The sequence below is a fragment of the Mustela erminea genome, chromosome 21, assembly GCF_009829155.1.
Source record: "Mustela erminea isolate mMusErm1 chromosome 21, mMusErm1.Pri, whole genome shotgun sequence".
NCBI lineage: Eukaryota > Metazoa > Chordata > Mammalia > Carnivora > Mustelidae > Mustela > Mustela erminea.
Genome location: NC_045634.1, coordinates 33098514 through 33675229, shown reverse-complemented (window position 1 = coordinate 33675229; position 576716 = coordinate 33098514). Strand labels below are relative to the sequence as shown.

Below are 576716 nucleotides of genomic sequence, written 5' to 3'. Positions count from 1 at the left end.
TACTTGACAGACAGAGACCACAAGTAGGCAGAGAGGCAGGCAGAGAGAGAGGAAGGGAAGCAGGATCCCCGCCGAGCAGAGAGCCCGACGCGGGGCTCGATCCCAGGACCCCGAGACCACGACCCGAGCCGAAGGCAGCAGCTCAACCCACTGAGCCACCCAGGCGCCCCTCAGTGCCCCATTCTTAACTCTCTTCTAATCCTTGGGAAATGAATAGCTTTAAACTTCATGTGAACCAGGGACTTCTTTTTCATTTTTAATATTTTTTTTATTAAGACAGAGAGAGAGAGAAAGCTCCAGGTAGGGTAAGGGCAGAAGGACAAGCAGACTACCTGCTGAGCAGGAAGCCAAATGCGGGGCTCCATTATAGGACCCTGGAATCATGACCTGAGACAAAGTCAGACAACCAACTCAGCCAGCCAGGTGCCCTGAACCTGTGACTTCTTTAGGCTCCCAGTCCCACAGAGAAATGGACCAAGATTCTGTCACAACACCTCCATGAGCCCACTCCAATCAGACTATTGGGGTCAGTTCCTTTGGAAGTGGAACCTCAGGGAGTCAAGAGCATTAGCAGTCATGCCTTTGATCAGTCTCTCTTCTCAGAATATGGTTTCATATTCTGAATATTCCAGAATATGGAACCAGTCTTTAGCGCATTGAGAAAAGGCACATCACCCCATAATTTCCTCACTGTCCTATTTCTCTAGCTGCTCAGATAAGGATGCAGCTGTCCAAAAACCCACCAGAAATGCAATGGTGCTCCTCCTGTCTCTCATTAGAGGCTCAGGAAGGTACTGGACAGACTCCACTGGAGGAGACTGCGTGTCTAACATGCCAAAGGAATGGTCAGAAAGGGCCACTTCCTTCCCTCCCTGGCTTTCCTATAGCCCCGAGGTCATCTTTCTTGTTAATAGGGCAGACCCAATCAACAATGCCTTCTTGTGGAGCATTTTCAGGCATGGTAATATCATGTCATACACATATCACCTTTTCAGAATACTTCTTTTCTCTAAGAAAATTACACACTGGAGGCTACGACTGCTTCATTTTGTTTTGTTTTGTTTTGAATGAGAGAAAGAGAGAGAGAGAGAGAGGAGGGAGAGGGAGAGAGAGAATCTCTGAGCCTGAGCCTGGAGCCCAGTGTGGGGCCAGATCCCAGAACCCTGAGATCAAGAAGTGATCTGAAATGAAGTGTCAGCCACTTAAGAAAATGAGCCACGTAGGTGCCCCTGTTCTAGGGATTCTTTAAAGAGAATGGAGGATAGAAGGCTGGATTCCTATCACCTGGGCCTTCCTGACTGGAATGCAAGAGAGCATCTTTCTTCCAAAACAGTCCAACAAGTACCACCACCACTAGCCCAAGGGGAGGGCCTCCATTTCCAATCATTTTGGCCCTCTGGGCAGTTTCCCATTCTAAGTATTGGGGCCCGCTTGGCCAAAGAGACTCCATATTGGTTGAGCGGCCATTTTGTTGTTTACCAAAAAAAAAATTAATGACTCAGAGTTCCCGGAACATCAATAAGGGGCACTCAACTGAAGCTCAACCTCCCTAACTACCAAAGAATGTAAACCCTTCCCTTTGGTCACCAAACTTGAGCGCCAGTTCTGACCAGAATGCTAGACCAGTTCAAAGAGCTGCTATAGGGTAAATTGTAATTCAATTGGCCACCTGTGTGTGGCCTAACACGACTACGCAACTTTCTGTGTGTGTTACGATCTCCTTGGCCACCTGTGCTCTATAAAAGTTAGTCTGTGAAGCTGGGAAGAGGTCGCTGTCTCCATAAGAGACGGCCCTGACCGGTTGGTTTAATTCTCGATACTTGGTGCAAAATAAAACTCTGCCTAACCTTCATTTTCTATCAGTCTTGCTCCTTTGATCATGGATCCCATCTCTAAGATTGGTGTGTCTTGCACAGAGAATGGATTTTGAATGGACCTTTCTAAGGCCATGGTCCAGTCCCAGCCTGGCAACTTTCAGTCTTAACCAGAGCTTCCTCCAGCCTCCTCCTGGCCACACCCGGTCTCATGGGACCCCTGCCACTGCCCCACCTGTATGCTCTTCTTCATCCTTACCCTGCCCCACCCAGACTCCCATGCCTTCCATTTCCTCTCATGCTCCAACTGGCCTCAACTCATATCCAGTGGCACCAGCCACTGCCCCAATGAACACACAAGAATCCATGCTATGGCAATACAACATGGGGTACACAGAGTTGAAAATGGAAAAGAACCTATGCTTTCCTCTCAAAATCTGTATTTCGCATTTGACGCACCAGGAAGCCATTTTCAACTACAAAGTCATTTTACAAAGCCTACTTTCTCCTCTACTAGATTGGAAGCTGCCCATCTGGGTTTCTGTAATCTCTTCTTGAGAGACACAGTGAGAGAGGGAACACAAGCAGAGAGAGAGGGAGAAGAAGACAGCCTGATGCAAGGCTCGATCCCAGAGCCCTGGGATCATGACCTGAGCCGAGGGCAGAAACTTAACAACTGAGTCCCCAGGGACCCCTGTAATCTCTTTTTTAATATTCTCTTCTCAGAGTCCCTTTATTAACTAACTTCTAAGCCATTGGAAATGAGGATCTTTCCACATCTTGGGAACAAGTTCCTTCTTTAGGCTTTCAGTGCCCACAGCCAAATGGAACAGGATTTTGTCACAGCACTTCCACGATCCCACACCCATCAGACTGTGGGGCAAATTTCCCTTAGAATTACAACCTCAGGGAGTCACGAGGACTGCTTTTGACCAGTCTCTCCTCTCAGAAAATGCTTTGCAATGAAAGTGTGCTTAACCCAATGAAGTAAGCTACATCCCTCCATAATTTCCTCCCTGTCTCATTTCTCTGACAGCTGAACTGAGGACCCAGTTGTCCCAAAACCCACCTGAAATGCAGCTGTGCTCCTCCTGTCTCTCAGTAGAGGCTTAAAAGGTTGCAGAGGGACTCTGCTGGAGGAGCCTCTGTGTCGAGCGTGCCCGAGGAATGGTCAGAAATGGCCACTTCCCTCCCTCCCTGACTTTTCTACTGGCCCAACGTCACGTGACCTTTCAGGCACTTGACACCCACCAATCCAATCCTCTTTCCTGTCAGTAGGCGGGACCCAGTGAAGTATCCCTTCTTGTCCAGCATTTTCATGCATTATATTCCATATGTATGTGTGGATATGCTTTTCAGAATACATACATTTTGTACAAATAACAAAGCTTTGAATGTATGCCTGTTTCTTTTTTTCTCTCTTAGGGCCGATTTAATATTACAACCTGTTTAACTATTAGGGCCTGCTTAGCCAGAGCGACTCCATATTGCCTAGGTAGCCGTATTGTTGTTTACATCCAAGGACTTCATTCCGGGAATAAACAGCCCAGCAGTTCCTGGTATGGGTTCCGTATTGATTCTGGGAATCGATTCTGGGAATAAACCCCTAACAATAGAAGCCACATACCTTGAGGTCTGCAGTTATGCCCTCTAAAACTAGCTTGTAAGATCAGGGCGGGGTCGTTCTCTTCCGAGGCAGCCCTGACCAGTCAATCTGATTTCTGATGCCAGGTGTAAAAATAATGCTTTGCTTAACCTTCGCTTTGTATCAGTCTCGTTCCTTTGATCAGGGACCCCATCTTTTTCTATTCTTTTCTTTTTTTTTTTTTTAGAGCCAGAGAGAGAGAGAGAAAAAGAGAGAGAGAGAAAGAATGAAAGCACGGGTTGGGGGAGGAGGGACAGAGGCAGAGAGAAAATCTTAGATAGGCTCCAGGTCCAGTGCAGCTCCAGATCAGGGCCTGATCATGTACTGAGCTGAAATCAAGAGTCCAGTACCCCTGGATGCCTATTCCTCTCCTCAACTAGAATTTCCTGTTTGGAGCCTATGAGGCATCTTTTCTCCTGGCATCAAGTACATTAACGCTGTTGTGGACCCATCAGTGTCCTCCATGTCCAAGCGTCTCACTTTCCCAACTGAATCTCTGGATCCAGGACATATTTCCAGGGTCCCTTCACTGTACCTGTTGCCCTCCCAGTTCTCCTTTCTGTCCTTGGGATTTTGCCTGTGCTTGGATATTCAGAGCAATGCCATCCTTTGCTCCATGTCTTTTTGGAACTGGCTTCTTTGGCCTTTTGTGTTGGGAACCAAATCGTGGGTGCTGGCCAGTCCCCATGTGGACCCGTGTAGCTCTAAGTCTTTTTATCTCCTCCTTTTTGATTCTTTTTTTAATTTTTTAAATTTTTTAATAAATATATAATGTATTATTAGCCCCAGGGGTACAGGTCTGTGAATCGCCAGGTTTACACACTTCACAGCACTCACCATAGCACATACCCTCCCCAATGTCCATAACCCCACCACCCTCTCCCGACCCCCCTCCCCCCAGGAACCCTCAGTTTGTTTTGTGAGATTAAAAGTCTCTCATGGTTTGCTTCCCTCCCAATCCCATCTCGTTTCATTTATTCTTTTCCTACCCTCCAAACCCCCCACATAGCATCTCCACTTCCTCATATCAGGGAGATCATATGATAGTTGTCTTTCTCCGATTGACTTATTTCGCTAAGCACAATACCCTCTAGTTCCAACCACATCGTCGCAAATGGCAAGATTTTATTTCTATTGATGACTGCATAGTATTCCATTGTATAAATATACCACCTCTTCTTTATCCATTCATCTGTTGATGGACATCTAGGTTCTTTCCATAGTTTGGCTATTGTGGACATTGCTGCTATAAACGTTTGGGTGCACGTGCCCCTTCGGATCACTGTGTTTGTATCTTTAGGGTAAATACCCAGTAGTGCAATTGCTGGGTCATAGGGTAGCTCTATTTTCAACTTTTTGAGGAATCTCCATGCTGTTTTCCAGAGTGGTTGCACCAGCATCTGTCATTTCCTGACTGGTTAAAATTAGCCATTCTGAGGGGTGTGATTTGGTATCTCATTGTGGTTTCAAGTTGTACTTCCCTGATGCTGAGTGATGTGGAGCACTTTTTCATGTGTCTGTTGGCCACCTGGATGTCTTCTTTGCAGAAATGTCTGTTCATGTCCTCCCCATTTCTTTTTTTTTTTTTTTTAGATTTTATTTACTTATTTGACAGACAAGTAGGCAGAGAGGCAGGCAGAGACAGAGAGAGGAGAAAGCAGGCTCCCCTCTGAGCAGAGATCCCGATGCAGGGCTCGATCCCAGGACCCTGGGATCATGACCTGAGCTGAAGGCAGAGGCTTTAACTCACTGAGCCACCCAGGTGCCCCCTCTGCCCATTTCTTGATTGGATTATTTGTTCTTTGGGTGTTGAGTTTGCTAAGTTCTTTATAGATTTTGGACACTAGTCCTTTATCTGATATGTCGTTTGCAAATATCTTCTCCCATTCTGTCAGTTGTCTTTTGATTTTGTTAACTGTTTCCTTTGCTGTGCAAAAGCTTTTGATCTTGATGAAATCCCAATAGTTCATTTTTGCCCTTGCTTCCCTTGCCTTTGGCGATGTTCCTAGGAAGATGGTGCTGGTGAATAATCCTTTTAATGGACTGTTGGATCCTATTGGCTAGTATTTTGGTGAGAATTTCACATCTGTGTTCATCAAGGATATTGGTCTGTAATTCTCTTTTTTGATGGGATCCTTGTCTTGTTTTGGGATCAAAGTGATGCTGGCCTCATAAAATGAGTTTGGAAGTCTTCCTTCCATTTCTATTTTTTGGAACAGTTTCAGGAGAATAGGAATTAATTCTTCTTTAAATGTTTGGTAGAATTTCCTTGGGAAGCCATTTGGCCCTGGGCTTTTGTTTGTTTGGAGATTACTGAGGAGAGTATTTTAATCTCCTTACTGGTCATGGGCCTGTTCAGATTTTGTATTTCTTCCTGGTTCATGTGTGGTAGTTTCTATGTCTCTAGGAATGCATCCATTTCTTCCAGATTGTCAAATTTGTTGGCGTAGAGTTGTTCATAATATGTTCTTAGAATTGTTTGTATTCCTTTGGTGTTGGTTGTGATCTCTCCCCTTTCATTCATGATTTTATTTATTTGGGTTTTTTTCTCTTTTCTTTTTGATTAGTCTCCTTCAAACCTCCACCTGGCCTCACCCATTCTCATGGGGGCCTTGCCATAGCCCCAGCCCATGACCATCAGCATGATCCCAGCCCCACCCATATTCCCATCCTATCCCAATTCTCTTATTCCCTACCTGGCCTCAAACAACACCTTGGCCCTTTGTTCTATTTGGCCACAGTGGCACCAGTGCCTCAGGGCCACACTCCAATTATAATAAACTATATACCGGCATGGGGCTTGGCAGAGGATAACATACTTTTCACTCTCTTTATAATTAAAATTTGCATATACTAATTTTGCACCTTTTAAAATTATTAATATTTCCATTGTTTTTTCATCTTTTAAGGTATAATTTGTGAAGATTTCTCAGTGCATGTGCGGGCACACAGACACAGAGGTGCGTTAGGCGATGTAAGGTGATGGATGTGTTCATGCATTTGAGTGTGGTGATCACTTCCCAAATTATCACAGTGGATACATTTGATTTATCAGTTATAATCTCAGCAAAGCTGGAAGCTTATTTCCTTTAATTTCGCAAAAATGTTAAATAAAGGTATAAGGGGGAAACGCATTCTTGCATTACAGATACACGATGTTCGTGATGTAGTCTTAAATCCACTGCTGTTTTATTTTAATTGAATATTTAATGACTTGGCCCATGAGTACCTAAGGATGGTTGGGCTGTACCTTGTTCTTCCCCCACGCCTTCAAGTGCATTGCAGACTCTCCTCCCTCTTTTCTCAAAAGGGTCTTCCTGTGAGTCAAGTGTTCTCACTGGGTCCTGTTTCACAGTTCTGGGAATATTATCATCTATACTGATGTTGAAAAGTCGGGTGTACTGTGTGCTGGCTAACTGAACATAATTAAAAAAAAAAAAAAAGAAAACATCCCTCAGCAAGAGAATAGCCCACAATTCATAACTGTCCATATAGTCAGATGTATGTTTTGTATAAAGACTATTTTCTAACTTTTATTTTGTAGTCGTTTTGGATTTAACCCACTGAGCCACCCAGGCGCCCCGTATAGTCGTTTTGGATTTAGAGTTGCAAACCTGTCACTCAGTTTACTCCAGTGTTAACATCTTACGTAACTAGATTATACTTATCAAAACTCTGAAATTAACATGCATATAATAAAATTAACCTTAAATAGAAGAAAGAAAAAAAGAAAGGAGAGAAAAGGAAAGAAAAGAAAGGAAAATAAAAGAAAAATAAAGAAAAGAGAAATGAAAAGAAAAGAAGGATTTCCAGACACCTGAGTGGCTCAGTGGCTTAAACATCTGCCTTAGGCTCAGGTCCTGATCCACATTAGGCTCCCTGCTCAGAGGGACGCCTTCTTTTCCCTCCACCCCTACTGCTTTTCATGCTCTTTCGCTCTCAAAAATAAATAAATAATCTTAAAAAAAAAAAAGGAAAACTCAGATTTCCTTGTGACACATTTAATGACATCTTCTCCCACCCCATCCCCCATCACCCACCCCGGACATCAAATTTTAATAAGTTACAGAACGAAGTACTTAAAACTTATTGTGCACTTTCTGGAATTACATAGAAAAAGAATCATTCAGAATATGCTTGTAAATTTTGTATGACTCTTCTAGTGCATCGAACTGTATAATTTATTTAAAAATATTTTTAGGAGTTCAACCTTTTTAATTTTATTTAATGTATTTTATTTTATAAGTTCTATTAGTCAACATATAGTACATTAGTTTTTGATGTAGTGCTCAAAGATTCATTAGTTGAGTATAACACCCAGTGCACTTCACATTACGTGCCCTCCTTAATGTCCACCCCCTGGTTACCCGACCCCTCCACCCCCTTCCCTTCTGCAAGCCTCACTTTGTTTCTCAGAGTCCAGAGCCTCTCATGGTTTGTCTTCCTCTCTGGTTTCTTCCCATTCGGTTTTCCGTCCCTTCCCCTATGGTCCTCTGCATTAGGCTTTATAATCCACATATGAGTGAAATCGTATGATAATTTTCTTGCTCTGCTCAACTTATTTCACTTTTCCTCAGCTTCATTTCTTTCCATCAGCATGTCCTCTAAATTACTTATTCTCTCTTCCGCTTCCTATACCCTAGCTGTGAGAGCATCCAACATGGATTGCATCTCATTCATGGCATTCTTAAGTTTGGCCTGGTTAGATCTCATTTCTGCCCTTAGAGATGCTGTATTGTCAGGTATGCTTTTCTCAAGCCTTGCTATTAACTTTCTAATTGCTATCCTTAATTCCGTCTCTGACATCCTGCTTATATCCATATCAATTAACTCTGTGGCAGAGAACATTGCCGCTGGTTCTTTCCTATGCTGGGAGCTCCTCTTTCTAGTCATTCTGCCCAGGAAAGGATGGGTGAGCAAATGAAGAGAGTCCAAAATGTCAACCACGACCCAAGAAAAATGCACCCTAGAAAAAGCCCAAAGTGGTCAGAAGCCAGAAAAGTGAAACAAAGAAAAGTGAACAAAAATAGAAGTAAACACATCACAGAAAAGTGAACAAAGCCAAAATGAACAAAGCAATAAAAAAGACGGAGTGAAGAGAGATGATACTCTCACAGGGTGGACAAAGTGGGGCGATCTCCTTGTTCCTGACTGAATTTTGGTCTGTGTTTGAAAACACTGCATCTCAAAATTGCAAAGAATACAGAGTGTGTGTGTGTGTGTGTGTGTGTGTGTGTGTGTGTGTATGAATCCATTGAAAAAAGGAGTAGGCATAAAACTGGCACAAATCTATAAAATGTAGATGTGAGAGAAAAAGTTTAAAAAGTGACTTAAAAACATAATTTCAGGGTGTCTGGGTGGCTCAGTGGGTTAAAGCCTCTGCCTTCAGCTCAGGTCATGATCCCAGGGTCCTGGGATCGAGCCCCGCATCGGGCTCTCTGCTCAGCAGGGAGCCTGCTTCCTCCTCTCTCTCTGCCTGCCTCTCTGCCTACTTGTGATCTCTGTCAAATGAATAAATAAAATCTTTTAAAAAAACATAATTTGATCAAATAATAGTCTACTTAAAATAGGAAAAAGGTTAAAAAAAAAGTGTAAAATTTTAGACTGAAGGGTAAAGGAGTTGAGAAGAAACACCTGGAGCTCAATCTACTGTCTCCCCTGAGGCTGGAGTTTTAGTCTCCGGGATTCATAAGCTTGTCCTTCACCTGTTCTTCCAGTCTGTCTTCTGCGGGCGTGCCTGTTGTGCTTCTTCTCAGGTTTCTTTGCCTGAGCAGAGTGTTTCCACCTCTTATCCATGGGATGGGCTCAAGGTGAGCTGATCCTTTGTGTGGCTTTTGTTCCCTGGTGGCTTTCTGCACCTCTTCAAAGGGTCAGAGCAAAAATGGCCCTAACTGGATCTCTAGGCCAGAGCCACAAGATCATCATCCCCCCTCTTCAATAAACTCTCCCGGTCAAACCTTCTCCACTTCTCTGTGCATGAAGCACTACAGAAGTCCACGGATTGTGTCCACTGCAATCCTCCTTGGGGAACTCCCAAGGACCCCTGAGCATCTCTGTGTTGTGTGTCTTGGGGACTGCAAGCATTTGTGGACCATGCCTGCACCCAGCTCAGCTTCTCCCAGGTCGTGGCTGGGTGCTGCCCTCCTGTCCTTGTTGGGGCACTTCCACCCTGAGAGCTGTTGCCTGGTCATGAGTGCCACTGTTTCAACCCTCCCAGGTGCTGGTAACCAGCCAGCACATTCCAGTCTTTTTCCAGGTGCTCAGGCACAGAGCAGTGTCCCTACCAGCCCGGCTCCCAGTTTATGGCAACCTGAGCTGAGAGTCCCTCCTAAGCTTGCTGACTGTAACCAGTTTCCCTGCTCCACACCTTGGGAACTCCTCCTCAGGCACCCAGTTTTTTCTGTGTCTCCTAGGATCCTGAGACCATAGTGACTCCCCTAGAATTCTGCCATTTCTATCCTCTGAGCCCCTTCCAAGAAGGAATGTCTCTCACAGGAGCAGATATAAAGAGTCCTATTTTGCACTCCAGTGTTAATCACTCTTCAGTAGCCAGTTTCTAGAGGCTCCCTCCCCCTTCCATTTATCTTCTGATATTTCCCCACAGATTCACAACTCTGCACCTCCTACCTTGCAATATGCAGTTGTTTTTCTACTTGTAGATTTCCATATATATTTTCCTACACCTCAGGCTAAATTCATGGTTGTTCAGAATGGTTTGATAGCTATCACTTAAATTCGAGGCACCAGATGAAACAAGGTCCCCTCTTTTCCACCATTTTGCCTCAACCTCAATGACGACATCTTCTTTTTTTTTTTTTTAAAGATGTCATTTTTATTTGCATTTTCATTGTCAGATTAAACTTTTTCCCAGCTATTTATTAACCATTTGGAATTCTCTCTTTTTTTTGTTTATTATTAGAGAGAGAGAGAGATGGGAGGGGCGACGGGCAGTAGGAGAGAGAAAATCTTTTTTTTATTTTTTTAATTTTATTTATTTTATTATTTGACAGAGAGAGAGATCACAAGTAGGCAGAGAGGCAGGCAGAGACAGAGGGGGAAGCAGGCTCCCTGCTGAGCAGAGAGCCCGATGCGGGGCTCGATCCCAGGACCCTGAGATCATGACCTGAGCCGAAGGCAGCAGCTTAATCCACTGGGCCACCCAGGCGCCCCGATGACGACATCTTCTAAAGGAAGTTTTCCCGACATGTGTTGATACGTTTCAGCTGGCTTGGCCTCTCTGATGCTCTTTCTGGAGCCCTTGGGGAGTTCTCCCTTTCGGGTTCTGGTGGAGGAACAGGCAGGAAGCTGGACAGGGGACCCAGTCCCACTGGTCAGGGGTGGCTTTTGGCAGGGCTGGCTCGGGAGAGGTCATATGCAAATCACAGTTTAGATGTCAGTTTGGAAGATTTTCCACTTTTTCCACCCCATATTGGGTTCGAAGTAAATTTTTATGTTGTAAAAAGCATATGGTGAACCAGAGGAAATGAGTTTAGAAAGCCCTACAAACCTGGCTCCCTCCAGGTCATGGACTAGGGTAGGACCACAGCAGTTCCCAGACCCGTGCTGTCAGAAAATTTTCTGGATCTGCTAAGATGTGGGTATGACCATGGGCTAGTTTCCCATCGGGTTCTTGGGTTCCCAGTAAGTGATGGGACATATCTCCAAATCCTAAGCAAATTCCACAGAAATACATGAACAAGTATGTTCATAGCATTTTTATTCATAACCACCCCAAACTGAAAACAACCCAGCTTTCTATCAATAGAATGTTTATAGTCTCAGTGGTGATTAGTCAACTGAATACTACCGCTTAGTAATGAATTGAATGAACTGAGTACATAAAACATCTCATACTGATTGAAAGAAACCATAGCCAACAGAGTACATACTATATAATTTAATCAATATGAAGTTCAAGGATAGGCAAAATTTTTCCATGGGGGAAAAATCAGAACAGTGGTAGTGCTTATCAATGGGTTTATCAGTGGGTTGACTTGGGAAGGGCATAATGGAACGTTGTAAAGGTTAATATTTTACAACTTGACAGGCCTTTGGGTTACATAAACACAAATATTGGTTAAAACTCATCACTTTATATATAAAATTTATATGAAATTAAAATTTTAAGTAAAATGAATTAGTTGTGATAATACTGAACTCCAATAATAAACTGAATTATTTGAGAAAAATTTACTGTTGGCTATAACTTTTTTGAAATGGATAAAAATACTAGATGAATTAGTGGAGAGGTCATGGAGAGATGAACTGATACATACAAGGTAAGTACACCCAAATGTTAGCAGCAGAATATGAGAGTTAAATATAAAATTCATTGCTATTTTCATTGGTTTTGAACATTTTCCTAATTAAATACGGGATGAATAATCTTTATAAGAATCCTTATAAGCCTTCCCACTTTGATGTTTTTGTGGTCCCCATTCAAAGGGAAGTACATGTTCAGGGTAGCTGGAATGTTCAGAAGAGAAGGCTGTTGACAAAATGAACCAAACAATGAGGAATCATGCTTCAGTGTTCCAGACACCTTTAGGGAATACCAGAAAACCTCCTGTCCTTAGTGTCCCTGCCCTATCAGCTTCCTGGACCAGGGAAGGTACTCCTTACACAGATCAGAGGGCAGCTGCTAAGAACAGGAACATACATAGGATACTGTGAAGGACACAGTGAACCGTTGTCCACAGCTTCCACAATTGTTCACCCAGCCTCTGCCCAATGCACCTTGTTCCCATTTAGGATTGCAAAAATTCTGCATCTTTTTCGACACTGTAAAATTTTTGAGAAATGGTTTTTCAAGGTTTTGTCTTTGAATTCTGCTGCTCTGGGGCACGTCGCTTTCACACTGCACTCTAGTCCCTTGGTCAGCCAGAGATCCCAAGGCTCTCTGGGATTCCCCATAATATGTTTTATTGTCACTGGCCTCATGATACTGCTCCTGATGCGTTCCTATTCTCACTTCCTCCTGAGCACCTGTTTTGGGGCATCCCCTTCCCAAACCCAGAAGGTTCAGTTAGTGTTTCACTCCTTTGCCTGCCTTAGCGTGGAGAAGGAAGATGCGATTGGAAGGTCAGGACATGAGCCTGTGCCTGAGACCTAGAAGAGGAGGAGCCCAGGTTGGGGCGGTCTCATCAGAAGGGTTGACACAAGGGCATCTGGAAGGAAGGCAGCAGAAGAGCCAGAGCGTGGGAACCGGGGAGGCTCAGTCCAGCCTCATGCCCTGGAACGGGTGTTCATGCCTGCCCCACCAGCCAGTCTTAGGCCAAGGCTCTACTATGTCACAATGGAGTGATCGTGTTGCACAACACTCACTCATGTGACTTCACTGAGCATTCTTTCTCCTTTGGCCCTGGCCTTCAGGCGGCTGAGAGCCAGCCCATGCAGAGCCTTCCCTCCTCCAGCCCATTGTCCCATCTGCAGATGTCCGCAATTGGCTGGTGAATTTATTTAGGCTCCAATGACTGTTCCAACATACCCATGCCAGCTGGAAGAGATGTCCTAAATCCTTGTTGGAGCCCAGGGTTTGGAGGGCATCAGGAGTGGCAGAAGCCTGGCAGGGGGCTGATGAACCTGATGGTGATCATGCCTGTCTCCAAGGTGTGCCTCAGACCCGCCCCTCTGACACCCAGCCCAAAACACCATGACTTTCCAAAAGGAAGGTAAATAAACCATTTATTTTCCTATTCTCTTTAATTTCCATAAGTGTAGCAAATATTTCTCATGGTTTATCCTTTGTCAGTCCCCATTATGAGTGAGGTTTTTATTTGATACTTTTCTATTTTGTAGCCTTTATTTTAGCAGCAGATAATTATATTTTATTTGGTCAAATTTAGGCTGATGTTCATTAATAAAAATGCAGTTCATGATCCTATTACATATTATTTCATTTCCCACAGAATTTTCAGCTGAGTCTTGTATCAAAAAGAAAAAGAAAAAGATTATTGAGGCCCAACGCTTCCTTAAATAGTCCCCTTTAATGCCTATGGCCAATCATTTTGGAGATGAATTGACCTGACACTGTATATCAGTGTTCTCCTTTTATGTCCTTTACAACTGAACATTGTCTCTAGGGATTGAACTGTTTACTTGATTTATGTTTCTAGTTGTTTATTCTTTTTGTATAGAAATGCTACTGGTTTTCAGGTGTCAATATTGTATCTTGCAATTTGAAAGTATTTGTTAGCTCTAGCAGTGCCTGTGTATCCTTTAGAGTTTTCTATATATATGGTTAAGTAATTTGTGCAGAAAGATAACTTTATTTATTCTTTTTCGATTTGGATGCCTTTTCTTGATTAATTGCTCAGGCTAAATGTTCCACTACTATGTGAAACATTAATACCTTTGCTTTCAGTCTCTCAAGATTGAGTCTGAAGTTAGTTGCAGATTTCCCCATATGGTTATTATGCTGATGAAGTTTCCTTTCATTAGTGATTTTTTGAAGGGCTTTGTTAAGAAAGGTATTGAATCTTATAGATGCTTTTTCTGCATTAGTTGAGGTCTTCGTTCATTTCTTTTAAAGATTTTATTTGTTTATTTGACAGAGAGAGATCACAAGTAGGCAGAGAGGCAGGCAGAGAGAGGGAGAGGGAAGCAGGCTCCCCGCTGAGCAGAGAGCCAGATGTGGGGCTCGATCCCAGGACCCTGAGATCATGACCTGACCCAAAAGCAGAGGCCCAACCCACTGAGCCACCCAGGCGCCACCTTCATTTATTTATATTTTATTAATGTTCTATATTACATTAATTGTTTTGTCTACATTGAACAACGCTTACATTCCAGTAATAGAATCCTGCTTGGTCAATAATGCTGTTGAATAATTGTGCTAGTACTTTGTTGAAGATTTTTCTTTCAATATTTATGAAGCATATTGGTGTACACCTTCTTTTATTTTCTTGTAGAATCTTTGTTAGGCTTTGGTATCAGGGTACTGCTGGCCTCATACAATGGGTTAGGAATATGACAGACAGTGTTCTCATGCCAGCAAGACTGATTGTTTTCAAAGAATTGTGGTTGTGTGTTCTAACCTCTTTGGGGACTCCAAGAGGGACAGGCTCAGGGACTTTCCTTTGTTTCAACTGCCTCAGAACTTTTTAGGAGCTCAGAACTTTTTAGGCACTCTCAAGAGCATTTCAATGAAATATACTAGCAGCACCTGTCTGGGCAAAGATCAACCTCAAGCAGGCAGACTGAAAAACCTAGGAGGGAAGATGCTGGGACACACCTGAGGGACGAAGGGCACTGAAAATCTGCTGCGCGCTGGGCAGCATCAAGGCCAGACGGATGCCCACAGCTGGACGGGTGCTTAGAAAACACCTGAGAGCATCATGTGAGTTCACCTTCAGCACTGGCGCGACTGCAAGTGAAGGGAAGGTGGGAGTTAATTTCCTGGTAAGCCTCGGAGCAGAGTGCCAGCAGGGGCCAGTCTGCAGTGAAGGGCAGAGCCCCTCCTGGTCCAGGTCCAGGCATTGCAGCAGCTCTCTCTCAAATCACAAGGGGACCACTGGGCTAAAAGAAGTGAGACTTGGGCGCCTGGGTGGCTCAGTGGGTTAAGCCGCTGCATTCAGCTCAGGTCATGATCTCAGGGTCCTGGGATCGAGTCCCACATCGGGCTCTCTGCTCAGCAGGGAGCCTGCTTCCTCCTCTCTCTCTGCCTGCCTCTCTGCCTATTTGTGATCTCTGTCAAATAAATAAATAAAATCTTTTAAAAAAAATAAAAAATAAAAGAAGTGAGACTTTAGGGGCACTCATGACAAAGGCCCTTAACAAAAACTTGAGAAAATCACTAAACAAACAACACAATCCATACAAGCTGTAAACAAGCAAACAAAACCCTGGAAAGGCAGAAGACTGTTGTTTGCAAAATTAACACATTGTGATGCTCAAAATATCTAGTATTCAACAACAAAAACATGTATTATGCAAAGAAATAAAATACCGTTCATTCAGTGGGGTGGGGGTGGGTAAGAAACTGAAGACACTGTCCTAAGGAAGTGGCTTTAAAAGAACTCTTTCAATGATGCTTGAAAGTTGAAACTAGGAGGGGAGGCTGGATGACTCGGTTAGGTGTTCGACTCTTGATTTCAGCTCACGTCATGATCTCAGGGTTGTGAGATTGAGCCCCACATCAGGCTGCGTGCTGGACATGGAGCCTGCTTAAGATTCTCTCCCTCTCACTCTGCCCCTCCCCCTCTTAGAAAAAAATGAAAGCAGGAAGGATGCACTTTTACCAATTAAGTTTCTAAGGTGACTGAAGGATACCTAAGTCAGGAATTGCCTTAATAAAATAAAGATTGTGATCACAGAATTAAATCTTGCTCCTATTTAGCTCAATTCAGGTGTTTGGGGACAAAAGCGAAGGACCTTTCTGGGGGCCGGGAGGGTAGAGCTGCCTCCCTCTCTAGCACCACATTGCTTCCAGTAGCAGAGACATAAGCTCAAGGGAGACCGAAAATTTTAGAATAGATATTTGTGATAGTGCCTCTGTGACCTTGCCTCACAGGGTCATGACCTCTGAGAAACCTGCAAAATGGGGCTGAAGATCACAGTTGTGTCACCACCACGGGATGAAGGGAGACAGACGGTGTTGGTGGAAGGTTGGAATGAGTGGAGCTGAGCTGTGTGGAAGGGACTTGGAGAAAGGGGGACTCACAGAGTCTTGCTGAGTTTCTAACCCACTGAGTAGTACAGAGCTGAGTAGAACAGTAGTACAAGGCTGAGTAGTACAGAATTGAATCTACATAGAGAAAACTAGAACACCAACATTTAGCTTCTTTAGCAACAGGTTTTATTGTTCAAATATTTGCAAGTGTTGAAATATTGTAAGTTTAACTTCTTAAAAAATGTATATTTAATATTGCCAAATCATTTCATACTCCTATATTTTATGCCACATTTTTCATAAAGAACAGAGTTATCCTCTGCACAAGTGCTATAGTGTCTTTAAGTTGATAGCTGCTGCTGAAAACATCTATATTATTATATTTTTTATATGAGTTCTGCCACATCATCTGAGATTAGACCATGACCGAAAGCTTTGCCAAATAGACGACATACATTGGATTCACTTCCATATGTAAATGAATATCTTGCCTGAGGAGTATGAGGACAGAAGTGTCTCCCATGCTGATTACTGGCTGTTTCTTCAACATGTGCATCCTTTGGTGACTTTGAATGTTAAAGCTCTTACTGCTATTTCTTCCACATTCATTGCATCTGTAATACCGTGTCATCTCAGGTCAGAATACTTATGAAGGCACTCTTGATTTCCTTTCCAATGTTGGGTTCCCTCATATCATCTAAGGGAAGAATATTGACTGAAGAATTTCCCACATAGTCAACATTCACATGGTTGCTCTCTGGCATGTGTTCTCTCATATCATCTAAGATAGAAATATTGACTGAAGACTTTCCCACACTGGTGACATACATGTGGTTTCTCTCCTGTATGTTTTTGTTATGTCATCTAAGTTCAACACATCAACTAACAGCTTTCTCACATAAGAGGCATACATGTGGTTTCTCTCTAGTGTGGGTTAACTTATGTTGGCTAAGGTCAGAGCTCTGACTAAAAGTTTTCTTACATTGATGACATCCATAGCATTTCTCTCCAGAATGAATTCTCTCATGTTTTCTAAGGTAGGAACTGTGAATGAAAGTCTTCTTATATAGATGGCATTCATATAGTTTCTTTCTTATATGACTTTTCTCATATTGTCTAAGGTAAGAATTCTGACTGAAGACTTTCCCACACAGATGGCATTTATATGGTTTCTCTCCATTGTGTGCTTGATTGTGGTTTCTAAGGGCAGAGCTATGCAGAAAGCCATTCCCACACAGATGACATTCAAATGTCTTCTTTCCAATGTGAGTCATCTTATGTCATCCAAGTCTAAAGGAATTACTAAAGCCTTTTCCACATAGATGACATTTATGTAATTTACCCCTATTGTGAATTTTGTTATGCTGAATAAGGGATGATTGTTCACTAGTTGTTTTTCTACACTGTTTGCTGAAATAACGTTTCTTCCTGAGAAGGAATGTTGAGTCCATGCAGATCTATGAGTAAACTCATCACCTAAGTCAGTGCTTTCAATAGGATCTTCTGGAACGTGAGATTTATGCTTTGGGGAAGAAGATGAAAGGTTGCTAATTGTTTGCCCACATATATCCATACATTTACTTCTGTATATATAAATTCTAAAGTAGAAGTTAGTAATATTCTATAGTTGCATATACATGTTGTTAATCCTACAGGCATCAATATTTTCTCTTTTGTAGTATTCCAACCTCAGAGTTATCAGATTAATTTTGAAAACTTTAGTATGTTTCAAAGACTAGGTGATAAGCCATGTTTATGCAACTGATTCTCCCCCACTCCCTGCTCTCTCTCTCTCTCTCTCTTTTTTAGATCTCAGGTTATTGATTTGAGCTCATGTTAATTTCTTCACTGATTTAAAACTAACCAAAAATTTTTGCCTACAAAGAACTTAATCCTAATTTAATTACATTCAGGCAATTATACTCAACTATCAGCATATCTCATTGCATTTAGATCATTAGTTTGGATGACTAGGGTTGATACCATGAAACTTACCACTGACACAGTTAGGGCTATACCCTTCTTCTGATATGTGTGTTAATGTTATTTCTTAATTTTATGGGGACTTTCCATGGCTAAAATAATTGAAAAAATATAAATTGTTAGAATGGCATTAGGGAAGGAAAAACCATGAGAGACTCTTAACTATAGGAAACAAATTGGGGGATACTGGAGGAGAGTGGGTGGGGTTTGGGTTAGGATTATGGGTGATGGGAATTAAAGAGAACATGTGATGTGCTGAACATTGGGTGTTACATGCAACTGATGAATTATTGAACACTACATCTAAAACTAATGATGTATATATGTTGGCTAATTGAATTTAAATTAAAAAAAAAAAGAGTGAACCCCAGGAGTAGACTAGGTATAATTACACAGCCAACAAGGCATCATCTGAGTGAGATCTGTTGATTTTTAGAATATTCACATCAAGATGCTAGCTTTTTCCTTTTTGCAAAAGATGATATATACTTTACGGATGGAACTGGAATGGATTATACTGAGTGAAATAAGTCAAGCAGAGAGGAACGATTGTCATATGGTTTCACTCAGATGTGGAAAATAAAGAACAGTGTGGAGGACTGCAGGGGAAGGGAAGGAATACTGAGCAGGAAGAAATCAGAGGGGGAGACAAACCATGAGAGACTCTGCACTCCGGGGAACACAGTGAAGGTTACAGAAGGGAGGGGGATGGGGGGATGAAGTAACTGGAGGATGGGTATTAAGGAAGACCCATGTGATAATAAGTACTGGGTGTTATGCACAACTAATGAATCATTGAACACTACATCAAAAACTAATGATGGTGCTATATGCTTCTAACTGGACATTAAAAATATTATATATATATATATATATATATATATACACACTTGATTTGTCGAAATCAATACATATATTTTTGTTTAATTTCTAATTACTAATTCAATATGATGCATAACAAACATAGCTATTTAGATTTTAGCTGCCAGAAGAGAAGGTGAAAAACATTTTAATATGTAATGGCTCAGGCATTATAATGATTTACATTCATTATCTTATCTGATTCTTTCAAAAAACCTTGCAAGATAAATTTCATCCTCACTTTACAGTGAAAAACTGAGATTTAGAAAATTCAGGTTACTTATTCAACAAGAGAGATATATATGTGGAAGCACTAAGATTGTTTCCTAGCCAGCATGGTTTGGAACTAAATGTGATATCATTCAGCCTTCTTAAGACATATTTTTAAAATTATCATTTGTGTCACCTAAAGTCATATTCCAAAGTATGATTTTAGTAGTCAGTTAAAATTCAAAGGGCATTAAGACAGCCAATAAAATATTTATGCAAATGCATTGTTTTAAATCATAATTATGGGTAACTTATGATGCTACCCACGCCTCCATGAAAAGGCAAGATAATCTGTTCCATTTCTTTTGGTACAAAAATAATTTTTTTAAATGGTGCCTTTTATTTTAAAGTATCATCTTTTCTTGTATGTAAAATGGAAAGTCCTACTTCTCAAGCTCAAGAAGATTGAGGTGAGGTTAAGTGAGCAAGGCCAGCAGCAGAGGGAAAGAGCCTTATTATATTTTCCAGAGCCTCTATAAGAATTGTTAAATATGCCCAAGGTAACTAAAGCATTCAAAATAAAAATAAAATTGGTGAGGGTTAGTAAATCTTCAAAACATAACTGCTAACTGCTCATTTTCAACTAATAATTCAAGCTAACTGAAAACTGAATTTCAAAATCAGCTTACAAGCTGAATTAGGATATAATGTATATTACATTATAACATTTATTAGAAGTAAATAAAATTTGGAAAACTTAAAAAAAATTATGGCACTAGGGGAATGAAAGCATAGAAGAGGACTTAGGTCCATGTGAGTATGTCTCAGAAACTGGTGCTTAGCTGGGAAAGTGTGTCAAATGAGCAAATACTCCAGATAGTAGAAACAGTTTAAAATTCTTTGTCAATTAGAAAAAAACTCAGGGTTGAAATATGAAAGATGCAAAATGGTGGAAAGATATTGGGTCAGAAAATAGTTGGAAAATCTTTAAATAGGAGGATCAGGATAAGAATCACTATATCAACATTTAACTGTGGTAAGTACACAAATCCCCTTTTTCCTAAAGGGAGAGAAAGTAGCAGGAGGACCCATGAGTTGTGATTGATTTACGCAAGGTATGATAACAATACGAGGAATTTTGCCCCAATGTCCTCACTTACATTTTAGAAAATATCACTAACCTGACAAAATCTTCAGTTGCTATTTCTAAGGACATACTCACTCAGCCTAGGCACCTCCTTGTACTACTCGGCTGCTCACCTGAACCTGGCCTTGGAGAAATCCAGTTCCTTCTCTCCACAGCTCTTTTCCTTGCTCCAACTGGAAGGATCTTTTGCAAATTTTATTACCTGTTTGTGGAGGAAAAAGAGTGTACAGACTTAGAGTTCTCTGCAAATTAACCTTTGCTATCACCAAGTCCAGGGTGGGCTTTGCCAAGGATGAATAAAGAGATGATCTGAAGGTCAGCCCATGTAAGAGCACCATCAACAGAGAACACATTGATGGTCCTTCAGCAGACCAGGAGGAAATGCAGCCGGGAGGCCAAAACAGAGAAGACTGCTAGATGCTGATGCCTTTTCACAAGTTCAGAGAAAGAATGCAGAATCCTCAGTCTTTTCAAAATAGGAAAGACTAAATGTCCTGAAACATCATGGATATCCTGGTTTAGACAGAGCATCCAGAGGAAGGAGCATCGAGATGACAGCACTGAGGACGGGGGCAGAGGAGAGATGGGTTGTAGAAAGATCAATATGTGTTTGGAGATTCCGGTCAGTACATTGTCAGTGCTGAATGGGTATCTGCCTTTGGATACATCTACAGAGATCTACACACTCTGACTTCATAATACGTTATTATAAAGCAGTTATAATACGTTATTATAAAGTTATTATAAAGCATTACTTCACATGAAGTATGGCATAAAACAACCTAGATGTGTTTCAGTAACCTGGTGATTAGAACTTTCCAGACAAGTGATTATAAAATATTTGTTTGAAAATTCATAACTAAAACTCTCTTCCCCATTAGTTTCAAGAAATTCTACAGATTCGTCATGAGACAAATAATAACCATGGTGTAGTGCTTTTAAATCATAATCATTGGTTTAAATTATTCCTTAGATGAACTTCTGGTTCCTCATCTATGAACTAGTTTAATAATGTGTTGTGAAGGTCAAAAGATCCAAGGCCTTGATGTAGGGAGTGTTTCCTGTCTAGCAAAGACATTTTAAATATAAGACATTATCATTAAAATGTCAGAGAACCTTGAATTGCCAGCATTGCTCAGAACTGAACAAGATTCATAGACATCTCTCTTAATGCTATAGGACTCAGGTGCTCATAACAAACTATAAGGTCAGATGGCTCAGCAGCACAAGCCAGGGACCTCTGAGATGGCTGTACTAAAGGACAGTCCTAGCCTGACCATCCCTGTGTTGTGAGGACTCCTATTCAATATTCTCCAGGACCTCGGACACCAGTTATCATTTTCTCTTGTATCTTTGTCTCCATGTGAAAGGATAAAGGCGATCTCAAGACTGGTTTGAATCTGTCTAGTTTTCCTAAAAATTTACATGGGAACCTACTTATATCCTTTCTGCCATACTCTTTTTCCTTTATGTATAGTGCAATTAAGCAAATACTACTCCCTATGCATTACTTCCAGTTATTGAGTATGAACTAAAGGTTTATTACTAAGAGGTAATATATGTGATTAGAGACAAGCATAGAGACAAGCATAGAGACAAGTGATAATTTCAGTTATATTTTTTAGAAATTTTCAGAAGTGAAAATTCTAATAACTGTATGTGGTTTAAAATTGAGAAAAACATAAAATGATTCTTCTTTCCTTCTAAACCTTTCTCCTGTTCCTCTCAACACTGAGCAATGCTCACACAAGGTCTTGTAAATTATACTCACGTGCTGAAACATCTACCCTACTGGACTATAATATTCCCCTCACTTACCTCTAGCACTTGCAGTCACCACCATCCTAAACCCATTGCATCCAAAGAGTTGGTTAATGAGTACATTTTTTTTTAGAAGGCCATGCACTGGATGAGGGAAAGAAAACTTCTCTTATGTCTTCTGTAAATACACAAGGGTGTAAAGAGGCTGAAGAGAGAGGAAGGGAGGTTTGGGATGCCAGATCTAGGACTTTGGTTTGGGTTTCTTTGGGAGAGGGGATCCCATGCGGTTCATAGTCCTCAGGGAGTATGACAAAGTTGACAGCGATCCCCTGGAATCAGATTCCTGCTCCTGTTGACCCCCAGTGCTGGTTGAACAGCCTAGGTTGAGAGAAAAGGTCAGGGATGGAGAGGGTGTTGTGTGTGTCTAGGGGGAACACGGTTTCTTTTTTATTGATGAACATGACAAAACACCCCCCTAGATGTGCATGTACTCACTGCTGCAGGGGAGGCTTGTTTCTTGACCTTTCTGCTAACAGCATGAAGAAATCTATGTGTATCCTAACCTGTGTACATACACGTGCATAGTGTCTACCCATCTGCTCATCAATACACACAGACAGAGATGCATTTTGGGAAGGATGGTCCTCATATTAAGGGAAACATAGCCTAACAGTTCATACCAGTACTGCCACCTGTAACCCATCACACGTGGGCACTCTAGCCATCTCCTCACTTGGCTCTTGCCTCCCACTCCACCTGTGAGGGCACATGTCAGGGTCCTGCGAGGCACCCTAGCCGCCGGCAGGGGGCGCGCCGACCCGTCTTTTCTGACGCCGCGCCTTAGGCCCGCGTGGAACGCATGCGCATCTCGCCCCTTGCCCTTGACGCCGCGTGTGCACGAGCCGGAGCGACGTTCCCTCGTGACAGACGGCGGCGGCGACGGTGCGGACGACGAGGGCCCGCGTCTTCGGTGAGTGACAGCCCCGCGCGGCCCGGACTGCTGGGAGGGGGCTTCCCCCGGCCGCTGCGGGATGGTTTTTCACGAACGGTGAGGAAGGAGCTCGTTGTCCGCCCTGCCCCGAGCGCCTGACCCTTTCCCGTGTGGTGTTTTAGCGGGACGTGTTTTACCCGCGCGCCCGCGCCCGGAGGGGCTTCGGGGCGACGGTGCGGCCTGCGGTGGTCCTGGTCACGGGTTGGGGAGTGTTTTTTGTTGGGGGGTGGGGATCCATTGCAGCCTCGGTGTGAGAGAACCGCGTGGGCGGGGAGGCAGGGATGGACTGAAATGTCGGGGTGCTGAGGCGAAGCCGGGGCGCGGGAAGGGCCCGGGAGGACACATCCGGCCCCGGGCGGAAGGAGCCGTGCGCGCCCCGCTGCGGCGCCCGCTGGTCTTCGTGGCGGTGGGTGGTTTGTCCCTGAAAGGGAAAGCGGCCCGGGACGCGCCGAGGAGTAGGAAGGTGGGTGCATTACAGCTCACGGCCCGGTTTCGTCTACATCCAAATCGGAATGTCTTAAAGTTCACTTCCCGGGCTTTTAAGGCAGTGGTCGTGTCTCTATCTGTTAAAATGATGCCCCTCAGCGCGTCTGCTCTTCAGACCAAAGTATTCGCAGGACGAACGTTCGTCTCGTGACGCGGTGACAGCCGTGGGTGATTGTAAAGGTCAGGTCCCTGAGAGGAGGACTTGTGTAGGACCGCCCGGTGACAGGGGTTCTCCAATCTAGAACAGTTCCGAATTTCTAGAATGTTCGTGAAAAGACCGGGAAGGAGAGTGCAGATTGCAGAAGGAATGATTGTGCTCAAAAAGAAAACCCATTTCTTCAGAATCATTTATTCTACTTTACTGCAGAAATACCTGAGACGTCTAAATTTTAAATTTTACTTTTTAAAAAATCAGTTAAAACATATTCTTATGCTCAAATCACTTCTTAATTGTGCCTAAATTATCTTGAGAAGTCCTAATTTTTTAAGTAATTTTTTGAAAAGATTTATTATTTTTAAGATTTTTATTGGGGGGGGAGCGGAAGGAGAGGGACAAGCAGACCCCATGCTGAGCGCAGAGCCGGATCTCACGACCCCAACATTACCAGCTGGGCGGAAACCAAGGGTCCTACACTTAACCAACTGAGCCACCAGGAGCCCAAGAGGTCCTAATATTTTTAAATTGATTTATGGGTGCCTGGGTGGCTCAGTGGGTTAAGCCGCTGCCTTCGGCTCAGGTCATGATCTCAGCGTCCTGGGATCGAGCCCGCATCGGCCTGTCTGCTCAGCAGGGAGCCTGCTTCCCCCTCTCTCTCTGCCTGCCTACTTGTGATCTCTCTCTGTCAAATAAATAAATAAAATCTTTAAAAAAAATTTCTTGATTTATAGCCCTTAGGACATACCTGAATGTCCTTGGAAAGACGCAATATGATTTGGCTTTCTCTTCTTTTGTATTAAAACATACACATCACGGAACCCTCAGTGTGTTCTGCTTCTTGACGTGGGCCCCACTTTTCAGTTGAGAAACTGGGGCTTCATGACCTGGGGGAGTCACCTGGTGGGTAGCAGAGGTGGGCTCTGAGCTGGCCAGGTGAGAGCAAACCTGGGAGAGCATGGTGGGGAGGGGGGTCTCTCCTGCCATTTGGACACTGAGAGTGTCTCAGAGGGCAGCCAGGGAGGATGTGGGCAGAGAGGATCAGTCCTAGAAGTTGGAGGGGTGCAGTCAGAACCCCACCCCAGCCATGGGGATCCTTGTCACACCCTCCGCCCCTTGGGCCAGGCAGCTTCCATGTAAACCCTTAGCCTCCAGCTCCTCCACACCTTGCTCCCACGCGGACCTGTGATATACATAGGTATGAAAAGAAACGTTTCTTCTTTCATACCCAGCCCCATTTTAATTTCGGACATGTCACCAGTGTATTTCTATCTCAGTTTTTCTTTTTTTAAATAACTTCAAATCAGGCAACAAGAGACCAGCTAAAAGCTCAAAGGTGTTCTATAAAGACAGAAATTTTTGCTTTCCTTTCAAAAGTGTATCTTACCTTGTTTCACCTCATGTGGGTTGGCGCTCCTAGGAAGGTATTAGTCAAAAGCAGCTTCCTGAATTAGTGAATGATAGGCTTCTCACAACAGTGAATGGATAGGCTGAGCCCAGAAAATGAGGAAGAACTGTCCCCCAGGTGCCAGTGACAGCCAAGAAAGGTCTGCAGAATAGCTTTTGAGATGAAAAGGGGACTTCTCAGGCTTGCAAAAATAGCCTGTTCTGACTAGTAAGCGGAAAATAAGGATTCACTCTGAGTTTAAGAGCTTAACCAAAGACAAAGAAGTAGTTTGAGTTGAGCCAAAACCAGAGCTCATTTTTTGCCTTCCTCTCAGACATTTTTTATTTAGTAGAGTAACAATATATTAATTCCAGGTATACAACATAATTTAATATTTGTCTGTATTGCAAAATGATTACATAGTTACAAATTTTTTCTATAATGAGAACTTTTTAGTGGAGAGGGACAGAGGGAGCGAGAATATCTTAACAGGCTCCACCTTCCCAGTGCAGAGGACAATGCTGGGCTCAATCTCACAACCTGAGATCATGACCTGAGCCAAAATTAAGAGTTGGGCACTCAACCAAGCTACCCAGGCACTATTAAGAACTTCTAAGATGTACTCTTAGTAACTTCCAAGTATATGATACAATATTGTTAACTATAGCCACCATGCTGTATATTTCATCCCCCTGATTTATTTTATAAATGGAAGTTTGTGCCTTTGGTAACCTTCACCCATTTGCTCTCCCCTACCCCTCCCTAGCAACCACCAGTCTGTTCTCTGTATGTATGGGTATGTGTTTTGTTTTGTTTCTAGCTTCTATGTAAAAGTGAAGTCATAGAGTATTTTTGTCTGACTACCTTCCCTTAGTATAACGTCCATAAGGTTCATCTGCATCATCACAGAAGACAAGATTTCCTTATTTTTATAGCTGACTAGTATTCCATTGTGTGCATACATACCACATTTTCTTTATCCATGCAACCGTCAATGGACATTAAGTTTGCCTGTATGGTTTGGCTCGTGTAAATAATGCCATAGGGGTGCCTGGGGTGGCTCAGATGGTTAAGCATCTACCTTTGGCTCAGGTCATAATCTCCAGATCCTGGGATTGAGCCCCATTTTGGGCTCCCAGCTCAGCGGGGTTCTTCTTCTCCCTCTCCCTCTGCCTCTCCCCCTGTTTGTGCTCTCTTTGTGTCTCTCAAATGAATAAATAAAATCTTTAAAAAAAAAAAACACTGTAGTGAACATGAGTGTGCATATATCTTCTTGAGTTAGTGTTTCTGTTTTCTTTGCATACGTTATTCAGAAGTAGAATTGCCACATTGAAAAACTGCAGCCTTATAGGCTAAACCCACTTGAATTTACTTGCTGTAAATTCCCTGCAGTGCTTTCCAGAACAGGCCCAAACCCACAAAGTATTGAAGCCTTTGAATGCTTTTAGAACACCCAACAGGATTTGGGAATTACTCTTGTTTTTCATAGTTGTTTCTAAATTATTTAATTAATTAAAGGGGAAAATTTTTTTGTTTAGTTAAATAAAAAAATTAGTATATGTTTATCTTGACTGAATCCAATGTAAATAGGGTCTGTCTATTGCATTGTAAATCTGATGAAGTTATTAACTGTGTTAAAGTGAGTCCAAAATCAAATATATGTCTATTCTTAAAATAAATGAACCTCTGATCTCAGAACTGTGGTGATGGCACACTCAATAACCACAAAATTTCACAGGTTTTCCATCTACTTAGGTTCCAGGGAGTGCTGAAAACAAATTTCCCCAGTCAGATCCAACCTCCTTTATTTTGCCAGTGAACTTTAACTATTAAAATGACTGTTTAATATGATGGGGGCCATTTGTAATACCACATCTAAGGGTAGATTAGGTGATGGGGATGTGGAATTTCTGTTAATCCGTAATTCATAAATCAGAGAGAGAACCTTGCCTTAAGATCCTGCAGGTGGTCTTTCTCCACTAGTCTTGTCAGTAAAGAAAGGAGCAAAGATATAAATGCTTAGTGAAATTAGAAGAGTAATCTCAAGAAAAAAGTAAGGTTCTACTCAAGATAGTGAGATGAGAAGAAAAAACTTAGTAGTTCAGAGGAGGGATCTCTAAAAAATGGCATTTAATCTCAGACTGACACCTAATGAGTATGAAGTGCCATATATATGTAGACACCAAGGTGGAAGTGAAAGATAATAGTGCTCAGTGGAGAGATAACAGCAGTGCTTATTTGTGTGGTTGTGAAAAGTAGTGTCCATGATTAATCCTTGGATATCTGGTGGAACCATTATCTGACTTCAAAGACTAGAAGAGAAGAACTTTTTATTGTGGAAGAGTTAATGACTTGGTTTTGAAATCTATTTCCTTTTATGTGCCTATAATATACAAAGGTGGAGATTACAACATAGAAATGTAATCCAGGTGTATTTTTATGATTTAGAGATACCAGTGGAAGAAATGGAAGCAAGGGAGTGTACTGAGATTTCCAGGGTAGTTTATTATAAGAGGAGAGAAAGGGGGTACAATTGAACCTTGAGACACTGTTTAGTTGAGGAGGACCTTGCAGAGGACTCAGGAGTGCCTAGAGAGTTTGAAAGGCCGTTAGGAACCTGAACTGTCAGAAAAGCCTAGAAGAAAGAGAGTTCCCAAATGGAGATGATGTGCCAGTACTGCTTTGGTTCCAAGTAAAAGGCTGAGAAACTCTCAGTGGATTTAATTATGGGGGAATAACTGATCTTAACAAGATTTATTAACGTGGAAATCATAAGTGATTTTTCTAAGTCAAAGTGAGGGAATGTGAAGAAACTAGGTATGTACTGTTTTTCAGGTTCATTTTGAAGGGAAAAGGTCATATGTCAACAGCTAGATATAAATTGGCTTAGAGGAGGTTTTTCTTAGAGGAATGGAGAGACTAAATGAGTTTAAGGAGGTGAAGGGGGAAATGATGAAGGAGTTACTAGTAAAAAGCAGTTTGGTTTATAATCAGTAACAAACATTTGAGGGAGGAGGAAAGAAACAGACACAATTGGAGAAGTTGGATTTAATTAAGAATAGGGATTACTTTTCAGTGTTTACAAGAGCAAATTTAATTTAGGATTTAATTAGGAATAGAGATTACTTTTGAGTATTTACAAGAGCAGATACTCTGATGGACTGGAAATCGGGAGTAATTGTAGTTTTCTTGCTAGTGACCTGAAATATTTCTTTAAATCATCAGGTCCATCTCTGCAGTAAAAAGTGAAACTATTTTTGAAAACTAAGGGAAAAAATAAATAAAATCTTTTTAAAAAAACTAAGGGAAAAGGTGAGAATCTGTGAGATTAGAAAATTAGGCACAGGGAATATTAACATATTAATTAAGCATAGCAGAGTGATTGTTAAGTCATAGTGAGATGCCAGATATTTAGCAAAAGCTTTTGGGAGATTTGTGGTGCTGTAATTAGACCAGCTCAATACTTCATTCTGAACTGTGACAGATGCAGCCAATGGGAAAATGAGATATTGGCATCGTCTAGTTTTGGAGTTTTGATTAGCAGATGATAGGACTAAGGGACATCAGAATTGTTGGTCTTGGTGTGTATGTTTTGGAATGAGTTAAGTGTATGTTATACTGATCAATAGAAATTAGATGCGGGGGCTGAATTGGGAAATTGAGGTCACTGAACTATAGGTTCCTATGTAGCTGGAGATCCTGAACATGGGGAGAAATTGTGTGAACAGTCTGAAAGGAGGAGGTTTTGAGGGAGGAGTCTCTGGTCATGGATCTGACTGGAGATATGCAGGTAAAAGTGGTTCTGGTGTCTAATGTCCTTCAAGATGAAATTCATTAGTTATTTGACACTTAGAGACAGGCAGAGCTAATTTCAAATTCTAGCTGTCAATTTTTAGCCGTGTAATTTTTTCCTATAGTTTTCTGAACCTAGTTAACATCACTCAAATGTGTAAGTAATCCACAAAGGCAGGATTATTGTTCAGTATAAAGTACAGTGTGTGTGTCCACATGTATGTAAATCCACTCACAGAGTCTCAGTTAATACTAGTAGTTTTTTTCCTCTTTCCAGGTCCTCAAAATTAGTGGGTTTTAATCATATCTTGTTCTGGACACATTATCAGTGTATGTTACAGTATATTTATTTGTAAACACTGTTTGAGATAGTGCTATTGAGATAACAAATTCTTTTATATGCTTAAAATATGAAATGCAGATATAATTTTGTTGTTTAAAATAACTAGAACTCCATACTCCAAGAAATCAATAAATTACCTTAAAAACTGAACCTCTTTGCTCTATATTTCATGAGCCTGACCACTCTGTGGGGGTTATTTAGCAATCCTTAATGTATAGCATTATAACATATGTACTGTGCAAGGGATTGTATGTACTAGACTTACATGATGAAAGCCACTGAACATTTGAGCAAGGGTTGGGTCTTCAAAATGTTCAATCTAACTTTAAAGAGATTCCATAGTTGCTTGGCCATGAGGTATACAGTTGGGTTGAGGCAGTAACACTGCCTGAATGCCACATGTGGAGGAGCCAGTGTGACTGAGGGCAGGTGTTGCTTGAGGGAGAGCATGGGGCATTCATGAACTGAGATGGGTGTTGGGAAACAATGCTAGCAGACTTCACCCAAGAGTGATAAAATATGAAATTCCAAAATGGTGTCCTGAGTTATTGTTAGAAGAATATCCATGTGGGGGCACCTGGGTGGCTCATGGGTTAAAGCCTCTGCTTTTGGCTCGGGTCATGGTCCCAGGGTCCTGGGATCGAGCCCCGCGTCGGGCTCCCTGCTCAGCAGGGAGCCTGCTTCCCTTCCTCTCTCTGCCTGCCTCTCTGCCTACTTGTGATCTGTCAAATAAATTAAAAAAAACTTTAAAAAAAAAAAAAAGAATATCCACGTGATAGGAGTCAGGTTCTCCTAAGATTTTGGTGCCAGGGATGTAAATAAGTAGGAACTCTGAATACCAGGTCTAATTAAATGACACCTCTGTGCTTTTGCTATCTCTTTAATAGGGACATTAGTATCTTCTTTATGAGCATAATAGCCAAAGACTTCTTATTGTTGATCCTGGGAGAGGGGAGCCCCCCTACCCGTTTGTCCTTGTTTACTCTGCCAGTACATGTGAGTTGGACTACGGCAGGGAGTCACTACCATATAAAGATTTGCAGATTCAAGATAGGCGTATCTAGGAATATTGGAAAAGATGCGTCTCAATGGGTTCTTTCTCTTTCCTCAGCCTTGTCTGCTTAGTTATTGGACTGTCCCTTGGTGAGAATACACAGGAAGAAAGGGGCAGCTGAGATCTGGACAATGCAAGCACAGGTGAGTAGGACTTGTTCTTTCTCATGGATACCGTTTTTCTAGAGCAGGAGCAGATTTATCTTCATGGCCTGGATCTTCTTTGTGTCCCCATGAAATATGAGTGTCAGTCACACTTCACCAATACTCAGGGAGGCTTGTGGGAGTTCAGGGTTTGATCGAGAAATAATCTGATATCCAGTATTACTCTGTTCCATTCCCCCATCCCCTTAAGGGTATCCTTGCAGAATAGTTATTTCTTCTAATCCATTCCATGGCCCCAACTAAGTGACTCACTCATTAACCAGGTTAGTGTCTGCAGTGGGCTTAGGCCTGTGGTGAGCACAGGTAATAGAAATGGGAACAAGCAGAAGCTTACAGTCCTGTAGTGAGGTAGAGTTTCCTTCAAGTGAGTTCAGTCCATCCAGTGTTTTCAGATGCTGCAGAGCAGCATTGAGACTGGAGGTAGGGAGCAAGAGACCAGTAAGGAAGAATTTCTTTATTTTTCCCAGTTTTAAACTTACTGAAATTTTTATACAATATGCTTGAGCATTTTAATTTTAACTTAAAGAAAAATTCTCCTTACCACTCCTATTCCCAACAACGCAATTTACCTCTTTATAATTAAACTTTGTTCAAATTTGGAAACTAAGAAATGTCTGGTAAGTATTATTTTCCTAACATGAGCTGTGCATTGAGAGGATTATAATGGAATAAAACCTAGGGTTCTGTAGCATATTTTGTAGGACTGAAAAGATCAGGTTCATTTGAGAGGCTGATGTTATAGGAGGGATAGTGATAAGCAATGCTCGGAGGTGCCCAAGAAAATTGAAATGGAGGGGCAGGCTAAGACATTCCTTATGTACTTAGGGCCCCTGGGGTTTTGCTTCTGGACTATATGTCTTAATTCTTATCATGAACGTGTGTGTTGTGTAGAGATGGGCAAAGCCACACTTGCTTATCCAAGCTGCGTAGGAGCCCCATTCAGTCCTGCAGGAAGTTGGGCAGTGCTGTGTCTTTGGTATTTCTATCACAGCTCAAAAAATAATCATTTATAATGAAGTTACATTTACAAAGTGTGTTTATTTCTGTGAGTCTGTGTGAAAGACACATGGCAAGGCAGCATAGAGAAACATTTGACTGGGACCCCAGACAGGATCTAAGCTTTCTGTGTATATAGCAACCCATCCTCAGCACCATCATATCCAGTATACTCCCATGACTCTTGGTAGGGAGGAGCCTGGCTACATCAAAATGTCTGTGATGTTTTAGGAATTAGTGACCTTCAAGGATATAGCTATAGATTTCACCCAAGAAGAGTGGGCCTTGCTGGACACATCCCAGAGAAAGCTGTACAGAGATGTGATGCTGGAGAACATCAGTCATCTGGTCTCTGTTGGTGAGTCTGTCAAAATTAATTTATTTATTCAGCAAGTATCCAGCTTTCACGTATTCCCCCTCTCCTCCCATCCCTCATTCAAGTTCTTTCAAGGTTCTTAAAACTACTTGAATTCAATTTATGTATTTAATTACTTACTTACACATATTTTGTCACCCCAAAAGAATATATAGTTTTCCTGACCCCTCTCTCATGTCTTTCTTGCTTCTGTACCTCCCGTGCCCAGGACTGTGCTGGGAATTCAATGAATATTTTATATGAATGAAAGCACTAAATATTACTAAATAACTACTCTGCTATCTATACTCAACCAGTAATTAAATATCCATTTGTGCAAATTTTACCTATTATGTATTTCCAAAGAGAAATTAAGTGTTCTGGTGCAGTTTCTGTGTACTTAATATTTTAAAAAATTAATATCACCCTGCTGTAGGAACATATAACTTCTCTCTGTTGAAAACATTAAAGATTGTTCACTCTATCTTTGACCTTGGTCCTGTACATCAACAATAAGAAAATCTACCTGTGTTGGCATAGTGTCAGGATGTTCTTTCTGCTCTGGGGAAGGACTTTGGTATTTTCAGTGTCCAAGGTACTCTTCCCTGGGCTCTCCTCCACTATTCACCTTGTTCTTTCTTGGTATTATGTCTTAGAATTAAAGATTATTCATGTTTCTCTGCACAGAATCCAAAATAGATATAACTTTTACTCCCGCAAACAGGATATCATCTCTGCAAATCAGATGTGATTTCCCAGTTGGAACAAGGAGTGGAGCTGTGGAGGGAGGGCAGAGGATTTCTCCAGGGCCTGAATCCAGGTGAGCTCCAGGTTCTGTGTGCACAGCACCAGGAAGATCCTGTTATGGGGAGAGAAGGACCAGGGGAATGTCCACAGCAGACATCTTATTTCAATCCTGAAAACACTTCATAATTTTCACTTTCCTGAAATACACTTCAACTCACTTATATATTCTTTCTTCTCACATTTTCTCCTCTGTAAAGATCAGTATTTGAATGTACACAGGCTTTGTATGTTTTCAACAATTTTCTTCCTCTCATGCACACTAGCAGTTCATTTTGTTTACATTATTTTAGACAGGAAAAGTGGCCTTAAGAGACAAGAAGACATCTGCAAAAAGGACCTGTCTAACTGCATGTCAACGGTAAGTTTCAGGGGGGTGAACCCTTCCTCAACAGTAAAAACATGTGAGCCAACAAATTTTAGAACACAGCACAGGACTGTGATTTCACTTGGGCATAAATGCTGTCTCAGCAGAAAGCTTTGGGTGGTTTGAATTTAGGGAGAAAATCAAGATGTTGCTCAAAACCATCATCTGCTTTCTTATAAAAGGACAGCCACATAAACTCGGCTCATGCATCTAATCTTTGAAACTATTGAAATCTTTCAAGTAAATCAGGTAGTTCTGCAGTTGAGATGATATGAAAAAGGAAATCTCTTTGTGTTGTAGAAAATCACATGCACGGCATATGTAAATAACAGGGAAGATGTTAACAGGAGATGTCCACTGCATTATCAAAGTCTGAGTCGTGTAGAGAAATGAATTAATGTATATGTGAAATTATTTAACAGCCTCTTCATCTCCTTCAAACAGCTGAGATCTCACATGGGAAAAGATGCCTGTGAATATAATGAATATGGGGAGGTTTTCACTTACAGATCCACAGTGATTCAACATGTGCTAACTCACATGGGGCAAACCCTGTAAAAGTAAGGAAGGTGGGAAGGAGTTCTGCCAGAGCACTAAGCTTTCTATACACAAAAGGACACACACTGGAGAAAAACCCTACAAATGTGAATGTGGGAAATGCTTCATCCAGAGGGATATTTTTTACTCACACCAAAGATTGCACACAGGAGAGAAACCTTATAAATATAAGGACTGTGGGAAAGGATTCCTTTAGAGCACTCAGCTTTATATACACCAGAGAACTCACACTGGAGAGAAACCTTATACATGTAATGAATGTGGGAAACACTTCAGACAAAGCACTAGCTTAAATTCACACCAAAGAACTTTGGTGTGCAAAGTTGGTTTCACAGCAGAGAAACACTATAAATGTAATGAATGTGGGGAGGGATTCCCTCAGAGCACTCAGCTTGTATATGCACCAAAGAACACGCACCAGAGAGAAGCCCTGTAAGTGCAATGAATGTGGGAAATACTTCAGCCAAAATGTTAGCTGCCATTCACACAAAAGAAGTCACAAGGCAGAGAAATCCTACATCTGTGATAAACATGGAAAAGGTTTCTATCATCCTGTAGTCAGTGTAAAAGAAGTGACACTGAAGAAAAACCATAGGAATTTTCTAGTCAAAACTCCAGCTTTAAAAATTGTGAGAAATTTTACACCAGAGAGGAGCCCTGTATATGAAATGAATGGGTCCAGAATGCTAGGTAAATATCCTACCCTTTTTAAAATAATCACATAGAATGGAAAAGCCTTCATCAGTCTCTAACCTTAGTTCGCATGAAAGAACTTGTATTATAAATGTAAGGAAGAAAGGGACCAAAGGGACCCCTGTGGTCTTCATGATCTGCTCTAATAGACACCGAAGGGCTCACATGGGAAGAAATTGTATATGTACAGTCCCATGCTTTCATAGAGTGCCATCATTTATAATTAGCCCTTTAAGGACCATGAGCAGACTCTACAGCAAAGATTACAAACTCTGTTGAGACTCCCGAAATTCACACTTCAGAGTCTTCAGGACTTTGCCAAATGATCTATTATAAATAATGTAAGATGAAAATAAAGATTTGTAGATTTGTGCTGTGATCCAAGAATATTTAGTGAAGAATTTGTGACAATTGATAAAACATTAAATTATTTCAATAGATCAGTACTTGAAATCAGTACAGGTTGTTCCTCAAAAGTCTAATAATGTTGTTCAGTTTATATTTTTATGCACCTTTAACCATAATTGCAGAGACTTGAATCAGTCACAGAATAACCTAAATAAAGTGGAAGGCCATAATTTAAAATAATGTGATTTAAATATTATATCAGTATTAAAACATATAAATCTGTTCTATAAATTAATACAAACATGGAAGAATAAACATTTGGTTTGTAAATAAAGTCCAATGTTAAAATAATACTCCTCTTTTTAAGATGTCCAGCCTGTCCACATTTTCTTATTTGCATAGCCACAGTCATTCCTGTCTAAACAGGTGAGAGGAAAAGAGGGGGGATGGAAAGCCAGGAGACCAGGGCCCCATTGGAGTATGAAAAAAATGGGGCAGAGGGTGAAGTGAGTGCAAGTGGGGGAGGAGGCAAGTACATGGCTCATCTGAGGCACCAGGTAGTTGGAGCAGGGATAGACTGAAGGGAGCATTTGGTGACCTTAGGGACTGACAAAAGCAGAAAGGAGGGAAAGGAATAGGAAACAAGTTACTTAATGAGGATGTAGAAGGAGGTATGTGGAGGTGGACTCAAGATCATAGAGAGGCCACACTACTGGAAGCAACTTGAGCAGAGGAAGAACAGGGCTTTGGGACAGGTACTGATGATCCAGGATGTGCACAGGCCTCAAGAAGAGGGTCCAGGTAGGGAGGTTTAATGTAAGTTAAAGGACAGCATAGGGGAATATGGGGTACACTGAGGGGACATAAGAGTCCAGATTGCGGCAAGGGGTTGGGACAATGGTAGAGGGTGTAGGTAGAATAAGTCTTTTTCTTCTTTCCAGTACTTTTTTAACTTCCTCCAAGAAGTTATTCCATATAAATTGGAACCTCAGACTGGGTAATTTCGCTAGGCAATATTCTATGTTTGCCCCCACGATTATGTCCCTTGGGGTTACACCTGTATAATTTCCTCTCTTTGCTTCTATTTTGGACCTTTGGATGTGATGGAATATCATTCTCTTCATTATATGTCAATAGGGAATGGGGTTTGCAGATGTCATTAAGGTCTCTATGGTTAATTATAAGATAATCACAGGGGAGTTTTTCCAGAATAAGCAGAACCTAATCAGGTGAGGCATTTTGAAGAGGATCTGCAGGTCAGAAACAGAGAATGTGAGAGATAAGTGAAGCCAGAGTCCGTCTGCTGCCGGCCTTGAAAAAGCAAAGGGAGGATAAGCAATAAATGTAATCTCCAGAGGGTGGAGCACAGTATTGAGGATGTGAGGATGTGATAGGAGGAGGACGCTTTCTGAGACTACCCTTTGTATGGTTTTGGTTTGGAAACACTTGGTGCACTCCACAATAAAATTAAAGCCAACAAGTGTGAGTGAGAAAAAATTGAAAAACAAATGAGCCTAACTTTATATCAAATAACTACCATAACCGTAAAATAAATTCTAGTAATTCTCAACACTGTTTTTACTATATACACTTAAGTGAAATATAAAAATACTTGCAAATTATCCTTATGCCTACTTGATTTTTTTTTTTTTTGCGTTGGTGTGAATGTAGCAGTTTTTTAAGTTTTTTTGTGTATTGTTTGAGTATGTGATTAAATATATTTAGGTTGTTCAGCAAAAATTTTACCTGGTAGTGGAAAATGGAGACACAAATACTGGAAGAAGGAGAAGATAAGTCTTGTTGAATTAGAAATAGACTTAATTAATATGAATCAATGATGTCTGTTCTTGTGCTTCCTGATCCTGACCTCTGAAAGGGCCTAGAAGCAAGGACACCTCACTGCAATGACAAATATCACTCAAATGGATTCTAAATTTCATTCTTAATGATAGGAACTAGGCTTCTTTGGAGGAAAGGTTGATTGAGGCAGGAAAATACAAGATTGGTATTAGCTATGGTAAGTATCTAAGGTATCTTTTGCTAGAAAGTAAGGAAGTATTCACAAAAGGAGAAGTTGACAGGTGAAAAGAAAATGGGGCAGGGCACCTGGGTGGCTCAGTGGGTTAAAGCCTCTGCCTTCAGCTCAGGTCATGATCCCAGGGTCCTGGGATAGAGGCCCGTGTCGGGTTCTCTGCTCAGCGGGGAGCCTGCTTCCCTTCCTCTGTCTCTGCCTGCCTCTCTGCCTACTTGTGACCTATGTCTGTCAAATAAATAAATAAATAAATCTTAAAAAAGAAAAAAAAATGGGGCAGATCAAAATGGACCCTTATGGCCCATTTGGGACAACCATATTATCAAAATAAAGAATAAAAATAATGGCAGGGCCACTCTGAACACCCACGAAATCAGCCTATGATATAAGAAGATATATCCAGATCTATACCAACAGAATATCTCTGGCAGTTGATTTCAAGGTATGAAACAGGGAGCCATGATTCTGCAGACAGATATTGGAAGATAAACAGAAGGGGGGGGGGTTAGTTTCCAAGATCCTGAAACACCAGAGTGCAAAAACCTCCATCGCTGAGACTGGGCACAGACTTGCAGACTGGTAGTGGCAGGAAAAGGACTTCAGGGCAGCCCACAAGACTGAAACCTGGAGCTGCGGGGGCACCTGTACAAAATGGGGGCAGATGGAGGTTTTAGTAGCACAGAGGGCAAAGAAATGCCTGCACCTGGAAGTGAGGCTGGGAGTGCTGCTGTGAGTCACATAGCTAAGGACACAGGTTTTTAACAGCACAGACAAACACAGGCAGTGTGTCCTGGAGAACAGACTGCGATCTCTGTTCTGAGACAAAAGTTTGGTTTATGTCAGTTCTGCTCTGACTCTTGGAAGACACGCAGAAAGCCACCAAAGAAAGACCCCAGAGAACAAAAGCCCCTCAAAACTGGTTTTCACTAAGCCCAACCCCCCACAGGGGGCAGAGCAACCCACACAGGGTTGCCTGAGTAACAGGATGACAGACCCCTCCCCCAGAAGACAGGCAGAAAGATCAAGAGGTCAGCAACCCTTAGGTCCCTATAAAATAGGTGCATCTTGCTTTGGCTGTGGTCAACAGTCTGGGCTCTGTACATTCCCTCAACCACCCCTCAACAGAATGAGTAAGAGGAGGAACACCCAACACAGGAAAAATTTAGACACTGTGACCTCTGCCACAGAACTAATGGGTATGGATATAAGCAAAAGGTTGGAAATGGACTTCAGGGTAACAGTTATGAAGACAATAGCTAGGTTGGAGAAAACCATTAATGGCAACATAGATTTTCTAAGGGCAGGGGTGAGAGCTAATCTGGCAGAATTTAAAAATGCTATCAATGAGATTAATCTAATCGAGACACTCTTAACAGCTAGGGTAAATAAGGCACAAGAATGATTAGTGATCTAGAAGACAGACTGATAGAAAAGAAGGAAAAAGCAGGACCTGGAACAAACAACTTAGAATCCGTGAAATAAATGATGCCATGAAACTTTCCAATGTCAGAATTATTGGGATCCCTGAGAGGGTGGAGAGAGAGAGAGAGAAGACTAGAAGATATATTTGAGCAAATTCTAGCTGACAACTTCCTTAATGTGGGGGATGAAACAAGCATTCATGTCCTAGAGGCAGAACGCCTCCCAAGATCAAGGAGAATAAACCAATCCCCAGGCATGTAATAATAGTAAAACTTGCAAATCCTAAAGCCAAGGAAAACATCTTAAGGACAGTTAGGGGAAGCGAGGTCTTACCTACAGAGGAAGGAACATCAGAGTAAGGGCAGACCTGTTCACAGAGACGTGGCAAGCCAGTGAGTGCTAGCAAGACATAATCAGAGTACTAAATGAGAAGAACATGCAGCAAAGAATACTTTTTCTGGCAAGGCTGTCATTTAGAATGGATGGAGAGATAAAGAGCTTCCAAGACCAGCAAAAAATGAAAGAATATGTGATCACTAAGCCGGCCCTGCAGGAAATATTAAGGGAGGGACGTTTATAAAAGGAGAAATGCCCCAAGAATTATTTAGAACAGAAATTTAGAGATAATCTATGGACACAAGGACACAAGGACCTCACAGACAACATGATGACAATAAAATCATATCTTTAATCACTGTCAACATGAACAGCCTAAAAGCTTCCATAAAATGGCACAGGGTTGCAGATTGGATAAAAAGGACTGATTCATATGCTGTCTTCAAGAGACTCATTTTGAACCTAAAGATACATACAGACTGAAAGTGAAGAGATAGAGAACCATGTTTCATGCCAACAGACTGCAAAAGAAAACTGGGTTATCAACTTTCATATCAGAAATTAGATTTTAAGCTAAAGATTGAAGAGTCTATCCAACAAGAAGATCTAAGAATTGTAAATATCTATGATCCCAACATGGGAATAGCCAACTACATAAGCCAACTGTTAACCAAAATAAAGAGACATATTGATAATAACATATTATTTGTAGGAAACTTTTAACACTCCACTCTCAGCAGTAGACAGATATCTAAGCAGAAAATCAACAAAGAAATAAGAGCTTTGAATGACACACTGGACCAGGTGGACCTCATAGATATATGCAGAACATTCCACTCTAAAACAACAGAATACTCATTCTTCTCAAGCACACATGAAACTTTCTCCAGAATAGACCACATACTGGGTCACAAGTCAAATCTCAACTGATATCAAAAGATTGAAATTATTCCCTGCATATTCTTAGATCACAGTGCTTTGAAACTGGAACTCAATCACAAGAAAAGATTTGGAAGAAACTCTACCATTTGGAAGCTAAAGATTATCCTGCTCAAGAATGTTTGGGTCAGGGACACCTGGGTGGCTCAGTTGGTTAAGCAGCTGCCTTCGGCTCAGGTCATGATCCCAGTGTCCTGGGATCGAGTCCCACATCGGGCTCCTTGCTCAGCAGGGAGCCTGCTTCTCCCTCTGCCTCTGCCTGCCATTCTGTCTGCCTGTGCTCGCTCTCCCCCCCCCCCCAATAAATAAATAAAAAATCTTTAAAAAAAAAAAAATGTTTGGGTCAGCCAGGAAGTCAGAGAACTTAAACAATTCATGAAAACCAGTGATAATGAAAAAACATTGGCCCAAAACTTATGGGACATGGCAAAGGCTGTCCTGAGGGGGAAATACATAGCCATCCAAGCGTCACTAAAAAAAAAAAAAAAAATAGAAAAATCATGAATACACAAACTGTCTTTACACCTTAAAGAACTGGAGGATCAACAACAAATAAAGCCTAACCCATGCACAAGAAGGGAAGTGATTACGATTAGAGCAGAGATCAATGAATTAGAAACCAGAAATACAGTAGAACACAGCTGGTTCTTTGAAAGAATTAATAAGATCAATAAACCACTGGCCAGACTTATCCAAAAGAAAAGAGAAAGGACCCAAATTAATAAAATTATGAACGAAAAAGGAGAGATCATGACTAACACCAAGGAAATAGAAACAATAATCGGAAATTACTATTAGCAGCTATATGCCAATAAGTTGAGTAAACCTGGAAGAAACGGATGCATTCCTGGAAACCTATAAACTTCCAAAACTGAAATAGGATGAAATTGACAACCTGAATAGACCAATAACCAGTAACGAGATTGAAGCAATGATCAAAACCTTCCAAAAAACAGAAGACCGGGACCTGGTGGATTCCCTGGAGGATTCTACCAAACATTCAAAGAAGAAATAATACCTATTCTGCTGAAGCAGTTTCAAAAAATAGAAGCAGAAGGAAAGGTTCCAGACTCTTTCTATGAAACGAGTATTACCTTGATCCCTGAGCCATGCAAAGACCCCGACAAAAAGGAGAATATGAAACCAATATCCCAGAGGAATATGGATGCCAAAATTCTCAACAAGATCTTAGCCAATAGGATCCAATAGTACATTAAAAAGATTATCCACCATGACCAGGTGGGATTCATCTGGGGATGCAAGGGTGATTCAGCACTTACAAGTCAATCAATGTGGTAAAACACATTAAGAAGGGAGAAGAACCTCAATTGATGGAGAAAAAGCATTTGACACAATACAGCATCCTTCCCTGATTAAAACTCTTTAGAGTATAAGGATAGAGGGAACATTCCTCAATTTCATAAAATCCATCTCTGAAAAACTAACAGCCATATCATTCTCAGTTGGGAAAATCTGAGAGCCTTTCCTTTAAGATCAGGAACACAAGGATGCCACTCTTGCCACTATTGCCACTATTGCCACTATTATTCAACATAGTACAAGAAGTCATAGCCTTAGCAATCAGACAACAAAAAGAAAAGGTATTCAAACTGGCAAAGAGGTCACAAACACTTTCTCTTCTCAAGTTGACATGACATTTGATGTGGAAAACCCAAAAGATGCCACCCCCCAAATTACTAGAACTCATACAGCAATTTAATAATGTGGCAGGATACAAAATCAATGCACAGAAATCAGTTGCCTTCTTAAACGCTAAAAATGAAACTGTAGAAAGAGAAATTAAAGAATTGATTTCATTTACAATAGCACCAAAAGCCATAAGATACCTTGGAATAAACCTAACCAAAGAGATAAAGGATCTATACTCTAGGAACTACAGAACACTCATGAAAGAAATTGAAGAAGACACAAAATGATGGAAAAACATTCCATGCTCATGGATTGAAAGAATAAACATTGTTAAAATGTCTGTATTGCCCAGAGCAATCTATACTTTCAGTGTCATCCTGATCAAAATACCAATGACATTTTTCAAAATTGGGAGCAAACAATCCTAAAATTTGTGTGGAACCAGAAAAGACCCCGAATCGCCAAGGAAATGTTGAAAAAAACAAAGCTGGGGACATAACGTTGCCTCATGTCAAGCTATCTCACAAAGCTGTGATCGACAAGTCAGAATAGTACTGACACAAAAACAGACACATGGACCAGAACAGACTAGAGAGCCTAGATATGGACCCTCAACTCTATGGTCAAATAATCTTCAACAAAGCAGGGAAAAAATATCCAGTGTAAAAAAGACAGTCTCTTCAATATATTGTGTTGGGAAAATTGGACAACTATGTATAGAAGAATGAAGCTTGACCATTCTATTACATCACACACAAAGATAAACTCAAAATGGATGAAAGACTTCAATGTGGACAAGAATCCCATCAAAATCCTAGAGGAGAATGTAGGCAGTAGCCTCTTCAACATTGGCCACAGCAACTTCTTTCAAGACATGTCTCCAAAAGCAAGGGAAACAAAAGCGAAAATGAACTTTTGGGACATCATCAAAATAAAAAGCTTCTGCACAGCAAAGGAAACAGTCAACAAAATTAAGTGGCAACCCACGGAATGGAAGAAGATATTTGCAAATGACACTACAGACAAAGGGCTGATATCCAAGATCTATAAAGGACTTCTCAAACTCAACACCTAAAAACAAGTCAAAAAATGGGCGGAAGACATGAACAGACACTTCTCCAAAGATGATATATAAATGGCTAGCAAACACATGAAAAAATGTCCATCATCATTAGCCATCAGGGAAATTCAAATCAGAACCACATGGAGAATGTGCTATGGTGAGTGCTGTGAAGTGTGTAAACCTGGCGATTGACAGACCTATAACCCTGGGGCTAATAATACATTATATGTTTATTAAAAATTAGGAAACAAACAAAAAAACACATTGAGATACCACCCTACAGCAGTTAGAATGGCCAAAATTGACAACACAAGAAACAACAAATGTTAGGCTGTGGAGAAAGGGGAACCAACCCTCTTACACTGTTGGTGAGAGCTCAAGTTGGTACAGTCACTTTGGAAAACATACGATGTAGTAAAAAGAAGGGCCACATGCACCCCAGTGTTCATTGCAGCAGTGTCCTCACAACAGCCAAACTATGGAAAGAGCTGAAATGCCCTTCAGCAGACAACTGGATAAAGAAGAGGTGGTCCATAAATACAATAGAATATCACTCAGTTATCAGAAAGGATGAATACCCAGCTTCTGCATCAACATGGATGGGACTGGAGGAGATTATGCTAAGTGAAGTAAGTCAAGCAGAGAGAGTCAATTATCATATGGTTTCACTTATTTGTGGAACATAAGGAATAGCATGGAGGACATTAGGAGAAGGAAGTGAAAAATGAAGGGAGGGAAACTGGAGGGGGAGATGAACCATGAAATACTGTGGACTCTGAGAAACAAACTGAGGATCTTTCAGGGGTGTGGGGGGATGTGTTAGCCTGATGATGGGTATTAAGGAGGACACCTATTGCATGGAACATTGGATGTTATACCCAAAAAATAAATCATGGAATGCTACATCAAAAACTGATGATGTGGGGCACGTGGGTGGCTCAGTGGGTTAAAGCCTCTGCCTTCAGCTCAGGTCATGATCCCAGGGTCCTGGGAAGGAGCCCTGAGACAGGCTTTCTGCTCAGCGGGGAACCTGCTTCCCCCTCTCTCTCTCTGCCTGCCTCTCTGCCTACTTGTGATCTGTGTCTGTCAAATAAATAAATAAAATCTTTAAAAAACCAAAAACTGATGATGTACTGTATGGTAACTAACATAATAAAAAATAAAGGATAAAAAGATTAGCATATTCATAAACATACATGCCTCTTTATGTGAAGAGAAATGAAACACTCTTTATAGTAGAAATCAACTAAAAGCAGAGGGAATGGTAGGATAAACATCACCACTTGAAACCACCATAGTGAAAGGTTTATGTTAGGTAAATGCTTTAAGCATTTAATTGAAGTTTTTACCCTCCATGAAGAAATTAACATCATAAAGAAAAAATATTGACATCCTGCAGCTCCTGGTGTAAATTACTGAGAAAGACCAAACATCACTATGTAGTGTTCCTAAAAAATGGAAGTGGAGGAAAAAAAAAAAAAAAGAATGATGTTAATACATGAACTGAATCTCACAATAAGAACACAGAAGGAAATACCATTTTGGGGAATTGTGGTAAACAACTGACTCAAACTCTACAAAAACGGCAATTTCATGGAAGACAAAACTGAAACATGTTCTAGAACCCAAAAAAGTATCAAAATAAGAAAGCTAAAAGCAATGTATGATCCAGAATAGGATCCTAGAGAGTGAAAAATTAATAGCATCAAAAAGAATAAAATACAGAAAATACATTTAAACATAGGTAGATCTGTACTCTGAAAACGACAAAATATTTTGAAAGAAATATACCATAAAAAAGTACTTGTGCAATGAAAGTGATTATGGATTTGAAAACTTAATATTAGATGGCAGTAATCCCAGTGTGACCTGCAGATTCGGTGTAATCTGTATCACAAATCCAGCTGACCATAAAATGTATGTGGAAGTGCAAGGACCCAGAATAAACATTAACAACCTTGAAAGGAAAAATTAAATTGAGTACTCACATGTCTCACTTTCAGATCTTACCATAAAGTACATCAATCATGACTGAGGTACTGGAATAAGAATAGATTTCTGGGTAAGTGAACTAGAATTGAGAGTTCATAAATAAATCCTCATAGTCAATTTAATTTTGACAAGGGTGCCAAGAATGTTCAGTAGGAGATATAGTAGTTATTTTAACAAATGGTCCTGGAGCAACTGGGCATCCACATACGAAGAAAAGAAATTGTACCCCTATGTAACATATTTTTAAAACCCTCAAATGGGTAAAATAGCTAAATATAAAAGCTAACATCACAAAACTCTTAGAAGAAGACAAAGACACAAATATTTGTATGCTTGAGGGTGCCTGGCTGGCTCTGTCAGAATGGTGTGTGACTTGATCTTGGTGTCATGAGTTCAAGTTTCATGTTGGGTGTAGAGATTGATTTAAAGATAGATAGATAGATAGATATAGATATTTGTTTGTTCTTGGATTTGGCAATGCCATAAGCACATGCAACCAAAGAAAAAAATTAATAAATTGGGTTCATTACAGTGAAATGTTTGTGCTTCAAAGGACACTAACAAGGTTGAAAGACTTCCTACATAATGGAAGAAAATAATTGCAAATCAAAGATCTGAAGAGAGCATAGTATCTGGAATGCATAAAGAATTCTTACAACTCAAAAATTGTTGAAATAATCCAAAATTAAAAACAGGCAAAAAACTTGTATGGATCATTTTCCAATGTAAAAGTGACCAGTAAGAATACAAAAAAGATGCTCAGAATTGATATTCACTAGGGAAATGCAGATCAGAACTACAGTGAGATACCTTCACGCTGCCACTGGGATGGCTGATACAAGACAGATGGTAGGCGAATGAGAGGACGTGGAAAAACTGGAGCTCTCATACACTCCAGGTAGGAATGTAAAATGGTGCTGCTGATTTGGAAAGCAGCCTGGCAGTCCCTCAAAAAGATAAAAGTTACCATATACTCAGCAATTCATTTTCTACTGACATATCCATAATTGAGAATACATTCACACAAAAATATATATGTAAGTGTTCTTAGTAGGTTAATAGAGCCAAAAAGTGGAAACAACCTAAATGTCCATAAATGGATGAATGAATAAGCAAAATGTGCCATATTCGTACAACAGAATGTTACTCAGTCATTAAAACAAGAATGAAATGTTATGGGGCACCTGGGTGGCACAGTTGGTTAAGCGTCTGCCTTTAGCTCAGGTCATGATCTCAGGGTCCTGGGATCAAGCCCTGGGTCAGGGTCCCTGCTCTGTGGGAGCCTGCTTCGCTCTCTCCCTCTGCCTACTGCACCCCTGCTTGTGCTCTCTCACTCCCAAGTAATATTTTAAAAAATATGAAATGCTGAGTATGTGTTCCTATACTGATAAAGATTGAAAGCATTGTATTAAGTGAAAGAGGCTAGACACAGAACATACATATCATGTAGTTCAGTTCATATGAAATGTCTACATAGGTCCATAGAGACGGAGTGGCTGCCAGGGCCTGGGAGGAGGGGGCGAGTAGTGAATGACTGTGAATGTGCACAGGGTTTCTTGGCAGATGATAAAAATGTTCTGTAATTAGTGATGGTGCTAACAGAGCCTTGTGAATATACTAAAAAAAAAAAAAAAGTCACAGTTTAAAGGGTGAATTTTATGGAATGTGAATTGTATCTCAATTGAAAAAGATGACACCAGCTAAAAAACCAGACTCCTGGTGTGACGTGTGCCCTGTGATCAAAGGAGAAATGAACTCGGAGCTGGGAGAGCTCCACATGATACAGAATGTTCCCGTGGCTGCAGAAAAAAGCAGTGGAGCCCTCAGCTTGCCCATGGATTTGGGGCCCAGGAACATCAAGGCAGCAATGTTGGCCCCTCTGCATCCATCCTGGCCCTCCTAATTTTAGGAGTTTGTTTCAGGGGTTCCCTGAAGAGTTACTTCTCTCATTCTTGAAATCTTCATTTCTGACTTTCCTCTAGATGCTCCTCTTCACAAATGAGAGAAATGAGTAAAATAGGTGGCAATCCCGAACAACTCTCCTTGTCCTGTTTCCTTTAATTGTTGGCCAGAAGGGGAACAGAGCACCAGACAGGAAGGTTGTAATACCATGATGTGTGGAATTTGGGTGGAAATGCTTAAAACAGTGGTATCTTTTATGTGATTTCCTACAAAATATAGAAGCAGTCATGACAGACACACCTTTTGGCTGCTTTCTTTTGGAAGGTGCACATCAAATTCTGCAGAAATACAATATGGATGCAAGCAGAGTCTAACAGTGCAACAGAAACGTGACTCACTGGTCCATCTGTCACCTCCACCATGGGCAGCTGCTTCGAGGTTCCTTTGTTTGGCTCTCTGAGAACCCCATCCCAGACTCCATGAGTGCATTTGGAATTGCCCCTGACTTGAGATTAGGCAGGAAATGTAACAGAGGACTGAGGATGGGGAGTGAAGACCCATGAGAGGAGCCACAGCCCCAGAAGAGCCCAGTTTCCTCTCTGCCAACACTGGTGCCCTTGCATGCCTCAGTGGATGGGGATCTGAGGGCCAGACACAACCACAAATGCCTTTTCTTTGCTCCTGGCACTCCAGGGCTCCAACTAGTCATGGCAGATTCTCTTCCTTGTTCCTTGTGTTTGCGCTGCTACTCACACACACGTCCACAGCCAGCAGTGTAGCTTGACTCCACAGCAGCTGGCAGCCGATGTGCCAGTCCTCACTCGGACTTCCGGCTCAGCCCATTGATCTTGTGCTGTGAAATTGCATTTCAACTTAACTGAGAAAAAATAATAATAAAAAAAAAGAGAGAGAGGGAAAAAAAAAGAAGAAGAAGTAGTTACTGATTTAACGGCCTACAGAGAGATGCCCAAAGAGGGGTGGGTGTTTCCACAGGGTACAAGTTTGTTTAGGAAGATGCTGCCTTCCAAAGTGGTAGTAAGTTTGCAAAACTCTGAAATAAACCTATGACTAGATGAAAAAAAAAAAAAAAAAACCTTAGGTTCAGGTTTGTAAAAATATCCATGCCTCTATATACATGTGTATGTTCATACTATGAGTGATCTCCCACTAAAGACTATCGGGAACATGCCTGCAATTGAATAGAAATTGGATTCATTATTCCTTTCATCTAGAGACAAGTTTCAAAATGGAACTTTGGAATATTTTGTTAAAGGACCTTATTTTCACTTGTGTTAGTTGATTTGGGGAGCCAGTTAAAAGAAGCAGTGATTTGATCTAGATTACTTGCTGTCAGAAATCAGAGATAATTGGGGGTGCCTGGGTGGCTCAGTGGGTTAAAACCTCTGCCTTCGGCTCAGGTCATGGTCCCAGGGTCCTGGGATCGAGCCCCGCATTGGGCTCTCTGCTCCGTGGTGAGCCTGCTTTCCCCTGCCCCCGCCTGCCTCTCTGCCTACTTGTGATCTCTGTCAAATAAATAAGTAAAATCTTTGAAAAAAAAAATGTGGCCTTAAAAAACAAATTCTGATATGTTGACTTAAAAAAAAAAAGAAAGAAAGCAGAGATAATTGTTTAATTGGTATCTAATGAAATCTCTTTGTGGAGGAATGAATAGAATAAGACCACAGCTGTAATTGGTGAAGAAACAGTCTTACATAGGCTGGGAGAGGGATGTGGTTGGTATTTTGAGGCTTGGGTGATGTTCATATTTTGTCTGTGTCCAGACATCATAACTGGGTAGATTTGTGTTTCTCCTGATGGTCCTGTAACAGCCTTAAATAATGTCAATGTTCTTTGCAATTGCTTATGTTCACCAGGAGCACACCAAGACCTAGCAGACGATACCAGGCCAGATTTTTATGGATGACATGGTTTGCTTTTTTCTTCCTCATAGAAGGAAGAGATATAGGGGCAGAGGTGAGCTGGAGCATTCAGCGTACTTGTTCTGGACTCCAGGTCTATAAAAACAGAAGTGGAAGAAAACCTGACAGAAAATAATGGAGCCGTCTGCGCCTGATTGTAGGAGGAAGGGAGCTAGGCTTGGGGCTGCAGCACCTTACGCAGAGGGACAAGCTGGTGTCCAGGCAGCCAGTGGATGACCCTTCCCCAGTGTCTCCTAAAGTTGGTCCCTCACCTTCTCTTGCATCAAGAACAGGTGTCAGCTTGTTCCCTAACCTCTAGCTCTACTCTACCTACTCTCTTTGCACACAGCTCCGTCCCAGAAACTGCTTAAATTGCCAGCCCTGTAGGATTTAAGCTGGGAAGTGTTGAGACTCCTCACTGCCAGATGCCAACTTGGAGGGGGTGAGAAGTCCAAAGACTGAGCAGTGATCCACACTTAAGTGTCACAGTGGCTCCTCTATGTCACATTTGAGAATATGCCAGATAAGTGAATTGATAAAAAATAAAGATTTCTTTCATGAAAATAATTTTGTATGGAACATTCATGACAGTGAAAAGTAGTTGAAATAAAAACTAAAAACCTTGGCTTTGATTCTGAAAGTCAATGTGTAAACTATACAATGTGGCATAATTAAATGACACTGCACCTTGGCCCCAGCTGGGGAGGGCCCATGAGCAAGTGTGTTTGGGAGCACATTCATGAAACATACTTGGTGTGCTAAGCTGACTCAGGGGTCGCTCTTCTGAGCTAAGTGGGCTGAGTCTCCTAGAGAAAAGTTGTCTCGAGGGTCTACATTTGTCTTCATGAAGCTACTTTTTCTCCTGCTCGGAGGGGTGTCAATGGTAATCATCTTCTTTAAGACAAATCTTCTTTGTGTTTCCTAAACTTCTCTAGCTTTTTGATTCAGAAGAATAACAAGAAAGATACAAATAATTATTAAATTCTATTGAATGATTCTTATAGCATAATACAGGAACATGATGGTATTTTGTTATTGTCACTATTAAGTAGGAATTATTGTATTTTTAGATATATGTTTAAGGTTGATTTTAGAAATCTGTTAAATCTTGTTTTTTAGAGAACTAGGGTAGTGGAAAAATATAAATCTCTCCCAATTTATGTGTGTTGTTTATTGTTGATTCATGTGATAAGATGTGGACTCTTATGTTTCAAACGTAAAGAATAATATCTATTTTAAACACTATCTTAGGGTCTGTTACTGGCTGCATTTCACTACAGAACTGTGAATGTTTAGGGAAACTTTTCCAAAACAATTAAAGTTGAATAATTGCAATTATTTTGAAACTTGAAATCAGTAGTATAAACACATACATATTTTTACAGCATAGGCCAGATGTTGATTAAAATAGTCTAGTGGATAGTAACTTGAATATTCAAATAAAGTACTCTTTACCAGAAAATGATATACTTACAGTATGCCATAATGTGGACCACTTAACATTTCAAATGAGAACATTAACCAGTATTAGGAATTCTTCATAAATATAAAGTGAATAATAATGATCTTATTATGTGGAAAATGAAAGGACATTATAACTTCCAGATAATTCCATTTTTTTTTAAATACAGAGTTTTTTAAAAAGTTAATCAGCACAGAGGATTTTTAGGGCACTTAAAATATCTGAATGATGTGTTGTAATGATGGATTTATGTCATTAAATATTTGTCCAGACCCACAGAACGTACAACAGCAAGAGTGAACCTTGAGGTAAGCTGTGGGCTGTGGGAGGTAATGACATTTCAGTGCAGGTGCACCTGCTCCTCTGGCGAGAGATGCTAATAGTGGGGGAGGGTGCGCATGTGCACAGGCAGGCAGGAGATGGGAGATCTCTCTTTCCCAGCAATTTTGTTGTAAACCTGAAACTGCTCTAAACAAATACTTAAAAAAAAGGGAACCAGAAAATGCCAACACTTTAAAAAACATGACTTTCTTTGTTGGTCAAACAATACCTCATGTAACTTCTATATAAATATTTCTGAGAAACTTAGAAAACATTCTGTTAAAGTTTTATTGGCATTGTGTGTTTTATTACACTAACATAAATTAGTAATGTAGAATATATTAATAGTACTTAATAATTTTACATTAATGGAGTACAATTATTTTTAGTAATTGCTGAATAATTCAGTAGAAATTGTATAAGCACAGATTATATAGTGTTACTGAAATAGATATGTTTACCATTAGAAATTTCATTATAATATTTTTAGTAATTGCTAGATCATTAATATTGCTGTGATTATATTTATTATTGCAATTCACCCTTCCATTTTAATATTAAATGTTGTTATAGTTTAATTCTATTGGAATCTTCTCATTGGTCTTTCTTTTGAATTTCAGACATGATAGTGGTCAGCCTGTCATTGAATCCTTCTGTTCTGAAATCTGAGGTTTCCCACTGCCTGGCTGCTGCAGGAAGAAATGTAACTTTGTTTTACCTCAGTCATATTTGATTTCTAATATTTTAATTAAAAGTTTTTTAAATGTGAAAATCCCTAAGAATATTCTTGTCCTAAATGCAGTGCAAATTGCTATGGATTGACTACAGGTCTTGTTTAATCCAGAGATGATTTTCAGAACTCTCCCATACACATGTAGTCACAAACAACCAAATGGTGGCCTTTCTCTGGGCTGTCATTTTCCCAAAGGAACAACTGTGCAAATGATCTTCAGGAACTAACAGACTGAGTAAGGGATACGTTTGCATTTTAAATGTAGTGCTGATACAGATCACCCAGAGATTGCTTTCCTCCATGGAAAAGACTAGAAACTAGGTGATTTTGCTCCTTGCTGTAGTTCAAGCTGAAATACTAAACTAGGACTGGGCTGAGTACAGTGATGAGAAGGGCCACTGAGCGGTGGGTGAGGGAAACTCATGTACTCGAATGGCTTTTTCTGAGTCAGTAACAGCAGAACCAGTTTTGGAGACAGCCCTGCATGTCAGTCAGCCTCTTACACATTTAAATTTTAAAAATCTCCAGGTCTTACACATGTCTTGCAGAGGAGATCCTCAAAGGATCTGAGGACCTGTATTCTTACTGTGGAGGTTTTGTCTGTGCAACTATATAGTGTGAGGTAATGGGATAGTAAAAAAAAGTTGGTTCTTGTGTGTCATCATCACAGAGCTAGTGACAGAGATGTCACAGATGCACACTAATGAAATTACAATAAGAATACAGACAGTCTGTGAGGTAAGTATTCTTAACCCATCATTGCTGAGTTCCCAGACCAGTTAGTGCCTTCGAGGGAGCCTCCCTGCCTGTCCTCCCACAGCCTTAGCAGAGAGGCTAAGGGAAGATTGGCCGGGCTGCTGGGAAGAGGGGACGAGCACCTCTCAGTAGGGTTCCACAGGTGGCCACAACCCTGAAACTAGTCAATCTGCTTGGACCTTTTTTTAGTAAACTTACCACATTTTACAGAGATGTTTAAAGCAGCAACAACTCTTAAGGGTGGTTTCCATTTCATGTGGACAGCTCCCCAGTAACAAGCAGAAACCTAGAAACCAGGCGCCTCATACAAGTTCATTGTGTGATAGTCTCTGGGAAGAGAGAGACTGTTTTATTGCTGTTACATAAGCAACTGCCTCTAAAACTTTTAATATGGTATATGGCAAATTGGGAAAATGTTTTCCTTTGAAATTCTTTTATTTTTTTTTTTTCTGGAGGTGAAATGACTAGATTTAACTTTTTGTGTGACCGTGCCCTTCTCTGAATGTGACAAAAAATAACTCTAGAAAGAAAACCCCTGAGTGGTGACATCTACAAGATGGAAGGCTAGGAGGTCCCAGTGCCCATTTCTCCCACAAAAACAACAAATAGACAACTACAAACTGGCAAAAGTAGCTCTGAGAAAGCTGTGGCCTATGACAAAGAAGCAGCAAAAACCTTGCAGAGCTCAAAACCCAAGGATGAAAAGTTCAGGAAGCATTCTAGCAGTGTAGCCCTTTTCCCCAGCCCAGAGCAGCTCTGGCAGCAAGAGGAGGTCCGCCAGAGGAGATCCACCCCACGTGGAAAAGGGAAGGAGAACAAGCCTTACCCCCGGGTAGTGGGGCTACCACTTGCAGCCTTGGCTACTGACCTCTCCCACGGTCTCCTTCACAGCTGACTCCAGGGCCTTGAGACCTGCCCATGGGAGCCCCGGTTGTTCCCCCAGAACCGGGATGTGACTCACCGTGCTCAGTAGCGGAGCTGCCACTGTTCTGAGCCCCACCAACAGCGAAGCATCCTTCTCTGCTCCGTTCCCCACCTGAATTCCCAAGGACTATCGCTGCCCTTTACCCTGCTACCTCTGCCCTCACACCTGCCCCCAGGCCTGGCCACAAATACTGTCATTGCCAGCGCAGTCGAGGGCACACTGAAGCAGGTACTGCCATGCATTACGGATAGACAAAATAGAAAGCCTTTCTGTTAGCAGTTCCTGTAAATCAAGAGTTCGGTTCTGTTAGGCAAACACTGAGCTTCTCTGTGCGAGGTTCTGCTGTACGCAGGTGACAGAGGCCCGTGCTTACAGTGAGTGAGCACGCCCTGCGTGGGAGACAGACACCGGTAACGAGCATCAGGAGGCAGGTGGCAGAGACCCCCGCCACATGTGGTAAAGGCAGGAGTGTGACCAGAGCTCGGCTTGAAGGGTTTGGAAGGATGACTTGAGAAAATGGTCCTGAGCGGAATCTCTAAGCATGATTAGAATTTAGTCGAAGGTGAGCAGTGAGAAGGAAGGGAAGAGGGGAAGGAGATCTCTGCGAAAGTTGGAGTTGGACACAGGCGCGGCGTCTGTGAGGAGGGGCTGTGGTATCAAGTGTGAGGCAGGTGGCCAGGTAGGAGGCTGCAGAGGGCCCCTGCCACCCCTGCTGAGCCCCTGCTTGGGTAGCGTGGACTTTACCCCAGAGGCAGTGTGAGGTACAGACACAGAGAAAAAACACCATTAGAGATGTATTTTTTTAAATTCTGTGTGAAAGTCACTGTGGTGTATTTCTCAGATATTAAAAAGTAACTGATGGAAACAAATGACCCAGTTAAAAATTGGACAAAGGACTTGAACAGACATTTCTCCAAAGAAGATCTACAAACAGCCAATAACATGAAAAAAGTGTAGAAAGTCACTTCATGAGGGACATGCAAATTAAAACGACCATGAGATACACTTGAGCACTCGACACCTGTTAGGATGGCTTTTTTTTTTTAATTTTTTTTAATTTATTTTTTATTTTCAGCATAACAGTATTCATTATTTTTGCACCACACCCAGTGCTCCATGCAATCCGTGCCCTCTATAATCCCCATCACCTGGTACTATTTAAAAAATAATAAATGTTGGTGAGGATATGGGGAAAACAGAATCCTTGTGTATTGGCCATAAGGATGTGAATGGTATAAAATTTCTCCAGTGGAAAACCGTTTGGCAGGTCCTTGAAAAGTTAAATGTAGAATTGTCATATAAGCCAACAATTCCACTTCTAGGTAATATGCCCCAAATAATTGAAAGCAGGGAGTCAGATACTTACCCAGCAACATTCATAGCAACATTATTTGCCGTCAAAAAGTAGCAACCATCCAAATGTCCATCAACAACACATGAATGGAGAAACAAAACGTGGCGTATACATGCAGTGGAATAGTATGCAGCCCTAAAAAGAAATGGAATTCTAACATATGTTACAACATGCGTAAACCTTGAAAATATTTTACTAAGTAAAATCAACCAACCACAGGACAAATACCGTATGATTGCATGAGGGACCTGTAGTAGTCAAATTCATAGACACAAAGAACAGAGGTTACCAGGGGCTGGGGAAAGGGAGCCGTGGGGGGTCTTGGGTGAAGAAAAAGATCTGGAATTGCACAGTGGTGATGGTTGCCCAACAGTGTGAATGTACTTAATGCCACTGAATTAGACAATTAAAAATGATTAAAATGGTAAGTTCTGTTATACATATTTTACCACAGTTATTTTAAAAAAGAAAAGACTGATCTACAAACTGAAGGATAAATGGTTGGAGGATGCCTATTATTTGTGAAGGACAAAGGGGTGGGGCCCCCTGAGAAAGTGTGAGATGTGCTTCCCAGGGTAAATGTCAGAGACTCCACTACTGCAGCCCTGACTCACAGCCCAGCAAAGAAGTCATGGGTTATGTCCGTCTCCACACAACTGGGAGATGTTGTGTCTCCTGTTAACTCCAGTAACATAGTTAAATTAACATAGTTAAATTCGGTAACACAGTGTTTGGCATAAGTGTTGAAACTCTCATCAGAGACCATGTGCCATGGGACAGTGTGGGCAAGTGTGGGCAAGTGGTGTGGAAGTTTAAAGATACAAGTAAGTGTGTTCTGTGAACACACACTGAACTATGTGTTCAGTTCCTGAACCTAATTCAGTTCAGTTCTGGTTCAGTTCCAACAAAAATTCTCCCATATAGTCTCCAAAAGACATGCCCAAGAATGCTCGCTACAATACTCACATCGTGCCCACCAACAAAATGTGGGTATGCAAGTGTTGAATAGTCACCAAAGGGAGAATTAAACAACAGTATGAATTCATTATCCTCAAATCAACCAATCAGAACAAACTTAACAGACAAAATGTGAAGCCAGACGCAAAAGGGCACGTGATCTGTAAATTCCAAATTTAAAGGACGAGGTGAATCCATGCTGTCAGAAGTAGTGGGAAGGGGCTACCTTTGGGGTGACAGAGACCGACAGGGTGCACAGGGGTTGAGTGGCAGGTGTTGGTCCTGGTTGCCAGTTGCAAGGGATTCAGGTTGTGAAAATACATCAAGTGTTTCAATTTCAGTAAAAATTTTTGAAAAAGTGGAAACAAGTTTTCAGAATGCTCTACAGAATTCAGTTGTGGCACGTGGTGGAGACAGGGCTGTAGAGTCTCTGGGCATAAACCAGATCTAACCAGATGATCATTGTGGTGACTAACGAGTGTCAGAGCAGCAGGAAGACCCGCAGATCAGGCTGCAGTGGCTCCAGATTCATACCTGTTTGAACAAATAGGCAAGCACTGAAGCAGACTCACCCATGGCTTTTCTCCCCTACACGGGCCTCCAGAGGTGAGCCAAGCTCCTTTCCCTGACTGCCTCCTCTTCTACTCGGGAGCTGTGGAATAGTTCTCGTTGAATAAAAGTCCACCCTGGTACAAGGCAGTTTTAAGTGATTTGAAAATATTATCAAATTATTTTAGCAATTTCTAAAGGTTTTGATGCTTAAAAGGTTAATATTTTCTGTTTTGTTGGTTTTATTTAGGTTTCCTGAAGTAAGGATCTTGTCTGAATTTTTTCAGTAATTTCTCAGTGAAACTGTAGTCTCTCGGTAACTGGAGAGCCTGCCACACTGCTGGGAGAGAGATCCGGGGTCTCCCTGTTCTGCTTCTAGTTTCCACACTTGACTTATGTCTCTGCTCTCCCTTTTCTCTCACCGCCATCATCATGTCTTCAGCCAAGAAATCCTTTCCCTGTGTCAGGTCTGTGCAGTGCTCCACAAGAAAATGCATTTCTTGACTCACGCATTCGTCATAATGTCCATATTACTAGCAAGGGGACTTTGAGACCAAATGATTGTGTGCATTGATTAAACAGGTGGTAATTGGTGGAGCCAATTAAGTTTATAAGTTTATAAGATAATTATAAACTATTATAAACTAACTTTTACAACCAGTGCATACTCCTGGGTTTTAAGTGATAATCCAAGATCCCTATGAATAGCCAAATACTTTTATTTATATTCATAGTATATTTTTAAAAATTGTATGGGAAGAAATTATTGAGAATGGAAAAATTCATAATCCAACTTACCTGTTCTTAGAATTTTTAATTTCTTTATAGGTTTATTCTTCTGTTCTCCTCCAAGTTATGTAAATCTTCAAGACCTTCTGTTAGTATTCAAATAAAATAGAATTTGTTTAAAACATAGTTTAGAATGGATTTTTTAATGGCAAATAACCTAGTGAGGTGTGACATTTAGAGGTACCACATGTCACTCCACACCTTGAAAATGTTACCTATTATTTCATTATCACAAAAGCAAGAACTATTTCAGTTCAGCATGAAGGTATCTCAGTTATTTAAACACTTACTCATGGCAAACCAGAATCAGGAACAGCAACTAGGAAAAAAATAAGTATATATAGAATTTAAAAAAAAAAAAAAAAGCATTGACGATTTTTGTTAACTTCACCAAGCAGTCTTCTTACCATATTTGATCAATTTAGGATGGTTTAGATTATGGAAACACATCTGTGACCCACTTTTTGTGTCATCACTGGGTGCACAGTAAGATGCAGTTTAGGGGCACCTGGGTGGTGCAGTCGGTTCAGTGCTCGACTCTTGGTTTCAGTTCCGGCCGTGAGATCAAGCTTCGCATCTGCCTCTGCATTCAGCAGGGAGTCCGCTCCAGACTTTCTCTCCCTCTCCCCCTCCCCGCTAAAATAATCTTTTTAAAAATATTTTTTGAAAAGATACAGCTTTAAAAGTGACAAAACTCACAAAACAAACTGAGGGTTGCTGGGGGGAGGGGTTTGGGAGAAGGGGGGTGGGGTTATGGACATTGTGGAGGGTATGTGCTTTGGTGAGTGCTGTGAAGTGTGTAAACCTGGCTATTCACAGCCCTGTACCCCTGGGGATAAAAATATATGTTTATAAAAAATATAAATAAATAAAATTTTTTAAAAAAGTGACAAAACGTGGCTGCAGAAAGAACATCTTCCAGTAGGTGGCCAACACACAGGTAGGTAGATGTGGTGGCTGAGGCTCAGGGCACAGGCTCACCTCCAAACCCAGAGCCTTGTGAATTTCACATATTGGTATTATTTCTTTAAAGAGAACCGTCTCTTTAAAATAAGTTTTAAGACCAGTGATCTCACCATTTTCCTCCCTTTTTAGTTGAAGAAGCAAAAGCATAGAGAGGACCAGTTTGTATTCCCAGATCCAAGCACGAAATACAGTGCAAACAGAGCCTAGAGCTGAGTCTTCCTCTACTGATAACAGATACTAACATGATGGAAACCAGTCTTCTGGGAGAAAATTGGTACCAGAAAAAAAGTACCACTAAATGATGCTGAAGGAGAACTTAATGCAACCAAATAAAACAAGCTTCCTTGATTTCCAAAGGTGTTAGGAAATAGGGTCCTTTAGGCCAGTGAAATCACATACACTGATAGCTTTGTGTTATTGTTTCTAGTCTCTGCACATTGGAATTTCGTAGTAAGAATAAATGAAGTTCCCCATAACATCTTGATTCTACAGAACTAGGTGTGTTGCATTTACTCAGATTCTAGAACACCACCACTATTATAACTACTGAACACGATACATTGTCTATAAGCAAGAAACCTCAGTAAATTTGCCACAATTCAATATCCCAAATATAAAAGACTGCCACATCCATCAATGTCACTGACTTATCAAACATACTTTTTGGCAATTGCAAATGAATTTTAAGTCAATTTATAATCAGATGCTTTTTTTGTTTCAAGTTTTTATTTAAATTCTAGTTTGGCCAATTAAACTTTTCTAGTCAAAGTTTAGTTGATCAGTTTCATTTTATTTCATGGATCCATTAAATAGATTATAATTTGCTGACTACTGCAGTGGGGATGGGAAATCCTTGAGATTATACAGTTCTGCTAGTACTTTAAAGAAAAATGACAGTAACTGTCACATCTCTAACACAGAAACCCTCAGTAATTGCTCATAGGAGGAGACAAGGCAAAGAGGAAGCTGGGGGGCAGCAGAAATGGGAGTTCGGTCAGATTAGGGCCACGTATCTTTGTGGAGTTGAGTCTGCATGTCCATGAGTGGCCATGGAGGCTCAGATTTCTGGCTGTTAAGCTATAATCAGAAACATAAGAGGTGAGGGTACCAGTCCTGAGGTTTTATCACAATGTAGGAAATATTGGTGCAAGTTGTGCCTTATGTCATGTATTTAGTCCCTTGGTTAATGTGAGATAGTCCTGTCAAGTCGGGAAGGGGTCAGGGGTTTTGGGGTCTTCCTTCATGCAAGGGCCCTTGGTGGTCATCTGATTCTCTGATAGAGCATGGTCAGCAGTCCGGGAACCACCTTCCTGGGGAAGATGTACCTGCAGGGGCCTCATTTCCTCTCTGGATCTTCCCTAATTCCTGCTCCGGGAGGTGAGTAGAACAAAGATGCTCTCTTTTCAGAAACATACAGTGAAACGATTGTAATGCCAAAATTAAAATCCTCATGCCACTTGACCTGTCATTCCAACTGCTAAGATACGATCATTGACAATTCTCCTGACAATTTATGGAAATGTCCTAACTAGATTATCTATACAGACACACATACACACGTCTGCCTACGTGAATATAAATTTCGCTTGGAGCTTGGTATTAGGTCATCTTCCATATCTTTTAATGTGATTTATATTTAATGCTAAAGTGTCAGTGGAGCAAATGCTTGACACAAATTATCTGATGTAATTTTCACACCTGTCTCTCTGTTGTATTTTATGAACATTGGCCATGTTCAGTAGGGCATCTTACCAAGAATACTTCTAAGAACAGAAAGGTTCTGGTTGACTGTGCTCTGTGTGGTCTGAACTGGGGAGAGTCGGGTGGTGCCCTGGTGACACCTGGGCTGCTTTCAGGAGTCCTGGATGTCATCACTCATTTGTCCTTGGTGCTTGGGAGGGATGACTGAGAGACTAGACTTCAGTGACCTGCCACTCTCCCGACTCCTGCACACAGTTTCTCCCTGGTGCTAGTCTCAGAGTGCTCAGACTTCTTATAGGTGGCCCAGGGATCCCAAAAAGAATGTTCCAAGAGAAGGAAGTGGAAGACACCAGTGTCTTAAGTACTGGGATGGAAACAAACATTTGAGTCTGTCTTCCTCTTCTCAGCAGTTCCGGTCCCCACCCAGCTTCAAATTTGGGGACATGACCCCCCTGTCTCCAGGAGGACTGAACACTGAGACAAGTCCTCAGTTGATCCTGAGGTAGACAAGGCTCCTCTCTGCTCAGCCGGGGAACCATCTGCCTTCAGCTGTGCCTCTACTGAGTTGAGCCTGATGGTCTTTTCACGAATCGGTGCAGTTAATCATGTCCTCAGACGCTTGAGTGGGGCAGTTTCCCAAATGCCTCGTGTCCCAGCAGCAACTCCCTGTGCTAGTACCTGTGGTTGTTGCTCTCACCCCCAACCTACAGGTCCACTTCTGGGCAGGGAGGAAATGTTGAATAGGAACCTCACGGCCCCTTCTTCATCCAAGCCAAGGCAACTTTCACAAACCCGAGGTAGGGACTGTGGGCGGGAGTGGGTGGGAGTGCCCAGGGGACCATGGAGGCCCAGAGATGGGACTCGAGGGATTGCCCTACAATCCTCAGTGATCAGATCTTGATTTTCTTCCCCTGGGTGGCTGGGACAGGGCTTCCTAATGACCAGATGCCATTCCCCATCAGGAGACTTCAGCACTGTGAACATTTAAAGAAGTTCCTCATCTCTTCCTCCTCCAGACTGATCACCCCCTTCCACAGAAACCCTCCAAATAAAACTTCTGCTGAGGTGTATGCCAAGCTCATAGTATGATCAGACACTAATAATGAAATACTCAGCTGTCATGGGTGAGGAAAAAAATGACATGAAAACTATCGTAATCAACTGAAGACTTCATGGAAAGTGTTCTTAGTTTTATTCTACTTCCCTTCTGTGACCAAACTAGGAATCACGAGAATTTTTTAAAATTTTAATTTTTTATTATTAAATAAAAATATGACGAGGGGTTATTAAAATAAAATTTCAGGGGCACCTGGGTGGCTCAGTTTGTTAAGCATCTGCCCTCGGCTCGGGTCATGACCCAGGGTCCTGGGATGGAGTCCCATGTTGGCTCCACGTTCAGCAGGGAATCTGCTTCTTCCTCTCCTCTGCCCTTCCCCTGCTCCTCCTGCTTTCTGCTCTCTCCCTCTTTCTCTCTCAAATAAAAATCTTAAAAAAAAAAAAAGAACAGTCTATAACTATGCTTCTTAGGTGAAAAACCATAGAAGATAAGAAAAAGCCATTTTTAGGTACCTTAAATAAAATACTTTTAAAATATTACTGTATCAGACCTTAGCAAGAAGGGAAGGAAAAGGAAAGTAAATGGATCAGCGAAGTAGTAATCCAAAAAAGTTCATTCTACACACACCAAAAAGACACTGCGACCGAGGAGCTCAGAAACCAGATAGGGATTGAAGCTTGGGAGTATACTATTGTAAACCAGGTTAGATAGTGAGAGGGCAGTGACTGCTTATTCTTCGCGGTGATTAGTTATGCTATGCGAGTTTTCTTACGTGGTAGGGAATTTCTTACTGGTCATCTCACATCAACTTTGGGAAACAGTAGTAGTTTGTTCTTGATTTTCAGGAGCACAAAAAAGAAATGACTGAGTTCAAATTGTCTTACAAACTAAACTAAATGATGTTTTGCTTATTCAACTGAACTGTATCTTCTCAGGGAAATTTTAAGGCTGGTCTCCACTTGTTCTGACTTTAACAGGCTTTAGTACTACCATAATTATTATAATAAAAGAAGGAACAAATGGACAAGTGGGCAAGGAAGCATTCCCAGCCGATGCGCCCCTGCGGCCAGCAGGTGGCGCTATAGCCTCGTGGTTTGGGCTCCGAGGAGCCGAGCGATCAGAGCAGGGGTCAGACACGGGTACCCCAAGGTCTGGAAGGAACTGGACCCCACAATATAACAGGGGCTGCTGACCCCTCACAAGGACTTAGCGAAGGAGTCAGCACATTCTGAGGAGGGGAGAATGAGTGAGGAAAAGCACAGAAGGAGCATGATTCTTTGGAGTGGAATAGCATTTTCACAGGTTTATGGGCTAGTAGGGAAATAAAAATCAGGACGGGGTGGGGGGGAGGGCCTATCATAAATTGCAAAGGTTCTATAAAATGTATAAAATGAATCATAGCAAGTGACAAATGAGAGAAAGTTACTTTTAAAAATCATGTTATGTACCTTTAATAGAATATAAAATAATATGTAAAGACGGCAAAAAAATTCAGCAATAACAGAAGTAAAGCCGATGCAAAACCGAATAGTACCCAGCAAAGCTTTATTGTGCACCCCCTAAGAACACAGAGCATGACCCAGGAAGACTCAAATCAAATCCGGGATGAGATTCAGGACTGTATTGTTATAAAGCAGCTTATATATTGGGAAAGCAATGAGAGTTTATCCTTCACAGTGATTGGTAATAATATCAGAAGTCTCTGATGACAAAAGATCGGTTCTGTGTTGCCTGTGTCAACCTTGGGAAACAGCTCAAGGTTTGCTTACGACTTACCGAGGCATACACAAAATATGACACAGGACCAGTAAGTCTCGAAAATAACCAAAATTAAGATTTGATTCTTTCATGAAATTGGTTTTTCCTGCTCAGAGAAGTTTCAAAGCTGGCTTGCAATTCTTTTGGATTTTAACAGACTTTAATATTGCTGTCATTATGATCAACTGAAGAAAAACGCAAATGCTTTCCCACCTGATGTACCGCCCGTGGCCACCAGGCGGCGATAACAATCCTTGATTTTGGCTCCAGGTTGCTGATCAGAGTAAGGATCTTGAGGGTCTGGGAGGAACCAGGACTCTACAGAGGACAGGGAGTTGCTGGCCCTTCCCACGGACTCCCTGAGTCGCATTCTGGGAGTGGGGGAAGAGTATGAATACAAACGGCGCACAAGAAGCCTGATTTTCTGGAATCGAATAGCATTTCCATGTGCTCATGGACTAGTCATGAAGGACTACAAGTCCGGACAAGGAGAATGTGGGAAAAGATTGATCATCAACTACAAAGACTGTAAAAATAATGCCATATACCAATGCAGCTGAGCAAGTAACAAAGGAGTAAGTAAAAAAAGAATCCATGTTATGTAGCTTTAATAGAGTACACAGTAAAAATAATATATGTGAAAATTAAGCTATAACAGAAGGACAGCCAATGAATCACTAAGAAATAATAAAAATTTACTTTGCCCATGGGATGAGTTCAGGGATGTATTGTTATAAACCAGCTTGTGCACTGGGAGAATGACGGTTTATTCTTCACTGTGACCGGTTATAGGAACTTTCTTCAGTGATATGGAGTTGGTGACTGGTTCCTTCATATGAACCTTGAAAAACACTTAAAGTTTTCCTTACAATTTTCAGAACCGGAAAAAGATCAGTTGGCATTAGAAAACGTGGTAAATAAGCTTTGCTTATTTAACTAAACTGGTGCTGTTGCTCAGGAATTTTCAACACCGGTCTCTGATTTTGTCTTGAACAGACTACTCCTACCATGATTATTCTTATTAGGAGACACAGAAGCATTCACACCTGTTGAACACCCGATGGCCAGCAGGTGGCAGGAAGACCCCTCGGTTCTGGCTCCAGGGAGCTGATCAGAGTCAGGATCCTGAGGGTCTAGGAGGAACCAGGACTCTCCAGGGCACAGGGGACATGCTGGCCTCTCCCAGAGACTTACTGAAGGAGTCATCACATTGGGGGGTAGGGAGGCTGAAGTTGAGGGAAGTAAGTGACAAAATTACCATGCTTTGGAGTAAAATAGCATCACATGAGCTCATGGGCTAAAGGTTAGAGGAATAAATATAAACACAGAGGAGATTAAAATAGATTAAAATACAGAGACTCTGTAAAAATAATTGCTAATATAAATGCATCTTAGCAGGAGACGGGAGAGTAATAAAAATGTTTTACGTTATATGCTTTTAATATAACAATGTATACAATAAAATATAGCTGTGTGAACAATAAAGGAATAATAGAACTAAACCCAGTGAATCACTGAGAGTAATGAGTAAGAGTTTATTGTGCACAAACTTAAAATTTACCCTAGAGCTCTCCATCAAAGCATGAGGCACAGGCGTTTATTGTTTTAAAGCATATTGTATAGTGGGAAGACATTGGCTGTTTCTTATTCCTCGTGATAGAGTATAATACTATATTTTTATAAATATCAGGAGCTAGTTACTCATTGCCACATGTCAACTTGGAGAAAAGTTTGTTTTCCTTATGAATTTCATAGGGAGAAACAAGACATAACAATGTCACAATCACGTTAACCATTAGCTACATTCAGTATTCATTCTCGACTACGTGGATTTGGCTGCTCCTGGTTTTCAACACTGTTCTCCATTTGCTGTGCCTTTTAACAGGCTTTACTAATACCACCTTCATTATTATCATTATGAGGAACTCCCAAGCCTTCCCGCCGGTTGCGTACCCCGTGGCCAGCAGGCGGCGCCAAAACCCTTTGTTTTCCACCCCGGGGCGCTGAGCGCTGGTTTGTCAGAGCCTAGAACCTGGTGTCCTGGGAGGAACTAGGACCCCGCAGAGCCCAAGAGAACCGCTGGCCCCTCCCCGGGACTCCGTGAAGGAGGCACCACATTTCTCTCGGTGATTGTTTATAATACCTGCTTATTTATAAATGACAAGGAATTGGCCTCTGGCTTCCTCACGTCAACCTGGGGGGAAAGTGCATGTTTGGCTCATGATTTTTTGAGCCACAAGAATGAATGTACCGGGTCACCTGCACCGTCCCTATTAGCTGAAGTCTTGGCGAGTTTTTACTCTGGTCTCTCTCTCTTTTTCCTTTAAGGAAGTTGACCCCCGCCATGACCATGCGAGGACACTGAAGCATTCGCACCTGGTTCATCCCCATGGACAGAAGGTAGGGCTTGGGGTCTGCGCTGTGTGTCTTTTTTTTTTTTTTAATATTTTTTATTTTATTTATTTGACAGAGATCACAAGCAGGCAGAGAGGCAGGCAGAGAGAGGAGAAAGCAGGCTCCCCGCTGAGCAGAGAGCCGGATGTGGGGCTGGATCCCAGGACTCTGGGATCATGACCTGAGCCGAAGGCAAAGGCTTTAACCCACTGAGCCACCCAGGTGCCCCTGCGCTCTGTGTCTTGACAGCTCCTCTGATCTGCTCCTTGACATGGCACCTGTGTCTGGGATGAATGAGGACCCCACAGAGGACAGGGGTGGTGCTGGTCCCTTTCAGGGACCCAGTGATCTGGGCTTCTCACTCCGGTGAGGTGACGTTGAGTGAGGAAAGGCAGAGAAGGGCCGTGAATCTTTCCAGTGGAATGGCCTGTCCGTGCTGTCTTGGGCTGGGGGAACAGGAATATTCACCAAGAGGAGTAGGAGTGGGGAAAGGATTTGTAATAAATTATACAGACTCAATTAAAGTCTACACCATTGCATTGTCAGTGATAAAGCAGAGAGACTGAAAAAGAATGTGTCATGTACTTATATAGTGTGTATGTTAAAGTAATACATAAACAGATATAATATCAACATATGAAGTCAAGAGATATTTGGTCTTTACTGGCAGGACTCTTTAAGTTGGTGTGTATATTCCAGATTCAGTTGCCTCTCAGTGTGTCCTGCGTCTTCCTCGGTTCTGTGAGGAGGTACACGGGTGGAGAGAGACAGTGTCATGCGAGATAAACGCTGGTCTTTTCTCTGAAGGAAGACATTATGCAAGTTTAGAAGACCTAACCATGGGGTTTTTTTTGTTTGTTTGTTTGTGTTTGTTTGTTTGTTTGTTTCCAATTAGGTGCTTTTTGGTTAAAAGAAAAATATCTTTGTAAAACAAACACCTAGTGAGCAATAAAAGGGCTGTCAGGGGGTTGTGTTTAATTCTAATGACTGTCTGGTCCTCCTTGTGCGGACGCATGTGGCTGAGACCTTTGGAGGAGTCTTCCAATGGCAAAGATTCCCTCATACTCTAGAAGTTCTCCTTGGAAAATGAAGACCAGGGGCCAATGCATTCGGGGGGGATTTGGCTTTGCTATTGTTGTTACTATTTATGAACCAATTCAGAGATAATAGCAAGAAAACTCTCAATGCTATCCTTTTCACAAAATATCTTGCAAGAGAATAGTATGACAAATGAAATAATTTTGAGGTTTTTAGGTGTTAATGTTATAATAATTAAATTCATGGCTGTGAGTTTACGTGTTGATTTAAATATTCATCATTGAATGACTTAAAAATTGATTATGCCTTACACCTGGGTGGCTCCCTCCTTAAGCATCTGCCTTCTGCTCAGGTCATGATCCCAGCGTCCTGGGGTCCCCCCCCACCCCGTTCCCTGTCCAGCGGGGAGTGGGCTTCAACCTCTCCCTTCGCCCCTCCTCTTGCTTGTGCTCTCTCTCCATCAAATAAAATCTTAAGAAAAAACAAAACTACACATGAAACTAAATGCCTGCCAAGAGTTGACTTTGGATGTGATGAGGTACGTCATCCTTGTTGGAAACTAGGATTAACTGTCATTAAACAGGGTCCACCAGTTGTTTGTTCCTGGGCATGCCTGGGCTCCCAGCGAGGTGGAGCCGGGCAGGGCTGCGGAGGTGCCCCCTGCAGGCTCAGGTGCCTTCCAGGTAGAGGCGCGGGCAGCGGCGCCCTGTGCACCCTGTCTGGAGTCCCTGTCCCCTCCGCGGGCACGCTGCCCGCCCCCACCCCCGGCGTCTGCGCCCACCGTCTTCAAACCCCATCTCCATTCGGCAGAGGCACTCCGAGGGGGTGAGGAGCTCCTCGGGGAGGACGTTAGAAGCCACAGACCCCATCCCCACCCCGTCTTCACCCCCCCCACCCCGCCATGCAGAGCCCCTGGTGTCCGGGCTGCCACCGGCCGCCCAACCTGAGCACTCAAATGTGGCTTCCAGGTCCCAGCCAGGATTTCCAGGGGTCCCGCCTGCTGGCGCCCACTCACCCAGAGCTGTCCCTGCAGAGAAGGGGGCTCCTGGGGACCCCTCAGCAGGCCCCGCGGGGGCCGGAGCCAAAGCAGCAGCCCCGGCTCTGAAAGGCCATGGCTGTGTGCCCCTTCGGGCCAGGAGGTGGGCAGCCCCACACTCCCTCCCCATCTCCGAAGCGGAATTTAATTAATTAATTTCTCGATGGTGGATAGTCTAACGCAAAATTACTCTTAGACTTTGGAAAATGTATTTACTCTTATGCTCATAGGTATTTATTCTTTTTGTCTATTTGTTTTACATGCGCATAGTATGTAAATTAAATGGATATGTATTTTGTTAATATTCGTTGCTGCCTTAAAATATGATTATGATTTCCGTAGCTCTTTCCATATGTCATTACTACAACAATAATGAGGTATTTCAACCATGTCTCTGTGTAAACACATATTACCTCTTTAGAGATGGAAGGACACGTGGCTGGGGCAGGTGGCTGGGGTCCTAAGCACACTGGGATTATTTTTCCAGTGAAAATTGGGATGCAGAACATGATTCGACCAATGTTTCTAAAACAAGTTGAGGTTTTCTTGCAACATAGAGGTTCAATCAAAACACAAGACCTGTCCTTTTCAGTAGACACAAGATTCGCAAAACAATGTTTTATTTCATGTTATGCACAGAAAATAGAATAAAACATGTTTGTCTTCAGGGGCATCTAGTAGATCTAAGTTCTACCCGGATGCAATTTCTCAGATCCGTTTTCCGGGCACCTGGCCCTGAGGTGAGCTCCTTTCAGCTCATGGAACACAAGCCCTCTGCATGTCTGTAACGTTACCCGCAGGGAACTCCCAGGGCAGGGACTCCCTCTGCGAGTTATCAGCCCCTACCTCTCCTCATAGTCGATGCCCAGTTTAATCTAAAGTCTTTTCTTTTTTTTTTTTTTAAATACTTTATTTATTTGAGAGAGAGAGAGAGAGAACACGAGCAGGGAGGAGGGGCAGAGGGAAAGGAAGAAGAAGACTCCCTGCCCAGCAGGGAGCCCAACTTGGGGCTCGATCCCAGGACCTGAGCTGAAGGCAGATGCTCATCCGACTGAGCCCCTCGGGTGCCCCACAGTTGCTCATTTGACCTATATTACCGAGACCAGTGTGATCGCTCGCCTCTGACCTTTCCCTGCGTCTCCTGATCGATTCCCACATCCCTGTGCCTCTAATGCTGCGGACCCCATGGCTCTGTCTGACACAGTCCAGGACTATGATCTCAGTTCTGGCCTCATTATAGAGACACAAATCTCTAATTCACTTTAAAATATATCTGGCATGCCAAATATATCAACAAGAAAAATCGTTTTGCTATGCTCCATGAATATTTTGAACTTCTAGGCATTTTGAATATCATAGTTCTCAGGGTCCCCTTATGTTTTGTCACACAGATGAAATGGGTAATTTGAAAAAATATATTTGCTCACTGCCATAAAATCTACAAACATGCCTCCATTCAATCTTATGGTTTATGCCTTTCACTTAAACGGAATGGTCATATTTACCATAGCTACGTCTGATTTTTTACAATGTGTTTCTTTTTCTCTTTAACTTTCTCAGACTTCATGTTACGATAATAAATTAAATCTCCATTATTAATTTCCCCGCCACTGCTCCATCTGTCTTCTCATTTAAACGCAAGTATCTTTCATCTTGAAAGGCAATCGCTTCTGCCCATCTTTTCTTCTGTTCAGCCTCATCTCCTTTGCCTTCACAACAAAACTGAAAGGAATAGTTTCCTGACATCACCCTTATCCTAATAATTAAGATCACCAGTGGTTTCCTCCTTAATAAGAGAGCTCTCCATATTAATGATGGTTTCCTTATTAATAAACCTTAATAAGATCATGGTTACCTATAATTAAACCTATCATTTCTAGGTCTCATCTTACATGGCATCAAAGAAAATTAGACTATGACCTCTTTAGGGATTATTCATTTTCCTAGGCTTCTCTGACCCTTCGGGCTCCTGACTGTCCTCATACTACCATGGTCACTCCTTCCCAGTGTCTCTCACAAGGCCCTCCTCTAATCATCAAGGAGGTGCATCTCAAAACTAGGCTTTGTTCTCCCTTTTCACTATATACTGTTTTAGCAATCTCATGGATTTCTTTGATTTCTTCTATTGTTACATCTGCAATGTCCAAAAGCTCCTGTGTAGATTTCCTTTGTGAGGTGTAATTTCTACTTGCATGTGGTATGGGCACCTGAAATGAAATATATCCCACACGGAAGCCATTGACTTCTCCCTCAAATAAAATTTCCTTTTCCTCCAGTCTCCAATCTTAGATAATATCTCCACCAAATACCCAGGGACTAGAACCACACAAACCCAAGCAACCAATGTTTTTACCTCTACATTGAACATGAGTTTCATCGCTCATTTCCACCCCAACATCCAACAACATATCAATATTAATGATATTGAATTTGCCTGTTATGAACCTGGACTGTCTCTACATTTATTAAGATTCTGTTTGAGATCTTTCCAGGGTTTCATATTTTTCTGCATGCATATTTCTACATGTTTTGTTATTTTGAATATTTAAGGATTTCACTTCTTTGGTGCTACTGTAAATGACATTTTTAGTACTTTAAATTCCAATCATTCACTGCTTTTATATATGTAAGCAGTTGATTTTGTATAGTTACATTATATTTTGCTTCATTTATAATCTCCATGCTTTTGCATCAATATATGGGAGAGTCGGCTCTATTTCAGTTAGAATTTCCAGATTTAAGTAAGTCCTACCCTTAGAATTTCTAAAATTGTGGCACTGATTAATCTGGATACTGAATTTCTTTTTTTTTTAATGTTTTCTTTAAGCATATTTTATTTCTTTTAATTTAAAATACATTTTATTTAACCCAAATATATAAAATAAAATATATGCCAACATGTGATTAAAGTAAAAATTATTGGGCGCCTGGGTGGCTGTGAGTTAAGCCTATGCCTTCGGCTCTGCCCACCCCTCTGCCTGCTTGTGATCTCTCTCTGTCAAATAAATAAATAAAATCTTTTTTAAAAAAGTAAAAATTATTAATGAAATATTTTACATTCTCTCTCTCTTTTTGGTACTCGGGCTTTAAGTTCCTTTTTTTATTGTAGCCACTGTATAGTACATTATTAGTTGTTTTTTTTTTTAAGACTTTATTTATTTATTTGACAGACAGAGATCACAAGCAGACAGAGAGGACGAGAGAGAGAGAGAGAGAGAGAGAGGGAGAGAGAGAGAGAGGAAGAAGCCGGCTCTCTGTTGAGCAAAGATCCCGATGCGGGGCTCGATTCCAGGACCCTAAGATCATGACCTGAGCCGAAGGCAGAGGCTTTAACCCACTGATCCACCCAGGTGCCCCTACATCATTAGTTTCTGATGTAGTGTTCCATGATTCATTCGTTACGTATAACACCCAGTGCTCATTACAACACGTGCGGTCATTAATACCCTTCACCCTGGATACTGAATTTCTGTGATTTAGGAGAATCTACCACAGGGGTTTCCTGGTCCCTTAAATGAGCACAAAGGTTCCTGCGCTGCGCTGTGCCCTAGCGGCCGGCAGGGGGGGCGCCAACCCGTCTTTTCTTATGCTGCGCCTTAGACCGCCGTGGAACGCATGCGCGTCGCGTCCGTTTGCCCCAGACGCCGCGTGTGCACGAGAGCCGGAGCGACGTTCCCTCGTGACAGACGGCGGCGGCGACGGTGCGGACGACGAGGGCCCGCGTCTTCGGTGAGTGACAGCCCCGCGCGGCCCGGACTGCTGGGAGGGGGCTTCCCCCGGCCGCTGCGGGATGGTTTTTCACGAACGGTGAGGAAGGAGCTCGTTGTCCGCCCTGCCCCGAGCGCCTGACCCTTTCCCGTGTGGTGTTTTAGCGGGACGTGTTTTACCCGCGCGCCCGCGCCCGGAGGGGCTTCGGGGCCACGGTGCGGCCTGTGGTGGTCCTGGTCCCGGGCTGGGGAGTGTTTCCGGGGGAGCCCTGAGGCAGGCAGCGGGAGGGACACCGGCGGGGCGGGGCGGGGGGGGGGGGACGGGGCGGGCTGCCGGGTGCGCGCGTGGTTCTTCGCGTTCTGGCCGCCCGCGTGCCCTCGCGCGCCCCCGCAGGGGGGAAACCTGCCGCGAAGCCGCCGGGTCGGTGCGTTACCTGAAGTGTTAGGGCTGTGAGCGCGTCGGTCGCCGAGACCCCCTGGAGTGGAGGCTGTGACTGGCGTAGCCCGAGGGCCGCCTTGCCGAGGTCCGTCTTGATCCGCGCCCACGCCAAGCCGGGTCTGCCTGCGCGTGCTGCACTCCGGGCGCCGGTGAGCTTCGTAGAAGGCGCCAGTCAGCGGGCCGCTGGCGTTTGGAGGGGCGGCGTGACGCCCCGAGGTCCTGGGAGTGGTGGCGGCGCACTCGGTAGTGACGACGTCCCACGCGGGGTTCGCCGGCTCGCTGGGTTCTTGCGAGGAGGGCAGGAAACTGTCTTCGGCGCGTGCTGCTTTCGTTTCGCCGAGGAAAGAGTCTGTTACACTGTCGTTAAGATGCCGCGTCTCCCCTACTCACCGGTAGACTCAGCGCCGTCGGAAGCAACAGCCCCAGCGAGCTATGTTGTCGACTTTTTAAACTGTTGCTAAAGTTAGAATAGCCTACAGTTAGGAAGAACCAGTCGAAGGTCCTCCAACCTTTTCCTAATTCCAGAAATTAACCTAAAGTCTGTCATGATTAGAGCATGACCTTGGCGACAGATTAGACAGAGGTAAATGGGGCAGAATTAAGGGTCTGAAAAATAGACCCACTCAAATAGCTGAATTTTGCCGTTGGAGCAGAGGCAGTGCAGCGGCGCGCAACGACTGTTTGACCGTGTGGAAAATAACAGAATTCACCGCACACCAAAACTTATTTTCATAAACTCAAAAGTAAAATGCAAAATTAAAAAAAAAATTTTTTGTAGAGATCTGGATATATCTTCTTACATCTCGGGCTAATTTTGTGGGTGTTGGAGTGGTCTGGTAGATAGGCAGCTCATCTCAGGGGACCGGTTTAAATAGGGTCCCCTACTCCTCCGCTATCTTGCCCCCATCAAAACTTCAAAAATTGTAGAAAAAAAAGTAAAGTATCTTCTTGAATTTGGGTGTAGAGATAAGTTTTGTATATATGACCAAGAGCAAGATTTATGAAAGAGAAAAATTAATTTGATGAATTCCATCGCAGTTAAAATGTGACTCTGCAGAAAATACTGCTAAGAGAATAAAAAGACTCCTGCAGATGGGCATCTTTGCAGAAGATATATCAGAGAAAAGATCTGTGTGGAAAATATGGTAAAGGGGCGCCTGGGGGCTCAGTGGGTTACAGCCTCTGCCTTCAGCTTGGGTCATGATCCCAGGGTCCTGGGATTGAGCTCAGCAGGGAGCCTGCTTCCTCCTCTCTCTCTGCCTGCTTCTCTGCCTACTTGGGATCTATGTCTGTCAAATGAATAAATAAAACTTTTTTTTTTTTAAGAAAATATGGTAAGGACTTCTAAAACCTAACAAAGTTTTAAAAAAATGTAAAAATGGGTAACGATCTGAAGAGAGACACAAAAGATAGCAGATTAACATACAAAAAGATCCTCAGCATCACTTGCTATTAGGGAAAAGCAAATTACAAGAGACACCACTTAATACTACCCATTAGGATGGGGCTAAAATTTAGAAAAATTGGCAAAACATTTTGCTAATTAGCATGGAGAACCACAAGGACCTCTAATAGGGATGAATATGGCACAGACACTCTAGAAGGCAGTCTGGCAGTTTCTTACAATGCAAACATAGTCTCATTGTACCCATAATAATCGTACTTCTGGATATTACCCATCTGGACCAAAAACTTATGCCCACACCAAAAGCAGCACACAAATATTTATAGCAACTTTATCATGATGGCCCCAAACTGGAAGGAACCAAGATGTTCTTCAGTAGGTGAATATATAACCAAAACCAAAGTTTATAACCATGAAATGGAATTTGGTCCAGCAGTGAAAAACTGAACTATTTAGACATGGATGAATATTACACACACATTTCTGAGAAGAAGCCAGTCTGAAAATGATACATAATATTTGATTTCTTTATGTGTGATCTAGGAGAAAATACAAAATTATAGAAATGTTTAATAGATCAATAGTTACCAGGGGTCTGTGAAAGGAGGATATCGAATAAGTGAAACATTCTGTGTGATACTTTAATGGTGGATACATGCCACAATACATTTTCAAATGCCATACAGGTTTTTTTATTGTGTTATGTTAGTCACCATAAAATACATCATTTTGATGTAGTGTTCCAAGATTCGTTGTTTATGTAGAATTCCCAGTGGTCCATGCAATACATAACCTCCTTAATACCCACCACCAGGCTTACCCATCCTCCCAAACCCATCCCCTCTAAAATCCTCAGTTTGTTTCTGAGTCCACAGTCTCATGGTTTGTTTTCCCCTCCAATTTCCCCCAATTCACTTTTCCTTTCCTTCTCCTAATGTCATCCATGTTATTCCTTATGCTCCACAAGTAAGTGAAACTATATGATAATTGACTTTCTCTGCTTGACTTATTTCACTCAGCATAATCTCCTCCAGTCCCATCCAGGTTAATGCAGAAGCTGGGTATTCATCCTTTCTAGTGGCTGAGTAATATTCCATCGTATATATGGACCACATCTTCTTTATCCAGTTGCCTGCTGGATAAAGAGTGGCTCTTTCCACAGTTTGGAAAATGTTGTGGGGACATTGCCGCTATGAACACTGGGGTGCATGTGGCCCTTTCTTTTCACTACATCTGTATCTGTTTTCCAAAGTGACTGTACCAACGTTGAGTTCCCACCAACAGTGTGAGAGGGTTCCCCTTTCTCCACAATCTCTCCAACATTTGTCCTTTCTTGCCTTGTCAATTTTGACGATTCTAACTGCTATAAGGTGGTATCTCAGTGTGGTTTTGATCTGAATTTCCCTGATGGCTAATGATGCTGAACATTTTTTTCATGTGTCTGTTAGCTATATGTATGTCTTCTTTGGAGAAGTGTCTGTTCGTGTTTTCTACCCATTTTTTGACTTGATTATTTGTTTTTTGGGTGTTGAGTTTGAGAAGTCCTTTATAGATCTTGGATACCAGCCCTTTATCTGTTATGTCATGTGCAAATATCTTCTCACATTCCGTGGGTTGCCTCTTTGTTTTGTTGACTGTTTTCTTTGCTGTATAGAAGATTTTGATCTTGATGAAGTCCCAAAAGTTCATTTTCACTTTTATTTGCCATGCCTTTGGAGCCTTGTCTTGAAAGATGTTGCTGTGGCCAAAGTCAAAGACATTACTGCTTATGTTCTCCTCCAGGATTTTGATGGATTCCTGTCTCACATTGAGGTCTTTCATCTATTTTGAGTTTATTTTTGTGTATGGTGTAAGAGAATGGCGAGTTTCATTCTTCCATACATAGCTGTCTAATTCTCCCAGCACCATTTATTGAAGAGACTTTTTTCCACTGGATATTTTATCCTGCTTTGTTGAAGTTTTTTTTTTTTTTTTTTAAGATTTATTTATTGATTTGACAGAGAGAGATCACAAGTAGGCAGAGAGGCAGGCAGAGAGAGAGGGAGAAGCAGGCTCCCCACTGAGCAGAGACCCTGATGCGGGGCTCGGTCCCAGAACCCTGAGACCATGACCTGAGCCAAAGGCAGAGGCTTAACCCACTGAGCCACCCAGGCGCCCCTGTCGAAGATTTTTGACCATAGAGTTGAGGGTCCATATCTGGGCTCTCTACTCTGTTCTATTGGTCTATGTGTCTGTTTTTGTGCCAGTACCACACTGTCTTGGTGATCACAGCTTTATAATAAAGTTTGAAATCAAGCAACATAATGCCCCCAGTTTTGTTTTTCTTTTTCAGCATTTCCTTGGTGATTCAGGATCTTTTCTGGTTCCATACAAATTTAAGGATTCTTTGTTCCAACACTTTGAAATACGCCACTGATATTTTGATCAGGATGACATTGAAAGTATAGATTGTTCTGGGCAGCATAGACATTTTAACAATGTTTATTCTTCCAGTCCATGAGTATGAATATTTTTCCATCATTTTGTGTCTTCTTCAGTTTCTTTCATGTGTGTTCTGTAGTTTATCTCTTCGGTTAGGTTTATTTCAAGTTATCCTATGGGTTTTGGTGCTATTATAAATGGAATCGATTCTCTAATTGTTCTTTCTACAGTTTCATTATTAGAGTACAAGAAAGCAAGAGATTTCTGTGCATTGATTTTTATCCTGCCACATTTCTGAATTGCTGTATGAGTTCTAGTAATTTGGGGGTGGAGTCTTTTGGGTTTTGCACATAAAGTGTCATGTCATCTGTGGAGAGAATGAGTTTGACTTCTTATTTGTCAATTTGAATACCTCTTTTGTTGTTCTTGTTGTTGTCTGATTGCTGTTGCTAAGACTTCTAGTACTATGTTGAACAACAGTGGCAAGAGTGGGCATCCTTGTTGTGTTCCTTATCTCAGTGGGAAGGCTCTCAACTTTTCTTCATTGAGAATGATATGCACTGTGGGTTTTTCATAGATGAATTTTATGAAGTTGAAGAATGTTCCCTCTCTTCATATACTTTGAAGAGCTTTAATCAGGAAAGGATGCCATATTTTGTCAAATGCTTTTTCTCCATCAATTGAGAGGACCATATGATTCTTCTCTCTTCTCTTACCAATTTGTTCTATAACATTGATTGATTTGTGAATGTTAAACCACCCTTGCATAATGAGGATAAATCCCACCTGGTCATGGTAGATCATCTTTTTAGTGTACTGTTGGATCCTGTTGGCTAGGATCCTATTGAGAATCGTGGCATCAATATTCATCAGGGATATTGGTCTGAAATTCTCCTTTTTGATGGGGTCTTTGCCTGGTTTGGGGATCAAAGTAATGTTTGCTTCATAGAAAGAGTCTGGAACCTTTCTTCTCTCTCTATTTTTTGAAACTGCTTCAGGAGAATAAGTATTATTTCTTCTTTGAATGTTTGGTAGAATTCCCCCAGGGAATCCATTAGGTCTTGGACTCCTGTTTTTTGGGATGCTTTTGATCACTGCTTTAATCTCATTACTGGTTATTGGTCTGTTCAGTTTGTCAATTTCTTCTTGTTTCAGTCTTGGAAGTTTATGGGTTTCCAGGAATGCATCCATTTCTTCTAGGGTGCTTAACTTATTGGCATATAACTGTTGATAATAATTTCTGATGATTGTTTCTATTTCATTGGTGTTAGTTTTGATCTGTCCCTGTCATTCATAATGTTATTGATTTGGGTCCTTTCTCATTTCTTTTGGATAAGTCTGGTCAGTGGTTTATCGATCTTAATTCTTTTTTTTTTTTTTTTTTAAGGAATTTATTTTTTTTAAGATTTCTTTTTTTTTTAGATTCTATTTATTTATTTGACAGACAGAGATCACAGGTAGGCAGAGAGGCAGGCAGAGAGAGAGGAAGGGAAGCAGGCTCCCCGCTGAGCAGAGAGCCCAATGCAGGATTCCATTCCAGGACCCTGGGATCATGACCTGAGCTGAAGGCAGAGGCTTTAACCCACTGAGCCATCCTTATTAATTCTTGCAAAGAACCATCTTCTAGTTTTGTTGGTATTGTTCTACTGTATCTCTGGTTTCTAACTCATTGATCTCTGCTCTAATCTTTTTTTTTTTTTTAAGATTTTTAAAAAAAAAATTATTTGACAGAGAGCACCAGTAGGCAGAGAGGCAGGCAGAGGTGGGGGGGGGGAGGGGAAGCAGGCTCCCTGCCAAAACAGAGAGCCTGATGTGGGACTCAATCCCAGGTCCCCGGGATCACGACCTGAGCCAAAGGCAGCGGCTCAACCCACTGAGCCACCCAGGCGTCCTCTCTGCTCTAATCTTAATTATTTCCCTTCTTGTGCATGGGGTTGGCTTAATTTGTTGTTGATTCTCCTGTTCTTTAAAGTGTAAAGAAAGTTTGTGTATTTGGGATTTTTCTTTTTTTCTTTTTTTCTTTTTTTTTTTTTTTTTGAGTGAGGCTTGGATGGCTATGTATTTCCCCCTTAGGACTGCCTTTGCCATATCCTATAGGTTTTAGACTGATGTTTTTTTATTCTCATTGTTTTCCATGAATTGTTTAAGTTCTTCTTTGATTTCCTGGTTGATCCAAACATTCTTGAGCAGGATGGTCTTTAGCTTCCAAGTGTTTGAATTCCTTCCAAACTCTTTCTTGTGATTGAGTTCTAGTTTCAAAGCATTGTGGTGTGAGAATATGCAGGGAATAATCTTAATCTTTTGGTATTGGTTGAGCCCTGATTTGTGGCCCAATATGTGGTCTGTTCTGGAGAAAGTTCCATGTGCATTCAAGAAGAATGAGTATTCTGCTGTTTTAGGGTGGAATGTTCTGTATATATCTATGAGGTCCAGCTGGTCCAGTGTGTCATTCAAAGCTCTTTGTTTCTTTGTTGATTTTCTGTTTAGATGATCTGTCTGTTGCTGAGAGTGGCATGTTAAGATCCCCTACAGTTAACATATTCTTATCATTATGACTCTATTTCAATTAACAGTTGGCTTATGTAGTTGGTGCTCCCATGTTGGGGGCATAAATATTTACAATTGTTAGATCTTCTTGTTGGATAGACCTTTTAAGAATGATGTGGTGTCCATCTGTATCTTTGACTACAGTCTTTAGCTTAAAATATAATTTATCTGATGTGAGAATCACTATCCCAGCTTTCTTTTGAGGCCTTTTGGCATGAAAGATGGTTCTCCATCTCTTCACTTTCAGTCTAGATGTATCATTAGGTTCAAAATTCATCTCTTGTAGCATATGGATGGGTCCTGTCTTTTTATCCAGTCTGCAACCTTGTACTGTTTTATAGTGACATTTAGGCTGTTAACATTGAAAGGGATTATTAAAATATAAGTTTTTATTGTCATCATGTTCCCTGTGAAGTCCTGTTTGTATAGATTGTCTCTGTGCGAGTGGGCACTAGCTGTGACTATCCTGGGACCATGGGCTTAGGTCCGTGGCCACTCCCAGCGAGTGTCCCTTAAATCCCTTTGTTCTTTTTTAGTGCTGTTAATCAATCTCCAAACCAATGTTGGTCCCCAAGCACAAGGCACTTTCACATTGGGATATTACTTTCCAGTGGGTCACTTCTGGTGGCTCCTTCCTCCTTCTGTTTATCCTCCAGTATCAATCTGCACACTCCCATCTCCTCTGTACCTCTCCACTGATGATCCTCTGCCCCTGAAGAGATCCAGAATGTATAATTATACATCTCAGGCTGATTTCATGGTTGTTCAGAGTACCCTGGTAGATATTTAGCTCAGTTCGGGGGACTGATTGAAATAGGGTCTCCTACCTCTGCCACCTTGCTTCTCCTCCACTGTACAGTTTTTACAGCAAAAATAGTAAATATTAATGAATTAAATTTGAAAATAATAACTTGGGAGGTAGATGAATCCCAAGATGAAATAATGTTATAGAATAGTATTTAAAAGTATGAAACACAGAAAAACTATAGGTGGAGGAAAAAAAGGGGTGACCTAAGTATCTTGGAATAACTGGGATTATAAGACCAAAACCAAAAGGAACTGTTAGATAAACAGTGTATTCTATTTGATAAGGTTCTTCTCTAGGGAGGTACTAGTTAGCAATTCTGAAACCATTATACATGTGAACTGGAATTTAACAATTAATAATAAAAAAAAAAAGGATGGCCGATAGCAGGAGCCAGGTATCTTGCTGTTAGAGTGGGAAATTAGAGATAAGCAAGGAAAGAAAGTTAAAATAATCCATGTTGGATACATTACTATGAACTAGTGTTTAGCTTAGTATAGATACTGTTTTCATAAGCAGTATCTATAGTTACGTGTATATACAAAGATTGGAATAAGCACACACACTTATACTTCCTTACAGTGTCAGCATGGTCAAGAAGCAAACCCCAGTAGCAGTGAGCACATTTAGCTCTAGAACTTGGGTTTTTAATCCTGTTCTCCAATAAGATGAACCAGGGCTCCTTGCAGAAATGGCTGATACTAGGACTGGGCAGGAATTATTTGACAACCATGGAGAATGTTGAGTTTCCAAAAAGGAAGTTACAAAATAAAACAAAACATAAAATATGGATGGGATTATGTCAAAGTAAAGCACAAGCCAAATAAAAGATCTCCTCATGCCACAGTTGGAAAACAACAAAATAAAGTAGAGTTGAATTCTAATTCAAGGTATAAAATAAACATATACGGATTGATATTGATGTGAATGCATGAATGGGAAAGAATAGATATTACACCCCAGATAATTGATTTAGATACTCATCATCTTAAGGTGGAACATAATTTTGCACTTCTTAAATGTGGGCTGTGATGTTCTTTCAAAGAGAATGAGCAGTACAGAGAGTGGTACACAAATAAAGTCAGCGGAGAAATGTGACAAACACTACTAAGTCATCTTGAGAGCATGTAGCCTTTCTATAAAGTCATGAAAATGGCAATTTATATCTATTATCTTCCTCTCAAAACCAAAAGACCACAGTCATTTTAATCATGGGGGAAAATATCAAATATACCTTTATGGTAATTCTAAAGAATCATAATCATCAAAATCATCAAAACAAGAAAATCTGAGTAAATGTCATAGCCAAAGAGGAGCCTAAGGAGACATGAATAAATGTGGTATACTGGATGGGAATCTGAACAGTGACAGTAAAATCACAGAAATCTGACCAAAGTATGGAATTAGTTAATGACATATTAATTTATAAATAACATCAAATATGGCAAGATGAAATAAGAGGGGATACTGGGCCTCAGGTATATGGCAAATATCTGTGTATTTTCCCAAATTTTCTTTAAATTTAGTCTGAATAAAATCTGTTCCAAATTAAAAGTTTATTAAAAACACCATTATAATTGTGTAGCACATACATGTTTGATTACTTCTATTAACTACTCATAATTGACAGTGTGTACTAGTCATATTCTTTTTTATTTAGAAGCATTTTGACACAGATGAGTAATACAGACTGATATATAATTGTGTATTACATATGATATATATATTTGGTTCTTGTATGGTCGAGTTTATATGTCTGCCCTCTAAAAATAGCTTTTCTGGGGTGCCTCAGTGGCTCAGTGGGTTAAGCCTCTGCCTTCAGCTCAGATCTCAAGTGTCCTGGGATCAAGCCCCGCATCGGGCTTTCTGTTCTGTGGGGAACCTACTTCCCCCTCCTGCTCTCCTGGCCTTTCTACCTATTTGTGATCTCTCTCTCTGTCAAATTAAAAAAAAAAAAATTAGTGGGCTCCTGGATGGCTCAGCGGATTAAAGCCTCTATTAAAGATTTTATTTATTTATTTGACGGAGAGAAATCACAAGTAGATGGAGAGGCAGGCAGAGAGAGAGAGAGGGAAGCAGGCTCTCTGCTGAGCAGAGAGCCCGATGCGGGACTCGATCCCAGGACTCTGAGATCATGACCTGAGCCGAAGGCAGTGGCTTAACCCACTGAGCCACCTAGGCGCCCTTTGGAGTGTTTTTATTTGTATTTGTTTCCATACAGTTTTAGCACAAATACATTGAACTAAGAGAAAATTGCCAGAGTTTGTAAGAATGTAAACAGAGCTTAGCACCGTGAAGATTTGATGCCTTGTCATAAAGCCATGAAAATCCCAGACTGTTTTGTAAGAGCTATCAGATGTTGCTATTTTCTGGGAAAAAAAAGTATACCTCACAGCATTATTGGAGGCCCAACTCTAGGAATACTTATGAATATAGTTGGCCTTATAAGTCATAATATCGATATAGCTAATAGAGTTAGTGATCACAAAAGATTTGCATGTTATGTGTAGCAAAATTTAAATGAGATTTCTGATTAGGAAATTATATTAGACCTAAATACTATTAAGAATATATGAATGCATGCTTTTTCCATTGTACAGTAGAAGTCACTGCTTATGAACAAATGTTAGATGATAAGTTATGTTCGTATAAACAATCATAAAATATAAACGATCATAAAATAGAAGAATTATTTATTGACTTATATGGAAGATGAAACTGGATATGATCTAGCTTAAGATACTGTTAATAAATTGTTGAAAGATGATTTTGATATAAAAGTGTATCTGGCCGAGCCATGACCATGGAATAATTCTGTCAGATATATAAAAGGGTAGAAGCTATTATCTATCCTGTCTACCTCCTGCCCCCATGATTATGGAAGATCTGTGCTTTGCTCAAGTCATAATTTGTGTGCAAAATTTTTCTATGTGTTTAAGTTGGATAGTCATCTTAAATATTGCAGAGGTGACAGGTATACATTTTTTGTGTGTCAAATCAGTGAGCAGATGCATATTCTTATGTCTTTTCTAAAGACTTATAAACATATGAGAATACCCATTGGGCATCAATTCTAAAGCAGTCACAGCACTTCCCACGTGAGTTAATGATATCAGTCAAATGGCATTTATCAAATGCATGTTTTAATACATATATAAGAATGTATCATAAGTTACATAGGTAATAAAGCAACACATGATGGTACTATAAATTTCTTTGCAACTAATGACTGTAGTATGGTATTTTGAGCACTGTGGAAATATTTAATAAAACTTTCCAAGGAAATATCTTGATTTTTTTTAAATATCAAATATTGAGTTCTTATATACCAGCCTTGTTTGTAAATGCAGTACATGATTTAATTCATTCTCACAAAAAAACCTATGAAATATTACCCACAATTAACAAATGGTAAAAGTGAGTTGCTCAAAGTCACACATTTCCTCAGTGGTAGAGGGATAGTCTTAAGACAGTGCAGTCTAGTTCCAGAGTGTGCTCCTATAACTACTGCTTCATACAACTACTACTGCTGCTCAAGATAAGATCTAGATACAGCACCCACCAGACTCTGCGGTCAAGGGCAATTCTGTTGTTTATCACTGCATCCTGAGCTCTGAGACCAATGCCTGGTACATTTCATGTACAGAGGAGGGTTTTTGTTGTTTTTTTTGTTTTTTTTTTTAAGATTTTATTTATTTATTTGACAGAGATCACAAGTAGGCAGAGAGGCAGGCAGAGAGAGAGGAGGAAGCAGGCTCCCTGCTGAGCAGAGAGCCCAATGTGGGGCTCGATTCCAGAACCTGGGATCATGACCTGAGCTGAAAGGCAGAGGCTTTAACCCACTGAGCCACCCAGGTGCCCCTCATGTACAGAGTCTTAATTGAAAAAATGAAAACTCAACCAGAATTCTCTAGAGAAGTGATGTGGTGAAATTAAACCTGTAACAGAGATATGAAAAACAAGTATTGTAAAAGGTCTTAGGACAGGACCTTGGGCTGAAAGAATTAAGACAGGTTTTATGAAGGAGTGACATGTGAACAGTGTTTGAAACCTATTAACCACAAGAATATTTGTGGTGTGGAAAACAGCTTTGCCAAAGCTCCAAGTCTCGAATTGAGTTCTGTTGCTGGGTGTGAGTGAAATACGACAGAGAGGAGAAAACTGGAAAGTCCCTCTGGGAGTTTGTATTCTAGTTCTGGAAATGAAGGTAACTAAAATATAGACTAGGTTTAGGGTCATACTAAATTTTTGTCCTGGTAAAGCAAAAACAAATCAAAAACCAAAACCCCAGCAGCAGAGTATTTCTCATTCTTACAGACCATAGATTAAAGTTTATCCCAGAGAAATGCTTGCTAATTCTTTCTACATTGTAGTTTGTCTAGAACATAAAGGTAGGGGCATTTAAATATGCTATACATGATAATGGGCATTGTTTCAAAAAACAAAACAGTTGGGTGCTTCAGGTAGTAATAAAATGAAAATGAATGTTTCAGGTAAAATTGTCCGGAATTTGTTTGGATGCAACAACATATTTACCTATTTTTAGTAAGATCTTTTAGAGAGCATAAGTAAGTCAAAATCTTGAAATGACAGGAGAAACCACTGAACTAGGAAAACTAAAATTGCAAAAGTAAGTTGGAGAATGAGCTATTGATAGTTTAGATAATTGGGGGAATACTTAATGAAGAAAAAAAGTTTTACTTAATTTCAGTAAACAGCATTATGGTGTTTTAGCTTACCCACCTACCATGCCACACTGCCCAGCTCTGTGGGCCCACATTCCTGGTGCAGAGTAACACAAAGGTTCTCAGAGAATCGTGGTTGTGTGTTCTGACCTCTTTGGGGACTCTAAGACAGACAGATGGGAGTTTTCCTTTGTTTCAACTTTCTCGGAAATTTCTAGGGGCTGAAGGGCCCCCTGGGTAGCACTGTCAAGAGCATTTCAGTGAAATAAACTAGTAGCTTCTGTCTGGAGAAGGGATCAACCAGAGGGGCCAGAGTCAGGCAGGCAGGCCACAAAGCCTGAGAAGGAAGATGCTGAGACATAACTGAGGGACGAAGGGCACTGAAAATCTGCTGTGCGCTGGGCAGCCAGAAGGCCATGCTGATGCCCACAGCTGGACACGAAAACACTGGAGAGCACCATGTGAGTTCGCCTTCAGCACTAGAGCAACAGCCAGTGAAGGGAAGACGGAGCTAACTCCCTGCCTAAGCCTTGGAGCAGAGTGCCAGCAGGGGCCAGTCTGCAGTGACTCACAGGGGATTGCTCTGGCTCCAGGCACTGCAGGAGCTCTCTCTCAAATCACAAGGGGATCACTAAGCTAAAAGAACAGACTTCAGGGCCACATGCAACAAAGAGTTGTTAAAAAAAGTTGAGAAAAGTCATTAAACAAGTATAACCCTCATAACATAGCAGCATAGATGTGGGGAAGGCAGGAATCTGATTTCCAGAGATACATTCTAATATTTAAGATCTCCAGTACTCAACAACAAAAAAAAAAATAAAAAGAAAGAAAAAAGAAACACTTCTTCACACCCCACTCACGGGGAAAGAAAATTGAACAGTCATGGTCTCTGAGAAGCACTGACCTTGGACTTCCTACTTAGACAAAGGCTTTAAACTTAGCAGTTCAGTGATGCTCAAAGAACTGAAGAAAACAATGTTTCACTAAATGGATTGCTTTAGTAAAGAGATAGAAATTATAAAATGGAATCAAATAGAAATTCTGGAGCTGAAAAGTACAACCAAAATAAAAAAAATAAAAGGTTGCAACATTGGATTTGAGCAGGCAAAAGAAATAACTGGTGAGTAGGAAGAAAAATCTATTGAAATTATCAAGTACTTTATAAATGATCCAAAGATTTTACATCTTCACAGCAGACCAGGCCCATGAGTCCACCAGTGCCAAACTCACATTTTTACACTGAATTGTTTTAAACAGCTGAAATTAGCAGATTTTTAACCATACAGAGCTTACATTTTGTGCATACTGTGGCATCGTACCCATGATCTGCTAGCCATAAAGGTCAACTGTGGACTGTGCAAGTCTCTAAGCTGCTGCTAGCCACCACAGACTCCCCATCTGTGACTAACGCTTCCATCTGGACGGTGAAGACCCCTTTCCCCCAGGAACTCCCTTTCCATTCTCCCCTTCTGGATGGGGGCCCCACACTGTTGCCTCTGGAAGGAGTGAACTTGTGTGGGACTTCCTTTTACAGCAAGCTGTCAGTGTCACTCAAACAAAGCTAGTTGTGTGGGTCTGTCACCTCATAGTCCTCTAAATTTTCTTTTATCTGCCATGAAGTCCCTTGATCTTAGTACAACTGCTCAATGCACTTACAGCCCTAGGTCAGGGAAGATAAAACCCGCTACGACATGGCCTCGTCTGAGAAGGGTGTGTGTGCATCGATCTTAGGGGTCCCAACACTAGCACAGGCCCCACCCCCAGCAGGCCCCAGGTCAGTTCCTCCCTTGTTGGAGACACACTGGGGCAAAGGATGTGTGAGTCCTGGCTGAGCCACCAGATGGTTCTCAAAATTTAGTTGAGCCCCAGGATTCCACTTAAAAACAACTATAGCATAGAGATAAGTTACATATTGTTGTAAGCAGATCAGATATAATAATGCAGAGTGGCATATTCACATTTCAAGTTAATTTGTAAAATATTTGCAAAAACAAAGTACCTGTTATGTGTAATAACAACTTGGTGTATGCAGTACCAACTCATTAGTTTTCACAACACTTTTTTTTTTTTTAAGTTTTCACAGCAACTCTTAAGATGTAGGAACTAAGCGTATTTACGTTTTAGAATTGAGGAAATGAGTTAGAAAGTTTCAGTAACGAGATCTAATTGGCTGAAATGGTGGGAATTACAACCCATGTTTGTCTCCAGCGTCTGAATTTATTTTTTTTTTAAGATTTTATTTATTTATTTGACTGAGAGAGAGAGAGATCACAAGTAGGCAGAGCAGCAGGTAGAGAGGTGGGGGAAGCAGGCTCCCCGCTGAGCAGAGAGCCTGATGCGGGGCTCAATCCCAGGACCCTGAGATCATGACCTAAACCGAAGGCAGAGGCTTAACCCACTGAGCCACCCAGGCACCACCCCCCACCCCTGAGTCTGAACTTCTGATCCCTCTATTGTTCCCTTCAACCCTTGCTCACACCTCCGTTTTCCCACCTGATCATGGACCCTGCCTCTCCAGCGAAGGTGCCAAGATGCTGGATATTGACTGCTCGTTGTCTTCACCTATGACTTGACTCACCCTGGCTACACAGCAGAATCACTTGTGGATATATTTTTTTTAATGATGTATCAGTTCTATCCAGAGATGTGCTCATTTAATTGGTCTCAGACTAAGATTATGGACTGTGTCAGCTTGGGAAGAGAACAGATCAGCTGGGTTGTCGCTAAAGAACAACTCCCTCTGTGATTTAGGTCCAGTATTGGGGTTTGTTGAAGGGCAATCCATTTCCAAGCCCTGGGACCAAAGCCAGGGAGACTGCCTTTGTGAGAATTTTTATTGTGTTTGGAGAAGAATAGATTAAGTTAATTATAAGGGCTTAATGTGATGTCTGATAGGGGGTTTTATCATTCTGGAGTTTTCTTTGCAGGACTGTTGTGAGGGTACATAGCAGTGGCTCTGTTCGGGGAACAGGAAGGCACATAATTCAGGACTCACTTGAGTAAGATCTAAGATGTGGTCATTGGATGAACTCCTGCCCTCAAAGAAGCTTCATGCAAAAACTCTAAGGAATGTTCTTGGTCTGGAAAGACTGAGTTTCCCCGGGGCATAGGAGAGCTGGAGCAGCCTCATGGTTTACACTAATATCTGGGATACTGTGCTTGTGGTTCTACTAGAAGGTGTGTTTCTACCTCCAGGCTCATAGCACAATGAGTGAGCTGTCAGTTGGGGTGATGCTAGCTGATGGTGGGAAGTTGGAACAGTGGAGCTGATCTCTGTTAGAGGAAAAGGACACTGTCTTGTTGAGTCTCTAATCTACATACCAAGGAGTGTAGGCTCAAACCCATGTGTTTACAGCTGCATAGAGAAAACCAGAACCTCAACAACCCATTTTTCAGCAACAGAGTTTATTAATTAAATATTTACAGGAAATAATATATTGAAAAAGTTTTACCTTTTAGAAAATTCTGTATTTGATATGCTTAGATCAACTTTACCTTTTTGTATTTATATGCCACATTTTCCCCATGAATAGTTATTTTTCTCAAAATCCTGAATTACTGGTTGCATTGTATGTTAAAGGCTCTAATTTTAGAGGTTTTTCCCTAGACTTAGTTTCCTGCTACGAAATCTGCCTGAAGTTCCCGCCACTGTGGTTTCCTGACTGCCATCTCCTCAGGTAAGAAGCTTAATGTTGGCTGAGAAATAACTGATCACTGACACTGAGTGCTGTATACAGTCCGAATCTTCACACGTGCCCCAAATGCCTTTCTATGAACAAAGGGTCTCTCCTTTCTCACTGCAGTATGAGTGATTTGTTATTTCTCAAGAGCATTCATCCTCTTACATCTTGTGTTAGTGTTTATTCAGACTTCACTGAGTTTTCTTGTGGGCGCCACACCTGGTACCTGGCTGCGCGCTGTCCCCAGTGCTCAGAGCGAGAGGTGCTCCCTGTGCAGGCCCATAGTGTGTTTCAGGTTGAGACAGAGTGAGTCCTCTTCCATCCTTCATGGTTTTGCTGCACAGTTGTCACACCCGGGGATTTCTTCCATTTAAGCTGGTGTATGTCACATGAGGAAGCATGACTGAGAGATCTTCCACATTGATTACAGTTTCTTCAATGGGCAAGTCCCCTAGAGGTGTGTTTAAATGTTAACACTATGGTTGAAGTCTCACTCACGTTCACTACATTTATAATACGATGTTATCTAAGGTCAGAATATTTACTGAAGGCATTCATAATTTTCTCTCCATTGTGGGTTCCCTCGTGTCGTCTAAGAGCAGAACACTGACTGAAGGATTTCCCACAAAGATGACATTCATACGGTTTTTCTCCAGTGTGAGTTCTTTCATGTCGTCTGAGGGCAGAACATTTACTGAAGGCTTTCCCACACAGGTGACACTCATATGGCTGCTCTCCAGTGTGTGTTCTCTCATGCTGTCTGAGGTTGGAGGACTGACTGAAGGCTTTCCCACATAAATGACATTCATACGGTTTCTCTCCAGTGTGAGTTAGATTGTGTTTTCTAAGGTCTGAGCTTTGAATAAAGGCATTCCCACAGATATGGCATTCATATGGTTTCTCTCCTGTGTGAGTCATCTCATGCCTCCTAAGGCTTGAGCAATTACTGAAGGCTTTTCCACACAGATGGCACTCGCATGATTTACCTCTGGTGTGAATTTGCTTATGTTGATTAAGGTATGACTGGTCACTAAGGGATTTTGGACACTGTTTACTGATACAAGGTGTCTTTTCTGTGTGAGTTAACAAATGTTGACTCAACATGAAGCCATGAGTGAAATCTTCTTCCAAATCTTTATATTCAAAGGGATCCTCTGGAGTAAGAGATTCCTGCTTTTGGGAAAGAGATGAAAGGTTGTTAAAGTTAGCCTACATATCCATACATTCACTTTTCTACACAGAAATCCTAAATTAACCACTTAGTGATAGTCTCCAGTTAAAATCTTGCCAGTGTTACTTGCATACACACAATGTGTTTGTTATTCCCCTGTCTACGTAAAGATTTTTTCTTTTGTAGCATCCCAACTACAGAGCTTATAGATTATGTTTCAAAGACTGGGTATATCATCAGTGTTTATGCAGTTGTCTTTTTTTTACGATCTTGGGTTATGGTTTGGGGGCTCAGATTAATTTCTTCACTAAATTCAAACTAGCCAAAACTTTTTGCTCAAAAAAAAGAGTTTAATCCCAACTTAGGTTATTGTGCTCAATTATTAACATCCTATTTCTAGGTCTTTCATTTGGATGACCAGGGTTACTACTCAGGAAACTTACCACTGGCATGATTGCAGATGTGTCCTTCCTGTTGATACGTTGTGTGGCTATCATTTCTTGTTCTTTAAAGGTATTTCCCCTGCCTGAAATAATTGAAAACAAAACAAAACAAATAGAATGGCAGTAGGGTAATGAAAATGTTGAAAAGCACCAAGACCCATGTGAGTATGTTTCAAAAACTGGCACTTTGATGGGGCAAATATGTCAAATGAAGGAATACTCTAGGAATACTAATTCACAAAGATTTTCAGGATTGAATTATGAAAAAATTCTAATGACGGCAGATTGGGTAGGGAAAGAGAAGAGAAACCTTCAAAGGGGAATATTAGGGTAGGAGTTACTGTGTGAAAGTTTAACTTCATTTAAGTATATGAATATGCTTTCCCCAAAGCCAAAAAAAACACTGGCAAGAGGAAACATGAATTGTGATCGACAAATGCAAGGAATAAGGACAACATTGGAAAAATTTTGCCCCAGTGTTGTTCTCCACATTTTAGAAAATCACTCACTTGACAAAATCTTCAGTTGGTATTTCCAATAACATACAGTGAGTGGGCACCTCCTCATACTGGGCACAGGTCCCTGCAGCTCACCTGGGCTCTGGCCTTGGAGAAATCCGGTTCCTTCACTCTGCAGCTCTTGTCCTTGCTCCAACTGGAAAATCAAATCTGATCTGCAATGCTGATATCCTGTTCATTGAAAAAAAGGTACGTGGATTTTTTATTCTGTACTACTAAAAGTCCTCTCCTTCCCCAAGGCTAATCATCATTGAGTCCAGGACAGGCAACTGAGGAAGAATAAGGAGAACACAACAAGAACTTGGATGGAAAAAAACACAAATCCAAATATGTGTCGAAAATGGTGAAGACCTTCTGGATGGCGGTGTCCATGCCCAAATTTAAAGACAGAATGCAGAATCCTCAGTCTTTTCAGAAATGGAGAAATTACATCTCTCCACAGTGGGTTCAATATTACTTTCAGACAGACACCAAATAAGCTCAACAAGAGAAATCAAAGTTCTATTTTTGTCATTGGTCTAGTTTCAACCCTTGAAATAATGACTATGGGAGAATATTTAGAAAATGTTTAAATTGTTTATGCATTCAGAAATATTGAATTCCCAGTTCTGCTCTGGTTGTTAGAGACTGAGTAGTAACAAAGACATTAAACTGTGGTCAAAAGTATATTCTAGTGGTGTGACACACTAACTGTAGTAAAATATAAAGAACTTTCTTTCAAGTAAGGTCTATGAAAGATTCAGGGTAGACAGTGGAGTGGGTATGCAGATATGCAGAAGCTGTTCCAGTTCTTGCTGACTGACCAACTACCTTCCCACCCACCCATCTATCTAAGTGTATGCGTTGGCAGACTCACCTAGGGAGACGAGATGACGTATATTTTCCAGCATGACATCCCTGAACAGCTTTCGCTGGGATATGTCCAGCAGGGCCCACTCTTCCTTGGTGAAGTCTATAGCTACATCTTCAAATGTCACTGATTCCTAAAACATCACGGATATTCTGTTTTAGACAGAGCATTCCCTACCGGCGTCCAGAGCAGGAGGGTTGCGCTGACAGCACTGAGGAAGAGGGTGGAGGAGCGGGCTGTGCAGAGAGCTCAAACTAAGTCTAGGGCTCCTGTCGTTCGTTCTCGGTGCAGAACTGGCATCTGCCTTTCAGATACATTACAGAGATATAGTCTGAACTAATAAAACTTAACTGTAAAGGAGTATCACATGAAGTGTGATATTACATAGCCTGGATTTTCTTTTTTTTTTTTTTTAAGCAACTGGTAATTATGGGGGCACCTGGCTGGATCATTCAGTAGAGCCCGCAACTCTTGATCTCTGGGTCATGAGCTCAGGTCCCAGGTTGGGTGTAGAGCCTACTTATTAAAATAAAGACATGAAGTCTAAAACAAACAAAAACTGGTAATTATATCAGACATGATTACAAAATTGGCACCTGAAAATTCATAACTAAAACTCACTTTCTGCTTAACTTCAAGTAACTTTACAGACTCAGTGTAAGGCAAACAATAACAATGACTTGCCACTTTTAAATCATGACCTTATTCCCACAGATGAACCTTTAATGTCCTGTTAGGAGTATTGAAAGACCCAATGAACTAATGTATGAAGTTCTTCCTAAGTAAACAGGTATTAAATACAAGCCATTAGTCTTAAATATCCGAGAACCTTGAAATAACCTTGTTATTTCTCTAGCATTCTTCAGAAATGAACACGTTTCATGGAGAACTTGGTATACACAGTGTAGTCTTGCTCAACTCTGCAGGCTCAGGTGTTCATAATAAGGTGTAAGGTCACCACAGAACGTTCAGCAGCACAAGCCAGGAACCTCTGAGACAGCTGTACTGAAGGGCAGTGCTGGCCTGACCGTTCCTGTGTTATGAGGACTCCTAATTTTCTCTGGACCTTCAACACCAGTCTCCTCTGTCTTGTCCCTCTGCTAAAGGAGAACAGAAGCGTCTTGAATGGTTTTGCTTTATGTGGTTTTTAAAAAGTTTCTGCAAGATCTTAAATTTTACTCTACTACATGCCCTTCTCCTGAATATATAGCCACAATTGGAGTTAATACTCCCTATACACTAAGTACAGTTATCAAATATGAAAAAGGTTAACTACAAAAAGGTAAAATATATGAACAGGGGCAAGAATGATAGTGAAAATTTAGTTATCTTTTTAAGAAGTTTCCAAAAGTGCAATATATTCTCTTTAAACTTTAAAATTTAAACTCTTTAAACTTTAAAATTGGAAAAATAGGAATGATTCCTCATGCCCTTTGTGGCCTCAATTTCTCTTGTGCTCCCTTCAGCAGTCCACAGGCCTCACCCAGCACCTGAAACACTGGACTCGTGGGAAGCACCTCCCGATCGGACCACGGTGTCTCCCCCTTGCTCATCTCTTCAACCCCAACCCTTTAGGAAAGGATCTTTAGAGCCAACACTATGATCAGTGAGTGGATTATTTCCCAATAAGGATATGGACTGGGTTAGAGAAAACAAACTTCTTTCTTCTTTTCCGTAAATGCACAAGCTTAATGGAGGCTGGGATAAACTAGCGTGATACTATGTTACTAGTTATTGAGTTTCTGAATCATTATAACCATCCTAGAGTCCTAGGGAAATTTCAATGGAGCTCAGATCCCTGAGGATTTCCCAACTGCAAGTGAACGTTTAAGCCAATAAAATTCGCCCATCTGATGGCCGTAGGGTGTTATTTCAGCAGAAAGAGGCTTCCCTACTCACCAGTGGCTGCATTGTCAGTAACTCAGTTGCCAGGTGTCTTTCTCTAGGTTTTCACTCTCAGACAGTCCAAGCACTAAGCAGGCAAAGCTGAGGATGGAGAAAGAAGCCATGAGATCCCAGTCCTATGCCCAATTTCCAGTCTCACCTGTCATGAAGCCCCAAACCTTACCTGGGTGTGACCCCCAGCTTAACCAACAAACATGCAGTGCAGCCTACCAGAAATGAAGAGGACTCGCTTCCTCTCCCATGTTCAAAAGTAAGACAAAAAAAAAAAAAAGACTAGGACTACAGGTGCTAATAAAAAACATACAAGTAATACAATTACAGAGATTTTATGAGTAAGAACATCAAAAAGTATTGAGTTATACATGTTAATGAGCCCACAGCATCCACAGTTATTTAACTCCTCCCTGATTGCAAAGCTTAGAGATCCTAGACTCATGCCACATACTGATTTTTATCTCCATCTGTAGGTAAACATGGAATTTCTCAGATTTCATTATTCTCATATCCAAGCAGTGGTTCCCCAGCATCCCCAGGAGCCTTCTGGAGCCATCCTCCCTTCCTGCTGTCCCTCAACTCTTAACTTTTAGATCTGCTGCCCATGGACTTGGATGCCAAAAAACCTATAAAGTCTATTTTATGATAGGGTTCATCAATTCAAGGACTTATTCCATTTGGAGGGATCAGTGGCACTCATTCTGCAAGTCTAGTCCTTAAAAATGTCCTGCACCAGAACGGAGGAATAGATGAGTCATGATGTTCCTGTCACTTACTATCCAAATCCTTTATTTCAAGGTCATCCAGATAATACCGAAAGCCTATGGTTCAGGAGAAAATCTAGTTGCTCTGATTATTTTAATAAAGTGGTAACTGAAGTCCTTGAAATCCTGTTCTGTGTTAATCTTCAGTAGCTGTACTATGCCCGCATTTCATTATTACACACACACGTATGTATATGTACACACATTTACATATATACACACACAAATGTGTGAGACACACAGTGAGAAAGCATGTATAAACTGTCAACTCTCCCCTAAGACACCAATAATTAGATGTACTTCATGGGAAAGTTATGATAATGTGTCATAAACAAAGTAGGATTAACTCACCCATTTGTACCTGAGGTCCAGAAAAAGAAAAAAAAAGAAATTTGTATCAAATGTGACCCCACTTCGATATTTATATGTATTCATTTATTTAATCCTCACAATAAACCTGATTCTATTTACCAGTTTAACAAATGACATGAACAGAAGAGGTTCAAAAAACTTCAAAAATGTAACAAAGTTATATAGCTAGGAAATGACCTACTCATATTTTAATTTTGCTGTCTCCTATGAAAAATTCCTTAAGAATTACACACCACACCTAGGTTTTACCTGGAATATGGCATCACTTCTGACCTAAATCAGTAGCCCGACCATCATTACAATTTTTTCTCCTTACTTTTTCACAGAAATTACACCCCACACTCGGTTCTCTGTACATGGGAACCTCTGTGGACTGGCCACTTCTCAAACATCAGGCTTTCCCCCTCTTCATTTTTCCTGCCCACTTTAATCCACACCGACTCCTTTCAACAGGAACCTACCAGAACCAGCACTTTCTATGTTCCCTGCACTATTAACCACTATTAACCACATTTCCCCTTCAAGATCTCAACAGCAGGGGATTCCACGTACTTGCCTTTCCTGTGACTGTATCTGACACACATGGCTAAGAAGTTGATCCCTGTCTAAAAACAGAACTGCTTCTCCTAGGGGTTTTCAAATGTGTCTGCCAACTCTAAGTCATTCTTCCATGCTCCCATAAATATTTCACATCTTCCCCATGCCTACTGATGCCACACATTCTCACCTTTCAAAAGGCGAGATTATTCCCTACTACGCATACTGTGCTCGCTTGCCAAAGTTGCTGTAACAGAGTAGCACTCACTGAAGGGCTTAAACAATAGAAAATTATTTTCTCACAATTCTGGTGTCACCAGGATTGGTTTCTTCTAACCCCCGCACCCCCAGCCAACTTCGCTCACAGCCAGCCATCTTCTGTCTCCACGTGGCCATCCCTCCACACACGTCTGTGACATAATTCCCTCTTCTTGCAAAGACACTAGTCAAACCAGATTAGGGCCGACCCTAATGCCCTCATTGTACCTTAACTGACAGTTTTAAGGCCCAATCTCCAAAAACACACTGAGGGTCAGGACTTCAACATTTGACTTTTGGGAACACAAAATTCAGTCTATAAGAGAGATGAATTATCTACGGTGACATACTCAGTTTTTCATCATAATATCTACAAATATTGCTACATTCATATCCACTGCTGACTCTTCTCTCCCATTAAATAGAAGTCGTGCTAACTCTTAGGTCCAATGTCTCCAAATGAATTCCTTTTTCTCCTGTTTTGTTGAGAACTGTATTCCTGTTTATAAATTTCCTTTCCCAAAACCCTGTCCATCTCTCCACAATCAATCCCATCATTGAAGTTCATTATCTCTCATAACTTAAAGCAAAAATTTCCTCTGAACCTGTTCTCTCTCCAGTTGCTGCGCTTCTGTCCTCCCTTCAGAATCAAACTGGAAGTATGTCCTTTGCTCACATCCTCCTCTCCCTTTAACTTAAAAGGCCACCCCTGGTTATTTTATAAATACATATTAACATCACTGATTGTCTCTGTCTCTCCAATAAATCCTTACCTGGAAACAGCGAGGAGTTAAACCTTGACCTCACTTTCAGAACTTCTTCCCCTCTATAATCAGTCCTCCCGCGTCCTCTGTGAAGAATTCCTCAGCCCTACTGGACCGTCTCAAGACTTAACGTGAGTGCCTGTTCTTTTATACCATGTCCTGGCAGGCTCACACATTGCTTCAGTTGTTCCTGTTTTTTCTACTGTTGTCTCTAAACAGAAAGTGACCAATTTCTTATCTGGATTCCCATTTCTTAGAGACCATCTCTGTAAGGACCTATTTAGCAAAAGGCTTTCATTAAAGTTGAAACTGTCCCTGCTCCCCTTCCCCCAGGGGATTTACTTAAAAACAAGTCCCGGAAACCAGCTCCAGGTAATGAAGCCCAGATATAAGGGTGGGTCAGGCCAGGTGGAGACATGACATTGGATCAGTGGGAGGTTGCATACTGTCTCCCTAGCTACCAAGGGGTATGGGCCCCTGCCCTCTGGGAGCCTTTTTGGCGCCAATCCCAACCAAGGTGTGATAGGCTAGTTCAAATGTCTACTAGGGTAAATTACAATTCAGTTGGTTGCCTGGCATCACTGTGGAGTTTCCTGTGTGTGTTACAATCTCACCGGCCACCTGTGCGTGTGGCCAGGCCCAACCCCATGGCCTTTGCCCTTAAAAACTAGTCTGTGAAACAGAAGTGTTGCCCTCTCTTTAAGAGGTGCGTCCCTGAACGTTCGGTCTGATTCTTGATGCTTGGCATGAAATAAAGCTTTGCTTGACCTTCGCTTTATATCAGTCTCACTCCTTTAATCACGGACCCATTATTGGGGCATAACAATCTCTGCTTGCATAGTTACGCCTAAAATGAAGTACTTCTCAGGACAATAATTCTATCCCAGGAATTATTCCTTTGTCTGAATCTTAGTGGCTGGCTGCATCTGAGTACGGACATTTTAAATGCCTTTACCAAACCAACAAACACACCAGTTCTCTTTCTAGCCTAGGCACTACTATCATTGTTTCCATTCCCATCCAAACTTCCTACCCCATACTCTTTCCACTCCAATTTCAGTTTAAATCTCCATTACACAGATATTTTCATTAAATTCCAACCAAAGTAAGTGTTTCCCTTGTCCTCTGCCTTGACTTAAATAGAACTACTATTTTTCCAGGTCACGCATGGAATTTGTTATAGATTTATTTTTATTTATGCTGTCCTCTAGGACCTAAATGCAGAAAAATCTACCTATGAATGGTAGAACTAGGCAAGTTTCCCTGTGACCACTACATCTGAATGATAAAAGAGAGAAATTCCATGCCAGGATAAGAAACCTGCCCCCAAGTGCCTACAGTCAGATAAACCATCACTTCCTGATTATAAATTCCTCCCTGAAATACAGGAGTCTGTCTTTCCTCATAAAAATTCTATCCAGTACTTACCCAAATCCAAACAGATGAAAAAGCGAATGAAGCTAACTCTTTGATGTGTGGCTACCACACAAAGGACCTCAGAGTTTCTTTCTCTACATAAATCACCCCTTTGATGATGATCTATGTTTATAAGCAGTTGATAACCTCATCAGTGACATAAATCAAAGGATACACCCTGGTCAGTCTGGATGCCAGTCAATATAAACCTAATCAAGCCAAGCCTTTCTAACAAAATCTTTTCTAATTAGGTAAATCCTATAGATGCAATTAAGGAAAACAGATGATACCCTTTCTGTCTAATGATATTTTTTTAGAGTTGTTTTAGGTTCATCACAAACTGAGCAGAAAATACAGGCAGTTCCTATACACGTCCTATCCCCCCAAAAGAACAGCCTCCCCCACTACCCATATCCCACTCCGGACTGGAACATTTGTTAGAACTGATGAACCTACCCAGATACATCATTATCACCCCAAGTCCTTGTTTACAGTACCGTTCGCCCTTGGTGCTCTATCTTCTGGTGGTTTGAAATGTATAATGACATATATGCACCTTTACAATATCATCAGAGTATTCTCACTGCTCTAAAAATCCTGTGCTCTGCCTATTCATCCCTGCCCACCCCCTCAACCCCTGGCCACCAGTGAATGTTTTATCGTCTTCTAGTTTCACTTTTCTAGAATGTCATAGTTGGGATCACTCAGTATGTACTTTTCAGACTGGCTTCTTTTACTTAGTAACAGGCATTTAAGGCTCCTCCATGTGTTTTCACTAGCTTGATAACTCATATTCTTTTTTACCACTGAATAATATTCTAGCATTTATATATACCATGTTTATTTATTCATCACCCACTGAAGGACATTTGGGTTGCTTCCACGTTTTGGTGATTATGAATAAAGCTGCATTCATGTGGAAGTTTTTGTGTGGACATATGTATTCCAACACATTTAGATAAACAGTGAGAAAGAATCATGACTGCTGGATCATGTGGTAATAAATTTAATTTTATAAAAAGCTTCCCAACTATCTTCCAAAGTGGCTACACCAGTTTGCATTCCTACCAGTAATGAATTAGAGCTCCTGGTGCTCTGCATCTATACCAGCATTTGGTGGTCTCAGTATTTTTGATTTTCCCCATTCTAATGGCACATAGTGGTGTTTTTTGTTTTGTTTTGTGCATTTCATTGACGACATATGACGTTGAGCATATTTCAAGGGCTTGTTTTCTATCTATAATCTTCTTTGGTAAGGTTCAGATCTTTTGCCCATTTTTTAATGGAGTTGATAATTTTCTTGTTGATTTTTTAAATATTTTATATATTATGAGTAAGTCCTTTATCAGTTGTGTGTTTTGCAAATATTTTCTCTCAGCTTGTGGCTTGTCTTCTCACTTTTTTGACATCATTTTTTCAGAAAGCAGAAGTCTTTGATTTTAATCCAGTTCACTTATCAGTTACTTCTTCCATGGATCTTGCCTTTGATGTTATAGTTAAAAAGTCATTGCCAAACTTAAGGTCACCTTGATTTTTTCCTGTGTTTTCTTCAAGGAGTTTGATAATTTAGATCTGTTATGTGTTTTGAGTTAAATTTTTAAGAGTATTAAGGTCTGTGTGTAGATTCAGTTTTGTTTTGTGTATTGATTTCCAGTTGTTACCTGCTCCCTCATTGTTGAAAATACTTCCATTGTATTATTTTTGCCCCTTTATCAAGTATCAGTTTACGGTATTTGTGTGGGTATACTTATTGGCTCCCTATTGTGTTTCATTGATCTAGCTGTCTGTTTCATCAATAGATTATATCCTTTAATTCTTCATTCTTCTAAAGATCTCAAAAGCAACCTTCATCTCTTTTCCCAGAGGCCTCACCATCTGGTGAGCTTTGGTAGTTCTGGGAAACAATGGAACAAAGCTAAAGCCAAGAGCTCTATCCTGCTCTTTATTTATTTATTTAGATTTTATTTATTTTCGAGACAGAGCATGCATGAGCAAGGGGCAGGGGCAAAGGGAGAGAGTCCCAAGGGGATCCCATGCTATGCACAGAGCTAAAGGCGTGGCTTGATCTCATAACCTGAGCTGAAACCAAGAGTCAGTTGCTTAACTGAGTGAGCCATCCAGGTACCCCTCCTGCTCTCTGGCTGTCTGTCTATTTATCTGCTTATTTATTTAAGAGAGAGAGGAGGAAGCAGGGTCCTCGCTGAGCAGAGAGCCTGATGCGGGGCTCGATCCCAGGATCTCGATACCTGAGATCATGACCTGAGCCCAAGGCAGAGGCTTAAACCCACTGAGCCACCCAGGCACCCCTCCTGCTCTTTATTTATTTTTTTTTTTTTTTAAAGATTTTATTTATTTATTTGACAGAGAGTAATCACAAGTAGTCGGAGAGGCAGGCAGAGAGAGAGAGAGGGAAGCAGGCTCCCCGCTGAGCAGAGAGCCCGATGCGGGACTCGATCCCAGGACCCTGAGATCATGACCTGAGCCGAAGGCAGCGGCTTAACCCACTGAGCCACCCAGGCGACAACTTGCAGACTGTGAGCACTATGGTGACTCCAAATAACAGAAATACTTACACTTAAAATACATGCAGGTATCCAGAGTGTGACATTTTACTACCAAGAAATAGAAAAAGAATTCAGCATAGGTCTCCATCAGATTTCTCTGACTCATGCCTAAGAATTGTAATACCCTAAGCTTCAAAATATTAGGGCTTCCTAGAATAAATTATATAGCTTCATTACTGTTTTTTCTATAAATGGGATGTCCTTTGTTTTTGAAAAGAAAAGTTTCAAAGAATTAGGATGTATCTTAACATATACTGAGATCTAGAGATACAAAAGAACAAGTTGTTTTTGAAATCATCCAGTAAACATTTTAAATATAAGCATTTGACTTAGAAAAAGTTGTCCCTGGCATCCTTGTCATTATTATCACTGCCACCATCATCAAATGCTGATGCAGTGAGGCCAAAAGAATGTCGAACCAGGTTCTCCTGAGGCCATATGCTCCAGAGGGCCAAGGCTCTAGTCTCAGCCTGCGAGAGCCCCAGCCAGGCTCCCCTATGTACTGGGTGATGTACAGATTGAGAGATGGCCCTGACTCCTTCATAGGATGCTGAGAGGCGAAAATGGGTTAATGAGTATAGTTTGCACACGAGTCACTGCTGTAATTATGTTTGAGACAATACAGGCAAACTGCAGCTAAGTCCAAGGGCTCAGAGAGTTTAGGCAACATCCGTGAACCGCTCTGCACAGCTCATGGTTTTACATCTGTTGTCTTACATGTATGTTTGTCTTTCATCGTCTTTTGGATATTGGATAGATGGATCTTCTGTAGAAATATAAGCCATGGGGCGCCTGGGTGGCTCAGTGGGTTGGGCCGCTGCTTTTGGCTCAGGTCATGATCCCAGGGTTCTGGGATCAAGCCCCGCGTTGGGCTTGATCCCAGGGTTCTGGGATCAAGCCCCGCGTTGGGCTCTCCCGATGAGAGCCTGCTTCCTCCTCTCTCTCTGCCTGCCTCTCTGCCTACTTGTGACCTCTCTGTCAAATAAAAAAATAAAATCTTTAAAAAAAAAAAAGAAATAAAAGCCAGTAAGTAACAGTAAACTGTTTACACACAGGAAACAGTATAAAAACAAAACAAAAATTACCTTACATTCTATACTAAAAGTGCTGACAATTCCATGGTACAATCTTTTGGGCACAATTAAACAAAGTAGCCAGCGTGCAACAGTAGGATGACAACAGCCTAACATGGACTTATGGGGCCCCTGACTCACACCAATCACAGTCCTCACAGGGGGAGAATCGCCTGGAGAATGTGGCCATGCGGAAGAGGGCTTGGCAGTCCCTCCTTTCAATCCAGCAGGATGGACATGAGGAGTCCGCATTTTGGCAAGTACACCAGGGATGGTGCTGTGGAGTGTGCAGTGGAACCTTGAAAAGTGTGAGGAAGCGGCTAATCAGCCAGAGAAATTCTTAATATGGGCTCAGGTCCCTAATCTGACATGGCCAGATTCACCTCCTCAGAGTCACTCACTCATCCTTGTTGCACGGAAATCCTCTCTGCCTTATGGGCTTGCTCATTCATGGGCCGCGTGCCCCTCACCACGTGCAGCTCACCGTCTCACCCGCGAACAGCCCTTTACTAGAGCGGCTCGCCCACCAATGTGGCAATCTTAACTTCCTTACTCTGTAAGAAGCTGCTTACATATCATACCTCCTTTGAAGGCTATGATCCTCTTCCCTGAATATTTAGTCTAATGTTGGTGCCAAACCTCCCTGTTTTCCTAGCAGGGCACGTAGGACACTCCAACAGCTAGCTTGACTGTCTCCTCCTCTGGGCTGTGTGAGCTGAGGGGGCAGGGATAACATCTGTCTCAGGCTCAGCACTGTACCAGAGTCTCTTTAAACTGTGTGGGACACAGAGATTCGATGAATGTAAAAAAGCAGTGTAAGATAATTTACCATCGAAACAAAGCCGTCTCTGTTTTAGATCCATGAAATCTAGGGCCAGACCTTAGTGCTCTGGTGGCACTATTCTTGCTCAGCCTTCTACCAGAAGCGAATTTTAATCTTCTAACTGAAACACAAAGTGATGCAACTACTTTCTATACTACAACTTTCTGTTCAACAACAGTTTAACAATGAAGGCCAACAGAGTGCAGGCTCAGGATCCAGGGTCTTGCCGTCTAGTAGACTAGCCTGCTTCTGAGCTAGTGACAAGTCCTCTTTTGAGAATTTGTGAGGGTTTTTTTGTTTTGTTTTTTTCCCTCCTCCAATTCAATGGAATTGGGTTTGGTTTGTAAACTGACTTAAGTACAGGAAATACCTGAATGGACTTAAGGTCAGAGGTCTTCCTAGGATCTACAGAGCAGTCTTAGAGCTGCTGTCAATCAAGTGATCCTCAGAAAGTGGTGGGGAGACTGGTGGAGGCATCTCGCGACCGCACAGGCGGATGAATTCTCTGCGGCCCACGTGCGCAGACGGTCCCCTTCACGCTACAGTGTAACTGGAGAATCTATCCCCATATTCTGTGGAGCTGCCTTGTACGTATGATGACGCAGTGCCACCTGGGAGGGAATGCTGGATAAACATGAGCAAATTCTCCTGAATGTTTTACCATGGAAATTCTTGGGCTTTGTTTTTTTTAGATTCAGAAATATTTAAGTAAGGATTTACTATCACACAGTGACAACTTATCATCCAGAAAGCATTCTCTACAGACAAATAAATATAAATGCTGGAACATTCTCTAGAGAGCTCAACACAAGTATAACTTTTAAATCTGGTTTTAGTAAAACTTTTTAAAAACACAAATTAGGGGCGCCTGGGTGGCTCAGTGGGTTAAGCCTCTGCCTTCGGCTCAGGTCATGATCTCAGAGTTCTGGGATCGAGTCCCGCATCGGGCTCTCTGCTCGGCAGGGAGCCTGCTTCCTCCTCTCTCTCTCTCTCTCTCTGTGCCTACTTGTCATCTCTCTCTGTTAAATAAATAAAATCTTTAAAAAAAAAAAAAAACACAAATTAGGGGGTGCCTGGGTGCCTCAGTCAAGCCCCATACCGGGCTCCCTGCTTGGCGGGAAGCCTGCTTCTCCCTCTCGCACTCCCCCTGCTTGTGTTCCCTCTCTTGCTGTGTCTCTGTCAAATAATAAATAAAATCTTTTAAAAAAAGCAACAACACACAAATTAGTATGTTATACGTTCTTTTGTGGCTTTTTTTTTTTTTTTAAGATTTTATTTGACAGAGCACAAGCAGGGGGAGTGGCAGCAGCAGAGGGAGAAACAGACCCCCCACTGAGCAGGAAACCCATGCAGAACTCAATCCCAGGACCCTGGGATCATGACCTGAGCTGAAAGCAGATGCTTAACTGACTGAGCCACCCAGGCACCCCACGGCTGTTATTTCTATGAAAAGCAAATTTCCTTGGTCAAATTAGGTAGATGCAAATTCTGTTTTTGCTGTTATCTTAAATTCAATAAATAAATGTTACTGTGCCAGTATTACTGCTACAGTAATGCCTTCACAGTTCCAAAAGATCTATTAAGAAGATCGAGAGCAACTGCCCATATTCCAGGTAATTCAAGTCACTTGGATCTGTTGGATTGCTAGATCAATTATTGTATTTCTCATCAATCTATATATACTAAATAAAATTCTAGCAACTGACCTTTATTCGATGCCTCGGGAAACTTATCAATAAATCTTAACTGGAGGTTTAATGGATACCAGGTAAAATGCTGTGAACTCTAAATGTGCCCCGTCAGCCTCACAAAACAGTAACGTGTTATGACTTCCGTTATTATGAAGAACTGTGGCACACGTTCCGTAAAGCACATGTCCTGCACGTCACAGTAAAAAGGGGTGGTGAATGTCTTCCTGGGGGAGTCCCACAGAATCAGCAGCTTTAGACTGAAATGAGTGAGGGCTTCATTTATTCTTACTTCCTAGATGCAGTAAAAGGAGGCAGAGAGAAGCCAACTATCCAAGAAATGTCAACTGTCCATTCAGTTCCCCACTTCCAGGCCACTGCTTCTAAGCCGGCACTGGAAAAGGCTGTGAGGTGCTCAAGTGTCCAAGTAAGCTCTTTTCGTATTTGGGACTTGTATTACATTTCCCTCTGACAGTTCCTCCTTTTCACAGTCCTGGAGTCTGGAATGTATACTGGCATGGGACTAGAGTCCACCTTTTCTTTGTTTGAGCTAGGTGATGGCACTGTCCGGGTTTAGGATATTTTCTTCCTATTGTTCAGACAAGTAACTTGTAGTTAAGAAAAGAAATAGCTGCATCATTCCTCCTCAGATCAGCCATCCAGTAACTTCTCCTTTGCTGAATTTAAACTGACCATAGTGTTCACTTTTACTTAAAGTCTGATTTGGACTATCGTCCACCCGTTCTCAAGCACCTTCATTATGCATCAGGGAAATTTCCAGTCATTAAGCTGTGGAACATAGAATACGTCCAAAGAAGCCTACATGAGCCATACATAGTGACCGAGGGGGAAAATAACTTAGAGAAACGTGTAAGGGTTGAAGAGGCTGGGCCACTTCAACTGTGGAGATCTGCCGTGGCAGCATCCCAGAATTCCATCAAGAATGAATCAATGCTAGACCCACCTAACTAAAGAGGCATGATGCTAATACTGCAGCAAGAAAGTCATCCACAACCAGGATTTTCCCCCAGGTCCTGATTGTGCAGAATCCTGGAACTTCATTCACCATCACAGAGATCTACTTTGGGCAGCAAAGAAGACCCTTATAGTTCATCCCTTCTCAAGCAAATGGAACAGCTGTGACAGCTGGTTTCAGAAGGCAGTAGGCTCCTGTTTCTGGACTCTGTTCCTCCCAACTATAAGAAGTGGGGTCCACTCAAGAAGTCACTGAGGCAGAGGCAGGAGGAGTTACCCTAATTGGCTTCCTTAAAAGGTAAGACAGAACATCCCAGTTCTTTCTCAGTTCTACCATTACACTCCAATCCTGGAACAACAAAGGAGAGTTACTAATTTTTTAACTAATTTTTTGACTTGGCAAGCACTGGTTCCCAAGAGTTGCTTATAAAATATTCAGGGGTTTTGTAAACTGGATCGTACATCCTTGTTGAGTTTTGTCAGTATACAAGGAAATCAGCAAATGATATAAATCAAGACTTTGTCTGTTTCAGAGTCCATTCACTACTGCAGACTGCCAGAAGCCACTGACCTGTGTGTTTCCCTTTCCAACAGGACCACAGAATGTGGACTCTTGCCTCCATTAGCATTATCTAGAGAGAACACTAATTTCCTCCATCATACGGAATCTTGTATATCTGACTTAAAATTGAGAACATTACTTTAAAAATAACGTGCTTTATGATTTCTAAAACAAACACATTTGTCTAAAAAGTATTTCACATTTCTGCAAAAGTTAGCACTGTGGTCCCTAGCCCAGAACTCCCATTCCAGCAGAGTGTCCATTCCCAGACTGTAAGCCTAAAGGTTCTCTTAAACTCGCTCACATCTTCCAGCCCTGCTCTGTATGAAGTCTGTGGATGACTCACAGGCGAAGCAGCCATCTGCCCCGATACACCATGACATGGACCACCTACTAGGTGACAGGTATTCACTTGTGGTCTCGCCATTTACTCAGAAGACCCTTTACCATCTTCACCTTTCCTCTCAGGAAACCAGTCTGGATAGGATTCACGTGACCTGACAAAACCCAGAGAGCTTATCATTAACTGGCTCATATTTATCTGGTTCAAAAAGCTGTTCCCTGGCCACAGGTTATGAGTTATGTCTTCTCATGTTTTCAAATGCCTCTGAAAAATAGCAACTCCAGAGGATAAACGATTTGGCAGGAAGGGAAAGGATACAGAAGGATGCAGGGTGTGTAAGTAAGGGTGGTGAGAAGTGGGACTGAGTCATTTCGTGGCTTCACGCCCACCCTTCAGTAGATGAGTTTGGGCTGGATTAAAGGGGACCAGAGAGTGGAGCAGAACTTCCTACAGAAGAGCCTTGGCATCCTCTCTCCTGACATGGGGTATGGACTTCCAGGAACTTGAGGGTTTGGGGTCTGGGCATCTTAGGCAAACAGAGAAGATGTGAGGGGTAGAGGGGAAATCTTCAGCATTGGAGTACTTGGCTCAAATGGCTGCAGTGAATCCATCCTTTCTAGCTGAGACGATACTTGGGTTGTGAGACCATTCACTCTCATACTGAGTTTCCAAAGCTTCTGAAGATACTGGACTACTGCCTGTAGGAATTCATCTGCTGAGAAGGAGTTCACCAGTTTTAGGTTCTGGAATCGATAATCAACTTCACATCATAGGTCCATCATAAGCCCCTTATCTGACACTTAAGGAAATGTCCACCACTTCAGGAAATACAGAGCCTTCAGCCTGGACAAGGTCACCACCTACCTGTCACTGAAGGCAGGAACAGCTTCCAAGCCACAGTTGTATTGGAAGAGGAGTGAAGAGTGGTCATTTTCCTTGAAGATCCATGACTTTGAAGTTTTAGAGTTGTGCAGCTCCAGATTTGTCAGGAATTGGGGGAGTTTTGGTGACTGGGAGTTTCCTCAAAGTGTACAACATGCAACTATAGTTTAGTCAGGTGGGGGCACCTCTTCCCAACTTCCTTTAATCAAAGCTGGAATGATTTCAGATTTATGCCTCAGCTCCCACACTGGGAGTAGCATCCCACACTCAGTGATAAGAACAATGATCCCATGTATCACCAGGAGAGAAGCCTTACCTGCAATAACTAAACATTATCAAGCTCAAAGGACTAAAATCTACTGACTTCAACTTGAATCAGACAGCGGAATGATTAATGTTCAGGGCTCTTGAACAGTATCAAAGCTCAAACGAGCCACACTATATATACCCTCTGAGAAGGCCAGCATGGGTTCTGTGTAAGAACTGCCATCCCTATAAAGCAGATACCCTCAAGCATTTTCCCAAATACAAGTCCATACATACATACCCTGTAAGGTGTCAGGTACATGTCTCCATAGTGCGGAATGCTCAACTAGCATCTTCCAAAGCTTACAAACTCTGCAGAGAAAGAAAACCGACATTCATCTCCAAAGCTGATGAGAGCACCCACAGTCTCACACCCAGCCCCTTGCTGTCCTCCTCCACGGCTACAAGGCCAGAAGATGGGTGGATACCCTGTTCCAACTGTGCCCTCAGCTCCTGTACCAGTATTTTCCCTTTTAGGGCACTTGGACTGGGCCCTATGGCTCCATACCCCTCCGACACCCACCTTTTCCCTGAGCTTTGAGGTACTTGCCCTTTGGAGCAGTGAGAACATCCCTCCCCTGGACACTGGTCCATACCTGGAAATCTGAATCTCTTCTGTAATGCACAGAAATGAGAATGTCTTCAGCATCACAGAGCTAAGCAGTGCCAAAGTGATAAGCAAACTTTGCTCTCTGCCCGCTGTATGCATGTACTGTGATGAGGAAATTGAATCTTTTGACTTCTTGGGTGAGCTGAAGGGCCTGAGGAACTGGAGAATGGTTTAAATGTCTGGAGACGTGAAAGCAGGATTCTGGGCACCGGATCCTCTAATTTTCCTTTGAGTCACCCAGTGGAGAAGACAGCTTTGATTCAGATCTGAAAGAGAATCCATATATTAATGCGAGGATCTGGTAACTGGGGAAAGGTACCAACATCCAGGACACTCAACAATGCCTAAAATATACTCTCTAAAATATGGTTTACCAACTGAGTTATCCAGAACATATAGGAGAATCCAAGGGGACAGAGGGAAAATCTAGGGAAGCTAATATCACATTGGTTAGGGGATTATGTTAGGTTTTGCCTTCAAGGCAAATTTAGATTGAAATGTAAAATTATGTTTTACATTTAGAATTTTTCTTCAAAGAAAATACAGGGATATGTAGGGAATCCCTATACACATGAAACAGGAAAGTCCTATGAGTGGGAAGGAAAGCTTTACCTAGGTATCACTGTGTTTTGTCCATGTTTCCAAGTGGTACACATCAAAGGTCATGAGTGGATGAAAACCGTAAATAAAAAAGCAGCTTCTCGGTAGCTGATATTTCTTAGATTATCAAAAATGCCAGCTAGATCTCACAAACTTTTGAAATGTTCTGTGTTAAACAGTCATCATTTTGAGCCAGGAAGAGGTCCTGACACGTATTTCTCTGCAAACTACAATCATGAATTCATAGGGTTTAAGGAGAGTCCAACTCAATGAAAATGGCATGAAAAAAATAACACAGTTAACTATTAAAAAGGAAGAGGAATGGGCACCTGGGTGGTTCGGTGGGTTAAAGCCTCTGCCTTTGGCTCAGGTCATGATCCCAGGGTCCTGGGATCGAGCCCCGCATCAGGCTCTCTGCTCGGTGGGGAGCCTGTTTCCCCCCACCTCTCTCTGTCTCTCTGCCTACTGTGTCTTTCTCTCTGTGTCAAGTAAATAAATAAAATCTTTTAAAAAAAAAAAAGGGAAGAGGAAGGAGTGAGAAAATAAATGAATATTAATACTCAAAGAATCCTTTGCCTTGGCGCAAACACTTAAGAATTATCCAATAATTTTAGTAATGGATAAACAACAAATTATTAAAAACCTTAAAAATAGGAGAGCCTGGGTGGCTCAGTCCATTAAACATCTGCCTTCAACTAGGTCATGATCCCAGAATCCTGGAATCAAGCCCCGAGTCAGGCTCCCTACTCAGTAGGGAGCCTCCTTTTCCTTCGTCCTCTGCCTGCTGCACATGCATGCGCGCTCTCTCTCTCTCTCCGTGTCAAATAAATAAATAAAGATAGGACTTCAAAGCAGAATTATAAGGATGAAAGAGATTACAAGGAAGAAGGAAAAATGACTTGGCAAAGCTCCCAAACTTCTAAAAATAAAACAAAAACCATTTAAAAGAGACCACACTGAGAGGTACAAAAAAGAGAAAGAGACACTGCTGCAAAACCACTCATTAATATTGCATTAAAATGAGCAAGAGAAAAGGATTAAGTAAAAATCATTCAACGCTGTGAAAGACAAGCCCACCCACAACCTATGAAATCTATGTTACTGGTAAAGACTACAAAGGAAATGATATGACAAAAAATAACCATAAATTCAACAAAAAGTATTAAAGCATACAAAAGAGAATTCGTGAGTTTGTGGAAATGCAGTTTGGAAAATCACATATAAAGCAATAAAAAATAAAAGTGCCCCAAAGAGTCTATAATTCAAACATGAATCATTTGAGGATCATTGTAAAAACTCAAGTGAGATATGAGATGATATTCAGTGAACAAAATGTGATCATGAAGAAGGCCTACAAAATCTTTAGGGAAACCAACTGTGACCCTTAATCTTATAACCAAGTGAACTCTTCCTCAACTCTCACGAGATGGACTTAGAGAAGATGTGTAAACATAATACACAGATGAATCAGCAATAATTTAACTAGTGGCACGGAGACTGTGCCAAAGAGAAAAAAAGGGACACACACTACTTAATATTTTTAGAGCATTGCTAAACATTAAGATTTCCCAACCCTTTCCGCATTACTTGGACATAGCTGCTTAGTTCTGAATACAACATTTATTTTCTCCATACCAAAACCACGTTCTCCAACAAATCCGCCAATGAAATGACTGATATCTATACCCATTCACCAGAGCGGCAATCTGGAAAAATGATGTTATTAAGTGAGCTCCCTAGAATCCCAACACCAGTGATGGGCCAGACTATTCTAGGTGCTAGGGAGATAAAAGTTTACAAGTTAAATAACCAAAAGAGTCCTCCTTTCTTGCCTCTTATCTTCTGGTAATACACAAATTGGAAAGCAAAGGAACAAAGTACAAGCTTTAAATATGAAGGAAGTACAAAACCAAAACAAATGTATCCTTCAGATTAATACTATAATAGAAAAACCTTTCAAATCCAACCTTTCATAATTTTTACATCTCCCCTCAAACCCAACCTGCCCAGGAACAGCACAGGTCCACAGCACAGGAGTCCCTAAAATTTGGATTTTTTTTTTTTTTAAATTCAGACTTTTGAAACTCAGTCTCATGCCAAAGATAAAAAGGCTTGAACATGGGCAGGGTGAGTGCGGGGTTCAGATGGAAACCAGGGTCATGAATAGGTCAATTGATTCCTCTTCTGTAAAAGTTCACTGAAGAGCATGAAGTTTTAGCTCCCAGGCTAGACAGCAGGGTGCAGCCATCTTCATCTGGCCTATCAGTGCCAAAAGCCTTCAGGGAGCAAAACAGGACACACAGTGGAGGCTGGAGCCTGGTACACCTAGCCCTGCCCACCCAGCATCCTGGAGAGGCATTTCCACTGAAACAAGATGGCCTGAGTATCAGCGCAGCAGGTCCCTCCCCCAGAGGACTAGAACAAACAGCCAGGTCTCACCAAGTTTATTGATCAGAGAGTGCTGCAAAGCTTCAGCTCTAACAGAAATAGAATCGAGCTTCCTTTTTACTTCTGTTCTTTATTTTTTCCTATTTTCCAAGTCCTTTTATTATTATTATTTGTATACTCCATATGGGTGTGTGTGCATTTGTGTGTGTATATATTTGCACACTTTGATTTCATTTTATTTTTTTCTTCTGGATTCTAGATTCTTTTAACAAGCAAAACAAAACAGACTGAGGATCTAGTTATTTTCTTTTGCTTTTTTTTTGTTTTTTTCTTTTTTTTCTTTTTTTTGTTTGTTTGTTTTGTTTTTGGTTTTTTTGCTTTGTGTTTTTCTTCTTTTTCTCTTTCTTCATTTTTTTCCTGGAATAAATGACAATAACCCCAAAAGGAAGAACACGAGGTAGAACTCACAGCCAGGGATTTAATCAACATAAATATAAGTAAGATGTCTGAACCAGAATTTAAAACAATGATTATAAGGATACAAGCTGTGGAAGTCCAGAAAGGAGTGGAAGGATATATTCAACATGCTGAACAGGACAAATATGCAGCCAAGAACTCTTTACCCAGCAAGGCTGTCATTCAGAATAGGAAGAGAGAGAGATTTCCAGACAGCCAAAAACTAAAGAAGTCTGTGACCACTAACCCAGCCCTGCAAAAAATTTTAAGGGGGACTCTCTGAATGGAAAAAAAAATAAAAGCAACAAAGACTAGAAAGGACACAGACCATTAACAGAAACACCAACTCTACAGGTTACAGGTCACACAATGGCTCTAAATTCCTATCTCTCAATAACCACTCTGAGTGTAAATGGACTAAATCAATCAAAAGACACAGAGTATCAGAATGAATTAATAAATAAAAAGACTCATCTATATGCTGCCTACAAGAAACTGATTTTAGACCCAATGACACCTGCAGAATGAAAGTAAGGCAGTGGAGAACCATTTATCATGCTAAGGGTATCAAAAGAAAGCTGGTGTAGCAGTCCTTTTATCAAAACAAATTAGATTTTAAGCCAAAGACTGTAGTAAGGGATGAAGAGGGACACTATATTATACTTAAAGGGTCTACCCAACAAGGAGATCTAACAATTAGAAATATCTATGATCCTAACTTGAGAGCAGCCAATTATATAAACCAATTAATAATAAAATTAAATAAACACATTGATAATAATACGATAATCATAGGGGACTTTAACACCCCATTTACTGCAACGGACAGATCATCTAAGCAGAAGATCAACAAGGAAACAAGGGTTTTGACACAATGGACCAGATGGACTTCTCAGATATACAGAGCATTCCACTCTAAAGCAACAAAATACACATTCTTCTCAAGTGCACGTGGAACATTCTCCAGAATAGATCACATACTGGGTCACAAATCAGGTTTCAACCAGTACCAAAGATGGGATTATTCCCTGCATATTTTCAGACTACAATACTTTGAAAGTTGAACTCACTCACAAGAGGAAATTTGGAAGGAAGTCAAACACTTGGGAGGTTAACATCCTGCTACAGAATGAATGGGTCAACCAGGATATTAAAGAATTTTAAAAATTCATGGAAATGATGAAAACACAACTGTTCAAAACCTTTGGGATGCAGAAAATGCAGTCCTAAGAGGAAAGGAATAGCAATACAAACCTTTCACAAGAAAGAAAAGTCTCAATACACAAGCTAACCTTACACTTAAAGGAGCTGGAGAAAGAACAGCAAATAAAGCCTAAACCAAACTGGAGATCAGAATTAATAAAGATTAGATCAGAATTCAATGAAATAGAGACCAAAAGAACAGCAGAACATATCAACAAAACTAGGAGCTGGTTCTCTGAAAGAATTAATAAGATCAACAAACCCATAGCAGAATCAAAAAGAGAAGAGAAAGGGCCCAAATTAATAAAATCAGGAATGAAAGAGGAGAAATCACAACGGACACCAAAGAAATACAAACAATTATAAGAATATATTATGAGCAACTATATGCTAACATTAAGCAATCTGGAAGAAATGGATACACTCCTAGAAACATGTAAACTACCAAGAACTGAAATAGAAACAGAAAAACTGAACATAACTGTAACAAGCAAGGAAATTGAGCAGTAATCAAAAATCTTCCCAAGAGTCCAGGCCACCTGTCTTCCCACAGGAATTCTACCAAACATTTAAAGAACTAATACCTATTCTTCTGAAGCTATTTCAAAAAACAGAAATGGAAGGAAAACTTCCAAACTTATTCTATAAGGCCAGCAGTACCTTGATCCCCAAACCAGAAAAGACCCTATTAAAAAGAAGACTTACAGACCAATATCCCTGATGAACATGGATGTCAAAAATCATTCAAGACATTAACCAGTAGGATCCAACAAGTACATTAAAAGAATTCTTCACCACAACCAAAGTGGGATTTACTCCTGGGCTGCAAGGGGGTTCAACATTCACAAATCAATGTGAAATAATACATTAATATAAGAAAGGACAAGAACCACATGATCCTCTCAATAGACACAGAAAAGGCATCTGACAGAGTGCAGCATCCTTTCTTGATCAGAACTGTCCACAGTTAAGTTAGTTCTAATAGAACTGTGAGGGAACATACCTCAATATCATAAAACCCATATATAAGAAGCCCACCATGAATATCATTGAATGTGAATATCATTCTCAATGGGGAAAAGCTGAGAGCTTTTCCCCCAAGGTCAAGAACATCACTCTCCCCACTGTTGTTTAACATAGCATCAGAAGTTCTAGCTTCAGCAATCAGAAAACAAAAAGGAATAAAAGGCATTCAGATTGCCAAAGAAGTCAAACTCTGTCTTCGCAGATGAAATGATACTATTTGTGGAAAACCCAAAAGACTCTACCCCCAAAATGCTAGAACTCATACAGCAATTCAGCACCATGGCAGGCTATAAAATCAATGCACAGAAATCAGTTGGATTTCTATACACTAACAATGAGACAAAAGAAAGAGAAATTAAGGAATCAATACCATTTACAATAGCACTAAAAACCATAATGTAACTAGGAATAGACCTAACCAAAACTACAGAAAACTTATGAAAGAAATTGAGGAAGACACAAAGAAATGGAAGAACATTCCAGGCTTATGGATTGGAAGAACAAATACTTGTTAAAATGCCTATGCTACACACTCAATGCAATCCCTATCAAAATACCATCGGGGCGGTGTGGGGGGTGGCGCCTGGGTGGCTCAGTGGGTTAATCCTTGTCCTTTGGCTCAGGTCCTGATCCCAGGGACCTGAAATCGAGCCCCACATCGGGCTCTCTGCTCAGCAGGGAGCCTGCTTCCCCCTCTCTCTCTGCCTGCCTCTCTGCCTACTTGTGATCTCTGTCAAATAAATAAATAAAATCTTTAAAAAAAAAATACCATCGACATTTCTCAGAGCTGGAACAAATAATCCTAAAACTTGTATGGAAACCAAAAAGGCCCTGAACAGCAAGATGAATGTTGAAAAAGAAAAACAAGGCTGGTGGCATCACAATGCCTGACTTCAAGCTTTATTACAAAGCTGTCATCACCAAGACAGTATAGTACTGGCACAGAAACAGGCACATAGATCAGTGGAACAGAATAGAAAACCCAGAGATGGACCCTCAACCTTCAGGTCAATTAAATGTAGAAGAATGAAACTGGACCATTTTCTTACACCACACACAAAGATAAACTCAAAATGGATGAAAGACCTAATGGTGAGATAGGGATCCATCAAAATCCTAGAGAAGAACTCAAGCAGAAACCTCCTTGATCTTGGCCACCACAACTTCTTGCTAGACACGTCTCCAAAGGCAAGAGAAACAAAGGCAAAAATGAACTATTGGGACTTCATCGGGATAAAAAACTTCTCCAGAGTGAAGGAAACAATCAACAAAACTAAAACGGAGCCTATGAATAGGAGAAGATATTTGCAAAGAACATACAGGATAAAGGGGTAGTATCCAAAATCTACAAAGACTGTATCAAACACCCAAAAAACAAATAACCAAGTTAAGAAATGGGAAGAAAACATGAATAGACACTTTTCAAAAGAAGATATCCAAAATGGCTAACAGACACATGAAAAGATGCTCAACATCACTCACCATCAGGGAAATACAAATCAAAACCACAATGAGATACCACCCCATTCCTGTTCAGAAGAGCTAAAATTAAGACAAGAAACAACAGGTGTTGGCAGTGATGTGGCAAAAGGGGAGCCCTCTTGCTCTGCTGGCAGGAATGCCAACTGGTACAGCCAGCCACTCTGGAGATCAGCATGGAGTTTCCTCAGAGAGTTAAAAATAGAACCACCTCACCATCCAGCAATTGCAGTACTAGGTATTTACCCAAAGGATACAAAAACACAGATTCAAAGGGGGACATGTACCCCAATGTTTTATAGCAGCATTATCAACAATAGACAAACTATGGAGAGAGCCCAAATGTCCATCACCTGGTGAGTGGATAAAGATGTAGTGTGTATAAATACGCAGTGGATGTAGTGTGTATAAATACTAAGCCATCAAAAAAATGAACTCTTGCCACTTGCAACAAGGTGGGTGGAACTAGAGTGTATTAAGCTAAGTGAAATAAGTCAGCCAGAGAAAGAAAAATCTCACTCCTATATGGAAGTTAAGAAGGTAAAGAGATGAAAATATGGGAAGGGAGAAAGGAAAAATAGGACAGAGGGAAACAAGCTGTGAGACTCAACAACAGAGAACAGGGCTGATGGAGGCAGGTGGGTGGGTGATGGGCTAAGTGGGTAATGGGTATTAAGGAGGGCACTGGTTATTATGAGCACTGGATATTCTATTTAAGTGATGAATCACTGAATTCTACTCCAGAAACCAATATAGCACAGTAGGTTAAATACCTAAAATTTAAGTTTAAAAAATTTATTAGCTCATTTACTAAAATGGGAAACCCTCCTTATACTTTATTTTTTGGCTAATGGGAAGTGAAATGTTAACACACAACACAGTGTTAATAGTTTATTCAGTATCCCATTCACAACTGAATTATACATTTAACTGGCATTTCTACTGCTACAGAGATAAAATCTTCTGGCTTAAAAAAAAAAAATCTACAAAAAAATAATTCCAGTAAGGAGCACAATAAATACCCACTGTATCTCAGGTTATTTTGGTCATTTCTCAAAAATATCTGGCAATCCTATTAGGTCTTGCATGTTAATTCCAACTCTCATATAAAATAAATGTTATTTCAAACTTTTGCTATGACAGATGAGTTTCCATAGATTTGTCTTTCTTCTTTCATTCACCAGATGATTGGTAACTTACTTCACAAATGACGTAGATAATATTAGAGGCAGGTGCGTTCAACCATTAAAAGAATTACTTTTAATCTCAGTTAGGACTTTTATCTCTAACTTTATGTTTGGGTCCTGTTATTTCCTGCCATATCAGAATTTTATGTTATTGCTTATAAACTAATAACTTTACTCCCTCCTTGATAGATCCTCTTAGCACTTAAATGTTAGGTATCTTCCAATCTGAAATTTGAATTAAAAAGTTTCTGGTCTGCTGCTGTGTCCAGCTGTTGCCCTCTTGTGTCCTTGAATCCACCAGGAAATGGGGCCCATTCATCAAGCATTTCTCCTCATCCCACACTATCTCATCCCACTCCAGGTTTTGTTTTTATTTGGGTCCTCATTAGTTCATGGACATCATTCTTACTGACATTAATTCATAGATGAGCCTCCTGAATGTTAAAAGTCCTGTGCTGACAGGTCTGTGCTGATAGGGGAGACTCAGTGAGGATGTCCTAAGACCGTCTGAGTCTCCAGAAAAACATCAAACCATGAGATAAGGCCACAGTTATTATCTTGAAAACATGTATAAACTTTAGGGGCACCTGCCAGGGTGGCTCAGTTAAGCATCTGACTCTTCGTTTCAGCTCAGGTCATAATTTCAGGGTCATGAGATTGAGCCCGACATCAGGCTCTGCACTCAGAGTGCAGTCTGCTTGAGAGTTTCTCTCCCTCTGCCCTGCCCGCCACCCCCAACCCTGGCAACCGGAGTGGGTGCATGCCCTCTTAAATAAATCTTTTTTTTTTTTCTACAAGAAGAAAACATGTATAAATTTTAAGTATACTTACTAGAGAGGACTTGAAAATGAATAAACCAATTGTTCAAGTTTACAAACTAAGAGAAAATAAAAGAGTAAACTGACATTTCAAATTTTACAAAGCAAGAAGATAATAAGTTAAAAGAAAGATTAAAAGATTAAATGAAACAAGGAAAAATTGATAAATCAATTAAACAGTTTTTAAAGTCAAATCAAGAAATTAAAAGGACACAAGAAAAGTTTCTTTCTCAGGCAAGATGAGTCTTAAGAAGTCACTCCTGAGTATGGAGACGACTCTTAGGGCTTCCAGTCAACGTAACACTTGGCTGTACCGCCGCCACACACAAGGAGGAATTCGCTCTGTGGCAAAGACAGCCTTCTGCTGTTCACTCAAACACTGGAGATTCAGGAGCATGAAGCTCCTATAGGAAGATCAACAGATGGATTTTTCCACCTATTTCTTCAGAACACTCTCCTGTCCGAGTGAGCCCACACATTCTGTGGCAGCAGTACATGCACTGGGCTGACTTTCCCTTGAAGACACAGACCCTGGGCCTGCTAGTACCTGCAGAGCTCAAGGTCAGAGCAGATGCTTCCCTTTCTCCTGCTCCTGAGCTTCTCATCTCTCTCCCATTCCTGGATCCCTAAGCCCAAAACACCACCCTTATTCCCCCTCCAGGCTCCCTTCACACAGTCAGCGCACTTCCGCCTCCCTCCTCCGTGGAGAGAGATTTTTGTTCTATGCTTGGTTTAAAAAGTCTGGACCCTTTCCTGTCAACCTATCTTGTGACTCCCTGCATGTGTACTGAGGCAGGTGAAGAGATCAGTAAGAGAAGCCAGTGGAGAGGAACAGCACTGTACTCACGGGAATAGCATGGCCTGGATGGGATAGTGTGGCAGGGTTCGCCTTTCACACCCCTACCCCCAAAACTTCAGATCATGTATCTCATACTCCCCAGCAAGAGCCGCTTCTCTGTCATGGTTTTACTCACAATCTCAAATATTTAATTCCTCTTTTCCAAAACATCCTACTAAACTATTAAAATATATGAAATTAAGGAGACCTAATTAGTAGCACTGGAAAACATGAAAGGGGGTCAGCAATGGAAACAGCTGAGAAATTACTCAATTACGAACAGATGGGCGCTCTTTCAACAAAGTTCCACAACAATTCAGCTCAGCCTTGATCATTTCCAGAAACAGGGCAAAGGGAACAAACATACTTAACTAGTAACTAGTTCACAGCCCACTACAGTAAAAGATTACCTAAGGGGAGAAAGAAGATGTGGAATATTAGACTAACTGCTTAAACTCAAGTTTGTTAACATAAAAAAATTACCAACATTTTTACCAAGACCACACTGAAATAGTGTACAATCACTTACTAAGCACCAAAGAATATTTTCAGTATAACAGACTGTAAAACCACTGAGATCTCGCCATAGGAATCTGACATAGTACATTTAGAAGAACACAGAAGTTAAAAATTAAAAACAAAGCTCTACCGAATTTGGGATCTACCCTTCTTTTGCCTCCATTGCTACTGTAGCTCGAGGCCCCGCCCCCTTCCTGTACTCTCTCACCTCTCCGCTCATCCTTTTTCACTATCTTCTTTTACTCCACCGCTTCTAGCCCTGGTCACGCTCTCTCACTCTTATTTGGTCTAAGCCCAACCCACCCACTTCTCTATCCTCAATTTTACCCCCGCTTTTTCTCGTCTCTCTCCTTGGCTCTGTTTCCCCCTTATCCCCCTGCCCCACCTCCACATTCGCAGGAACAGAACGAACATGCCCCTGCCCAGGGAGAGCACACTTTCTGGTGGCACAGCCAGTGGGAGCGGATGGGAGAGAGAGAACAAGGGGTGTCAGAGGACGGGCGGGTGAGCGCCCCAGCACGGGGTCGGCCGGAGGTGGTGACTGTGGTGGGGCCGCTCAGGACCGGGTCCATAGGATTCGGCCGCAGGAGGGCGAAGCGCCCTGGTGCCGCGAAGGACGAGAACCCACGTCGCGAGTGGGGACCCGACACGCGCGGGGTGCGGAGGGGAGACAGTGAAAAGAACAGAGGTAGAAAAGTTGCGGCGCGGACGGCCTGCGAGCCAGCCTACCCGGAGGAAAAGGCGCGGATCCAGACCAGCAGCACGCGTCCCGCGACCGGGCGGGGCTCCCAGCGGGCGAGACGGGCGGAGGCGGGGGCTGTAAGGTTCGGGAGGCCCAGGGCTCCGGGTGAGAAGGACGCAACGCCGGGGGGCATCAACGTGCGAGCTGCCACCAGCAATGCTGAACCTCACTCCAGCCAAGACGCCCTGCCATCCGGGAAATCTGCTTCCGGGTGGGCCGGAAACGGCGGGTGGTGCGGGGCGTGCGCGTGCCTCGCCCCGCCCCTAAGGTGTTTCCGGTCCGCGCGTACTTCCGCCGGCGGGGCGCGCTTATGCTCCGCGCTGAGGGTGCAGGGTATACTGAGGGGCCGGTGCCCTACTCTGCTCCAGGTGATCGAGTCAGGCTCTCTCAGGGGAAGCCTGGCGCCGGCGTGGAGTGCGGCGCTAGTTCCTTCTCAGCAGGTTGAGACCGGCGTGAGTAAACCGTGCGTGCCCGCGGCTGCCGCGGGCTCGGAGGGCGGCCCGGGCGCGGGGGCCTCTGTGCTCGGAGACGCAGGCGGTGTGCGGGGCAGGGACGGCCGCAGCTCCACCTGGTAAATGTCGGTTTCTTTTCGGTGGGACGGGTGTGAACGCCGAGCTCGCCCGTGCGGAACGTGACCCGCCACCGTGACAGCCGCGGGAGGAGGCTTCCACGTGTCCTCCCGGCTCGCGGCGCGGCAGGAGGACTTCGCGAGCCCAGGACGGAGAGTGAGCAGGGCCGGCCGAGGCTCTGGTGTGACTGCCCACGTCTGGGGAAGGCGTCAAGTTCCCTTACCTTTGACAAATGTGCGTGACATCCAGCAAGTTGTCCGAGTTACTACATTTCACATTTTTATCTTTATTCCGGAGTTACTCAAAAGAGCATTTTTAATTTTGAAAAAGCAGATGTTTTGATCTATGCTTTTTTCTATTTCTAAATGTTTTGTGTCAAGTGTGGACAAGTATTCGTTTTTCATTATTTTCTTTTTTTTTAAGATTTTATTTATTTGACAGAGAGACACACCGAGAGGGGGAACACAAGCGGGGGGGAGTGGAAGGAGAAGCAGGCTTCCCGCTGAGCGGGGAGCCCTATGCGGGCTCCATCCCAGGACCCCGGGGCCATGACCCGAGCTAAAGGCAAACGCTTAAGGACTGAGCCACCCAGGCGCCCCTCTTTTCATATACATCTTATTGAAATGTCTGTTCTCTGACATTAAAAAAGCACGATAAAACTGGATTTTCAGATTTCAGTTGCCTCATTTATACTCTTAATAAATATTAATTGTGAAATACGTGAGTGGAAAGTCTCCTTTTCTATTACTGTAAATTCTGAGGTTCATGCCAGAGGGAATGTGGCAAAACAATCCGAGCTATTCTTGCTGCAGAAATTTCTCAAAAGATGCTTCCCAAAGAAAAACTCTGGTTTTTCTGTTTTTCCCAAAACCTAACACAAATTTCTCCAACTTTTACATTTTTAAAAAAATATTAAATACCCGGACTCAATGGATTTAAGTTCTGGAAGGATAATATTCTCTTAGTGGAACAGTAAACACGGGGGGTTCATGGAGGGAGTCCGGGGAGCTCTGCCCATGGTGCCTCCAGGCCACCAGGGCAGAGATCACTTACCTGAGCTCACTCACTGGTCTCAGATCAGCGGGACTGGACCCAGATTAAGGAGGGCTGTGTATGACTTGGGGTCAGGGAATCCAACTACCTGATCCTCTCCCCCATGCAGTCCTCCTCCATCCCCCGCTCTCTACAAAGAAGTCAAGTGATGCAGTTCTGCCGATGTGAACTATCCCGCCTCCAAGACACCTTCTCCATCAAATCTGTGCTCTGGTTTACACATAGAATGCTGCGGGAGGCTGGAGGTTGACCGAAGTGACGGCGTGGGTACACACAAGATGTGCCTTGTTTGGAAGTTCCCTATGAAAAGCCAAGCCCATAAGAGGGTGTCTTAGTAGACTACGGTCTGCCCACATCTCTGAATCTCTCTGCCTGGCTGAGAATTAGGTCCCATGAAAGCTGAGGAGTGAAAACGAGTGCATTGAAGTATAATTACTTCTATCTATATTTTCATTATATTATTATTATAATGAAAAAATATTTTCCAGGCATTCCTTATAAAAATGCCTTCACTAAAGAATGAGTCCCATTTTGAGGAGCTGACACAGCCCTACATAATCATAATGCACTTTGAAGATGGTCACTTGATGGCCTGATGACAGCACGAGCGCCGACTGGGATGCTGGCTGTGTATGTCAGAGGGGAACCCTCAGTAATCATCTCTGCTATTTAGTGAAAGGCGGCAGGTAACTTTTTTGTTAGTGGCAATTAAGAAAACTTTATAAGATCTCAATACTATGTAGCTCAGAACACAGGAAAAAATTATTCCTGACTCATTTACATATCCATAAAAACCATTATTAAATCATTATTATTAAAGGGTCTCTTGCTCCTATTTTTTGAATACACCATTTACCTACACTCTTTCTAACCACAAAAATCTATGGATTTAAATACCGTCTCCGTATAGAACACAATGACATTCTCCCTCATTTCTGAATGCATATTAAATAAACTTGTCTCCAAATACAAAATCCCAAATCTGACCAAGGCCAGGCAATGTGCACACATGCCTGCAGTCCCAGCTGCACACACTTACCCTGCACACACAAACCCCCCTGCGGTGAGCCACAAAGTGTATAATAAATGCACCAAAAGCTATGGAGATGGCCCAGCAAACTGCCCCTTAAAAACACACCACTGAACTTGCTTTGACGACCTGCCAAAGACTGAACTTACACTGACAGCACTTAATACCAGCACAGGAAATGAGAAAACAAGCCCCCGTACCCCCCCCCCCTTATCATGCAAACACTTCCACACTCAGTTCTTCCCATATTGCTCCCATATTGCAAAAACGGAAACACCCCATGCCCAGCATCAGCTGACTTTCCACACAGCACAAGTGGCAAGTCCTCAGACCTTGCAACAGACCCAAACCTCTCCAGAAATCTTGCAGTAGAAACCTACACCCCAAAGCCCAGTGTACACAGAAGCACACATGCAGAAAGACAGTCTCCCCACATGCCTAGACCCCGCCATGTCACAAAATACTTCCTACATATGAATTCAGTCTGGAACGTTGTCTCCACTACCTAGTGGCTCCAGTGTGCACAAACTTTCTGCCCTCGTTTCTTTATCCGCGAGTGACTGCGTGTGCACGCGTGCTCGTGTGTCAACACTTGTTGACTGGGATACACCAAAAGACCCTTCTTGTTCTTCCTCGTTACCCCTGACACTCTCCCAGGCAGGGGGTTTGCCAATGTGCATGGCCGCCCGAGCGGGAACGACCCTGCCTGAATGGTTCTACAGGCACATTCTGTATATTGACTAGTGAATCACGACAGCACTGAAAGGCAGGGGGAATTCTGTTTTCCCTGGCTGGATTCAAGCTTCAGCCAGTATTGGTCTGGAGGAGTTTCCACTGGTCTGAGGCATATTTGTTTGGTTTCCATTTTATCCACGTGCTCCTCCAACACAAGAACTTTATGCAGGACTGTCTATCGGGCAGTGGAACTGCTCCTTTCTCTCAGATTGGTAGCAGAATTCTTCACCCTCTTTCAGAGACTCCACACGTTTTCCAAGTTCATTTTTGAGCTCTAGGAACCACAACTATATGCATTTATGTTGTAGGACTGCATAAACCTCTGAAAATTTCCTAGGTACCTCAGGTGTGCAAGGCCGGAGCTCGACTACAAGTCCCGGAGAGGGCTCTCTGCCAGTCCAAGAAAACTCTGAGTCTTCTAAGTCCTCTCTAGAAGCCCTGGAACCCCAGGTGCCAGCCGGTTTTGCCCCCCTGCTAGTAGGGAAGTACCGAGGACAATGCCCTCCAGCAGGCTTTGGTGAAATCATGGTATGGAGACACGGCGAACATAACGGAGCTCGGGAAAACTGGATGGCAGAAGGGAAGACAGGACGTGAGACCTGATGTAGAGCTGCAGCTCGGTCTGAAACCTGGAGGGAGTGGTGTGGGTCTGGTCACTCCTTTCTGTTTGGGAGCCCCAGCTAGAATGCTAAGTACAGGAATTAATGATGAATAACCAGCAGAACTATCCTGCTAATGAACAAAATAACAAATACTCATGATCCTTGTAATTACAGTAACACTCAACTAAGGGGGAGGAGCTTAGTGCACACACTGCTCTGAGGAAAGGTCAAGGCACTGATGTAGCACGCTGCATTGCGGTCGGAGACCGCACTGTGTCCTGCAGGCTGTGATTGCGAACGCGAGCCACAGAGGACAAGGGTGGGGGTCCTGGGGGCGTGGGGAACACAGAGACCTGTGCAAGGGCGTCCAAAGGAGGAGAATATGGAGAAGAGGTTGAAGCACTCTGGTCCTGGCCACCACAGGGCACTCACTGCTGCTTTCCCTGACTGGGCCAGTGGCTGGTTGGGCAGGACCTCCTCCGGCAAGAAGGCAGGGCTCCGGGCCACGGCTGTCCACCACTGCCTGCAGAAGACTGTCCCCATGGAACTTTCAGAACCAGCACTACCTCAGCCCTTTCTGCCTTCTTGCCCTTCTGCCGGCTGCTCTTTCCAGGCCCCTCGTGGTCAGGACATACAGGGCCTGGGTCTGTCTGTCCAAGCAGTGATCTTCTTGTTTCCTCGCCAGCAGGGGTGTGGAGTGACATGGGCAGCCGTGTTTCCTCCAGGACCTTGGAAATTTTTTTTTAAGTTTAAATTTCAGCTTTTTAAAATTATTGTTACGTTATGTTAGTCACCAAACAGTACATCGTTAGTTTTGATGTTGTTTCTCATAGTACTCTTGTCCCTACTGTTGGATATAGTATAGAAGTCTGAGCATCAGCAAACAGACAATAAAAGAATTATTGGCAAAGAAGAAGTCAAACTTTCTCTCGGCAGATGGCATGATCCAAAAGACTCCACCAAACTACTAGAACTCACATAGCAATTCAGTAATGTGGCAGGATACAAAATCAATGTACAGAAATTAGTTCCTTTCTTATACACTAACACTGAGACAGAAGAAAGAGAAATTAGGGAATTGATTCCATTTACAATAGCACCAAAAACCATAAGATACCTTGGAATAACCTAACCAAAGAGGTAAAGGATCTAGAAACCACAGAACACTTATGAAAGAAATGAAGAAGACACAAAAAGATGGAAGAAACATCCCACATTCATGGATCGGAAGAATAAACATTTTTAAAATGTCTGTACTACCCAGAGCAACCTATGCTTTCAACACCATCCCGATCAAAATACCACTGGAATTTTTCAAAGAGCTGAAACAAACAATCTTAAAACTTGTATGGCACCAGAAAAGACGCAGAGTTGCTAAGGAAATGTTGAAAAAGAAAAACAAAACTGGGGGTGTCACATTGCCGGACTTCAAGCTTTACTACAAAGCTGTGACCACCAAGACAGCATGGTACTAGCACAAAAACAGACACATAGACCAGTAGAATAGAGCAGAGAGCCCAGATATGGACCCTCAATTCTATGGTCAAATAATCTTTGAAAAAGCAGGAAAAAATATCCAGTGGAAAAAAGACATTCTCTTCAATAGATGGTGCTGGGAAAATTGGACAGCTTTGTATAGAAGAATGGTCCTTGGAAAATTCAGAAAATTCAGTCATTGCTCTGGTGGCCTGTCCTCCCCACCCCAGTACCTTTCAGAACAGCTAAAGCCTTTGTTGTACATTTATGGAAACACAGACCATTCCCAGAAACTCCGGCATCACAGGACGCCCTCCATGTGCTTCTTTCGTCAGGAATGGCAGCTTCCAGAATGCAAACTGGCCTAGAACATTTTGAGGAAGCTCTGGTGGGCTCAGAACACCCTCCTCCCCATTCCAACCAGGGACCAGTGGTTCTGGCCTCCCTCCGGTAATTTAGAAAAGTCCCCCAAGGGCGCCTGGGTGGTTCAGTGGGTTAAGCCTCTGCCTTCAGCTCAGGTCATGATCTCAGCGTCCTGGGATTGAGTCCCACATTGGGCTCTCTGCTTGGCAGGGTGTCTGCTTCCTCCTCTCTCTCTCTGCCTGCCTCTCTGCTACTTGTGATCTCTGTCAAATAAATGAATAGAATGTTTAAAAAGAAAAGAAAAGAAAAGTCCCTCAAGTCTCAGGAGGGTCCCAGATGCTGCTTACACCGTCCGTGCAATCAGGATGGTTCCTCGGCCCCCGAACTGTACTGGCTCTGAAAGGGCGAGATGACCTGCTTTCACCTGTAGACCAGCATGTGATTCTGGGCCCTCAGAGGTTCTTATAGACGTTCCCAGAGGTGGAGGGTGGACAGGGAGGCTTTCTCTAAGGTCCCGGTCTACAGAGAAACTTAAACCTTTCAGGAAACTTAACCAGTTTCAGGAGTTTTGGTGGAGAGAGTATGTTCCAGGTCAACCTGGGGGCCGAGGAAGGGCTCCTGACCAGAAGCCTGGACAGAGTTTCCCACTCATCTGAGCCCTCCCAGAATTTTCCGTCAGGACCCCAGGACCCGTATCTCCGAACGACATGCACAGGGCTGGCTTACAAAGCGGCCGGAGCCTCTGGAAGTGTCCTGGGCTTCCGGGCCCGTCGCAGAGACGCCGGCGCTGCCCAGGAAAGCCAGGCGCCTGGGACGTGCGCCGGGCCTACCGCGCGGGCAGGACCTGCTCTCCCGACGGCTCCCTCACCCGCGGCCTCCCTCCCTCACCATGCACGCGCCTCCGCTGACGCCAGTGTCTTTGGCGAACTAAGCTCGTTCCACCCACGGTGAGGGTCCCTGTCCCTCCGGCCCGCAGCTCTGACCCCTCTCACGACCCCTGAGAACTCGGGCCCCGCGGTCCGGGCAGCCCCCGCTGCTGGCGCGCACCGGCGCCCCCGGTCCGGAGGGAGGCCGGACAGGGCGCGGAGGCTGGCGGGGAGCTCGGGAAGAGCCCGGCGGGCGGCTGGCCTCCAGCCCACTCGCTATTCCAGAGCTCTGCCCGGCGTCGCCCGTCGCGCGGGCACTCGGGGGGAAACGCCGGCGCCTCCTGCACGCGTCTCTCCACACACGTCACCGTGGGGGCCGAAGTTCGCGCACTGCTCGCCCTCCCCGCTGTCCCCTCAGGCTGTCCCGGTCCGGAGCCCCGTCTGGCCCCGGCCCCTGCGGCCGCCTTCCTCCAAACCGCCGCCCTGCCAATCCAGCAGCCCCCAGGCCGGCTTCTGCGTGTTGTTATAAACCGGCATTTCGTTTTGCGCGGACTGAGATCGTGCTTCGCCCCGCCGCACCGCACACACGCGGGCGCACGCACGTCGCGGTCAGTCACGCGCCGAAGCGAGACGCGCACTGAGACGAGAGAACGGCGGCTTCTCTGCCATTCGAACTAGCAAGAACCTGAGGGACGATCTGCGCGGATCCTGCCGGTGAGAATTCCAGAAGACGTTTCAGAATAATCACTGGGGCAACTGGTTAAAGCCGACCTTTGCCACCAGACGGAAAACGCTGGGAGTGGGTCTGAGCGGCGGCACGAGCAAGCCCCCCCCCACGTTGGCTTCACGCGCGACGGTGACTAAGAGCCCCCGGTCTGGCTTCCACAGAGCGCATCGCTGTAGGCGCCGGTGACATCCAAGGACGACCGTCCTCCTGCCGGGGTCCCCGCCTCGAGTCCAGCGCTGATCCGGAGACGCGGCGCCTAAACCCAGACCTCGTGCCCCCGCGGTCCGTGGCATTTCACGGCTCTGCCTGTTCGCCCGCTCGGGGACGGCTGGACAGGAAGTGCCCGCGCGGCGCCGGCTGGAGCAGCGAGGCGCGGTCCCGGCGGAGGACGAGCGCACCCGCGCGGGGCCGGTAGGGGGCGCTCTGGGCAGGGCGCTCGCGGGCGGACAGCGGCGGCGGAGCGCAGCCCTGAGGGCGCTCGGACCGGGAGCGAGTTCACCCCCGCGGAGCCGGGCTCTCCGGTTGCAGTCGGTCACGGGCCCGGCGGACCGGCTCCTCACGGTGACTGACCCCGGACGGGCTGCTCGGGTCTTTGATCTGCGGCCAGCGCGACTGCAGCTCCCGTTCCCACGCGACCAGCTCTCCCGGGCAGAACGCGGCCGCCGCCTCCTCAGGAACGGAGCGTCCGACAAGACAAGGATGCCCGGTTTCCCACGACGGCCCCCGCGCGTGCACCGCGCCCCTCCGCCCACCAGTGTGGCTAATGAGGTGCGGAAGGGCGCTTCTCGCCCAGACAGACAGACACACGCCGCCGCCCCAGACAGCCGCGGACGGAAGCGCTCGCGGCCTCTCGGAAATGCGGCCGAGCCTCCTCCCGCCGGCCGGGCGGCTCGCGGCCCTCCTCGTCGCCGCGCTCTTCCTCGTGAGCCGAGTGCTGCCAGGTAAAGGGACTTCGCGGAAGCCTTGCTGCCAGCCCAGTGCCTGAGCCTTAGGGGGCCGCCAGTCGTAGGAGCAAAATCGCCGCCACCTGCCCCCGAGCGGGGGTCTCCGAGGAAATCCGGGGCCCGGCGGCCGGGACCTGCGGCCCGCTGCCTCCTGGCGCCCCCAGCAGCTCTCAGTCAGCTGACGTGAAGTCAGGGGTGTCTCAAGTCCTCGAAGCCCTCTTTGCTCCAGCACTGAAGTGGATCTGAATTAGGCAGGTTCAGCTGCAGCTTCTAGATCTGGAGGACCCCCCAATGGGGCGTTCTTCTAGGAAACCTTGGTTTCCAAAGCCCTCCGCTTACTTGCAGCCAAAGTCAGGAACCATAAAAGCCACAAAGCCGGGGCCGGCAGAGGGATGGGCAAGGGGGTCTCCTTGAACGGCCTTCTCCAGGCTAAGAGGCGTCCAACCCTTTGCTCCTCTGTACCGCTGGTCTCCCGCGCTTGACTCTGGCCCTCCAGGCTCCACCCCAACCCCTGGTTTTTCTTCTCCTTTTTAACGTTCAGTCTTCGGCCGCAGAACTTAGCCACAGGCATCAGAAATGACACAGCAGGGGAGTGTGTCCCCCTTCACTCAGCCTGCAGGCATGGGTCGCACAGGTGTCAGGGGGCCTGCACAGACATGTAATGGGGGGCCCTCCTCACTTTCGCCCGAGGAAAGCACTGGACACCCCAAATGTGTCATTCCATTTCCTAGAACTCGGGCATTAGATTCAGGGAGTAAGAAGCAACTTCCTGCTCTACATCGAATGGAATGTCTTCCTCTCCCAGTTCCTGAGAATTCCGGGCCTCAGGGAAGAGGAAGGGACAGGAAGACGGGCATAGGTGTGTGGAGGTGGACTGTCCTGTTACAGCTGAAGGGACTGCTGACGGTTATGCTTTACGTCATTCACCAAAAGATGCTCCCCAAAATTTCCGCCAGAAAACATAATGGGAGGAATGCCTATTCCTGGTGAGCCCCCACTTTTCTAGCTAGCTCTGCGTCTTAAAGGATCGCCTACTGCTAACGGGCTGGGACCCTCCAGGCTTGAGGGGAAGGCGCAACTTATAAGGCAAATGCAACTTGGCTTCAGGAGAGCTAGTCTGGAGGAAGGAGGGGGAGAGTTTCCAATGTGGAAACCAGTGGGAAACCAGTATCAGGTGATCAGATACCTGTTAGGGCCAGAGTCAAGCCCCTTCTAAGAAGCAGATATATAAGGAAGCTAAGATGGCGCCTGACTCCTGAGAAGTTTGGTGGCTTAATGCCCAGGGGAGGGCCACCAAGCCCGGAAAAAGTGCCCTGGCACGGAAGTAGGAGAAATTTCCCAAGTGAGGACTAGACATGACGAAAAGAAAGACAAAAACCCAAAGCAACATAGGTTTGGTGCTGCAGGCTGTGAGCCTAGGAATGTCTGACTGGAGGCCGGCTGCAGAAGGCAAGTCATGGAAGCATTCAGTACTGAGAGGGCCGGAGGCTGTCTGTCCTCATCTGGATCTTTCCTCTGGGAATATTCTGTGTGTGTGCGCATGTGGGTAGTCTACCCACTGACCCACCCTCATGAGAGTTCTGGGTGAACAACAGTCAGGAACTATACCCCTGGGGCTGGGAAGAGCTAATACCTAAGAGCCTCGTGGACCACATGATGAATTAACTGAAAAATGCTTTCTCTTGCTTAAAGGGAAGCCTAAGTATTTTTTAAACAGATGCAGAAGTGTTTTTTTTTTTTAAACAAAGCAAAAGAACATTTATCCATGTCACAATGAGCACCGAAGCTGTGACTGGTACAGACACTATAGAATCGTTCACGGTCATTGATAAGATTCAAAAAGGTCTTGATGATCTAGTCTAGTTCTCGTGCTTTGGAGAGGAAAAATCCAGGCCCTGAAAAGCGAGTGTCTCCCCCTCACTGGAGGAATGAGCCCTCTGTCCCTTAGGGCGCAACCCTCACCTCCCCGCTTGGGGTCCGTCGTGCTGCTTCCCTTCTCTGACTCTAGAAGGCAAAAGTGATGCCAAATCCCTTGACATGAACTCAGGAGCACACGAAGCTGGTGATGTCAACTCTCAGGTAAGTGTCCATGTGGCTTTGCTGGAGGCGTCTGATGGGTGCATACCAAGCGGTCATCCTCCCCAACCACGCAGCCGGATGGAAGAAAGTCCCTGCTCCAGAGATGAATCCCGTTCACCCAGTCTCACAGCTTTCACCCGAGTCCTTCGAACTTTGAAAACGAATTCATTCTGGGTTGCTGCTGTTTTCACTGTCACTGAACCAAAAGAAAGGCGAGTAGTGTGATGGTGAGAAAAGTGGAGGCAAAGACATTTCTGCCACCCGTGCTGGGAGGCAGGAGCTACGGGACAGGTCTGCGCGGAGGGGGGGGGGGGGTCTCCCCTGCTGCCCTCAGGTGTCATTTGCCCGGGAGTGAAGCTTTTCTTTTGGAAGCGGGAGAGGAGAGGGGGATTCAGAGTGGGAGCAAGAGGGGGAGTACGATGGGGCTGAGGCCACAGAAGTTTTACGTCTGGCCAGCCACCCCCCCACCAGCATTAGGTGAGCTTGGACAAGTTGCTCCCTTTCCCTGGGCGTCATTTCCTCATCTGTGAGAAAACTCGTGAGACCAGATCCTCTCTTGTGTTCTCTGTGACTCTAGCTTCTGTCTCTGAAGCAAAGAGCTTGATACCACATTGTGCGATACACGATTCACTAGCAAAGAGTAAAACAAGTAAGAAAAATGCCCTTAATGGGACGTGGATCCTTACACGAGTGACAGCACATCATCTTTTACAAAGCTCCTTGCGACTGAGAAATGTAATGCTCAGGGGTCAACCTCCACATGATCACACATGTAGCGCCAAGACATGGGAACAACCAGCTTCCACGCCAGTGTGTTCCAGGAGGGGCAGCGGCTCTGACCCGTGACCCCCTCACTGATACCCACGGGACGCCAAGCCTTCGGCCGGGTTCCGGTGAGGACAGGTGGGGACAGGCTGTGATTCCTGTGCCCAAAGGACTCCTCCTCAGGGGACACCACCCATCAGGGAATGGAAGAAGTCCAGGAATGACGGATTCATCTCACGAGATAGCTCCTGTCACCGCTTCGCCTGCTGCAATATCCTCCTCCCCTCCCGGATCCCAGTGGCAAGGGGCCGGTTTCAGCCCACGGGAAATGGGGCCTGTCTACGGACAGCAGCCGAGTTATAGGTAAAAGGGAGAGAGGCACAGTCTAGGGAATGAAAAGCTCAGACTGCAGCTCGTTTCTACATAGTGCTCAGCACTTAGTATGATGACGGATTTAAAACAGAAAACTGGGCGCCTGGATGGCTGAGTCAGTTGAGCGTCTGACTCTTGATTTCAGCTCAGGTCATGATCTCAGGGTCGTGGGCTCAAGCCCCACACTGGGCTCTGCACTCAGTACAGAGTCTGCTAGAGATTTCCTCTCTCCCTCTGCCCCTGCCCCGCCCGCCACTCACGCGCACACTCACCACACTCACACGTGATCTCTAAGTAAATAAATAATATAAAATCTTTTTTAAAAACCCCAAATTAAAAAAAAAAAAACATACTCTTACAATTATTTCCCAGTTCACATTTTCAGTAAAAACCCAATGTTGATCTTCCCATCCATTAATTAGCTCACTGCCTTGTGAACACTCAGGAGTTAAACTCAACCGAATACATTTGAATTTCAGCTCAATTCCTTCCACAGGGATTTACTGAGTGTATATAAATGCCCTTTACTGATCTGAGCTCTTCAAAGACTCCTTTGTGTTTCACGGGACAGACACCTACAAGTGGCCTGTGTGGGCGCCTCTCTTAACATCAGCCAAGAGCTTAAGAAGTTGTCCTGGAAAAGGCGCCCTTTGTTATGGAGACGACTAGAGGGCTCAGAGGGGCCCCCTTCTGAGCCCAAGCACCTCACTGTGTGGCTCAGCCCCACAACAGTAAGAGAACACAAGTCCAATACTATTCGATGTTTTTAACAAGTGTATTTGTGACCCCACAGGGACACACTCTACCACTAGGGATGTGGGCATGCTGTCCCCCCGCCCCGGGAAAACACCCTCACTGACATTTCCCTGCAGTATCTGCTCCTTCCAGATCCATGTTCTAGGTCCTACTTTTGAAAGATGCGCGTGCACAGATCCTCCTCTAACAAGATCAGCGGCACAAGACTGCTGCTCTGCTGATGGTCTCGGAGCAGTGACGGGACATGGGGAGGAGGAAAGACTGGCATCCGCGCACGCCCCACAGACCTTCTGAGGAGACGGGGTGGCCCAGGGCTAGGTTCTCATTCCTCAGATGCAGCCAATAGCGCCTGCTTTTCAAGAATGCCCCAAATCCAAACTTTGAGTGAAAGCAGATTTTTTAAGCCCTGGTTTAAGAAATAACAACAACAATCCACCCAAGATTGTTTCCAGACACTCCTCATAGCAGGTAATTCCATAAAATATCAGGGAGACTTAAATAGCTACAATAACCCTCTCTCCTGTGCAGCCGGGGGCAGATTCAAGGAGGTCTGTGAGCGTCCAAATGGCTCCTGCCAGGAATTTTGCATTGAATCCGAACACCAGGCGGGGAGATGTTTAAACGGCCAGTCGTGCTGCCTGCCCATGGGGAACGAGCCCGTCATCGAGCCGACCACACCCAAGGAATGATGAACTCTTTTTGAAGCTCTGAGTTTCTACAGATGTTTTATTCTCTATTTTGTGCACTCTCTCTAGGTCTCTTATTTCTTTTTTCTCCCAGGGATTATTTTGAGTCCAAAATAAATAATAAAGCAAAACTAGCAAACATAAGACCTATTTTAAAAATTCATATTGGAGGTGCCCGGGTGGCTCAGTCATTAAGCGTCTGCCTTCAGCTCAGAGCATCATCCCAGGGTCCTGGGATCGAGTCCCGCATTAGGCTCCCTGCCCATTGGGGAGCCTGCTTCTCCCTCTGCCTGCCACTCCCTAGTCATGCTCTCTCTCTCTTTCTATCAAACAAATAAATAACCCCCCCTTCTTAAAAAAAGATTCTGTTGATTTATCTGACAGCGAGAGGTAACGAGAGCCGGAACACAGCAGGGAGAGTGGGAGAGGGAGAAGCAGGTGTCCCGCTGAGCAGGGAGCCCAGTGCAGGACTGGATCCCAGGACCCTGGGATCATGACCTGAGCCGAAGGCAGAGGCTTAACTGACTGAGCCACCCAGGCACCCCTAAATAAAACCTTTAAAAAATATAAAAATATAGAAATTCATATTGTTCATTTTCAGCCCATTACTGTTTGGTTCCCATCTTTCTATCAGGTGTGGACGAGCTCCCCCAACACTTCATCTGAGGACACTGTTCCCCCTTCCACTGGGAAAACGTGCTACCTCATACTATGCAGCCTAGTGGGTCTCCCTCCCTGACAAAGGGGCAACATACAGGAAACTTGTACAGTAAGATTCCCCCACATCAGTCAGCCCTCAATGAAATCTGAATCACGGGCAGAGCAATACCCAGCAGATCCAAGACAATCCTTCTACATGCTTTCCCAAGGCAGGGCTCTGGCCTGTCCTTGTCTTCCTGGCTAAGGTCCATGGAATTTCTCATTTGGCCACCTTTCACTGGGCACGACCACTTGGCTCTTCCTTCCATCCTGTAAAACACAGCATTGCCTCCTAGGCCTGCCCTAACGAACTGCTGCAGACTTAGTGGGCTACAACTCATTATCTGACAGCTCTGTAGGTCTGAAGTTAACCAAAGACCCAATGATGTGGATCTCAACGGGTCAAAATGAAGGTGTCTGCAGGGCTGAACTCCCTTCTGGAAGCTCTATGGCTCCCTCTCCCCGTGGCTGGGACAGCAGCGGTAGGCGACCCCATACGACATGGGCAACCAGGCTTCTTTGCCCACCTCTAAAGCCAGCAACAGGCTTGGTCCTTCTCACATCCTAACCCTCAAAACTTACTTTCCGCCTCCGCCCTCTTCCATTCTTGTCGGAGCTTTGTCATTACATTGGGCCCCGCTGGTTAAGTCAAGATCCCCTCCTATTTTCAGATCAGTGGATTAGCCTCCTCATTTCCACCTTCCACCCCAATGTCCTTTGCCATGTGAGGTGAGATGGAAACAGGTTCCAGGGATGGATGGATGAAGAAAATGTGATATATGCGCGCGCACACACACACACACACACACACATGCACGCGCATGAATATTATTCAGTCACAAAACTAAGGGAATCCTGCCATTTACGACACTATGGATGGATGTTGATGATGTTATACTAAGTGAAATAAGAAAAAAAAACAAACCCTGAACTCATTGATACAGAGAAAGATGACTGGAAGTTGCCGGAGGCAGGGGTGGTGGGTGGGTGGGGGTGAAACGGGTGAAGGGGGTCAAAAGGTACAAACTACCAGTTATGAAATAAATAAGCCCTTCGGATAATGTATGGCACCATGTCTTCAGTTAATAACACTGTATAATTACACAATATTTTACATTGTATATGTGTGTATATATCACATATGTAATAATTATGTAATAATTACACTGTAATAATAATACTCAGTACATTTGAGTAAATCTTAAAAGTTCTTATCACGAGGAAACAAAATTTGTAACTCCGTGTGGTGACGGAAGTTCCTGAGACTTGGTGCCGGCCATCACGTCACAACACACATACAGTGAATCATCGTGCTGTACACCTGAAACTAGTACGATGTTATGTGTCCATTATATCTCAATAAAAAATGTCTTTTTCAGTTATCAGTAACACAAGAGGACACTCAGTAAGCATATAAAAGATCTGAATAATACTACAACTAACAATCTAATTGATATTATTTAAAAACGTCATAGGACTACAGCAGAAAAAAACATTCTTTTTAAGTGTGCATTTACCCATATAAACCACAAAACAAGGCTTGATAGACAAAAGTATCCAAATCATACAAGGTGTGTCCTGTGACCCTAACAGAAGTAAAGTAGAAACTAATATTTGGTATTTGGAAAATTCTCATATATTTGGATATTAAACAATACATTGAATAAAAGTGAGTGAGCAGAGGTGCCTGAGTGGCCCAGTGGGTTAAGCCTCTGCCTTCGGCTCAGGTCATGATCTCAGGGTCCTGGAATCGAGCCCCGCGTCAGGCCCTCTGCTCGGCGGGGAGCCTGCTTCCCCTCCTCTCTCTGCCTGCCTCTCTGCCTGCTTGGGATCTCTGTCAAATAAATAAATAAAAATCTTAAAAAAAAAAAAGTGAGTGAGCATTTGGAATCGAATAAAAAAGAGAAAACATCGTATCAGAATGTGTGGAATAAAGCCAAATTAGCATTCTGAAATAAATTTATAGTCTCTATATGCTAATATTGTCAAAGAAGAGCAAATTAAATCTAAAACAAGAGAGTCAGGAGATTGGGGCGCCTGGGTGGCTCAGTTGGTTAAGCGTCTGCCTTCGTCTCAGGTCGTGATCCCAGGGTCTGGGGATCGAGCCCCACATCAGGGTCCCTGCTCAACAGGGAGCCTGCTTCTTCCTCTCTCTCTGACCCTCACCTGTGCTCTCTATGCTTTCTCTATCTCAAATAAATAAAATCTTTTAAAAAAGAAAAGCAGGAGATTAATAAAGATAATAAGAGAAATTAATTAAACAGAAGATTAATAGGGAGGAAAGATGAGACCAAAAGTTGGTTCTTTGGAAAGAGGAGTGAAATGTACAACCCCTTACAGGCTGGTATGAGAGACAGAGTCAGTGGAGGAATCGAACACGAACGACCAGTATCAGTAATGAAAGAAAGGAACCAGATCCTGCAGATCTCAGGTCAATTAGCAGGTCTTCTAAGGCACAGCTTTATGTCATTATATTCAACAACTCTGATGAAAAAGGGTAAATTCCTTCAAAGAAAACTATCAAAATTCACCTAAGAAATTAAAAAAGGCAAAACTAAATGGCCAAGGGGCTGTCAGTGGCTGGGTGCCGGAGCACAAGGACGTGATGAAACTTCTGGAGGTAAGGGGGCTGTTCTGTGCATGTCTGTGATGTTGGCTACCCAAACACATGCATTTTTCAAAACTCACAGAAATGTACACTAAATTCTCTCTCCCTCTGGAGAGAGGGAGGAAGGAAGGAAGAAAGGAATTATACACTAAATTTTAATGAATAAAATTTCACTGCGTATAAGATACATCTCAATAATTCCAACATAAAACAAAACAAATATCTCTGTTCCTGTCTTAGGGTTTTGGTGCTCCCTTTATGTACCTTCTAATAACTGTGCCTTTGTTTCATTAAATAAGCATGACATGCTGGAATTCATTTATTAAGAATCTGCTGTATTTCTCCACCAGAACATGGCCTTCCCGACTGACCGCAGCTTCCACCCCCATAACTTCCCTGTACCTTGGAGGCCCAGCACAACGGCAGGGGCAGATGAAAACCTGGAGGAAGGCCAGTCACGCAGAAAACCTACCTCTTCCTCTCTCACAGCCCAACGTTAAAAGCCCTGAGCGCTGATACTGGGCGGCAGAGACAGAATCCCATCTGGCCCTGCTCCGATACAGTCACAGAACCTTCATTTCTTCCTGGGTTCATTCAAAGTCAGCTGCAGCCTCGTAATCCTAGAGTCAAACCTCAGTCCTAAGAACTGGTCCAAAAAGCCAGAGGAAAGCAGACCGTGCGTCAGGATTTAGATGCCATTAACCAGAGGTTTTTTTGTTTTTTGTTATTTTTTAAGATTTTATTTATTTGAGAGAGAGAGGGAGTGTGAGAGAGCACAAGAGCAGGGGGAGGAACAGAGGGTGAAGCAGGCTCCCTGCTGAGCAGGGAGCCCAATGCGGGACTCGATACCAGGACCCTGGGACCATGACCTGAGTGGAAAGCAGACACTTAACCAACTGAGCCACCCAGGTGAACCCAGAACCTGGAGTTCTCAACGGGAGGAGGTTTTGCCCCTCACACATAACTGGCAATGTCTGGAGACGCTTTAGTTCCGGCCTCTAGAATGTGCCTCCGCTGTCTAATGTCTGGGGGCCGGGGATGGTAGCAGCACCCTGCAGTGGACGGGAACGACAGTGAAAACAGAACTGTCTGCTGCCAATGTCGGCAGCGCTGGTTCAAAGACTGCTCTAGGCTTTGACACGGAGCTAGGAACCAGAAGAACAGAAGTGGGTAAATGTTCTGCCTCAAGAACATGCTGCAGCCTCCCGAGGGGAGCCCAGAGCACCTGTAAATAGGCATGAGCCCCCTCCCCCCAACTGCCACCCCCGCTCTCCTTGACGCGGTGGCTTTAATCCATGGACACGTAGCACATGGAAGTAACTTTTGGACCCTCAGCATAATTACTGATATTCTTTATTCCTTCAGACTCTTTCTCTCTTGTTTTTGCTTCTCCATCTTTTCCTACGCCTGACCAATTCCTGGCCCGATTAGAACCAGGTCTGATTTTTCGAAACAAATCTGATGAATTCATTCCCAGTTCCATATGGAGTCTTTGTATACTGCCATGGTTTCCCTAAATGACTTAAAATCTGTCAAAGAAATTATAAACAGATTTATAACAATCACATAAAGCATTTGCACGTCCAAGAAAATTCTGACTGTTCCAAATGTAGACCATTGTGGCCACTTTGTTCCTATGTCCCTTTCCTCAGGGCGACACTGGGTGGGACAGGGACTGAGCAAACTACACTTCCCAGACTCCTTTGCTGACCTGCTTCCAATTAGGTCACCACAAACCTTAGGCTGGAATTTGGAGTTCAGAGAAGAGCAGAAGAGGCTTCCTTCCTCACTTTTGCTCCCCTCACCATTGCCACCACAGCAGCAGCCAGCCGCAGCGTCCCCTTTCCTAGGGTTCTACTAGACCAATGTCATCACGGCCTCACAGAGACATCGGTGACTAGTTCCTGCCCCTTCTGCATAGGTCTGAGGGTTGACGCTGAAAAGTCTCTCCTGGGCACTCCAGGCGTACCCACACCGGCTGGGCAGCGTGCCCCTCCTCAGAGGCCTGACAACCAGGGGACCCCTCTGCAGGCTTCTGGTCTCTTCCACTTCATTGCCTCCTGAGATGTGGCACCTGCTGCCGGCAATTATCTCTGGGTAACCCAACACTCCCTTGAGCCCTTCATTACCCGTGTATCAAATCCGGTTTTAAATTTGTTCAAAGCACTAGTACATCCTAGTCTACTGAGTCCCGACTGACATGATTCTACCTTCGTGGCTTTGGCTACCGCGCTGTCATCCTATAAACCTGCAGGACAGACAGGCCCCGTTACCTAATGGATGCAGTGACAAGACGTAATGAAGACCACACTTCGTCACTCACAACTGACAGAGCAAGTGGGTGAAAAACACATTCAGACTCTAGAGGATCTAAAACAACAATTTGTAGAGTAAAATCTGGAAGACCTGTGTCCCATTTGAAGAATTATAAAGGGAGATACAATGCAATTTCTCTTTTCTGTGGGACACAAAGAAGAACTGATCCAAGATCCTCAATCATCCGAAGTGCAAACAACAGAGACAAGTACATTTGCTGATAGCGCAATGTAACTGGAATTCAGTAACAAAATGAAAACGAAGGTAAGAAAGCAAAAAATAATTCAAAAGTGTCCTTAATAACCAGAAAGGAACTAATAATGAAGGTCCTCCTTATACTGGTTTACCTAGCAGTGAAACTAACATTCCCACATAGTATATAGGATTATTATGAAAAATAATGTAAAATGTACAATTCTATTAAACTAAATGGAAGGATAAATCTGGCAATGACTACGTTCCCTAGTGTACCCACAGAAACATAATTTTCATGTTTCACACTACTCCACTAACAAAAGACCATCCCTAAAAAACTCTTCGATATCTATTTAAATATCCACCAAGTATTTTAGTATAAAAAAAGCACTTAAAATGTCAGTTTCATTATTTAACATGTAACACACTAGTAGGTCCAAATACATAACAGTACACAACAAAATCTTACAGGAATTATGTTTCCTTCTACACAGCAATCAGCAGTGTTGGGGTATAAATAAAGAATAAAGTGATATAGTAAAGGTACAGAATGAGTGAAACTAACATTTAGCAAAATAACAAAAAACAAGCAGACGATATTTTTAAATAGGCCATGGTACGGCTGATTGAGTGAGGTTTGGTGGGGGAGGAGGGAGATGAGATAGTGATCATCAATGGGTTGGGGAAGGGGGAATTGAGCAAAAGAGAAACGGCCACACTGGGAGTAATCAGAAAATGCGAGAGATTCCCCCGGGCTTAAATCCACAGACGTGGTGGATAGCCTTTTCTTTCTGGCACTCAGAGCTCGGAATCAGATGGCCATGAACTGTGATCCGTCTGAAGCTCAGAGTGAAGCAAAGAGAGGAAACAAAGCAAAGCTCTAGGTAGACCCTTGTTTGTGTCTTTCACCGTCATCTGATAACTCCTGATGACTGGGGATGGAATTTGTAACGGAGCATTGTAACGGTTTGTGCTCACTTCCTCATCATGGTTACTGCCAAGAGAACTGATTATTTTCCCCCAGAATCTACAGTGTCTCTTACAGCTTTATCAGCAAGTATTCATTGATCTTCCTTCTTTCAACAATGAGCATAACGTTGAAAAAAGAAACATCAAGTGTTTGTTTATAACTAGGAATAATGCTGAACCAATGATTTTTTTCATGATATTTCTTTATTCTCTCTCTCCCCCCATCCCATCTCTCTCTCATACACACATGTGCACATACTAACTCAGATGTGTAAGTGTGTGCAAGGGGTACAGGATCATTTGTTCGGTGATTTTACATACGTGTATACCTTCACCCCTTTAGCCCGTGGCCGGAAGAGCCCCGAAACGCAGCTCTGCCACCGCGGGTGTCCTCACACCTGAACTCGTGCCCCACGGAAGCAGTTTTGCTAGAGGACAGATGTGTACTGTTTTACTGGCTAGTTACTGTTGCAGGACATATTACTCCAAACTTACCAACCTAAAATGATGAGCATTTACTATCTAAACAATTTGTATGGTGAGGCGCAGGTCAGTGCCTCGGGCTTGGGGGCTCTGAGGTGGTCGCTGTGCAGCTTTTGGTCTGGATTAGAGGTTCCTCTGAAGGTTGGGCTGTGGGTGGAGAGGGGAATGCACACCTGAGCTCACCCATGTCACTGCTGACAGGCCTCAGGTCTTCATGAGCTAACAGCTAGTCAGGGGCCCCTTTCCATAAGGCAGCTCAGAACAAGGCAGCTGGCTTTACTCAGAGTAACTGAATAAGCCAGTGAAAGGGCTTGGAAGGTGCCCAAGATGGGAAAAAATGGTCTTTTTATAACCCAATCTAGGAAGTCACATCTCCCCCACCTGCTGTCGCCTGTTCACAGGTCCTGTCTCTTCTAAGGAAAGGAGTTGCACAAAGGCATGAACACAAAAGGACTCAGGGATCAACTGGGACCATCACAGAAGCTGATGATCACACCCAACAGAGGAGACTTTCAGCCAGAGAGTGCAATTTTGGTTAAAACAAAGTACAATTATCATAACGCTTATTCTGCCGAGATGGCAAAGGACATCTATCCTGGGAAAAGTTTCCCCAAGTCTTTCGCTATGATTAAATTTCAGTCGCAGGATTCCAAGCAATTTAATTTTTTCATACTTTTCAGTGTTTTCTACATGCTAGGTTTTAATGACAACATAAACATTTAAAGAAATAATAAAAATCTATTAAAAAGACCACAAAATCTAAAAAAAAAAAAAAAAGAGAGAGAGAGAGAGAAAAAGGTGCTGTCCCCGGAACAGTGTTGCTGTAGAGAAAGCACCACACTCTTGCGCAGCGCGCTCGGCACCATCCTTGCAGTGAAGCCTCCCCGGACACCCTCGCGACCCTTCCCACGCCCACGCCTCGCAGAAACAACCCGGAAAATAACGACTGCGTCTTCGGGCTGTGTCCGTTACACGCCTGCAGCCCACACTCAAGTCTCCATCCCCGCTCCCTGACCGCCGGGTCCGGCGCCGCCGGGTCCGCTGCGCCCCCGCCGCGCCGCCGATCCCCAGCCCCGAGCCCGGTCCCCGCGCACCGGGAAGAGGCGGCGGGCAGCGAGGACGGCCTGGGACAGGCAGCGGTACTCCTGCCTCCTCATCCGTGAGTGACCACCGCCTCCGAGTACTTTGGCCCCGGACATTTCCTGTGGGAGACCGGCTTATGCCCTCCTCGCTAGGCTCGACTAACCAAGAGCAAACCACAGGCCCGGGAGCGTCATAAATAGGCCGGGGGCTGCCGCGCTCGGGAACCCCAGGCTCCACACAGCCGATGCCCCTCGTCTTCGCGGGCCGTTCGGCCATGAGACTCCGCGGACTTCTCTTCCTGCTCCTCTGCCTGCCCCTCTTCTCACCAGGTAAGGTGCTGGCTGGCTGCCAGCGTCTGCCATCGGAAGCCCACCCGGCAGGTCAGACAAGAGCCTGGATTCCTCACCCTGAAATCAGCAGCTTCACGGGGGTCACAAAGGGGTAAAATAGGGAAGAGGTCATGCCTTTGCCATTATACCCTCTGCCTGATGCGATCTCTTCTGCTTCATCCTTACCTTGTGCCTTGGGGTGCACTGGTAAAGCATGACCATGGGCTTGCAGACAGGCTGGTCTTAAAGGACTGGGTCACAGTGGCATCCACCATGGTACCTATTCACCAGGTCAGAGGACGAGACGGATGGAATCCCACCAACAGGAGCCAGCACGAAGAGCATGTCTTAGGGAAGCTGCCATAGAAGTATTCGGCTCCCAGAGGAATTTAGAGAGCAGTACCGTGTAACCTGACACAGCTCTCATTCCGGGACAGGGATGTCCATAGTTGTAAAAGTAGGATGAACATATGGCTTTTTTTGTTTTTTTCTTCCCAAATAGAGGCTTCAGGAAAGTAGGTAAATGGAGCACTGTTGTAACCACCGCAACAGCAGGCATAAGTCAGAACTGCCCCAGCCAAACTGGCCACAAGGTCACCCCATATAAATGGCACAGACTCAGAACGGGGTTTCAGAAAGAGCATTACAGTCCCCAGGGAAGGATTACTGAGAAGACCACGGGCTACTCCATATTCTAGGAAGGGATTCTCTTTTTTTTTTTTTTTTTTAAGATTTTATTTATTTATTTGACAGACAGAGATCACAGCAGGCAGAGAGGCAGGCAGAGAGAGAGGAGGAAGCAGGCTCCCCATGGAGCAGAGAGCCCGATGCGGGGCTCGATCCCAGGACCATGGGATCCTGACCTGAGCCGAAGGCAGAGGCTTTAACCCACTGAACCACCCATGCGCCCCTAGGAAGGGATTCTTATGACAAATGACAATCACACAGAGTAGGTACCAAAGCATAAATAGTCTTGAATAATGAAACAAGTAGGAGGCACACACACTTTGGAATACTCGTGTGTGAGCCACATAGGAAGAAAGCAGTTGAGCAGGGAAACCAGGACAGTAGCACAAAGAAGACGCTCTGCGATCACAAATCCTCACAGCTAAGACGGTGATTCAGAGTTACCAGGTTTGGGCACCTCAGTGGCTCAGTCAGTTAAGCATCTCTCAGTTTAACTGGGCTCAGGGTTATAAGATCAAGCACTGTGACAGGCTTTGCACAGGGCAAGGGGCCTGCTTGAGTATTTGGTAATCAACTATGGAGAAGGAGTTTAAATAGTCTGTGGTCACACAAGAAGCGCTGGGGTCATCTGGACCACATATGTTACGAAAACACTTACTAGATGAAATAATCTTTATATTTGTACTTGGAAATACTTTCTTTCGTCACAAAAGAGGATTTGTTTAGAACATACTAACTGCCGGGCACTGTCCTAAACTTCATATTGGGTAGTAATGTCAACTAAGACTATCTCATGCCCTGACTATGGCTTTGGTCATGACTAAAATAGAGAAGGATTTCCTGTTTTAATGGAGCTTCCAACGTTAACCTTCCATGTGGTTCACATGCTGTCATATTATATTCAACATATATTATCTTCCAGGCACTTTTCTGAGCTTTAGACCTAAAAGACAAGTAAGCCATATTACTACGGGTAAGGATTTGAAAGTTTTATGGGAGGAGACAGAGAACTGAACGATTATATCAAAATAAGTGGAGTTAAAGCATGGATGCTTGGGGGCTTGGGGTTATAGACGAAGAGATCAAATTCTTTCTGCGAGATTACTCAAGGTACAAAAAAGCCCACGTAAGACTGATTTTATAAAAGAAATCATGACTGTATCGCTTGTAAATGAAGGATGATTTGCTAAGTGAATCTGAGAATTGGAAGGGGCTTTAGACACGTGAATGGACATGAGTAAAGACACCAAGCTGTGACAGTCATAGGGAATGAAAGGCTCAGCATGCAGCACATTGAGGTGGGGGGCTCGTGCCTGGGGCTGGCAGAGAGACTCAGAGGAAGCCCACAGAGGGTCCTGAGGGCACACGCTGAGGGAGGGGGAGCTCGCCATGTACTGGCTGGCTCTGAAAATGGAATGGACAAACTCATCTGCATTTAGAAACATCTCTTGAAGCAACGAAGAAGACGGGGAACCCTGAAAGGGAATGATCACGGGACTTTGCCTACAAGAGAGTGCGACTAAGCAGTAACTCAGTGAAGAGAGGGACACCTGAAAGGCACGTGGAAGAGCTGTAACTGACTACAGTCAATGCACAAATGAATGCACTGGGATGGCAATGCTTGGGTTCCTGAACAAAGTCAAAGGGCATTAACCCAGAAAGAAAATGTAGTAAGGAGAATATTTGTTCTTATTTTTATGTCTTTTATTTTTTTATTTTTGAGATTTCAGACAAGGACAAAATCAGGGCCAGTTTCAAGATCTTGAATTTTAGGGACCTGTGCATCTGTCAGGTGCAAGTGTGTAGCACTGTAGCACTGAAAATATGGGCCCGATATTCAGATAAGAAATCAGTGCAGGAGTCATATCATTGTTCAGTAGTAAGTGTCTAAAGCTTCAGGAGTTCCAGGGGATGCTTACAGGAAGCCAGTAGCATGAAAAGAGAAAGCAAAATAGAGAAAATGAGAAAATGGAAGTGAGGCGGTGAGAGGCTAAGAGGGAACTGGAGAAGAAAAAGGAAGAAAATACCATCGACAGAACCAGGAAAAAAATACCACACATACTGAGCAAATGCAGAAAAGTTGCTAGGAGTCTCAGTGATTTAAGAAAAACATTGAGTTGAAAGCATCAAACCAAGTCAACTAACAGTAGTAAGACTTTCAAGAAATCACACGCCACCCAAAGATTCGATAAAGTTGGAACTAAAATAAGGTCATCGTTTATTTTCAGAAGTTTTCCCCAGCTTTACTGGGTATGACTGACAAATCAAAATTGGGTATATTTAAGGTATATAACATGAGATTTGACTTACGTACATATTTGTAACAACATGGAAGAACCTGAGGACAAAATGACGTAAGTCCAACACAGAAAGGGAAATGCCGCATGAGCTCACTTACATGTGACTCAGTAAGCACTGAGGTAAACAGCGGTCACCAAGAGCTGGAGATGAAGGAGATGCGGAGGTCGTAAGTTTTCACTGAAATAAACCGATGTGGAAGCTGGACAGCCTCACTGCCCGCAGCCATCAGTCCCCTACCTGTGACAGTGAATCAGTCTCCCGCCTTCCCTTTGCCAACAGCTCTTGAGTCCTTATGGGCAACCCAAAGACCATGATTTGGGGTTGTTTTGTTTTGTTTTGTTTTTTAAAGATTTCATTTATTTCTTTGTCAGAGAAAGAGCGAGAGCGCGAGCACAGGCAGGCAGAGGCAGAGGGGGAAACAGGCTCCCTGCTGAGCAAGGAGCCTAAAATGGGACTCGATCCCAGGACGCTGGGATCATGACTTGAGACATGAGGCAGCCACTTAACCAACGGAGCCACCCAGGCGTCCCAAGACCATGATTTTGAATGCCAAGTTTATCAGTGAGAAAACGAAATCTTATTTGGAAGAAACTGGTTCATGCTAGCAGTTCAATCAGGAATGAAATATGTAGTGTCTGGTCAAACATACAAGCTCAATAAATAATGTGTAGCTAGAAAGAGAGTGTGGATAGTTTTTGTTTTGTGTTGTGTGTGTTATTCCGTGTGAGGCTAACAACAGTTGTGACCCATCTTGTCATTTCCCGGTCCTTTAAAGAGAGTATCTATAAAACGAAAGAAGAAACTGAAGATAGCCTGGAAACAATGGTTTCATATTCTAAGAATAAATACAGGACCTTTTGGTGGTACCTGAGAGGCTGTAAGACGAACATTCTAATGAAAGGAGCCTATAAGACGACTTTCAGCATTTCTACCATTTTCGTTTAGAAATCATCCAAAAGCAACATGAGTGAGAAAAAGAACTGAAAATCGCATCTTCAAGTAAACTAGCGTATCATGGAATGTGAAAACCAGAGGCAGCTGACGTCACAGTTCAGGAGTTTCCAGCAGAGAATACTTCTGGAAGATAAGGGGCACACCCTGAAAACAAACTCAAAAACATTCCTTTGCAAAACAAGAACAGAGTTCATGGGTGATTCAGGGGCACATCCCAGGGGTCCGCAGTGGACTCGACAGATAATTCAGACCAAACCAAGAATGGCGTAAACAAGTTATAGATACAGCACATAATCTACTGGTGAATCTGGAAGCGGAACCGAGACATTATCTTGCGAATAGCCATGTGTCTGGCTTATCTCCACTGGTCTGAATAAAAGTAAGAGTTAACATGATTAATTTAAGATATTGGTTATTAAAAGTAACTCCTGGCTCATACCCTACACAAGGCTTTTGGTCCAGGAAAAAATCATCTCATTTAAAAAGAGGAGTAATAGGGGCGCCTGGGTGGCTCAGTGGTTTAAGCCTCTGCCTTCGGCTCAGGTCCTGATATCAAGCCCCACATCAGGCTCTCTGCTCAGCGGGGAGCCTGCTTCCTCCTCTCTCTCTGCCTGCCTCTCTGCCTGCTTGTGATCTCTGTCTGTCAAATACATAAATAAAATCTTAAAAAAAAGAAAGAGGAGTAATAAAAAGTTAACAGCACTAGAATCTAAACAAACATTTTTTTAATATCATGAAAGATGAACAGGCAACAAAAAAATTTTTTAATTCCTAGACCCACCAGTTCATTCCCATGGGAATGTATCTTATAGAACTTCTCCATCCGTCATGCTCAGTAGCATGTGTATAATGTTAATCATCACTGGAGTATATGTAAAGATAAAAGAATGGAGATTACCGGGGCGCCTGGGTGGCTCAGTTGGTTGGACGACTGCCTTCGGCTCAGGTCGTGATCCTGGAGTCCCGGGATCGAGTCCCGCATCGGGCTCCCAGCTCCATGGGGAGTCTGCTTCTCCCTCTGACCTTCTCCTCGCTCATGCTCTCTCTCCCTGTCTCTCTCTCAAGTAAATAAATAAAATCTTTAAAAAAAAAAAAAAAAAGACTGGAGATTACCTAACTGATTTCCATCAATGAAAGCACAGTTAAATAAATAATGGCCTGTTTATATATAAAAATGTTCTGAATTATTATAAAGTAGAATGGCAAGTCAATAAGACAAGAAAATGAATGATGTAGAAGAACTGGAAATGAAAAGTATTTGACTACTCCTATTTGCAGTTGATACAACAGGAATGACACATTTAACTATTGTAATGATGGTGGAAGTTTCATGTTTTTCTGGTTGCTGGCTATTATAAATAATCTTACTATAAAACTCCTCTCACATATGTCTGGGTTTCCCTGGAGCGCCATCTTAGGGATAGAATGGAGTCTTACAATATGAATCTTCAGCTTTGCTAGGTAAAAATACACTCTTCTCAGACTTGGATAAACCAATTTAGAAACCCATCAAGCGTCTGAAAGTGGCAAGGATTAAAAATAGATGTAGAATTAAAATACTTGACGAAAAAAGCAAATAACTGAGAGGTGTTAAATGATGATGACAAAGATGTAAAGTCATTGTATTATATAAGGATAAATATTTTGATTAATTTTAGACTTTGCTACATTAATACATTAAGAACATGTGTTTTAATTCTATGAGAACTACTACAAGAATGGGAACAAAGGGGGCACCTGGGTGGCTCAGCTGGTTTAGTGTCTGCCTTCGGCTCAGGTCATGATCCTGGGGTCCTGGGACTGAGCCCCACATTGGGCTCTGCTCATTGGGAAGCCTGCTTCTGCCATTCCCACTCCCCCTGCTTGTGTTCCCTCTCTCAACACTGTCAAATAAATAAATTTTTAAAAAGAATGGGAACAAAGCTTTAATTTCCCAACTAGTAGGGAAAAAATGAGATGATTAAAAATAATCCAGTAGAAATGAGAAACTGAGAGAGAGAAAAGAAGCAGAGACTTGGCAAACAGAAAGCGAAGTAAGATGGTAGAATTAAACCCAACTACATTAGTGACAACATTAAAATGCAAGTAGGTTAATTTTCTACTTCAAATCAAGAATAATTAGCACTGGGGCGCCTGGGTGGCTCAGTGGGTTAAGCCGCTGCCTTTGGCTCAGGTCATGATCTCAGAGTCCTGGGATCGAGCCCTGCATCAGGCTCTCTGCTCAGCGGCGAGCCTGCTTCCTCCTCTCTCTCTGCCTGCCTCTCTGCCTGCTTGTGATCTCTCTCTGTCAAATAAATAAATAAAATCTTTAAAAAAAAAAGAATAATTAGCACTTAAGAAAATGAAACAACTAAACTCAACTGTACGGTATTAAAAAAAACAAACAAACCCAAAATCAAAACCAAACCAAACCTAAACAACAACAACAACAAACCAAAATCCACCTAAAATGAAAGCATTCAGAAAGGTTAGAAGGAAAGGAGGGTGTTATGGGCTAAATTGTGTTGTTCCAAAAATGCATATATCAAATCCCAAGATTCAGTACGTCAGAAGTGACCATATTTGTACACTGGGGTTTGACACTGGTGACTACGTTAAAATGGAGTCATCAGGGTGGGACCTAACCTAATAGGACTGGTGTCTTTCTAAGAGGAGGAGATTTGGACACAGGCATATAAGGAGGGAACACAGTGTGGAGGCATGCGAAGACGGCCATCTACAAACCAAGGAGATGGAACTGATCTTTCTCTCGGATCTCTCGGAAAGAAACTTAATGAACTACATCCAACTACGGAATGCAAATTTCTAAGTACAGCCAAAGCATTTATAAAAATGGCCACACACAATCATAAAGCAGCTACCAAAATTTCAGAAAATCAAAATTATTAGTGTATTAAGTCAACACATTGCATGCTTCAAACTTAATGTTCCATGACAATTCTATCTCAATAAAGCCAGAAAAAAAAATTTTTGCAAAATTGGAGAAAAAAGTCTTTGAACCTAATTCATTTAAGTCAGAAATTATTAACAAAATTATAAATTTTTGGAAATGCAGAAATATACTTCTGCAGTAGGCATACATCAAAGGAAACATCAAAATGAAAATTAGCAAATGAATCATACTAAAATAAGCTGCATGTCAAAACTGGGAGATGGAGGTAGGTTAGAATTTAGAGAAACAAATGAAAGAGACACAAATATATAAAAGACAAGAGAAAAAGTTGGTATTTTAAATAGTAATTAATACATTTTATAATAATCCAGGGACAACAATCAAGAAAAAATGAGACACACTTAAAATAACCATCTCAGGAAAGAACAGGTTTGAAATCACAACAGATGCTGCAGAGACTCAGAGAAAATAGAGGGTGTTATAAATTTTCACGCCGCATCTAGGAATTTCTTAGCAACAATTCTTCCGTCTTCCTCCTATCATCCATGTTCTTTCCACTGGAGTATTACACTGGCTTACAGACATGCTGCTGTTTCTTTGATTTTAAGGAAAACCTTTTTTTCCCGCTCTTCTTCCAGCGCTACCCACTTCCTTTGCAGCATCTGGCAGCGAAACTCCTCAAAATCATCACCCGTATTTTTCACTCTGGTTCTTCTCTCGGAACCCTTGACAGTGTCCTGAGCAGGCACCCTCCCGACTCCTCTGCCAGCTACCAAAGCTGTGGTTTCAGTCGCCCAGGATCTGCACGTGGCCGCATCCAAGTGTCGCCAACCACTGCGACCTTGGCCGCTCAGCACCAGACCCAGCGCAGCTGGTCGCCCTCCTCCTCCGCTTCCAGCGCAGCGCGCTCACTGGACCCTCTCCCCGCCTTCCCCTAATGTTCTCCTTACTGGGGAGCCCCGGGGCTCGTTGCCTCGACTTCTCTTTCTTCTCTCCACCTGCTCCTTGGGGCCAGCCGCGCCCTTTTAAACACCCCCCGGACCTCTGCTCAGCTCCGGACTTGAAATGAGCATCCAGTGACAATTGAGGTCTCAGTTTGGGTGTTTAAGTTCAAGGTAAAATATCCAAATCCGAACTCCTGATTTCCGCCCACACAGCTGCCCCCTTCACAGCGCGCCGCGCCCGCACCCTGGGGAGCCGCTCTGGGCTCTCGTGACCTTCGGAAGTATTGCTCCGGCCCGCCCGTGTGGCCTCAGATGGCAGCGGCTCCCCTCAGGGAAAGGCCAGAGTAGCTACAGAGTCTCCCCCGGCTCCCCTGCCCCGGCCTGCGTCCGCCTTCATGGGGCCTCTGGCCGGTGCATGTGCGGCTGGAGGACCGTGGACTTTCCCAGCTCGCCCGCCCCCACGCACCTCCGCTGCTGCCTGGGATAGGGCGAGACAGCAAGTCCCCCGCTCAGGCTCAGACTTCAGGAGCCCCTTCCTGCCTGTCCCCAAACAGGTGACAGGTGATTCTTCTTGCTCTTTACCCAATCTCTCTTGAAAACCTTCAGTGGAAGGGCAGGAAAAAAAAGTGAGTCCAGCATGTCTGGGACCCAGTAATACTAGGATTTGTGCTACCAAAGCCCACACTCAGATCTTAAAAATTTGTCTGAGGTCGGCTTTTTCCCTCTTGGCTCCAGCAGCAGCTGATTCCTCCTGCTGTCCACACAGACAGGCCCCTGTGGGTCTCCTGCCCTTTATTGTTTTTATTTTCCACATTTATTGAGATGCCACTGACATAGAGCATTGTGTGGGTTTAAGAAGAACAAGGTGATGATTGATACACGTATATATTAGGAAACACAAGATAGGTTAATACGTCCTTTACCCCACATGATTACCATTTTGTTGTTGTTACGGTGAGAACACTGCATCTCTACTCTCCTAACCATGTCCAAGGACACAATACAGAATCGTCACCTGGAGTCATTGTGCTGTACACCACCTCCGCAGAACTTACTCATCTCGTAATTTGGTTTGTACACTTGGGCCAACATTTCCCCGTTTCCCCACCTCTAAGCCCCTCGCAGCACCATTCCATTTTCTGTTTCTACGAGTTCAGTATTAGTGGACTCTACATATAAGTGAAATCCTACAGTGTTTGTCCTTCTCTCATTTCACACAGCACAAGGCCACCGCAGTCCACCCATGTGGTCGCGCACGGCGGGATTTCTTTTCTGCATGGCTGAGTTATGGTCCGTTGTTACAAACGTCACAGCTTCCTCATCTGTCCTCTGTTGATGGACTCTTGGATGGTTCCATTTCCTGGCTATCCTGACTCAGGCTGCAGTGACAGGAGAATGCAGGTGTCTCTTCGAGATAGTGACTTCAGCTCCTTCAGATATGCACTCAAAAGCAGGACTGCTGGGTCACACAGCAGTTCTATTTTTAATTATAGCTTTGATTTTTAATTATTTGAGGACTTTCCATATTTACTCTCCAGTTTACATTCCCACCAACAGCCCATCAGAGCTCCCCTTTCTCCACAATCCTGTAGGACTTCTTCTCTGTCTTGGTGGTGGCAGCTGTTCTGACGGGTGTGAGGTGGTGTCTCACTGTGGTTTTGATTTGCTTGTCCCTGATGCTGAGTCATGTTGGGCACATTTTCTCGTACTTGTCGGCTATTGGGCAGTCTACTCTGAGAAGAATCTAGTCAAGCCCATATTTTAATGGGCTTGTTAGAGGTTTTTTTCTGTTTTGTTTTACTTTTGAGTTGTGAGGGTTCCTTGTATATTCTGGACATCAACCACTTAACAAATATATGGTCTGTAAATATTTTCTCACATTCTGTAGACTCCCTCTTCATCTTGCTGATCACTCCTTCAGCTGTGCAGGAGCTTTTCAGTTTGCTAAAGTCCCACTCACCTATTTTTGCTTTTGTGGCCTGTGCTTTTGGTGTCTTTCAAATAATCATTGCCAAGACCAATGTCAAGGCAATTTTTTCCTATTCTAGGACTCTCATAGCTCTGGGTCTTACACTGAAGTCTTTAATCCATTTTGAGTTAATCATGTCATCTGCAAACAGAGGCAATTTTACTTCTTCATTTCCAACTAGACACCTTTTTTTTTTTTCCTTGCCTGACTGCTCTCGCTAGGACTTCCGGTCCTATGTTGAACAGGAGCACTGACAGTGGAAAACACGTGCTTTTTTTCTGACCTAGAGGGAAAGCCTTCAAACTCCACCACTGAGAACAACATTAGCTGCGTGTCTGTCATGTTTGGTCTGTTCTTCTTCAAACCTCATCCGTTGGAGAGCATTATTATTGCTATCATCAACTTACTGGTATTTACTAGAATTCCACTTTGATTCTCAGGCCACCTTTCTGTGTTACATTCTTTCCTCACGCTGTACGTCCTTTAGGATTTCCTTTGCTGTAGAAATCTTGGTGGTAAATCATTTCAGTCATTTGTAAATGTTATCCTTCTTCTGGAAAGAAAGCATTACGGAGTTCCCAATTCTACACCAGCAGTAATTTCCTCTCACAAGCCATTCTTTTTGGCTTTCACTCTTCTGCCATAGCTTAATTATTAAATTTTTAGATTTATTATTTATTATTTATTTTTATTTATTATTACTTTTAAATTAGTATTTCAAATTATTGTCCTTTGTTAATGTTTTTATGATTTAGCATTTGTATTGTTTTATCACAATGTGAATTTCTTTTATATTATCTGTAAGGAATGCTTTTTTATCTTGACTCTGTGGATCTGTATTTTTTCCATCATTTCTGGAGAATCTCTTTAAGCACTGCCTCCTCTCATTCCTCTCTTGTCCTGGAATAAATGTGAAACTTGTGTCTTCGTGCTAAGTTCTGGGTAAATAATTCAGATGTATCTCTTTGTTCACAATTTTCTTGTCTAATAATTGGTCTTTAATACCTTATATTAAAATTTTTCAAAACTTTTTTTCATGTCTAAACCTGCCCACTAATTCTATTATCGATATTGTTTCCTTGTTTGTGCAGCTTTGTGATAATAGGTTTTATTTCTTTAAATAATTTGATACACAGATGTTTAATTGTTTGTCACATTGGCAATGCCAATAACTTTAGTCCTTGAGGCTACCAATACGTTGTTTATTTCATTAACTTTAGCTCATAGTGCCTTATCTTCCTGATGATTTGTCACAGTGAAGTCATGGCTTATCCTTAGTTTGCCAGTCTCCTACATGTCTAAACTGAGACGGTGTCAGTTACCATCCAAAGCTTCCATTGTGGAACCTCCTCGGGGTTTATGTCCACATCCTAGCCCAGCCAGCCAACCAATCTAGAGGGCTCGCTGCGTAAGCTTCAGTTCCCAGACTTGTCCTCTAGGGAGTGAGTAGTCTCGGAAACTACCCCACCACTTTCAAGAAGAGCACTATTTCAGAGATATTCTCTATGACCCATTCATTCTATAATGGCAGGCCCTTGAGAGTATCTGACTTGCAATGGTAGCCAAAAGCCTAAATCTTTCAATCTGATCGTATTTGTTTTGTATCTTCCAGGAATTTCTGTTTTTGATGTACTGATGGTACCTTGTGCTTGGGGCACTCCCACAGACTCTTTCAAAATGCAACAGACCTAATTCGAAAGGCATTTGAGAAGGAACAGAAGAAGAGGAAAAGCAGTAGGCTCAAGTCATCCCTGACTTTTCTTCTTATGACTCCTAGTGTTGTCCAGAAATTTCAGAACTATATTAATATGTATCAACAGTGGACATTCTTCTTTCCCTTCTCATTTTAAGGGGACTAAGGCTAGTATTTCATTATGAAATGCTATATGGATTTTTGTGTTCAGATGAGTTTTAATTTGGTTAAGGTAATACTCTTCTCTTCCTATTTTTAAAATAGCATTTATCAGAAATCATTGATCATACTGATTTCCTCTTTAATTCTCCCTTTCCAAATATATATTCAAATTACTTGACCATCTGGGTATATTGCAGATGTCATTCTGCTATGGCAAAGAGGAACATCATCACCAAATGTTAATCTAAAAATATTGTCTCCGACTCTTAGCCAGGAATGGCCTCACAGGTGAATATAAACAAAAGTAATGTGATGACTGAAAAATCCTCATTTGTTAGGACCCATCCATTACTGAGTGGACCTTCAGTGACCTCACGGGTGGGAAATTCTCGACACTATGCAAACTCTCAATACAGAGGTGAGACGGACTGACGCTTAACTGTCTTCCTTCTACCTCTTTCTTAGGTGGCTTTTCCCCTGGGCAGTCACTTGATTTGAGGATTGTAGTGCCAGGTCATCAGCTCTGCCATTAGAGAGTTTCCTACTAAATTAACATGGCTAAACGGTGAGTCATCCGGAGAAAATAAGGGTCTGGATATGATGACAAATTTTCAGCTTTTTAGATACAACTGGGAAAGGACTGTCCAGAATGTCTACAAATTTACTATTTTTTCTGATACACTCAGTGACTAAGGTACATTGAGTTAAGTAGATCATACCTAGATACAGAGAGAAAAAAATAACTTCTGCTTGTTTCTGAGCTGCCTGAAACGTGACAAAAGGGACTTATGTGTCTATAGAACAGACCAGCACCACAACTAGTACCACATGATCTGATTTCCTGAAACTTCATCTGACCCTTCAGGCACACAGACAGGAGGGAAACGGGAGACAGGAAAGGTAAAAAACCTGAACATTTTAATTTATTTAATTTATTTATTTGTAAGCGAGAGCATGCAGGGGGAAGGCAGAGGGAGAGGGAGAAGCAGACCCCCTGCTGAGCAAGGAGCCAGATGAGGGGCTCGATCCCTGAACTCCAGGATCACACCCTGAGCGGGAGGCAGACGCTTAACCGACTGAGCCACCCAGGGGCTGCGAAACTGAACGCTGTAGCGGAAGAAGGAGCGTGTCAGTTGTCAAGGGAGCTGGAGCAAGAGGACTGCAGCATCAGGTCCAGGGCCCTGAAAACTCACCATGGCCTGCGAGGAACACGGGATCCTCCTGTCTTACCTCCTCTCGTGTCTTACCAAACTGACTTTTCTCCGTGACGCTCAACCTATACAGATCTTTCTGTTCTTCCAATAAACTACGCAAGGGACCTTGCTCTTGCTGTTCCGTGTGCCTAGAGTACCCTCAAAGGGGTATCTGCTCCTCTCTTTCATGCCCATCGTTCAGGCCTCCGTTCAAACGCTACAGCCTCAGGAAGCCTTTCTCTGTCCCTTCCGTCAGCCGCATCCTGCAGACTCTATCTGGTCGATGACTGTATTATTTTGTTCCCAACACCACTTTCTGAGATAATCCTAGCCACCTGTTTTTGTATGGTCAGATTTATTCCCTGAAGATGCGTCCTGTGAGAATAAAGAACATTTCCCCCATTTTCACGGTTCTATTATTAGTGCAAAGGAAAATGCCTGCTGAGTAGAAGATGCTCTGCAAATACTTGTTGCAGATCCACATAAAGGAGTAAAACAATTAAGAAACTGGTATATTTAGAACACAGATGTGAAAGGAAAATGAAATGGGGTCAATTATGTCAAGGGGGGGGGCGCCTGGGTGGCTCAGTGGGTTGGGCCACTGCCTTCGGCTCAGGTCGTGATCTCAGGGTCCTGGGATTGAGCCCTGCATCAGGCTCTCTGCTCAGCAGGGAGCCTGCTTCCCCCTCTCTCTCTGCCTGCCTCTCGGCCTACTTGTGATCTCTCTCTGTCAAATAAATAAATAAAATCTTTTTTAAAAAAATTATGTCAAGGGGTTTTACAACGGAGCTGGGAGGCCGTTTAAGAGGTGGGCCTTATGCACATCTTCACTCCTGGAGCCATGAACTTTTGACCTGGGCCAAACGGCAAGTATTCCAAGGACTCTGCCCAAACACCTGCAACCTGCTACAGTGAGAGATTTTTGCTTAGTGAGATCATTAGTGAACAATCAGATTCAGCCAGAAGTAGCTTTCTGCTGCCAGCACCACTCAAAAATTCTTTGTGAACAACGTATACAATGCATTCCCTTTTTGCTTTAAAATCCTCTGACTTGTGCTCCCTACCAGGACACTACCCGGGCTGCTACCCAATCTCTGTCCCCAGATCACAATTCTTTGATCCCACCCAGCACTCTTGCTGAATGGTGCCCTCCCACAATTTTATGTGGACACGTATTTGTTCATTGAGCCACTGCGACATTTACCAAAGTTCTCTTTGAAGCATCGGTTAGCAATGCCAGGAACCTGTAGAAAAGGAGGGAGGAGTCTGTTCACACTTGGGCTGTTGGGTAAAGAAGGACAGTGCAGGTGACGGAACAACTGAACAGATCTTTCGTCCAGCTTCTTCTCTCCACACGGCAGTGCTCATACAGGAACCCCCTGGCCTCACACTTAAGAGTGTCTCATGTCTCACATTCCACTCATGAGCTAATCATTTCACTACCTCTTTTCTTCTACAGTAAGAAGTGGTCTGCCTTCGGCCGAAAGCCATTGTTTAAATCTGGCTGGCATTTGCAGAAGAGACATCTGCAAGTTGACAGAGGACCAGATTGGAACCTGCAAGAGACGGTGGAGATGCTGCAGAGCGTGGTGGATCCTTATACCAATCCCCACCCCCCTCATCTACTCAGATTATCAGGCACCCCCTAAGCACAGGTTGAAATGAATCTAGGGAGAGCATCAAAAGGAAAGTTCTTTGCATCTAAAGTCACTGGAATGTATATGGCAAACACTGCCAGTTCCCCTTACCCCTTGTCAATAAAAATAAATAAATATGGATTTCAAATATCCGGATACCACTTCTTTGTGACTCATCTCCAGATTCAAACAATCTCTTTAAAAATGAGAAAGCACATTTATGGAACTACAATGGTTTTTTAATTTGTCATAAAAAGACCAAAAGATTAGCCAAAAAAAATTGCAAATGAAGACAAAACTATGTTTTGTATAACATACACACATGGTACAAAGGAAATGCAAAAGAGAGGGGAAGTGGGAAGAGCTGTAGGCTGGGGAAAGGAAGAAAGCTGGGATAGGGCAGGAGGAAATCATTTGGGATGATACATAATGGTTTTCACTGTATGGCAGAGAACTGGAAGGAGATGAAAACAAGAAAGGACAGAGAATGAGAGTTTAAAGGGCAACAGAAATGTATATTACATAATCTAAAAGGTAAAACCTCAACCAACAAAGAGATTTTCATATTTCCCTCCGATGAAGGAACATTGTGATCAGCTAGAGATTCTCAATCTTTTACTCCTTGAGACAAATAATTCCCTTTCATAGCACCTAAACATTTTACTGTAAAAATACAGTCCCGCCTTTCAAGAGCACGCCATCAATATCCCTCTCTAAAGAGACTTCCTACTCCTACAGAACTCCTGACTGCAAGTTCCTCTTCTCTCTAGCATCATGAGGTCTCATTTTCCTGTCCCGAGTGTTGGGAGACATCAACTCAACAACATACCTCAAAGAAGACTGTCAGAAGTTTTAGATTTCACTCAGGCGGAGAATTTTGATGATTAAAATGATGTGGTTTGGTAGTGAGCACTCCTCTTCTTTCTTTTATAATGCAGAATTTATGAGTTCTTTTTTATTTCATTTTAAATTCTCAGAGCATGGACGTTTTTCACAATAATTTGGTAGAGTGTTTTGTTTGTTTGTTTTTAAAGATTCATTTATTTGAGAGCAAGAGAAAGAGAGAGATAGAGAGCTCACAAGCAGGTGCAGAGGCAGAGAGAGAAGCAGACTCCCCACTGAGCTGGCAGCCCAATGTGGAAGTTGATCCCAGGACCCCAGGGTCATGACCTGAGCCAAAGGCAGATGCTTAACCAAGGGAGTCATCCAGGCGTCCCTAAACTGGTAGAGCCTTAACTTACTTTAGGGCAAAACTGACCTTAAAACATGGGAGATGTACCGCAGGTCGTGAACTCGGTGTGTTACCAATGAAAGATCATGCCGGTCTGCTTGCCAACGGTCTGCTTGCCATTTCTTCTTCCTTTCCTCCTCTGTCCACTACCCCGGGATAAACTGGACAAGCACCATACCTGAGTTGCATTTATTTCACAAAGATTGTGCCTCTTTTGGTTGATAGGATAAACTGAGCCTCTCTGCCAAGTCAATACAACCCTGTAGTACTCATCCGTACCTGGACTTCATAAACCTGACTGCCCAATATTTGTTCCTCAACTACACTAACTTCCTGGGAGTGTTCCTGAGCCTAAGAGTTCAGAAGAGACCTTTAATCTGGCTCAGTTCACTTAAAATAGCATGGCATCCATTCTCTATAATTTGGAACTGCCACACGAGAGATGACCCAAACAGCTTGTATTCTTAATTTATCCTAAAATCATCATGTCTCATATAACTCAGGAAAAAACCCAAGATGGAATGAGATGGAATCATAATTTGGGGGGGGAGGAGGATTAAAAGAGAAAGACAAAACCTTTGCAGACACGCGGGAAAGATTACACAACCTTGAAAGAAAAAAAAGGCTTTGGCTGCATCCCAACTGCCATCAGAGATGGGCAGACTCTCTGTGGTTCCCTGAGGGGAAGGAGCCAGTGGCAGGTTCCAGAAAGCTGCTCTGCTCACTTTTTATCGTGTTCTCTCTTGCTGACTGTAATAGAACAGTCTCCTTACTCATGAGGATCTCCCTACAAATATCTTTCAATTAGTCCTGTACAGTAATAACATCTTCTGTCTCTTGGCATGTTTTAAGCCATTTTAATCAAAACACTCTTCTAATATCTAATGACACCAGAACTTAACATGCTGTCTAAATCTTTCTGATTGTTGGACATGCCACACTTCCTTTAGTGAGCCAGTATGGTGACTAAGTTCCATGAGACTGTGTGTGTGTGTGTTGTAAGTTTCCACTGATGTTCAGACTCTAAGTACTAGACTAGGGACATCTAAACTACAGGGGTCATTTAAGTGACAGAATGGGAGGTCCCAGATCTTGTCTTTCCACAGAAACACTGATTGAACCCCCAGCCTCAGATGAAAAGATCTTTCCAAGAGCTCTGGCGTCGCTTTGAGAGATGACAGCATGCCACTCTTGAACAAAATCTGACAACAGCCATATGGAAAAGGGTAAGAAGACCTCCACTTTACCTGTCACCTGTCACCCCCTGCCTCATGGTGGCAGAACTCAGCACAGAGGGAGATGACCTCAACGTACGATTTCTTGAGAGTGCGGTAAGTGACTGCTTCCTCTTGCTTTGGGGCACTGCCCAAGAGGCCCATTTCTGTCTCAACCCACCCCACATGCTAAGGGGATCTGCACACTGGCTGGGGGCAGATGAGAATTAAGAGAAGTTGCAGGACTCACAGCCACCAACACAGGATCTCAACAACAGTGTGCAACCCCCAGCCCCCCATTCCCAACTTCCAGACCCACGAGGGCAGGGTTTGGGCTTCCAAGGCTTCAAGCATCCCTGCCCCAACTTCTTGGGATGTCCCTATCATTACGTCTCTGGGGGGCACGGCCCATGCCAAGGTTCCCATGCATTGGTGTCACAGGCCTAGGGCCCCCCTAAGCTATAATGCACACTATTTCTTGTACTGGTTTGGAGTCGTAGGGGCCACTGTGCCCCCACGGCTCCGCTAGGCATTGCTCTCATAGGGGCTCTCTGGGTCGGTTCCAGAGCGGCAATATCTCTCTGCCTGGGGCCCACAGCTCTCCGGGGCATCTCTGAATCTAGACGGAGGCAGCCATGCCCCCAAGCTTTGCTAGGCAGAGCACACAGCACTCAGACACCTGCTCGAGCTGGGGCTGTGGCGGCACGAGGGCAGGGACAGGGCCTGCAGGGCAAGGCCGCCCCAGCAGCAGATGGCGCCTCCTTTGAAATCACTCCACTCTGGGCTGGTGATGGGAGGCACAGCTGCTGTGATCTCTGAAATGCCTTCAGAAGACATTTTTCCACAGGACAGCGCGTCCCGCCCTCCATGGGGATGTTGACTCATCACCCACTGTCCTGAGAAACAGCTCCCAGCTTTGCCGAGGTGCCCGGTCCTCACTCACCTCCTTTCTGACTTGGCCACAAGCTTTGTGTTCTCTCCCCAACAGGCTTTCTCCTTCCGTTCAACAGGGTAGGCTGAGAGTTTCTAAATTTTCACGTTGTGCTTCCTCTCTGGTTAACAATTCTGTCTTTAAGACATTTCTCCCTTTTTGCATTTCACAGAAGCAGTGGAGAGAAACCAGGCCACCCCCACAACACTTGGCCAAGGCAGTTCCTCAGCCAGATGGCCAAATCCGCAGCCCGGCCCACGGCCCACCGCAGAGTGCTGGGACGCAGACACGACCCTGCCCCTTCTGTGCCACCTTTTGTAACAAGGACGGCCTTTCCTTCTTTCTCCAGCACATTTCTCATTTCCGGCCGAGACCTCAAAGAACGACCTCTGCTGTCTGTTTCTAGTAGCATCTATTCAGGGTTACTCGTGTTCTCTAGGAAGACTGAGGCTTTCCCTGCACTTTTGTCCCTGAGTTTCCATCTGCCTCACCTTTAAAGGTCCTGTTCAGGCAGTGTGGGCTTTCTCAAAACTCCTCCAGCCTGGGACCAGTTCCAAAGCCAGTTGCTTATTTCCAGGTGTTTGTCACAGTAGCATTTCCTTGTCTTGGTACCCATTTTCTGTCCTAGTCAGCTTGGGTTGCCGTGACAAAATACCACTGGCTGGATGCCCTATAAATAACAGAAATTTATTTTTCACAGTTCAGGAGACAAAAATCCAAGATGGATTTGCCAGCATGCCCGAGCTCTGGTGTGATCCACTCTCTGGAGTGCAGACTGTCTGTATCTCGCTGGATCCTCACATGATGGAAGGCACAAGCATGCTCTCTGGGATGGCACGAGTCCTGTAACTGCTCCTGCCTCGTGACCTGATCACCCCCCAAAGGTCCTATGTCCTAATACCATCACTTGCAGGGTGGGGGAGTGGGGGGGTAGGATTTCAACATAAGAATTGGGGGTGGGAGGGACGCCTGGGTGGCTCAGTTGGTTGAGCAGCTGCCTTCGGCTCAGGTCATGATCCCAGAGTCTTGGGATCGAGTCCCACATTGGGCTCCTTGCTCGGCAGGGAGCCTGCTTCTCCCTCTGCCTCTGCCTGCCTCTCTGTCTGCCTGTGCTCGCTCACTCTCTCTCCGTCTCTGACAAATAAATAAAAATCTTTAAAAAAAAAAAAAAGAATTGGGGGTGGGAACACAAACATTCAGACAATCACAGTCTGTCACACTTCTGTAGGTCTATTTCTTTACTCTGTTCTATCCCATTAATCTACATGTTTATCCTTACATCAAAAGTATAGTCTTGATACTACGCATTTATAGTAAGCTTTAAAAATAGATACTGTAGGGGCACCTGGGTGGCTCAGCAGGTTAAAAGCCTCTGCCTTCGGCTCAGGTCACAATCTCAGGGTCCTGGGATCGAGCCCCGCATCAGGAATCTCTGCTCAGCAGGGAGCCTGCTTCTCCCTCTCTCTCTGCCTGCCTCTCTGCCTACTTGTGATCTCGGTCTGTCGAATAAATAAATAAAATCTTAAAAAAAAAAAGATACTGTAAGTCTTCCAATATTCTTTTTCTTTTTCCAAGTTTTGGCTATTGTATACCTTTGCATTTCAGTAAAAATTTTTACAATCAGGTTATCAACTTAAAAAAAAATAAAATTGTGCTGGGACTTTGGTTGGCATTATATTGGATATATAGATCAATCTGGGGAGAACTGAGATCTGGGCAATAACCAGTCTTCTATTCTGTGAATACTTTATGTCCCACCATTCATTTAGGTCTTCCACAATTCCTTGCTTTAGTGTTTTATATTTTCCAGGAAGCTAATATATTGTTAGATTTATCCCTAATTATTTCATGTTTTTTGAAACTATTGTAAATTACAAAGGTTTTGTTTTCTTTCTTTAAGTTTTCAGTTGTCCATTGCTTGCATAGGTAAATACTTATACACTGTTTTCTGCAAACTTACTAAACCCACTCATTATTCTAGTAGTTCTTTGGTGCGCTTTGAGATTCTACATAGAAAATGACACCATCATCTGTGAATAAAGACAGTTTATTTCTTTGCTTCTGCTCTGTATAAATGTTTTTTTTATTTTGCCAGATTTACTACACTGCATAAAACCTCCAGACATAGATTGTTGCTTAAAATTTTTTCTAAAGATTTTATTTATTTATTTGAGAGATACACAGCGAGAGCAGGAACATAGCAGGGGGGTTGGGAAAGGAAGTACCAGACTTCCACTGAGCAGGGAGCCTGCCTGATGCGGGCTCAATCCCAGTACCCTGGGATCATGACCTAGTCGAAAGCAGATGCTTGATGACCAAGTTACCCAGGAATCCCTAAAATTTTTGACAGATATTATGAGCAGGTTAGTAAATCCTTTTTTATTAACTAGTTTGCTGAGGTTTTTAATCATAAATGGGCCCTGATGTTGTCATTTGTTAGTGTTGTATGCGTGGGAGATGATCAAATGTTTTCTCTTTTCTCAGTCTGTTGATAGGCTGAAATATATTAACTTTTGAATGTTTCAACAATCTTGTATTCCTAGAAAATACTCCATTTGATTATAATATATTATCCTCTGGATACAATGATGGGTTAAATTTGCTAAAATTTTATAAATGACACTTGCATTTATGAGACATAGTATTCTATTTTAAATTTTATTTTCTTGGAAAGACTTTGCCCAGTTTTGGATTAATATACAATTGGCCTCAAAAGACAAAACAAAACAAAAACTAAAATTAGTTGGGAAGTCTTCTCTCATATTCTAGTTTATGAAAGATTTTTGCAAAATTGGTATTATTTGTTCTTTAAAAGCTTGAAAGAATACATTTAACAATGATGCTATCTGGTATTGAATTTTCTTTGCTGAAATGCTTTAAATTGCACATTTGATTTCTTTAATAAATACAGGATTGCTCATGTTACCTATAACTTCTTTTTTTTTTTATATTTTATTTATTTATTTGACAGAGAGAGATCACAAGCAGGCAGAGAGGCAGGCAGAGGGAGAGGAGGAAGCAGGCTCCCCGCTGAGCAGAGAGCCCGATGCGGGACTTGATCCCAGGACTCTGAGATCATGACCTGAGCCGAAGGCAGCGGCTTAACCCACTGAGCCACCCAGGCGCCCCTACCTATAACTTCTTAAGTAAGCTTTGGTACTTTGGGTTTTTCAAGAAATTTGTCTATTTTAAATAAGTTACAGGTTTCCCCCACTCTCTAAAAATAGAATATTCCTATGAAAACTTTCATAAGCTAAAATGGCATAACATAATGAGCAACCCCTTCTTTTTGAAGGGTCACATTACACTACTTTCTTTTTAGGAAAGACCTATAGTAGTACAGGAATGGCCTTTTTTGCAAAAGTGAAAATCCTCTTCACTTTTTTTTTTGTTAGTATAACAGGTACTAATGTATAATAGTCTCTAAACTAAAAATGGTTTAAAGAGACAAAGTCACTATATAATGATAAATAGGTCAGTCCATCAAAAAGATATAAATATTTAAGCACTCATTATCAGAATACCAAAATATATATAGCAAGAATTAACAGGACTAAAAGGAGAAATAAACAGTAAGACAGTAAGTTTGGGGCTTTAATACCCCACTCTTAACAACAGATTATCCACACAGAGAATCAACATGGAAATACTGGATTTGAACAATGCCTCAGACCACATGGATCTCACAGACATACACAGTACATTTTATCTGACAACAGCAGGATACACACTCTCTTAGGTGCACATGGAACATTTACTGACATACCATATGTTAGCCCATAAAAAAGTAAGTATGAGTAATTTCAAGAAGTCTGAAAATGTGCCAAGAATCTTCTCTGACCACAATGGTATACAACTCAAAATGAGTAGCAGGAGGAAAACTGATGAATACAGAAAAACTAAACAACACTTTCCTGAATAGTCTCATTGAGGAAGAAATTAAAGAGGAGATTAGAAATTATTTTGAGAGAAAGAAAATGAAGACACAACAAAAGACAACTTCTGGAATGTGGCAAAAGCAGTTCTAAGAAGGAAGTTCGTAGCAATAAACATCTATATTAAGACACAAGGAAGAACTGAAATAAACAATCTAACTTCATACCTCAAAGAATTAAAAAAAGAAGAACAAACTGAACCCAAAGTTAGCAGAAGGAAGGACATAATAAAGATTAGGGCATAAATAAATAAACAGAGAATAGGAAAATAATAGAAAAGATAACCCAAACTGAGAGCTGCTTCTTTGAAAAGATAAAATTGACAAAGCTTTAACTAGACTAAACAAGGGGAAAAGAGAGAGAACCTTTCAGCAAAATTATAAATGAGAGGAGACATTGCAATTGGAAACACAGAAATAAAGAGGATCATAAGAGTCTACTATGACAACTCTAAAAACTGGACAACTTAGAAGAAATGGATAAATTCTTAGAAACATGCAACCTGCCAAGACTAACTTAGGAAGAAATAGAAAATCTCAACAAACCAATTACTTGTAAGGACACTGAATCAGTAAACAAATGAAGAAAACCCATAACCAGATGGTTTCAACGGTGGACTTTTACAAATATTTAAAGAAAAATTAATGACAACCCTCCTGAATTCTTCCAAAAAATCAAAGAGGAAGGAACTGTCCCGAACTCATCTGATAAGGTCAGCATTACCCTGATACCAAAGCCAGAAAATAACCTTACAATAAAAGAAGTCAAAAGGCCAATATCCTGATGAAGATAGCTACAAAAATTTTCAATAAAATACTAGCAAGTTGAATTCAGCAATACATTAAAAAGATCATTCACCATGGTCACATGGAAATTTTCTCTGGGATGCAAGCATGATTCATGACATGCAAATTAACAATATGACATATCAAATTAGTAGAATGAAAGATAAAAATCATATTCTCATCTCAACAGTCGCAGAAAGAGCATTTGTCAAAATTTTATATCTGTTCATGAAAAAAAAAATCCCTTAACAAATTAGGTATAGACAGAAAGTACCTCAACATAATAAAGGCTATATGTGACAAAACCACAGACAACATCATCCTGATGAAAGGCTGCAAGCTTTCCCCCTAAGATCAGGAACAAGACAAGGATGCCCACTTTCTCCATTCATATTCAACACACACTAGAAGCCCTAGCCAGAGCAATCAGTTAAGAAAAAACAAAAGGCAGTCAGAATTGGAAAGGAACAAGTAAAATTATTTCTATTTGCAGATAACATAATTTTATATACAGAAAATCCTGAGGACTCCACCAAAAACCGTCAGATCTAGTTAGCAAATTCAGTAAAATTGTACAAAATCATTTAAAAAATCAGTAGCATTTCCACGCACCACCAACAAAAATCTGAAAAATAAAATTTAAAACATAAACAAAAACATAATAAAGTACTTTTAGCAGAAAAACAGACACATAGACCAATGGAAAAGAATAGAGAGCTCAGAAATAAACTCCTGGAAATACAGTCAACCAGTACATGAGAAGGAAGCCAAGAATATTCAACTGGGAAATGACAGTCTCTTCAACAAAATTTGGTATTGGGAAAATTGGACAGCCGCATGGAGAACAATGAAATTGAACTCCTATCCTACAGCACTCAAAAATTAACTTAGGATGGACTGGACTTAAAAAAAATAAGATCAGTTACTGTAAAATTTCTAAAAGAAAACACAACGGAAAATCTCCTTGACATTTGCCTTGGCAGTGACTTTTTTGGATATGACACCAAAAACACAAGCAGCAAAAGCAAAAATCAACAAGCAGGACCACATTAAACTACAGAGCTCTGCATAGCAAAAGAAATAATCAAGAAAATGAAAAGGCAACTTATGGAATGGGAGAAAATATTTGCAAACCATATATCAGATAAGGGATTAATATGCATATGCATATAAATATATAAAGAACTCCCTCAACTCAAAAAAAAAATAAGCAATCAAATTGAAATGAAAAAATGAGCAGAGAAAGTGAACAGACATTTTTCCGAAGAAGACATATAAATGGCCAGCAACTACCTGAAAAGTTCCCAGCATCGCTAATCATCAGGAAATGCAAATCAAAACCACAATGAGAGATTATTTGTGACACCTGAGACACCTGTGACAATGTCTGTCATCAAGAAGACAAGAGATAACTAGTGTTGGGAAGATATGGGGGAAAGGGAACCCCTGTGCACTGCTGGCAGGATGCAAAATTGTTTAGCCACTATGGAGAGAGAGTGGAGTTGCTCAGAAGATTAAGAACAGAAAGACCATATGATCCAGCAGTCCCACTTCTGGGAATCTATCCAAAGGAAATTAAAAACAGGAATTTGAAGAGATATATGCACTCCCATGTTTATGGCAGTATTATTCACAATCACCAAGATAACAGAAGCAACCTAAGTATCCATCAATGGTAAACAGATAAAGAAAATGTGGTATATAAATATACAATGAACTGGGACGCCTGGGTGGCTCAGTTGGTTAAGCAGCTGCCTTCGGCTCAGGTCATGATCCCAGGGTCCTGGGATCGAGTCCCACATCGGGCTCCTTGCTCGGCAGGGAGCCTGCTTCTCCCTCTGCCTCTGCCTGCCTCTCTGTCTGCCTGTGCTCGCTCGCGCTCTCTCCCTCTGTCTCTGAAAAATAAATAAAATCTTTAAAAATAAATATACAATGAACTATTATTCAGTCATGAGAAAAAATTAAATCCTACCATTTTCAATAACATGGATAGACTTTGAAGGCATTGTGCCAAGTGAGCTAAGTCAGAGAAAGGCAAATATTATATGATATCACTTACATGTGCAATCTAAAATAGTTGAACCAAAACAAAACACCCAACAACAGACTAAATGGTGGATACCAGGGGCTGGAAGCTGGGGAAATTAGGGAGATGTTATTTAAGGGTACAAACTCACATCTAGCAAGTATGTTCTGGAGATCTAATGCGGAGCATAGTGGTTACAGTCAGTAACAATGTATTTTGAACTTCAAAGTTATAAAGAGACACGATCTTAACTGTTTTCACCACAATCATAACTGTGTGACCTGTGAAATAATAACTGTGTGACCTGACAGGCATGTTAACTAACACTACAGTGGTAATCACACTGCCACACATAACAGCATCAAATCACTCACTGTACATCTTCAACCTCGGCATGTTATAGGTCAGTTATTAAAAAGAAATTAAATAATTACATATTAACAACAAACATGAAAATGATCAAAAGTAGCCAAAATAGAAGACATAAAAGTATATAAAATATCCCCCCAAAAGCTGGTATCACATATGAAAGTTTATAAATGAAAAAATAATTTAGACAAATGTATCATTAAGCCATTGATCAGTAGGTAAATTAGCTTTAGAAGATCTGGTGATTCACAGACCTGTACCCCTGGGGATAGAGTATTATGCCTCCATCAGAAAGGATGAATACCCAACTTTTGTAGCAACATGGACGGGACTGGAAGAGATTATGCTGAGTGAAATAAGTCAAGCAGAGAGAGTCAATTATCATATGGTTTCACTTATTTGTGGAGCATAACAAATAGCATGGAGGACATGGGGACTTAGAGTGGAGAAGGGAGTTGGGGGAAATTGGAAGCGGAGGTGAACCATGAGAGACTATGGACTCTGAAAAACAATCTGAGGGTTTTGAAGGGACGGGGGGGTGGGAGGTTGGGGTACCAGGTGGTGGGTATTATAGAGGGCACGGATTGCATGGAGCACGGGGTGTGGTGCAAAAATAATGAATACTGTTATGCTGGAAAAAAAAAAAAAAAAAAAAAAAAGATCTGGTTTTAGGTGAACTGATTCTTGGCCAAAGGCATGTTCTTAACTTTTCAATACACTGATTCTACATGGAGGGGCAAGGTGAGAGGTTGGGAAGTGTCCTGAGGCTGTGTGCATACGATCTTTGGACAATAAAGTACTGAAGAAACAGTGTGCTCTTGATCTTTGATCTTTTAACTCTCCTGATCTCACCATCCTTGTCATGTGGGACAGTTAAAGAAAGGATTAGTAATAGATGAGAAAATGCTACTTTTCAATGTGACCTAAGCCTATTTACCTTCCAGGTACTATTAAGAACATCATACCTGTGGGTCATCTGGGTGGCTCAGTGGGTTAAGCCTCTGCCTTCGGCTCCGGTCATGATCTCAAGGTCCTGGGATCGAGCCCCGTATTGGGCTCTCTGCTCAGCAGGAAGCCTTCTCTCTCTGCCTGCCTCTCTGCCTACATGTGATCTCTCTGTCAAATAAGTACATAAAGTCTTAAAAAAAATGAAAAAAAAATGTCATATGTCGTACACATATGACACTAGTCTCTTTTTTCAGAAATAACTTGAAAATGCAACTTCTTCTTCTATTTTTAAAATAATCCTTAGGCAATTGTCTTAACCTTATTGTGGAAAAGAGTATATTATGGAAGAGTTCCCTTGCAAGCGAGAGTACGTTGGGTAATAAAGACTTTACCTCACCTGACCGTACTTCTTGGCCTCCTTCAAAAGATGACTGGCCAAGGGCACTGGCTTCTGGGGAATTTGAGATCCCATAGGAAAAGTAAAGGATTAACCATCTAGTTTCCTGTAATTAGGTTAATTTGTCACCAAATTTAGAGACTCCAGGGTTTGGAAAATTCCAATGAAGGTTGTTTTATTTTCTTACTTGTTAAGCTTCACTGACCAAAAGGAACCTCAGTTCCCCAGAAGTAAACAAAAGGGCCTGTGTTCCACTATCCCCAATCACTCGCCTTTGTACTGGGCATTCCACCCTGGGACTCCATTCCCTTCTTTCTGTGCTCTTCCTCTTTATGACTATAATCCCGAAAGGTAAGATGGTGGATAACTGTAGGTTTCTTAGGAGAGAGTGAACAACTGTGGGTTTCTTAGGAGGTCTACTGGGATGCTCAATGATACTGTGCCCATTTTAACTCAGACCCTAATGCTCAGCCTTAGGGAATCAGAAGTCCATCGTGATCCTCTCCCTTAGAACTGATGAGGCCAAAACTGCAAAACCAAAGATTTCCATCAACAGAAAATGAGATCCAAGAGCTCAATGCTTAGAAAGTGAGGCTCAAATAAAGTGAGGTAGAGAAGCTGTGACATATGACTTAAGGCTTAGCAAACAAATCAAGTAGCCTTTACCAGATCCCAATCTCCAAAAAGGAACATGCAAATGGCAGCTCTTGGTTCAAGCTTGGCTAGTGAACAGAAGTGATGTAGACTCTGTTGGTGAGGAGTATTTGTGAAGGGCAGAAGTTAGGTCCTTAAGACAGAGCTCCACAAGAAAGGACTGCATTAAGTCCACAAGAGAGGACTGCTCCCTTAAGCAACAGGGAGCAGGGGAATTTGGAAAAAGCATAAACAGTGGGATAAAGCATCAGTGGCAAAAGTTTAAGCATAGGAAAAAATATGAAGAAAGCATTGTAAGAATATGAATTATATATATTTTTAGGACCCATGATTCAGAACTTTGAATATGACAATGTAGACTCAAAGGAAAAGGGGAATGTGGTCATCTTCAGGCTGCTTCAACCAGATCCTCATGAGAACTGATAATTCCTCTCCCCACTGTTAATGACGGGATGTTCACATCTCTCGAAATAATGTCTGTGGTCACTGAACACAGATGAGGTCTGGATAACTCTCTTGCTTTGTTGGTTCATCTCAAAGATTCTTTTAAATATAATCAATGATACTCACTTGTTTGATCTTTGCCAAATCTGTGGATATCTTGGGATCTACCTGACATATAGTTGTCTCCAACTGAAGGAGTTTACATAATTCTCATTTGATTCTCAGTTCTGTCACAAGAAGACACAGTTGCAGGGAGACACACTTGTAGTGACATCTAATGTAAAATCATACAATCATCATGCCTTAAAACTGGAAGGTGATTTAACGGCTAAATCTTTAATTTTACAGATAAGAGAATCCAGGTCTACATAAAGAATATGATTTTGCTGAGGTCACACAGGTGTGGCAACAAGGCAGCTAGAACCATCTTTAATCTGGGTCAGTTTTGGTTCCATCAATGTACGGGTGTAGATATGCCCATAAAATGGTAATCCTGATTTCTCTCAGAGTTTTTAACCTCAAAATCTCCTAACTAAATACTGAGGAATCTAAGCAGATTCCTATGTTTCCTCTTTTGGAAGATACAATGTCTATGAAACATCTTATTTCACTAACCTTCAAATTCTTTCCTTCACTGTTTGAGGCAACCATATCAAATGGGCTAAATGTTCTGCCATTATTTTTGGACTATTAATCCAATCTTTAGATTCTTCTGATCTGTGTTCCTTAAAATCAGATAAACTGCTATCCATTCTGAAAGCATTTGCCACAAGAGAATTATGGCTGCAGAGTTGATGAGAGAATAGGTTTTGCTCATGCTAGCCCTCCACCGTCTGAGCTAAAGTCAGCCCGACATAAATCACTGTCTGCTCCCCCAAGTCACAGCCCATGTTACCAGCTGGGTCTTTTTTTTTAAAAGTTAACAAGGAATAGATCTCCTTGAAGTAGATTTTAGCCAAACCCACTGATCTAGTGGGAAAATGGACACAGCAATGGTTGTCGTAGTAAGAGAAGAACATTGAGAAAAAGGCTGTCCTAAAGCAAAGGCCAGAAACGATTTCCGGTAAAAATAGGAAACCTAGGAACCTAGGAAACCTGGGCCTGACATTTAGAGAAGTTAATACAATAATGACAAGACTTGATACTAACAAATATAATAGTGCATCCAAAGTAATATAGTGGGGGATACTAGACAGTCTAAAACAGACTGAAGCCAAGAGGTTTCCGAAGAGACAGGAGAGAGAATGTGTGTGGGGTCAGAGTACCTTACTGCGTTCAATGGCAACAAAGACTGACTGAGCTCTCCTGTTGTTCTCACACTGGGTCTTTCACAAACACCTGGAATACGGTGGGAAACAAAGGAAAGACAGACACTGGTCAAATGATTACGCAAATTAGTATATAATTATAAAGTTTAATAAACACAATGGACAGGAACAGAGTACTATGAGTGCCCCTAACATGTAGTCATTGCCTTGTTGGCAATGTCAGAGACTTTCTTGAGGCATGCCTTTTGAGACCCAAACAGAAAGATAAGCGTTAGTTGATGGATCCCTTTCGAGAAGCAGTCAACACTGCTGGCAAAGGAAGATGCCGGTCCAGTGTTGCTGTTGGAGAAGAGAGCACAGGAACCGCAAGAAGGCCGCCATGCTAGCTGGGCACAAACTAGCACTAGTTCGTACTAGAAAATGTGCCAGGGACTTCATGGAATTATGCGAAGGTAGAAGCTGTAACCAAAGCTAAGTCTGTGGGGGCGGGGCGGGGTGGGCATTTTAAGAACAAGGGGGGCAAGACATTCAGACTTTATATATGACTATGTAAAGTCTATATATAAATTTCTAGTAATAGAAATTACTAGTACCTAAATCACACAGGGGCTCTTGATTTATGCACACAAACTAGGCTTATCTATGGATTCCTGACAGGCTGCAAACTTGACACGTCCCTTAACACATCTGGCTTCTGTTTCATCATTTCAACTGTCCTGTCCTCAGAGTCTCTCTTCCTGGTTCCACTGCAGAAGGGGTTTGAAATTTACAGAAGCTTCCTTCTTTTCTAACCTTGGGAGAATCATCTTTTGAGGTAAACACATGGAATTAAGCCTGAGAAACCACTAGTAACTGTGTGAAAATAGAGAAAATGCATAAAGAACAAATGTTAAGAATTAGGAATTAAAAATTCCCAACTTTTCCATCTTATAATTCTGGTGATCTAATATACCCAATAAATAAATAAATAAATAAATAAAATGTTCAGAGGCACAAAGGGGGTCAAACAAGGAGTTAAGACATACAAGTCAGGCAGCAAAGGAGCCAGGCCTGGTATGTTACGGGAAGCAAAACACCAGGAGACGCAGGAGGGCTAACAGGACGGTTAGGGGACTAACCTCTATTAACGGACGTAAAGAGAGCGTGTCTCTTATGTGACATCTGCCGGGATCCACAGGGGAAAGGAGGAAGCCTTGTTATGCCTGAAACGTAGTGGCAGGACCCCAAGACTAAAGGGAGCTACCCCCTCGGGGCGCACTCAGTTCCATGCTTCTCAGTGGCCAAATCAATTAGGAAAACAGCTACATTTAAGGAAAAATGTTTTTCAGCTTTTGAGAGAAATTCTTTCCTGTATCGACAGGTAAGTGGCATTGGACAACACAGAAAGTGTGTTGTTTGCCTGGTCCTGTGATGGAGACTTAGCTAAGGCGGACGCTATAGGATCGGGAAAGTCTCTGTAAGAGGTGCCAGACACGTTCCCTGGGACAGAGATGCCGTCAGCAAGGATGGGCGATCAGCACAGACAAGGCTATGGAAGTACGGATCCTTCCTTCCAAATAGTGCCTCTCAGTGAAGGTATCGGCATTTGGGGCAGGACAGGTCACGAAGTAGGAAATCCAGGAACCTCGCGCTTTACCCCCTAAATACCAAGGATGCCTCCCCAGTTCTGGTGGCCACAAGAAATCGAACGAACATTTCACAAAATGCAAATGCCCCGGATGAGGACAACTCTCTCCAAGCTTCTCCAAATCAGCCTGCCCCCTCCAAGATGTCCTGCACTCTTAGCCCTCCTCCCCACAAAAGGCGCCCCTTTTGCTGAAACGCCTGATCTTTTCATATAGGAAACACCATCCCTTCTATCCCAAGGCCATCCTTCCATACATTTACTGCTCTGGGTGCATGACTGATAATCTGACGGTCACTTAAACTGCTGGTGATTTAATGATGTCAACTCTCTTTCTGTGCAGCAAGGCCTGGTGTTATTTCGGGGCAGAAACAGTGTGTCCTTTTGAAAGGGGTGTCCAAGGACGGAGGCTGCGCCACCACAGACAGTACCACTGCTGAATGCAATGATGAGAAAAAGTGTTGTACGAAGTGGTGGGTGCTCCTTCCCTACCCAACCACGGCTCCCAGAGCAAAATATCCTTAGTGGGAACAAGCTGGAAGCCCTCTGAACTCCAGAACACCTGGATACAGTTTGCAGAGCCCTTTTTAACCCGCCTTGAGTGTCTCCCTTGCGAAATAAATGTCCCAAATCCCCACGTACTTGTCCCCAGGGAGTTTCTTCTTGATGCACAAACAAGCATCGTAAGAGCTACAAGACACAACTACACGACAGAGGAATCTCGGACCGTCAGGGTACTTAGAGAACATTTCTGGAAAATGATAAAGACAGAAACTTTAAATGGGTAAAAACTGAAGGATGTGGACCAGCAGTAAGTTGTGTCTGACCACCTCAAGTGGATCATCAACCTCCCACACCACCGGACTCTGGACAAACACGAGAGACGTCCCGCAGCGACCGGGTTGAAGGTCTCCCAGCCACGCGGTCTTGCAGGCCCCGTCCCCGGGGACAAGGCATACTACACCAGTCTCAGCCACGCAGGCCCGAGGCTGGCCACCCCTCCTCGGCAGGCAGCCCCGCGGGAGGGGGATGGGAGAGCCGTGCCCGGCAAGGAGGCTGTCTGCGCAGGGGAGCTGCATGGCTGAGGAGCCGAGAACCCAGCATGCCCAGTAAGTCCTTTCCGGATTCACCATCAGATAATCCACCTGCTGGCTGGAACAATTCCCACCGTCATCACTACAATTCTGGATTCATTTCTACTTTATGGCTAAGCAAATTCAAGGGCAAGAGGCCGGGAATGTTACACAACATGAGTTCCACAAAGATGGAAACAATGATCCCACAAACAAAATTCAAGGCTTTTGTTTTTTTTTCTTTTCTTTTCTTTGTGAAGATTTTATCCGTTTTGTTTATTTGAAGAGAGAGCGGGAGGGAGAGGGAGAGAGACTCTGAGGCTGACCCGTGCTGAGCCCAATCCATCCCACCGTGAGAGCACGACCTGAGCTCAAACCGAGACGGGAAGCTTAACTGACTGAGCCACCCGGGCAACCCAAGGCTGTTCATTTCTTGACCAGATAAATGTCTTGCACACAAAAGCTGCCCTCCTGCCCATCTGCATGGCCCAGAACCACACCACAGTCTTCTGATGCCCTGTGTTGATGAGGACAGGGTCTGGAATCAGTCATATTTAAGTTAAGACTGTAGTTCCCTTGCTTACCAGTCACTTGACTCTGAACCCTTTAACCTTCCTTTGCCTTAAAATTCTTCTTCAATAAATGAGTGAAATAAACAATTTAACCTCTGGGCTTGTTGTAAGGATTAAATGAGATCAAGTACACAAAGCACTTGGAGCGGGCAAGGTGAGACTGGGGGAAGTCAGCTGACGGCCGTGTCCCTTTTCTCTTGTCACTGAAACCCTAGAGCGGAAAGAAATCATTGTACTTCACAGTCGTGTTATTTTATTATCAGATGAAGCATAGATTACCAGTTTAAAACAATGCCCCAAAGTATATTTAAGGTTGAAAGACTATATGGGAAACAACTATTTCTTTGATATTTCAGAAGAAACCACTGTGAAAAGTTGTAACTGTGAAAAGCTATAGTTTGTATTATAATTACCATTACCTTCTGATATCCAAAACTGTATCTGTTTAATAAATACATCCAATTACTCCTATGAAAACCAATGTTAAATAAGCAAGTTAGAAAAGAAACTAAAAGAAAGTTTTTATTGATAATAAAGTTGATATTTCAGTAGCATTAGATAATCCTTTCTCATGACATAATAGATTAATCCTAGCCACTAGACCACCAGGGAGCTTCTCATGACATAATAGATTAAAATAAGTAACAGTATCAAGGGGAGGGAGTGACATGACAAAGGAAGCTAGAATTTTATTTTAGTAATGGTGTGGTGGACGGTTAGCATCTCTGAGAAATCATTTCTCCCAGAGCCTTGGCTCTTCTCTGTTCTTCCTGACCTTGAGATCCCATAAAGACATCAAAGCCTCCCTTTGAACTTTGTATCATTACTTAGAATACTGCTAGGCACATACTCAATGATGCAAGGGGTTTCAAATCTTGGTTTAAAATAGGAAACACACAGAGAATGCAACTGGAAGTCTCAGCTGTAGAAAAATGCAATAAGCCACAATCGAAGCCAGTGTGTGTTGTCAACAATGCATTGACTGGAACATTAATGATACTTCCGAGTGTCTCCTCTCTTTCAGTTCAGAAGGACTGACATGAATAGCCTATGCCCTTTGTCAAGGTTACACCTAGCTGGGGCATCAGTTGCAATGTCCGATTGCCCGAGTGAGCAGGCCTGTAACATCGCAGCTGGGTCCCACTTACAGGCCTACACAGGCAGAGTAGGCTGCAACCTCCACTAGTTATTTCAGAGGTGAGATAGTAAACATCTCATTATAATTCAAATGCGTTTTCTGGGAGTGGGTGATAATAATGAAGTCATCCTTCACTAACATGCTCACATAGTTTAAGCTAGCGGTTAGCTACTGCACTATTTCAGAAGTGCTGGAAACAGTATTGAAGACCCATCAGTAAAATATTCAAGAATATCAGTGAATTGGAATCAGGAGGCCTTCTAGACCTTAGGGCAACAATGTCTGTTTGACAATGATGGGAACTCTCTGTTTCTGCCTTGTCCACTGGCCACATGTAGTTACAGAGCACTTGAAATGTGGCCAGTGACTGAGAGAATGACTTATTATTTTATTCTGTTTTATTTTATTTTAATTAATATTAATGTAAATAGCCACACTTGGCTAGTGACTCGTGTCACACAGCAGAGCTTTCGAGACCTGAGCCGGTGCGGTGACCCAGTGATGAAGGACCCGGGCTCTAGAGCAGGAGGAAGTCTGCCGGCCCTTAAATCCCAACTCCAGCCCCACCAATTGTGTGACCTGGTGTAGGTGACCCTTTTGTTCCTCAGTATCCAATTCTGGAAACATGAGGACAGCCATAGCTTTTTCTTCATTAACTGTCATGAGGAACACATGCATCTGCATATTAAAATCCCTGAGACAAGTTTTTGCATTTTTCCTGAGGGCAATGCTCTCTCATCCAGGGTTCTCTGGGGGTGGTGAGCTAAGAGAAGGGAAAGGCCATTTGAGACCCTGGGCAAGCAGTTCTAGTTCCTTCCTAGTTTCATCCTAGAAGTCACCTTCCTGTCCCTGAAACCATTACATTAGTTTTCTTATGAGTTCAAAGAGCTCTACTGGAAGGTACTGGGACTCACAACTTGGGACCTGGTTTTCTGCAACTAACGTTACACTGGATACATCTGTTCCCATACACTGAGGAAACATTTTAGAATTAAAAGAATCACAAGCCAAATTTGTCAGCTCCCTGGTGAATCATCTGGAGACATGTATCCCTAAGCTGCCTGTGTGACTCATACCTGTTGGGACTTCCAGGAGCTTCCTTGAATCAAGAAGGGAATGGACCAAAGAAAGGATCCTGTGTTGGCCGAAAGGACACAATCGCAAAGGCAGACTCCATCCCATGTGGTAGCAAACTAGAAAATCTCGGCTGAAATGAGCCCTTCTTCTCAGCCTGGCATTCTCCACAGAGAATGAAATGCTATAGTTGAGCTGACCAGATTCCTGTTCTAAAATCTGAGCAGTCTTGGGGAAGACAAGGGCCTTTAAATCTTCCTTCTTTCACCATGAATCAGTTTTAGGATACTGTTTTTGTCCCAGCTTACCTGTGACTGAGCCCCTCAGAAGATAGGGATTTGGGGGGGACCAAAAAAAAGACTCAGAAATACTTCAGATGAGGGGTGTCTTTTAGGGGAGTGAAGGCTCCTGTGTATCTCGGTGCTGGTGCTTGGGCATCTGAGATAGAGGGAGAAAGGTGAGTCCGGGAAGGCTTAGTCACTTGCAATCAATGAGGAAAGGATGCTCAAGGCTGAGAGTGAAGTATGACTTTGGGGAAATACTAGAATAACTGGCAATAACAATGCAATGCATTGCCTTTTCTTGCCAGTCCTTATTTTTCACCTGATAAATCCCACACATCCCTTCAGGGATAGTTCAGCTGGCAGCCTATGGCTTAGCCTTCCCCGGGCGTACTTCAATACTTCCTGAAAGCCCGGTCACTCTCTCTTCTTATGCTTCTAAACACACTGCACAGCTCCACTGAGGTATTCACCAACTTCAATTTGGTTCAGAAGTTTCTCAACTTTCAGAGTCGTTAATGTCTCATTATTTCCACAGCACCCTGGACCGAAGGAAATACCTAGCATTCTGCTATTAAGAAATTAGCCCCTGGGGCAACTGGGTGGCTCAGTGGGTTAAAGCCTCTGCCTTCAGCTCAGGTCATGATCTCAGGGTCCTGGGATGGAGCCCCGCATCGGGCTCTCTGCTCAGCAGGGAGCCTGCTTCCCTCTCTCTCTCTCTGCCTGCCTCTCTGCCTACTTGTGATCTCTGTCAAATAAATACATAAAATCTTTAAAAAAAAAAAAAAAAGAAAAGAAACTAGCCCCAAGTTACTTAATAAACATCTGTGTTCTGACAACATAGTAATCATCTGAAAAAACAATGCACACAAACTGGAAGAAAAAGTAATATTCAAATGTAACTTTTAACTGGGGCACTTGGGTGGCTCAGTCTGTCAAGTGACCTACTCGTGGTTTCAGCTCAGGTCCTGGTCCCAGGGTCTTGAGGTCAAGCCTGTCAGGCTGTGCACTCTGCGCTCAGTCTGCTTGGAGTTTCTTTCTCTCCCTCCGCCACCACCTGCCGCATGCCTGTGCACACTCGTTCTCTCTTACAAATAAAAACATAAATCTTAAAAAAAAAAAAAAAGCAACCTACTGACTAAATGTACGTGTGTGCCCATGGGGCACTGGGCAGCTCCTCAAGTCTTGGACACAGAGGAGACTCTGTCCTCACTTCCTGCTCCCCATCGGTTTCCTGTGTGGCTCTTACTTTTTCACCACGGCACACAGCACAAACCTACTTGGACAAAGTCTCGCATCACTGACACGACTGTCGGAGGGTCTGATGCTCACACTGCGAAGTGCTTCTTGCAGGGTCTAACGAATACTCAGCTTCTGCCTTTCCCTTGAATATTTATAATATTTTCATGATAACCTTGGAACTGGCTGGGGAATGCAGGGACACCTCGTCCCAGGGTCTGTGAACTACTACTTCAGGTGTTTTTTTTTAAACATCTACCCTTTGTTCCAGATGATGAGCAGCTTGAGGACAGGGACTGTGTCTTATCCACAGCCTGGACATGCAACTTGCCACACGGTGAGTTAATAAGTATTACTGAAACCATGGCTGATATGAGATGAGCGGACACTGGCCGTAATTTTCAGGTTTTACTGCTACAGCAGATGACTCGTGAGAACTTACCTCTTGCATCTCACGAGTGACCCAGAGCAGGCTGTCACTGACTGGGTGCGGAACAAGAAGCCTGAAAACTGACATGTAAGGTCAGTGGTTCAAGCCAGCGGAGGGAGGTTCTCAGTGCCAGTTCTCTGGCCAGAGAGGTGACAACAAGCTCTGGAGACAGGACCTTACAGTTACTTCCTGCCGGGTTTGGCCAGGATGACAAGAGTACTTTCATCAACCCTGTAAGTACTGTGCACTCAGGGGCAGAAAAGATTTCACCAGCAACACCAATGTTCTGTCCAGAGTGGCCCTCTCCTCTGAGCGCTGAGTGGGACATGGCTGGGGTCCCCACCAACTCGTTTCTTGCTAGATGCTGGGAGAGTTCTGGAGAACTATCTTCATGGCTTATCACTTTTAGTCTACTGCTCAACACTAGTTAATGTTTTATTATTTTTTAAAGATTCATTTATTATTATTTATTTTAGAGGAAGAGAGTTTGCGTGGGGGAAGGGGCAGAGGGAGGAGAGAATCTCCACTGACTCCCGACTGAGTGTAGAACCCAACAAGGGGCTTGATCCTGGGACCCCGAAATCCCAGTCTGAGCCAAAACCAAAAGTCTTATGCTCAACCAACTGAGCCACTCTGGTGCCCCAACACTAATGTTTTAAACACCATTTCCTAAGGTGTTTTCTGAGAAACATTACTGTTGTAGGAGATGTTAATAAACATGCCATGATACACAGCTTATGGTTCTACACATCTGAGAGCCGCATGACACCAAAATGCTGCCCTTGGGAGAGTCACAGTAAAAATCAGCCTATTACAAAGAAAAGGTCAAACTCTCACTCTTCACAAATGACATGATACTTTATGTGGAAAACCCAAAAGACTCCACCTCCAAAATGCTAGAACTCATACAGGGATTCAGCCCTCTGGCAGGCTGTAATGCACAGGAATCAGTTGCATTTCTGTACACTAACAATGAGAAGAAAGAGAAATTAAGGGATCGATCCCATTTACAATGGGATCCAAAAACCATAAGACACCTTGGAGTAAACCTAACTGAAGAGGTAAAGGATCTGTACTCTAAAAATTACAGAAAACTTACAAAAGAAATTGAAGAAGACACAAAGAAATGGAAAAACATTACATGCTCATGGATGAGAAGAAGAAATATTGTCTATGTTACCCAAAGCAATCTACACTTTAGACATAATCCCTATCAAAACACCATTGACATTTCTCACAGAGCTGGAACAAATAATTCTAAAGTTTACATGGAACCAGAAAAGACCCCAAATAGCCAAAAGAATGTTGAAAAAGAAAACCAAAGCTGGTGGCATCACAATGCCTGACTTCAAGCTATATTTCAAAGCCGCAATCATCAAGACAGCATGGTACTGGCACAAAAACAGACACATAGACCAATGAAACAGAATAGAGAGCCCAGATATGGACCCTCAACAATATGGTCAACTAATCGTCTACAAAGCAGGAAAGAATGTCCAATGGAACAAAGACAGTTTCTTCAACAAATGGTGCTGGGAAATTGGACAGCCACATGCAGAAGAATGAAACTGGACCATTTCCTTACACCACACATGAAAACAGACTCCAAATGGATGAAAGACCTACTGGTGAGATAGGAATCCATCAAAATCCTAAAGGAGAACATAGGCAGCAACCTCTTAGAGCACAGCCCCAGCAACTTCTTCCAAGACTGTCTCTAAAGGTAAGGTAACGAAAGCAAAAATAAACTACTGGGACTTCATCAAGATAAAAACCTTCTGCAACACAAAGGAAATAGTCAGCAAAACTAAAGGGCAACCTCCCATTCCTAAAAGGCATGGGAGAAGATAGCTGTAAATGACATCAGATAAAGGGCTAGTATCCAGGATCTATAAAGAACTTCTAAAACCAACGACCAAAAAAAAAAAAAAAAAAAAAAAAACCACCAAAGAATCCAGTCAAGAAATGGGCAGAAGACAGGAACAGACATTTCTCCAAAGAAGACATCCAGATGGCCAACAGACACATGAAGAAGAGCTCCACATCACTTGGCATCAAGGAAATACAAATTAAAACCACAGTGAGATACCAACTCACACCAGTCAGAATGGCTAAAATTAACAAGTCAGGAAACAACAAATGTTGGTGAGGGTGCAGAGAAAGGGGAACCCCTCTTACATTGTTGGTGGGAATGCAAGCTGGTGCAGCCATATATATATATATATATATATATACATATATATTACATATTTGTATGTAAGTATATGTATATGCGTATATATATATATATATATATATATATACAAACACACACACACACATAACGGAATATTACTCAGTCATCAGAAAGGATGGAATCTTACCATTTACATTTATGTGGACGGAACTGGAGGGTACTATGCTGAGTGAAATAAAGCAATCAGAGAATGACAATTATCATATGGTTTCACTCATATGTACGATATAAGAAACAGCCCAGGGGGGACGCCTGGGTGGCTCAGTTGGTTAAGCAGCTGCCTTTGGCTCAGGTCATGATCCCAGTGTCCTGGGATCGAGTCCCACATCGGGCTTCTTGCTCAGCAGGGAGCCTGCTTCTCCCTCTGCCTGCCATTCTGTCTGCCTGTGCTCGCTCTCTCCCCCTCTCTCTCTCTGATAAATAAATAAAATCTTTAAAAAAAAAAAAAGAAGAAGAAGAGACAGCCCAGGGATCATGGAGGAAGGGAGGGGAAACTGAATGGGAAGTAATCAGTGAGGGAGAAAACCATGAGAGACTTTTAACTCTAGGAAACAAACTAAGGGTTACTGGAGGGGAGGTAGGTGAGGGGATGTGGTAACCGGTTGATGGGCATTAAAGGGCACGTGATGTGATACTGGGTGCTGAAATGCAACTGATGAATTACTGAACTCAACATCTGAAACTAATTATATGCTGGCTAACTGAATTTAAGTTTTAAAAAATCAGGCTATTAAAAGATTCAAAGTGAATTAAGTTCAGGATTTCTCAAAGTTGTCGATATATTTTTGTATTTATAATACAGTTGTATGTATAATACAGTCGTATTTATAATACAGTTATTATTATAATAATTATTATTGAATGCTTAATAGGTGCCACATTTGGAATATTGTCTCTGTTAAAGATCAAACAGTAAATATTTTAGGATTTGCCAGCCACATACAGTCTTTGTATAGCTTTGGTTTTTGTTTGCTCATTTGTTTGACTTATAGCCACCTGAAAATGTAAAAAAAAAAATTCTTAAAGCTCCCAGGTTTAAAATAGATTTTTTTTAAGATTTTATTTATTTATTTGACAGAGAGATCACAAGTAGGCAGAGAGAGAGAGAGAGAGAGAGAGAGAGAGAAGCAGGTTCTCTGCTGAGCAGAGAGCCCGACGCGGGGCTCGATCCCAAGACCCTGAGATCATGTCCTGGGCTGAAGGCAGAGGCTTAACCCACTGAGCCACCCAGGGGCCCCTAAAATAGATTTTTTCTTCCTGAGAAAATCTAGCAGCAAAAAATAACAATTTTCTACTTACATGGGACTTTCTTACATTCTTGTGGGAGAGAAAGATGATTAATGACCAACTTAGCTTTTAAGATAAATATAACTACTACTTTATGCATGTGTACAAATGTTTACATATTTGTATGTAAGTATACGTATATGTGTATATATGTGTGTGTATATACACACATACACATGTACATACCGGTGTGACTTCACAGAACCCGCAGGGAAGGGGTTCTAAGAAGGGGGCCACGAGGGAGAACGTACTCCTAGAATTTGCTAGCATCTCTGGTGTTCTTGTTTGTGGCAGCATTAGCCCATCTCTGCCTTCCTGTTACAGGGGTGGGCGTGTGTGTGTGTGTGTGTGTGTGTGTGTGTCCAAACGTCCTCTCTCTATCCAGTCACACTGGAGGAGGGTACCACCCTACCCCAGTGTGACTGCTTGTTAGCTAAGTCCAGCAGCAGAGACCCTATTTCTAAATCAAATCACGTTCCGAAGTACTGGGGGTAAGCACCCGCACATATGGATTTCGGAAAGATACTATTCAACCGGTTACACCGCTTCTGCATGTAATATGCTTTGGGAACAGCTGGTTTGTATATATTTAATAAAGCCAACGCATGGCAAATGTAGGATTAAAAATGTCCGCCATGGTATTATAATTTATATATAACCATAAAATATATCTAGATATTGATGTCCTATTTTCTTTGTTAATCGAGGATATTGATAAGTTGAGTTTTGGCATTTTGACTGAATGCTCAATCTTTTTTCGTTTAAGTCAAGTTTGATTGAATTCAGTTACACTGACATTTTCTGACATAACAAACTATCAGATACTAACATTTCAATAATAAATGATCTAGAACATTCTGGGATTGTTTTTCTCATGAGTGTAAATGCTTTGTCAAAACCGTGACCATGCATAATTGTGAAGATACTCCTGATACCTGAGGAACTTCACATCTATCATGCTGAGTACTAGTTCTGTGCTGGGGTGACTAGAGATACATGTCAAAGGTTGAAAAGACAAGTTGGCTCTTAGACCCATCTCTAGAAATGGCATTTTGAAATGAATACTTCAGTTCTACCCAGTTTTTATCATCCCTTTCTTTCCCTTCAAATCAAATGCACTCAAAACAAAATAAGGATTCAATAAAGAACAAATCTGGCTAATGTAGGCCCTCTTCGATTTGAATAATTCAAATCAATCTGTTCTTTTGAATTTAATTAAAACCCTGTCATTTTACTAACTTTTCAAGAAAAATCTAAAATTTTAAAAAACCTTGTAAATATGACACCATTGCCACAGAAGATAGTGTATTTGCTAAAATTCTTATGCTTATGACACTCAGAGTTGACACACAGTCTGAGAAATTGTATCAGAGGCAGAACAGGGGAGATCAGACTGTGGGATTGAAGCAGCCCGATTGCGCAGCTGAGCTCAGCAAAGCGGACCGCTTCTTATTCCTGCAGGCTCCGTGGAACTCAAGATGGTCACAGCACCTGCACTCGAGAAGGAAAAAAGACATTGTGTGGCTATGACACTTTTCCCACTCTCAACAATTTTGAGTTTCCAAGACAGCTAAAAGTTGTGGCTGCTTTCAGAGGAGGCACAGCATTACAGAAAAGAATCAGAAATCTATCATAATATTGAAAATACAGGAGCCGGCAGCATGCGAATGCAACTGGGAAAGTGAAGCAGAAGACTGGTGAAGACAGTTCCAGTTTCCTTTTCCCAGAAAACTAACATTTAAGGTGATTCCAAACTGACCATCCAAAGTAAAATAATGAAAATAGATTAGGAATGGGTATTTTAAATTCCAATCATGTATATCATTTAACATCAATAAACACGGTAACTGACATCCCCAGTACTTCCTATAGCCTCAAGATTCTGTTACTGGAAGCCACGTGCACAATGTCCCTATATGCGAAGCAGCCCAAAGAATCATCTTTAAGTCATAGTTCTTTGGTCCAGATTCAAAAACAAGGGGGCACCTGGGTATCTCAGTGTGGTTAAGCATCTGCCTTTGGCTCAGGTCGTGATCCCAGGTCCTAGGACAAGCCCTGCATGCGGCTTTTGCTCAGGGGGGAGCCTGCTTCTCCCTCTCTGTCGGTCCCTCCCCCTGCTTGTGCACATGCTTGCTCGCTCTCTCTCAAATAAATAAAATCTCTAAAAAAAAAAAAAAAAAGATTTCTCCCACGACCTCATGAGCTTCTCATGAAGCCTGGATGAAAGTAATTTTACCTCACAACACATTATTTAGAGCCTATTCAAGGCCATCATTTTCCCACAACAAATACTGAAAGAAATAGGAAGTTTCAAAAATACTTATTGTATTTTGGAGACAGATGGATTTGAGGGGTCGAAGAGAATCTTGCTGCTCTTCCCATGCTTACAGGATCCAGGTTCATTCTCCTGAGAATGCTTCTAGTTAAAATCACATGAGCTCTTCCCAGGCCCCAACTGGAAAAAACCCCTCACCCCATTTCTACCTAAATTGTCTCTCAGCCCATCACATCTGTGATTTTACTGAAAATCACCTATAGTCATTGGTGGAGTAAACAGATTAGGGAGAAAAAAAAATAATAAACAAAGGATGAGATGACTAATTCTAGCTAACCATGATAGAAAACCCACTGAGTGGAAGGCAGTGTTCAAAGGGCTTCCTTTGACATACAGCAATTCAGTAATGTGGAAGGATACAAAATCAATGCACAGAAATCAGTTGCTTTCCTATACACTAACATTGAGACAGAAGAAAGAGAAATTAGGGAATTGATTCCATTTACAATAGCACCAAAACCATAAGATACCTTGGAATAAACCTAACCAAAGAGGTAAAGGATCTATAACTAGAAACTACAGAACACTTATGAAAGAAATGGAAGAAGACACAAAAAGATGGAGAAGTATCCCATGCTCATGGATCGGAAGAATAAACATTGTCTGTAGACAATGTTTGTCTGTACAGAATAAAAATGTCTGTACTGCCCAGAGTAACCTATGCTTTCAACACCATCCCAATCAAAATACCATTGGCATTTTTCAGAGTGCTGGATCAAACAATCCTAAAATTTGTATGGAACCAGAAAAGACCCTGGATTTCTAAGGAAATGTTGAAAAAGAAAAACAAAACTAGGGGCATCTCATTGCCTGATTTCAAGCTATATCACAAAGCTGTGATCACCAAGACAGCATGGTACTGGCACAAAAACAGACACATAGACCAGTAGAACAGAGTAGAGAGCCTAGATGTGGACCCTCAACTCTCTGGTCAAATAATCTTCGGCAAATCTGGGAAAGATATCCAATGGAAAAAAGAGTCTCTTCAATAAATGATACTAGGAAAATTGGACAGCAATATACAGAAGAATGAAACTTGACCATTCTTTTACACCATACACAAAGATAAACTCAAAGTAGATGAAAGACCTCAATGTGAGACAGGAATTCATCAAAATCCTGGAGGAGAACATAGACAATAACCTCTTTAACATCGGCCACAGCAACTTCTTTCAAGACATGTCTCCAAAGGCAAGGTGAATAAAAGCGAAAATGAAATTTTGGGACTTCATAAAGATCAAACAAAATCTTCTGCACAGCAAAAGAAACAGTCAACAAAACAAAGAGGCAACCCACAGAATGGGAGAAGATATTCGCAAATGACACTACATACAAAGGGTTGATATCTAAGATCTATAAAGGACTTCTCAAACTCAACACCCAAAAAACAGATTTCAGGTTAAAAAATGGGTAGAAGACATGAACAGACACTTCTCCAATGAAGACATATGCATGGTTAACAGACACATGAAAAAATGTTCATCATCATTAGCCATCGGGGAAATTCAGATCAAAACCACATTGAGATACCACCTCACACCAGCTAGAATAGCAAAAATTGACAAGGCAAGAAACAACAAATGTTGGAAAGATTGTGGAGAAAGGGGAACCTTCTTACACTGTTGGTGGGAATGCAAATTGGTACAGTCACTTTGGAGAACAGTCTGGAGTTTCCTCAAAAATTAAAAATATAGCTGCCCACGGCCCAGAAATTGCACTCCTGTGTATTTACCCCAAAGATTCAGATGTAGTGAAAAGAAGGGCCATCTGTGCCCCAATGTCCATAGCAGCCATGTCCACAGTCACCAAACTGTGGAAAGAGCTGAGAAGCCCTTCAATGGATGAATGGATAAAGAATATGTGGTCCATACATACAGTGGAGAATTATGCCTCCATCAGAAAGTACGAATACCCAACTTTTCCATCAACATGGCTGGAACTGGAGGGAATTATGCTAAGTGATATAAGTTAAGCAGAGAAAGTCAATTATCATATGGTTTCACTTATTTGTGGAGCATAAGGAATAGCATGATGTGGGGGGGTGGGAATCAAAGGGGGAGATGAACCATGAGAGACTATGGACTCTGGGAAACAATCTGAGGTTTTCAGAGGGGAGGCGGTGGGGGGATGGGTTGGCCCAGTGATGGGTATTAAGGAGGACACGGACTGCATGGAGCACTGGGTGTTATACACAAACAATGAATCACGGAACATGACATCAAAAACTAATGATATACTGTATGGTGACTAACATAATAAAAACTAACAAACTAAAAACCGAAGTGCTTCTATGATTTGACTTTTTCTTTTTTCCTTCTGAAGATTATATGTGGTGTAGACTACACTCATTTCACAGACGAGAAAACTGAGGTGCAGAGTAAGTATCCTCACCTAGGCTGCAGAGGGAAGGAGCAATGCGGGCCTTCCAGTCCAATTCCCTGAAGACCGCACCCCCCCCTCCCCAACTCAGGAGCAGAGGAAAATGCCATTGGCTTTCCAGGCCGGGAAAGGTCAGGGAAGGCAGCCACCGCTCACAAAGGAAAACCCAGACGTGACCCTTGGCTTCCCGATCTCCACAGGCTTCTGAGCACACAGCAGTGTGTATCTGAAGTTTTCTAGGCACCCAATGAGCTCTTTCTCTCACAGCTTGTGCCAGAAGACCTTTGCCCGAACGTCAAGAGAATGGGGAGACGAGGTAGAACTGAATCGCACTGGCCCCAACATTTCACTTACGTTCACTTAGTTCACTTGGAACCGTAAACTCTGGGGGGACAGTCACGTTTGGGCTGTTTGGTTTCCCCAGACGCCTCATTCCCTTAACAAATAAACCACCACCTCTGAGAAAGATCAAACAGAGAACCACATCTCAGGGTTTTGTGTGTGTGTGTTTTTAAAGTATATCAGGATTTCTTTTCTTGTTCCAAGGTATGTCCCTGAATGCCCCAAATGTAGAAACTTCCCTTGAAATTGCTTGATTTTTAAAACGAAATATAATCCATCCAAACCATGAAGGAGCCGCAGATCCCACAGCCACGGCGCCCGAGGAATTCAGGGTTAACTGAGCCATCTGCATTGTCGGGTGGGGGACTACGGGCAGGCGGGGAGAGCATTAAACTGAAAATAAAAAGGTTTAACATGCTTTCCAAAGTCGCTGAGTGTAAGGATCTAGGACTCAGTGATCTCGTGAATGGGATCAGAGTGGTCTGGAGGGCAGCGTGGAAACAGGTGAGCTGGAAATCTCCGCAGAGGCGCAGACACTTCTGATCCCAGTTTAGAAAGGCTGGAAAGCGACACGACTCATCTCTATGTCCAGGGCACTGACACCAAGCGGGGCTTGTTTAGAGCAATTAATATAAAGAGCAACAGTCCTGAAAGACGGAGCCAGGCCCAGCTGCGGTGAAAACTAACCAGTGCTAACCGGGGAACTGGCTTCCATCCTGTTCCAGTGGGAACGGGGCCTAGGAGGGACCGACGCACGATGTCACATGGCCAAGGGCTGACACGGGGTTATCCTCTGAAGGGGGTCAAGTCTGCAGCTTCCGCTCAGTGACCTTCCCCGCGCCCCTCACCGTCCCACCCCCGACCCGAGTCCTGGCTCTTCCTCCCCAGAGTCGCTGAGGTACTCTGGGAAGAGCCGAAAGCTGGGGTCACGGTCCCCGCAGGCGACAGCATCCGTCAGCCCGTCCTTACTAGTCCAGGGCCTGTTCTGAGCGAACCGACCAGGTTTCCAGGGACGCCCCTGGCGTGCCCCGCGCCCGAGCCGAGCGCCCCGCGGGGCACCTCCGGGCGGCGGCTGGGCCGGGCGGGCGACAGATGGGAGCCCACGGGGAAGCGCAGGTGCCCCGCGGCAGAGGGCGGCAGATGAGCAGTAAGAATCCGGAGCATGAAAATGATACTCTACATGTGCCAGGCCACCTGTGTCGCAGACAGTGTTTAGGACACAGTTAGGCTACACAGTTATTCACTGTCTACCCGAAATTCAAACTTAGCTGTGTGTTTGGTCTGGCAAAGAGGCGTGTCCCGCAGGGCTTCTCAGCTCCCCCCACACACACGACAAGCCACTCGGCCGCTGGGTCTGCGGGGCTGCGAGTCAGAGTCCGCGGCCGGCTCAGCTGCGAACGCGCACGCGCAGGACTCAGGCCGCGCCTTCCTCCTCCACACATGCGCATGCGCTCGGCTCGCTCGCCTCCCGCGCGCGCCGCCGGGCTGTGGTCCCTGGACCAGCCCCGCCCGCATCCCTGGGGTGCTCCTTAGAAACATGAGGCTTTCAGGGCTCCACACAAATTTTAAGGTTGTCTTTTCTGTTTCTGCGAGAAATCCCACTGACATCTGGATCCAGACTGCACTGATCCACAGCTGTCCTCGGTGGCGCGAACACATCAACAGTCCGGGACCGCGGAGTATCTCCCCATTAACTTGTGTCTTTAGTTTCTTTCACTGATGTCTCCTAGTTCTCAGCACATGGTTTTTCACCTTCTTGGTTAAATTTATGACTAGGTATCTCGTTCTTTTCCATGCTACCGTAAATGGGATTGTTTTCTCAATTTCCCTTTCAGTTCACTGTTAGTGTGCAGAAATGCAAATGATGTTTGTATTTTGATGTATCTTTTCTTTATATTTTGATTTTGTATCTTTACTTTGCAACTTTACTGTTGATCTGCTGATTACTACTTGCTTCACTCAAACTGAATTGAGTAAAACTGTACCATTTAACAACGAATTTGATATATTTTAAAACCAAAATAATTAGAATGCATGGAATTTGTGTTAGAACATAAAGAGATAACAAAGTAATAGAATTTTAAAAATTCAAAAATGGTCAAAATAATAGGTAAATTGTATACTAAGTTAAAGGTGTATTTTGAAATCAGTTAAGAAATTATTCAATGGGTGATACTGAAACAACTAGCTAACCACCTACAACATATCAAAACAAAGTCCAATAAATTACACTTAAAGGGAAAGTTAAACCACAAAATTAAAACTCGGAAATTACGTGAAGGAAATGAAGACAATTAATCACATAATCAATAAAAAAGGATTCTAAGGGTTTCAGAAGAAGGTTTTTCAGACTATTCAGTACACAATATTGATCAAAATAGAAACAGATGTCCTCTAATTTTTTCAAAGCCTATAATTTTCAGTTGTATTAACCGTATTTGGTTCTGTTTTTCAAACAAGGCTTAAAAAAAAAAAAAAGATGTAACAACATCCTCATCAGCAAAAAAGGGGCCCACTTGAAATTATGTATCTAGTATTATAGTAAGTTTGTGCTTCTTCAAGTACACAGTCTCCCTGAACTCCATTCAGAATGTATGGTGAGCACGTATGGCTCTGTGACCAGATTCTGAAGGCAAAGAACGTAATCATGGTTAGAATTCAAGGTTATGATTTACAAGCTATATTCATTTCATCATGGTGCTATACTACATTACCATGAACACGGTTTAAACCTTAGATTTCTATAGGTTAGTAGTCTACCATGGGTCTCACTGGGCTAAAATCAAGGGCTATGTTGCTTCGGGAGGGTCAAAGGGACAATCTGTGTCCTTGCCATCTCCAGCTTCAAACACCGCCAGCATCACTGGTCTGTGGCTCCCTTCTTACAGCTCTGTAGCCAGCAATGGAAGATAGAGTCCTTCTTACATTGCGACTTTCTGATTTTCCTCCATAGTCACATCTCCCTGACTCCTCCGCTTCCATTCCATTTCCCACTTAAAAGAACCGTTGTCATTACATCGCCCCCATATGGATAACCTAGGATAATCTCCCTACTTTAAGGTCATCTAATTAGCAACCGTAAACCCATCTGAAACTACTTCTTCTTTCCTTTTAACCTAATGTGTTTGCAACTCCCAGAGAGTAGGGCATGGAGGGATAGCTTTGGGGTCCACTATTCTGCCTGTCACCAGAGCTCTGACTTACACCCTCACTTTATAAAAGACGTGGTGGTCCAGGGTGATTGGGTGCACTAATGACACGTGTAGTTAACAAGAAGGCCTTTGATCTCTAACTCATTAATTAATATATCTTCATTAGCATTCCATTAATCTCCTATTGTGGTGGGTGTTGTCAGACTATAAAATAGGAGGACTTACCAGCTGTGCATTCATGAAGCATGGAGCAGGTATAAAAAGGCAGGGGTTCTATGCCAAAGAACATTTCTCAAATCTTCACCTGGCAACCAAGTGGTAAAGAATAAAATGCAACCATTAGTATCATCATTAACAGTATAACAGCAAACTAGCAAATTATAACTACATAAATAAAGCATAGTAATACATTTTGGAGGCATATTTTATGTCATTATTAAGAGCAATGCATTCAGGCCTTAGGGCTCCTTTCAAATTTCGACTAAGGCTTTTAAATCAAGTGGTTGTGAAATCATGCAGTTACATAAAAGACTGTTTACTCTTCAATAAAATATGAACAATACCTATTTCAATAGGTTTTGCATGATGAGTACTTATAAAGCTTAGAACATAATGTGGCTCCTAGTAAGTGTCTAATAATTGCAATAATTATTATCATTAAAAGTTGTAATTTAAGGGAGATTATATGCCAAGGAAACTTATCACCAAACTTACATCATAAAAAAAAAGTATAATAGGGGAGTGAATAAGTTTTAAAGTGACCTCTAGAAAGTAGAAAAGGTGAGGAAGTGGTTATTCCCCAGAGCCTCCTGAAGAAACACAGCCATGTTAATGACTCGGTTGGAGCCAGTAGGACTTAAGTTGGACTTCTAACATGTAGAACTCTTAGATAATAAATTCATGTTGCTGTAAGCCACTACATTTGTGGCAAACTGTTGTGGGAGCAATAGAAAACCAACACAAATATTAACTGAGAAGCTCGGATACACTGAGGTGACAACCCAGCTTGTCCGAGCCCTTCAGTGAATATCCATTTCTGATTAGGGTTAGCAGATGAAATATAGGATGTCTAGTTAAATATAAATTTCAGATACACAATGAACAAGTTTTAGTATAAGAATGTGCAATATTGGAGCACCTCGGTGCGTCAGTTGGTTAAGCATCTGCCTTCAGCTCACGTCATGATCTCGGGGTCCTGGGATTGAGCCCCGCATCAGGCTCCCTGCTGAGCAGGGAACCTGCTTCTCACTCTCCCTCTGCCCCTCCCCCTGTTTGTAATCCATCTCTCTTTCTGTGTCAAATAAATAAAATCTTTAAAAAAAAAGAATGTGCAGTATTTGGCATACACTTTAATGAAAAATTATTCATCATATCTGAAATTCAAATTTAACTGAGTGTCCTTCTTATTTGCCAAATCTGGCAACCTATCTCTAATCCACATCCAGGGATATTCCAGGAAATACCTCTGCTCAACAGAACGGCTCCCTGCCAACCCTGCTGAAACCCACTTCCGAAGCATTCTCCCCCTAGATCTGGGGTCTCATTTATCATGCACTGCCTGTCTTTCTCTATGATAATAGGGTTGCCTGGCGTCCATCTCTAGACATGGTAGTAATGTCATGAATTGCAAATAAAGGTCAGGGCATTTTTGCTAAATGTGACCATCCTCTAATCACCTGGCACTTCCTCCTTGGATTTCACCCAACTGTCATTTCTCCTCTGCCAAAATGCCGTGGTGACTCTCCAAGCTCTCCTTAGGGAGCGATCTTCAGGCTCTGACCCTGGGCATACGTGTATTCCCTCTGCTTGCTTTAAATAACCTCATTTCCACAGCAGATGTCCCGTGGACTGTGTAGTTATGCCATTAAATGTGAGCAAATCAGTGGGCTGTTAGCTCACATTTGTGAAAATCAGGACTCAGGCATAAATGGACACTTACTAGTTTAATATTTTCCAAAAGAATTACATGGTTCCTTTCCATGGGTTCTTGCATTGCCAGTGAACGGGCAAGAAAAGAGCATCTGACTCTGTAAGTCAGAAAGGATCTCATGGAGCATGCCCAGCTACTACGAGTGGGTGAGCTTCTGTTTTCCTAGTACCGTCCTTATGGGATGCAATAATTTGTTGCTCATTCAGCAGAGTAAAGTGAGGAAGGTAGAATGTCAATTCTAGATAAGATTTAGGGGTATAATTGTAAATTTATGTGAAAGTTGTATCTTCCCATTAATGTACTTGGGGTTCATTCCAAGAACTGTATTTTTTTCATGATAAAAGATTTTTAATACAGATTCTTCAGGTAGCCTTGTCATTTGTAATGAAACTATTTTTTAAAAACTCATGTTCCCAATCATGAATAATGCCCATTTATGTTCAGTGAAGTCTTGACTGATAACCAGTTTTGTTGCCTTGTTAGAGATTTGGGAAAGAATACATACAAATCTAGACAGAACTTCCATTCAACACAACGCAAGTATAATGTTTCACAATATCATCCATGTAGAAAGTACCATTACACAGTATAATTAGAATCCTTACTATCGATTCCTTTTGAGCAAGTGAATGGTGGCAGTTCAGGTGTTATCATTTAAAATAAATCTCTTGAAGACATGATGCTTCTCAATGTTACTTTATAGTAAAGAAACCAAGACCCTAAGATGATAAAGATCCTGCCTAAGGACGAAGGCCGGTGAAGAAATACAATACTAGAAACGATGCAGATTGTACAGCAAGAGAATCCTAAGGAATGGGGGGTAAATGGGGGTCCAAACTGTGACAGCATGAAGACAATACTGTTGGTAACAGTCACGGATTCTTGCCTGGGTTCGTCATAACGAGACACCACATAACACACAGCCAGAACATTGCACAAACTCCAGATAAGAACCCGATCCAACATCCAGATCTACTAACTTTCCATCTTCCTGTGTGGAGATGTTGGGTTCTCAGTCCTCCCTGCACGAGGAGTCTGGGGAGTCCCCGTGACGCCTTCGTTTTCTTCCGCCCTTCCGTGGGGTGGATTATAAATCAAGGTAACTTTATTACCTGTTTTCTAAAAATATTTGAATATTTAATGTAATATAAGAACCCACCAAAAGGAGCCATGTCATTCTTTTGGAAAATATTAATATTAAATATTATAAATATTTATCTAAACTGCGAGCTTTGGAGGAAAGAATTGCAAGTATATAATATAATTAGAGGTTAATTGTTTTTGATAAATGAAATCAAAGAATACCTTTCTGAGACAGAAAGATCTGTGCTGACATGCCAGTCTCAATTTTGTGCATAGATACCTATGAAAAGCCATTGCAATGTGGCAAACATACTCATTAGGTTCTAGCAAGCAGGTCGTTTTTAGGGAAAAGCAAGGCTGGGCTGGTAGCAGCACGTAAAGGTTTGTGAAGCCTCTTTCTCTGGCTTCCTCAAAGCTGCTCAGGTGTCCTGTAGGGGCGCGTCGGGTGGCTCAGTCCTTAAGTGTCTGCCTTCTGCTCCAGTCATGATCCCAGAGTCCTGGGACCAAGCTCTGCATGGGGCTCCCTGCTCTGCGGGAAGTCTGCTTCTCCCTTTCCCACTCCCCCTGCTCGTGTGCCCTCTCTTGCTGTCTCTTTCTCTGTCAAATAAATAAATATTTTAAATAAAATATTTTAAAAAAAGAAAGAAAGAAAGAAAGAAATGGTGTCCTGCAACGCCACACCCACAGCCTGAACATCTGTATACCGTAGATCCTGGCTGGAGCAGAATCCAGTGGGAAGTCACTGCATTACAAAATGTAAATAAAGTGTTTATTATTTTTTTCTTATGTAAACAATTTTAAGTGCAAAAGTTAAATACTTAGACAGGGTTTCTCCCCAGGGTCAATTCACTAGGTGAAATTTAAAAAATCAGCGTGTCTCGCATAAGGTACGGTTTTCCTTTGCTGTTTTGTGTAGTTTTTCTGGCTCTGCTCCGTACCAAGGAGAACTCTGTTGATTTGCATTCTGTAAACACAGAATAAAAAGGAGCCGTGTTCATGGTCATGGTGATGTATGAAGTTTCTGAACAGTCAAAAATAGATTATAAACTTTACATCCTTAAGAACACCCCTTTCATTCATCCTACCAGAAGGTAGGCGATTTATTTTAATACCTACAGTCTTTTATCACCTTTTTTCATTTTGAAAAGCTTCCAATAGCTACAGAGGCAGAGGGAACAGGACCTTGAAGTCCCACGTATCCATCCCCGAGTGAAGCCTGTCCAGTGAGCCACCGTGGGCCGCGCTGGCCTCTGCAACGATTCTACCTACGACCTGTCCCCATCGTAATCACTGCGAAGCCGATCCTGGAGATGATATTACGGATAAAAATTTCAGTATATATTTCTAAAAGCCAAGAACTCTTTGATGAAACACCACTGCAATTCTGCTATCATACTGAAACACTTGATGGTCATTCCTTAGTACCATAAGTCTCTTTCCACCAGACGGTCTTGTAAACAATTTCCACCAGTGCTTGGTTCTGGGGCTTTGAACAAATGCTTCCTATAAGCCACTTTGGTTCTAGGTGATATGTGGCACATCGGCCCCTATTTTGTTAATTCATTCATGGTAATTATTTATTCAGTGTCCGATATGTGTCAGAGAGGGTGGACAGTCCTTGGGACACATAAGTTAGTAAAACAGACTAATTCCCTGCCTTCGTGAAGCTCATAATGTAGGAGGATGAGATTGGAAATGATAAGAATAATGGAAGTAAATGTGCCCCTTGGATACAAGGTGATGCATGTTTTTGGGAAAAAGAAAATACCATAGTTGGGTAAAAGTTATTTGGAAATCATGGGCAGGGCTGCAGGTTTGTTTGTTTGTTTGTTTGTTTTTAAGATTTTATTTCTTTATTTTGAGAGAGAGAAAAAAGGGACAGAGGGAGAGGGGAGAGAAAATCTCAAGCAGACTCCACCCTGAGCGAGGAGCCCGAAGCTGGGCTCCATCTCACAACCCTGAGATGGCAACCTGGGCCAAAATCAAGGGGTGGACACCGAACCAACTGGGCCATGCAGGCACAACAGGGTTGCAGTTTTAAAAGGTAATCAGGAGGGGCGCCTGGGTGGCTCAGTGGGTTAAAGCCTTTGCCTTCAGCTCAGGTCATGATCCCGGGGTCCTGGGATCAAGTACTGCATCAGGCTCTCTGCTCAGCAGGGAGCCTGCTTCCCCCCTCTCTCTCTGCCTGCCTCTCTGCCTACTTGTGATCTCTCTCTCTCTGTAAAAAAAAATAAAAATAAAAAAGTAATCAGGAGAGGGCCTGATTGGGCAAGGACTTGAAGGCGAGAAGAGAATTAACCATGCAAATATCCAGAGGACGAGTGTCTAAATCAGAGGCGGGTTTGAAATCTCTAAGACTGGATAAGGCTGGCATGTTCTGGAAACAACAAGAAGGCTCCAAAGTATGTTATTATTTAGTTAAAACGAATGAAAACTTGAGTGAAAGAAAGTAGTTGCAGAAAAGGAGATGAAATAGGACACTCCCTGCTCCAAGACCATGACCAGCGCCATGCAGGAAAACAGAATGACAGAAAGAGTAAAACCTAGTGTTTTATAGAAAGGTAGAATTACGAACATTTTGGGATGGATACACAATTTTTAACCGACTTACTCTATCAAATCTCTAAAGATGTTTGGACTTCTTAAAAAAAAAAAAAGTTCTCCATTTTATCTGTATTGCCACAATTTATATCATCATATTAACTCCTTCCCTGGCAACGCTTTACTAAACTTGCACTTGGTGCTCTCGGCTACTTTCTGCACCCAGTGCCTATCGAACATCCAACTTCCAAAGCTCAGATGTCCCTCTGAGCCATTGGCTTTTGTGGACAGTCTCGTCCTGCATATAGCTGTCCCCTTCCCCATCCGGACTCAGGTACCGGGGGGCCTGTGGTCTGGTCTGGAAGCAGTTGATCCTCCTCTGACACAACGTCAGGAGCCACCGCAACCCCAAGTCTGCATCACGACACGCATGTCCCCCTCTCACGCAGCTCACCAGGCAGGCGTTGAATCCTCTCGCCCCAGCACAGGAGGAAGGCGGGGTGGGGGGCAGTAAGATGCCGTGACGGAGGGAGACATATCCGTGTGGCTTTATTACAGGGCACTGTTAGAACTGTCCTGTTTTATTACTAGTGGTTGTTCATCTCTCGCTGCGCCTAACTCACGCGCTAACACTTCCCAGGGGCGGGCGCGCAGAGGACGAAACAATGTATCTACACACGGTTCTGTTCCATCCACGGTTCCAGGCACACACGGGGGGTCTTGAGAAGTATCCTCAAGGATCAGGGTGACTGTCCTATCTGGACGTCCAAGAGACCATTCAGGTCTTATATGGCCCAAATGAAGCTAGTCCCCTTCTCCCCAAAAGGTTTCCCCTTCATACCACGGCACACCACCATGATCATCGCACGCATCGAGCCGGAAGTCCGGCCTCGGCTTTTCCTTCCCTTGCGGCCCATCCCGAGTGTGAGCTCCACGCTCACGTGCTCTTGGGATTCTTCACTTACTACTTCTGCTGGCACTACCTCATTTTCTTTCTCCTCTGGACCCCCAAAACAATTGCAAAACAGCCCTCCTGGCTTATAAATTCAGCCACTGCAGCGCCCACCCCCAACCACTTCCCAGGCAATTGTGTGTCCCCCCACACAGACATCCCAGAACGTAGACCTCATCTGCACAAGAAGAGACAGACAAGAGGGACTCCAATAGATTATCACAATGGCCCCATTCCCTGTCCCACGGGTTTAGGCGTGGAATGTCACCAATGAGTGTGGCCAATGAGACATTCACGGAAGCATGGTGAGGACGTCCCTTAATGGTTTTCTTCAATGACAAAGGACACATGTAATATAAAGCACTCTGATTAGGTCCCTTCCAATGGAAATAGCAAAAACAAACAAACAAACAAACAGCAACAAAAAAACCCACCACTGCTAGAAGTATAAATTGCTTCCATTTTGCCAAAAGAGCACTCATAATTGACATCACACATACTCTACTACAAAGAGCTAAATATTCTCTCTTCCTATACATCAGGCACTATGCAATGTGTCTTACATTGTCTCCTTTAATCCTTGAAACAACCCTATGAATTAAACATTACTCTCTTGAGAAAGGAGGAGACTATGTCTTAAGGTACTTAAATGCTTTTCTCAATTTCACCTAGACAGTACACTAGAAGAGGTTTTGAAATTCATAATAAAGTTATTATTCCAAGGTAAATATAAAAATAGACATAAAGGTACACGCACAAAGACATGTACCAATTGTTTGGTGTAATGTGAAGACTTGAGAGAGAGCATAAAAAACGCAACAGCGCCGAGGAAGCGTTTCACTAAATCAGGCTACATCTGACTAGAGGGCTGTAAGGCTGGGAAGGAAGTTATCAGAGCAAACTTCGGTTCAGGGAAAAGATTCCGTAGTCTTCCCCCTTCCTGCCTCCTTTCCTTCCAGCAGCCCTCTCGGACTGGGCGGCCACCACCCAGGCGGAGGCTATGGTAAGAAGGGACCGCAGGGGAGCCAGAGCTGGAGCCGGATCGGCAGCCCCATTCTTGGGGGAACAGTTCCAACACCGTGCCTGCCTGCCCCCTCCTGCCACCGTCCTCACATGCAGTCTGCACTCTGTCCTGTGGTTTCTTCTGGGGGATGACAGGCCCCACAAATCTCCCCCACTACTGTGGGCAGCACGGAACCGCCTGCTGGAAACCCATCAGAGGGCACCATCCTCTCTCATCACGGGTTGGCACTGGTCCGTTATGGCTGACCATGCGCAAGTAAGTTGGCCAAAGACCGCAGGAGTACGGAGGGAGAATCCGGGGAGAGCAGCTAGGAGGAGGAGCTCGGCCCGAAGCCCTCCCCACATGGTGGGTCACATGAGCACCCAGGCTGTGGGCTCAGGCCAACACAGCTTTCCTGGTGGGCCTTTCCACGCCAGCCTAAAAGGAGCCTGAAGGCACGGTCTCTTGGGGCCCCTTCCAAAAGATGAACCCCCTGACAGTATGCCTACATCATCCGCAGAAGGTCAGCTGAGAGGGACAGAGGGAAGCAGAGAGGAAGGGAGTGTGTCAAGTATCAGAGAAGCTTCAGGAAGCACAGAGCCTTAATCACATCCTTAATTAAATTTTGGTGCCTGAAAATTTTCCTTTGAGATTTGACCAGCCCAGTTACCCTCTCCTCCTGGCAAGCTGCTTGCCCTTCCTGGAGCTCCTTCTCCGCAGCCGTCTGAAAGCTCCAGCTTTCTCCGAAGTTAGAGCCCCTGGAGGCACCTGCTGAAGTTAAAGGAAAACTGGGCATCTTGATCTGAACCCTTGCGAGACTCGGCGCGCGCCCTGAGCGCATGAACATGAACGCACTCGGACCCTCGATCGCCCCCCGCTGTCGGCGCTTCCTCCCCGGAGATCAGGAGCCGCGAGTACGACTGCACGAAGCGCGGCCACCCCGGGGACAGCCGCGGGAGTAGACGCTGTGAGCCCCGATGTCATCGCCCAGCTTCCCCAGGAGGTGGAGCCTTTGCCAAAATGCACCGGCTCTCGGCTAGTGTTACTTGTGGGAAGAACCAGCTCTTGGATCATTTTACAGAAGAGTTAAATCTGGCCTTCGAACACAGGACAGACCCAAACTCTCTTAAAAAAGTGCCATGCTTGCTCGGGCAGCTTGCGGCTTATATGGTTAACCGTGTTTGACTTCAGCCGCATCCTGCGTTTCCTCACAGAGCAGCAACTGGATGGAGGCAGAGCACGGAGGAGCAGCCCCGGCAATGGCTGTCCCATGCCCGGCAGTGAACACCCACCTAGCGGACTCAGGAGGGGACCCCATTAAGAGCAAGTAAAATGCCACAAGCGAGGAAAGATAATCTTATTTTACGAGACAAGTCTATAGGCGGCCTTCACTTTCTGACCGAGCCCCAGACAAAGCCCGTGGGGATGGACACACGGTAAGGTCTGCGGACTGACAGAATGTTGGGGGTGTTTCACCTGGTTCTGGGCCCAGGATCCTGCAGTTTCTTGAGCCGTCACTGCTTTCAAGAGACGAGGGGGCAGAATCCACAATCCCAGGTGCTGGGAGCAAGGAAGGCCCAAGCTGCTGGGCTGCCCGTGTGGACTTGCTTTGAAAGGGCACAGCAGGGATGTCTTACCGATAGGCTGCCCCGACCCAGGTCCTTCCCACTATGCCCCACGGTTTCCAGTGGGAAGAAGGTGAGCAGAAACCCCATGAGATCCCCAGTCTTAATCAGAGACCTGCTGGACAACGGTGGTCCATCTTCCTGCTTTAAACCTCATGGGTTACTTCTCTGAAACACCTTCACAAAATTGTAAGTCATACATGAAGAATATGTCTAATGATGTATGTGTAATGTATAATAACATTCAAATGAATAAATAATATGTATAAAATGACGTTACAATCATTATAAAACATTTATAAATAATATAAAATATTTATAGTTATATGCAATTTATTTAATAAAATTTGGTAGAAATATATCAAATTTATATTTTAATATATTTGTATAAAATAATATATTCAGTAAAATTATAAAATTTTATAAAAAATTGTAAATGTACGTTGTACACATACAATTTACAGGTACAAAGTATATATGCACATAAATATGTGATAACATATAGACAGCATATATAAATATATCCATGTGTATGGTGATGGATGTTAATTAGATTGATACTAAATATAAAATACACTAATGTACATATAATACAGTACGCACATTATACACTGTAATGTATATATTATACACTAATTTTATAAGTTATAAATTTATATATGACTTAATGATAGTTCTGTATTGTGTTTATACACATTTATATATTATATAATTTTATATGGGTGTACATTACCTAGTTACGTCGTAATACATCACTATGTTTTGGACATGTATGTACTGATAAATACAATGTTTGTATGAGGTGTGTATATATTACAAGGGTGTGTGCGCATATATGTAACACTGCACATAATGCGCCCAAGTATGCTGGACACCAGGATACCGCACACGTGCCTCCCGCGGACACCCACCCTGTATCCTGGACTCCCCGCCAGGAAGGCGCCCCAGGTGCTCCTGGCAGCTGCACAGGGTCCCCGCGGATGGGGCCTTTCCCGAGAGCGGCCCCCGCCAGGCCAGGGCGCCCCCCGCCCCCCGGCACACGCAGGCCCCACTGCGCACCCGCACCCCTGGGACACACAGGGCACCCGTCTACCTGACGCGACGCCCTGCCCCCCGCCCCGCGGCACCCACAGCGCCGACAGCACCTACCCGGGTCCCCGAGGTGAGACTCCGCCGCAGAGAGGGCGCCGGGTCCTCGAGAGCCGCGGGGCTGACGGGCGCGCGGGCAGGTCGCAGGGCGCGAGCTGTGGCCCAGGGCAGGGGCGCCGGGATCTCCCCAGCGGCCCAGCGCCCCCACCTCGGAGCAGCTTCGCGGCAGCGCCACCTCGCGGCGGCTCCCGGGGCTGCGCCGACCGCTCCTGGCGTCTGGGACCCTCCAGCTGGAACCGCGTTCATGCGGCCCAACTGAGCAGGAACAGTAGCTGCTAAACCCACAGCACCTGTTCAAAAAAGAAAGAAAAGAAAGAAGGAAAGAAAGGAAAGGAAGGAAGAGAGAAAGAGGTGAGAGAGAGAAAGAGGAAAGGGGAGAAAGAGGAGGGAAGGAAGACAGACAGACAGACAGACAGACTGGGTGTCTTAAACCACAACAACGTACTCAATTCTGGATTCCGGCGGTCGGTGAGAGCCGCGCTCCGGGCTCGTGGGCATCTCCGGGCGGGGTCTTCCCGCGGTGGAGAGGAGCGAGCTCTCCCGCCTCTCAGAAGGGCCCCGACTCTTCCTGCGGGCTCCACCCTCACGGTCTAATCACCGGCCGAAGCCCCCACCTCCCAAGACCATGGCATCAGGGATTCTACTTCAATACAGTAATGGGGGGGGGTCCCAAACCATGGGTGTGTAACAGGAGGAAGAATCCTGTGGACGTCTGTGCTCGGGCATCGCGAGGGGGAAGGACGAGGTCAGAGGGCGCCGCGTACCGGGTGATCCGGGGTTTCACCGCGGGCGGAGCGGGGAGGGGTGCAGAGTCCGACGGAGCCCCCCGGGCTAGGGTCCGGGAGGGTGGGCTGGCCACTGCATTTGCGGAGGACATTATCGATGACCTATACGAGTAAAGAAGGCCCTTGGCATCTGAAGGCAGATTTCAAGATGTAATAAAAAGCTTAAACTGGCATTTCAAGACATTTTGTGATAACAAAATGCAAGCACGGAAGTGATGCATTTGCCCCGTGACTCCAAGAGCAGCCACAGAGATGTCTTTAAGGCACTGTTGTGTCGCCCAGACAAAAATTGAACGAAGCCTGCTTTCCCCCGGCTGCCTCTATGTATCTTCCCCTCCCTTGAAATCTGGCATTTGCTTTCACTACACTAACGAAGATCTGGAAAAGATGTTTCTTTTTGTTTCTGTGCCTGAGCTCTATGAATTTATGTGAGCTATCTTCGTACCCCAGATATAAGAGTACAGACTGTAGGTATCAAAAATGATAAGCATAGCTAAGAAGTAACACCGTGTTCGTGTGTTGTTGTTGTTGTTGTTGTTTCTAAGTAGAAATATGCATTATCTGGCTGACGAATCCAACAGAAGAAGCCGAACTTTATTTTACACAAATGGTTACTTAGTGATGAGCCATGTGGTCTTGCGAATTCCTTAGGAGAACTGTAACTTTCATACCGGACAGGTTTTTCACAGGGAAGTATACTATTTGCCAAAGAATACATTTGCTTATCGGACATGTTTGAGGAACATGCTTTTTATTACATAAGCATTTGGTTGTTTCTTTATTTTTTAAGTAGGCTCTATGCCCAACATGGGGCTTGAACTCACAACCCTGAGATCAAGACCTGAGATCAAGAGTTGCACCCTCCACTCACTGACCTACCCAGAAGCCCCCTCTTTTTTAAGTACCTAAGATATTTATATCTTAACACCAATTATGACTTACTAGATCTGATAGAAATTACACATCTACATAGGAAATACTATCACTCTTAGAAATATGACCCAGAGAGGACAGTAGCTCTGAGCTCTAGCTAACTTGGCCATGAATTTAAAAGAATGAAATAAGTAAGACCGAATAACCCTCTCAACGCTATGGACTGAAGTTGGGCACATTTTCCAAGCAGTATTTACTGGCATCTCATTTAACTAGCCAAATCTATCATTGACAGCAGAGAAACTATTTTCAGGATTTTTTAAAAAGTTTTTATTTTGTTTATTTGAGAGAGAGAGAGAGAGAGAGAGTAGTGGGGAGGGGCAGAGTTTATTTGAGAGAGAGAGAGAGAGAAGTAGACTCCCTGCTATGCAGGGAGCCTGACGTGGGGCTTGATCCCAGGACCCAGAGATCATGACCTGAGCTGAAGGCAGACGCTGAAGCAACTGAGCCACCCAGGTGCACCTGATTTTAGGAATTTTTATCTTGCTTTTGAACACTGGCTAAAGCCAGAGACGGTCTGATAATAATAAAGCAGTTGATATTTTGTAAGGATATAGCCTACGTTTTATCAGTTGAGAGGTAACCTGATTACTTTCTGGTGTAAAACCTACCATTTTAAGTGGTATAGAAGATATAGAAGAGTATAGCAGGTTTTCTGGCTTCATTTTGAAGAAAAATGAAGAAAAAAAATACAATTTCTATACTTCAGTAGTTCTTTTTTTTTTTAAACCAGGCTTGTCAAAATTTATCAAAGTTGCATTTTATGATGATCAATATATTGTATTGTGTGAGTTATTTTTAGTCCAAGGGTGGTGATGACCACCCGAGCATGAGCAGTATTGTGGGGGCGCTCCAAAATGCTCCAAAGTGCCCACGTGCATACGAGGGTAGTTGGGCTGAGCTGTAACTTGCAGTGATCACTGTGCGGTTTGAATCAAACCATTTAGTACATCCGGTGAAGGTGACACTTAGTTTCTCTGTAAGTAATCTACCTTGAAACTCTGCCTGGTGACCAAGCATCTTCCCGGCCACAAGGTAACTGGTAAATTAATGGTAGTTTAATTAGCTCAGTAGCTATATTCAATAAAGCCCCCGCAGAATGCTGCCTTTTTGAGTTTGTGCCCTAGCGTGAGACCCAGCCCTCCCTTCAGGGTTGTGCTCTGCTTTCCTGGTGGCTCTGGCTGGTGCCTCGTTTTACCCATCCACCACTAAGAACTCTGTCTCCTGCTTCCTTTTACCTGAATCATTCTCATTCCCAGCTTTCCTAAAACATAAAGACTCCCTGTCAATCTCTACCTGTATATGAGTGTAATTAATTATTAGCAACGTCCATAAAACTGTATCCTGTTTCTTGCATAACTGAGCTGTAAAATTCCCCCCGTTGTTGTCACCCTGCCCTACTCTCCTCCTAGAACACGGGCACTCACAAAGCATCCTGCAACACCGTTTGAAACACCAGCTGTGTGTAAAACTATAAAAGCATGGCTAACTGAGCGAACGCCCCTCCTCTCCATATGTGAATGTAGAAATAATGGGAAAAAAACAGACCTAAGCTTAATATGTGTTCTAGGTAAAAGAAAAGGGAATTTTCTGAGTGTCAGAAGTAGAGAGTTTTAAGTCTGAGAACAGAAGCTGTGTTATTAAGTATGTTTAAGATTGATGGGCCTTGCTGTTGAATTCATTTTTTACTATTATAAAATGTCCTTGTTTCTCCGTCGTAAAACTATTTGCCTAAAACTGACTCTGATGGGGGCACTTGGGTGGCTCAGTGGGTTAAAGCCTCTGCCTTCAGCTCAGGTTGTGATCTCAGGGTCCTGGGACCAAGCCCCGCATCAAGCCCCGCACTGCATCAGGCTCTCTGCTCCGCAGGGAGCCTGCTTCCCCCTTTCTCTGCCTGCCTCTCTGCCTACTTGTGATCTCTGTCTGTCAAATAAATAAAATTAAAAAAAAAAAAGACTCTGGTGTTTAAATGGTCACAGTGGTTTCTTTTGTTTAGGTTTCTGTGCTATATCATGCTTGATTATTTTACTTTCAGTTTATCTGTGTCCTTATAGTTGAAGTGTGTCTTTAAAAAAGATATATAATTGGGTCTTGCTACTCTTTTTTAAAAAAAAATCCAGCCTGAAAACCTTTTATTTAGTATATACTCTGTGTGTGTTCAGTTTAATTTCTGATATAATTGGATTTAATTCTACCATCTTCTTTGTTCTCTATTTGTCTCATCTTTGGACTTTTATCCTCCTTTCTTACCTCCTTTTACATGATTCAAGTATTTTCTTTGTTGTTCCATTGAATATGCTCCATTAGCTCGTTATTATAATATATATGTTCTTACTGTAGTGATTATGCACCATGACTTACTTATTTGAATCTACTTGAAGTTAGAATTTTATCGCCTTCCACAGAACATAAAATCTTACCACATTTAACTTTGTTTATTCTCCTGCCCTTTTCTTTGTTATTGTTGAATATTTAACTCTACATCTTGCAAAACCTGAAGCAGAGTTTTTAAGCCCAGTGAAGACTGTTTTTTTTTTTTAAGTGGTCACTTTTTTCATATTTTCTCCCTCATTTTCCCTTTCCAGCGTCCTCGCCCGTGCCTGCAATTTGCACTTTGTCTGTTTAGAATCATTTCACTTCTACCTAAATAGTTTATGTTAGTATTTCACACACTGGGGTTCTAATAGAAACAAAGTCTCCGCTTCTGTTCATCTGGAGAGATAATCTTCATTTCACTCTTATTTTTGAAAGATATCCTGCGGAGTAAAGAATTCCAGGTTGAGCAATTGTCCCAGGCCAGTAAACTCCCGTTCCCCAGGTCCCACCGCTTTGTGCAAACGCAGCTGAGGGTCTCGGTGTTGCTCCCCTGACTTCACTACGTCCCCACACCCCAGCGCCTCTTGGCTTTAAGGTTTCGTCCTCTTGGGTTTTCCGCAGTTTGACTGTCATATGCCTGGATGTCTTGTCTTTGTTTTTATCCTACCAAGAGTGTGCTGAAGTCCTTCGACCTGTGTGCTTTGGGAATTTGGGGGAAATCTTGGGAAACTCTCATAACTGGGGCAATAATTTTGTGAAAATTCATGCTGCCTTCTTTGCATTCTCTCTGTCCCATCTCGGTCTCTCCCGTTGCCGCTCGGGTCACAGCTGCGTGGGGTGACAGCGCTGTGTGTCTTCTTCACTCCGCAGTACTCTAGAAGAAAACAAATCACCACCACTAGTCTTGAATTATCTAAAAGAAGTGATCCCTCTGTCCTAGTATAGTATCTTATGACATAGGATAGATTAGAAGACATGTCTGTGAATGAATAAATATTTAAAAGGAGCAAGAACCCATTTCCAAAATGCCCATCCGAGGCTTCTTCAGGACGTCGGCATGAACAGGGCAGCAGAGCGCTGCGTTTAGAGATAGTCTTGCTGTACGATTCCTTCAGGGGCAGATGTAAAACGGAAGTCTTCTTTGTCTCGTTTTGTCATACCTACTAGAACACACACAGGAGCGGTCCCGCAGGTCATGGTTGTGGGCATTGCGGTAGACCGTCACTGAGAAATCGCTAGTTTTCTGGTGTGTTTTCCCCTTGGCCTCACAAGCCCAACCTCATATGAGTAACAACATTTTTCGCGTCCCATTTGGAACTCATGAAATGAGGCAGCTCCAGACAGAAGTCAGGACCTACTGCTCCAGATGGTTCCTCCGCGCAACCCCCGCCTTCCCAGGCCTGTAACGTCAGTGACAGCGTCCTGGCTTAATAGAAGAGAGCAGGTTTCAGGTCTGCTTCTCTATTCGGGTCTCCGGTGAACTTCCGTGTGGTGTTACCTCCGAAAGTTCGTGGAAGCAGAATCCCAAAGGGCCCGTAAGCACAAGAAAACTGTCTCACCTCCAGAGTCACCAGCGAAATACCTTATCTTATCTCTGTCTGATCTCTTATCTCTGTCTACGCAAATGTTAAAAATTCTGAAAACCCAAGAATATGGAGAAACGATAATTCTTCTCTTCTGCTGTTGGGACTTTTAATAATAAAATAGCTAGTAAATTGGGATAGTCTCACCACCTAATCATAGGAGTTTTAGCTCTTGGTTCTGCTCAAGGACAAATGTACACTAGCTTTCACTGTAACATTGTTCATAGGAGAAAAAATTGGAAACCTAAACCTTTATTAACAAGAGAATGGAAACATATAATATACTTATATAGATCTTATGTTATAAATGTTAGAATAATATTATATGTAGTATTCTAACTATGATACATTATGTACCAATTAATAGGATGAACCAAAGCGGATACAGTAACCTGATTAATAACATTTATGGTAAATTGCTTAAAGCTAGGTGTTAACATGGCTATAACTTTAAAACTATGTTGAAAGAAAAAAGCAACCTATACAAATTTATGTTCTGTGTTAAAAATACACATATTGTATTAAATAGCTGTTAGATATTTAATTAATAATTAATAATAAAATGTATTGCATTAAATATCTATTAGAAGATTAATTATATAGGAATGATGCCATTCTATTTATGGTAGCAGTTAATTCTGAGGAGAGAAAGGGGGGGAGGGGTTCATTCTGATTAAGAAAAACAAAGAGATTGCCTCAACTGGTGTGTTAATTTATTTTTTAAATGATAAATATGACATACTATGCTTTCCCAAATCTGGATGATGAGGCCCTGTGTGTGTGGGTCTAAAGTAAGCTCTAGGGGGCACCTGGGCTTCTCTGCCTTGGGCTCAAGTCCTGTTCCCAGTGTCCTAGGATCAAGGCCTGCATTGGGCCACCTGCTCAGTGGGGAGTCTGCTTCTCCTTCCCCCTCTGCCACTCTCCCTGCTCACTCCCTCCCTCTCTCTCAAATAAATAAAATCTTTTTTTTAAAAGATTTTATTTATTTATTTGACAGACAGAGATCACAAGTAGGCAGAGAGGCAGGCAGAGAGAGAGGAGGAAGCAGGCTCCCTGCTGAGCAGAGAGCCCAATGCGGGGCTCCATCCCATGGTCCTGGGATCATGACCTGAGCCGAAGGCAGAGGCTTTACCCCACTGAGCCACCCAGGCGCCCCTCGAATAAATAAAATCTTAAAAAAAAAATAAGTAAGCTCTAGGCCCAACGTGCAGCTTGAACTCGTGATCCCGAGATCGAGCGCCCCATGCTGTATGGACTGAGCTGCCAGCGCCCCTGAGGGCATGTGTGTTTCATATAGTTCCTTATATTTCTCTCTATATTTTAATGTACATAAAAATAAACACAATATACAGAATCAAAATATTAACTCTGAAAATGGAAAGTAATGTCACTCCCAGGAAAGACCCAATTTGAGTTGTCATCCAAATTAAACTGAGGAATGTGTGGGAATGATGGTGGCACACCGTTTTCCGAGCACCCTTCTGGTAGAGTCAGAAGAGCACTCATGGGGGCCCTTAAGAGGAGCCCCAGGAGCCTGGGCTCCGGTGGCACCAGATCCCCAGGCTCTAAGAGGAGAGGGAGCGGTAGAGGAGGACAAAGCAAGAGACCAGGCGGCCACGCCGACTGGCATGACACACCTGTCCCGTACATTATGACAGGCCATGGGTGGCCCTGGGGAAGCCACAGTGTGCGAGACACCCCAAAGTGAAATCCTCTGCTGAGGAAGAGAGAGAAACGTGGCTGACAGGGATGATACTTGACTTTTTGGTTTCCAGGAAGTCACTGTATCAGTTGTTGAGAGAGGACAATGGCCTCGTCCCCAGCAAAGCTAGGTTCCCAGCTTTGGGGTAGAACTCTGCCTAACCAGCATTCAGAGAAGACGTTCTCTTGATTTCTCCTGGATTCCACATTCTGTAAAAGCCAAGAGTTTTACCGACAACACAGAAACATAATAGAAGCAACTTTCTTTGAAAAATAGTTTAAATATAGTAAAGGTATTTGGGAAAAGACACAAAGGTGCTCCGCCTGTGGGCTCTCGAGGCACAACGGAGTTGAAACAGTCCCCTAGAAGGCTTGGATAAATTTCAGGAAAATTCTGTCTTGAGAGGATTCTAGCAAACAGAATCCTAGTTGACTCGAGCTACCGAGTTGTCTGACCTGTGAGCGTCAGTTCAGGAATCCGAATGCACTTCTCTTTGGGCCGCATCCCCAGATCAGCCTCCAGGGTGTGCCCCGCTGCGGTGGGCGGTGGGTGGAGGGCGGAGCGGGTCTGGAGGCGGCAGCGGGGCAGGCCGGGGCAGCGGCCGCAGGGGAACCCCGCACCTGGCGCGGCTCTAGGCGTCTCTTGCCTCATGGGATCTGTGCCGCACCTGTGAGCGCATTTCAGCCGACCAGGTGCGCCTCTGCGCCCATCCTTGCAGATCCGCACAGGCTGAGCTAGGAGGCAGGCTCCTCACTCTCCACGGGAAGGGCAATCTAAATCTTCGTACTTTTTCCCTCCCCCCGCACCCCCCCCCGCCCCTCCATCTCTGGGTTTCTGACAGCTTGACTCGGCAGAACTCATGAATATAAGAACAGCAAGCTGATTACTTTGCATTTTCTTGTCACCCAACTGTTGTCTGTGCAGTCTCTTGGAAAAAAATGAATAATTCCACAAAGGAGGGGGTTCATGCTTAGGGAGCTTTTTGCAAACTCATTAAATTGATGGCTTTTGGAGAGGGATCAAGGAGAGAAGCCAAGATTGGGGGTGGGGGGGGTGGCAGAGAAAGCCTTCACTGTAATCTGCTTTCTAGAATACGGTTTTTACTATGTATGTTAATCAATGGAAAACAAATTAGATAAGCCTTAGTGAAATGTACTGGCAGTAAGTCCTGAACTAGAAGTATCAGGTGCAGAGGACAGAAGGGAGGGAGGGAGAAAGGAAAGGAAAAAAATCAAGTTAATTGCAGACAGAATAGCTCTACACGTAACACATACCCTTAAAAATACAAACTCTAGAACGCATAGAAAATGCCGAGTACACCAAGCAAAAAGGTAATGCCAGCTAGGACAGAGCCTGACCTTTGCACATGCAACACCAACTCCCGTGGTAAAGCCAGGCAGAAATGGGAAATGTAGGGATGCGTTAAAAAAATGTCAGAAGAATTTTATCCGCGAGAGGCTTATTTCGGATTACAAAAGGCCCAACCCAGGAAGTGGCAGAGCTATTTATAAAGACATTCTCCTACACAATAAATGACATAATCAAGAAAAATGGGGGGGGAGGCTCTATCCTGATTTATGCAAGACGGGGGTGGGGTGGGTAAAACTGCTCCCAAAATGTCCATTGCTCATCAGTTCGTCATTCTGTCTAGATATCAGCAGCAGCTTAACATAGAAAGCACATGGTAGGCACCTAACCATCTCCTCGGAGCCTCCCTGTGCTTTTATCCTGGGGACATAGGACGTGCACTTGCACTTGGGAAGTGTGCAGTGTCGTTAAAAGTGCTCCAGGGCGATGGGCCCCGAGAGCCACTAGATGTCAGCATCTGATAATCCTCTCAAAAAGACTCAGTCTGCCTTGTATTCTCTCTGCGACAGACTTTCTGTTCAGCCATTTTCTCTGTCCCCAAAAAGAGGGAATGGGAAACTGTACACCATTGTAAACAATCACGTCACATTCGAGAAAAGCTCAGCAATTCATTCGATGTAACTATTTTTCTTCCAAACACAGGTTTTATGATCTGTTAAGCGGAGATACTAATACAAATATCTTTATGTGTATATATACATATGTGTGTATAAATATATTGATCACTATAGGCAGATAACACACATTGCCATGATTTGAGAAGACATTGATTAAAGTATATTCTTACCTCCTTAAGCTCTCCACAAATGTCCCCTCTCTTTTCAGTGGTATTTCATGGGCTGTGTCATGGGAAAAATGAAAACAGCTGATCATTTCTTTCCTGTTTTTACCCTGTTGTAGATTTAGCCCTTTCTGTATTTTGTGTTGCTATGTTTGGCTTTCTTAACACTTTTGCAGATCTACCATTTGTTTGAGGGCTAGGAGAGTCTCTTGCCCATCCTAGGTGCAGGATAAAATCAGCAAACATGTATGAATGAATTAATGCATGGATTAATTAATTCATCGTGAGGAAATAATTTTGAAGGCAAGTCATCATGTCTCTTAAGCTAGGCCGTGTACTTTGGAGAAGGCGCGTGGAGAGTATCTGTCATTACATTTCCTTGGACGGCAGATATTAGACATCTTCAAATAAGAACTAAGCAATTACAGTTGCCCAAGAGTATTACTTTGTCTTCACACCTCACTTTGTAGAGAGGAGTGCCAGGGAGAGAGGGCGTTTCTGTCTCCATCCCAACTACAAAGGATACAACTCAAGTGGCACCTTCCAGAGCCCTCCGCCTACAGCTGACAATGGAGTGTCACACAGAATCCTTGTGTGGGTACGTGTCCGCTTCAGGGAGAAGGGCACAGGTGGAACTGGGGAATTGGGGCACTCGCAAGGGTCCTGAGGATTACTTAGCAATGGTTTCCTGTTGTGGTTACGGTTTGGGTGGGATTTCCTTCAGTCCACTGGGTGACGTCATTGGTTCAATCCCAATTTTGAAACAAGGTCCCTCCTTTCCTCTGAGAAACTGTAGCTACAGACTGAGAACGTAAACCTACTCATTCATATCGATTCAGCTGAACTCTGGGAGGTACTGTGCTAAGTTCTGGGGTGGGTGTGCGTGGGGTACAAAGATAGAGTCAAAAGAGTCCCTGTTCCAAAGAGTTTAAAACAAAACAGCTGACTAAATGACAACCTATTAAAAGTCTTAATGTCCCATAATTTATGAATACTTGAAACTCACATAGAACAACTAGGCAAAAAATTCTCATTAGTGCATTTAACACATAGATCAGATCTTACCAGCTGACTTTTTCACTAAAGTAATTGAAACTTTTAGATAGGATGGCTTGCTGCAGGCTCTGGAGTGGGGTGAGATGACATAGTCACCCTCACTGGCAAGCTAGTAATCTGTCCTGTAACTCCTGTAGACTCATACTGAAAACAATTTGTTGAAGAAGAGATGCAACAGAAAAGGCGAATTCTGGAGTTGGTCTACGTTCGGCATCACTCTAAATGCGATAACGCTGTAGGATGGCTCCTGGGCACCAAATACTGGGTGGGGGGTGGGGCAGAATTTATTTCAGCTTATCCCAGAGGAGTACGTAGGATTTGCCTTTCCTTTTCCTTCATCTCTATTTACCTCAAATCTCCCCACCATTAGCTATTTCCTCTGAATCTATTCACTTCTTAGTAACCGTATCAAGGGCTGGGGGAGAAGGAGATGCGGTGTGTGCGCGTGCGCGTGCGCCTGGCGCTGCTCTTGCCCCCTTGCTGGTGCGCCCAGCGCGGGCGCACGGACTGTCACGGAGCCAGGAGCAGATGGAGTGAGAAAAAGCCCCGCACGCAGACAGCCCAGAGGAGCTGGGCAGGGAACATATTCAGCAGTCATTTAGTTCTCAATCTGCCTTCACGTCGTATTTGTGATTTTGTGAAAAATGTCTGGTTTCTTTAGCCGAATGCTGAACTGAATTACTTCACCAGCTTCCATCCCAATCAGAGAATGCTCTTCGGGCGCCATAAGAAAAACAGTTCAGACTCCCTGGGCTTGGATGCAAAAGCCCAAAAAATGGACTCTTGCCCATGCATTTTATTCTTTATTTGTACGTATTTTTGAACATAATAGCGACAGGATGTTGCCTAGTCTCATTAGTGCTAATGTAATGATGTGTGTGTGTGGGGGGGGGGTTGTCTGCTGGTTAATAGAGATGAAAGACTGGTAAGAATAAGCAAAAGAGAATATTTGGGAAGATAACCAGCTATTGGTCTGAAGACAACTAACCAGTTAGTTACGGAGCAGGGATAACCAGCCATCTTGAGCAGGGCTTCATTTGAAGGTGGTAGGGCCCGTTCTGCTGTTCATTTTATCTCTGCTTCAAATACTCTCAGACAATTGGAAGAAAAGATATTTATAGCAAGAACTGATAGCCTGCATTGTAGGAAAAAAAATGCTTTGAGATGTACAGCTATGAAGTCTTAAAATTGCTTTTCTGCTCAAAGTAAAAACATGTCCTATACCAGTTTAACTCACAGATGTCCGGTTTGATGGTGCCAGGAGGGCCCCACAGAACCAGGGCGTGACACTTCAAAGGAGTAAGCCAACCCTCCTACCACGGGTAACGAACGATTACTGTAAGGTTGTATCACAGATGGGCTTTTCCAGAGTATAAAGCAAATAGGCAAACCCCACCCCAAAGTTTCCAAAACCACTGTATTTCATCTTCATAATTTGCACCCAGTGATCAGCGTGTTACGTCTCAAGGAAATTGTAGGGTTGACACATAGTGGGGAAGTGGGGGAATCATGTCCATGTCGTCGATGCCTGCAGGGGACTGTCCCGGCTGCCTCAGTCAGCACAGGAGGAAGGAAGGAACAGTTCTGTGCCAGGCTGAACAGTGGCTCCTTGCTATGGGATTAAATTGAATCCCTCTCCACATTCATATTTTAGCCCTAAGGCCCCATACAACTGTATTGGCAATGAGGCTTTTAAGGAAATAATTAAGGCTAAGTGAGGTCAAAAGAGTATAGCTCTGGTCCAACAGGATTGGTATGTTTATAAGAGGAGGCACCAGAGCATTGTGTCACATGAAGACACGAGGATCTAGGGCCATTTGCAGGAAGAGCCCACACCAGAATCTGACCCTGCTGGTACACTGATCAAGAACGTCCAGCCTCCAGAACTGCAAGAGAACTAATTCCTGTTAAGCCCTCTAGTCTGTGGTACTTGGTCATGGCAAGCTCAGCTAATACAGCACCCAAAATAGGTTTACCCAATCTATGGCCATACTACCAAAATAGGTTTACCCAGACTCTGTGAATGTGATCTTCTTTGGAAAAAGGGCCTTGACAGATGTAATTCAGGATCACAAAAGGAGATTACTCTGAATTAGGATGGGTCCCAAATCCAATGGAGAGTGTCCTTAAAAGAAAAAAGAAGGGTGCAAGACACAGAACAGGAGCTGATGTGAAGGGGACACAGAGATCAGAGCGACATAGCCAAAGGCCGGTGAACACAAGAATGGTGGCAGCCACCGGAAGCTAGGAGAGGACATGGAATGGCTTCTTCAGACTTAAGGCATCCAGAAGTATGAGAAAATAAACTTCTATTGTTTTAAGGCACCGAAGTAGTGACAATGTGTTAAAACAGCTTCAAGAAATGAATTCAAGTGCTAGTTCTTCAATCAACCCATCAACCAGGCACTACGACACATGTCCCCTTATGAAAATTTGTGAATAGTGACCAAAGGAATGAAGAAAGGCAGAAAAGCTCCAAGTACTCTTTACAGGTAATGCTCCTATCCCTGGCCCTGGCAAGCGCCAAGCTTCACGGCTCATCTCATCTCGGTGCTGAGTCATAAATATCCCATTGTCTGGATGGGCCACAGTCTGTTCATTCACTCACCTACTCAAAGACATCTCGCTCCCACATTTACCTTGGTTGCTTCCAAGTTTTGGCCTTATGAGTAAAACTTAAATATAAGATTAACTTTGTCTTTTTTCTTTTTCTTTCAAACACTTCTCATATTTTGAAGAAATCTTCCTGGCTCTACCTTAGCAGTATTTCCCAAATCTGGCCACTTCACATTACTTCTACTGCTATTGCAATGATCAGAAGTATCATCATTCCTTGCCTAAATTAACCCAAGAATCTGTATCCACTGCTAGAATAAAATCCACAAAGAGGCTAGAATCTCAGTGTCTTTTCAACAATGATATATACAAGCCTGAAAACAGTGTTTGGTACATAGAAAGTATTCAATAAATATTTTGTGAATGATGAATGATAGCCAATACATAATTTCATAGCTAAAATACATTTTGCCTACATTAAGCCAAGTTCTAATAGATGCACCATTTGATGGTGGATCAATGGACTGATGGATTGCTCGAGGCATGTGTGTGTTTGTGTGTGTATACATATATGCACAATTTGTTACTCCCTAAAATTTTATAAGGTTGGTATTGTTATCTCTCCTGTCTTACAGATAAAGCAACATGGACAAGGATTTGAGTTTCTTTTCCCTTGTTCACCCCAACTCATATGGTCAAACAAGACTGGTGAGCTGACCTTTGACATTCAGTCATCTCTTACCTATTCAGTACAAAACCTAACATGACTGGTGGCCCATCCTGAACCTCTCAGAGACACTCACAGTGTAAGAGGCTAGATTAACTGCATCCAAAGACAGCTGTGTCCGTTTTCCTCATCACAACTGAGAATAAACTCAACTGTTGGGAGAAAATTGACAGAATTTTTACAGTATCATTTTACAAAGCTAGATAGGCAATGGAAAGCCATAGATATATCTTTACTACATATATAACATTGTATTATATATATATATGTATATATACATATATATTGACATCTGGGGACCCTCTGGTATCTGGGGACCCTCTCCTCTTCATAGAGATTTTCTTTAATATAATTGAAGGTGAAATCTGTCATAGAATTCTTCAAATAGAGAGGCTTCTCTAAAGCTATAAAACAAAAATCAAGATGTACACAAACTGAACAGTTTTGATGGGCCACACTCCTCATTAAATAAGTAAACATATTTAAAAGCCAAATAGGCAAGTCAACATACTTTCAGAAAGCTTGTAGACAAATATTCCTTCATGACCTATTGTCCTTGGCCAAGGTAAAGTTCTACCAAATAAGACATATGTCCAAATAGCTCTGGTGTTATGAACCGTAGACCTAATCCCTTCCCTAGGTAATTTATTTACTGTTACTAAGGGAAAATATTTTATGTCAAATGGTGAGCTTACCCCAAAAGCACACCATTCAGGTTGGTTTTCCATTCTCCAAGTAGCTGCTATAAAGTACATCAAAGAAACTTCACCAGCCACAGTAAACTTTCTTTCAAGCAAAATTTGAATTGAAAATAATGAGGTACACATAGAAATACAATAAAAGAGTGTATTAACCTGCTGCCTAAGGTTTGCATTCTCAAATCAGTTACAAAGTTACTCTAAGACAGGTCATTGAAAGACACTAGTGTCAGTTTCCTAGGATATAAATTCTAGAAGATAATTACAAAAAAGGTGATAAAAATGTCTCAGGACCTTTGAAAGGGTTATTAAAGCTGTAGATATTATGACAGTATGGAAATACATATACCTATGTGTAACTGATCATATAGGTTGAACTACTGTACTAAAATGACCAGGAGAGAGCATGAGCCTACCTCAACAAAAAGGATAGTTACATGCCCACTGTGTCTCTGCGTTCTGAGAGTGGCTCTTCAGTGGTATGTTGAAGTACAAAGAATAAAAAAAGGTTAAAAAAAAAAAAAGTTCCCAGCGTGCCTGGATGACTCAGTGGGTTAAGCTTCTGCCTTCGACTCAGGTCATGATCTCAGGATCCTGGAATGGAGCCCCACATCGGGCTCACTGCTTGGTGGGGAGCCTGCTTCCCCCTCTCTCTCTGCCTGCCTCACTGTCTACTTGTGATCTCTGTTAAATAAATACATAAATGAAATCTTAGGGAAAAAAAAAAGTATGTGCCCCTAAACCATGTAATTTATTAAAAAAAAAAAAGAAAAATAAAAGAAGTTCCTATTTAAAATTATGTTACATTCACATCTGATTACGCATTAACTCATATTTTTATCTCAATATGCTCATCACTGGAAATGTTTGAGGTTTAAGCTATTTCTCTATTAAGAAAAATCTGAAATTATGAGATCCCTAAGTACACAAGGGTTTCGGTACAAGACACAAGACTCTTCCTATGCCTTTGTGATATTTTTTAATCTAAGGGCTGAAATACGAAATACTATTTATAAACAGTTAAAAAGATATCCCTCTGGTACGTAATCACTTGTAGATTAATCAGCCACAACCAGCTGTAATCATCAGCAAACTCCTTCACAGAATATTATTATTAAAAGTACCACATAAGGAAATCTTTCATTCAAATACAGATATTCTATTTTTTTGGTAAAAATTTTGCCATTTTAACTATGACTAATTTTAAAACACTGGTTTTACAAAAAAGCCTATGATAGAAGGCCAACTGTTTTGCTTTTTAGCATAAGATTATAAACATAGATTCCCCTTTTCTCATGAACACGATGGGAAAATGGTAAATAGCAAAAATTGTCATTTGGGCAGATGTCAATGAAAATAGTTAAAATATGAAACAAGCTGTTATCGGTTTAATATACTTAGTTATACTGTGCCTTTAATTTTTTTACGGGGACGTCATGTTCACGGTGACACACTTAGCCCAAAGTCCTGCAGAAATCCGGGACACAAAGCATGGTGCTTCCCACTTCTGCTACGCTTCACTCAGTTGAATCATAACAGAAAGCCTGAGATAGAGTATGAGGTGGCTAGATAAATTATTATATGTTCTAGGGCAAGTCATCCAATGTCTCTGAGCCTATTTACTTATAAATAAGAAATTAACAAATGATCAATAAAGTCCATCTCAGCCCCCAAATCCAATGATCAAGTTGACATTATTTGCTATCAAAGACACAGAGTAATGTAATGATCTCACCATCTGCCAGTGACCTCACATGTATTATTATGCAAAACTGATGAAGTAGGTACCCTTATTATCCTAATTTCAGTTTTACAGATGTGGAAACAAACAAAAAGAGACTGCTACCTTCTCCAAGATCACAACGATGGAAACAAGATCTGAACGCAGAAAGCTGCTCTTAACTTTGTTTCTTCTTCTGATTTTAATTTTGTTTAATCTGATTGGGTTTTTTTGTTTTGTTTTGTTTTTTTAAAGATTTTATTTATTTATTTATTTGACAGACAGAGATCACAAGTAGGCAGAGAGGCAGGCAGACACAGAGAGGAGGAAGCAGGCTCCCCACTGAGCAGAGCCCAATGCGGGCTTGATCCCAGGACCCTGAGATCATGACCTGAGCCGAAGGCAGAGGCTTTAACCCACTGAGCCACCCAGGCGCCCCCGTTTAATCTGATTGTTGAGGTATCATCATGATTCACAATGTACATCAAAGGAAGCTCATGGATGTGAGTGTACAGGTTCGTGCGTTTTGACAAACTATACTTACCATCCCAACAAAGACCAGGGGCTTCCAATACCTTGGAAGTTCCCTCAGCCTCCTGGGCAGAGGTGAGGTGTCAGAGCACAGCCTACCAAGAACCGAATCCCGCCAAGAACAGCTAGAGGGAGGGAGCACGAAGGGACCCCACCCCCCGGAAGCCCTGAATCGATGGCAGTCTCTTAAGGTACCCAGAGCTTTCAAGGGATGGATGCAAGTTCGTGACCTGATTTGCCTTCATTTTTAAAGGGATATTTGCACTGCTGGGATGAGCAGAGAAGGTTGGAAAGGCAAGGAATGGGATGGAAGCAGGGGTACCAGTCAGTAATGTCTTGGAATAATCAGGGCAAAAACAAAACAAAACAAAAAAAACCCAGTCTCTTGATTAGTGGAAGTCAGGAAGGTCTTCTTCTAGATATATTTGGAAGGTATAACTCCTAGGGAGCATGAGAGAGAGAGAGTCAAGAATGGAGTCTAGTATTTGGGTCTAAGGAAACCGAAGTATGGCCTTTTTTCCTGAAGCGGAGGAGGCACAGCTTCTTGAGACAAGACCAGCCCTGTAACTGGGCACCTGTTAAATCTGAGGGGTCTGTTAGATAGCCTGGGGAACATGTCGATACCCTAGGATGAATGAGTCTGGATTTCAGAGGAAGATTCTGGACTGAAAAGATAAATTTTAAGCCATCAGTTTATAGAAGGTATTTCTCATCATGAGATTAGAGGTTGTTTACTGAGACATGGGGACAGGATTACAATATTACAAGATTATACAGCTGAGGAAGAATGACAAAGAACATTAAAAAGGCAGATCCAGGGAGCTGGTAGGAAAAACATGAGCATGAGCCTCCTGAAATCCACTTGAAGAATGCACATCAAGTTGGAGGGAATGACCAACTGTGTCAAATACTGCTTCCAAGTTCAGTAAGAAGTAGCCAGGGTCTTGCAAGGCCCTAAGCAATTTGTTCCCTCATCCCCTCACTTAATTATTTTCCCTTTGCTCATCCTCCCTGGTTTCATTTCTACCTCCAGTAACAGTGTTTTCCCAACTATTCCATTTGCTCAGAATGTTCCTTCCCAGATAGCTACACGACTTACTTTCTTAACTCTTGTCTTAACTCAAATGCTATCTTTTTTTTTTCTTTTTAAAGATTTTATTTATTTGTTTGACAGACAGAGATCACAAGTAGGCAGAGAGAGAGAGGAAGGGAAGCAGGGTCCCTGCAGAACAGAAAGCCCGACGCGGGGCTCGATCCCAGAACCCTGAGATCATGGCTTGAGCCGAAGGCAGAGGCTTAACCCAGTGAGCCATCCAGGCACCCCTCAAATGTTATCTTTTTAATAAAACTTCTGAAGATTCTCCACCCCAGCCCAACCTTGTAACATCCCCTGAGTATGTTACCTAATTTATTATTCTCCATAGCATCTCTCATCTCAAGCATACTTTATATCGGGGGGCGCCTGGGTGTCTCAGTGGGGTAAACCTCTGTCTTCGGCTCAGGTCATGCTCTCAGGGTCCTGGGATCGAGTCCCGCATCGGGCTCTCTGCTCAGCGGGTTTCCTGCTTCCTCCTCTCTCTCTGCCTGTCTCTCTGCCTACTTGTGATCTCTGTCAAATAAATAAATACAATCTTTAAAAAAAATACTTTATATCGGAATGACTTACTTTTATTATTGTGTTTCCCTGTATCAGAGGATAAATCACAAAAGGACAAAGATTTTTTACTTTAATCCACTGTTACATCCCCGTGGCTGTAGGGTGGTCTCAATAAATATTCAATAGAAAGTGAATGGATACTTGCGAACAGGGCACTGGAATTGATTTCACAATCCGGATGACATGTGTTCCTCTGACAAGACTAATTTCCACAGGGTGTTGAGTTCAAGGGACACGTGGTAAGGGGGTTAAGAGAAAACAACAGGGGAGTAATTGGAGGGGACTGCACATCTCTTTCATAGAGATAAGCCATAAAGGAGAACAGAGAAATAGGCTGGATATAGGAAGAAGAAGAGTCAAGAGAGGGTGCTTGGTTTTTGTTACTGTTGTCTGCTTGCCTCATGACTGGGGTGAGCCGTTAGAGAGTGAAAAATGGGTGATTCAGGGGAGGCTGAAGAGAGGGAAAATTTGCCGGAGGTATGCCTCCCCTGAAGTAGGCAGATTATATGAGATCTTGAATACATCAAGTGTGTTTGGCCTGAGCAATGAGTAATTCATCCACATTAAAAAGAGAAAAAGTAGACATTATACATATTAATACTAGTGATGGGAAATTATGGATATGTTCTTCTGGGTATCTCTCACTTCTCCCTCTGATATAGGAAGCAGTTTCTAAGTGTGGATTGAAATAAAGTGTTTGATGAGAAGTCTGATACGAGAAAGCTACGTTACAGTAACCATCTGGGGAAACAGAATAATGCTTAGAGAGCAGGATCAGCGAACTCTGGCCCTCGGGCTAACTACGGGCAACCATCTGTTTCTGGAAACAAAGCTGTTCTGCAGCACAGCTATGACCACTTACTTACATACTCCAATTGGTGTTCTCGCACCACAATATCAGAGATAAGAAGCTGCAACAAAACCAAGACCGAATGGCCCATAAAACCTACAAGATTCACAATGTGATCTTTGACCGAAAGTTACCAACCCTTGTTCTAGGGAAAATGGAGTCGATTTACTGACAGCCCTGAGGGCGCATCTTAACATGAGTGAGATTGGGCGGGGTGTGGTTCTCTTCAGCCATGTTAGGGACACGGGTTCAAAGGCGGACAGAAAGGTGAATTAAACCAGCGTGGCACTTCACTGTGAGAGTTTAAGGAAAACACATGGTCAGTGGGGATGAGGACTTGCCAAGGGAGTGATTGCACTGAGGGACCGTGTCACATAAGCTAGCCACCGGGAAGCCCAAGAACATAAGGGGAACAACAAGATCAATGGATACATGGTCCCAGAGCAGTGAGTGAGCAGGAAAAGCAGCAAAGAGAAGCCGGAAGTGGAATGCATACAATTTAAGATATACATGGTGTACAGTTACTGGAAAATTATGAGTTTCAGAATTATGAGTTTTAGAGTGCATGGAGGGGGGCAGAGCGCACGCAGAAAATAAGCACCGACCCTGTAAGTGCTTTGTCAAGTGTTACGTTAACATCTGAAGTCTCCACTTGGCTTAGTGCACACTTGTTGCTACTTCAAGCACTAAGTTTATACTTTTTATATAAATCAATAGATATTCTATCTGCGGAAAGGTAGGATTACCTGATGATCTTGGATGTTAGGTAGTGGAAATTAAGAAATTAGGGGGGAAAATCTTAAAATTAATAGTGTTGACTTGTATAAATACTGTGAAACTCTATGTTTACAACACGACTTTTGTATCATTTGCATTTGTCACATCGTTGTCTCCAATCTACTGGGTGTATTACTGACTAGGTATGATTCAGGGGACTTGGAAAGTGTAACTATTTTAAGACCAGGAAGGCATAATTCAGGAAGACTACTGGCTTGTTATCATTCCGTTCTCAGGCAGGACATTGCTTTGTCTCTTGAAGAGCTGACCCCATGCTACTCACAACTACTAAGGAAGATGATGTAACACAGGAATCGTTAATACGGTCTACGGAGAGAAAAGTGAGGGTAGCTTATTCTCTCAAAGGCTGGAGAGCTTTGTGCTGTACTGTGTGGTAGTGGTGTACTATTGTTCGATGGGAAGGTGAATGGGAGGTTTGGAAGGGGCAGCACTTTCAGTTTGTGTTAAAGTAATCTGCTGGATTATTAAATCTTTCTTTAAATGATGCCATGATTCCTTAAAATCCATTTCCCGTTTCTGCAAAACCTCTCCTTCTATCTGGTGAAGGGCTAGGCTGCCATTATATCTTTCACAGATTAATTGACGAGACTGTAATATGTGTGATACATAAGGTTTCAAGGGATTAACAGATTTCTTACAGAGATTAATCAATGACAGTGATAAAAACATTTAAAAAGATCTTAAGAAACCAAGGAACTTGCCAATTCTAAATGCTCCTTAATTGAAAGCCCAGAAGTAAGTCATGTGTATTTTTACCGGATGCCGTAAATTAACCTTCTCTGCCCTATCAACTAACAAAGGAATGTTGAAATGAGAATGTTCTTTGTGAAACTTTGTAAATCCTTCTGAGAAAAGAGTATCAATACTTTCTAGATATGCCAGAAAAGTCCATCAAAGAAATCTGGGGCTTACCTACACCCAGTAGCATCCTATGTGACAAACACAGATGCACCCAGCTCCAGCCTTCCAGGCACTTCTTGGATCACGGCCCCTTGCAATCTACATGAAATGGGTCAGAGGGGTTGACTCACAGGGTTGGATCTGTCGTGGGACACCACCGTCCCCATCAGGGTGGCCCCCAGGAGACAAAAATAATTGTTGAAACAAGAAAGAAGCCAAGAGATTACACCACTTTTAAAACACCCAGACATCGTTCCCATTTTCTGATCCGATCAGTGATGTTGGGCAACTTCGTGAGACCAGCACCTGTAGTGCCGGGTCCTGGGCTGTTGCAGGTGGAAAGTGAGTTCTATCTTGCAAGGCCTGGAGGCCAGAGTGTTTGCTCAAGTACATGGAGTGGAGGGCAGACAATGCTGAAGAAAAGCTGTGGTCTCAGCTGTTTTTTCACTTAAAAAACTTAAAAAAATTTTTTTTTTGCAGGCTGTTTCTTCTTGGTGTCTGTCATCTTTGGTTTTTGTAATTTTTACTTCTTTTTTTAAAATGCCTCCCTCCCCACCGCAATTTATATCTTCCATTAACTCTGGACTTTTCTTTTTCCCTCTTATTCCAAGCCTAATAGCAGGATTACTTGGATCTCTTCTCTTTCCTATTTTGTATTCCCCCATTGTTTGTTTTCTTTTGCTTGGTGTTTCCTTCTATGGGGGTTTCCACAGGTTAGAAATGCAGCAGCTTAGGTAAATTTTATTTCATTTTGGTATTTTTTCATTTAATATTTTATGTATTTCAGTGATTCATTTAATACTGAACTTAACACTTCAACTTATTGCATTTTCTACATTCTTTTCAATTTATTGCATTTTTATTTTATCAACTTATAAATTTTATCAATTTATTGCATTATTTCAACTTAATGCATTTTCTACATTCTTTTCAATTACTTTCAATGTCGGATTTTTGTGGGAAAGGGCAAAAGAATCTAAATGATCCAAGAGGTAAATTTACTTTTGCGAGAAGAAACTCAAGGTCCGCGGCTTACGTAAGCCAGTAGGAAGAGGTTCACATGCGAGCTCGCTAGCATGTTTTTATAGACTTGCCTTCAGGAACTTTAGATGATTCGATACCCGAAAACCTCGCAGGAAACAACCAGAGTGTTCTCAAGGTACGAGAGCTTAATTCAAGTCCCATCATGCTCAGCGTATGTAAACTTAAGTGAAGCGCGACTTAAGTGAAATACACTTTTAAATGATATCTTTCTCTTTTGTCTAAAAGGCAAAAATAACACAAAAGTCAAGTTTACTTGATCTTTGAGTGAACAGGCCAGAATCTGCTATTTCTACGTTTTCACATGAGGAAGTAAACTGATTACACCCACATCAGAGCTGGCTGACACACAATTTCTTCTCAAAGTGAGTAATGTCCTCAGTCTTCACATTAGCTTTATAGTTCCCAAAAGGCTTATGTGTCAATTTATTTCTCCACAAAGCTAGGAGAGAAAAAATTCCCAAAGGGAAATTACTTGCTTTAAAGATAAACGTGTATTTTTACAAACAGAAATGGACTTTTAAGTTTTCTAAAAATATAATTATCTTACAATGATCGGCTTCTTTGAAAAATATTCTCTTGTGAAATTTTTGTTCACATTGATAATCTTCAACATATAATTCTTTATTTTCTTGTTGCTATGTGAAGAATTCATAAACACTAAAAAGAATAACATTATTTACTAATAATTAAGCTATTAATAATTAAATTTTTATTTAAGAATGGGATGCTCTCAAAACTGACTTCTTAAAACATAAGATATTTTGTCCAGATCTGCTTATAATTACTGTAGATATTTGTAACCTAAGTGCCTGACATTTTCAGGCACTTATATTACTTACTTAAAATAATACATAAATAATTGAAGACTAATACAATTACTTAGGCCTAGTGAAAATTAAGATTTTTATTGATCACTGTTTTATTATTTTTAAACCACCATCACTTCTAGTTTGGCCAGAAGAAATTACAACTCAAACAAAGAGTATGGAAAATATATGTATTTTTCACGTTAAGTGTTCTCACCTTGAAATTTCGAAGCGAACCAAGAAAGCATTTTTCTTTCTGAATTGAATTAAGTCTTTTTTGTTTCTCTACTAGTTTAGGAAGCTCTAAAGAAAACACAAAACAACAGAAATTAGGCAAGGGAATAGCATTAAGTCGGGAATTGTTATCATTTTGCTAAATTAAATGACCTCCAAACCTTCACACCTTTGCCCTCTCCCCAGCTCCCTGGCCTCCCTATGCTGCGTGTCATACACAGAATTCTCAGTTCAGCTTGAGGGCAGCTCAACTGAGCTAAGAAGCATCCTAAAAAGACAGCGTCTAGTGCGTCTGGAAAGAGTGCACACACATAGGAAAGAGGAATAAACAAAACAAAACCAAAAAAAAAAAAAACCACAAAAAAACACTGCAGAAACTAATAATAAGTACACAAAGTACACAAGTGTATTTATTACATTTTGCAAGCACTTTGTTCTACATTTCAAAAACGCCACCATCAAGCTGTTGGCACATTTATGTACAAAACAGATTAATTGTAATGCCTGCTACAAAGCACTCTTTGTGAAAATACAAACTCTAATACCAGGAAAAAAAAAAAGCCGAAAGCATCAACATCATTACATAAGTTTAAAAGACAGTTTTAAAAATCATCACAAACTGTTAAGACACAGAACTGAAACACTATAATATAGAATTTAAAGAAGCCCATTAATACTTTTGCTCAATATCTGTAATACTGCATATATCAGAAAAAGGTTGAACCAGTAAGATCATCTACATGTAAAAAAAAGGAAGCAAAACCCCAAATTAATTAAATTATACTACAGAATGCATAATCATGCCACAGATAACCCTAGTAATACCCCGCTACCTACTACAAGAACTTGTAAAATTACGGATGATGCATGACTAGTCGTTGTACAAAGATTGTTTCACTCATAAATTTTATTAGAAATGCACTTACACTGAGAAAAGATTTCACAATGGTCAAATCAGTGCACAATACTACCTAATTTTTATACACTGACAAAAATGTCTTGTCAGGCTACATCATTTTAAAAGACACTTTACAGCATTCTTGTAGCATTAGAAAGAATCAAAAGAAGAGTCAAGGTTAAAACAAACACCAATTTTGGTCCAGTAATACTGATTGTTTTTTTTTTTTATTCCTTTGATATAGGTACTTCTTATAAATGATTATGAATGAACATTTGGTTAAAATGACTTACTTCAAATAAAAACACAGGTATCTCACTACACTTGGAAGGGATACATTCTAGAGTGGCCTCTGACCACACTTTAAAAAACACTACAGGTAAACCAACATAGATTGGAAGGCTGCAAGCAAAGCTATTATATTAATGGAAGCCTTTTCAAATATATCATACACATTGGAGGGATAGTTTACAGAGGTGCAATCCGTTAAAATCTTTTAAAGTAGGTAAAACAACTTCTGAGGGTTTACTGTGCTTATTTCTTAATATACCACCTTCGTAAAGGTAATTAATGTTCCACATTAGCATATTAAAAGTTCCAATCCAGCCGCTGCTTAAATCACAAAGAGATCATTCTTCAAGAGTTCACAGTATTTCCATTAACATTGTCTCTATACTAAGCTTTAAAAGTTAAGTCTGGTGTCGCAATCTCAAGAAGGCTACTAGCCGTGCATAAGCATCACTGTTTCTACGTGCTCACAACATAAACATGAGTAATCAGAGAGAAATACCTTTTAAGTACATCAAGAAAAAAAAAATACAATGTTAACAAAGATAAGAAGCACTTCTTTTTTTTTTTTAACCTACTCTTACAAATTTAGAAATTGCACCTTAGATCGATGAAAACATGAACCAGGGCCCGTACTAACGTGGCCGCTCATCTCCAGACAGGATTTCCAGATTTCGAGAAGAGTCATTAACGATACCGTCTCTGTCTATTGTTCATAATGTACAATGGTCCCTTTGAAGGTTACCTGTAGTTAAACTAGTTACCGAAATCAAAACTAAAAAGTATAAAAAGCTATTTTTCTTTCCAAAACATAAGAAATAATGCAAAAGGTGTTCTGTATTAACACATGGGAAGCAGTTAAAAAAATCAAATAAATGTCTGCATTTGACAATGTTAGTATCTCCAATCTGACAGCATTAGTAATGAGTTTGAGAAATTTAAAAAAGGAAAAGGCTGGATAGGAGCTTGTAGAAGAGATCTGATCACACCAATTTAACCAATTAGGAAATGAAGTGCTAAACAGCAAGGAATGGTGTTCGGGTGATTCCTAAGTCACCCTACACATCGTTGATGAGAAGCACTTCCGTTTTAGTTCTCCAAAGATTGGGTGGTTGGATGGCCCTTCATTAAACACCAATGCATCTGAATGGTGGGAGGGGCAGGAAGGACTTATTTATGTGTACGCATTGAGCCGCTCTTTGGAGCGAGTAGAGTGGATGTCGTGAAGCTCTTGTTCCTCCTTCGACTTGATGTCCTCGTATTTCTGCATCCGGCAGGCATCTTTCACGTAAGCCCAGTTGGCAGACAGAACCATAAGGTAGTGAACCTGATCAAAGACAGAAATAATTTACACTGGAAGGCTGTTCAGCGTCTTCATTACACCTTGCTATCAGGAAAGAGACGTTCACATTATATGCTTATAGGCTGTGTGACTCATAAGACGGAAGCAGAACTTCTGCGGTAAGAGGAACAATAAAAATCTGTTATTCCTTCTCCCGTCTCTGACTACATGACAGCAGCTTCTCCGCTCCCTTTTTTTCAGAACCTCTTTCTCTCCTTCTTTTTCAAGTCTGGAGTAGCCAAGATTGATTCTTAATCTTTATGTGATGTTCCCTGTTCATTTTGCCCTCACTTACCCACACCAACATACTATACATCTCATGATCCTGTATCTGTGCTTTCCCGTCCCTAACAGAAAATGGTCTCTTACACTGTTTGAGTCTAGACAACTTAGAATTAATGGGCGGTTATGGTATTGCCTGCCGTGCAACAGAAGGAGGGATCATGGAAACCCCAAAATAAATCTGCAGATTTAATTGTCAAGTTAATTTTCCATGAGCTGAATTTTGCAGTTTCCTTTAGATTGCAAACTACAGGAGAGCAAGTACTGTGCCATATGGATTCTGTAGGTTTGCATGCATTCGCAATAGCCCGAAGAGTGCATGCTTACAAAGGAAGCTCCTGATCTATCTCGAGTAGCATAGTTACTCAAGTCATGAAGTTCCTGTTTGGACTTGAAAGCACTCAGCTGAGATCACTTGTTTGTTTTTCTCCCTTTACCTCATTCCTGGTCCATAGAGAGAGACAAAGCAGTTTTCCAAATGACGGCTTTTGATGGGTGAATATGAAAGGGAAATTACATTGTTAATTATTTACTTGATCTGAGTTCTAAAGGGTGGGCAATATTTTTGTCCGTAATTTAATAAAACAGAACACTAACAATTTGATTAGCCAAGAGTACATTGAAAGACAGGAGGTGGGATGGTTTTAGAAAAGGACAGAGACATCACGAACACAAAGTCAATTCTCAGTGGAGACTCCTGTGATATGTTAAGGTAGTCAACAGGCAGTAAGAAAAAAAAATGACAATTTTGACACAGCAATATGGGAAAAGATGCAGACCAATAAGAATACCAGTAAGAATTTTCAGAATGTTCTGTTTCCTCTGAAATTCTGCACTTTGTGTAGTGGAAATCGTAAGCCACACGCAAGAAAGAGCCGTGAGCTGTACTCTTGTCCCCTGTCACTTCCATGGTGAAGGCTTCATCACCACATCCATGAGGACTGAACAGAGGCTACAGACACGACCAAGTTCACGTGGGACCGTGCCGCATTGCTCAGAAGACATTAAGTGCTGCAGAGAGTGTTTGGCAAGTAGTGGATACTCAAAATACGTTTCACACGAATGAATATATTTTGAGATGTACAGAAACCTTCCTGAAGGTTCCTGAAAATATATAACCCCTAAATTATTATTAAATATGTCTGAGTGAAATACTGAAAAGAGCTTCAGCGTCCTTCTAGTTAAGAAATAGGCACTTTCCAGTCGTGTTCAGACATTTCCTCTCGCCTTAGGGGACACCAGCTGCCAGGCTCTGACTGTCCCTCGGCAGGTGGACAGAGGTCCCCGGAACCTGGCACAAAGCCAAGCAGACCCCTTCTGTTAGCGTCTACAGAACTTTCCAATGCCTTCAAAAAATCAAATGGAGTAGATTACATTAGTCTTAGTACAAATTCTTACCATCTTTGCCTTAAATTTTAGATGACGTTTTAAATATTTTTCTAGAGAAGGATTCATCTCATTTTTCTCATCTCTAAAACAGAAGTAATGATGGTAGTGTACTTCGAGTGCTGAAGGAGTTGGGGATGAGGTTAGTGACGTGGCTATATTGTGACTGCTGAATGTATTTATGTGCTTAACCATTTGGCGGTGCTTTCAACAGAGCAAGGCTTAAAGAAATACGAGCAACATCAGTACTATTGGAACTAGTATTAGTACCAGGAGCAGAAGCAATAACTATTGTTATATTCCCCCTGTCTCCTAAAATTGTAACCACTATCAGAGCTAATGAGTGGGAAATACCGATGTCAATCAGTAGTCAGATGTTATTTATTTCTTAAGGAATTTATGCTATGCATTTATGTAGATAGTCAAAAGGATGCCAGTACTTAAGAATAATATTCTAAACTCTTATAGTTTGAAATAAAATTTATTTATAACTTAGAATCTGAGTTTATGCAAAGCACAGATTCCTTAAGAAATACATAGCATCTGAATGTCTATTATCTTAAGATCTTTTTGATAACAGAATCATTTCAGAGTAAGCATTTCTGGGGACATTCAAGTATACTATTCATTTACACAAGTACTTTTTACTAATGTATACCTAATGGTACGCATTTTTACAGTTTTACACACACACGTAGCGAATGTGAACACATGCTTTGTCACACACCTCTCTCTTTACAAAAAGTGCTTTGCTAGACCTCTTATACACTAGAGTGTGCTGCCCGAACAAGCACAAGTCCCTAACAATTACCCATTGTACGGGAATGTGTGTATGAAGAGATGTTTCCTCTTGTCTCACGGCCGGGCTGGGTGCTGCTTGGGACCACGGGAGCTTGAACCATCATCCCCAGAACACGACCTGTTTCTCCAGGGCGTATCTTAGCACCTGATTTTAGGCTGAGACTATAAAGCCCTTGCTTATTGTATTATTGTGACCCCTCCAATTAATTAGCCACCATGATCTTATTAAGTTCCTCATTTGGAAATAAAATTCCTATGTAGAGGCTTTATACGCTCTATCTCAAATGCTGAGCAACGAGCATGATACTAAATTAACAAAATATCTGAAAACTCAGTGTATTGGCACCACAAGGGAAGGAATTAAATAGACCCAAATTAATTCATCATCTTTGCATACTGAATTGGCTATATTTGTGAGGTTACAGGGAGCATTCTAGAGCTCTCTACCATTCACTTTTGTATTATTACTTTGCACACTACGATGCAAAAATAAGGACCAGCAGACGCTGGCTGTGAAAACTATCACTGATGCTCTGAGTGTCTGTCCACTGTTGGTCTCTGGGCGTCCAGGAGCAAACTGTACCAAGGAAGAGACAAACTGGAACATTGTAGGTCCTCAAAACTCAGTAAAAGCCTGACTTGAAAAACGTGTTCTTAGCATTTCTGAACAAATACAGATATCAAAAAAATAGCAGGAAACTAATGATATCTGTGTTAAGAAGAATAAATCAACCTTTTTTCCATGAGTGACTCCATATGGCTTTTTTTTTTTTTTTTTAAAGATTTTATTTATTTATTTGACAGAGAGAGATCACAAGTAGGCAGAGAGGCAGGCAGAGAGAGAGAGAGGGAAGCAGGCTCTCTGCTGAGCAGGGAGCCCGATGTGGGACTCGATCCCAGGACCCTGAGATCATGACCTGAGCCGAAGGCAGCGGCTTAACCCACTGAGCCACCCAGGCGCCCCATATGGCTTTTTTATGTCCTTAAATCAGGAGGAGAAAAGGAAGTTAAGGGACTGATTAGATTACCTAGAATATTACACTGATACAGACCTATATGGTCCAGAGACGGTCTGTTATGTTAATAGGGACCTAGTATCTGTGACACGATGAATTTACTTATTTTTGTTAATGTTACTGATATGACTGAGTATTCTAATCCTTAAACTGCTTCCCAAATACTACCTCTAGTGTAACAATAACACTTTTTCAGGTTAAGCTTTGTTTTTCACTTACTTATTTGCCTACTGTTCCCTGTTCCCCCTACCCCACCTTTTTAAACTGATATTAAAATAAATAGGATTCCTATGGACTTCAGATTTGGGGATAAAAGCTCATCTCAACAAGTAAATCGCTTTGTCCTTCAAATTGAAAAACCAAGCCCCAGAGCACAAGGTCTTACCATAGCAATGACTGCGGCCCCAGCCCCAGCAAGCGCCACAATGAACAAGTGGAAGGTCATGTTCAGCTGCAAAGGAAACCGCAGAGAATCAAAACACGCATCGAGTTACAAGCAGAAGAGAGATCCGGACTGCTGCCGCCTTACGAATAAGAACTTCGTACATCTTTAAGAAAAGTGCACTTACATTAAGGGACTGATACATCCTTAGCTCAATCTGAAAATATTACAGTATCTTTTCTCCTGCAAATTAAGTCTTTGCAACTGCATCATTTTACTATACTTTTACTACAAAGATGAGATCATCATTAGTAACGATGGTCTTCAGTAATATTTTAACTAAGTAAGGCTACATTTTTAAAATGTAACAGTAAAATGTTCAACTTTTGTGAACATGATAGTTTCTAGAAAATATATATTTGTTAAAATTTTTATTGAAATTCATATTTATTCTCCAGTCCCCCTGCGTAACATCACTGTAAGTACAACTGCTCCTTAGGTGAAAAGGGGAAAATTCAATAGAGTTTTAATTATGTCTTTTTCAACTACGAAAATGAAGCTAAAATTTGGACAACAGAAACAGCTTTAAAAACATTTACCTCAGTGGACTCACACATCCTCAGGAAATTCTCAGAGACGGTGCAAATTTTCTTTTCCTCTCCAATTGTCACAATTCCTACATGTAGAAAATTATAGCTTAGTTTATAAATGTTTTCAAGAGCTCAGAGGGAGAAAAAGAATCTTATGCTGATAAAAACTAAGGAGGTTCCATTTTATGCTACAGTATAATGAAAACATTCTCAGCTTTTTTTTTTATAAATTCTTTTTTTTTAAAGACTATTTATTTGACAGACAGAGATCACAAGTTGGCAGAGAGGCAGGCAGAGAGAGAGGAGGAAGCAGGCTCCCTGCTGAGCAGAGAGCCCAATGTGGGGCTCGATCCCAGGACCCTGGGATCATGACCTGAGCTGAAGGCAGAGGCTTTAACCCACTGTGCCACCAAGGTGCACTGACATTCTCAGCTTTTATAGCTAGATAATAAGTATAACCGGGATTATGAGTGGAAGATCAGAACTATTTAGCCCTCAAACAATTTACAACATCTTCAATCTGAAGTCAACTGGACCCAGCCCCCAGAGCCTTCAGATTCAATCGCAGCCAGCTGCGGGGTTTGGTCCGTTAATGCAATGGCGCAGCCGTCACAATTACTCCGATAACTATGTCCCAGACTAAGCTGAAGTGTGGATCCAAATTCATTCTGCTGGTACAAAGCTTCTGTTAGTCTATAAAAGCGTATCACCCAAAGGAGTGATTCTTCTCTGCTAATATTGAAAACAGTGTTATCAGTAGGAAAGAAATGTTAAAAAACCCTGTAATTTCGCTCACATTCTCCCTTCCTCCAGTTGGCTCACTGACCAACAGCATCAGAATCACCTGGGGAATGTTCAAAAATGTGTGTTTCTGGACCCCACCACAGAACTGTGAAATCAGAAACCGGAGTGTTTACCAGGAGAACTGCATCTCTAACCAGCACATTGAGGCTACACTGCCACGGATCTCGTTTTACAGAAAAGTGATCTGGGTTAGCCTCGAAGGGGCCTTGAATTTCGTTTTGAGAACTACTGAAGCATTAAACATACATACATAAAGGGAAAAAAAAAAAAACCCACAAGTTCGGGATGAACTATTCCCTAAGCTTTTGGCACTGCCGTCTCTTTATTTAACGTTAATACGTGTATCTCTTCACATCTTCTGGCTTTGAGGTACATGGCCAGCTCCCACGGTCGATGGAGATGGTGCCATTCTGCCCCAACGGTAGTTTGTGCGATTATTTCTGTTTTAAAATGTAATCTACTTGCGATTCATCGAATGTAGACATGCTTCTCTGGGACCTTTCTTTTCTGCCAAGATGACATGGAGTGTGGGAGGGTAAGAAGCCCCTAAGATGCGTCTCATAAACCATCACCATTGAGAGTGCTTCCCGGTTAAGGCCACGCTTCTGCAGGCTGTTCCACGACAAACGTCATCGTGGGTCAGGCTGTGCACACACCTCCTCACCTGTGTTTGACCTCTGCAGCCAAACTCCTTCAAAGCATTAACTACGTACACTGTCTGCTATTCCCTTCTTTTCCTTTCTACTTAAACTTTTCCCACCTTTCCAGTCAGATTCTGCCTCAACCCTCCATCGAAATCAGCCATGACCACCACATAAATAAAATCAAAGATAAATTTTCCCTCTTCTCCTGAGCGACCCGCAGGGCCGGAGGCAGCGGCCGCCTCCCTCTCCTTCATGCTTGTCTTCTCTACATCTGCAAATCTACAGATTCTTGGTTTTGTTTTTGTTGTTTTTTAAAGATTTTATTTATTTATTTGACAGACAGAGATCACAGTAGGCAGAGAGGCAGGCGGAGAGAGAGGGGGAAGCAGACTCCCTGCTGAGCAGAGAGCCCGATGTGGGACTTGATCCCAGGACCCTGAGATCGTGACCTGAGCCAAAGGGAGAGGCTTTAACCCACTGAGCCACCCAGGCGCCCCTATAGATTCTTGTTTTAGGTTTTGATTTTCACAGGTCCCCTCTCTCCAGGACCTCGTTCACGGGAGCTCCCAGTGTGCACACCTGTCATCTTTGTCCCGTGCGGATCTCACTGAGTCTCAGAGCTCGCTACAAATTATCAACAGCTCCTCAATCCGTTCAGCCAGCCATGTGCCTCCCTCCCGAAATCAAGACTCATATACCCTATTTCTTACCCCGGACAACTCTGTTTAGATTCCTAATAAGTCTCTACAACATCTTCAAAAGTGCACTCTGGTCTCCCTTGCCGGCCTCCCTCCCGAGCAAGCTCTTGTAGGCTTCCCGGCTCATGTGACAGCAAGTCAGTGTTCCCCGTGGTCCTGGCGACAACTGCATTCCTCCTTCAATCCTCTTTTTCTCTCAAACCCACGTGCCCATCCGTCTAGACCTTCTGCAGCCCCAATCTTCAAAGTACGGTCAGCACCAGACCACTTCTCCCCACTTCTCTCGCCACTAACCCACCTGAGCCTCCCTCTGGCGCCTCAGGGCTACGACAAGAGTGCTGACTGGCTTCCCCCTTTCTCCTCTTGGGACAGTCCATTCTCTATATGGCAGCCAGTGATTCTTCCACAAGGGAAGGGAGATACTGCTTCTCTTCAGCCCAAACCTGCAAATATCCTCTACTCCCTTCAGAATAGAAGTCTCTAAATGGATGACGTCCCACTACGCACTCAGCACGGCGTTCCATGACTCTCAGACTCCATCCCAATCCATCCCTCCTGCTTTCTCATTCTGCTTCGGCCACACGGGCCTCTCTGGGGTTTGCTGAAGATGCCACGCATGGAGCTGCTTTGGTAACTTTACCTGGATCTTCCCCCCACTATGAATATTCCCACGACCCTTATATCCATCCAATAATGGCTCTTCAGTTAAGCCTTCCTCCACCACCTTTAAAATACTGTAACCCAGCCCTTACACTCGGCCTCCAGGACTCCTGACATAAAATGCATCTGTATATAAGACATCGGTGATACAGATACCATATACCACAAACAGACATACTGCACGTTAATTATCGTCTGTCAATCCACGTCTGCATCACGGGAAACTATGAACATGAGAAGGTGTCCATAAGCTATGCTGCCGTACAAACCCAAAACCTTGATTATTTGGATTTGCGGGTCTCTGTCAAGGAAGGGCCAAACTGGCCTAACCCCCAAGAAGCAAACTTTCAGATTTACTCATTTTTCTAAATAGTGAGCATATTTACTGCACTCGTGTAGAAGAGCCCTTCAATGAAATATACACAAGGACATTTCTGTTTTCTTAAAAACAAGCAACAAGTTAGGATCGTACAAGGGAAGTAGCAGGAATGCACGTCAAGGAGGGCAAACAGGACCAATTTCATGTGTCAGAGGTACAGCCACGAGCTTTCTCTATAGCTTGTTGTTATTGCTTTTTAATGTCCTTGAAGCTGGTTAAACTGAAGTCCTATATTTCTGGCTTTCTAAGGATTGGTTGTGTCTGAACTAGGAAAAACTTGCATCCTGTGCACAGTTCCTATTACTTTCCTCATTAAGGCAATAAAAAGCCTCTTGGAGGTTTCTGGGTGGTCGAAGCACCACTCCCTCCTTAGGGAGGAAATTTTTGCAAGCCAGAGGGGGAGGGAAGCAGGAGGAGGAAGTGTAATGACACTACGAACCCTTATGGGGTGTTAGGAAATGAACTCCCTACTTGGAAATATAAATGCTGAATTTCCAAATAATTTGCCATTTACATTTCTAATCATAACGATGATAGAATGCCTGAAGTATCCTTTTCTAGCTCCTCTGGTCTACCCACAGTCCTAGGCTCCTTGCCCCTTTTGTCTGTCCTCAAAGTGAGGCATCTCTCTGAGTAAAATGTGCATTTCTTCTGAGGTCACCTCCCTCTGGCTTCTTCTCTTCTGCCTCTTCCACTCTTAAGGGCCTCTGTGATTTCCCGTGGCCCACCTGGACCATCCAGGGTAATTGCCCCATTTTTAGATCAGTTGATTAGTAACCTTCATTCCATTGGTAACCTAATTCCCCTTTGACAGGTAGCCCAACCTAGGAATGCCTACGCAGGGGAATGGACTAGACAAGAAAAATGTAGCCAAGATTTTAACAAATAAATTCTTGAATTATTTAATAGCAGTAAATATGGTTCACTGATTAGCAATGACACATGGCTAAACACACCAAAGTTTTCCTATTTATAGCATACATATCTAGTTTCTATATTAACATAGGATGTCCTTTTGAACAGAGTAGACTACAGTCAAAAACGCTGTTGACTGATAGCTTCAGCTCTGTCCGCTGTTCCATCTTGTGCAAACAATGCAATGTTCCTATGTCATGAGTGTCTTCTCTAGAAAAAGATTGATGGGCCAGGTCCATGATCTAAGTGTTTGTCAAATTTTCATTTATTTTACTTTTTTGATGTGGAGATTTTTGTCTTTCAAAATTGAGCAGTGCTGACACATAACAGAAGGTAAGTAAGTATTTGTTAAAACGAAATTTTACCAAGAAGGGCTGTATGGAAATCAGATGAAAGCAAGCTGCTCCTGTTACAATGTGTGGATACGTTACAATGGGCTGGTTAGAAGGCTAAAGGAGCCCCACCCAGAGTCCACCTGCTCTGGACCAGTCTCTCCCTACGGTTGGCCTGAGGGAGTTTCACTGAATCACTGGGTTTTAACAAAACACAGTTTTAAATTCTGGATCTAGATGATAATATTGGTGTGTATGTGGGGGTATCAGTTTTGACATTTTCTGACACAAATTTACTAAGACAAACCCTTCATACATTCAATGTCATTAAATTGCTGTGCCCATCATTGAAGGACAACAGAAATAATTTCGAAAGCATTAAAAAATTAAAATTGCTAGTCAGATTATTTCATGACTAATTTTGAAATATGGCAAACCCTAATGGGACAAAGCATCTTCAAGTTCCCCAACTGTGTGAGCTGCATAACGGCTGTGCTCGCCATCAGATCGGTAGGACGTGGACCGATTTATCACATGCAGGGGAATGAACAGGGACATGCAAGTAGGGAAGAAGCAGACATCCCAGCTGTTACATGACCAGAATTCCCATGATGCAGTTCAAAGACCTTGATTGCCTAAGAGCAAAGACACTGTCTAGATGTAATGAGGTAACTTTGCAAAATAAGGGAAATCACTTTATAGCATGTTCTTCTCTACCCAATCACTGTTTTGATGATGTTAGTAAATGTCTGTACTGATCATAATTCAGACCTGGGGGGGAGTGTCCTTTTCTATGCCCATGCCCCTCGATAAATTGACTGTGACTGTACATCCAGGATTCTTACCGGGGACGTATAATCTGGAAGGCAAATAAATGTCATGCAGGCAGTAGATTCATATTAAGGGCAAACAGAAAAAATTAGTATGTGATGTAAAAGGTTGCATGACATCTGAAAAGTGCCCTCTTGTCCACATCATGGAGAAAAATTAAATTAGAATAAATCTTGATAACTATGTTGTAAACGGTGCTAAGGTTCAAAGGGAGGCTTTAATCCCAGTCATCGTTTACAGCTATTATTAAGTGTGTCCCATACGATATGGGGAATGTACTAAAAAAAGTGTTTGTTTATCTGAAATTGGAACTTCACTAGGTGGCCCGTATTTTAGTTGGCAACCGTGTCTGAGAGACCAGTCACTTCTCTTCCAACTTTCACTTTTCAGATCAGCGGAACAGGAGGAAGACATGGAGAGGGGGAGGGACTGAGGTCAGAGCCATGTTTTCTAACCAGCTGTTCCCTCATGACCTCCAACAGCTGTTGCCGACGCCTTCCCTTCCTGTGCATATGTGGGCTATGATTCCGGGACCGAAACCTCTCCAGGGGGAAGAGAGGGTGAAGAGCTACCCATATTCCCTGTCATCTTCTCACCAAGAACTTCATCCTCAGCAAAGAGGATAACAATAGTGTCCACCATACAGAAACCTGCATCTGTGAGTAAGACTACAGCCTTCTTAGCCATCACTCATGTCCCTGCCTGCAACTCATTCAACACCCCTGTGTCACTTATAGAAAGGATAATAATGCCCTATGACCCAGCAATAGCACTACTGGGTATTTACCCTAAAGATACAAATGTAGTGATCCAAAGGGGCACGTGCACCCGAATGTTTACAGCAGCAATGTTCACAATAGCCAAACTATGGAAAGAACCTAGATGTCCATCAACAGATGAATGGATCAAGAAGATGTGGTATATATACACAATGGAATACTATGCAGCCATCAAAAGAAATGAAATCTTGCCATTTGCGACAACATGGATGGAACTAGAGCGTATCATGCTTAGCGAAATAAGTCAAGCGGAGAAAGACAACTATCATATGATCTCCCTGATATGAGGAAGTGGTGATGCAACATGGGGGCTTAAGTGGGTAGAAGAAGAATCAATGAAACAAGATGGGATTGGGAGGGAGACAAACCATAAGTGACTCTTAATCTCACAAAAAAAACTGAGGGTTGCTGGGGGGAGGGGGGTTGGGAGAAGGGGGTGGGATTATGGACATTGGGGAGGGTATGTGCTTTGGTGAGTGCTGTGAAGTGTGTAAACCTGGTGATTCACAGACCTGTACCCCTGGGGATAAAAATATATGTTTATAAAAAATAAAAAATTAAAATAAAAAAAAAGAAAGGATAATAATAGTGTCCACCACACAGAACCATTGTAAGCATCAAACAAGTCAACATGGACAGACAAGTAGAATTGTGTCAGTGTATCACAAGCCCACAGTGAGTCCTAAACAAAAGTAACCAAAGAGGGCTATTGATTGGTTTAATGTTCTTGGATTCCATTATTATAAAATGCTAAGTTTTTCTGCCTTATTTTGGAAGTCAGTGAAGTACATACTTCTTGGGTGATCTTCACACTAGACTTCACAAATTGCACAGCTTGTCGTGTGAGAATAAGAGTAGATACAAGCATCATAACAAGCCTGGACAAGTGCAAAGGAGTCGGGACACAGACATCACAATTTCATATTGCTGATACCAGGAAATCCAACCTGATAGTCTGTTCAAACACACACGTGCACAGATTCATGCTGTGGGACTAACCTCCAATCATTCTTCAATTCCTACGTATTTAAATTTAAAAAAGGATGTCTTAAAGGTGAAAACTCTGATACATTTCTCAAGTATCCATTTCTCATCAAGTCATGATGGTTCCAATGTCACCGGCAATATTTCAGAGGCAGTCACTGAGGTCAAACAGCACGAGGCCTTGCTTTAGTTAGTTAGAGGTCCACCTACCAAACTGACGAAGGTCCAAGCAGAGATTGGCTCCCTCCACTAAGGTGGTGTTTCGGCAAATGGTCCACAGATTGAAATACATGTAGACGGGCAGAGAGGTGAAAGCTGTGACCCCCAGCCAGGCCAGCATGAAAAGGTACGTCAGCATAATGAACTGCAACAGAGAAAAAGTTAGGAGAGAAAACATGTCATTCACCGGACAGGAAGTATTTTGCGACTAAATCACAAAATCCAATTTGAAGTGTTAAGTGTCCTCGTGCCCAGCACGTGATCATGACACTGCGGGAAGTACAGTGGGAAGCTGGGAGGTGCTGATTAACATGGGTTACTCCAGCAGGAAGAACCTGCCGGAAGCCCTCCGAGTGGCAGAGATGCCCGGCAACAAAGGAAGAAAGAACTCATCTGCATCGTAATGTCTGTTTCACTCACGTATTTGTCTCAAAAATCTCACCTCACTTCTTCTTCTTCTTCTTCTTTTTTTTAGACTTTAGAAAACAGTAACTGGTCTATTTACAGGGGATTCTGCAAAGTTCAAACTTTGTCGATAAATTTATGTTACAACTAAATGAGCGCCATTCATACCATAAACATGGAAGCTACGCAGTCAGGGTTACATTTAATATTGTAAGTGTGGTAATTCTCCAGTCAGCTTAGGATTAACGATAAAAGTGTGCACTTCTCCTTTTCAGTGATTTCTGCAAACTTTTAACTCTGAAGTCTCCTTTCAAGAAGACTGATTTTATTTTTGCTATAGAAACATAGTTAAATGTGATTTAAAGGTTGAAAATAAAGGGTTTTTTTTTTGCTTGTTTCAGAAACATTTTTAGTATTTATAAAATGAAGTAAAAGGCTGTTTATGTGCCCAGATACAACTGAATGAGAGACTTAGTTTCAGCATCGGTTGAGAGGATTTTTAGCTCAAGCATGACTTAGGTGCTGAAAAAAAAGACAGATGCATGCATTGGTAGATCGATGAAGAGCTGGTAAGACACAGATGTATTCATGTCACTTCACGTTCCTTATCAACGGTTTAATCCATGTCATCTACTTATAAAATTGTCTCCATAAATACACACCTTGAATGGCCTAAGCTAACACTTGCATTAACAACTGTATTTCAGAGGTAACTGAAAAAGAACAGGTGTAGTCACAATGCCCTGATGTTTAAGCGCAGGCTTGAATGCCCCTGTTGATAAAAGTTGATTATATTTCTAGATGCAAGTTATGTGTCACTGGATTCATTAGCATATTTCCCACGATATAGGAATAATTTATTATATGAAGTGCCCACTCAGGTAAACACCAACCAGAACAATGACAGGCAGAGAGCCTCACGGGAGTTACGCCACTGTACCATGGCATTTTTAAATTTAATGTAATTTTTAATTTAAATTCAATTTAATTAATATGGAATGTATTACTAGTTACAGAGGTAGAATTAGTGATTCATCAGTGTGTACAACACCCAGTGCTCATTGCAACACGTGCCTTCCTAATGCCCATCATTAGGCATTACCTAGTACCCCATGCTTGCACCTGCCTCCCCTCCAGCAGCCCTCAGTTTGTTTCCTAGAGTTAAGAGTCTCGTATGGTTTGTCCCCTTCTCTGTTTTCATCTTATTTTTCCTTCCCTTACCCTATGTCATTTGGCATTAATGAATCATACTCATATATCACAGACCAAAATCAAGATAATCCCTGAAGAGTAGCTAAAGAAGAAAATCACTACTGTGGGAATTGTTCTGCTACAATATCTGGTTCTTGTCATTTGAATCCTGCATCTGTGAGTGAGACTATAGCCTTCTTGGCCATCACTCATGTCCCTGCCTGCAGGATTAGCAAGTCATCTTCCAGCAAAACACAGAAAACATGAAAGAAGAAAAAAGCCAGGAGAGAGTTTTTGGAACTACATTCTTGCCCACTCTTCAATGGTTGATTCATACGTTGATTCATTCTTTCAATCCACAAATACTAGGTTAGCCACCACCGTGCATTAGTTCGTGCTCCATGCCTGGTGCTGCACGGGTGGGGAACTCAGTTTTCGGACTGCAAGGAACTTCCCGCTTGGTGGGCCTCATACTCCTACAGCAAGACACCCCCCAGGTCACTCACGTAATGGTACACTCTCTCACCTTCAGCCTCATTGTTTGTGATTATATTTGTACACGTCCCCCAAAGGGACACAATTTTACTTCCCTTTATCCCAACCCAACTACTCTTAACTGTATCTGCAAATCAAAACTGGAAGCTGGAAAGAGATTAGTTCTGTTGGCATATGCTTTTCTGCGGGTACCTGACAATGATCTGAATTTGCATCCTGAGAGAGATCCACTCCAAATTTTATAACTCCTTCTTCCCTCTTTATCTTTGTATATAGCGTATTTTGAGTTTGTGCACATTACAGTATGACTTGTTTGAAGAGTGGCATCTTCTGAAAGATTTCCTATTGATTGTGCTTATTTATATAATCAGACTCAGACCATGGGATGACCAGCACATGTGAACATAAGTATAAGGGTGAAATTGTATTTATTTATTTATTTGAGAGAGAGAGAGAGCACACATCTGAGCTAGTGGGCAGAGGGGCCGGGGAGGAGGGAGAGAGAATCTGAAGCAGACTCCGCGGTCAGCATAGAGCCCAACGTGGGGTTCGATCCCACGACTACAAGATCATGACCTGAGCTGAAACCAATAGCTGGATGCTTAACTGACTGAGCCACCCTGGTGCCCCTGCAGTTGCATTTTTAATCCTTTGAATTAGCTATTAGTTTATTAGCTCATACAGCAGTAGGATTCTTTTTGAAAGTGTCTGAATCGTAGTCTTTGTACACCAAAAGCTGAGTTTCTACAGACACCTAGTTCCCTTCTGGGCTTCAAAGGTACCTTCTAGAAGAAGACTTTTGAAGAGAAACAGGAGTATATTCAGGCTTAATTTGAACACCTCAAGTCACATTTTCAAAATGATAATACAGAATAAAATAAATACATGGAATGAAACTAAATCTCTTATTCAACTCAAACTAAATCTCTTATTAAACTCAATTAATTCCTTTGGTGATGCGTTACAGAGACTTTATGGTTTCAGTGAAATCTCCAACATGTGAAACTCAATAATTCTCACACTTTGGAAAGATGGCAAACTTTGTCAATGTATGTTAGAGCTTGTGCATCTTTATTAAAGTTGTGTTGTGATTAATACAGAAAATTACCGGGAGTAAGGGTAGTAGGGAATTTATACAACGAAGAAGAAAATGGCCAAGATAAAGCCAATGAGACCTGAGATCAAGCCTGTCTCCTGTAATCTGGCAAGTGCCATAGGATTTCAGATACACAGAATGTAATTAAACACACACTTTTTAATAACAGTGCTTCATCTCCTCCCAAATCTGACTTCCTGTTAGTCTCTACTCTTCAGTACTACTGGTTGGAGAGTCTGGAGAGCCAGCATCGGTCCTGGCAATGTCCTTAAACTGAGATCTGGCAGACATATTTACAAATTTTTGTCCAAGATGAAACAAAGCCTGGTCTAAATATATAGGAAAATAAAACCTGTTAAATAGTAACTTCTTTAAAAAAAATATTAACATCTTTAAGTCACCGCAGGAACTGGAGGAAATGTCTTTTCTTTTTTTTTTAAGATTTTATTTATTTATTTGACAGAGAAAGACATAGTAAGAGAGGGAACACAAGCAGGGGGAATGGGAGAGGGAGAAGCAGGCCTCCCACTGAGCAGGGAGCCCGATGCGGGGCTCAATCCCAGGACCCTGGGATCATGACCTGAGCCAAAGGCAGACGTCCAACAACTGAGCCATCCAGGTTCCCCCAAGGAAATGTCCTTTAATGGCCATTTACTCTTTTAATAGAATTATCAAAGTTTATATCACTTTTAGAATTTTTTTTTTGTCTTGCTCAACAAATACTTAATGAGGGCCCAAGATGTGGAAAGGTATGTCTAAGGATTTCAGTCAGAGAAAGCAAGAAACACATCCCCCTTGTTTTTCTCATCAGAGGAAATACAAATATCCCGTGTGGAAATCTAGACAGTTTCTGGTCTTAAAACACACTTGACTGCCGACGGTAAACATTCTGTGTGACTCGACCAGAGAGAAAGGGAAGTATTTCCTGGGGACATCTTTATTCTTCTCTTTTCTGGAACTGGAATGAAGCAAATCAACAGAGGAAGCTCGCTGGGCAGTGTGGCTGCTGGCTCGGAAATGCTCTGTTGTCATGGCCCGACACACCCATCCTGGGCGAGAGCGGTCTGCGGAACCTCCAGGCATCGATCGCAGGCTCCCTGTACCAGCGCCCACTCGCTTCTCACACTGCTCATCTGTAGGAGCTGATGAAAGTCATTTTCCATTCTTGGCCATTTCGCAGCCTTCGCCTCTATTCTGTAAGTGGGCAGAGACTGACCACTTTATCAAGCACCAACATGCCACTCACGGTGTCCCTAACCTAAATGTCACATTTATTTAGCAATAAAGGGGGATTTATAGCGCATTGATGAAAGGCCCAGGCTTTGGAGCTGGATGGAGTCTGGCTGCTCGTTATGCTGCTGTGTCTGCCTTTGTAAAATGAGAATACCTGCTAAATTGCTCTTACGTGATTTAGTGAGGCTGGAAGGAAGTAGCACATAAAAGTCATTTAGCACAGAATCGGGCTAGTAAGAAGCACAGACAAAATATTAGCTATTTTTATGCAAGACAGCAGTATTGTGATTACCGCCACGTCTATAAAAATATGTGCTTCGGCTGAATGATAGGACTGTACAGAATAAGGGAATTAGATTTCATTTCACGTGTGGAGAAAGTAAAAAGAAGTTCTTGAGTCTGGGAAAGTTATTCAAGGCGGGCTCCCACTCCAGAGGAGAAAGGCTCTAGAAAGTTTGGAAACCACCCCAAAACTGAAGAAATCTTGTTAATGGAACTCCTTGGAGGGAAAAAAAAAAAGCCCTCTTTATTAACATTTTCATTATTTGCAATTGTAGATCCAAGGCTAATTTATAGTCTCGAGAACAATGAACATGATATGGCAGCTTGAAGCACACTGCTTTGGACAGCTGAAAGCCACTCGGAAGTCCCTGGGAGGGCAATCAGCATGCCTTCGGCCACATCCTCTCTATCTTGGTTTTCTTTCTGTCTCGGGGGATTTCTCAAAAGCTTCTTTTGAAGGTGCTGTTCACTGTAGAATGGGACCTATAATTCAATAGGTTTAGATTCAAAGTAGACTGAACACTTTGGACTCTGACTGCTGCTACTTTATGGGGCGATGGAAGGCGCGACTTTGGAAACCACTGCAGGACTCACACTTGCTTTTCTCAGCAAGCCGCAGTGCCCGAGCCAATTAACAGAGCTCAGGGCTAACAGAGGAACTCTTTGCTGTGAGAAAGTATTTTCATGATTACTAATTCATATGTTTTGTTCTAAGAAAGGCACAAAAGACCTTACTTTTGAATTTTGAGCGCAAACCTGTTACATTTCAGGGAATAGAAGTTCGTGGTCACGAAAGTATCCAAATTAAACAAGCTAAAAATACAATTCTCTCTTCCTATGTAATGTTTTATCTTGGGATCTGATGATTACTCAAGTTGAAGAATTATTCCAAATGATCAAGTGTAGAAGCGCCTGGGTGGCTCAATCGGTTAAGCATCTGCCTTTGGCTCAGGTCATAATCTCGGGGTCCTGGGAGCGGCCCTGAGCTAGGCTCCCTGCTCAGCAGAGAGTCTGCTTCTCCTTCTCTCTCTGACCCTCTTCCCTGCCTGTGCTCTCTCTCTCTGTCTCAAATATATTAAAAAAAAAAAAAAAAGATCAAGCATAATCCTAGGTAACAAAAAAAGGTATGTAATAAAATAGTTTGTAATTATCATGTTTATATCTAGCTTTTCATTGCTAGTACTGTGACAGATACATATTCTGTCATCTGAGCATTCATAATAAATAATAAATATGTAATCATAATTATTAGAAATAATATATAATAATAGTAATTAATAATAATAATTACTTTTCTTTTTAACTGAGGAATAATGGACAGATAACAGTACATTAGTTTCAGGTATATGACCTAGTGATTCGATTTTTTTTTTTTTTTTTTTTAGTGATTCGATACTTACCTACACTGTGAAATGATAGCCACAATCAGTAAGTCTGGGTAACATCTGTCACCCTAACATGTCACAAAATTTTTTTCTTGCGATGAGGACTTTTAAGACCTACTCTCTTAGCAACTTTAAAATATGCAATCCCATGTCATAAGCTATAGTCACCAGGCAGACAGAAATAGCTCAGAGCCCAGATGCACCGTGACGAAACGGCAGACCAGGAGACATTAGTCAGGAGCACAACCTCTGAGAGCGTTTTTCAACCCTGGCCACACAGGGGGAGCATCTGGCAGCTGTGAGAGAGACAGCGATACTCAGGTCTGCCCATGCAGACTGCATCTACAACTATGTATTTTTAAATGCTTATTTATGTTTTTAAGAGACAAAGAAAGGGAGAGAAAGCGAGTGGGGGGAGGGGCAGAGGGAGAGAAGCTTCCAGCAGACTCCCTGCTGAGCACAGAGCCTGATGTGGGGCTTGATCCCACGACCCAGGAGATCACTATGTGAGCTGAAATCAAGAGCTGGATGCTTAAGCAGCTGAGCCACCCAAGTGCCCCCGAGTCTACTTCTAGTTTAAAAAAACCCTGCAGGCAATTCTAACGGGCATCCAGCGTGAAGAACCACTGCGCTCCTGCAATCAGTAAAGCTCTCGGGGGTACACAGGGTGTCAGGACTTCGCTGACTGTCATCTTTAGGCTCTTCAGGGGACCGCATCTGAAGTAAGAAAAGGTGAAGTCGGGATGACCTGCCAGAAATTTTGGCCAGTGTCAGCCAAACGCATGGAGGCGCGAGGCGTTGGATATGAACCAAATTTCTAAACCAGGGCTTCTCAAATTCAGCACCATGGAAAGCGGGGGCCAGCAAATTCCTCGTTATGGGCCTGTCCTGCGCATGACTGCAGGCCACCAGATGCCGGTGACGCAGCTTCTCAACACGCTCAGTGAGGAAAAGAGCTCCTGGTTGAGAACGACGATTCTAACACAAAACGATACCGAGTCGAAGAAAAGCAGATCGATACCTGGACATGCTATCACCACACATGCAAAACGGAGCAGCACTAACAATACCGAACTCAGAAGGCTCCAGAAAGCAGGCCCTGTAAAGTTTGCTGCGGAAAAAACTTATGTCACTTATTATGCAAACTAGCTTGCAAATATGCAGCCATCATCATCTTCTTTGTCACCATGATGGCCCCAAACTACCTAGGCACAAGCAGTGATCAGAAAATTGTTCTGAAAATGACTGGCTACGTGTACAGCAGCTGCGTTCATCATTGCCAAAACCTAGAAGCAATGCAGATGTCCTTGAGTCGGTGAATGGATAAACAGACTGTGGTCCATCCGGACAATGGACCATCACTCAGTACCAAAGGGAAATGAACCATCAGGTCATGCAAGATGTACAGAGAGCCTTAAAACTGCATATTACTAAGTGAAAAAAGCCACTCAGATAAGGCTACCTACTCTATGACGTTCTGGAAAAGGTAAATCTATTGAGACAGGAAAAAGATCAGTGGTTGCCGGGAGTTGGGGGGAGAGGATGAACAGGTGGAGTGCAGAGGGTTTTCAGTGAGACGAATCTGTGGGCGCTAGAGTGGAGCATACGTTCGTCCAGACCCCCAGAATGTGCAACACCAAGAGTGAACTGACGTCAGTTGTGATCTTCAGGTTCATTGGTTGTGGCAAATGGGTCACTCTGGGATCTTCATAGTGGTGCCTAGGTGGGAACCAGGGGGATACAGGAAATCTCTGCGCTTCCCACTCAATTTTGATGTGAACCTAAAACTTCTCTAAACACCAACGTCTATTTTAAAATATGCTAACAGTAATGTTTTCTTCCTTAATACCTTGCATGGGTCTCATTCATTGAACAAATCAAATGGAAACCCTTCAGAACTTAATCTACAATCTATTAGGAATTTGCACCTGCCGGATATAACACCTTGGTAACTGCAGTATCCTAAACATTTCGTTCTAATTTTCAGCCTCCAGGTTGCCCACAGAACTTCCTTCTATCCTTCCAAACCCAAATTAAGAGCTGATCAGTTCATTAGTTCATTAGTAATTAAAATTTCCCGTGTGTCAAGGATGTGCACTGTACAAGGCCTCAGGTACATACTGGTCAACAACACAGTTTACTCCCCTTTTCTCTGTGCAAACACAGTAAGTGTCCCTGTTCATCATTATGTTTCACATGTGTACAAGTTGCCTGATTATTCTAACTAGACTGGAAACTCCCCAGAGGCAGGGGCATGTTCTGTAGCTTCTCCCATTAGCAGCGCCCAGCACGGCACCTCAGTCTATGTAAGAAAATTCATGTGAAGTCTCACCCCCCAGTACCTCATAATGTGAGTTTATTTGGACACAGGGTTTTTACAGGAGATAAGAAAACTTAAAAATTATGGCCCTAATCCAATACAACAGGAGTCCTGGAGACAGGCAAGGCTGAGCTCAGACAAGCATTGAGGGAGGACACCATGAGAAGACGAGGGCAATTTTGGGGGTGAGGCTTCTAGAAGCCTGGGACGCCAGAGATGGCAACAACACACCACGGCTAGAGGAACAGATTCTCCTGTGTGGCCTCAGAAGGGACCAACCCTCCCAACACCCTGACCTGGAACTTCTGGCTTCCAGAAATGTGAGGCAATAAATTTCCACTGCTGAAGCCATTCGTTGTGGTACCTCTAATACGGCAAGCCCTCGGAAACGAATACCCATATTTTCTGAAGTTTTTCTTGCTTTATTTGAGTCTAGAGCTGGTAGATTTATGAAAAACAAATGTAGGAATTTCTACAGAGACTAGTACATTTAAGAATTCTATTATTTCAAAACTGTTGGACTTAAAAATCTAAAGTGTCGGGGCACCTGGGTGGCTCAGTGGGTTAAGCCTCTGCCTTTGGCTCAGGTCATCATCTCAGGGTCTTGGGTCAAGCCCCACATCAGGCTCTCTGCTCAGCGGGGAGCCTGCCTCTCCCCCCTCTCTCTCTGTCTGCCTCTCTGCCTACTTGTGATCTCTCTCTCTGGCAGATAAATAAATAAAATCTTTTTTAAAAAAAGCATAGACAGATTCTGAGATCCATGTTGGTGTCATAATGGTTATTAGGAAATTCTGGGAAATGAGAAAACTTAGTGATGACACAATACATACTTCCACATTTCAAAATGTGAGACACGAATGCCTCCCCAGCTGCAACTCCAATAAATACATTTTTTAGCTTAATATTTAATGGAGATGAAATTCAAAGAAAATAACTATTTCTATGGGGCACCTGGGTGCCTCACTGGGTTAAAGCCTCTGCCTTCGGCTCAGGTCATGATCCCAGAGTTCTGGGATCAAGCCCCGCATCAGGCTCTCTGCTCACTGGGGAACCTGCTTCCTCCTCTCTCTCTCTGCCTGACTCTCTGCCTACCTGTGATCTCTGTCTGCCAAATAAATAAATACAATCTTTAAAAAAAAAGATTAAAAAAAGAAAAGAAATATTTCTATATTCACTAAACTTATTTAGTTCAGATTTAATGTATCAAATAACATGTGTTGACTCATACGCAGCCTGGTGCCATTTAATATTTAATTTAAATAAATTTTGCTACTTCAAGTATTTTAATAACTTTTCACATGCTACCCTAACACTAAGGTTAACACTGTGCTTTTACATTTTATGTGCCTCACATTCAGGGTTTCGAAGGATTGCATTTAAAATTTTGAAATGAACTTGAATTGGTCTTGATATTGTGTAAGAGGAAACTCATAATGCAGATCAAGTTGTGCTTTCGAGAGCATTCATTAAGAAAACAGTGTGGAGATTCCTTAAGAAATTAAAAGTAGAGCTTCCCTATGACCCTGCACTACTGGGTGTTTACCCCAAAGATACTGATGTATTGAAAAGAAGGGCCATCTGTACCCCAATGTTCATGGCAACCTCATGGCCAAGTTGCCAAACTGTGGGAAGAGCCGAGATGCCCTTCAATGGACGAATGGATAAGGAAGATGTGGTCCACATACACTATGGAGTATGATGCCTCCATCAGAAAGGACGAATACCCAACTTTTGTAGCAACATGGATGGGAGTCAAAGAGATTATGCTGAGTGAAAGAAGTCAAGCAGAGAGAGTCAATTATCATATGGTTTCACTTACTTGTGGAGCATAAGGAATAACACGGAGGACACGGGGAGATGGACAGGAGAAGGGAGTTGGGGGAAATCGGAGGGGGAGATGAGCCATGAGAGACTGTGGACTCTAAGAAACAATCTGAGGGTTTTGGAGGGGAGGGGGGAGGGGGGTTGGGTGAGCCTGGTGGTGGGTATTATGGAGGGCACGTATTGCATGGAGCACTGGGTGTGGTGCATTAACAATGAAAGCTGGAACACCGAAAGAAATAAAATAAAATAAAATGGAAAAAAAAAAGAGTATTGATTAGTATCCTCTCTTCAGTGATAAAATACTGCTTTAACATTAACAGCATTTGTGCTGATGTAGACTCCATTAGTAACCATTTTACTTCTTAGAAAACGTAGAGGAACAGGGCTAGAATAACAAGTTTCTTTTACTACTAATTCTGGAAGCTTTTCACTTCATACACTTGTTGCAAAAAAAGCAAACCAAACTAAACAAACATCCACAAGTATTCCGTCCTTTAATACTATCCAGTATTCTAAGAAACGCACTGATGTGGCACCAACAGGACATTTTTAACGTGAAGGAAGCTCGATAATGCAGGCTAACAGGTGACTCAGAGAACACAGAGTAGACTGCGAGGTGTAACCGACCTACAAATGGCAAGAAAGCAGCAGAGGGGATGTAGAGAACAGGGAAGAGGCGTAGGTCGAGAGGGCGACTGGGCTGCCCTCCCTGTTCCCTGTGACCGCAAGCCCAGCGGGTCCAGCGAGGCGGGTGTGCTGTGCGGAGAGAGGGTCACAGGTCCCACCACCCTGTGCAACCAGGCAGCGGAGCTGCGCCCCCACTACTCCAGCGGTCTGTGGGGTTCCGCTCATTCCCAGGCGGCAGAGCGGATGCTCAAGGGGTGGGCGGGGTGTCTCAGGGGCCTGACTCCCTCCTGTATGGCCTCTGGAGGACCCCACGCAGCTGCTGCCAGCCTTCTGGTCTGCTGGGCGGGACTGACAAACACTTGTTACTGTTACAGAATGGAGGGGGCTCAGGTTTGCACTTTAAACGTTCTTATTTGAAATATCCTTGGGATGTTTGAAGGGTAAGCAGACAATTACTAACTGTGCAGTAGAGGTCCGTTTTCTTCTGCCCTGTTTGACTTCGGCATCCAATCCTACGGCGTTGAGTTTAAAATTCTCAGTGCAGCAGAAGCAACCGCAGTCTTCCTGCACAGGGTTGATCCCCAAGGGTAAAACGTGTTTGCATAGTTCCTTTTTCTCTACTATTTGAATCGTGTTTTAGAATCATGGACTCTCTAAGCTGGAAGGAGCTTTAGGGATGATCTAGTACCTCATGCTGTAAATGAGTTAACTGAGCCAGAAGAGTTAGGGGCACGCTCAGACACACACATGGTGTTATAATGATACTGCCCCAACCAGAGGGAAAGCCTATGGTTAGTTGAATTCCCTGTACTCTCTTGGCAGAATATAAATGAACCTCAAATCAAGATTTTATTTATTTATATGACAGAGAGCTAGAGAGACAGAGAGAGAGAGAGCACAAGTGGAGGGAATGGCAGAGGTAGAGGGAGAGAAGCCACACTGCTGAGCAGGGAGCCCGATACAGGGACCCTGAGATCATGACCTGAGCCGAAGCCAGATGCTCACCCTCTGAGCCACCCAGGCACCCCTCACAACTTGCTTTCTTAATAGAGAAATTGCTGAGTTATCACTGACAACTGGCTCACAGAATAGTCGTATTTTATTTTTTTGAAATGAATCAAAGACCTTTAACTTACCTTCCTCCAGATCTGTAATTTGATATTACTAGTCCTAAAGACTTAGCTACTACAGTAAGCATCACTCCGGGAAAGAAATGAGTCTTACAAGCAATGATTCCAGAGATAACTCCAGGTTCCCATAACACTGGGCCAAGTATTTTCAGATGATTATCACCACTGACACTAAGCACCAGGACAGAACTTGCTAGGAGCTGATAAAACTTAGGTTTTACCAACAAAAGTTTGGTGGGTAATAGCTATTTTCAAACTTTCCTGTAAGACTGAAATAAACGATTTCATTCCTTATTAGAGACCTCTCACTTAATATGAAAGGTAAGTAGACGTTCCTATAGAACACTGAGAAAGGAAGGGAAACCTGTTAGTCAGTGATGGGAGTTTTAACATTTCTTTATAGGAAAATCATTCTGCATAAAAATGCAAAAGTACTTTCAACTGTATGACCCTTAATTTTTAAACTGCTTTTGTGCTTAACAGCTACACATGCATTGTCTGCACTGCATTAGCTCTAGAATAGGACTGGAAGTTTGATTTACCATTAACTATCATATCAGTAAGGATTTAAAAGATAATTTAATATAACATTATAATTTTTACCTTATGTCATATTAAACAGAAATTACATAGTACAGTTCTCTCAAGTTTACAGTAAAATGCAAAGGCATATATTTAAGGAGAAGAGACACATATATTGTCCCTAATTGCTGATGGATTTTTTTCTGTTATTCTAAATATTGTATGGGAACCCCAAAGCCATTTGGGGGAAAAAAGTCACAAATCAATCTCCTTTGTTTTGCTGACTCTAAAACAAAAACCAGTTATGTTGCATATGATTTGAGAATTTGCAGCTGAATTTTCACACAGAATAATCTTAATTTAGAAAATAACATTTTTAAGATTTTAGATCGCCGTCACAAGAGGGAATGTTACTGTGATAAAAAAAAAAAAACAGAAACTTTCGTTCTTGGCAGATGAATACAAACACCTGTGTGCTATTGACACAAACCCACATTCAACCCTGAACACCGACAAATAACATACCCAGGCGCTCACGCATCTGCCGCAAGTGGTGATTTTGAAATCCCCATAGAGATCTTTGATGGCACCGGTGGTGAAGAAACCTTCCACCATCAGCAGAATGCCGTACACAAAGAAGGCAGCTGCGATGCCGTAGATCACGTACTTGAAGATGTCAATCCTGAGGAAGAGGAGACAAAAGGATTTATTTCCATAACTCTTCCCGCCTGATTGGCAACAATTGATTCTCACGTGCCCAGGGCTCCTTCAGAATGACAGCTACGGAATATTTATGTCCATAAGGGAGGCTGGGGTTAAAAACATTTTTGCTCGATGGGCCTAATGTTTGTATATATGGTTTGTTCTGCATCTTCTAGCATTTGCTGACAGCGCTTTTCAGCTTCGTTTCCCCGTCTTCCCGTCCAGCCTCCCCTGCCCTGGTTCATGTGAAGGCAGTCCTGGGTAAGCACGGAGTCACACTGCTAAAGGAGCCTGCTGAAATCCAGCTGAGAAATAGGATGATCACCAGGTAACTTCTCCAATTCTGACAAAGTGTGAAATAAAAGATTTATGTATCTACTAGCGAGTTTTGATAACAAAAGGGGAAGAAAACTTCATGGTTAATGATGAATCCATTTTCAATAAAATGACCACCTCGTAGTTTTCTTCTTAGAGCCCACTGTAATTATGTTTTACTCCGTACTTACTGTAAACAACTGCTAATATTTTCTGCTGATAATAATGTTAATAATGAAAATATTATGTTTTAAAGAAAAGTTGTAATTTTGAAAAATAGAGCCTTTTAGGCAGAACTACGAATGGATTCAGAATTCAGATATGGAATTGGGCCTGAGCCCAGTTTGGGCGTAATACCATGGAGGAATGGGAAGGTATGCTTTCCTTTCTCACAATTCAGTGCCCACGTATTTAAAGGTGTGTGTGGGGTGGGGGGAGATACATGTATCATGTATAAATTGCAGATGGATGTTTCTGTTATTTTAGCTATTAACCCCAAGGCCCTTTGGAATGAAAAACTGTAAAATTACCATCTTCCTACTTCTAGAAAGCAAGCTACCTGTGTAGCCATGGTATGTGGAGAGGCATATATGTTAGCTCACATTCTGTCTTCACAGTCTTGACATCCCTTAGTAAGAAAACTGCTCTGTATTTCTTATTGTCAAGTTTATTTTTTTCTCTTTCCTCTCATTAATAGAGTTTGAATGGAGTAGATAGGGTAGAGGCAAATGATGGAGAGATCCTGCTGACTGGTGACAAGGGGACAAATGAGACATTAGAAAGCTTGATCACGCTGAAGGAGATTTAGAAACTCTTGATGCTATGACAATATTTTTAAAAGACTACTGGGATGAGCATACATGAATCTGCTGCATATAAAAAGAATAAGAAGAGGGGCGCCAGGTGGCTCAGTGGGTTAAAGCCTCTGCCTTCAGCTCGGGTCATGATCCCAGGGTTCTGGGATCAAGCCCCGCATCGGGCTCTCTGCTCAGCGGGGAGCCTGCTTCCCCCTCTCTCTGTCTCTGCCTGCCTCTCTGCCCGCTTGTGATCTGTCTGTCAAATAAATAAATTAAAAAAAAGAAAGAATAAGAAGAGGCTGTTAACATTCACTGTACCAGGGCAATTGTTTAGTGACCGATTCTCACCGTCTGAAAATCCAAATACTGCACAACTTTACTTGTCGAGGGCAATGAGGTAGATGATGTGAACATGTAAGTGTATCAGGCATGAAATCCTCAGAAAGAATCTGAGGATTTCAACTTACAGGTGGGAATTGAAGAATTTGGCTCAATGGGCTTCTCCATAAAACTTTCAGGTTAACATGACGTGTTTTCAAATGTATTTAAATTTTTATTTAGAAATAGTTTCTTCTATAAAAGGAGTCATAGAAAATAAACAGTAGGAAGAAAAACCATACGTCCTTTATCTATTTTATAATCTCTTACCTTATTTACTTCATTGTTTTCTTGTGTTTCTCCCTGTCTCTGGAGAACTACATCTGAACATAGAGAAATTCTCCACAGTATCGTTTTTGACTTTAGGGAATCTAACATCGATATAATCCTTGTGCCAAATCTACTACTGCAGTCCAGTTTTACCAACTGGGTCGACCCAGTGATAAACTTTATGGCATCTTGTCTCCCCATGTGGGATTCAGTCTGGGGGTAAGTAATGCCTTTACTGGCCACCTGTCTTTACTTTCTTTAAACCACATGCACAGCCTCTGTCTTTATGAAATTGACCCTGTTGAGGGGTATAATCCCGCTCTCTCCTTATTAGATAGAATGTTCTTCATTTTGAGTTTGTCTGATGTTTCCTCGTGATTAGATTCAGATGACTCATTCATGGCTAGAATATAATAAAGGTGATTTTCTGTGCATCTGCCCCTCAGTGGTGATGCTGATTTGGATCATCTCGCCCAGATGATGTCTAATTTCTGTACTGTGCAAGTGCTACTGTTTCCCTTGGAACTAGCAAGTGATCTGTGAAGAGACCCTTATGGACCAAGCAAACAGCCTGTTCTTCATTAAAACTTCCTGCCAGTGTGAGCAGTCCTTGATGGGTCTTGACTAATCCGATCTTCCTACCGCATTAACAAAAGGCTCATTATCTAACTGCAGGACTCATTCACGTTTACCAGTTGGCACTAGATACTCTGACGTAAGCAAGAGCCCTCCCTTTCCCCCTTTTTATTATTTTTTTGTTTATTTGTCCATCCACGATATGGACTAAAGAGGTCTGCTTTTTTCTCTGAAAGTGTATAAGCCACTATTCTACTTAATTATTTTGGTGCTCAAATTGTTCTAGCCTTGGCCAGTGGGCATTTCCAAAGCGGTTCCCATGTCCTTGAGATACGTGCCCACCATTTTTTGAAACGTATTCCTTACTTTCTCACAGAGCAAGAGGACCGAGCCTCCCTCTGTTCATACCTCCCTCAACCCCCAAATTAGGCGTCTCTTTGCCAAGACTTGGTTCCTTTTTTTTAATGTGTGTGTGTGTGTATATATATATATATTTTTTTTTAATTCAAATTCAATTAATTAACATATAAAGTATTATTTGTTTCAAGGATACAGGTCTGTGATTCATCAGTCTTATATAATACCCAGTGCTTATTGTAACACATAACCCTCCCCAGTGTCCATCCCTCGGCCACCCTATCCCCCCGCACTCCCCTCCCCTCTAGCAACCCTCAGTTTCTTTGCTATGATTAAAAGTCTCTTATGGTTTGTCTCCCTCTCTGGTTTCATCTTGCTTCATTTTTTTCCCCGCCCTTCCCCTATGATTCTCTGTTTTGTTTCTTAAATTCCACATATGGTGAGATCATATGATAATTATCTTTCTCTGATTGACTTGTGTTGCTTAGCGTAATACCCTCTAGTTCTATCCAAGTCGTTGCAAATGGCAAGATTTCATTTTTTGATGGCTGTGTAATATTCCATTGTATAAATGTGCCAAATTTTCTTTACCTATTCATCTGTTGATGGACATCTGAAGCTTGGGTTCTTTTAATGAGTGGTAGTATTGGAGACCAAGACAGGGATACTCATTGCTGCTGTGGTATCTTTGCCTCTCGGTCTTTTCAGTGTACCAAGACAGGAAATACATGCACTTAGGGGTGCCTGGGTGGCTCAGTGGGTTAAAGCCTCTGCCTTTGGCTCAGGTCATGATCCCAGGTTCCTGGGATCGAGCCCCACATCAGGCTCTCTGCTCAGTGGGGAGCCTGCTTCCCCCCCTCTCTCTGCCTGGTTCTCTACTTATGATCTCTCTCTCTCTGTCAAATAAATAAATAAAACCTTAAAAAAAGGAAATACATGCATTTATACACACACATTCATATATACAGTGACATAAACACGTACATTCATGTATCTATGTATATATGTACATATATCTGAATATCGGACACACACGAATTTTAGAAATCTCAAGTTCATAGTGATATTTCAAAATCCAACTGACTCCCACAGGGTTTTTTTGTTGCCTTCCCCCACCGTGTATTTGTATGACTTTCTTCTGAAAGTCTGAAAATTCTAATTCCGAAGAATAACACATTCTTTGGTTCAATTCGTAATAAATGTATACCAATTACTTCATCCAAAGTATTACAAAAATCAAACCTACTTAAAAAGAATTTAGGATGTTTGTAACCCCCTATCCTTTCACTCAAAACTAAAAGGATGTAGTCAAATACTGGGTCTCCAAATTACTTGGATTAATTCATTCTCCTTTTTTCCCTTCATTGCACTTATGGGATTCACTGAAATGCAGTGGGGATCTATTTGTTTCACTGTTAGGTTCTCCACCCCATCCACATCCACTTAATCTCACTTTTGAACATATAAGGTATCATTAACAGGCTGCCAAGAGTCAAATCTGTATAAAAAGATACTCCAGAGAAGGGTCATGATCTTCCCGACCCCTTCCACCCTGTTCCTTGTTCACTGCTCCCTTGCTATCCTTCCTGTGTGTGTGTTTTTATGTGAAGTCGAGCATGTGTGTATGTGTGTGTACATATTTATGTTTTCCTTTTGCTTTTACATGAAGCATATACACATGCTCTTTTGCACTTAGCTTTTATCAATCAATAATATCCTTAAAATCACTCCGTATCAGCTCACAGAGACCTTCCTCATTCTTTTCAACAGCTGCATGGTAGCCTAGTGTATATATGTATTTATTTACCCCCTATTCTATGTGTGCCTATGTAGTTATCAATATTTTGCAATTACAGATAACACTGCAATGAATAATCTTGCACATTTGTGCAAGTTATTAAAATAACTGATAGTGTATACTTAGGGTAGAAGGACTGAAGAGTTTAAAAGTGAAGGCATGTGGCTTTGTCAGAAACTGCCAAATTCCTCTCTGTAAGGGTTGTCCATTTCAGCATCCCCAACGGCGATGTATGAGGCTCTTTCTCCAGAGTCTCAACAAAACACTATACTGTCAAGATCTGAATTCTTGCGAACCAATGGGTAATAACTGGTATGGTAGTTTTGTTGTATTTATCTTAGTAAGAGTGAAATGGAACATCTTTTTCTATGACCATAGGCAACATTTATCTTTTTGTGAATTGTCATGTCTTTTGCCCACTTATCTATAAGATTCGTGCCCTCTTATCTGTAAGATTTGCATATTAGGGATATTTGGCTTTTATCTATAACATATGCTGCTAATATTTTCTCCTAGTTTGGCATCTGTCTTTTGAGTTGGCCTGTGGCATTTTGCTATGTCACTTAAAAAACAGAAACTTCAATGTTGTCAGAGTTACCTGTCTTCTCTTTGGGTACACTGGGACTCCACAGTTGTAAGCCTTTATTTATACCCAGGTTATACTGGAACTATGTTTTCTTCTAGCACATATATCCTAGCATTTTATTACTTAGACTTCTGATCACATTGCTGTTTATTCTTTGGGTAGTGGAAGAATTGGATCTAATTTCATCTTTTTCAAAATGGCTAGAATACTGAAAAACTCTCAGACGTGGACCTCTCTGGGGGATGGGGAGGTTAGCAGCTGCCATATCTTATAGGTGCATATTAATTAAGATATCAAAGAGTGAAATGGTGTTGTCAATTTTGTCCAGTGTTATAATAGCATTATTTGTATACTAATTCCTAAAAGTCCTCTTCTGGAGACATGTATTGGGGTATTTTGGGGTGACATGATATGATGTCAGGGATTTGCCTGGATAAAACTCAAGGTATTCATATATTACTTACAAAGATAAGAAGTTCAAAAGTAAAAGCAATAAAAAGTAAAAAAAAAAAAAAAAAAAAAAGAAAGAAAGAAAATGTTATCCAGTTGTCCTAAATCATTTATCAAAAAGTCCACCTTCGGAGGAATTAAGAGTATACATTGTGGTGAGCACTGGGTATTGTAAGGAAGAGTTGAATCGCTATATTGTACACCTGAAACTAATATTACACTGTATGTCAATGAACTGGAATTTAAATAAAAACTTAAAAAGAAATAAAGAGCTAAGCAAATGTAAAAAAAAAAAAAAAAAGTGTGCCTCCAGAAAGAACAATATAGGCATATTTACTGTGCTCATATGTTGCTAGACGTTTTTTAATATTTTCATACTTAGAAGAAGCTTTTAAAGGTAGCAACTGTTGCAAGAGCAAAAAAGAACACTGTGACTGTGGTAGGCTAAAAAGGTGCTTCCCAGGGTGCCTGGGTGACTCAGCGGGTTAAAGCCTCTGCCTTCGGCTCAGGTCATGATCCCAGAGTCCTGGGATCGAGCCCCACATCAGGCTCTCTACTTGGCAGGGAGCCTGCTTCCTTCTCTCTCTGCCTGCTTCTCTGCCTGCTTGTGATGTCTATCAAATAAATAAATAAAATCTTTAAAAAAAATAAATAAAAAAGCGCTTCCCTCCTAATATATTCACTTCCTAATCCCTGAAGCCTCTGAATATTACTTCAAAGCGTGAATTTTACCTTCTCTGGTGTGCATGGTGAGAAGTTAAAGACCTTGGGAGGAGAAGCTTATTCTGGAATACTCAGGTGGGCCCTAAAGGCAATCAGAGGTATCTTTTTTTTTCTTTTTTTCAAGATTTTATTTATTTATTTGACAAAGAGAGACACAGCGGGAGAGGGAACACAAGCAGGGGGAGTGGGAGAGGGAGAAGCAGGCTTCTTGCTGAGCAGGGAGTCCAATGTGGGGATCGATCCCAGAACCCCGGGATCAGGACCTGAGCTGAAGGCAGAGGCTTAACCCACTGAGTCACCCGGGCAACCCAGTCACAAGGTGTCTTCATGAGAGAGGGGCAGAGGGAGTTTTGAGAGAGACACTCAGAAAAGGAGGAGGTACAGCGAAATCAAGGAACGCCTGCAGCCAGCGAGCCTGGGAGAGGCAAGGAGCAGGCATCTTCCCTCAGGAGGGAGCAAGGCTCTGCTCAGCCCTGGCTTTACACTTCCGGTCTCCCCAACCGTGAGAGAACAACGTTGTGTAGTTCAAAGCCATCAAGCTTGTTATGCCAGACCCAAGAAACTCATACAGTCACTTTCTTTCTTTACTTCTTTAGTATTTCTCATCTGTAAGGACTCTTTTAGACTGATGTGGGTATCATCTAATGCACGAGAATGTTACAGACTATTCGAATATGGCATTTTGACAGGAATGCAGACAAGCTGCTAGTACGTAGGACACCTCTTCTCAGAGTCAGGAAATGGCTGCTTCTTCCTAAACACCTAAACCAGCGTATTACAGAGTGGGAGGTGAGTGATTTCCCAGCTCAGAGTTAGACAGATATGCATATCCTATCCAACTTCAGTTAAAAAAAATCAGAACTTTTAGAGACTACTTGAAGCTGTTTTGGAATCTTCAGAGTTGTGATGAAGAATATCCATGTTTTATTAGTTGTTATTGAGGCAAAAAACACATAACATGAGATCTCTCCTCTTTAGTTAAGCGTACAGCACAGTATTAGCCATCAGCATGGTGTCGCACAGCAGGTGCTCTGAACCTTTTTGTCTTGTGTAACCGAAAGTCTAAACCCCGTGGACAGCGGCCTCCCGTTCTTCTCCCCAGCCCTTCGCCAACACCATCCTACTTTCTGTTTCTATGAGTGTGACTACTTTAGGTACCTCACGTAAGTGGAATCAGGCCATGTTTGTCCTTCTGTGATGGACTTCTCGTTCAGCATAATGTCTTCCAAGTTCATCCATGCTGGAGCACATAAAGGAATTTTTTTTCTCTTTTACAACTTAATGATGTTCCATTCTGTGAATAAACCTCCTCTTCTTCACCCATTCATCTGTGGGATGTCGGCTATTGCAAATAATGCTGCAGCCAACATGAGAATGCAAATCTCTCTTTGAAATCTTGATTTCCAGTCCTTTGGATAAGTAACTGAATGTGGGATTGCTGGATCATTCTTTGTTTTTTTTTTTTTTTTACGTAATGGTCGTCCTGTCTGTTGTGAGGTGATAGTTCATTGTGGTTTTGACTGACATTCCCTGATGACGAGTAATGTTGAGCATCTTTTCATGTACCTGTTGGCCATTTGTACGTCGTCTTTGGGAGAAATGTGGATTGAAGTCCTTTGTCCATTTTAGGTCAGGTTATTTGTTTTTTGCTATTGAGTTGTAGGGGTTCTATATAGTTTGCTATTAACCCCTTATTGGAGGTATGGCTTGCAAATAATTTCTCCTATTCTGTGGGTTGCCTTTCCACCCTATTAAGTATTTCCTTTGCTGCACAGAAGGTTTTAATTTATTGTCTCATTTGCCTATTTTTGCTTTTGTTGCTTGTGCTTTGGTGCCACGTCCAAGAAATCATTCCCAATGCCAATATTATGAAGTACCCCCCCCCCCCGCCATTTTCTTCTAGGAGTTTTATAATTTTAGGTCTTACATTTAGTTCTTTCATGTACTTTGAACTGATTTTTGTCTACAGTGTAAGGTAAAGTCCCAGTATCATTGTTGTGCAAGTGAATATCCAATTTCCCCCCATACCCTTTATTGAAGAGATTACCCTTTCCCCCACTGTGTGCTGGCACCCTTGTTCGAATCATTTTGCCTGCACAAGGTTTCCTTTCTGTGCTCTCTCTTCCGTTCCATTTGTCCGTATGTCTCTTATGTCACTACTATAGTATCTTCTTTTCTTTTTTTTTTTTTTTAAGATTTTATTTACTTATTTGAAAGACAAAGAGCACATATGCACAAGCAAGGGGAGCAGTAGGTAGAAGCACAGGGAGAAGCAGGCTCCCCTCAGAGCAGGGAGTCCAACAAGGGACTCGATTCCAGGACTCTGGGATAGCGACCTAAGCCAAAGGCAGTTACTTAATCGACAGAGCCAGCCAGGCGCCCCACTACCACCCTGTTTTGACTACTGGAGCCTTGTAAGTGTGAACCGTCCAGCTTTCTTCATCTTTCTCAAGATCGTTCTGGTTATTTGGGGTCCTTTGTGACTCTCTCTGAATTTTAGAATTACCCTATTTCTGTAACAAATTCTATCTGGATTTTGATCGGGTCTGTGGATCACTTTGGGTAGTATGAGCAGTTTAACAATATTATATCTTCCAATCTATGAAGATGAGATGTCATTATATTTATTTGTGGCTTCTTTAAATTACTTCATCACGTAGGTTAAGTTTATTCCTAAGTATTTTATTCTTCTTGATTCTATTGTTAATGAGGTGATATCAATATGGATACAGGTCCCTTAAATTTGCTAAAACTGTTTTGTGACCTAACATGGGATCGATCCTGGATGATGTTCCATGAGCACTCAAGAAGAATATGTATTTTGCCACTGTTGGATAGAATGTTCTAGATAAGTCTGTTAGACCCATTTGTTCTACAGTGTTGTTTAAGTCTTCTGTTTCTTTATTCATCTTCTGTCTGGTTGTTCTGTCCAGTACAGAAAGTAGAATACTGAATTCCTCTATTGTTACTGGGATGCTGTCTATTTCTCCCTTCAGGTCTGTCAGTATTTGCTTCATATATTTGGGTGCTCTGATGTTGCATGCATATATATTGTTGGGAAACTGACCCACTTATCATTACATAATGTCTTTGTTTCTTTTGACAGGTTCTGACTTAAAGTCTGTTTTGACTGATAGAAGTATGGGCATCCCTCCCTTCTCTCGGTTATCATTTGCATGGAATATCTTTTCTCATACTTTACTTTTAGCCTATGTGTGTCTATAAACCTAAAGCAATTGTCTTGTAGACCACATATGTTTGGATCTTATTTATTATTCATTCAGTCACTCTATGTCTTTTGACTGGGGAGTTTAATCCATTTATCTTTAAAGTCATTATTGCTGGGCACCTGGGTGGCTCAGTGGGTTAAGCCGCTGCCTTTGGCTCAGGTCATGATCTCAGGGTCCTGGGATCGAGGCCCGCATCGGGCTTTCTGCTCAGCAGGGAGCCTGCTTCCTCCTCTCTCTCTGCCTGCCTCTCTGCCTGCTTGTGATCTCTCTCTCTGTCAAATAAATAAAATCTTAAAAAAAAAAATAAAGTCATTATTGCTAGGAAAGGACTTATTATTGCCATTTTGAATTGTCTTCTATCTGCTGTGTAGCTTTTTTATTTGTCTCTACCTCTTGTCTTCCTTTCTATTTTGTTGATTTTTTTGACATGGTTTTATTCCTTTCTTATCTTTTGTATACCTTCTAAAAATATTTTCTTTGAGGTTATGATGGGTCTTACATAAAACATCTCATACTTAATATATTTTAAGCTGATAACAACTTAAACACAATTGCAAATAAATACTCTAAAATTACTTTTCCCCTTAACACACTTTATGTTATTGATGGTACAACTGTCCATACACCCAAAGTACTTAACCTCCTTTCTGAATGCGAACTTTATTTTTTTTATTTTTTATTTTTTTATATTATTTATTTATGTGACAGAGAGAGAGCACAAGCAGGGGTAGTAGTAGAGGGAGAGGGAGAAGCAGGATCCGCCCCCTGCACCAAGCAGAGAGCCTGATGCGGGGCTCAATCCCAGGACCATGAGATTACAACCTAAGCCAAATGCAGATGTTTAATCGACTGAGCCACTGAAGTGCACCCTGGATGCAAACTTTAAAATTTGACGATGTTTCTATAACAACTGTTTTACTGACTTAAAATCAATATATGTCCACTGTAGAAAAAAATAAAATTAAAACTAGAAAATGAGATTATTCACTGCTTATCCTCCCAGTTTTTCCCATATAATTATATATAATAATATATATTAATATTAATATGAATTATGATTAATTCCAGCAGTTATGATTTTTATATGCTGTTTTACAAACTTCATTTTTGGCCAATATACTATGAGTATTTTAAATGTTATGTGATTTTATCTACATATTTTCTTAAGATTATGGCACATTCTATCATTTGAAGGTATGACAATATATTTTACCAATTCTCTACTACTTTTATCCAATGGTAGGAAGGATAAAGGCCCCTTCCCCCACAAAGATGTTTGTATCTAATCTCCTGAACTGTGAATATGTTACCTTCATCAATGAGATGAAGTGGTTAAATTAATAATTTGAGATTTGGAGGTTATCTGTCTTAACAGGATACAATACAATATATATTATACAATATAATGGCAAGTCCTCACAAATGAAAGGAAGATGCAGAAGACTCAAAGTCAGATTCAGAGAGAGAAATCTGAGGGTGTTTCAGAGCTGGCTTCGAAGATGCAAGGGGGCCACGAGCCAAGGTCTGCAGGTGGCCTCTAGAAGCTGGAAGAAGTAGAAATACAGATGCTCCCCTGGAGCCTCCAGATGGAACACAACCTGCCAATACCTTGATTTCAGCCTATTTCAATAAACCCACTAAGAGCCATTTCAGACTTCAGATATCCAGAACTATTTAAAAAAAAAAAAAGAAGAAATGTGTGCCTTTTTAATCCATTAAATTTGTTTTAATTTGTTACAGCAGCAATAGGAAGCTAATGCACCACCCTTACAAAGAGCATGGTAACAATGATCATTTCAGGTAAATCTCTGTAAGGAATTATTGTCAATGTGATATCCAGAAAGTCCGAACCAAAAAAACAAAAAACAAACAAACAAACAAACAAACAAACAAAAAAAACCACAAAAAAATGCACTGAGAACAAGTTAGGGGGCTTATTCTCTGTTTCCTATACCAGGTATTATCATTTAATTTTTCTGATAATTTGACAGTAAAAACAACAGCATCCTTTTAATTAATTTTCTTTTTTCAGTAGTGTAGATGAACTACTACTACTACTACTATTAGTTGTATTAGTATTTAATACTTAGTAGTATTTAATACTTAACATTTAATAATTAGTAGTAGCTGTATTAGTATTACTACTAATACAAGCTATTAACCATTTGTATTCTTCAATGAAATGTTTTTATATTTTGACTATTTTTCCATGGCAAACTGTATACTTTTGCTGTTGAATTAACTCTGTCTTTATTAAAATTAGGACCTCTTGTCATGTAAGTAGTAAATATGTTCCTCAGTTCTCTGTATCTTTGTTTTTTTTTTTTAAAGTATTACTTCAATGAGTAAAATTTAATTTATATTATATCAAATCCATATATACTTTCCTTTGTGATATCTGATATTTCTTAGTTACTTCTTGCCCCATGATATATGAAACCCAATATATTTTTCTTCCAGTTTCTACAAATTAGTTTATTCTTAAATTTTAAATTTTAAATTTATCTGAAAGTCTTCGCAAAAATGTGAATAGAGACATAATTTTAAATACATTTATAACTACTTATATACACTTAATTCTCTTTTACTCCCTCTATTCTGGTCCATTTGATATATATATTTTTTTATTCCCGTCCTCTACAGTATTAATTATTATAGCTTCTCTATTCCCTCTACTTCTCAACCTGATGCATCCTGGAGATCAGCTCAAGTACTGAATCTAGCATTCTTGGATTCCTATCTGTTCGGCCTGATGTAGACAGCACTTTGCTAACATACATTTCCCATGTCAGGGTTTGAGTAAAATCAATCTGTCTTGTTCTATTCAATCCCTAAGGATTAGCATAGTAACTGGCACATAACATGACCCACTATTTTTTGCTGAATAAGTGAATTCATTAAAAAACAAACTAGACAAAAGATTAGCCTGAAAAATGATCTGGATATTTGAAAACAAAAACACAGAAATATAGTAAGTATAAGTTTAACTATGTTTCCATACTTGCTAGTCACAATAACCCAATTTGCAAAGCAGGCAAAAACACTAAGATAGTTGCTCTTGAATAAAGACTAAGGCTTAGCAAGAGAATTAGAGGTTGTAAGCATCTCAGAACTGGAAGTTCATTACCGGCCTTGTCCGCATGCCTTCGTTCTCAGGCAAATCAGTACATTCCAGGGCACACCAAGTACTCTTCAGAAAACTCCTGACTTTTAGAAAGTTCTTTCCACTGAGTCAAAAACTATTTCCCTATAAAAATGAAACAAGAGGAAACCAGGGAGGGAGACAAATGATAAGAGAGACTCTTAACCTCAGGAAACAAACTGAGGGCTGCTGGAAGTAGGGGGGATAGGGACAGGATGGCTGGTGATGGACACTGGGGAGGGTATCCAAGCAGATTTAGAGATTTACCGAAGGGAAGTTGAGAACAAAACCAGTTTCTCTATTTTATCTGCGCTTACTGCCTGCTTTTGCTTTAGGCAAACAGAGATAAATTTTTATGTGTGCATTCAATACCAAAGAATTCATTATCTAGTAACCTCAGTTCTTAATGCATTAAGTTCAATTAACAGTATTAAACTTTGAAAATCAAATATATTCACTCTAGAAATCAAGGGTACCAGATCCTAGACCCTCACTATAATTTGTCAAAACCCAAACACAATCCCTGTCTAATAAATTACAGGGGGAAGTATTTGTGAATAAGACTGTCTATTGCTCGGTCTTCCAGACAGTTACTCAAGAAGCCAAGTCACTTAGCAAAATTAGTGGTTTGGATCGTTTGAGATCTAATTTTCTAACCAGTTTCCATATTTCATTGTCCTCTATGAGTCTGCTCTGCAGAGGTAAAATGCATCCCCTGTTTCTTGTTCACTCAGCCAAAAGACACTGACGGATCACATAATAATACCTTGCCAAGGGGCTCTCAGGTAAGAAAGGCTGAGTCACAGATCAGAAAATGATCTCCTCATCATATAGCAGATAATGGTGGGGCAGGGAACTCTTGCCAGAGTGGAATGGGCCTGAAAGGAGGTGTCAATCTAGAAAAAATTATAGTCGTAGTGTAAGACTACCCTCTAAGGGAAGCAGTGGGCTGGGCCACACTCTCATTGTCATAACACTCTGGAGCCAAAAAAGACCACGGAATTGAAGAGATGAAAAGTCTTTCGGAAACCAAGTTAATGAGGAGGGACAGAGTGATACTAAAAAGCATACCAGTGGGTCACAAAAATCTTTGAGAAATTCCCTCTAGACTCTATGGGGATGTCCACTTCTCAAATGGAGTATGACACAACGGTTTGATGGGTGACATCACTTGGGTCACGTTCCTCTGGAGAAAGCTAAAGGTATTGAGAATTTTATGCCCAAAACACAGGTTGCATGAGAGTGGAGAGTATTCCTACATGTATTTATAATATTATTTCTTATACGCAGATTTATTTATGGAAGGTCAGTTTTGCATACAGACAGATGCTTAGTGAAATGAAATCGTCATCATTCACTGTGCCTGAATTCATGTTTCTTCCTGTAGACAAGGAGATGTGGACCATGTTGAGATATGCGTATGTGTTTGAGGGAAAGAAGGCAGGAAAGAGACAGAGACAGAGAAGCTGAGATAAAGAACAAAGGAATCCTCAGACTCTGACAACCACAGGAGGACAAGCAGAGGCTTGGGCAATTGGTTTTATCTTTTAGTTCACATAGCCAGTAAACAAGTTTCTTGTCCTTTATAAGAAAATGAGACAGGAGTGCCTAATTTGGTTGAACAAGGCGTATGAACTATAGAGGAAAAAAACAGATTATAAATGACGAACATTGGCCAGTGAGCGCTTTCTTTCCATTCTATTACACACTCTTTTCAAACTTACCTTAGCTCGTTTCCAAGCAAGTTGTACTGTCTGCAAATCCATCCTCAGCCGCCGCTATTCTACATTTCCTTATTTTATGCCCCCTGTTTCCCCTTCCCCTTACCTATTCCCCTGATATCCCTGTAAGGCAGCATCCCATAGGATAATCTCTACTTGCTCTAAACCTGTATGTGAATCTTTGAATGCAGTCAGTTGGCACCAATGGTACCTAGTAGTTTATGGTACCTACCTTCCCTCTGTTATCACGAACCATTTACTGACAAGGAAAGAGTCTGAATTCCTTTGATAGATTCACAAGGCCTTGTTTAAGAATTTTAGTTATTTGAAATATAAAAATAATTTGAGCACTTGCTTTTCTTCCAATCAAAATGGTATTCTTCCCATTCCAAAAATGCATTATTAATCTCACAGTTAACTTCCAATGGGACAGAGTAAAGGTAAAAGTACCAAATTAAGCATATGATCTCTGATTTCTCTTCTGAACGCCCCCACACACTACTCCTTCAGAGCTTTAGTAGAATTCTGTGATATATTAAAGTCTGCTGTCTAAATGTCAAGTAAGTATCTTGACAACTGGTTTCTAATAGATGTGTACAATCATCTCATGTCATTTATTAGACTCATGATTTCTTACAAACTTCTATTCTATATCTAAAGTTAGCAATTTGGATATAGCCTAAATATAGAGAATCTGTAGATTTTAAGGACATCTGTGGTAGCTTAAAATAATGCACAGTGAAAACATATTTTGTCCAGTGTAGGCTGAGCTAAAACTAAAAAGAAAATGTCAGTTTTATCACATTAAAATATATCCTTGCAATCATTTTCTTAGGGATCTCTGCAAACTAACCTGCAATAAGTCAAAGCATTTTCAGATCGTTCAATCATATTTCAAATGACGACTATCGCCTACAAATTTCCAAGGATCAATCCATGCTATAGAGCTAATGTAATGGATATTGACAAACTGTCTGCTAAGGGTTTAAGGAATTCAATTTAATGAATGATGGTAATTTTTCAAAATAATCTCTAAAATAAAATTAAAAGAAACTGATATAATTCCTTTGTCTTTTTTAGGTTATAGTTTTTAAAATTTGCCTTTAACTCATTTCCATTAGTCACTGACATTGATGAAACTCTAAATTGGTACTTCAGAGTTAGGGACTGTTCTGAAGTAATTTCAGTTCTTTTTTTTTTAATATTTTTTTTGTTTATTTGAGAGAGAGAGAGAGGGAATTTAAGCAGGGGGAGTGGGAGAGGGAGAGGGAGGCTTCCTGCCAAGCAGGGAGCCCGATGAAGGGCTCGATCCCAGAACCCTGGGATTATGACCTGAGATGAAGGCAGATGATTAATGACTGGGCCACCTAGGTGCCCCTGAATAATCTGTTCGTAACTGAGTGGGTCATCAACTCCTTTCTCCTCTTAATAACTATATTAGGAGAGGTTCTCTGTCTCACACACCTGCTTTGTCATATTTCTTACTTCATGGCCAATCTTTCCCAAATTTTAAGTGCCAATATATTCTAGATAAACATAAATATTTCAAATAAATTTTTCCTTTTCCACAAAATTTTACTATGCACTCTGTCCAAGGGTACAGGCCTTCCACTCTGCAAAGGAGGAAATTCTTGCTCTATTACATAATAGAAATGTGTACCATGTTTCTCTTCTCTTTACATAGAACTAAGCAACTTTAGGGGTGCCTGGGTGGCTCAGGCATTAAGCGTCTGTCTTTGGCTCAGGTCATGATCTCAGGGTTCTGGGATCCAGCCCCGCATCAGGCTCTCTGCTCAGTGGGAAGCCTGCTTCTCCCTCTCCCACTCTCCCTGCTTGTGCCTCCTCTCTCACTGTGTGTCTCTCTCTCTCAAATAATAAAGAAATCCTTAAAAAAAAGAAATAAGCAACTTTAATTAATAAAATAATAAATATAATATGTGAGCAAGAGTTTATTCAAGATCATCTGTAGGGGATGGGTTATTTAAAAATTTAGCAATATGATGTATTTTCTGGTATTGGAATTGGAGAAAAGTTATCTTCTATCTAGAAAGTTGTGCAGGTTGACCAAGTGTTGTCTTAGATTAGTGTCTTGGGTTGTAATTACACCACCTCAGTGGGAACTGACCCTGGGCAAATAACACATATCCCTGACCTTTTTGATAGAGTTGTGAGAGTAAAGGGCAAAGTCACTCTCACCAGCCATATTAACTACTGATATTTGTTAACTCTAAACCCATCATATTCCAGAAAAAAGTCTATATAAATTAAGAAGGTTACTGAATTTACTCAGAATGACAAAATACAGCAACATGAAAAATATTACAGAATTGCACAGTATCAAGAAGCAAGAAATAAACGCAAGAGGTTGCAGGAGCCATAAATGTCATGGTGGCCAATGAAATGGAAAGTCGACTACTGGCTAGGATTATCAAATACAGTGTACAAATGAGCTATTTTCTTTCTGTGGGCATTGCATCACTGAATAAATGATCTGAATCGGGACTTTATTTGGGGCTAAATTCAATCCTAAACATTAGTTCTCTGTGATCTTAAGCAATAAGGGACTGAAACTTGAGAAGAAAACTCTTACTTCCAGACTGTTTGAGTTACTTTTTAAAAAATATTAAAGTTTAGTGATCCTAGGAGGTTGCAATTTATGAGTGAAATGTACCTTTTAAGCATAAATCAGGTTTCCAGAAAGCTGCTCAATATTACTGATGATTTGTCGTTAACAGAAGTCCGGTAAGAACCATTAACCAAGATTTCTTAGAAGTCCACATCACTTCTGGGAGTCAGGGAAAGAAAGATGGTACCATACCCAATGTTGAATTAAAATTTTTAAAAATGTGAGGGCACCCACAGAGTTTTGGTGATTTTTCTAGAATTGGTAGCAAGGTCTACATTTATACCCAGCCCTGATCTCTATTCTCTGCTCTGTTCTATTAGAACAGCCTCTGCTCAGATTGGAAGATCAGGCACAATTTGCAAGCATTCCACTTAGTGGTAACTGAAGTTCTGGTAAAACTTGACAGTCAAATTAATATATAAATTAAGTCTAGATTCAGTTGGCTCCTGATCTTCTGCTCTGTGTCCTGGAGTCATGGTAAAGGTCAATGTTCTCTTGACGTGTGTATATGATCACAGGGTATTTGTTTCTTCATCTATAACACTGACTCCCTATTCATCGACACACAGCAACGTGAACATACTCTCAACACGAGAAGTGATCTAGAGGGACTTACATGGTAAAGACGTCGAGTGTGTCTCCAGCGGTTCTCGCCATCTCGAAGTAGGTTTGCAGGATGTTGACCGTTCCAGACAGTGCTTCATGGCCACAGCCACAGAACAGGGCGACCCCAGCATAAAGCAGGATGGTGGCGATCAGGGAGGCGTAGGGAATGCCTCCCAGGCATTTAATACAGCACTCAAAACACCCTGCAGAAGACCAATGGAAAAGAGTTAGGAATGAATAATTGTTTCTCCACCTAATTAATTCTTAGAAAAATGTGAGCCTTATAGGAAAGCATATTTGCATTTGTAGGTGGTATCAGGTCAACATGCGCAACCAGTCTGCCCTGGAGAGTAGAAAAATCAAGTTCCTTAATTATAAACCCATTGTCCACAGAGAAGAGGATATTTAATTCCCTTGAAGTCGTCTTCTTCTTCTACCCACAAACCAAAGGAAGCCCTTCCGTCCTAACCCAAACTTCCTGTAATAACCTTCACCACGTGCACTCACAGCATTCTATCTTGACTTTACTGCTGTCAAATTTCATCTGCTTCTGTTTTTAGTTTAATGACATTTATTCTATGGATCTCCTTTTAGCTGTGTTTTAAAAATAGTGGGTCAAAACCTGTTTGTTGTGAACCCAATTTAGTGAACTTTGCTCAGCGGTTTTTAGGAGGGAAAGAGAACAGACTAGGCAATATCCAAGCACAGTGCACTTAGTAAAGCAAATCATTTCAGAGGCTTTTGAGTTCAGATATTAATTTATGTTACCTTCGTAGTGACTCAAATATGAAATCTACTTCGTGCTGTAGTACGTAATTGAAAAAAAAAATGAGAAGGGTACTGAAAAATGAGAGACCAGGACGGGTAAAATCCTTGTTCTACCACTGTGCGGTTTTTGGCCAATTCACACTTTTCATTTCATCATTTGTAAAAGGGTGACGGTAAGAATTCCCCTCAAATAATTCTTGTGAGCATTAAGTAGGTAATCACACTACTGGGTATTTACCCAAAGAATATGAGAACACTAATTCAAAAAGATATATGCACCTCAACATTTATAGTGCATTATCTACAATAACCAAATTATGAAAGAAACCCAAGTGCCCACTGGGTAAAGAAGATGTGGCATATGTATACAATGGAATAGGACTCAGCCATAAAAAGAATGAAATCTTGCCATTTGCAACAACATGGATGGAGCTGGAGAGTATGATGCTAAGTGAAATAAATCCGTCAGAGGAAGACAGATGCCATGTTTCACTCATATGTGGAATTTAAGAAACAAAACAAAAGAACAAAGGGAAAAAAAGAGACAAATGAAAACAGACTCTTTACTCTAGAAAACAGATGGTTACCGGAAGGGAGAGGGGGTAGGTATGGGTGAAGAAGTGCTGGGGAAGAAAGAGTGTATTTGTCATGATGAGCACTGAGTAATGTACAAAACTGTGCAGTCGCTCTATCGTATAACCAAAACTTTTAATATGATACTATGTTATGACATACTGTATGTTATGACAGTATAATATGACAATGGATGTTATTAAATATAATAAATTAAATGTAATAAAATTACATTTAATACATGTAACAAATTTATCATTATATTTAATAAATTTATTACATGTATTAAACATAATAAATTATAAATTTAATTTTTATATTAAATAACAATTTAATTACAATTAAAATGTAATTTAAATTACATTACATTACGGTGAGCTAATCCATGAAACAGTGAGTGCCATGGACTAACCCCTCAATAAATGTCCGGGCTACCACTCCTAGACACACCTTTAACTGTATTAAGATTAACGGTGATTGTGTTGTAGTATGGTTTTCAAAAATACTTTGACTACAGGAATCACTTTTGCTTTTTAAAGTTTTGTCACATTAGTCTTTTGAAAGACAGCTTTCTAGTCCATGACATCAGAAAAGCATGGTTGTTCATATTAAAAATAAGTGTCAGAATTTGCTAGATATCTTCCAGGAGCTTAACTAGAAATGCTTAAGTGTGTATGTTCTGCAATAAGACATACTGACTAGGTACTCTGCACCAGCTGCTGGGAAGAAAGGAAGCCTAAGTAAGGGGCTGCGAGGCTCAAAGCAACTTCTCAGGTGATCAGTTTCCCCTCCAACCCCTGTGTGTGTCTGTGTCATCGTTCCCCTCCCCCCATCTCCCCTCTATATATTCTACTCCAGAGATTCCCTCCTACTCCTCTCCTTTTGGAAATTCTTGATTAAATCTCCTTTTTGTAATGCTAAAGCCTCTCAAAAGCTCTCTACCTAACTGGCTCTTCCTTTCTGCAGAAACAAATAAAGGAAATTGGAAAATGGTTTGTTATTTACTGTACTTAAGTCACAGGAAGATCTGTGTGCACTTTATGTAGAATGCATATGTTTATAGTAACATACAATGCATGTGACCATTTTAAAGTTCCTGTGTGAAGTAATTTTGTATTTAGAGAGTGGTCCAGCCTGCTAATTTTCATACTGATCATTGGAACTGGGCTGCTGCTTCTTCTTCTTCTTTTTTTTTTTTTTTTAAAGATTTTATTTACTTATTTGATAGAGATCACAAGTAGGCAGAGAGGCAGGCAGGGAGGCAAGGGGAAGCAAGCTGTTGCCAAGCAGAGAGCCTGATGCAGGGCTCCATTCCCGGACCCTGAGATCATGACCTGAGACAAAGGCAGAGGCTTAACCACTGAGCCACCAAGGCACTCCTGGAACTCGACTTCTTGAAAGAATGATGGCTCACCTCATCTGCCCCAGAGGCAAAAAAAGACATCTGAACATGTCTTCACTTCCACAGCAATTGTTAGTATAGGAAATCATTTCCTGAACATTCCTTCCCTGACACACACACACACACACACACGATGTGGGGAAGTAGAAAAGGTTAGAACAGCTTGACACTTCATATGATAGGAAGAGACTTCGCTAGCAGATGGATGAGACCAGAGTGTGCGGTCTCTGAATATCACTGAACACAGTTTTGAGTGGAGATTAACAGGATAGCAGAAAAATCTTTGAACTATTCTTTGTCTTTCCATGTTGTAAAAAATTCACCTTATTGATTATTTAGAAATAAAGAATAAGAAACAGTTGGTACCAACACAAACAGGAGTTACCCTTATTTTGGCGAGTGCCCCCAAACAGCCTTATGATTTCAAATCTAATTCCTTTGTGATTTCTCTCCTCTACTATTCTGGAAGAATTCGATATAGGTACGTGGGACTTCTTCTGCAGGCACTGAGGTATCAAAACCAAATTAATGTAATCAACAAAAGCCTTCAGAATAGAAGTTTAAATATAAAGAAAAAAGACCAAACATTAAATTCATCGATAGGAATTACCTCTCTTGGGGTCTAATTAAAGCTTCTAACAAAGCAAAAATAAAATCAGAATGAGGCCCAGGGGCAAAGGAAGTGGGAAGCCTATAGATGATCACCAAAATGCCGCTGAAGACTTTTGCTTAATTCTGCCAATCTGAATTCTGATTGAGAGTCAGGTTCTACTTATGTCACATTTTCTCTGTTGTGGTTTAGATGGACCGTTACTAGGACCCCCATGAAAGCAAGCCTAGTTACCTAGACCCCATATATCTCAGGGGAGGGAGGGTGGTGGTGGTTATCAGTGTCACAGCTGAAAGGATTAGTTATAGTAATGCCTTTTATTTTTAGAAAAACATGAGATCTCAATACTATGGAAACCGAAACTGACAACCCCAGTTAACCGGCATTTCTGAATGAGTTCAAGATCTCCAAATTAAATGGCAATATTTCTTTTACTCCCTATTTAAATGCTGCCATTTAAATCCCTCAGAATTATATTAACCCTATTGACGAATACAAATTTCTCTAACCCTCCCTTACTGCCAAGTCAGGCTACACCCCGTCAGGTGGAGTCCTGATCCTCTGCAAAGCTTCCACTCAAAATAAAACACTTGCAGAATCTTATCGTGCACATTTTGCTCTTGTAATGGGCTAGTTCCTAACTACCCCCTGTCCTCCACAGGGCCTGAGCTGCCTATTACATTTAAAAGAAGACTCAGAACTCCCATCTGCGGACGCAGCGCAGCATTTCTGCCTTCTCTCCAGCTGCCAGAATCCCACATAGTTGCTGGCAGGGGAACTTCTTTCCACCCACAGTGAGAAACAGCCTTGGCAGAGCAGCAGAATCACCATGGCAACCGCGCTCTGGGGCCCATGACATGCTCCCAACAATCATCCTTTAAAGCTGAGGATTCGACTGCCCCCCCACCACCACGTTTCCACTGCACCTCGAGATGAGAAACCACTTCATTTAATGATTATCAGTGAAAGCGTCGTAAGTGGAGTGTTGGCACTGGAGAAAATACATTTCTTGAGAAAATCTCTATTAAAAACAATAAAGACTACTTTACACAGGAAACACATTCAAGACTAGATATGATGAGAATAGGCCACCGATTCTCAGGTAGAGCTGCTGGTTTAAATACTGAACATGGAACTTGACATGCTATCCAGGAGATACTACCGGTTACACTGAGAAGCGCGTCTCATACATATTAGTTCCTGGTTGCATTTTCTCAAATGAATGAACACTATGCCTTTACTTTCATATTTAAAAAAAAAAAAAGAGTTGGGTGCCTGGGTGGCTCAGTTAGTTAAGCAACTGCCTTCAGCTCACATCATGATCCTGGAGTCCCGGGATCGAGTCCCACATCGGGCTCCCAGCTCCACGGGGAGTCTGCGTCTCCCTCTGACCTTCTCCCCTCTCATGCTCTCTCTCCCTGTCTCTCTATCAAAGAAATAAATAAAATCTTTTTTTAAAAAAAGAAAAAAAGCAAAGGAATTACAAGACTTTCTTTTCAACACACTCTAAACATTAGCATTTATCTGATATTTAGTGGGGTTACACACCAACTTGTCCTAATATAAAAATTTAAAAAAAAAACACACAGAAGTTCTTGACATACTCCATATTTTTCAGAAAGAGGAGATACATGATTAATGTACTCCCCTTTAAACATCGTGAAGTAAACACAAGCCTTTGCCTTCGCTCATTCCACAAAGTGCACCAAGCACCAAGGTAAGTCAAGGGAAAGGAATGTAAAGGAAAAAGAGCCTGGAAGATAAGCAACTGAGAAGAGAGGCGAGCAACACAGTGGTGGATTCTGGAAATGAGACTGACAATTTATTCACTGATAAATACCTCCTAGCACCATTTACCAACAAGTTGATGCTTTCTCTACTGAGCTACAGTGACACCTTGGTCACACCAAGTACCCCGAGAGGTCTGGGTGTATTGAGGAGCTGTCTGTTTTGGTCCACCAGTGTCCTGGTCTGTCCCTGGGCCAATGTCACACTGCCTTACAATATGTTTTCACTTGTGGTGGAGACAATTCCCCCATTTGTTCATCTTCCTCATGTGTATCACGCTATTAATGGCTCTTCTACATTGCCATGTAAATTTCTGAAACAGTTTGTCTGATTCCACAATTTAACTAATTGGATTCTGGCTGGTATTTATACACTGATTTAGTATCTGGAAATTTTGCCAAATTCTTTTGATGACCTTCTAAATTATTTTGATTCTGTGAATTACTCTGAATTTGTTGATAATCAGATCATCTATGGAAATTTTGAGCTTTCATTATTTGTACCTTGCATTTATCCTTCTATAGGCTTATTCTGTCAGATAAAATGCAACAAGAAGAGTCGAAACAATGGGAAAAGGGCACCTTTTCTTGTCCCTCTTAATAAAGAAAACACTTGCCATGTTTTACCATTAAGTGTGATGTTTGTTGCTGGTTTACTGGTTAAAGAGGTAACACACTTTTCCCCATCTGTTGAAATAATTTTGTTGTTTCCTTTTATCTGCCATTTCAGTAAGTTTTTCTAATTTAAACTAGCATTCCTGAGAAAAATCCAACTGAGTCATACTGTATTTTTCATACATTGCTGAACTCGTCAGGCTAACATTTTGTTCAATACTTTTGCATTTATCAATTCATTCCACAAATAGTTCCTGAGTCTTCACCAGGTGCCCGGCAGTATGCTAACTGCCAGAGCTGTGGAAGTCAGTCAGTTAACAAAAAGCTCTGCTCTCTTTCTAGAAGCGGGGACAGACAATAAAAAAGATGCAGAAGTAATAATATATATGAGATCGCGAAAAGTGCAGAGAGAAAAAACCAAAATAGGGAAGAAAGCATAAGGAACATGGGAATAATGACTGCAGTTTTTTCAGGAAAGGAATAACCAAGACGACATTTTAAAAAAGACCTGCAGGAGAGAAAGGAGCTGTCGAAGACGGAGAAGAGGGTTTCAGACAGAAAAAGGAGATGCTCACGTCCTGAGGCAGGTGTGTAACTAGAGTATCTGAGGAAATTTTAAGAAGCCACTGGTGGTAAAATAGAGTGAAGGTGAAACAAAGGAATATAAAATGAGGCTAAAAGTGTAGTGGGTGAGGATAAAGATATCTATGTTATTAAGTGTAATGAATGTGACTGACATCTAATTTTTGCTCTCTTGTTTTGGAGGCAGGTTTATCCCAGTCTTATAAAGTGACCTTTTTCCATACTCTAGGATTGTGGGGCTGTCTGCATCAGCTTTAGCTGCACCATAAATATTTGGTAGAACTGGTTAGTAAAACCATTGAGAGTAAGTATGTACTTTGTGGGAACAATTTTAACTACTGATCTAATTTGCTGATGGTTATAGAACTAATCAAGGTTTCTATTTCTTTTTAAGTCCGTTTACTTAGTTCAATTTTATAGGCATTTGGAAATTTTATATAAGACTTAAAATTTACAGTCAAGTTGTATGTCATTTCGTTTTACAGTATTTTTAATTTATTCATCCTTTGCTCGTATTTCCTTTTGTCTCCTCTGATGATTCATGTCCTTCCTTCATTTCTGCACCCCTCCCCTCCCGCATGCCCCCCACCACCTCCCCACACCTTTGTCTCTCTTCTGCTTCTCTCTTTCCCTATTCTTAGAGTGCATCATCGGGACGCCTATGTTGCATGTTCCATGTTTGCTACAAAAAAAAAACTCCATTAATTTTAAACATCATATTTTATTTTTCCATTCAGGCTACAATATTTCTAACCCAGGTTAGTAGTGGGGCTCTCTGGCCGCTAGAGCCCACTCAGAAACTCAGGCTGAGAAAGGAGACATCGTCTGGAACATTGCCCATCATAACCTCAGCGTAAGAAACAACAGGGAATCTCATCAGTTAAATATTCTGAGCTGCAAGTGACAGGGGCCACTTCTATTCCCAGTCCAATGGCTAGACAGAGTCAACACGCCTCCCTCTCAACCACAAAGAACACAAAGTATAATTCTACCATGTTCCCAAGAGACAGAGGGCCCTAAATACTTAGCAAATAGTACTAATAACTATCATAATAAAACCCCAATGGTTTTCCAATATTGTTATTCTTTTCAAACAACCCATTTTGCTTGATTGTTTCATGTTTCATTAATTTGTTTTGAAATTATTTCTTTAATTTTAATTTACTGGGGTATATTTTGCTATACATTTCATAATGTCTTGAGATGGTTGCTGAGTTCATTAATTTTGGGGTTTTCTTTTCTAATAAAAATATTTTTTAAAAAGATTTTATTTATTTATTTGACAGAAATCACAAGTAGGCAGAGAGAGAGAGGAGGAGGCAGGCTCCCCACTGAGCAGAAAGCCCGATGCGGGGCTCGATCCCAGGACCCTGGGATCGTGACCAGAGCCGAAGGCAGAGGCTTTAACCCACTGAGCCACCCAGGCGCCCCTCTAATAAAAATATTTAAGGAGATAAAGTCCCTTCTAATTTTACTTGAGTGAATTTCACAAGTTCCAATATGTGATCCTTTCACTACTGTTCAGTTGTTAGACTTTTCCAAGCCTACTGTGATTCTTTTTGATACAAAATTTATTTATGCACTTGTTTCCTCTGATTCTTTTGTTTTAATTCCCAAATATATGAGATTTTCTTTCTTTCTTTTTTTTTTTTTTTTTAGTTTATTTGTGTCTTACTGGTGTCATTGTTAGAAAACATGAGCTGCAGGATAGCAATCTTTTGCAGCTTACGGGTGACTTTCTTTAAATTAAATCCGAAACCTGGGTTTTTCCAGTCTCTCTAAGGTAGCAGAAATTAGGGTCACAAACGCATAAGAAAGCTGGCTTGTGGAGTCAAACTGTGGGGGGACTTCCCCCTCCCAACCCATGCAAGGTAAAAGGTAATTTTCTTTACTATCCTATATAGAACATTTGTCATTGTTGTTGCTATGTTTATTATTTGTTTTGTTTTGTTTTTTGTTCCATCTTCCACTAAAGCCTTTTAGAGTCCTGGTTTTTTATACTATGTATTCCAAGTTGACTTCATGCTTTGGGTAAAACTCGGGCTCTGTTTCCTAACCTCTGCTACCCGGCAACCACATGTATAGCCAAGGAGATCAGGAATATGAAAATGACCCCAGAGACTTCCTGGCAGCTTCAAAGCTATCTTGCTTATCCCCTGAATTGCTTTTACTTTCTTCTGGCCTCTGAGAATTCTGCTTACTCTCTTGCCAGCATACCAATACATACAAATATGAGTAAATACATTTTGATTGCATCTATATTTTAAATATGTCTATTTTAAATCCATACACATATTAATTCCACCATCTTAAAAACTGTTTTGCAACAGCAAAGCTCTTCATGTCATTTAGTCTACCATACTACTGGTAGGCAACTTAGATCAGATAAGGAAGTCCAATATCCTCATCTAAATATGTGGTTCACTGTGAACAACAGAGAAAATGAAGATTAACAAATTATCAGACACTCTAAAACAGTTTCCTAGAATTGAAGAACATGAGTCTCCAGATTGATAGGACTTTCCTTTCTGGGTGACTCCCTTTGTGGAGTCCTTACCTCCCCACAACCTACTGCCTGCCCCACAGCCACGCCAATACCAAAGAGTAGAGAGGCTGAGGTTGGGTCGTATGGCCAAGACAGCTCTTCTAGTTACAGCCACTGGGTTCACATGGCTAATAAGGGTCTTAGCCAAGTCATCAATGTGCAAGGGAAATGTGATGTTCACACTAAGTTAAAGCAAGTGACTTCACAGGACGGGTGCTGAAAACATGTAACAACTCAGTTTAGCCTTAGGATCCTTCAGTGTTTGTGGAGATGTTAGTGGCACAGAGCCAACCTTTCTCTTGTCCTATTATGCAAGGAAATATGTCCCTTGGATAGAAACAGTACAGTCACCATTACATCACGACTTGCCTTACTAAGTTTATTTCACTAATTCACACCTTTTTTTTCCCCCTAGAGCTTATTAGCAGCATGGGCACTGAATCAGTCTATCAATACACAGTGATTGTTTTTTGAGCACCTACTAGTTATGTACATTGGGTGTGCAGGAGTGACCAAAAAAACCATGGTCTCTACTCTTTTTGAGCCTCCATACTAGTGAGAAATAAAATTAGAAATTGTTAGCACCTTTTCAGAAACTTTTCCAAAAATATTCTTTCTCAGGATCTAGTACTGTGATATCTTGAGTGTCCATTCAGAGCAGCAAGGATCACAGCCTGGCTTATCTATCTTATCTAATAACATAAAAGCTCAAAATTATGCTCTTGGAGCACTGCAAAGTTTATAGCAGACAGACTTTGGTAAACCCTTTAATTAATGACATGATCATCTATATTTTTAAAGCATTCTAGAATATAGCCCACATAATCCCCAAATGTTATTAAAATTTTAATTAACATTTTATTTAAATATATTCCTGGGTTAAACAAAGTACAGAGTTAAACATTTGAATACTTCAGGACAAATTATCAAGACAGCAAACCAAAATGACAGGTTTTGAAGTTAGATATTTTAGTCATTGATACATACCCGTACTTAAACAAATCAGTTTCCAATTTTTAAAAGAATATCTTGGGGCACCTGGGTGGTTCAGTGGGTTAAAGCCTCTGCCTTAGGCTCAGGTCATGATCTCAGGGTCCTGGGATCGAGCCCCGCCTCGGGCTCTCTGCTCAGTGGGGAGCCTGGGTCTCTTTCTCTTTCTGCCTGCCTCTCTGCCTGCCTCTCTGTGTACTTGTGATCTCTCTCTCTCTCTGTCAAATAAATAAATAAAATCTTAAAAAAAATAAAAAATAAAAAGAATATCTTGAAAGAGGAAAAGAATATGCAGATTTTGGAGATTTCTTTTGCCCTCTTAATTTTGTGTCTGGGTACCAGAACCAGAAGGGCTTTTGTCAAAAATGGAAATCCCAGGATTTCCTCTCTTGAAAACTTTGTTTTTATCCAGTGCTTCAGTTGGTTCTAATATACAGACGTAGCAGGATATAGAAGCCAGCAGAATTGTCCAAAAATCATATGACGTGACTAACGTGTTTTAAGATGAGTTGATAGTGGCATGGCTACACGTGTAATACAGGGAATAAGAAGGGTTTATTCTAAGAATTCTGAACAGATTATTAAACAAAGGATGGAGTTTATAACTAAATGACACCAATAAGCATTTTTTGAGCAGTTGCAATGCATCAGAAATATGCCATGCCTTTAAGAGACTGACTGTGTGATCGCCACAGCAACCCAATGAGGGAGGTATGATTACACGCAGGCAATTTTACAAAAGATTATTGAGGGTCAATACTGAAAAACATGTGAAAGCCGATGTAGTGTGGACTTTCCAGAAGAAGAATGACATTTTTCTTTCTAAAAACATTATGGAAATTTTTACAATATTAACATTAATGACTCAGAGAGTTAAAAAAAACAAAAAACAAAAAACCGATATCGCTGATTACAGAACATTCCGTGCTGGTCAACATGACTTAGCAAGAGTGTTTGGATTAATTAAGCATATTTCCCCAAGCAGAAAAGTTAATTGCTTCAATAATGATGAGAGCCATACTCTCTCGCCGTGATAAATAAGGCCCGGAGGGCGAGCGAGCAGTCAGGTGGAGACAGCTCTCTCATGTGCCATCAGAGCCATCCCCAAGGGAAAAAGAAGTGGTGCACCAAACTGCTCTGAGTTCCAGACACCCGTGAGGTTCTTGTACAATCTTGTTCAGATAATGCTTGGAGACCCAGTTAAACCCCTTATCTCCCCCTGTTACGAGTCAACCAATTATCCCAACTATCGACGTAGCTGGTTTCCTAACAACTTTCAAGTTTGTTCACAATGTTGCTTGTTTGTTTGTTTTTCGGGTTATCCATCGGTGCCTAATGAGCCATCCCCCAAATTCACTGGCCTAAAACAGCAGTGTGTTATAATTTCTCACATCTGTCATGGGGTTATTCGACTCAAATGGACAGTTTTCATTTGGGATCATTTAGGCAATTGCAGCCAAAATGTGGATGGTGCTGGAGGTCGTCTGAAGGCTTGAGCAAGGTAACATCCAAGATGGCGTCTCCGCCTGCAAGTATGGTGCCCCCACCAGAGTGCCTGGAACAGCCAAGGACGCCCTGGGGACATCTTATTTCAAGTGGCTTCTCTAAGTGGTGCTTAGGGCTGTCTCACAGCATGGTGAAGACATTATGGATGGCTCCTATCAAAGCCATACCTCCTAGAGAGAGAAAGCAGAAGTTTCCAATCTTCTTAAAGGCTGAGACTGGAAATGGCCGAGCATCATTTTTGCCACATTTTACCCTCAAAGTAATCACCAACAGCTCAGATTCTTGGAGGCTGAGAAGTGGATTCCAACTGTGGAGGGAAGGAGTGGTAAACTCTTGCAGCCATCTTTAATTGGCCACAAGATTAGCCAGTTTGAACGGAACTCCCTACCCCAAGGAACTCCCTACCCCAAGGACGACTTTGTTTTCCTCCTGACTCATCAGCTCCCAACCTATCCTTTATTTCACTTGTTAACTTTGTTTATTGATGCTCCACACCAAAATGTGAAAAGTGTAAGTTCAAAGATTCCCAGGCTTTGTTCACCTTTATACGTCCCATTCCTGCAGTAATACCTGCTCATGGTAGGTGTTCAATTATTTGCTGAACAAATGAATTAATTGGAAAAGCTGTCTCAAGAAACAAGTAGGGCAGGTAAAAAAGAGGTCATTTTCCTCACACTTTCCACCATGTCTACCCTGCAGACAAATGTCAGAATCATGAAAATTTCCTACTTTGGGACAAATTTGGGGAATGGATATTGATTACAACACTATTTTTACTTCTTCTTCTTCTTTTTTTTTTTTTTTTTTTTTTTTTTGGTCTCACATCTCTTGTTTTTATCAGCTTATTTTTCTGTGTGACATGTAAACAATGTTTATGCAGGCTGGCTGGGGAGAGAATTCAAAATCTCCTGTAATGGATCATCTTCATTTTGTAGAAGAAAAAACTGGGACTAGGATACTCATCATTTAACAGCATAGCTCCATACCTGGCAATGCCTGCACTTGAACTAGTATATCTGTCTCTAAAATTATGCCCTGATAATCACACCAAACTGTGGATTATCAATATGACTCTCCATAAAACAGAACAAAAACACATACTTCTACACCAAAAACAGTAGAGAAAGAGTTCACAGAAGACCCCGAGAACTTCAGACTCTTAAATTCCCAGCAGAAAAAGCTGATGATGACATTGACAATAGAAGTAAAAGTCACCAACCTCTAAAAGCAAACACATTTAGGAAAAGAGGATGGTATTTTTTTAAAATTATTCATCACAAATTACTTCCTGCTGTTCAATAAAATTTTATACAATTTTGAAATCTCTTTTTAATTATTTGCTCCAAAATGATGCGCTGCCTAAGATACATTCATTCCCTGCCCTCCAAGATATATTTTCCTAGAAGCAGTTATGCTTCCCTAGATGGGTCTGTTCCTTATCTTGCCTCACATATCACTAATCCGAAAGCTGGAGGAAATATTGCAAAACATAAATGAAAGTGTGTCACTCTCTACCTTAAAATCCTTCTTTGACTTTTCATTGTATTTCTCCATTATTACAGTTTTCATGCTTTCCTTACACGCTGGAGCTCTGCTCGAGATCTCTCCCACATCCTTATCCCCACCCGCCACGTGGCGCCCCCACACCAGCCACACTGGCCGGCTTTCAGTTCCTGAAGGTGAGACTTTGCACTTGACTGATCTGAGGCTCCTCCTCCTCACCATTCGACACTGCTTCCTTCCAGAGAATCCCTTTTGTAGCTCATGAAAGAGGAGCCTATTTTCAATAAGAAAAAAGTCTAGTGGAAATTGTGTATTCATTAATGATAAGGCAGAATCCTTTTACCACAGCATAACTTAAGGCTCATCATTTATTAACAGATATTTAATTCTTAATTGTACATTTTTCTGCATCAGTACGTACTGATGGTCACTAATGATGAGACTGTACAGACTGTCAACACTTGTATTCAGTGGAATTTTATAATGTAGCACAGTAGCACTGCTATTAACTGTCATTTCCATATATTACATGTAGATGCGCAATAAAATTTTAAAAATTAAACGTCACTCTTTAGGATAGACATCTTTTCCAAGAAAACTAAAGAGAAAGGAAAAACTGGTGATAAAATGGGTCCTGTAGGATCACTGGGATATGCTTCTTTACATAAAAATGTTATCCCCATGTGAATTACACAGTTTGGGTATGTGTTTTGTTCTTGGCTAATATGCTGAACCACATATTGTAAAAAAATAAATAAATAAATAAATAAAATTAACTATCTCCTGCACATCACGAAGGAGCTGCAATGATTGCCAAGAATTTTCAGTGTAATAAGGCATTCTGTTTTCAAACAGGCATTATGTGTTTTATAGGAAGCAATATAGCATTATGAGGTTATGTTTTTAACATTAAATAACATATAAGACCTTGTAAAACTGTGCCAATTAAACATAGCAGTTTGGATTCCAGATCAAGGGTCTTGATATGCTGCTATCTTTGAACCTCAAGACTACGGCAATTTTAAGATGCTTTTGAACTTCGTAATCACTGAGAAATTTTTTATAACCACATTAATAACATCAAAAACAGCAATATTTTGCTTATGCCATTATGCCAGATACTCCGGATTTTTACAAAATAAAATTAGAGTTTATATGTAATGTAAGTTAATTCTTAATTCAATGGATTTATTAGCTTTTAAGGGGGAACAATGAAGTATTTCTGAATACTTTATGCAAAATTTAACTATGATCAGCACATATTGTGATATTGTGATCAGCACATATTCTCTTGATCTTTTATTATATTGCTCCTTTAAAAATAAAAGAATAAATGACCTTTTAAAACTAATACTGAAGAATGAATAACATTTATAATATTAAAATGAAAAATCTACTAGTCAGTATTTAAACCATATGATACTAAAAATATGTATTGTTCACAGTTTTCAAAATTCCAGTAAAAAAAGCAAAGATAGACCACCTACTAGCACACTCATAGACATGATCAAATGCCTATCCTTTAAATAGAATTGAAGTATATTTAAAATAAAATTAAGGAATTAGAACACATTTTAAAAATAGAAATATAACTTTAAAAACTAGTGACTAGGGGTGTTTGGGTGGCTCAGTGGGTTAAGCCTCCGCCTTTGGCTCAGGTCATGATCTCGGGGTCCTGGGATCGAGCCCCTCATTGGGCTCTCTGCTCAGAGGGGAGCCTGCTTCCCCCTCTCTCTCTGCCTGCCTCTCTGCCTACTTGTGATCTCTGTCTGTCAAATAAATAAATAAAATCTTAAAAAAAATAAAAAAATAAAAAAATAAAAACTAGTGACTAAAAGAATTGCAAAATAATTCCTAATTAAAACTTAAAGTTGTAAAAGAAAATTTAGAAAATAAAAAATTTAAATTCTCTCTTAAAAAAACAGCATGAATTACTTATTGAAAATTTACTTGTTCAATTCAGTTCATGGAAATTCACTATGACATTTGTGGATAAAACCATAGTTCTCTAAACATAATGATGGTTTTTTACTGCAATCTGGCATTTTAGGATTTACACATTTATTCTCAATTTAAAGATGATTTTTTTAAGAAAGGCAGATATGAAAATTTTCTGTTTCATAGTTACTACAATCAATAAAAATTTGGCAGGAGGCAAAATGTAAAGGCATGTTCTGAAGCATCAAAATGATAAGAATATTTTGAAGAACATTTCCTAAGTCAAAATGTTATTTCAAAATATATATGAAATAGAGCACAAAACAAATTGCCTCCAGAAAAATCACATTATGCTGTTTTATCATGAACATCAGCAGAATTTTCAAAAAAATGGGCACATAACAGTTATTTCTTCACAATGAGTCACAAACAAATTGTCACAATATGTTAGAAGGAAAAGTCTCTTCTGTGGTCTGAGAGTACTGTTGGGGCATCTGAATTATGTGATGTATATTTGGAAATAGGCAAAATGGTAGCATTTCAAAATAGAAATGTCATTTCTATAACCACTATCTTTTCTGAAGCACCAGAGTCTTTTAAAAGCTAAAATATATTTTAAATCAACAGAACAATATTCCTCCTTTCTGTCCCTGTCCTTCTCACCAGAGGAGCTATTATGACATGCTCTGCTCCCTAAACGACAGGCACGTATTAGTTCAAAGTCTCTAATAAATCTTTTTTATGTGTTGTACAGACAATGTTGATTTTATTTGAGCCATGCCTAAGCCTGTCATTCTGTGACCTCTATTACAATTGGAATGAGCTCCCACATCACCAAATAAAGATGCACTGTGTTTTTATTACGGTGATTTTCACTCCCTACTAATTTGTCCCATATCCCAAATACTTAATGTCCTTTGCTTCTTTTGATCGTATCCCATGGGACTCTTAGACAGTGGTGGTTAAAAAATACAGGTTTAGAGAGAGATAAGAGGGCTACAAAGCAGCCTGTGAACGTGTTAGATTTCAGCTGTTTTTGTCCTCCGTTTGCCTCAGGGCGCATCTGTAAGAGAGCTCAGCCCATGTGGGAAAACCTGCACTTCACATAAATCTTCTTCTTTCACATTACTAATCCCCAGAATTTTATGAATACACACAAAGCTCATTTTCCGTTCCTGCCAGTCACCTCTAGCGGCTGTGAAGCAAAAGTAAGAACTGCTGCAAAATTAACAGAAGAATGCCCGTCAAAAACGGAAATGGCAGCTACATCGAATAAAACAGTAGATTTTTATGATCTCTAGGACGGACTCTACTCTTGGATGTAGGACTCCTGTCCTGTGGTCTGTCTGTGACTTGAGAATAAGCCTCTGAGGATTAGGATTTCTGTGTTTTATACATGCAGCATGTCACCCAGAGTCTGGCTCACGAACAGAGCAGGCACGGAACAGCCAAGGACCTACGTTCTTTCTCTGTCTGCTGCTCTTTCTCAAGGCGTTGGGACCCATGTGAGTCAACTTCACCCATCAAAATTTTTATCCTTCAATTTCAGCATCTTGTCAACTCAAATTACATTGGAAAAAAAATATATTGGAGTCAGAGCAGTAGAATCAAAAGATGGAGCTAAACCCGAGGAAACCACAGGAATATAGCTCATAATATAAAGAAAGATGAGTAATTTCTGTCTTTGGCCATGACCGGTCATCACTGAGGTGTGATGAAAAGACCCTGAAGAAAGTCATAACAGAACTGTGTTACATTTCTGGCCTTTTATTTTTATTTATTTATTTATTTATTTTTCCAGTAAGTAGCAGTTCCTTAAACTTTTCTAGTGTCTGGTTTTTGTTTTTGTTTTAATTGTTTTAAGTGCTGCCTGGGTGGCTCAGTAGGTTGGTTAAGTGTTCAGATCTTGATTTTGGCTGAGGTCCTGATCTCAGGGTCATGAGACTGAAGGCTGCATATGGCTCCATGCTGGGCGTGGAGTCTGCTTAAGATTCTCATTCTCTCCCTCTCTTTCCCCTCTGCCCTTCCTGTCTTCTCTCTCTAAAAAAAAAAAAAAAAAAAAAAAGGGTAAAATTGAACTTAAATTCCATGAAGAGGTCTCACAGGGTACAGGACTGGTTTTATGATTCTTAAAGCTGCTGTGCAAACTCATTAGCTTAATGGTTTTCTCAAGTCATTGGAAAGTCCTAGGTTAGATATCCTTAAAGACACTGCTTGCTAAATAAACACAGTATTGGGGATTTAAACATGTAAGACAGTATTTTATATTCATGAAAAACTGTTGACCCTTCAGGCAGCTTCAGTAGGTAATATATGATCAAATTTTAGATAACTGAAAGGATTATTTCTAACGTGTCTAACAATGTTCATGCTAAGACTGAACTTGGAAGTGAGAGAAAGTAATTAGGGTGAGGCATTCAAAATTGTTTTAATTAATGACAGTGAACAATATATTCCAGTGGTACGATTTTTTTTTCTATTTTCTTTAGAAATGTGGCCAAGTTGCATACAATAATTTATAAAATTATATTATGCATGATGTGTAATACATAAAAATTGCTTTCTACCTATTACAATAGCAATATTTTAAAAATCCTATCATTGTTTGTAGATAATATTCTGGGAGAAGATGCTTACGGTAACTCTAATGGTTTATTCTTATAATGAGATTCTTTTTTTTTTTTTTAAGATTTTATTTAATTTATTTGACAGAGAGAAATCACAAGTAGGCAGAGAGGCAGGCAGAGAGAGAGAGAGGAGGAAGCAGGCTCCCTGCCGAGCAGAGAGCCCGATGCGGGACTCGATCCCAGGACCCTGAGATCATGACCTGAGCCGAAGGCAGCGGCTTAACCACTGAGCCACCCAGGAGCCCTTATAATGAGATTCTAAACAAGAACTAGCCCTGCTGCTGTTTAGTTACACAAAGATGATACATAACTCTAAGATTATTTTCCTTTCACTTAAGAAACCACAGGACCGGAAGTATTTTAGAACCAGAATGGAATGAGGACTATGCTGGTGAAATATAGTACAAAAGTGGCCTTGACCAGGTATCTCCTGACTAGGAAGCAAGGGTCTGGGGGGATTTGGGCTCTATTTATGTTTGATCCAGACACATCTTTCATGGAAATAAAGTCATCATCTGCTTCCTCCTCTTTTCTCAGCATTACTGTGACTCCCATTTCAATCACATATTTGACCTTTAAACTAAGTTAGATGTAGCTGCCCAATCAGGAGGTCTATCTCTTGGAAAATTTAATATATGCTGAAATACTAAAAGGAAAGCAAAAAAAGACGTTTCTGGAGGAGTCTGGCCAGAATACTGATTTTTACCAAAGAGTTCCAGAATTCGAACTGGTAGACTTATTGTATTTTAATCACTTATGACCTAAATGAAGAGAAAATATGATGAGGTTCTTATTATCCTAATAAGAAAAAGTTTATCACTTCCAAATACACTGGAATGTGGGATATATACACTGGGTGATGTATGGAACGGCTGAATCACTGGATTATACCCCTGAAACTAATATATTGCTCTAGTTTAATCTACTGGAATTAAAATGAAAACTTAAAAAAAAGAGAAAATATGGAATGTTCGTCTAGTAGTCGGGTTGTTTTGAAATGTAAAATAATAAGAGGGAGCTATTCTTGTCATTTAAAAATATCTGTGAAGTTACTAAATGTTGATTATTACTAGACAAATAATAGTCATACATGCAGTACCTATTTAAAGTAAAATAAAAAAAAATAAGCTAACAGAATGTCTACCTATGAGTCCAGACATCAACACTAATAATTTGGAACTCTAATACTGAAAAAAAAATCATATTCAAAATGTACTGTGCATTCTATATGCCACTTATTAATAGTCCATATGCACGGATAGCAGAATTGAGCGGGCTTGAGGGTCAGATGAGAACAGAACCAGACAAGCCCTGGGATTGGGTGCTCTGCTCAAAACCCTCTACAGCTCTTCATGTTTTTGGACTAAAACCAGAATCCTTACAAAGGTTTTAAAAACCCTGCCTGAGGTTCTCCATCGTCCCTCTGACATCTCCTTCTCCTTTGCTCCTCCCTCCCTCTGCCGCGGAACTAACGCCCTGCGTCTTCGGAGTCTTGGGCATTCCTCGTGGCTATGCTCTCTGCCGCCAACACGCTTCGCTCAGATGCCACCTGAACTAACTTCAAGTCCTTCAAGTTTCTGCTCCCATTTGCCTCACCTATCTGCTGACTATCCACGTTACAAACTGTATCCTGTTTTCCCCATGTTCATAAATGTGGACTTCAATTCCCTTCACCCTCCTCTGTTTTTTCTTGTTTCTGTATCACATATGAACTTTGAACATCATATAAAATGTACTTGTCTGTATTATCTATTGTTTTTGTCTGTCTCTTCTGTTTGGAGTATAAATTCATACCCAGTTGGTGTTCCGTTAACAGCTGTTAAATGAATACCCTCTTACATACTCATAAAAGCCTGTGCTGACCATGACGAAGTAAAAGCCTAGAATTCACAGACAAGGAAGATGACAAAAGAAGTTGCTGAAAATATGCAGACCTTATATCCAGTACTCCACATTCCAGTGTATTTGGAAGTGATATACTTTTTCTTATTAGCAATAAACACCATATTCAATATGTATATTCTTATTCAAATGTAAATTAAAATTCAAAAGCTCAAGATCAAATCCAGAGCCATAAACATAACTAGCTTCATCTTAAAAACTGCATGATATAGTCCACAACCACAAAGAAAAGAAGGCACAGCTGTTGTAAAGCTATGATATTATTTAGGGATTTTAACAAATTTAGCAATAGAGTCCATCCACAGCAATTCCATTCTCCAGCTACTTCGGCCACCAATCTGATCAACATGGCAGGTATTTCAACAAACAGAAGCAAGCATAAGGCCTAGATACTCAGCCCCACAGTATGGAATATTCCTTCTGATCGTTTAGGGAAAAAGACACAAAAAATCTCCTTGTCACCATGAACACTGTTATTTGTCCGCAGAAAGTGGTGCAGATATATTTACTGTCCAGAACAATGAATTTCAAACATACATTCTAAATTACTCTGTGGTAGGCCAGAGCAGCAACATGACTTAAGATGACGGGATGGGGAGGGAGACAAACCATAAGAGACTCTTAATCTTACAAAACAGACTGAGGGTTGCTGGGGTGAGGGATCGAGAGAGTGGTGGGTTATGGACACTGGGGAGGGTATGTGCTATGGTGAGTGCTGTGAGGTGTGTAAGACTGATAATTCACAGACCTGTACCTTTGGGGCTCATAACACATTATATATTAATAAAAATAATTAATAAAAAAAAATTCAATGGCAAAGAGCTCTGAGCAGGGAACCAGAGACCAGCTGCTAAGCGAGTTCTGCTGTAGGTCACAGGGCAGACCTCAACCTTCCCACATTGCGAACAAGCCATGGGACTGAATGGGTCTCTAAGGCTCTTTTCTGGTTATAAAATGTTTTTTTTTTTTAAATCTTTTTAAAAAATTCAGTAGGTGTGATTTTCTTTTTCCAATGCTCAGTAAATCATTAACCATGTATTTTGGACATGGGAAGAAAAAGGAGTATTTTGATTACTCTGGAAGGTTTTAACCCCCTTATGACCCAGTATCCAGTGACAAGAAGGGTTTTGCCAGGCCCAGAGCCACATGCAGAGGGACGGGGGGGAAAATGCCTCTGGAGCACAGAATACTGGCCTGCCCTTCACATCTACTCATGACCTCTCTTCCAGAAACATCCATGGCTTCTTGAACTGCCCTTCTCTGGGAAGCTTTTGGGAGGATGTAGGGGTTTGATGAGGTTACTACGGTCCATTTTTGTCACTTGTTCACCTATCTGCCTCTATAAAGGCAATGGGTAACATTTTGGTTGAGTATAAAGCTTTGAATTTTAGAGGATTTTCAAAGAGCAGGGTTTGAAGTTGTATTATAATAGTAAATTTTCTTAGTTTTCAAATATTTGATATCATGCTTAAAAATACAAGAAATAATCTAGTGTATTATTTTATTGAAAAGCATTATAAAATGTAACATTATTTGAAAATGGGAGAGGAAACTCTAAAACAGATTTTACGGTTTCAACTTCTAGCTCTACATGTTCTGCCCCTAGGGAAGATCCACTCAGATTATTATAATGAATTCTGGTATTTATGTATAATGCAGGGAATGGTTCTGACAAAGAAAGCCTAATAGATTAGCAAAAACTTGAAATATTTTTTTTTCTTAAAAGTTATTAATAAAGGGGCCCTTGGGTGGCTCAGTCATTTGGCAATCCCACTCTTGATTTTGGCTCAGGTCATAAATTCAGAGTCACTGAGCTCTGTGTCAGGAGGGAGTCTGCTTGAGAGTCTCTCTCTCCCTCTCCCTCTGGCCCTCCCCTACCCCAGGTGTGTTCACTTTTTCTCTAAAATAAGTAAATAAATCTTTAAAAAGCTATTAATAATTTCATTCAAATAGTTATATCTTGGTTTCATTAGATTTTTAGCAATTCCTTCAAAATATGGAAAAATTATTTTGAAGCAAAAATGAAATAGAAAATCATGAAACCCTTGTTAAGCCTGGGATGCCGAGTGCCACCTGCCTGGTAAGCAGTTTACTGCTTGCTCACTACCTTTCCAAGGAAGGAAAAGTTGTAGCTTTTTCCTGAATTTCCAAATCTAACAAGAATGAAAAAAATTTTAGAAGAAAAAAACATACTGCTCTAATAATTCCACCCCAAAATAATCTATACACAACAATAACACTTGTCTGTAATGTGTATTTTCAAATCTAATCATATTTGAAATGAATGCTTTCTTCCGATGGCTTGTGTAGTTCCCCAGCATAGGTATCTATGTTCTACACAAATTCTCACACTTCCCTCAATGCAGCCAAGGTGAAACCAGGTATCATGAACAAGCTGGTTGAATTCAAGGGGAAAGAGTGAAGTAAAACATTTAGTACAACTAGAAAAAGTGTACTTTATAATGCTATGTGAGTCACACCCACAAAGAAGATCTAACAGGAATATTCTATGCTTCAAAAGAAATAAAAAGAAATAAAGTGTAAAGTGAGCATGATAAAAATATGAAATAATATAGAAAAAATATATTAATAGCAGAAGATTTTAACCCATCTCTCCCTGTCCTTGGTAGATTATATGATTTTGGTAGATTGAATGGAAGAAAACATAGATAATGTGTACAGAATACCTAATGCATATAATGGGAAAAATAACACACATACACAGACACACATGTAACCTGAAAAGATTATATACCTTCCTTTCAAGACCCTGTGAGATAATTGCAAGATATGTTATATGTGTTTAATATATAAATATTGGGAAAATGTTAAGTATAGGAGTTGGGATTGAATATGGGTTTGAGACATGAATGGAATTTGAGTCGAGGAAGAGAATGACCACAGGGACATTCTGGGCAAGAGTAACATGACAAGCAATACAAGCAGAGGATGCTGGGTAATGAGTGGGAGGCAGAGAATGAGGAAACAGATACTTGTTAACACCTTAAGGGAAGAGAGACTTGACCACAAATGGAGCACACTGTTCTGTGCATCAAGAGCCATCAAATGGGCACCTGGGAGACCTTGCAGGTTATTGGGTTGGTTTAGTAAATGAGGCTAGTCATTTAGTTTGTTGGTGCAAAAAGTATTGGAGAAGAAAGAATTGGAGTAAAGATAAAATTGTTAGAATATTACTACTAATTAGTATTACTAAGCATATAAATTACAGAGCATATACCACCAAGGAATGAAGGCTTCTTGTGAAGTGGTAGCAACAGAAGAAGAAATGAAAGGATGTGTTTGAGGGACATAGCATCAGCCTGAAAAACGAAGGATTTGGAGTTGACTCCCAGATTTCAGTTGTGGGAAAATGGTAGCAAAATCGACAGAGAAAATGTATGAAAACAAGGAAAGCATGTGATTGTATGAAGGGTACTGAGCTTTGATCAATGCTGGTTTTCAGCATTACTTCTTTTCCCCTGACTTCACAATGTATTTTTCATATGCAGAATTTAAAAAGTGACCCCTTGTTATTGAATTTGAATTGGCATTGGCATTGGTTCTAAAACCAATTGGTTGGCCAGCCTCAGCTTATTGTTTTATTTTTTTAAAAATACCTTAATTATTTATTTGTTAGAAAGAGAGAGCACAAGCAGGGGGAGCAGCAGATGAAGGGAGAAGCAGACTCCTTGTTGAGCAAGGAGCCCAATATGGGGCTCCATCCCAGGATCCTAGGATCATGACCTGAGTCGAAGGCAGACGCTTAACCAACTAAACCACCCAGACATCCCTTGCCTCAGCCTGTTGTTTTTAGTCAGACTGTGGAACCCTTAGACATGGCATGTTCTCATCATTTGCCTGGACTTTTCCCCCTACACCCCCTTATGGCCAGCTGTTTCCGAGGTCTGAGTTCTTTGTGACTCCTGTCTAAAAAGTTGTGACTGATGGAAGCTTCTAGAAAATATAAAGCTTTTCTCAAAAAGGCATACCTAAAAATAAAATAATTTACATTAACATGAATAATAAGACATCCTGCTTAGCATTCTCTTTTAGCATTGCTCTGTTTACAGAACATTTCTATGATGTAGGATGGAATTATCTAAATTTATAGAAGAGACACATGATGATTTATAAAGTGAATAACCTACCTAAATATTGAATCTTATTTTACAATGCATTTAATTTTACCTTAACAAGGTTTGTATCATGGAAGAGGCTTTGAAATTATTTTTATTTTGCTTTTAATTTAGCACTTAAGTTTTAAAAGACATGAGCAATATTTAGAGGAGGGTCTGGCACATGATGAGAACTTAATAAATGTGAGCTATTTTTCTGAAAATATGTTTATTTGAGAGAGAAAAAGAGAGAGAGAGAACATGAGTGGAGGAAGGGGCAGAGGGAATCTTCAGAGTCTCTGAATCCTGAGATCATGACCTGAGCTAAAACCAGGAGTCAGAAGCTTAATCAACTGAGCCACCTAGGTACTCCAATATAAGCTATTTTTACCATTATTAACCTGAAAACACTGGTGCTGTATTATTTTTTTTAATGTGCCATTGTCATTTTTGTATTATCCAAATGAAGAGTATTTTATTAGTATATTTTTGGTCCCTATAGCACTTTTATGCAAATTTAAATGACACAGTCCATAATTCAAAAACATAATAAAAGCACATAGAAGAATATAATATTATAAAATATAAATTTGCTGCCTGCCATACAGGACAGTCTGCAAAACAGATAGCTACATTCCATCTTTATAACTTTAATGAAATGAATGCTTAACAGTTCATTAGATGTACACCTCAAAATCATAATTTAGTTTGTCAACACAAAAATCATAATTAAAAACCATTAGCTTTTATAGTAAAATATTTCATAGAGATATTGCCAATTTTATCTTCATGGGTCATATCATGATTTCCAAATAGCCTGTTTTTTTCTCCTAACGTACCTAGTGCACAGTTGAGTGCTAAAGCAACAGAGCGTGTGCTTAGTTGAATCATTTTATATATCTGTCCCTAAGGAAAAATGCTGCTGAAAGTCTCTTATCAAAAACTCCTAAGGATTGTCTTTCCTTTCCCCAGAAGTATTGTTCCATATTGTAGAAGACACAAACTAAATGTAGCCTAATAAATATTTTTGTATGTGGTTTAAGGCAGATTTTTAAAAGCAGGTCATGCTATCTAAAGAGCTCATTTAGTAAGGCAGCTATCCTAAAGTTTCATTTTTTTAATCTTCATTCTATGTTGGTTACCGATATTCTAGAACTTCTTTAGAATTTTGCTCCTGTATATAAAATCCCAAAGAATATAATTTACAACTAGAGGAGGAAGAAGGCACACAAATAAAAATGCAAAAATGCTACCTTAATATTCTGTAAGAAAAAAATCATCTCCCCCCGTTGCCTCCCAACTCCTAGTATCTCCTCCCACAAAATGCTGAAATCAAAAGTGGACAAATTGCAGAAATTCTAAATACATTTTACTGAAGGAAATGAAAACAGTACCGAATGACATTATGCTATCAATATTATTGACAGATAACTTGCTTGAAACCTGTGACACAGATTTTCAAGAATGATTTATTTACAAAATGGAAAACAGTACTAGGCTTCAAACAAGCAATCTGGCAGATGTAAAAATAAGGTGCTACCAAGACAGGTTCCTTGTACTGAGAAGTCTAATACATAAGAGACAAAGAACAGTCAATAATCTTCTAACGTTGCAAATTAAAAAAAAAAATCATTAAATTTAATGTAGAAAGAAACACAAGGAAAAACAGTTGCTTTGTCAGTTACTCATTCAATATCATAACCTTTTGGAGACAAATCCACGAGAGAGATAAGAAATAGGACAATTTCTAGTCTTTTTAATTAAAGAACTCATTTGCCAGAGTATCACGAGTAGATCTTTGGGGAAAATGGATAAACTAGTGTGGACTGGTTTGTTACAGATTTGTGTCCAATAATTAAATGATTAGAAAACCATCATGTTGTGATCTACCAATTATCCACTCATTTCTTCTATTAATGTCATCACACAATTATGAAAACTTCTAACAAGGATGTCTAGAAAATATTTAAAACAATTTCAGGATAATCTCACTTCTTACATACTTCCCATAGTACTGGAGCAACTAATGCATTTACTGAGTTGATTTATTATTATTAATCATCACAAATAAGAGTCTGATTTAAAGTATAGGTAGGTACTTAGAAATACTATTGGGTAGAGTTAAAGCATAAAACCATGCTAATGGACAGCAATTACTTTTCCGTAAGAATCTAATAGAACAATGAAGTCTTTCCCATTAAAAACAAATTAAAAGTGATCCGCCATTAACCAAACCAAACCAAAGAAGAATTATTCAACAACTTCGCCAAAAAGCTCTATGGCAGGTACTATTTTGAAAAGAATATAGAGCATCTGAAGCCAGAATCCAGCCTTTTTATTCTTTTTGTTGTTTACCATTTTATTGTTTTTCAGCCTTTTTATTCTTTTATTTTTTATTTATTTTTTATTATTTTTTTAAAAGATTTTGTTTATTTATTTGACAGAGAGATACATCACAAATAGGCAGAGTAGCAGACAGAGAGAAGGAGAAGCAGGCTTCCCCACTGAGCAGAGAGCCCGATGTGGGACTTGATCCCAGGACCCTGGGACCATGACCTGAGCTGAAGGCAGAGGCTTAACCCTCTGAGCCACCCAGGCGCCCCTCAGCCTTTTTATTTACCATTCTTGGGACTTTGTATATTTACATCTCCGCAGTGTCAGTTCCTGCTTGTCGAATGCCGGTAAAGATGGTAGCCACCACTACCAACTCAACTGCCATTAGAATTTTGCTAGTTGTGGTGTAGAGACCTTCAATGCCTACAAATGATCGTGTTTCCACACGTCATTGTTTGTATTTCCTCTATGACTCAGTTCCTTCTGACCTCCCACCCATCTCCTAGCCCTCAGAAGTGCCTTGTCGTGACTAGACTTGGGTTAGGGTACTGGAAGCTGCTGGTGTTTTCTCCACTTTGCAATTCCCCTGGTAGACCACCAACTACCACCCCTTCCTTCTTGACACTTCTTTCACTTGAGCTGGGAGACCCAGCAGTTGTCTGGTTTCTTGGTGTGCTCCCTGCCTCTCTGGCATCTCTTCCTCCATGCCTTCACCTTTATCTTTTTCTGCAGAGGTTCTAAATTCTGACAGTCCCTTCTGCCATCCTCTCTCTTTCAGACTGAAAACACCCTTAATGGGTCTTGCTACATCCCCACTGGCACATCTCCCTCAAAATAATTTTTTTAATGCAGACTGCTCAGATCGATACACTTGTGTAGAAAATTAAGGGGAGGAGAAAAATGATGTGTCAGAAGTGGGATTCAAACTCATGATTCCATTTGGACTCCAGAAACCCCAGCTCAGGGAAGCAGAGCTTGAGTCTGGCAGCTTAGACCATTCAACCATCCTGACACCCTTCAATCAAAATAATCTTTTTCAATATCATTGTTATGCCTCTTTGTGGCTTTATAACCCATTAATGACTTTTATCTTAGAGTAACTTATAATGTTCTTGAACTTTGGATAAAGATGAATCCTTAGACTGACTTTCAAAAGTCTTCACTCTCTGACTTCTACTTAGTTAAAATTTTGTCTCTTGACGCAGCCAACACTGGACTCGGAGTTCATCTCTGACCCAGGGCCTGTCTGTATACTGACCACTCTGTGTCTGGAACATTCTCTGTCTGTCTGTCACACACACACACAGCACCTTCACCTGCACCAACTTCACTTCTACGCCTCTGTGATCTTTCCACTGAATGGTTACTTCATGAGACAACGTCCCCTTACCTTCCTGACAAGGTCTTCTCCACTCCTCTGGAATGTGGTCCCAAGCATGTGCTTGACCGTGTAAGTCATGTCACTTTGCACAAAGGGAAGACACAACAGGTTTTTGCTCAGTGTTGTGTATCTGGTGTCTTGCACAAGGCCCAGCACAAATCAAATGCTCAATAAATATTTGTTGAGTGAACAACTGAAGAATCCTAAAAGCACTCTGAGGAGGGCCAATTACTTACTACTTATTACAATTTATTTCTTACAGTTACTTATTACAACTTATTTCTGTTTTCAAGAGAGCAGCCTAAGGAGTCTGTGGACAGGTATGGACCACATGATCCTTCTTCTTAAAACCCTTCACTGGCTCTCCCATAGACTCAGGGTAACTGCCTAATTGCTAATGAAGGTCCAAAGCCTTTGTCAATTCAACACATACCGACACATTGATCAAATTTTAAAAACCATTACTATCAGAATAATCTCTCTTTTCTTAGCTACTAAAGTGAGGATAAGGGTCTTAACCAATAAAGGTCAAGCAAGTTAAATGCGTATTTTTTACAAATAACACCAATTTATTTTGACGGATAGTCATTGTAAGCCTATGATTATACTAAGATCTGTAAAATCAAATATTTATCTGTTCTTCAAAACAATAAGAAACAAAAACAAGAACAAAGGAAAAAAGAACCAAGACTTACACATGGCAGAGATCTGCATACAAACATACGAAAGTACAGACATGAGAATGAACATGCACATTTGTAGGACAAACAAAATACATGGAGAGCTAGAGTGGAATGTGCATATTGAAGGCATGAAAAACTAAACTTTGGTATTTAATCTCTTATGCTTCCATAATGCAAATCCTAGAACGTGCACCTCAGACTTAGTTTTACTTTCATATACAATGAAATACCATGCTGAATGCTGGATAGGACTGCATTAGGCATCAGAAATGTTAAAGCAGAGTACACTTACTGTGATGAAAAAAAGTAAAATAAAATGATAAAATTATTTATAATTTAAATGGTCTTTCATGCCATTAAATAGTGCATTTCTAATGGCTGCATCAGTATATAGATAAACCAAAATTTATTTTACAAATTCTTTACCACTGGTCATGACTGTTATTTCTAATTTTTCATTATGATAAATGATACTAAAATAAACATTTCTATGAATTAAAAAGAAAGAAAGAAAGAAAGAAATGTTAAAGCAGAGAGGAGTGGGAACACCTGGATGTGTTTTGAGATTCAAGGCCAGCTGCTTAGCGGGAATGTGAATTGATACGGGCTACCTGCCCTCTCTGACACCGCTATTTTCTCTTTACATGAAATACCCATGTCAGAGTTTTTGTATTAGAATGAAATGTAAGAGACAATAAAATATATCTTCCTACTCAGAACACTTGAGAATAAAAGGGGAGAAATTGCTCTTAGTAACTGGTTCTGGACAACAAGCAATAACTGAAATTATGCTGGATAAACGGGGACTGTCCCAAGAAGTTGGGGTATATGGTGACCCCAATTAAATGAGACTATGCATCTAGAAAAGTCTGGTATCGATCATGTGTTCAACAAATACTTGTTTTTACAAAGACTCAAGGGAGCCCGGGTGGCTCAGTCAGCTAAGAGTCTGCCTTCAGCTCAGGTCATGATTCCAGGATCCTGTATCAAGCCCCACATTGGGCTCCCTGCTCAGCAGGGATCCTGCTTCTCCCTCTGCCTACCTCTCTCTCTCTGACAAATAAATAAAGTAAATATTCTTTAAAAGACTGAAATTTCCTCCTTTAATTGATAGAAATTAACCATTTAAACTTGAGTTAGTCACTTAATTTTCAAATGTTATAATGTCCATACCCTTTAAAAGAGGGGACCAGATTCTTCCCTCAGCATGTGTGCACGCGTAGGTATATGTATACATGCATATTTTTCCATTAAGCTTAACAATAGAATCGGAAATGGCAAGAGACTGGGAGAATTTACTTTAGTTTCAAGGAAGGGTGCACGTATATTACTTCAGTTAAGAAATATTGCACCCTGTGTTTTAAAAGCATACACAGAGAGAGTCCTTTGACATGAAAACATTAGCCTTACATAATTAACTCAAACACTGAATGCTGCAATTTAACATTGCCTTGCAGGAGCAGATACCCAGAGAGCTTGCTGCGGTTTCTCTATAATATAACCTCTGGTAACTGGGAGTCATCATTAATTTGTCACTTTCTCAGAGAAATACTACGCAGTAATGCTAGGATTTACATATATATATACGGGCTTTAATTTTGAAGCAATTTCCCATCTATGAAGCCAGCTGTTACACGAGAATGTTCCTATCTGTATTTTGTAACCCAAGGAAACGGAGCCCCAGACGGAGGCACTCAGTTGCCTAAGACCACACAGATTGCATTAGCAGAGTTAAAACACAAACCAGATCTACCAAGTGGCAGACCCACGCGGGGTCAGGCAAGAGACTGATGAGTGAAACCGACGTGCGACTTCCCTCTCCAAGCGTACTGCCCAGTGGCAAAATGGTGTTGCACCGTATAACGTCACCTCTTTATGAAAAAGATGCTGCTTGTAAAAGGCACAAAAACACTGAGAAGCCAAGCTATTTAAACAGTTGAAACTCTTTTTAAAAGTAACCATGAAAAAAAAAAAAAAAGTAACCATGAACTAAATAGGATAGAAAGATCCAGGTTAAAGACTGAATCTTGGATCTGTACAGTTTTTTAGCTTGATTGCATGTTTGAGAAAGTAGTGGGGACAAGGCACAGGCACTTATTTTTGCTTAAAAAGTAACTTAAACTATCTCTAGAACGGTATTTTAATTCCAGTTTGAGAATTTGTTAAGTTTAGAAGATTAAAATGTCGTCATCAATCCAAATACTATGACTGGAAATCCTCCGTAATCCTTCATCCCAAATATCTAAATTCCTAAAGGATGTGCCAGGTTTGATGTTCTCATACGCAAATCTGCAGCACTGAACTTTTACTATCTCCTTCAAACGGATTTCCATGATCTCAAGTAAGAAATAGTAAAGTGTATTTTGATGAAATCGCTCCCTTTTGTTGTCCATATTCAATCTGAAACCAGGTCATCTTACCAATTGCTGCCAAATCTTTTTTCTATAATTCAGCATTTCCTTGCCATTTCCGTTTTAACTTTGTAACTCTTGAATTCTTACTTGGCTTTATGGCTCAGAATCAAATTCTGTTCCTTTGCAACTAGTTGTTCTTTTTCGGATACACATCAAAGTCATCCGTGGATACGCTCCATGGCCTTCTATTGGTCATTGCCTTATGCGTGAACATGGAGCAGTCTTCCATTTTACAGATGATTGTCAATCTTCTTTGCTAGTTTTCAAGGTTCCTCAACTTACATTAAATTACTTCAAATGTAGTTGGTCCCTTGCTTTTAAAACCTGTGGTAATATTTACAGTGGGTAGACTATTTCTTACTTACATCTTCTATCTTTTTATAAAAATATTTTATTTATTTATTTGAGAGAGAGAGTGTGTGTGTATACAAAGGCAGGAGCAGGGCGGGGTGGGAGGGCCTGGTCAGAGAAGAGGGAGATGCAGACTCCCTGCTAAGCAGGAAGCCCTATGACCACAGGGCTGGATCCCAGGACCCTGGGATCATGACCGGAGCCAAAGTCAGACGCTTCACCAACTGAGTCACCCAGGTACCCCATTACCTCTATCTTTGAGAATGATTTCTTTATAAGGACTTTTTCATATTACATATGCCTTCCAGTAAGACAATAAGCAATTACTGAATACTTACTTCATAAATGTCATGAAACAATAATTATCTTTGTTCAGAACACTGTTTCTATTTTATATTTTATATGGGTCACTTAGCATAACTTGTAATTATTTTTCAAAGTACAACCTTTTGGATTTTTCCATTACTTCAGCCTATTTTGAATTTCTAGAATTAATAGCAATGCTTACTCTTTCTGGAAAAAATATCTTCCAACCACTTACAGTGTGAAAGTGAGTGTGGGCTAAACAGGAAAACGAAAACAGATGGGCCTGTATCTTAGGAGTTTAGAATCTTAGAGGTCATACAAAGAGAGAATCGACTGTAGCTATATATTCAGATTCGGTCCTAAATTCTATCTAATTTGGGAAGCAAGAAGAAGGCGTTGTTAGTCCTAATTATTGTTATTAAGTGGCCCATTCTTAGTCCCCGAGAAGGACAAATACACGAATCAAGCTGTGAATCTAATGAATGCATATATGATACCAACTGTAAGCCTTTTCACAAATAAAAATCATTAACCAAAAGTGGAATACAAATTAGGAGCCTATATTCCAAATAGCCATCAGAACTATTTATGAGTCTGAGCACACAAACGGGTCTGAAAGATAAACAAGTGTACACAGAATCATTCAAAAATAGATCAGCATAAAAACATCAGGGCAGTCACATCTCTTTCTAGCCTCAGTCTGGTGGATTTCACCCGCAGGTTCTTTAAGACTAAAAGAATGTTGTCTCCAGAAAGGTCTCTAGGAGAAAGCATCTGTAAAACGTGACTAAATGAGAGTCTTGACCTATGAGGTTCCATCTTGCTTATTTTCCCAGAATGACGTTATTCCACCAAATGATTGTCTCCTGGTGCACCAAACAGGGAAAGCAATACCAGGCTTTTTAAAAAATCTCTTTAAAAATCATTAAAATACTCTAATGTAGGATTTTTTTCTTTATGAAATAAAAACAAATCTTGAATAAAAACAATAAAACAATAAAATAAAATAAAATAAAAACAAATCTTGAATATCCTTTAAACAGCTAAATTTTCAAACAAATCTTGAATATCCTTTAAACAGCTAAATTTCCCAACTGAAAGCTTCCAGCAAAATGCAGTCTTCATATTTATTTTAACAAATAAGCTTTACTGGTGTCACCTTTTTTCAAGATTTTATTTATTTATTTGATATATATATAGAGAGAGAGAGAGAGAGAGACAGAGAGCGTGCCAGAGAGCATAATAAGCAGGGGGACTAGCAGACAGAGAGGGAACAAGAGAGGGAGACGGAGAAGCAGGCTCCAAGCTGAGCAGAGAGCCCAATGTGGGACTTGATCCCAGGACCCTGGGATCATAACCTGAGCCAAAAGCGGACATTTAGCCAACTGAGTCACCCAGGTGCCCCAGCATCACTTTTTTAAAAGACAGAGTGATCAACCAGTATGAATAAGATTAAAAACAAGAATAAATATGCAAGTTACATTAATAACAAGATAAATGTGCATGTCTCTTTTGTTAGGAGAGAATTCTGACATCTGTGGGTTTTAGAGTCAAACAATGTTACAGGTGTAATGCTCATCAAATGAAAATGATTTTTCCTTAATGAAAATTATCAAGTGCCTGGCTCCATGACAGAAAATGGTTATAAATATTCATCAGAATGACATTACCTAAAAATGGACTTCAGGACATTTGAATGTTCACTACTGTTTATATTTACACAAAGCCATGTTAATTCCTTTTTGCATTTTTTTGGTTTGAATGTGAAATGAGGAAAAAGTATGGTTTTAAGGGAAATATTTCACAACTGATAAAATGTGTGCCTGTTACACACACTTATTTATTGCAAATGCTGTCTTGATTTTTAAATTTTCAGACAAGAAAAGTAAAGCACGAGAGAAAAGTTTTAGTCAATATTTAATAGCATTTACGAGTACCTAGTGTTTACTGAGTACTCAGCTCTAACCTTTTATCCTATCTTCAAGGTGCTCTTAAGTCAGCAAGACACACATACACACAACAAACGTCATTACGCCTGCTCCTGTCGCACTGCTCTGCTCCCGACCTCCCTCAGCTCGAGCCAGCCTGAGCCCGGGGCACCCGATCCCACCGCACCTTCTGCCCTTTCACTTGAGGTCCTCTACCTGGATTTCAACACCCCAATTTCTGCCTGCGCTTCAAGTCCCCTGCAAATGTGACTTCCCAGTGGGAGTGGCCCTGACACCTCCCCCCCATTAAAACTGTGTATCTTCTGGCCTTGGGGAACCATCTCGCCTCCTTCCATTCTGATTAATTTTTTAACTTTCCAGAGACCTTCTGTTTAATTGTCTGTCTCCTACCTCCACCGTGTAACTTGAGCGAAGCCGAGATTTTTGTCGCTTTTGGTCCCTGCTATCCTTTAGCAGCGGCTGGTGCACAACACGGAACAGTCAGGTCTGACAGAGGACGGGACGCAAAGGAGAGGAAAGGTCCCATTTTAACGGAGCTTCTGAGCAAAGGATGCTGGCAGGTAGCCTGAGATAGTGTTTTCTAGGGAGCAAACAACGCGGGATTTAGCCTATTTTGCTACCCCTGAGACTGCCCAAAGCCATCTAGAAAACCCTCCTATTGACTATTTTTAACCACATCAACTAAAGATTCTCAGATTATTACTGACATTGCTTCCTGAAAAATTTGCGTGTGGGATTCTGCTACAAAAGTATATTTAAAAAAATCATTCTAACATTCTTGCACTCCTTTAACAAAAGTTTATCAGTGGCCTTAGCTCAATCATTGGGATCCATTATATCACAGAGATCCCTGATCCCCTGCATCTTACCCCGGAGCAAAGACATGATAACGATAACAAAGAAAACATAATTTAAAAAAAACAGTAAGCAGGTTGACATGTGACAAGAGCCACGACAGAAATTAAAAGGAGAGTGGCATGAGGGTGGGGTCCTAAGAGTGAGGCAGGTGCAGGACCCAGGACAAAACATCACGGCAGGGCCAGAGCTCAGCTTTGGTCCCAGAGGAGCGTAAGAGCTGAGCAGACCTGGACGCTTGACCGGGTGATTAAGCCCTGTGCGTCCCTGGAAGAATGCCCCAGGCCGAAGAGGCAGCTCCAGCAAGCCCCGAATGAATCCTTATTCAAGGAAGAACAAGCCAGCCGCTGTTGCTAGAGGAAGAGTAGACTAGGAGAGCAGCAGGAGACGAGGCCCCGGGAGTTAAGAGGCGTGGTTACAAGTGACTCTGAAGCCACCGCAGGAGCCTTGACATTGACTTTGCATGAACAGGGGAGAGAACGGAAGGTACAGAGCAGGAGGGAACATCATGATGGAATTTTGACAAGGACTGCTCTGGCTGTGCTGTTGAGAATGAGAGTGGATCAGACCAGGGTGCCACGTGGCAACTGGTGGTGGCCTGAGGACGTCACCTCTGGATGCATTCTGAAGGGAGAGGTACAGGATTTCATGATGGAATAGATGAAAGGATGCAAGAAGAAAATGAAAATTCCAAGGTGACCCCCCAAAAGTTTTCACCTGGGCAAACAGAAGAGTGCCTTTGCCGTCAGCTGAGGTGGGAAATCAATGCACAGGACAGGTTTTAGAAAAGAGTGAATCCCTTTTGGACATGTTCTCATCTGCGTTATTGATAAGACAACCTCGTGAGGTAACAGGTAGGTCGTTACAGCAATGATTCGGGAGCTGGGGAGAGAGAATCAGTGTGGAAAGACACGGGAGGCTATATAATGCTGGAGATTTGGAAATCTGACCTGCTTGTCTCTTTAGCAATCTCACAACCACACAAGCAGGTAACGTTTTTACCGTCATATTCCTCACTACATCAGTCTTTTAGAACTCACCAGTTTATACGCCCTTGGTCATTGGTGTTAAACTCTACAGTACTGACGAGACTAGCTAGAAGTAGGTCATCATTGATGGTCACAAAGAGAAGAGCATTCTTTTCCTATGAAGCTTCCCTATCAAAAATTTTGTTTGGAGAAACATCCTATTTTGATACACTTCAAAAATAATTTGGAAATCTGTCCCTACAAAGTCAACGATGACATTTTAGCCAGGCTATATTGAAGCGGAAAGATCCCTTCTGCCCCCTTGGAGGTGGCAGAAGAAAACCATATAACCATACAACCTTCAACTCTTCAACCTATGCTACGTAACCAGGTCTTTCAAATACTGGGTGTATGATGAAAGGCTACATAATTTATAAGTTGTTACATGAGGGAATAATGTGATAAATGAGAGTCCTTATCACTGAACTTGGCATATAGGAAACATTCAACAAATGTGATCATTATTTATGTTTTATATATAAGAGATCAGAAGAGGCTTATAGAAGTTCATAGCAGTTGGAAATGCTGAAAAGACTCCAATACAGTTGACTGAAAGCTTGAAAAGCATATCTGAAATTGAAATAAAACCTTATCTACAAAAGTTTTCCAGCTCCTACTATACTACAGACTTCTAATTTCAGTTTTACATATGCACGTCAATACTTTGTTAACCAGCATCATTTTAACCAAAAGTAATGTCTACAAAGAAAGCAACATTATATTTGTTAGTGAGATCAGCCACTTTAATTGTTAATGTGAATAATTAGCCTCTGAAAAACCTAACAGTGAGAGGAAACAGAAAATAAAATTGTGAATATTAGGACATTCATTTCTGATTGGTTAGTAAAACTTTAATTTTAATTTTAATACATTTGAGTCTGTTTATCATCTCATTTAAAATTATACTGAATTTCTATTATATCATGAAGTAACTGACTCTCTAATTTCTACATCTTTACCAATCAAGTTACTAAATTTTACTATTTCTAAGTATCACCTTAATGCTGTCTTATTTTTATTGACATTTCTGTATCTTCATGTACCATTTGTAAAAAGGTTATTTGTTTATGATGAGTATTTCATGCTAGTACTAGCCATCTTAATATAAAAAAATAGAACAACATAAAGATAAAAGACTACAATTCAATGCAATAAGCAATCAGCTTTCCACAAGGTAAACCAGCCAGGAAGAACTGACAACTGCCACTCATTGAGAAAATAATTTATTCTCCTCCTTTGGCATTGATACTGATTTCCCCAATTTGTACACTTGTATTATTAATATGCATTACCTGAAATTTGCATCAGGCCAAATGCAAACAAGGAATACTCATTATTCCATCATATTTCCCCTCACAACTGCAAAATGGCTGCTCAAAACAGTACTTTGGCTCCAAGCGACAAGATTCAAGAAGTGCTCTGCGGAAAACATGCCAAAGCTATTTTCAACTCGATCCTCAGATAATTCAGCTGCGATTCCTAAAAGCCATCTGAACATGAAAGTAGCTTGTGAGCACAGAGTCCTCCAGACACACCATTACCCATAACGTATGTTCCGCCAGGAGGGGTCATCGAATCGTGCTTTTGAAAACTGAACTCCCAGTGTCAGAAACACTGGTACAGATGATCAAGTTCACTCCTACTCCATCTACCTTCCCCTTGTTTTTTTTATCAGGGGACTAGACTGTAGTGGACTGCAAGAAACTTAGGTAGCTTCCCCAGAGCCCCAGGGGGGTGCACAGCAGCGAGTGGAACCCACCCTCCTACTGGTCCCTCATATTCATGGAATCTTAACTGCTTGACGGCAAACATCAGTCCTTCTTAAATATTTTAAAATATTTATGTTTTTATCTCAGATGTTTAATGAATGAATGAATGAGAATTTAATCTTAGCAAATTCTCAATATTTAAGTTCAAGTATCATTCTACATATTTTATTTTAAAATAAATCAGTATGGTACCTCTTTGAGAACTGAGGCATTGATGTTTTAAGACAAATTACAGTTTCATGACTTTCCATCATCAAGAGAAAAACAACAGAAAGTAGTCTTTTACTCAACTATTATGTAAATAACACATACATAAGCAAACTAGAATTCATGCATGGAAGGATGAGCACTGAAATCCAAATTCCCCATATAATATTATTTAGGAAATAAACGAACCCAAACTGCTTTGATTTTTTTTTTTTCTGGGGTGGGAAAAAAACCCCACAAAATACAAAATAAATTCACTTTAGCCTCTAAGATTGGTGCATGCTGCTTCTAGGAAAATATTAAAAATAGATGCCATCAATTTCTGTTTCTTAATAACAAGATCTACAAAGCAATTGTCAAGCAGTGTGGCTAAGGGGGTCAATATGCTATACTGACAGTTCACTTACTATTCAATTATTTTAACCACAAATTTTCAAACCTTTTATTTTAAAATCTGCACAACAAATAACACACTGTTTCTTTAGTGCCAGGTTTCTTGTTTTGTGACAATTCTACCATAGAAAGGAAAAATTCATCTTCAAATATGATTAAGAAGTCATTCCATACAGAATTCCAAAAGAGGAGACATTTAATGCAAGCCCTTTTAAATTATACATTAAAGAAATCTTAAAGCCAATTAAAAATAATAAAAGAATCTTAATAGCGCAAATACATGATTTGATTATGATGATCTCTCAGGGATAGCTGATCAGACAGAAGGCTGGTATTTCTGTTTCTATTTAAATGAGACAGCACACTAATCAGAAGGTCTGAAACCATCCTTCAGATTTTTAAAGGACTGTAGGCCAGGAGTATGAGTGTTCGAGCTCCCTTGGGCACCCAGCATTTCCGGAACCTGGCATGAGGCAGGAGGTACTCACTGGTGTGGTGCTTTTGAATCCCGAAGTACCTATGCCCACCTAACTTCAAGCCCAGCTACTCTGTTCATTGCTCCTTTTTGGCAACCACTGACAGCTGTTCTGAAATTGTCAATACGTCTTATTGTTCATAGAAAATCTCCTCCACATTCTTCCTTGAAACATCCCAAACGAGCAAAATACAGACACCGATCCTGCCAAGAAGGGCTCAGCTCTCCTCTACCCTGCAGGGTTTCTGGAGGTGTTTGGAGGAGACAGTGAAAAGGGCAATACGGAGCCAAGAGGGATGGGAAGACAGAGGGCTCTGAGAATAATCCGGGAATTTTTAAAAGCTTTTTCTGCGCTAGACAAGAAGCCTTCGGTAAATAAATAAAATGCAAAGATAATTTGTTAAAAATGCAATTCTCAATTTAAAATGGAGCAGTGTGGGCATACTGTAAATAATTTAATGTGCAGATAATTTGATTAAGTCAGAGAAATTCCATGAATTTTCATTTCAGATGTGTTCTACCCTCCTACCGTCCCCACACACCATCTGCTATTTGTTTCAGATACACAAAGTTATAGGTGGATTGGATATCAGACTGATTTTGAAAACCTTAGTTTTAAAAACTCACGGCTTATTTTTTGAAGCCTAGTAGCCTTGGCTTTCGTGAAAAAAACATTTAACTACAACACTGACATAATTTGTGGAGGTGGTCATATCTTGTTCTAAGAAACTAAAGAGCATTTGGTGTAAGTCTAAAGCGAGCATTCCAGAAAAGTACAGCTGTGGCTGACAAGGTGCTGAATAGAAGATATTTTATTTTAGTTTTCATCTGACAGCATACATCCCTAATTATTCCAAGTTCTTTGCCTGAATTTAAAAATCAGTATATCTGTTTTTCTCATTTGCCTCAGTTTTCTCCCAAAATCTCATGTCATGTCATTTAGTCATCTGGAGTATGTATTTCTGCCAAGGAAATATATATTCAATTATAAATAATAACAAATTAGATGTAGTTTGTCAAATATCTATGGGCAGATAGACGGATTCAGGCATAAAAATTTGCCATATTTTCTACAAACACACACAAAAGTACAGTCTATTCCTAGAAACAAATGTTCTCTCTAAGCTTGCATATCACTAATGCCTGAAGATTAATTCTGGCAATTTCCAATTTGAGAACTAATAATAATTAAGAATCAAATGCTACTGAAAGGTACTAATTACATGCACTGGGGAAATTTTTTATATATGAAAAACAAAGATGGATAGAACAGCTCAACTGTTCTGAAAACATAAAGAAAATTTTTTCTTAGCTAATGCAATTTATGAGTTGTATTCTTTATAAGTAAATAATCCTCTAACATCGCATGTTAATTCTTCAAGTAGTAAAAAAAGATTTAAACTATTAAAATATATTTGTATTTAAAAACTGCTTTTATGAACCACTGGAAGTCTGAGTCATTGGGTTTTTTCCAGTGTGAGAAGCCACCATGGTTTCTTAAGCCTTTCCTTTTAACATGTTAATTCCCCTCTGTATATGAAGAATTGAACTTGTAGAAATTATTAAATTATTTGTATTTTCCTTTCATAAAAATAAAAAGTTTTGTTACTGATTATTTATTTCCTTAAATGAATCTGAGAATTACCTAAAAATGTGCTAGAAAATCGATGATATAAAGTGAAGAACTTCAAAAACAGCCTAAAAAATTGTAAACAGTATGTGATCTATAGTGTGTTAAGATAAATATATAGAACATCTTGCCTCTAGAACACAAGTTTTGTTTGTTTTTAGTTAAGTTAGTTAAATTTTAGGGAGGTAAGAAGGAACATTAATAGGGAGGTAAGAAGGAACATTAATTATTTTAGGTTACCATGTCAAACAGATTTTGATGCACCTGATATAATCAAACACTCAAATATTACAAAAATGGCCACTGGAACCACACTCTATTAAGTAATATTTAACTTAAGATAGAAAAACTGAAATTGCTAGTTGAGTAATAAAAGTAATGTACAAAAGTAATGTATAGGTAAGATTCTGCCACTACACATTTTTATGATATCTTGTATCTATTTAAATTTGTGAAGAATCAGCACTTCCTGCAAATTATGGATAGAAATTAAATAACTTAGCATTTTTAGTTAGAACCACTAAAAGGGATTCCTTTGAAGATCCTAGTGTTAAAGACCAGCAAGTGTCATTCTGAACATCTCCAGGAGAAAAAAATCTCTCATTCTTTGTTTCCTTGTAATTTATTCCTCATGAAAGAAAAACTGCATTAATATATAATTTAGAAGTGACATATCTGGAGCCCTAGAAACATTCTGGAGGTGACTGAATTTTGCTTCATGTATACATCTATGCAGAGAGCAGCTATTAGAGAAGAAAATATTTTTGTTGTTGTTGTTTTATGATAACTGATTTTACGGTTTTAGCTTTTAGAAGAGTTTACTTCATGCTCGTGTTTCTTTCAAATGGCGTCAAATGTAAAGGACTTCCAAAATAAGCTGAAAGGGTAGCATTTTAAATGGTACTAAAGAAACAGTGAAAGGCGCTATAGAAGCAGGCCACTAAATGTCACTAGCAAATGTATGAAAGCATAAAAGTATGGGCAGATTCACGCATGAAGACCCGGACTCTGTTTATCCTCACTCCGTGGTCAGGAATGCAACTGCTTAATAAATGTTATTGAAAGATCACTCATTGCTTCTACTCCCGTTCTTGTCCCAGTACTCAAATCTGATGCTGCAAGATCTGCAGCACCTGGGTGGATCTGAGGCGCCTGGGTGGTTCAGTGGGTTAAGCCTCTGCCTTCAGCTCAGGTCATGATCTCAGGGTCCTGGGATCGAGACCCGCATTGGGCTCTCTGCTCCAGCAGGAAGCCTGCTTCCCTTTCCCTCTCTGCCCGCCTCTCTGCCTACTTGTGATCTCTGCTTGTCAAATAAATAAATAAATAAATAATCTTAAAAGAAAGAAAGAAAGATCTGCAATCACCTGGTTATTCTGTGGAAATGGCTCTCAATGAGGCCACTCATAGTCACTTACATTCCAGATATAAACAAAGTCTTCCAGTTCTCTTACTTGACATTCCCTACCATAGAGACATACTGACCATGCTTCCTTGAGGGTCTCTCTTCACCCTTCCTCACTGGCACCATTCCTTCCCAGTTCTCCATCCCCCCCCCCCAACTCCTCATGTCCCCTTCTGCTCCTCTATTACATAGGTTGCTGGTTCTCATGTTTAATCATGGTCCCAGAGAGCAGCCTTTTCCTCTACAACCTCAGCCACTGTCACAATTTGGTAAATCCCTTGCTCTAACTCCCCAAATTTCGTCCTGTAGTGTAAGTGGTCTCCTAACAATCCTGACTGTGGGACTGCTTCTCCAACATATCCACAGGCACCTTAAATTCAACATAATCAAAACCAGATTATTTTTGCTTTTCCGTGTAAGAACTTATAGGACTCAAAACCACTCAGTTTACAAACACAAAAACACAAGCTTTTTAAAAAGATAAAAAGTTTCCCTTTGTCCTTTTACATCTCCTATATCTACAGTCACCAGGTTCTATTTGAATTTCCTAATCCCTTTAAAACCATGCCTATTTTGTCTCTTCCTCATACAAACCTTTTCTCAGACTACAAAAAATCTTCTGCATGACTTTTAAAGATTTCTTTATTCATTTGTGAGAGAGAGAGAGGGAGAGAGACAGACCATGGCGGGTATAGACTGAGCGGAAGAGAATCTCAAGCAGACTCCCCACTGAGCACAGAGCCTGATACAGGCTTGATCTCGGGAACCCAAGATCATGACCTGAACCAAAATCAAGAGTCAGACACTCAACTAACTAAGCCACCCAGGCACCTCTACATGACTTTCAAACAGAAAACTGATGGCTCACTTCCAATCCATTTTCCACAGTGCTACCATCCTTAGCTTTTAAAGTACATATCTGAGGATGTAGCTAACTGAAGACATCCCTAACTTTCTCCACATGGAGTGCATGACATTTCATTACCAACAGTATCATCTTTTACCAGGATCCCATGAACTTCAGACATACCAAACCAATGCACTTACCATATTGCTATATTTATAGGCTTGACTGCTGATGCCTAACGTAGGTCATGGACTCTTTCAGGTTAGGGTGTATGTCTCATTCATCTGCTTGTCTTCACAGCTTAGCATGCTAACAAGCATTTAGCTGGCACTCTAACACACTTCATAATCTGTCAATTTTATAATGTACAATATGTCTCACATTTTAATGTTTCTCGTATCTGTCTTATAATGATTGTATAATACGAAGCAAGAAGTCGGCATTTCTTTTCCTGAAAAGTTGTTAGTAAATTTGTGATAAGTTTTGGCAATTGATGATAAGGGTTGTGGCATTTATGGAAGAAAGAGTAAAAATAAGAGAGAGTTAGAGACAAGCAGTTCATCATGTGTTCATGAAACTGATAAAATATTTTATAGTTATCATTTATTAAAAATATTATAGAGAGTTTTTAAAAATAAAATATGTGGGGGCAACACATGTATAAAGCTTATCCTCTGAAGTAGACTTAATTGGAAGAGTATTTATCCAAATAAGTACCCAAATACTCATAATATCCTAGTGTTGCACTTTCCTCATTCTATGAAGTGGATAGGAAGTTTTTCTGATGTCTAAGCCATGTACGTCCACAATATAAAATAATTCTTTCTACTCCTTCAAGGAGAGTTGTCTGTTCCAGAGTGATTGTAAATGCTCTGCTGTATCATGGATTAGATATATTTGCACCATGTCTCACTTTCTGAAGATTTAAATACGCAGAAGCACTAATGAAGCTGAGATACAGATATACAATGTACATCAGTAATACACTGATTTATCAATGACTTTTAAAATATTTGTTTCCAAACTACTAGATTATGCTATCTATTTTTGTCTACATTATTTAGTTCTCTTTGTATTGAAGTTATGTTCACAAAATCCATTAATGAGGAAGGAATACAAAAGTGGACATTAGGAAATAGACAAGTAAGATAAAGTACATTAAAGACTGAGTAATTGGATATTAGTTTCCAGTTATAAAAACTGCTTCTTAGGATAACTGACCTGCAGAAAACAACATGAAAGCTAAATAAATATAAAAACTAACATGAAATCAGATGTGGGAAAGCTTCTAAGAGTAATCAAAGCAACCATGATGGGGTGGGGTGCAAGACCTCGGAGAAAGGGGAATCAAGGAAAGCCCTAAATATGCTGTTTTCACAATATAAGTGATGGAAGCCAAAGACATGAGCTGGTTAAGGAATTAAAGTGCTAACAGAAAAGAAAATTTTGTCAGGAACAAAATCAGAAAAAAGAGAACAAACTAGAGTTGTTTTTTTCTTTTTTTCTTTTTAAAAGACATAAAGAAGGAAAATGATGCCAGATAGAAGCAGGACAAGCAGAAGAAAGGCTACATATGTGGATAAATCTAAATGAATACTGACTGATTAAAGAAAAATAACAACTTATATCATTTAAAATATAAGTACATTTAAATTAAATGTCAATAGCATTGTTGGGTCCATGGTCAAAGGAGCAAGACTGATATAAAGCGAAGGTCAAGCAAAGCTTTATTTCACGCCAAGCACTGAGAATCAAACTGCCTGGCCAGCACCATCTCTTGCAAAGAGGTGACCTCTCTTTGCCTTAGAGACTAGCTTTTAAGGGCAAAGACCATGTGACTGGGCCTGGCCACGCACAGGTGGCCAATGAGATTGTAACACAGAGAAAGCTGCACAGTCCTGTTATGTCACACATAAGTGACCAACTGAATTACAATTTACCCTATAGTAGATATTTGAACTAGCCCATCACCTTGGTCAGAATTAGTGCCCAAAGGTCACCCAATGGGCATGGTCCATACTCCTTGGTAACTAGGAAGACAGTATGCGTCCCCACCGATTGGATGCCTCCACCTGGCCTGACCCACCCTTGTATTTGGGCTTTGTTACCTGGGACTGGTTTCCGGGACTCTTTTTTAGGTAAGTTCCCTGGGCTTGGGGTGGGGGGTGGCAGGGTCAGGATGGAGCTGCTCTGGCTAAATAGGCCCTTACAGCATAAAGGAAGTAAAGTAAATAAAATTAAAGTAATACAAGTTATAGTACAAAGTCTGAAAATCTGTATAAGGTTAATCTAAGGTATACACAAATAGCTTGAGAAAGCATGTTATACTCTCTAGGGAACCACTAAAATAATTTTTAAAAGGAATTAAAATTAAACTAATATGAAAGACTTTTAAAAAATGTAATTAATATAAAATTAGATAAAAGGAGAAAAGAATGAGAAGTAAAGCCAAATGAAAGTAAAAAGTAAAATGATAAATCTGGACCTAAATATATTATTAATTAAAATAAATGTAAATGGACTAAATACTTCAATTTAAAGACAAAGGTCAGAAAAAAATGATATGCTGCTTAGAATTTAAAAAGTCTTTTAAATATAAGGGCACATGGGCGCCTGGGTGGCTCAGTGGGTTAAGCCGCTGCCTTCAGCTCAGGTCATGATCTCAGAGTCCTGGGATCGAGTCCCGCATCAGGCTCTCTGCTGAGCGGAGAGCCTGCTTCCCTCTCTCTCTCTCTCTGGCTGCCTCTCCGTCTACTTGTGATTTCTCTCTGTCAAATTAATAAATTAAAAAAAAAAAAATCTTTAAATATAAGGGCACAGAAAGACGAAAAATAAAAGAGCAGAAAAAAACCATAACATGAAAGTACTAAACAAAGGAAAGATGTATGAAAATTCTGGTGTTAGACAAAGTAAATATTAAGGCAACAGTTATTGCTAGAGATAAAGAGGGACCTTTCACATGATAAATTTTTTTTTTTTAAGATTTCACTTGTTTATTTGTCAGAGAGAGAGAGAGAGAGAAAGTATACAAACTGGGGGTGGCAGGCAGGGGGAGAAGCAGGCTCCCCACTGAGCAAGGAGCCCCCTGTGGCACAGGAGATCATGACCCGAACTGAAGGCAGATGCTTAACTGACTGAGCCACCCAGAAGTCCCCATGATAAAATTTTGATTTGAGAGGAAGGCAAAATAATTCTAAATTTCTAGGCACCAAATTAAACAGCATCAAACAGATAATGTAGTAACTAATAGAATTTAAAGGAAAAACAAACAAATACAGAATCACAGTTGAAGAGTTTAGCAGACTTATGTTAGTAACTGAACCAAAGGGCAAAAAATCAAGAAGGATATATAAAAATGATTAACAAATTGACCAACTTCACATGTATTTAATAATACAATCACAAGTTGTAGAACATACATTCTTATCAAATATACACAGAATATTTACTGCCATAGGCTATAAAGTAAGCACTAAAGTAAGTTACATCAAATGTCAAAAAAATTGAAATATACCATGTTCTCTAACCAATGTGGGATTAAATTACAAGCGACTGCGTTAAAACTTGGGGGGGGGGGGAATACAAAATATGTTATATTTAAGCAATATATTTCCAAATCACCCATGTACCAAAAGAGATACAAAAAAGAAAACTGGAATATATTTTGAAATAAGTAATCATGGAAGAGGGAGTATCTCAAGACCTCCAGAATGCATGAAATCTCTGTCACAGAGAATTTATGGTTATAAATATGTAAGAAAAACTGAAGGCCCATGAGCTAAGCATTCATCTCAAGAAGCTTATAAACCAACAATAAGAATGTAAAATTAAACCCTAAGAAATTAGAAGGAAGAAAATAATAAAAAGCACAATCAATGTAACAGAAACTTTGAAAAATCTAATACTATTTTTAAAAGCCCTTGATTATTAGATGAGATCAACAGTTCGTGGCTCATCCTATGTGCTAGAAAGATGGTAGCTTCTCTCCCATTCACTTTTCTCTAAAAAATAGAATCGAAGCCTTGAAGGGAAGTTGTCCATAAACACAAAACATTTCAGGGTAAAATTCTTTCTCCTTGAAACTGAATATATACTCTGCTTCTCAGACTAAGGATCTGGTCAGAGTTTTTCATTTGAGCATGGTGGGGGTAGTGAAGAGGAGGAGGGGAAGCAATTTGTGTATTCTTATTGCAGAGAACTCTGAATTGTTCAGCATAAGAGAAAAAGACAGGAAAATAAGCATTTTCCCCAGGACTTCAGTTATTCTTTCCATATTCCCTTTCTTGAAAGTAAAGCCCAAAGAGCTTTTCCCTTCTGTCTCATCTACTGCCCAAGCCATAAAGATGAAGATAGGAAAGAAATCACCCATGAGAATATTTTGATGAAAAATCAGAGAAGACATGAAAGGCCAGGTTCTTTACCATGTACACGAAATATCTGGGGGCTAAGTCTGCCATTCTGACATACATTGTTTGCCTTTGAAACAGCATGGCTTGAGAGTATGGGCAATGGGTTCATTTTAGAGACCCAAGGCTGGGGCACCTGGGTGGCTCAGTGGATTAAGCCGCTGCCTTCAGCTCAGGTCATGATCCCAGGGTCCTGGGGTCAAGCCCTGCATCAGGCTCTCTGCTCTGCGGGGGCCCTGCTTCCTCCTCTCTCTCTGCCTGCCTCTCACCGACTTGTGATCTCTGTCAAATAAATAAATAAAATAAATCTTTAGAGACCCAAGGCTACTAGTCATTAGTCAGCTGGGGAATTTTACTGAAAAATTAAGCAGGTGAAGGATGTTTTGTTGGGTTGATTCCTCCATATGTCAAACAGCTGCAGCTCCCGTTGTACTGAGGGTGCTTAATTTGCACACTAGCAAGTGTAAAAGAACAAAAACATGAGCTTTGTTTCCCACTATGTGCCAAGCCCTGGGCTGGGAGCTAGAAGTACCATGATGAGTAAGACCAAGCCCTGCCTCAAGAGTTTCAGTGCAGTTAGTTGGTAGAGAGACTGCAGCCTTCTTTCTAAAATGACACGAACGGGCAGTTCACAAAATTCACAAAAAGAGAGGGGATGCCTGCATTATCATTACTCCTATCACTCACTTCACTTCCTTCAAGTGAAGGAAGATGAGACTTGCAGAGAGTACAGAAAGACTAAAAAGGTGAAGTATTCCAGAAACAACTTGGTACACGGAGAGAAATACCATTACCTCCCGTATCACCAGGGTGCACACTGCAAACGGAGCAAAGATGGCATCAAAGGCTGGGGGTAGGGATTCCAAGGTGGGGTTGCAGAGGGGTTCTTCATGTTAACTGGCTTGAGTTTTATTTATTCTGAGAGTGACAGCGGCAGATTTATAGCTTAGAGAGCCCACACTACAGTGCACTGGGACAGGACCTGCGGCAAAGAAATCAGATGTCAATTTGAATAGCCCCAATTGGAGAAGAGTAACCCTTCTTGCTGGGGCAGAAGAAAGGACAGCAAGAATCTGAGACAGTTCTGATGACCACTTCCCTGCAACGAACATGCCAGCATGTGTAGTCAGAGAATGAAAGAGTTGCTCTAATATCTGTTATGCCCTCTGCCTCCTCCTGATCTCACTGAGTTCTCTAGGATGGGCCACTGGACACCTGGCCAATGGACTGAATTCTCAAAGCCTTGGCCATTTCAGTCTGCATAAAAGCCAGATTCCATAACTACACTCCTCTTAACACTCTTCTCCTGACTTTTATCCAAAGGTGTGCCTATTTCTACACCAAAGCTTGGTCTTCAAATTTCATGTGAGTTATGGTTCCCGCTCCCGGAAGCCCTGACTTTTATGTGTACAGGTGCACTCTTAGATTGAAAAAGGGAGATCTTGAGAAATGCTAGCATCAAAATCAACATGATAACATACAGGAGGTTGTAAAATCACACGTATACTATTTTAGGAGCTTGTGTTTCTCTAGTTCAGCTTCTTAATTAAAGCTCTTTAAATGGTTTCGAATGAAATCTAGAATGGAATATCATAGTGATTAGAATTGTCAGGGAAATTCATCAGTGATCCACAAATGAAATAGACGTATTGCACTCTTGGGAGCAGCAGCAATAGATTACATTGTAGCGAAATGGAAATGGGAGGCTTGAGATGATGTGACTGGCAGGGAGAATAAGAAAAGACCTATTTCTATTGCCTTGCAAACAATTTTGATTCCAATGCTTGAATACATTAAGAGAATTTAAATTCAGGAACATAAGAAAAAAATTTGTGACGAGTCAGAAAGATGAATATGAGGGTACGAAAGAATGTAGCATCAGAGGGCACCTGGAAGATGCACTGTCATGACAAATAAAGTGATTATATAAAATCATTATATTTTAGAAAATACAGAATAAGAATCATATGGAAATTAGAGCCAATCAATAACATAATGTTAAGTTTTCAAATTTCACCCTTAAAACCTAGAAATGGCATTTTATTGTCCAAGCAAACCGTAGAAAAAATGTCCTCTTTCTTTTCAGTCACCAATCATATAATCTAACCATATGAGCTAACAATATTATACTGAATATAAACAGCTTTACCTTCAACAAATTTTTCAAACTCTGCAGAGTTGAGTGGTATTGTTCATAGTAAAAACATTTGTATGAATTAGGGAGATCTTTATGGAGAAAATAGAACTGACATAATCTTACCTGTAGTTATGCTATGGACAATGACTCATGGTCACAAATGGCAATGCATTTACTTTTTACACTTCAGGGAAAATGGATTCACATTTTTTTTCTTTTTTAAAGATTTTATTTATTTACTTGAGAGAGAGAGAGAGAGCATGAGAGTGGAAAGGGTCAGAGGGAGAGGCAGACTTCCCGCTGAGCGGGCAGCCCGATGTGGAACTCAATCCCGGGACTCCGGGATCATGACCTGTGCCGAAGGCAGTCGCTCAAACAACCAAGCCACCCAGGCATCCCATGAATTCGTATTTTATAAGATGGGGGAAAGGACAAAATTTAGAAACACTGGAGAAAGAAGGCAGAATTGGGGAGTAAGTTCTTAAACTCAGCCAATGTCAGAAATAAAGGCATGAGCAAATGTTAGCCTTGAAAAGGATGGGGGAGAGGTATTTATAAAGAGGTACAGGAGTCACTGTGATGTTAGCTCCCTTTCCCCGGCATATTTTATTCTGGGTTCAGTCTTAATGGCACCAGGGAATACTCAGCGGCTAAAACCTATGTAGTCTTTTTTTTCCCCCTTCATTTTATGCTCCCACATGCCACATTTAATGTTCTACCTAGAAATCCTTCCTGATTTGTCCCTGCTTCTCCATCCCATTACCATTTGTGTAGATCATTTCTTGCTTAAGAAGAGCATTTCTTTACTCCTTATTTCTTAGGCAGGTTGTAACTACCTTCTAACCAGTATAGGATGATGACTTAAAAGGCTATTATTATCAAATATCAAATGTCCTTTGTGAAATTCTTTAGTGTCCTCCTTGACCTTCTTGTTATCCCAAGGGCAGAGTCTCAACTGTTCAGTGGACAGAACACTTAACAGTTCCCTGATTTGGATAAGCCTACTTCCAATCCTGTGCCTTCACACACACTGCCTCCCGACTTGGAGTTCTCCCACGCTTGTGTGATTGACGTCCACTTGTCTTTCAAAATTAGTCACACTTGGCCCTCCTGGCTTCTCCAGCAGAATACAGTGATCCTTCCTTTAGGCTCTAATAAAGTCTGCTCCAACAAAGAAGGATTAGGCCAAAGAAACAGGCTGGCAGAAAAGATGTTTTCCAGGAGTTTGAAGGTTGGGGCGCCTGGGTGGTTCAGTCGGTTAAGTGTCCGCTTTTGGCTCAGATCTCAGGGTCCTGGGACTGAGGCCTGTGTTGGGCTCCCTGCTCGTTGAGGATTCTGCCTCTCCCTCTCCCTTGGCCCTCCTCCTGCCCCCAGCTTGTGCCCTCTCTTTCTCAAATAAATAAAATCTTAAAAAAAATAAAAAGAGAGAGAGAGAGAGAATTTGAGTTTTGGTTTCAAGTCCTCAACTCCTAGGAGTATTACTTTTGACACATTGTACTTAAGGGAAACAGCCCTTAAATATATCTCCCTCTATCTGCTTATGTATCTCTCACATGAAAATAAAGCCTAAAGGACAAGATCTCTTCTGGTTTCATAAACTGTATTCTGCAGCCTTTCCTGCTTGGTTATATTTATTTTCTTCAAATGGATTTAGGTCTTAATCTGAACAATGGGATAAGGCAACAGCTTACTTCGTGAAGCTGTATTAAGGGTCCATCCACACACACGTCACATGTCACATGTCCATCTGCACACGTCAGACCAGTAGTTAGAAAGGCAAGCATCATGCCTGGCTATGCGCTAACAACTAAAGACAGTTTTGGAAAGTATCATGTAATCAATTCCATTAGCATTTCCATGGACTAAAACGTAGTGTCTGCATTTCTCATGCGGGACACAAAGTTAAAACCAATAGACACAAACTCATTTCCAGACTTCTCATTCACAGCTTAATCCTCCTACATGAAACAGTCCCAGAGATTTTCAACATAATTAATATTTGATATTCCATGCTCAGAATCTTTCAGCTATTCTTAACCATAAAAAGGGATTAATTTTAACATGATGTATATTTATATATGCTAAAAATAATTTCCAGCAATGTTTTACATTTATTAGGAGAAAGTTTTTCTAAATGATTAGAAAGGGATTTTGAACAAAATAACAGTCAGGTTATTAACATTTGTATCTGAAGAGATACAATATAGTTTTATCTCAGATTTCAAAGTGAAACGGACTAGAGATAATTGTGCTTTGTAGATAAAAGCAGGAATGCCATTCTCTTTTATTTTATTTTGAAATAGGAATGCCATTTTTTTTTAATGATTCCCTGTTTTACAGAATTTTTCTATTTCCTCGCCAACTTGTCATCAGGTTTGGTTGGATAAGAGGAACAAAGGGAAGTTGGGGAGAAAGATTAGGGTTTTTGTTTGTTTGTTTGTTTTTAAGATTTTATTTATTTGACAGACAGAGATCACAAGCAGGCAGAGGCAGGCAGAGAGAGAGGAGGAAGCAGGCTCCCTGCTGAGCAGAGAGTCCAACTCGGGGTTTGATCTCAGGATCCTGGGATCATGACCCTAGCCAAAGGCAGAGGCTTTAACCAACTGAGGCACCTAGACACCCCAAAATAGGAATGTCATCTTAAAGGGAAATCTGACTAGTGTATAGTTTTACCTGAACTAATAAACTCTGAAACAATTTGTTTTGCCTTCATAAATTATCTTATTCAAGGGCCAAATTATCCTAATTCCCTTCACTAAATAAGGAATTTTAGTCTTAGGAAATTAATTCTTAATTCTTCATTACGTTACAGCAAACTTGCCCTCTCATGTCTAAACTAACAGGCTCTTAAATGGCCTTCCAAATTCTGGTTTCTCTACTTTCCTATGCACTGTGCCTATCTGTCTGAAAATTCTACTTCTATTTTGGTATATGATTCAACTAAAACACATATTACTTGGGGTGCCTGGGTGGCTCAGTGGGTTGGGGCCTCTGCCTTCAGCTCAGGTCATGATCCCAGGGTCCTGGGATCGAGCCCCGCATCGGGCTCTCTGCTCAGCAGGAAGCCTGCTTCCTCCTCTCTCTCTGCCTGCCTCTCTGCCTACTTATGATCTCTGTCTGTCAAATAAATAAATAAATAAAATTAAAAAAAAAAGAAAGAAAGAAAAAAAAAATAAAAAAATAAAACACATATTACTTTGCAAGGACCTATGTTATATCCAACAGTCTGGTCATGTTTTGCCTTTTGCATCAAGTACCTTTTAGGTAAGCCATCACCCATTGTTCCCTTAGCTGTGCAATTATACCCCCAACACATTCCAAAATACCAGTTAGGTCCACCCTTATTAAGAGACAAGTGTGTTTTCCTCTTGGGGTTTTACTTACACCAATTACTTCCCCTAGAAGGCTCTATATCCAATCTTCCTATTAAAAATACTAGCAGAAGCTTTTGATTTTGACCAAAATCAAAAGCTTTTGCAGAGCAAAGGAAACAGTCAACAAAACAAAGAGGCAACCCACGGAATGGGAGAAGATATTTGCAAATGACAGTACAGACAAAAGGTTGATATCCAGGATCTATAATGAACTCCTCAAACTCAACACACACAAAACAGACAATCATATCAAAAAATGGGCAGAAGATATGAACAGACACTTCTCCAATGAAGACATACAAATGGCTATCAGACACATGAAAAAATGTTCATCATCACTAGACATCAGGGAGATTCAAATTAAAACCACATTGAGATACCACCTTATACCACTTAGAATGGCCAAAATTAGCAAGACAGGAAACAACATGTGTTGGAGGGGATGTGGAGAAAGGGGAACCCTCTTACACTATTGGTGGGAATGCAAGTTGGTCCAGCCACTTTGGAGAACAGTGTGGAGATTCCTGAAGAAATTAAAAATAGAGCTTCCCTATGACCCTGCGATTGCACTACTGGGTATTTACCCCAAAGATACAGATGTCATGAAAAGAAGGGCCATCTGTACCCCAATGTTTATAGCAGCAATGGCCACGGTCGCCAAACTGTGGAAAGAACCAAGATGCCCTTCAATGGACGAATGGATAAGGAAGATGTGGTCCATATACACTATGGAGTATTATGCCTCCATCAGAAAGGATGAATACCCAACTTTTGTAGCAACATGGACGGGACTGGAAAAGATTATGCTGAGTGAAATAAGTCAAGCAGAGAGAGTCAATTATCATATGGTTTCACTTATTTGTGGAGCATAACAAATAACATGGAGGACATGGGGAGTTAGGAGAAGGGAGTTGGGGGAAATTGGAAGGGGAGGTGAACCATGAGAGACTATGGACTCTGAAAAACAATCTGAGGGTTCTGAAGGGGCAGGGGGTGGGAGTTTGGGGGTACCAGGTGGTGGGTATTGGAGAGAGCACAGATTGCATGGAGCACTGGGTGTGGTGCAAAAACAATGAATACTGTTACGCTGAAAATAAATTTAAAAATATTTAAAAATAAATATAATGTAAGTAACCATTGAGAAGTGATAAAAAGTGGTGTATTTGGTACACAGTAATAAAAGAATAAAGAATTCATCTGTGTGGCAATGTGGATAAGTCTCAAAGTAGTATGCCAAGAGAAAATATACACATATTAAAGGGAAAATACTATAAGATTTAATTTATTTAGAAAAGATAAACCAAATCTACTATGGAGGATTAACTGGGAGAGAATACAAACATTTAGAAGTGATAGAAATTTATATATCTTGACTGTACTATTAGTTTTAAAGATGTATACATACATTTGTCAAGACTCAATGGAATGTTACACTTAAAATAAGTACATTTTGTTGTATATAAGTTGTACTTCAATAAAAGTGATTTTTTTTTTTTTTTTTTTTTTAAGTAGGCTCCATTCCCCCACCACAGAGACCTACTTGGGGCTTGATCCCTTGACCCTGAGATGAAGACCTGAGCTGAGATCAAGAGTGAGACGTTTAACTGATTGAGCCATGCTGGTGCCCTAAAAGTAAATTAAATAAGGCAAGACATGGAGTGTGAAAAGATATTTGCAATTATCGTCAAGGACTGTAACCAGAACTTATAAAATCTACTACAGCTGAATAAAAAAAGAAAAACCTAACGTAATAACAGACTAATTTCTTCGCTAAAGAGCTTGTCTAAAGGCTAGTGAACATATGAAATGTGAACTTTTTGTACACTGGGAAAAGGACGTTTAAATTCACAACTACTGTACAATCCTGAGAATAATGAACATTAAAAAGAGATGGACCATCTCCACCCCCAAAAAAAGAATGCCATAAAACAAACAAACAAACAAACTACTAGCAACTCACAACTTCTGTATCTCTTACTAAGCAGATATTTCAACTACTTCTTTCCATCCTGAGCTTTCCCACCCACTGCTAATTCCAAGCAGAACACTGGGTACCCTTCAGCTGAACAATACTATGTTTGGTTAGAAGCATAGGTACGTGCCTGCCTGCATCAAAATGGGCGAAGCAAAATCTCCTTGATGTGCTCAAGTTAGCTGGTTAAAATGACAATAGCAACAACAATTACAAGGTCCTTTGGTTTAGAAGAAGGTATAAGGTATTAAAAAGCATAGGTTAGCCCCCATGGAAAGTGCCCATGGAAAGTGCAATCTATTCAAATCACCAAAGTAATTTCTAAGCAGAAAAGATTTAAAAAATCTAAGGATAAGAATCTAAAGGGAAAAAAACAATCTAAGGATAAAAGATTTAAAAAAGAATCTAAGGATAAGGATAACAGGATGAGGATAAGGTGTATGTATCATGCACACAGAGGTACACACATATTTTCATCTTTTAGGCACTTTTAATAGTGTCTCAAGAAATAGAGACATAGGAAAAAAGTCTTAAAAAGAAATTTTTGTGTAAAAGAATGTTACAATATTTTAAGAGCAAAATAAAGCATTTAAAAATTTTCAAATCCAAAGTTCTCTCTTATACTGTAACAACATAAAGATTCAGAAAAATACAATTTGTTCTAGTTATGGGGGAAAACGAACAATGATACTACAGAAAACAATGTGGCTTTCTGGTGGGCAGTGTGATAAACGCACTGAAAATATTTTAAATATAAAAAGTAAATATGGCATTCTCAGCTAAAATAAATTCTTATTTTCTTCCCTCTAATTATATGAATGCCACATAATCAAAATTTGGGGTTTCATATGCAGTCAAGAAGACTAGACATAAAATTTCTGTTATAGCTTTCAAGAAACAAAAGACAATTTTCAGTTTGAAAATGAAATTTTGGACCCATATAACCAATAGTTAACATTTTCAATTAGCGAGGTTCAGGGGACTGAAAAGGTTTATTTATTTTTTTCCCTTAAGTTCAATGTAGTAATAAAGAAACTAATTCAAAATTGTATATATAGGTGTTTTCCAATCAAATGTTAGTGGTATTTACTTCTCTGCAAACCCAATAAACAATTTCTTGAAGTTACCATTAACACAGAACCTACGGTATTGTAGATAATTATGGAATACTCCTGAATGAGTCACAGACTAGTAATCCATCTACCTAGATCAAAGGAATGAATTTCTCTTTCCATTCATTACCATTTTACTTGATGGGGTCTTTGTTATCAGTCACTAATGTGAGCTCAGAAGATTTGGAAAAATCTAGTCATAATCCTTGACTTCAGTGGGTTTTCAAGCTATCATGAGAGAAAACTAAAGACAGGAAGGTGTCAATTTAAAAAAAAAAAAATTTAACTTGATATTTAAATTCCAGGTAGTTAACAGACAATATGATATTAGTTTCCGGGATATAATACAGTGATTCAGCGCTTCCATACGTCACCCAGTGCTCATCGCAACAGATGCACCCCTTCATTCCTACCGTCTGTTCAATCTATTCCCTACTTACCTCCCTCCTGGTTAGGATCTGTCTTTTGGTTTGCCTCCCTCTCTCTTTTCCCCTCCTCTGTGCATTTTTTTTGTTTCAACCACCCATGTATCCACTGACTGATGAACAGATAAAGAAGATGAGGTCTATACATACACAACAGAGTATTACTCAGCCATAACAAAGAAATGAAATCTTGCCCTTTGCAACCAAGTGGATGGAGCTAGAGACCACAATGCTAAGCGAAATAAGTCAGTCAGACAAAGACAAAGAGCATATGATTTTGCTCATATATGGAATTTAAGAAACAAAACAAACAAGGAAGGTGTCCATTTTAAGGTGAGTTAAGGAAAGCTTTCCTGGAAGAGGTAAGCTCTTGGTGTTCTGTAGATGAGGGAAGGTTAAGAAGAGAAAAGCTTCAGGATTGAGCGCGTTACCACAGGTGCTGAGGTCTGGTGCCCTGGTGATTTCAAGTTATTCAGATGACGGGGGTCCAAGATGTTTTGGAAGATATGGGAGATAGAGATGGGTTAAGGGGCAGTAAGAATTAAAGAAAGAACAGAGCGTAGGGTTTATGCGGCAAGTTCATGAGGAGCCACTGAAGGGTGGTCTGCAGGAGCACTGCAGGGAGGATTTGTGATGGAGATGGAAGAAGGCTGAACATTTAGGAGATTAATGACATAGTCCAGGTAAGAGGTGACAAGATTTCAGTTATGGCCACCGCACAGGGATGGGAAACATACAGCAATCTCGAAAGGTATTAAGAAGGTAAACGCCACAAAGCGTTGTAACTGGTTTCATATTCTATATGAGGACAAGAATTGCAAATAAATGACAATTCTTTGCTTATGAGAATAGGATATGTTGAAACCATTGACTGTATTTGACAGGATGGCATGCAGAACCAAAAGAAGGGAAAAATAAATTCGAATTGTCCCTGGGATACCAAAGCATCAGATACATAATAGGCAAAGAATATATAATCTAGAAAAAAACCCTCAGAGCTAGATTTATGAATTTATGGAACATCTGTAGAGTGTGGCAGAAATACCCTATATAATAATGTAATTATTGACATCATTGTGGAAATGATATGGATATATGCCCTGGGTGATAAGTACTAAAAGAAAAAGTAAAATAAATTGCTCCTATGATAAGATACTGGCCTCCTAAAGGAAACTGAGATTCTAGCATAGAGAACAACACTGAGAATAAACAGAATATTATTTATTTGGTGAAGAAACAACAGCAAAATAATAAAGGCAAATGTGGGACAATCAATAGGTTTGGGGAAGTATAATGGAGCCTTACTCTGGGGTGTGTGCGAGTCAGCCTCCAAGATGGCTCCCAGTGACGTTTCTGGCGTTCGTGCCCTTACACAGCTTTCCCCCCACACTCTGTCAGGTCTTAGCTGTGTTACTCGAAGGGCATGACAGCATGTCACTTGGGCGGCTGGTTTATATAGGACACTGCAGCTCTAGGTACTGTGAGAGGAGCCATCTGCCGAGCCATGAGGGCACACACGCAGTCCAGGAGAAAGAGGCACTCAGGGAGGAACGGAGGCTTCCCGCCAACAGCCAACACCAACTTGGCAGCAGCACCAGCCTGTGTGAATCACCTCAGAAGTGAGTCCTCTAGTCCTGTCATTCCTGCGTGTGACCACAGACCCCACTGACATACAACTTTGGTCTCACCAAAGAACCTGATTCAGAAGAGTCTGGTCAACTCGCGCCCGCACACTTGGCCCGCAGGAACTACAGGATTTGAAAACCATGTTTATTGTTGTTTTATGGACTAAAATTTGTTATTCAGGGATAAATAACATAGGACGCACCGTGCAGATCAATTACACAAGCAGGCAACGCGCCATGTTCTTCGGGTGCTTGTAGTAAGGGGCAGGTCCAAAATGAATGTTCATGATGCCAGATCCCCACCATCTAGGCTTTTTCTTAGCAAGGAAGCAAAATGTCTACCTGTACACAACTAGAGACTGGGTAAACTGGCTTATATGCCTTAACTTTAAAATTCATGAGAAACAGATGAGATGAGAAAAATTATCTGAGAGAACAATACAGGCTCATAGGAAAATAGTGCTACGGAAACAGAGAATAACCCTGTATCCAAAAGGGAAGCGGGAGGTAAGACTCGGTTGACTGAACAGAGAACCATTCATAAAACCAAAATAAATACGAAAATCTGCAGATTATAGATGTTTGAACAGATTAGCAAGGAACAGAATAAAAAGTAGATTAAAAGCCTGATATTATAATAAAATAAACAAAATAAAATATAATTTCTATTATGTAATTGCAAACACATTATCCTAATCTTCCATTTTAAACCATAGCCAAAGAACGGGAAAATTCACAGGAGCGGTGTTCATGGGAGGAAGGCCTCAGCCTGGTGGTGGCCCTCTACCTCCCAGCCAGTGGAGTGACTGAGGCGGCACATCTCACCATCTCACCGTCCACACACCCCTGTTTTCCTCAACTGTTAGGCCAGGAGAATTCTAAGAACTACTGTGTGGTTTACATAACATGGATTATTTATTTTAAAGGACGCAGCCCAGGCCTGAGACATAAAACCAAAATGCACAGCAAATAATATTTTCTCTTGCTCACCACATTTCTTGCTTAAAAACTGGAAAAAAAACTAAGAAATGACATAAGAAAAGAGAGGCATTTTGCTTTCTCATCAGTGACATCTTTATGAAAATGGATAACAACTTTGGAGAAATCAATTCGGAGTAGCAAGTAACTTGAGGAAAGTCTCAAAATGTGGCTGGAAATCAATCAAATCTGCGAGCTTCACCGGTTTAGCTCCGTGCACGTGACTGCACATGTGAAGTCTCTTTCTAGCACAATTCTTTTCTGCAGAATTGTGAAGTGTTATTTAGGAGATGCCCGCAGAGAACATCAGCTGAGGGAGTAAACAGCAAATTAAATCGAAAAATGACCATTTTGGGGGCGCCTGGGTGGCTCACTGGGTTAAGCGTCTGCCTTCGGCTCAGACTCATGATCCCAGAGTCTTGGGATCGAGCCCCTCACAGGGCTCCCTGCTCAGTGGAGAGCCTGCTTCTCCCCGCTCCCTCTGCCTGCTGCTCTGCCTACCTGTGCTCTCTCTCTCTCTGCCAAATAAAATCTTTTAAATAAATAAATAATACAAAAATAAAAATGACTATTTTTGCAGGTGCTAATAAGAACACTGGAAAAACTTACAAAAACAAGGAGTATCATTTGGTGACTGCCCCTGAGGTTCTAACAGTAAGAAAGTGCTAGTCCATATATACAAATACAAGATAATGAGCACATCCCGCTGTCCTCCATGGGGCTGAGCAGGAAATGCAAAATCTCCACACACGAGCCATGCCATTCACCTCCTGTGTCCAGGAGGGAACCTGCTTTCCATACAGCCCCGTTAAACTGCCACGACATCGGTTTTATTTCCAAATCCATGTCAATTTTCACAGACAGTCCATCTCTTTCATTTAGAAGCAAATCTAAATCTCCTCCTCTTTCTCGAAAATGACTTCCAAAACTATCTCCTTGGCAGTCTCTGAGTAGAAACTGCTATCTAGCATTTGAACTGAAAATTTATAGACATATATAAATCTATTACTTATTAATGTTGGTTGTCCAGAAATGAATCCGGGGGCTTGGGGAGGGCAAAATGGGGCTGTTAATTTTTGTCTTATATCATCCCATAGCATTTGATGTTTCACCAGGATTGTACATCACTTTGTAATAAAACATTTATTATTACTAAAGTATGAGGAATTTTATTTTAATGAGGGAAGTTATCAGTTTTCAGAAGGGATTTTATTCTTTTGAATATTACTGAAATGAATATAAGAATGCTGTTTTTCACCCAAATCTAAACCACTTTCTCCTCAAACCAGACTGACCCATGTATATATTTTTTAACTTTTGACAGTTCCCAAGTAATTCTCAATGACACATTAGTGACACTCGAAAAACAGAGATCTATATAAGTAGACATCTGAGTAAAGATGCACAAACAAGGAATACAACACACCTTAGGGGACTGTTTTACTCTCCTATCTCTTCACGTTATAGAGCTATAGGGTATTTTACAAAAATATATTCCAAAGACTCTGAAATGGATGAAATATATTAAATGCTTCAAGACTGAATTCAAAATTCAAATACAGATTATAAATTAGAGGAAAATTACAGGAAAAGAATAAATATTTGACAATTCATATGAGTTGACAATTTAGGGAGTATTTCTAAAACTATAGCTCCAGTACTAGTGAATTATTCAGCCATTAACCAAATGTACAGAGAGAGAGAGAGAATGATAAATATAACAACAGAGATATACATAAAGATCTTTCTGTGGAGGATTAAAAACAAAATACAGAAAGACAGCACTGTTGGGTTGGGGAATGCCCATTTGGGAGTGTGAAATGTAAACTGTAGTAATGGGAGATCGAAAGACAACAATTTCATAGAGCCGCCCTACGACCCAGCAATCACACTACTGGGTATTTACCCTAAAGATACAAATGTAGGGATCTGAAGGGGCATGCGCACCCGAATGTTTATAGCAGCAATGTCCATAATAGCCAAACTATGGAAAGAACCTAGATGTCCATCAACAGATGAATGGATAAAGAAGATGTGAGATATATATATATATCTATATATATACCTATATATATAGATATATATATAAAATATGGAATATATATATCATATGGAATATATATATATGAATACTATATTATCTATATATATCTATATATAGATATATATATAGATATATAGATAAAATATGGAATATATATATATCATATGGAATATATATATATATATGAATACTATGCAGCCATCAAAAATGAACTCTTACCCTTTGTAATGATGTGGATGGAACTAGAGGGTATTATACTAAGTGAAATAAGTCAATCAGAGAAAGAGAATTAACATATGATCTCTCTGATATGAGGAATCTGAGAGGCAGGGACGGGGTTCCTGAGGGGAAGGGAGGGAAAAATGAAACAAGATGGGATCGGGAGGGAGACAAACCATAAGACACTCTTAATCTCAGGAAAGAAACTGAGGGTTGCTGGCGGGGGAAGGGGAATGGGGTGGTTGGGTGATGACACTGGGGAGGGTGTGTGCTATGGTGAGTGCTGTGAATTGTGTAAGACTGATGAATCGCAGACTGTACCCCTGGGGCAAATAATACATTACATGTTTAAAAAAAAGACAACTATTTCAGAGTGTTCAGGACATAAGAATGAGAACTAACAGTTATCGAAAGCTTATTTTATACCAGGTCCTGTATTAAGGCCTTTTTATTTACTTATTTATTTTCATCCTCATAAAAGCTCTGAGGAAGGTGCTATGACCACTCTGAAATTGCTGACACAGAATTTCATGCAGGGAAGTAAAGACAGGATCTTAAGGTCAACAGCTATGTCCTCCGCAGAACTAGAAACTCAGGTAGTCTCACTTTAGAGTCCATCACTTTAAACAGGCTGCCACACACATTACGAGCTCCACACACTCGTGCTGGATGAAGGAAATGATGATTACTGTTACGATAATTTAACACCGCACTTCTCTTAAAATACAACAAGATCCTGCTACCAGTATTTCAGCTAGACACTAATCCACAAAAGCTACATGCTTTTATTCAATATTTTTGTATCTATTTTTCCATAATGAAATAATGGTAATAAATTTCCAAACTTGGGGAAAAATGACTGGAAATTTATAATTTAACCATTAATAACATATTGATTCAAGAAATTAAAAGTGAATACAACTCACCCAAATGATACATCTCTCCCTCCCCACAGAAATTAAACACAAGAATTATGAAATCTAAATTAATTTAACATTCGTAGTCTATTACCATGGTGAGTAACATCAATAATTTCTTACTTGTCAAATAACAAGCTTTAAGTAAAAGGTCGCAGGCCGCTCAAGTAAAGTGTCCTCTCAGTGTGCTTTGAGGTTCCTCATGTACCCTAGTCAACTGACAGCTAGTATGCATTTTATTAGAGCCAAGTTCTTAATTGAGTGCATAGATGCCATTTAATACTATGAACACCACAAAAGAAGTACAGCCCTGAGCATCTGTGGTTGGTATTAATAACATACGCTGTATCGTCCACCTACCATTAGCTGGCTGTATCTATGTTCACGCATTCATTTACCGTTCATTTGCTCACTCGAGAACATTTGCACTACCACCAACATTCACATTAGATCAAGTACTAAAGTCATGGCAATAGGTCCACTGTGTTTATACCCATGTTCCACTCTTGCATTGATTATTTCTGTATGTATTAGGCAATATATTTAAACCTGGAAATCAACCCAGGAGTTGGTCAGATGATAACATAATGAAGAACTGAAATGTCCAGATCTAAGTATACATTCCTGGGCAGACGAAATGCTGCTCGTGCACATTTCTAAGGAGCCACTAGATCACAAAATGAAAAACTGCCAGGAAGGAATTCCAGCCGGGGGAAACAAAACGAGAAACGTGAAATCCTGCAGTTGGGCCAGAAATAAATATGACTGTCTCAAGGTCCAGTGCAGATGACTGTGTTTTCCTTTCCCCACTACCTCCAGGGTGACACCTTAATTCAAATACTAAGCCCTCAAGAAATTAAAAAAAAAAAAAAAAAAAAAAAAGACACTGGATTACCACTTTAAAGGAGAGCTGCGCATCTCTGGAGACAGAAAGTAGTTTGACCAGTGATAGTGACTGCTGGCAGGGAGGAGGTTCCTTTCTGCGGTGACTGAAAGATTCTAAAATTAAGTTGTAGTGATGGTTTCAAACCGCCTGTCTACTAAAAGCCACTGAATTGTGAACTTTAAGTTGGTGAATGTTACGACCTGTGAATTGTATCTCAATAAATTCATTAAAAAAAGATGCTGCCAGAATTGTTTCATAAGTAATCCAATGCCTTTCAATGTATTTTGCAATACTCCTGGAAGGTATTTTAAAGTGATTTCTACTTCCAAAAAATGTATTTTTCTTAAAAAGTAATTTAACTTAAGTAATGTAAATTTACTTGAATTAAGTAAAGTAAATTAAAAAGTAATCTTTCCTTCTGGATGAACGTCAAAATTGACTTATATGAAAACAGTTCCTTCCCTTGACTGCCACCAAGTACTTTTTTTCTTTTAAATATAAGCTATTTTTAGTAATCACATTATTTCAATTAATAATACCAAGATTTTGAGCTCTGAAAAACAGCATGACTTACTTAATGATCGATGAAAAGTAATTTTACTTTCCACTTAATGGTATGTCCAATTCTTAACATTTCCATTGCGGCCTCATTAAATGTACTTTATCTAGGGAATACACAGCAATGATGTAAAGTAACCCCAGACTAGTTATAAATTCTTTACTTAACAAGGTGAAACAAAATATTCTACATGTCTCAATGATAAACTTTAAGTAATAATGTTGGGTTTTTTTTTTAATGGAAATAGATCTTTTATTTTCAGAAAATAGGCAGCTTTTTTTTTTCTGTACAGTCTTCCATATATCCAAAGAAAATAATTTCCTTTGAATTTTTCTTCTCCAATAGAAAGTTTTCAATTTTAAATATCCTAAACTGCTGTTGATTATAATACAACATAATATCCGTGGGAAGTTCTGCCATTAGTGTCGTTAGACTTACCCTCTAACAAACACTGAGCATGCTTCCTTATGCAACATGATTTAGGAAATGCTATTTAGTCAATAAATATTTTATTTAATCCCTTTGTTATTGTGGTAAAATACACAAGTATAAAATTCAGCATTTTAAATATTTTAAAGGACATACTTCTATGTATTTAGTACATTCACAATGTTGTGCGACCATCACCACTGTCTAGTCCCAGGACATTTCATCACTCCTGAAGAACACTGCATATCCATTGACCAGTTGATCCTTATTTCCCTTTCTGCCCCCAGTATTTGGCAATGACTCATCTGCTTTCTGTCTCTATGGATTTGCCCATTCTGGAAATTTCATAGAAATGTGTCCTTTTGTGTCTGGCTTCATTCACTTAGTGTATTTTTTTCAAGATTCATCCACAATGTATCATGTGTCTGTACTTTTTCTGGCTGCGTATTGTTCCACTGTTCCACTCATCAGTCTTTGGACACATGGATGTTACTTTAACGGTTCATTTTGCTTGCTTTTATAGAAAATATAGATGCCACATGATGTTTCTTTTGCAAATGCAAATCAAGAAAACAAGAATATAAGATTTGAGGGAAAATTTTTTTTCTCTTTACACAGGAAACAATTTTTTTTCCCATTAAAGAGCTCATCATTTATATACCAAAGATAAAATGCGTATCATCAATGAAGCACGAAACTTGCCGAATTTCAAAACTCTGACAAAACACCATGATTGATAGCCACGAACCTAATTGAAATACCAAGCAGGATATCATATATACGTCTCAAGCGTTTGTCTGAATTAAATATCTCCATTTTCATTTGAAATTCTTCTTTGGTTTCTCCATTTCCCCATTTCTATAAAATGGCAACTCTTCATCTGTGATTCACGCCCAAAGCCTGGCAACCATTTGTTAGCACATTCTCTCTGGTTACCATGTAAAATCCATCTTCTAATACTGTGCATTCAATGTGCAAAATGGCTTGAATTCTTCCAGTTTCTAAAATCTCCACTGCCATCACCCTAGAAGAAGTAGCTATCACCTTTTATCTGGACCGTTCCCTCTTGTCTTGACCATCTCAGTTTTACTCTTCCCTCTAAAGACTAGAGGAAATCTCTTAAGAGTTTAATTATGTGTCTCCTTTGCCTTAAACCATCTGAAGTCATTCTGTTCCCTCTAAAATAAAATCCCAGCCCCAGTACAACCCATCCTTGGATTGCCTGCCCCTGACCTGCTCCACAGTACGCCCCACAGCGTTATCCCCCTTCCTCATTACACCCTGTCAACACCAGCCTTTTGCCAGCATCCTTCCTTGAACCACACTGTTATAGAACCTCCTCCAATGCTGTTTTAATTTCCCCACTATCAGCTAATAAGTCTTCATCTGAACAAGTTCTGAAACCGTCTTTCAGGCTTCTACTCCTATGTCATGTTCTCCAAACCAGTTTCTAATCCCCCCCATCAAAATTAGAGTGTCCTGATACTTTTCTTTTGACATACACTCAATTAATATTGTTCTTAGCACTTAATTGGTTTATTACTATGTATTTATTGGGCTTTTTTTGGTTTAATTTTTCATTCCCACAGTAGACAGTAAATTCTTGGGGGTTTTTTATAGTAAGAAACAGACATTCCTCTTTTAAGCAAGACAGTCATATATCCATTACGTAAATATTATATTTTGGTCTCTCAAATAGTTCATTTAATTAAGATGTTTCAAAAATGTTAGAAGTTAGGGATAGTGTTTTTGTTAACTTTATTTTACCTCTTGAATTTTATAGATGAGGAAAATAAAAGAGTTGCTAAGGTATCAGATTTTGAAGAGCAGCCGATCAAATTTTGGTAGGAAAACCACACTCGGTAAAATAAACCTCTGTCTGGAGGAAAAAAAAACAAACAAACCCAACCTGGAAGGATGTCGGTCTAAACTACATGAGCAATTTTTAATTAAAGCAATTTCAATTTACACTAATCAGCTGAGTTTTGTTCACTAGCTTCATTTTGCTTTCCCCCCCAACTCAGTTGTCCTTGATTGTCTTTAAAATATCAATTTATAAGTGAAATGGACTTAAATTCATCTAATATACCTATCGTTGATAGAGTTCTAACCATGCATCACGTTTTCCAGGGGTGTGTTGGAGTATCAGTGTGTCCACTCACTCTTTACTCCTGAGTTTGCTGCCGTAATCATGACCTTTCAGGGGTTAATGAACCAACTGGTTGGCTTTCCACCATTGCCTTTCTGGGCACGAAGAGAATACGCAGTGAGAGGTAAAGATGACAACTCTCTTCTTTCTTTCTTTTTATAATTAAGGAGTCTGACACAGTTTCTTGAAATAAAATCTATCAGAACTGTTTAAACATTCAGCAGGCACGTGAGTTCTCCTGAAGACACATACCATTCTTTTAAAAGAAACTAGAGAATTTATAGAGAAGATCAAAAGCTACAGATGGAATAGCTTTTTGAAAGCCAAGATTAAAAATCTGCCCCCTTTTTGGCAGAATAGAGCTACATATGTTGTGGTGAGGTGACACTCCTGTGGGGGACAGGAAGATGACTTCTCTATACATGAAAGCTGCTTGCAGCCTGGCCAAGGAAAATGTGTTTGCACTACGTACAGTAGACCTCTGCCAAAACCAGAAACCCCTGACTGGGCTGCTTCACCATCAAAACCTCCAAAGATCCTTCACGAATTCACTCAGTAGCCTTACAACCAGAAAACAAACATATTTAGAAAATAACGTGTTCTCAGAGGGAATCGTTTTCACATTTTATTTCTCTTTTTGTAGCAGATATTTTATGAAATCAACTATATTTCTATGGGTCGCTGTCATATCAAATATGTGACTGTTGTGAGGCTTCCGTTCGTGAAGAACACATCTGAGGGGTTTTGTCATTTCCTGTCTTGTTCATTACATGGGCTAGCCAGAAATTTGGGGTTTGGTGCAGTACACTCATCAGACACAGACTTGGCACCCATGAATTTAGACTTGTAATACTGGTACAGAGTGGATGGTTCACTCTAGAACATTCAAAGGCCTCCAGGTCCCTACCACCGGAGGAAAATAGAAACCCTTTGTGCAGGAGATGCCCACGAAGCCATACATGCCAGATACAGGAAAACCAGGCAGTTTGCCTGGGAGATTCAAGGCAGGAATCACATTTTTCAGTTTAAGGGTTAAACATTTAGTGAACCATTTTCCAAAATGGACAGAATTTTCATACTCAAGCCTACAGCTAAGGTTAAAAACACAGCTAAATCAGAATTTCCATTAAAAACAATATGCTTCATGTTTATCTAGAAAGTGGAAGAATTTCTATTCTAATTATCACCTGATTTTGAATTACTACTTGATTACAACATAATGGTGCTTAGTCTGACAAGTATAATTCTAAGAAAGAGCTTTCACCTTGATGAACATAAGGAGCGATATGAAACGCTCGAAAGTGCTTTAAGAACAGACTCTATTTTTAGACTGTGAACATTACATAAAAGGGTACAGAGCAGTCTAGAAAAAAAGAATCATGCCAGTTTTGTGTCACTGATGAGGCAGGTTGTGCCTTCCGGATTTCTTCCACTGGAAGAACATATAAACTCTGAAAATGTCTTACATGCCATATATTGCAAACACAGGATAAAGAGATGGTCTGTTGGGGAATTTCAAGTGGCTATTACATTTCTTGCGGATTTAGGAGCAAACAAAGAGAAAAGAAACTAAAAAATTTACTTCTATATAGTGACTGAACTCAAAAAAAAAAAAAAAAGGTATAGTGAACGTAAAGCCCAACCAAAAAAAAAAAAGGTCCATTTGCCTACAAACTCAGTTTGTGATCAATAAAAGTAGTTTGTGCATTTAAAATTTTTTATTGTATAATATACCATACACTTATTACAGAAGTTGAGTCTAAATATCTGAGCACTATTTATCATTCAGAATAAAAATATTCACAGGTAAATATAAACATGCAAAAGAAGAAAATCAAGTATTATTTGAAAGGGAGTTTTTAGAAATACCTATTATATTCCTAAATAATAGATGGTTAATTTAAAGACAGTTTACTTAACCGGGGTTGTGTATTACCTTATTTTCAAACAATCTGGGGTTTAAATCTTGACTTCCAGTGAAAGTATTCCAACAAGTAGTGACATGAATTTGGATAAACCACATCATCTTTGTAAGCCTCATCTACAAAATAGGGATAATTTCTCTTCCCCTATAAAAATAAATAAGATAATGCAAAAGCAAAACAACAACAAACACTTCTTGGAGTGTTTCACTGAATTTAACATAAAGACAAGCCTGGGAGAGAAGGGAGTTGTGAGAGAGAAATGATGATGATGATGAGAGAAACGATCCAACAGAGCAGGAAATCAACCGTAGCCAAGATGGAGACGAGTTCACAGTTACAAGTGCATGCAACCTTCTCCCCAGCCTCTCTGTGATTCTCTCCCCAGCCTCTCTGTGATTCCTGGTGGTTCACCCCATGGTAGGCGATCCAGGCAGCCCCGAGTGAGGTCTTGGTTAGGCCCAGGAAGCCCAGGGCTGCATGCTGGCCAACTTTTAGACCATTAGGTAGTAAGATGAGCCACCACTTACCAAATAAATTCTATATCTCCGCATCCTTTTTCTTAATTTGTCATTGGACCCAAGAGGGCCTGGCAATGGACCACCATACTTAGAGTAAACGCTAAACTTGCCTGCTGTTTTCATTCTGTTATATTTCATATTTTTAGTTTTTCTTCCAGTGGAAAATTAATGTCCAGAAAATACTAAACTCATATATTAAGAGTTAAGAAAAAAACTACAGAGTCTCAATAGATTAGCAGTCTCCTCAAAGGGCTAAATTTTATTTCTAAGCGACATTCCGCTAGAATGATTTCTAAAAGAGTAGCATGATGGATGTTATAATTACCCCAGAACCTCTGGCCTGCCATCTTGACTTTCGGCATTGCAAAAGCAGCACCAAGATCCTTTTATGAGCCCTATGGCCACCAGTCTTACCAACCTATAATCTTCCAGCTCTTAATCTCATCTTGCTGCAGCCAGTGGGATTTCCAAAATGCCAACTTTAACATACCATTTATGTTATTAAAACACTTTCTAAGAGGTTTTCCCAGCCTCCGATGAATTTCAAGCTTCTTAGAATGGCTTATAAATTCCACCCAGGGCACCTGCTTAGCGTCCGGCAGCATCCCCCCCCCCCTCCTCTTCGCTCTCCATGCTCTCCTAACCTTGATTTGCTTTCAGTTCTCTTTCTTCAGGATTTTACACGTGCTATATTTGTGCTAGCACAAGCTTCCCCTGCACAATTTCCTTATGGGGGTCCTGTGCCCCCATACGATCCTTCCCACATCATTCCATAATCCCCCTGCTGCGGATTTACTCCCTCTCTTCCAGTCAGTTCCTTAGCCTTCATATCCACACGTGTTCAGGTATTACCCTGCTTTCGCTCTCTCTCCCCAGCCTTCCTCAAAGCTAACCGTAATAACCTGATTTCTCCTGAAATGACTTCATCCAGGGCACAACCCTTATTCACCAGTACTGAGAACAGTTTCCTCTGCCTTCTGAAGAATGAAGCAAGTGGCAAGGAAACTTAAAAAAAAAGAAAGAATACTTCTTGAAAAAGATCTAGATGTCTACCTGAATATATATCCAGCAGTTACCTCTCTAAAATATGTAACGTCTCTTTGTTTGCTCTAGGCTGTGGATGTGTATGTTAAGAACCATTGTATCTATTCTAATCTTTCTCACCTTGACTGTGGCTATAGTTCCCCAACTTCTGCTTCTTTTATTGCTGTTTATTCCCAACCCTGCAGCCCATACATGAAATTCAACAAATTCAAACTAGATTTTGTCATTCTCATTGATTAAGATCTTTCAGGGACTTCAATGCTTTTGTGTTCAGTTTCATAAATTGTCTACAAACACTGTGAGAGATAGTTATAAGACATAAAACAATGAAAGCATGGAGAAAGCAAAGACAAATTCAAATAAAAAGAAAACAGAGTGCCAGTGATTACATTGCAACTGTATAAATAAATAAGTCATTTGTTTATTCCTTAATTCGAGGATATTTACTATGGCTCTCATGCAGTAGTCATGGAGCTAGGAGCGAGATATACAGTAGCACACAAGACAGACAACGTCTCTGCCCTTATTGTTTTGAATAAATGGAATGGTTTTACCTCATCACAATCTAATCAACTCCACTGACTCAAACCTCAGTGAGTTACTCCTCTATACTCCTCTAAAATTTTAAATTAATTTTGTTTATTGCCATTAATCTGAATTAATTCTGACTGATGTGCGAGGTCACCGGATTGATTTCAGGTTGTTGCTTCTGTCCTGTTCTCCTGTGCATTGCTAGGAGTTGCCTTTTCTCTTATTCTTCTGTTCAGTACACGTTTATTGATGTTCCCGGTCCACCACAAGAGGAAGAAAAAGGGTATCTTAACTCATGAATATTTCCCCACACCCCCTCTTGGGGCTACTGACACGAGCCCCTTCCTGGGGTCAGCATCTCTGTCGATCAAACTTATCACTTCAAGTACTGCTCCTGTAGTCACCCTTGGTAAATGCCAGTTTTTAATTGGAAGGAAAGGGATGAATGCTGAGCAAAAACCACTTTGAAAGAGGCTTTAGTTGGGATAAAAGCATCAGGAAAGGCTAAAGGCCAAGAGGGTATAGAGAAGAAAGAGCAATATGAGAAAAGAAATATGTTGTGTGCTTAGAATGGTGTATCACTGGCAGAATTCTGTCGTGGCCTGTGTCACCATGTTTCATCCAGAAATGTCACAAGCGGATGGCAGGGGAAGAAGCTTCAGCCTATCCCAATCCACATGGCCCTCCTGGAAACAAACTAACTTGCCTTCCTATCACTGTATCGGTTTTGAGCCTCAGGCCCTCCTGTCTTTTATCCACTTGTTCTGGGGGAAAGAGGAACTAAGAAAAACAAAAGCAAAAACAAAGGGAAGGGAAATCTCAGGACAGATTCTGGTCTCAGGTTTCACATCCTCTGGGGTTAGCATCTCTCTTCTTCTTCTCTCTTCATGACATCATGCAAAGATGCCATCGTTTCTCTCTCTACCTACTTGTTCCATATGAAAAAGAACAAGAGAGGTACAGAGAGAAAGATATTCATCATACCGGCTAAAAATAACTACCTAGTATTCAGAAGGGAAACGGAAGCTGGCAAAGTCCAAAAATACAAAGTAATGTGCTTACACATCAAGGTGTCTTCAATTTCCTCAGAAACTTCTTGGTCAATAATTCAGCCTCAGGCTTCATTAGGGCACTGGAATAAATCAGCATACTGAAAGTCCTTTCTGATTACTTAATGAACCAAAACACTTCCATATTTGGAAGTGATATCTGGAAGTGTCTATCTTCATTCAAAAAGCCTGTCCAATGACACATTGGAGAAGATCCCACATATGCCGAGGGACATTCTCTACCAGCTCATATAAACAAATGTTTACCGGGCGTCTTCGTATTGAAAAAGTTGGATGACTGTGCAGGAAATCAATTTTCTATGTTCAAAGCTTATTAATCACTACCATCTTTATGTCACATCAAGGAATAAGATCAGCATTAGCTATGAAGTATTCAGGAGAAAACAATGTCTTTCCTTATGTGCTCACAGCCTTAAACATAATAAATGGCTTGCACTGAAATTAACAACAGATGCCATATTGCATCTTCATAGTAAATATAAAAAAGAGGAGAGCTTATTGACCTCAACTGGTAGCAAACAAAAAAAGAAATAAAACCTCAATATTCAAATTCAAGTAAATATTTTTATCTGATATAAAAAAGGAGAATGCTCACAGTATATACTGATTTTGTATCTATAAAATTATCTTTTAAACTAATATTAAATACTAATTTGGTACAAAATGCCATATGCACATTATGTGGGGAAAATTAATGGAATTGCATCTGCATTCCTCAGAGAGCAAGTGAAATCAGTTATATGTTAATGGGTTGGACAGCAAAAGAAATTCTGATTGGCTATCGCTGTGCATTGTTGGACCAAAACCTCTATACCTCAGAGTCCTGCAGTTTCCATAGAAACACAGCACTAGCTAATGTAAAAGCAATAGTTCTCTTCAGACAAAAGGCTTGCCTGAGCTTTCATTTCAGTACACCAAAACCTGAATAACAAAGCCTTTATCTCCACAAACAGAAAAGAAAATTTTCAATAAGCTAAATGTCAAAACCAAAATGTTCCACCATTTCATAAATATTTTTGAAAATAAATCGCTCAATCGAAATTAATTGAAATGAAGTAAACAAAATTCCCTTAATTATTTCTTTAATTTACATATCAAAGTAATGAAACCCAGTTCTATCAACTTTGCTGCCCAACAAATCTTGAAGTTCATCAGCAAAACTGAAAAGTCCTGTATCTAATGTCCACTAAGAATAATCAAGGTCTGTAGATCAGAGTTCTGTCAATATCACTGTTTTCAACTTAGATATTTCTCTAATAAAAGTATGACCACCCAGTTTGTGTGTATGAAGCCCAATGAGGAGGAAACTGCACTGGAGTTTATCTTGTTTCTCCCTCTTACTGTACTGAAAGTCTCCCAAAAGGTCAGCTATTAACCACTGGGTTAATAATACAGTGTCTAATATAACTTGACCTGGTAATTACTTCAAAGTATCAATTAACTTATTTATTTTTTCATACAAAATATAAATCCTTCCAAATAGTATGTCATTAGAATCCCTTCCTCACCCAATCTATAGTACACTAATGACATTATTAGTGTACTAATACACTAAGAGTGACATACATTATTCAAAATATATGTTGACAAACAGACATTAACACAATCAAATAATGAAGCCAATCTAAATAACTAAAAGAACTCAACTTTGGTACTGTATTTTGTCACAGAATTCAACAATACATAAGTTCCAAAGAGAAACTGAAGACAACTGAGTACCGAGCTTTTTAGATAAAATAATTTAAGTCATAAGTGAATTTCACGAGTATTTTATACAGGGAACAGTATCATAAAATAAAGATAAGACCCTTGTAACAACTGAGCCATACAGCAAAGAATAATTATCAATGGCAAGATTTGATCATTATACTACAATCAACTGGTTAGAAAAACCTCATGTTATAGTCATGATTGTAAATAAAGGATAATTGAAAGAGGAAACAGCTGACAAATCACTAAAAAAGGATTAGGTAAAAATAGTTATTTTCTATCTTTGAATTTATAAAACTAATGATATATTAAAAAATACATTCTCAAACACTCATCAATAGGTTAAATTTGTTCCTTCGTTGTTTCAACTAAAAATGCCCATAAATTGTGACCAGATTATATTTCCACATGGATATAAACTAAAATCAGGATATAAGGTGAGCAGAATTACGTAGTACTAATATTCTTATTTTCTGTCTGTGTGAATGTGTAAGATGTACCATGGCTGAGGTTTATACCCGTACTAGATCTCATGTTAGGCTGAAATCTTTGGATGTACTGATAGTTGGTCTACAGCTCTGCAAGTCTGGATACTGTCAAAATGTTTGCAGTTAAAAAAATATTTGCAGTAAGGAAAAATATCTTTGTGTCAAATAAACAATACTAACCTCATGAAATTTCAAGAAGTTGAGGAATGTAGACCCAATCAGGTATAAAACACACACCTGAGGAGGACCCTCGATATTCTGTAGCCACCCAAAGACACAAACGGAAAAAGAAAAAGTTTGTCTCTAAGATCCTACTTAAAAATCAGTGTTGTTTCAGCTTGATAGCAATTTTTTTCATCTATAACACATTCCTTTAACACACAATCGGGGGTTCTGAATGCATTCCCAGTAGAGATTATGGTTATACCTCCCTTATCTCGCACCCAACCCATTGTTGTGTCCAAGGTCAATGTTTATCTATAAACTATGCAACAAGTGTGTAAATGTAGTCACAATATTTTCAAGAACAATACAATAAAATGTGTCATCTTTTTTGGTTACCATAGTTCTATAAGATTTCATTCTCTAATAAATACTGGAATATATACAACGGAATTCTGTCAGTCTCCGTGTATTTTTTTTCCTTCCAAGTTTTTATTTAAATTCCAGTTAGTTAACATATAGTATAATATTAGTTTCAGGACTAGAATTTAGTGATTCACCACTTAATATAACACCCAGTGCTCATCACAAATGCTCTCCTTAAGCTTGTTTAACCCAACCCCCCTGCCCATCTCCCCTCCAGCAACTCTCAGTTAGTTTTCTATACTTAAGAGTCTGTTTGATGGTGTCTCTCTCTCTCTTTCCCCCCCTATGTTCATGTTTTGTTTCTTAAATTCCATATATGAGTGAAATCATATGGTATTTGTCTTTCTCTGAGTTATTTTGCTTAGCACCATATACTCCAGCTCCAACCACACCATTGCAAATGGCAAGATTTCATTCTGGCACTGGATATACATACACGTACTTGGTAGTAATTTTTAGTTCTCTCCTATTACTACCAAATATTTTGTATTTTAAAATAGCATGAAAAAAATTCACACAGCAGAGGAAAAGAAATGACAGCTTCATTCCCAAACACCTTGTTTTCGGGGCGCCTGGGTGGCTCAGTGGGTTAAGCCTCTACATTCGGCTTAGGTCATGGTCTCAGGGTCCTGGGATCCAGCCCTGCATCAGGCTCTCTGCTCAACAGGGAGCCTGCTTCCCCCTCTCTCTCTGCCTCTCTCTCTGTCTGCCTCTCTGCCTGCCGCTCTGCCTACTCATGACCTTTCTCTCTGTCAAATACATAAATAAATAAAATATTAAAAAAAAAAAACCACCTTGTTTTCATAGTCCGTGAAAGGGCATGCAAAGTTCTATATACCGAATTTCAAAACAACTAAAAGAGAAATTGGGAAATTTTCTGATGATATAAAAAAACATATAAATTATTATAAAGCAAGTCATGTGTGAAATACACTCCAAAACATAATCTACTTTCTTTAGAAAAGCTAATTAAAGGTTTTTAAAAAAAGTGAATTTTTTTTTCTACCACCTTGGGTTAATGTGCTGTGAAAACCCAAGTTATAGATCTATAAATCAGGCCATTTGGGATGAAAGCACAAAAAGAGAGGTTGTATTTTACTCTGTATAGACTGATGCTGGACTAGAACACTAAGAAGAAAAGCTTGAGGAAAAAAGTAAAAATGTCAAAAGACACTAATCGATTGACACTGAGTTCAAGGAAATTTTCAGATTACAAAAAGTCAAGAGCACAATAAATGTGATATTAACACTAATTTGTAGTGTAAAAATTACCGTCAAAATTGCAAGAAGTTGAAACAAAGGATTTTTTAACAGGGAAAATAAAAGAGGTAACACTCTAATGAGAAAACTCTTTTTCAAAGAGATCTAAAGCAATGTTAAATACACACACACACACACACACACACACAGGGCCCATATACAACATATATATATGTATATGTGTGTACTCAAAATGGAGTCACTTGTGCTAAGGCCATGTCACCAAACCAAAACTAACTTAACTGCAATTTTATCCTCCTCCAGGAATGTATCTCAACCTGTCAGTCCAAAATTCCCTGTCAGCTGTAGTAAGTGACCTGATAGACCCCTTCCCATCCCTGAAAGAAAGATGAGGTAAGCCACTTCTTCCTTGTCCCTGCCCCTTCTGACTATAAAAGTATCCCATTTTGTATAGCTCTTTGAAGCTCCTTTCTACTTGTTAGATGAGAAGCTGTCCAATTCAAGAATCATTGAATAAAGCCAATTTGATCTTTAAATGTACCCAGCTGAACTTTTTAAACAGCAAGAACCCTAATAAAACTTTCTTAGATAAAAATTTCAATTCGATATTATCTAAGCATCTATCCTAAAAGTGTCCTATTCTGAACTGACTTACCCCCTGTGTTAAGCCAATTTATATGTAAATTCCACGGAGAATTAGGTTAATGTGCCTTTTTCATGTAACTGACAGTAAGAGCAAATGTATCTTCCCACTTGGCTTCCAAACAAAGACCCAGCCAACCTTGATGTGAGGAAGGCAATCTGGAAGGAGTAACAGAAACTCAGTGTCTGAAAGAGCAAACTGTGCTGATTCATGATGTAAAACTTGAGCTGCTGCCAAAAAAGTCAGGTGTGTAAGGGATCTCTGAGCATCTTTTAACTTATTCAGTCTCTAATATATTCAAACATTGATCTTGGAAGCATGACAAGAGTTAGCAATGACTGAGAAGCTGCCCTGGGAAATCAATTTCATGAATGGAAGAGTAAGAATCCTCACCTCAATAATACTTAGTTTCATTGTATATTTAGTTTCCTAACAAAGTTGCATTTTCCTTACAGAAGGTCACCATTCAAGTTCACACTTACATATCCATCGCCTACTGTGATTTTTAAAACTGCTAATATATTTTAATATATACAAAGGATTAGGTATGTAAAATAAGTGGCCGTTTTGGAAACAAAGGGAAAATAAAAGTATATGAACTGAAATGGTGGACCCAGTAGGGATGGACGTCTTTAAACCACATCCTTGTCAAGGCCTATCCACCAGCTCCAATTCTGACAGCAAGCTCTCTATTGAGAAATTCTTGCCCCAAAGCGAAGAAACAAAGATAATATATATTTTTAATGACAACATTTACAAACTCCCAATTTTATTTTAGACCTTCCTCGTAGCTATGGAATGATGAGTGGGGGAAGACTGTGGTAGAGAAGAGAATAAGTAGAAGCAAGACAGTGAGACTGGGCACTGCCATTATGGCAGTGGGAGTCTTTGTAGGGAGACAGGCTTGCAACTGAATAGTTCTGGACATTATTGGCTGTGAGACTAGATTCAATAAGTGGTCTACTCTATTAGCTAGAGCTGATGATCCTAGGTTTTTGCTTAATTGTCTTTATAAACAAAACAGCACTCAGCCTTTCAGAGTCTTTGCTAATGGGTTCAATATGACCTAATCTGGAATTTTAATAAATAAAATTACATATCTTACTCCCTGACATATAGTAGATGCTCAGTAAATTCTATAAGGAATATATTTTTATTGATATAAACTTACCCATGAAGTTATTTCTCTACATAACATGAAGTTATCAGAGAGGGAACATTCTCCTCTTTACTAAATTTGTACAAAAATTAGAATATAAATTTTCTCTTCAAGACTCCTAAAGTGTGTTATGTCTACTTGTCTTGTAAGTTACAGGGTTAGACTTCATATTTTGTAATTAGTAATTTCTAATTAGAAAATATCAAAACATTGCAAATTTTGAATAGAATTAACTTCCTAACAGCATATTAAATTCACATAAATGAATATGTTAAACATATAATCTTAAGCCTTTACTCCAATGTTATTAGAATTCAATAATGTGTCCAATATATTATCTACAGATGATGAAGAGCACAGAAATTATTCAGTTTTCTTAGAAAAAAGCAGATCTCATTCTGTTGTGGGAAAACTGTGAAAAATAAGTAATGAAACTTTTTTTTAGGTTTTTTTTTTTTTTAAGATTTATCCATCCATTTGGGGTGGGGAGCAGAGGCTGAGAAAGAGATTCTCAACTGTACTCCCACTGAGACGGAGCCTGACTCAAGGTTCCTCGATCCCACAACCCCAAGATCATGAGCTGAGCAGAAACAAGTTGGACACTCAACTGACTGAGTCACCCAGGTGCCCCTTAGGTTCGTCAATATTGTATCATTGTAACTGTCTTTGCTTTATACACTTTACTAACCTAATAGAACTAAACTAGAAAGAAAAATTTGACATTTCTATTTTTTCTTCTTTTTTCCCCAAATTTTTATTCAAATTCTAGTTAGTTAACATCAAGTATAATGCCGGTTTCAGGAGTAGAATTTAGTGATTCATCACTTACATGTAACACCCAGTGCCCAGCACTAGGGCCCTCCTTAATACGCATCACTGCTCAACCCAACCCCACCCACCTCCCTCCATCAACCTTCAGTTTGTTCTCTAAAGTTAAGAGTCGTTTATGGTTTGCTTTTCTCTCTTTTTTCTCCCCTTCCCTTATGTTCATCTGTTTTATTTCTTAAATTCCACATATGAGTGAAATCGTATGGTATTTGCCTTTTTCTGACCGACTTACTTTGTTGAGCATAATACACTCTAGCCCCATCCACATCACTGCAAATGACAAGATCTCATTCTCTTTGAAGAACCATTTGACATTTAAAAGAAGGTCTTCGATGAATCCATTTGGTATTTATAGAGCAGTAATCCCGTCCACTGCTTTCCTTAGCACCTACTTACTTGCTTCTCACTGCTTTTACCACAAAGCTTTGCATCCACCTGCTTACTTCTCTCTCCTTCCAGCTCCAGTTCAACTCTGACCCTTACTCACAGATGTCAGGGCGTAACCAGAAGATCAGTAGGGCAGGCCCACCAGAACGATTTTCTTACAGCATCAAGGTTTCCCACGGTTAGAAGCATCCTACGGTAATGTGCAGCATTTAATCTAAGCTGTAACTAGTACCCTGATCATAGGAAGCCTGGACAATACTTAAAACCAGTCACCGACATTTTTCCGATAGTCCGGTTCTACTGTGCTCGTCCAGCTACATATTTAAGATGAGGACAAAAAAAAAAAAAAAAAAAAAAAAACTGGAGGTAAGAAAAAACCAAACAGCACAGAGATTTGCTCATTAAAGATTCCTCAATTTGCTTTCCATTTACTATGACATTTTGATTGTGATCACCTACTAATCCTTTCTTCAATAATATAGATCCATAATATATAAAAAATAGCAACATTATTATATATAAAATACATCATCTATTACATAATTATGTAAATGTATCAATAGCATAATCAAATATTAATAGCATATACATTTCTATATAAATATGCATATAACATAAATATTATTACATTTTTATTATACAACTAAAATAAAATTCGTTAATTCTTTATTTACAACTCTGCTGGTAACCGAGGTAAAATCCCTCCTATAAAATTATATTCCAGCAGAAAGATCACCATCAAGTTCACAACGTGTTTGTGAAAACGACAGCAGAATGGTTTCACACTCTGCACGTGGCCTCACCAGCTCTGGTTCTCCATCTAGCCCTGGGAACACTGCTGTTTCTCATGATACCGCCTTTTAATCTTACCTAGCTTGACCGAATGACTGCTAACCATTTGATCTTTAAGGCTCTGCAGATACACCTTTACTTATAAAAATATGTTTAAAGTAACATGGGCATGGAGAGTGATTTCTATTTTGTTTTGGTTTGAGGATGCATAGGGAACATGCTCCCCGGCCGCTCCCTATAGAGCAACCTCATTCTTTTCTCCAGCACAAGGTAGGGCTTCGGAGAGGGGATGGCACTCCAGCACGTCCCAGGTAAGTTGGCAGGCGTATGCGGGCAACGGGAATGCATGTTTGCCATGCGGCACTGTTCTTACACAGCTTCTCCGGCATCGTGGCCCTCCAGAATACAAACCACCATCACACGCTAGACTGGGCGCCAACCTGCTCCACACAGCTCTGGAAGCAGAGGCCACGGAAGATCAATTAAGACATCTGAAAAGACTTTTCTGTTAAACGGGATAAAAATTAGCAACTCTATGGGCGCCTGGGTGGCTCAGTGGGTTAAGCCGCTGCCTTCGGCTCAGGTCATGATCTCAGGGTCCTGGGATCGAGTCCCGCATCGGGCTCTCTGCTCAGCAGGGAGCCTGCTTCCCTTCCTCTCTCTCTGCCTGCCTCTCTGCCTACTTGTGATCTCTCTCTGTCAAATAAATAAATAAAATCTTTAAAAAAAAAAATTAGCAACTCTGTGGCTCTTTCTTCACTTTGACAACAAAGACACAGCTCGGGCAGTGGTGTGACCTTACCGAACAGGCTAGTCCCCATATATTCTTAGGAAGGAAATACGAAGGTGAAATGGTTCAAAGGAAATAAGGGAGAAACAAGGAGTTCAAAATTAATATGCTTTGTGAAGAGTGGCTTCTTTCAAAGGAGACAATACATTTGTATTCATTTTGGAAAACAAAATGAAACTGTAGTGATATACAACACCTTAGAGCGGGGGCACCCTCAGTGGAAAGAACATTTTCGTAGTCAGAAGAAACACCATCTTAGCGCATGCTCTAACTTCTCATAAACTGACTACCTGTGTGAGGTTCAGGTTCTTAGTCTGCAAAAGGAAGCACGTATGTGCAAGACCAGAGCTTTCTGTCACTTCTGTTCAACCCAAGAGTCTGGCACAGAGCAGGAGGTCAACAAGGGTTGTTCAGTAAACATACAGGTGTGGTGAGCATCCGATGGATGGGTGTACAAAAACGCCACCTCCAACACATGCACACTCACGCCTGTCTTTGTTTCCTTATCCTCACTGTTTTTGCTTAACCATAAAATATTTTAGGAATTATCTTGAATTGTATGACAATTTGAATTTCCCTAACACACAACAGCTAATGTTTTCTGAATAATACCTAGACTATCTGGATACCATGAAGCTTTAGAGAAACGAGGAAACCAATTTCACAATCTGTTCCCAAAGTGTTCCCTATCTCCCAAATCAGTGAGTTTGTTGTCGCCCGTCTACAATACACCTTTCTGGGTAGTTCTGAGCCAATGTTTCAGTTCCAAATACTCAGATGAGTCAGGTGAAGTCCTAACACGTGCACAAAAGACCAGCCTGTGGTTGAGGAATTCAGGGTTCTCAGGAACATACGCTCAGTCTCAGCCAGAAGGACAAGGTGTTTGGAGACGCAGGAAAATGAAATCCACAGCTCATCACCAGCAGCACCAAATGACTCAGAGTTGTATAAAAACAGCTTAAAAATGAAGCAACGGGCCTCAGGCACAGTAATAAAAATCAAAAATGAAACAAGACAACCGTAACATTCACTTAGTTTTCATACCACCACTCAAATGACACCCAGAGTGGGGAAATAAGACCACAGAAGCACATACATTTTCCCCCTGGAGACTCAAACAGCAAAAAGGAACCTGAGTGGTCTGTGTGGATGCCCTGAGGACATGAAGGGAAGGGGGTGGCAGGGCAGGGGATCCATGGCTCCTCCACCGTGTTGCAAAAATTATGAAGCCGGAAGAGGAAAGACATTTCAGATATCGCTAATGACATCGTAATTTCTGTATCTGAAATTACTTTGGGCTCGTCCTCAGCCCTTTCCAGCTTCCTAAAACCCCTTCCTTTCTGAACTCCTTTTGTTTTCTGATCATGGACATTCACTGAATTTCTATCCCTTCCTCAGTCCCGTCTCTGTCTCTGATATTCTCCAACCCAAACCTTTCATTATTGTCTCTATGCAGATTATTTGAATTTCTTCCCAATCTTCCATCTTTCACTTGAGATTCATGTTCACATTTCTAAATGCTTCGGGCCCTATACACACAGCCCAACACGGCCATCTGGATGACTCCCCAGGGCAAAGTCCCTGTATAAAATTAAACTCACGGGTGTCTGGGTGGCTTAGTAGGTTAAAGCCTCTGCCTTCAGCTCAGGTCATGATCCCAGGGTCCTGGGATCGAGCCCCACATCGGGCTCTCTGCTCAGGGGTGAGCCTGCTTCTCTCCTCTTACTCTGCCTGCCTCTGGGCCTACTTGTGATCTTTCTCTGTCAAATAAATAAATAAAATCTTTAAAAAAAATACATTAAGAAAAATTAAAGTCACCTTTTATTTCATAGTAAGAGGTCCATCACTATCAAATCAAAATCATACCATGCTTCTGGTCCTTTCCTTCCTTACTCCCTAGACATCCAATCGGTCATCTATCAAGTTCTGCCAGTGCCGTGAGACATTGTCTGCCCAATCTCCCCACATCCCTATTACTCCATTAACATTAGGATTCCAAAACAGATATGTAGATGGCTGGAAACACTTCTTTACTGACCACAAATTCTTCTCCAGTGTGCATTTCTGAATCCTTCTCTCCTAATGCATGGCTTTACAACTCCTACTTTCATAAAGATCCAAAAGTCATGTTCTATAATGAATGGTTTTGAGCAGAGGGGCAAGTAATGAAACCTGTCCAAGCCTCAAGTTTCTCAACTACAATATGTAGAAATCCTCATGGCATCTATCTAATTGGATTGCTGCAAGCTCTAGAATGTAGGAAGGCTGAATCGGTGCCAACCATAACAAGCATCATCACTTAATTACCAAGTTCTGCTGTTTTTTTTTTTTTTTTTAAAAGGTTAGACCCAAAGCTTCCAATCATCTGGCCCCAATTTTATTTCACAAACTACTCTTCCATATACCCTGGTTCTACACAAGGACCTTCCAAGTTTCTCAAAATTCTTTTTCCTTACCCACCGTGGGCTTTTGCTAAGACTGTTCCTCTTAGCACTGGAAGATGATAATCCATCTTACCAATCTCTACCTTTCAAAATCTTAACTACCCTTAAACGTTCACAAAAAAAGAATCACATTTGTGTAGAAACTCCCTGAAATCCCAATGGAAAGAAAACTAAGAAAACCATACCCAGTCTTATAAGGTAGGAGTTCACATTTATGTCTCTCTCCTACTTAGTCATTTGTTCTTGGAAGACAGAAGTAATTTTATCATTATATGTTTGATGGTTCTCTGATAAACAATATAGTAAATGAGTAAAACTCTCCAGTCTATACAAGTTCATCACATTTGATTAACCAGTAGAATAAACCAAATAAAAAATAGCACTTTATTATCCCAGAATATCTGCAATTAGGGAAATTACAGACAAGTTGTACAAATTACATTATATATTTTAATAATTTATATTCCATAATAGCATAAATTGCATTATTTGCATATGCCTTAAGGACACAGCTAACAAATAATTTGCAAAATTAAGTAGTGAAAACAATTATTTTCATTTCTTCTCTTAGTATATGTTATTGTTTGAACTTCTAAAATACTATTTACAAACAGAAATGATGATTCTGTGACTGACATTCTAAAATATACATTTGTTTTGTTCTGAATATGTTAAGTAAAATCAATGCATAATTGGTAAAAACCAATGTCTCTAATATACATTTGAAAAAATATATTGTCCTAAATTATCAGCAACAATGAAAGAAAACTCAGAAAAGGTAATACTAATGCTAAATTATTTTCAAAACTTCCCTACTTTAATAATAATTGTACTTCCTTATGCTCTTGTTTTGCCTTTTTTTTAAAGATTTATTTATTTATTTATTTGACAGAGAGAGATCACAAGTAGGCAGAGAGGCAGGCAGAGAGAGAGGAGGAAGCAGGCTCCCCGCTGAGCAGAGAACCCAATGCGGGACTCGATCCCAGGACCCCGGGATCATGACCTGAGCTGAAGGCAGAGGCTTTAACCCACTGAGCCACCCAGGCGCCCCTCTTGTTTTGCTTTTTAAATGAGAACTACTCTGAATTAACTGTTACCTGACAAAATAATGTTTTTGTTTCCTTCCTCTGCTATAACAGTAGTGGTTCTAAGCTTAAAAACAAATTATTAAATAGTCAGACACTGCCTCAACATCCTCACTTTCATCTGTATAGAAAAAAACTAATTTAAAATAGAATCTTAGATTAAGTCATATGAATCCTACGATTAGGATAGTTTCTTAAGGACTAAGAAAAGAACTGAACACTTGTGACTTATTTGTGATAGGTGTGGTATATTTCTCTGTTTTCATCAGAAATTTAAAAACTTTTTCTGACTTCAATGCTCCATAAATTAAATTCTTTAAGAAAGTTGGTATTTGTAGAAAACCAATTTTATAATACAGAAAGAAAACTTAATGACTTAAAACAATCCAGAATTTATTCAAGCACAACATTAAAGCCTAACACTTGCATAGAATTACACACTTTGATATAAGCATATAAGATGAATGCATATTTTGATGTGATTCATTAAGGCAAAGCTAGTAAAAAAACACATGGATAAAATTTTATGAACGATATACTTTAAATATGTTTTATACTTTAGTAAATAGATTATATGAGGGAATACATAGGTTGATAAGAAATTACTTGGATTATGGTTTGGTCCTTCATTTTGTGACACTATACCACAGCATTTACAGACAAAATATTAAATAATTATAAAAATAAATTTTATTGTTACAAGTTCAAATCTGAGGAGAAAAATCAGGATTAATCTAGAGAAGTTCAAATTCCTTCTATGAGGGGCATCATATTTGCATAGCTTCAGAGGCTGTCTCTGAAATATTTATGAATGGAGGTGGTCATTCTAACATGTTCACAAATTTTTAAATATCACTTCCTCCAGTGGGCGGAGCATGAGTGGAGTTCCTAAAGTATAGGAGGGACTTAATGACCCGCATTTTATGAATACAGTAGAGAAGGAAGGACAGGAAGTTTACAGAAAAGTGACTTGGTAGACAGCCCCAGAACCAAGCAACCAATGTTAATATTATCCCTGGGGTACTCACCCTCAAAATCTAGAACCCATGACGCCCATGAGAAAGCATCATGCAAACACCAAATAAGAGATATTCTTTGAAACACTTGACCAGAACTGTTCAAAAATGTCAAGATCACACAGAACAAGGAGAGATGGAAAAACCATCACACATGGGAGGAAACTAGGGAGATAGGACTGAATGCAAGTTCATGTCCTAGGTTAGATCTGAGAACATTAAACGGCATTAGAAATCCAAAAAAGTCTGTAGTGTGTTGATGTCAATTTCTAAGTTTTAATACGTGTACCATGTTTCTGTAAGAATCAGGGGAAGTTGGGTGACATGCAAGAACTTTCTGTACTATCCTTGCAATGTTTTTCTAAATTTAAAATTATTTCAACATTAAACTACTGAAGAAAAATTCATTCTATGTGAATATGAAATAATCAATGTGAACTTTAATAAATGATGTAAAACCAAAGTATTATAGGCATTATTACTGCCATCATGAGCTCTACATATGCTGAATGTCTGTGTGTGTGTCCATGTGTATGTGTGCGTGCGTGCGTGTGTGTGTAATCATGCATGACAGTGAACAGGATTGCCAGAGGTGAGGCAGTACAGGTCATGATGCAGAGCACAGACTCTGGAGCAGATTCTGTGAATTTGAGTCCTGGCTGCTGCATTTCTCAGCTGTGAAACTAAGTCACCAACCTCTCCATGACTCTATGACCTCATTTCTAAAATAAGAACAATAATAGTAACTGCGTGTAACAGAGAGTCAAAGACGGCCACTTTTAATTCATTTCCTCTTTTCTTATGCATGCTGCCTCTTTCACTGAGAAGTGGGCTCTAATACCCCTCCCCTTGAATCTGGGTTAGCTTTGGTGAGTTGCCTTTATAAATGCAACGTGGCAGAAGAGGAATTCTTAGATTTCTGAGGCTAGATTGCAACAATCCTCGTTGACTATTGCCTGGGTGTCTGAGAGCACTTGCTCTTCCGAGACTCCCTCTCAGAACCCAGCCGCCATGCTGTGAGACATCCAAGTCACACACAGAGGCCACACACAGGTGCACTGGTGCAGAAGGCTCTGTGGACAGTGTCAGCCAAGCGCCAGCATCAACTGAGTCCTCTTGGACATTTCAGCCCAATCGAGACCCTAGATGACTGCAGGTGTCCCAGGATCTGGTAGCCAGTGCCACATGGAGGAGAAGAATGAATCAGACAATCCACACAACTCTGAGAGAAAAAAAATAACTGTTGTTTTCAATCACTAACTCTGGGGTTTCTTTATTAAGCATCATCCTTCCTACAGCTGTTTGGAGAATAAGATGAGTTAAGTGTATTATGTGAATTTTTACTATTGTTACAGTTATTATTCTCCTGTCTACCACAATTTCCTCAAAAGTGTACCCAAACTGATCATTCATCGAATTCACCTTCTCTTATGCAGACGCAGGAAAACAATCCTTTTTAGCACCTGCATTCATTCTACTCATACGTTGTCAACAGATCTCACACAGACCGTAACAATGAATCCAATAAAAAAACTGCCAGAAATTTATTTATGGCTTCAAAAACACACACAGATAAATTAGCATTTTATATAAACACTAACGAGATTAACCTACTCACAGTTTGGATGAATTCGACAACTTGTTATTGACCCCCTGCCACAAGGCAGTCACCATGCTGGGCGCAGGGGATACAGTGAAGGGCTAGAAGGATGTGGCCCTCTGCTTGTGTAGTCTGCAGACTCAGTCCAGCAAAAGGGCTGAAAATCACCAAGCAATTACGACAGAGAGCAGTATTTGTTCTGATACCAAAAGAAGAAATGAGAACACACAGCATTAACCTATGGTTTCCAACGTGTGACCCAAGTCACCTCACAGAGCTTCAGGGAACTCACAGGAGACTGCTAGATATTTTTAACTTTCAACAGAAAACACAGTGACATCTGTCAGGCACTGTTGGGCTGCTGTTACTAACTACTTAACAGATAAAAGTGCAAGTATTTCTTTTGGCCTGGAGACACCATGTTTCTCATCTATTTTGGTCACCATATTTCCTTGAATCAATTGAATCCTTTCAATGTATAGCCTTTATCTGGGGTTGGCTGATACAACCACCAACCTTCTGACTCTGATCCTCCAATCCATCCTGCCCAAAACCTCTGGACTAATTTCACCACAACTGTGCTTTCTCTGACAGAGAATATAAGATCAAACACACGACACATGAGACTTAGAAAAATCCTCCTTCTTTGTGTTCAAGAAACAAATCTAAGCTTCACTCTTTAAATAGGGACAGAAAAAAAAAATCTGTGGTTGGTTTATCTTGAAAAGTGTTTATTAACCTTTCCAAACACACAAAGATTTCAGCACCTCCTACAACTCACCTCTCTCTCTACCTGGTTCCCACTGGCCTAGAATGGAGGGCTATTTTCTTTTGTTTCAGTTTCTCCACTATTCCCATTCTTTGCCCTTGACATAAATCTATATTCAATTCCCTACCATATCAAAGACCACAGAAGACAGGAAAAAATGTGAAAAAAACATTCATCTCACAGGATGGGACATACCAAGTATTAGTATATATCTTAAAACTGTGATAATGTAAGGTAGGATGGGCCTCACAGAAATACCACAGAAAAAATTCACTCGAAGGTTTAGCTGACACCGCCCTCATCAGAGTTACCCTTGACTTTCTCTTGCTGGTCGTCATGGAAGTGTGATACCCCTGGTCTCTTCTTCCTTTGTGATCTCTCTCATTCTTTCCTTCAAGGACACAACACATCCCTTCTGGCAACTTAACATTCTCCTTCTTATACTCAGCCTCCTTCAATAGTGTTTGCTATTTGTAGACCCTTACGGGTCTACAAATACCTTCGTGTTGACTTGTTCAAACCAATATCATCCATGATCACATAATTACTGAAAACTTAAAAATGCAAAATTCCAATGCAGATTTCTCTCCTCCATCCTGAATCCATGCACTGAACTGCCTACTGGACATAGCTCTTCATCCTCAAACAAATTTAATCTACCCAAGACATAATTCTCTGAAAAACCTTTTTTTTTTTTTTTGCTTTTACTTCTGAAATAAGGATATTCATAAGCCATACAAAGCACCATTTTTAAACTAAGTTTTTATCTACTAGAATATAGGCTCCAGGAAGGCTAGGATTTTGTGCTTTTGTGTGTGTCTGTAACTGCTGCGTCCTGAGCAGTTCATCTAAGGCTGGCACAAAGTGGGTGCCCATTGTGTATTTATGAAGTGATGAATGAAGGAATGAAGGAACCCAATAAAGAATGAAAAAAATACTTTTATAGATATATGCTGTGAAGTGTTAACCAACAAAAACTGCATTCCTGTCCATTGCTCTATCCCTTTTGCCCTATTTTTTTTTTCTCTCTATCTACACTCTTCCCATTTCTCATTTCAGCTTTTACTTTCTAGCACATCTCTCCTCCGGCCCACCCAGCTCCTCCCCCCGCCCTCTTCTCCTTTTATGGATTTTCACTGATGTCTGTTAATCGAACCGAGCCACTGAAGACTGGGAGAGCCGGCTGGATCTGAACAGGGAAGGACAAGACAGAGAAGAGACTTGGAAAAGAAAGGAAAATGAGAAAGGTCGGAGGACAGGACTGAAAAGAAGAACCAAAGAATGAAAACAAAGATGCTTTACCCATATGTCAGAAAAAAAAACAAAGAGAGGGCAGGAGAGGGGTGTTTGCAATCTGGATATCAAGGAAAACATGTTTTTTTTCCTCAAAGAATTATCTTCAAATTGGTAAGATGTATTCAGTTCACAGCCATTCACCGAAATAACAAACATAAAATAAAAACATGCAGCACACTGATTTCTTAAATGTAACATTTTTGAGTCCCCACACTTGTAAGGCTTCAACCAAAACGTTAGGAGGACAATCTAAGAAAGACAAAACCATTACCCCCCCAAACTAGAAATTTAACGAGGGAAACAGTTCTAAAACAAACTGAAGCCAGATTTTATTACTGTTAATTACTGGCATAGGCATAAATAAGAATGTTACAGAAACGTCTATCTTTACCATTATAGGGTAATTTCCAAGGTTGATTTTGTTTTCTCGGGGTTGATTGTTAAATCCCAACCAATGATGAGGAAATACTTAACCCTAACCATCCTTTGATCATTCTTGATGAACAAATCAGACCTGTAGATGTAGAGAAAATATGAATACGTCTATTCAAAATTAAACATAAATGAAAACACACAAAGTAATTAATTAGAGCTGATAGCTTCAGAGAAGAAACTCTGACATAGAAAGAAAATGAGGACCACCGAAATAAAATTTACCGGGCCAACAGTATTGGTTTCATTGGCACTAAATGGACAGCTCATGGAACTAGGGCATTATCATGTTTGACCACAGTATGGATGGTAGCAGGATTAGAAGGCACCACAGTGCTATAAAAAGAGCCTGCATGTGAATGAGGCCAGCAGGGTTTTAGGCTTAGTTCTGTCACTAATTAGCTCCTTAATCCTACACAGTTAATTTCCTTTTGTAGAATGAAGATGATCTGTAATATCTCCTCCTCTCAAAAATGTTAAAAGGGATCCCAATTTTTAAAATTCCTTTCAATTCGAGACTTTTGAAATGATAATAGCCTAGGCAAAATTACGTATTTTATAGTTGATATTTATATTCTGTTCACTGCCTCATCAAAACATCCATCTTTGAATTTCCATACAAGCATACTAATAAAGAAGAATCAAATTAAAATATGCCACCTTCATTGACTTCACATATATTGATTGTCTTGGCACCTTTACTGAGTTATGGATACAGTACATCTGTTATGTCCATTTTATCTTGTCTTTATTACTTTATTCCCCAAATAGCATCAAGCTAAAAACAAAAACAAAAACAAAAAAAACCAAACTTGCTAGGTTGTTGATGCCTTCTCCTCCTACTCTAAGAGTTGTCTGAGGTAATGGTCATAAAAAAAGAAATGAATGGCAAAAAATAGGAAGTGTTCTATAATTATAAAGACTTGCTTCTATTTGTTACCTACAAATTTTGTCTTAGGCTGATTGTTAGTGAGCCATGCCACCAGTCTTGCTCCAGCTCTGCCTGTCTTGTTAATGACTTATCCCTTCCCCATCTTTCCCGTCCAGAGCTCCATGGCAGTGCTGGCCCGCGAAGGCAGTGTCTCTGTGCCAGGACGCCAATCTCTGCCACCTGCGTATGTCATCTGCCATGTGCTTCACGGAAGGGCTTAAAAGGGAAAGAGTTGAATAGAAATTACCATTTATAGCAATTCCATTTGTTCTGAGTAATATTTGCATTTTCTCTGAAAGAGTACTTAATATTTTAGGGATGCCCCAACCTATTCTTTTTAAAATCCACACAAAATCAATGATATATTTCAATCATCTAAGTGATTTTTAAACATCTAGGTCTTTGTATGTATTATGTTTATCCTATTAATATGACATAAATCAATACAGAATGGCACATTCAAAGCAATTCTTAGAAATTTCTGTCCATTTTGCCATTCTCTGGACAGTTTTCTATTCCTCATCTAGTTACCATCTTCTGAGAAGCACAGTTTCTCAATTTCTGAGCATGTTTAATCGACCACTATGGTTGTCATGCCAACCTACACAGAGAATTCTGAGCTTACACGGGGCATTTCAATACAGTGACCCAATTACTATCTGTCAACAAATTCACCAGCAAAATAAGGGGACTGATACATTAATGAGATTTATTTCCTGAAATTGCACTATAGAGACGTTTGCAAGTATTGAAATTACCATCAATTTTTTAAATAATCAGAATACTGTATCACTTCTTATACTATAAGTATGGTGCTTGTAATCTTTTGCCTTGGTTATTGCCCTTATGAGTTTATTTTATGAAGTATTTAGCTTCACTTTTACTACAAAAGCAAATGCCACTGGGGCATTTACTTATGTATGGTATAAAGGCCTATATTCTCCAAACTGGAAATTACCAAATAGAGAAATTATCTCAATTCTATACAATAGAATAGAAGTTTATGAAGGCATAGGTTAAACTGTATAATCCTGTTAACTACCGTTTAAGAAAGTCTTTATTTCATTCAAAAGCAAGAACAACAAAAGCTATGGGTTGGACGATTTTGTGACATGATGAAGTCACCTCTTAATTGAAAAAAAGATAAATTGTTCCTTCTTATAAAGAAAAACAAGGCCAGCATAAATCCCAGCACTGCAGTGAAAGAAATGTGTGGACTAATTCTGTAGATATATAATATAAAAACATTTTACTCTCACTTGACCATTTCTTTTATTATATTTATAATAATTTGCTTTTGTTGTGTAAGTGTGTGTGTGAACACACACGTGCATATCTGAGGGAGAGAGATAGAGAATGAATAAAATATGAATGTTTCTATTTTTGTTTTCTGGTAGATATTTCATGTGTTTTTGGATTAGAGATTCCATTTTAATATAATCATTCCATGTATAATCTCTATTTGCTGGCCAACAGAATATTGAGGTTCAGATGACTTTATTTTGTAAATAACATTGGATGACAGGTAAGGTTATTTTATGAAAAAAAAACTACATATAAATGAAATGAATGAATAGAAAAGATATTCTAGTTAGATAACAAGAATGTAATAATGTTCTTACATTACCTTTGAAAATACTGTGTTCAAAAAACTTCTAAAATTAATAAAAACATAGATAAGGAACTCTAGGGCATTTTCTTAACATTGCAAATAGGAACATGAAGGTCATGGAAATTAAGTAGTTCGCCATATGCCACCCAGTCAACCAGTGACAGCCACAGAATCTGGAACTCCCTTCATTATTCCCAGTTATGAACTTACAAAGTTCTTGGATATGCTGTATAAATGTTCTTGTATGTAAAGGAAGACTTATTTCTGAGACACCAGCTTTACATGTTAAAATTGAACTCAAGAATTGATTATAATCTTCTTAATTTAGGTAAGGGAGAAGAGCATCAATGATCTCTTGCCTAATGGAGACTACTCAGAATAATAATAGTAAAATGGAAACACCACTCTAAAACACACGAGAGAAATAATTTACCACAAAATAGGGCCATTCATATTTCTCAGTCTTTGTCTTTTTCTGTGTCTCTCTCTCTCACTCTCTCACACACACACACGCTTTCATAAGAGCAAATTATTTTCCAAATGTTTTGTGTTTTTTATTATCTTTCTGAAAATTGAAATATTGTCCATCCCCAACACCTTTCAAAACATTTTCATATATCAACATCTTTATGAGAAGCATGTTTTTCAATCAAATTGCTCATAATAGCGTATGGCAAGAATTAATCAAGAGTCTTAAGGCTGCAACTGAACATGAAGAGGGGAAGCCAGCATTAGGAGACATTCCTGAAGGACAAGCGAATCATGACCAATCTGATGATGAGAACGTGGAAGTTATTAATAGTGACCACCCAGGCTCTCAGGTTTGCAGACAGCATATATAAATGGTGACAGAAGTGACAGAAGTTGAAAACAAAGTATGGAGAGAGGATTCTGCGTAAATGGATAAATTCCATTCTGGACATGTTGCTTTTGAGGCACTTATGTGTATCTGTGGCAGACAGCCTCTGAGATGGTCCTCGGTGACCCCTGCCTATGGCATTCAAGCTTTTCCCAATCTCTTCCACTTGATTTGCTTCTAATGTACAGACTGTGTCAGAGTGCTGGAATGTTGTTTCCAAGCTACATTACAAAAGCACTGCGGCTTTCATCTTGCATGTTCTCTTCCAATGTCTCTTCTATCCAGGAGAAGCCAGCTACTGTATCATGAGGCAGCCTTGTGGTGAGGCCCATGTTTAAGAACTTGCAGCCTGTCCACAGGTGGCATGTGACTAAGCAGCTGAGCAGACCCACTCCCATGCCGGAGCCTCCAGATGAGACCATGGCCATAGTCAGCAGCTTGGATGCAATCCAGCCACCTCCTAACAGGTTACTCTGATTTTCTCGTAAGCATATCACTGATAGCTTCTTACTTATCTATTTATTTACATCTGGATATTGTATAGGTTGCAATCTATCTCAAATTCCACATCAAAAGACCCATTATTTAGTCTGCCTTGTTCAGCGGCACTTAGAAGAGTGGCTGGCACACAGTCATTCTAAAATAATTATCTAAGTATAATCACAAAAACTTGGGAGATTTGAGACGGATTTTAGCATGGACAGGGAGGCAATATAACATAATAAATGAAAATAATAACATATTCTAAAAGATTAATAAAAACCCACTTGATTGTCTACAATTTACCAAGCTGTGCCAATCATGTAGATAATTTATAAAATTATCCCTTTAATAATGTATCAACCCCAACATATAGACATTATTCTTCTTATTTCATAGATGATATAATAAAGTCTGTTGATCAGAATTTAGTTGTGTGACCAAGAAACATGGCCAGCATGTGACAGAGTTGGGACTGGAAGCCATAGTTGAAGGTTCTGGTTGTTTCTACTACCTTCCCTCTGGCAGTTGATGATTTTCACTGTGACTACGTAGAAGTTAGAATATAAGCCATTTGCCATTCTACTGCATTCACAAACCTTTTACATTGTGTTTACCAAAAACAGATCATAATTCCGCTGTGACACTCACATCTGGGAATCCTGCAGTAGGTAACGAGGTGTAATTCTTAGGGGCAGTACTAAATGGAAGGCATAGCCTTTAAGGTCTTACATGGTACAAACTGTTTGCTTGTTTACTTTTGAACTAATGAGCTATGTAATAAGTTCCCACAGGCATTTCGTCCCCAGTATGTACTGAACTCACTTTGAAAGTGGTCCTAATCCAAAACAATAATTTCACCAATTCCTATAAAGTCCCGAGCTATGTTCTGTATGTGTTAGGCCTGTGTCTTCACTTTTTTCACAGTAAAATAATTACCTCAGATTATTAAGAGTTCTCTTCTCTAGAAAAATTAACTAGCCTGACATCATATTCCATTCCAATGTGTGAAAAATGTTCAGTTATTTCTTCTAGAAAATAAATGCATATTTGAACAGAGGAATGCAAAATATCAGATAACTGTATAACACATGGTAATAACTGGGATCTCAACAGTAATATTTTAATATTCATTTAATTTAATTTGTGAATTAAAAATGCCTTGTCACTCCAGTTACAAGATTTATAACCATTTCGCTATGTTTAGAGATGGCCTTTATTGGATCTTTCATGACCTCTGACATACAATTTATTTATGATGTTTATTAAATAGCTAGTGAGACTAACTTTGGTATTAATTGCAGCAACAGTTCAAGAGAGTCCAGGGGTGACAAAGAATCAATGTTTAGACCCTCCCCCTAAGCAACTGAGCTCCCACATACACTGAATACATGAGAACAGTTTCATTGTTTCATGCATTAGCATCTTCAGTAACTCTAAGTTTCCTATCGCAGTCAATTTCCCCCTTCGTCCCATGATTATAATTTCCTCCCAGATCTACTGAATCATCCAGATGGAAGGCTGTGTCTCATTCCACATTTCACATCACTTTTTGAAGTAATCAAGAGCTTATGCACATGATCATAGATTTCAAAAATCCTTTTGATTTTCAAAAGCAAAATTGGGGGGTTATTATCCAGAAAGTTCTCATTTTAAATAACTGCCATCTCTGACTATGTTTTCCTCTCAGGCTTTGGGATTTCAAATCCATAATATCCATATTTTGATATATAAATTGTTAATCTCAGTTGGGAAATTCACCGTGAGTGTTACGCAGTGGCAACGATCTACTAGACCAGTGGTTCTCTATCTGTGGTCCCAGGATTGGCAGCTACAGTAAACTGGGGAAAATGTTTGAAATGCAGATTCTTGGGCCCCACACCAGACTTACTGAATCAGAAACTGAGATCAAAAGCAGAGGGAGGGACAGAAATCTACGTTTCAACACACCTAAAACAGGTGCTATTCAAGCAAACCCGAGCTGGAAAACTTCTCTATTAGACTAGGGTACTACCACAACGTGTATAACTTAAGACGATACAGAAACCCCAAAGGCAACAAAGCAGCATGTCCAATGCAAAGTGCAGCTAATAATCATTCTTCTAAGTTATTTATTTCCAACACTTTCAGCCAAAGCCATCACCTCACCTCTCAAAAAGGTTGTTGGTTTACTATTTAATAACTTTTGGGGGAACTCAGTTGTTCAAACTCAACAGTAAGATTATCTTTAAACCAGATGTTATAATAGCACCCAATTCACATTTATAATCTGATTAAACAGGGTAGATGAACACCCCCTTTGTAGTCCTGCTGCATCCAAATAGCATCAAAAAACCATCCTTGGTTATGGGTTGCAGAAAACTGGAGGAGGGCATCTTGGTTTCCTTATAAACAAATTGTGAGCGTCTGCCACCCTCCTTGTGAATTCACTGAACACTGCCTTACCAAAAATTTACAAACACCACAAACACTCTTCAAAATTATTTGTTGGTCGAGGGCGGGGTGTGGAGGCAGCTTAACTCTTTTACTGACACAGATAGGTTTGATTTTTTGCTACTCTTCTCTAGTGTGTCATTTCTATTAAGCTCTTAAACAGGAGTCCATTCCTTAACAGAGCAAATGTAGCACAGAGTTGAAATGTAAGGGTTTTTTTTTTTTTTTCCTTCCTCTTTGTGGCCTACATTTTCTCCTTAGAAAATAGTGAATTTCCTCAGGAAAGTAATTTTACCAAGGGAAATATAAAATGCATTTTTTTACACGGCTCCAAAAGAGGTATTCAATTTTTGTCTGGCAAATCCTCAGCTGAATTTCACATAAAAGAAAACGAAGGAAATTGGAAATCCTTGCCAGAGGCTAGTTACTAGCAGAGAGTTCAAAGATTTCAGTGGCCTGATACGTAATAACATCTCCTTTCTTTTCTTCCCTTTTTTTTTTTTCATTTTTCAAAATGGGGAGCAACATTATTCCTTCCCAGCCCTGCATTCTAGCTCTGTTTGGTTTCCTGCCCCTCAGTATCTCAGGGTGAGCCCAGGCTTTTCTCTCCTTAGCTACCTCACTGGGCTTCAGCCCTTCTCCCTTCTAGACTCTTCTAGCTATCGACCTTCTTTTGAAATAAAAGTCATTTCTGTTTTGGCCAAACATATATTCATTTTTGTGGTTTCTGATGGTGAGCCAGTGCCATTTCTGGGCAGCATCATTCAATGACCTTTTCCTTAAGCTGATGGTCTTTCATGCTCCTTCTCACCCCATAAACCTCTAGACATTGCCATGAAGCTAAGAATCAACTGAAAACAGCTTTGGAAGAACCTCAATTTATAAAAAAGACTGATCTGGGGCGCCTGGGTGGCTCAGTCAGTTAAGCAGCTATCTTCGGCTCAGCTCATGATCTCACGTCCTAGGATGGAGTCCCACATTGGGCTCCCTACTCAGTGGGGAGTCTGCTTCTCCCTCTGCTTGTTGCACCCACTACTTGTACACTCTCTCTGTCAAATAAATAAATAAAATCTTTAAAAAAGAAAAAAAAAACTAATCTGAGTGTCACAAAGTAAAAACATATAGGGAAGAGAGATATTGATACTTTTATATACAAAAGTAAAAATTTTAATATTGTAGTGAGGGAGAGGACTGAGGTCCAATAGATACCTCCAAAAGACTTCTCCTTGTCACCCTAGAAATAGGACATATTTTCCAAAAACAAACAAAATTCCCTTAGTCAAAATGTATAAGCAGAACACTTTTGATAAGAACATGATTCAGGTATTTTTCAGATTTAGTTCTTTTTTTCATTTACCTTATTATGGTTTCTTAAGCAGCATGCATTTTTAATAATTAATTTAAAAGAAATATGAAAATTTTTTGTTTCAAATAAGATGACCGTAAGAATACAATTACAAAAAAAAGAATTACATAGACTTCTATGCGGTCAAGATCAAATGATCTCAAGAACTGTAATTTGTGGTAGATGATTAAACACTGTCACAGAAATTGAAAAGGAATCTTCCTTGAGACTTGACAAAATGGAACATAAATAGCTAAACAGAATATATAAAATGCAACCACAATAAAATTACACATGTACCAAAGCTAACCCAAAATCTTGGCTGGAGAAATAAACTGCTTCACTTAATCAATGTATGCTAACCAAACGTATGTAAGTCAATTTTTTTTTTTTTGGTAATATTAGTGTTATATCAATTGTACTGAATGGAAATCATCTAAATTAGGGGTGGGACTCTCCACCCTCTGGGACAAAACTGATCTAAAACAATCTAGTCCAAAAATAAAATAAATAAATAAAATAAAATAAAACAAGTCAGTCCATTCTATAGCAAGATCAGGTGCAGTTCATGCTTTCCTATCCATTCTCATTTTTTCCCCTCACACCCACATATAAGAAATTTACAAGGAAAATTATATATATCTACATTAAGTAATAGGCATTTCAGTGTTCTTCAGTGCTGTCCTTAATTATGTCTACTCCAAAGCCTAAATGATGGCTTCATAGTATTTCTAAAACATAGATGATAAGACCCTTCATTGAAGGCTTCTCTTTCTTGTACAATAAAACATGAAAATAACCAAAAAGGTAATAGTTTAAGTTAATGTCTGGCTTACATTCCTTATTAAAATGGTATGTAATTTTTTGTCCCTCAAGGATCACAAACAGCCTTGTAAATAATAAGAACCACCCATGGCAGAATTGCATTCTCAGCTTGTGGGAGATGAGATTCCATTGAATGATGGAATATAGATAGAAAATAATTTTGGGGGTGTTATTTATCCAGGGAAAAACAAAGCAGATATTTCACTCTCTATATGAAAGGACATGCTGTCTTCTCTGAGACAGACAAAATAAACCATACATCTTAATTTAGCACTATGTTTAAGAAGTCCCTAAAATAACAAACGATGAGGTCACATGACCTCAAGAATGAGAAAAATGCTAGCTTCCACCATCATACATGAATGCACCAAACAATAATATCTCCAAACATTTTGCCAATTTTTGTTAAAAGGGACACAGCAAGTTAATGAGCTCATGAAGAATTTATAGAAAGTTTGATGAGCTTTCCATACTCCATGTAAATATAATATGCAAATCTTAATTATACCCCATCATGTATTATTTTCTATTTTCTAAAGAGAAATGATGAACATATTTAAAAAGTTTCATAAATGCAGACACTAACAGTATAGCTATATTGAAATACCACTTTTTTGCAGCTGAAAATTGTCTAAGATTAGCAATGTGGCATGGTTCAACCTAATATATCTACAATATAGTTAAGTAAGCCACAACTTACCCAATACATTTAAAGATGAATGTCTTCGAATACGTAAGGCTGAAGCAAAGAGGTTATGTCAAAAACAGGAGGAGAGGGCACCTGGGTGACTCAGTGGGTTAAGCCTCTGCCTTCTGCTCAGGTCATGATCTCAGGGTCCTGGGATCGAGCCCCACTTTGGGCTCTCTGCTCGGCGGGGAACCTGCTTCCCCCCTCTCTGTCTGCCTGACTCTATGCCTACTTGTGATCTCTGTCAAATAAATGAATAAAATCTTTAAAAAACAAAACAAAATAGGAGGAGATGTGCTAAGAATCTGATACAGATGGAATGGACTGGTAGCGAAATCGATTTTTCTTATTAAGCAGAGGATATTAGATTTAAATACAGACTCTGTATTTTTAATATTTCTAAAAATTATGCAGTGTGTGGTGGGAGAGAGGCAGGTAGAATCCAGCTGCCTGAAGAGACCTCAACACCAGTAGGTAATAACGGTGTTGCTTCTGCACCACTGCAGAGTCTGATAGAGCCTCAAGCACTAGAGCACAGGCCAGATACCATGATGATGACAGATCTGGGAGTGTGTACAAACTCTCCTCTCCAGCTTGCCCAAAACAATGAGTAAAACTATTTAATAATCACCTAAAAATGGCAGCACCCCTAGATATACAGATGACACAACCACACATCATCATGAGAGAGCCATCTATCTCATTTATGAGCAACTCCCAAGTCTTTCATGTTGTAGAGATCAAGGCCAGAAGGAAGTGTTCACCACCTCTTGGATGATTAAATTCACATATTTATAAATATATATAAAAAAAAAAACATTCTTTTTTCAAGATTTTAATTTTTGGCCTGACTATATATACCCGGCATATAAAACACGACAAAATTCTACATGTTCAGGAGGGACCCACTCCAATTTTGCCCAACGAAGATATCACATGTTTATCCCAAAGCATAAATTAGAGGTTAGTATGCCAAAATACTCGTACACTAGAACTGCAGGGAGGAAGAGATGATCCTTCAAATACTGCGAGAAACCCTCCTCACATACCGTTGATTAGAGCTTTCACACTATGCCTGGATCACAACCACACACTCTCGGGCAACTGTTCAAGGTCGCATACTGGTAAAAATATAAAAACCGAAAGCATAAAAGATGGCAAAGGAATTGTTAATCATTGACAGGCTAGCTTTTAAATTTATGAACCTGAAAATGAACTAACTGGATAGAGCTTTAGAAAGACCTTATCTTACTAAATTGTCCTCTATGATTTTAAACTGGTATTTCTTCAGCAATTTTGTTTTCCTCGACCAACACTTACCAATGAACATGGAGCGCCTAGGGTCAGCAAGTTCATACACCACTATGCTATATTATTTTCTTTATTCGCATCTTATAAAATGTTCTGAGACTAACCTCCCAGGTTTCAGGAACCATCTGCTGAACTTGAGGGTTCAATGTATTTCACTTAATTGCTGGAACTGTAATAATATCTATGTAGGCGCTTTAATAATAAAATTGAATATCTATTCATTTTCATGAAGGCTGCTAGCAAACTGTATTTTAGCTCAAAGAATCAAAGACTTCTTTTAATTCAAATCTAAGGACACAAAATGGAGTCGTGGCAGCATTTTTCCAAGCTAGGTTTAGATCTGTTCTTGTTTAGAAAAGGACTGAAATGCAGTGAGATCTGTTCTTGTTTAGAAAAGGATTCCTCCTTCCTTTAGACTGAATAGTTGACATCATCTTTTTCTTCTTCCTCCTCTTCCGCATCTTTCTTCCCTCTCTATACTTTCTTTTCCTCTTCTCCTAGTCTCCCTCACCCTCACCAGAACCACTAAGACCACTACCATCACCACCACCATCATCATCCTCACTATCATCACCTTGTATGAATGGGGCTGTATTCAGAGCCCCCTGCAGGTTGGGATCAAGAGCAAAAGCTAAAATCCATTCCCTTAAGGGATCTGTACTTTGCAAAATAAATGATAAGAGAAGCCCTTCATTAAATGCTAAACAAACTTTAAGAAAATAATTGTTCCAACAATTCAAAAAAGTAGTTAACCCCTTAGCATCCTTTAATTTTTGGAACTGTGTGCCTCAAGGAAGTTTGCTCAGTTATGTTTTAATCAGTCACCATGTGTTATGGAACACAGGAAAGGAGATATGGAGAGAGATCTAAATTTAGCAGACTCTTACAATGTGGAGAGTATGATAGAGGCCTATCCACCAGGTCATTTTCATCTAAAACTCACATTAAAACCACCAAACCCAAAGATAATGGTAGAGGAAATTAATTCCCCCTAAAATATGGGTTTTCCCATACTTCTCAAAAAACCCACTTCCAAAAAACCAGGACTGACTAATACAGATTAAATTACAGAGAAAGTGAGATTCAGTCGGAAGAAAGAGTCAGGGCTGTAGCAAGTCATCTGATCTGGGAAACGGAGAGTTAGCTGGCCAATCACTATGAGAGCTGACTACAAAACCTGCTGGCTTTTCTGCATGTCTGAGGTTTATAGAGAGAATCTGAGTGTATTATTTCTAAATTCTAGATCTTACAATTTAATTATAATTTTCTATTGTGGATGGTTGACTAAAGAAATTTAAAATGTTTCGAATTTCGAGTTATTCTCTAAGTAGTATTCACAGTCAACTTTTACCACAAAAAGATGAGATATTTTAAAAATTTGATGAAATTTTTAAAAATTTGATGAAAATCTATACTTTGGAATCTCTGAAGTATAAGTAAACCATTCAATGAATGTGGGTTTGGTTAGGTGTGGGCTCTACTGAAGAGCATCAGAACTTCTCCAAGCTGGGGCACCTGGGTGGCTCAGAGGGTGAAGCCTCTGCCTTCAGCTCAGGTCATGGTCTCAGGGTCCTGGGATCCAGCCCCGCATCGAGCTCTCTACTCAGCAGGGAGCCTGCTTCCCCCTCTCTCTGCCTACCTCTCTGCCTACTTGTGCTCTCTCTCTCTCTCTCTCTCTCTCTGTCAAATGAATGAATAAAATCTTTAAAAAAAAAAAAAAAAAGAAAAGAAAATATTGGGGCACCTGGGTGGCTCAGTTGGTTGAGCATCTGCCTTCAGTTCAGGTCATGATCCCAGCATCCTGGGATCAAGTCCCATGGGGCTCCTTGCTCAGCAGGGAGCCTGCTTCTCCCTCTACCTCTGCCTGCTACTCCTTCTGCCTGTGCTCGCTCTCACTCTCTCTCTCATTCTGACAAATAAATAAATAAAATCTTTAAAAATAAATAAATAAATAAATAAATGAGAACACATAGTAATATAGGAAATGTGGAGATGCATCTCAAAAACTGGGAAAAAAAAAAAGAGGCTCTCTTTAGAGGAAAGGGATTTGGCCATGTATTATTTCTTTATTTGATTTATTTACTAGAGCTTCTTCTCATCAAATAACCATAAAGGAATATAAGCAATTATAAAGAAAATGTTATATTATTTGAAAAATATCTAATTCATCATTCAAAGAACCTTTCTAATGGAAGAAGTAAAATGCATTAAAAGAAAGAGAAAGCATTTGCCAAAACACTGAAATTTCTATTGAGTGGAAAATGATAATTAGCAAAATTTTTCAACTGACTCACTTTTACTTGAGAATAAATAAAAAGCATGCATGCTCCACAATAGAAGAAAATGTGTGTTTTGTTTCTAGCATCATTCTCAGAGAAAGACTCTATCAAATTGCTCTCTTTTGTTGAGGTAGGTATAATGAAAGATTATTTCTCATATGATAGAAATTTAGGTCCAAAAACATTAATTGACTTAAACTATGTGCCAAAATGTCTTTCTTTTGGAAATTATTCTGTTGTGCACAGCAGTAATGTTCCGACATGTTGATTTACCTTAATACTTGAGGAACACACATCATTTAAAAGCTAAGAGTCATCTCTTCCCTTTTCCCTCTGACCTCAGATTTGCTCATATTGTAACTTAATTCCCCACTGCACTCTACAACACATCCCAGTTAGCTCCTTTTACCTAGAACTAAAAAGTTAAATTCCCCACTCACAATTTGAAAGAAACAAGTCAGTTATCTTGTGTTTTTTCTGTTTTTCTCCCCTTTTATTTTCACAGAGCAAAGGAGATTTCTTTCAGATTAAGACTCTCCAAGACAATGGTCACAACTTGAATAGAGAACACATGGGAAAACATGAATTATTTTCATAACGTCAGCTAATCCACAGCTGTGCCACCTGTTAGTGTGGATGATATCCAAAAGGATTTTGAAAACAAGCCAGGCAGTCTGTCTTCAATGTATGAAAAAGGAAACTGTCAAACAGTATGCATGGCGGGGAGGGGTTTACGCTCAAAGGAAAATAGAGGCCAAAATTGACAAACTAGCAGTTATCTTCCATATTCTATGAATCACACATGAGCCGTTTGCCTTCTGGACTAATTAAGGAATAAGTAATTTCTAGAACCATTTTGAAGTTATCACTCTAAGTACATCCTGTATCAGTATCTCAATCCACTACAATGGACTTCTCACTTAGTCTCCTTAAATGTTTAAGATTAAGTTTCAATTCAGGGAAAAACGAAGTTACTGTATCAAGCAAGCACTTTCATTTTTAAAGGTTACTATACTCATTCTAATGATACTGTAAAACAAAACCTAAAACAAAACCTATTGTGTATCCTTTATCCTACCAAGATGGTGGAACATGTGTTATGAGTATTTTGGAACTCTGTGACAGATAGCACCACAGTTATAAAAAAACATAATTAAGCAACTGATCCCAAAAAGAAAAAAAAAAGGAAGATAGGAAGATGACAAAATTCTAAAAATATTGTATCTAAACTGCAGAAGTCATAATAATCAAAGCAATGTAGAAGTTCAGGGAATATCTACTGAGTCTTATGAAAAATCTTAATGTTTCCCACTGGCAAGTGTCTTCAGGCTACATTTGATAACCATGTGATGATAATTTCTTAGACTCCAGTATTAACTGCTAGTAAAAGCAGAGCTTCCAAATCACAGGACAGATTTCTCCTACACACTTTATGAAATCTGAATCTCTGTGTTTCCTTTAGCTTTGTTATTCAAATATTGAGAAGGCAACTAACAACAGTTGTTGAGATGAAGTCCATTCCCTTGTTCACGAGTCTGCAAGTAGCCAACATCCAAGATGCATATGGAGGGTAATTAATTCTTCTGTTTAAATGACTCCTTAAGGGTTTTTGATGTTGTGGTTGTTATTTTCCTAGCCACTGTTCGATTGATTTCAATGGTATACCATTAAAGATTCCAATTCTATTAATAAAGCAAACACTTTAATGCATCTGGTTCTTTGACTTCTTTGCAATGGTTCTCAAAATATTTTACTATTAGTACTTGCTAACTGGTAGGTAGTGGTTTTAGGTTGAACTAATCATTCAATTATAAAAAAACGACTGGTGAGGAAAAAACTCAGAAATACCTAGGATAAAGAGTAGTGTCAGGTTGAGATTTAAGTATATAGTAAGTATACATTTAGTTCAGCTGCCGCACAGCAGGTTAAAGTTGGGGAAAAGTTCTTAACATTAAGCCTCTTTACATAAGACTCCTAAAAGGATCTGGACATTTGTTTTATTTAGAGCTCTTTTGATTGTAAAGAACAGAGATTCACTCAGATTAGCTGAGGCATAGGAAGTTCCATCACTTTAATGGTATTTGGAGGAATCGAGAGACCCTCAGGGCACATCGAGAAGCATCTTTTCTCAGTTCTCAAGGGGGAGTCTTACTGAGGCAGCCCATCTTTTTGGAATAAAGATTCACAGGTGATAGACTGCTGGCGGGAGCATGTAAGGATTGGATACCCTTGGCAAAGCTGTCTACATTTGGCCAAAAAAAGCCACAATTGGTGACAACGAACACAGCCATAAATTACAGAGCACAGCTGATTAGTGCAGTAGAAGTGTGTGGTTGAAACAGAGCCACTTAAATCAAGCTGTGGTAGGCCGGTTGTTGTCGACATCGAGTACAGTGCAGGGTGTGGCCTCAATCTGACTGGCTGTCCTCATTACTACTTTGTGACTTCGGTCAAGTTAATTAATCTATCTGATTTTTAGTTTCCTCAATATTAGCAGCATTTAAGGTCATTGTGAGAAGTCAGTGAGTTAATTTATGGGAAGTCCTTAGGCCACTATCTGGCGCGGAAATCACTGGGCAATTTAAGTTGTCCAATATCCTCTTTTGTCAGAAAGCCAAAGCTACCTCTCTTTTCACTTATTACAGTGGTGTCTTTTCTTTAGGGATGATGTCTGTCTGAAGAAGAGTTAGGCTGCAAAGTCATCTTTCAAGGCAAAACTAACAGGAATCAAAAAAATTTTGAAGAAGAACTTCAGTCAGCCCATAAATATGATACACACACTTCTGTGTGTCGACTTCTTCATGGTGATGCATGTAGAAATGTATAATATAAAAGGAAAAGTACATAATTATGAGCAGGCATGTCAAACATAATTGTACAGTACTAATTATGAGATAAACATTAAGATTGAAAGAGAGAAAAAAATAAACCTGTGTACTGTCCGTTCATCCACGTATTCTGGTTGGTTGTAACAAGCTAAGGATATGCTGACATGACACATGCAGGTTGGGCTAAGGACGAATGAATGACAGCCATTAAACGGCAGTTACGCGATCAGTGTTGAGATGATGAAACAATGCCTGGTCACATGAGCTTCAACTTCTACTTCCTCTAGTGACGTAGTCCTCGAGGGTCACCAAGCATTGAATTCTCTTGAGGAGAGGGTAAACCAGGCATCAGTGTTGGAAGGGAGTCAGTGGTTGCCTCTGTGCATAGCTCAAGAAGCTGACACACAGGGCACCTGGGTGGCTCAGTGGGTTAAGCCTCTGCCTTCAGCTCAGGTCATGATCTGGGTCCTGGCATCGAGCCCCGCATCGGGCTCTCTGCTCAACAGGGAGCCTGCTTCCCCCTCTCTCTCTGCCTGCCTCTCTGCCTATTTGTGATCTCTCTCTGTGTGTCAAATAAGTAAGTAAAATCTTTTAAAAAATAAAAGAATAAAATCTCTTTAAAAAAAAAAAAGCTGACACAGATTCATACACTGTTGCTAATTACAGGAGAAAATCAGGATAACATTTTAGTCATTATCTTTTCAGTCCATGAAACATTTCTGGTATATTACATGTTATTTTGAGTCTTTGTTTCCTATGATGTAAATGTTCAGAAATAAAGTAAATCAGTTTTTGGCTATTTGGAATAGTTCAGCTAACTTATGAAGATTCCAGCTTGCTAGTTCTTCCTGTTTACTATTTCCTTTCTATCTCTGTACAATTTTGTCACTTCTTCTAATCATTAATTCAGCAGCTCTGACCCCCTCCTAATTCAGTAACTCATTCACTGAGGTTGTCTATCAAGCAGTGGTCACCCACCTGCCTAGCAACCTGAACACACATTCATTAGTTCAGTAATGGTCAGACTTACTTAAATCATTTACATATTTTCCCAAAGGACTGGGCAAAATGTTTGGACATAGTTGCATGCCTACAAGTCATAAGTGTATACATTTTAAATCTTTGTAAAAATCTCTTCATGTACTTTGCCCAATCCCGCTGCAGTAACTGAAACCCTTGTTGACATGACTGGATGACCATGTACTTCAATTTTTGACAACAGGGATGCTTGGTCTATTATGGCTGAACTTCAGGGCCAAGGTTCAAAACAGCTTCTTTCCTTTTCCCCCTTTTTTTCCTCCAATATCAGCATACTGTTGCTTTGGTAGGACTAAGATCAAATGACTGGCTTTTACTTAGAGGGCATGTTTTTCCAAAAAAAAACACACATTTCTTAAAACACTAGCTTCCCATTCGGCACAATGAGATACTCACCTTTTGGGACAGTAGCAGAAATGGATGTAGCAACAGATTAAAGACCCCATTTCAGTTTCACACCAAGCCATGGAGCAGAGTGACTAGTGAGGTCACCCACACTTTTAAATTATCCTCTCTCCCAGGATGAACATATATAGTTAAATTAGGGTAAATATTAGGACTGCTTTCAATTGCCTTTTACAGATCAAATAGGGAAGGAAGATCTCGTTATGAAGAAAACTGTATTTCTTATGGGAGATTTTTTAAGTTTTTAGGTAACAACTACGTATTTTTTCAGATATGTTTAAGAAACCACAGGCTTCCATTTTATATTGTAGTTGAATTTGGAAGCCGACATGGATAAATATGTGAATTCAAGTCTAATTTGTAACAGAGAAAAGTAGATTTAAATTGTAAGAAGGGACAGGAAAGTATTTTTCAAATGGAAGAGAATTCTGGTATATCTGAATTATTACTTAAGAAAATCCTATGCAATTAAGAGAAACAGGATGAAAGTTAATGCAAAGTGCTGTTGTCCTTTAAAGCAGACGAATCATTAAACCGGTCCACCTAAACTCTTAAAAAATCTCTTATGATTAACCTGCTTGTCAAGTAGCTTTCCAACTTAGATCCCCTAAATTGCATTGTTTCCTCTAACCCTGCACATACACAGAGAGCATTTATGTGCAAATATAACTTTCTAAAAACAAGCTTATATAGAAAAGGTTTCACTGGCAGAGTTGAAAGGAATAGACCAGGAATGGCGAGAGTTAAATCTTCTCAATTAATTTTTTAAAAAAGCTTAATCATAGATAATTTTACTTACATATCTTTATGTAGTTTATGTACTTACAACTTTCCATTTATAAAAATTGTTTTCTACCACTGTTTATGATTTAATATAATTTAAATATGAACACCTTAATGATTAAAAAAAAAACCCATAAAAACCAAAAATCCCACTACAACAGGAAGTTCTCTCATCACATCGTTGCTGCTTCCACCCCCATGAAGGAAAGATTTTCAGTGTTACCTGAGAAAAACATCATAACTAATTACATCATTCTTCTCGGTTCCGGCCTCTACCAGGCTTGCTCAGACATTTCAACCTGTTACCACAATCCACGATTTATATCAAAATTTTATTTAGTGCAATGAATATCACTTCTCTATGTGAAAATTACCAGTTTATTTTTCCTTGGCCAAGAAGCAATCTCCTTATGTGCTATAAAAAAATATGAAAATAAGATATTTTGTTCCTAAAGTGAAATAGTCAATAGAGATGCCTTTCAAGGATGAAAATTACCATGAAAATTTGCCATTTCAAATCATTGGTGAATACTTAAGCTATTTGTTCACACAATAAAGATAATGGAGGATTTTTTATTGAAAAAATAGATCACAGGATCTCTATGTAGCTTATTGTGTTTCATTACAGAGTATCATTAATAAATGTGCTAGTGACTAAAATTTGGGCATTACCTTATCTATTAACTTTCTCTATTGCTTTTATAAGACACTTAAATATTTAATGTCAATAGTCTTTGATTATATAGATGTGTTGACTATGTGTGTGTGTGCATGTGTATGTGTATTGAGAGTCTCAGCAAAGCTCAAAATCATGAAAACTGCACTAGCTTTCGAACTACCTATTTTTTCATGTAAAACACTTTTTAAAATCATGAATTTTCATACATTCAAAATCAAATTTGATAGCTAAATCTTTCGAGTACTACTCTTCAATCTTACCTATGCCTCTCTTTCCAGCCTAAGAACACAAGAGCGTTTTGTATACCATTACATAAGCCTGAGAACAAGCATGAGAGAAAATGCTGGGGATTCTGAGAGAGACCTATGGTTCCCTCCAGAGCTACCACTTGTCACACACACACACACACACACACATTCTTGAGTGTCCAAATCATTTGAAATTGTCAATATTTGGCCATTTCTAACCTATAAAAATGATCATTTCACTTTAATTTATACAGCCAGATATACCTCCAAAGGCTTAAAAATGAATCAGAAAACATCCTTCACATTTATTACTCAGAAGTTGATTGTGGTCAACTCCATAGAAAGGAAAACCTTAACATCACTATGCACTCTGCATTAAAACTAAATCGTGTCCCCACAAAGAAAAAAAAAAGATTTTTTTTTACGACGAGGCACCAACCAAAACAATAAATATACGCTTGGTCTTTGTTCTATCAGATGTCCATTCAAAGGTATCGATAATGGTTACATCATCAAATTTTTAGCAACAACAAGCTCCAAATATTGCGTCTGTGGCTCACACCAGGAGTCCCCTGACCCAGCTCGACAAGCATGAAAACATGAAATAAAGGAACGTTAACAAAGACTGGTCTAAGAAACAGTTCATAATACCGCAAAGCTCTTATCACCAAACTCGACTATGCATCCCGATACCTAGATCTGAAAGATTTGCAAATAACGACAACATTCAAGACAGACATTACTATAAGTGAGGAATAGACTAAAAGGGGGAAAAAATGCCTACCAAGAGAGAAACATTCATTAGCCTTACTGGCAAGTGTCTAAAGCAAACAAGGAAACTGCAAAATAATTACTTAGTTACAAACAAACCCCTTTTAGCACAGTACCTTTTTGTGTCTGTCCCTCTTCCATATTCTCTTCCATGGCTACTTTTCTTCAGTAGAATCTGGTACACGGAATTAATCAAAAGCTCAATTAGATGTTGGAAAAACTGGTGATTTTTTTTTCCCTGGGCAGCTCCCACAGCAGTGGCTTGGGCAAGTCCTCGGAGCTTAGCTAAGTCTCCCTCGCGCCTCTTGTTTGCTTGGAGACAGGCTGTCAAGTGTAATTTCATTCAAATTACTCTTCCGTGAAGATTATCAATTTTTCTTCTCAAAGCTGCCCATTGTGTACCACTGTAAGCAGGTATTCAAGCAAATAGCCCGAGAATTTTGGGGGGAAATTTGGTCTGAATCCCAGTAGCTGAGACTCTGTGATTCACAAGCTTTGCTTTGCATTTAAAATGGGGAAAAGAAATTGAGGTTTGTATGGAAATCTGGGCTTTAAATTGGAAAGAGGCTGAGCTGTGAACAGATGGAGGGGTGTCCTCCTAACATGAAGCAGACCACCAACCCATGATTCCCCCTCTTTGCCACCAGAGTGGGAAAGCCCGGATTCCTGCCGGTTCTTTATGCCGCAGCCCAGCTTCTCACCAGTCAGACACCTTGCGAAAAAGCGTTTTCCTTTGCTCTGCTCTCTGAGTATCTAGCTAATCTGATCTAGAAGTGGCAAGAAAGGATGCAATTAAACCACCTCAGAGTCTGTCTGTACGAGGTTATTATTAACAGAGGTTTTGCAAGCTCACACATTTCAGATTGAAAAAGATATAGAAGTATGGTTTTCAAAAGAATGAATATAAACCCTTAAGCCTGAAAGACATATTTTAAGTCATTATTTTACTTCTGTGCCTGACGATTCTTAAAGGAAAGGGAGGAAAACACTGAAATTTTTTAAAAGGTATCTACTGATGTCTTGGTAATTCATTGTTGCTTTAGTCCACTAAAACTGCTCATTTTAAATAGGAAAGTGATTTTCAATGGGAATTGTTTCAAGGGTCATTACTGGGAAATGAGTAGGATAACAGAAGAAGAACAAATTCTAGATAAGGAACAACAGGGATAAGCAATTTATAATGGAAAGCTGCAGTCTGATTTGGAATGCAAATCACAACCCTGCAGTCTGGCAATAAATTAGCATTTGTACTTCAGCCCACTGAGTGACAGTACTTCACAAAAGGTATAGTGAGAAAATAAACAGTTTCTCTTTCAAGGGGGCATAAGCCCTTACTGGAGCATAAAGTATAAAGAAAGGAAGAATCCCTGTTTCTGTCTCCATGTCCAAATAAGCAAGCCCATAGAAACACACACCCCAACACACAAACTAACTCCTTACCCTCAATGGACACTAATTCACATCCTAATTCTCCACAGTACAACGTCAGAGCACATATTTCCCATGTTTTTTTTAAGTGGGCCAGTAACACGTTACAAACACACCACCTTCAGAATCATTACAAAAGCAACTATGTAGGGGCAAGACAGTTCTTGTATAACATTGCCCTTTATTTCTAGGATTTCTCCTAAAAGAATGTTTAGCCTTCTTACTTCTACAATCATCTGCTATTTACTTTCCCTATTCAAATGAATTTAACCCACAGGTAAATATAATTCAAACACATTAAAAAAAAAAAAAAACTATGTCTTCTGAGTATATTTCGATCTGTATTCAAGGGTTTGTGGGCAAGCTGCTTGCGCAGGGCACAGACTGAGAGAAAGAAACCATGAGGGAAATCAAAGAGCCAAATCCTAGCAGCATCTCTGCTCCAACTTATCCCTAGGCTGACATAACCTGGCATGTAGTCAAAACAGAATGGAGCATCACTCCTCATTTATATTCTTTCCTCATTTTACACCACAGAAATCGTCAGTGAAAAATCATTAATAGTAATAGCAGCAGAAATAATGATGCCACTCTAAATTTCTGAAGCACTTTACAATCTACAAAACACATTCACATGCACTAACCCCACTGCTAAAACAAACAGAAGTATTATTTCCCCCTCATTTCGTGCTGGACAAAAACTGAGACTCAAAGAGACCTAAAAAGGGACCAAGTACGTCTTAGAACCCACATTAGTGATCCCTGTCTGACTTGCCCTGACTCTGGAAGCCAGTTTTCCTGCCTACAACATTCCATGATGAGCCGCTCCAGCGTGTTCCCCCTCAGCCTTTCGTTTCCACCATGCGCAGGAAAGAAAGAGAAGAAATGGTAAGGAAATGAAAAGCATTCACTGGAAAAGACGGATGGAAAAATAACTCGACTTTTCCTTCTGGAAGCTTTGTGGCAGATCAACAAATTCCTTTAATGATCAACTTTTTCTCTAAAATGGACATTTTCATACAAAAATTGTTAACAAAAGAAGACAAAAGCAACTTACTCTGATTTTTTAAATATATGAAGAACCACCCCAAATCCAGGCTAAACAAATTCTTATAAGCAGAAACATGCGCACACACGGCTCCCTTGTCAGTGAGCAAAGATAATATTATTTTTTTTTTACTGTGGTCAAAACATACCATTTTAATCATGTTTAAGTGTACAGTGCAGTGGTACTGAGTATGGTCACATCTTCTGCAGCCACCATCGCCATGAATTCCCCATTTCCTTCTCCCCCTATTCGAGGGCAGGTGAGTTGTTGTGGCTGATTGTTATTTTTAAGATTGTTTTAAAATCTTGATCTCCTTTGGACCAAAAATACTGTGAACAACCAAGTATCTGAACACTAGTTAGAAAAGAGAAATGAGTGGAATTAAACTATGTGAAGGTAAACTGTGTGAATTCTAAAATATGCTACATGAGCCTTAAGACTGGCAACACTGTTACTTTAGATTTCCTTTAAGACCTAGAAACTGAAATGAGGAGATGGCTCAATCTCACATCCTTTCCATTATAGCACAATGCATTTACCCCTCTGTTGTAGTCATTTATTTAAAATATGTGGTATGGGTTCACTGGGCGGTTTAAAAATAGGATCATGAATGTTAGATATGATTTCCCTTTCAAACAGTGTTTCAGAAATATTTACAATGTTTGTTACGTTTTTTCCTGCATAAGCTAGAAGACACATCAGTCTCTAAACCTAAATCCATTCAGTCCTCATTTCTCTTACGTGACCTTAATTTGGAGCTGACTCTTTCTTTAACACTCATCTTATCTTTATAAACATTTCATTATATAAGCTATGAAAATATCTACGTATTATTCTCTTATATAATTCAGTCATCACGGTGATACAGATTCAAGATATAGTCAAGTTAATAGGGTTGCAGATGAAACAGGCTGATGGCTCCAAATGCGGCATCAACATTAAGAAGTGAAAAACAAACAAACAAACAAACAAACATTTAAGGTCTTTGAGTCAGATAACAAAACAGGTATGTGAAACCGCAAACCTAGTATAGACGTGAATGCTGTTGAGAATGGTTTTATTCCCTCAGATGTTTCAAACACAGATCCAGCATGAGCTTGCAAAGGAAATGTCTTAGTTGGTTTCTTTCTACATGTCAATAAAAAAGAAATTTTTTGGCTGCTGGTTTAAGCTCTCGGTCAGACACTGATTTTCACAACACTTCCCTAAAGAAAATTAAAACCACCACAAACACTCGAATGTTTTAAATGTATTATAAAAGTAGCATAACACTCTTTGAAATTTTGTAATTATATAAAGCTGTTGATACACAGAATGACCATGGTCTTTACAGGTCTTGCTAAACTTAAATATCATTATTCCTACTCCCTTTTATTATTATTTTTTTAGATTTATTATTTATTTATTTGACAGACAGTAGGCAGAGAGGCAGGCAAAGAGAGAGGCAGGAAGCAGGCTCCCCGCTGAGCAGAGAGGCCGATCCCAGGCTGCTCGGGGCTCGATCCCAGGACGGTAGGATCATGACCTGAGCCGAAGGCAGAGGCTTTAACCCCCTGAGCCACCCAGGTGCCCCATCCTTTCATTATTTAATTGTACAAATGTTTATTTAGCATTCTTATACACACATAGGAACTTCTCGAAGGCCAGAGACACTAACAAAAAAACTCCAGGCCTAATGATGTTCACAGTGTAATAGCAAAGACAAGTCACAAATCACAACATGGCACGACAACTAACATCTAATTGGAATTTAAAAAAAAAAAAAAAAAAGCACAGGATTCTACATAAGCTTACAGTAAGAATACCTAACCTATTATTTAAGTTTTGAGAGTTGAGAAAGATTTCTTGCTTCTTAGAAGGTAAAGGCTGGTCTGACCTGATACCCAAAGGATGTGATATTCTCCAGGGAAAAAAGAAGGGGGTTGTAGGGAGCAGGAAAGGTCTTCTGGACAGTCAAAACTGAATACTCAAAAGCTCATAAAGAGAAGTGTTTTTCTGGTCCCATGGAATGGACTAACATCTGGCCACATGGGCAAAACCCCTCTTTTACTACTTATAGGCCATCTTATCCCCAAGGTGTTCAGGAGTCTTGTGCTGGAAAATCCAGTCCTGAGTCTTGGTCCCCAGAGTTACTGAAGAGGCAAGGAGACACTCCAGAGGCCAGTCTCGTGCCCTTCAAGATGGGAATCTTAAAAAGGAGATGATGAGAAACCCATTATTAGTCACCCCAAGAAATTACCTTTAGTTCTCTCCAGCTCTGTCACACTAAGACCTTTCCCCTTTGTCTTTTCAGAGTTGGCCAAGCCTGCTATTGTGACAATGTCATGGTCTATTTACAACTGGCCAGTGGTCTGCCAGCGTTCTTAGGACAAAGTTCAACCTACGGAGTTTGGGGGGAGAGATGGGGCATGGCGTGGGAGGAGCCAGGCCCTGAAGCCCAACTCCCCCGGTCACTCCTCACTCACTCTCCTCCTTCACGCACCCCCAAACTGTCGTTCCTTCTGCCCAAATCACTTCTCCCTCCGCCCTCAAAGAGCTAGAACTACTCACGTACCAGATCTTAAACGAACCGTCCCCTGGCAAAACTTCCCTGATCCAGAGAACGGGCCTCCGGTAGCGCTGATAATACATAACATTACGGAGTTATTGCCCAAAGTTGGCATTTTACATTTATCTTCCCCACTGGCCTGCAGCCCACAAGCCCCGTGAGGTCAGAGACTCTATCCACCCCCCACAAGCAAGCTTTCATCAGATATTTGTCAAACTCACAAATAAATAAATGAAATGATAATGAATGAATGAATGAATGAACTCGTGGCTTAAAATACACTTCCTCTTACATTTAGCAGCTTCCACAGAGTGTTTTAAAGTGTAGACAATAGTCTTTACAATAGTTCCAGGAGATACAGGTCGTGTTCATATACAAAAAAGACCACACCTCAAGCACTGAAGGCAGAATGATAAACAGGTATTTCAAAAAGCAGGCAGTAAAACAAAAAAGCAAGTGGGAAATTATTAATAGTGCGCCATGTTTCCTTTACTAAGGGAAAGCTACACTGTCATAAGCACTGATTATAATAAGGAGACAGTAAATTTCTAGGACTGACACTCCTCAGATCACATTTACCCTTCCAAAATAAGAATAATCGTGTTTACTGTAAGCCAAAAAATTGCTAAAAATTTTTAAACTTCTAAATAGTTTTTGTCTCTCTCCAAAATGCTAGCAAACTAGAGAAAACCCAAACCCTTTTCGTTAATTTGGCTCTCCTTGAAACATAACGCTGGGGAAAGTGAGGGGGTGGGCGGGGGAGCGGGCATGGATAAAGCATGCTTCCCAAAAGCACGGTAACCAGCAGGGGTCTGTGCTTAGTAGCTCAAAATCCAAACTCTGCTACCAACTGAGAAAGAGATAGTAAAAAATGGCCCAAGTTGGTTCTTTATTTTCTCAGAAATGTTACTTAAATTGAGCTCACCAGAGAATCAACTGCACAGCTCAATCACACCTTCAACTTGAATTGATCCACTGACTACCATGTAGTGAAAGCTGGGCCAGGCAATCAGGACAGATGTGGTCCCCTGCTCTCAAAGACCTCGCAGCTCAGCCCAAAGACAGAGAGGACTCAACAAGTGCTTGGAACACAGAATAATAATAACCAAAATTGTACCCAGCCCTTAGCATGTGGGGGTACTAGGTCAAGGCATTTATAATTATTCCACTTAATCTTCAAATAACCCTATCTGGTAGTTACTAGTGTCCCCATTTTTACAAATAATGAAATAGGCACAGAAAGGTTCAATGATTTACACAAAATAACATGGGCATTCTGACTCCAAAGACTGTTCCTCAAACTACTCCATGTCTGCCCACGCTAACATAAGTAGTAGACCCAAGAGCATTTAAGATGAGCTAAGGCTCTTGGCACAAAGTCCTAATTCAGACATAACACTTTACATAATAATAAATACCCATATGTCTATTATTCAACATGTAAAAGAAAATAGTCAAAGATTACTATGCCCTTTTATTAACTGCATTCTCCTCTTCCTTCTCCCTAATCCTACCTCTGATCCCTGTTAACCACCAATCAGTCTCAAGGTGTTTTTATTCCTTATACCATATATATACACACACACACACACACACACACATATATATATTACACATATACTATATATCCTGTATGCCTTATATATATATATATATATAATATATACTATATATTCTGTATACTGTCCTCATAATTTTATATATATATATGTATAAAGTACACACACACAATTTAGTGTTGCTTTGCAGGTTTTGATATGATTATAAATGGTATTTTATTGTATGTATCTTCTCACATCTTTTTCCCTAATCTTCTGATGATATTTGTAGGTCTAACCTGTTGATAAGCATTAATATTGTTTCTCATTTCTAAACTGCTGCAGAAAATATTACAATGAATATTCTTATGCATGTCTCTGTGTGCACATATGTAAAAGCTCTCCTATTATTTATAATATATAATATAACTCTATATTACATATATGCTGTATATGACTACATTATATATAATGTGACTATTTCTGAATTCCCTCTTCTGTGTCATTAGTCTGTGGGTCCATTTCTGAGTCAATAATACATTTTCTTAATTATGCCAGTTTATGGTCACTTTATATCTAGAAGAGCAAGTTCTCAGAATTGGCTCATTCTCTTAAAAATCATTTGCAAAACCTTGGCCCCTTGGTCAACTGTATACATTTTAAAATCAGCTTTCAAATACTGTATGGGAAAATAACTTGCATTTATCAAACTCACAGTAACTACACAAAGTTAGTGAGACACAATTAACGTCTTCACAAAATTGAATCCGTTTCCATGCACATGAGCTATCTGTCCATTTATTCAGGACTTCTTTCATATATTTTGAGAACATGTAAAAAATGTCCTCCCTAGGGGCACCTGGTGGCTCTGTGTGGTTAAGCCTCTGCCTTCGGCTCAGGTCATGATCTCAGGGTCCTCGGACTGAGCCCTGCATTGGGCTCTCTGATCAGCAGGGAGCCTGCTTCCCTTCCTCTCTCTCTGCCTGTCTCTCTGCCTACTTGTGATCTCTATCAAATAAATAAAAAAAAAAAAATTTTTTTAATGTCCTCCCTAAAAGCTCTGCATATACTTCGTTGTTTTTATTTCTAGGTATTCTGGGTTCTTTTACCAAAAAAAAAAAAAAAAAGACATTTTCCAATTCTTTTTGACTGAAGTTAAGGAACTCAATATTTTTAAATTAATCCTATAAGGAAATTGTTAACCTCTCCTGTAGTTCTAATAATGTATAAATCTTAAACTTTCTGCGCAACCATAGCATCTCTGAACTAAAGCAGATTTGATTCTTTCTAACCTCTTTATCTGTATGTATTTTTCCTATCTTCCTGCACACTCTAGGAGCACCAACCCAAAGCTGAATTGTATCAGTAAACAAGTGTCCCCACTTCATGGTGTTTGTAGTAGGCTTGGGTAGATACATTTTATCTGCATGAATGGAGATTCCCTTTGGTTCCATACTGCTGAGGTTTTCATCATAAAGTACGTTGCATTTTACCTATCTTTTCCCACAAGCATGATTATAGTCCATTAATACATTAAAAGGATTGTATCAATGTCAAAGTAACCAAAGTCTCAATTAATGTTGTTTGGTCAATTTTTTTCTCTACTGGTAAAAAACTTTTCTCTACTCCAATAAAAAAAGCTTTACCAGGGATGCCTGGGTGGCTCAGTTGGTTGGACGACTGCCTTTGGCTCAGGTCATGATCCCGGAGTCCCGGGATCGAGTTCCGCATCGGGCTCCCAGCTCCATGGGGAGTCTGCTTCTCCCTCTGACCTTCTCCTCGCTCATGCTCTCTCTCACTGTCTCTCTCTCTCAAATAAATAAATAAAATCTTAAAAAAAAAATCTTTAAAAAAAGCTTTACCAAATATATATCTACACCAAATATATACATATTTGGTAAAGCTTTTTTATATATGTATCTGTATATATATATATATAAAATATCAGTTAGTAACTACATTCATTAAACATTAACTTGGATACACACAATACTAATTCATGTTCTAATTTATTTAACACAACAGTCGTCAGAGGTAGGTAATATTATCATTTCCCATTTTTAGATGAGGAAACAGAATAGTTTGCATGGGGCGCCTGGGTGGCTCAGTTGGTTAAGCGTCTGCCTTTGGCTCAGGTCATGATCCCAGGGTCCTGGGATTGAGTCCTGCATCAAGCTCCCTGCTCTGCAGGGAGCCTACTTCTCCCTCTCCCTCTGCCTGCCATTACCCCTGCTTGTGCTCTCTCTCTCTCTTTCTCTGTCAAGTAAATAAATAAAATCTTAAAAAAAAAAAAAAAGTAAGCCTGATGATACACAGACCTGTACCCTTCGGGCAAATAATACATTATATCTTAATAAAAATACTTTCTAAAAAATCTGCCAAAGAGGGTAGATCTCATGTTAAATGTTCTTACTAAAACTTTAAAAATAAAATTTAAAAATTTGAGTCTGGGACTGAAAAAAAAAAAGAGTAATTTGCAGAGATCACCCAGCTCTTAAGGGACAAAGAAGAGATTCAAGCCCAGAGCTTTTAGGTTTCCAAATACTCTTGAGAGGCTACACAATACTGGGAAGCTGAAACCTGTGTCTGAGGCCACTTAACCACTGTGGTTTAAAAAAAGAGAACAGGGGCTTGGGTGGCTCAGTGTTAGGTTAAGCCTCTGCCTTTGGCTCAGGTCATGACTCACAGTCCTGAGATCGAGCCCCAAATCAGGCTCTCTGCTTCCCCTCCCCACCCCCCACTGCCTGTCTTTCTGCCTACTTGTGATCTCTCTCTCTCTGTCAAATAAATTTCAAAAAACTTAAAAAAAAAAAAATAGACAAGTATCCAGAAAGTGAATGGAATGGAGGGGGCAGAGACAAGAGCTGATTCTGCTACACACCCTTACAACACGTACACACACACACCATGGAACAGAGACTGTCTCACAGACAACACACACTCACAACCTTGGTGGACTGTGCCTCTCCATCAGTGATGGACTCTGTACAGGTTCCGAGAAGCTGCCCAATTCAATTACTCTCCCAATGCGTGAAGCCCTGCCAGGCAGTTGCTGCACCTTTGCTCCCCCTTTCCCTGGCCAAACATCCAGGGCACCTGGCACTACCCTCACCCATCACCACTTCAGTTCCCTGTGCTTCCTGGTGGCTCTTCGCTGTACACTGGGTGTCCCCAGGACAACCCCAGTTTATCTTCAACTAATTACCTGGGGCACCTCCCCCAAAATAAAAGAGAAAATAACAGTAGTAGCTTTTCAGGTGTTAATCTCTGCTTGTGTTCTTGGTACACACTCAACTTGGTTACATTATACAATTGCTTTAATTTTGCCTTTACTATACCAAAAGCTCTTCTTTTAACTGGAAACTGCCTTTTCAATCTGGTTTTCTCTAAACACTGCTACTGCTTTTCTCCTCTAAAGAGGAAAAAAGAAAAGCACTTTAGGAAGGAATCGGTTATAACGTTCTTGGTGCATCCCCAAATTGGAATACCATGTAGGAGTTTGTGATTATGTGAATCATGCTTATCAATATGAAAAGTTATTCACAATAAATGAAGTGATAGAACTGTGTAACAAAACAGTCTGAGTAGTAAGTTTTATATTTTAAAGTATACTTATAACTATGGAAACAATAATTTGAGAATGTTAAGAATGCTTCTTTTTAGAAAGTAGAATTTGCAATACTGTTTTTTCATTCTTTGCCTGCCTTTGGTCCTGTTTAAGTGGTTTAAAAAAGTACTTTAAATATCAGAAAGTAGAACAACTTCATAAAGCTGACAATGTAAGTTGGTTACCACTAACTGTCACCTCGTATGATCTAGGTGTTGCACTAACAATTCATCTAAGTTCTTTCTACCACATTTCTCTCTTATGGGAAAATCTGAGGCTTTCAAGAGTTCTGTGACTTTCTTAAGGTGACACAGCTGGCGAATGAAGGCACTGGGATTTGAATTTTGGTCTTTCTAATTGTAAATTCAACCCTCGCAACAAGGTGAATTATCCAGTACTTAATTAACAGGGTTCTAGGGAGCTTCATGTTCACATGTCTTCATGTTTGTGTAAAGTCTCGGTGTTACAGGAAGGGCAATGGATATCCATTTAGCTAAAGAACGAGTTATTTTTTCCTCCATTTATTTGAACCAATGTTTAACAACTTAGAAATCTCAGGTAAGCCTAATCTTACTTGCCACACTGGGTGTTGCAAATGACGAGCTTATAAAAACCAAAACGTCAGAACAGAGAGTGAGAGACAGAGCAAGAGGAGAAGGGAGGCAAATACAGTGTCTGCAAGGCTGCGGTCGCCTTAAGTTCTGAGTTTTAAATACTGATTTTAAATCCTGCTTTGAGTGTTCCGGCAGACACAGATGATAGGAAAAATCCTCTGAAAAAGCTGATTACACAACGTGGCGCACAGAGCAATGATGAGGAAAAATAAGATTCGAGTCTTCTCAGCTTTATAATAAGCATCTTGGTCTTTCTGCTTACACATTAGATTGCAAGTCCTTTTATGGGTGAAAAAAAAAATATGAAAGTCTACTCTTACATTTCCAGAGATCATCTTAGGTAACCTAAAAATTCTTATCTCATAAAAGGAAACTGCTCTTACATTGACAACTTTTCTCATATTCGGCATGCCCTCTACCAATACACTTTTGAACTGGTAGCCCAAAAGCAAGAAGTAGAAGGCTTCTCCCCAAGAGCCACTGAGGTGCATCCACTTCCTTCTTCCCTTCTAAGAGGGATATGTGTTTGTGTGTGATTTTATGCACGTAACCTCTTTGCCTGCTGGATATCTGCAGATATTTTGGGGGTCTCTTCATTTGAGCAAGAGATTTCTGATTGCGATCTACTTTCTATTATTTAAAAGAAAACAAATACACCCACATCCTGGATGTACCAGAAATATCCAGAAAACATTGTCCCAAGAAAGTTTTACTGGCAATGGCATATGGTCTATTTGGATCCAGACCATGGCTCTGGACTGACACACTTAAGCGTTCAAACAACACAAGTAATTTATATCCTAAAAGTTTCTTTAGTCCATGTACATACTATTAGGTCCAAAATAAACCCTGGAGAATGCCACCTGACTTCAGTCTAATGTGTGGCAATCACAGAATCTATCAATTTGCAACTCTTCTTTATGGTTTTTTGCAGTATGTTCTAGTCCCCAGTCAACATCCCACTGCAGTTGTCCTAGATAAAATGCAAACTGTTTTTAGGATTTATATTGCAAATATCCTGGAAGGACTGATTTATTTCTTCCCTCTATCCCACTGCCTGAATTTCCATATCATTAGTCTACAACTCATATTTGCCAAGTATCAGACACTTTTTCATTTGTAATATTTCCATATGCATGATGCTTCCCCTGCCTGTTCTTGGAGCTGCACTGTTTCTCCTTCACCATTCACAAAGTGACACTGAGGACAGACCCCATTTGAAGGGCTCAGCCTTCCTGGGAACAGATTTAACTTTTTTTTATTCAATAATATTTAACAAGCATTTGTGTGGCACCCACTGTATGCTAGGCACATTTTTTTTTAATCTTACTGGTTATTTAGAATCTGAAAATAGGTGGTTTACCCATTTTGCAGGTCCTAACACTGAAACTTGGAGAGACAATTCGTACATGTTCCACAGCCATGACAAAGCAAAATTTGAATATAAAATCTCTCAAAATGTCATTACATTACATGGCTTAGTAAAGAAAAGTAAACAAGAAATACTAATGAATTCCTGCAAATAAGTGAAACAGAAATATATATTAAAGTTTCTCGTCTTTAACAGACTAAATATTTACCGCTAAATGAGTAGGATACCATTATAGCAGATGCCAATAAATAGAAGATGTTCTAGAAATACCATTCGATTCAGAAATTCCAGTACTAGGTTATTTACCCAAAGAAAACAAAAACACTAATCTGACAAGATACATGCACATATACGTTTACTGCAGCATTATCTGCTCTAGCCAAGGCAAGGAAGCAACCCAAGTGTCCATCCATAGGTGAATGGATAAAGATGTGGTACACACACACACACAATGCGATACTGACCCAGCCATAAAAAAAGATGAGGTCTTGCCATTTGTGACAACATGGATGGACTGAGAGGATAATTCAGACATATAAAGGCAAATACCACGATTTCGCTTATTTGTGGACTCTAAAAAACAAAACTAACCAACCAAACAGAAGCAGAAACAGACCTATAAATACAGAAAACAAACTGATGGTTTGATGAAGATGTGTGGGGGATTGGTCAAAATGGGTGAAGGGGAGTGAGAGGTTCAGGCTTTCCTTATGGAATGAGTAAGTCATGGGAATGAAAGGTACACCATAAAGAACACAGTCAATGATACTGTAATAGTGCTGTATGGTGACAAACGGTAGCTACACGTGTAGTGAGTGTAACAGAACATACAGACCTATGGAATCACTATGACGGGTATCTGAAACTCATTTAACATAGCTCAATTAAAAAAGGGATGTTCAAGGAAATCCTTCCCAGGGAGAGCCTTTCATTCATTAATTCCAAGTGCTTACCTTCTTCTAGACACAAATCTAACTTCTGGGGCAAGTTCAGTGGAAACATGCACTAGAGACCTGCTTTCCTGCTATCTAGACTCTAGAAGAGGAAGGTAATAGGCCAACTAAACAAATTTTAAAGAGATTATATTAGTCTCTGATACATGCAATGATGGAAATAAACCACAGCAATATACCAAGAAGCACTCAAGGGCTCCTTTAGCTAGAATTATCAATATACAAGGCCCTTGAACATTATCCACAGCTATCATAATAAATGTATATCTAAAAATCTCTCATATCAAATGGTCATCAACAGAATTTTATTATTTATTATCTAGGAAGGAAGATAATTAAGCAGATGCTTGAGCAATCAGCAGTGGCCATAAGTGTTAATGTTTTCTATCCAAATTGGGTCTTTTGTAATTGTTTTGATGTGGCACAGGATAACATTTTAAACTAGAACATTTTCAGGCCAAATTAAAATCAAAGTTGCAGTTTTTGAAAAAGAAGCTTATTGCATTTAATCTTAAAAACCATTTGCCACTAAACTGTATTAGACTTAGAACACCCTAAAATATCACCCAAAACTCAAATCCATTCTCTCTCTGTGTACATATGTATGTATGTGTGTGTGCCCTGTACTCGGATCAGGATGGAGACACAAGTCTGTTTGACTCCTAAGCTACCACACCCTCCACTATAAAACACTGTTTCTTAAACATAGCTTTCAGGGGGCCATTCAGCATTTCTGAGTTGTTAATATACTAGTTTCAACATTATGTTGACTGTTGACTACCTTCACTAAAGGAGATAAATAACGACATCTATCAAACCAGAATCATAGCAAAACTGAGGTTGGAAGCAGGTGGTAATAACCAGCCTTCCCTGGATGGTCTAGAGAAGAGAGAATTCAAATGTGTGCAGTGGAATCTAAACATCCTCTGTAAGTCAACATCAACAAATTTTCCATGTCTCCAAAAACAGAGCTTAGTGTGGCTCCTACTAAGGAACTCATAACCACCATGTCCTTGGATGTCTATCAGGCAGTACATTAAATGGGAAGACCTCTCGTCTTTAGTCAATGACTGCTTCTTTATTGACAAAGCACTCTGTTAGGTACTCTGTTATATGCTAAGATGTACTACTAATGCATTACGATTTTAAGCAAGGATGTGCTTTCTCCATTTCACCAAATACAAAGTGAATTTATGAATACTTGCCTTGCTGACTTTGCAAGGGGATATACCAAGTGCCAGATACCCTGCTGAGAGTCTCTGATACACCGTCTCGGACATGCCATTGCATTTTCACCTTCAACATCACAGGCTTCGTTAATTAAAGCCATTTGGCAGATGAGGGAAATAAGGCTCCAGATGAAAGGGAATGAAAATGTTCTTTGAAAAATGTAAAATGCTATATGAAAATGATGAAATTATAACCACTGTTATCTTTAAATGGGAAGAAGTAGTAAATCATGCTGGAAGGGAAATACTGTCCACTATAGGACCCTGGAAAAGGGAAATCGGTAGTAGCTCGTTGGTCCTCCTCATACAATTCAAAACAATACGAAACCTTTGGTCAGGGTTCACTCTACGTCCATCACAGTTTTTATGTCTTGCGTCCATACGTTTATTCAGTAATCTTCAAAACAACCTCATGAGGCACATGCTAGTATTATCTCCCATTTTACAGATGTGGAAACAGAGGGAGAGAAGGAACAAGTAACCTGCTCCCTGGAACAGCCAGTCAATGGCAAAGCTGGGATTAGAAGCCAGGCAGTCTGGTTCTTAAGCCTCTGTTCTTAATTATAACAGTGAACTACTTCTGTGAAGTAGGCTATAAAAGAGGCAAACCAATTAGCTATTTATTCAACGGGCTTAGGGAACAAACAGCTGGATTATTTTTCCTCACGTAGAAGCCTCTCGGCCGTTCTCCAGGCTCAGTGAGGTTGGCCTGGTGTTCTGGAAGGAGTTTGGGTTTACCCATCAGTTTCAAATGGCAGCTCCACAGCTCTGTCCGTCCTCCGTGACCTCTTTATGGTCTGTTTCTCATGTGTAAACTAAGAAAAACAAAGCCTATTCATCAGGGATTTTGTAGGATCAAGTGCATTCAGCACAAATCTTGGCACAGCCATGACTGGCACTCAGCAAATATTAGTCTCCTTCTTTCTCCGACCTCAAAGGTGACATCCGTTCAAACAATCTACTCTCCCATAAACTGCTTAGGAAAAGATAAGAGAAAGACCTGAGGTCATGAAAGGCAAGGTTTTAAATTAACTCTATATGGTCTTGAGCCATAAGTGATCTGCTTCGTGACAATAATGTTATCCTGCCTATCTTTAAATGGGATTTTTTTTTTCCTCTCCAAACAGTATGTATCGATTTTCTCAAGGGTCAGTATATTTGATGTGACAGACTGGTGGACTGATCTAGTTTAGTAATTCCTGGTTCAGGTCTATACTTGCCCTTGCCTTGTGCCTGCCTACCGAACCTCATCACAGAGCAGAGCTATTCTGTAGCAGAGTTATTTTGTAACTGTTATTAGGCACCATAGGACACAGGATACCTACTGCTGGATAATAAATCACATTGAAACAGCTGAAAGCATGGGAGCTGTTCAGATGACACACTGTATCCAAAGCTTAGTGATGGGCATAAATTTAACAGTTCCTATGTAAGAACTTTGGAAGCATCCATGATCTCACATTAGAACTTCAAGAGTTCCTGAAGTACAAAAAAATTAAGCAGGTGACGATCTCACCGTGGTGTTTCAAGACAGTGGTTAATTCTTCGCAGAGTGGATCTGCTCTTCACTAACAGCATATCCCTTATGTTCACTAACATAAAATATCTAAGTTGGTGAGAGACGTTCTCATGTTTTAAAAGCTCTTTAAGGCTCTCATGCTGAATTTTTTATTAGAGTTAATAAAAATTAGCTTTATTATTACTGAAACTTGTAGTCTTATGGCCCTTTACATATAAATCCCAATCTGTGGATGGTGTTAGACGCGCAAATATATATATATATATATATATATATATCCACACTTAGGTTGAATCCTTGAAAGGCACTAAGCTGAAAGTAGTAACAAAAGTAGTGATTATGGCAGTTTATGAATTATCAACATTTGTTAGGAATTCCAAGAAAGTACTTTAAACTGTTCTTACATAATCGGTATTTGCAAAGTAAATTTCCACTGTATTAAACTTTATCTTCTATTTAAGTTTAATAATTTTAAAATATTTATTTATTTGAGACAGAGAGAGAGCCCATCCACACAGAGGGAGAGGGAGAAGAAGCAGACTCCCCCTCTGAGCAAGGAACCTGATCGATCCCAGGATGCTGGGATCATGACCTGAGCTGGAGGCAGACATTTAACCAACTAAGCCACCCAGGTGCCTTGCAAACTTTATCTTTTAATAATGCAATACACAGTTTGTATATGTAGAAAGGGTGAAAAACAGTATTTCTTGCTTTGTGACAGCATTAAAAAGATTCTTTAAGGCCTTAGAAGTTGTGAAGAATGTTAAACTTTTTTATGCATCCAAAATAAGCTCAAAATGGATCTGATGTATCTCGGGGACAACCATAACCATATGAAGAGGGAGAAAAGCTTCAAGTTGAAAGATCACTTAGTAACGTCCTTTCAGACCAGAATACATGGTGGGAAATAGAATTCCATTCCAGTACAATCAGTTGTGAAAGAAGCTGTGTTGCGGAAATTGTGACCAAAGTTAAAGCAAACCAGTGAAACAACAAAGTCAATGGTACAGTTTTCCGTCAAGTGAAAAGGTGTTTCATCTGCAGTGCTGCTAGTTGAGGGATTTTAGGAGTTTTCAGCTTTTGCATGTGGAGATTTCCACATTCTTCTCTCAGAAAAGTTACCAAGATGGGCCTTTTATGATAAATGTAAAATAAGAATATCGCGTTATTCTTGAAGGATGTGAGAAGCTAGTCTGAGACTAGAGGCAGATACCATGAATAAGGTAAATTTAGATTAGACTGGACCAGGACAATCCCTTAAGTTGTTTTATTTAAAACATACTAATTTACACACTGGCTACCAAAGGATCAACTTCTTGTCATGGCCATGAACTGAGCAGTGATGGTCAGACGAGGCCCAGTGTCTGCTCACAGCAGTTGGCCCTATGAAGTGGACATCCGTTCTCTGGAGGCAAACCAAGCTAGACTGCAATGGAGAGAAAGACAAGAGAGAGGGGGAGGAGGTATGGTTATGATATCACATCTGTTACAGACATATAAACACATGCATGCTATCTGTGACATCCATCGACACATTACAGCTATGTAGCTCTTAGTATACACAGCAATGATGATAAGGACTGCTTCATAAGCTCTTTCAATGTACCAGGTGTTGTTCTAAGAACATTGCATACATTGTTTCATTGACTCTTCATAACTCTATGAGGGAGCTACTGTAATTATTCCCATTTTGAGGATGTTGAAACAGAGGCACATATTTTACCAGGAACACACAGGTGATGAGTGGCAGAATTGAGATTCCAAGCGGGCAGTCTGTCTGCAGAGTCCATACCCTCCATCCATGTTGAAGAAGCATACATAAAACAGAGGGCTCTAATTACATTTTAAACCCATGCATGCCACCATCCTGTGCTTACTTATTTTCTTTATTGCATTCATTCACATTTATAGGAATTTCCCATTATTTCTTGTTTTTAAAGATTTATTTGGGGGGAGGGGCAGGGGTAGAGGGAGAAAATCTGGAGCAGATTTTGTGCTGAGCATGAACCCCAGGGGAGGGCTTGATCTCACGACCCTGAGATCATAACCTGAGCTGAAAGTGAGAGTCAGAAACTCCACCAACTGTACCACCCAGACACCCCAGAAATTTCCATTATTTCTGCTTTATTTCTCCATTGATTTCACAGAATTGTATTTCCTGACTTATTTTTGTCTATACCTTCATACACCTCCTAGGCTAACCAGGCCAAGAGAAAAAAATAGGCTGAGTAACTTTATATTTAGTTTGCCAACTTTTACTCATCCCCTGAACTGGAAAAGGACTCCAAATTGCTGACTCCATTTGATTCACTTTTTCATTTATTTACGTATATTTTTATATAAAATTTTTTATTATTGAAACCCTTATAGAATCTATTTTAACTTGCCCTTTTATTGTCAACTAGTAATTAAAGCTGGAGTTTTATCAAAACACATTGAGTGGTTGAAAGAAATGCCCTTTATTTAATTACTGTGAATCCCTGCAGAGCTATATTCTGGATAAATTAAACTCACTGGATAGAAACAAAATGATATTTGAATCTAATAGAGTACATAGTTAAGACTGAAGACACCAAGAAAGACCAAGAAAAAATTATTAGTCCAAAATGGAGGTGCCTTTGAATGGCTGCTCTGTTTATTGTAACATTACCTCTAATGACACTTTCTTTTTTTTTTTTTTTTAAACAAAAGCTCAAAGCACTAGGCTTTAGACTCATTCCCAGAGTCTAAATTACTTTATGACTGATTGCTGCGAGTAATTTATTTTGAACAGACCAATGCTCCAGTGAATCAAATACAAATTCCTCAACATGAAATTAAAAATATTCCGTTGATAGGCTCTATGTCAGGAACATAACATCCTCTCTGTTTTGCAAAGCAAAGCCATGCCTTAATGAGATTAATTGACAGGCTTCCCACACTCCTCCCCACGCCCTGGAAGGTCCCCTGCAACCAGACTTCCATTCACTTCATTTCCCTAATATTTTTCTCAAAAATCATGATGAAACTTCTGATTTCTGAATTTAACGGCCAGTCTACCATCTTAATTCTAAATGACTTCTGAACATTGAAGAATTTCACTGATACTAGACATACAGATTTGTCTAGGTTAGCATCTCCTGGTCTTTGCTATTATTGCCAATTCCCTGTCTCCTTTTTTTTCCATTTGTTTCTTAAAATTCTGGCTCTCATCTATTTCTCAAGGAATTCAACAAGTTATTCAGTAACAAGCAAAAAAAAAAAAAAGGTGAAACTATTATTCTTCAGCTGACTGACTCTAAAATATTTTTTAATCTTGACTTCTCACAAGTATTTGGAATTTAAACCTTAACCCCAACTAAGCCGAAGCTTAGTATTATTTTTTCTTTATAAATACAAGGAGTATAAAACAAAATAGTGTATTATACCATGTAATGAATTTCTAAAAAAAATATCCTGGCTATTCCAGGGATTTGTTTCAGGGAAATTATCATTATATACTATAAAGAATAATATTAATATATTATTCTAATTGAAAATTACTAGCATGGTTCTTATTATGTGTCAGAAATCGTGCCAGGTACTAACAACACAGAAATTAATAAAGCATATCTGAACTTCCAAGAACTTAAAAGTCTGTTTAGCATCTGGTGGAAGGAACCAGTAATAGCTGAAACAACAGAAAGGAAACATTAACTGGGGATTATTCTATTTTTCTACAAAATTTCCCCATATGTGACACAAACTAGATGATTTCATATCTTGATGTTTATTTTTCAATCTCCAAAAACCACAGAAGACTTTCTATGGATTAAAGTATAACTATTATGTTTATCTGGTAGATTACTCAAGGCTCATCGAAACCCAACTCCAACAAGCTTACACCAAAGGAAGTTGCATGCATCCACCTACAAACCAGACAGGTCACAACAAGGGAGTGTCTACATCACAAGAATGCCTGCCTGCACGAAAGGATGAGAATGAGGCGTTTCGACCTCTGCTACTTCCGCTATGTGACACCAGTGTCTTTCTTCCAGACTTACCCCCAAGCAGGGAAAATGGCTGACAACAGCACCTAGCCTCCGTGTCCATACCCCAGAGCAACACCGGAAGGAAAGGTCCTTCCAATGGATAGGAGAATTTATTGAGAGAATCACTGTCCCCCGAAGATGAAAAGGTTCTGTTCCCAAACGACAGGAAGAACTGGACGGGCAATGACAAAACACCTTCCCAGAATAGGCTTTTAACAAAAAAGCCGAAATATCATCAGCGAGAAATTCTGGCTAAAATTATTAGAACAGATAAAGATTCCTAGGGAGGAAGCAGAAGAAAGAAGACAAAACGAGCAAGAAGAGGGGCCGGTGAAAAAGACATGGACCAGCAGCAAAAACTATTTAAGGTGAAACCAGACATTCCCGCCGGCCCCTCTTCCTAAGGACTGTACAATTCCGTGTAAGCACAGGAATACTCCCAGACCACTGGGGAAAAAAGGTCATTCGAACTGATAACAAACTGAATTAGTTCAATCAGTATTAATAAAATACCCAGGTCAAGGCACTTGACTAGGCATGACAAAGGATTAAAAAAACCAAAACCAGTTGCTAAGAAACCTATTCTTACCTCAAAAACCTAACTCAGTAAGATGTGGAACATACACGGGGCATGTCCTTGTACTGTCATTAGGCACCACTAGACTGGCATCAAAAAGAAACCTCAGAGACCGAAGAGGTGAGAGTCGATCCGTTCACTGGGGTAAAACACAGGAAGGGACAACATCTGCATGGGGACTTCAAAATTTTTACCAATGTGTGAAGTCACACGTTCTCAGCACCAGACAAAAAGTGAGTAGGAAATCTAGAGTTTAAGTAAACAGGGCGAGAGTAGACACCAGCCTTGTGTAAGTTCCACCACGGAAGTCAAGACCGAAATTAGACACGTGCCTCACCGCAGCGCCGGACAGCTTCCTGCCCTTGTCTCCTCTACTGGCTTCCATGGTTTATCTCTTCTACCCTGGTGTTTTGGCACCGTTTTGCTTTCCGAAAATGTGCAGTATGAAAGAGAAATGCAGAGACTCAGTATAACGATGGTTTGTCAGTCTCGTTTTACTTTCAAGTGCCGTTAGCACATCCTGAATGCCGCTCATAAGGCAATCTTCAATCCGTCGTGCTTGTATCTTCCTACCCACCAGACGCCTCTTTTGGAATACGGCAAGGTAGGAATGTGCGAACAAATAAATATTTTTAGTCAAGTCTCATTTGGCCTCACATTGTCCCAATAGAGAAATTAAGATGTATTATTTTCCCATTTAACAAATAAAGTAATTAAGGGACAGAGAATTTAAGTAGCACACCCAGAGAGGAGAATGAGTCACAGCAGAAACTCTGATTCACTGCGACCCTCTCAACTTTTCTCTCTAACCACCAGCCTCAAATTCTTTTTGGTCACTAGTGGGCTCACATCAGCAATGCTCGTACGTAAAACCAAAAGACAGTTGGCAGGTCTGAGCAAGGAGAAAAGCAGCCTTCCTAAGCGCCTACTTGGGCCAGCAGTACTTAAGCCACCATTTCTTGAATTATAAATGAAGACACTGGGATAGAAGTCTGCCAGGTCCTTCAAGAATATGCTGCAGTGCCAAATCTCTGAGGTGGTATGTAGTGCAAGAAGCTAATTCCACCGGGCTCTGTGCAGCGGCTACAGCAGGCCCACGAGAGACGGACACCCGCAGCAGCTTCAGAGGGAAGGGAAACTTCAAGCAGCCAAACTGGTTGTTGACTACTCAACCAAGAGATGTGTTGCGATTTACTCAAATATTTATTTGTCAGGCCTTTAATCTGAAAATGATGGCCTAGCTTGCACAAAGCACAGCGAAATCCGCTATAGAATGTCCCCACGCCTTGGCTCTGGCTTCCAGCCCAGCATGGGGGAGGGGAAGTACACACTTCAGTGAAAGGACAAAAGATTCCACCATCCCTTGTAATTGTTCAACTGCTTTTTTTAGCTGGTTTTATTCTTGGCTTGTTTGTTTGCTTGGGTGGTTACAAAAATCTTTAAAAAGGAAGAAATGGGGGATGCCTAGGTGGCTCAGTTGGTTAAGTGTCTGCCTTTGGCTCAGGTCAGGATCCCAGGATCCTGGGATCAAGTCCCACATCGGGCTCCTTGCTCAGCAGGGAAGCCTGACTCTCCCTCTATCTGCTGTTCCCTCTGCTTGTGCTCTCTCTCTGACCAATAAATAAATAAAATCTTTATTTTTTAAAAAAAAGTAAGAAATGGTATAGAATTCTCAGCCTTCTTTCTTACTCAGGAGTGAGCAGGCTAGCATATTCCCAGGGGAGGTCTGCCTCTCTGACCTTCACATACTGTTTTTCCTTTTTCACTCCTTGGGTCTTGAGTGTGCACTGTCAACTCACATGGCTGGTTCCTGAACACAGGGTCTCCATTATGCTTCTAATCCAGAATGGATGGATTAAACTACCAGCATTCTCTCATCTGTGTACTTTTCCCTTAGCAAGAATTTAAAACAATAACAACAAACCAACGCTGTTTATAAGTTTACGGAGACAAATGCCAAGAGCACAAATAATAAAAATGATGATGTAAATACTAGTTTACCCCACTGCTATGAGAAAGCAAAAGTACATCCTTTTTTCATTTTACTGAAGCCCTCATTGAACGTTTCGCAGCACCGAGAAGCATAAAATTTGGCTAATTGCTCGTCATGTTAATTCTTTTCATCCCCGAAGATGCAAACTGGGTCAGGAGCCCGCTGACTGCCTGCGTGGCGCCTGCTCTCTCCTCTGTTCTAGCCCGCGCGACTGGCACAAGCTCTCTTCTTCCCTTCCTCCCCTGTCTCCCCATGTGCGCCTGCCCTCGCCACAGGGTCCCATCCCGTGCTCACACGCTGACACAGAGAAGACACTGCTGTGGGACTACATCTTATTTTCTTGGGTGCTTGTCTCAAATTGCCCCCCCTTGGGAGGTGGGGGAACGCCCACTAGGACTCCAGCTCCCTAGCCCCTTGATCCTGAAACACTGCTGGTGTTGTGTTTCTCCTTAGGAACACATGAATACACAAAGAACACATGAAAACATCATCGATGCAAACCCATTTAAGTGATTAGAAAACAGGAATTTAATTATATGTTGGAAATGTACTTTACTCTTGTTAACTTCAGGATAACTTTCTTGGAAATAGCTTATTCCCTGCAAGAATATACAGTCTTGGGGAAGTAGAGATTATCTTCTGAACCCGGATTTGTATCTGAATCCCCTGGGAAGCCTTTTAAGAAAATATAGATCCCAGAACTCGTTCTATACCTACTGAATCAGAAAATCTGGGCACAAATCTCAGTATTCCTTCTGAAAGCAATACACTATATAAAAATATATTTAGGATAATCTTCCATGTCCTTCTCCATTACCAATCTCCACCATACTTCCAAGAGGACTGATGTTAACTCCTACTATGCATAATCCTTCTTAGCATGCCTACATAAACACACAGAGACATCTACGAGTATAAATAAGTCATTTTTAGGTGTGTTTAAAAAATAGGGGCGGCAGACATTTACTAAGTAGGAAAGTGTTGACTATTTATAAAAAGGTTATGAATTAATTACTGTTTGATCCTACTCTCACAACAAAGAGAAGAAAGATACATAGCTATGCAAGTTATTAATAGAAACTAGATGTGCACAGTAGGATTATGAATTTATTTCTCTTCCTTCTGACTATCCATGTTTTCTTATTTTTTCTACAACTGCTGGTTGTGTTATAAGAAATTATTTTAGTGTTATTAACATTCCAAAATTATTTGGTTATGACTAATTTTCCGAATTTATTTACCATTAAAATACAATTCTCTTCCTACATAACATGGTATTTTATGATGTGGGGGAAGCTCACTGGGGTAACAAATAGATCCTTGAACGTAAAAATGCAAAATGATTCAAATGCAGAAGCTGCTTATGTCTCCCTTGTGTTACAAAACGGGGAAGGTGAAACATTTGGCTGAACCATTCTCCTCCAAGTACCTATTCAGAGACTCATGTTGTCATTAGCTCTTCCATCTTTGCATGGAGCTTCTGTTGTTTCTCTAGGCACAGTCTCCTTTCCAAAAAGTCAGCAAGGATGGGGCTCCTGGGTGGCTCAGTGGGTTAAAGCCTCTGCCTTCAGCTCAGGTCATGGTCCCGGGGTCCTGGGATCGAGCCCGCATCGGGCTCTCTGCTCACTGGGGAGCCTGCTTCCCCCTCTCTCTCTGCCTGCCTCTCTGCCTACTTGTCATCTCTGTCTGTCAAATAAATAAATAAAATCTTTAAAAGGGTGGGGGGGGGGGGGGAGCCAGCAAGGGAAAAGAGTGTAAAAGCGCCGAATGTGCGAAGGTCTTGTGGGTCTAGCTTGGAAGGCGTGCCCCTGATTCTGGCGATAGTGCACTGGCTAGGACTCTGTCACATGCTATTCCTGACTGTAACAGGGCTGGGGAATGTGGTCCCCATGTCCCAGCAGTCACTCTGCATTTGAAAGGGGGAGCATGAAACTTTGGTGACTAGGCAGCTTCTCTCCACCACATTATGCTCCTACTACACAGCCTCATTGGTTTCTCTGAGCCCTCCCTGCCCTCTGTGCCTCTACTCATGCACAGCCTCCCCTCACTCTGGAGTCCACGTCTCCACAGACAAGCCCACTTCTTCCAGCTCAGCTCCATTTTCTCCTGCTCCCCACCAACCATTCCTTCACTGTGTCTTTTCCTTCAACTAATATCTTTTGCAGTCTCCTGCATGGTAGGATTTCTTTTAGGCAATGGGGGCTGAAGGGTAAACAAAAAAGGACAACATCTCTACTCCCTTGATATAGGAGTCAGAGACAAGAAAAAAAAAACTAGGACATAACCCATATCATAGGACATGTGGTAGCAAGGTCTAAGGAGATAAATAGAAAAAAAGTAGACTAGTGTGACATTTCTAGGGGAATGTGCTGAATCCTGAGACACGCTGGTCAGGCACTGCAATACTGAGAAAATGACTTTAGATGAAGACCTGAAACAGGTGCAAAGATATTGATGTTGATATCTGGGAGGATTTTAGGCAGAGAAAAAGAAAGTGCAAAGGTCTTAAGGCAAGAATGTGCTTGAACATGCCCCAAAGAACAGCATGGAAGATGGCATAGTTTTAGCATAGCAAATAAAATGGAGAACAGCCTATGACATCAGAAAGACAACGGGGCAGGGCTTTGCAGGTCATTTAAGAATTCTGACTTTTATAAGTTTAGAGCTACTAAAGAAAGGATTTTAAACAGAGGAGTGATATGATCTTATTTACTTTAACTGGGACCCCCAGGTGTGGTTAAGAAGAATCGATTATCTCAGATAACAAAAGGGGTTTTGCAGGTTAAGTTGAAGATGCTAAGGTGGAGAGATTATTCTGGAAAACCTGGGTGCATCCAGTGTCATCATCATCACCAGGGCTCTATAGGAGGAAAGCAGTGAGGTTAGAGTCAGAGGAGGTGTGACAAGAGAAGCAGAGGTAAGAGAGACAGAGAATGAGACTGAGGGAGAAGGAGAAAGACAGAGAAACAGAATGGTACACTGCTGGTTTTTAAAATGAAAAAGGCCACCAAGCCAAGAAAGCCAGGTGATCGCTAGAAACTAGACAAGGCAAAGGACGAGCCCTTCTCCAAAAGGCCCCGGAAGGAACGACCCTACAGACACCTTGATTTGAGCCCGGTGAAACCCATGTCAGACATCTAACCACCAGTAGTGTGTGATGATGAATCTGTGTTGTTTTAAGCCACGGGCGTGTGGTCATTCGTTACAGCAGCCTTAGGAAACAAACTCCCCGGGCTGTCGTGCTGACAGGAGACTAAGGGAGCAAGAGCGGGCACGGCGAACAATGCGGCGTTACTGAGTCAGCCAGTAGAGAGAGGAGGACAGACAGGACCAGGAGAGTCCCTGAGGGGATAGCGAGCCACGGTCAAAGTCTGGAAATAGTTTCAAAGTCATACCGACAGAATTTTCTCAGGGCTTGCCTAGGAGGTGAGTGAGGAAGACGAGGGAAGAAGGACACTGGCGTTTCCAGCCCTGGTGCTGAGATGGCCTTGCTGTCAAACGAGATGGGGCAGAGGAGCTTGTTGGGGGAAGGAGGAATCAATGACCCCTCTCGTCTATCACATACACCCACTTCCTTATCAGTTATTCTCTTTAGTGTTTATTATATAGTCATGCGTCTCCACGTCTATCTTTGTGGCCAGATGAAAGCAGTGAAATCTCTACTATGCATTCTCAACTTAAGTACTCTGCTAGATACAGAATTATATGGGTAATGGGTGGCTGTTCAATCTGGGACCAACCCATGGTGATGGGACAAGTTTCTGGAAATGAAACCGGTGCTTAAAGAGAGTTATCCACACTCAGAGACCAAGAGTCGGACTCTCATATTCTTTGACTCCACAAAGCATCTGCACAGCACCTCGCAAGGAACAGCCTTTGGGCTGGTGTCGGGTAAACCACAAACACACTCTCCTTATAACGACGTGGCACGATCAGTTCTGCTTGTGTCTTTGAAGAAAAGGCCGACAGAAAAAAGGAAAGCAACTCTTAAGCCATTTATGAGAATTTACCATTCAATTTGAAATTATCCCATTTCTCCCGCAGAAAAATAGAAATAAGCATCTTGTTATATCATCCGAGCTTCAGAGAGTACAGTTGTTTGGACTTGAAATGTACCACAAATTGCGGGCCAATATTAACTTGTAACCAAGCCCCCAAATCGCCATGATTGGTGAAATGTGTCTCCCTCAACACTTGAGGAAAAGCCCCTCTTGAAGTTGACTCATGAATCCAACTGTCTCCCAGAGAGACCCACTTAGCATTCCTTACCCACCTCTGACTCAACCTTCCAGCACTGAACTGTTGCTGCTCCCTCCTCCTCCTAAAGTGCCATGAGGAAATCTGGTCATCTTCTTTATCTCTGGAAGTGAAAATTCATATTTCCACTTGCCCAGGAAAAATAAAAATAGGAAGAGAAACTCACACTTGCTCACATGAAATGCTACTGCCCTAAATGAGAAACTTGCAGTGTCCCTGTCTTCTGCACCAGATGCTAACTGCCTGCGACAGAAGCAGGGATCTACTCTGAGGGAGCTGGACTGGTTCTAAACAGAAGCGACTGACCTTCGTCCCACCACCCCCATTCACAGTCAATCTACTACTCCCTCCTGACCATGAAGAAAACTGTTTGTGAGTAAAGGATACAATGTTTCTAAGAAGAATGTTTCTAAAAAGTTGCACATCTGGGGGCCTGGGTGGCTCAGTGGGTTAAGTCTCTGCCTTCGGCTCAGGTCATGATCCCAGGGTCCTGGGATCGAGCCCCGCATCGGGCTCTCTGCTCAGCGGGGAGCCTGCTTCTCCCTCTCTCTCTGCCTCCCTCTCTGCCTGCTTGTGATCTCTGTCTGTCAAATAAATAAATAAAATCTTTAAAAAAAAAGTTGCACATCTATATATGTATATGGTACTAAGACTGTCTTTAGGAATAAATCAAAAGAAACTCCTATTTGAGGTGCCATTCTCCACTCTTCTTTTATCTTAATATTGCTAGTATGTTTCACTTAGAGTTATTCAAGATATAGTAAAAGGGTCAGATTCCTAAAAGAGCTGGACTTTGAAATATATGGTATTGGCTCAAGAGCGACATTTTGAAAAAGAAGTTTAACCCTCCGCTCACATCACATCCTTGAGTAAGTTCCAAATCAATCAGAAGAAGGCAAGTAAATAAAATCAAACAAGTGTTAGAAGAAAACACAGATGAATTCTTTTGTACTTAGGGTTAGAGAACAGCATTCTTAACTATGACTAATATTCTAGAGGTGATAAAACAGAAAAAAATATCTTACTCCATTAAAAAATCAACAACAAAAAACTGAATGAAATTAAGGAAAAGAAAATACCAATGACAAGCTGGGAGAAAACAGTTTTGACATCATCAAAAGGAAAAGTATCTCATTTTCATTGTGAAAAATGTGTCAACTATACTCAAATTAAAAAGTCTTAAGTAAAAAAAAAAAATCTGCCAAAAATAAGTAAGACATCATCACTTAATAAAAAAAAAAAAAAAAAAGCAAAAGTAGGCAAGTCACACACTGAGTGCAGTTTTGCTTTACTTGATTACCAAATTCTATCCAGAATCTATATAGAACGGACTCTTTCAAGTCAGAAAAACAAACATGATGATCAAAAAATTTAAAAAATGGGCAAAAGATTTGAAAATAGACAATTCCCCAAAATAGTGGTACCATCTGAACACTTCAAGGCTTGACCAGACCAGCTTGAACACTGATTCCCTAGTGAAACACTTACTAGTCTGAGCCTGTTAAAACACTTGGGTTGCCACATAGCACGTTCACTTACTTTTCCTTGAAAGAGTTTCTTCAAGTCTCTGGTGCCATCCAAGGATAAACACCTTTATCTAAAGAGATTAAAGAGAACCCTAACTAATGGTACTATATTATGACATCTTTCAAGAATGTCCCTTAAAATTATACTTCCTAAAAAGAGAAAGCAACGTAAGTGACATGTAAGTTAGAGCCATCTTGATGAAACTTCTTATATGTAATCATAAAGAAGAAATCAACAATCATCTCCAGTACAACAGGGCAAAAACTCTGTCAGATTTGGTGACGGTTACTAAAAAACAGCTGTAGCTACCAATCACTCTGGTATATGAAAGAGATTTTCTCATAATTAACAATAAATCTAATGCATGATAGATTCTCTGGAACACAGGAAAATGTCTTGTTTGGAAATTCAAGTATCATTTCTACTTTTAAAATATCTTCTTAGTGACTTAGGAAATGAAGCAACATCTGTCCAGTTTAATGAATTTTTCCCATAATTTATTAGTTTAATAAATATGTCTTAAATCCTTTCACATGTGGAAGCACAGAGATCAAAGTGGTCGTGAAATAAATATGTAATTTCCAAGTTTTGAAGTGGCAAGGAAGTATAGTATTAGCTAATGTGAGAGAGAAAGTAGGTGTCAATGATTAACAAATGATGAAATCCAGTCGAAAGACAGCAAAAGGGTTGAGGTGTTTGAGGAAGGAACAGAAAGGTGGCAGAGAATGACCAAAGATGATAATGCCAGAAACAATATTAATTGAGCACATTTTTGGGTTCAAATTACTATTCTAAGTACTCTATGTATATTAAAACATGTTATTGTCACAATAACTCTGTTATTATTTTCATTTTACAGATAAGGAAACTAAGAAAGAGACCAATGAAATAATTTGCCAAGATCACACAGCTAGTTAGCAGCAGAACCAATACACCAACTGCACACGACTCTGTAGAACAAATTCTAGAGGAGGGGCTGCTGAATCATGAAGGAACATGCAGGCCAAGGTTAGGAACTTGCATAAACAACATAAGGACAGTCATACAATCCTGTTCATGTTTCAAAATGTTTTCATGTATAAATTATACCTGTATGACTAATTCTAATGTGAGAGCAAAATACATTTTAAAAGCCTGAAATTGGATTTGGATCCCGCTTCTTTGTTTTCCATTATAATTCTTAAAAAAAAAAAAAAAATCCCAGTTTTTAGGGCCAGGAGCTAAGCATCTATATATAACGCACACTCCCGGAAAATCTAACACACCCCCACTCTGGGGTTTTTAAGAAATCCTATAGGGAAACACATTGAAAGACAGTAAGGTAGAGATTGGTATTTTTATTTAAAGGATAAGAATTCTTGTCCAAAACCAACTTAAAATGATAGGGAATCTATAAAAAGCAGAGCACAGCAGATAAACCTACTTGAAAATCTTATTTCCATGACAACAGAAACAGAGCGTTAAAGGGCCAGCACACCTCTGCAATGCGTCGTTGCTGACACAATCATCTAAAGAATTTTCAAGAAAAGGAACAATCTTTCATGTCCATGTTGGATTATAATTATGTATGGACACATGAAAACATGCTAGCCCCTTTTAAAGACAGAGCGGTAAAGAGCTGATTTTTTAATAGTCACATACAGCTGAGCAGGTTTTCTAATGACTCCAGAAAACGTACAAATAAAATGCAAGATACGAACTCACATTGCATACAAAGTATGAGTTTTGTAGTTTCCGTATTTGCCAATCAATTTACCGTTTTCAAAGACACCCAGCTAATCTATATTGCTTTAAGATAACATAGAAAGGGCTTGCTCATGAATATGCATGGAGCCAAAATAATTTTTTATTTAAAAAATATTTTACAATATGAGACATACATAGACGCTCATACCAAGTTCTTCTGAAAATTAGAGCTTGGTTTTTGGTTCTGCATACATATATAAAACATGTGAGAAAATTATGGGAAAATACCTTGTTTTTTTTCTAAGGTAGCAACAATATTTTGCACAGAATTCTTTTTTGGCATAATGTTTCCAGGGCTTCCTAAATTTGAAAGAGTCTCCAAAGGCAAATTTAGCATTAAATTGTGTAAGATGATTTAAGTTTTAAATGTAACTTCAAATTATCTATATTACATCACAGATTTTACGTGATTCAGTTTGGTCTTCCCAGAAACCCAATGTAAAGTAAAAAGGTCAGATACTGTTATCATCTTTTTTTCCCCCCCATCAGTGAGCTATTTGATGCTCCCAAACATTAATGCTAAGTGACCATAAAAAAGATAAACTTAGTTCTTTATATTTCTGTGCCCAGCTTTTTTCTACTCTATGATGACACATCTCACACTTAACTTAAAAGATTAAGAATTATCATAAGGGGCACCTGGGTGGCTCAGTTGGTTAAGTGTCTGACTTTGGCTAAGCTCATGATCTCAGGGTTCTGGGATCAAGCTCCCTGCTCTGTGGGGAGTCTGTCTGTCCCTCTCCTTCTGCCTCTCCCCTCTCCGCCTACTCCACCCCAAACCCCCATCCACCCACTCCCGCTCAGCTCTCTATCTCAAATGAGTAAATATAATCTGTTTTTTTTTAAAGAATGCTAAGTACTTAACAATTGGTGTCAAATTTGCTTTAATTTGAAGTTTATCAAAATTATTAGCTATGTGCTTATTCTTTATAACACCTGAAGATAGATAGATGCTATATATAATCCCCAACATATTCATGTTTGTTCTTCTTTACAGCTTTTTATTTTCTTTAAGATTTTATTTATCTATTTGACAAAGATCACAAGTAGGCAGAGGGGCAGACAGAGAGAGAGGAGGAAGCAGGTTCCCTGCTGAGCAAGAGAGCCCGATGCAGGGCTCGATTGCGGGGCTCGATCCCAGGACCCTGGGATCATGACCTGAGCCAAAGGTAGAGGCCTTAACCCACTGAGCCACCCAGGCACCCCTTCTTTACAGTTTTTAAAATACAGTATTAGAAGTCAAGAAGGTCTCAGGGATCACTGTCCATGACTGCACGTGATCATCCGCAATCTTCCAGATAGTTTTCAATCATTCGCGGTCACCCACGATTGTCTCCGATCACTCCTGATCATTCAGACCATGAAGTGATATTTAAGAATTCTTATAGCTTGCACATGACACTTTATCTCAAATTAACTAAGGATTCATTAAATTCCTCTTAATTTCCCTTGAAATACTTATGTCTGATTTTCTTATCACTGACAAGATTTTATAAGTGTCTCTTGGGCTCTGGGTATTCAGTTTATTTTTTTTTATTTTTAATCTTTATTTTTATTGCTTTTATCTTTTAACTTTTTCTCTGTACATTGATCTTTCTTATGAAGGTAGGTATAGGTGAAAATTATCTTAAGTTCTTTCACCTTTTCCAGATACAACAACTAAAGAAAAGGGTCTCTTACATATTCTACAGCATTTGTGTTTATTCCTGCTCAACACGAGCTTAATTCAGTCTTCCTTTTCTAAAGTCAACTAATGTCTTCAATAGTGCTATATCTTGAGTTTTTCCTTTATACTCAATAACAACACCAAAAAAGAAATAGACTTTTTTTTTCCTTTCAAGATTTTATCTATTTATTCATTTGACAGAGAGAGAAATCACAAGCAGGCAAAGAGAAGGCGAAGCAGGCTCCCCGCTGAGCAGAGAGCCCAATGCGGGGCTTGAACCCCAGGACCCTGAGATCATGACCTGAGCCAAAGGCAGAGGCTCAACCCACTCAGGCGCCCCAAGAGATAGACTTTTTATGTGACCTAAGTCGATTCACAACATTATTTTAGTTAATTGTAAAAAATATGGATGTATCCTTAAATACCTATCCAGTCTGGAGGCAATTCTTTTTCTTGAAATTTCTATAATGATTTAAGACTTTCTATTCCCACAGCTTCCATTTTTAGCAATCCTTATCTGAATCATTACAATAACATCCCAATTACTTTCTATGGTTCAAAATCCCCCCTCTCTAATACCGCCCAGACAAGGCTCACAGAAGGGATTTACCGTATGATTCCTATTCTCAAACACTCTTTAGTTTCTCCCTGTTGCTTAAATGATTGAATTTATGAATGTCACCAAGCTACCTGTCCAAATGTATATTGTACTGCGCCCTTATATTTAATTGGAGGGACCAATAAAATAATTTGCTGTTCCCAAAATACACCCCTCTGTGCTCAAGCTCTTCTCTGGGCCTGGATTGCCCTTCCTTCCATTTTACTCTTCCAAGTACTGGCCAACCTCAAGTTCACAGCACCCTTTCCACAGGAGATGTTCATTAGAGTTTTGCAGGGACTACAGTGTCGCGCTCACTCTAACTCATGCACTGTCATCTCACTCTCAGCATGACGCTGTTGGAAGTGGGCCCTCTGGGAGGTGCTTCAGTCATGAGGACGGAGCCCTCATGAACTGGGTTAGTGCCCTTGTAACAGGAGCCTCCAGAGAGCTTTCCTGCTCTCTTTCCACCACGTAAGGACACAGCGAGAAGATGGCCATGTATGAACCAGGAAAGCAGTCTCTCCCCACACATTAAATCCGCCAGAGACTCAATCTTGGAATCCCCCTCCAGAAGGTCGAGAAACAGACTGCTGTCCATGCTTCCGGCCTGTGGTTACGGCAGTTGGTAAAGTCTAAAGTAGTTATTTCTTTCAAATCCTAATATCCCGTAACACTGTTGTCTCTGATCTTAATTTTACTTTTAAGTTACTCATCCTTATAAGTAATCTATAAGTTTACCTTATACTTAACAAAAAAAGAAAGAAACTATTATTTTAGTGACTCCCAGATTTTTGTGCATCATGGGCTCTTTGGATAATCTGATAAAAGCACTGAACTGGCTATCTCAACCCCCTACAAATGAATATATAAAAACATAGCAAGTTTTGTGTACATTTTGGTGTTTCAAGAAATGCAATATGAATCCACGAAGTCCTTTAAACTTCAGTTAAAAACATCCTTCAACGCTGGGAAGAAAATTCAAACACTGATTCTTCTCTCAAGAAATTTATAGGGAGCAGGGCTCAGAGGAGTGTGGCTGATTTATCTTCCTAACCTTAGCCACTCTGCCCTTATGTTGTAAAGCTTTTAACCTGAGAAATACTCAAGATTAATTAGATATTAAGTAAATCATTATGGGTTTTTCCCTAAAGAAATGTATTACATAGCAAGTAGTGACTTGATACATTTACAACTATTAATGTTAGAAAATATATTTTTTTCTTACTGATTAAAGAAAAGGACGCATTTAAGCATCAGGTTTCCTACTCTTTTGCCATACCGCATGACAATTAAAGAACCTGTATAATAGGATACTACCCAGAATACCAAGAAACTGAGGTATAGAATACTAAATTCAAATAATCTAGGATATCTATCAATTATATTACGTACTGTAACACAAACATACAAAGCTTCTATGTGCTTAATCAATCTCGTAACTATATATACAGACTGGATCTAAATAGGAAGGAATGAAGGTGAGTTCAATCCATTTGTTAACACAGCTCCATTTTGAGCCCAAACGCAAACAATATTTTTGGAATATTCTGGTTGCCAATATAAGCTGTATAAGGAAGAACCAGTAATCAGTGAGTTTTCCATTTTAGAGTAAAGCATACTAAAACATATAGAAAAAGACGTTAACACAACACTTACTAAGCCAAAGTAGTAACTCAGTGTAGAAGCAGAAGGTAGAGAAGAAGAAATAGAACACTCCATCTAATACACACCCACTAAATGAACTCAAGAACGTTGTACTATGTTACTTGAAACTACCCACTGGTTGGCCCTCCTTTCATGGGAGAAACAAGGTTTCTAAACATATGTATGTCCGTTATGGCAAACTTCTTTTCTTAAGAAGCTCACAGTATTTTTTTAACCATGAACAGTATTCTGCAAAGGAAATATTAAATTATTTAATCCTCTCTCCTGACCCTATCTTCATTTCTCTTCTGCCTACTCCCCCAATCCCAGCTCTTTGTCCATTGTTAGTTGGCAAGAAAGCTCATAGCTCTCCCTCTTGAAAAGTTGTCAAAACACCAAGGCTATAATCTAGTGGCTCTAAGCAGCCTCGTGCTGAAACAGTGTTTTCTGGAACATTTGCAGTAATGTATAATTTTTAATGACAGCCTGTTTTGTAGTTGTCTGATCTTCCTACTTTCAAAGACAGTAGCCCCCAATGAAAAGACTTTTCCCACATGAATACATTTCCATTTTTACCTCAGATAGTCAATGAATTGAAACTACTGGATGCCATTTGGGACTCATCAGATGAATGAGTTCCTAATTAGAAAGGCTTTAAATCTTCTGCTTTTTTATAGTTACGTTCTGAAACTATTCAACTGTCTTCCAGTCTTTAAAATCAAATACATCACACAAAATTCTGGAGGTTAAGAGTCAAACTAAGTTATGAGTAGGACCTCCAGTAGTGGACCCAAGGACACATTTTAGCTTAGAGACTAGAGTCAGACATGATGGGTATCAGATTCCAGCATTACCTTACATTAGCTGTGATATGTTTGCAAAGTTGTCATCCTATCTTATTTTCAATTCCCTCACATATAAAGTGAGAATGTTAATAACCTCATTACCAAAGAATGTTCTGACAATTTCAGGAGGTAATGTATATCATGTTCTTGGCACAGGTTTCCAGTATACAACAATAAATATTATTATTTATTAACTATTGACGTAAAACCTAACATATTGTTGTACTTCTTACTAAGCTAAGATGATACTACAATAATTTTGGAGCTTTATTTATTGGCATGTAAACAAAAGGAATATTCAAGTAAGAAACCAATAAGAAAACAAATATATATAATCAAAGTCATACTGGGAAAAGTAATAAGCCACTCCATTTTCATTTTAGATGCTTTGTTGTTCTTCTACTAATTTATTAACAAGGAGATGGTATTGAGCCATATGAAATACTATTCCTTGATAATTATTTCTATGTATAAAATGTACTAATTTCAAAACTGGTGATTAATTTTATATATATTTGTACTTTTATAAGATAAACTATTTTCTTATTCAGAAGTACCTTGATGATCCAAATCAAACCCATACCATTGGTAAATAAGTAATTCATTGATACGTTAGACCTCTAAAACTTGCAAGTTAATTTGTTACTGTAGCCCAATCTAGCCTCCTCTGATTAATACAGAAATGGCTTTATTGACAAAGAGATAGAAACAACAGTTGCATGTCATTGAGAATTATCCCTTGAAAACTGTCTTCATCTGTAATATTTGAAAATGTCATCAGTTTGCTTTCATTTAGTACACAGATATTGGAACCTATGTATAAGCATTTTTCCTCCCCAAAGTAATTCACTGTCTAGTAAGAAAGAGAAGACACAAACATTTATAATAAAACTCAGAATCATATCAATACATAAGCACAGATAAGGTGTTAAATGGATTCTGAGAAACGAAATACAAGTTGTACTAAGAGATTCCTGGGAAGAGATGCCATATGGTTTAAGTCGGGAGGAATGGGATGCATTTGGATACGTGTGGATGAGCAGAACATGGGAACGAAGGAACAAGCAGTATTCCAGAATGAGAAGAGCATGAGCAAAATCAGGACCACAGAAGAGAGACCAGATGAGTCTGGAAGGAGGGAAGGAAGTAAATCCGTAAAGAGTTAACATCCGCCCTCTTGCACATCTATACAAAATAAGGGATAAATCTAAGAATGTTATTGAAGGAAAGATCTGAAGAGAGAGATGAAGACTATTCAGTGTGAAAGAAGACAGCTGTGAAGGATTTTAATCAGGAGACGAGTGTGATTCTATGCTCTACTTTAGGAATCTTATGCCATAAAAGGGACAAACAGAGACATGGCAATTAGTAAGAGGTTTATTACAATACCCTGCATGAGACATAACAAGGAACTAAATCAGAACGGCAAGGGGCTAACCACTGGCATTCAGGAGAGATGATAACTGGAACATTTTTAGGAATGCAGATTCAAAACATTCAGGAAAACAAACATGACGATGAGGGCAATGGGTAGGGAGGAGATACAGATGCAAATGATTAAAGACTATCATTAGCATAAACAGAATTAAGAAATGCAAGGAGAGAAACAATTTGGGGATGAGGCAATGTGATTTTTGGATTGCTAGCTTTGATACACTAACAAGCATCCAGGAGGAAGGTGAGGGGGTCTCTGAGTCAGGGAGGAGGTAGGAGCTGGGAGGTGCATGCCTTTTTTTTTTTTTTAATATTTTATTTATTTATTTGACAGAGAGAGAGAGACAGAAAGAGAGGGAACACAAGCAGGGGGAGTGGGAAAGGGAGAAGCAGACTTCCGGCTGAACAGGAAGCCAGATGCAGGACTAGGTCCCAGGACCCTGGGAGCATGACCTGAGCCGAATGGCTGAGCCACCCAGGAGCCCTGGGAGGTGCATGCTTGCAGGGATGACATTCTGAATTATTACACCTCACGTGATCTGACGTGGAATCTTCTTGGACACGCAATATCCATTTTTATAATAGAAGAAAAAAAATAAATATGTATGTAAAACGAATATGCCTGCTCTGTAGGCACTCTTTCTTTCTGTTATATTTTCCACAATTTTCTTACTAGCAAAGTTTCTCCTAGCTAGCAATGTGCTCCTGTAGCCCACTTCTCCCCTTTCCTGCCCCTTGGTCTCCTGGAGGCTCCAGTCTCCAGCTAAGTAGACAAATGTTCTTGCTGTGGAATGAGAGGGTAGAGCAGTCAGGCTACACTGAAGAGGGATGGGCCTCTAGTCCTCTATTTGGGATGAATCAAGGACCATGGATTTGGCAGCTTTGGAGTAAGGAGGGGAAACATGAAACCCTACTTTCAGACCAAGATTCTGCCAAACCTTCAGGTGCAAAAAATGCAAACAAATCCTCATTTGAAAGTCCAGTTTACAAACTGTGGAAATTTCATTCACTTTCAAGTTGTGGTTTGTCTCCAGTTTAATCATGAGTTTAAACAATTTTCTGTTCTGTATGGAGCTATGATCTTCCTCCATTATCTTTTAGCTTTCAGTTAAATCCATTTTACGCAACAAACATGGACCAGAAGGGCCTTAACAAGCCAAAAAGAGGGCAGTGGCTGCACACAGAGTAGAGCTCTATAGGAAAAGGCAGCCTTGGGGAAGTTACTGGGTTAAAAAAAGATCCGTTAGAGCAGGACTTTAGAAAGAGACAGAGGAAAGCAGGCTCTCAGGAGATGGTGTTGAATTCCCCATGATAAATGGAATGGGAGCTCTCACCATCTTATCACGTGTGGAATAAAAGGATGAGACCAGAGGGTAAAATCTATATTCCTAGCATTTGGTATTATTCCTGGGACATAACAGATACTCTATCAGTTTGGAATGAATGTATAAACGCATGGAAATGTGTGAGAACCTAAAGGAAAAAATATCAAGAAAAAAAGATGATGGTTTAAAAAAAAAAAAAAAGAAGACGCTTTTGGAAGACTTACATGGTTCAAAGTCAGTAATAAGCAAAGGGGCTGAAAGAAACGACGGATAGTGACAGAGGCAAGCAGACCACCAGGGACGTATGATGGGACCAAGGGCAAATGCGATGGGACCAAATAAAGACGGGTTTTTAAAAATTTACGTGTTCTTTCAGGGCACAGACTCCTTATATTTCTGGCTCTAATCTGCACTGTACTAGAGATGACAGAGAAAAAGTGAAACATCCCCTTATCACGTCATGTTATATCTTCATTCCAAACCCTTCCAGGCCGAAAGCCATTCGAGTTCCCATTAATAATAACTATTTCCATATCCAAGTTTGAAAATGTACTTAGACCTGGTTTTTTTTTTTTTTAAACTTTAGGCATGGAATGTCAAAAATCATTTCAGCACACTAATTACATTAACACTTATGTTTCTTTCCTATTTATTTAATATCCTGCTTCCTTTAGAATATTAAAAAAAAGGCTTATATTGTTTTCAGAAAAACATGGAAGAAAAAAAATCTCACTCTAATGGAAATGTGTAAAAACTGATCAAACAAAATAGTTCACATTCTTAAAAATGGCAGAAATCAGAAAAAAGATAAAGCGTTTTTGAAAACAAGACATTGATTATGTAAGATCTAAGCAAGTACCTGATTCAACAGTCAATGAACACTGGTTTTACCCAAGTGGGCCATCCAGTGATTGTGAACATCACATGTCTTCTCAGATCTAACAGCTTCTTTTCCAGCCCTCAAATCCTAAGAAAGTCTGGTTACAGAAAACTACAGAGATAATGGAGTGCTACAGTTAACTTGTCTTATTTTTCCCCCAATATTGATTTTAAGGGAAAATTTTCAAGTCACGTTGGTTCACAGAAATCAAAGCACTTTAAGACTAATTTACCACTTCTGTCCTTAATAACTAATACATGTTTATGTGATTACATCAACTCAGCTCCCAAATGTTATTGAAGTGGAGCTTTTTTGGCACAATGTCAAAAAGGATTATTTAGTTAAATAAAAAAGCCTGGAGCTAAGTTTACAAGAAAGTATTAACAAAAGAAGCTTTTCTTTTTTTCCTTTTTAACTGATCATAACTTTAAAAAAAAAAAAACAAAAAACGAAACAAAAAAAACTTGAGTTGAAGCTTATCACACTATTAAGGAAGTATTAAAAAATACTTGCAGTACAAACCAGACAATAATTGGGAAATAAAACAAGTTCTTTTTTTTTCCTTAGCTTTGCAAAGCCACAGAAACAATGAGGTCAAGAAATAATAAAATCAGGAAATCTTCATTGCTCTTTACAAAGAATTAATAAGATTACCAGTGAAGTCATTCTATGCTTTTATGTAAGGAGTTATGTTCTAAAGAGTTTTTTTTTAAAGGGAAAGGACAATACCCAAAAAGTGTGAGTCGTGGCAACTTGAGAATTCACATGACTCTCTGAGGTTTTATTTCTAAGCAGCATTTTTGTATGAAGATATTAGGATATTAATATCATTCAGTTACCAAAAATAAAAACTTTAAGCCTTTTTAGCAAGTTCAAACAATCATTATAAGCCTAAACACTCTGAACTATTTCACTACCACTACAATATATTTTATAACTGGTCCACATTGCTTTGAATTGTACATTCGCACTCTCCCTTGAAACTAAATGCAAGCTTCTAATTGACTTAAACACACCAGTAAGTTAGAAAACAAGGGACTCTTACTCACACAAGGAGACACAGGATAAAGGACAGGGAAGGCATATTTCTGACTTGGTCAGGTTAACTGAAAATGTTGCTGAGGACCTAATTTTGATTACAAAAGAAGCACATAAGGGCACCTGGGTGGCTCAGTGGGTTACGCCTCTGCCTTTGACTCAAGTCATGATCCCAGGGTCCTGGGATCAAGCCCTGTATCGAGCTCTCTGCTCAGCAGGGAGCCGGCTTCCCCCTCTTCCTCTCTCTCTGCCTGCCTCTCTGCCTACTTGTGATCGCTGCCTGTCAAAAAAAAAAAATTTTAATCTTAAAAAAAAAAAAAGAAGCACATAGTTTGGAAATATATTCGTACCAGCACAAATTAGCATGAAGATAAGTATCTCTTAGACAATCACTTTCTTAGGGGGGAAAAAAAAAAGACCAGTCAAAAAAGGAAACAGAAGAGGAAGAAAGTAAGAAGCACAAGACGACAGAGTGAAGGTGTGTCATGCAGATATTACAGGAAGCCTCTTGGATGTAAAGGTGAGTGAAAGCAGAGCATAAGTTTCACCAAAAAACTGTTTTTATTGGATCCCAGTGGGAGCTCAGACAAATAAACATCCTAGGAGTCACCAAGAAGAGAATTCTAATGAATGACAGTGAGTGGGTTATTGCTTCAGGCCAAAATAAGTAACTAAAATTGGATTTACCTTCATACATGAAACAACCCTAGACTGAACAAAATATATGAAACAATGGCTTTCAAGACAAAGGATATCATGCAATGAAAGACAGAGATCCCCCGGAAAAAGGCTACAAAAAAGGTGAGCCCTGCAACCGCCCAGCTATCATCCTGAAACAATCGCCCAGCAGTGGTGCACGGAAGGGAAACGGACAATGTCTGCTAACTCCCCAGGCTGAAGAGCAGAGAGACGAAGGCAGAAGCTGCAAAGACGGAGTACCAGAGAGGAGAGGTGAACAGAGGGAAAATCTGGGGATCCACAGAGGGTCTGCCTTGAGTATTCAGCAGGGTACTGATCAACAAACACATGTCAGGAAAACACCAAAGGTCAGGAAAAGACAAGCAGAAAGTATTAGAAGGAACAGCATCAGACACTCACACAGACCTCCCACCAGCTACAGTGCAAGGTCTTACGACTGTCAGGGCACAGGGGAGACTACTGAGAAGAGTTTTGTCCCAATAAAAAAGACTTTGGACAAGGGCACCTAGGTGGCTCAGTAGGTTGAGTTACCAGTTGGTCTTGGTTCAGGTCATGATCTCAGGGTCATGAGATCAAGCTCAATGCCAGGCTCCCTGCTAAGCAAGGAATCTGCTTGAGATTCTCTCCCTCTCCCTCTGCCCCTCCAGACCCTCATGCTCTCCCTCTCTCTCTCTCTGTAAAATAAATAAATATTAAAAAAAAAAATACAGACAGACTTTGCACAACATTGCAACACTGTTCTGGTCCCAACTAACAAACAGAAAGAAAGAAAGAAAGAAAGAAAGAAAGAAAAGAAAAGAAAGAAAGAAAAGAAAGAAAGAAAGAAAGACAGACTGACTTTGCACAAAACACTGCAACACTGTTCTGGTCCCAACTAACAAACCAAAAAAGGAATCCCTAAAAGGATCTAACAGTTTCCAAGTAATTAAGTGTACCCCAGAACAGGATTCAAGGGTAAACAAAAACAACAAAAAACTCAACAAGAAGAAATTCAAAGTATCTAGCAGGCTATCAAAAATTACCTGGCATGGATCCCTACTTTACACTGCTCACAAAAATCAACTCAAAGTGGATCAAAGATTTAAATGTGAGACCTAAGACTATAAAACTCCTAGAAGAAAATACAGGGGACACTGGTCTAGGCAATGATTTCTTGGATAAGTCACCAAAAGCACAAGCAACCAAAAATGAAATAAACAAGTGGGACTACATTAAACTAAAGAGCTTCTACACAGTAAAGGAAATTATCAATAAGTTGAAAAAAAAAATCCTACAGAACGTAAGAAAATATTCTCGAGCCATATATTTACTAAGGGGTTAATATCCAAAATATATAAAGAACTCATACAACTCAGTAGCAAAAATATAAGCAATCTAATTAGGCAAAGAATCTGAATAGACATTTTCCCAAAGATCCACAAATCACCAAGAGGTACATAAAAAGATATTCTAATATCACTACTCATCACAGAAATGCAAATCAACACCACAATGAAAAATCACTTTACACTTGTTAAGATGACAATTATCAAATAGACAAGAGATAACAAATGTTGGCAAGGAGGTGGAGAAGAGGGAACCCTTATACAAGTTTGGTGGAAATGCAAATTGGTACAGCATTATGGAAAAGAATAAGGCAGTTCCTCAAAAAATTAAAAATTGGGGGCGCCTGGGTGGCTCAGTGGGTTAAAGCTTCTGTCTTCGCCTCAGGTCATGATCACAGGGTCCTGGGATCGAGCCCCACACTGGGCTCTCTATTCGGCAGGGAGCCTGCTTCCTCCTCTCTCTGACTGCCTCTCTGCCTACTTATGATCTCTGTCTGTCAAATAAATAAATAAAATCTTCTAAAAAAATTAAAAATTGAACTATGATATGGTCCTGCCATCCCACACTTGGGTATATATCCAAAGGAATTCAAATCAGTATTTCGAAGGGATATCCATATACCCATGTTCATTGCACCATTATTCACAAGCCAAGATATGATAATAACTAAGCGACTGCCAGTGGATGAATGGATAAAGATGATGTGGTATATATACACAATGGAGTAGTATACAGCCATGAGAATGAAGAAAATCCTGCCATTTTGCAACAACATGGATGATCCTTAAAGGCATTATGCTATGTGAGATAAGTCAGACAGGGAAAAACAAGTATTTCATTATATCATCTATATATGGAATCTGAAAAAGCTGAACTTGTAAAATCAAAGAATAAATGGTAGTTAGCAGGGACTGAGGGGTGAGGAAATTGGGGAGATATTGGTTAAGGGTACACACAACCAGTAGGATAAATAACTTCTGAAGATCTGATGTATGACATGATTATAGTCAACAATATTGTATTATTAAGAAACTAAATCTTAACTCTTCCCAACACAAAAAAGATATGATAAATGTGTGACATGATAAAAGTATCAGTCAATGCTACTGTAGTAATAATCATATTATAATACATACACTTATTCAAACCAACATGTTGTACACTGTAAATTTGTTATATGTCAATCATATCTCAATTTGAAAAAAAATTATTAAGTACTCAAAGAAACAAGAAAATATGCCCCAAACAAATAGAAAATTAATTTAACCGGACCCAGAATTAGCAAGCTAAGACACTAAAGTGATTATTAGAGTTGCATCATAAATATCAAAAATTTAATTTGCATTTGTAAAAGTTAAGAACTTTACAACACAAAAGGTGAACCTTAATGTATGCAAATTCTTAAAAAGGTTTTCTTTATTTATTTGACAGAGAGAGCACAAGCAGGGGAAGCAGTAGGCAGAGGGAAAAGGAGAAAGCAGGATCCCACTGAGCAGGGAGCCCGATGCAGGACTCGATCCCCATAGCCTGGGATCATGACCTGAGGTGAAGACAGACACCTAACCAACTGAGCACCCCTAATGTATTTTAAAAACTCATTTTTTAGGACAAAGGTCCCAAGGAAAGAATGCAGACTATAATAAGAGATTCTAACTATATTATAAATGTATAAAACAACCATACTGAAAGGATGGGGATAAGGTGGTTGTTAAAACAACCTTGGACATGAGTGGCATTTGTAAGACTTGAGGCAAAATGAACTGAACATGAGTACTATATTCCAGTTAACACAGTTATTTTCTACTGGAGGAAAAAATACAATTCTCATACTACTATTCAAGTATACTGGAGCTGAAAAATTAAATAAATGAATGGGGGGGCAAGTCAGGTTTCCCACTATTGCAGTGAAACTTTTAGATCAGAAAGAGGAGGCTAGAATTATCTGTAAGGTAGTGGATTAGAATTGGAGATATCAGTAAAAACTCATGTTTACATTTATGTAGATGCAGAAGTTGCATATAGAAATATTTATATTTATATTTATAGAGAAGTCAAGATGGCGGAGAAATAGCAGGCTGAGACTACTTCAGATTAGCAGGAGATCAGCTAGATAGCTTATCTAAAGATTGAAAACACCTACAAATCCAACGGGAGATTGAAGAGAAGAAAAACAGCAGTTCTAGAAACAGAAAATCAACCACTTTCTGAAAGGAAGGGCTGGCGGAGAAGTGAATCCAAAGCAACAGGTAGACCCTGGGGGGAGGGGCCGGCTCCCGGAAAGCGATGGAGCAACAGAGCACAAAATCAGGACTTTTAAAAGTCTGTTCCGCTGAGGGACATCACTCCAGAGGCTAAACTGGGGTGAAGCCCACGAGGGGTCAGCGTGGCCTCAGGTCCCGCAGGGTCACAGAAGGATCGGGGGTGTCTGAGTGTCGCAGAGCTTGAAGGTATTGGAACAGGGAAGCCGGCTACAGAGACAGAGCCGAGGAGTGAGCTCTCAGCTCTAGGTTACCTTAAACCCGTCGCAGGTTGGGTGAGCTCAGAGCGCGGCTGGAGGTCAGGGAGACAGGAGTAATTGGGAGCTATTCTCTGAGGGCCCACTGAGGAGTGGGGCCCCAAGCCCTCGGCTCCTCCAGCTGGAAACTGGGAGGCCGCCATTTTCATTCCCGTCCTCCGGAACTCTACGGAAAGCGCTCAGGGAATAAAAGCTCCCGAAAGCAAACCCGAGCTGAGTACTCAGCACTGCCCCTAGTAAGGGAGGTGCAATTCCGCCTGGGGCAAAGGCACTTGAGAATCACTACACCAGGCCCCTCCCCCAGAAGATCAACAAGAAATCCAGCCAGGACTAAGTTCACCTACCAAAGAGTGCAGTTTCAATACCAAGGAGAGCAGTGGAATTCCAGATGAGGAGAAAGCAAAGCACAGAACTCATGGCTTTCTCCCCATGATTCTTTAGTCTTGCAGTTAATTTTTTTTTTCTTTTTCAATTTCTTTTTTCTTCTGCTAATTTTTTTTAACTTCTACCCTTTTCTTTTTTAATGTTTTTTAACTAGTTTGCCTAATATATATATATATATTTTTTTCTTTTTTATATTTTTTCTTTATTCGTTTTCTTTTTTTAATTGTTTCTTTTCTTTTTTCTCTTTCTGAACTTCTTTTTCTCCCCTTTCTCCCCCCTCATAATTTGGGATCTCTTCTGATTTAGTTAAAGCATATTTTCATGGGGTCTTTGCCACCCTTTTAGTATTTTACTTGCTCCTTCTTATACTCTTATCTGGACAAAATGACAAGACAAAAATTCACCACAAAAAAAAAGAAAAGAGGCAGTATTGAAGGCCAGGGACCTAATCAATACAGACATTGGTAATATGTCAGATCTAGAGTTCAGAATGATGATTCTCAAGGTTCTAGCCGGGCTTGAAAAAGGCATGGAAGATATTAGAGAAACCCTCTTGGAAGATATGAAAGCCCTTTCTGGAGAAATAAAAGAACTAAAATCTAACCAAGTTGAAATAAAAAAAGCTATTAATGAAGTGCAATAAAAAATGGAGGCTCTCACTGCTAGGATAAATGAGGCAGAAGAAAGAATTAGCGATATAGAAGACCAAACGACAGAGAATAAAGAAGCTGAGCAAAAAAGGGACAAACAGCTACTGGACCACGAGGGGAGAATTCGAGAGATAAGTGACACCATAAGACGAAACAACATTAGAATAATTGGGATTCCAGGAGAAGAAGAAAGAGAGAGGGGAGCAGAAGGTATATTGGAGAAAATTATTGGAGAGAATTTCCCCAATATGGCAACGGGAACAAGCATCAAAATCCAGGAGGTGCAGAGAACCCCCCTCAAAATCAATAAAAATAAGTCCATACCCCATCACCTAATAGTAAAATTTACAAGTCTTAGTGACAAAGAGAAAATCCTGAAAGCAACCCGGGAAAAGAAGTCTGTAACATACAATGGTAAAAATATTAGATTGGCAGCAGACTTATCCACAGAGACCTGGCAGGCCAGAAAGAGCTGGCATGATATATTCAGAGCACTAAACAAGAAAAACATGCAGCCAAGAATACAATATCCAGTTAGACTATCATTGAAAATAGAAGGAGAGATTAAAAGCTTCCAGGACAAACAAAAACTGAAAGAATTTGCAAACACCAAACCAGCTTTACAGGAAATATTGAAAGGGGTCCTCTAAGCAAAGAGAGAGCTTAAAAGTAGTAGATCAGAAAGGAACAGAGACAATATACAGTAACAGTCACCTTACAGGCAATATAATGGCACTAAATTCATATCTCTCAATAGTTACCCTGAATGTTAATGGGATACATGTCCCAATCAAAAGACACAGGGTATCAGCATGGATAAAAAAACAAAACCCATCTATATGTTGCCTACAAGAAACTCATTTTAAACCTGAAGACACCTCCAGATTTAAAGTGAGGGGGTAGAAAACAATTTACCATGCTAATGGACATCAGAAGAAAGCAGGAGTGGCAATCCTTAGATCAATTAGATTTTAAGCCAAAGACTACAATAAGAGATGAGGAAGGACACTATATTATACTCAAAGGATCTGTCCAATGAGAAGATCTAACAATTTTAAATATCTATGCCCCTAACATGGGAGCAGCCAACTATATAAACCAATTAATAACAAAATCAAAGAAACACATCGACAAGGATACAATAATAGTAGGGGACTTTAACACTCCCCTCACTGAAATGGACAGATCATCCAAGCAAAAGATCAACAAGAAAATAAAGGCCTTAAATGACTCACTGGACCAGATGGACATCACAGATATATTAAGAACATTTCAACCCAAAGCAACAGAATACACATTCTTCTCTAGTGCACATGGAACATTCTCCAGAATAGATCACATCCTCGGTCCTAAATCAGGTCTCAACTGGTATCAAAAGATTGGGATCATTCCCTGCATATTTTCAGACCACAATGCTCTGAAGCTAGAACTCAATCGTAAGAGGAAATTTGGAAAGAACCCAAATACATGGAGACTAAACAGCATCCTTCTAAAGAATGAATGGGTCAACCAGGAAATTAAAGAAAAATTGAAAAAATTCATGGAAACAAATGATAATGAAACACAAAGTTTCAAAATCTGTGGGACACAGCAAAGGCAGTCCTGAGAGGAAAATATATAGCGATACAAGCCTTTCTCAAGAAACAAGAAAGGTCTCAAATATACAACCTAACCCTACACCTAAAGGAGCTGGAGAAATAACAACAAAGAAAGCCTAAACCCAGCAGGAGAAGAGAAATCATAAAGATCAGAGCAGAAATCAATGAAATAGAAACCAAAAAAACAATAGAACAAATCAACGAAACTAGGAGCTGGGTCTTTGAAAGAATTAATAAGATTGATAAACCCCTGGCCAGACTTATCAAAAAGAAAAGAGAAAGGACCCAAATAAATAAAATCATGAATGAAAGAGGAGAGATCACAACTAACACGAAAGAAATACAGACAATTATAAGAACATACTATGGGCAATTCTACGCCAACAAATTTGACAATCTGGAAGAAATGGATGCATTTCTAGAGATGTATAAACTACCACAACTGAACCAGGAAGAAATAGAAAACCTGAAGGAGACCCATAACCAGTAAGGAGATTGACAATAGTCATCAAAAATCTCCAAACAAACAAAAGCCCAGGGCCAGACGGCTTCCCGGGGGAATTCTACCAAACATTTAAATAAGAACTAATTCCTATTCTCCTGAAACTATTCCAAAAAATAGAAATGGAAGGAAAACTTTTGAACTCATTTTATGAGGCCAGCATCACCTTGATCCTAAAACCAAACAAGGATCCCATCAAAAAAGAGGACTACAGACCAATATCCTTGATGAACACAGATGCGAAAATTCTCACCAAAATACTAGCCAATAGGATTCAACAGTACATTAAAAGGATTATTCACCACGACCAAGTGGGATTTATTCCAGGGCTGCAAGGTTGGTTCAACATCTGCAAATCAATCAATGTGATACAACACATTAATAAAAGAACAAGAACCATATGATACTCTCAATAATGCTGAAAAAGCATTTGACAAAGTACAGCATCCCTTCCTGATCAAAACTCTTCAAAGTGTGGGATAGAGGGCACAGACTTCAATATTATCAAAGCCATCTATGAAAAACCCACTGCAAGTATCATTCTCAATGGAGAAAAACTGAAAGCTTTTCCGCTAAGGTCAGGAACACGGCAGGGATGTTCATTATCACCACTGCTATTCAACATAGTACCAGAAGTCGTAGCCTCAGCAATCAGACAACAAAAGGAAATTAAAGGCTTTGAAATCAGCAAAGAAGAAGTCAAACTATCACTCTTCGCAGACGATATAATACTATATGTGGAAACCCCAAAAGACTGCACTCCAAAACTGCTAGAACTTGTAAAGGAATTCAATAAAGTGTCAGGATATAAAATCAATGCACAGAAATCAGTTGCATTTCTCTACACCAATAATAAGACAGAAGAAAGAGAAATTAAGGAGTCAATCCCATTTACAATTGCACCCAAAACTATAAGATACCTAGGAATAAACCTAACCAAAGAGGCTAAGAATCTATACTCAGAAAACTATAAAGTACTCATGAAAGAAATTGAGGAAGACACGAAGAAATAGAAAAATGTTCCATGCTCCTGGATTGGAAGAATAAATATTGTGAAAATGTCTATGCTACCTAAAGCAATCTACACATTTAATGCAATTCCTATCAAAATACCATCCATTTTTTTCAAAGAAATGGAACAAATAATCCTAAAATTTATATGGAACCAGAAAAGACCTCGAATAGCCAAAGGAATATTGAAAAAGAAAGCCAACGTTGGTGGCATCACAATTCCGGACTTCAAGCTCTATTACAAAGCTGTCATCATCAAGACAGCATGGTACTGGCACAAAAACAGACACATAGATCAATGGAACAGAATAGAGAGCCCAGAAATAGACGCTCAACTCTACGGTCAACTAATCTTCGACAAAGCAGGAAAGAATGTCCAATGGAAAAAAGACAGCCTCTTAATAAATGGTGTTGGGAAAATTGGACAGCCACATGCAGAAAAATGAAATTGGACCATTTCCTTACACCACACACAAAAATAGACTCAAAATGGATGAAGGACCTCAATGTGAGAAAGGAATCCATCAAAATCCTTGAGGAGAACACAGGCAGCAACCTCTTCGACCTCAGCCGCAGCAACATCTTCCTAGGAACATCGCCAAAGGCAAGGGAAGCAAGGGCAAAAATGAACTATTGGGATTTCATCAAGATCAAAAGCTTTTGCACAGCAAAGGAAACAGTTAACAAAACCAAAAGACAACTGACAGAATGGGAGAAGATATTTGCAAACAACATATCAGATAGAGGGCTAGTGTCCAAAATCTATAAAGAACTTAGCAAACTCAACACCCAAAGAACAAATAATCCAGTCAAGAAATGGGCAGAAGAAATGAACAAACATTTCTGCAAAGAAGACATCCAGATGGCCAACAGACACATGAAAAAGTGCTCCACATCACTTCGCATCAGGGAAATGCAAATCAAAACCACAATGAGATATCACCTCACACCAGTCAGAATGGCTAAAATCAACAAGTCAGGAAATGACAGATGCTGGCGAGGATGCGGAGAAAGGGGAATCCTCTTACACTGTTGGTGAGAATGCAAGCTGGTGCAACTACTCTGGAAAACAGCATGGAGGTTCCTCAAAATGTTGAAAATAGAACTACCCTATGACCCGGCAATTGCGCTACTGGGTATTTACCCTAAAGATACAAACGTAGTGATCCGAAGGGGCACGTGCATCCGAATGTTTATAGCAGCAATGTCCACAATAGCCGAACTATGGAAAGAACCTAGATGTCGATCAACAGATGAATGGATCAAGAAGATGTGGTATATATACACAATGGAATACTATACAGCCATCAAAAGAAATGAAATCTTGCCATTTGCGACAACGTGGATGGAACTAGAGGGCATCATGCTTAGCGGAATAAGTCAATCGGAGAAAGACAAGTATCATATGATCTCCCTGATATGAGGAAGTGGTGATGCAACATGGGGGCTTAAGTGGGTAGGAGAAGAATCAATGAAACAAGATGGGATTGGGAGGGAGACAAACCATAAGTGACTCTTAATCTCACAAAACAAACTGAGGGTTGCTGGGGGGAGGGGGTTAGGAGAAGGGGGGTGGGGTTATGGACAATGGGGAGGGTATGTGCTTTGGTGAGTGCTGTGAAGTGTGTATAACCTGGCAATTCACAGACCTGTACCCCTGGGGAAAAAATATATTATAAAAATAAAAATATATAAAATTTAAAAATTTTTTTAATTTAAAAAAAGAAAAATTTATAACTATGTGCATACATAAAGTTAGTATCCACAGATGTATTTCTTTTCTCCGTCAGCTGAGATGTCCCTGAAGCAACCATGAGCACACGTAGCTCCCACATCTTGGTTTTTAGTATTATTCATCATTGAATAAAATCAGAAATCTTTGGAGAAATGGCTGATTGTCAGACTGGGTTGGAAGGATACAAGATGAACTTGGAGAACCTTATAGTGCTATAAAATAAGGAACTGTTCAAAAAACAAAAATATATTGATAAACCTGTTGATAATATAATGTGGTTTCCTGGAATAGACAAAAAGGACACTAGGTAAAAATGAAGGAAATCAGAATAAAGTATGGACTTTGATTAATACTAATGTATTAGTATTGGTTCATTAATCCTGACAAATATACTACCCTGATGTAGCAGATTATTAATCAAGGAAATGGTGTGCAAACCATACATGGGAATTCTCTGTACGATCTTTTCAATTTTTCCATATATCTGGAACTTCTCAAAATTAATCTTTAAATCTTAAGGAATATAATTGACTGGTTAACCAGAAATAATAGCAATGTAGTGGGTGATTTATGAATAGGAAAGAAGTAAAATACATCTCAGTACAAAGACTGAGAGGGGAGAATAAAGCACAGACTTGCAAAGTTCCTACAGTGTATCTAAAATACAAAATCACTTGAAGACAGACTGTGATAATTTAAAATATATATTATGAACAATAAACAAGCACTAATAAAGCAAAATAAAGATTTGTAATCAACATGGAAAAGATATAAAATGGATTATAAAAATTAATCTAAAAGCATGAACGGATGGGATGCCTGGGTGTCTCAATCGGTTAAGTGTCTACCTTTGGTTCAGGTCATGATACTGGGGTCCTAGGATGGAGTCCTGCAGCGGTTCCTTGCTCAGGAGGGAGCCCGCGTCTTTCTCTGCTTGCTGCTCCCCCTGCTTGTGCTATGTCTCTCTCCCCAGTAAATAAATAAATAAAATCTTTAAAAAAAAGAAGCAGCAGCAGCAGGAAGGGAAAAAGGAACAAAGACAGAAGAAATAAACAGAAAATAATTAACAAAATATAGGCTTCAATCTAACCATATCAATAGTCAATGTAAATCATCTAAATATCTAAATATTTGCAGAAAAATACTGAGAAAAATGCAACATCCATTCTTGTTTAAAACCTTGGAGTAAAGGGGCGCCTATGTGGCTCAGTGGGTTAAAGCCTCTGCCTTCAGCTCAGGTCATGATCCCAGGGTCCTGGGATCAAGTCCCACATCGGACTCTCTGCTCCGCAGGGAGCTTGCTTCCCCCTCTCTCTTTCTGCCTGCCTCTCTGCCTACTAGTGATAGTCTAGATTTGACTGTCTGTCAAATAAATAAATAAAATCTTAAAAAAAAAAACTGGGAGTAAAAAGAAACTCTCATCCTGATAAAAGTCATCTACAAAAAAAGTTACATCTAACATCATATTTAATGATGAAAGACAAATCTTTTCTTCTATTATCAGAAAAATAACAAGAATGCTTGCTCTTGGGGCGCCTGGGTGGCTCAGTGGGTTAAGCTGCTGCCTTCGGCTCAGGTCATGATCTCAGGGTCCTGGGATCAAGTCCCACATCGGGCTCTCTGCTCAGCAGGGGGCCTGCTTCCCACTCTTTCTCTGCCTGCCTCTCTGCCTACTTGTGATCTCTCTCTGTCAAATAAATAAAAATCTTTAAAAAAAAAAAAAAGAATGCTTGCTCTTACCACATTTATTCAAGAATATACTGGAGGTTCTAGCCAATGGAATAACGGAAAGACAAACCTATTTTTAATGATTAGAAATTATAAATATCACAACAGCATCAAAAACCATGAAATAATTAGGGGGGGTAGGACAAAAATGCTCAAAGATCAAACACTAAAGATTAAAAATATTTCTGAGGGAAATTTAAAAAGACAAGTCATTGGAGCAAATATACTTTGTTAATGGATTGCTAAAGGATTTCAATAAACGTTTCATTAAAAAAATATGTGGATGGTAAATAAGTATACAAATAGATGTTGAATGTGATTAGTTGTTAAGGAATTGCACATTAAAACCACAGTGAGACATCACCATGCATCTACGGCAGTAGCTAAAATTAGGAGGACTGTTAGGAGGTCTGACCGTAACACCCAGCGTTGGTGAAGGTGTGCAGGAAGTGGTGCTCTCGTATACTGCAGATCAGAATGTCAAATGATAAAATAACTTCAGAAAACATTTTGGAATTCCCTTAAAAAGTTAAATATACACCAACCATGTGATCTAGCCATTCCACCCTTTGGTATTATCCAAAATAAATGAAAGCATATGTCTCTACTAAGACTTCTACAGTAATATTCACAACAGTCTTATCTGCAGGATTCCAAAAGTGGAAATAATCCAGTGCCCATGAACACGTCAATGAATAAACAAATTTGGTATACCCATACAATGAAATACTACCTGACAATAAAATGGAATGAATTATTGATACACATTGCAAAATACACAGATGAATCTCAAAATAATTATGCTAAGTGGAAGAAACTAAAAAGGGTGCATATTGTATGATTCCATTCATCTGAAATTCTAAGAAATGCAAACCAATCTATGGTGATAGAAAGAAAATCAGTGATTGCCTGGAGATGGAGGAAGAGCGCTGGGTGAGACCGGTGGAAAAATTTCAAAGATCAGGAGCACCTGGGTGGCTCAGTCAGTTAGGCAGCCAACTCTATTTTGGCTCAGGTCATGATCTCAGGGTTGTGAGATCAAACCCTGCATGGGGCTCTGCAATGGGTATGGAGCCTGCGTAGGATTCCTTCTCTTTCTCTCACTCTGTCCCCCCACCCCAACTACCCTCTCAAAAAAAAAAAAAAAAAAAAAAAAGAAATCCAAAGGGTCATGAAGAAATTTGGAGGAAGGGCTTGTATGTTCATTAACTTCACTGTGGTTATAAGTGTCACGGATGTATAAAATTTGCCAAAACTTAACAAACTGCACATGTTAAATATGGGCAGTTCTTATGTGTCAACTATATGTCAATAAATCAAGAAAAATTTTTTTATAAAAGCCAAGGCAAGTTTAGTTAAATTTCAAAATTACAAGGACTAGAGCCTCGAAGCCTGGGAATTATAACTCTACACCTATAACATTTAAGGGAAAGAGAACACAAAGTAAAAGTAATTTAATCTTCCCAATTAATACAAACAAATTAAGGAACACGAGACCAACTGTATATTATTCATTTGCAGTTAAGTATAATTTGTTCTATGAAATTTACTCCCAATAACTCTCTCACTGTCTGTCTCTCTGTCTCTGTCTTCCCGTCTCTCTCGGTCCACACCCTTCTGTGAACACCACACGGGCTGTATAGCAGTAATCAGAAAAGTGGATCTCCTACAGAAAAAAATATCTCATGGAATCCACAGAAATAGCCTTTAGAAAAGATTTTCTCCCCAGCCCTCTCTCTCTGGACATATGTCCTCATTAGAATCCAGATACAAAGACTGAGACCAGAATCCAGATGGAGTGATCTGGAATTATCTGGGAAAACAACCTATATCACAAAGCATCAAGCTGCTAGGAGCTTTATGTCCAGAAACAGAAACAGCCATGATGTGGTTCCATGAATTTAAAACAACTCTGAGTAATATCTTCAACTCTAATATAAAAGATACTATGAGTAATATATTTCACACACATATATATATGTATATGTATTGTTTAAGTTTTTATTTAAATTCCAGTTAGTTAACATACAATGTAGTATTACTTTCAGATGTACAATATTTCTAAATAATACAGGATCAAAGATGTTTCAAGAGGAATTTTAAAATATTTTGACATCCATTCTGGAAAACAGTGTGGAGTTTCCTCAACACGTTAAAAAAAAAAAACCCTACGACCCAGCAACTGCACTACTGGGTATTTACCCAGAAGATACAGATGTCATGAAAAGAAGAGGCACATGTACCCCAATGTTCACAGCAACAGTGTCCACAATTGCCAAACTGTGGAAGGAGCTGAGATGCCCTTCAGCAGATGAATGGATAAAGATGTGGTTCATATACACAATGGAATTATTACTCAGCCATCAGAAAGGATGAATACCCAACTTCTGTATCAACATGGATGTAACTGGAGGTGATTATGTTAAGTGAAGTAAGTCAAGCAGGGAAATACAATTATCATATGTTTTCACTCAAATGTAGAACGTAAGGAAAATAGCACAGAGGACCATACGGGAAGGGAGGGAATTCTGAAGGGGAAGAAATCAGAGAGGCAGATGAACCATGGGAAACTCTGGACCCCGGAAACCCTATGAGGGTTTTGGAGGGGAAGGGTTAGGGAGGGGGTAACAGGGTGATGGGTATTAAGGACACAGATTGCATGGAGCACTGGGCATTATCCATAACTAAAGAATCACCGAACACTACATCAAAAACTAACAATGTACTATACAGTGGTTATCTGAACATAATAAAAAAACCACAGAAAAAAAAATAAAACAAAATATTTTTACACAAATGGGAATGAAAATACAATTTATGAAGTCTGCAGGATGTGGTGGAAGCAGAATTGGAAGGGAAAATTTGTAACCTTCCCTTCATATACTGGTAAAGAATAAAGATCTGAAATAAACAATGTAAGCTCCTGCCTAAGGAATCCAAAAGAAAAAGACGAAATTAAGCCCTAAAGCAAGAAGAAGAAAGGAGATAAAAAGCAATCACAGCAGAAATTAATGAAATTATGTATATGCAATTTTCAATTAGTTGAGTGAAACTATATATGTGTATATAGTTTCACTTCATGTTCTATGCCATTTATATGCTTTAAATATTTATAGGATATTAAACAGGCACCAGAATGTTTTCTGCTATATATGCTCTCCCTTAATTATCCACATTTTTCAGCTTTAAAAAAAGCTGTGTATTTTCTTTCTATACTTAATATACTCCAGATATCTGTTATCTAAGAAATTTGATGACATTAAAACAAATTTCCCGGGGCGCCTGGGTGGCTCCGTGGGTTAATGCCTCTGCCTTCAGCTCAGATCAGGATTCCGGGGTCCTGGGATAGAGCCCCGCATCCAACTCTCTGCTCAGCAGGGACCCTACTTCCTCCTCTCTCTCTGCCTACTTGTGATCTCTGTCAAATAAATAAATAAAATCTTTTTAAAAAGCCCAAAACCTAATTTCCCTAAAACTGCAAATACACACTTTTCCACTAAGAGGTATGTATGAAGCTCCATGAAACAAAACAGGGGCAGGGCTCAGTTACTCTCATTCCTGTCTACCAGCTCACAGAGATCAAAACTGGGATTGAATGCTTCAGTCTGGGAGACGAGGGAGGAGCAGTAGTGTATATTCTAATGTTTTCCTTCCTATGACCATGACATCCTTCAAATCACATACACTTCTAAAATTTTTTAAAAATGTTATTTTTCCTCCAAGTTTTTATTTAAACTCCAGTCAGTCAACAAATAGTGCAATATTAGCTTCAGGTATAGGATTTAGTGGTTTATCACTTAACACACAACACTCAGTGGAAAGATAATAATTCCTAGTGAGTCACAATCATCACATAAATTTTTCACGTTTTGATAATCTATGAAATTTCCAAATTTGAATCAATTATTATTTCTAATTCTCACCATGGGCATAATTCATAAATTTTTTTAAAAATCAGCATGGCAGGGGCACCTGGGTGGTTCAGTCGGTTAAGTGTCTGGCTCTTGGTTTTTGACTCAGGTCATGATCTCGGGGGCGGGGGGGGGGTGGTTCCTGAGATCAAGCCCCGCATTGGGCTCCAGGCTCAGTGCCACTCTACTCTGCTTGTTCCTCTCCCTCCCCCTCTCTGTTCCCCACCCCCTTCACTAGTCTGGAGAAATACAACAACTTTATTCATTGATTTACATAATCTTAACAGAATTTAGAGCCATGTAGGTACAGATAAAATAAATCTAATAGCATGCACATATAGAATAGGAATATAATGCAATATTGCAGGGTTACATTTTCCTTAAGATAAGGGTATTTCAAGTTTACCCTTTATGAAGAAATTAAAACCAAAAATATATTAGAGGGACGCCTGGGTGGCTCAGTTGGTTGGATGACTGCCTTCGGCTCAGGTCATGATCCCGGAGTCCTGGGATCAGGTCCTGCATAGGGCTCCCAGCTCCATGCGGAGTCTGCTTCTCCCTCTGACTTTCTCCTTGCTCATGCTCTCTCTCACGGTCCCTCTCTCAAATAAATAAATAAAATCTTTAAAAAACAAAAAAAATATATTAGAACTTGCTTTAAAAATAGCAAAAAAAATTTAAATAAAAGATTAAAGTATATGCATGTATAAAAATTATGTGGATATACATACACATATATCCATCCATATACATAAAAATTATAATTATATATTTTATATATTATAATATACAAAACATATAAATTTATATTAATTTATATAATTAAATTATATATTAAATTAATATGAATCAATATATTGATTAAAATATGAATTAATGTTAATATATTTTAATTATTATGTATTATTATATAATATATAGTATATATACACAAACATATATACCCATCCATATATATATGGCTATATAGCCCTACCTCTATTCCTCTAATTCTTATCTATGTAACCCAGAACAGTGAGTTCAGTAATTTTAGTTCAAACTAAAAAAAAAAGTTAAAACACTTTGAATCTGGTATCACTAACTACATGAAGATTTCATCCATCAGACAGCCAGAGCTGCTCTTAAAGACCCTTCTATTTTTCACTATCCCTAATATCAGCTTGAATTAGTTTTCCAAATTTACAAGCCATATTATCTGGTATGGAACAGAAACAGAATGAATCACTTGAGTGAACAATAAGTAATATGAAAGGAACACAACAAACATTTTCCTTCCAAAAATAGAAAACCTAAAAAAAAAGAAAAAGAAAACCTATTTTTTCTTAGAAAACATGGCTTTTACTTATACAAATAACCACACATTTATTCTTCCAGATGTAGTTTATAATGACAGTTCTGTCAATCTAAGAAGGCCATTTGTAGTTGAAATAAGTACAGATTAATGCAAGGCAGAACTGACAAGTTGACATTTTTAAATCTTCCCATCCCAAGCACAGTTTATGTTTAAGTCTTATTTATGACCTCAATAGATTTTATTTTTGGCTGAGCTGTAAGCTCTTTAAAATTTCCCTAATATATATAGGTGAGCTTGCAATTGCCAAGAGTAAATAAAATCCAGTGAATTTTCACAAACTGAACAACCCACCAACAGTACCTAGAGGTTTGCCATGGTGCTCCAAGGCCTCCTAACACCCTGCAGTCACTACCTTCGACAAGGGCTATGACTGCTAATGAAGTAAGTTAATTTTGTCTGCCTTTGAACCTGTAGCGACGGAATCACACAATACGTTACTCACTGAGTATGTCTGGGTTGGTTCAGCATTCTGTTCCTGGGCTTCATCCCTGGTGAGGACTGTTTGCTCCCGATGCTTCCTAGTGGCCGCATCGTGCTAGCACAGCACGGTTTGTGAATCCAAACCACTGTGGTAAAGACCAATGTGCTTTCCGGTGTTTGACAAGAAAACTGCCCTGTTTGAACCTTCCTGTTCCACTTATTTAGTAAACAACGCACACGTTTCTCTGGCGCGCCGGCAAACTTGGGCTTTACTGAGCCATCTGCACTCCCACCAGTATTAAGGGAGCATTCTACTCAGAACACTGATTTTTCTCCCTTTCATTTTTCTGGGAGGGAGGATGATTTTCATTTAAGCATTTCTGGCAGGTGTCCTCAGGAATTATTTCAAAACACATTTTTACCAGGCATTTTAAAGCTCCGGTTCTTACTGTAACTGGGGTCCTATCAGCTTCACATTTTCTAAAGTGGTTGTACCAACTGAACTTCTACCAGGAGGACAGAAGTTGTGAGCATTTCAGCTTCTCCAAATATGCTGTCTGTTGGCTTGTTTTGCTTTTGCTTTGTCTCCCCTGGCTCACACTCTCTCCCTCTGTCCCCTAACCCCCTCAAACCTGTCTTCTTACCTCTCTACCTCTTCATCTATCTTTCTGTCTCTTACCTCTCAATCCCAATCCCTCCCTTTCTTTTTTCTATTTTACCTATCCTTGTGATTGCATGGTGTAAACATTTTTTTTTTTAAGATTTTATTTGTTTGAGAAAGAGAGGGGAGAGCAGGAGCTGGGGAGAGGCAGAGGGAGAGGGACAAACAGACTCCCTCCTGAGCACAGAACCCCACTTGGGGTTTGATCACAGGACCCCAGGATCACGACCTGAGCTGAAGTTAGATGCTGAATTGACGGAGGCACCCAGGGGTCCCTGAAGACATTTTTAACAGCTATATTCAGGGCTAACTGACATACGATAAATGATTCAGAGTGTACCACTTTATGAGTTTTCCAACGCACGCACAGATGTTAAACCATCACCACAATACAGATAAAGAGCATTTCCATCATCCCCCAGTTTCCTCATGCCTCTGTGCGACCCAGAGTGCCTCCTTCCCACCCCAGACAGCCACAGGTCTGCTCTCTGACACTACTGTTTACTTTGCATTTTCCAGAATTTTCTATAAATGAAATTATACAGTACATATCCCCCTTTCCTGGCTATATTCACTTAGCATAATTATTCTGAAATTCACCCATGACACTGCACATATTTACTGTTTACTTTGCATTTTCCAGAATTTTCTATAAATGAAATTATACAGTACATATCCCCCTTTCCTGGCTATATTCACTTAGCATAATTATTTTGAAATTCACCCATGACACTGCACATATTAAGAGTTCATTCCCGGGGCGCCTGGGTGGCTCAGTTGGTTGGACGACTGCCTTCGGCTCGGGTCGTGATCCTGAAGTCCCGGGATCGAGTCCCACATCGGGCTCCCAGCTCCGTGGGGAGTCTGCTTCTCCTTCTGACCTCCTCACTCATGTTCTCCCTCACTGTCTCTCTCTCAAATAAATAAATAAAATCTTTAAAAAAAAAAAAAAGAGTTCATTCCCTGCTATAGGTGACTATATTATATTTTGTGGCTACACCATAATTTGTTAATTCACTCATTTGCTGATGGGCTTTTGAGCTTTTTCAGTTAGGGGCTACTACAACAACAACAACAACAACTATGAACATCTGTGTAGAAGTCTTTGCTTAAAAATATGCTTTCATATTTTTCTTGGATAAATATCCAGGAATGAGATTGCTGGTTCACATGGTAAATGTGTGTTTAATTTCATAAGAAGCCACTGAATTATTTTCCAAAATTGTACCATTTTATATTCCCAGCAGCAGTGTATAAAATTTCTACTTGCTCAAATCATTGCCAACACTTGGCATGGCTGGACTTTGTCAATGTTGCCATTCCAGTGGGTGTGTGATGCTATCTCCATGTAGTTTCAATTTGTATTTCTCTAATGCAGTGCAGTTGAACACTGTCTCATGGGTCTATTTTTCACTCGTATATCTTCTTGATATTTCCTTCTCAAATCTTTGGCAAATTTTTTTAAATAGGATTGCCTTTCTTCTTATGGCTGAGTTGTAAGGATTCCTTTAATAACCTGGATAAAATTTATAATCAGATACAGTCACGTACTTCTTTTTTTGTGGCTGTTAATTTCACTATTTAAATATCTCTTGTAAAGCAAACAGTTATAATTGTGATTAAATCCAATTTTACCACATTTTGTTCTACAGTTTGTGTTTTTTTGTGTACTATTCAGGTCATCTTTGGCCAATTCAAGGTTTTCTCCTGTTTTCTTCTTGGAGCAAGTCTTAACATTTCCTCTATTTTTTTCAGTAAACAAATTCTCTTCCTCAAATATCAAATAGCAATGCTTCACGAAAGCTTTCTCATGGGGGTGGGGGAAGAAAAGTTATCCTAATCCTTTCAATTCAGGTTCTCTGACTATTTTGTTGACAATGAACATTCAACTATCTGATTTTCTTCTCTTTATTCACTTTTCCAATAAAATTTTATTAGGCACCTGCTATGTGACAGACCCTGTGCTCAACACTGAGCATAGAAAGAAAAAAATAAAGTATATGAGATTTTTATCCATGCAACTAAAACTTAAGTTGTTAATTTGTGTTCTAACCACAAAATTCTCCTTGATTCTGTAGAATCAATCTACAGAAGTCCTGCTGTCACTGTCTGATTCCTCTTTCCATCTCACTTCTCCTTGATTCCAATTCCTTTTTTCATGATGAAAACTTGCCCTTTCGCAGATTTTCTCTCCTTTTTTCTGTCCCCAGTGATTAAGAGCTCCAGCTTCCACAATCAGGCAGCTCACATCTGAACCAGTCTCTACCAGCTTGGATCCTTGACAAGCACCTGGGTCTTCCAGAGGGGTGACTAAAAGGATGTTTATTCTAGGGAAGCCTGGGTGGCTCAGTCAATTAAGAATCTGCCTTGGGCTCAGGTCATGACCCCAGTGTTCTGGAATCAAGTCCCACTTTGTACTTCCTGCTCAGCAGAGAGTCTGCTTCTCCCTCTCCCTGCTGCTCCCCCTGCTTGTCCTCTGTCTCTCTGACAAATAAATAAAGTCTTTTAAAAAAAAAGTGTGGGACTTGTGGCCTTCAGCACACCTCTGTACACCTCTGCAATGTCCCTGGTCCTTCCTCGGCATCATAATTGTCCCCCTGTGCCCTCTGGTCTCACCTGCCCCTCACTACGCCAATGCAGACTTATGCACTTCTCCTCTATTTCCAGGCACTTCCTCAAATTGCCTCAAGAGGCTCCTTGATTTAGCTCTTTCTCTCAGAGGCATCGGCCATCTTAGTTTTTCTTTAAAAGCATTAAAATATTCTCAAAAAGCAGGTTTGTGAACTGCCATGCAAATTACAGTATATAAAACTGAGGCAAAGAGAAAGACTAAAATACTTCTAAAATTCATATAATGGAACGCTCTCTATCTGGTTTTCTTCAAGAATAGAAGAGGCATTATAAATTTCTTCTAACATAGTGAATATAATATGGATTAACATTCCTTAAAGTTGTCTTAATATTTGGAGTATAGAGTAAAAGTCCTTCAACTCCATCTCAGAAACTTAAGAGTTAATAAGTAAACAATGCCAAAAGTTATGTGACAAAAGGTGCAAAAAAGTTAATGCATTGAAGCAATAAATTAACATGTAGACAGATGGTATAACCTTCCTGTGAAAATAAGATTCTAAAATTTACACTTCTGTGAAACCCAAATGTGATCATCAGAGCTCTCTCTAACAAGTCTTATTAGAATTGATTAAATTATATCCCTCTGGGTTTAGAAATAATGCCAATTAACCCTCATAGAGGATTTTTAAAAATGACATTGGTTACTGGACAAATAGATACCTACTGATTTTACTTAAGGCATTCTGGGGAAGAGGAAAAATAAAATATTAAGGTATACTCCAAACATTTTTGTTTTTCAGTGTCTGTGCATTTTTGTGTGTATACTTCAGCTATTTCGACTGAATAGACACATAGAAATATATAGAAACATGTTAATTTTCAGATGACTAATGAAAAATGAGTGAACATCAGCAGCTCTTTCTCTTTAAACAATAATTTACCTAGTACTCATAAACAAGGCAACACATTAAGATATCCATTTATTAAATCAATTACTCCATCATTTGTAATTTTGTCTACTGAAAATTTATCCACAAGTCTGCAAAGAAAATTGCCCAAAGAAAACAACAAAATGATCACCATAAACATCTTGTATGAGATACTATTATAATTAAGAGTGTAGTCACAGGGGTGCCTGGGTGGCTCAGGGGGTTAAAGCCTCTGCCTTCGGCTCGGGTCATGATCCCAGAGTCCTGGGATTGAGCCCTGCATTAGGCTCTCTGCTCACCGGGGAGCCTGCTTCCCCCTCTCTCTCTGCCTGCCTCTGCCTACTTGTGATCTTTGTCTGTCAAATAAATAAATAAAATCTTTAAAAAAAAAATTGATCTCTGTCAAATAAATAAATAAAATCTTTTTTTAAAAAAGCATAAATAAGTAAAATTATGTGCATACCATTCTCATGAAATTGTAGAGACCATCAAATGAACCAAGGAATGAGAAAGCACCAGCAAGATGTATATTCTACATAAGAAGCTTAATAAATAAACCTTCATTTAATCTAAATCTAATATTAAAAAATTTTGTCCTTTCACTATTTCCTATATACTTTAAAATGAATCCTTAATTTTTAAAAGTGGTCAAAAAATGTGATACTATCTCTCTTAAGTCTCCATTCTATGACAGACTCTTATCATGGAAACACCTAAATATTCGTAATTCAAAAAGCTCAAACATTCATGCTTACAATCCTAAAACGTTGAGGGTGCCCTAAGTTACATTTAATTACCTAACATTTGTTTCTACTATATTTCATTTTCCTACAGACCTTTATTTAGTTGTCTATTTTCCATTGTATTAACTTACCTCATTAATTTAACAGTTATTTACTGAGCATGTGTCATATAGTAAAAATGTAATGAAAGAGTTCCATAAGGAACAGATTACGGTCTATGGAAAACTGGAAGAAAATACATGAAAAGCTGGTCTAAAAGGTAAAAAAAAAAAAAAAAAAAAAAAAAAAGGTATCTTTTATAAAAGAGGCATAATGAAACACACAGGAGAATGTGGCACCACGCTCCTTACAGAAGTGCAAATCCAAGCAATGCCTTTCCATTAGCTGCAGGTCAGTAAAGATTGTGGAATAAAGAAACAGTGATGACAAGTCTGGGGACGTATCATTGATCAACACCCACATATAATTTGTTAGAGAAACAAAATGTTCCATGAGAAAGCCAGAAAACAAGAGGCTGGAGGCATTTTAAAAATAGAATGTAATACTATGAAGCCAAAGAAAAAAGATTTTTCCTTTTTTTTTTTAATATTTTATTTATTATTTATTTGACAGACAGAGATCACAAGTAGGCAGAGGGGCAGGCAGAGAGAGAGGAGGAAGCAGGCTCCCTGCTGAGCAGAGAGCCCGATGTGGGGCTCGATTCCAGGACCCTGAGATCATGACCTGAGCCGAAGGCAGAGGTTTTAACCCACTGAGCCACGCAGGTGCCCCGAAAAAAGATTTTTCAATAGAAGACATGTAGTCAATGTTTTTCAGAGACCTCAGTGAGGGTGAGGAAACATAAAAGACCCTTGGCCTTGGGACAGAGCTCCACTGACTTGAGAGAACAGTTTTAGAGCTGGGCTGTGGGGGGAGAAAGGAACAGATACTGAAGGAGTAAAACAAATGGGTGTGACCCACACTTCTGAAACTTTGAGAAATTGGGAGATTTGATGTTACTTAAGAACAATGAAATGTCAATGGCAAGCTTATTTAGAAATGAGAATATATCTTAAAAGTCAAGAGGAAAGGGACAGTGATGATGAGAATAAATATGGGAAAGGAGGTAGATTTGATAACAGAAGTTACCAGAAAAGGTAAATCTTTTTCTATGCTGAAAAAATATGGGATCCTTGTTTTGAAATAAATGAGAAATGGGAGAAGGGGAAAATTTATACAGCTCCCTTCAAATGGCATTAATCTTTCTAATGGGTGATGGCTATCTGCACAGAATGAGAAGGAAAGTATGCAGGATTACTGAACAACTGTGTGTTTTTTTTGTTTTGTTTTCCTTACCACACTGTATCCTTTCTACTTGGAATCTTAAGAGCATTTCGATTTCCTTTTGTGGAATTACTCATGCCCCAGTATTTGTGGTGTGCTACAACATGAAACCCAGGTGCCTGCCTCAAATCACAAAAGCTGAGGGGGGTAGGTATTGCTTCTCACTACCCCATAGAGCCAAGAAGCAGACACGTGTCCTTTGCTTAGCCAGAGGATTTACTCCTGGGACTTTGAACCTTGATGCAAGACTAGAGAAAGGGTGGAAAATACACACTTCCCAGCAGCTGTACCCTGGTATGTTCCTGCCAAATAATTATTCCCTTAGCTCCTGCTTTCTGGCTTCCCCAGCTGTCTTGGTCTTGTCCTCTACGAGGCTGTTTCTCCAGACTTCCTGCGAGCATTGATATCAAGCCAGTAAATTTCATTTTGCTTAAGTTGTCCATAAGTAGTTTTACTTCTTGTGACAACAGCCTCCCCCACCACACACACATAACTGGCAGAGTTGGAAGACAGAAGGAGGACAGAGCATTCGTAATTGTGATCACGGGATAATTAACAGAGTCAACTAGAGGTGAAAGAGAGTCACAGTAGCACCAAACACCGAGTTAAAATTCAAAGACATAAAGTTACAATTTCACAGTGGCCAAGTGTAATGATCTGCCTGATAACTCTTCCGCAATCAGGTGATACACTTCAAAAGTTAGAGAGTTGAGATGCCCATTACTGGTAAAGGTACTGTGTGTGTACTGCCTCCCTAAAGACACTACTGAAATACCCAGACACTGCAAAATGATTTATAACAAATCCATTTTTTCTAAGCTCAGCAACACATAGAAAAGCAGTAGACGGTGATTTAAGATTATTCCAAGGTCCCGGGACACAGAAGTATCACTTTGGTTCTCAAGGGCAGACTATACAGAGAATCTTCTATTTTTAGAGCCATGACTTCCCACTGCTAGACTAGCCCTTGATGTCTTGTAATGATAAAGCAAGCAATAAAAAAAACCTACAAGCAAGTACAAAAAAGGGAATATGAGGTCTAACAGCAAGTACTGGTTTTATTTCTAATTGCTTGCTTGACTGGTGAAGTCAGATACCTTTTTGTCTTTTTTTTTTTTTTTCATCTGTAGATTGAGAAGATTAGACAAAATTTTCACTCAGCTCAAAGCTTCCGGAACCTGCGCTGTGATTTCTCTATGAAGTTTGACTCCCATATGGTACACAGATCTAAAAATAATATTACTGTGGGAAGACACCTAGGAGGAGTGTCGTGACAGTGCTGTGAGTTTCAGATGAGCAGTTTCATGAGGGAGTTCCGACTAGATCGCCAGCACACTGATTTTCTTACGAGGATGAGCTACAGGAGTCATAATATGACTCCTGCCATGGGCGAAGCCATGCTTAAAATTCATTAAATAGATTAGATGTGAAGTATTAAGGAAGTTTTAAAAACTAAAATTACACTTTGCATTTTACTAACATATACTGTACTTTATGTCCTCAATTTCTGGGAGAAAACATGCCGCTCTATTTTCGGTTTTTACTTCTGGTTGTGGAGGAGATACATTTCTCTGTGAAAGCTGTCTCTTGAATACCATGGTAACCACATCTTCGCAGTTAAGTCTGTCCCATCGGATGCGCAATTTAAGACATTTGCAAATGCCACCGAGGATCACACTAAACAGACCGGAAAGGCTACGCTGCAACATGAAAATGGGAACACTGCTGAGTGTTAGTCAAAATAAAATGCCAAGAATGGGGAAGAGGGATAGGATTCAACCCATACAACAACTTTTGCCGCTGCTCTGAACAATCCAGGAGTTCTTTCTTTCTTTTCCTCCCTTTAAGTCCTCGCTCCTCACAGGCTTCTCTGGTTATCTGCACTGGGGCTGAAGCCCAGGGTGTGAAGAGACAGGGGCTAGGAAGCGCAAGAGTCCAGTGAAGGGGTAAGAGAAGTTAACAAAGATGGGTGACACCATCCTGATGGGGTTCTGCACAAGCAGAATGTGCTTCAAGGTCCAGTTCTGTAGGTTCCAGAAGCATTACTGGAAGGAATACACCTCGATGATTCCCTGCCAACAAGGAAATGATGTCCAGTAGGAAATCCAGCAGCAAGTGCATCTGTCCTGAGGTGAATGCGCTAACAGAGTCATCTGTGGGTCCCTGAGAGGCACAGTCTACTCTGCTCTCCTCTGAGGAACAGTTTTTTTGTTTTGTTTTGTTTTGTTTTTCTGCTTCAGCCACAGGAGGGGGTGGGCAGTAAATCAGTCGTTTTGATGTGACAATCAAGATAAGTGACACTAGATGTAGTAGGCTGGCAATCTGGTGTTCTATCCTCTTACAACAAAAGAACAGTTGAGTACCTTTATACAGAAACAACAAAAGAGTTGGGGGGAATGGCTATTTTCCTCTGCTAAATATCGTAGGTAAGAAATTGAACTAATTTTTGGTAAATAATTTTTGATTAAAAAAGGATACTACTTATTATTGAATGTTTAAGAAAATCATCAAAATAATAATGATAGTGATCATAATAATGAAAATTACTGAAAAATATTTTCCTAAACACCCACTAGGTCAAACAACAACCAACATATGATTTGTAGTCAAAGTGTTTAAAAAAAATAATTTGGGGAAAAGTTGATTAAAATAGTTTACACCTTGGGAGGCCTGGGTGTCTCAGTGGGTTGAGCCTCTGCCTTCAGCTCAGGTCACAATCTCAGGGTCCTGGGATAGAGCCCCACATGGGGCTCTCTGCTCAACAGGGAGCCTGCTTCACCCTCTCTCTCTGTCTGCCTCTCTGCCTACTTGTGATCTCTCTCTCTGTTAAATAAATAAAATCTTTAAAATAAATGAGTAAATAAATAAATAATACTTTACATCTAACCTTTTAGATTAGTAGTTTCTTATAAGTTTATCTATCTGTAGTTTACAATTACCAATTTAATCAACTAAAATTGGAAACTCTGTGTCTCATTTCCTCTACTTCCAGGGATATAAGGCAAGAAAGGATATTATTTTCCATTTTGCCTGAGGTAGGGTGCTTCTTTAGTAACACCTGTTATTATTATTTTTTAGTGTCATAATTTTTCTTTAATATTTTCCATGAGGTCTGCTATGGACTTATCAAAATATTTAAAGGTAACTGACACAGCTAGTAATTTAATGCATGAGTGAGTACTGAAATTATTTTATGCTCCTGGATGGCTAATAAAACTTCCAGTAAAGAATGATAAATTTTCAATATTAATCTTGAATTTATAGAATATCTTTTCATATTAAATACAAATGAAAAGCTCATCTTTTTTTCATATTATTTATCTTCAGATTTCTGACAAATATTTAAAATTCTTCTTTTACAAAGCTAAGAAGATTACTAGAGAGACCCAGCCTACCACCTTTATAGACGTTGAAATTTTTAAGTTTCTCTTTCTCCTTTTCATCCTCTCTTTAAACTGCCTTTAAGTTTTCTTCCTTCATACATTTAAAGAATATTGATATACTCACTGTGAGGCATATCGCATGCCAGACACTCTATAAGGAATGTGTAGGGAAATGTAAGAAACAAGGTTCAAAAGAATTCAGTCTAGTTGGGAGACAGATTTGTAAAATAACAATATTATCATAAAGGATAATAACAGAAGTATGAGGACGATAGTGTTCACACAGTTAAAGATTAATCTTCCACTGGGAAAAGTCAAGGAACTTATGAAACAGGAGAAAAACAAAAGCAGGGTCTTGGAGACATTACAGGAATTCACTAAGCACTCAAGTTGACAAAGGGATTCTACGCAGCAGGCACAACTGATACACATTTTTAGAGCTCATGAAATCATACAACCAGATCAAAGATATTAAAAAGACTCATGTTTCCATATATACTCAAGTGCAGCAGGGAGAAGAGTAGTGATAGTGCTGGAACAGGAGTCAGTGTCTAACTACAGAATCTGTACCATCTTAAGGTATTTATATTACCTCCTGGAGCCAATGAAGAATTATGGGATTAAAACATGAGGTCATTAATCTAATTGGTTTTGTGGCATTTTGGTTTGGAATTTCTTGTTCTAAAAATATGCACATCTAAGCTACTGCTCTAGATTAGCCATGTACAACAGAAATACAATGACTACAATACAATGAATAGGATACAACGTAATCTTAAATTTTCTAGTAGCCACATAACATAAACATTATCATCATATCATCGAATCATTATAAATATAAAAGTGATATTTTACAATATTTATAACAAAGTCTTCAAAATCTACTTTGTATTTTATACTTATACACTCTCAATTTAGATGTTAAATTTCCATCAGAAATACTTGATCTGCTTATTATACATCATAGAATCTACAGTCGGAAAAGTAGATTCTCATTTCTAAATTACTCCAAATATACTTAACTAAATTGGGTATAAAGATCATTTTCCTTTGACTCTGGCAATAAAATTCACATAACTCATTTACTTTTTTAAGAACAGATTTGGCTTTAAAATGAAAGCATATTATTCAAAACAATGTTTCAAAAGTACATCTGTCCAGGGTAAGTTAATTAACTAACTTTGTGTCAACTCAATATTAACACCAAATTCACAGAGACATTGCATAAATTAAAAAACAAATAAAGAAGAAAAAAATGCTCAATTTCTTCTTACTGCTGTCACAGCGAATTTACATAATGTTGTTAATTACAACATTCTACACACTGATTCATTGTAGAAAAATGTATAGGATCATCATTGACTTGTATTATGAAAAGTTTCAATTTCAAAATAAATTCTCATAGCTGTCTAGCTAAATCAAAAATAAGCTTTTCCTTTCCTTGGAGCTTCAAATTTAGCTTATTCGTATGCAGTGTGATATTAATGACAAAATGTAAATCACATTGCCATTTCTGTCCCTGATTATTGAATATCTGGCAAGCATTAGTTTTGTTTCAAGAAAGCTTGAATGGAGTTAACTGCATATCTTTATAAAATTCTTCCATGACTCAACCAATACACATTGGCAAAGAACACAACATCATTAAGATTCATTGTCTTCTACTTCTTTCAACATTTCCATACACTGGTGATGATTCATATCACTTACACAAATTTTCTGAACAGTTTTCACAGCCATATCCATGATTCTTTCATGAAGTTTGCTTTAGGAAACTGAGCACAGATGTTTCAAAATGTATCATACGGTGGAATAAAGTAATAAAGAAAAGGTCAGTCTCTTGTTTTAAAAACTCCAATAAATCTAATATTTGGTTTAAAAAATACCAGAAGCACCATTTATCATGAGAGAAACTGTTCTTTTTCATGTCTAAATGAAACGCTCCTTTGACATATGTAAAAGTTTCAAAAATGTTGACAGCCGAGTTCAGATCCCTTTGTAGATTTGCAAGTCCTTTGAGTCAGAATGGTAATATGAAAGAGACAGGCAAAACCACATGCTGGTGAGAATACTGAGCAGCTGGAACTCACATACGCCCATGGATGCAGTTCAAATCGGAAAACTCTTTGTTAGCTATTAAATCTGAATAGATCCAAATGGTATGACTCAGCAATTTTATTCCTCAGGAATATACCTTCCGGAAATGTATATACGCATGTGCAGCAAAAGATATACAAAAAGAGTCCAAAGTAATCCTTTCAAATAGTATCCAAATCCAGAAAACAACTGAAATACCGGAATGAAAAAATAAACTGTGGTATAACAATACTGTGGAATACTATAAAGCAGTGAGAATGAGTTAACTACACTATATGCAGCAAAGCGAATGAGACCCACAAGAAAAATGGCAACTGATAGAAACCAGACACAGAAGAGGGTATTCTTTATGACTCTAATACAGTCAACAAACCACTGGCACATTTTATCAAGAACAAAAGAGAAAAGTCAAAGACAGTTTTATATGTAATAGGATATAGCTATGATAAAACTTGAAAAAATAAAAAAATATTATAAATGAAGTATTTTACAAAATGTGGATGAAATCAGTATTCTGAACATTTCAAAAGGAAACAGTAACTTGCATATCATTATCACAATTTAAAGAATGAATGTTTAGTTAAAAATGTACCCACTGATGATAAACAAGAGCCAGACAGTATTAAATGAAAGCCCTGTGAAAACTTTAAGGAAAAATAACTCCTAATTTAAACAAATTATTTTGCAAAATAGAAAGAGAGCAAATTTCGCAATTAAATATAATAATACCAAATAAATCTTGATGCTAAAGACAGAAAAGGGTATCATCAAAAAGGGAAATTTAATTTGATTTTAATTATGAACTGAGATTCATAAAATCTAATTTAAAATGTAAAAAATAATACATAATAACCAAGTAGAATACAAAGATGGTTTAACATTAGAAAATCTTATTGCAATATTGTATGGATATTATGCCATGTTCGCTAATAAAAAGTCTCAATATTTAAAATTGGATATTTTCCCCACAATTTTATAAACTAAGGCAATTTTTGGTAAATTTCCAGAAGAAACCCATGGAACATAACATGATGAATCTGAAAGCAATACATAAAGAGCCCAAAGTAGGTAAAGCAGCTCTGAAGAAGAAATAGAACACTACATCTGAAACTAATGATGTACTACTAGGTGTTGGTTAATCGAATTTAAATTAAAAAAAAAAGAAATAGAGAAGAAAAAGTAATTAAATACTGAGGTACTATCAAATCAAAGAATATAAGAAAATATAAGATCTCAGCTCTAGATCCATGCACACATGGAAACTAGACTTGGGAATGAAGTGACATCATGAAACAGAAGGGAAAGATGTGCATGGTTCAAAAAGAAAAATAGACACATACCTCAAACTACACACACACACACACACACACACACCAGGTCAGGTCCAAGTGAAGACCTAATGTGAAAGTAGCACTTTGCAACTTTTAGAAGAAAACTAAAGAGACCAACTTGAGGTCATTAGGATAGAGTATGATTTTTTTAAAGAGATGCATAACACAAACCACAAAGAAGAAACTAGTAAACTTGATCACATTAAAATTAAAATGTCCTGGGTGAGAAAATAACACAAAAAGGGAAAAAGACTTCAACTGAATAGTGTCTAAAATATGTAAAAATATACTAAAAATCGATAAGCAAAAGACCCAAAATTCAATGGGAAAATGAACAAATAATACAAGGAAGTCATGTACAAAATTGAAAAACTGAGTGGTCACAAAAGCCCAAAAAATGGACAGCTCATTAATTACTACAGGAAATCATATCTTAATGGCAAAAAGATTCTAACGCACACCCAGAAGACTGACAAAATTTACGCTTAGAAACAAGTATTGTGGAAAGATTCAGGGAAATAAGCTCTATCCGATACAGGACAAAGCAAAAATGTATACAATTCAGTCTTGGAGAAAACTTGGCAATACCTAGTAAATCTGAAATGGTAATTTTGTTTTAGAATGAACACCATAGAGAAACCCATGTGCATCTATGTAACACACATTTGCATTCATGTTTTCAACAGCACTACCGCAGTAACTGAAATAACAGCAGACCCACATAATTAAACTGACTGTGCACACGTAGGTGACTATGTGGCTTATTTGTACAATGACGCACCACACACGGTTAAAAGCAACGAATGAGATGCATCAAGAATGTGCATTTTAACGAGCAAATTATTAAAGATCTCGCATACAGCATGATGTCACCTATGTAAATTTTAAGGAAAATATCAAGATTAAACATATAAATTACATATGTATACCTATCTATATATGTATAAATTCATACAGATATATGAAAAGAGAGCCCTTGACACCGGTGAGTAGAGCTGATCGTATCAACTAGGAAGTGGCGTAGAACTTACTTCTAAGAATTTCATAACGTGAACTTCAGGTTCTTCTATCAGACATAAATAATTTTACAGAACATCAGTATCAGACAAGGCCACTCTGTGACCATTAGAGTCAAGATAAAAACAAGACCACTATCCATTCATGTTGAACACAGGCAAACCTGGAATATCACACAAATGGCCCCTACACTAGCTAATAATGAGCAACTATTGCTTCTTTACCAAATACAGCTTTAGCCTATCCATTCTTTCCTCCTTTTAGATAAGACTTGCTAAGATATTCAATCACAGAATTACTCCTTGCTAACAGTAAACAATCCAGAGCAAAACCCACTTTCTTAAATCCTGCCTTCAAAATCTCCTAACCCATGTCCTAATCTATTAAAAGTCTTTTCTAACACTCTGAGATTCCTCACACGTCCCTCCCTCATTGAAATACACCCAACTTACTCAAATACAGGAGTGTCCCTGGTGGTCTTTGGAGGTGAGTAATTAAGGCAGAAACATACACAGAAAAAAAAAATCACTCTAGTTTCAGGACAGTGGTTATTCCTTGGGAGAGAGTAAGGGAGAAGGGCAGGGAATGAGAACTTGAATAATCTCTGAAAAATTACTTTGCTCTTTCTTCTTTTTAAGAAATATAAAGTATTGGACCAAATTTAGCCTGGGAAAAGCAGAGTCAGAGACTAATCTGAAGCTCAGCTCACAATTTCAAAGCTCATTTAGATAATTATAGGACTAAATAAAGAATAAAATGAAAAGGCAAGGCTATGATTCATAATATCGCAAGCTGTGAGGCTATGGTATTGCCAAGAACAGAGATCAACACACAGGACTGAGAGCTGCAACGTGGCTTTGGCTCACTGGTATGTCATATGCTGTGTGTTGTATGTTGTGTGTTGTATGTTGTGTGTTGTATGTGTGTTGCCACTGGGGCTGAGCAAGGTCAGAGTGCTCCTTTGACAAGCAGTCTACTGGTTTCAAGCGATCAAACTTGTAACTTTGACACCTTTTGTTAACCCAAGCAAACCACAACTCCCCCTGAAGAGGAACAAAACTGGCCTGCCTGGGTAGCTCAGTCGGTTAAGCATCCAGCTCTTGATTTCAGCTCAGGGTCATGGGATCGAGCCCCAGGGCAAACTCCGTGCTCAGCCCTGAGTCGGCTTGAGATTCTTTTCCTTTTCCTCTACCCCCCTCTCTGCTCCTGCCCCCAGGTGTGCATGTTCTTTCTATCTCTCAAATAAATAAAACCTTTTTGAAAATCTCAAAGAAAAAACTAACAAAATGGCAGCTTGTTAATGTGAATCATCCCCATTGAGAGATGGTGTCACAGGTAGGTATCCAGCATTTGAATACTTAAAATCTTTAAGCCTTTAAAGTAGTCTCTTATCTCACTCTAATTCACTTTATTAACTTTAAAGAATTTGGATCTAGAAAAAATTATGCCAACTTACTGTTCCCTTTTCCTTCCCTAGTTCTGCCCCCGTTCTCAATCACCTGTGCGCTCTTCTCTCAGCGGAATATCCGTCCCTTTGGTCCCACGTTCCAAACTCTTATCTATCCTTCAATTTGTAATTCATACACTATTTCACAAAAATTCTTAGACAATCCTACTAGAACTACTGGGTCATTCCAGAAAAAGTTTTTTGCACTTTATTTTTACTTATTTATTTGTTTCTCCATACTGTCATTCATTTACTCAATTAATATTTTTATTCGTTTTGTAAGAGACAGCACTAAGAATTGTCCACTGTGGCTGTCGCATGTGCCTGACCCGCACGGCTGTGTCCTCTTCCCATTCTCTCTCGCACATGGCTTTCACCCTCTATTCCATTTCTGACCGACCCTTCATGCTCTTAGGTGAATATCCACAGAGCCCTCTTTGCTAAACCTCATTAAAAATTCCATCTTTCTTCTGAGTCTTCCTGCCTGACATTTTTAAAATAAAGGTTTTAATGACGTTCTGGTTGATTTCCCTCCACAGCTTCTATGCAGAGACTCAGATCAGGACTGCACATTCTGGGGCTCAGCACAGGCCTCTCCAACTTGCCAGACCCCCTGCGGCTATCTTAGGAGTCCCAGTGACTGCAGCTGGGCCAGCCCTGCTCCTGGCCCTGTGCTCTGTTCCCTTGGAAGCACTGCCTAAGCTTTTACCCTTCCATCTTTACAGTTCTGTAGAGAAGACTTCTGTATCTTTGGTTTTACTACCTAGTGAGACACATGGGTAAGATGGGAGTTGGGGGCCAGTGACGCCGGGCCTTAAAGGGTCTGATTCTCAGATTCTCTGGTTTTTAATCAACTGCCTAGTCATTTTAATGAACCTGTGGGTTGTTGCCCAATTCTTAAATTCTGGCAGGATTTTATCATATACAATTCTGGATTTTATGGACCAAGCTAGGGAAACCTGGCATATGAATAAAATTATCATTTTGTGAGATGCCTAGAAAAAAGAGTTTACAAATTTCAAACACTCAATGAGCTATACATTTTATAAAGGGGTCTCTAAAATTTTAAATGGCTTCCCTTAAGAACTCTTTAGAAAAAATAATAAAAACATGCAGTACCTAAAATTAAACAAATTCTTTCTTTCCTAAATGGTGGATCGGCCTCTTCCTTGGCTCCTTTAAGTTGACCCTTTGGTCTTGCCCTTTTCTCTGTTCCTTTAGCACCTTCATGGCACCCTCTTTCTCCCTCTTAAACACATTCTTCTGAGTGCATCATATTCCTTCCTAATTTTTTTTAAAATTTTATTCATTTACTTGACAGAGAGCACAAGTAGGCACAGTAGCAGGCAGAGGGAGGAGAAGCAGGCTCCCTTCTGTGTAAGGAGCTTGACAAGGGGCTCAATCCCAGGACCCTGGGATCATGACCTGAGCCGAAGGCAGTCGCTTAACCAACTGAGCCACCCAGGCGCCGCCTAAATTCTTATAATTTAGCCGAAGATGATGATCAACCATATGGGTTTTACACGTTCAAATCTTTGCTTAGCTCAGAACTGCATAACCTAGTTAAGAAATTCCCATCCTAAAAAAAAGATAGGAGTTCACTGAAGAATTTAAGTCGATCCTAGGAAATTATAGCCCAAGATACCCTGATATCTATCAAGTCACTCATTTCTTCATGTGACCTGGAGATGCTGAAAAACTTGGTAAGAGAAAGCAGTATCAATTTATTTATTAAGAAAATAGTACAAAATATTATGATCCAAATCTGACCCCAAAGAGCTTTATTTGATATTTCTGAAATGTTACCTGTCACAATGGTTTAGCCAAAAATCTAGTCCTAAAAATAGAAGGATGAATTAATCTCTAATTTCAGAAGCTTCCAGCATTTATTTGACTCCTACCTTCCAAAAATATTCTGGTCTCCATAAAAATGATAATTTAACAAGTGCTTTATTCACTTTATTGCTTAAGGATTTAAAATTGAGGTGAAGATAGGATTGCAAACTATCTCCATCTCTGAATTACAAGGCTTTTATGAGTCTTTTGAAGACACTTTCACTCAGAAAAAAAGAAAAAGTAATGGACCAAATTAAATGTTCTCAGATTAAATGATTAGACAAATCCAAGAATGGGAAATCATTTATATCTAATGTAGACAAAGATATTTCTGTGCATTGCAAAGAAAAGCATCTCTCAAAGAGCAATTGCCCTGCTTTAGCTCAAAAGAAACTTACAAAATAGAAATGACTAGTTCTGCCTGACAGATTGAGACCCTCTGTGGAGGTAACTGCTTCATTCTGCCCACAACGGCTTATTACAAAAAGAGGGAGATGTCCATGCAATTGCAAAAAGGAAATGTTCTATTTCTAGCTGATAATGGAGCTACATTCTTCACCGTAAATCCTTCCACCCTTTCATCATGGCTTCTTTAGGGTAAATAAGCCAACATAAGGATTTTTGTGTTAGCATATTTTTAATAGTAAAACACCAGAAACCATTCAAAAGTCCGTCAAGAGGGACGTGGTTAAGGCAATTTAGCTAAACCCATCCTACAGCAGTCAAAAAAAGAAAAGATTGACTGTCCATATAACAGTCTGTAAAGATCTCCAACATAAAATAAGTTTAAAAACATGCGGCTCTCTGGAACCGCAGTATCATTTAGGGAGAAGATGCACACACAAATAACATACAGGGGATATAGGATCCTCTCTTCCCATATGAGGAGTCTTTAAAGTTTGGAGACTGAGCACCACATCTAAGGTCATTCAGCTATTAAGCAGCAGATCCACGTTTTAATGCCAGTCTGTTTCCGAAACCCAAGACACCATTACCACAACTCACTGCTTCCCAAGTCAGTAAAGAGTATCCACAGAACGTGTTTGTAACGATGGGTTTTCACTGTGTTACTTAGTGCTTCAGTACTGTCACAGGTGGAAAGACCATGAGTTAGCCAACTTCAAAGCACTCTCAAAAAACAATTTAAATACAAAACCAAGTCTTAATCTATCTTTAGCACAAGATCACCTTTGATCCAGAATGCCAATGAATGCCTTTAGATACCACTAGTGAAGCAAACCTGCTTTGAAATATACTCTCTTTTGCTCTGTTTCATAAACTTCATTATGGGCTGGAATAAAGATCAAAGGATCCCATTTGGTTAATACAAAGAATCCTATTTAAAATTTTCCTTCCAGAGTAAACTTAATTTCCACAGAAGTAATATCTATATAAAGAACATAATTTAAAAATAAAAATAATGTATTTATGTTTTCAAAAAATTAGTGAATAAATTAACCTTTGCTATTGTCAATGTGATAACTAGGGACTTTGAAAGAAACTGTAATTTCAAAAGTGATAAATGTTCTTTCTCGGAAATTTAGAGACCACAGGTGAGGAAAAAGGATACTGACATCCAAGCATATCCCTGAACGAGATACAGTTACTAATAAATTTAAACATAGAAAAACATGCTATGAACAGGTTAAAAATTCCAGACCAACCTATTAATACAATAATAGCACAAGACATATTCTCAATAATTATTTCTTGTGCTTAGCAATATAGAAAGGATATGAAAAACTAGTATTTGTGGGGTTTATAATATTTGCTAAACTCTATTAGATACATTGGCATTGATTTCTCACATACAAGTATGATGGCTATTTTTGCAGTTCTTCAAATTAATACATGTTTTAACAGTTTTATATAACCACTCATAATCATGCCTTAGCATAAGCCACTACCCCCTGAGTCTTTACCTACCGTGCATTTGATTTTATTCTGATTTATTCTGTTTTGGCTTCTATGGTCCTAAATCGCTCCATTTGTGGCCTTTTCTACTTACCTTTATTAAGCAAATTTGCTGGTAACATCTGGTAGTTAAAATACAATTTGCAAGAGTTTTGCAAATTAAAAAGTGTGTCTGAATATGATTAGTTTTGCAAGAAAATTTATTTTCTTAAAATAAATTTAATTCTGACTTACAGGTGCCATCTTTCAAGAATGATAATAAATTCAACTTTCACCTTTTTAGGGAGCTCTGAATTTCAGGATGACAAAAACTCAGAGGAGTTTTCTGTAACTTGGGAGGACCATGGCATCTGGCAAGGGTCCACATGGGTCTGCTCTGGTGATGACCATGATACTCAGAGCCCCAATCCACATGGGTCTTCAGGTCAGAAAACTCCAGACTTTCTGTGGCAGCCTTAACACACTAGAGTCACAAGGACCTAGATTCTGATAAGGTTCTCTCACTGACCAAACGTTACTCAGCCTCTCTGAGCCCCTTTCCAGGCTTCGTGCTCATCTCTGAATTGTTCAATTTTAGCAAGAATCCTGCCAAATCAGTCTGGCCTTCCTGGATGTCTGATCAGGTTCCTCATCCTCTGCCATCCCCCCAGGAGATGACTAATCACCTGGTTTGCCTTCGGCAAGAATCCTGTTAGAGTAGTTTAACCAGAATTCCCTTTACTTGTCTTGTTTCCTGTTGGTAATTTTTCATTCACTGCCCCCCATCCTGCTCCTGGGCTATAAATTCTCACTTGCCACTGTGCTTAAAATTGAACCTAGGCTCTCTCCTCCATAACAAGACACACTGCAGTGGTCCTCACTCCCCCTGAGATACCGCCCCCTTTGAACAAAGTCGGTCTCACCGTGCTTTAACAAGGGTCATGAATGATACTTTCCTTTAACATTATTATTATTATTTCTTTAACACATCCTAAATGCACCAGGAAGTAACCCCCTGAAACCCTGCTATCTGCTCAGGGAGGTGAGTGGGAGCTGGATGGGAGTCCTGGCTACTCTGAGATCCAGAGATCTCTCCCCTGTGGGTGCTCAGGTCATTGCACAACTCTTCAAAAGCCTTCCCATCACAGATCCCCATTCTACCCTTCACAGACCCAGCATTACTGCCTACAGAGCTGAATAGAACTCGAAGTACCACTGCCTTCAGGAGCCCTCTACTTCTGCCTCCTGTTCTGTAAAAAACAACACAAAACAAAAACAAACAAAAAACTATCCCAGTTAGATAAGTACAAAAGATCCCATCTTATGTCTTTGGTTTGGGGTGACAGGCAGAGTGGAACTGGAGGAGAAACATGGAAAATAAAATTATATTTCAATAAAGCAACTTGCCACAGTATTTATTCTTCAAAGCCAAATTCTGTATTTGTCAATAGGAAAAGTTTGAAATTTGACAAGATTCTTCGTTCCTTTTTTTGTTTGTTTTTACATTACCCAGAAGTCCTCTTCCGTGGATTGACATCTTTCCTTTGAATAGGATACTGGGGATACTGGTTATATTTACTGAAAACGTCTAATCCAAAATGATTAGCTCAAGCCTTTAAAGAACTCCACTTGCCTTGTGCCCCTGTCAGGGCCCACCTTGGAACACAAACACTGTTAGAGGCAGTTAGGTTCTCACAGGATGCTTGGAGGTCAGCAAAGAGGAAGTCATGGCCAGCTATCGGGAAAGTCCGGGCCCGTGGGGGGAGTACTCTAAAACAAACCAGAAGAAGTCAGATCAGACCAGATGGGCCCAAGGTGGCTGACAAAGTACGCAGGAAACTCCCTGATAAAATAAAAAAGAGAGAAGTCCTGAAACCCCACTTCCAAGAACTCCCAGTCCCAAGGAATGAATAGTCCACCCCTCGTTAACTGTCAATAAAAGAAACACAGACCTCCGCAGACAGCTCTGCCTTGAGCTCAGCCACTTTCACATCTCAGAGTGTACTTGGGCTTTAATAAACTTTACCACTGGTGTCACTTGTCTGCTGTGTTGTCTGTGCTGGAATTCTCCCTTGTGAAGAGACCAAGAGTCTGTGGCAGCATCTTTGGGATGGGCTGGGTTGAGGCCGCAGGGCCCTCGGTCTCCTCAGTTGGAAACCAGTGGAAAAATTTAAGGGAGAGGAGTCAATCCAGGGAACAGGTTGTACAGGTGATGGAACTGCTGAGAAGCTGGACAGAGGACGGAGAGACACTGTAGGAACTAGTAAGAGTAGGAGCCTGGCATGGTCCCTAAATTGGAGGGAGGACAGGGTGTTACTGGAGTCCGGGGCCAGCGCAAGTAGCTGAGTCCCTCATGGCCTTGAATGGCTGGAGATGCAACCACAGGGAGGAGCCCTGAGAGTCAGAGAAAGAAGATGGTTTCTCCTTACCCCCCCCGCTTTCCAACTTCCCTCCAGTGCCTCCCACTGACAGACTCCGGCTAGAAGCCAGCTGAAGGGGAAGCGTGCAGAGGATAGCGTCTCCTACATGCCGAGTGCGGCGGGGTGAGGACTGGGTCTTCAAGTAAACGTCCAGAGACTAGCACATCTAGGAATCCCCCGCAATAATGCAGGGCGAAGCTACGCTCATATACTGAACAAAATGTCTACTCATCCCTGATTCCTTTAAGAATCTGCTTCTTGTCTAAACTGGAAAGTATTACAGAGCCATTCTTTGCAACAGAAGATCTCTGGGATGCATGCAGGAAAAGTGCAGTGCTGGACCCACACTAGAATCCCTTCCCAAGAGCTCTAGAAAGGCTTCGTCACTTACTGAGGCAACGGAACTGCTTCGATTAAAGAATAAAATCAGCCTAGACTCACAACTGCAGGATCAGGTCCTCTGCACAAGCTACTGGATCTGAAAAATGACCGTCCCTAAATTAGAATCCATTTTCCTTTTGCTGTATTAATGATGCCTGTTACATTCCACTGAAGTTGGCAAGTCACAAAGTTCTAGGCATTTTTCAATTTCAAATTATGAATAATTAGAGATAAGCAACATAAAACTATCTTAAACCAGAACCACACCAAGTTACTTTGATACTGCTAGTTAATTTTAATGAATAAGAACTATCATTCTGTGTAGAGATTCTCTAGCTTCCTAAATCATTTCTCTCTTCAATTAATGCAAATGATTTCCCCGTATCAATCCCGTCTATTCTTTTTCAATCCATCCTTCACATAAATTTAAAAATGATCTCTATAAAATATAAATGTGACCATGTCGTTCCTCTGCCTCTATCGCTTCAGTAGTTCCTCATTAATAACTAGATAAAACCCAAACTCCTGCATGTGTAATTATAAGCACTCAAGGCCTGACACCCAATTCCCTTAACCACCTCCACCTCTGTCTTTGACTCTGCACCTCCGTGAATTCTCAATGGCGTGCTACGACTCCATTAGCGCACAGCCCATGTTGAGTCTCCCCGAGTATCGGTGTTCGTGCCAGATCTCTGTAGAAACTCTGCTCAATGGTCCTCTTCTGACACCCATTTAGCTTCAACGTAAGAGGATCCCAAAGCCCAAAGATGGGCTTGCCAACACCCACCCCCTGGGAATACATCTGTCCCTGTAGTTACGGTAGAGGGCAGCCTGTCTGTTTCTATCTCCCCAGTCACACTGTAAGCAGGAACTACAACTTCTTCATCCTTAGCAGGCCCACCAAGTTTGTGAGATACACAATATCCTTCAACGTATATGCGCTGAATAATGTGGGAAACAAAGACAAAAGAAAATTTATTAAATCTCCTCACTACTTATAGTCTGCTGACAAGTCCTTAAAACAGGCAGAGTGACCTTCCTCTAGGAACTCAGTTGCCTCGATGCTGATACTTTGCTACGAGCAAAAGGCAATCTAGCCCAAACCCTAGGAGCTTGTAAATCTACTTTAACACATAAAAACGAAACTTCCTTTATCTCTACCCTCTACCCCCATAATACATGTCAGAAATCATCTTTCAAGTATATAACCCACCAATATACATCTGAAGAATCTCGTGACTGAATTTCTTACTAAACAGTAATAAATGACATTTTCCTAACAATAGCTAGCTCCCTCTTGATCCTAGAGACCTTGTTGCCAAAATGCCTGGGAGGCTTATTCTATCCCTAACCCCCTCCCAACTTGAAAAGTATGTAATGGGCCACTCCTCATGACCTCGGGAGCAGCTCTTTCTGCCCACAGGTCCTGTCCCCTTGTTTTAATAAAACCACCTTTTTTTTTTTTGCCCCAAAGAGATCTCAAGAATTCCTTCTTGGCCACTGGGTTTGAACCCTAATGTCTTTCCTACATCACTGAATGAATGATTAAATGCCCCTAAAATATTCCAGACCAGTTTCTTCAATTCTGTCTCTTCTGCCATGAATTATATAAATGATCATCAAAGCCATTCCAACAAATAGATGAGATCATGTTATTTCCCTGCTGTAACATTGCTGATGGGATCCATGCAACTATAGGGTACAAAAATTCAATTATTCATTCTCCAACATGTATCTACTGAAAACCTACTCGTTCTGCCAGGCACTGGGCTAGGTACTGGAGACTTAGTAATAGATAAACAGACAGGTGCCTGTGCTTATAGAATTTTCTATGCACTCATACACCTTTCTTTCCTTACATACACTATTAGTCCCTTTACTCAGCGAAACCCGAGTCACCTTCAAGCCATGTTCATATGTCACACATGTTTTTAACACCTGTAGCAGAATTCTTAACAAAGGGAAATTTATGCCTGCTTTTGAGCAAATGGGAGTAGGTGGAGAAGAACTCTGTTTCTCAATTGCCGGCAGCTCAAAAAAATTCTTATGTCAAAGGGGCATATTTTGGGGGTGTCATACTCAGATCTCCTTTGATGTATAGCCCTTAACATTAAGGAATCACCTTGTAAAAGAACTGGTCTTCGTATCAGAAAAGAATACTAATGCTGGAAAAATGTCAAACTTACATTTAGTTGTGAGAATGGAATGCCCTTTGGTCCTTTCATCATTAAGAAAAGAAGAGCATTTTAGTGGAGTTTTACTGATGTGAGCACTTAATTTCTCTCTAAATTAGACTGAAACAGCTGGTGTGGACTGCATTTCCGTGTGTCTTTGCTTACAAGAAGCATTTGGGAAGTGGAAAGTAACATTTCAACAGGGACTTCTTTTGGTAATGAAAATTGCAGAATGGCTTCAATAACAGTAAACATTTAAGACCCATTAAGTCATCTTTCTTATTGTGCTTAACACCAGCAGACTCAATGAGGGAATCAATGGCCACAGCTGGATGCAAAAAGCATTGAAATTCAAGCAACTCTGTCACCACGTCAGTGATAATAAGCCTACAAAGTAGTGGGCGAAAGTTAAAGTTGTCACAGAATGTTGACTGGAGATCAGCAGTCAGATTACTCACAATGATGTGTTAAACGTAATATTCATGGTGTCTAGAGGAGGGATAGAGAGCACAACATCCATGAATATTTAGCAGTGAGCATTTAAAGAGAAATTTATAATTTGATTTTGGTTTTTAATTTAATCAAGATAATGCAAACCACAGGATCTTTTCATTTGATCAGACAAGCGGATAAAAAAAAAATCTTAGAAAAAAAAAATCTTCAAACTCTAGCACTCTTATTTTTTCCCCTCCTCTTCTCATTATTTTTATAGCCGGTAACCATGGTGCTATTCAGAAACACAGCTCTGTTCCTTGCATAGCCTCAAAGCTTGCATATCTGCATATCACCTCCTCTTCATTATGGCAGCAACCAAACAGAGTTTTCTTTCTTTCTCCCTTTCTTCCTCTCCCTTCCTTTCCTTTTCTTTTCTTTTCTCTCTCTTTCTTTCTTCTTCCTTGTGATTCTAATAAGTTCAAGTAGATGCTACTGACTTGGGAGACCATCAAGCCCATCTTTTCCTTCTCAGGGGCTGTAGGTACAGCTCTGCGATTTCACTGGATAGAAATCTACCCTGATGAGAACCAAGTGAAGTCGGGAAATCTCAGCTACAGATGTGAGGAACATTTTCGGCCACTGAAGAGATCAAAGTGAAAGGCATTTATGACATCGCTGAAAGCAAATACTGTCTTTCAGATTCTGTCAATCTGGAAAATCGTCTTCAGAGTCACAGCAGAACCACCACCCACAACCAGGACAAATGACCCGCGACTGTTCCAGGGAAACAGCTGGCAGAGTTTCTCGAACCTCGAAGCCATGCCTTGCTCCTTAGCCCTGACACTTCACAGACTCAGCCTGGGCTTCCAGAGAGATGTTGCTGGGCTGACTCACTGTAGTAGCCTCCCCAGCAGGCTATCATGCCCCCTCGTCCAGATCTGTCTCACAAAACATCCCTGACCTCTGACCTCTGGTTTCTTTCACCTACACACCACTTGTTATGATATGAATGTTTATGTCCATCCAAAATTCACGTGCTGAAATCCTACCCGCCATGGGCCTTTGGCAGGTGATTAGGTCATGGGAGTGGAGGCCTCGTGACGGGGACTGCTGCCTTTGCAAAAGAGACCTCAGAGACCCAGCTCTCGCGTCCCACCACATGAAGAGACCATGAAAAGACAGCTGTCAGTGAGGAAGTGGCCTCACCAGAGACCCAATCTTCTAGTGCCCTGATTTTGGACTTTGTTAGAAAGAAAACCATGGGCCCCAAATGGCATCACTTAGGCCAAGTCCCCAGACTGGAGCTTAATATCTAATCTAATTGCAGTTTCAACCTCCCCCAGAAATGCAGTCTTAACCAGTCAGTTAGCACCTTTTCCCTTAGTGCCAATGAGTCTCCACACAGACTCTCTCCATCCCCCAGAGGAAGATGAGGTCATCTGCATAATAAGACCCTCCATTCCCTGTAAGGAATAGAGACCTTGCCTGGAACAATCCTTTTATTATTGACTTTCTTGCCCCACCTTCCTTCCTATAAAAACTTTTTTCATACTGTATAACTTCCTGGAACCCCCCCCCTCTACTTAATGAAATCATTTAATAAAGCAATTAGATCTTAAAATTTATTGAGTTGAATTTTCTTTTTTTTAATAGTTTTCAGCCTCCAGAACTATGGGAAATAAATTTCTGTTGTTTATAAGCCAAACAATCTGCAGTATTTTGTTATAGCAGCTGAACAGACTAAAATAACACTGTTCCATCCTTACACACACACACACACACACACACACACACGCACACCGGAAAGGACTGCATATTCCCGTAAGAACCCTTTTATTTCACTTATGCTCTTTTCTGGTCTCAGTTCTGAGTAAATCCCTTTATTCCTCACATCTCCTTGCCTTTTATTAAATTGCCTGATCTTCTTTATTAAAACATTTTATTTATTTATTTGACAGAGGAAAGAGCACGAGCAGGGTTGGGGGGGAGGAACAGAGGGAGAGGGAGTCTGACACAGGGTTTCATCCTAGGACCCCAAGATCATGACCTGAGCTGAAGGCAGACACTTAACCTACTGAGTCACCCAGGTCCCCCTAAATTGCCTAATCTCAAACGACATCTGTTTGAGGTACAGATCTTCTATATGTAGTTCAAATCTACTGCATCTACATCTATGTTCTCTGATATTCCATGAATCCTAAGGCCCTATAGTATTCATATACAGTCAGTTTGTCCCTTAAAGTCCAAGGTCCAAACTGTGGAGTAGCAAAGCCTTCATCATGTCAACAGGAAGCAGAAAAGTGAATATTAATTAAGAGTGAACAGAAGAATAGGAAAAAGTAAATATAGAAAAAAAGAAAAAAATCTCATAGACACAGAGGCAGGCAATGCAGGAGGATGGGAGAAATGGGTGAAGGGAGTCAAAAGACAAATAATCATTTTAAAGATAAAATAGTGCATGGTCAAAATAAAACATTCCCTATAAAAAATAAATAAAAAATAAAACTATAAATGTATGAAGAAAGATTTCAATGCAAGATATAAAGTCATATGCTTTAAATAAAAGGGAAAATACTGAGAAATGAAATCATATTATAATTTAAAATGTGTGTTTGAAACCAAAAGGCAAATGATAAACTGTGAAAAAATATCTGTAATATGTATATCAGAGAGGAGGATATTCTTCCTTAATCAAAAACGAGTTCATATAGAGTTTGGAAGATAATGGTATAGTAGAAGGACCCTACGCTTACCTCACTCCACGAATACAAGTAGATAATGATCAAGTCATCCTAAATACCCCAAGAAGTCAACCTGAAGACTGGCAGAACAAACTCTACAACTAAAGGGAGAGAAGTGGCCACACAGAAGAAGGTAGGACGTGCAGAGACACAGATTGGGAGAGAAAAAATTGTGGCCGCTGAGGTAGGGAGTGAGTTATGGTCATGGAAATGGGTGAGAGACAGACTAACACACAGGAGAGCATGTGGGGGAAACAAATCCCCATGGCCTGGAAAGCAAAAGGTGCTGAATTTTAGGAGTTCTTGAATCCAGCGGGGCTTAAAGCCTGGAGTTTTGAAGGTCTGTGGGCTTCACAGAGACCAAGTCCTGATGGCACTATGCTGTCCTTGGAGAGAAGGCAGACAAACAATATGTGGACATATAGCACAGAAATAGCAATCTGAAGAGATTCTGGGGCACACAGTGGGAAGGTTATTCACTCATCTCAGACTGAGTTTCACAGAGACAATACTCACAGAGCGACCCCTCCAAGAACGAAGGAACTGGTGAGTGCCATTTCCCAACCCTGCCCCTCAGAATAAGCACAGGGCCACCTGCAAAACAGCCAGGCACCTGGGTGGCTCAGTGGGTTAAAACTCTGCCTTCGGCTCGGGTCATGATCCCAGGGTCCCGGGATTGAGCCCCAAATCGGGCTCTCTGCTCAGTGGGGAGCCTGCTTCCCCTCTCTCTGCCTGCTTCTCTGCCTGCTTGTGATCTCTCTCTGTCAAATAAATAAATTTAAAAAAAAAAAAAAAAGAGCCAGGACAGTCTTCACACTCTTACCTAACTTGCTTATACCAAGCCTTGCTCCCTGGCATTCCAGAAGAATCACTCTTCCCCATCTCCGTAGCCTCAGTCCCATCATGGCAGGTATCCTCACCCAAAAGACCAGCCCAAATGCTTGCTCACATGGTGTCTCTTGAAAATAGGAGTTTGGTGGAACCTCAGCTCTGATGGCAGTGGCAACAGGTCTCATTCCACAAACAGACCAGAGCATACCTAGTTAAAATGTGCCACATTCAGGCCAGGGAAAACACTGCTCACCACAGGTAAGAGAGTGCTGCAGATGACAGGTCTGGATGATAAAGTGACCAGGACAAAAAGCAGAGCAAACACAAACACACTGGAGTCACTCCTGGAAGTGCCAGGCCCTAGGGAATAGGGAACACTACATGGCAGGGCACTACAGGACCTCTTCTTCATAAGGTCATTACCCTCAAGAACAAAAGGCATAGCTAACTTTCCTAACACAGAGAAACAGGCACAGAGATCTAGACAAAATGAGAAGCAGAGAAATATACCCCAAAGAAAAAACAGGGCAAGACCACAGCCAGAGATCCAAGTGAAACAGATAAAAGTAACGTGACTGACAGAGAATTTAAAGTAATGATCATATGGATACTTGCTGGACTTTAGAAGAGCAAAGACATGAGTGACACCCTTAACACAGAATAAGGAATAATATAGCAATATAACAGAGATAAAGGGTTCAATGAACAAAATGAGAAATTTGCTTGGTGGAATGAACAGCAGGCTGGGAGAAGCAGAAGAACAAATTAGTGACCTAGAAAACAGACTAATGGAAAGTAATCATGCTGAACACAACCAAAAGAGAAAAAAGAATTATGGGAAAAAAAATAGCCTTAGAAACTCAATGACTCCTATCAAATGTAATAAACACTTGCATTATCAAAGTCTCAGAAGAAGAAGAGAAAACAGGGCAGAAAATTTATCTGAAGAATTAATAGCTGAGAACGTATCTAATTTGGGAAAGGAAATGGACATCCGGATCTGGGAGGCACAGGGAACTCCCATTAAAATAAAAAAAAAGCAGATCCACACCAAGATATATTGTAACTAAATTGGCAAAATATAGTGCTAAAGAAAAAAATTTTAAGGCAGAAAGACAAAAGAAGTCAGTAACTTAGCATGGAAAACCCATAGGGCTAGCAGGGGATATTTCAGCAGAAACTTTCCAAACCAGAAGAAAAAGACATGATATATTCAAAGTGCTAAACAGGAAAACTCTGGTGTCAAGAACAGTCTATCCAGTAAGGCTATCACTCAGCATAGGAGAGATGAAGAGTTTTCCAGACAAACAAAAACTGAAGGAGTTCATTGTTGTTAAACAGCCCTGCAAGAAATATTAAAGGGACTCTGAGTAGAAAGAAGAGACCAAAAGTGGCAGTATAAATGCAGGAAATACAAAAGCAATAAAAATGAATATTTCCGTTAAAAAAACAAAGTCAAAGAACTTGCAAAATAAAAGGAAATAAATTGGGCGCCTGGGTGGCTCAGTGGGTTAAGCCGCTGCCTTCGGCTCAGGTCATGATCTCGGGGTCCTGGGATCGAGTCCCACATCGGGCTCTCTGCTCAGCAGGGAGCCTGCTTCCCTCTCTCTCTCTCTCTCTGTGCCTGCCTCTCCATCTACTTGTGATTTCTCTCTGTCAAATAAATAAATAAAATCTTTAAAAAAAAAAAAAAAAGGAAATAAATTATAACAACATATATCTAAACTTTACCCTTGGTAAAGACAAGGGTAAAAAATGGGTTCAAACCTCAGTGACCATCAACTTAATATACACTGCTATTTATAGAAGAGGTTATATACCAACCTAATGGTAATCATATATCGAAAACCACTAATAGATATGCAAAGAAGAAAGAGAAAAAAATCCATATATATCACTAAAGAAAATCAGCAAACCATGAAAGAGAGAAAGCCAACAAGGGACCAAGGGATCTGGAAAAAAATCTCCAGAAACAACCATGAAGCAAGTAATAAAATGGCAATAAATACATATCTATCAATAACTACTTTGAACGTATATGGACTAAACATTCCAACCAATGTCATAGGGTGACATAACGGGTTAAAAAACAAGACCTATCTATATGCTGCCTGCAAGTACTCATTTTACACCTAAAGACACCTGCAGATTGAAAGTGAAAGGATGAAGAAACATCTATCATGCAAATGTACATCAAAAGAAAGTCAGAGTAGCAATACTTACAGCAGACAAAAAGGACTTTAAAACAAAGACTGTACCAGGGACAAAGAAGGACATTATATTATAATAAAAAGGACAATCCAACAAGAGGATATAACAATTGTAAATATTTATGGACCCAAAAGAGGAGCACCCAAACATATAAAACAAGTTAATAACAAACATAAAGGATAGACTAAACAAGAATAATACAGTGACAGTAGGGGACTTTAACACTCCACTTACATCAACAGACAGACCATCCAAACAGATAATCAAGAAGGAAATGATGGTTTTGAATGACAGTGGAACAGACGGATTTAACAGATACATTCAGAACATTCCATCCTAAAGCAACAAAATACACACTTTTTTCAAGTGCACATGGAACATTCTACAGAATACGCCACATAGTAGCCCACAAAACAAGCTGCGCCAAATTCAAGATCAAAGTCATACTATGCATCTTTCTGACTACAACAATATGAAATTAAAAGTCAACCACAAGAAAAAATCTGGAAAGATCACAAATATATGAAGGTTAAGTAGTATGCTACTAAACAATGAATGGGCCAACCAAGAAATAAAAGAAGAAATAAAAAATATATGAAAACAAATAAAAATAAAACACAACAGTTCAAAACCTTTGGGATACAGCAACAGCAGTTCTAAGAGAGAAGTATATAGCAATAAAGGCTAGCCCAAGGAGCAAGAAAAATATCAAAGAAACAACCAAACCTTGCTCCTAAAGGAGCTAAAGAAAGAATAACAAACAAATCTAAAACCTGCAGAAGGAAGGAAATAATAAAGATTAGAGTGGAAATAGATGCTATAGAAACAAACAAAAAAAACCAATAGAGCAGGTCAATGAAACCAAGAGCTGGCTCTTTGAAAAAAATATCAATAAATTGATCAACCTCTCATCAGACTTCTCACAAAAAAAGAAAGAAAGGACCTCAAATAAAAAAAAAATCATATATCGAGGAAGAGAAATAACAACCAACACCATCGAAATACAAATAATAGTAAGAGAATATAATGAAAAACTATATTCAACAAACTAGAAATGGATACAAACAACTTAGAAGAAATGGATAACTTCCTAGAAACATACACTACCAAAACTGAACGAGGAATAGAAAATTCGAACAGATCAATAATCAACAAAGTAAATGCATCAGTAACCAAAAAATCCTCAACAAACAAAAGTCTAGGACCAGATGGGTTTCACAGGTGAATTCCACCAATGTATAAAGAGTTAACACCTAATCTTCTCAAACTATTCCAAACAATAGGAAAAAAAAAAAAAAGGGGAAACTTCCAATTCATTCTATGAGGCCAGCATTATCCTGATATCAAAACCAGATAAAGACACCACAAAAGAGAGAGAGAGAGAGAAAGAAGTATATGCCAGTATCTTTGATTTACATAGATGCAAAATCCTCAACAAAAATTAGCAAACCAGGGGCACCTGGGTGGCTGAGTGGGTTAAGCCTCTGCCTCCAACTTGGGTCATGGTCTCTGGGTTCTGGGATGGAGCCCCACATCAGGCTCTCTGCTGAGTGGGGAGCCTGCTTCCCCCTCTCTCTCTGCCTGCCTCTCTGCCTACTTGTGCTCCCTCTGTCAAGTTAAAAAAAAAAATCTTTAAAAAAAAATTAGGAAACCAAATTCAACAATACATTTTTTTTTTAAAGATTTTATTTATTTATTTGACAGAGAGAGATCACAAGCAGGCAGAGAGGCAGGCAGAGAGGAGGAAGCAGGCTCCCTGCTGAGCAGAGAGCCCGATGTGGGACTCGATCCCAGGACTCTGAGATCATGACCTGAGCTGAAGGCAGTGGCTTAACCCACTGAGCCACCCAGGCGCCCCTCAACAATACATTTTAAAAAACCATTCAACACAATCAAATAGGATTTATTCCTGGGATGCAAGCATGATTTGGTATTCACAAATCAATCATTGCAATGTACCACATCAATAAGAGAAAGGATAAGAACCAAACGATCATTTTAAGAGACACAGAAAAAGCATTTAACAAGTACAGTATCCATTCATGATAAAAAAACTCTCTGAAAAGAAAGTTTAGAGGGAACATATCTCAACATAATAAAAGCCATATATGAAAAACCCAGAGCTAACATCAACCTTAATGGGCAGCACTGAGAGCTTTCCTCCTAAGGTGAAGAACAAGGTAAGAAGTCCACTCTCACCACTTTTTTCAACACATTACTGGAAGTCCTAGCTACAGCAATCAAACAACATAAAGAAATAAAAGGCATCCAAATTGGCAAGGAAGAAGTAAAACTTTCACTATTTGCAGATACTCTACATAGAAAAAAACCTGAAGACTCCACCAAAAAAAAAATTCTAAAACTGATAAACAAATTCAGTAAAGTTGCAAGATACAAAATCAATGTACAAAAATCTGCTGCATTTCTACATATCAATAATGAAGCAGCAGAAAGAGAAAGAGTCCCAGAAATTAACAATCCCATTTAACAGCTGCACCGAAAATAATAAGATACCTTGGGATAAACCTAACCAAAGAGATAAAAGATCTGTACTTTGAAAACTATAAAACACTGATGAAAGAAATTGAGAATGATGCAAATAAATGGAAAAACATTCCAAGATCATGGATTGGGAGAACAAATATTATTAAAATGTCTATACTACCCAAAGCAAATTATAGATTTAATGCAATCCCTATCAAAATGCCAATGTCACTTTTTTACAGAACTAGAACAAACAATCCTTTTTTTTTTTAAAGATTTTATTTATTTATTTGACAGAGATCACAAGTAGGCTGAGAGGCAGGTAGAGAGTGGGGGGGAAGCAGGCTCACCACTGAGCAGAGAGCAGAATGTGGGGCTTGATCCCAGGACCATGGGATCACGACCTGAGCCGAAAGCAGAGGCCTTAACCCACTGAGCCACCCAGGTGCCCCTAGAACAAACAATCTTAAAATTTGTGTAGAACCACCAAAGATCCGAAATAGGCAAAACAGTCTTGAAAAAGAAAAGCCAAGCTGGAGGCATCACAATTTCAGGCTTAAGGTGATAATACAAAGCAGTAGTAATCAAAACAGTATGTTCTAGCACAAAAACAGACACACAGATCAATGGAACAGAACAGAAAACCAACGATATGATCGATTTGTCTTTGACAGTCTTTTCATCAAATTGTTTTGGGAAAACTAGACAACAACATGCAAAAGAAAGAAACTGGTCCACTTTCTCACACAAAATAAATTCAAAGTAGATTAAAGACCTAAATATGAGACCTGAAGTCATAAAAGTCCTAAAAAGAATACAGGCAGTAACCACTTGGACATCAGCCACAGCAACTTTCTTCTAGATATACCTACTGGGGCAAGGGCAAAAATAACCTACGGGCCCACATCAAAATAAAAAGCTTCTGCACAGCAAAGGAAACAATAAGTAATACTAGAAGTCTACCTAAGGAGTAGGAGAAGATATCTGCAAATGACATATCTGATAAAGGATTAATATCCAAGATGTATAGAGAACTGATACAACTCTACACCAAAAAAAAACCCAGATAAGCCATTTTTAAAAATGGGCAGAAGACATAAAGACATGAACACACACTTCTCCAGGGAAGGTGTACAGATGGTCAACAAGCACATGAAAGTATACCCAACATCATTCATCATCAGAGAGATGCAAATAAAATCTAAAATGAGATACCACCTCCCACCTGTCAGAATGACTAAAATCAACAGCACAAGAAACAACAGGTGCTGGCGAGGATGTGGTGAATGGGGAGCCCTCCTCCACTGTTGGTGGGATGCAAAGTGATGCAGTAACTGTGGAAAACAGTATGGAGATTCCTCAAAAAGTTAAAAATATAACCGCCCTATGATCCAGCAATCACACTACTAGGTATTTACCCAAAGAATACAAAAACACGCACCCTGTGTATTTTGCAGCATTATACACAATAGCCATATTATGGAAGCAGCCCAAGTGTCCATCAATTGATGAATGGATTAAAAAAATTAGTATTTATGCACATAATAAAATATTACTTGGCCATAAAAATGAAAGAAATCTTGCCATTTTCAAGGATATGGATGGAGCAAGAGAGTATAGTGCTAAGTGAAATATGTCATTCAGAGAAAGACAAATACCACAGGATTTCATTCACATGTAGAATTTAAGAAATAAACCAAATGAGGATAGGGAAAAAATGAGAGAGAGACAACTCAAGAAAGAGACTGCTAATCACAGAGAACAAACTGATGGTTAGGAGGGAAGTGTGTGGGGGAATGGGCTAAATAAGAGATGGGATTATGGAGGGCACTTGTGATGCGCACAGGGCGATGCACAGAACTGTCGCGTCACTGTATTGTACACCTGAAACTAGTATAACATTGTATGTTAACTAACTGGAATTAAAATAAAAACTTAAGAAGCTGGGACACCTGGGTGGCTCAGTTGGTTGAGTTGCTGCCTTCGGCTCAGGTCATGATCCCAAGGTCCTGGGATGGAGTCCCACATCAGGCTCCTTGCTCAGCGGGGAGTCTGCTTCTCCCTCTGCCTCTGCCTGCCACTCTGCCTGCTTGTGCTCGCTCTCTGACAAATAAATAAAGAAAACCTTTTAAAAACATGAATTCATATAAATCAGAAGACTAACAGCCATAGAGAAAAACTGACAGGTATTTCACAGAAGTAATACAAATGATCAACAAAAATACAAGGCTCCCCACAAAAAGAGTATCAACTATACATCAATTAAAAAAATCTAAGGGCCAGTCTTACTCATAATTCAACAAACACAAATCAGGATAACAATGTCAGTTTTCTTCTGCTCACCCTGACAACATCCAGAGTCTGCAACAAAGGAAGAATGTGGGAAACAGACAACATTGTCCAGGCAATGTGTTAGTCTTTTCGGGTTGCTATTGTTACACACTAATCATTCGATGATTTTGTTTATTCATGTGTTGTTTTGCTCTGTTGTTTGTTCACCTTCGAATGAGAATGTAGCCACATGGACTTTACATGTACCAGTAGGGTAGAGACTGAAGATTCCCTCCAGCTACTTGCATGCAAAGGGGGCTGGGTCCCCCAACCATCTCTTCTCAAATCTAGGGCTGAAACGCAAGCTGCTGTGGAATCCTCGGAGTAATCTTAGGTTGTCTCCATCTGTTGAGATTGGGCTGTGATGTCTCCTATCCCATCGCCAGGTTCCCTGATGGTCTGACCATACAAAGTAGACAATGGCCAAGCAACACTCCTCAATATACCCTGCAGCCTCTGCAGGTCCCAGAGTTCCTCCTCTAGCATCACACTTCCCGTCCCTTCCCACATGCCACCTCCCCCATATCTGTTTTCTGTGATTTGCAATGGATAGTGGGAGTATGGGTGTAAATCTTGCATCTGTCCTACAGAGATACAGAAATTTCATTTTCTGTTTGGTGCATTCCATCTCTTAGCTATGGAACAGAGAGCATAAGCGTGGCTCAAAGGATATAACATACGCCGGCCACCTAATTCCATCAGCTTTGGAGGTAAATCAAAACTATCGCATAATCCGATAAAATTTTAAGTTTTTCTTTTAAATCATTTAGAATGTTGTCTTTCTCATGTCTCTGCTATTTTAGGAGTTCTAAGAGGCTGTAGAAGCTATAGATCATATTAATCAGGGTCCCTGAGCATCAACTTCCATGCTGATTTTGTATTTTATTTTGTTTCTCACATTCTGTATTCTATCCACGGAAGTCTGAGAGCGGGGATAACCCAGGAAGCCAGCTTACAGAGTATACAGATAGATCATGGGGGAAAGGCAATAATTTGATCTAGCCCACACGTTCGGGCTGTGAAATCAGATTCCATAAATCAGAGTTCTTACACAGTATCCCATTTTCTTAATAATTTCAAAGGTAAGAACAATCCAGGAGGTCACATGCAGAAGCCTGGGACATCCCAGATGACTCCTCTGGTTCTTTCTGGACATGCTTCTCTGACCCAGAACAAGAGATGAGTGCAGGAGAGGAGTCATTAATTACTCCTCTCTCAGAAGAGAGTTTTTAAGTTAAGGAACACTTCATTTTATACCCACAAAGTGTCTTGTGGCTGACGGGCATTGTCCTGCCTCCTAAACCCACAGACCCAGGATTTACTATAAGCCATCTTTTGGCCAAGGAGTTCCTGCTAAAAGCATTCTCACAGAAGACAGAAAGCCTAATTTCTCCTGGCAAGTATGCTTAGCCTACAAGAGCCAGGTAGTATGGAAGCTAGACTGGGTCACCTGGTTATTCCCCTTAACCCCAACAAGGAGTCTGAGGGGGCAGAGGAAGGCATCTCTGCAGTAGAGCAAGTGAACAGATCACAGATGGCTTCTTAAAGTCTGCCCTTTACACAATCACATTTATCTCTAGGGGTCCTAAAATTGAAGATGCCCTCCTCATTCTAACCTTGACTAAAAGAACCTGTGCCCCTTTTAGCCCCGCCCCTCATCTGTATTGCAGGACCCTGCTAGAGGTTGACTGAATGTTCTAAGAAATGAAGTATTAGCCATAAATAAGAAGAAAAAAAAAAACCTAAAAGCAAAACAACGAACATAGGGGCTTGAGATGACAAAAGAATTCCTATTCAAGAAAAATAGCATATAATTCTTACAAGAACAAAGCAGTGAGAAAAACATTAACTAGTTTTTATCTGTCCAGGTACTACATTATCACAAAACCTGCTAAAAATCCACCTAACAGACAATTCTTTTTTCATTGATCCTCCTTGATGTGAAATCTATAAAACAGGAGAGAGGGAAGGATCACAAAATAATTTCAGATGAACATGTTAAAACTGAGATCTAGTATGTGGGAGGGATGAGTCAGTACAGAATCACAGGGAAAGAAGCAACAGAAAAATAATCCAAATAGTTCAAGAAATCTCAACCCAAGAAGAGGAAGGTTTTCTCAATAACACAGTGTAGAAAGACCACAAAGTTAAGCTGCCTTTAAGTGGGCACTTGTGAGGAACTATATACTTCTGTTAAAATTTTTAAATAATTGGGTCATTTTTCTCCTGCTTCGGTATGTAACAAAATCTTAAAACCATCATCTCATTTTAAACATTAACTGAAAAAAATCTTTTAAGTCATAAATCCCATCAGATAAAAAAGTAAATTATCATAATTCCCTTTCTAACATATTCTCACAATAAGTTGTCATGCGGGGGCATATTTTGCATAATTTAAAACCATGACATTGAACATGAATAGCAGAATGAAAGAAAAAAAGAAACTGTGGGGCATCTGGGTGGCTCAGTCGGTTAAGTGTCTGCCTTTGGGTCAGATCATGATCCCAGTGTCCTGTGATCGAGGCCCACATAGGGCTCCCACTCAGTGGAGAACCTGCTTCTGCCTCTCCTTCTGCCACTCCCGCTACTGTGCTTTTTCTCTCTTTCTCTCCATCAAATAAATAAATAAAATCTTTAAAAAAAAAAAAGAAACTTTATAATGAAGAGGTATTTCTGACACACTTGATGGTAATCATATGTGCAAGCTATAAATTTTCTTTACAAACACTGAACAAACTACAAAGATGTAAGCTGGGTATCTGTCAGGTTTTAAGAAATGCAAGGTTTACTTAGGTAATGGAACTGGTACCAAGAGCCATGGCTGTTGAGCTACTTGCGTAAGAAGCTTCAGAAAAAAAAAAAAAAAAAAAAAAAACCCAGAATCAAGAAGAAAAACCTTTCAATAGGGGAAAGAAGTTACTCAATATTCAATAAAGAAGGCCTCCATATTCCAAGTGTTTCAATTAACATTAGTACATAGCAAGAAGGTCTACAGACAGGACTCTACTTTAAGAAAAATAAGCTGATATTAGACAAACACATTCTGGAAAATGTCTAAATGATTTTTAACCACTTACACAGGAAAGAAAGCTTAGCAAGAGTTAAGTACAGGCAGCATTTCTTCAACCTAAGATTCTTGATTGAAAGAGTCTTAGCTTGGCTTCCAGGAGTTATTAAGTCATACACCATGTTTCTTAATTTTTTTCAAAAAATGTTTATAATATAGTATCTGAAATATACAGAAATATATATTTAAAAAATTAGTAACAATTTAAGCTACAGAACATTACTGTTTTATCTTGTTTTTGAATATTAATTAAAATTATTTTCATGTATAAGCACCATTCTTTTCTGAGTTGACCCTTCATATTCTTTGTTCACATTTACTTGAGTTGTTAGTATGTATCTTATTATTTCATAAGACATATCTGAATAATAAAGACAAAGACCTTTTCCATGCTTGTTGATTTTTATAGACTCATGTTTAGAAATAAAACTGAGCATACCAACAAACTAACTAAAACTGGGGAAGGTAGAAAGATTACCTTTTATATTAGGATAGGATACTCAGGATATCTAAAAAAAAAAAAAAAAAAAAAGAACCCATGTAGTTAATTAAAATATCTGCTTAGGACTACTGACCACCACTTACTAAAAAAAAAAAAAAAAGTTTTGCCCCTTTTAGTGATCTGTCTTGTGAGAATGAGTTCTGGCAGTCTAATTAAAGGTAATGACCTTCTGCTGAGGAATTTCTAAAAATTACATTATGGAAGTTACTTATAATGACTAAGTGGTCCTCTCTGTACCGTAATCTCCTGAAATCCAGGATCTCATCTTTGTAACAGAGTAAGTTCCAGAGACCCAAAAGAGATGATGGGCAGAATGAGCTTATAACACAACTGACTTTCATCCAAACACTTTCAACTTAAAAAATGGAGGTCTTTTTATTTTTTACTCATCAACAAAACTCACCCTTGATTAGAAGGATCAGTGAAGTTTGCCTAAGACTTTCCAGCAGGAAAGGTGAATAAAGAAGAATTAGGTGAAAGTTTTCATCTTTAATAAAAAGACACAGTCGGGGCGCCTGGGTGGCTCAGTGGGTTAAGCCTCTGCCTTCGGCTCAGGTCATGATCTCAGGGTCCGGGGATCGAGTCCCACATCGGGCTCTTTGCTCAGCAGGGAGCCTGCTTCCTCCTCTCTCTCTCTCTCTGCCTGCCTCTCTGTCTACTTGTGATCTCTCTCTGTCAAATAAATAAATAAAATCTTAAAAAAAAAAAAAAAAGAACTCCCTCTTTGAATGGAGTGCTCTACTGAAAGACCACATTTCCCAGACAAGGTTGCAGCTGGGTGGGTCACTGACCACATTATGGATGATGAGCCGTGAGGTTGGTAGAGCAAGGATCCGGCTCAGTCTGAAACCTTAACTGTTATCTCCCAACATCCTTATAACGGATGGCTACAGAGTTCCAGAAATTTCCTCTTGTGTTCAGATTATAGAGGAAAGAGCACACTCCCTGTGTTTCAGATCCGTACCTCTTGTCTAGACCACTTGACTATATTCCTTACGCTGTGCCTTTTAGTCCCATGACTTACTCATTCCATACTGGAGGCCTGTATCTCCCACTGCCCTTCACCGGTTTTACCCAACCCCTCACCCCCCTCCCCTCTAGCAACCATCAGTTTGTTCTCTGTATAGTTCTGATTCTGCTTTTTTTTGCTCATTCATTTTTTTAAGATTCCATTTATAAGTGGAATCATATGAGATTTGTCTTTTCAGTCTGACTTATTGCACTTTGCATAATTCCCTCTGGGTCCACCTATGTTGTCTCATCCTTCTTATGGTTGCATAATATCCTATTGTATACATATACCACATTTTCCTTATCCATTCGTCTTCCGATAAATATGTACGTTGCCTCCATGTCTTGACTATTGTAAATAACCCTATAATAAACATAAGGATGCATACATCTTTTTGTGTTAGTGTGTTGTATTCCCTGGGTAAATACCCACCCAAGAGTGGTATTATTAGATCATATGGTATTTCTATTTTTATTTTTCAATGAACCTCTATACTGTTTTCCACAGTGGCTATACCAATTTACATTCCTGCAGACAGTGCACAGAGGTTCCTTTTTCCCCACATCCTCACCAATACTTTTTCTTTCTTGTTTTCTTGATTTTAGCCATTCTAACAGGCATTAGGTGATACCTCATTGTGGCTTTGATTTTCATTTCCCTGATGATGAGTGACATTGAGCATCTTTTAATGTGCCTGTTAGCCATCTGTACATTCTTTTTGAAAAATGTCTGCCCACTTTTTTTTTTTTAAGATTTTATTTATTTATTTGACAGAGATGACAAGCAGGCAGAGAGGCAGGCAGGGGGGCGGGGAAGCAGGCTCCCTGCTGAGCAGAGAGCCTGATGTGGGGCTCCATCCCAGGACCCTGAGCTGAGCTGAGCTGAAGGCAGAGGCTTTAACCGACTGAGCCACCCAGGCGCCCCGTGTCTGCCTACTTTTAATCAGATTATTTGTTATTCTGATGTTCAGTTTTATAAGTTCTTTATATGTTTTTGATATTAACCCTCTATTGGTTATATCATTTGCAAGTATCTCCTCCCATTTAGTAGGTTGTCTTTTAGTTCTGTGGATTGTTTCCTTCGCTGTGCAGAAGCATTTTATTTTTGTGTAGTCCTAATGCTTTATTTTGCTTTTGTTTCCCTTCCGTTGGGAGACATATCTAGAAAAATGTTACTATGGCCAATGTCAGAGCAACTACTGCCTGTGTTTCTCTTTCAGTTTTGGGTCTAACATTTAGAGCTTTGATCCATTCTGAGTTTATTTTTTGTGTACAGTTTTAGAAAGTGGTCATTTCATTTATTCTTTTGCATGTAGTTGTCCAGTTTTCCCAGCACCATTTATTGAAAAGATTTCCCCACTGTTTATTCTTGCCTCCTTTTGTCATAGAAATGACCATGTAAATGTGGATTTATTTCTGAGGTCTCTATCCTATTCTATTGATGTGTGTCCATTTTTGTGTCAGTACTATACTGCTTTGATTACTACAGCTTTGCAAAATATTTTGAAATCTGGAATTGTGATACCTCCAGCTTTGTTCCTCTTTTTCAGGTTTGCTTTCGCTATTTGGGGTCTTCCATGGTTCTATACACATTTTAGTATTATATGTTCTAGTTTGCAAAAAATGTTGGCATTTTGATAGGGATTGCATTGAATTTGTAGATTGCTTTGAGTAATATGGAAATTTTGACAATATTAATTCTTCTAATCCATGAGCATGGAATGTTTTTCCATTTGTTTGTGTCATCTTCAATTTCTTTCATCAGTGATTTACACCTTTCAGAGAACAGGTCATTCACCTCATTGGTTTAAGTTTATTCTTTAGTATTTTATTCTTTTTGGTGCATTTATAAATGGTGTTTTTTTTAAATTTCTCATTCTGCAACTTCATTGTTAGTGTATAGAAACACTACCAATTTCTGGGTATAATTTTGTGTCCTTCCACATTACTGAATTTGTTTATTATTTCTAGTACTTTTTGCTGGAATCTTTAGGATTTTCTATGTATAATATTATGCTGTCTGCAAATAGTTTAATAGTTTAATTTCTTTACTAATATGGATGCCTCTTATTTCTTTTTGTCTGATTGCTATAACTCGGACTTCCAGTACTATACTGAATAAAGGTGGCAAGAGTGGACATTGTTGTCTTGTTCTAACCTTAGAGAAAAAGCTCTTAGTTTTTCACCAGTGAGGATGTTAGCTGTGGGTTTTTCATAATATGGTCTTTATTTTGTTGAGGTTATGTTTCCTCCGACCCTATACTGTTGAGAGTTTTTATCATGAATGGACGTCAAATCTTGTCAAATGCTTTCTCTGCATCTATTCAGGTGATCATGTGATTTTTATCCTACATTTTACTGATGTGGTACAATGATGTTGACTGATTTGCAAATATTGAGCCATCATTGCATCCCAAGAATAAATGCCACATGACGGTGCTGATTTATCTTATTAATGTATTGTTCTATGTGGTTCACTAGTATTTGCTAAAGTACTGAGGATTTCTGTATCTATGTTCATCAATGATGCTGGCCTGCAGTTTTCTCTTTTGGTGTTATCTTCATCTTGTTTTGGTATAGGGTAATGCAGTCTTCACAGAATGTGTTTTCCTCCTTACATTCTTTTGAATAGTCTGCGGAGAACAGACACTAACTCTTCTTTAAATGTCTGGTAGAATTTATTTAGGAATCCATCTGGTCCTGGACTTCTATTTTTTGGTAGTCTTTTGATTACCCATTCAATTTTATTACTTATAATCAGTCTACTCAGATCTTCTCTTTCTTCCTGGTTCAGTTTTAGAAGGTTGTATGTTTCTAGGAATTTACCCATTTCTTCTAGGTTCTCCATTTGGTTGGCATATCATTTTTCCTAGTATTCTCTTATAACCCTTTGTATTTCTGTGGTGTCCGTCGTTACTTCTCCTTTCTCATTTCTGACCTTATTTATTTGGGTCTTTTTTGTTGTTTTTTTAGTCTGACTACAGGTCTGCCAATTTGTTTATGTTTTCAAAGAATTTGCTTGGCTTCACCGACTCTGTTGTTTTGGGTGGATTATTTTCTATGTATCTATGATGTCCATCTGGTCTATTGTGCCATTCAGAGACACTGTTTCCTTATCGGTTTTCTTTCTGGATGTTCTATCCACTGATGTTAAGTGGAGTGCTCAAGTCCCCTCCCATTATTGTATTCTCATTAATTTCTCTTTTTATGTCTGTTAATATTTGCTTTATGTATTTCGGAGCTCCAGTGTTGGGTGCATAGATATTTACAACTGTTTAATCCTCTTGCTGGATTGATCCTTTTATTGTTATATAATGCTCTTCTTTGTTTCTTGTTATAGTCTCTGTTTTCAAGTCTATTTTTTCTGATATAAGCACTACTACCTCAGCAATTTGGTGGGGGGGGCATAGATGAGGTTTTTTTCCCCCACCATTCCACTACTCTATGTCTTTTCATTGATTATTTAGGCCACTTACATTTCAAGTAATTATTGATAGGATGTACTTATTGTCATTTTTAAAATTTGTTTTCTGGTTGTTTCTGTAGTTCTTCTTTGTTCCTTTCTTCTTCTCTTGCTCTTTCTTTGTGATCAGTGAGTACTTAGAGTGCTTATTTGGCTTTCTTTCTTTTTGTTTTTTGTGTATCTAGTATTGGTTTTCAGTTTGTGGTTACAATGAGGTTCATTCATAACATCCTAAGTAAATAGCAGTACACATTAATTTAATGGTCATTTAAGTTGAAACACATTCTAAAGAAAAAAGAAAAAATATCCCTTTCTCTTCCTTTTTTACTTCTTTCTCCACATTTTATATATATGTGGTAATATTTTACATCTTTTTATTCATATTTTTCTTATGTCTAATTATGGTCATTTTTTTTTTCACTTAAAGAAGTCCCCTTAACATTTCTTTCTTTCTTTCTTTCTTTTTAAGATTTTCTTTATTTTTTTGTCAGAGAGAGAGAGAGTAAGCACAAGCAAGGGGAGTGGCAAGCAGAGCAAGAAGCAGGCTCCCTGCCAAGAAAGGAGCCCAATGTGCAACTGGACCCCAGGACCCTGGGATTGTGACCTGAGCTGAAGACAGACACTTAACCAACTAAGCTACAGGCATCTTCCGTCCTGTAACATTTCTTGTAAGGCTTACTTAGTAGTGATAAGCTCCTTTAAAATTTCTTTGGGAAAATCTTTATCTCTTCTTCAAATCTGAATGATAACCTTGCCAGATAGAGTATTCTTGGTTTTAAGTTTTTCCCTTTCAGCATAAAGTGTTACCTTTAAATGGGACAGATCCTGTCATATGCTCACAGTATATGCATATGACTAAATGCATGAGGTGATAGATTTTAATCAACTAGATGGGGGAAATCCTTTCACAATGTATATGTATATCAAATCATCACAAAGTGCACTTTCATTATTGTATAATTTTGTTAGTTACACCTCAATAAAACTGGGAAAAAAACTTAAAAAAGATGTGTGGAGACATCAAGAGAAAAACTTAAAATGCTATAAATATACGACATCTATCAACTATACACACTCAAAAAAAAAAAAAACCTATTTTATCAGATCACATAAAAAATAAAGAACTTCAAAGTGTTGTCATCGGTTTTTGCTAAAATCCACAGTAAGAAAGTTTTACAAAAGACATTTGTTCCAAAGGCAAAAACAGTTGAAGGAAGTTGAGGAAGTTGAGCAAAGGTGTTTTAAAGATTTCTGCTTTTTGGTATGAAGGTCTTGGGCATAGCTATCACAATTATGAGCTTCAAAATATGTTATTTGAATAAAACAGATGCAGGATGAATCAATCTAGTGAGTACCTCTCGTGCTTTTCTTGTCAAACAATCTTCCCTTATATAGTTCCATACAATAATTCATTTTTAATTAAAATACAATATTAAGTTACATGTCATTACAATATTATTTGTCATCCTTCTATAACAAAGTGGTTTTAATAGTTTGATAAAATATCTAAAAATATTTCATAGATACTGTAGCAAAAAGCACCACTATCTATAAATATCTTGAAGAAGGGTCTTCTCAGGGACCACATGAGTACCTTGGGAAAAGAGGGTAGCCTAGGTCAGAGACAGACTGGCAATTAATGGTAATTCTGACACGAGTGTCTCTTTCCTAATTGAGACTCACTAACTGGTTTACGTGAAAATGACTTTGCAATGGTGCTAAAGCCAGGGTTGTAAAAGATAAAGAAATGACTCTGCAAATGCAATGAGGTAGCCAAACTACATATTAGAAAAAATCTTCAGATTAAACACAAACTGTAAATCATCCAAGAAAGACAGGCAGGCACAGATTTCATTCAGACTATGCTAACTTTATATCAATAAACAGAGTTAAATTAAAACCATTCTTTAAAAAGAACATTTATAATACACAACCATGACTAACTTCTTCCCTTAAACAAGGAGGAGGAGGAGCCGGGTAAGTGAGGAGGAGGAGGAGGAATGCCCAAACAGATTAGAAACTCACTTGGTTAATGAGCCGGGCAAGGGGCGCCTGGGTGGCTCAGTGGCTCAAGTCATGATCTCAGGGTCCTGGGATTGAGCCCCACATCGGGCGCTCTGCTCAGCAGGGAGCCTGCTTCCTCCTCTCTCTCTGTCTGCTTCTCTGCCTACCTGTGTTCTCTCTCTGTCAAAGAAACAAATAAAACCTTAAAAAAAAAATTAGCCAGGCAATGTGATAGGGACTGTAATCCGATTTCCACTGATTCACAGATGCCCTACAAAACCTGTGAATGGCCTAAAGTTGAAAGCAAAATTTTATTTATACACAGATGGGAGAATTTCAATATTTTAATCAGATTTCCCAAGGAAGTCTGTACCCCATCCTACCAAAAAGTCAAGGACCGTGTTCCCAATGATTATACATATTATATATAAAATGATGATATATGCCATAATCTGTTAAATAACATAAAATAGCTAAACAACAAGGGACTCCTAAGAAAAGCAGAATGTAGAATGGCCCTGATTTTGTATATGCGTGAGTTTGACACCTTTCAGAAATCTGTATTTTCATGGAAGAAGAGAATGGGACGGGTTTTACATTATAGAAGTATTCAAATTCTGACCAAGACCTGTCCCTCCTCTTTGCTGCACTATGTTTCTTACTTTTTGTTTTGTTTTGTTTTGTTTTTGGAGTGGGCTCTTTGCATTTACTTATTGGAGTATACCATATTTCCCAAAGTAGCCAGCAAAAATGACCACTCAAATTGTATAGGCCTTATAGAGCTGTACTGGAAGTCTATCCAGACTGACTCTCTCTCCAGTACTTGATTTCTCACCAGCAATAATCTGGGAGACCAGAAGTAAAACAAGGAGGAAATGCATTTCTGAGGTAAACAGTGGAAGACCCAGTCTGTATACTATCTGAACATACCCTGAAGGCTGAGAGCTGAATTCAATCACCTAATACGTAGGACTCATATAATGTGAGGTAAAGATTTGTGAATTGTAAAACAGCGCTACTAGTACATCCCTTCCAGGGTTTATGTGAAAATTGCATGAGTAAGGGGTGCCTGGGTGGCTCAATGGGTTAAAGCTCTGCCTTCAGCTCAGGGCATGATCCCGGGGTCCTGGGATCGAGCCCCACATCGGGCTCTCTGCTCAGTGGGGAGCCTGCTCCCCGCCCATCTCTCTCTGCCTGCCTCTCTGCCTATTTACATGATATGAATTTTATAAATCCTCAAGCAAAATCTGTAATTACTAGTAATTTTAAATTGACCTAACATAAAATCTTATTGACAACAAAAGTTTAACTTCCTTTCACCATGTTTTCTTGATTTCTTTAACTGCATTAGCTTACAAAAGGAAACATATCACTGTCCACAAAGTACTACTGTCTTATAATTTAATTGAAAACATCTTTCTTTTTTAAGATTCGTTTATTTGAGAGAGAGAGAGACTATGTGTGAGTGGGGGGAGAGGCAGAGGAAGAGAATCCTCAGGCAGACTCCTCACTGAGCATGAAGCCTAATGGGGCTGGATCTCATGACCAGTGAGGTCATGACCTAAGCAGAAACCAAGAGTCAGATGCTCAAACCGGCTGAGCCAGCCAGGCGCCCCTAACTGGTACATCTTTTAGCTCATCTTTATCTCAGTAATGGTGAATTACAATGCAATCCACACTTGTTATTTATCTCGGCTATAAAATAACATGAATTCACAGATACTTTGTCTTTATCTCTATCACCAATGATTTATAAATATTTTTCAACAGGAAAAATGTGAAATCTAATAATATCTAAGTTAGATAGATTTTACACATGTTGTCAAAGACAGTCTTTCTAGTTACTGACACTTAGTAGTGTGAGTAATATATACACTACAGAACTGAAAAGATTAATAACTTATAAATATTCTTTCTTTAGAAAAACATTTTACCCCAAAGGAAGTGGACCATGGGAATATGTATTAGGAAGAACAATGAAGAGTCCAAGTTCTTTTGGTCATGAGACACTGAGAAAGTGTCATACACCTGCCTCAGAAGCAAACGGAATGTGAGCAGAAGTCTGATGGGATAAGGAAGGTTCCAAGAAAGATACTTTCAACACTTCCTTATCTCCTTCCACTATTCCATGCTCATCTTGATAAGACAAACAGGAGGACTGAAAAGGGTCTTAATTCCCTGTTTGTCTGGGGTCATCTAGGTCGACCTGGGGGGGGGCCCTACTTAAGTTTTTTTTTTTTTTTTAATGGATTTTTCCTTTCTAGGTGAAGAGTTATTATTAATAATTGTATTCATATATCCAAGATGGGTTTGTTGGCCCTCTAATTTCTACTTCCTGCCTCTGGCATACCCATCTCTAGAACATGTGAAAAACTTGTGAAGAGCAAACAGAGCTCTCATTTTAACATATGGTTAGATCTGAAGAAGACTGGTAATGTCTTGTCTGTCTCTATTGCTGAGCCTCTCTCCAAATGAAATATTACCAAATCCTCCTTACAAAGACAGCATTCCAGTGTGATCAAAGATAAAATGAACCATACTTGACAGTGGTATGAAGAGGTAGCGGGAGTAGAATGAGATGCAGGAGCTCCTTGGACACCTATTGTACCAGCCAAACATGCTGTGGCCCTTGCTAAAGATGGAGAAGAACAGAGCTGACGGGCCATGGGTCAGAGGGGTCAGCGAGGAATATGGGAAATGATGGGTCCAGTGTACAGGAAATGTGTGAAAGAAAAGGAGACTGTGGGTTTCTCCTGAGAACAAACAAGAGAAGTCTCAACACTTACACTACAGTGGTTATGTCATTAAATTGATAATTGTTCATATTAATTATTTTGGCGAAGCTTCATTTTGCAATGAACCATTCTGCCATCAGTGATCTCTAAAGTTCTTCTTTGATGAAAATATTTAAGTACTAAATTTTCAATTTCTCAAAGAAGTCGATGATGAATGTGCAATTTTTCAAAATATTTGTCAACCAACATAGCCATATATCCAGTCCTGTGAAAATCAGAAAACATGTTATCTGCTGAGAAAGAATATCTTTTTAAAATTTAGCAGTTATATTCAAAAGCCTGTACCTAAACACAATGATTTCAGATGTGAAATGAGGGAGAGGTATTGCCATCTCACTCTGTAAAGTATGTCTGTACTTACTTCAAATGCCTGACTTCGAGATTAGTTCTAGAAATTGTTTTATTACAAATTTTCTTGTGCACACAGGTAGAGCTATAATATGCAGCTTCCATTTAGACAATGCACTTCATAAACAGTTAAATGATCCTGGGTCACAAATCCTCCAAACAGAAGCCCAGAATTGAAAACCAGATAAATTCCCAGAATGATCTGAATTTTAAAATCTAATTTACACATTCGAAACAAAGATTTTAGAAATTCATTCTGTTAAACTGAAGAACACAACATTATGGTAAATACTACTGTAAATGTAGTTTAAAAGTTCATCATTGGCCAAAAAAAAATATTTGTTTTTATAGTTGCAATATGAATACAATTTTGTCAGAAAACAGCTGTAGAATAAAAACAGTGTTCCTAATAAATGTACTTGCAATTGGTTGAGATGAATTATAATTAATACTAGTTGTTAGTTTCAAAATTGTACTAATCAAAATACAGCTGTAGTTGTCAAAACTTATCTCTCTGTATATTTGTGTGCCTTTTTAAATAAATCTCTAAATTCTGAATGTATATCTTTGAATTTTGAATGTTTTTTCAAAGTAGTCAATAAAAGTACTGTCAAAAATGATGGCTTTTGAAGCTTAGGGTCAGCTGCAATTATGGAGAGTAAGCTGAAAAAGAAAATAGTAAGAACATGGAACAAATTAAACAACTGGAAATCAAATTCTCTTAGGAATAGCTTGATTTGAGGGAAGAAATCTTTTTTTTTAAGATTGTCTTTTTTTATTTTTTTAGCATTTTATTTATTAATTTGAGGAGGGGGAGGGGAAAAGGGAGGGGAAAAGAGTCTCAAGCAGGCTCCATGCCCTGCATGGAGCCCAACGTGGGGCTCTACCTCCTGACCCTGAGGTCATGACCTGAGCTTAAATCAGGAGTCCAGATGTCCAACTGACTGAGCCACCCAGTTGTCTTAACAGGAAGAATCTTTCTTTTTTTTTTTTTGAAAGATTTTATTCATTTATTTGACAGAGAGAAAGAGAGAGAGGGAACACAAGCAGGGGGAGTGGGAAGAGAAGCATACTTCTCCCTGAGCAGGGAGCCCAAAGTGAGGTCCAATCCCAGGACCCTGGGATCATGACCTGAGCCGAAGGCAGATGCTTAACGACGGAGCCCTGGGATGGATGAATGTGGTGGAATACTAGAGTTTTGAAAATGTTACTCTAAAAAAATACATGTATTGGAGAAGTCTTGCCCTAGTGACTTAATACCCTAATGTGTTTACCCAGCTTTATCCCCTATAGTCTATTTGCCCACAAGTAGTGCCTGGATGTATGATTTTGTAACAAGGGTTACAAGTTTAAGAGACCGGGATATTACTCCCCACTTCCGCCACGACCTCCTTCAGCCCCCAAAATAAAAATTTTAATTAAAAATTCATCCAGAAGATCTTGGGACAAAGGGAAGTATATTTGGAGTATATTTGGATGTCGTTTCAGAAGGAAGATGTTTACTGGGAGCTGCAGTAGCCTGGTGAGCTCACGGTGGGCAGCACAGAGAACTGAAAAGGCACCAAGGAAGGCAGCCATAAAAACATGTTTGTTTGCTTGCTTTTCCTGTTTGGATTACCACATGCAATGAGTTAGATTATAAATAAGCATATATAACTCTGATTTACCACATTGTAATGCATGCATTTTTATAGTCCAATTTGACCAAAGAACTCTTATTAACAACAGGCATTTCTATTGAATATCAAACTGAATCATTCCCTTATTAACAGTCTGTATCCTTCATTCATGTGCATGGGTAGGATTGTCTGAGAACACATTTTATTGCACGTTCCTGCCATACTTCCCAGGAGCACTTCTTCCTTCACTGGGTGGCGATGCATGAGGCAGTCGTAGATGAACCTACCCCATGCTGGAAGTCTAAAGCTTATGTAGAATAAAATAACAAACTGTAACTCTCAATAGTTTTAGGCCTGTGATTCAGGAAAAGGAATAAGCCAAATTTTAAAAGCAACCATCTTCCCAGAAATACCAACGAAAATTAAAGATGACAGCCCTGTATGACACGGAACCCAACATCAGGCTTCAATGTTAGAACACAAATGATTTTCTTCTGTATTGGGGACACTTTCAGAAATAAACATCTTTATACTCTTGAAATCACCTATCTCCATAAAAATATTTTGAAGGCTGACTCCCATAAAGAAACCTCATTAGCTAATGCTTCCAGAAGCCAGAAGCACCTCAAAAGTCTGGGTGTTTTTCTAAGAGGCCACGGCTCTATCATTCTCTGAAAGGCATAACCCCATCAGTAGGACTCTGTTCTACAAAGATGAATTTAATTACTAAAATGCAAATAAAATAACACTGTTCTGCATTTGTAAAATTGTTCCAGCACATATTCATTGCACAGGCATTATGTACAATTTGTGATTGGCATCTGGGGGGAGGCAGTATTATAGGGCTGAACCCATAACCTCAGTGATCTGTTCCTAACTCCAGGCACTCAGTGTCAGAACTGCTCAGTGCGGGGAAGAAACCTATGCGTCTGGAGTACGAAGGTATTCAGAGAGCAAACACAGTGAGGTCTTTTTATTTTCCTTTTCAGTTAGCATGACCCATTTATTCTAAAAAAATAAAAAATAAAAATAAAACAACTATGTACAGAGCCTTGGGCATGTGTAAACCACCATATTAGTTCATGCAAATGATACAAAAATAAAACTACACTACTAGCATCTTCTGCTTCTGTCTTAGTAAGAAGGAGAAGTATATGAACCATAGAAAGCAGAATGTGATAAATGCTTTGGAGACAGAAGCACCCAGCGAGGCGTACAATGGAGATATCAAAGAACAGTAAAAAGGACTATGCTCTCCTCTCTGTGTCATGTCTTTGTGCCTATCTTGGGGCCACTGGGGCCAAATAGGGTTTTGAAAGGAAGAGCTAACTCCTGCCTCACGCCTGTCCTCCAGGAACCTACATCCTCCCCAAGGATGAAGGCAAACTTACAAGTCAATTAATCTCAACTTCCTTTTTCTCTGGCTCTGTTTTCAACACATACAACCATCGACAGTTGTTTTATTTTATTTGACACGCTCTGTGGGTTCCAGAGATGAAGAATGTCACAGTCATGGGACAGACAGGCAACACTGTGTCACTCTCAACTGAGGCTCTCTTTCTTTTGTAAATAAAAACATCTTGTAAAAATTGTGCACCTTTTTTGGCCTGTGCTTGAAAATGGCCTTTGCAGTTTCAAAACAAAAATATTAGAGCAGTTTAGTTCTTCATAGCAAAGATGACTTCCATGTAAATATCCCTTTTTCGAAGAGGTTTTTTAGACGAGGCCACAACATTAACAACAAAAAAAGCATTACAATAATCTTTAAAAAAACAAAAAAAACCCAAAAACCTTATAAACCTTTCTTCGTTATTTTTGAAAAAGTTGCAGTATGAGCTTATCTTTCTAAGGAGAGTTTTGGGTTTTATACAGCTTATTCTATGCACTTTACAAGCTAAATTTAGACAATTATACTCAACTCTGAGTTAAATTTTAAAAGAATCTTTTTTTGCTTGGTGAAGTTCTTGAGCCTCAAATGCTGAACCTCATTTTAATCCCTTTGAATTCTTAAGAATAAAAGCTATTCAAATAATTTGAAAACTTCTATCAAGAATCCTGGCACTTTTCCTGCAGATAAAATGGGCATTCCAATTCCTCCCACATAGCAGGCAGGGAAGGCAATACAACTATTTCCTAAACATAGACCCTTCTTTCTCCGTTCATAGTACATAATTTTGGTACAATATATTATTAATAATTGACACCGATAAACTACTACAGGGAGCAATCTACGAGGTTCCAATAATCAAGTCACAGAACTATCTGAATTAGTTTTCCATCAATGTGCTGGCACTGAGCTCTCCTGAGCTAAATTATGAACCAGATTCTTGACACAGGAAATTATTTCTCATTTTAAAAATATAAAAAATAATAATAAAATAATAGTAGCAATCAGACTGTCTTGCTAAGATAATCATCATCCCAGCCATTAACACCCGGCGAATCCTGCCCAGGCATTTAGATTGAGAAAGGCAGAGGTCCACGTAAGTAAGGGTTTCTCCAATCTTAATCCACAACAGCCATTTACAAGGAAATCACTATTACTGCATTCCTTTTACAGATAAGAAAGCTGAGGCAAAGAAAAATACTGAACAAATATTGGCTACTGTAACCACTACTGAAGCCTGAGCTTAGGTTGCTGTGAGGATTAAGACTGCTTCTATCCTTCCTCTGCTCACAGAAAACAGGGATCCCAGATAAAATATAAGATGTCTTGTTGAATTTTAATTTTAGATAAAAAGGAAATAATATTTTATATATTATAATGGAGATATAATATATAATATCTTCATTACAACTATATCAGATATGATATTTGAGACTTATTTATACTAAATAAATTTATCTGAAATTCAGCTAAATCTGGCAACCCTAAATTAGCAATTTATAAGACCCTTCTAACCCCAACCCAGATCCTATGCCTGATATTTCAATAATCAATATGTATAATATATATACACAAATTATTATATAAACACACACATACTTGAACAGTAATAGTTTTGAATATTCTACTTTAAGAGTGTTAAAGTAGTTCTGATAATAGTTTCCAAATCTCACTGAGCACTTACCGTGTGTCCGACATATTCTAAGTGCTTTACCTGTCTTCATGCATGTAAGTGGCACAACAGCCCTGTGATGCAGGTATCAAGTGGATCCAATTTTTACTAATAAAGAAACTGATGTGTGGAAAATGCTAAGGTCTGAATGGTTGTGTGCCCCCAAAATTCATATGTTGAAATCCTAACTCTCAAGGTGATACATTATTATTATGAGGTAGTTAGGGAGCGGGGCCTTTGTGAGGTGATTAGGTCAGGAGAGTAGAACCTCATGGAAGGGATTAGTGCTCTTATAAATGGAACCACACAATGCTTCTTAGACCTGCTACCACATGAGGACACACAGTGGGAGGTCAACAGTCTGCCACTCACGTGACCTTCACCAGAACGCAGCCATGCTGCTGCCTTCGTCTAGGGCATCCCAGCCTCCAGGTCTGTGAGAAAGAAGTTTCTGTTGCCTATAAACTACCCTGCCAGGGGTATTTTGTTATAGCATCCCAAACAAACTAAGATGGGGAGGTTTTATACTTCGGGTAAAAGCACAGCACAAGTAGCAGTGCTTCAGCCCAGGCGGTGGGCTACAGACACCCTGCTCCAAATTGCTATTCTATACAGAATAACAGCCAGAGGGACAGATGCTGAAGAAAGGGCAGAGTTTTCTGAATGTCAACTACCATAACAGACAAATGTTGCTGAGGGCTCAAGGAAATCAGTAGAGACTGTAGAAGGGTCATATCCCAGAAGTAGGGCTCAACTAGTCCTAGAGTAAAGACAACTATGAACAAGCCTTAAGAGAATCGTAAGAGCAAGCCTAGATGGACCGAGCTGACCCGCTTCGGGAACCAGGTAACCAGCTTCCCGCTGAAACAAACGCCAGCTCTCATCACCGACAATGTCTGAACACCGCCTCTCACACCCAGTGAACACTCCTCAGAGTGAAAACCAATCCGTCAGCAGAACAGATCCTCCATTAGAAGAGCGAGGGATCCTGGAATTAGCAAACAAGGCCTTTAGAACAGCTGTAATAACCATGCTAAAGGACGTAAAGAAACAAAGAGAACTTCTAGGAATAAAAAAAGAGTATAGGGGCGCCTGGGTGGCTCAGTGGGTTAAGCCGCTGCCTTCGGCTCAGGTCATGATCTCAGGGTCCTGGGATTGAGTCCCACATCGGGCTCTCTGCTCAGCAGGGGGCCTGCTTCCCTTCCTCTCTCTCTGTGATCTCTTCCCTTCCTCTTTCCTACTGTGATCTCTCTCTGTCAAATTAATAAATAAAAAAATCTTAAAAAAAAAAAAAAAAAGTATAAAATCTGAAAAAAAAATGTCCTTTGGATGGACCCAATAGCCTGGTCTACTATGAAGTAGTAGAAACTGTGAAAAGTACAGAAAGACAAGGGGAAAAAAAAATCTCATTGACTGCTGGGACAGTTTAATATAGGAGTAGGTAGAGTCTCAGAGAAAAAGAGGTAAGACAAAGCTTTTTTAGGAATCAATGTCTAAAATTTCCCCCAATTTAATAAAATCTCTGAATCTACTATCTCAACAGACATCATAAATCTCAAGGTGTATAACCACAGAGAAAACCGCTCCAAAGTGCATCCATCGTAACCAAACTGATGAAAACAGTTGATAAAAAGAAAATTGTAAAAGCAACCAGAGAGGAAAGACACATGACTTACAGAGAAAGAAAAATGAGACCTTCAGACTTCTCACTGAATAGGAAACAATCCAAAAGACACCGAACACTATTTTTAAAGTGTTGGGGGAAAACTTTCAACCTCAAACTCCACGTCCAGGCAACTCTGGGACATGCAGAGTTTAAACTCTGGGAAATGCAGAGTTTCTCATATAAGCTAAAGCTCAGAGAATCCACTTCTAGCAGAACCGCTACAAAAAAAGATAGAAAAGGTAATTCTTCAGCAAAACAAAAATAATACTAGAGAGAAGTCAGGTCTACATAAAGGACAGGACAGTACCAGAAATGATAACTATATAGATACACTTTAATCACGTTTTTAAATTTTTTAAACCTTTTTTTGGATAATAGTTGAAAGCAAAAATTACAGCAAAGTATTTCAGATTTACAACATATATAGAAGTAAAATATATAACAACAATAATATACAGAAAGGAAGGTGAAATAGTACACTATTTTAAGGTTATTACACTGCATGAAAGTAAATTATACTTTCAAAGTATATAAAAAGTAAATATTAAGAAATTTTTGAATAGTTTTAAATTTAAATTAAATTTAAATTTTAAATTTAAATAAAAAAATAACTATTACTTTACATGAAAGTAAATTATAATAAGTTAAAATGTGTATTGTTAATTCTAATTGAACCCTGTGCAAATACTAAAAAACAAAAAATGAAGTATAATTGATTAGCAAACTAAAGGAATAGTAAAAATACACACCCCAAAAGAAGCCAGGAAAAACTAAGTAATGAACAAAAAACAGATGGAACATATAGAAAATAAATAAGAAGAAAGATTTAAGCCCACCCTGCTGTGAATTACAATAATGTTCATGGTCTAAATCCTGCTGAGAAAATGTGGATTGTCAGACTGGATAAAAAAGCAATGCTTTTTTCAACTGCATGCTTTTTATAAGATATATACTCAGCTATAAAGGAAGAGATAAGGTTAAAAGTAAAAGATTGGGGGCGCCTGGGTGGCTCAGTGGGTTAAAGCCTCTGCCTTCAGCTCGGGTCATGATCTCAGGGTCCTGGGATCGAGCCCCGCATTGGGCTTTCTGCTCAGTGGGGAGCCTGCTTCCTCCTCTCTCTCTGCCTGCCTCTCTGCCTGCTTGTGATCTCTGTCTGTCAAATAAATAAATAAATAATCTTAAAAAAAATAAATAAAAGATTGGAAAAGATATACCATGCAAGTACTAATCACAAGAAAACCAAAAACTCCACTAAAAATGGGTAAAGGAAAAGGCAATGCAAAAAATAATATATGCAAGTGAACAATCAGGTCAAGAAAGATGTTCAGTCTTCACAGAAATGCACATTAAGACTATAATAAGGGGCACCTGGGTGGCTCAGTGGGTTAAAGCCTCTGGCTTCAGCTCAGGTCATGATCCCAGGGTCCTGGGATCGAGCCCCACATCGGGCTCTCTGCTCTGCAGGGAGCCTGCTTCCTCCTCTCTTTCTCTGCCTGCCTCTCTGCCTACTTGTGATCTCTGTCAAATAAATAAATAAAATCTTAAAAAAAAAAAGACTATAATAAGACACCACTACAGACCTTCTAAATGATTAAAATCAATGTGGACAGTATCTAGTCCCAGTGAGGACGGGGATAACACTAAGTCCCGTAAACTGCTGCTGGGAGTGCGACATGGTACAACTCAGGGAAAACAGTGTCACAGTTTCTTACAAAGTTAAACAGGCATCTGCCATAGGACTCAGCAAGGACACTCCTGGGCAGTTAGTGAAGAAAACTGAAAAATCTACGTTCACACAAAGAGTTGTATGCAATGTTCTTAGTTGTTTTATTTTCTTTAAAAGAGTCCCAAACTGAAAACAACCCAAATGTCCATCAACAGGTGAATGGATAAGCAAGTGTTAAGTTGGTACCATGGGATAACTAATTCAGCATGTTTAAAAAAAAAAATGGACTACCAATACACACAATAACATGCATGAACCTCTGAAGCTTGATGCTGCGTGAAAGAAGCCAGACACAAAGCGGTACATTCATTTCCATCCAATTCGACAGCAGGCAAAACTAACCCATGGTGGCAAAAGAAGGTCAGTAATGGCCTGAGGGGAAGGGTGATGACACAAAGAGTACAAGTGATGTTTCTGAGGACCGGTGGTCCCTACGCCGGTGCGGCATTTGTCAGAAACCATTGAACTCTACACTTGAAATGAGTCCACTCTATCCCAGGTAAAATTTTCCTCCATAAAACGGATTCTTTTTTTTTTTTTTTTTAAGATTTTATTTATTTATTTGACAGAGAGAGATCACAAGTAGGCAGAGAGGCAGGCAGAGAGAGAGAGGAGGAAGCAGGCTCCCTGCCGAGCAGAGAGCCCAATGCGGGACTCGATCCCAGGACCCTGAGATCATGACCCGAGCTGAAGGCAGCGGCTCAACCCACTGAGCCACCCAGGCATCCCATAAAACGGATTCTCTAAATGTTAATTTTACAGCGTTTACTCTCTTTCATAAACCACTGATTTCCAAACTTGAATCAACCAACCCCTGAGAGAAACAGGGTGAGAGCCATGAATCCAGGAAACCATCGATCCACCAGATTTTGGCTACAGGTCAAATAAAGCAATAATTTGTGACAACAGAAACTAAGTTGTTTCCTGACATTGTTAATTTGAGGTTGTAGTGACTGGAATCCCTAAAACATCCCCCAAATCTGAAGACATAGGAGAAATTACCTAGACCATACCCATCTTAATAAATGTCAGCATCATAATTTTCAAAAGATACTGTTCAAACATGAAAATGTATAATGTTTGAGGGCATATTGCTAGTGTTTTGGTTTTGGTTCTAAAATTTATGGAGTTTTGTTTGAAATTAACTAGCTCAATAAAAGTAGTAATAAAAAAGAAAATTAACTTCCTATAAATGCCTCCAGATACCCTTTCACATAACAGCAAGGCAATAAAACCATCACATTTATTTTCCTTCCACTTATAACTCTGTAGCTGTCATTTATGCCTCCGGGCATATTTACAAACTGTGTAACAAACTGCTTCATACCGACTGATAGCTATCCAGTGTAGTCCCATTTTTTAGACTGCTGCCTACTCCTACCCCTCTGTGAGTATGTATCCTTTAAAACAATAAAGAGAAATACAAATTAATGCTCAAATCCTCCTCTCATGCTCCAAGATCACAATCAAGCATAAAATTACAAAGCAGAGATTAAAAACTGTTTTTAAGGAAACGATCATCTCTCAATCCCATTTAATTTCACATGTATTTCTTGATTACTTTAATGATCATGACATGATTACTAAAACACCTGCTGTGTTAGGCACTGTGCTCAGCGGACACTACAGAACACAGTGATGAGCTTTTGTTTTGCGTTCCAGTAGCGAAATCGACTCTTCGGGCAGCCTGGCATTAACTCACTGTTCATTAACCCGGGCGACAGCCACAGAAAAGCCTGGAGTTCACCTTCCCACCTCTCTGCCTCATTCTCTTGGGGGTGAACCCCTTTGATCAGCTTTATTTGGCTATTTATCACAGCCCTCAGGAATTCCTCAAATATACAGACCCTCGCTGTACAGAAAAAAGTTACCCTCAAATATTAAAGCATCTGTTGTACATACTCTGTTTTTTCTTCTGCCATGCCAAAGCCTTTAAGAAATCTGGAATTCTAAAACCACTGTCTGAGGAAATGAAATACTCACTTAGAGAAATTAAAATTTTTTAAATCCCCGTTTAAATACCAACAAACTAGGGGCATCTGGATAGCTCAGTCACTTAAGCAGCCAACTCCTGATTCCTGCTCAGGTCATGATCTCAGGATCCTGGGATAGGGCCCTGCACCAGGCTCCCCGCTCAGCAGGGAGTCTGCTGGAGATCTCTGTCCCTCTACCTCTGTTCCTTCCCCTTCGTGCACTCTCTCTAAAAATAAGTAAATAAGTCTTTTTTATAAATATGAACAAATCAAAAAGGAATATATATATATATATATATATAACCAAGAAAAACATAAAACATGAACTACATTTAATATGAGGAATAAAATGACTTGACTAAATTCATATTCATGAATTCAAGTACTAATTAATATAAAAACCTCAGTTCTCCCCCGAATTTGTCTAGCAAGTCAGTACACCACAGTGAAAATTTTATAATAGTCTACGTTTTGTAAAACATAATGAGCAAATCCAAAGTTGATCTTGGAGAGTGGATGTGCTAGACACACTGAAAAAGTACAGTGTTGCTGATCTGATAAAATTAAGTTCAGAAACATTCTTTACAGTACACATTTTCAAGTTTTTTAGTTTATTCTATGAGGTGTAACTGGCATGTAACATTATACTAGTTTCAGATGGACAACATAATGACTTGGCATTTGTACACACTGCAAAATAACCACAAATCTAGTTACCTCCATCACCATAAACAGCTGACTTCTAGGATTTACTCTCTTGACAACTTTCAGGCATGCTGTCCAGTACTGCTGACTACAGTCCCAAGCTGTACGTTGCATACCTAAGACTTACTCATTTTATAACTGGAATGTGTACCTCTTGGAGACGCTCTTTGTTGAGTTTTTATCATTAATGAATGTTGAATTTTGTCAAATGCTTTCTCTGCATCTACTGAGAGAATCATATAGTGTTTACCCTTCATTTTGTTAATGAGGTATATCATTTTGATTGACTTACACATGGTGAACCACCCTGACACCCCTGGGCTACGGTGGATGATCCTTTTAACGTACTGCTGAATTTCATTTGGACTATTTGGCTGAGGATTTTAGCATCAGTGTTCATCAGGGATGTTGCTCTATAATTTTCTTGGTGATGTCCTTTAAAAGAAGAATCTTGGGGCACCTGGGTGGTTCAGTTGGTTAAGCATCTGCCTTCAGCTCAGGTCATGATCTCAGATCTAAGCCCAGGCTTAGTAGGGAGTCTTCTTCTCTTCCCCTCTGCCCCTCCCCTCACGCGTGCTTTCTCTCTCTCTCAAATAAACAGTCTTTAAAAATAAAAAATAAAAGAAGAATCTCAGTTCCTTACAGCTATGTGGGTCTCCTGGAGATAAGCCTACTGGCTTTCTAAGCCAGACATGTCAGGTGCTCATATCTCCAATGCAGATTCCAATATCTGGGTGCCTGATGTGGGGCACCAGCCCCTCCCTCCTCCTCCAGGAAAACCTCCAGGTTGTGAGATCCCTCCTGCTTATGAGTTGCCACACCAAAAGTGGGGTTTTTAGCATGACCACATCTCTGCCTTTTATCCCTTATCGTACAGGAAGAGTTCAGTGAGTTTTCAGTTCTTTTTTAGAGGGAACTGTTCCATAAGTGTCTATAGATCTTGTGTGTCCATAGGCAGAAGTGAGTTCAGGACCCTCCTATGACACCATCTTTGACCACCTCCCATCAAATTCTAAAATTAGTGCACCATGAAGTACTACATAATAAACTGAATGGGAAATACTGGCCAACATTTGGTAAAAAATAAATACATTTCTATTTCCCAACAAAATAAAAATAAATTCCATGCATGCCTCTCCTTCATTGCACTTACCTCAACTTGTAATCTTAGTCACTAAAGTGCTTATCTCAATAGCATCCTTAGGACACTAATACCCATTGACTGCGGGGCTCATGCTGGATTAGTTCCACACTGCATCCCAGCACAGGACAGAGATCTCAGCAGTCAGCAGGTACTTAAGGGTATTTGATGAATTAATAAATTAAGAAGCTAAATGTTAAAATATATATTAATAAATCTAGGAAAATATATAAAAGAGTATTTCAAAACCTTGGGATATAGATGGATAATCTAACAAGACATAAAACCAGAAACAATGCAGAAAAAAAAAATTTTAGTAACATAAAAATTTTAAATATCTATAAAGTAAATTTGCCATAAATTTAAAAGATAAGAAAATTGAGAGAAACTGCTTGCTAAATTATCTATCTAAATGCATTTAGAACTATAAATAAATATTTAAAAAGACAAGGGGTGCCTGGATGGCTCAGTTGGTTGAGCAACTGCCTTCGGCCCAGGTCATGACCCCGGAGTCCCGGGATTGAGTCCTACATCCGGCTCCCTGCTCAGCAGGGAGTCTGCTTCTCCTGCTGACCTCTCTACTCTCATGCTCTCTTTCTCTCAAACAAATAAATAAAATCTTAAAAAAATAAAAAAAATAAAAAAGACAAGCAATGTAACACTAAAATAATGGAAGGATCTGAACACATAGGCCACAGAAAATAAATATGAGTACCTAGGAATACGTGAAAAGATGGTCAATTTCACTCAGGATCAAACAAATTTACATTAGAAGATAACTTTCATTCTATACTCATAATTAAGATTCATGATTTCCAGCATTGCCAAGAGTACAGGACAACAAAACCATTATCCACTTTTACTGGAATTAAAAATGGAAATAGCCTTAAGGGAAGCAACAAATCAAAATATTAAAATTATAAATGTGCATGTTCTTTGACTTAGCAATTCTATTTTAGATGTGTAATCTACATAAATCCTAACTTACATGCACTCAAGGGCAAACTTTCTATTATAGCATAATAAAAATTCTTATAAATAATAAAAAATAATCAATCTGAATGTTCCTGAATTAAATACATTATTTATATATCTAATACAGGTATATGCAGCCTCTTATTGCAAATACATTTGTCTATATATGTACCTCTGTTGAAAAACTTCATGAAAACAAAAAATAAAAACAAGCTACCGAACAGCTTGCAAAGTATGGCCCAATTCATGTTACAAAATTATACAAATGTGCCTGACACACACAAATGGACAAGATAAGTACACAGTACTTAAAATATCTGTTTAATAAATGAATAAGTAAATTATCCAATATAAAGAAAACTAAAAGTATTCCACGTATTGATAATACTGATTGCCTATGGACTGGGAAGCAAAATGGAGAAAAGTAAGTGTGTGGAGATATGAAGGGGAATGCCACATTTTATATGTTGACTTGCATTTTTTAAAAAGGATTTTTGAAGTGTTGTCTTTAAAATTAAATTAAAATTAAAATTTAAAGAAAGTGATCTATTAGAAAGTAAATCCTCTAGGAGTACCTGAGTAGCTCAGTCAGTTGAGCGTGTGCCTTTGGCTCAGATCATGATCCCAGAGTCCTAGGATAGAGCCCCACGTCGGATTCCCCACTCAATGTGCAGTCTGCTTCTCCCTCTATGCCTCCCCCCAACTCCTGCTCTCTCATTCTCTCTCCCTCTCAAATAAATAAAATCTTAAAAAAAAATAAAATTGTCCATGTAAAAGCACTAAGTCCAGGGCAAAGCCATGCTAAAAGAATAAGCTAATCTTTTTTTTTTTTAAGATTTTATTTATTTATTTGACAGGCAGAGATCACAAGTAGACAGAGAGGGGGTGGGGGAAGCAGGCTCCCTGCTGAGCAGAGAGCCCAATGTGGGGCTCGATCCCAGGACCCTGAGATCATGACCTGAGCCCAAGGCAGAGACTTTAACCCACTGAGCCACCCAGGTGCCCCGAATAAACTAATCTTTACAGTGAAAAATTGCATCTACATTTACAAGTGCCACTTAGATCAAAACCTGAAATCAAATGATGTAATTAAGTCAACAGGTGACTCTGAATCAACCAATTTAATTTTAAAATTGTTAATAAACTACTTACATATATGTGATCTCAAGTGAATGGATAACATAGAGTCTGGATTTCATCTTTTTACACTTCAGGTTTACCCTTGATCCTTTTATTAAAAGATTCATTTTTTTTAATTTTAAACATACCTATTAACAATTACTTTGCAGGCAAATGGACTAAAATGGTCCAATTAAAAGATATGGATGACAGAATGGACGGAAAAACAAGACCCATCCATATGCTGCCCACAAAAGACTCATTTTAGAGCTGATACCTACAGATTGAAAATGAGGGGATAGAGAAATGTGCAAATGGATGTCAAAAGAAAGCCAGAACAGCAATACTTATATAGGAGAAAGAGACTTTAAAAACAGCCTGTAGGGGCACCTACAGTGGGTTAAGTATCAGCCTTAGGCTCAGATCGTGATCCCAGAGCCCTACACTGGGCCCTCTGCTCAGTGGGGAGTCTGCTTCTCCCTCTCCCTCTGCTTGCTGCTCTGGCTACTTGTGCTCTTTCTCCCTCTGTCAAATAAATAAATAAAATCTTAAAAAAAATAAAAACAGACTGTATCAAGAGACAGAGAAGGACACTATGTAGTAAGAAAGGGGAAAATACAACAAGAGGATATAACAATTATAAGTATTTATGCACCCAAAATAAGAGCACCCAAATACATAAAGCAATCAATAGCAAACATAAAGGAACTAATTCATAGTATTACAATAACAGCACGGGACTTTAACACTCCACTTACACTGATGGGCAGATCATCCAAACAATCAACAAGGAAATTGTGGCTTTAAATGACGCACTGGACCAGAAAGATTTAAGAGACAATTCAGAACATTCAATCCTAAAATAGCAGCATAGGCATTCTTTTCAAGTGCACATGGAACATTTTCCAGAACTGATCACACATTAGGTCACTAAACAAGTTTCAACAAATTAAAAAAAAAATCAAAGTCATATCATGATCTATTCTGACCACAACATTATGAAACTAGAAGCCAACTACAAGAAAAAAATCTGGAAAGACAACAAATACATGGAGGTTAAATAACATACTACTAAATAATGAATGGGTCAACCAAGAAATTAAAGAAGAAATCAAAAATTACATGAAAATGAAAACACAATGTTCCAAAACCTTTGGAATACAGCAAAAGTGGTTTTAAGAGAGAAGTTTATACCAATATAGGCTACCTCAAGAATCAAAAAAAATCACAAAAAACAACCTAACCTTATACCTAAAGGAGCTAGAAAAAGAAGAATAAATGAGATTATGCTGAGTGAAGTTAGTCAAGCAGAAAGAGCCAATTATCATATGGTTTCATTTATTTGTGGAGCATAAGAAATAACACGGAGGACATGGGGAGATGGAGAGGAGAAGGGAGTTGAGGGAAATTGGAGGGGGAGATGAACCATGAAAGACTATGGACTCTGAAAAACAATCAGGGTTTTAAAGGGGCAGGGGGTGGGAAGGTGGGTGAGCCTGGTGGTGGGTATTATGGAGGGCACGTATTGCATGGAGCACTGGGTGTGGTGCATAAACAGTGTATTCTGGTACACTGAAAAGAATTTAAAAAAGAAAGAAAAAAAAGAATAAACGAAGCCCAAACCCAGTAAAAGAAAGAAATAACAAAGATTAGAGTATAAATAAATGATATAGAAACTAAAAAACCAGTAGAAGAGATCAATGAAGCCAGGACCCAGTTCCTCAAAGGGATCAACAAAATTTATAAGCCCCTAGCAAGACTCATTTAAAAAAAAAAAAAAGAGAACAAAATTACTAATGAAGGATGAGAAATAAAACCAACACCATAGAAATATAAACGACTGTAACAGAATATATGAAAACCTATATGCCAGCAAATTGGACAACTTAGGAAAAATGAATTAATTCCTAGAAACATATAAGTTAGCAACACTAAAGCAGAAAGAATTAGAAAATTTGAACAGAACAATCACAGCAATGAAACTGAGTAAGTAATCAAAAAAGTCCTCCAAAACTAAAGTCCAGGACTAGATGGCTTCACAGATGAATTTTCCCAAATATTTAAAGAAGCATTAATATCTATTCTTCTAAGATTATTCCAAAAAATACAAAAGGAAAACTTCCAAATTTATTCTATGAGGCCAGTATCACCCTGATACTAAAATGAGATAAAGATACCACAAAAAAAAGAACTATACAACAATATCTCTCATGAATAGAGATGCAAAAATACTTTACAAAATATTAGCAACCCAGATCCAACAATATATTTTAAAAAATCATACACCATGATCTCATCCCATGATCCTGGGAATAAATCCCAGGATGTAAGGGTGGTTTAATATTCACAAAAGCAATCAGTGTGATACATCACATCAGAAAAAGAAAGTATAAAAACTATATGATCGGGAGTAGCAGGCTGAGATAACATCAGGTCTCAGGAGTTCAGCTAGATAGTTATCAAAACATTCCAAACACCTAAAAATCCAACAGGACATCGAAGAGAACAAGAGCAGCAATTCTAGAAACAAAATTGACCACTTTCTGAAAGGTAGGATGTGCAAAGCAGTGAATCCGAAGAGACAGGAAGATATTCCGTGGTGGGGAGGGAGCTCCTGGCAAGCGACAGAGCAGTGGAGCACAAAATCAGAACTTTTAGAAGTCTGCTCCACTGAGGGACATTGTTCCAGAGGCTAAGCAGGGGTGGAGCCCTCGTGGGGACAGCGTGATCTCAGGTCCCACGGGGTCACAGAAGGATCGAGGGTATCTGAGTGTCACAGAGCTCACAGGTATTAGAGCTGGGAAGCCGGCTAAAGAGACGGAAGGGAGAAGTGAGCTCTCAGCTCAGGCTTGCCTTAACCTGTGATCCATGGCATAGTCAGACCACTGCTCTTTGAGCAGGGACCCCACAAGTGGAAGATCGGGGGAGACACCCCCCCCCTCGCAGAAGAGTGACAGGGATCTGCTGGGTTTGGAGACTCCAAATGGGTCTGTGTGCCAGAGACAGAAATGCTCAGTCACAGGCCAGGTGAGCTTGGAGCCTGGCTGGAGACCAGAGAGACTGGAGTGATTGACGGCTTTTCTTGAAGGGCACACTGAGAAGTGGGGCCCCAGCTCTCGGCTCCTCTGGGCCAGAGGTTGGGAGGCCGCCATTTTCATTCCTATCCTCCAGAACTCTACGGAAAGCTTCAGGGAACAAAATCTCCAGAGAGCAACCAAGCAGATTACTTAGCCCAGCCCCTGGCAAGGGCTGTGCAATTCTGCCTCTGGCAAAGACACCTAAGAATCACTACAACAGGCCCCTCCCCCAGAAGATAAGCAAGAAATCCAGCCCAGACCAAGCTCACTGATCAAGGAAAACAGCAGAATTCCAGAGGAGGGGAAAGCAAAGTGTGGATTCATGGCTTTCTCTCCATGATTCTTTAGTCTTGCAAAGTAAATTAAAGCTTTTTAGTTTTATTATTTTTCTTATTCTAATTTTTTTAACTTTTATTCTTTCCTCTTTTAATATTTTTAAACTAGTTTATCTTAACAATAGCTTTCTTTAAAATCTTTTTGAACCTTTATTATTATAGTCATATTTTATCCTTCATTGTATATAACTTTATCTTTTGTATACACATAGAGTTTTTTTTTTATAAAAAATTCTGGGATACAACTTCCTCTAATAGAACAAAATACACCCTAAATCTAGAACAGGGCTTTGTACTAGTCTTCAGACTGAGCAAATTCTCTCCACCTTCTTTTTCTTTCTTTTCCCAACCAACTTATCTTATCAATGCCTTTTTTAGAAATTCTTTTAAATTTTTCACCTTTACAGTCATATTTATTCCTTTATCATATTTACCGGTGTGTGTGTGTGTGTGTGTGTGTGTGTGTGTGTGTGTGTGGTGTGTGTGTGTGTGTTTCTCTTTTTTTTTAATTTTATTTATTTATTTGATAGAGACACAGCGAGAAAGGGAATACAAGCAGAGGGAGTGGGAGAGGGAGAAGCAGACTCCCCACTGAGGAGGGAGCCTGATGCAGGGCTCGATACAAGGACCCTCGAATCATGACCTGAGCCAAAGACAGATGCTTAACGACAGCCATCCAGGTGCCCCTAAGTTTTTCTTTCTTTAAAATACACCCAAAATCAAGTGAGTGGCTCTGTTCTATTCACCAGTCTAATCTATATATTTTTAAAATTTTTAAATTCTTTTTAAACTTCTTTTTACCCTTCGTCTCCCCATGATATGGGGTCTCTTCTGATTTGGTTAAGGCACATCTTTGGGGGGTCTTTGCCACCCTTTTAGTATTTTATTCTCTCCTTCATATATTTTTATCTAGATAAAATGACAAGGCAGAAAAACTCAAAAAAAAAAAAAAAAAAGAACAAGAGGCAGTACTGAAGGCTAGGGACCTAATCAATATGGACATTGATAACATGTCGGATCTAGAGTTCAGAATGACGATTCTCAAGGTGCTAGCTGGGCAAAAAAAAAAAAAAAGGCATTGAAGATATCAGAAAAACCCTGTCTGGTGAAATAAAAGCCCTTTCTGGAGAAATAAAAGAACTAAAATCTAACCACGCTGAAATTAAGAAAGTTATTAATGAGGTGCAATCAAAAACAAAGGCTCTTACTGCTAGGATAAATGAGGCAGAAGAGAGAATTAGTGATATAGAAGACCAAATGACAGAGAATAAAGAAGCTGAGCAAAAGAGAGACAAACAACTACTGGACTACAAAGGGAGAATTCGAGAGATAAGTGATACTTAAGATTAAACAATATTAGAAAAATTGGGATTCCAGAAGAAAAAGAAAGCAAGAGAGGGACAGAAAATATACTGGAGCAAATTATAGTAGAGAATTTCCATAATATGGCAAAGGGAACAAGCATCAAAATCCAGGAGGCGCAGAGAATCCCCCTCAAAATCAATAAGAATAGGTCCACACGCTGTCATCTAATAGTAAAATTTACCAGTCTTAGTGGCAAAGAGAAAATCCTCAAAGCAGTCCAGGACAAAAAGTCTGTAACATTTAATGGTAAAAATATTAAATTGGCAGCAGACTTATCCACAGAAACCTGGCAAGCCAGAAAGAACTGGCACTAAATGAGAAAACATGCAGCCAAGAATACTATATCCAGCTAGGCTATCATTGAAAATAGAAGGAGAGGTAAAAAGCTTCCAGGACAAACAAAAACTATAAGGATTTGTAAACACCAAACCAGCTCTACAGGAAATATTGAAAGTGGTCCTCTAAGCAAAGAGAGAGCCTAAAAGTAATAGACCAGAAAGGAACAGAGACAATATACAGTAATAGTCACCTTACAGGCAATACAATGGCACTAAATTCGTATCTCTCTATAGTTACCCTGGATGTAAATGGGCTAAATGCCCTAATCAAAAGACATAGGATATCAGAATGGATTAAAAAAAAAAAAAACATCAATATGCTGTCTACAAGAAACTCATTTTAGACCTGAAGTCACCTCCATATTTAAAGTGAGGGGGTGGAAAACAATTTACCACATTAATGGACATCAAAAGAAAGCTGGGGTGGCAATCCTTATATCAGATCAATTAGATTTTAAGCCAAAGGCTATAATAAGAGATGAGAAAAGTCACTATATCATACTCAAAGGGTCGGTCCAACAAGAAGATCTAACACTTTTAAATATCTATGCCCCTAACATGGGAGCAGCCAACTATATAAACCAATTAATAACAAAATCAAAGAAACATATTGACAATAATACAATAATGGTAGGGGACTTTACACTCCCCTCACTGAAATGGACAGATCATCCAAGCAAAAGATCAACAAGGAAATAAAGACTTTAAATGACACACTGGACCACATGAACATCCGATATATTCAAAACATTCCATCCCAAAGCAACAGAATACAGATTCCTCTCTAGTACACATGGAACATTCTCCAGAACAGATCACATCCTGGGTCACAAATCAGGTCTCAACTGGTACCAAAAGATTGGGACCATTCCCTGCATATTTTCAGACCATAATGTTCTGAGACTAGAACTCAATCACAAGAGTAAAGTTGGAAAGAACCCAAATACATGGAGGCTAAAGAGCATCCTACTAAAGAATGAATGGGTCAACCAGGAAATTAAAGCAGAATTGAAAAAATTCATGGAAACAAATGATAATGAAAGCACAACGGTTCAAAATCTGTGGGACACAGCAAAGGCAGTCCTGAGAGGAAAATATATAGCGATACAAGCCTTTCTCAAGAAACAAGAAAGGTCTCAAATATACAACCCAACCCTACACCTAAAGGAGCTGGTGAAAGAACAGCAAAGAAAGCCTATACCCAGCAGGAAAAGAGAATTAAGATCAGAGCAGAAATCAATGAAATAGAAACCAAAAAAACAACAGAACAAATCAACAAAACTAGGAGCTGGTTCTTTGAATGAATTAATAAGACTGATAAACCCCTGGCCAGATTTAGCAAAATGAAAAGAGAAAGGACCCAAATAAAATCATGAATCAAAGAGGAGAGATCACAACCAAACTAAAGAAATACGAACAATTATAAGAACATATTATGAGCAACTATACGCCAGCAAGTTTGACAATCTGGAAGAAATGGATGCATGCCTAGAGATGTATAAACTACCAAAACTGAACCAGGAAGAGATAGAAAACCTGAACAGACCCATAACCAGTAAGGAGATGGAAGCAGTCATCAAAAATCTCCCAACAGGGCTGCCTGGGTGGCTCAGTGGTTTGGGGCCTCTGCCTTAGGCTCAGGTCATGATTCCAGGTTCCAGGGCTCAAGCCTTGCATGGGGCTCTCTGCTCACCAGGGAGCCTGCTTCCTCCTCTCTCTGCCTGCCTCTCTGCCTACTTATGATCTCTGTCAAATAAATAAATAAAATATTTTTTTAAAAATTTCCCAACAAATAAGAGCCCAGGGCCAGACGGCTTCCCAGGGGAATTCTACCACACATTTAAAGAATTCCTATTCTCCTGAAACTGTTCCAAAAAAGAGAAATGGAAGGAAAACTTCCAAAATATAAAAGGCATCCAGATCAGCAAAGTAGTAGTCAAACTCGCTCTCCTTGCAGATGATATGATACTTTCTGTGGAAAACCCAAAAGACTGCCCTCCAAAATGGCTAGAACTCATACAGAAATTCAGTAAAGTGTCAGGATATAAAATAAATGCACAGAAATCAGTTGCATTTCTATATACCAACAGCAGGACAGAAGAAAGAGAAATTAAGGAGTTGATCCCACTTACAATTACACCCAAAACCATAAGATAACTAGGAATAAACCCAACCAAAGAGGCGAAGAATCTATACTCAGAAAAGTATCAAGTACTCATGAAAGAAACTGAGGATGATGCAATGAAATGGAAAAATGTTGCATGCTCATGAATTGGAAGAACAAGTATTGTGGAAATGTCTATGCTACCTAAAGCAATCTACACATTTAATGCAATTCCTATCAAAATACCATCCTTTTTTTTTTCAAAGAAATGGAACAAATAATCCTAAAATTTATACAGAACCAGAAAAGACCTCGAATAGCCAGAGGAATGTTGAAAAAAAAAAAAAAGCCAAAGTTGGTGGCATCACAATTCCAGACTTCAAGCTCTATTACAAAGCTGTCATCATCAAGGCAGTATGGTACTGGCACAAAAACAGACACACAGATCAATGGAACAGAACAGGGAGCCCAGAAATAGACTCTATTGTCAACTAAACTTTGACAAAGCAGAAAAGAATGTCCAATGGAAGAAAGACAGTCTCTTCAACAAATGGTGTTGGGAAAATTGGACAGCCACATACAGAAAAATGAAACTGGACCATTTCCTTACACCACACACAAAAATAGACTCCAAATGGAGGAAAGACCTCAATGTGAGAAAGGAATCCATCAAAATCCTTGAGAAGAACACAGGCAGCAACCTCTTCGACCTCAGCCACAGCAGCTTCTTCCTAGAACATCACGAAAGTCAAGCGAAGCAAGGGCAAAAATGAACTATTGGGACTTCATCAAGATCAAAAGCTTTTCCACAGCAAAGGAAACAGTCAACAAAACCAAAAGACAACTCACAGAAAGGGAGAAGATATTTGCAAATGGATATCAGATAAAGGGCTAGTATCCATAACCTATAAAGAAATTATCAAACTCAATACCCAAAGGACAAATAATCCAATCAAGAAATGGGCAGAGGACATGAACAGACATTTCTGCAAAGAACATATCCAGATGGCCAATAGACACATGAGATACCACCTCACACCAGACCGAATAGTTAAAATTAACAAGTCAGGAAATGACAGATGCTGGTGAGGATGCGGAGAAAGGGGAACCCTCCTACACTGTTGGTGGGAATGCAATCTGGTGCAATCACTCTGGAAAACAGCATGGAGGTTCCTCAAAAAGTTGAAAATAGAGATACCATATGACCCAGTAATCGCACGACTGGGCATTTACCCTAAAGATACAAATGTAGTGATCCAAAGGGGCATGCGCACATGAATGTTTATAGCAGCAATGTCCACAATAGCCAAACTACGGAAAGAATCTACATGTCCAACAACAGATGAATGGATCAAGAAGATGTGGTATATATAGTCAATGGAATACTATGCAGCCAACAAAAGAAATGTAATCTTGGCAATTGCCACGACATGGATGGAACTAGAGGGTATTATGCTGAGTGAAATAAGTAAATCAGAGAAAGACAATTATCATATGATCTCCCTGATATGAAGAATCTGAGAGGCAACGTGGGAGGCTTGGGGTAGACAAGGAAAAAATAAAACAAGATGGGATCAGGGGGAGACAAACCATAAGAGACTCTTAATCTCACAAAACAAACTGAGAGTTGCTGGGGGGAGGGGAGTAGGAAGAGGGGGGTTGGGTTATGGACATTGGGGAGGGTATGTGCTATGAAGTGTGTAAACCTGGCGATTCACAGACCTGTACCCCTGGGGCTAATAATACATTTTAAGTTAGTAAAAGAGAATTTTTTAAAACTATATGATCATTTCAGTAGATGTAGAAAAAGCATCTGATAAGTACAACATCCATTCATGATAAAAACCCTCTGCAAAGTAGGCCTAGAGGAAACCTCTCTCAACATAATAAATTATGTTTATTAATCTATTATATAATAAATCATGCCTTATTATGAAAAACCCAGAGCCGACATCATATTCAATGATGAAAAAAAAATGAGCTTCTCCCCTAGATCAGGAATAAGACAAAGATGTCCACACTCACCACTTTTATTCAACATAGTACTGGAATTCCTAGCAACAGCAATTAGGCCACACAAAGAAAAAAAAGGCATCCAAATTGATAAAGAAGTAACACTGAAACTATATGCAGGTGACATGATACTATATAGAAAAGACCCTGAAGATTCCACCAAAAAACTACTACAACTGATAAATGAATTCAGTAAAACTGCAGGATACAGAAATCAATGTACAGAAATTTGTTGCATTTCTACACACTAATAATGAAGCAGCAAAAAGTGAAATTAAAAAAATAATACCATTTATAACTGCACCAAAAATAATAAAATACCTAGGAATAAGCTTAACCAAAGGGGTAAAGACCTATACCCTGAAAACTATAAAACACTGATGAAAGAAACTAATTAAGGCACAAAGAAATGGAAAGACATCCACGTTCATAAGTTTGAAGAACAAATATTGTTAAAATGTCTATACCATCCAAAGCAGTCTACAGATTTAATATAATCACTGTCAAAATACCAATAGCATTTTTCACAGAACTAGAATAATTGTAAAATTCTTATGGAACCACAAAAGACCTCAAACAGCCAAAGCAATCTTGAAAAGTAAAAATAAAACTAGAGGTATCACAATTACAGATTTCAAGTTATACTATAAGAGAGTAATAATTAAAACAGTATGGTACCAGCACAAAAATAGACACATGGATCAATGGAATAGAACAGGAAAACCAGAAATAAACCTGTAATTATATGATCAATTAGTATTGCAAAGGAGGAACGAATACACACTGGGAAAAAGCATCTTCAAAAATGGTGTTGGAGGGCACCTGGGTGGCTCAGTGGGTTAAGCCGCTGCCTTTGGCTCAGGTCATGATCTCAGGGTCCTGGGATCGAGTCCCGCATCAGGCTCTCTGCACGGCAGGGAACCTGCTTCCTCCTCTCTCTCTCTCTCTGCCTGCCTCTCTGCCTACTTGTGATCTCTCTCTGTCAAATAAATAAATAAATAAATAAATCTTTAAAAAAAAAAAATGGTGTTGGAAAAAATGGACAGTCACATGCAAAAGAAAGAAACTGGACCACCTTTTTTTCACCACACACAAAAATAAATTAAAAATGCATTAAAGGCCTAAATATGAGACCTGAAGCCATAAAAATCCTTGAAGGCAGACACAATAATCTCTCTGACAGGGCACCTGAGTGGCTCAGTGAGTTAAAGCCTCTGCCTTCAGCTCAGGTCATGATCCCAGGGTCCTGGGATTGAGCCCCACATCAGACTCTCTGCTACACGGGGAGCCTGCTCCCCCCACCCTGATCTCTGTCTGTGAAATAAATAAATAAAATCTTTTAAAAAAAAAATCTCTCTGACATCTGTCATGGCAACACTTTTCTAGATAACGTCTCCTGAGGCAAGAGAAATAAAAGCAAAAATAAATTATTGGGACTACATCAAAATAGAAACATCCATACAGTAAAAGGAAACAATCAATGATACCAAAAGGCAACCTATGGAAAGGGAGAACTTATTTGCAAATGACATATCTGATAAAGGGTTAGTATCCTAAATACATAAAGAACTTATATAATTCAACACCCCAAAATGAAATAATTCCAATTAAAAATGGACAAAGGACACAAACAGACATTTCTGCAAAGATCGCCAACAGACATGTGAAAAGATGCTCAACATCACCCAGCATCAGGGAAATGCAAATGGAAACTACACTGAGTTACCACCTCACACCTGTCAAAATGGCTAAAATAAAAAAAACACAAGAAACAAGTGTTGGCTAGGATGTGAAGAAAAAGGAACCCTCTTGCACTGCTAGTAGCAATGTGAATTGGTGCAGCTACTTTGGAAAACAGTATGGAGGTTTAACTCAAAAAGTTAAAAATAGAACTACCTTACAATCTAGGAATCACACTATTGGGGATTTACCCAAAAAATACAAAATCACTAATTCAAAGGCATACGTGTACCCCTATGTTTATAGCAGCATTATTTAAAATAGCCAAACTATGGACGCAACCCATATGTCCAACAACAGATGAATAGATAAAGAAGTGGTGCATAGACATACAATGGAATATTATTCAGCCATAAAAAAGAACAAAATCTTGCCATTTGCAACAACATGGATGGAGCTAGAGAGTAAAATGCTAAACTAAATAAATAAAGTCACAGGAAGACAAATTCCATATGATTTCACTCATGCAGATTTAAGAAACAAAACAATGATAGAAGAGAGAGAGAGAGAGAGATAAACCAAGAAACAGACTCTTAACTATAGAGAACAAACTGATGGTTACCAGAGGAGAAGTGGGTGGTGGATGGAGGCAATAAGGGATGGGAATCAAAGAGTATACTTATCATGATAAAAAATAAAATAAAATGGGGAGCCTGGGTGGCTCAGATGATTAAGCATCTGCCTTTGGCTCAGGTCATGATCTCCAGGTCCTGGGATCAAGCCCCAAATTGGGCTCCCAGCTCAAAAGGGAGTCTGCTTCTCACTCTTATTCTGCTTCTCCCCTCTGCTTGCGCTCTGTCTCTGTCTCTCTCAAATGAATAAATACAATCTTTTTTAAAAAATACAATAAAGTAGAAAAAATATTTTGAAAATGCTTTCACTTAAAAATATCAACCTTGTTTACAATTGACAGTAGGTGCACAGAAGTCCAAGTCACATCTGTCACACCTCCAAGATTAGAGTTAGAATTCAGAGTGCATTCTGAGGAAGACCCAACGTTCACTAATGTCATTCAGCTACTGTAGTGTCAGAAGAAATAACAAAGGATCCTGAAAAAAGACCAGATAACCTCATGTAGTCATTTTCATGTCAATAATTTCATTTCTAGAGTATTTAAAATAGTGAACGATTTCATATAATCTTCATTCTTTCTGGAAGAAAACCTGTTATCCAGAATAAGAGACTTTTGTCTCTCTCAAATCAGCATAGCTACATTTAATAGAATTATGCTTTCCCAGCTGATTTACATTTGCTGTTGCACAATTTAAAAATACCAAATAAAAAGCCAGTAAAAATGCCTTCCACAATTAAAGAGAGGCCACTCTTCACCAATTTATACGGCAATTAAATAGGTCACTAATTTTAAAGATGTTTCAGTTAACAACATAATATATTCATTATATGTGTCCATTAACTGTAATATTAAGTCTACCAGATGGACAAAGTCAGCATAAAATTCAGTTGGAAGTTAAGACTCATTTTGTAATAAACTACAAATGAGTGGAGGCATTTCTTGACCTAGAACTTGAGCAACATAGTTTTAAAGAGAAGCAACAGGAAAAAGGACCTACTCTTTATAGCAGGAAATGTTATATTTTTATTTTACAATTATCTGCTTCAGTCTTAATAGGCAGAAAAACACAGTTTGGTGGTCATAGGTTCTCCCATAAGCACAAATGGAACTACAGGGCCCCATTCTAGGCTACATAAATGGTTTCTGGGGAAATGTGCCCATGTCATGAAGATCCCATGACGGTTAAGGTAGGAACACAACAACATTATTACCAAACAAGGTCAGATCAATGACGATGCACTAGTCCATTTATGATTTTTATAATAAAATACAGTTTGTTTGATTGTGATCGGTATGATGAGTGAAATTGAAAATGTCTGGTAGACTAGCATTTCTGAAATACACCAGAGGCTTAGAACCAGAGGAATCATGGAAACACTGTCTACTGCTTCTGAAATGTTTATGTTGACCTACATAAATATGATTCAAATATGTTTGGGAGCATAATCAAAATAATATGAAATGAAAATTACTCTGCCCAATCTAACAGAAAACATCTACCTATAGGTTTGGGGAAAGCTATACCCTTTTGGTTTTTCAAATATTTTACTAAGACAGGAATGAAGGGTAATATATTTTAATAAAAAAAAACTAGCATTTCACATTAACAATAAAAGTGTTCTTGGAGTTATTATATTCTAAAATCTCTATTGTTTATAATAATTTATTGATATTTTAAAACAGCTACTCCGCTACAAAATAATCATATGAAAATGAAGAGGAACACCTATAACATATTTTGGTATCTGCTCTGACTATATTGCTACAGTTAGGGTTACTGGAATGGGTGCTAAAAAGCCAGATTTAATTCTGGTTAGTGTTCCGTCTCATTGCATGATGTTGGGAGAAATTAGTTGGTGTCACTGACATACAAGAGTCTGACATACATTAAGAAATAATGGTTTGTACTAGGTGATCTCCAAGACCCTTCAAAAATTCAAGAGAGGGAATTTTGATATAAATCGCTCATTTTTAAAAATATATAAATGCTCAAATAGTGGTTTCTTGCTCAATTGCCTAATTACAGCAATCTAATAATGTTGGTTTCTAAATGATGGTTATCCTTTTAGTAATATTTTCTCACAGGAAAAAAAATGTCAAATGCATATAAATCACTATTAATTAACATGTAAGGGATAATATTAATAATATCTCACCTGTAATAAGGCTTTACCACTTAAAAACTTTTTGTATTGCTTATTTTTACAGAAGTCCACTTTAGAGACATTTTCATTTTAATAATAAATAGCAGAAAATAACAGATTTAAAATTATGTACAAATGTCTTCTTCAGAATATCTGGTAATAAAGTGCCAAAAAACAAGCTACAAGCTGTTTGTGGCCTAAGATATGCAAAGAATTAATTTTTGTGCTGGCGTATACTGTAATTAGAAATGGTTCTGTGCATCATGATTAAACCAGTAACTATGGTAACGAAAGCAGAAAAGCACAGTGCAAAAGGAGAGAGCCTGAATAAGCCAATGATAAGCTGTTTTTCATCTGTTTATTTTTAAAGTCTTTGTAATATGGAGAACTATCTATAAAATGCCTATTAATTTTATTCCAGTTCCTATCATTTATTGACAGTAGATTAAAACACATCATTCCTTTAACATTCCTTAAACATACACACACAGGGACATGCACAGTACCAGTGAGAACAGACTCAGATGACTTCCGCATTTGGAAAGCCCCAGACAAATCCTTAAAAATATTATTAGGGGGACACTATCACAGTCTCTGCATATTGCCCTTGTTTTCACTGGACGGCATGGAGACCAGGACAGAGCAGGAAATTCAAATAAGAAATTCACAGTTTCTGGAGTCAGTCCTTTTGCCCCAGACTAATAGCAAAACCAGCTGTTTGTTGGTTGTACCAGGCAACAAGTTCACATTAGTAGGCCATGAACATGAACAGAAAGGAGAAGGGGACTACCAACACCACGTTCCCTAACGATACAATGTACAGGCTTCCGCCATTTGCGGTCTGTGGGGGGACACAGATACAGATGCCTCAGTCTCCAAGATCTGGAATCTTTGGGCTCCACGTACATTTTTTGGTCTTAAAACCATGGCAGAACATGAGAATGTTTAGACAGTTTCAAAGGAGAACATCAATCAAAACTGATGAAAGGTATAAAAAGTAAGCCATTTGAGAAGAAGTGGGTTTTTAAAAATCATGTATTGAGGCTGGAAATGACTCTGAGGAAGCCAAGTATGTGAGTGTGAACGGCAATTATCTCTGTGGAAGACTGAACAAGATGGAAATTTCAGGAAAACTAATTTATGAAATAACTTCTTCTTATATAGATGCAAGGAACTGAATATATCACTAAAAAGCTGTAGAACAAAACTGAATTTAATTAAAAAATAGACATAAAAACATCATGTTCTTGTTTAGCACAACAAGAGCTTACTAAACATTCTCCCCAAATGTTTAAGTTTTATGATTCTATAATAGAGCTTCTATATAAAAAACTGAAAATCTTTTACCAACCTTATTTCAATGTGAAGTAAACTAGGAAGTTAAATTATTTCAAAGATGGAAAAATGAATCTCAACTAAGGGCACCAAAGACTACTGAAAGATTCAGTAAACCTACTTAAACAACTAACACCAGTTAGTTTATGTTAATAACATTTCCAATGGCTTCTTCACGGTGTCAACCAGTGTTAAGCCCCATGGAAGCACCGTGTGGGTTCTGGGATACAACCGTGAATAAGAGGGACCAATCTCTCATGTCAAGTGGTTCCCATTCTTGTGGGGGAAACAGACACTGAATTAGCAAATAAATTGATTACACAGAAATTCAGGTTTTGATAAGCGTTCTGGAGTCAATACATAAGAATTGTGGCAAAGATTAATTGTCAAAAAAGCCAACTTGGCTAGTTGAGCTGGACAACCTTTTTGAAGGAGAAGAGGTCTGAGGCCATGGGAAACAGTGATGTGCTGATGAGCAAGCCAAGAACAGGGCATGGCAAGTCCAAATGTGCAGAGTGTCAGGGACAGAAAGAAGGGAGCACAGCCTGAGCTCACGGGCAAAGGGCAGAACAGGACACTTCAAAGCTGCAGTGATGGCCAGGGGACAGACAACAGAGGACCTGGTAGGCTCTGCAAGGGGCTGGATGCTTTAATATATTAATTATCCCAACAAATTAAAACTTCTTTTCCCCCCACTTTGGGAATGATTTTTTTTTTTTAAGGTATCTGTAAGACAAACCAAATATGCTTACTCACCCAGAACTTCTACTCAACTTCCTGTGAGGTTGCTGCCGTTGTGGAAAGAGACCAGGAAAGCAGGCAAAATCACGTCAGAGCGTGCATTTGAAAGGGCTTCGTGTAGATGAAATAGGAAGCGCACACCTTCTCTACCACTTCCTCCAAGCTGGCACTCTTTTTTATTTTCTTTTTTTAAGATTTTATTTATTTATTTGACAGACAGTGATCAGAAGTAGGCAGAGAGGCAGGGAGAGAGAGAGAGGAGGAAGCAGGCTCCCCGCTGAGCAGAGAGCCCGATGCGGGGCTCGATCCCAGGACCCTGAGATCATGACCTGAGCAGAAGGCAGAGGCTTTAAGCCACTGAGCCACCCAGGTGCCCCCAAGCAGGGCACTCTTAACCCACATTCCCATTTAGGTCAATCAGATACCATAAAAGGAGCAAAGAGTTTGCCTCCTCATTTTCAAAAACTTGAGTGTAGTATAATTTTGGAAATCCAACAGAATAGAAAAGTTAGCTGGCATCTTCTTAATCACTCAGAGTAATTTTTTTCCCAATTCTTTTCAGTTTGTTTTATTTTTCATTTGAACATTTAGCATTAGAATTTCTTCATGTGATTTCCACAGCAACCACTAGAGGGAAAACTTCTACTGAAGAAACTCATTTTTAAAAAATCTGCATTTGTTTCAGAACTCTGAAGAACTCAAAAATAATGATGTCTCCAAGGTGAAACATTGCAAAAGCATCTCATAAATCCCAAATGTATCTTCAAATTAGTCCTGATAACAATCAGCATTTGCGCCATAATATATATTCTGCAAATGCTTTTACATTCATTACCTCACTCGCTTCTCCAAATGAATGGCTAACAGAGCAGATATTATGACTGCTCAGCTAAAATAAAAAACACAAATGATTTAACTAAAAGACACTTTAAAGACTTTAACTGTGCAACCAATATTAGAACTGAGAGCTGAATATTTTTTTCAAGTACATTAGAGCATCTCCCCACCACTTTTTGTAGGAAAACTGAAAACTTTATATTTCCAGTTTTCTTTTCTTTCTTTTTTTTTTTTTAAATTTATTTGACAGACAGAGATCACAGGTAGGCAGAGAGAGAGGAAGGAAAGCAGGCTCCCTGCTCAGCAGAGAGCCCGATGCAGGGCTCGATCCCAGGACCTGAGCCGAAAGCAGAGGCTTTAAACCACTGAGCCACCCAGGCGCCCCTACTTCCAGTATTCTCATCTTATTCCAAATGTTTAGTAAGATACCTGAAACATAACAGACACCTGTGTAGTAATGTGGATGAATTAATATGAATATGAATAGTATGAATGAAAAACGAGTGGATGAAGTTCTATTCTTTTTTCCTCAGCAACAGTACGAGCCCATCTTGTCCGCACCTGTTGACTGTCCAGCCCATTTCAGTGTTAGCAATTGTGGAAGACACTTGAGGATACCACATGCACCCTAGTAAGGTCTATAAAGAATGGGAGGACTTTGTAAACTGTTCTCCAATACTCCAATACTATGGGATCCTCCTGTTAGGGACAAAAACGTTTGTGTCCCCCCGGATTTCACATGTTGAAATCCTAACCCTCAGTATGATGGGGAAGCCTTTAAAAGGTGATTGGTTCATGAGGGTAGAGCCCTCGTGAATAGGATTAGTAGGCTTTTAAGAGACGTGATGATTTTTCTCTTTGCCATGTGAGGATACACAAGGAGACTGCCATCTGTGAATCCCAAGAAGTTCCCTCACCAAGAATCCAACCCTACCTCCAGAACTATAAGAAATAAATATATGTTCTTTAAAATCACCGGTCTATGGTATTTTGCTATGGTAGCCTAAACTAATATACCTCATTTTGTCCCACTGGTTCTACACTGTTTGACTTTAGAAAATTTAAATTAGGAAATTCTGATTATTGCACTAAATATTAAGTAAAACATTACTAGAACTCAAATACAGAAATAAATCACATGGGTTAATGCAATCACAGAGGAAATCAGAAATGACTAACTAGAAGAAAGGAAAATTGTAATTGTGATTTAACCCTTTCCTTTTGCAGGAATCTTGAAACATCTGTCACAAAGTTATGCTATAAGTCTTTAGCTTCCCATCCAGTAAAAAAAAAAAAAAACAAACATATTGATACTGTTACTAACAATAACAACAATTACCACAAATAAATTGTTATGAAAGTAAAGGGTAATTATTGAAATCAAATGAAGATCTTTGAAAATAAGTGATATTTCATGAGAAAGACCAGACACTTTACTACTGGACCAAGAAGGGTCCATTTGGTGCTATGGTGGATCTGGAAATGGGAGCAAAGACAGGAGTCCACTACCTGTTCTTCTATAGCTAAACTCCTTTCCGTACAACTAAGGAATCACGAAACAGTTCCTAAAACAAATAGTTCATCCAAACTCTCATATACTCCCAACATATCACAGAATATTTTTGAAAGTGATAGCTAGAAACATTAAAAACACTATCACTACAAGTGAGATCAAGGTTCTTTTTTATACTTTTCTATATTTTTAATTTGTTTACAATAAAAAATGAATTCCTTTTTTAATAAGGGAAAACTTTCTTTAAAAGTCAAGTAATAAATTTCATACCAAAGTTAAAGAAGTAACTTGAGCTATGTTTGGCATATATTTTGAGTAAAAAAAAAAAAGAGAGAGAGAGAGAGAGCGAGGGAGAGAAAGGTTGAGCTTTTAAAAAAATCCAAGAAGCTAAATAATGCAGTTCTATTAGACGGAATCAGACCTAGTACTCCCTGCTTCTTATCAAGGGCTGACCTTAGCAAAGATACCTTGGAGCCAGCAGAGAAAAACAAGGGCGTCTTCTCTGGCCGATCCTTCAGGTCCTTCATCAAGTTGACTTGAAATGCATGAAGAAGATAAAACCGAACTGATAGGCTTCACAGTATTTGCTCATTCTGCACATTTAGTACATTCCTTGAACAGGTGGTATCGCAAACAGCTTGTTTAAAAACTAACCGATTATCTGCATTCAGTTTTCTCCATAACAATCCATGAAACAGAAACCACACCTATAGCTTTGTAGTTTCACATATGATATTTCTAATGAATTTTTAAAATCCAGGAGGGAAAGATAAAGTTTTAGTAATCAGATCATGCACAAGCACCACTGAACAACAAATGATTTTGTAAAGGAAAAAAATGTAAGTACTCTCTGAGAATATCTTAAGAGCACATGGAGTTTACCATGAAGAAAAGTAATTCATTTTATAGTGAATTACTGGGGGAGGGGAATATTCAATACACTTTAACAAAGTTAATATGTTTGTTTTCTATAGTACTGTGATATTTTAAAAGATTCATCACCCATCCATCCAAATACAAACATCTACTTATATCATTAGAAAAGAATAAAAATTACGTTAGCTGTAGGTCTAACAGAGCCCCAATGAGATTTAATAAATGTTCACGTGTATTTAATTTTTTATTCACATCATTTTATAACTTTTTAATTAAATATAATTACAAGTGCCATTGATTCCTAAGATAAAAAATTTCAAGCACGGAACAGTATCTCCTGTATAAATAAAAGGTAATCTTGAAACATGAAAATAGGACTTTAATACCTAAGGATTATTCTTCACTTTCAACAAAATGTAAACATTCCAGTTCAACCACAGGTTTCCAGAAAAGGAATTGCGAAATAATTTCTGGTCACTGAAATGTGTTTCAGGAATAAAAGAAAAAAAAATAGCCTCTGGAGAGCTTTTAGATATAACTTCACTCTCAAAAACTGTAGGACAGGGTGCTACAGTCAATAGATTGAGCACTGTCTTTTAAAAAAAAACGATTTTTCCAGACAACTATCATATGATCTCCCTGATATGAGGAAGTGGAGATGCAACATGGGCGGTTAAGTGGGTAGGAGAAGAATAAATGAAACAAGATGGGATTAGGAGGGAGACAAACCTAAGTGACTCTTAATCTCACAAAACAAACTGAGGGTTGCTGGGGGGAGGGGGTTGAGAGAAGGGGGGTGGGGTTATGGACATTGGGGAGGATATGTGCTTTGGTGAGTGCTGTGAAGTGTGTAAACCTGGCGATTCACAGACCAGTACCCCTGGGGATAAAAATAGACTATATGTTTATAAAAAAATTTTAAAAAGAAACGATTTTTCCTATGCCTAAGTGATTAGGTATAGAGGAGGTGTGGGGGTAGGGGTTGAGTCCTCACTTCTATTTTAAGAAAAAATGTTATCTTAATAAAAGTATTTTAAAAGCCTTAACATAGTTTTAAATCCCTTAATTTTTCTCATCACCTTAAATGATTAACAGCAAGCACCCAATTACAACAAAAATTATCAACCATAAATTCAACTATGTTAATTTCCGAAGTAACAAAAACATTTAGCATTGTCAGAAAGTTGAGTTCTCAAAATGGAAGTACCTTCCAGAGGCCTGAATAATATTGAAGTACAAAACATGGTATTTGCAAGGCATTTTTTTTTTCATTCCTATGAATGCTCAGAAAGGCTTTTTGATTATGTCAGGCTTCTGTTACAGTAAATGCGACCCATTCCAAAAAGCCCCTAGAGAAGTGGTTTCCTTCTGCACAAACTAAAGTTTGATCCTATTCATGTAAAATGCTGCTGTGTGATTGGAAACTTTCCTCTCCCATCCGGCCTCCTGAACTCACCAGGGGACAAAGCATGTCACCTTCTCAAGATGACTCTGTAAAAAGCCATTTTCTTTATAAATAGTGTATTTGCCTGGAATTTTCAATAGGAAAAAGGAGTAGAAGAACCACACATCATTAATTCTTTGCTCTGTAGATACAGTACTGGAAATGCAGGCAAAACGGTAGAAAAAGGTACCGATACCTATCATTTCCATGTCATCAGGTCGTGAAAAGACAGAAAAGAAATTTGGCCAGTAAGAGTTGTAAAAGCACTGGTCTGGGCGCTGGACAGTTCTGGACGGCTTCCACCCTCGACCACTGACTGGTCAACGGCCCCTGAACCTCCACCGTCCTCAACTGAAGATGAGAATACCATCTGCAGGAGAAAATTACTGAAACACTGAGAAATCAGGCATTTAAGGCACCTGTAATGTACATGGTTAGTAAGTACCAGGTGATTACAAATATGAATAGATGGTAACAATTTTTGGAAATAACATCTGGTTCTTCTAGAATTAGGTAGCTTTGTGTAAGTCAAGGCTTCTTCACATTTAGATTACTGCAAAAGTTAATTTTATGTGTCATCTTGGAGGATGCATTTGAAGGAGAGTAATATTTAAATCAGTGATCTCTGGGTAACCAAACTGCCCTCCATTTTGTGAAAGCCTGAACAGAAGAAAGGACTTACCTGCTAGGCAAGAAAGATTTTCTTACCAGACTGCCTTCAGACTTCGTCTGCACCGTAGACTCTCCTGGGTCTCCAGATTGCCCATACTGGACAATCTGGAGATTGTCCAAACTTGTCAGCCTCCATAAAACATAAGCTAATTCTTCATAAGAAACCCCCTTTGTACATATATGATGTACATATGATCTGTATATCATATGTACATTTATATCTTATTGGTTCTACTTCTGCAGAAAACCTTCATACAGATCTGGGTCAGTGAGAGGGTTCTACAAGAACAGAGCCTGAAAAATAACTCTTGAAATGTTCTGGAGTTTCTAGGATTGGCTTTCTAATCCGATTTGACTTAAAGACCCTAATGACTACATTTCCAGTGGATGGGGTGATACGTTCTGTGAAACCAGTCAGTCTCTTTCCCCACAGCCATTCCTGTCATTGCCCAATGAACTCATGAACAGAGAGTGGCCTTGGTGGCAGGGATGTATGTAGGATGGGCTCAGCAAAACACAGACTTTCACTCTCCAAGGCTGACCTGGCTATGGCACTGAATGTCCAGTGTGTCAGCAGCACACACCAACAGTGGGTACCCAGTGTAACCTCATTTCCTGGAGTGATACGCCAGCTAGCTTCTTGATGGCAGCTTAATGACTCTGGACCACGTCCATCACGGAAGGAGTAGCATTTTGTTCTTACTGGAACAGACATATTTACTCAATATGGCTTTAGCTTCCTGGTGTGCAATACTTCTGCCCAAACTACCACCCGCAGACTTATAAAATGCCTTATCCACTGTCCTAGTAGTCCACACACCACTGCTTCTGATAAAGGGACTCAGTTCAAGCAAATGAAGTGTACCAGTGATCCATGCTCAGGAAATTCAGTCTTACCATGTTCTCCACCATCTTGAAACAGTTGGCTTGATGGAACAGTGGCACAGTCTTTTTAAGACTTAGTTACGGTGCCAACTAGGTGGCCAATACCTTGCAGAGCTGGGGCCAGGTTCTCTAGGAGGCTCTAGATGCTCTGAATCAGCATCCAGTATATGGTGCTGTCTCTCTCATAGCCAGGATTCACAAAGGCCCAGAAATGAAGGGGTGGAAATAGGAGTGGGAGTGGAGCCACCCACTGTTACCCCCTGTGATGCACCAGCACAGTGTTTGCTTCCTGTACCTGTGACCACAAGCTTTGTTGGCCTAGAGGTCTCGGTTCCAAAGGGAGGAATGCTTGGACCAGGAGACACAACAATGAATCCACTGGACGAGAAGTTAAAACTGTACCCCCACTGCTTCCCACTACTCATGGCTCCAATCAGCCAGAGAAGGGAGTTACCATGCTCACTGGGGTGACTGATCCTGATTAGAAGAGCTAAATAATGGGAAGCGTCTGCTTTGATCAAAGAATACCACATGCTTTCTAAATATCCACAATCCTAAATTTTATAAAATAAAGGGGGATATCAAAGGGCAGGGGAATTTTATTCTACATCAAACTGTTCCCAGAATTCTATAGTTTTTGCAGCTGAAAAGCCTATAAATATACTATGTTGGAACCTTTGCTATATCATGACAATTTTCCACAGAGAAGCATTCTCAGAGAATAATAATTTGTGCACTAGATGTGAAAATGGCTCAGGAAATAGCATTTTCAGAAACCTAAATTATATCCATTTTAAGATACGTAGTACAAAGAGTTGGGAAGAGAGGACTTTCTTGCCACAACAGCAGCAGCCCAATGCCTGCAGAGCAGGATATGCAAGAATTTAATGGATGCTTCCATTAATTGCTATTCCTCTCAGTTAATACAGCATTACTGCTTTCCTTATTGTAACACGCTATATAACTTTGAGGTCTGCTAGGTACATGCAACAGATGGTGTATACTGAGGCTTTCATGCTGACTGTTAAAAGGGGGTTCACCCAGCTGGTTTACAATCACCTTTTTTTTTACAGTTATGATAGACACCGGCAACAATGAAAGCTGGGTGACAGAAACTTGCACGGCTAAATTTCCTTAGTTCTTCCTCCCAACCGATTGAGTACTTTCACTCCTCTAGAAAGGCAGGACAGTCTGGAGCAGCACTGTCCAACAAGATTGAGTCTAGTCATATGTGGCTATTTAAAGAACTTAAAATAATTAAAATAAAATAATGCACTTGATCAGTTTCACCGGCCACATTTCAATGGCTCAACAGCCAGTGTGTTTAGGACAGAACATTTTCGTCTTGGAAAAGCTACTGGACAACCTTCTCCAGGGGCCAAGTACACAGTCCCTGCAACTGGACTGCCCCAGTTCAAATCCTGGTTCCTACACTGAAAAGCTATATACGCTGAAGCACGCCTCCTCCTCATTCTATGCCTCAGTTTCCCCAACTGTAAAATAATGATAACAGTACGAAGAGAGATACAATAAAAATGTATGCAAAGCATTCAGAACAATGACTAGCAAATGTAAATGCCTCACTAAGTGCTATCTACTATTTTCTTACCTAAAGACTCGCGGAAGTCCTGGAGGGCTAAAGATTGGTGGCTCTGACACAATGAGCCAGGCAGTCATCTCAGGGGAGACAGAGATATTTCTGTTCTCCCTTCAGACATTAAAGAAGGTGATACCTTTCTGTTTTCTGAAAGCAAGGTCACCTTGCACAGTGAGCCTATTACGTATTAACGGCTTTCTACGTAGTTCAGCCTTTGCAGCCCAACTATGTCCCAGTCACAGAGCCCCAGATCCCTCTACTTCCTTAGGTCTTAAACATAATTTGGAATTCAGGCATTTTCTGCATCACTGGGGCAAGAGTCCCACCTTATCTCAGCATGCAGTAACTGAACAGAAGAGAGATCATCAGGCATCGAAGTAAATCGCCCGCTGTACCGAGAAAGCGGTGCAGGGAGCTGGGAGCACCCACTACTATTTGTGTCAAGAAGATCAATGATGACCGCTAACGTGGATAAAACAACCTCTGTCTCTGGAAGTCCGAGACAAACTGCCATTTTTTTATCAGAATGTGACGCAAGGAGGCACAAATGGTGCAATGCCTGGAAGAAGGGTAAGGAGTCCTTGTCACCGAGATAATCGGGACGAGGCAAAACCCACACTGGGCATCCCTGCTTTGCAGGTAAAATCTGGACAGGAAGAGCAAGGGACAGCTTCTCTACATGTACCAACAAGCTTCATACCATCCCTATATGGAGTTCACAGAGGAAAGGAGAATCTGATAAATTCATAAAAAAAAGAACTTATTTAAATATTTTCTGTCCTTTGCCTGAATCCAACAAATATGCAATATCTAATAGAGAGTAAGTTTTTTTAAAAATGGGAACACAGTAGACTCACAGAACCAGGTGACCCAGGTTCAAATCCCAGCTGTGCCACTCGCGAGCTGGGACCTTGCAGTAAAAGAAAGAATAGTAGTGTCAGTATTATTTTGATTCTGAAAGCACTGAAACCAGCTAATAAAGGAAAGCAACAATTGTGTCCGGCATGAAACAGGTGCTCAAACACAATGCTAGCGGTCATGTGTCTGGATCAGCACAGATGTAAAGTAAAATCTTTTCAGGCAGAGGTCATTTTTTTTAGGGTTCTCAGTTTTAGTTATGGACATACATCAACCTCTGAGACACCTGATTATTAGATCATCTGGCTCTGCTCTTAACCAGTAATAAGAAGTAACTTAATTCCCAGTAATTACTAAGAGGTCTAATTCAAAATCACTGCAACCTGATAGTAATAACAATAAAAAATGGTTTAGTAAAAAAAAGTATGGATGGAGTGTGCCTCCATCAGTGTAATGAATAAACTCTCCATTCCAAGAAAATCTATATCTGGTTTGGAATGGAGCCAGGATGGGGCCACACAGTGGTGTGCTGGGGGCTGGCAGCACAGTCTCCTTCCGGCTCTGTCTCCAGTGACATGGCAGTCAGCATTTGGGGAAATATTTATACCATAAAAATCAATGAATGCTTCAGTGAGGGCTTCCCTCCGACACACACTCAGCAGAGAAAAGGCTGTTAAACCTTGACCACTTAGGGGGTTCTTGGGTTCAGTGGGTTAAGCGTCTGACTCTTGGTTTCAGCTCTGGGTGTCATCTCATGGGTTGTGTGATCCAGCCCCGTGCCAAGCCCCCTTTTGGGATCACCATTCAGAGGGGAGTCTGCTTGAAGATTCTCTCCCTCTGCACCTCCCCCAACTCTCTCTCTCTCCACGAAATAAATAAATCTTTAAAAAAAAAAAAAAAAAAAAAGCAAACATCATGGCCAGGATGCCACTGGGGCCACCCCAAAGAGGCCCCACAGAATGCATGGAGAGGATGCAATCGCACAGAATCAATGCTCTGTCACATACATTATCAGAAGGGTCCTGCTGAGGATATTGTCCGTGAAATTTTTAAAATTCCTGTTCTCTGAGAATGCATGGGCCAAATGTCTCCTTTATATACCAGAAAGACACATGTTCTGGCTTGTTTTTATCCAGTGGACCAGTGTTCACAAAAATGCCTCCCTTCTGTGCTGGATGTTGGAAAAACTGGAAACCATGTGTCGGCTGCCAATAAGTAACCACAGGACCTAACAGTCGCACGCCGCCTGAGAATCTCATCCCCCCCCACTTCATTTCTCTCAATTAAATTCCATCTGCCCTGATTCTCACTTCTTTAAATTTCTTTGCTTACATCTAGGAATTTATGTCTGTATGTCTGTAAGGTACTAATACTTTTTAAAATAATGTTAAAAAATAATTAGGCTGTGTAATTTGACTGTCCAATTCTAAATTATTTCCTCGTTCAAATAAAAAATTTTGAATTACATATGCCCAGGAAGCAATCCACCAGCTCATCTGTACCTGGGGATGTTCAGCTAATTCAGCTTGACTGCAAGGCCCAAAGGAAAGCTCATCAATTCATCTCCAGTTCTCGTTGTCAAGTGTTAAGTATTCATTTCAACTGAATACTATACTCCCAACCAACGTAACGCAATTTCAATCCCAACCACGCTTTACGAAAGCAAGATACGTATTAAAAGAACCAAGCAGGGAATAAGGAGCATTTGGTCCAAGTCATAGTGCGATGGTGTTTATTATTCTTGAATATAAATAGGAGAATAAAACAAACCATGCATTCGAGCACACATACTGTCAGAATTGACTTCCCAATATTTTAGTGGGAGAAATTAGAAATTACTCAGTAGCTTGGACTAAAATAAAGACTATCAAAATATATTTAACAACTACTCAGATAAACATAGGGGGGAAAAAAAGATAATGGAGAAAACACACTCTCCACCAGAAAAGCTTACAAAAAACCTAGCTTTTCCAGAACATGTAGCTTTGATATGTCCAGAAGGGAAGCATCAGGCTTTCGGGAAGGCTGACAGATGAAGAGAACACGCCGATCAGAGGCATTTTACCCATTATTAGAGCTTCAGGTCGCTCCCTGTGTCTCTATTAGTTCTCGGGCACCCGACTGCCCCCACCCACACACCATTCATGGAGCAAAAATTCTGCTGTTCACACTAAGCCAAGCGCTAAGGTCCATATCACAGACGTATGAAAGGGTACCTGCCCTCAAGGAACTTCATTAATTTCTGCCTTAATTGAACAATGGCAGAGATCAGCCCCTACTTTATACTTATGTACCTGACATTCTATGAGATGCTGAATACGTTTAGGAGAAATACTTTAATTTCCTACCTATAGCCTGATTCGGAACGTAAATGAAAGAGTTTTTGCAACATACCGAAAGTGTGTGATACAGACTGCCCAAGAAAGCTGGACGAGATAACCAAGCCAAATTAGGACAGGGAGTACAGGGAAGCAGGGCATAATGCTAAAAAATTCATAATGATAGAGCTACTCTGTAATCACTTACTGGGTCAGAGTGAAGTATATGCTGACTATGTAGGGACTCTCAGGAATAGTCGAGTGGTGGAAACCAGCAAGGCAGACAGCGATCTCTTTTACTACTTTTTCAGAGTTCTACAGGATTCAGAACCATGAGTTGTGTGAAAATATGTGTGTGTATGTTTGTGTTATACACAGGACGTATAAAAAGAAGAGGAAAATGAAGAAAGAACTGTGAAGGGTGTTTGCCGCACCCCAGAGAGCCTGAAGTCAATGAAGATTCACCAAAGGACTTTAGCCAGGTGAGATGTGGGTTTGGGGTTTGCATCTATGGAAATAGAGGTGGGTTAGATAAAGACATGCCTGGAGGACGAGGAAGGCCTGAGGCCAGATATCTTCATAATGAAGGCTAGACGGAAGTGCTGTGTCAAGGCAAATGGAGAGCTGATGAGGTTGAGAAGTTAAAGGTCTAACGCTGCACGACTCACAGGAGGGTAAAATCAGGGAATTCACCATTTCCGAAGGGGAACTACTCTGTGGGCTGTCAGTTGGATGATCAAGGGGGCAGGCTGCTTAAGGGAAGCCGTGATGAATGTCAGTCACACAGAAGAAGTCAATAAACCATCACATCAACAGGGCAACGCTGAATCCTCAACACGGAGAGTGGAGTCTCGCAGTGTGTTGACACGCGGAGGGAGACCACGCCAGGCACTCAAGAAATAAACACAAAGAAACCAAAAAACAGTCGTATAGGATACATGGAGGACATGGTCCACATCTAAAAGGCAAGAACTCAGTTTGCCTAGAGAACTCAATCACAGGGTGAAAGGGCGCTTAGAACAAGACCGGTAAAAAGAGAGAGTCCAGCCTGACACACTGAAAGCAGAGCTCAACTTGGATTTGGGTTACCCTGACCCAGATCACGACCTTAATGTGTCATTTAGACAAATAAACTGCCATGATTTCCAACTGTTTACTCCATGAGATATTATCATCAAATATATAAGGAAGTACTTTTAAACTGTAAATCATTTTATGGATGAATTTATAGGTGTTATTGTTCCAGGCAAAAGAAATTACATGGGGAGAGACACGGAGGCAATGAATATAACGCACTTAGAGAATCACTGGACTCCGTGTGTAAGACAACAGTGAGTAGAGAGAGAGAAGCACTCAGAGAATCACTGTACTCCATGCGTAAAAGACAACAGTGAGTAGAGAGAGAGAAGGTGATGTAGGGATGCTGAGAGCCAGACTTCTAAAGATACGAGTCAAGAAGAACTTTGCCTTTTTTCACTTTTCTGAGCCCTATCGATGGCGGCATGAATATCAAAAGCACTCTTATTTTTTACGCCTTTAAATGACCGGCTAATATAATAAATATAAAGCCATGATGGAAAGAAACAGTTCCCTAGCAACTTTTGAATGCATGTTCTACATTCTGGGAGTACACATACAAAAGTAATGTGAAACACAGCAGGGACCACTTCTCTGAACTTGTCCAATGAGCCCAAATCCATGCACCAGTCTTAGCACAGGACGCTGTAAGCCCACAGTCTTAGAAACACAAACACTAAGGACTGTCACCAAAAATCCATTAAGCAGCCAATGGTTTGGTAATACATGTTCCAGTAAATAGAGAGAGAACTTATTCTAGAGGTTCAGAAGTCTTTAGGAGGACAGTAAGAGAGCAAATAAATACTGTGTGAAGTTCCAGATCAAAGTGGAGTTCAGTTTAGCACATCTGTTTTGTATTTATTTGTATGGGGAAAAAAATGTTATGAATATCATAAAACAGAACAGAAATCACCAAGGGGGGGACAGAAAACTCTACAGAGCTTCTATTGCATGGTCTCAAGAACAAAGAGACCTTGAGTAAAAATACAAAATCCCTTTCTAAGTTAATTAAGCCTTGGGGCAACTAGAAATACTGGAGGCAGCTCATCACTTATAGAAACTATAATCCAAGGCAAATTCTATGTGTCCAAGTGCCTTTTCCCTAACAATCACATGAAAACTGAAATCAACCCTGAACATATTTCCACTAAAAATACAGAACAAAATGAAATAGATAAATAAAAACTAAAGAGAACAAAATAAAAAATAAAATTCTTACATGGTGTTCAGTAAGTTTTCCAGATTCATGAAATTTAAAGCAATGGATTACATATATTAATTCTCTGTAAAGCCAAAGCAATCTATTTGGCCTGTGCCAACCTGTACGCAAAAGAAACTAAGTATAAAAACATCCAGATTTTCATTCATGCCTACCATGTAATGTAACTTGAGATCCTGGCAGGTCACTGATTGTGAGTACTACAGCATCGTGTATTTTTTAATTTCTGGTAGAAAGCTGGATCAGGTAAAATACTTGAATGGCAACATTCACCTTCCAAGGACTTAAAAAGAGAAGCCACAGAGTTGTAGAAGCCACAGTTCACTCAGAGACAAGTTTCTCGTTCTACTGTGCAGCATTAGGCTTCATGGGCATCACAGCAATTGATCTGAAATGTACTTCCAAAGCCACTGCCACTGAGAACAAAAGACAGCTTTCAAATCCCGTTTCTAAGTCCCTTGGCTAAGTAATAGAGCAATATGCAAAAATGGCAGAGTCGGCATTCTAAATAAAGAGATTGGCCCTTTTTGCCTTTACTGACCAGAAAGACAAGTTTCCACAGATGTCTGGAGGAGTCTCTGGAGGACATTTGCCTCTAGTCTCTCTGAATGCACACATTAGCAGTCCATTAAGCCTGAATCTAGATCCTATCTTAAAATGAGCGAAGGTGTTATCTGCCCACAGCTCTGTTATCTACTTTGCCTGAGCACTAGGGTTTCCCAGAAGAGGTGTGGCTGCCGTGAAAGCAAGCCTTTTGGTTTCACCCTACAAAGTCACCACGGACCCTCTTACTGCTGCCCTACTATAGTCTTCAATTTGAACAAAAGACGTCTTGGATGCATTTCCCTCCCCACCACCAAGGCACAGGACTTCTCGTCTTTGTATCAAGGCTGAACATCACAAGCCTGCAAATGAGAAAAGAGAACTAACAGTGTCAACAGTGTGTGAATACATACTAAATTTGCCCAGAACCCCACTTAAAAAAAAATGTTTCCACTTAATCTACTGTCAAAAGAACCGGACAGTTGCAGTATAGGGTGGAAATGGCTGATGGAAGAAAAACCAAATCAGTCTACAAAATCAATTCAAGAAACAGTGCCTGAAAACAGAGTCACTTTGTGTGGTATTGAAATGAAAGATGAAAACAAACATAAAACGACCTCCTTTCAAAACTTCTAGGGAAATGGTGCCTGGGATGGGGAATGCTACATTCACGTGTCATGAATAGTAATGTCCCCATTTTCACAGCACATAGTTTGACGCTCTCCACAGGCGAGCTCAACGGCATGGCCACTAGCACAGTTTCTGACCGGAGGTATTGCACACATCACTTCTGCACGCCTGCCACGTGAGTAACGGCTCAGGGACATGGACAGGAGCCTCAGTCCACACATGCACAAACACACACATGTCACATGCACACAATTCAGATAGCTGCAACTACACACGTTTACTAAAAATTATATTTAAAGAAATAACAGAAAAGATGGCCGGAATACCAGAATGTTAGGGGCACTGGACTTAGGGATTGTGCTGTCCCAGCACGCTGATGGATGGTTACGTGCAATGAATCTGAAGACCAGATTTTGCAGACTCACCTGACAACAGAGCCAAATACTAAAACTCACTGGACATACTCCTGCCTCACCCTTGGGCTATACTTATACAAAATTAGTGGAATGCAAGAGACTTCTTTAGAAGTAACAAAGAAATGACCAATCATCCATCTACAGCATCTTTAGAAAGGGTTTTAAATGGAAGAGGGCCAAAAATGCAAATCCCAAGAGTCTAATTCTCTATCCTCTTTAACGGTAATAACTAACATTAATTAGGAAACTATTGCCAGAGATTGTTTTATTTTATTTATTTTTTTTAAAGATTTTATTTATTTACTTGACAGAGATCACAAGTAGGCAGAGAGGCAGGCAGAGAGAAAGAGGGGGAAGCAGGCTCCCCGGCAAGCGGCAAGCCCGATGCGGGGCTCGATCCCAGGACCCTGGGATCATGACCCGAGCCGAAGGCAGAGGCGTTAACCCAAACAAAGTATACGTTTAATTTGTTTAACCTTTATAATAACACTGTGAGTTGGAATATCATCCACATCCCATTTTATAGAGGAGAAAACGGAGCCACCAAGACAATAAGCAACCAGACCACAGTTGTAGTCAGTAAGTGCCATCCCTATTGGGTATCTCAAAACCACTGCCAGATATTCTGCTTTTGAATTCAAATATCTCTTGACTGATTTTCTTTTTCTTTTTTTTTTTTTAGAGGTGTTTTTTTGTTTTGTTTTGTTTTTGTTTTTGTTTTTGTTTTGTTTGACAGAGAGAGATCACAAGTAGGCAGAGAGGCAGGCAGAGAGAGAGGAGGAAGCAGGCTTCCTGCTGAGCAGAGAGCCCGATGCGGGGCTCGATCTCAGGACCCTGAGATCATGACCTGAGCCGAAGGCAGAGGCTTAATCCACTGAGCCACCCAGGCGCCCCTCTTGACTGATTTTCTTAAATAAACTTTTATTAAGTCATACAGGTTGGCACCAGTGTGTTCTAACTATACTTTTTTAAAAGATTTTATTCATTTATTTGAGAGAGAGAGGGAGAGAGAGCATGAGAGGGAAAAGATCAGAGGGAGAAGCAGACTCCCCATGGAGCTGGGAGCCCGATGTGAGAGTCGATCCTGGGACTCCAGGATCATGACCTGAGCCGAAGGCAGTCGCCTAACCAACTGAGCCACTCAGGTGCCCCCTCTACTACACTTTTTTTAAAAACCAAGTTGCCATACTTGAGGTAAGTTTTCAAATAATTTGAATATAATGAATCACAAACATTTTAAAACTGGAATATAATTCTAGGCACAGAGTTTAGCCATTTTACGATGGGTCAGATATTGCTTTGAAATCGTTCAGGCCCTCGGGTCATCACTATAAACTCTGTTGCAGTGTAATCCCTTCATCAAGTAAGAACGAAGTGAGCTAAATCTGTATTAAGACGAAGACTGAGAATTCGTTTTTAAAAAACGTCTAATAAAAGCGATGCCAAATACTAATTTTCTGTCCCTAGACAAGACACTTAACTTTTATAGGTTTGATCTGTACCATGTGGGAAAATAAATGATTTTAAAAAATCCCTTCAAATTCTAAAATTCTGTGATGCCATGACTAATCCCAGAACACTGCTGTATCAGAATGCACAAAATTTGTGTTACTTTTAACTACAAAGTTGTCTGAATTTGGGGGAAAAAAATGATAGCTAATTGTAAGATGTAGCTACCGTCCACTGAAAATTAACAGCAAAAGTAAACCATGTAATTTGAGGCACAAATACCTTTTAATATACAGGAATGTGTCCCTTATAAACAATAACAGTACTGACATTTGTATTCCAAAGCTTGGTCAAATCTGTGTGCTAATTTCCAAAGCTTTCTTAACCCAAACATTCTTTTTTTTTTTTTTTAAGATTTTATTTATTTATTTGAGAGAGAGAGAGAGAGAATGAGCAGTGGGAGGGGGGCTGCGGGAAAGAAAGAGAGAGATGTAGACAGACTCCCTGCTGAGCAGGAAGCCTGATGTGGGGTTTGATCCTAGGACCCAGAGACCCCGACCCAAGTCCAAAGCTGAAGGCAGATGTATCAACTGACCCACCCAGGTGCCCCCCAATCCTTCTTTAAATGTAGCTGACATTATGAAACACATTTTGAGCTGTCAGTTGCAGACACTATCATTTTGGTTATCTCTCCTGACATTCACACAAACCTCTTTATTGGAAACTTATCATCCTATTTAAGTACATGAATTTTCAAAATGTTTATAAAAATCACCATCAGATTACTTTTAAGCAAGAATGTTCATTCACCTAAAATCACGATACCATGAAACACACTCCCAGTTTCTGCTCTGGCTTGTAAGGAGCTTAGAAGTGGCCACTCTGTTCTAACAAGTAGAGAGCTGGGGCGGGGGGTGAGGGGTGGGTGGGCACGGGGTGGGTAGAAAATGAACAACCCTTCCCAGATCCATCAGATAACTGTGGTCTCAAGACAAACTTTTGCCCCCAAAATTGGAGTCGCAGACAGGCACACACAGATGACCAGAGCTTACAGAAACAGAAACCCCTGCTGGAACCAGGGCCAAGGTAGGAAAACTTGACCTGTAAGTGATGGATTGCTGGAGGCTCAACGTGGACGAGTTTTGAGAGTTTACTCCCGAGGGCCTCAGTATCAGGGAAGCTCTAGCACTGTTTCCAGTTCTACCCCAGGAGCTCAACCAGGTTCTCTGAGAGATCAGAGAAAAATCCCCCCGAGGGCAGAGGGTGGGGAAAGCGTGCACCCAGAGCAGACACACCAAGGACATTCTTTTCTTCTGAGCAAGGCCTGCCCTTAACTGAAAGTGTTTTACCAAACCCAAACTGACCTGGAAGAAGAGAAGGAAATACCACTCTGCGGCCTACTCTAGCCTTCCATGTGGGTGAAGGGAAATCCCCAATTCTACCCACTCTAGACTTTCAGGCTCACCTAAGCCGTAGAGCTGGACACTGTGAAGCCCTGGTGAAGGTCATAGGCGAAGGGCACAGGCTCACTAAAAGACTAAGGTCTATTGTAGGACTAAGCATGCTTCTCTCCCCGCCTCCCTTACCACCACATTAATAACATTGCTGTATAAAAACGGGCATACAACAGAAAGAACTATAGACCTTAAGAAAAAAATCTCCAAGGAAGCCTTCACTACTGGTGGGAAGGCAATATGACAGAGATACTTCGGAAGACAATTTGGCAATTTCTTACAAAAGAAACATACCTTCACCATATGATCCAGCAATCACGCACCTTGGTATTTACCAAAGGAGTTAAAAACTTCTGTCCACACAAGACCTGCACACAGATGTGTATGGCAGCTTCGACTGCAGTTTTAAAAACTTGGAAGCAACCAAGATGTCCCTCTATGCCCCAGAGGAGAATAGGTAAACCAATCTGTGGTGCACCCATGCAGTGGAAGACCGCACAGCAACAGAAAGTAACAACTTTCCAAGTCGTGAAAAGACAAGAAGCAACTTTAGTCTCAAATGGGCATTGCTAAGTTAAAGAAGCCAATCTGCGAAGACCACATACCAGGATGTAAACCGTATGACATTCTGGAAAAGGTAGAACTGTGCAGACGATAAAGAGGTCAGTGGTTGCCGGAGCTTGGGGTGATGGCGGCAGAGATGAGCATGTGGAGCCTGGGGATTTTTGTGTGAAACTACGCTGTGTGATACCCCGCCGTGGATACAGGCCATTATACGTTTCCCAAACCCATACAATGTACAATACAAAGAATGAACTCAAATGTAAACTACGGACTTTAGTTAACAATTTATCAATACTGGCTCATCAGTTGTAACAAATGTACAACACTGATGTTAACAATATCATGAATTGCTTGTGTGGAGGGATGAGGTCTAAGTACAAACTCTACTTTCTACTCACTTTTTCTATAAACCAAAAATTGCTCTAAAAAATAATGACTATTAATTTAAAAAAATACAACAGAATACCACACAGTGGGTTTTTTTTTAAGATAAGCAATAATTAAGCATGAAAAATAAGCTGTTATATTATTTTTACTTTCAAAAGACCAATTTAGCAATAGCTTTCAGATAGTATTATTCCTTCCAAGGAATGATGCTGACCTATTGCATGGTGTCCTTCCCTCTCTCCTCTTTTTGTTCTTTTTGATCAAAGAAAACTTTTCCTACCAAAAAATATTCGGTAAACTCTCTGGAAATAAAACTATTTTGCCCATGCACTTTGCCACTCCTCAAGAAATGAGTTTGTTTTCACCAGAAATTTGCTTTATTGGCTTTTATAGAAACACAACCAGACCCTGCTTTGTAACAGAGAATGAAAATGAAGGTTGAAGGTCAAATTCTGGTTGCCGTGAACACACGGGCCACTTGGCTGCCAATCGCTCTGCCGTTTTCAGAGACACAATGTGGAGAACCTCATGGGAAGAGGGAAAGATAAAGAAATTAGGGAAAGTAAGGAGAAACTACTAGTGAGCAATCACAAGCGACTGTGTACTATCTAGTTCTTAGTTTATGGGGTGTGTGTGTGTTTTCACATACATAACCACTAACAATTGTTTATTAAATAGCTGTTTATTAAAAGGAGCTAGATGAGGTTTTTCTGTTTTTGAAAAAAAAAATGCTCTAAGCTTGTTTCTTTCCTTATTCAGGTTAGTCCTAAAGGGTCATATACAGGGTTATGCAGGGCAAAACCATTACAAGCGGGAAAAGGGGAAGTAGAGAAAGGAATCCAGGAAAGCCTTATCTTCAAACCCACAACACACTTCCTTGTGCTGAAATAAAAGGTCACTTTAAAATGCAGGAACTGCAACTCTAAGAAAAACAAAATGTTATGTTTCTTTGTCATCCCTTCTATTCAAATTAGTAAGTTGTCAGAAGGCTAAATTTCCTGAATGTTGGGTCCTCTGTGCTCACCAAGCACCAACATCAGCTGATACTCAAAGTCCCTTTTTCCCAACTGAAGGGCACGGGCTGCTGTACCAAGAAGTGAGCCAGCGCCTAATGTCACATCCTGCCTCCGACCAGCACGGAGCCCTCCTGGGGACCTCAGGGAACTCTGCAAATCTAGTACAGCCCCAGTCAGGAAAGCAAAGGACACAGACACCGCTTCTGGAAAAAGTCTGCCTGTCTGCAGCATCAGACAAGTCATCTTCAGGCATCTTTCATCTGCCCAGTTTTACAGGACAGTCTTAATATCTTAGCAACTTGAGTCCAAACGGTAGCTTTCTCAGCCCACCCTGATGCCAGCCCTGGAATCTGTGCTTCCAGCCAGTGCTGCCATAGGGCTTGCTTTATGGGCTGCAAAAACGTGGCGGCATTTAGAGGAGCCTGTTCTTGCCTCTAGGTTATTACTACTCATCAAAACCTAGATAAGCCTTTCCTCTGAGCCATATTTATTTTCAAACCAGGAATCAAATAAGGGAATTAAGTAGGTGCTTAATACGCCTAAGTGGTGTGTGGACATATTTTTAAAAATAATGCATCTCTTTCATAGAAAAGCAAGGACGAAACACATTCCTAAAGAATGGCATCCTGTATCCCCCTCCCCAAATCTGTCCCTCCCTCCCCTTTATACTGGTCTCTAACTCTATCCTATTTCCCTCTTGGGAGAGGAAGCAGAACATGATTGCACCAACAAGAGAACCAATCCAAAAAGAGAAGATGGGCAAGTTAATAGAAGAGAGATGGTAGAGGGAGAAACAGTGGACTTGAAATCTCTGATGGATTCCATCTGGTTTAGAGGTTTGAGGTTTCTTTTTTTTTATTCCAATACAGTTAACATGGAGTGTTGTATTAGTTTCAGGTGTACAATATAGTGATTCAACACAAAGTTTTTGAGATAAAATATATGGTGTATTTTTCCAGAAAAATCAAAGTGGGGTGCTGGCAGTGAAATCAGTGTTACAGAATGGCTACAATTTATATGACTTGTCATTTTGGGGTTCCAGAAAGAGAAACCAACAGATAAGAAATTACATTCTGTGAAGTCAGTTATGGGTTCTCTTGACTTTGGGCTGGTGGAAACAGAGTTATTTCCTTGGCATGACAAGTGTTGCCACTCTGCTGAGGCCTGCAACTGAGTACATTGTTCCCTACTGGAAAAATATTTCCAGTCAGAAGAGAGTCACGTGCAGTGTGACTGACCTAAATTCTCCCGTGGTGCTGCTATTCACTCTCTCCTTCCCCTCACATTAGAATTCTCTACACACATTTCATTATGCATCGGTCATTCAAAAGACCCGAGCCCACTTAGCTCGAAAATTGATAAAAAAGCAAAATATCTGTAGACTTGTATCAGATGTAGCTAATGAAAGCACCAGAAATTTTATTTCCAATTTTCTTGTGCTGGAATTGTATTTCAGAACAACAGTACAATATTCCAGTGTAACTTAATGAAAATAACAATAAAATGCATGAATATTTTGCTCAAAAATAATTGTATGTGCACCAAAACGCCAAGTCTTTCATGACTGTTAAATTCATCGCAGTAATTATTTCTAACAAGACTCACAGATAGAAACACCAACAAAAAAATACTGAATGTGAAATCCTAAAATTGATCCTACATACAAACATTTTCACTTGTAAACTTTATTACCTTGGAGATGGCTCTTTTAAATTTTCTCTGCAATGTCTGTTATTGAAAACTGTTAATTTACATATATTTAAGTGACAGGGGATTTGTCAAAGATGCATTTGTAATATAAACTGCCTGGGGAGATAAAAGCAAATGAAAAACATTCTCCCACATTTCAATAGAATCCTTGTACCCCTGCAATTGCAGGACTGGTCGCTGGGAAATGGAAACCTCTTGGGGAGAATAAAACCCTCTGGTATACCTTGGCTCACCTAAAAGTTGAGTCTACATGTTTCCCCTTCCTTTATTTACTAGAAATCTTCTGGGTCCTGAATCTTAGACTCAAATCCTCTCTCACTCTATAATTTTATTGCTTTCATAACATATTTTTGTGCACACTAGAAGAAAGCAGAACAAAACACCACTCTTCCAGCTTGAGTGGTAGGACTAAAACCATCTTTAGTTGTCTAGAAACTCTAGATACAAGCTTCTACTTGAAGTTATCTTTAAAGGAGGAAGTACGGAACAGCGCTGAGCTAGGCTGATGCTGAAGATCTGAAGGAAAACTGTGGCTAACCTAAGAGCAATCTGGTGACATTCCCGTTCTCACGAGACGTCAGGCTAAAATTTCAGAGCTCTTCCTAAGGGATTCATAAACAAGAAACAGAACGTAAGATACTAAAGAGTCTTCCCGTGCACTCCCACAGGGAGTTCAGGCAGTGCTGGGACCGTAGCCCCTGGCTGATGGTAAGATCGGGCTGTGCCTTTGGTCGGCTAGATCACCTGGCATAGTCACTTCATTTTCCTGGGCCTTAGGTTCCACAGGATAAAATAAACACTTCTGGACTAGAATCGCCAAAGATAATTTACACCTCTAACACTCCAGGATTAGGGTTAGGGTTAGGGTTAGGGTTAGGGTTACTACTGTTCTGTCAGTGAAAACAAAACATGTGTGTAACAGAGAATCCCCATCTCAGAAACATGCTAAAACGTGGAACCAGAAGGTTTAAAAAGGGATATGGTAAAATTAAGAGGACTGAATTCTATAGATACAACAATTCTCAAGTTAGGTCAAGGATGAGATGTGGCAACAACTGAGCCCTTAACATGAAGAGACTCCACATCTTCAAAGCAAAAGCGATCTATTCAACAAAGTTTACACAATGAGGACAAGTTTATTCTTTCTTTTAAAGCTTATTCCTAAAAACACAGTATGATCCAAGAAATGATTTAGCTTTTCATCTAATCTCAAAATGAATTTCACAGAACTTTAGAACATGGCTTTGCTGCCTGGGTTGCTGTTGTTTTCAGTGGGGCGCTTCTTACTGAAGCTGTGACTTCCTTTGATGTGATCAAATTAAAATTTTGCAGAAAGCTTACAAACTATCACAGGCAAAATGAGGTAATTAAAAGGGTCAACTAAATAATTAAAATCACTTCCAATTCAATAATACATGCTAATGAGATCCTGGGACAAGATGAATAAATGAAATTTTCAGTTAATCCCAAACCACACTGCGACTATTAGTTCCAATATTAAAAAAAAAAAAAATTACTAAGCGTTCTTCAGAAGAGGTGTTGTGAGGGAACATACTAGAAAGATCTGAGTCAGCTCCTCTGTCCACCCTCTTCCTGGAGGTGTTAATGAGCAGCAAAATGGCTAAGAAGCGGCTAGAAGGATGAAACAGCAAATGTCTTCCAACCCCTAGCTGGCTCACACATCACTACCCCTGTTCACATGGCATCACCCCTGCCTTCCGTAATGAAAACTTGTTGAGTAGATCCTTTATTCTGTTTTGCCCCTTTCAGTTCTGCCCCACACAATGCTTTCGAGATGATACTTAAAAAGCAATGCAACCATGTTTACTATCTGTGTAAGACCCCCCAATGATTCCATGTTGCTCCTGGAAAAAACTGAACCTGCTCAACATGACAGGGTCCAGTGCCATGTGGACTCGACTCATTTCCTCCAGACTTCTCTAACACTCTTCCTCTGTACAACAATCTGAACCCCAACGAGTTCCCTAAAGTCCACAATCTCTCACATCTCCACTTCCAGCCTTTGCAGGAGTCTAGAATACAGTAGTTCCTGTATGAATCCTCTGCTCCTCCGTGAACACATTATTAGAGGGGCAGGCTCTCGGAGGGACCATGGGTACACGCCCCTCGGAAGTCTGTCCAACTCACAGCTATACCAAAAGCCCCCTCAGACAGACTAGCTAAAATCTTGTTTTCCGAGATCTTTTTATCACTAATAAAAGAGCTAACATTTTGAGTTCCATCTGTCATAGCATTTGTCTTCAGTCCAAACTTGGGTGAGTAATGATCGTTATTTATTTATTGGATCCTGTCAAATACTAGTGCCTGAGCTGCAATTAGCTACTTGTCTTTCTCCTCCTTTCGTCTATGAATATCTATGATATCACTAACCACATTTATTTTCATCATCAATATATTTTCAGCATCTAGCAGAGTGTCTGGCACATAGTTAAGTACACAGCGGGCATTCAATCAGTATTTATTTAGTGAGTAAATCAACGGACAAACACCAACCATACCCAAGCTTCTCAGTGTTGTGTTAATGCCCCTGCAGTTTTCAGTTCTCACAAGTTCCTAGCTAACTCTTTAGAAATATTCCAACACTTACACCTGAAGGCATTATTAATTCTTTAAAGAATTATATTCAAGTATAGTTGATACACAAATGTTACTTTAGTTTCAGGTGTACAACATAGTGATTGGACAAGTTTATAAACTATGTTACGCTCACCACAAGTATAGCTAAAATGATTAATAATTCCTAGTCTGCTACTTTAATATTTGATCATTTAGTCTATCATAGTTTTATGCTTAGTTTTATGCAATGGAAAAGATTTGTTAACCAAAGATTAATATAATTAAAATCACAGACTCTTACATTGGAAAAATATTAGTTGTCTATCTAGAAAACAATACTAAAGTCACATCAAATTAATTTCTACATAAAAGGTGCTGAGATAATTTATACTGACTCTCACCACTTCGTTGAGGTAGAAATAGATTTTTCTTTCCAAAATCATGGTAACAGTTGCTTTGAGGCCCTTATGTGTGCTAGGAATTAGAAACATGGTATTTGCATTTGAAAATTCAGTGATTTAGACTTGCTTCTAATTTAGACTTGTCTTATACAATTTTTTTAAAAGATTTTATTTATTTATTTGACAGAGAGAGAGAGAAAGAGAGAGTACAAGCAGGGGGAGCAGCAGGCAGGGGGAGCAGGAGAAGCAGGCTCCCCACTGAGCAGGGAGCCTGATGCAGAGCTTGATTCCAGGACCCTGAGATCATGACCTAAGCCTAAGACAGACATTTAACCAACTCAGACACCCAGGCGTCCCATCTTATCCAATTTTAACCAAAGCATCTTAAGATACTTCACAATAATGTTCTTCACCAGTTTTTTAAAATTACTTCATAGTTTTTAACTCGTTGTTTACAGTTAAATACTGTCTCTCAAACTCGTTTTTTTTTTCATTAAAACTGTTCTTTTTACTCACTGTAGGCAATTGTTCAATAAACCAAACATTATAGTGCAACACTGTGATTCAAACTAACAATACATACCATGCATAAGGAAGAAGCGAAAGTGTACAAAAAAGTGTACAGCTAAGTAAGGCTTTGCTCTGTGTAATGGGCACGCAGATAAATGATAATCTGATAGTAAGCGCTATTGACTGAATTCTATCATGTGCCAGGGACTAAGGCAGTCATATAGAAGCCACCACTTCCAATCATCATTATGACCCTACAGAAAAGGCAGAACTGCCACATGGAGGAGCCGCAACTCAGAGATTAAAAAAAAAAAAACACAAATTCCATAACCAACACATAGAAAATAAAAACAGACAGAATTAAATTTATCTAGAAAAATAAAACAAATATGAAGTATAGGTGCATTTACATAATTAAGCCACTGGAGACTATCCGGTTCTTTAAAATTATCTAAATATTCTGCAAACTAATAGACTAATATGCTAATATATACTCACTGAAATGAGGTTGAGATATTAAAATAATATTTTAATCTCTGAATAAATGATTAATAGGAAAATCAAAGAAATAGATTTTAGAATACCTTGAATAATTAGCGTCCAAAAGAAATCACATCTGATACAGAGAATTCATCAAAGTTAGACTTTAGAATATGACATGACTACAAAATAATCAGACTGATTCTTGATGTGCTAATAATGTCATGAACTGAAAATCAATTTTTGTATCTTTAATGTTCTTATGGTGGTTAAAAATATCCATGAAAAACCAAATTCTTGCATAATTTTATTTAGCACTGTCTTGAGCATGCTGCCAAATATTATTAAAATAAGCAACTTATTTCAATGTCTAGAGTTTAGAATAAGAAGGATAAAAACCTTACTGCTCTTTAATATCTTGAAATGTGGTTTTCAATTTACCCAACTCTTCATACCTATTAGAAAAACCTAGACATTGCTGGTGAATGTAAATACACTATATTCTTCCCAATGTCTAAAAACAGCAATAAATTCACCCTATTTTAAATAGAAGCCCTACAGGAAAATCTTTGTGACTCATATAATACATTTTCATTCATATGAAAAGTTAAAGACAATCTCAATTCCCTTTCCCATATGAGCAGCCTTGCAATGAGAAATGTCAACAGACTGAAAAGTTGAATCCAAATTGAGTATCTATATGATACACTGACATTAATAACAAAATAAAAGCTGGGCACCTGGGTGGCTCAGCGGGTTAAGGCCTCTGCCTATGGCTCGGATCATGATCTCAGGGTCCCGGGATCGAGTCCTGCATCGGACTCTCTGCTCATCGGGGAACCTGTTTCCTTCTCTCTCTCTGCCTGCCTCTCTGCCTGCTTGTGATCTCTCTCTCTGTCAAACAAACAAATAAAATCTTTAAAAAATAAATAAATAAAATAAAAAATAACAAAATAAAAGTAGAGATTTCTGGTCCCACCTCAGAGATCTTTCGCAGGAAAAATGTGACTCTGAACTTCTCTTCAACCTCCCTGAATTCCTAAGCCCTTCACGAGCACATGACATAACCCTCAGTATCCTGGCAAAGTGTGGGTCCCTCACCGCATCAGCTTCAAGTCTTTAATCCAAATTCTATGACCACATAAAATAAATACTTAAATCCTATTTTTCAAGACACAAAACAAACATCTAAGGAATAAAGCGATTTTTGATGGTCTATCCTGTACTATTACCTTTTAGAACATCTCTGGGCTTATTTTAATTGAAATAGATAACAGAATAAGAGATCCAGGAAGAGGCTGCCACACACCCACTGGACTGTGCTTCCCCTCCTCCAGGGCACAAATGCAGACGTCAATTCCAGACTTCCCTGAACGTCAGTGGACACCTCTAGAATGAATCTGGCTAACGCAATATGAAAGTAAAGTCTATTTACCAACACAAGGCTGAACAGAAAGCCTCCCATTCATCCGCCTTGTACTCCCGCTCCTCATTTTCCTTAAGGGAAATCCTGAGGTTTTCAGGGGATACTGACAATACTAGATAAAGGGGGTCCATCCCTCCCCCCCCACACTGTCCTTGGCACATCCTCTCCACATCTGGACTACGGCTTAAGGAAAAATAAATCTGTACTCTGTGAGCCACTGAGATGTAGGTATTATTTCTTACAGCAATTAGTCTATCCTGAATGCATAAATAAACAATGAAGCAATGAAAGACGCTGGTGTCCAATATAGGTGCCCTCAACTTGGCTGTGTCTTGGACTCACATACTGAAATCTCTGTGGGTAAGCCAAATATACCTCGTTTTTAAAAGCTCTCCAAGGAATTCTAGCCACTAAGGGTTGAGAGTCCCTGCTAACCATCTAGACTTACACTCAATCACAGTAAAGGTGAGATCTTAATCCAGTATTTTACCTATTTCATCATGTCTCATGTAAAGCCTAAACATATCAATTTAAGGCAAAAATTAGACATACGAAAAATCTGGAACCCTTAGAGGAAAAAACCCAGTATAGATTTACATTCTTCCCTATGAATTTGCCTTTCAATTTCAAGCCAATGTTAGCTTTCCCTTACTTTTTAAAATAAATTCTCCTTTCCTCAGAACTGAGTGTTTGAAGAAAAATTTAGTTTCCACTAAGGAACAATTGCCACAATAAACACAAAAACTAACTAGTTTCATGAGGTGTAAGTTTACAAACATTACAGACCACTTCAAATCTATTTCAATTCCACCAGTTAATGGTTTGTTTTTCAAGCAGGCACCAATCTATACTACTGAATATTTAATCACACTGCCTAAGAGGTGATTTAAACACAACTTTTCCAGATGCAAGGGGTAAGCAAAAATTATCATTATCAACTGAGTCAATTATTCTGCCCTTACATTCCTTGGCCTAGCTCTAAACCATAACCAAAAGCAAACATCCATCCTATTAGACCTTTATTTGTGGAGCTCCTGAGTTTTTAAAGTCAGCCTCCTCGATCTGGAACCACACCAGAAGTTCACACGGAGGGTGGGCTGAAGAAAAGAAATTTGACACAGCCTATGCTGCTGAACATCATCAGAACAGATAAATTACTCATAATCTCCAACAATGAATATGCAATAAATAGCTTTATTCAATTTTCAGGATATTGATTCCAAAGTAAATAGCAATAGTAATAACTAGAAGTAGCAATAGTAACGCTAGGATAGCACCGGCTTCTCGTTTTACGAGTTTGACAGCCATTCCTTGCAGTCCAGTACACTATCCCATTATCTGATTTACGCTTCTGTCCTAATATAATTCACCCAATAATAAAATTTACAAAATTATTTTCATTTCTTTAATCCATGCAACAAACATAAATAATTATGTTTCCAAATTCTCCTTATAGTAAAATCAAAACAGGTTCTTGATAAAGTGTTTTTTCACATTTGAAAGAATATGTAAAATATTTATATTGGTAATAATAATGGTGATGTGACCTTTGAAAAGACTTACATACATGTCCCTTCTCAAGAGTCAGGGATCTGGGCGCCTGGGTGGCTCAGTGGATTAAGCCGCTGCCTTCGGCTCAGGTCATGATCTCAGGGTCCTGAGATGGAGCCCCGCATAGGGCTCTCTGCTCAGTGGGGAGCCTGCTTCCCTCTCTCTCTCTCTGCCTGCCTCTCTGTCTACTGTGATCTCTCTCTCTCTGTCAAATAAATAAATAAAATCTTTAAAAAAAAAAAAAAAAAGAGTCAGGGATCTGACTAAGGCTCTCTCAAACACCACACCAGTTCACCAGGCATAGGTTTGATTTTTGTTTGCTAGCCAGTCTTGTCATGTATTCCATTTTTTTTTTAAAGATTTTTTATTTATTCATTTGACACAGAGAGATCACAAGTAGGCAGAGAGGCAGGCAGAGAGAGAGAGAGGAGGAAGCAGGCTCCCCGCGGAGCAGAGAACCCGATGCGGGACTCGATCCGAGGACCCTGAGATCATGACCTGAGCCGAAGGCAGCGGCTTAACCCACTGAGCCACCCAGGCGCCCAAAAAATGTATTCCATTTTTAATGCAAAATAAAATGGAACATATTATTTAATACTTAATGCTTGAATAAACTGAAGGATTTTAATTAAAGGTTGTTTTAAAAATTCTCAATTCCATTATGTCTAACATTTAAAGATTTTGTACATTGTGTGAAACTGAAGGAAATGGAAGAAAAAAAGAAAGATTAAGCATCTATGGAAGACAAGATAATATACAGGGTCTGGAACTAGAATGGGGAAAACTGTTATCTGGAGGGAATTCTTTTAAACTATTAAAAATTGGAAAAAATAATTTTTATTATTTTTTTTTTTAAACACAAGAATAACTAAAAGAAAAAACTAGCTGCCACTCAAAATTAACCAAAGGTAATATTTAATTGTATCTGTTTCAAATTTTATTCATTTTATTGGGGTATAATTTGTTGTCCAGCAAAACTCACCCTTCATAGTGTAGAGCTCTGTGGGTTTGGGAAAACGTACAGTCACATAAGCACTACCACAATCAAGATACAGAAAAAGTTCTCCCAAAATTATCCTGTCCCTTTGTAGTCAACCACTCACTCTACTTCCTGCCCCTGTTAGCCAGTGGTGTGGCTTTTTTGCCCTTAGAGAATTGTCTTTTCTAGAATATTACATAAATGGATTGATAATCGACTATCATTAAAGTCTGGCTTCCATTACTTAGCGAAACACCTAAGGGATTCCTCCATGCGGTTCGGTTACCAGAGTTTATCAACAGTCCCTCATGTTCTACTGCAGAGTAGTAGGCACCGTGGGCTGTACCACTCTGTCAGTCCGTAGTAGTCACCGTGGGCTGTACCACTCTGTCAGTCCGTAGTAGTCACCGTGGGCTGTACCACTCTGTCAGTCCGTTCACCAGCTGAAGGACATGTGGAGTCTTGACAGCGTTTAATGACTCCGAGGACAGCCACCCCAAACATTCATTCACCAATTTCTTTCTTTTAAAAAAAAATTTTTTTATTTAATTATTTGACAGAGAGAGAGATCACAAGTAGGCAGAGAGGCAGGCAGAGAGAGAGCAGGTTCTCTGCCCAGTGGAGAGCCTGATGAGGGGCTCGATCCCAGGACCCTGAGATCATGACCTGAACTGAAGGCAGAGGCTTAACCCACTGAGCCACCAGATGCCCCCATTCATCAATCTCTAAGTGGACATAAGCTTTCACTTATCCTAGGTAAATACATTAAGGATGGGTTTATTGGTTCATACTAAATGTATGTTTAACTTTATAAGAAACTGCAAAACCATTTCTCAAACTGGTTGTACTGTTTTGCATTCCAGGCAGCATTTTAGAAGAGTTCTAGTCATTTGTCATCAGCGGTTGGTACTGCTAGGTTTTTGGTGTGCTTTCCTGGTGTTCGTTTGGCTCAGTTTGGTTCGGTTTTTGACTCTCCTACTAGCTACATAGGTGATAGCTCATTGTCAGTTCCATTTTCCCTTCTCTAGTGACTAACAATGCTCAGCGTCTTTTCAAATGTTTGTTTGCCATCTGTGTATTTCCTAGGGGAAGTGTCTGCATAAATCTTCTGCCCACTGTTTTACTGGGTATTTTTGGGTTGTTGTTTTTGTTATTGGGTCTTCATTGTTTTTATATATTCAGGATACCAGTCTTTCATCACATACGTGTTTTGCAGACAATTTCTCCCAGTGTGTGACTGTTCCTTTCACTTTCTTAACAATGGGTTTCACACACGTTTCAAATTTTGATTTAGATCAAAATTTTTTTCTTTTAAATTCAGGACTTGGGTATCTTTCTTAGGAAAAATCTGCCAAACCTAAGGCCACAAAAATATTCTCTTATATCTCCCCCTAAAAGTTTTATCATTTACTGTTTTACATTCAGATCTCTACCCATTTTGAGTTAATTTTTCCACATAGTACAGGTTGGGTCAAGGTTTACTTTGTTTAAAATGCTTTCCTTTCTCCACTGCATTGTCTTCGCACCTTTGTCAAAAATAAGTTGACTTTCTATGTGGGTTCCCTTCTAGATCTTGCGCTCTGTTCCATTCATGTATATGCCTATGCTTTCACTAATGCTACATCATTTTGATTACTACGGCTTTAGAGTAAGTCTTGAAATCTTGAACCATACATTTTTTTCCAAATTATCTTGGTTATTCTACTTCTTCCATTTTCCAACTAAATTTTAGAACCAAATTGTTATTCTACAAAAATTCTTGCTAGAAATTTGATTGGGATTATGTTGAATCTATAGATGGGTTTTGAGGGAACTGATAACTTAATATTGAACCCCCCAGTCAAAGAGTATGACATGTCTCTCCATTTATTCAGGTCTTTGTTTCCTTTTATTAATGTTTTATAATTTTCAGCATAAAGTTAAGACTTATGCCCGCTTTATATATTTTAGTACTATTATAAATGGTGCTTTTTAAAAATTCAAGTTAGTTAATATACAGTGTATTACTGATTTCAGGAGTAAAAGTTAGTGATTCATCACTTACATATGTAAACCCAGTGCTCATCCCAGCAAGTGCCTTCCTTGATGCCCATACCCATTTAGCACATGTCCCCATATCCCTCCCCTAGCAACCCTCAGTTTATTCTCTGTAGTTAAGAGTCTCTAATGGTTCACCTCCCTCTCTGTTTTTATCTTATTTTATCTTTCCTTCCCTTCTCCACGTTCATCTGTTTTGTTTCTTAAATTCCACATATGAGTGAAATTGTCTTTGACTGACTAATTGCACCTAGCATAATATGCTCTAGTTCCATCCATGTTGTTGCAAATGGCAAGATTTGAAATCTTGAATCATACAACTTTTGTCAAGATTTCTTTTTGATAGCTGAGTAATTTTATACACACACACACACACACACACACACACATCACATCTTCTTTATCCATTCATCTATAGATGGACATCTGGGCCCTCTCCACAGTTTGGCTATTGTTGATAATGCTGCTGTAAACACTGGGGCACATGAGCCCCTTCAAATCACTGTTCTTGTATTTTGTATTTTGGCTAAATACCTAGTAGTGAAATTGCTGGGTCATAGGGTAGTTCTATTTTTAACTTTTTGAGGAACCTCCATATTGTTTTCCAGAGTGGCCACACCATTTGTGTTTCCACAAACAGTCCTCATCCTCACCAACATCTGTTGTTTCCTGACTTGTTAATTTTAGCCATTCTCACAGGTGTGAGGTGGTATCTCAATGTGCTTTTGATTTGTATTTCCCTGGTGATGAGTGATGCTGAGCTTTTTTTCATGTATCTGTTACCCATGTGTATGTCTTCTTTGGAAAAATGTCTGTTCATGTCTTCTTAAATAGATTATATATTTTGGGGGTGTTGATTTTGACGCGTTCCTTGTATATTCTGGATACTAGCTCTTTATCCAATGTGTTCTTTGCAAATATCTTCTCCTATCCTGTCAGCTGCATTTGAGTTTGGTTAACTGTTCCTTTCACTGTGCAAAAGCTTTTCATCTTGATGAGGTCCCAATAGTTCATTTTTGCTTCTACCTCCCTTGAATGGTACTATTTTTAAACATAAATTTCCAGTAGATGGAAACACAGTTATTTTTATATATTAATCACATACCTTGCAACCTCACTAAACTCATATATTAACTCTAATAACTTTTTTATAAATTAATTCAGACTTCCTACATATATAATGCTATTATTTGTAGAGAGAAAGTGTCTATTTCTTCCCTTCCGATCTAAATTGGAGTTTTGCTTCTTTTTCTTGTCGTACTGGCTGAGACCTCCAGCACAATGACAAAGGGGAGTACTTACTGGGTGTGGGGATCTCTGTATGGTTTCCAGTCTTAGAAGAAAAGTATTCAGTCTTTCACTAATAAGTATGGATTTTTGTAAAAGTCCTTTATCAGGTTAAGGAGTTCGCTTCTATTCTTACTTTGTGAAGAAATTTTATCGAGAATGGATAATGAATTTTGTCAAATGCTTTTACAACATCTGCTAAGACAAGTAGACAATATTTTCTTCATTTGTCTGTTGTCATGGTGAATTATGCTGGTTAATTTTCAAATGTTAAACCAGCCTTGCTTTCCTAGTCTAAAGCCCATATGGTTTATTTTTCCTGTTTTAGACATTATATTTAATTTACTGAAATTTCCATGAGGATGTTTGCATCTATAAGACTAATTTGTAGTGTTATTTTATTGGGAAGTCCTTGTCAGGCTTTGGCATCAGGGTAATGCTGGCTTGGGAAGTACTTCTTCTTATTCCTTTTTCTAGAAAGTTTCATGATAGAATCACTATTATATTTTCCTTAAATGATAGGTCAAATTCACCACTGAAGCCATGTGTACCTGAAGTTTTCTTTGCTGCGAGATTTACAACTACTAATTCAATTTACTTAATATGTGTAAGATTACTCAGGTTACATTTTTTTCTCAATCTCTCTCTGTCTTTCTCACATACACAGACACACACATGCAGAGGCACACACATACATACGCACATGAACACACTTGATTTTTTCTGATTATCAGAGATGGGAACATTTCTTGATATAGCTATGGGACAACTACAGCTTCTTCTGTGAAATTCTTGGCCTTTTATTTTGCTCATTGGTTTATCTTTTCCCTTGTTCTTAATCATTTATGAAAGATTTTTATATTTTTTCAAAAACTAAGCTTTTATAACGCGGCCTGTATTTTTAAATGTTTTTATTTCACTATAAAGACACTTTCAACACTGGTATGGCCAAATCTGTCATTTCTTTTATTATTGCTACTTTCTCTCGATGTTTTAAAAATCCTTCCCTAAACCAGTGTCATGAAGTTACTCTCCTCTATTTGTCTTCATAATTTTAAGATTGTTTTCACAATTAGATCCTTATTAGGTCCCTCTATTAGATGTATCTAGAATTTATTTTCATGTGTCGAATGAGAGAGAGGTAGGCATGAGGCATATAAGTAACTTACTTATACATGTAAAACTGCTGTCCCAACACATTAATTACCCAGTCTTACACTGACTAGTAATTCCTCTCCTATCATACAGCAAGGACACAGATATCTGCATCTGTTTTTGATACCTTACTGGGTTCCATTTATCTGTTTATTTAGTGCTCAATCTTCAGTTTTAATTATGACAGTTTAAAAAACGAATCAAGATATTTAGAAAACCTGATCCAACTCTCCCTTCTTTTTCAGAATTATGTCAACAATTTGTAGAAAATAACTTTTCCATACAGAGTTTTAAAATCAGTTTGTTATTTCTATGAAAAATTCTTGGGGACTATTATTGAAATTACTTTGAAATTATACAATTATATGCAAATAATTGGAATATTTCCAAAAATGAGATTTCGCATTTACTAACCACATGTATCTTGTCACGTATTTACACTTATGTCCTGCCATTAAAATATCATGTATTTTTGGTACATTTATTTGTACATTTATTTTAGAATTTCTGCTATTGTCAATTAAATACTTTTTTACATTTGTTTTGGCCCGTTGACATACAAGCATGCTCTTTCCTAGTTTTATCTTTTTTTCCATTGAGGTATAGTTAACACACAATGTTACATTAGTTTCATGTGTGCAACATAGTGATTCCACAAGTTGAGATGTTACACTATGCCCACCACAAGGGTAGCTACCATACAACACTAGTACAATACACATAGGCATGCTTTTAAGTATATATGTTGACTTTATGCCAGGCATCCTTGCTGGTCTCTCGTATTCTGTTTGTAGCATCTCTTTAATCTAATATATAAATAAGTGTATCATCTAGATTAATGACACATTTACCTCTTTCTTTCCAATCTTTCCTCTTATATTTTCTTTTTCAGATTGCATTGATTAGGACATCTAAGATGGTGCAGAGTAGCATCAGTGAGAGGAAGCACCCTGTCCTCGTGGTAGCTCTACTGCAGATGCTGCTCTCAGCATTTCACCATGAAATGTAATGTCACTTCGAAGTCTGTAGGCTATCATAGATTAGTTTATACTTATTCTACTTTATTCCTAACTTGGCTATAGTTTTGCCATAAATTAACATTAAATGTTATTAAATATGTATCTATGAAGATGATCCCATGGTTTTTCTCCTTTAAATGTTAAAAATGAAATTTCAAATCTTTAGCCATCTTTCCATTCCAATAAATGCTACTTCGACATAATTATTTTTAAGACACCTTTGGATTAGAACTTTCATAGTCTCTTACTTGGTATCTTTTACTTCTATTCTTTAAAATTATGTTTCTTATATTTTCCTGTTGTTTCTAATCTCCCACTTATCATCTATTTGTTATCCCCAAATGAAAGCACCTTAAAAAATTCATTTAAAATGCTCTCAATGAAATAAAAACCTAAGTATCTTATCCCCCAAAATGAATCCCTAGCAGTGGCTCCCCATGCTTACTGCACTAACATTCAGTTATTTAGTCGGTCAGCCAAGACCCCTAATCTGCCTCTTATTTACCTCTTCAGCCCTCTTGATCAAGGCATACGTCCCATATCCCCACATTCCAGTCAATGGAGCTGCTCACAATTCACTGAACACCTCATGCTTGTTTCCACTTCAATGCTTTATTCATACGACTCCCCGGCTGGAATGCCTTTACACTGATCCCTGTGTCAGTGCAAACTATTTTCAAGTTTTATGGCTCAAACAACGACTGCCTCTCGGAGTCCAGTTTACTGGATTTTAGGAGGAATTTTAACTATTGTCTTCTGTCCCCACACACCATCCAAATTTTCGCTACAGCAACTATATACCTTAACACTCCTACTGTTTTATCACTCTACCAGGTAACATATTTTATCCATCTTCATCATGACAATATCCAGCACTAAGTATCCTGTCTAGCAAATAATAAGTTTAAAAATTGCTTAATAAATGAAATAGACTTTCCAAATTCTGATTTTTCAGGGCTGCTCCCAAACACTTTTGAGTATGTCTTGCTCTTAATTCTAGCTTACTCTGAATATTTTCTATCCAGAAAAGCAATAGCTAATCAGCTTATTCCTGAATAAAACACATAACTACAGTGTGTACTGCCTTTGAAAAATAAGCGTTGTTTGAAATTTGTCTTAAACTCTCAAATCTAGAGTTCAAGATTAAAAACAAACTTAAGACTAAAAATTAAGACAAACTTAACCTTCATAATCAACTGTGTGACTGTGTTTATTTGAGTATGATCTCTTGGTCAAATGCTTTGTTAAATTATTTTACATACATTCCCTCATTTCAGCAAGTCCAAAAGGTACATATTATTATTATGCCTAAAAATAACAAGTAAAATAAATGAGCCAAAGCAGTGACTATAAGGGGTTAAAACAGACTTTTAAAAATCAGATTAAAGGAATGAAAATGCTATGACTTTTTTTTTTAAGATGTTATTTATTTATTTCACAGAGGCCACAAGTAGGCAGAGAGGCAGGCAGAGAGAAAGGAAGGGAAGCAGGCTCCCCGCTGAGCAGAGCCCGATGTGGGGCTGGATCCCAGGACCTGAGATCATGACCTCAGCCGAAGGCACAGGCTTTAACCCACTGAGCCACCCAGGCGCCCCAATGCTATGACTTTTCCAGGTGATTTGTTCTGGTTTGCTTAGAAATTAATGAACAGGAGAATATAAAATTCTGCTCAAGTCGATTTTTAAAGTAAAATAAAATAATCTTTTTTCCACCATTAACCTGTCTGGGAGAAGTCTAAACTTTATAATTCTATGCCTCAAAAGCGCCTTTACAGGGGCGCCTGGGTGGCTCAGTGGGTTAAGCCGCTGCCTTCGGCTCAGGTCATGATCTCAGGGTCCTGGGATCGAGTCCCGCATCGGGCTCTCTGCTCAGCAGGGAGCCTGCTTCCTTCTCTCTCTCTCTGCCTGCCTCTCAGTGTACTTACAATTTCTCTCTGTCAAATAAATAAATAAATAAAATCTTAAAAAAAAAAAAGTGCCTTTACACACAGACAGATTATAATTACAAATTGACCCTTAAAAAACATGGGTTTGAACTGTGCAAGGAGGTCCACTTATATGTTCTTTTTTTCCAAAACAGTACAATATTATAAATATTATTTTCTCTTCTTTATGATTTTCTTAATATTTTTCTCTACCCTATGTTATTATAAGAATATAGTATATATATTATAAGAATATAGTATATAAAACCAATAACATAGAAAATATGTTAATCGACTGTTTATGTTATTGGTAAGGCTTCCAGCCAACACCAGGCTATTAGTTAAGTTTTGGGGGAGTCAAATTTATATGTGGATTTTCAACTGCATTGGGGGGGCAGTGCCCCTAATCCCCATGTTGCCCAAGGATCAACTGTATTTGTGACTTGTAAAAAGAGAAAATATCCTTTTCTCTTCGTATTGTGTGTAATAGAAAAATTTAATACAAAAAAATTAAATTACCTTCCCAAATCTATCTCTCTAGAAATAATGAAATAACTATAGCTCTTCTCAAGACAATATTATTGACTACAAAATGTCCTGAGTCTTTGTTGAAAATAAAACTTGAGTATTTGTTGCCATTATAACAACTTCAGTGCACTTCACCTTGTTATTGCTGGTTATGTTTAGCTTAGTAACCTAAGCAATGGCACCCAACAACTTGGCAATTAATCATCTTAAAATTAAAAGATTAAGTCCATTCAGAGGCTAATTATGAAAACTGGAAGAAAAAAGGAAGGAGTGCAAATAATTTCTAGCTTAGTTCAGAAATGAACATTAGAAAAGAATGCTTAATTAACTCTATGAAGTTGTTCTCCTATAAAAGGACGTATTCATTTTCCCTAGGAGATCCAACTTTTTTTGTGGTTATATATTCAAAGGCTAAAAAACTCAATTGGGATGCCTAGAAGATCGTAAGCAGGACTTGTTGCCATGACTTCAACAACCAGCATGTCCACTGCAATCACTGAGAAGGAAATGGCTATTTTAGTTCTTAGCTTTACTTCTAAAGATGCAGTGATCAAAACTGAAATTTGACCCAGAAGCTGTCATGGTTCTAAAGATGCATGACAAAAGGTTTGGCAAGTGTTAATAAGAATAGAAAAACAACCAACAAAGCAGCCAGATTTCTCCAACTTTCTGGACAGTGAAGTACAGCAAACCAGCCAAGAGCCTAACAGCCAAAGACTATACCCAATGTACCGTGATGGGCAGGCTCATTGCTCTGATTCATTGTCAATGATCAAAGACTAGACTTTTTCATTCTAAAGAGCCAATAAATAAACAGTGTGCTACAGCCACTGGGACAGAAGAAGAAAGCCATTGACAAGGGAAACAGAAGGACTCTGCTTGAAGAGAGCAAACAGCTACTTGTACCTCAATTCTATAGTGTTTGCAGGAATAGGAAGACCAGAGTCACGCCCACCAGAACTACTTGGCAGCCGAGGATGGGGAGATGCTCCCTCTACACATTTGCATCTAGAAATTCACCTGCATGTAGCACCATATACTAAAATAAGAAAGCTTCAGTGGAGAATGGGGGGGGGGGGGGACAAAACATAGTTACAGGAGTTCCTGAGTGGATCCCGATGGGAAAAGTGTCTGACTCTGGCTCAAGTCATGACCTGGGGGTTGTGGGATCAAGCCCCGAGTCAGGTTCCCCACTCAGCAGGGAGTCTGCTTGTCCCTCTCCCTCTTCCTCTCCCCTGCTCATCCATCTCTCTCTCTCCAAATAAAATCTTAAAAACAAAACAAAACATAGTTACAGATGCCCAATTCGTTTTTTAAAACTTACCTAGCCAGAATGTTTTGTTTTAATTACGCAGAATTTTATTTTATGTTGCTTTGGGTCAGTCTTTTACAGAGAAGATGGGAGAGAACTGAGTTTTTCAACCACATGGATAATAGCCTTTGCTTCAAACAGTCATCATTTTTTTAAACTCTAAAAGCCAAGAAAAGGGCACCTGGGGGGCTCAGTGGGTTAAAGCCTCTGCCTTCAGCTCAGGTCATGATCCTGGGGTCCTGGGATCGAGCACTGTATCAGGCTCTCTGCTCACTAGGGAACCTACTTCCCCCCTCTCTGCCTGCCTCTCTGCCTACTTGTGATCTCTCTCTCTCTCTCTCTCTCTCTCTTTCTGTCAAATTAATTAATTAATCAATCAATCTTAAAAACCAAGAAAAAGCAAGAAAGAGGGGGAAATAGGGTGGTGGGGGAGGAAAAAAAAAAGGAAATGGAAGACAGCCCCAGAATTAGAGACAGTGAAAGTAAGAATGTGAAATTTAAGGTGTGAAGAGAAAGGGATCTTTCTTCTTTGCCTTTTATTTCAATTAAATCATACATATTAAGTATCAAAAATAGGGAGGAAATAGGTAAAAGTTCATAATGCTGAATAAATATTTACTTAATATTTAATAGATATTAATATAATTAATAATATAATAAATATTTAATAAATATTATTTGTGATATTTTAAAAACTGTCGGTATCCTATCATTACCACCACATAACTATATCACATTCTCTGGTACCTAAAGTTTCAGATTTCTTCAGGGTTGCCTGCCTGGTTCAGTCGATGGAGCATGTAACTCTTGATCTCACAGTAGTAAGTTCGAGACCCATGTTGGGTACAGAGATTACTTAAATATAAAATCTTTTTTAAAATAAATAAATAAATAATTTTTCAGATTTTTTATTTTTTAACTTAACTTAGGTCATCAAAATAGCCCACTGGGTTATAATCTATAATTATGTTATATTAAATTATTTCATTTATAATTAAGTGGACATCCTTACATTTTTGGGTCAAATTTTATAAATTTCTGATACATCATGGGAGTGAGGTGGAAATTAGATCTTAAAAACTTGTTTGCAGGATTAATTTACATAGAAGCCTATTGCATAATCTTAGTAAAAGAGTCCTTCATCTGGAAAGTTCATTGTTTTGCAGTTTTTAAGGAGGGGGAGAGAGCAGGAAGTAACAACACATCAGTTCAGATAAGCAGATCAACAAATCACTCCTGCATCACTGGGTTGATAAAATCATTCCACATCATCCTCTTATTTTATAACAAGGATTTGATACATTAAATTTAATTAATTAGCAACTGCCTGGATTGTAAATATTTCCAGTTTGTGCTTGTCTTTGAAGACGACTTTCTCTCCTCAGAATACCAGCTTCTTGTGGTTGGTATTCTAACACAATCTTTACATCTATAACAGACAGAAAGATAGCTTTTCTTCTCCTTTTTTCTCATCTGTCCTTCCCTTCTCCTACATCCGTAACAAGTCAGCTGAGTTCCTTATCACTCCCCTTCTGAAATGCCACAACTGCATGATCGTGTAACAGAACCACTTTCTCCGTTCTCGTATCAAGCCTTCTTCCCACCTAGGTTGCAAGAGTCTAGATGAACTGAGACAAAGAGCTAAGGGAACCAAGAAGAGCTGTGGAGAGTGGCTAGAGCATGGGCCACGACTGAACAGAGACGAGGTAATGACAGGCTGGACTAGAAGAGCAAACAGGACACGGCTGTAAGGGCTGGGCAAGGACAATGAGAAGGTTTGCAGTTGGAGCACCAGAGGGAGGCAACAGAAGGATGGGGTGCTGTGACACGTGGAACCTGACTTTGCTCACCCCAGGGATCCATTCACATCATGCTTATCCTGCCTAGAAACCCTTCTGTTGGGTTGTGACTTCATCTCCCATTCCAGTGGTCATGGTGGGTGGAAAAAATTAGTAGCCTTTATACCAGGAAGCTGAGGGAAGCAGATTTTGGTGGCGAGGTGGGGGGGGGGGGTCCCAAGGCATCCCCCATCCCCCTCCCACCTCCACCTCCCTCATCCTTCACTCCTGCTCCTCCTGGGCTGTGCCCACACCACCACTGCCCTACTTCATGACGACGTCACAGTACACCCAGCTCCTCTTCAAGGTCCTCATCTGGGAAGCTTACGGGGATGGCTGCAGCCTCCCCTGGTCTGTTCCTTTCCTGACCAATGGTTTTAGCAGTCCTTATATTTAATCTAGACATCCATTATCTAATCTTATAAAATTCTGAAATAGTTTTCTGGGTGCAAGTTATATATCTGTAATTAATGTGTAAATCCTTCTGGAACAGGAATTACCCTTACTCCGCATCTCTCACTATGTCACTGTGCACAAAACAAGGTGAGCATGGGGTAGACCCCTAAAATCTATTTGTTCAGTCGTATGAATACTGAAGTAATTTTAAGAGGCTGCTTTTGGGGGGAGAAGTATTCTTTTTTTTTTAGTTTTTTTTTATTTTCATAAATTTTCATCATTACTGAAGTACAGTTGATAAATACGATTGTATATATTTCAAGTTTACTACATGACATATATATACATTGTGAAATAACGAACCACAATTCAATTAATTAACACATTCATCCAACATAGTTACCTTTTTTTTTAATGGAGAGAATGCTTACGACTACTTTCTTAGCAGATTTCCAGTACATGATACTCTTTTACCACAGAGGTATTGGTAGCCCTGGGTACAAAGATTCTGCCACAACAATGATTTTAATAGAATGTGATGAGATGTGTGTTATCATTGATATTTTAAAAATATTTTTAAACTCTTTTGAATTGAACGTTACTTTATGTCTGTTTATTTAAACCACATATTTATCATGTTATGTAAAGAGAAGTCCACTGAGTTAAGTGCGGTGAAATTAATGGAACTAATTAATAACACTATATTTTTTCTAGTGATCTCTACTTCATTTATACCTAAGGAACAAATTACTTAACAACTTGTGCACTTATATTAATAGCTGCTCTGGCCTTTTCCTTTCTAGAGACTTGTCACTGTGAATTTACTTTCTCATGTACAATTAACAAACAAAATTGTATTCTTCTTTGTAAATCCTTTTTTTGACAGGAATATACCATGTAAAACAGGGACAATAACAGATAATCTTGTTACATATGTGTCTTGTATCCAGTACCTCCTTGTTGTGAATTTTTGTCCTTTTTGAACTATTGAGTAGAAAACCCGAAATGGGAATGAAGAAAACTCCCTTAGCACCCAATGTTCATTATCTGAGCTTCAAGTCTCAAGCTCATGGTTGACTTATCTGAAATCCCATTTGAGTTATCTCAATAATAGAAAAAATACAGTACTGTGTATTTGGTCTTCAGAATGTTTTGAAAACAGCTCCATCTCAGCACTTCTCTTTTGCATCCTTATGTTTTTTTCTTTAATAAAAGAAATAGCAAACACAAAATATTACATCCAAAAAGAATAAACCAGCAATGAGTTATATTCTATTTTTGTATTTTATTTTACATTTTTAGGTATCTTCTTCTCTACGCCTTGATATTTCTTTTCAAAAATGTTTGGATGTTTGGGACTTATAGACTAGGATTTAAGCATGGCTATAATTTTTACCTCCAGAGAACACTGCCAATGGATAAAATAGCATTCTTAGGAACTTCAAAATGACTCCATTTTCATTGTGACAACCTCACAGAACACTGCACTCACACACATAAAAATTGAACAAATCAAACAAAATGCAGAAACAAGGATCCTGCCCACATACACACAAAGACATACACGCAATAATATATTTCAAAAGTTTAGGATGCTACCAGCATAAGCAATATAAATTTACATGTTGAAATATATCAACTAGTTCCCTCACTTATTAGTAATACAATATACAGTTGTTATTATATATTAATAATGTGTATTATAATACACACCTGTAATTACTATGTAATAGGTTAATAATGTCTCAATACTATAATATATATGTTAATAATGTACATAAATAATAGTATTTAATGAATTATGAGTGGGAAACCTACCCTAATGAAACCCCAATTAATTCCTAGCAATATTATATGCTTGTTTTGTTTCAACTATTTCTTTATTTTCACTTGGTAAATATACAAAAGCAAAAGGCTTGAAAAAAGAAAAATACCAAAATCTTCTGGTTGAACTCTTAAGAGTCTTCTCTGTTAGAAAGTCTAGGTTGAAACCAAAAAGAAATTACTAAGAAGGACAGGTCTGTTTGCAGTTCTGAGAAACACTAGTATACAATTATCCTCTTTAATAATCTGATGAGGTTGTGGGCACCAGTGTCTTGTATTTATTTATTTTCTTGTTTGTTTATTAGCTCACAAGCATTTATCTATCTATCTATCTCTCCATCTCTACATCCAACCTGGGGCTCAAATTCATGAACCAGAGAACAGGATTCTAAAGCTCTACAGACTGAGCCAACCAGGTACCCCCAGCTTACAGGCATTGAGAGCTGCAGAGAATCTTAAAGGCTACTGAACACACGTCTCTCATCTACAACAGAGGGAAAAAGCAGCACAGATCAAGAACAACTGAGCTGGGACAAGAGCCATTACCTCCTGATTGCTGGCTTAGTAAATATTTAGCCACGATATGCTTTATCTCTGCTGATTCACATAACTTTTCGAATATAGAGCATATATTTATCTACATATTCTTAGTATGAAAGGTATAAATAGTCTCTATAAATGAAATGTAAGAAAAATAAACACAATACACTTGTCAAAACAGACAAGTTACATCTTGACTGAACAAACACACAACTTAAAACAATCAAGAAGTGTATTCATTTAAAAAAAAATCTGCAAATGCCATCAAACATTTTTATAGACAAAATAGTATTTTGTTTACCTTAAAAACTGTTTAAGTAATACAAAGTACGTTCATATTATTAACCATTTATATAATACATTGCTCGGGGATTCTGTCATTTCTGTAGCTTCTCAGTCTACGCCTCTCCCCTAGATCATTCCCCTCTTTCTCAAAACATGAAGCAATTCTTCTCATTCTTTCCTACCTGATAAAAAACTTTTCACTTGACCTCGGATCGATTTAAACCTGTTTTATCCTTCCTTCTCGCTTCCCTCTCCTGGTCCCTTAAGCCTCTTCTCAACTCCTTCCTCCTCCCTCTCTCTCTCTCTCTCTCCCTTCCGTCCTTCCTGTTTTGCTTGTGGTTCTCGAAATATGCTCCATGAGAGGAGGCTTGTATCTCCACCTCTTAATAAAAAACACTTTCATTTTGACAGGCTTATAGCAACAAAAAAGCCATTAGACAAAGGAAAGGACATTGCTCTCTTCTTTCGGTTGTACTGAATACTGTACATCGTTCATGTCTCAAAACGCTCTTCTCCTGGGGCACCTGGATGGCTCAGTCTGTTAAGTATTTGCCTTTGGCTCAGGTTCTGATCCCAGGTCCTGGGATCAAGTCCCATGTAAAGGAGCCTGCTCCTCCCTCTCCTCCTAGCTCCTGCTCTCTCGGTCTCTCTCGCCTTCAAATAAATATATAAACTGTTAAAACACGCACACACGCACACACAAAAATGCTATTCTCCTTTGACTCTCCTGACATTGTGCCAATTATCTCATCTGCTTTTCAGCAGATTCTTCTAGATCCTTATTGCCTTCATGTTTTTCATCTCATCAGGGGCTCTGATCCAGCGTTGAATCCCTCCCACGACAGCATCCTTAACTCTGTTCTGGACAGAGAACCCTCATTCCACACCTTTGCTTTCTTCCCTGTCTCCTACCCTGATGAGTCCTAAGTAAATTTTACATAAATAGGAGTGAAATTTTGTGTTTCTGTAACTTTTCTACTAAGGGAGCAGGGTAGGCAATACTAGACAAACACTTTAACGGTAAGAACGTTTGTTGGTTTCTTTGCCAATTATCTAAAAGTTGTTGCCTTCAGAGTTCTGGAATGACCTCAAATAACGGGGAAGGAAAAAAACACATTCCTGTGTTCAGTAAGTGCCATAACAGCTGTAGAGATAAGACACTGAGAGCATACAGAAAGACAGACTTCCATCGGATGCAGGGTTTTTGTGCAGGCATTTGTGTGCCCTACTCACAGTTTTTACCTCATTACCTAACGATGTGTAAAAGTGCAACAATTGACTGAGCATTTATTATATTTAAGACTCTTTTCAAATATCCTTTTTTCCCCCTATAAACATCCCTGTAAGAGAGATATTGATGGTATTATTCCCAAGGGCCCAGAAGGTTCAGTGACAAACATGCCCAAGCTCCATGTGGATGAATTAGAAGAAGAATTTATTGAAATACTTGTTTTAACTACTTCTTCAGCACCAAACTGCCTCCAGGTTATATAGTTTGTCCCATATCAATACCATCATTACTCTCATTTACTTCATGTTTTAAAACAGTTTTCATTTTTAGTAAAACATATTGCCAATAAAACTTTAAATCTCTACCATAAATAAATAATCAGTAATTCCTATCTTAAAAACAGGGACTACCAAGTGCGCAAAGTCTAGGGCCTGCCCTCCCTTTATTATAAAAGGAATTGCCTGAAATATCATTGGTACTTTTTAACTATTTGACTTTTTTTTTAAGATTTTATTTATTTATTTATTTATTTATTTATTTGACAGAGAGAGAGAGAGACAGTGAGAGAGGGAACACAAGCAGGGAGAGTGGAAGAGGGAAAAGCAGACGCCCCGCTGAGCAGGGAGCTTGACGTGGGCCTCAATCCCAGGACCCTGTGATCACCACCAGGGCAGAAGGCAGACACTTAACGACTAAGCCACCCAAGCATCCCAAAATCTAATACCTAACTTTTTTTTTTTTAAGATTTTATATATTTATTAGTGAGAGAGAGGGAGAATGTGCCCAAGCAAGAAGAGAGGAAGGCAGAGGGAAAAGCAGGCTCCTTGCCTACCTAGCAAGTAGCCCAATGTGGGACTTGACCCCAGGATTCTGGGATCATAACCTAAGCTAAAGACAACACTTAACCCACTGAGCCACCTGGGAGTCCCTGGCCATTTTTTAACTTGTGTGTCACTTTATTTAAACCACGATGCATTATCATGTTATGTAAATGGAGATCTGTTAAGGTAATTGCTGTGATTTGCATAAAATTAGTAGCACTAAATTAGGATTTCTTCTTGATTTAATCAAAAGAATTGAAAGAAAATTGAGATGAGAATAATTTTATCATTGTAACCTTCAGTTTTATTTGATGCCATGTCTTCGAACCACCTAAAAAATCATGCCCACCTAAAAAGGAAAGAGTATAACGTAGTGTTTGGGAGCATAGACTGAGCTCAGATACCCTCTCTACTGCTTACTACTTTCATTACCTTGCACAAATTATTTAAAATTTCTGTGTAAAAATGAAGATAATAATATCTATATAATAGAACTGTTAACAAAGATTGAATCATTAAGAACTCACAAAGCACCTACAAATACAGTATTCAATACTGTATTTGTTAAATACATAAAATAAAAACATTTTGCATCTCACTAGTATGTACCTCATACTTCGGGAAACACTAAGCTGGGCACAGGGTGGGGAGTTTTCACACAGGAAATATATTTAAGTCATGCTAATGAAGTTAAGTCAAGCGTCAGAGTTTTGCAATTCCATGAAGAAACAGAACGGGTGTTGGGGAAAACGGGAGGGGGAGATGAACCATGACAGACTGTGGATTCTGAGAAACAATCTGAGGTTTTTGAAGGGGAGGGGGGTGGGGGGTTGGGTGAGCCTGGTGGTGGGTATTATGGAGGGCACGTTTTGCATGGAGCACTGGGTGTGGTGAATAAACAATGAATTCTGGGACACTGAAAAGAAATTTTTAAAAAATTTAAAAACAAAAAACAAAGAAACAGAAAGGGCCTGGCAAGGAGCAAAATGAGCATGATTAGATAATTGGGGGGTAAGAAAAAGCTAAGGGTGAATAGAAGAAATTGGTTTGTAGTTTCTTTTGTTTAGGGAAAAAGTGCATGAAAGGGAACAGCAGGAATCGCAGTGGTGAGGGTAAACGGCGTGTAAGCGCTGTGTTTGAATGGAGTGCGCTGATCCACAAAGGGGGATGATTTTCGGGGAATGGAAGAGGGGAAGTAACTTGCACAGGAAAGACCACCAGAACCCAGGCAGGAGGGGGAGGAGCTGAATGAAAGCAAAGTTCATGATGTATGATAAAACAGTGTGGATGGTAAGAGAAGTTAGAACCTTACATCCTCAAGGCCAGGTGTATCCAAGAGTCATCAAGAAAAGGAAAGAGGTGAGAACCATTTAGATACAGGAAGGATGTAATTAATTCAGTTTTGCACATACTGAGTTTGAGGGAGTAAAGGGACTGTGGGTGGAGGTAGGGGACAGCTGTGTATAGCAATACCAGTTTGGGAGTTATGAACACAGAAACACTTGAAGCCATGAGACTAGAAATCATAAGCAACCTTCAGGGGATGAGTTTCAGTCATCTCTGGAGAGCATGACCCCATCATAAGGCTACAGAGTGACTGGTACAGAAAGAGACAGGCAACACCTTTAGAGACCTAGCAAGTTTAAGGGAGAAAAGAAACAGAAATGTAACAGCAATCCCAAGGCATAGCTCTTGGTAACATTTTTTAGAGTTAGGAACTGGATTAAATGTAATATATTACACATACAAATAAAAGAGTAACACTTACAACTGTAGCTCGGTTGGCTTGGTGAAGGAGAGGCAGGCGTTCTGTATTGGTTATTTCTAAAATCATATCCCAAACTTCCCTCCTCAAAACGCTAGATTACATGTTATACTGCAGGTCCATTTCTCAAGCCCAAACCTTCTCAACCTGAATCTTGGCAGTGGGACCCAGGAATTGGAACATAATATATTCCCTAAGTTATTCTAATGAGACAATACAATTAGAGGCCTTAGAACAAGAAATTGTGTGGAAACAGCAAGAGATAACTTGTTTTGCTATTATATAGTTTTGGCATATCTTATACATTATGCCGCAAGTAGTGAGTGACTATTAGACAGGTGATCTTAACAAACTAAAGAATTTATTTTAACTACATGTCATATTACCTTTGGACTCCTCATGCATTATTCTGATTATACTGGTTATGTAGGTCAAGTCTTTATTTCTTGGGAAGATCTGGTTGTGTTTGTTGTATAGCGTAGTATGCATCAAGTATATGACTTCACATCACCTATCCTCATTTCCTCATCTCTTGTCAAGTAGTTGAAAATAGAACGACCTCAAATCAACCAAGTTGAAAGTCAGAATCTAATTCTTTTTTAAGGCCACTAAGTTTCTAGGTTGAAACTAATTCTGTCCTTGAGTTTAAACCCATCTCATTCACCCTAATTTTTGCTTCTCAGTTGTCTAGGAGAAAGCCCTATATTTTTGTATTAGAAATGACAACTCTGCCCCTCTCCAGTTAAAAATGATAAAATGAGAATTTACATTTAAAGTTTTGTTAAATCTTAAATCTTTGATTTGGAAACATATGTTCCAAAAATGAGAATACTTAAGCCTATACTTATTTTTAGTCAACATTCCACCAGTTCAAATTATGTTTTGTATAATTAATATGTTTTTGAAAATTAAAGCAAGCTTCTGAGCAGTTCATCACAAAGCGTTTAGTTTATTATAATTAAAGGATATTAAATAAAAGATTTACTGACCTATATTCCAATTGATGACACAAACTAAATTCCAAGTGAAATAAATAGTAATTCACGATAGCTTTAGAAACTTCAGATTTAAATTAAAATAAGAAAGACTGAGATTATTTGAAATTATTTTAAGTAGATCTTCTCCCAGCACCCTCCTAACACATTTGCACCCAGGCATGAATTTCCACACTCTAATGTTCTGCTGTGAAATTTTAGTGTGACTGCCTAGATTTCTTCATATTTCTAATTAAAGATTCAGTCCTTTATCATATGTGTTTCAAAAACCTTACTTCAAATTTTCCCTTGTAAACCTGATGAGGTCTGTATGGCAAAGCACACTTCTAAGACATCTTTTTTAGAAATGAGATCAGTTAACTGGCTACTACCATTTTTTTCTCTCCTTGTAGAAATGCTCCTCAAAGCAAGAGGAGAGACCCAATGCCCCTCCCCTACAGCTTCCACCCGGTTTCCTGGAACACTTGTCCTAGGAATGCTGCCTTTCAGAATCCAGCTGCCATTCTGTGAAGAGCCCAAGTCACCTGAAGGCAGCCCCAATGAACTCCTAGCCAAGAGCTAGCATCAATTGCCAATATGTGGGAGCTACCTTAGACAACCAACCCGGTCAGGCCTTCAGCTGCCTGCATTCCCAGCAGATACGAGACTGCAAAGGCATCAGACTTCAACAGGAACTGCTCAGCAGTCAGTCTGCAGAGCCATGAGAGTTAATAATAAGTTGTTGTTTTAATTCGTTGGTTTGGGGGACAGTTGTTATGTAGCAAGGATAACCAGAACATCAGTTTATCTTTCTCTATTCAGGTTCAGACTATAAGACTTTTAAAATTTTCCAAGGAGAGTAACATACCAGAGGCCAGATGACCTTTAAAAGTTTTACCTAATAGGGGACCTGGTTGGCTCAGTCGGTTAAACTTCCCAGCACTTGATTTTGGATCAGACTGTGATCTCAGGTTGAGAGATCCGGCATGTGGAGCCTGCTTTAGATTCTCCCTCTCTCTCTCTCTCTCTCCCTCATCCTGTGCCCCTCCCCCACTCTCTCTTCCTCTCTTAAAAAAAAAAGAAAAAAGTTTTACCGAGTAGTCTAATGCCATTAAATTGCTCTTATTTTGCTTAATGGGAATAGCTCAACTTTATCTTCTTCGCATGTTTTTCCCTCTAATTGTTACCGAATCAAGATCCGAGCTACATTAACGTATCAAATCTTACCAACTCCCTCATCAAACAAAAGGGAAAACAGAATCCCCAAGACTCACATGACCCACCCAAAGATATAAAGCATTATCATCTGTTCTGTTTCTCCTGCTTCAAATCCTGGCTCTTTATACCCTGTTCATAACTTACCTCTACGGGGCCATATTTTTCCTAAAGCTAGTATGAGTTCAAGACAATACCATGTTTCATTATTCTTTACCTAAATTTGCAAATAATTTTACAGATCCTTAACCATGTCCAAATTTATTGAAACTGAGTAAGAACAAAATATTTCCGCCTGATTTTCTTCTCATCGAAATTTAGACTCCTTGATCTAAAGCTGAATGTGAAAGATGTCACATTTCACTGCTCTTCCTGCAGGTGTTTATCCTTTCTTTGGCGATCCCTCAACTAGCACTCCTTATATATTAACTTTCAAACAGTTAATTCATTGTGCGGGTTTACCTCTCACTAGAGGTTGATAACCCTCAAATCTTTGTTTTCCTTCTTGTTCCTGTGCTCTACTAAATTCTCATTATGTATTTCCAACTAAATATTTGGGTTTACATGTCTAGCTATCACCTCTTAATTAACATCCCAAAAATGAAATTAATCTTCCATCCAGAGCATCGGGAAAATAAAGCATTGGGTTAAGCCTTTAAATATTCTATCAAGGGACCCATTATTTCCCCAGTTTTTAATATTTCACATCTTCAGAGATTTGATATTATTTGACATATACTTTTTTGATATCCTTATTTGATATATATTTGATACATTCTTTTCCTCAATGTTGCTCAATCATTTGATATTATAGATTTCTCATTAGAAGTATCTTTCATCTATCTTTTTTATTCATTTCCCCTGTCACCACTATTCCACTATGGCTGGTCTAAATATATGTCGTATCATTTCAGGATTACTTTGACAACTGGGTCTATCTTCTGGGTCTATCTTCTCCAATGTATCCTTTAAATTAAACAACACTGATCAATTGATCTCCTTTAAGCACTAATTTCACTGTAATTCTTCTATGCTCAAAAACCCTCCATGACTCCCTGTTTCCTATCGTGTAAATTCTAAATTCCTCTGGTTACTTTTGAAGGCTCTCCAAAATCAAGTCCATTCTGTCAACTCAGCTCTATGTCTTACTACTCCCTAAAACTGATTTCCTTCCTGCTTTGAGAAAAGACCCATTGTCCTATCTAGAACACCTCTTCTCTTACCAAACCCTTTCACATCCCCCCCCCCCCATCAGGTTCAATACTACTCCCTCCATGAAACTTCCCACAATAACCTCTGGAACTGAACAATGTCCAATATCATGTTTTAAATAAAACAAAGAGCAGCAGGTGATGTAATTACAGGAGAAATTAAAAATACTCCGGACCTATCTCACTATTAGAAGCTTGCAGGTCAAAGTTGGCCTTGAAGCTAAAATGCAAATACTCTTGGCAAAGAGTTAGTCCTGCATTTTTTTAGTATGAAACACTTCATCATATTCCTTCTGTAGAGCAATATTTGAGGGCAGAGGAAAAACCCTGCTGCATAGCTAGATAAGCTGAAGGCATCACTGAGGAAAGAAAATAAAATAAGGAAGCAAGAGATGCCAAAATCTCAATTTGCCCACTTCGCAAATAACCTTTCCTTTTTTTTTTTTTTGAGAATTAGCCTTGTGCATTATAGATATAAGTATAAATTATTCAGAATATTTGATTAACCAATTACCCTCATTCTTCTACAATGCTAGAGTATGGATTTCTTCTGAGTCAAACAAGAATTGATTGCTATATTCACTCCCATAGCACCATCTTCCTTTCTATAAATGATAAATTTCGGTTGTCATGACACCAGAAAAAGATGGATTCAGCTTCCTGGCATACCCAGGCATTCTCCTACACTGTTTTCCCCTTCATCCTAGCAGTATGGACTCCAACGTCCTCACCCCCTGCTATCACTAAATGAAAGAAATTCTGACTAACATTCTCTGTTTTTCACAAGTAAATTAAAAGAAGAGGAGAAAGATAACCTTAATTGACGAAGAGTTTTCTCTCTAGTTTCTGTACATAATTCCTTCCTTCCGTCTCTCATCAGCCCTTATCTGGTCGGTGGCTCTTCCTATTTCTGCACTGAGGGTGTGGGCCACTGTCCTGAGTCTTGGCATCTTGACCTCACTTTGTTGCTACATACTAGTTTTCTCTACTCCCTGACCCCTGGGTTCTCACTCGCTTGCTCTACCTACTCTCTCTTACTAGCCAACTTGAGTTCTTAGTGATTTCAATCTCAATAAGAAAAATGTAATGTGTTAAGTGAAGAAGGTGGAGACAAATTTTAGGTGTCTGTCAGATTACAAATAGGGAGGAGAATCTGTAAGAGTTAGAGACCAAGCTCAGGATTACCCTAAGGGCTCAGGTGTTAGCTCCACCTTGTTTCCATAAAAACAGCTTCCTGTAACAGGGATCATGGCTAATTTATCCAAGGGCTACTGAAGTAAAATTCAGGACCAACCGTTTTCATTACAGTGTGGAAATGCAAGCTAGAGAAACAATTAACTTCAAAATTAAGAGTAACTTACCGTTTGTTTCAGAGATAGTCCCCTCAAGCTTAAGGTTACAAGGTAAATGATTTCATTCTTTCTAGAGACTTGTACATTGGATACAAATTGTATCTTAGTGCTTTTAGTGGGGTAAATGAGTAAATTCCATTAAGTCAATTATTTCGGCTTTCCATTCCTAAGAGTTTTCTCCCTCCGTGTGTTATACTCACAAGAGTTTACATTCTCATGTACAATGAAAAAAAGCATGGAAGACCAAACCTGAAATACTTTCTGCACACTTGGGAAAATGTTTTATCTTTCCTTTTCAACTTGGAAATATTCCAATATTTCAGAAAACTTCTAAAGACAGATCTGCATTCTGGAGATCCTTTGCCACACTGCTTTATTCAAAGGCCCTCAAAATGGGTCTTTCTAAGACTTCCGGGTCAAGCAAAAAGGGACTATGAATGTCTTGACCACAACTCACATTCATAGGCAAAAATGTCCTCAGCCTTCTCTTTTTCCCTTTCTCCTAAATTGGCCAGTGTGTATAAACTCCGCCGATTAGCAGTCCGAGCATCCCCTAACCCCTGAGTCTGTGGGAACTTAGGAATTTCAACCCGAGCACGTCGATCCCGAAGCCTCCTGTCCCCTGAAGAAATCCTTTCCAACAAAGGACAAGGGAGAGGCCGGGGGAGGGGCGCGCGACGGACTCGGACGCGAAGAAATGCGAGTGCGGGCGCGGAATAGTAAACCCGACTGCGGGCGGCTCGCTCATCGGTCCCCGGCAAATGCAGCGCCGCGCGACCCCGCGGGTCCCCCCGGCCGAGCGAAGCGCGTCTGGGAGGGCGCGGGTGCCTCCTCTCCCGCCCCTCGCTGCGGCTCCGCGAACTCTCCCCGAGGGACCGGCTCCTCGCGCCGGGTCTGGATCGATGGTTTCGCACCAGGTTCGCCCACCCCCTCCACCCCGCCACCCCCGCACCCCCGCACCCCACCCAGCCACATTCCTGGGGCCGTGCCTCGCGGCGGCCGCCCAACTCCGCGGCAGTGGACCCCGTCCAGAAGCTCGCGCAGGGCTGGACTGCGCCAGCTCCGCCGCCCCCAGCCCCGCTGGGGCGCAGGCAGAACCCACCGGCCCTCGGCCTCAACTTCCAACCTTTTGTGCCAATGCGGCACTCAGCCGAGACGGGGACGCGTCGCCAGCGTCCCCGCGGTCGCCCCGCGCCGGCCCCTCCCGCGCGGAAACCTGTGCGAATGGAAGTTGTGCGAAGTTTCCGCTCCTCGCGCCCCACCTCAACTCGCTCCCCGAGCCGCACGCTGCGGCGCGGGGGCGCGAGCGGACGGCGGTCCCCGGGCACGCCCGCCCCCTCAGCCTCCCCACGCCGCTCCCCCGGCGCCGAGCGCGGAGCCCCCGGGCCGCCGTCCCCGCGCGCTCGCGGCCGGGGGCGTCGGCGCAGCCTCCCGCGGGCCTCCCTCCGCCGGGTCCCCGCCGCCCCGCGCCCGGGAGAGGTCCCGCGCCCGACGGGGAGGCCGAGCCACGTCCGCTCGCCGTCCGCGCCACCCAGTCCCGCGGCCCGCCCGCGCACTCACCCATGGCCCGACGTCCTGCAGCGCGGCGGCGCGGGGCCCACGTCCCTGGACGAGCGGCCTCAGACGGGCGCGAGTGACCAAGTTCTCCCCGCCGCTCCTCAGCTCCCGGCGCCGCGGCGAGTGGCAGCCTCACCCCTCCCGGCGGAGCGGGTCTCGGGGTTCCCAGAGCCTCTGAGGACGCGCAGACCCCTCCCTTTTCCCACCTGCCTCGTCAGGCTAATGGCTACTGCCCGGCCCCTCGCGCGCGCTCTCCTCCCCGCGCCCCCCACCCCGCCCCCTTTCGCTGAGCCGCCGGCCACGTGCAGACGCCTCCCCCCACCCCGCCCCGCAACGCGGAATACACACCGCGGACGCACGCCTGGTCTCGGCCCCCCACCGGGGACACTGTGGCCAAAATAACCCCTAACGGAGGGACTAGGAACAGATCATTCCAGAAGAGACAGATGTGATAGGGTGATTTTACATTCCCTAAGACCGTCTCTTGTCTTAAGTATACCGTGTGGTGTTTCTTTTCTTTTCTTTTTTTTTTTTCCCTTAATAACGATATTACTGAAGACAAGAGGAAAAGAAAATTCTCCTTTTATTTTATATTAAATCTCTCTTCTTTTTTCTATGTTATATATGTTGGCTTCTGTGACCTGGCAAGGCTGTGAAGTCCTAAAAGCGCCCCTCCCCCCACACACACCCACCCATAATATGCAGAAGTCACCTGGAAAATAAATGACTCAATCCAGGAGGGAGCTGACGCTGCAGAAAGAACACTGGGCTTATCCGCCTGGGGGGAAGAATTGTGATCTGGCTCTACTGCTGATATACAGGGACTCAGTTTCCTAATTTGTAAAACGAAGGATCTGGAAAATAGGATCTCTAAGGTCCCTTCATGCTAAAAAAAAAAAAAAAAAAGAAAGGAAAGGAAAGAAATTATGTAATTATAATGGCCTAGTTCTTTCAGGTTTCAGACTGGAGAAGTTAATTTCAGCAAATCTGTCCCCAAAGTGTCTTAAGCTTCTTTCTCAGCCTAAAGTATACAAATCTATGCCACAAACATGTGGAAAAATAAAGTGAGCAAGGTTACTAACCTTGAGGAACGTTGCTACCTAATGCAGAAGAGGTGATACAAAAAATAAAGAACATAATGTTCAGCAGAAAGACATGAAGAAATGCAGAGCATATCATTAAAATGGCACAGAAACATGTGCACAGCTGTTTCTCACATAATGGAAGAGGTACACTCCTGGAAGGGGTGTTGGAAATGCATTTCAGTCAAATGGGAATAGAAAGTTATTCTTGTGGGAGGGGAAAGGAAGTAGTCGATGGAAGTTGTAACTGTTCAACACACCATTTAGAAATGCATCATGTTTCTGGAGATTGACTAACAGGAACTGTGATTGCAGCAAAGTGTAACACTTATCCATGGGTTCCATCAAGGTAAATGATGAATGTATGGAGATTAATTCCTAAACACAGCTTTTGGATCACCACAAATAACCAGCCACTTACTTCCCAAGGACCTATTTCAAGGCATTACAAGTCTAAAAAAGTCTAAAAAATTAGAACTAGTTTTATTTTTCTTAATGGAATTGTATTATGATTCCAAAATATAAAATGACAATAATAACATTAAGTACAGTTTATAAAATGCAGGACACTGTTCTAAGGGCTTTATATTAAGTAATGTAATTCTCACAGCAAACTTAGAAGGGAGATATGATTATTCCCACTTTCCAGATGAGGCTGACCCACAAAAATAAATCACTTGCCCAAATTCACGTAGGTAATAAACAAGAAGGTGGGATTCAAACCTGAGTGGAAACACTCCAGAGCCCAGGATCTCGACCAGTTAACAACACTGTGTCTCAGTATCAGTGTGGATGGCTGCATGCTTGAGTAAGACGGTGGTATCTTCCAACACTGAGTGTAATCTATAAATATTTTAGACACTCTCAGTGACTTATAAGAATTTTGAAATACACTAAAAATATAACTTGTTATATACTGCCATCTAAATCATGATGCTGTTACTCTTTTGGCTGATTGTAAGTGAATTTTGATGTTTACATAATCTTACAGTGACCATATAAATGGGCATCAATATCCTGGATCTCAGGTATAGAAAAGCCATTATCTCATCAGAGTTGTAACAAATTACGTAATTTCATACAGGCATTCACTAAGCATGTCAAGTAATTCATTGTCTCAGTTTCTATGTTCTAATCATAATGCCTATTCTCCAGCATTTCTGCTTTCTCATGTCTCACAGCTGATTGTCTATCAAGTCTCCAAATTATCTCTCCACTCCTCCTTCATTTCTAGCCCCACAGTCTTGTTCACTTCTCCACAAGTCCCGTGGGCATGGGACTCCCACTTCTTTTTTAGAACATGAAGCTTCTCACCAGTCATTGAACTCACAACTGGGGCTTTAGCTAAATTCTGAGGTGAATGGAGATGCTTCATTACATTATATTACTGCAAATACGAAGGTTTGATGTGGGCAGAGAGTAACTGCTGGTCATGCGTTGAGCGTTTTCTGTCTCAGATACTTTTCCAGCATCATCGTGATTTGATTCATTCAGGGAGAATGCAGAATTGAGAGAAAAAGACCATCAACAGTGAGAAATTAGAACACACAAACATTTAATAGTTGTAGGCAAGGGGTCCATACACAGGAGGGCAAAGAATGCTCTTGGGCTAGGGAAAGAACCCAGGTGGGGTAATCTTCCCCACAGGAATGGCCAACTGGATTAGATACCACAGACGGGGCCAATAAGATAAGGACTGAAACGCTCTCTTTGGATTTGGCAGTTATGACACCAGTTATGAGACTGGTGAGACTTCCATGTTGGTTAACTCAACCTCAGGTACTCCCTAAGTGAAATTTGAACCTGGCCCCTGTACACAGAGGCAGGGAGAAATGAAGAAAGAGGCAGACCACTCCAGATGAGTAGGTGGCAGGTTTAATAAGCAAGGGGACACATGTAGAAGGCTTGTCATTGGTGGCCACAAGACAAGTAGATCTCCGGACTCACCCACCAGAAGCTTAAGAGTTGATACAGACAGCTTAATGGGGTTCAGTCACATTTACAATTCAGACAGTGTCAATAACATGTTGCTCTCTCAAAGCAGTGTTCTTTTTTTTTTTTAAGATTTTATTTATTTATTAGAGAGAGAGAAGCAAACTCCCCACTGAGCCAAGAACCCAATGTGGGGCTCAATCCCAGGACCCAGAGCTCATGACCCAAGCCGAATGCAGGTGCTTAAACTGGCTGAGCTACCTAAGCACGTCTCAAAGCAGTGTTCTTGAAGCAGATCCTAGTACACTGGACAGAATGCACATTCCAAGGACACGGAGAGGGTGAGGAGCCCTCAATAGTCTAGATCCAGCTCCCCGGTCAACTGATGACCTCTTCCAACAATTAGCAAGAGTATTGTCAAGGGTGAGGAGCAGAGAAGTTTGAAGAGGAATAATGAGAAGTAGGGATTAGGAAAATACTGTAGACACACTATTCATGGCTCATCAGGGAAAGAAAGAAGATAAGGCAGTAACTAGTACGTGTTAGGGTCAAGGAAGTTTGTTTAACTATAAAAGAATATGAGCATGTTTAGTATACTACTGGATATGAGATAATGATCTTAGATCTACTTCTTAGAGTAGAAGGAAGAGAAGGGATCTGGAGCAAAGGGGACGAATAAGCTACAAAGAAGAAGAAAAAAATTACAATCCTCTGAGATAGGAATAAAGGTTGGGAGAGAGAAGGAAAGAAGGAAAGAAGAAAGATTTCATTTAAGTACGGAGCTTTGGGACAGAGGTGGACCAAAGACAGTCCTGATAGCCTCAGTATTCTTTCGGCACTAGGAAAGAGAGGTGCTGGGAAAGATCATATTAGCGCTGTTTCCACTTCAGAGAAGTCGTGAAGCTTGGTAAAGCTGTGGGAAGGTACAGGGAAGGGAGCTGACCATGGTAAGTAAAAGAAACATCCAGCAGCATTGAAGTTGTAGCCAAGACTGAACGCCGACTTCAAGAAAAACCAGCTTACCTCTTTGCGATTACTTTAGCAGTGCCCAGGAGACTGGATGAAACAGGGAACTGGATGCATAGACGGCTGAGAGCTCTCATGGAGGTCATCATAGAAAGATAGGGAGAAAAATGTGATGGCTGTTGGGAGGAAAAAAACGTCTAAATAATGCATCTTGGATCTAAATCAGAACAGGAAGGAAGAGTACTCCAGGAACATCAGCTGAGGCAAAAGGGGGGTCGAATTACGGAAGGTATAAATGAAGTTTAAAAGAAGAGTTCATGGAAATAAAGCTTTAAAAGTGGATATAGACAGATTATATTCAAATATTGCCAAAGACGACCTTAAGATTTCAGAGGTTGAGAAATCTGGGATGACAAAAAGACCTAAGGTAAGACCAAAGAAGAGGTGTGCAATGTCCAGCAGAGATGGTGGTTCCTGGTGTTGGGGCAAGTGTTGGGAATGTCATCCGTAGGCGATTCTAAAATCCACTACAATGATACTAAGAGTTGGAGAAGAATAGGGGCGCCTGGGTGGCTCAGTGGGTTAAGCCTCTGCCTTCGGCTTAGGTCATGATTCCAGCGTCCTGGGATTGAGTCCCGCATCAGGCTCTCTGGAGCCTGTTTCCCCCTCTCTCTCTGCCTGCCTCTGCCTACTTGTGATCTCTCTCTCTCTCTGTCAAATAAATAAAATCTTTAAAAAAAAAAAGAGTTGGGGAAAAATAAAACAAAGTTTGAGTCAGATTTAAATAAGGTAATGTGTTTAAAAAGATCACATTTTAAAGAGGGTGCAAGTGATAGTTGCAAATATAAATTTTAAAGGACAAAAGCAATGGAAAGTATTTATGGATGACCATAAAACCAAGCAATATAATTTTTATGTGAAAAGAGTCAAGAAAAGCCATGGATCCTTGAGCAGGACAACAAATGATAAAAGGGGTGTTTTAGGGAGATCAAGCTGGTGTTTTGGAGACTGCAGTTTCCAACCATAAGACTCATATTGTTGTTGTGGTTTGGTTTGGTTCTTTGCTTATTTCTTCAGGCTTATAAAGGGTGGTTCTTCTATGGCCATATTTGTCATACAGAAGGGACCTTCACGACCTTCATGCCTGATTTTCCCAACAAGCAAAACCAACACCACAGCTCCCAAATGTAGTCCCCAGTCCACTTCACTGACATTTGTCCCACTCTTTGGATGGTCATATCCAGATTTGGTTTCCCTTGAGGGAAGATCTGATTATTGTGATGTTGCTTTGTATTTATTTTAGTTGGGTCACAAGAGAATTTTGAGGGATTCAGGGCCTTCCCTTGCAATGTTGTAGATTAATGTCTTGGGACAACTTCCCCTCCCGTTCCCAGACTTCTCCTGGCAGTCTTATAAGTTATTCTGGAGACAGTGGTTTTGAAGACCATGGTGGTATTGGAGAGCCTCCCAATTTGAGCCCCACTGAGGGAACAGCGAGGTGGTTGGTGCATCTCCATCCTCCACTACACGAAGCCCTCTGGGCAGGTGTATACAATGCGCGCACAGCAGCTTTTACTTTTGCTGGGCTCCTCCCCATAGCTGTTTCTGTCCTCTTGTTCTGACTCCCTTCTTGAGCCAAGCCATCTCATCTCATCTTCTGCTCTCAAGCTGGGATTTAAGCCATCAGTTTCCCTGGTTCTCAAGACTCAGATGGGACTGAATTACACCAATCACACTCCTGGATCTCCAGCTTGCAGATGGCAGATCATGAAACTTCTCAGTTTCCATAATCATGTGAACCAGTTCCTTATTTTACATAGGTTCCCTGAAGAGTCCTGACTAATACAGTTCACTTAATGAACTAGTCATTCCAAAGGGATCAAAACACAATAACAACAACAAAAAAAAGAGCAAATAAAAATAAATACCAACAAGCTAAATTTTTTTAAAAATGACAAAATATGAATCAAGGAAAAAATGATACATAGAAAAAAGAAAAATTAGAAAATTTTTTTAGAAAAACTAAGAAAAATAAGAAAAAGAGAATTAAAAATTAAAATTAAAAGAATAAAGAAAAAATTTTTTGTTTAAAAAAGAATAAGTTAAAGTAAGAAAAAGAAAGTCAAAAAGGAAAAGTTGAGAAAAAGGCAAATAGAAAAAGTAAAAATACAAAAAGAAAAATTAAAGAAAAAGTGAGAAAAAAGAAAAGTATTAGAAAATAATGAGAAAACCACACACACACACACACACACACAAAGAGTAGGGGAGAAAGAAGGAAAAATAACAAGCAAAACAGACAAAAAGTTGGAGAGAAAAAAGCTAACTCTGGTCAAAGTCCCTCAGGTCATCAAAAACCAGCTTCCTGAGTTAAGAGGACCAAAATATAGGCTGCCTTTCTTCTGTGGACAACAAAACATGAGACGTCTTGTGTGATGGGTGCCTATAAGCTTTGTCAAAAGTTTCGTATGGGTATTGCTTTCAGAATATTCCCACCTTTTCTTCTACAGAACAGTTCATTCTTACAACCTTGTCTTACCACATTTCACACAGCAATTAGGTTTCACCTCCTCCCTAGGCGCTCACTCTGTCCCTCTTACTGGTAAAATCTTCGGAAAGCCTCTGTTTTCTGCACGTGATAGGAAAGATGGCATTAATATCCCTAAAGTACTTTTCCTAGCATAGAAGCCCTACAGAAAAGGAGCTTCACCCCACCTGTCCGTAGTCCAGCTGTGGAGGAATCTGATTGGCCCTGTGGGAGGTCATGTGAGCACCTGCAGGAGGCTGGCTTCGTCAAGAGCACAGCACAGTACGGTTGGTCTATGTGGCTTACAGACCAGCCCAGATCTACCCCATGAAGGACAGACAGGACAGTAGCATGTGAAGTTTTATACATGAGAGCAATATCAGGACAAAAAGGACTGAAAAATACAACCCCCCCTAAAAAAAATAGCAACATTGGGAAGTTGTTCAGTGTGGGTCATTGATAATTATTTAGAAAAGCTGGCAAAGGCCAATGAATGTTTATGGATGATATTAGTACATTTTGATTGTCCTCAAAAAATTTTTATTTTATTTTATTTTATTTTTTTTTAAAGATTTTATTTATTTGTCAGAGAGAGTGGGAGAGAGAGCGAGCACAGGCAGACAGAATGGCAGGCAGAGGCAGAGGGAGAAGCAGGCTCCCTGCCGAGCAAGGAGCCCGATGCGGGACCCGATCCCAGCACGCTGGGATCATGACCTGAGCCGAAGGAAGCTGCTCAACAAACTGAGCCACCCAGGCGTCCCTCTCAAAAAAATTTTTAAAAAAACTTTTTTTGAAATTAAAAAAAAAACTTATTGAATAAAAAACTTATTCAAATTTAGTGTCTTTCTTTCCAGATTTGGGGGCGAGGGAGGAATCACCTCCAAAAGATAATTTTTAAGCATTTGACAGTGACCTAAAAGAAAATTTAGAGAGTATGTCCCCGATCGGTATTTTAAATTATCGGCACTGTAAATTACCACATGTACCCCTGATGTAAACAGACACATCCAACACTATTGTTCAAAGTCACATAAGAATGTTTAAGGAATCACAGAGGCCCTTTAGATAATAAAAGCACAAGTGTGAAAGGCAAAACGTTGTAATGATTGGCGTGAGAAGACCTGTGGATCCTACAGCAAAAATAAGCATAGTGAACAATACAGCATTCTGCATGGCCCAAAGGATATGGGGAAAATGTAAATGCCTTCCAGTTACCAGGAACAACTGAGATGTCCTTTTTTCCACCAATAAAGCAGTTTTAAATGTTGTTCACTTCACTTTAGATATTACCAAGATCAACACAATTTGATAATCCCCCCAAAAAAACGTTTGAAGACTGTGATGAATCCCACATATTTATAGTATAATAAATTATTTCAGGACACCAGGAGCACAAGAGTTAAAACACAGTTCAAGTGTGATCTACGTTTCCCGTAGAAGAACCGGACATCCCTTATCTATTCTGACTCTAACAGCCCTGCTGTGAGCTACAATAAGGGGCTTCATCGAGTGGTGGCTCTGAAGCCAGTCCTGTTTAAAGCCCATCACATCACACCTCATATATTTCTTTAATAAAGAGAAGAACTTTCAAGTTTCTTTATTCGTTGGCTTCTTTGGTGATGCCTGGTATTGTTTTTACCTCAACATTTGAGTTATGGTACTGTCTTTGGTGCTGATAGACCTAACTCGGGTTTAGAGTTCCTTTGATTCCATTCATGTATTTACTCTAGGCACTCAGTTACGTTTGCAGGACAACACTCATGTCTTGTGAGGAAAGAACTGCCTGGGAATTCCAATCAATCTCCACGATGACCATGCGTTTTGGTGTAAAGCTCCCCTATGTGCTGACTCTGTTGCACAAACATAACGTAGGCAGTCCTTCCCTCAAACCCTGAATTCAGTGTATTATTACTACTAACTGATAATTATACTATTAATTTCTGTATGTGGATGCAGATTAGGGAGGGGTGTGTGGAAGCATTTCGTGGCATTCTTAGCGGAGCTCTGGGGATGTGATCCAAATGAAATGGTGAAAGCTTCTTAGGAGAAGTGACAAGCCACTCTGAGACCACCATAGAGCTCTAGGGGGTGTGATTCTATAGCCGGGAAGGGGGACATCTGCGCCAGAGGGGACGGCACAGCCTGGAAGTGACAAGGGCGTTTCGGAGCAGGAGTGGGCTGTCCGAAACCATCCCATCTACAACATATAATTCCTCAGTGGCCTCCTTACCTACACCATTTTATCCTCTATTCTGCAGCCAAATTTGTCATCCAAAAAATGCAAATCTGGCTATTTCATTTCCTGGCTTAGCATCGTCTACTTAAACATTAAAATAAGACTCGAACAATTTTAAGTGGCATGTAAGTGGCTTTATGCTGCTCAGTTCTCCAGCCTCATCTCCCATGGTTGCCACTTGCCACGTCAGTGTGTAAGTCTCACCTGCGCATTATCCCCTTGGTTCCTGTGACATACCATGCTTTCTCTCCACTCAGGAATATGCTGTTCCTTGAGCTGAATATGCTGTTCCTTCTGCTAAATATGCTGTTCCTTCAGCCTACCACAGTTCTTGCCCCCACCAAACCTCCTCCCCTACTTTGCTCTGCAAATATCCACTGGCTTTATTTTCCAACTTGGATCCGACGGCTCTGCATGACCTCCAGATGTGGACAGGCACCCCTTCTAGAGGCTCCCCGCGGCCCCAGTACTCCTCCCAGCAGAGAGCTCACCTTTCATTGGTAATCGCATGCCCACGCAACTAAGACTCTGACCACACAGGAATCAGGCTTATTCCTCCCATCACTGTGTTCCCAACATCGAGCCTGACACATAGTAGGTGCTCAGTGTGACTTGAAATTTTACACGTGTGTGCATACTCACACACACTCGTTACCATAGCGCCTGAGATATTTTTCAATGCCATGTCCTTCACCCTTCAGCTTTTTGTATGGTGGAACACCGCCACCTGGAAACCCTCAGTAATTTGCCTTAGTTCACGTACTTTACGAGCCCTGCATATTTGTCTCAGTCCACAGATTCAGTTGTAGAAATTCATTATCTCATTTGCTAAGTTAATGTATTATCTACTTCAGTCTAAATTCCCTGGAGATCCCAGGCTCTCGGACGTAGGGGTCCCCAGGGCGCTCCCCACAGGGATATTACAAAGTCCTGGGAGTCTCAATGTGTTATTTTCCAATCGTGCCTGCAGGCTCTCATCATCACCTTCTCCATGGGTCCTTCAAGGCAGCCAGCTCGGCAGCCTCCATGTCACACTTGGCTGTGGTCTCTTTCCCTTCGGGGCCTGGCCTCCTCCTCAGAAAACTGGCCCACAGCATCAGATAACAACCTTTCCTCTGCCCACTTTCGATTTCAAGCTGGCAAAAAAAAAAAAATCTCTTTTTTAATGTTGGGAAAACCCTTCATTCTCTCTTTCTGTTTCTCACAGATGAATTATTTCTCCTCACTCCCTTCCCTCAAGACATTGAAATGTTGAGCCACAAAAGCCAAGAAGGAAATGCGATTGTAGACAACTTTAGCTTTCTCCTTTTATTGGTTAGAACTCTTCTGGTCAAGTGAACGGACACCCAACTCATACAGCATTCATTACGCATAAAGAATTGCGTTAGAACACCAAGAAAACTAAGGTGGAGTGTGGGCTTCCAGCAAGCTCTATTCCAGAATTCAAATGATGCCAGCAGGGTCTGGATTTCCTCTCTCCAGGTTTTGGCTCTACTTTCTCAGCTTGATCCTCCTCCCTGACTGATTCTCTGTTCATTATCTCTGGTTAACCACACCATATTAGCCTTAAGTCCGCTAGGGAAGAGAATGAGGGTCTCTTTCCCAGAAGGAACAGAAAAAAAACTTTGTTACCTCCACATGACTTGATTGGGTCACATTTTTCTCTCCTAAATTCATAATGCTCTGAACAACTCAAACCAAGCTCCCAAACTTTGTCCTGAGCTAGGGATGGAACTTCTCTGAGATTATATGGTCTGAGGGTAGGAAGAATGATTTCTTGTGGCAATATGGCTATGATTACTGAAAAGTGGGGGAAATTAATCTGGGAAACAAACAAGCAAAAAAGGAACCTTTCCTATAAATAGTCTCAGAACTTCCCAGCCTGTGTGTCCATGACTCTCATTCTATTAAGAGGTAGCATCCAGTCATCCCCCAACACCCCAAACACACACACATACGCACACATCTTGAGTCAGGCTGGCCTAGCTCAGTAGAGTGGGACTTGTCTTGCCTACCAGCAGAAATAGCACTCTACCATTTCAGGGACTAGCCCTTTTTAGGTCTGGAAGCTTTGCTTTCTTAGATCCTTGAACCTCCATGCTTAAAGTCCAGGATGCTCTGATAGAGAGAGAGGCCACATGCAGTGAGACAATGAGGTGTCTCAGCCTAGGGCCAACATTAAGGCCCCAGACCTGTGAAGGGGACGTTCTTGGACTTCCCAACTCATTATAGTTATCAAGTGAATGCAGGCATCCTGATGACTTCAGCCAACACCACCTAGAGAGAAGAACCTCCCAGACAACCAGCATGGGAAATAGTCAACCATGGTGGTTTTAGGCCACTGACACTTTGATTGCTTACACATCAAAAGGGAACTGATGGACTGATACATCCTCTCGCCCACTGCAGGGAAATTCCACTGAGATAAGGAAGCACAGAGTGTAGCATCTGTGTGAAGGAGAAGGAGAAAGCCCCAGGGACTGGGGCGTTCACCCATCTCCCTAAGGGAAGCACTCTGACCTCTGGCTCTTTTCTGTATGGTTCCTACCTCCCCTAGTAGGACCCCCCCCACACACACACACTGTTCAAACAGGCAAGTTCACACTGTTGGTAAGTGCGAATTGGATTGGACAAAAAGGTGCATGAGTCATTTAGATTCTGAGAAAAGAATAAACTGGAGAGCTAACAGGAAAGAGAAGTCATTCCAAAAAAAACTTGATCCTAGTGTGGCAGACACTGTAATGCTGATTTGATTGTTCTGACCACAGAAAAGTGTGAAAAGCATAAGCTGGTTAAATTTGCTTTCGGGGAAAAAAATAATAATAATAAGACAAAGGCAGTCATGAAGCTCTAGAGCCGTCTCACCACCATTATTTTCTGCTGTTTCATTGATCCTTAAATGATATGAAAATGGCTTCAAGCTGTAGGAATGAATCATTTAATCAGAATTAGACATTTTACTTATCTGTTGGCTGTAGATGTGTTAAAAACTGCATTGACTGAGGGTGCCTGGGTGGCTCAGTCATTAAGCGTCTGGCTTTGGCTCAGATCATGCTACCAGAGTCCTGGAATCAAGCCCCGCATCGGGCTCCCTGCTCAGCAGGAAGCCTGCTTCTCCTTCTCCCACTTCCCCTGCTTGTGTTCCCTCTCTCACTGTGTCTCTCTCTCTCTGATGAATAAATAAAATCTTTAAAAAAAAGAAAACTGCATTGACTGAAGGATAGCAGTTGATTTATTAAATAATTTATGTCATATACATACATGACGTACAGTACAAATATATGTATGATGCATATGTATATACACATACAAAGCCATGCTTCTTCTTTCACTGCCAATAGAATACTTAAATATTAAGATGATTTAAGGTTTGTAAAACATTATTTTAAAACTAGAACATTTAAAATCCTTGTACTGATATGTATTTAAGGGGCTTTGGGGGTCAATTTTGAAAGTTCTTGATGGTTAGAAGGAAGCATTCATCTTCTGCTCCATAGGTAAAATTAATCTGTGAAAACTACATATTATGAATATTTATCTCTGAACATAAAATGAATTCTAGTTAAGTTATAAGCAGAGCAGTTTGAGGATGGTTAGGGATTGAGAAAAGGCCTGGGAGTGAATTGGATGTGGAGGTGAGGTTTGGGAGGAGACAGGGTAATGATGTAGATTTTTATTTTATATATATATATATAACTTTATTATTATAAAGTTATAAAGGGAGAGGGAGATACAGTATATGTGATTTCTACCCTCACAGACTTTTGTCTTTGTTACAAATTGTATCATTAAATTATGGTGTCACCCTGTCTCATCTGAATAAAAATGAATGTTAACATCCGTTCAGTGAACTTATTTCCTCAATTTTTTTGCCAAAGCAAAGTAAGAAGAAACAATAACAAAAAAAATAGTTAAGTTAAATGTGAATATCAGAAACCATGGAACAGCTGTACTAAGGTATTATTCATTTAATCCATGATCCCAACCAGCATATATTTATGGTAACAAGTTATACATCCAGAAGCATAGGTCCAAAAGTACTAATCAACCACTTCCGTGGCATTATTTGATGATGGGGTGCATAATAAAATGAAAGTGATTACCTGAGTGTCAGCAACCACCAATAAATGTCAGTCCATGGTTCTATGCTAGGATTTTTCCCAATTTTATTTTCCATTTTATCACAAAATAATTCTCAATTTTTCTCTGTAATATTACCAATTCAAATCATTTTTAAAAGATAAAGACCTTCCCCATTCCTCTTAACTGGGTCACTAATTTTTCAAATATGACATTCCAATACTCAGAGATGAAGTATACCTAAATTTAGAGGTAATGTTTATGGATTGATAAGGATTAGATCCACTCTTCAGATCTCCATATTGTAATTATACAGATGGAGAATCATAGAATAGCATTAAAGTCTAGTCTATTTGGGTTAGTAAAATTGAAAAAATGTCTTTGCAAAGACTACCCGGTAATATAGAATTTTTAAAACCTTTTTGCCCACTAGCATCATAACTAAAGTGGCATTTTTTTTAAGAGTCAGAATATAAAAATTATGGAAAAATCTTCGCTGTGTCATATAAATCTGAACCACATTGTGTCATAGAGTTAAGAAAAAAAAATAAAATGAGTGGTACTTTTGTTAAAAATCTTTCTACAGCTCCTGTTCTCAACAGCAAATAATCAGAATACTGTCAAAAAATGGACCTGCGCTTGATAAATTCAGGCCTGAGTGAGGCTACCTAAAGCCCAAGTCAATGAAAGGAGAACATCTTTCTTTTTTTTTTTTTTAAAGATTTTATTTATTTATTTGACAGACAGAGATCACAAGTAGGCAGAGAGGCAGGCAGAGAGAGAGAGAGAGAGGGAAGCAGGCTTCCCGCAGAGCAGAGAGCCCGATGCGGGGCTCGATCCCAGGACCCTGAGATCATGACCCGAGCCGAAGGCAGCAGCCCAAACCACTGAGCCACCCAGGCGCCCCAGGAGAACATCTTTCTTAAGGATGTCCCTTTATATATAACATGTTGCACTCCTCAAATTGTCAGCATCATTACTCTAAAAATTATTAAAACAATGTGGCTAATACAAAAAATTACTTATTATAAAAAGGAAATGAACTATACCATGTGTAGCTTTTTACCAAATGATGTAGGCAATGTTTATAGCTCTCTTAGATGGAACAAAGAGTGTCTCAAAAAAATGAGAACATAAAAATCCACTAAGACTTAAACTATGAAAAGACAAAACACAATTGTAGAATATATCTTACATCTGATTAAACAAGTACTATTGTGAGATTAGATAAACATGCTTTGGCAACCATCATATTAATAATTGATTCCAAAAGAATCATCAGCAGATGCTAAAACTAGTAGATGCAAGTCTGATGAGCAACAGGAAATTTATAATCCTTACTCTCAAATGATCTCTAATTATAAAATGATCTCTAATAATAATGCAATAAGTATTATTGCATTATTATTAGAGATCATTTTATTATATAATAAATAAACATTATTGCATTAATATTAATTAATTAACATATTTAAATATATTATATATTTTTATATTAATATTAATAAAGAAATATTATATAATACAATAAATATTATTGCATTTGAAAAATATAGCATTACATGGGGGAATGGGTAGACCCCACTTTATTTTTTTTTAAAGATTTTATTTATTTATTTGACAGACAGAGATCACAAGTAGGCAGAGAGGCAAGCAGAGAGAGGAGGAAGCAGGCTCCCTGATGAGCAGAGAGCCCGATGCTAGGCTCGATCCCAGGATCCCAGGATCATGACCTGAGAGGAAGGCAGAGGCTTTAACCCACGGAGCCACCCAGGTGCCCCTAGACTCCACTTTAAAGAAGTAATCAAAGTAAATATCAACAGGAGTTGGACAAAGTGACATCATGTACCTCCTGATGCCCAGGGACCACAACACAGTCCTGTGATAGTCCTGCCAAAAATGCATAAGCCGAATCTAATTATGTGGCAGTGTCCCATAAAAGCAAGTTTAAGGACATTCTGCAAAATAACTGGCCTATATTCTTCAAAGTTATCAAGGTTATGAAAACAAAGAAAAACTGAGGAATGTTCCAGATGAAAGCAGACCAGAAGGACATAATAACCGAGGTCAGTGTGTGATCCAGAATTTTCATTTGCTATAAAAGATTTTATTGGGACAATTGGCCAAAATGTGAATGATGTCCATAGATTAGATCATAATATCAATGTTAATGTTCTCATTTTGATAATAGTTATCTTAATTAGTAGGAGGATGTCTTTGTACTTAGGAAATATTTACAGAAACATTTGAGAATAACAGGGCATCATTTTGCCACTTAGTTTCAAAAACTGAAGAGCAAGTATATGCAGAGAGAGAAAATTATACTTTGTGGGGTACAACATATTAGAAAGCAAAAGAATGAGCAATAAAGCAAAGCAAAGGTGACAAATGTTGACACTTAGGGAATCTAGATAAAAAGTATATGGAAATTATTTTTAATATTCTTGCAACTTTCTTGTAAGTCTGAGATCACACCAAAGTAAAAAGTTGAAAAAAACTTCTGAGCACTTTTTATCATTGTTTTCAAGCACTATCAGTTGTTGTGATCTTCTCATATTTTCAGTCAAAGGTCCAAAATTTTATAGCAAAGTCCTATTTAATCAAAGACTGTTAACAAAATTATTTCCTGTGAAATATTAAAAACTGGTAGCATGAATTCCTCTAGGTTCTGTTTGCACATCCTCATGAACAAGGACAAGGTAGTTATTTATGTGCATAGAGGCAGTTTAGCTAGAATACATTAAGGACAACATTAGCAGTGTATATGAGGTAAAGAGATTTTGTAAGGCAATAGATATATTAAGCAATATTAGAAAGTTTTAATATTGACTTAATGTCTGTGGATAAATGACATTATCTTTAACTACACCGAAATTATGATACAATTTGTTTTATAAAGAAAAACACCAACACCAACAACAAAATCCTTGTTTTACGAGTAAAGTTGTGTTCAGAAACCTGAAAACATTACAAAAAAAAAATGACCTTTATTATCACTCTCAAGTTAAAACGTACACATGGAACATAATCACAAGTGTAATTCTGTATGTAAATAATTAAAGAATAGCATGAAACAAACAAATACTGTTTCATTTACATGTCTTTATTTGGAAAAAGATTTTGTATTTAAGTGAATAGTCAAGGTAATTGACACCTGACCCATCAAAGTGAGTTTTGACTTACAAGTTATCTCTAAAAGGCATTGTTTGATTTAATAATAGATTTAGGGCCAACTGTGATTATTTCCTGTTCTCTGCAGTAATAGAGAAGGTTTTGTTCCTGCACATTTTTTCTTACCTTATGATGTTGTTTTCTAGGCCTTGGAGTCTTCCCCATTTCTGAGTGCTTCAGAGGAAATAGGGTTTGGTAATTCAAACCATTGTTAGAATTGCTAATAGGATCAGTATGCTCTGGCTCTTGGTCCATAGTCTTCTGATTCAAAATATAATTGTGCTAGCTTTAGTGCTTGTAATTTTAGATAACACAGAAGCATTTATAGATTTATTTTCCGATTCTTGGCTAAAGTCTTACCTATAGATAAATATGTTACAGTGATTAGCACAGCATAAAGAAATCATAAAATGTTGGTGAAATGAAAAGCAGTTTTCTTTACGAGTCTGGTTCTAAGTGTTGAGGACTGTAGGATATTTCAGTGAAAGGAACTGTCCCTTGGCAGTTTGCCTTTCTAAATCGCAATAAAGATAGCTTTGAATTATGAGGTAAGGAAAAACATCTAGTTAATTTTATTGTGGTCTTCTGATTTTGAATAAAGAGATTAAGAATAAAAAGAGAGGGACACCTGGGTGGCTCAGTGGGTTAAAGCCTCTGCCTTTGGCTCAGGTCATGATCCCAGGGCCCTGGGATCGAGCCCTGTACTGGGCTCTCTGCTCAGCAGGGAGAATGCTTCTCCCTCTCTCTCTTTCTCTGCCTGCCTCTCTGCCTACTTGTGATCTCTGTCTATCAAAAAAATAAAAACAAAATCTTTAAAATAAACAAATAAATGATAATTTTAAAAAAGAATAAAAAGAGAAAAAACACATGGATTTCCTACTACCTTTGAACAGGTTCTCTAAGAGATAGTAAAACTATGAAATCCCTATATTTAAGATCACAACTGTAGTTTACTCAATTAATAAATGAAAGAATTGTCCAAAGTTGAGCAATCCTTCTTTGCCATGTTGGTTTTCGGTTTTCTGGCCCATTGTGAACTACTGAATAAAAGTTAGTGGGAATACAAACACCAGAGAAGAATGGGAATGACCAAGTTAACCCCTGGGTTGTTTAGAGCGGATGGCCATGGAGAGAGTGGGGTGAGGGACACACAGGTGCACCGTGTTTGGATGGCATGACTTGTCCAATAATGTCGGATCCATCTGGTGTGCCTGCCCCAGACAGCTCACACTGGCCAAGTACTTACCATGGAACGTTACACAGATGATCTCCTTTCTTTATCCTGCTTTTGAGATGAGAACAACGCAGCAAGATCGGACTTGCCCACATTTCAACGCTAGGAAGTCCCTAGGCAACTGTTCCCACCCAGATATGCTTCTCCTACTGTGCAAACCAACACAGAGCTTAGCGTTTGGCCTTCTGAGGGAGCACTTCCTAATCTTCCTGCCTCTCACTTTCCATCCTGTTTGCCTACTAATTCTTTGATTCATCCAGTAATGCGGAAGCTTCATAAAGATACCCCCCACACACCTCCTGGGGTTTTGCCCAAGGGCTTTTGTACCCAGCCTGAGGTGACTCTGGAAGACTTCAGACCCGCCCGGTGCCTGGGGCCCCACACCGCCTCACAGCCAGCCTGTGCCGGGCCTGCCCAGGCCTGCGAGGCACTCTGGCTGTCATCACTACTCTATTTCCAGTCTGTGAAATTAGGTAACTGGGGCGTTTCCTTGTGAAAGGACAGGAGGAGGGTGACTTCCTTTAACTAAAACTTTGATTTGCAAGGATTCGTGCGTTGTGTTTGGCTGCCGGCTGGCTTTCAGAGAGTTGGCATTGTGCTAATTAAGAATCGAACCATTCATTCATTCATTCATTCATTCAGTAAATACATTGTGCAGCTGCTGATA

At 40.1% G+C, this 576716-nt stretch overlaps 5 protein-coding genes and 1 long non-coding RNA gene across 13 annotated transcripts; 3 read left to right on the top strand and 3 right to left on the bottom strand.

Annotated features, from left to right (window-relative positions):
* The first annotated feature begins 12831 nt into the window (after positions 1-12831).
* Positions 12832-50331, top strand: LOC116581749 (zinc finger protein 705A-like). Of its 7 annotated transcripts, XM_032328966.1 has the most exons (8): positions 12832-13130; positions 22876-23001; positions 30296-30381; positions 31630-31756; positions 32478-32573; positions 32851-32918; positions 49512-49548; positions 50182-50331. In XM_032328966.1, the coding sequence occupies exons 3-7, from the start codon at positions 30370-30372 to the stop codon at positions 49545-49547; spliced, it is 339 nt and encodes a 112-aa protein (XP_032184857.1). In that variant the 5' UTR covers positions 12832-13130; positions 22876-23001; positions 30296-30369; the 3' UTR covers position 49548; positions 50182-50331. The 7 variants fall into 7 exon arrangements, with proteins under 7 accessions (XP_032184857.1, XP_032184860.1, XP_032184862.1 ...); XM_032328969.1 differs by lacking the exon at positions 22876-23001 and having other exon boundaries at positions 12832-13068; XM_032328971.1 differs by lacking the exon at positions 49512-49548.
* On the bottom strand, positions 34016-38370 carry LOC116581751. The gene is made up of 3 exons (XR_004282210.1): positions 38315-38370; positions 34795-34802; positions 34016-34026 (listed from the first exon to the last, which is right to left on the bottom strand). It is a non-coding gene; the product is annotated as an uncharacterized LOC116581751 (long non-coding RNA).
* A 34639-nt stretch (positions 50332-84970) lies between the features above and the next one.
* LOC116581747 (zinc finger protein 705A-like) lies at positions 84971-115574 on the bottom strand. Its single transcript, XM_032328963.1, has 8 exons — positions 115325-115574; positions 104068-104347; positions 103713-103783; positions 90145-90231; positions 88252-88378; positions 87471-87566; positions 86878-86960; positions 84971-86436 (listed from the first exon to the last, which is right to left on the bottom strand). The coding sequence occupies exons 4-8, from the start codon at positions 90154-90156 to the stop codon at positions 85786-85788; spliced, it is 969 nt and encodes a 322-aa protein (XP_032184854.1). The 5' UTR covers positions 90157-90231; positions 103713-103783; positions 104068-104347; positions 115325-115574; the 3' UTR covers positions 84971-85785.
* Positions 115575-123425: 7851 nt separating this feature from the next.
* Positions 123426-128467, top strand: DEFB108B (defensin beta 108B). Its single transcript, XM_032328972.1, has 2 exons — positions 123426-123699; positions 128203-128467. Exons 1-2 carry the CDS (start codon positions 123522-123524, stop codon positions 128361-128363), a joined length of 339 nt encoding a protein of 112 aa, XP_032184863.1. The 5' UTR covers positions 123426-123521; the 3' UTR covers positions 128364-128467.
* A 34227-nt stretch (positions 128468-162694) lies between these two features.
* LOC116581703 (beta-defensin 130B-like) lies at positions 162695-167826 on the top strand. The gene is made up of 3 exons (XM_032328911.1): positions 162695-162707; positions 163507-163662; positions 167645-167826. The coding sequence occupies exons 1-3, from the start codon at positions 162695-162697 to the stop codon at positions 167824-167826; spliced, it is 351 nt and encodes a 116-aa protein (XP_032184802.1).
* A 50725-nt stretch (positions 167827-218551) lies between these two features.
* GPM6A (glycoprotein M6A) lies at positions 218552-559070 on the bottom strand. Of its 2 annotated transcripts, none has more exons than XM_032328798.1 (7): positions 558828-559070; positions 263195-263387; positions 245433-245589; positions 232389-232542; positions 225162-225238; positions 224566-224631; positions 218552-220680 (listed from the first exon to the last, which is right to left on the bottom strand). In XM_032328798.1, exons 1-7 carry the CDS (start codon positions 558829-558831, stop codon positions 220528-220530), a joined length of 804 nt encoding a protein of 267 aa, XP_032184689.1. In that variant the 5' UTR covers positions 558832-559070; the 3' UTR covers positions 218552-220527. The 2 variants fall into 2 exon arrangements, with proteins under 2 accessions (XP_032184689.1, XP_032184688.1); XM_032328797.1 differs by lacking the exon at positions 558828-559070 and adding an exon at positions 369871-370530.
* Between the last annotated feature and the right edge of the window lie 17646 nt (positions 559071-576716).

Bases quoted from the DNA above. Each gene is read 5' to 3' on its own strand.
- GPM6A (XM_032328797.1), bottom strand. From the start codon at position 369,907: ATGGAAGAGAATATGGAAGAGGGACAGACACAAAAAG. The intron at 263,388-369,870 runs GTACTGTGCTAA...GGTCTTCTGCAG, and splicing joins AGAGGGACAGACACAAAAAG to GGTGTTTTGAGTGCTGTATT. The intron at 224,632-225,161 runs GTAAATGTTTTT...TTTCCTTTGCAG, and splicing joins GGATGTGTGAGTCCACTGAG to CTGAACATGACCTTCCACTT.
- LOC116581747 (XM_032328963.1), bottom strand. The intron at 87,567-88,251 runs GTGAGTCTGCCA...TTCAATGAACAG, and splicing joins ACGTCATCTCGTCTCCCTAG to GATATCAGCATTGCAGATCA. The intron at 86,961-87,470 runs GTGAGCTGCAGG...CAATTATTTCAG, and splicing joins TCTCCAAGGCCAGAGCCCAG to GCAGGGGAAATACCTTTAAA.
- DEFB108B (XM_032328972.1), top strand. From the start codon at position 123,522: ATGAGGTGCGGAAGGGCGCTTCTCGCCCAGACAGACAGACACACGCCG. The intron at 123,700-128,202 runs GTAAAGGGACTT...TCTCCTGTGCAG, and splicing joins CGTGAGCCGAGTGCTGCCAG to CCGGGGGCAGATTCAAGGAG.
- LOC116581703 (XM_032328911.1), top strand. The intron at 163,663-167,644 runs GTAAGATGGTGG...CTTTCTGTGCAG, and splicing joins TATGACTATAATCCCGAAAG to CAAGGCCTGGTGTTATTTCG.
- LOC116581749 (XM_032328965.1), top strand. From the start codon at position 12,949: ATGCCAGCTGGAAGAGATGTCCTAAATCCTTGTTGGAGCCCAGGGTTT. The intron at 13,131-22,875 runs GTAAATAAACCA...GCCGCGCCTTAG, and splicing joins CATGACTTTCCAAAAGGAAG to GCCCGCGTGGAACGCATGCG. The intron at 23,002-30,295 runs GTGAGTGACAGC...CTCTTTCCTCAG, and splicing joins GACGAGGGCCCGCGTCTTCG to CCTTGTCTGCTTAGTTATTG.